Source organism: Sparus aurata, chromosome 2 (genome assembly GCF_900880675.1).
Source record: "Sparus aurata chromosome 2, fSpaAur1.1, whole genome shotgun sequence".
Lineage (NCBI taxonomy): Eukaryota > Metazoa > Chordata > Actinopteri > Spariformes > Sparidae > Sparus > Sparus aurata.
The window spans coordinates 27756763-28333478 of NC_044188.1; the positions used below are offsets into that span (position 1 = coordinate 27756763).

Below are 576716 nucleotides of genomic sequence, written 5' to 3' on the forward strand. Positions count from 1 at the left end.
CCTCTAATCAATCATGTGCATGTGTGTCTTGACGACATGAACCCCAATCACTTGAGCAAATTAGCATAAATATCTATGATATTATTTTGTGGCTCAGACTGAAGCAAAAAAATCTTTTTTTTAGATATCACTCAGTAAAAGATGATTGCAGAGATGGTAGCCCGAGTTTAAACCAATCAAAAAAGGCTGCAGTAATGCTTTGAGTCACTGTGGAGCCAATCACGTGGTCTCCTGTTTATTGACACAGAGCTGACCTTTGAACCTAGCCTGTGCCTGCCAAGAAGTACGATATTAGTCATGGTAACTCTGTATGCGTGTGTGTGTGTGTGTGTGTGTGTGTGTGCGTGTGCGCGCGTGTGTGTGTGGAAGATACTTGGCTGCAGCTTGGCCTGCTTCAGCGGCAGCCAAAGCCAATACCTGTCTAAGTCCCCTGATCATGGGAATCAGTGGAGGTGTAAACACATAGAAATGAAATTATCTGAAGACACACTCAGAGAAAGCTGTGACAGATAGAGGGCCGGTTATCTGCAGCAGGCATAATTATTCCCTTTTTGCTTTCTTGTCGAGAGAGATGAGATGAGCAGTTACCACGCTCACGTCGGCACACTGACTGTGAAGCTGCTGCCAGCAGCTGGTTAGCTTAGCTTCACATAACAACTTAAAACACAGGGTAGCTCTGTAGAAGTAAGAGATACAAGGAGAGAATTTAACTTAACCAAACATTCAACCTTTCAGACTGAAGCTCGTTTTGAGCAGTAACATTTTATACATACAATTCGTATTTAAAAAATCACATATGTTAACACCAGTAACAATCTATGGGATTATCTGTCCAATACAACAAAAAAAAACAGTACTTAAAATGTTTTATTAATTGCTCATTTAATTTTAGTCATTAAAAAGGTAAGTACTAACTCAATAGTAAGCATTAAGTAATTACTCAACAGCTGAAGTAATATGTTATATTGCCTTTAATACTTAGCCCACCTTTCATATGTCAGGGGTGCCTTTAACCGAGTCTGAGGCCTCCACACCTACATCTCTCATATTCTGTAACTAATACTAGTTGAACAGAAAATTAGATATTGTAGTTTAACAATTAGTCATGCTACGTTTTTGAGGCCTATTTATTGACTTTAGCTTAGCTTTAGCCTGTGACTGAATGCACGTCAGTGGTGCGCCCCTTCTCTAAGATGACAATATTGAAGCCCCTCTACCCACACACTCATATGTCTGTTTCCTGCAAACTCCTGTAGAATTTATTTTGAACGTTGGCTGTAGCTAAGTACAAAACTATGACTTCAGTGTGACACCTCACTGGAACAACGAAACAAGGGAAAAGTCACCTCTACAGTGGACGCATTAAAAGTGACACAACATCTTGCATCTTTAACTTTTACAGTGTAACTGTTCCTGTAACTGTTTTATCTTTGTCCTCAGGATCTGTAGTCTCCAAGTGGCTTCATACTGTCTTTCTGGTCCTTGTTTTGGCTTTGTGTGGTGGCCTTGCCACCCCCGTGATAACTCTGGGCCCCCCCTGGGGGTCCCACTCCCACTCTGGGAACAACTGCGTTATATCATGTTTGTTCAAGCCATTTAAAAACTGTACTGTAAAAACATCAATTTGTGGTTTCAATGGTATTTTCAGACAGAGCAACGTTTCCCCCCTGCTTTCAGGCTTCATGCTAAGTGGCTGCTGGTTGTAGCCTAATATTTACAGACATGAGCGAGGCACAAAAAACACTGGTAAGTGTTAGGAAATAATGTTTTATCTTACCTGATTCAGTTGCCGTGAACACAAGTGGAAAATATCCAACATCTTAATGAAAATAGCCAGTGTTTTCAGGCTTGTTGAAATGCTGTCACTGACAGCGGCCTCTCATTAAAGACATCCAGTGGTGTCGCTCGCAACAGTGTTAAAACGCTGTCATACTTGTTTGTATCAGAAGACAGGATATATAAGTGTACGTAGGTTTAAAAGTGAACATAGGAGGTACATGCCTACTGATTTGTTTTCCAGCCGAAACAGCTGGATCGCAGAGGTGAAAAGGTTTAGGTAGAGGTCCATTCCTGCCAGATGCTGCAGTGCTGGGTGCAACTGGAGCGGAGGGTGGCAGAGAGGCACAAGAAGGGCCACCAAGTTTACCAGTGACAGATGTGCTGAAAACACCGCCGTTGTTTTGAAAGCTAGCTCCACGTGGACTAACAAGATTGTATGTGGCGGCCCGATGCTGCTGGTCTGCCTCGGTGTTGAGGGTGATGACATCCGCCAAAAGAAAGAGTGGCATCGAGAGCAAGAAAGAGGAAATTGACATGGTGCTAATGTGACCAGGATACCTTGAGATTTTGGGGAGCACGATAAAGCCTGATCATAGAAAGAGTGTGAGAGAAAGAGACAAAGTGTTGAGACAGAATGGAAGACAGAGACATAGAGTGTTGAGGGTTAGGCCGGTTCTATTTCACTTAATGTAACCATGGAGGGCTGGGAGCCCCACTGCTGCCCGCTCTGGGCTCTTTAATGTAAATAGCCGTCGCTGCCCCAACACTCAGGCACATGTGAACGCGCCATAGCCGTGTTATATGACTCTGTCTAACCAAACAGCACTCACAGACACAAAAATTCCTGCTCGGGCTCTTTTCCCATCATTCGAGTGAGACGGGGGGGGGGGGGGGGGGGGGGGACTCGGGGAGACGGACAGGGAGACAGAATAAGAGAGAGAGAGATCAGGGGTGGTGAGAGAGGAAACATTTCTTTGGCATGAGGCAAAATACAATTACCAGAGAGACATACTACTCTAAGACCGAAAAAAAAAAGCAATTTATGGATGGAGAGAAGGAAGCAGAGATCTCCTGGAGCGAAAAGTTCATGATCTCTTCAGAAATGTCCTCTGCGTGGAGTTCAGTGGTCTCTCAGGGACCTGAAGTGCCATGACCTGATTGGCTGTCAGCCTGAGATTGAGGCGCCTGATTGGCTGTGGCACATTCCACAGTCTAACCCAGTCCGACTTACATTCCCATTGATGTCGCCCCATCAAATTATACATGGCTGCTAGAGACGGAGTGGAAATGTGCTACATTTGTTGTAACATCAAGTCCTGACACTCACGCTCACACAGCCTCGCCAAAAAAAAAAAAAAAAAAATGGGACTCTGTGTAAACATTCATAAAACAGTATGACATAATTTGCTAATCATTTTTGACACTGACTGAAAACAGTACAAAGGGAACTTATGGTGATGCCAGCAACACATTACAGACAAATCAGTAAGGGGCAACAGGTACACAGGTAACAGGTGATAGTATCCTCAGAAAGGGGCATCCTCAAAAGGCTCAGTCCCTCACAAGCAAGGATTGGGCTGGGTTCATCACCTGGCAAATGATTGCATTCTGTTTTTATTTACATTTTACACAGCGTCCAAACTGTGGCGGTTCTACAACAGAACTGGTGGGAGAGCCCCTTGGTTAAACATTTTGGCAGCACCTGCTGAATGCAAATCATTTTCATAACCCTTTCTCCTTCACATCACCTTATGTCACTGATAACATCTCATAATATCAACCGCAGCGAAAAGTTCAAGGTCACGTTTCGGGTCTTTTCCATTTGCACTGGTTCAGCTCTTACCGCCATCAGTCATCGGGCTCGTCACATGTGTGAAGCCATGACGTTCGCCTCTGGCAGCCCTCGCTCCATCGCCCCATGGGCTAAAACAATACTCCACATCCTTCCATTGTGCCCACCGTAGCCGCCTTGGCAACCGTCTGCCCCTGCATCGTGCCTCCCGAGCCCCGGCGATGTGGGCATATGTGCGGGTGCCCATCCTGTCCCCAGGCGTGATGCGTGGTCACGCGTGTCTGCGCTGCCGGGCCAGCGGTGAGGGGAAGCGGACGTTCACACATGCATGCATAAGCGGGAATCCATTAAGCCCCATGTAAAACAAACTCAACATGTGCTGCTTCCTTTTCCTATAATGGAGAGCTTTTATCCACGCTGACCTAGAGGCTAGCAGCTTGAGGGCCCGGACTTGTGTGCTCGGAGTTGAAAGACAAGGGCAGACCCTGAGGTTACTTCATGTAGGTGAGAGGTCAAAGACCATGCCAGTGCACATTATAACTGTTGTTTTACGTCGCTGGATGTAGATGAGAGTGATGGGTGCCGATGCATTAGCCATCTAATATAACTGTCAAGCAGCATATCTGCTAATGGTGGGTGGTAATAGAGACAAGAAGTTTATTTTAACTACTGTAACAATAGTAGTTTCTGCTTTTTTCTCATTAATTCTTTATTTAAAAATGAATGTTTAAATTAGTTTATTTTAGCATCAGTCAGATTGAAAAACACTGATACCCATACTGAACATCTGATCTGATAATCAATATCAGCTGCTTTAATACACAATTCTTTTTTTTTCTCCAGGACGACTTTTTACAGCAATGTGCAAAATTTCACTTTATCTTGGTGAAGTTTTCTAACCCCTAACCCCTAATTTTTTTGAGTTGAACTAAGTTGAACAATTCAGTTTCACACCTCGCTGTCATCCTGCCTGTTTTTAATAATAATAATAACAACAACAACAACAACAATTATAATAACATTATTATTAGTGTTATGATTATTGTTATTATTATCATTATTAATAATAATAGTAACAATTCTTCTTCTTATTATTATCATCATTATTATTATTGTAGACTATATTTATCTATCACCTGGTACTGACAGTTAATATGTTTTGATGCAAAATCGTCTCACCACAGTAAACTCAATCTTTGTGCACATCTAATTTCTTCTCACCTTTATCTCTGCAGGTGATCTCATTAAGACAGAGATTAGTATACCTTTATGGTTGCCGTACATGTGCAATGAGTTTCAGTGTGCTGCATTGGTACAAGAAGGAATACTTATATAATGCAAACACATGACTGTAAATGTTTACACGAAATAGAAACATGAAATTCAGAAAATATCAAGCATGAAAATAAAATAAGAGTTGTAAATAGGCATGGCACTGGACCTCGTGAACACGGCAGCAACAATAAAACACACACTTACAGTCGGACGGGACGTTCAGCACAGAGACAAAATAGAACAGAGATCATAAAAGTGATACGTGCAAAAGTTTTTGCAAAAATACATTTTGTCATCTGAACTTTATTTACAAAAAGCATGAATCATGGATATCTGATTAATTGAAGATGAATCCCTGTGTTATACCCCACCCCTGTTTCTGCTCGGTGTTTTTTTTTATATCTACTAATACCATTAGAAAACATTGGCATGTATGGAGATAGTTTTGATAAACAGGTCATATCGTGGCGTGATCATGCTCACTGCTCGATGCATGAGTAATGTTTGTCGGAGAACAAAAAGCACGGTACTTTTCTGATTAAGAAGCTCGACACTTACGTTTGCAGCAGCACAACCGACACACATACCAAATGGGGGTTTTAATGCAAATGTATTCTGCAGTGATCACAACAACTGTGTAGAAATGTGTGTACCTGATGTCCTCCACGCAGCTGCAGCCAGGCAAGTCCTGTCCTCTCCTGTTTATCAAACTCCGGCATCAGTAATCCTGCTGCTCATGTAAAATTCCAACAAACCTGAAAGTACAGAAACTGTGGGACTTGTGTTAAAGACCTGGCAGAGCACCAAGAGGAACTGTTGGGAAGACACGGACGGGGAGAGGCCGACCTACAAGGTAAGTGAACAAATGAGCTCATGTGTGCAACATGCAGCGGGGAGAGAGTGTGAATGAGGAAGCAACATCTTCCACGGGTCAGGTAATGTCAATGGTTGAGCGAGCATTAACGCAGTTTTTTGACTGGCTCGCGCTGAATATTCAGCTTGTCACAACCACTGTAACAACAGGGCATTGGTTGCAATCAGAGAGAACAGAACACTCTTAGATTACGTCATGACAAGAGGAAGAAGAAGTTTAGTCAAACACTCTTCGCCGGGTTATAGGAAACAGAAGTGAATGGAATGGAAACAAAATGATCTCCACCACACACTTCCACCAACAGATTTTGGAAAATTGGGAAATTTACTCAACCGACTCAGGCTAACTTCCACATCACAACAAAGAAGCCTACGCTGAAGACTCAACTGAATATTATTCATAACAAACCCTAACTAGAGACTGTGCCTTAGCTATGAACTAGCCGAGCACAAATTTCCAAAACAGATATGGATCTTATCTATTCCACATTTTGGATTTGGAAATTTGGGAGTCTTTTCTTTTTCTTTGTCATTTTAAATAAATAAACACCTTTATAAAATATCAAATTAATCTCATATGGAATAAATGCTGCAGTATTAACCACATTAACAAGGCATTCAAAGTATTGTTGTTTCTACAATTCACACACACACACACACACACACACACACACATGCGCACACACACACACACACACACACACACACACACACACACACACACACAGTGTGTTACTAGTGCTGTCTCTGTGGTAATTCGAGACCGGAGGGGACTTTTCAGAGGAAAGCGGCTCAAAGCTAAGTGAGAGCAGCTGATGTTGCATCATACTTCAAACATTCTTCAAATTAACAATATGTCAAAGGCTATGGAGCGCTCTCCGGCACACACACATGCACACACACACTTAGATCTGCTTTAAGATAAGGAATAACCCCAGCACCTCTACAGATAAGTCCACTCTGTGTGTCAGGCTGATATGATGAGGGGCTCTTGAAAGCTTCATGCTCTCCCACAGCTGATCAGAATCCACCGAGGGACACGAGAGATGTCGGGTACTGAAGGCAGATAAAGCGCCTTTTTAATATCACTCCTAATCCACCGACTCTATTATCACAAGGTTATGTTCTGAAGCTGCAGGGGGGAAGATTCTCACCAGTGGCGGACGTTGCAGATGTTTCTGGAACTGTCCGAGGCCAGCTGTTGGAATGTTTTCCCACTGCATGAAGAGACGAGGGCAGCAACACTATTGGCTGCCCCCACTGGCTCACGTGACCAGGGTCATGTGACCGAGGAGAACCTGACCAGTGGGTTTGGCAGCTGACCGTCACCGCTGCGGTCATCTCAACCGGGCCTGCCCACGCGGATTCAGGCCACTGATCTGAGGCCAAAGGGAGAGAGGAGGCGACCGTCAGCCACATCAAACGCCTGGAGCCTCCCACACACGAGGGGATACACAGACTGCAGGGCCGGAGATACAGTACGGTGGACGGACTGAGGTCACTCGCACAGATGGACACACACACGCCCACGTGCATGCTTGAGTGCATGCACCCTGTGCACCGCAGCTCAACTTACCAAAAAAAATTTCGCCTAGCTCTGATACGCACACTTCGTAGTTTATAATCCTGCGGTACCGTCGTGCGACTTTGCAACAATTTCTCCACGCTCCTGTCACTGTCTATCAGATGCAGTCATAGCAGGTTTACCTGTGGCAGAGCGAACAGGTGCTAACTGGGTAATCGTCAAAGGGACAAGGTCAACCGCAGCTGATTCGTTCGAAACCAGCTCGGCTCCAAGTGATTGGTGCTGACAGACGCGTCCAAACATCTCTAATGTTGGCTGCTAATTAAGATTAAAACCCTTCTACACAGCACTGACAAGCAATATAATATAAGGGTGTAGTGTGTCCGGGTGTTTGCATGAGAGAGAAATAGCGCACGGGTGATGTGAGATGGTGTAATTCAGAGCTCCAAGTGAAAGAGTGTGAAATTTCTTGTGACATTACACTCGCACTCCGGACTCAGCCGCGGTAAATCTTCAACATATAATATTTTTGTATACAGAAAACCATCAAACACGCTGCTCCTTCCTCTGTGTCCTGTCCAAACCCTCCTGAAGACGATTTTTTATGACAGTTACAATTATTAAAAGTGTTTTACTTACTTTTTTGCAGTTAACCAGTTAGCCAGTGTTCCAAACATGGGGTGTGAGATTAATATACATCTTGTGTTGGGGTTAGAGTAGAGGAAAACAGAGAAAAGACATATTTCTTCTTCTGTCCTCTCATCTTTTTACTTGCTCCAACTTAATATTGCCAGAGTTTATGAAATAGTCACCTAATATATTCTACAGGATTTCTGTATTTGGACACATATTTGCATGTTTCTCACGACCCTCAGCACGACCACCTTTCGTGCCCGCGCCACGTTTTTCTTTGTCTAAATCAAACACTGCATTTGTAAACCGTGCTGAAACGGCAGGGAGGTGGTCACGGCGGGTGGCAGGCGCACAACTGTCAAACCAGAATTTAGGGTTCACATCCAGTCGGTGGTTAGCTTCAAACAAACAGCACTTCAGTTAAGGGAAAAGATATTTTCAGATTGTGACACAGTCACGAAATGAAATAGATAGGCTTCTCTTTGGTTAAGGTTAGGGTTATGTTAACATATATTAGTTTGTGAAATGGTGACCAATTGTCATCTTTAGTGTTCATGTACACTGACACAAATGTTCAAACTTAAAAAAACAAAACAATTTATGCCTATTTATACAAATCCTTCAGCTTGAATTCTGTCACTATTTGATCACAAACTGCCGTGATACTGGGCTGTGTTATCACTGGAAAATATTCAGGCGAAACAAAGCAATCACTCTTCAGCTGAAACTGATCACATCCAGTATGACAAATGCAGAAGGAAGGAGGGACAGCACGGAGTTTAACGTGGTTTATTTAATCTGTCTGTGGCCTGTACAAGCCGCAGTGGAGTATTTGGAGGGAATCAGGTGAGGTCGGTTCTGTTGTCACCCACAGTGCTCTGTCCTAACGCCCTCTAGTGGTCCCTTCACCTGCATGTAGCAGTGACGCCAGCTGAGTGTCACTGTGGAGTGGAGGTAGGGTAGAGGATGAATCCGATCACACGATGAGGATGTAGAATGAGATCGCGCCCTTAAACGCTCTGGCGAGTTTGGTGAGAGTGCACGGGCGTTAAAAGTTGGAATAGAAGGGGAAGATAAAAAAAACAAAAATGTAGGTTAAAGGAAACGAAAGAGGAGAGACAGAATGTGTGACCTGATGTGGAACAGTGGCTGCGTAAGTGTGTGTCTGCATGCGTGAAGACACGTGTGTTATCGGTGTACAGAGAGGCACTGTGTACAGCTTCACCATCGAGGAGTCGGAACACTCTGTCCACCTCTGTCCTTCTCTGTTGTCGTTGTGACACCTCCATCGACATGGTTATATTTTATTTCATGAATGCATCAGGATTATTTTTGTTTAAATGACATCTGAATTTGCATCTCCATAATTTTAAAATTGCTTCTGCAAATGAAATGACGAGAAAACGCGAATGATCAGAAAATGCTCCGGGGGTTTTACAAGAACATTCTAAACTCATTTAAGATGTTTCTCTATGGATTCTACAATCTGTCCTTCGCATGCGAAATCATCCGTAATGTCCAGCTTACCGTTTTTTTTTCGATTGCTAAGACGCATTGGTCGAAACTGAAGCGACATGTTCGAAACTCTCAACACAGTCTGCATTTCCATCATGCAGCTCAGCTCAACAGTTAATCTCGTGCCCAAAAGTGTGTCTCACCAACAAAACACTTCATACTTGTCTCAAAAGAAGCTCATTCAACAAAACACTAGCACACTGTCTCACTTTGGAAACACACACAATCACTCTTAACAAACGGAACGACAAGATACTAACAACAAAGGACATTACATCGGATACATCTTGTATTTCAAGTTAGAATGACTTTGTCAGGTAAATCAGTATTTTATATAGGATCTTTTGCACTTTCATCAGATACCACAGCTCTTGGTCTTCCTCTCCTTCCTCTCCTGGCTGCTCTTCCCTCGCTACCAACTTCACCCGCTGCTCTTTGATCCATACTTGCACGGGAAAAAGAATCAGAAGCCACTCCTTTTGTAATACGCTTTCTAATGAGGCCAAACGCAGATCACCTGAATCAGTTTTCAGCTGAAAACTACCATCAGCTGTTTGGAATTGCATCTTCGTTTTATTTTATTTTTTTATAGTCAATATTTTGATATAATTTTCAATAGATTCCGATGTGGCTGCCGCAGCAAATTCCCAGTGTTTCTTCCCCTGTCATTCTGTTTTGAGTGTGTTTTTAACTGTTTTGAACAAAGTGTGTTAGCATTTGAAAAATGTGCTGTTAAAGCAAAGTGTTTTGCAGGTGTGAACTAGTGAATGAGAAAAAGACTTCATCCATTTCGGTGACTGTGGTCACTGAATGCACTTCGTCTGAAAGCAATGAAAAGTGAGACACAGTTTAGCCCACATGCATTTCTGTTTTGCAGACTGTGCTACGAGTTTTGAGCATGTTGCTTCAGTTTCGACCAATGCGCCTTAGCAATCGAAAAAAACTGTAACTATCTGTACATTGCACAATGGACACAACTATTAGGGTGACAAATGCAGAAACCTGCGCACGCTCCAGTTGTTCTCCAACACGGACAACAACATCAACAACAACAGCTGTCAGCATCTCGCGTGTAACTCGGTTTCCCCCCACAGCGTCAGCGCCCTGGACCCTCCCCTCTCGTGCGCCGCTCTGCCGTGACAGACATGACAGTTATTAATCACCTCTTCTTCCGCCAATTCCCAACCGGACCTGGGTTGCAGAGGGCTGCTGGTTGGGAGCCGGGGGTCTGCGGCTAAAATTAGAGGCCGGCTCAATCAACAGCCTGATTTAGTGGTAGCAAGTGTGTGTGTGTGTGTGTGTGTGTGTGTGTGTGTGTGTGTGTGTGTGTGTGTGCGTGTGTGTGTGTTGTCTGAGTGCTGGGGCAGATCAGAAGACTGATCCCACTGGATTTCCTGTTCCTGTGGGACCCTGATTCTGCTCACCGTTGCCGTTCTCCTTTTACTTCTGCTGCTTTTTGCTTATTTTCTTTCTGTTGCTGCTAAATATAAAATGATAAAAGACACCCTCCCCTTCCTCTAACACCCATCCCCAAAAATCCCCCCCCCTCAAAACACATAAAATACCCCAACCTCCATCCAGTCAAGCAGTGGCGACCTTTGACCTTTTAAAAAGCTGGGTATTAGCTACCTTATCAGTGCCACGCTCCCCCTGTCACCCCATCTCTTACCCACCCCAATCTTAAATTATAAAAATAACAAAGTGAGAGTGAAAGGGGAACGGGTGGGGGGGGTGCAGGAGTGTGTGCTGCTTCTCGCGTTGCATGTAAACCCCGTAAACCCGACCGGCCGGGGGTTTAGTTGGAAACAAATGCAGTGCTGAGGTCTGATGGAGGTATGTGCGAGTGGGTCGGTGCTGGTTTGCCTTTCAGCTGGAGCTGGCAGGGGGGGTCGTGGGGGATGAAGGTGAGGCTGAAGTCGTTTTTAAATGTGTGTAACATTTAATAAACAGCATCTGTGTGTGCACACTTTGCTTACAGTGCTAAGTCAAAAAAAAAATAATTACAGTTTGGGTTTATTTTTTGCAGCCATGGTCGTTATTTTTGTCAGCTCTTATAACATCGGCAGAACGTTTGCAGGCACTGTGAAAGGTTGGTGAAGCAGACGCCACGCAGTGTGCACGCACAACACAATCTCTCCTCCCAATAAGTCTGACTAATATGCAACTTTATTTCATGTTTATTACACCGTCTGAATTCATTTTGGCGACTTTGCTACATTTTAAAATCTCAGCACTTGACTTAAAATGTAAAAGAAACCAAATGTATCTATGGATTACTGTTGATAAATGTCCGAAAGGCCTCTCAGGCCGTCTGGTATGCTTGATGCGCCACCTGGAAACAGTGTGTCATTCTGATGAAGATGCATGACAGAATGATGGACTAATTTAGAGATGCAACAATGATACAATTACTCAAACCAATGAATTGGAGCAATTTTTAAAAGGAAAAAGTCTTTTCCAAGGCTTATCCATCCTCTCAAATGTGAAAATGTTCTTGTGTCTTTACTCCTCGATGACAGTAAACTGAATATCTTTGGATTGCGGGCAAAAACACAACATTCGAGGACGACATGTTGGGCTTTCGGAGACACTGATCGACATCTTTTACCATTTTTTATTGATGAATTGATCAGAAAATAAATACATTAATCGACAATGAAAATAATCGTTAGCTGTGTGTGTGTGCGTGTGTGTGTGTGTGTCTGTGTGTGTGCGTGCGTGCGTGTGTGTGTTATTTGGGGGGCATAGAATCAGTGAATATAAACAGATGGATGGAGGTCAGTAAGGTCAGTAGGTGCAGGTGAACTCTGCTGCCTTCAGCGTGCATACCTCCTGCATTCCCTGACTTTGACCCTCTCACAGCCCCCATCTGATACACTAACACACACACACACACACACACACACACGCGCACACACGCACAAATGCTAACGCACACACGCTGCACTCTCTCTGACTCTTTCCTCTTTTTCTCTGCGTCTCCGTCCTACATGTCAGTGAATGTCAAACTCAGAAGCTCTATCATAAAATCTTTTAAAAAAATATTTAAAAAATAAAACAAACACACGAAAATCTACAAGAGGAACATTTAGTCAGCTGGTAAAAATTATTCCACTTGAGGTGTCCTGGTGGCACGGTGGTTAAGACTCATACCATACGACCGCAACGTCCCGGTTTTGGTTCCAGCAGGGGACTTTTACTGCCTGTCAGAACCATCTCTCTTTCTCTTTCCTTGTTTCGTGTCTGTGTCTCTTCTTTTCAACAGACAGAAAACAAAATGCAAACGCTGCTTTATTCCAGTATGTGTTTTGTCTTTATAGTGAGAACTCTTTCGAATTATGATGCAATTAAGCGTTAACCGAGAGGTGATATTTACTTAATTCCAGAACGTGTTTTTAAGTTGATGAAAGATTAGTGTCTAATTAAAGGCTAATTAGAGTCTAATGAAGCACATGTGTTAGTTTGAGTAACGCGTTTATAACTTTAATTCTTTTGTTAAAACAAAGAAAAGAAAAAAAAAAAAAACCTAAAGATGTTTTTAAATAATTCATAGATTTGCACTTCCTTCCGGTATTTGAATCAGTCGGTTTGAAATATTAAATCAACAACAGAAGGAGGCCGTCGGAGGTAATGTCACTGCGCCCTCTGCCCCCCTCCTCCCCTCCTCCCCTCCTCCCCTCCGTCTTCCCCTCACTTCTCCTATCACTGCGTCTCCCCTGGCCTTCTATCTGCCCTCTCTCCCGTCCTCATTCTTCTTCAAAGAACGGGAGGAGGAGGAGAATACGACTGGCCTTGAGTGCCCACTCTCAAGCCACAATATCTCCCTCAGACACACACACACACACACATGCATACACACACACACACACACACACACTACGCCCTATCTCCAAATTCTTTTACAAGCTGCATCAGACACCACTTGTCAGCAGTATGATTCAATTTGTCATACTTTACATGAATAAATACCAAAACACAGTCAGAATGATTGAATGTGACATCGATTGTGGAAATGAATCCATGCAAAAAAGCAAAATAATTTTGCAATTTGATTTGACCTTTTTATTTGACCGGGAAGTCTCTTGAGATACAATATATCTTTTTAAAAGACAGACCTGCTGAAATGGTGGCACAAAACAGTCAAAATAGAAAGAAATTACCAAGATTCTTTGCAGCAAACTAAAGATAGCCACAAGTTTGCCAAAAAAATTACAAATATAGACAATTTGAACTATGCAGTTGACGTGTATATTCTGTCTGGGGTTAAAAAAAAACCCACAGATTAATGTTACTTCACCACTTTTTGACGTTAAATCAATCCGATTTTGTCCAAATGATGACGTTATAAATGAATGTTTTGAGTGTTTCCTCATTAACAAATAGTTTATAGTCTATTTAGATTTCTGTTATTAGAGTTTTATGGCAGTTTGATCTTAAGCAGAATGACGTGAGTTGCCTATTTTAGTCTATTGTTTTTATAACTGTGGGTTAAAATTGTCTGTTTTATCCTGTCTGTCTGCATCTGCTTTGCCTGAATTATGTCCGTCTGTGTTCTGTTTCGTAATTGTCCGCTGTATGACTTCGTTGTTGCAAGCTTTTAGAGTCCTCTGTGTCTGTGTTGTCGATGAACCTGCATTGGGACTACGGCTGAAATTTGGCAGCTATGCTAAGTCTGGCACATTTACGCTGATGCTTAACGCATCAGTGTTAATGAATGTGCATTGTCCCAACTAAATAAATAAATGAATAAAAGAAATAAATGAGTTCCACCTCTCCTGGGCCTCACTGACACCAAACGTACAGCACCTAACATCACTGGGTCAACATGAAGATGTTTGTCTGTGTATACATCTGTTCATGCAGAGCTCATACACCATATCAATTGTAAAATATACCTCACGCAGTGTCATATCAGTGCTTTGCGGTCATTTTCATCACCCTAATTCAATGCACTTGTGGAAGTTTGCTTTTTTTCTCTTTTTTAGAATTTGTTAGGGCCTTTATTTGATAGGACAGCATGCGGCATGTGGACCCGGGCAGCTGCTGAGGACATGAGGTGCACACTCCACCAGGTGAGCTACTGAGGAGCTTCAAAGGAAAGTATTCCAACTTCAGTACTTTTCTACATATTGATTTCCGGTCGTCAGAAGAAAATGTATAAAGCATGTCTTTTAAAGAATCACATTTGAAGATTTTGCAGTGATTATTATCTCTTCCTGTTTTTATTTTTTTTTCATTTTATTCTTTTGTTTTTTACAGCAGCGGGGGACCGTCACACCCCGAACAATAAAGACATCCAACCAAATTTCACCAAAACAAAGAATGCGAGCAGTGGAGCAGGAATATCGCAAACTGAGAACATCTGAGAGCGGCTGTCTGCGCCCGAGTCGCAAACCGCTTGACAAAGACACAGATGTTTTCCCATCACTTCATAAATCCCATACATCAGGATGGAAACAATGTGCCAAACTGACAATGACAAGTTTCAAAATGAAGTTATTTGTTCCATCATCTCCTCTCTGAGTCCTACATATTTGACGGCTCCAGTTGTTTGAGGAGAGACATCCTCCTCACATTTTCTCTCTCGCTCTATGCATGCACACGCACACACACACACGCACACACACACGCGCGCACACACACACACACACACACACACACGCACCTTTCCGTTTCACCCTGCTCTGAACCCGTTTCTCCGTCCACTGTGCAGAAAGCTTAATAAACATGTGCGGCGAGTCATTCCCAGAGTGCCCCGCCACCACCATCCCTCACCCAGCCGCCCACCTACCGGCCCACCACCCTTTACACCCCCTGCATCCCCTTTCCATGATCCCCCCCCCCCCACCACCCACCCACCCACATCCAGTCCCTCTCCTACACTCAGGTTTCACCTCTCAGCTTCCTGCTGCTCCCAGTCATGCTGACACACACTCTCACACTCAACCCACTGACTGTCACCGGCGCACAGCGGGAAGAAGCCCTCTCAAAGTACTGAAAAAGCTCGAACGCCTTAAAAGTCAAATCTCTGCTTTCAAAATGACTCTTAAGTAAAAGCCCAAATGCAAACAGATGCGGGGGAAAGCAGTCAGTGTGCAGGATTATCTTTCTCAGAGGTTTATTTCATTTTATATATAGCTATATCATCGGCTTGTGATTATTATTGATGCGTTCACATGTCAGCTGCATTTTGGTGTTGCAGCTGGTTGAGCTGGAATTAATATTAATGATTCAATGTATTAACTAGATGTATTAATGTAGTATCTCTATCAAGTCTCAAAAACTCTCCCGTCTTAAAAAAACTTATGTTTTTTATAAGCAGGCCAGTGCAGATGTTAAAATGCAAACTCCCCTCATGTAGGACGAGGACCCCTTAGCTGAGAGAGCGACGGAGCAGAGACCACCTACAGCATATTGCATACAAATTATTTTGCATATTAAACTGAGGCCTGCAGTAACGTGCAGGGTGGCCTGTAGTGCCATGTATAAACAAGTGAGCGGCAGTTCCAGCATGGCTAATGTTAGGCACGTTAGCTTCACCCTTTGTTAATTCTCCGGTGGTTTCTGAGGCGGAGAGGACGCCAGAGTCTCTTGTTGGATAAATCACACAACCCAGTAAAACAGCAACTGGCCAGTATGTTTCAGTAATAAGTAGTTAGCTGACTGGTTTGTCATTATGGATAGGTGCCACACAGTGGTTAAGCACATGGTTCGGTTAGCTTGCTCACATGATTGCGCTTTGTTGTTGTTGTTTTTTTTTTTTTTTTTTTTAGATCTTTGCTGATAATATGTTCAATGTGCATGTTCATTTATATTTCTGGAGACATTAAACTTAAAAAAAAAATATTCTCAAACACCCCGCAGTAACTCTCAGAACTCCTTTTGGGTCACGAACCCCAGACCTCAGATTGTAATGAGTTAATCACAGAGTTGAATCATGAAATCATAACTGTGTTTTTCATACTCCCTATACTTAGTGAGCGCAGGTTTGGAGACGCTGAAAAACCTTGACGGCAAAAAACGAAAAAAAGAACATGGCATCAATTGCAACTTGTTAACTAATGCGGCGACTGCGTGCGCAGGAGTGTGGATCCCACCACGCGTCTTCTATTTCAGGGTCAATTCGATGTCAGCTCGGGCAGTGAGCGGAAATTCCGATTCAGCGGCGAGCATTTCACATTTCATACCTGTGAGCTGAAGCTAAGTGCCACTTTAGGATCACTTAGAGTTGCAGCGAAGGTTCACGCTCCCCGTCCTGCAAATACTTACATAGATAGATAGATAGATAGATAGATAGATAGATGGGTCTTCTCTTCTTAACAAATTTAACTTAATACCTTGCAGTCATTAAAGCCTCCACAGCAGAGATACTAACCCTGTCTCTCTCTGGCAGTGGGGCTGGGGTCGCCGGATTACTTTCTGTCAGCAGTGTGACAGCTGTGTACATCTGGTTGTGTAGGGGCCTCTCACAGCTCAATCCACACGTCGTTTCGTCGGTGTCTGGGCCTCCGCAATCGCTGCCGCTGCTCACCTCATTACCAACAGAGCCACACCTCCATCTGTCCGCCTAATATCTAAATCCTACTGCAGATTAGTGGGGGAGTCGGGGCCCGGAGGAGGAGGAGGGGGGGGGGGGGATGAGGAGGAGGAGGAAGGAGGAGGATGGGGGAGAGGGGAAACAGGATCCTGGAGGAAGGGTTTGTGCGTGGCACATGGGGCTTTATTAATGATCTCTTGTGTGGCGGTGGCGGCTGCTGTTTGAGTTTGTGGATCATATTGGGGGATTGTGACCATTACTGTACTTTGTGCATGTGTGTGCTGGAGATAAAGAGAGCCAGACAGGAACACAGAGAGATGGCGTCATGTGATTTTTATAATCCCTGCACGGCGAATTTAAACTTAAAAAAAAAAAGCTTCTCTTCTTTAAAAATCTAGGGATGGTCAACTGTCTTCCATTAAATGGTTATTACCTCCTTTTGTCTGGTGTAATCTGGTGATTTATTTCCTTATTGTCAGCAATAATGGTCTGCGTATCAAAGCCTGATATATCCTCTTGATTCAGTGCTTCTACTTTGATTTTATCACGGTAGTCGTTTGTTTTTCCCTCACTTCTTATATTACTTTGATTTGGATCTAATCAGCTTTTACTGCTTTTTGTCGCTCCCTCTCTTTATAATCACATTATTGCCTTTTTTGTACATTTTATTTCCTCAATGGTGCATACCTGGTCTGAGGCAGATTCTATCGCATCCTCACCGAAAAGCACTTTGGGTCAGCTCCCGTTGTTTTCAAATGTGCAGTATAAATAAACCCACCTGACATGACTCATTCGTGCCATTGAGCTTCAAAAGAAGAAAAGAAACCGTTTGAAACACGTCAGTTAGCCACACTGATGCACAGGAGGACCCGTTCCTTCATTAAAACGAACACACGCACTGTAGTTACTTCCCACACACACTGTCCTGCTGCCGTGGATACTCACCAAGCGTACCAGATCTGTGTCTGAAAATAGTCTCCAACAAATCTTTTCCACTCTAAATATTTAAACACTCCTGTGTCCAGCTGTTCAAGAAATTATTATCATTACTATTATTTTTAAGTAAACTGTATATTTACATTTACGCCTTTACTGGGAAAAATGGGTTTGGGGTACTGAGCAGCAGACAGAGAAGTCAGAAAGCATTGTTTAATATAGGTTACATAATATATTGCATTGTATATTATGTTGTATAATATTAACAATGTAATTCGATAGAATGTAGAATATTGCCAGAATTATCCTTTTCCTGGTGTTCACATTAGAACATGCAAGATCGTGCTAAAACCTTTTTTTTTTTTTACTCAAGTGGATTTTTTACTCAGATGACAGATGACAATTTAACCCTTTATTTGTAAAGGTTGCTCAAACTAATTTGATTGCTATTTAAAAGAAGGTGTTTCCACTCAATTGCATCGCTGACAGCAGTAACGGGTTGATTTCTAGCACAGAAAATGATCTTCCTGTGTTAATCTGAACTAAAAGCTATCTTGTTGTAATTTTCTCATGGTTGCCTGCCTTCTTATTAAAAAAAAAAGAACCCTTTGTTATCAATGAGAAAAATCTGCCGTAGCAGCAAAATCTATTTATGTAATGGTTATTCTCAGGTTTTATTCATTTATCTCCAAAACAGCTTTTTGCTGATGGACATCATTTTGTTTTTAGTCGAGGTTTGTAACTGTGAAGCACATGTTTCATTTTGTATGAGTCAGGGACTGACTCACTACCGAAGCTTCGCGAGAACAAATGACCCAAAAGCTGCATGACCTGGTGTGCAGTATCTCTACTGTTCAAGGATTTACTGGACTATGTGAAGCACTGCAGCGACACAGACAAGTTTTTTTTTTTTATTTATTTTTTTAATCTGCTCTACTTGTTATTCTTTCAGACTATGTGTCAGTTTAGTGAGCAAACGGTAAAAAAGTGTAGTCAGTGTAATAATAATGTATCAGGCAGCACGTTGTGTGTGTGTGTGTGTGTGTGCATGTATGAGTGTGTATTTATATGCATATTTGCATCCTTTCTGTCATCTTAAGTCCTCAGAATTTTTTCAGCGCACCATTAAGACATCTGTCCAAATTTTCCATCAAATACAATAGGCCCAAATATTTTGGGGGGTTTTTGTCATTTTTCCTAATGACCCCTTAAGTTAAAATGCCACACTCATCCTTCACTAAAATCTATTATAAGTAAAAAGTAAAAAAAAAAATAAACAAATAAAAAATCAGACAAAACAAAAAACAACCAACATTTAGAGTGAGTATGATTGATCTGCAATTGTTACATAACCTAAATTATCTACAGATTGCTGTGGCCATGGATAATTGTTCTCCAGCAGAGTTTAGATGAAAGGATCGGGCAAGTGCACTGTTTTGGTTAGAGAGTGTTCATTTCTACGCTTATGTGAAAAGTGTTTAACTTCCTCCTCGCACAGTTCTTATCGTCCAGACAGATTTTAAAAAGTTATCTGCCAACTCAAGAACACAATGTAATGACAAGTTAGGAATGTGTGTAGGCTACACGGAGATGAGATAGACAAAAGAGGCTGTGAGACTGACATACGCACACAATATGTATAAATGAGCATTATCTCAAACTGTCCTCTTGAGAATAAGAATAAGATGCTATACTGGACAACTTGTAAGGACGCTGCAGGTTTTCAGGATATTTGGTAGCACAGTGCCACCTGGTGATCAGAAATGTTATTCAGTTGTTTTATAAGATTTTAAACCAAACAATATATTTTTTTTAATTGTAAGAAGGTTCCAGTTACCAAAGAACTACATCGCTCTGTCCCATAACAGAATCGTATTCAAACAAATTAATTCCCTAAGTACTTTATAAAGGTCACATTTTATAGCCTAATGAACAACTAATATATATTCCATTGTTATTTTATATGTACTCTCTGTTCTGATCTCATCTTTCTTTTTCTGAAATTTTTTTTAAAATGTACTGCATGAGAAAACCTTTGCTTTTCTTACGTTGTTAAAGGACCTTCGCACAAAAAGAAAAGAAAATTAAAGCAGAGCAGTGCTGAAAAACAAACGATTTGCTTCTCGGTCTGCTTATTTTGTCTTTAACTGTGTTGATAAAATGGCTCATAGGCCGTGGGGAACAAATATAAACAAATGATAGTCTGTGTATGGGCCTCTACGGACGGACGATAAAAAAACAAAAAACACACTACATATCCCATCACCACTGCCTGGAAATGTAAGGTGAAAGGTCAGGTCGCCTCGATATGAGGTAATAACAAACATGGCGGCGCTCGGTACAGCACGGTGCTTATTTCGGAGCTACTCTCGGGCGAAAAATGTTCAGAAGAGCAAGCAAATGTTGGCGAGGTGTACCACCAGGACGCTCTGTAGTGCAACACAAGATAACGGTATGTTTCAATGCAGCGAACATCATTGTTACTGACTCATTTTCTTACGTGTAACACTGACCTTGTAGCGTGTGTCGCCAGCGTCGATTCTTTCAGTGCGGGTGTCTCACTCCCTTAACAAATCTGCCTCTTCAACGTCACCTCACACATTGACACGGATGTAGACCATGTAGAAGAACACTTGATATCTTTCCAAATTCATTTGAGTGTTTGTATAAATTCGGCATTGCGTTCGGTAGTTTGCTAATGAAGTGTCCCCAGCTTTCCAGAAGTCTTACCTTACTGGTTAATAGCCCTGGCTAGCAATTGCGTTGACCTGAAAATCGCTAACAGCGTGAATTTCAACCAAATAATATGGCAGAATGTACGGTAAAATGAATCAAAACAGATACAAGTTTAAATTGCAGGTCGTATTGGAGAGGGGAGTTGCATGAATTTCGAAATGTCCAACGATAAACTAGCTAGTTACTGCCACAGCTCTTGTCAACATTTCCGTTAAATATGATGATATTTGTAAGGGAGTCTGGTGTGTGTTCCTTACGACAAGTTAGGAAACATGCAGTAGATGTCCAGTTACATTCCAGTCGTGGCCACTCACCGTAGGTTGTAACAGCAAACAAGGTTAGATGATTTGAGCTAAATGAGTGAAATTCAAATGCTAATGTTTATGGGTGCAGTGGGTGTGGTTTGTACATGTGATTAACTCCCGTCACTTTTCATCCAGCCCTCTCAGACGGTGCAAAGCCACAGTTCACGGATCCAGCTGTGCAGGACATCCTCACCAGGATAACAGGCCTGGACCTGCAAAAAGTGTTCCGACCCATTAAGCAAGAGCTGAAACCGCCCACATATAAACTCATGACGGACGAGCAACTGCAGCAGGTACCCTTTGGATGAACCATAATAACTTCTCAATCACACACGCTCGAACTCACCCGGCCCTGTAGCACCTGTCTAACTAATCCCTTGTGTGTGTTCCCAGGCGATGGAGTCAGCCAAAGAAGAGGCTAAGAAGCTGCTTCAGATGCCGCCCGTCCTGCCAGAGAGGAAGCCCATCAACGATGTGCTGTCCGAGGATAAGATCCTGGATGGCATGGACACAGCCAAATACGTCTTCACAGACATCACCTACGACATCCCACACAGGGTTGGCACATGGCTTTATTTTGTGTAAATGTGTGTAACTGAGGGTTAGATGGGGGGATTAAAGAGTCAGCATGGGTTTTATTGCAGTGTGTGGAGCTGCTCACATATCATGCATTGTTTTCTTGTCTATAGAAGTTGGTTAGGTTTTATAAAATAATTTAGTTAGTTTAAATTAAACAATCTATCTTTGAGGTGTCATCCTTGCTGCTCAGTTGTTTTTATTAGTTTCTATACTTTTGATTCCAACTTGTATAAAAAATGTCCAAACTTTTTTTCCTTTATGTTCTTTCGTTATCTGTATAAATAAAGTATGTAGCACAAATTTGTACTTTGATAATGCACTAGGGACATTTCTCACTATACACATTATATGCTTTATTATTCCTCCAGGAGAGGTTCATTGTTGTACGGGAGCCCAATGGCACCCTCAGGAAGGCAACCTGGGAGGAGAGAGACCGGCTCATACAGACCTACTTCCCAAAGGACAAACGCAAAATCGTACCACCTCTCATCTTCAAGGAGGAAAACCTCAAGGTAGGAGAAGTCTGCCTGCAGCCTCCTCCTGTTATACTGAGCAGATCAGAGATGACCGCCTCTACTGTGGTGACATTAATATAAGAATAGTCTTCCCACTTCACGTAAAGTTTCCCCATTTCTCCAGGAAATTTGACCTGCAAGATAAACTGGCTTTACATAATGTTAATTTCGAATACATGCCAAGGTTTGTGTACGTACATTTGGATTCTTTCCACTTGTTTTGTTGATCACTTTCTCTTAGGCAGAACAGCATCTGCATTTCCTTTGTGCAATGCCTTGTGGGACAAAAGGTTACTTCAACAGCAGTAAAAAATCAAGGGGTTTCGTACCCACACTTATTTTATTTGGTTCCCAGAGGGAACCCACTTTATCATCTATGTTTATGTGATATCGCCACCTGTCGATCAGTGGGATTATGTGAAACTATTTGCAGTAGAGTGTATTGTGTCACGCATGTGCACAAAACAGACAAATCGATGCCCCACTCGTAACAAAAACCCAAAACATCACAAGGTAGTGAGTGTTCTACTGCTGCAGGTCAAAATGTTTGTACTGAAAAACACTTGTTATACAGAGTTCTTTAACATCACGCTCCTCACAAAACTATTTTGTTCCCTGTTTAAATCAAAAGTGTTCGATTCAGCATGTAGGATTATTACCCTGTTTACAATCTTTTTTTGTTTTTATGCTCTCAGTAACATGACTATGTAAATCAAGCTAATGTGCAAAACAGACAGTAATCAAACAGAAATTAAACAGAATACCCCCCAAAATCTGGAAATGACACAGATAAATTGGTATGTATGTGCCTACAGTACATGACTTTTTTTTTTTTTTTTTTAACTTATAATGCAGAAAAGGATGCCTGGGATAATGATTAAAAAGCAAATATGTTTACTCTTTAAATGCACTGGTGTCACTTTTGGCAATAACATGTTTTGTTACACTGTAAATTATACTTCCTCCATAACATGTCACAAGTGTTTTATAACACACATACAACATATATTTGAGTGATAATTGCAAAGAATGCATGTTTTGCGGACTTCCTAATATCAGTACTGGCATCCTCCCTAATTATCCATTTTCAGTCAGGCTGTAGCAGTTACTCTGGGTCACAAATGTGCATGCAAACACACTCAGTGATAAAGCTATAACTGTCATCTCTGAGATGGGAAGGTCTGTGAGGTCTGTAAACATTAGTCCAGTCATGAGGAGAGTCTAATCAGGCACAATAAGTAAAAACACCTGTGTGGCTGTCCAATGAGTATCTAAAGGCTTTTCCCATTTATTCACGTCTCTCTGTTAGATGGTGTTTTCCCAGGACCGTCATGAGGACGTGTTGAACATGTGCCTGGTCCAATTTGAGCCAGACTCCTCAGACTACATCAGGGTGAGATGACATTGATTTTCCTGTTATTTTGACCTGATCACCAACTGCACTGAAATCTGCAGACTGTACTTGGGCTGTTAAAGCATGAAATCGCCACAGTCAGGTTCTATATTTTCTTTAGGTCACTTGATATGCGAGTGTAAAATGGGAACAAGAGTGTGGATTGGAAGCTAATGAATTTGATGTGAGGAGCATTGTGCAGAACATCCAGTGAAGTTAGGATCATACTCTATTCTGAACACGTGTCTAGGTCCATGCAGCTACCTACGAGGATCTGGAAAAGCACGGCAAATATGAGCTGCTGCGCTCCACCAGACATTTCGGGGGCATGACCTGGTACCTGGTCAACGCTCGCAGGGTGGACGGGCTCATAGTGGATTTGCTGAAGAGAGAGCTGTGAGTCGTGTCTGTCTTTTGTCAGTACTGTAGCCTTATTTTAAATTGAGTTACACCAGCCACTGTACCTGCCAACAGAAAGGATGCGGCCTAAGCCCCCAGTTTGTGTGTTTGTGTCCAGGCTCCAGGATGCAGTGAGCCTAGTGTCCCTGTTCCACATGGTCCACCCACACAGTGAGTCAGCCCAGGAAGCTGCCAGCCAGCAGGCTACTGGCACCGACCTGCTGAAGGTGAGAACACACAAACTTGACAGGAAATATCTGCTGACTCGTAGCTATTTTACACTTATACTCACTTTGCTCTTTTATATATTATTTATTGCCATTTGATCCAGACATTTCCGAGGTCATATAAATGGTGTCCCTTAGGCATTGGAGTGAATCAGAACTCAGTGTAGCTCTTGAGAGGTCACGTCAAGGCTGTCTCATCTAAGGTTTCCTGTGTTAGAGGTTTGGGTTTGTCTCCAGCGTGGGAACTGCGGGGCCAAGCCCGGGACACATCAGGTCTTATTAGCGCTCACATCCCCTCGGCCTTGAAGCAGAGGGGAGCGACATTGAGAATGACAGCCATTTAATGTGAAAGGTTAGCGGCAGGAGACACGGGTGTGCGTCTGTCTGCACAGCCACAATCGCACAAGGCCTCTCATTTAGTCACGCTTCTTTGTGGAGCGCATACTTAGCTGTGTTTTATTAGTCGGGCACTAAAGGAATTAATACTTGTACTTCTACTGTACTTTTTTTTTTTTGCTCAGCACTGACCTTGACAGAATTTGTGTGACCTTTCTCTCCTCCGTCATGCTGACATCTGACCTTTGTCCTTGCAGATTTATGCCCAGAAGGAGTCCCAGAGGGCGGGCTACATCGAGCTTGCCCTGCAGGCCTATGAACAGATAGCTGATAAGAGCTCCGCCGCCTGACTGCCCTGCTTCTAGATAGAAATATAAAAATTGATCCACAATAAAGAAACCAGAGGAATGGACTAAAAATAGTACAAAATCTCAAGGTTCTGTCACTGTTTGGGGTGAAAACTGAAAGAGGTACACTTCAGTCATCGACTTGAATCAGTGTAGTAACGGCTTGTAAGACCTGTGAGGTTTGTCATTCATCCATGTAAAGAACCTGTAGGAGATCGCTGTTATTGTCTATATGTGAATTTCATTAAGACGGCTGAGTGAAACCCGATGTGTAGAGACAAATTATGTACATAACGAAATAAAGATCTTTCTACTTGTGTGACGTGTTGTTGGAGCGAAATAACTGCAGGCCTGGGTAACATGGAAAACTTTATTTATATAATTCACTTTTCAAGTCCAGTCGATACCATCCAAACACAATCTTAAGAAAACACATTTAAGGCACCTGTAACAGAAACATACTGTACATTCAGTTTATCTGATAAACTAAAGGCAGCGGTTTGTGTGAATACAAGCTTTGGGAAGTAAACGTGCACCAAACTATTAAAACGTGAACAACAAAAGAGGTAATACAGGCACTGAGTACAACCACATGGGGGAGTTGTGATCTAAATCATGGGCTTGTTCGACCTTACTGAATGCATAGTTACAAAAATCATGGCATTCAGAAAACACAGGCTGCCTCGTCGCAGATAAAATAAAAATAGTATTCTAATGAGCTAAAAATCCAGCAGGAATGTTAGAAAAAAAACTTCCCCTCAAGAATGAAAGGAATATTAAAAAAAACTTGACTTCCTCGATGGTCTGGATAACACCCTGATCAACAGTGGTGTCGCACTGTATGTGGAAGAAGAAGAGGTACTGGGTGTAATTCCTTATTTTACATGCTGGTGGACACAGCAGTCAGCTAGTTAAGCTTTCTACCCCTAAAACTCAGATTTTTTTGTAAACTGGTGACACATTAGTAATGTGAGAGCACTTTCATTACTAACCGCCACGATGGCTCTAACATGGTTAAAAGAGAAAATGTTAAGAATAAAAAGGGTCAGCAACAGGTCTTAGCTTTATGTCTTTGGCTGCAGTGCATCATTTCTAAACACGTACGTCTTTGCGCGTCTTGTCTCAGCTTCCCCTTTAATACATTTGTGTCCCTTGTCATCTACCATTATTACCTTTACTCCCAAAGGCCACTGCATGTGTCTGGTCTCCCAGACAGAGCTGAAACACAGTCGAACCTGCCTTCTTGGAGATATGCTTAAAGTTATGACTATTGAGTCGTACAGTACCACACAGACAACGTCTTTAGTCTGTTGACAGCTTATTGTTGTCCTGGAAAAACAGCCCTTTCTGTTCTTTGGTCACTGAAAAAAACAAAAAAAACTGCAGAGTCCGGCTTGTGAACGTTTTTTCCCTCTAATCATTCAAGAAATCGTCATCCAGGTTGACATCTGTGGTGTCGATGTCTTCCAGGTCAAAGTTGTCCAGATCCAGATCATCCAGGGCCTGCAGGTCCAACAGAATATATGTAGTTAAGACAGCCTCAGTTATAATGAGCAAAGATAGATGATTTAAACCTTTACACTTTGTATGCGAGTGTGTAGACGCCACGCTTGTTAAGTCCTTGAAAGACATTTTGGTTTGTATTTTAAATAATAGATTATCAGCCCGGTATATGGGAATTTCATTATGCATCCGTCCAGCGTGTACCATGCATCTCTAAAAATAACCCTGAAACTTACATCCTCATTCAGCTCGGCCTCGAGGTCCTCTGCCATCTCCTCAGTTCCCTCGGGAGCTGCCTCCTGCTCTGCTACGTCGCCCTCTGCGGGGACGGCTGCTGGGGATAAAACCTCTGGCTCAGCCCGCAGAGGCGCAGCAGGCTCCAGGTTGTCCTCGGGCTTCACTGGGAGTGTTGTGGTTAGCTCCTCTGGTTCCGGTTCTGGAGCTGTGACTGGCTTCAGTACTGTCGGTATATCTCCAAATGGGTCTAGCAGTGGATCGAGGGCCAAATCTGAAACGGTCTGGGCTTGGACAGGCGCGTCCAGCACTGGACTGTGTGTGTTTTCAAAGGAGATCAGCTCCTCCACCGCTACAGGTGATGGTGCAGTTTCTGAGACGAGCTCCTCAGTCACATGAGTCTCTGCTGCTGCTGCTGTATCTGTGACGGTTGGTGCTTCAGAGGAGATGATGTCCGTTTCCACTTCTTCTTCAACAGACATTGCCTCAGTTGCTATAGACTCTGTTATATCGGTATCAACTATCAGACCAGTCTCCACTAGGACATCCTCTGTGGCTATGGTTTCTGTCTTCACTGTCTCACTTGGCGTTTCTTCTGTTGCCATGACGGTTTCTGCTGTTGTCTCAGTTAGTGTTTCAGCGGCAGCGGTAACATCATCGGCGGCTGGAGAAATGTCCTCCACCTCCGTCTCAGCTGATGATCTGACATCTTCCACGGGGCTGGACTGTACCACCTCTGGCTCTGTCGGGGTCATCTCTGTGGTCGACTGTGATACGTCTTCCTCTTCAGAGACTGAAGCCTCCTCCGATTTAGTGACGGCGACAGATTCTGCTTGGTGCGGTTCGACGTGCTCCTCCGTCACTGCGACAGGCACAGGGGATGACGGTGCTGGGATGGACTCTTCTTCCGTTGACGACACAGGATCAATAATCTCCTGTTTCGGTGGAATGAGTTCGTCCACCTCTTCTGGTTCTGCAGGTGCAGCTTCTGCCGCTGCTGCTGCTGCCATGACGGGTTCATTCCTGCTCTTCATGACTTCCTGTATATGGAACAAGAAGAATTGCAATTCTGTTGGAAAGGATAGCTTCACAAGTCTATCTGCATACATACATCTGCAGGATGAATAACAGCACTGTTATTCTAAATCCTACTGAAGTTGAGTACGACACAAATGTGTTTTTTTGTGGACTTTTTCTCTCGTCTTTGCTTTGTGCTATTTAAAGGAAACCATCTGAGAAGTTTTCGAGGCAAAAGTCTCCCAACCAGAAGCTGCTTTGTTTGAAGAGGTCAGAAGGCAGATGGGTTACGAACAACTGACTGGTCTTATCTTTAACAATACATTTTTTTTTTATGTGAAAGACCTTAAAAGGGTTGGAATATATGTTTAATATAGCATAAAATGGAAACGCTCAAATGAGGTAAAACATTTGTATTTCAGCGCAGTACTTCTTTACTGTCCATTTGGTTTTCGGTCACTGTAACTGTTCCTCCTTCTCATGTCGGCCACGAAGAGATCCCTTTCAGAAGCAATTTCAGTGCAACATTAAAGGGACGGCTGACAAAAATCCACCGTCCCTGTTCTGTGCAAACATTCAATCTTAAATTCCGCAGTAACTAATGAGGCCAGAGCTGTCAGAGTTAGACAACTCGGTTGTCAATCCTCCAAAGCTTTTTCGGAGCAAAATTCCTTCTTTTGTGTTTTACCCAGACAGTACTGTGAAGCAAAGAAACAAAAACACTTTAACTTTACATAGACAGCCACCTCATTAGTCAGGCTCAGACTGCTGAAGCCTCACATTAGCTTTGGATCGACCCTTTGTTTAGTCTCTGATCTCTCCACAAAACAACCATTCGGGATCTCTTTAAAGTCTGTACGGACTGCAGGAACAATAACCATTCCCAGTAATTGTTTGGATGCAGATAGCAGCCACCATCTTGGGCAAACAAAAAAAAATCTTCCAGTAGCTGTTTTGCTATCAGATGTTCATGTGGTAATGGCGTCCATTTTTTTTGTTCACAGGGTCAGTTAAAGCAGAGACAAGTTGAGTCGTGTAGAGCTGCGGGTCGTGATCCTCACCTCTGGCTCGTTCAGCCCTCCTTTGAGCACAAAACTCGAAAATTCCTCCAGAACATCACGGTCCTCATTTGGCTGGAGAATAACGAGACAGGCAAAAATGTCATTTCAAACGGCACGCTTAGCGTATGAGCGGTTAATCCGTATGATTCAACAAATGATGTAACGGCAAAGAAATCGTATGGGAGACCAAATCCCATTTCAACAACCGACTGAACATTCTCTGCAGAAATGGATCCATTTATGTGCATAATTTATGATGAAGTCAATCCCCATCGTTTATTTGAGTTTTTTTTAGCATAGCTCGTTCGACTTCCACTGACCGTGATGAGTGGGTATTCTGCAGCGGGCCTGACCCTGACGTGAGTCTCCTTGAGATACTGCTCAGCAAGCACGGCTTGCTGGAGGCCAGGGAACAGGTTGCCGTACTGGCCGGGGTCAGCCAGAGCATCTGCTGCCTTCTGGTTGACCTTGGACAGACTCTCCTTCCACAGCCCCACCACCCTGGAGGAAAGGAAACGTATGCAGCTCACCGCTGATGAATAATGTAAATATACTCACAGATACGGATACTGCCATCATCATAAACTTTCAGGAATAAGGACATTGTAAAGTTTTGCCTTCTGGTAAAAAAAAAAAAAAAAAACCCATGTCATTTTATTTTAATTACAGGCAGACAGCTACATGCAAAGCTTCTGCTCGACACATATGGATATGGGACGATTGTTTGCACACAAACGCAGTCTGCACACTGGAGCTCAACACCCGGGCATGTGCTGTGCACTCGGCAGAACCGACTTTACCTTGACACATGGCTGGGCAGATACGTTCTCGCCAGAAATGCAGCCTCTGGCAATCGATCTGTTTTGATGAGAAGCTCCAGACATTTGTCCAATCTGGGCAAACACGAGAAAGGAAAGCAGAAAAAATTCAAATAGTTTGCCAACACGTACAAGTTCACCGAAACGTGGATTCAAACAAAGCTTCCCGTCCCGTCCCGTCCCTCTCCCTCTTCTTCCACCCACCGTCCCTGCATGAAGCAGGTGAGAAAGGCCACGTTGGTCTTCCCGTCCCTCTCCGCCCCCTCTGCCAGCTTGCCCACCATGTCGGCGTTGCCCGAGGCGGTGGCCAACAGCAATAATCCCCCGTAATCCTGAGCTTGGTGCAGACACTCCTGGGCCAAGCTAAACTGGCACTTTGTCGTGGCGAGCTCTGCCAGCTGCTTCCATTTCTGCTCTGACTGGAGCCCCCACATGTCAAGGTGCCAAAGAGACAGGAGAGAGGATTATCACAGGAGGGGAGGCATGAACCTCAACAATACGCTGAGAAGCGCTCACTGAGTGTGGGAGGCCGGGGCTCGTGACTCACAATGACACGTTCTATGTACGTTATCCGGCATATTACACAGATACTAATGAAAGAAAAAACATTCGAAACTAAAATTGATTTTGAATATGTCGTACCAAGCTCCCCAATAAGACAGATTTGTAATGAGGAAAGAACCAGGCTTAAGCTGCCATGACCAAATAATACAAAAGTGACCACGTTTACTCATCTGTTTACTTTCAAGGCCTTGATTTGTTCCTTCAAATTCTTTAACTTTAGTATTTTCAAGAACCTGTGAGGACGCTGTTGACAGCCTACGCCCCACATATTGTATCATTTTTCTTAAGTGCAAATGATAAATGTTACATTTTTACACTAACAGCTAAGACGGCATACTGATGACGAGTATGGGTTCACGGCTTTCATCTTGTTTTCGTGCTCATGTGACAGCAGTGCTCTCACCTCTGCCTCCAAGGCCAGCTCGTAGGCTATCTTCACCTCTCCCAGCTGCAGGGCCAGTTCAAACTTGTGTTCTGGGTCAGTGGACACAGCCAGGGCCTGCTGCCTGAAGCCCTACACGGCACGAGAAGAAACAAAAAGCACATCTTGATATTTCTGTTCCATACGTTCTGCTCCATCATCCGTCTTTTATGTAAAGCACAGCCGGCGGCGGCAGTGGAGGACTGGATGTGCGAAACTGTCGGTGTGAAAACGTGAAGCGGTAAAGGAGACTGCGTGAGAGGGAAAACCATCCCCGTGGTTAATATATTTCAAAAGAAGCACACGAGAATTCTGCCCAGATGTTTTACTCCATCTGTCCGCCTGATGTTCTTTAAATGATGCATTCACGAAACCCTGAGTCTACCAAAGCACAGAGGTGCACACAAGGGGTCAAAATGTACCTGTTTCTCCAAAAAGTGGGCTACCCTGATCCTCTGCTCCTTGGGGATTGTGGGTAGAACCTTGTCGGCAGTGCCGAAGTCCCTCCTCATGACAGCTGTTTGGTATTCCAGCACAGACAGCAGCAGGGAGAAGCTGATGACGTTCAGCTCCTTGTCTCCCAGGTAGAGACGGTCGTCCTTGGGGATGTAACCCAGCAGGTACATGGTCCTACACACCGGGAGAGAGAGACAGGGAGGCTTTCAGGCACTTCTTTTGAGAATTTTCTTTAATGGCATTTCGAATGTACGCGATGAAAATGGACGGAAAAGTTAGACGGCATGAGACACAGAGTAGATTCAAAGCCATTCAGCAGAATTTTCCCAGCATGCCAGGGATGTGATGGCAGAGTGCTGACATACACTTGCTCTGTCCTGCTGCCTTACAGGTACACATGCATCGTACCTGTCGAGGTGAGCAACGGTGATGATCTCTCCTCCGACATAGTAGTTGAGTCTGTTGAGAGAGCTGGTGAAGATGAAGCAGTCTCCCACCCAAACCCCTGTCTTCACCACCTCTGGGACCTCCCCCAGGACCTGATGAGCAGGGCGTGACACAATTTAGTTAGTTAAAAACAAAGACATCAAGGCTGGCAAAAACGAAATAAAAATGTCCGCTCTCTAAGATTATACACCTCGAAGGCGTCCTCTATCCCATCTTCTGGGATAGTTTCCTTGGACTCCACGGCTGCTGCCACTCTCTCCGGCTGGTAGCGCAGCACAAAGAAAGACTCATCTGTGGCGATAGACACGAGCTCCCCAGAGTCAGACCAGAAGATCTGAAGACAGAGAGACAAGATATTATTTTTTTAAAAAAAGGGGCAATACACAACTTGTTGGAAATGTGAGAGCTGTGACAGTGCGACCCACATGTTTAGGCTGGATCTCGATGCGGCGGATCAGTTCTGCGGTCTCCCAGTCGTAGAAGGCCAGGCCGCTGTTTGACCTCACTCCCAGCAAGAAGCCCCCGAAGATACCTGCAGGACAGCAGGTTAGCAAGAATCACACACACACAAAAACTGTCGTGTCAAAAGAGAAAAAAACGGTAATGAAGCTCACCTTCTGCCCCAAAGTCAGGTTTAAACGCCTTCTTCTCTTTAAAGTTCTTAAATACTTTGACCATACTGTTGCCTTCCCTGGTGGCATACCTGTGAAAATAGTGTACACACATTGCAAAATGAAGTTTATAACTGGTATATAGAATAATTTGACATTTTGGGAGATGCACCCGATCGCTTTCATTCTAAAAAATGAAGCTAAAGCCAAAATGCAATAGCTAAGTTAGCTTAGCGTACTGTAAAGATTGGAATCAGGGGGACACAGCGAGCCCGGCTCTGCCCGAAGTTAAAAATAATCTACCTATTAGCATCTCTAGGCTAGCTGAAATGTGTTCCGTTAATTAGTGAGCTGGTGGGCAAATTTCTTTACTTTGTGCAGAGCCAAGCTAGCTTTTCCTGTTATTTTTAGTCCGTATGCTACGCTATGCTAATCGCCTGATGCCTCCTCCATCATAACGAAGACACAGACGTGAGAGTGGTATCAATCTTCCCGTCCAACTCTCAGCGAGAAAGCGGATATGTGTATTTCCCAAAATGTCTACCTGCTCCTTTAAGTGGTTACGCTGAACTGCTCCTTTAAGGCGTGTAGGACTTACTGCGAGGAGTCATGCGCCCAGACAAATTCTTGAGCTGTGCCGAAGCTCTTGTTCCTCAGGGCCATGGCGGTGTAGATGATGTACTCCCCATCTCCGCACACCATCACAAACCTGCAAAGACACCAAACACAAGCAACCTGGATGTAAGACGACATTTTGGAGCCTCGACTAAGGATGATACATACAATTCAAAAGAACCGACACAAACATGCAGTCAAGATGTCATTCAGACTTCATTCAATCAATCAATGCCTGATCTGAAGGGCTCAGGGGAGAGATTTAGCCGTATTATCAACCAAAGTGAGATGTGCTGTTACTCCAAATCATGTAAAAAACTATCAATCTCTGTTAATAGATCAAATCAGGACAAACATTCAGACAAATAGTATGTATTTTGAACAGCAATACACAAATCATCAGTATAAAACATGTCCAAAACTTGCTCTATGACGCCATACATGATCAGAGGTTGTCAAATAAAGACCTCCGCACATGAAGACGATATTTTAATCTCGAGTGAGTTTGGAGAGGTGGCGGGAAAATGATATTTCGTGTAACTGAAGTGTAACTAAGGACTACGCGTGATAAAGCAACCAAGCACATTTCTGTGAGGTGAAAAGGAAAGAACATCCAACAACCCCACAATTTTACGCGAGTGCTTCTCAGTCTCTAACGCCACCACCGCTTCCACCCACGGCACGCCGACGCCTCACCTCCCGTTGGGGCTGTGCTGGATGGTCTGAGGGTAGATCTCACAGCTGCCCATGTCTTTGACACCCAGCGGCAGCCTCTCCCCGTCCCTGACCTCCGTGTCTCCCATGGCCTTCAGGTTGGCCTGCTGCACCTCGGAGTGGCGGGCCCACATGACCTTCCCACTGGAGTCCATGGACATGGCCGGCTCCTCCCGACCCAGCTGGGACAGAAAGGAGAGACGGGAGACGAGGGGTGAGGTGCGAGATAAGACAAAAGAGATAAAGGAAGGAGGGGGTTTTCATATTACCGGTCAATAAATGTTCATTCGGCTTATACAATCTAGTGTATGATGCGCTCCAACTGAGGGCGTTTCATGACTGCCAATAGCTGTTGTTGAGGATAAAAAAGGTCATGACCTCTATTTCCCCGGAGGATTTGTGGGCTTTAATAACCTGAAAATGTTGTCTACGGTTTAAAATTAGACCGCTAACGTTCAATTTTCTGTTAACAAGAGATTACTGACACTATTTCTGAAGTCTGAGGCTCCTAGCTGCCGTCCTCAGGGCCCCACTGACAAAAGAGGGGAATCCAAGAGCCCGGTGATCGGACCCTGTGCACAAGTTAAAGTGACTGTGGGCTGAAATTGGGAAAAACTCTACTGACTGAATGATAATTGTTTGAAACTTTTTTTAGATTTTCTGTGAGGACGGGCTCATATATGTTTACAGCCTGTCATTTTTCACTCTGACCATGCTGAGACCATTAACCTTTACATTCTTTAAAACTGTAATTTCAGTCAAACACATGAGGAAATAGGAGGAACACAGTACGGTACGCAGCGCTTGGAAATGTCGACAGGTTTTTCCTAGACAGACCTTGATGATGATGCTGCCTTCATCGTAGCCTATGGCCACACTGTTGGAGCCAGGCTGGCCACTTATACACCACACCCTCTCCATGCCGTAGTTGAGCGTGTTTTCTAGTCGGTAGGTGTTGGAGTGCCACACTCGAACTGTGCCTGCGGAAAAAGCAAAGAGACCAAACTGAACCACGGTGCCGTACTTACTGCTTTTTGGCTACAGGTTTTTGTGTGCGTATGTGCGTGTGTGTCGCATTAAATGGTTTCATTTAAACACACAGCGTACCATCCTCGGAGCCTGTGAGGATGATGGGCAGCTCTGGATGGAAGCTGACGCAGGTCACGTTCTGGGCGTGACCCTCCAGAGTCTGAACGCAGGTTTTGTTCTGGCAGATAAAGACACGCAGAGCACGCACACACACACACACACACCACACACACACACACTCATCAGATAATGTCACATGTCAACACTGAACTACACCTTTTATATCCTAACTGTTCAGGCGTGTATCTTACTATTGTGTGTTGAGTTTTATTTCACATATTAAATGCATGCTAGACATTGTTTTAGAGAACTTGTCATTTTGTTTTCAGAATAGGAAATAATCAGTATTTTGTATTGGGACCCAACCATCCTGTTATCGCCATAAAGATGAAACTATATCTACTGCTTCTGCTGTCCTTACATATACTGTTTATAGGAGATCCACATGAGCTTTGCTGTAAATCTCCGTTATGGATAAAAACTGACCTAATAAATAAGAAAGGAGGCATGCAAGAACGATTTCTATTAGGTTAACCAGATTCTTGGCTCTGGGGTCAAAAGACGTGTACATAGTTCCACAACTAAGGGTTTGGTGAGGCATTTTTTAATAATGAAACAAGTCAACAGCAGTCTTCTCAGAGAATCTGTTCGCTGAGAGTAAAGATCAGTGGGTTGATGGTTCGGAAATGAACCCAGTGGTGGGCAGGTCAAATATGTTTCTGAGAAGCAAAGATCTTTATGTGTCAGTTGAGATTTGGCATCGGTTCAGTGTAATGTGTGAATGTTCCAGTGTGTTTCCTGTTGCCCTTTCTACCGGGCACTGTGCAGTGTTCTTTTAATAAGATAAATACGTACGGATGACACTCTCGAATCGACCGAATCAGCTGTTATGAAACATGTAGAGTAGATTGTAAGTTGGAGATAATGTGGAAGATAAGATAAAAAAAAAGCTCTTAATCAGGATAAGGTGTATGCTTGTAGCAGTTCTTTTCAGTACGCAGTCCGTTCTGTTACCTGATAATCCCAGATCTTCACCAGGCGGTCGTCGGCCCCCGATATGAGGTAGGGCTTGTCCCCTCCGCTGTAGTAGTCGATGCAGTTCACGCCCTTCTCGTGGCCTTCCAGAGTGAAGTTGGGAGTCTTTGAGCCCAGCTGCCACACCTGTACAGCACACACACGGAGAAGGAACATGCAGAGAAAGAGGGTTTAGGAGCGTGTCCGACAGGAGCAACCAACGACATTTTCATATTTTGTAGAGTGTTGTAAAAATCTGTACAATGGAGTCAATTTGTGACAAGTGTAAACAAATGAGGCCTTTATCTCGCAGCAGTTGTGTTGTTTGTGGTTGTGTTTCTCAAACGTGAGACCACATTACCCATAAACCCCGTTCCCTGTGACTGCATGTCCCTGCCTCTCCCACATTGTCTGTCACCTAATTGTTCACCTTCATTCTAACTGGAGGAACAGCACCTTTTTTCTGTTTGTGCCCTGAAGCAGTCTTCTTTTGTGTGCTCCTGCAAACATTTGCATGTGCGTGCGTGTGTGCATGTGCGTGTGTATACCTTAATGGTTCTGTCCAGAGAGGCGCTGGCAAACTGGTTGTTGTCTTTGGGGTTGATGACGATCTCCATGACGTAGTGAGTGTGCCCCTCGAACACTTGGCTGCACGACCACTTCCTGTCCCAGTCCCACAGCTTGATCAACATGTCATCTGAAAACACACACACACACACACACACACACACACACACTTACTTAGGATATCTGAAAATGCCATTTAAAATATGAACTTCCAGCGTTGTTTGTGAGTGTGTGTGTGGTCCCCTCATACCGCTGCTGGTGAGGATGTAGGGCTGTGTAGGGTGGACGGCGATGCAGCGGATGTAGTCAGCGTGAGCCTCGAACATGTGAACTCGCTCCAGAGTGTTGTAGTTGAACACACGGATCAGCATGTCATCCTGGGGAACGGGCACAGAGATCGTGAAACACAAAAAGCAATCACACCGATGTATCTGGCTGCGGATGCTGCCCCTGAAGAGCATCCCTGCCTAATGCACCCTGGGTAGAGAACAACAGGTCGCCAAATCCAGGCCAGATTTGGCGACAAGGTCAGGTTTTACCTTAAAGGACAGGTTTCACCCAAGAAAATTAATATTCAGTCATTATTTACTTAGCTTTATGTCGATGGAAAGTCAAGTTAAGTAGACGGCGACTTGCTATAAAACGTTCAAAAACAACCAAAAACGCACTTAAAATTGCTCCAGCCATCTTATCCAGTTTAACCCAAGTCTCTGGTAGCCCCGAGATCCTACACTAATTCAAAAACACACACTGAAAAAGAAGATAACTTTAATAAGCACATGGCCGCTCTCATTGAGTTCAAACACTTACTGCTCCGGCGATGACCCAGTGTTTCCTGGCCACAAACTTGGCCACTCTGACAGGCAGGTCACACAGCTCGAACGTTTTCACCATCGTCTGCACACACAGCAACCCAAACGGGGAAATCAACATTACAGACGATCAAAAAAAAAAGCTTGGATGAATCAAATATGAAGCGACTGCGTGTGTGTGTGTGTTAGAGGAATGTGGAACGGGCTGATAGTGACCTGTGACTCGTGGTTCCACACCACCAGAGTGCCGCTGTAGAGGCTGACCACCATCCACGGCTCAGTGGGGTGCAGGTCCACGCTCTTCACCCGGTCTGACCGGGCCGTCAGCTTCCGCTTGATGTCCAACCGCAGAGGCTGTAATGGAGATATCAAGAGAGAGATATCAATCAGCATCCGTCTAATCAGGTAACTAATCGGCCGCTCTCAACGACAGCTGATGCTCTTTGTCCATTCAGCAGTCAGCAGCCTGTGCTTGACATACAGTCTTGTACGGCCTGGTCTGCAGTGCACATACCTTTAATTCAGTGATTTTTACCATTTTGAATGTCAGGTCACTGTGTACTGTTTTTCAGGTTTTGGGGACGGTTCTGGAGGGGGCGTGTCTGTTGATACTACCCATTCCACATTTTATGTGCATGACTGCTCCAGAGTGACTGGGCCCTCTCTACTAGATTCATACCAATGAAAAATGCGCAGTCCTTTCTTTTAACTACTTTTAACAATGCCATGGATGTAAAGTTAAAACTCCTGCATTATGCAAATATGACTTTCTTGTCATACTTTGTGAAAAAAAAAATAGCTTTAACTCAGTTGATTAGACGGTAGTCAACTTTCTGGAATCCTCTTGTTGCATATGGTCGCTGTACACACTGCCAGCCGTGCGTTTTGCGTGTTTCCAACTCTGATGTTAAAGTTCGTGGGTTGTCGTTTCACGCACACGGACAGAAGAACAAACCCCACAGTGATCGACACGCCAGCACAGTTAAAGTACTTTAGTTAGTCTGTTCCGCCTACCATGTTTCCACGTCAGTGAGTCTGCGGTGCTGTACAGTAGAGTCACCGGCCTGCCTGCTGCTGCTACCGTCGTGTTCCTCCTGTGGAGCCCACTGGACAAAGTTTGGTGACAAAGTGCAAGGACAGAAACACATTCATTTCCGGTATGAATTTTCACAATAAATCTCAAACGTTCCCTAAAACTATATGTAAAACTATATACATTTGGTTATTGTTATTAATATTGTTATTCCTATTATTATTATTTTTATTATTATTATCATTATTATTATTATTATTATTATTATTATTATTGTTATTATTATTATTATTATTATCAACATTATTTGTATTATTTATATTAGTGGTATTGATTGAGTAATCATGTATTAATATAATAATCTGAATAACAACCATCTGAGTAAATAGACTCCACCTTTCACTAGCTCTGTGTGTACAGTTCCGAGAAGAACAGTGATATGCAATAGTTAAAACTCTCTTATATGAACAGCAGATGGACAATAACATACACTGGCTACGTAAAGGTCGAAAGGTTAGAAGTTAAAAAACCATACACATAGTACAAGGGTGTGTGGGAGGGCTGGAATAAACACTGCACTGGCAGTGTTAAAAGCTACTATAAGTGCCTTGGCTACACAGTAAGTGCTTTGCATGTGTAGTTGTCTAGATACAGGAAATACAGCCTGCTCTAATTTACATTTTATGAAATAAGATCAGATGTAGTCTGCATCTTGTTGCACAATGTGTATTTTGTGCTCCCAAGGCTGACATTCTGTGCTAACCACCAATAAGTATAAAAGTTTCTTCTTTTCAAAATTTCCTTCAGCTTTATGTTTGTAAATGCAACGCTTTTATTTTGGAAATAATTCACCCCACTTCCGGTTACGGTCTCTCTGTCGCTGTCTGACTTGACGCAGCTTCTTTTGGCGACGTGGATCCTCCAGCGCTTCCTGTGGGGAGCAGCTCAAGATCCGGCAGGGAAGCAGAACATGTTGTACCTGATAGGTCGACCTACACTGCAAACAAACACAGGCTGTCCTTGAACAGCCCGCAAACTTTACTACTCTTAAACCTGCAATTTGCCAGGCAAGTGCAGAATCGTGAGCGTGGATTCAATGGGTCTTCGAGCTTCTGCAAATATTGTTGAAATAAAAAAGTCAGGTTGAATAAAAGGCCTTAACTTTTTTTTTTTTTTTTGCAGTGTATCGCCAGAGTCTCTCTCTGCTCTAATTATTTATCTAATTCTAAATAGATATTCAGTTAGTAATTTTTATAAGAGAAAACACTTTAAGTATAAGTCTATTTCAAAATGTTCATAAATACATAAAGCAGTCACTATGTGTCAAATCTTAAACACACACACACACAAACACGAACACACATATATACATAATATGTGTTTGTATGTATATATATATATATATATATATACACACACATATATGTATGTATGTATGTATGTATGTATGTTCGTATATACTATATGTATATACTGTATATACATACATATACATGGAAAATATGTGTGTATATATAAACATGAAATGCGTGATAAACTCACTGCTGAACTAAAGGGGACAGGAAATCAATAAAAACACCAGAAATGAAAAGGACATTAGTATTAAATCAATTTATTACGGGTATTCACAGTTACATTATAAATAGACAGCAACATGCATCACATGACGGGCAGCTTCGTTGAGACCGAGGTGGTTCCCATCTTACTGGCTCTTCTTAAATGTTTGGTGGCAGACTTTGTCAAGCACATGGATTTCCTGAGGGAGAAGGAGAGGGGAGACCTTTAAACTGCGAGTCCAGCGTGATGCAACGAATGTCAGCGTCTGTGTTACACAATCAGGTAAGAGCTCCCACCCATATGTTTTAGATAGTGGTTCATTATCACTTTTATTGTTATTGCCCGCAGTTCTGAGATAAGTTAGCCTGATTAGTCTGATCTAATTGAAGGCTGAGATGGATTTCATCATGCAAGTGGAGGGATAATGTTTTGTTTGCTCTGCTGTTTAATGTGGCTGAATCTGCTGGCTGCTGCTGCACCTGTGATCGCACACGGGATGTTTCAAACCCTTCTATAACTCTGCCCAAACTCTGCGTGACACCTCCGCTCACCAGGTGTAGCAGGTCTCCCTCGATCCATTGTCTCCAGCCGCGGTTTTCTTTCTCTCCCTTCTGGACGCACACCAGCTTGTCTCCGTCCCAGGTAACCAGTGTCTGATATCACCACGCAGACAAAGCATCATTTTATAGGTTAGTATCAAAAAATTGTGTTTCATATTCATCATCAGTCACTCCGTAGTTGCTCTTACTCAAAATATGTAATCGAGAGCACTACCTCCCTCGGGTGTGTATGAAATACATGAAAGCTGTCCCACCTTGACCTTCCGGTTGTCCAGGGCCTTTGTCTGCTCCTCAAACTCCTCTCCTATGGTGAAGTTGACCTCGTAGTTCCTGAAGGTGCTGAGGGTCTTCGTTTCAAACTTGTCTCCATTCTGGACGATTATTTTTGTCTGATGCAGGTGGACGGCTATCTTCCTGGTGGCGAAGTCAATGTCTGCAAACACACACACACACACACACACACACACACACACACACACACACACACACACAGAAGAACCAATGGGATATAAGGTCGATGGCAGGAGTCAATTTCCCATCCTGGCTTAGCGTGTAGTTTGACCCAGTCGTTATGTGCACAGACACACCGTGAGCAAACATCCAGGGACACACATGACAGCGCAGGCCACTTATTCTGATTCCTCTCCGGCTGGCCGTTTTGACAGTCTCATTTACCCTTTAAAAAATGACCTTGCTCCGAGTCAAAATGGGCCTAAATGAGTTTCTCCGCCCCGTTCAGCACCGGGCCCGGCCACAGAGAAACACCCACCCCGACCGTTTTAGATATTCATATCCCATTTGCCTTAAAGTGAAAATTCAATTTCCCCCCATCACTCTTACAGATGAGGCCCCCTACATTTACCCATCTAAATCATATTTTTGACCCATTTCCATAAGGATGTCATTTTCCTATCCGCTCGATGGAAATGAGGTGCAGGCGCTCAGGATTTCCTGGATTTTGTGTGAGCTGAGTGTACCGGGGGTTGTTTTATGAATTGCAGATAGAGTTGTGAATAATGGAAGTGTTTCTTGGCCTGATCAATGATAGCTCAACATCAGGCTCTCTCCCCCTCTCTCACTCTCTCTCTCTCTCTCTCTCTGTCTCTCACTGTCTTTTTTTATCTTTTTTTATTAAATGATGAGCTGGCCCGCTGCCTGATCCTGGGTCTGAGTCCGTCTTCCTCTTTTCCTGCGTATCAGGAAGATGAAAATGCAGAAAGGAGTGAATCAATATTTATTTGGCGTGGTAACAGACGGCAACCTCTCAGAGAGTGGAGGTTAACTTGGCCTGACAGGGGCTCAATGAGGAAATGAAGCAGTGCAACAGTATACCTCTTCCCCCCCCCCCCCCCCCCCCCCCACACTGCTGCTCTCTCACTCTTTCTGTGACACTCCTACCAGATTTGCTGCCCGGGACTCACTTCCCGCTCGGCTGCATCTTCGAATGTTACCCGCTAATTGACTCCTGTTCCGTTTTCTCCCCAGAGTTACAAGCCTCGGTCCCCCCTTCTTACGATATGCCGTTATGCATTGAGTAGGCAGTCAGAACTCACCTAAGCCTTTCATGACATCCTCGAAGTTCTCGTTGCTCACCATCTCCCAGCGTCCATTGTAATCAGCAGGCATGTTGGACCGGCGTTCAGTGGTATTTGCCGTTACTGTGGGTTGGTCTGTCAAACTGAGGGAGAGAGTGCAAGGGCCCAACCCTTTTTATACACTCTCTGTGTGTGTGCACGCGTGTGTGTGTGTGCACGAGGACCAAAGGACAGGGTCAGCCTGATAATTTCCCCAGGGCAGTGTTTGTATGTTTGTGTGTGTGTGTGTGTCTGTGTATGTGTGTGTGTGTGTGTGTGATGTTAAGTTTGTGCATTCGAAACACACTCCTTCCTTTTTATGCGTGTATGTTTGCAGTATTTTCCGTGTTATACCACCCCAGTGTTTGTGCACATGCATTATGCGCCTGTGCACTAAGTGTGTGCACACTCACTTGGATGCACTTAAAGAGTCTGCTGTACTTTCAATCCGCATTTCCTCCCGGCGCGCCGGCTCTAGCAGTTACTCGTTCTAATGTGGTGGTATGGAGGGAGGTTGGATGGAGAGGAGCAGGGACACTGACGAATGCTTGGGTCTATCCGGCTGCAGTGGAAAGTTTCCTCTCCGGTTTCATATCAAGGAACAAAGTTCAAGTGAAGAAATTTTGTTGACTCGATTGCAACTCCACCACAGCTTTTAGACTAAAGTTGAGACACTTTCTGCGTAACTGCTTTTTGAGAGTCTTGACTTTAAGCCCACTTTAACATTGCCTGAATCAGCCGGAGCCAGTGGAGTGTTAGCATGTGTGCATATACTTACTACCAATGTTTTTGTGTGCTGGTTTATGCAAAAGTGGCCACAGTCTGTTGTCTGATCTTCAATTGCCATCTAATACCTCTTATTGTTCTTTAAGGCCGACGCTACAGAGACTGTCTCTCAACAGGAGCCGCGATCAATACAGTTTGTGGAGTTCTCCGGATGTCTTTAGAAGGGCTGAAGTGCTTTTGATAAGCTGCGGTCATGGTATGGGTTTCACAACCGCTCTATCTGACACCGACACCAATTTGATCTGGGAGCGATAGGATTGTACATTATGTGGAGGGTCAAAGGTGAGGCGGTCGCTGTGTGTCATCCTGTATCAGAGCTGATAAGTTGCCTGCATCTACAGAAAAAACTTATCTCTAACACACAGCCAAAGATCAGATTGCAATGTCTAATTGAACTCCCTCACCTAATTTTTAACCATTTCTCCCTTTTGTGCGATGACAACCACCAATATTATTGTCTGCAAACGGTTTCGTATATATTTTCCAACACATATAACCATCAAACACTTTGGGTGACCATCTCATTTGCCAGAATAATTGTTGACAACATGCGTTTCTGCAAATGATGCATATGCTGAAATCCAAGCTTTCTTTATGTGTCTTTCGGCTTCATTTTCAATTCCATTTTATGACAATGTTGTGCTTATGGTCTATTTAGATTTAGGCACAAAAACACTTGGTCAGGGATTTAAGGAAATGTTCATGTTTTGGCTTCAGAAACCTGTTTTGGCCGCCACAAACAGGCTGGAGATGTCTCAAGGTCTCCTTAAAAATATCAAGTGCTTTCATACTTGAGATGTTTTGATTGAAGTGTCAACATGGTTCATAGCTTATGACACATACAAATGTAAATGTATTAGTGGTTTGCAGAAATGCTCACTGCTAACAGTTTGTCCTGGCGACTGGGCTGTTGGTGACCCATGTAGCCTCAAGCTAAGTCTTTAAAAAAATTTTTGAATGCATATCAACAATAGAAAACCTCATGTGAAAAACCTCACACAATCTCACCAGACTCTGTAGTTCCCCTAGGTTCCATGGCAAAATCTCAGCGTCCTTCAGCTCATTGTTTTGGTTTTATGCTCTGCAACTATTTTGATCAGCTCTCAACCCTCTGATCAGTCTTTTATTTAGCAGCAAAAAAAGCTAAGTAAACCCACTGTACACTGGTTAGCAACAAACGGAGGACAGGGAAATTGAAAGTTAGCAGCTGGGCTAGTGAGAATACAGGTGTGTAATACGGAGCGTACATTGGCCAGCTGGCTAGAAACAATTCAACTAAATGCCAATGTTGATGTGTGTCTGCTCGGCTATTTGCTAACACTACTTGATGGGCATAATATGTTAGTGGTCTGTCAAGTAATGTATTTTTAGAACAAAGCTCATATACTACATAGTTATACGGAATATTATGTTTGATGTTTAACCTAGCAAAATAATATACACCTGAAAAGGATACATCTTAGAATTTGCTGACGGTGCATCAATTTAGAAATATTATAAAACTATGCCAATTAAATATGGCATAAATATATATATATATACAAAACTCATAATACTACATTCTGCTGTAACAAATTGCATTTTTAATTTGCATTGTTTCAGCTGAATTAGCTATTTCTCAGTATGACCATAACTCAGTACCCCGCCAGCCCGTTTGAGCCCAGGGTCAAACGGGCTGGCAGGGTTTTCATATTGTTCAGATCGTTAGAAACAATAAACTTTAAAGGCCCTGAAAATATATTCTCATGAAACGCTTCATGAATGCACAAACCTCTTACCTTCCATTATCTCACATTACACAGTCCATTTGTGTTTTTGTTTTTTTCTCTCACTGGTTTGAAGTGGGCGGGGCTCAGCTGGTAAAAGGTGACGTCACCCTGTATTGAATCGAGATCCGAATATAGTTTGTCGTGTGCTCGTGTGATCAAGCTACACAGCGACGTTGGAGTGGTAAAGTCTTACTGTTAATCATACTTAAGGAGGTCTTTTTCCTGACCTATGACTGGTGCTTATTAATTCCTGAATATTCAGTGTAATAGATTTCAACCAACATTTTGGATAACATTAAAGCATTTTAAAATGTGTTTATTTCTTTATGATATAATGTGTAATTGTTGTGAAAGTCACTTGTCCCCACATATCTACATATTTCCATGACAAAGCGTTTTTTTTAAAGAAAGCGTTTTGATGGTCATCAAAATATAATCTGCACAACTTCAGGGTCGGATGAACATTTTGTTCCTTTCTAAGTGCTGTATCGTTGCCGTATATGCTGTATCTTATCCAAGAGACGCTTTCTCTGCTGCTAGGAATGATTTTTCACCTTCAGATGTGAGTGGACAGCAGAGTGTACTTACATCTGACGGAGAGAAAAAATCATTCCTTTGAGGACAACAGTGTAAACATCTTGGCCAGAGAAGACGGATGAATGAGAATCCATCTATGTCAAACTGGAACGACCGTCTTTGAATAGAGGAGGTGGCCCTCGACATGACTTGTCACCCGCCATCAATGCAGTACTGATCTCTTCCCCAGACAGTTTAACAACCATTCACACCTGTGGCTCATCTAGCCCCCAACAACCCACATGAAGGCCAGTCGGGTCAACAACCCACAAGAGGCCCTAACGACACTGAAACTCAGAGCTCGCACTTGTCCTCAACGACTCTGTAAGGACACTCCCACACAGAGTTTAAAACCCTGCAACTCCGATTCAGTTAGTTAGAGCTGGAGAAGCCTCTTGGATGAGAGGTGAAACGTCCTCGAGAAACTGAACCAAGCCCGGTTGCCCACGGTACGGCAACTAGAATTACCATGCCCTGGATGACTGAGAACCTTCATCAACAGTTTGTTCCTTTCGCCACACAGGGGCAATGTTGCTGCATACAAGTGTAAGTCAGGGCATCCTCCACCCTGTGCTCTGTGCAAAACAGCACCACATGTTATACTGTGATCAAAGTTAAGATGACAGAGAGCCATCTGGTAAGCGAGGGCCGGCTCGCTGCGAATCTGTTCTCCGCGGTTTGCTTTGCTTTTTTGTCAGGTGAATTGGAAGGAATTTGTTAGTTGTAAGAGTGGGTTAAAGACAGGCGAAGACTGTTTACAGCAAACAGCCCGACGAAGAATGAATGTGAATTTTTTTTTTTATGCACCACTTTTATCATTTAGAAAATGACAAGTAATCCTATAAGAAAAGAACCCACTTGCACATGCTCTCCCTGGTACACAGCATCTCATAAACGTATGCAAATGCAATTAGGGTAGTTTTAATAATGCATGACAGCGGATTCATTTTCAATTCTGCCTAATTCACACCTAATGGCACTTCCTGAGCCCCATAACCTTGGAGGCACACGCTCACACACACACACACACACACACACACAGTGCTAGCATTTCGGCGATCACACATGTGTTGGCTGCGCGTTGAACGCGCTCCAACATTTCTGCACAACTTGGCTGCAGTCCCCACCTCCGAGCATATCTGCTCCGCGTGCCGCGACACAGGAGCTGCGGATGATGATGATGACACGTGCAGCGTCTCGCTTTAAAACACACATCATATAGAACGGTCGACAGGCTGCGGAGTAATCCTGCGTTCCCATTTCCTGTGACTCCTCGTCTTTCCGCTCTCCCTCTGAGAGTTGAGTTGTCTTTTATCCTTCCATCTCAGCCCTAATCTTTCAACAGTGAGCCGTTGTGCATTGTGTTCGCATGCTGTGTCACTCTCCGCAGTACAGTTTCGATATCCTGTGCGATTCAATTCAATTTGCTTCATTAGCCCGGCATTCAAAGCAGTGTATTACTAAGTCTTTACATCCCCGTGCGGCTCCCACAGCGGCCCCGGCATCTCTTCCTCCTCCCTGTTGTTTCAAAACATCAAAGGTTAGATTAATCACAATCCTCAGCGGAGACAAATGACTGAGAGAAGTCTGACTCTTTGTTATGAAACCCTCGTCGTGGATTTCAGCAGAGAGTAGATATTGTAATATATTTTCATCCCACCCATGGACTCTAATAGTGCAGTGTCGTGCTGTGTGCTTTGATGTCCCAGAGAGAATTGAAAGAGCCCCAGCGTTCCCACACAATTGAATGATTTTTGCTTTTATCCTCCTCATGGAAGCCTTTCTGGAAGAGAAGGAGCTCAGCAGTGGTGTTACATGCATCAGTACAAAGATGAAAAGTAGCCGTGTTGGAGGAGATTGCACATACAGAGGGAATGCATGCCTACACGCATACAGAGAAAATCGCAATTTCAGACTCAAAGGACCTTTACAGTTTGACACTGAGGACAAAAGCCAGTCCATTTTATGGCCCCTGCACACTCACAAATAGTGTGAAGTCCTTTGGAGAGCAGAAAAATAATAGGTCTGCAGGTTGGACAGCCTTGATGTCAATAGATGTGGCCCATTCAGGTGCCACAGAGACACACGCTCAGAGAAAGGCATACGTACCTGTGGATTCATATTCTATTGTCAGGGTCACCCTGTGCGTAGGTGAGCTGCTTCATACAAATGCCCCCGGCTAAAAAAAAAACAGAAGAAGAAGAAGCTCTGTGTCCGTGCATTTCTCGTTCTGTCATGAATGCATGCATGTACTGTGCGCGCCTGCCTGTGGATGTTTGTCCATTTATGCATGCTAAATGCCTCACAGTGCCTGACCATCACCAGTCCGCTACACGCCCGCTTTGATCCGACACATACCAGCCTGCGCCCGAGCCCATTCTCCTCACCACGTCCAAGGAGCATAAATCAAATCCCATGTTCCACCTCTGCGTGTGTCATCCCCTCCCCCTGAGGGGAAATCTTGCGATCCTGACCTCCACCAATTCATGTTGCCGCTTCCTCACCCATCCAACCCGAGAAAGGAGCATCCAGATAATCATATCAAGAAAACTTACTGTAGGCTCTCTGCCATCTTTCACTTGTTTTTTTTTTCCCCCCGACTTTTTCTCCCTCAGGAAGTTTGAGCTAGAAAATAGAGGGGGGGAGAAGGGGATGACAATGCTAAATATTTCATGTGTTCCTCTTGGTAATTCCGTATGGTCGGAACGAGACCTCGTTTTCCACAGAAACATGAGCAACTGTGGGACTGATTGCGGGAGCCCGGGAAGCTCTGTGTTTCTCGCTATTTTTTGCTTCTCCGCTCCGAAATAGGCCTGGATAGTGATGCATAATGCATGGGGCTTCCTATGCGGAGCTGGAAAGGGCTGTGGGTCCTGAGGGATCAGCCGGGGAAAGGGTGTCCAGATTCGCATGCTGCAGAGGAGGGCCCGGCACGTCATAGAAAGGAGATGGAGGGAAATTATTACTAATCATGCCCTGTACACACTCCTGTGTTTCATTGTTAGTGGTACAGATTACTGTAATACTCCTGTTAGTTGTTATTGTTCTGGTTTTCTTATGCATCAGAGACACAAGACAAACTGTAGCGCACAGAATGCAGAGTCTGTCGAGTGCATCTTTCTGTCTTCCAGTGTGCACAACATATATACATGTATATATATATAAAAAAATACATTAGATATCTTTTTCAGAAGACCACAGGACTATGTCAAGCTGTGGTTGGGGTAAAAAAAAAACATTGACAGCCGTGTTTGTGGCCATCGAAGCAGGTGTTTCAAGCCAAAACATGACCTTTTCCTAACCCTGACCAAGTGGTCTTAAGTGAACAGCGAACCTAAAGAGATGTAAAGTCTTCACGTATGTGGTTTTGCAGTACTTTGCCATAGATGCGAAAGTGTCCAGCCTCCTCATTGCTCCACACTGATCCGCTGTTTTCATGCGCTCATATTATTCATCTCTTCAGCAGAGCGGAAGCCTCGGTGGACATTCAGGTCGCATGAGTGATGTACGTCATGATTTATCCACTTCTTCTGTTCCAGTTGCACTTTGTCATATTTTGCATCCATACGCCGACTGTTTCCACCTCAGCCAAGCGTGAAAACTCGACTGTGATGTTTCAGCTTTGTTTTTTGCTGTTTATTTCCAGCGTTTCCTCTCAGATGTTTTGATACACAAATTTACAATGCGTCTTCAAAAAGTGGATGTAAAAAAAGCACTTAGTCTGTTTATTTTCTCCGAGTGATTGTAGTGTAGATGTTCAGACGAGCTTCACAGGCGTGTTTGCGCCTCCTGACCGCACATATAAGTGAGAGAAAACCAACGGAAGCTCGAAGACCAACTCACCTTTTGCAATTCTCCATCAGTGATGCTGAAGTGATACACATCGCTACGCATTCACAATGATACGATACATTAAAGATTCATCCCCAACTCCTAAAAAGCACTGACAGTAATAATATATTCAAAGTTTAACCTCCTCAACTTCATTGATTTTTGTACATTTATGCTTATTCTGAATTTGAAGCCAGCAACGCATTTAGAACTGGTTGGGGACAGCCTAGGGGCAAAAAAAGAAGGAAAGCCATGGAATGCTCCAAAAACACCATTTGTATTTTTTCTTGAGGTCCTTCTGCTCGCTTCCATTAGGGAAATAAAAGTAGCCTGTCTTGACCTGTGTTAAAAGTGGTCATTGGACTATGTATAATCGCAAATCAATACGGCAGCCAGTAGCAGCCCCTCCGTCCCTCAGGTTGTACAGCGGGACTACCAGAGGAACCAGGGTGTGTGTGTGTGTGTGTGTGTGTGTGTGTGACAAGGGGAAAAGGCCGAGAGAAGGCACTCGGCCGCGGGTCCCACCAATCTCCATCCCTCTTGTGTCCAGCAGATGACCAGAGCCAGTGTAACTGACAGGTTGTTATGTCTTAGCTGTGTGTTCAGTGGTTATTGGGTGTTAATGGCAGTGGCAAACCAAACGTCCAACAGCAGAGCTGATGCAGCGGGTTGTGAGCTGTAGTTTCCCTGCTGGTAAACACACCGGCTGGCTGACACAGCTGCAGTGTCTTTGTGCTCGTTGGATGAAGCAGACATGATGGGTGGCGGAGCGGCGGCAGGGCAGCCTGCCCTACGGACAGCCGGTCTGCTTGCTCCACCGAACGAGCCTAGAGTCACTCTTGCAGCTCCAATGCTGTCGAAAACAGCCATCAAAACAGTTTGAGTCGAGAATGAAACAGACAAAGCCGACCAATCATCAGGGGGGAGAAGGGCGTGTCTTATGAGAGTGAGTTTTCTTTAGCAGCATGATTGCGCCCTCTGCTGTTCAAACGGAACAATACAATGACAATGAGCAATAGCAGAATGCAGCTATACTAATTTCCCTTGTTAGATCTATAGACTTAAAACGCTAACTAACCACTTGAATGGTTGATAGATATCGTCACAGGTCCATGAATATATCGCGGCATCTTTTTGTCCCGATATTGCGAAGTTTAGTGTATCGCTACATCCCCAGAGACGGGTGATAGTATTATGATTGGGTATGAAAGTGGCATCCTCGAAAGACTCAGTCGCAAGCCTTGGGCGGGGTTCACCACTTTGTGAAACGATGTGATTCGTGAATCCATTGTTGGTAAATACAAAATCTGAAATTGGGGTGAAATATATGAGGATGCTATATGATACAATTCAGCTCTATTGCGGCTCACCGCACATTGCGTGATGCAAAAGAGCAAGACACCTTTCAATAGCAATTGAATAAGCTACCGAGTTTGATTTTCATTTTTTCTTCTGAAGCAAGCCATAAATTACATTTTGAAATCACAAGTTTTACTCTACATACTGTATTTGTTTCAAATGCTCATAGTCTTCTTAACGCTGTTTCTTTTTGACCTGTAAAACAGCACTTGACTCTTTCACAAACAGGCCTTTTCACAAGTCCTTTGTAGTGCGAGAAAACTAATCTCTGAAAAGAAATTAAATGTGACAGGGCTTGAATATAGCCTGAAACCACTTCTTCTTTCACAAACAGGTCTTTCATTACTGTTTTCAAATGTGAAAAGTCACAGTTGTAAGCACCGGTCTCATTAGCATAACACCTCACACACTAGATTTAGCTTATTGGTATATTTAGTATTATGGTGTATATTGCAAAAATCGCATGGGTCTTATCAAGTTGCACACCTCTCTTGAAAAATCTGAATTGTCACCACACATTGGATTGGTTGGACTTGGATGGATTCCGTTGCTCCTCCTCATCCTTCATGTAAATCATAAAAAAATGACTCGCCTCGGCCTCTGTAGTAGTCTGCCACTCACAACAGTGAAGATGAGAGAGCATGAGAATCAGTTTAGAGAAGGAGGAATCATTATAAATATATATGCATTGGTTGCAAATGATTCATGGACATTTTTTTTTTTTAAATAATAAAGGCAAACGGCCTGTACTATCATGTATAAATAAATCAGAATTTACCAAAGCAAAGATGTTAGAAAAGATACAACACAAATTCACTCAAAATTGTATGTGATGAAACTGGTGAATCTTACCATCCATAGTAGCAGCACTACTGTACATGGAGGCAGACTAGAGTAACTTTAAGGCGGTGTAGCTACTTTAAAAGTCATGCAACTTTTTCAGCAACATTGCTGAGAAACAATTGTGAGACAAAACTCTAAAAATGACAGAATTGTTGCTCGAGGACACATATAGACTCTGTACGTGCACCTCACCGTCTTCTGATGTAGAAGGGAATCAAACAAGCGTCCGTTTTAATGGATCCCAGTGCTTTTTCTTGACCTGCCTTGCTCTGCTTCTGATTGGTTACCCTGATATTCTGACCCTGACCAATATGAGGCCGTGGTCACACATACGCGATGCAGGCGAATAAAACAATCACTCTGCTGAATGTGTGCAGTGCAGGACGTGAGGCAACCAGAAGTCAGTTTGTTTGTCCGTTTTTAGGGGTTGACCACACACGCGAGGTTAAACTTTGGCGAACTAGAAGCCAAGATGTGGAATTTGCTTTGCTGCGGGATGCAAATGTTTTTCTGCTCCTTTGCTTGCTTGGACTGAGAGTGAATGGGAAGCGAATGTTGATTTTGCGTATGTACGAAAGCGGCCTTCCTCCCCATGCTGAGACCTAACCAGTTCAACCAACGGAGGCAACCAATTCAAACCAAGGAGGCGGAGTGGGGCGGAAAGCAATCGGATCCAAAATATTATACCCGGTTCAGGTTGAGCAGGCCGAATATATATTTCTACATTCAACAAAAGTAAAGGGATGCTGTAGCATAACTTTCCCCATAATGAAGATTAGCTTGTGGAATCATAATTTTCATTGGTCTCCGTCAATGAATGGAGCCATTCTCAGCGTAATTTCTCTTCCTGTGAATGTTCCTCCGTTGTTATCATTATTACATATGGATTTTCTTAATGCCATAGTGTGCTCTGTTGTATTAAATTATCCATCAAGACAGAAAACACCTAAGAAAATTAGCCTAAAAATGTTTATTTCAGACTTGGAGCAAACAAACAAATGTAACGTAATCTAATGTTTTATTCTGTCTTTGTTCCTGCTTAAAACCCCGTCTAGCACACTGCCTGTGCTGGTTTCAGCAGGGTGACTAAAGGAGGGGAGCTGCTGGTGGGAATGAAAGCCTGTTCTGTTGAGACAGTTGGTTGCCAGTCCATCTGGACAGAATTGGAGAGTGCTCCAGTTGTCACGAACACTGTGCATTTCAGTCCGCGCCCTCCGCAGCAACCACTGATGCAGAGAACAGGAGGGATGGAAAAACAAAGGTAAGACGGCAAGAAAGAGTGAAAAAAAGGAAGATGTAAAGGAAATCTTCCCACAGAAAAGAGAGAAAGAAGTAAATGACAGGGAACGAAGGGAACAAAGGACAAGGTAGATCGTTACATCACGTTTAATCCTCACCGTAACGCTCGCGCACATCGTCGCCGCCTCCGATGGGAGGCGTGGGAGTGGAATGAGAAAACTTTGGCCCAGGTTCACGTCTAATTTCTCTTAGTTATTTGGCCTTTCCGCTTGTGGAGCTTTCAATCTCAGAAGCCTTCAGGGGGTCCAGATTATCTCTTTCGTTTGGAGAAAATGAGCTGAGCTGGAAGCTACATTACCTCCCCAGCCTTATGCGAGCTCATTTTTCCCACACCGCCATTAGCTCGCTAAAGCCATTTGGAGATGCACAGTGGAGTGTCTCCATGTTCATCAGTGAGTGCCTGGCATTCCTTCAGTCAATTATCACCAGAACTGTCTCTGTGTGATAATTCATGCCTCGGGCTTGTGTCTCTGCGCCAGGATGGATATGCAAGGGACACTTTGATGAAGGTTTTGAGTGCGGATTTCAAATACCAACTAGTATTCACTCATTACCGCTGCATACTCACACATGAGCGCTGTGGAAAACAATGCAAGCGGCGTCATTTAAAGAATGAGCTGTAAGTAATGCAGTCAGTCAGTCCTTTAATTTTACAGGGCACATTTTTCATTGAAAGAAAAGCGTTATGTGAAATGAGGTATTCTGCACGTATGTGCGTGCAGGAATATTTTAACTGGGCTGTTGGATGTACAGCCTGCAAACTCTTAATATTGGATTCACTTCTGTCGAATCCTCTGCAGAATTTCTTGGCCGTGCTTCTCCATCCTAACCACAGTTTTATCGGCTACATAATGATTCGTGGCTGTACGCAGTCTCGCTGGTAATTAATCCAGACATAGCACCCGAATGCAGTAGGCCTGTTTTGTGTTTGATCTTGTGTTTTTGTACATGTCTAATGAAAAAGCACCGACTATGCGTTCTGCTCTTGTCCCTTAAAGTCATTGTTACAAGTTAGTACAATCCTCAAGATGTCGGTCCCGGACAATTTGTGCGATGGCAACGGCAAGTGCATTTTAATTATGCAGTCCCAGAGTTCTGTTCAAAATGACACGCGTATCACGCAATGGGCAAACACTCCTCAAGTTGGAACCCGGCAGGCAAGAAGAGGAGCCAGTCGCGTAAACAGCAAAGCCAAACAAATTGTACTCCAAGAAGATTCATTCCACCCCTGTGTCCTGGATGACATTTATATACTGCTAATTTGGCACAGCAAACATGGTTTGGAGGAACATTTGATTATTAGGAACACCTTGATTATGTTTCATGATGATCAACGTACTGTGTAAATGTTAATGTATCAGTAAAACCTCAACTGACGATTTACTGGTTTCTTAAAACATGTGCTTCAGCAGTAAGTTACCTGGTTGTAGCACCTGAAGTGTGATCAATGATTCCTATGTTTAGGCACTCACATCACCGAGGTTAAAGGATAAGTTCACCCAAAAAGGAAAGAGCAGTCGACTTCACCCGCTAATGCCTCAGTTTTCATTTTTGGGTGAACCTGTCCTTACAGGGTTCCATTTGACTTTAGAGATTCCATCTAAACCCTGGGGCAATGTGTCATGAAGTAGACATGCTCTTCTTCCCTAACTACAACCACCTGTTCACACAGGATGTCACATGATGACAGTCTCTGGGTCATTGTACAGAGTGTGACAGACATTAATTCACAACCGTCATTCACCAGTAGCTCCCTGACTGCCCTGATTCCACTATACTGCCAGCACTGGTTTGAGGTTAAAAGTAGATATAGATAGCTATAGATAGTTGAATTGTATCCATAGTAACAAGTGTCCTTGCCCTCAGAAAGACAGCTGCTGCAAATGGAAATGTACACACTCTTACACTTCTTTTTGTCTCTTATGTCTTATGCTTACACTGGCAAACTGAAGCTGGTAATTCATCAAGGGCACGTGAGTAGTGTTGGTGTCTGCTCCGCGCTCTCATCACAGTGTACTTACTTGAGATGCTGCCCTTCTTCTGTCATATTATTATTATTTTTTTTTTTTACAAATTAAACTGCAATAAAAATGCAAGACAATAACTCAATCACAAAGCTCTACCTTAACCTTGTGTGAGTCACTGCTCCCGAGCCAAATGATGAGCTCCCAGGCCTACGTCTGCTGCTTTCAGCTCTGAGCCGTACGGCGTCATGCTGAGCTGATTTGATGTTGTTGAGGTTTTACTGGGCTCAAGGCTGCATTGTGTTGCCACAGATTATCGCGCGGTTAAAAGTGGCCCATCAAACAAGCGAAGGGGGCTTTTAAATGTCACTTCTGGCTCTGAACTATAATTGGTTATTCAGCTGTTTTGTCCAGACTTTTAAACTTGGCCTTTTATAACTGCTTCTAACCTCACTTTTCCGTCTCCTCCTGGCCCCCGCCACACTGTCTCAGCTAACATTTATTGCCAGTTATAGACCCTATGAATAATTGATCCCGATTCTATTTAAGATCCTGACGTGGACAAATGGTACGGGGCTGCACTGGCCAATATTTCTCCCTCCACTGCCCTAATAGGAGCCCTCCTTACCCGCACTACCGCAGTCATTTTTCCTGCCTTTCATATTCTCTCGTCTTACCCTTCGTTTCCTTTTCTCTTAGAGCGGCGCACCTTCCTCCAACTCCCTGACACTATTTTAAGAACTGGAATCATTCCAGACGGTATGAAGGGTATTATAGAGGCGTAGCTGCGGCACCGTGACGGATGATGCCAGCGTCGGCCAATAGCGGATAGCGGGTAAGGATTTATCTCTGTGGTTTTGCAGTGGACTGGCCCTTTAGTGTCCAAACCAGGGAGATCATTTGAAAACAACGACGTGGGGGCCGAAGAACATCTATTAGTGATATGAGCTGAACACCACGATCAATGCTTATCACATTGGGCGTTTGTGTCTCTTGAGGCAGTCCAATTTATTAAGCCTGCGTGTGTGTGGACGTACATGTGTGTGCACATGTGTGTGTATTGCATGGCTGGAGGGGAGAGGTACAGTAGATCATCCACATGAGTGTGTCATCGTGCTCAGGCCATTGACTGGGCTGGAACCAACTTCAGGATGGCAGATCAATAGACTGTGTACATGCTGCAGGGGGAACGGAGGATATGGATCCAATAGACTGTAATGGACACACATACATAGGTAGGCGTGCGATTCCCTCCAGCACCAGCCGTAATGAGCAATTCCCCCCATGTTGTCGCAGTTACCTTGCTCCTTCTACTGTGAAATTACCGGATGAGTTCGGTAAAAACATTTTTGAAAGCGTTTTTTGAAAATGTCCCGCCGTCGAGTGTCCCTGCAGAAGTGACTCTGGCCAAACGCCGTCTGTACCTCTGCACTGTGCGGCTCTTGTGACGGCACTGGCATTTGCTCGGCGGAGAGATTGCGAGACGTGAGAGCGATGTGAAGAGAAGATGGCACACCGACAGAGCTCAGGTTTTGTGTAAAGCAAACCCGCCTGGCGTCACTCGCTGACAGCTGGAATCACTCACACGCTACGTCGTAAATAGAGAGATGGCAAGAACTGATGCGTTAACGTACAGAGACTTGCTCTTTTTGTTAGTCTCTTGTCAATTTCTCCTGTCTAGCTTTTCTCCGTCTCTTTCCCCCTAATCATCTGCGTCATCCACTTTTTTTTTTTTTTTTTTATCGTAACCTGCGCTCCCTTTCAGGCTCTTGAACAGAAATGAATGCCTCCATCAAAGATTTCTTCACATTAAGATGTACTATAAGGGGTCTATAAAAGCTGCTCGAAGTGGGCAGACAGATGAAAGGCCGGAGAAATGAATAAAGGGCAGGCTTTATCCAAGACCAATTTATCATATGGAGATGTGTCCAGGCCTCTGTTCTCTGCTCTGTTCTGCTCTACTGCTAAGAGAAACGTTTTGCAGGATTAAAGCCCCGACGGCTCTGTCACGACCACAGCACTCAGCAGAGAGAGATGTACAAAACATGTGACAGGGTTGTGATTCACAAATTAAAATTCTTGTATGTCTTTATGTCTTTACATCGTTGGTATTGTCAGTGGAAATGTAATAAAACCCTTCATAGTGGGTAAACATCCTCAGCCGTTTCTTTAAGTGTACTTGTCATGGGGGAGCACTAGTCTGTCTGTGATAACACTTGTGCAATTTTTTTCTGTTCTGAGTACAGTCTGAAAAAAAAGAATATTAACCCAAAGTTGTCATTCTCAAAGACTACAAATTTACCAGCTGAGTCCCCCTAAGAATCATTAGGGATCAATATTGGTTCTGCTCTGTATGTAACATCCATGATTTCATCAAGATGTTTTCTCTTCAAGTTTTCAAGACATGATATTGTTACGAGGTTATGAGGTGTGTTTGTAGCGTGTGCACCCACATGACAAATTGTTACAGACCTAGGATTTGTATTTACCACGGTGTTGTTCCACTCAGAAACTGTAGGGGGCGCCAAATCACACAAAATGCCAGTTTCTACTTATTGTTGCTTTAAGTGTTTTAATAAATGTAAAATGCCCATCTAACTGTGTTGCATTACTTCAGTGAGAAGGGTCACATTTAACGCAAAGTATTTTCAAGCACATGGAGTCGATTGGTATGAATGAATAACTACATATGTGATATACACGGGAGACAGAATTAAAAAAAAATGTGTGTATGTGCAGTGTTAATACGTACACACACTTTGTGTTTGTGTTTTATTAATGTTAACAATTACTAACACCTGCTGTTTGTCATCAGATGACAAAAAAGATATGAAAATGTGCCTCAAAATGTGGGGTTTGCTGATAATATTGTGCTGCACACAGGAAATATCCTGCTGTGAGGACATTGTCACTTTGGAAAATATGTTGAGCCTGACTGACAAGTTAGCAGAGCGCTGCAACATTAAGAAGCCACAGCATCTCAGTTCTGTAACCGTGAGATTGTATGCCACTGGAAGATTTTGTTTGGTCACACTCTGCTTTATTCTCAGATTGAAACATCCTTGAAAGTGTTATATCGTCTCAGAAGGCAAACATTTTCTAATTTGCCACTTAATTAATTTGCTACATTTGCCTGGTTTTTTTTAGCCACAATCACAATATTTCCCTTGCCTTAACCATAACATAGATGCCATGCACTGGTTTTTACTAGAATCATCCATAATAGACCTGAAGTTAGACAGCTGGTGGTTGATTTTCATTGAGGAGATATGTGAAATCAGCACGCCTCTATTTCTGTTGTCATTTTCAGTTGTAACTGTGACATTTAAAAATATGAATGTGCTTATTTTCTCTGTGTTGATTTGGTATCATTTTTGGGAAACCACTTCAACCCAAATGTGACATTAAACTGCCTGCAAGTTTCTGGTAAACTCAAGATGTAATTCTCTTTAGTCATCCGCCCAACAGCTAAATTAGGTTTCCAACCCAAGTGTTGTAATCAAGATAGGAAAGCACCAAAGAAGCATTTCGGATGAGATGTATGAACTTAAAATAACATAATGAAAGAAGATAAATCAAATTAAATTACGTAAGCCACATGAGCCAGGGTTTTTTTTTATTTTTTATTATCAATTTTTAACTGGAAAGGAGTTGTGGACTTTAAAGTGTATGGCCATTATCCAGGCAGGGAGGCTCTAAATATATTGTAGATAGAGTTGTAAAGATAGAATCTTTCCACTCTGTCAAGCAACCAAATCACCCAAACATCCAAATTAACAGTTCACTGATGTTATGTTGAATAATTTATGGATACTGATGTCTGTTCAAGTCACTGCCATTTAAGGCCATCTACATTCAAAGTGCAAAAAATGTGCATTTATTCAAAGACAGACGCCTTTAATGTCAGAGTGCAGACGCTGTTGCAGCAACTTCACCCTTACCCTGTTAGCTGTACACAAGCCTGATAATAATTAACCTAAAAAAAAGATGAATCCTTCGATGTCTCTGCCACACAGGTGCTCTGTTTACTGGCCCAGGTGCAGAGAAAGCAGCCGTCAACCACATACTGGAGAGTAACCCTGGGAGAAAAAACTTCTGTGTACTTGTAAACGCCTTGTTCACTTGAGCACTCTTTCACATCCCCCCCCCGCTCTCCTGTGATCGGTCATTAAAATGCACATATTTTTATCCCATGTCACTTCCAAACAATAGACTAGGCTACACTTGCGTCAGAGTGATTATCACATTCAGTATAGCACACTGTTACGAAACATGTTGAAGTGACTTCTCAGAGCTCGGAGCTAATCACCAGACCTCTCCGATAACTCCTCTGAGAGACAAAGGGGAATGTTGTGAAGCAGCTTCATTTGCATGCTGAGTGCACAAAAAAAAAGAAAAAAAAAGATCACGTAAAGAGAGAGAGAGAGAGACACCAGCAGGATTCTTGTGGTGTGATCACACCCTCGGTTTGTTAAAGTTGCTCCTAATCAGAGTAGATATTTTGGTGTCAGACACTATTGTTTCCACTAGGCGTGTATAAATGTGGTAATTCTATCTGTAACTGTTAATTCTCTGGAAATATCTTTATTTTGGTCTGTTTGTGTGTGTGTGTATGTGTGTATGTGTGTGTGTAAAATAACAAAATTATTTTAAAGAAAAAAGATCAAATCAAGAATGTTTTTATATGAATAGGTTAATATAATATAGTCATCAGAGTAATACCACAAAAAGTAGTTTATTACAATATTGCCCACTTAGTCACATTTCATATATTTATATATATATATATATATATATATATATATATATACATATATAAAATAGCCCACTATTCATGGGGAGTGTCAGCTTTGTCTTTGTACATAATGTCCATCAGTCAGTCGTTTTCTGTGGTGCTTTTGTTTCTGTGCTTGTCGTGCCCGCAGAGGTGCACTGAGAGGCAGGGCAGGGTTTCCCCTCACCGGGGCAGCTGACACACACACACACACGCACAAACACCTGCAGCAGATTGGCAATCAGCCCCTGCTGAAAAGCCCTGGTCTTCACTCTTTCTGCTGCCAGATGATTTTGTCAGTGCTGTGTAGTACATGGCCCCTGCTTGTGCTAATCGCTTTGATTGTTTTTTTTTTTTCTGTGTTTTTCCCTGTGGATTCAACTAAGAGATCTAACTTAGTTTTTTTTTTTTTGTTCTCTTTTGCCTTCAGTGTTCCACCTTGTTTGTTACAGTAATTCATACACACATTCATACATCTATGGCGGTGGCTGCCATGCAAGTTGTCGAGCAGCACGTCAGGAGCAGTTTTGGGGTTCAGTATCTTGCCCAAGGACACCTCAACATGCAGACCACCAGGGGAATCAAACCAGCGACCTTTCGATAACAAGACGCTGTCTCTACCCCTGAGCCACAGCCTCCCTAACAGGACCCCTGTATTTGAGAAACCAAAGTCGGGTGGCAGGTATTTCACTGAGCAGGGTTACTTGGTGAGCCAGGCTAACTGCTAAAATAGCAAGAGTCAATCCTTGTGACTAATCAGATTCTAATCTAATCTGATTCAAACCTTAACCAACCATAGCCAGATTGTTTCACAGGTGTTCTGACCATCCAGCTTCCTGGAACCCCGAGACCAAACAAAACAATCCCATCTGGGCTTTTCACAAGGAGCGTTATGTTCACAGCCGTCAGCCCTTTGAACGTCTTAAGCTTTGCTCCAAAACCTGGGCCTCATTACTGTCCTTTTAAGGCCCAACATTGTTTGTACAGCAGGTTTTAACTATACAAAAATGAAAAAAAGTACTAAGCAGGTGAACTACTGTCAAGCTACTGCAAAATGTATTAGAGCTGCTAGTTTAATGACATGTAGTATGCTACTGTAAACCTTATACATTCACCTTCAGCAATACTGCAATTGGGTGCATGAAGAGATAAAAACAGACTGACGCATGATATCGATTGTCCAGCGTTTGTGTCCACATGCCGTTGTGCAGGTGCGATGCTCTGTACTGACAGCCAGAAATGACACAGTCTCCTTCAGCACTTCACACATCCATAACAATAAAACGCACACAGCATGGTCACTGTAGATCAGTGCAATTTTTATTTTTTTATTTGTATTTTTTGTGTGTGTGTGTCACAGAAATACTATTACTAGTGTCAACAGTTACTTTTGCAAGCAGGACTCTCCTTTTCACAGCTTGAATTCTGTATGTCACATTCATTGAATTGTACTATTCAGGAGTCGAACAGTACACATATTACACATACAGTGTGTATGTGTCTCCGTCTCTTTCTTGTCTGTCTTGATTTCTGAGCATCGATGCAAAGAGGCTGAGAGGATTGAGGGGTTGTACATACTGGGTCTTCAGGCGGTGTTTAGCTGCCTGGAAGGAGGCACGCTGCTGAAAGTCGTTCAGAGGTGTTGCTGGGTCTTCTCGGCTGTTGTTTGGCTAAGGTCCACTCTCTGCTGATCGAGGAACACCAAAAAAAACACACATCCTGATTTGGGCATCTGAAAAACAAGTCATCAATACATTTTGGACGAACCTATACAACCTTTCTATTGCTGCGAGCTATATTTTTGAATTTGTTGTATTACAAACAGTTGAATAAAATCCAAGAAGATTCCTATACTAAATTAAATGCAACTATGTCTGTATGAGGATCACTTACTAAGCCCACTGAAAGAAAGACAAACACCACCAGCTGCTCCTGCAGTCCTTCATCCTTCTCACCTGGTCCGGATCTTCTCCGTCGCCCTGGAAATCCAGGATGAAGAGCCTCCGTCTTCCACATCATCGCTTCTAATGTGGAGGCTGACGCAGTGCCTATGAAGAAAGATAAGGAACCAGAGTGAGTAAAATAAGCAATCTTTAAATAACTGGTTAATCACATTAAGATGTGTATGTGTCATTAAGTATTACTTACCTTTGTCTGGTTAAACCATCTACACCTTCTAAAGAAAAATACATTAAAGTATAACACAGTGAAATTCATAGCTTCTGGACTATTGAATAAGTACAACTGTGCAATATCAATATTTTATGAGGTGTAATATCAATTTCATACAGCGGAATATTACTCTTTGACTCCGATGTACTATCATTCAAGTGTGCAATTCCAATATACCTATGTGCAATGGTAATAATTCACCTGTTGAGTTTGTTTCCTGTTAATATTCCTGTTAATCCTGTTCTCACTGTATAATTTCCCTCTTGTAAATATCTTGTTTTTTTTATTTATTGTATTTCTTATTGATCCTTATCTCTGTTTTGCTGTAGCTTTCCTGCTGTTTCCCCATTAGACTAATAAAGGAGTTTCTTACGTCTTATCTTATTTGAAGTAAACTTAAATAAACATGATTTAGTTAATTGTTGATAGACTTTCCTTCATATAGGCATCTGCAGTTTGGTTAAAGAAAAAGAACACAAACAGTGGCTTGCCATCAGGATGTGTGTCCATGTATGAAAGACAGACACATTAGAAAGTGCCTCTGTCTGCCAACCGGCTCATCAGGTCAGCAATCCTAACCAAAGTGGCCTTTTATATTCCTATGCTCAGCCATTCACATAACCACTCAAACACTGATGGAACAGCCATCTGGAGCAATTTAGGGTTCAGTATCTAGCTCAAGGACACTACCATCATGCAGCTAGAACCGGGGACCAAACCACCGACCCTCCGATCGTGGGATTACTTGGTCTGCCTCCTAAGCCACAGCCAAGCCAAAGCACTATATACCGTAAATGCCCTTCATTTAAACAGGAACTATGTCAATTTTCAACCAGCCGTATATCACTATGGTTGGTTTGAACAGGTCTCGGACAGAGCCAGCCCACTAGAATAAAAATGAACTGTGGTATCGGAGTGAATCAGTAGTTCTGTTTTTTTCAACAGCTTTCCAGTAGGTTTTTTCAATTGTCTTTCCAGAGTTAGTGCTCGCAACATGTGGAAAGCGAGAAATCAGAATGGTCTGCGGGCCTCTTACTCCCGACCTCTGCAGGGTCGACGTTCTGCTTCCATGACATTCACTGACACGCGTGCGTGAGTGAGCGCGCGAAGCTCAGAAAGAGATTTGTTATCATTTTCAATTTGTTCGGAAATTTGTTGAATATATTCATATTTGTCTTATTTCTCTGTGACGTGTTTGCAACATTTTGTTTCCAGCTGCTACAGTATTTAGCAACATGGAAAACCAGGAGTTACAGTCTAAATATGAGCTGGTCTGGGTGGGAAAATAAATAAATAAATGAATAATATTGGGTTTTAACAGTGGTAAAATACAGGTCAGAGTTTATAAAAAAACATACTGCAATTTTATATATAAAACTTGAGGTTGTATTTATGATGGATAGGAAATAGTTGGTCTTGGAAAAAAAGACAAATGATAGACAAATAACATGCCAAAATAAGTTATTCAGTTATCATCTAATGAAAAAATACTGTAAGTGAACAAAGAGGGTTGGTGATGTATCTAATGGGAAATGGCAATAGATCCAGACAAAAACAAGGTTTCCTTTATGTTTTTTTAGATAAATGAATAGACAATACAACTGACGGAAACTTAAAAAGCTCTCATTGCTCATTTAAGACATCCCTTAATTCCGCCCTACAGTAATTTTGCCATCAAATTCAATTTGTTAAATAAGAGAAAACATAAAATGAAGTAATGAATTATTTGGAACATTATTCAAGATTTAACCTTGCACTCCCCAATAATCTGGTGCAGATTTATGGAACATCATAATCGTGGCTTCTATCAGTTTTATTATTTAGCTCATTACCTGTGTAATTACCTGCCACTTTTTTACCCCTCCTGTCATTCAAGACTCTGACATTTATCCTCTTCTCCTCCCACCAATGTTCTGACACACCCGCAAATCAATCCAATAGCCAGCTTACTCATTATAAATCATTTTCCTTCTGTCCCCGTAAGATCCTTTTTACGTCCAGTCAACCTTTCCGCTGAATATAAAACTCCCTACACCTCTCTTCACTTGTTTTAGCCTTTATTCTCTTTGTTAGCTTTTTTTTTTTTTTTAGCACACCTGCACCAGGAGAGTCTGGGCCCTGTTTGAGAGGGAGAAATTCATGAAAACTTTACAGATATGTGACTCTTGCACTGAAATGTATACTGTACACCGTTATGGCCCAAGACACAGACCCCCGCAAGACACAGCGGAGAACAATTCCACAGAATTTCAGTTTATCAGTCTAGGCAATAATTAATTCATGTACTATCAAGCTTTGAGACCTGAAGCACTAATCAGTTAATATGATTTATTTTAGGGTTAGGGAGGGAGATTACGTGAATGTGAAGTCGTTCTAAAGTATTAAGCTGCAGGCAGACCCTTATTTATGTAGTTCCACTGAGAACAATCAAACTCAGTGCGCTACTCAGTGCAACCGCAGTCTGATCTGCGTTATCGACTCCGTCGGAACAGCTGGGGTTAAGAGCCTTGCTCGAGAGCACCTCGGTGGTCGTAGTGAGGGAAGGGGGAAGCACCGCCTTTCACGTTCCCCAACCACATTTCTTCCTGCCAGTCTGGGGATTGAAACGGTGACCCTCGCAAGCTCACTCACGCAGCAGTGCCGCTGAATAGATGACTCGAGCTTTGCAAATGAAAGATACTTCACAATGCAGCTACTGCAGATCATTACTGTTCTACACTGGAGGATCATGTGTGATGCAGCCCACATGCCTCAGTCCACTGAAGAAAAGGGTCTGTGAATTTTTCATGAGCAAACACTGAGTGCTAGATTTACAGGTTTTATATATATATATATATATATATATATATATATATATATATATATATATATATATATATATATATATATATATATATATATATATATATATATATATGTATAGCTAAATCATATTTTAGATCAATAATTAATTTCCTCCTTTTGCTTAACAAACTGAAAATGTAAAGTGCATCAGTTTTGGATTGTTAGAGTTAACGAGGGTATCCCTGTCAATCCTATCTGCTGACCCCCTTACACTGAGCCTGGCCTGCACTTCTAACCTGGCTCACTGCAGGACAAGTGTGGAGATGATCATTAGGAAAGTCAAGACCCCGTTCCAGTGCATTTTTAGGCTCAGGGTCACCCTAAATATGGCATGTATGATTCTCCACGACACTGCCACATATAGAGAAGAATAATGTCAACCAGACCCCCTGATAAATGACACGGAAAAGCAGTCAGAAGTAGCATATTGTGCAATATGCTACTATCATATAGTAGTGTTCAAGCTGTTGCATTTCTTGTTTTTCTTTCACATCTTTGTGTTCCATTTCTAAATTAGTTTGAATTTTCAATTTGTTTCTTGTGTCACCTTGTACAATTACAATACATAATATACAGCTAATTATACACAAATAAACATAAACATGTAGTGCATCTTGTGAAACTGTGTCAAGGTGAATGTAAACAGCAGCAACAAGATGGTGACGATAGTGCGGATGGCATCTTTACATCAACAGTTGGACACCTCTGTCCATCAACTTGGACTGTGTGAGAGCACCAAGCATCGATGTTATAGACACAGAGTCCTCCGGTCCTCACAACACCAGCTGTGGTCTTGCACTCTGCCGCCTCAGAACACAGTCCGCCCTTCGATTGCGACAGTTTTATTCGAGACGTTGTGGTGGTGACGGGTCTCTTTTCGCACAACAATTTTATGTTGTTCGGTCAGCCAGTCACATTTTGTCCAAACAACACTATCTTCAACAATTAGATGTTATTTTTGAGGCATTTCTGTGGCAGCTGACATTCTCCTGTAAAGAAAACTAACAACTGTTCTGTGTTCTGCTTTATTCCATTATGAAACACCTGTGGAGCATGAGGAGCACTTACAACTGCATGGGGGTCTCTTATGGCGGAAGGCTCCACCAGGCAGACTACAACAGTAACTGATGGAACAGGAAGACGAATAGACAGTTAAATTATAATGTTAGCCCAGACAAATACACCACCAAATCACAATTATTCTAATATGCAACTCTGATTCACTGGATTATGATGTCTGAAGGACCACTCTGTCTGAAAATGTGACAGCGGTAAATTATTGTATTGGATTGTACCGCTACAAGAAAATCAATGTGTCAAGTTATATTTAGGATGGATGAGTGGGCATCACTGAGCTAACACTGGCAAAAGAATGAATGAATCATTAATTGGAATGAGAAACTTTTTTATGTAGGCACTTGTGTCCTGTGGGGTGGTCGAGTCAGATGAGCTTCCTCCACAGATCCCTTCAGCAATAGCTTGCCCACTGTTTTGACTGAGGGCCATCTCTTTGACCTCAGAGTGGTGGTGGTGGGTCTCCTACTGTCTTTGACATCTGACTTTTTTTTTATGCTTAGAAAATTTCAACTACTTGAATATATCACTTGTTAAATGGTGTTGAATTACACAGGGTGTGCTTAACAACATCACAATTGCTTGTAATGAAATCATACCTAACCTATTCAAGCTGCATTTTTGAAATTCATCTTTTAGTTGTTGCCAAGCTTGTTTTGTGTCTGTTGGGTTGGACCCGCATAAATGTGACACAGACATATTTATATCGGACTTGTTCCAACACGTCCCACGGATGCTCACGCTGGAACAAGTCCAATTGACGACGGCTTCACTGTGGATCACACTTGGCTCCGGCCACTCAAGGCATTGCTCACTGGAGGTGTCCCGTGGTGTCTGGCAGCTTGGTCGTGGAGTGTTTGAGTCCAGTCAGATGCGATGTGGGGCGTCCATTGTAAGGATTTGTTTCTGCACACCTGACGGATGCGTGATTGGAGTGAGATCCGGGGAACTTGGAGGCCAGGTCGATGCCTTAGGCTCAGATCATTCCTGTGCAGTTTTTGTAGTGTGTCATGAAAAAGTCCTTTGGGTTGGTGGTACTTCTCAAGTGGCATCCATGAATGCCGGGATCCATGGTTTTCCTGTCAGAAGATTGCATTGTAAGATGATCTACAATATGTAATTTACTTCACCTATTCATCATTTTAATGTTGTGGCTGATTGGTATATATATATATGTTAAGAATGTTAAGTAAGTCAAACACTAGACTCTTTTTTTCAATTAACACTCATGCATATATTTTGGCCAGCAGTTTTTCTGCCATGACAGCTCCTGTGCTGCTACTCTTTTCCTTTATTTTCTCACACGTGTAGATATATTCTGCATAATATTTGTAAATCCACGCGGGAGAAGTAGGATGATCGAGCCCAATGATGAATCATGTTATCCGCGATTCATTGACGAGGGCTTTTCTTTAAATCTCCTCTACATGTGCATTACTCAGTGTGAACTTAAGTTGTTTGCACTAAACTTTATCAAAAGTTCTACAACTGAAAAAACCCTGAGTTAGTCAACCCTGAGTTCAGGTCCAAACTAGTTTATTAAACCTGCTTTCTATAACAGACTGCTAGCAATTTGTGCTTGCAGTATACTCACAACAAACACCAGGATTACATTTGATACTGAAGAAAAGCTGAGGATTATGAACCAAGCCTGAAGATACAAAGAGCTCCCCTTTAATATAATTTCTAAATGGATTTATGGATGTTTATCCTTGATGTAGATTAGATGTCTTCTCACCCCTGGACATTTTGCACTGATTCTTTCAGTATGTATGTACGTGTGTGATGACTGCGTGTTATTGCTCTCCAGAGTTGTCTGATTTATATTTTCCTGTTTTTCTCTGTGTTTCTCTTTATTAATTCAGCCTATGAAGTACATTCTTTCTGACACATTGCACCGGCAACAAGAGACTGACTTCAGTGCTGAGAGCCACTGTAACAAATTCACATTATGCTAGGATTTTTTTTTCCCCCCTCAGTTATATGCTTATATTTAGCAAGCCATCTCATTTCCCTAACCTCAGCTAAAATGTTCGCTGTTAGTTGGCTCTGAGTGGGCTGAGTTAGCTGTTATGTGGAGTGACACTGGTGACAACCTCGCCAGGCTTTCATAAGAGCAGATGTTTTCTGCATATCTCACAGTTTAATGTCGTGAAAAAATGTGTTTACCCCTATGCATGAGATGCTTGTCGAAATTGAAGATCTGCGTTTCAAGGTGTATTATTGTGGTTATTTGGAGCAACGCGGGTGGCGCTGTCCTTGACTGCTGAGATCAACCACACCAAGCAGTAAACAGTCTAGATGTTGAGAACAACAGAAAGAGAAAGAAAAACTCCAAACATGCATGGCATGGGGGGAAATCCTGCTAGCGGTGTGTTGTTATTAGACACAAAGCCACGCTCTTTCCGCCAGTTTCATTGTTATGTGGGCCCCTCTGAGGGTGTTTATTTATAGAGCCATCTGCATGTCGACATACGTGCTTCCATCTCCTGCAACACAACTCGTTCCCCTCACCGCTCCAACCATGCTGGATTGTAACCTGTCAGAATATTTTGGGCTCAGTTGTGACAGGCGTCTCTCCTCCGGCACCCGTGTGGGATGGTGTATGTATGTGTGGCAATGCGATAAAAGACAGATGTCAGACCTAAACTGAGAAGGCGTGGAGAGGAGGAGAGGAGGAAACGGACCAGCCTCGGCCAAGTCGCTTGCAGTGGGCGGCGACAGAGAGAGTCAGAGACAGCAGCGCGGTGGCACATGTATAATTGACAACCTATGCTTCCTCTCCATAGAGTTTATGACATTTTCTCTCTGTAATCTACTTTTCCTGGCCAGTGCAGAAGATGGTAGTGGGCCGGGCTGTGAGTTGGCGGCTTGGATGGAAATGGCAGAGCAGAGCATAAGCTTGGCAAGGAGAATGTGAAGGGGGAGAAAATGCCAAGGCAGCCTTGACATTTTTTTTTTTTTTCCTTTCAGTGTTGCACTTTTACCAAGAGGCAGGTCTGTCGCTGATAAAAGTAGTGAGGATGGGAGGCAGTGAGGTGAGGAGACACAGTGTTAAAGCCAGGGAGGGTATTTTGTTTCAGTATTGTGGGTGGGATGTAGATAGCTGTTGATGTGAGTGATGGGAAGGAAGAGTGAAAGTGAATACCGGAGGAAAAAGAGCCCAGGGTTTGGTGCCGTTGGTTCACTGCTGAATATAAAATTTCTTCTCACTGTTAGTTGCGGTTATCTGTGTGTGTGTGTGTGTGTGTGAAAAAAAAAAAAAAATTTGCACAACATTGATTGTGGTCTACCCGTGATTTCTTGTGCGATCGTGTGAGCAAGCTAACCAGACATCAATTATCTAAGTAAAACTAAAACATACTGGCCAATTATCAGTATTATCATCCCAGGTGAACAGACATTCTTGGATTACACAACCTATTGCGCATACCCTCCAACTGAATATCCACCAGAGATATTACTGAGGGTGAAGCTAACATTTATAACATTATCTATGCAACAGCTGACTTGTTTAAATATGCCACTGCAGGCATGCCTACACATTATAGTCGGCTCTATCAGCTGAGGTGTCCTTGTCTTGAACAACGTTGAAGACCCCAGGTTCAAACCATTTCATTCTGAGTTCAAATTGAAAGTAAAGTGTGCCTGAAATGTCATAACAACTTCTCAGTGAACCGGGAAAAACTGCGAGTGCACACAAGTATGGCAAGTTTAAGTCGAACAAGGAAGACAATTTGTAAAGTGCATGGAGGCCTTGGGTCGCGTCTAGACGGTAACCTCACCAGTCATTTTGCTGTCGGGGCTTAAAAACTGTGTAAAACTGAAATAAATTTGTGTTATGAGTTTGTCACACCACAGAAACACGTGTCATTGACCACTGAGCCAAATTTGAAAGATTAAAAAAATCTATATATAAATTATATATATATATTATGTATATAAAATTAGGTCTCAAAACCACGCCCACTTGCAGGAGGGGAGCCTCCTCCGTGTACTTACTTTCCATACTTCTTTCATACAGTTACTTTTCTGATAGTTATTTTATTACCACAAGCTCCCCAATGACTCCATCTGTCCAATTTTTATCAGTTGTGAGGGATAATAGCAGCTGTGGAGTAGCTTTAGTTGTGAAATAACTGAATCATGTATGCTGCATGTGCACAGAAAATGATAACTCACATATTGACTCTGTCTGAACTAGCTGCTCCCGTCACTCTCCCGGTGGCTGGGTGGCGACAGAGAGGGTCAGTGGCGGGCACATATTGCCGGTGGCCGTGATGGAAGCACCCGCTATCAGCGCGACTGAGAGGGTCGGTGGCGGGCACGTATTGCTGGTGGCCGTGATGGAAGCACCCGCAATCGGCGCGACTGAGAGGGTCGGTGGCGGACACGTATTGCCAGTGGCCGTGTTGGACGCACTGTCGGCGCGACGGAAAGGGTCGGTGGCGGGCACGTATTGCTGGTGGCTGTGATGGAAGCACCCGCAATCGGCGCGACTGAGAGGGTCGGTGGCGAACACGTATTGCCAGAGGCCTTGTTGGACGCACTGTCGGCGCGACGGAGAGGGCCGGTGGCGGGCATATAATGCTGGCTGTGGTGATGGAAGCACCCGCTGTCTGCGGGACGGGAGGATGCAAGCCGGGGACGGAGAGGGTCGGTTCGGCCCTACTGACCAGCGTCAACGGACTCTCCAGAAATCCAGACTTTACCTGGTGTAGTTGCTGTAACTATCGGGGGTAAAGTGGACACTGCAGAGACGAGTGATGGTGGTGATTTTGAACGCTGACTGGTTAGCTAGATGCAAGCTATCGTAAGAGACGCTATCCGAGACTGGAGAGTGAGCAGGAAACCACTGATCCTAATGAGCTGAACGTATTTATACTTCTTCCGCAGCAGGGTGGGGTTTATGCTAATCATAGCCGCGTTACGTAACGCCCGATTTCTGACCCGCCCATTAAATCCTGAACACAGAAATTTTGAAACACAGTTTGTGAGCCTAGCTCCACAATTAAATTCTAAATGGTTGAAAGGCTTTTTATATGTTTTAAAGAAATACTTTTATGACCTATTTTTATGTGTTTAGAAGAAAATGGCTGAATTTGCTTTACACGGACTTTAAAGCCTTGCTGTCAATTTGGCCCCAGATTCCAACCATGGTACTGAAACAAAAATCCCTGCTGTCCAAATACAACTTCCCCTAAAAAGCCCCTTAGAAAAACAGGGCATGATTATATTAGCACCGCTAATACAAACACAAAGCACTGCTGTGCGGAAGAGCAGCATCAAAGAGCCAAACGGTGTAGTCCTGTTAAACCAAGAACTTAAAACTGTTGTGAACCACCAAAGCTAAAAAAAAAAAAACACCCTGCTAGTGTGAAACCAAGACATCACTTTTAATCCACACACAGTTTTCACCTAATCCACAGCAATATTTCTGCTAAGCAGAGACGAGGTCCACTGTAGGTCACAGTCACCTTGCGTCATGGTGTTCTAAAATGACAATCACAGTTTGCAATCTGTGACCATCAACAACGTGTCCCACGGTTAAATCACCTTGAAGGACCTTCTCCTGTGAAACACCACGGCATTACCACATCCACACACTGTTACTCTATATTGATACTGAAATTTATGCCACAACAAACAACTTGCAAAAGAGTTTTTTATTATTCTCAAAGACAAACTAAGGGACAACTGTGAACTTCAGCAACGACACACACACACACACACAAACACAAACACACGCAACAAGCTGTCTCTCTTACTTTCTGCAGCCCTCATCTGAAAGCATAGGACACCCCAGAAACAAAGAGGACCAAAAACACGTCAAGTAGATTAACTAGATTCTTTCTTTCTCCATCTCGCTCGTCTTCTTCTCGTCACTCTACCCCTCCGTCTCTCCACCTCTCTCACCTACTCTCATCTTGTTTTGCTTTGTTATTCCATGAATTACAATTGCTCTCAGCTCTCGTTCCTTTATCCCCTCCCTTCTACTTAGCAGCCACCTCTCCTCTGCTCGCACTTCTCCTCCATCACCCGTTTCTTCTTTTGCACTGATGCCCCCCCCCCCCCCCGAAAAAGCCTTCTTACCATCCAGCTAAGTGCGGCATTATTCCACATCATAGCGTACACTGTTCCACTCCCCCGTCTCCCCCCTCGATACAGTGCTATCTGCTGTCACTGGGAATTGTATGAAGCAAATTGGGCAGGAGGAGGCAGGTATGGATGGTGTTTTGCTTCCTCCCATTTGAAGTGTGGGCATTTACAGTTTTCCTGATTAACACTCAAGTTAGCTACATGCCTTATCAGCACAAGTGTTATAGTGTGCAATTAGCGCTTCCGTTTGTAGCAGAACCTACAGGAGCGGTAACTGCTAACACATGTCAGTGATGACTTCCTGCCTCCTCCTTGTTCTGCGTCTTCTTTCTAGTTTTGCCTCAGAGTGGCTTGTCTTTATGGATTGCATATTTATAAATGTCTCGGAGGCATAAATATATGCTACATACGATTTTGAGCGTAACACTTCCCTTTCAGGCGCGGAAGAACTGTGCCAATACGCTAATGTGAGCCACCCACTGACAGCAAATCTACTGAGGCGTTTGTGTCCGTCAGCGTGCACGGATACAAACACCTCCCATACGGACACACGGGGACAAACTCAAAAATTTAAATTAAATTTCTGATGAAAGCAAACATGTTAATCGAATAAGTTCAATTTTCAGACCAAAGTAAAAGGCTTTGCCCCCTGGCAGACTGGAGAAGGTTATTTGATTTTTGAATATGAGGTATTCTCACAACATGTCCTCTGTGATTCTGTGATTGGCTCAGCTTGACTGAAGGAAGTAATTTACAATACAGTAAATCATTTTTTTTTTTTGTTAATAGAAAATGGGCAGTCAACCTCCTCAAGCCTTTTTATTGTGGAAAAATAGGGCAGGTAAATGGACCACACTTTTATAATGCTTTTACCGTGACAGCTGTGCAGATCACTTTGCAGCGTCTCATATTCTCCCGCACATATATTCCTGAGGTAGAAGAGCTGCCAAGCAAGGTACTGACCTGTTCTTCAAAAGCAGTTCTGGGCTTGCCCAAGGACACCGTAACGTACTTACAGGAAAGACCTGAATTGAACCACAAACTCTGCAAGTGATAAACATCCTGTTCTAACACCTGGTTCACTGCTGCCGAGCACATTTCACTTCCACCGAGTAACATGTTTCTTTACAGGTGCAGGGTTGTAGACAGTAAAGTCAGAGACCAACATCGAACCGACATGAATTACCAGCATCTTCGTTCCATTGTCGATATTAAAGGGGTCACTCGTAGTGATCGACCGAAGGGAGTAATCACCTGATAATGCTTTAAAGCAAGTTCCAGCTCAACGTTAATCTCTTCGGCTCACAACTCTACTGATTTGGTTCGCTGCTCTCGCAGTGTCGCTTTAAGCTGCAGCAGGCAGCTTTGTACACTACCTAGTTAGCAACCAGCTGGTGAACATAGTGGAGCATTTAATAGCTAAAGAGCACGTATTTACTTTCAGGAATTAGTGAAGACCAAAAACAGAACTGAGAGAGAGATCATCAGACTCCAAATCTTCAGATGAATGACACATTATCTGTACGATGTGTAACAAGCTGATGAAGGTTCTCAGTCATCCAGGTCATGGTAGTTCTTGCCATGAGCCAGTTTCGGTTTCATGAAGCCTTTTTACCTCTCATACAGGAAGTTCACCATCTTAACTTAAAAGGCGATGATACATCAAGGTTGTGTTCACAACTCGGCTGTGCTGAATCCAAGAGGTCGAGGCGAACCGAAAGGCTGTTGCAGGATTAACGTTCTGCTGTTTCGCTCATTAAAATCCTTGTTTTTGTCAGTATAATTACAACCACAAGGATTGATTGCAATATCAATTAATAATGCAACCCTGTTTGTTTTGTTTTTTTTGTTTTTTTTTTAGCAGAAGAGGTTTCACAAATAGCCAGTTCCAGTTTAAGAAACAAAACAAAGAGGCTATGAGCCTGCAGGACACATAAAACTCCCGGCCAAACGCCAGTCCAAAGTTGCAACGCTCGGTCACTTTGTCTCATTCCAACTTTAAGCTTCTCTGGAGTGTTGTTGCTCTTTGTTTAGCCCAGCGTGCAATGTTCAAGACTGCAGGGCTCTCCTCTCTTGCGCCCGTTTATTTCTGTTGACAGCTTTATTATAGCTTTCCACTCATTTGCATAGGTAATCAGCCCACACTTTCAGAACCTGTTAAAATTCAAGATGGCAGCCACTAATTGGAAAAAGGGAAGGTAATAAAGCACCGTTTGAGCTTGAATTTTCGACTTCCTCTCGTTGCGTGGGGCTTGGAAAGTGAGGTCCCACGCAGCTTGGGACAGATTAACTTGTTTTGTTTTTTTGGCCTTAGATGAAACATATGAAGCGGGTTAATTGCCTTGGCCCAGCTGGTAATAGCAGAGAAATCGTCTAAAGCATATAATCTTTTCAAATCCGAGGCTCTTCCACGGCGCTGACTTCGACAGCCAGGAGAGAGAGAGAGACGGCGACAGGCAGGCAGGAAGCAGCCTCACGCTCCAAAGCCGTATTGACTGGCCGCTGCTTGTTTACAGCACTGATATTTACCTGACTGAAGCCACAGAGGAAAAGGAAAAATTAATTTGTCCATATTCATAACGATCTGGGCTCGTCAAACACTTGCTATCTGGCTGCATGCACACACAAACATACATCCACAGCCCTGCGGGTCACTGTCCAGTCATTTTTTTCAAACTGCTAGCTGCATACTGATGCTGGTATGAAAACGCACACGCACACGCACACACACACACACACACACACACACATTTTCTCTGCAGGCCACAAGAGCACGGCTCATTGTGACTCCTGCCGCTGCAGAAATGGAAATTTTAATGAAGTGGGCACAGCAGTGGTTGTCTCCTCTCCCTTCCTGGTGCGGGAGAATGGCACTTTATCCACATTGCCTAAAAATGGACCACTGATTTCATTAGAGATAGAGGCAAAAACTCCAGTCAGCCTGTCCCCTAATAACCCCAGCCCTCTTTGTGTGCATACATACCGTGTTATGGCTGAAGTGAATAAAGAACTCCTTGACCTCATTCATTCCAGCTCAGGTTTAACCACTTCTCCTTCAATGTCTGTGCCGGTCTTCGCTCTTCTTTGTTGTGTTGTTACACCAGAGGACAGGTCAGCTCACTTTCAGGTCTTTGGTTATAGAACTGAGTCGCTCCCTGTGTGTCCTTTCAAATACAGACAATGTTTTGAGGAGTACAGGGCAAACCTGAAAGTATTTTGATGGTGAATAGGTGCTGCCTGAACTGACACTGAAAAATCGTTGTAAAAATAGAGTCAGAATAAACGTCGCCGCAGTAGTTTGTGGTTGTGTCAAGTCAGGTTTATGTATACGGCCCATCTTCACAAAAAGGGGCATCTCTATGGACCTGCCTGTAGATCTGGAGTGACTCATGAACAATCAATCACGGACCAAGTGCTGCAGTGCCACAAACAGAATGTGAAAGCAACAACAAAGACAAATGATTTCTGGCTGTGAACAGAACAGACCTAGGCAAACAGTGAGGGCAAGGTAACGCTAGAAAAGCATCAGCATCGGAGAGCGATGGGAGTCGTGAACCAGTTACCGTCGAGCTGGTTCAAAATTGTCTGATCCATCAGAATCGTACGCCTCTGAGCTCATCGGTTCTTTTTATCGATGCCAGCATGTTTTCCCAACATTTTTGCATTGCAAAACAATGACCTCAAACTCATGATCCTGCACTGCTGGAAACTTGCAAGAATGAAGGACTAACTGCAGAGATTTCACAAGGAAAGATGAGAGTGGTGGTTGTAATGTCTGTCAAACACACATTTATATGCAACATGTCCCTTAATTCAACTAAAAGAGCCACTGCTTCCCATCTGAGCAGCATGTCCATCGCTGAGGGCTGAAGGCAGATGGTTTTTCCTTTGACGAAGAATATTCTAATGAACATTAATGATACAAATATTTTCTAATTTCATCCATTTTTAAATGACAGACAGACTGCTGGTACAGCTAGCGGAGAGAATTAATTTGAAAATGAAACAGCGCTTTTTAATAGTGAAGTTTTGCTCACCTGAGCCACGTCTTTTCTTCTCTGTTTTGGCCCTGTGTTTACACTCAGAGACAATGAAACAGTTGTATTGATGCCAAAAACCTGTGCAAACCCCTGTTTTTCCACACAGAAAATTGATAAACAATCAATAAGGGAATACAAGGCCAAATAAGCAGAAATGATAGCACTTGATGGAACTGTTATCGATTAAATCTTATCAATTCCCATCACTAACAAGATATTTCGTCTAACTAGAACATGCAACCGGGGCAACAAACAGTAAGGGCAACTTAAAGCGAAACTCTCGCCAAAAAGCAACCAAGGCTTTATTTGGGATTGAATATGAGTCAAACCTTCGTGTGAAAGCATAATTACGACGAAAGAGGCACTTTTAAGATTTACCGTAGTTTCGGTTTTGGGCAAGTTAATTTTGAACGGGAGTGCATGGGGCAGGATATGCTAGCGTCAAAATCGCTATTTTTAGAATCCCCGAGTGCGACCTGACAGGCAGGAGAGTAATAGTGAACCGCTCCTCAAGCGTGCCTGTCAGGCACCCTAGAGACCCTAGTGATGCTACGAGCACAGTTTCATGTTGTGTCGAGCCTTCTTAGTGTTCTAAAAATAGAGATTTTGATGCTAGCATATCCTGCCCCATGCACTCCTGTTCAAAAATAACATGCCCAAAACCGAAACTACGGTAAATCTTAAAAGTGCCTCTTTCGTCGTAATTATGCTTTCACACGAAGGTTTGACTCATATTCAATCCCAAATAAAGCCTCGGTTGCTTTTTGGCAAGAGTTTCGCTTTAAAACCGACATGGAGTGGCAGAGTTGATAGAGCGAGTGTATAACTTGAAAGTCAAGCTCTGGGTGACAGCAACACATCATAATCATTGGTTCATAATCAAAATCATGTGAAACATGTTAAGCTGTGTGTTTGGCTTTAAAAAAAACTAACCCTATCCTAACTAACGTTGTGGGCTGAGATAAATCAATAAATTTCACTTTGCATTCAATGCATCACAAAGTTTTTACAGTTTCTCCTAAAGCAACAAGTTTTAAAATTTTGCATTTTTTCAAGGGAGTCTGGTTACTTTCCCCACAATCAACAAGAAATACCCTTTAATAGTTACTATCTACAGCGTATGTAAACAAAATTTGCTGATGTAAAATAAAAAGGCTGTTGTTTGAATGGTAAAATCTGAAACTCTGTTCAAAGAGCCGCTCAGGTAAGATGCACTTCAGACAGGGAGGTAGACAGGATGCACACAGAAAAACGACCAGGCCACAAACTGACACTTTTTAAGAACTTGAACTGTATTTGATGCCGAATTGACAAAAAGGCACCAATTGTTTTGAATTTACTGCAGCCACTTAACAACTTTTGTTTAGTTTTATGCAATAGCTCTAAAATGACGTGACTTGTAAGGGGGTCCATGACTGTCTCACACACTCAGCAGCCCACTTGAATATGACGGTGCACATCCCAGATAGAGAGACTTGCAGTACAAGGTCATCATTACTGTCATTCACCAGAGAGTATTTTTGAAAATTGCATTTTTTGGTAATGTATTACACACACCCACATATCTGTGATTTTACCGCTTTCATGGGAGCTCAGCTTACGTTAGCTCCCATGTAACTCGACCCCAGGATACAGCTGTATCCAAATTAACAAAATGAAAGAGGAATGCAGAGTTGGGTGACTGCAACATGTATTCACTTCCAACTAATCAGATATGACAGCTATGGTCAGTGGCCAACTGCTTCAACTATGACGCTCTATTTACCCCTCCAGCGTTAGTTTTGCATGTTCAAGATAAATTATAAATATGCAACATCTGGCAAGATTTTCAAAATAAAGTTGGCTCACCTATTATCACTTGTGACTGTTAACATGTGAAACAGGGTAAACCCAACTTTGACTTGTGGTAACACACAGAACTTATACTCAGATCCTTGTGGGTGGAAGTCCTGTGTATGACCTTTCCAACCAGCCATTCTGCCTCCTGAGGTGGACATTTCTTGCACTTTATTCTACAAAGCTAGAGGGGCGCCTCCTGAAATGATGCTAGAGGTGAACCTACTGCATCATAGCTTGAAGCACTGGGCCACAGATCAAGCTGCCGCATTTGATGCGATGGGAGAGAAAACAAGCTGGTGTTGGTCCGTACGAGTGACCCCTTTCTTTTCACGCAGTTGTTTGATGCAGTTTAATTGAAAACTATTTATTGAAGCAGCTTTAAGTCCTGTGAAAATGATATATGCTTGAATAAACTTTTGAATGAATGCCAAACAGTGTTAGATATGTGGACAGGGCCATCCTGCCCTTTCATTGGTTTCTTTCTCATCATACAGTTGCAGATTCATAAAACTTGCTCAAACTGTGATCTACAAAATATTAGTTCATGCAGCTTCAAACTTAGATCCCTAATTCCAGCCCTATATGAAGATGATTTTTGACCACTAAGGGGAAGCAAGGCTCCAGTACAGTCTCAGTTAGAAGTGTGTGTCTCACCACCCGTTGAATGTCCGTCCATAGTTTCACTGGTGCAGTCTGGTCCACCGACTCATGAAAAAACATCTTTCTCTTTGCCATGCTAGATTTTCAACTTTCTCCACCAGTCGCTTGTTAACTTTGGCTCCATGGATATTTGCTGCTGAGCCGGTAGCAGCGCTGTTGTCCTGAGCCGGTATGCTGAGACATGAATGCGGGTCAATATTGGTCAGGGATGTTGAGACTTGACCATACAAATGGGTTGCCATATTATTATTGTTTTCTCTTTGCCTCCCAGTTTCACTTTTTTATTATTATCATTATTATTATTACTATCATTATTATTATCATCCTTTTTAACCATTATTTTGCTCTGGCACCTGAACAACCACAGGCAGCCAAAACAGAACTTGTAAGGAGGAAAAACAAGGAGAGACGGAGAAAAACTTTAAAGCCCTGTTGCATACAAACACACAGAAAAACCACACTCGCTTGCCTCTCCTAACTCTCCCTGTCCATCTAACTGTCTACTCCAGCGGCAGGCAGAGCATTTTAAAGCAGTGTTTTTACCTGCAGCACTAATAACAAAGATTATCTGTCTTGAGAAGCACTTGAGTTTCTTAAATATCGGGGGCCCAGAGAAATGGCATCCCTGCTTTTACCAGCAAAATCAATCTAAGCTCTCCTGTGCTCTGCATGCATTGATGAGCCAGCCAGCCTAACACTCTCAAAAGGGTCTACACCTTTTTATTTAAGTGTGCGAGTCAGGCAAAATCACATAATTGCCATCACAACAGTAGCCATTTTGATTCCAATCATTCAAAAGGTTATAGCTGAGAGAGGCTGAAGGAATAAGACAGTAAGTGGTGAATTGGAGATGGGTTGATAAGGTGAAAAGGTATGAAGTTTTTTTTTTTTTTTGCTGCAATGGAGTGATTACGGGGCGGCTGTAGCTCAGCGGGTAGAGCAAGTTGGCTAGTGATTGGAAAGTCGCTGGTTTAAATCCCAGCTCCGGGGTGAGTTGAGCTGCATGTCGAAGTGTCCTTGAGCAAAATACTGAACCCCAAATTGCTCCTGATGTGCAGTTGGCACCTTGCATGGCGGCCTCTCCCATCAGTTAGCTGCGATGAGCGATGAGCTGACGACTTGTCCAGGGAGTACCCTGCCCTCGCACAGAGACAGCTGGGATTGGCTCCAGCAAAAAACCCAGCGACCCCATATAAGAAATAAAGTGGCAACAGAAAATGGATGGATGAGTGATTACACATAAATTGGCAGATGCATAGTCCGAAATTTGTTACTCATACATGTTTAAAGGATGAAGAAGCAGAACATATGTTTGTTTTTTTTGTGCCAGTTCAGTGCTGAAGTACGTGAGAAAAGTGCAAAAAAAATGTAATCCTGATATTGTGAGATTTGGTGTTTCATTACTCAGGATGCTCAGATGGGATTTTATGTTTCAGTATTGGCCCGATATCTGAGAGTCGAAAAATGTATAATCGGATCCGATTTATGAGCCTAAGCTCGGCATTTGGCATGTCACTAGCTTGAACGAAACTGTCATCATGTCAGCAGTGTCAGATTACTTTAGGTAACAAAGAGCAAAACAGCTGAGTGCAGTTTATGCAAGTGTTACACCATAAACTTTTTACAACACTCGCAGAAACACCATGGGAATGAAAGGCCAAATTTTTCCAGCTGATGAGTGCCAAAAAGCAAAGGGCACCACAACAGCCAGCACTGCTGGAAACACTTAAAGTTCTGTTTGTAAAGAAGTCAAAATGAAAAAGGAACTGATTCATGATGTTGTCTATGTATTTCCTCCTTTAGAGAAATAGCATATTTGAACTACAGTTTAAGCATGTTTATGAAAGTGCTTCCATATAGATGCACTGTCTATAGCTTTGTTCTCTAAGAGAGACTGAAAGGCTGTATAGGACTGATATCAGTATCGGCAGATACTCAGTGTTGTCTTATTGGTATCTAGCCATAACTAATCTTTACATCCCTAATGTTAACTGTCCCTTAGATGCGAAACAACCCATCAGCACATGAGTCTGTGATGGATGAACATCAGGATATACACTAAATAACTGCTGATTCACTTTATGTTGTGAGAAAAAAACTTTTGTATATTTTATTAATATCACTGATCAATGATCACTTGTTTTTTTTCCTTAGGTTGTGAAATGAGAAACAGTTCACTGACACTTCATTGAAATGTGGAAGAGGAAATGTGAAAATGTTCACATCTATGAAACAAAAAAGAGTAATGACAACCCGGCATCAGTGTCCAGAGAAGATCACTTACCTTTTCACATTTATGTGTACATTAAGAGCCAGGATGGAATATTCTAGTTAAAGTAGTGAAATTGCAAATTAAAAGTAATGTATGCATGACAAGTTGCATAATTTTAGTTATATAAAAGTACAAAGGAATTAACAGAAAAATTGCCTCTAAAGTTCAGAAGAAGACATCTTTAATTGTGTCTTGTTTCATATTGTGCATTGTACAACAAAGTGAAAATGGTACTCTTCATTGAACCCGTCCTGAGGAAGAATTGGGCTCCATCTCCAGATCATAGCCAGTGCCTTGGTCAAGGGCACTGAGTTGAGAATCCACCTAATGTACATATTCCCAGCCAGCACTGGGCGAACCCGACTTGTATATTATGTATATTAGGTGCAGATAGGTAGATTTTATTACCTTTAAACAGAATCATGTTAACTCCTGTTTACAGTCTTCAAGCGCCAAACTAACCTGCTGCTGCCTCCAGCATCATATTTAAAGACATAATATCTCATATCTGCATAAAAATATCTTAAAACAACTAGACCTTTTTTCCTACCCAAAGACATCTGCAATTTTCGTTCAAGGTAACAGAGCGTTTCACTTGGCCGCCTTTCACTATAACTTCCACAAGTGAGTCATAGAGATAGAGAAGTTGTTACTAAGAATAACATGAACACAACTTGTGTAGCTTTACCTTGTCCTCTAACATTTATTGCCTCAGTCATGTACATAGCTTTTCATTGCTAAGCGTGGTTTTAACAATAAAGACAACAACTCTCAAGATCCCATAATTGTCTTCTGTTTTTTTTTTTTTTTATTGAAGGATCTACTTGTGGTAGAAATGACATACTGTGTATTTACATTGTATGGTGGTATCAAACTTCTCATCTAACTCTTTGCAGGGAGAACATTAGAGTATCTTTCAAAATGCCAAACTGTTCCTTTAATTAATCAACAATATTGTATTTCACATTCTGACAACACCTAAATACATTAAGTAACTGTCAGGTTCAACCATTTCATCATAATCGTTTCCATGCAAGTTTGCAGCATAAATTTCTCGTCCGACCTCCTTTTCTGTGCCTCTGAGTGGGCAAGTTTGTTTCTGGCTCATATTTCACACAGATCTTATCACTACATAGACAAATAAACCACAAGTGTGTGATAGTGACTGCACACACACCATGAGACGGTTAAATCACTGGTTAAGATACGTTGCTTCTACCACCGTTGCAAGATATCTACGAGCAAACATTTTAATGATGCTGGTTGCAAAAAAAAAATGTGACCAGCATCTGGTCAAAATGTTCGTCTTGCTGTTTCCAGCACAGTCAGCCCTGAAGCATACATTGTGTACAGATTGCTTGTGACAGCATTATCATTCATCTGTCTTTACCGCTCTAGAAAAGCTTTTGGTCTGTTGCAGCAGATTAACAGCTGCGATTGGGTGCCTTGCAGTTGTTTCCTTTGCTCACTTATAATCTATCTTCTCCATCATCACACTTAACACCCACCACTTCCCTCACATGAGCAAAGTGTTTCGCTTAGTAGTGAATGTCATGTGAGCCAAAGCAGAGGTCAGAGGCTGAGGTCATGAACAGGCAGTTAGGAAGAAACACTGTGGCTATGCTGCGAAAATTACAGTACAGTCTTGGAAGGTTGTTTTCGTGGAAAGAGGGGCAAGGGGTTCTCAATGTGGTAGTGAGGAGCAGGTGTCTGTTCAGGTGTGGGAGGGGCAGGGAAGACTGAAGGCATTTGGTAGAAGGGTGGAAGTCTGCTCAGTTCCATTCATCAACAGCTAAGAGAGGAAGTGGAAAAGGTCTGAGGCTGAGGGGGAAGGAAATAACTCAACAGGCTACAACTCACCAGTATATAGGAACCCTGCATGTTTTTAGCCATGCTAGCAGAGTGGTTCTGGTATAGGGAATGTTGGTATTGGTCAGTCCATCACTTTGGTCCAGAATGAAAACAATATCTCAACGATTGTTGATTGATTCCCATGAAGATTTCTTACAGACATTCAGCAGACGAAGTACCCTGACGACTTCAGTGCTCCTCTGACTTCAGCTCCACACCACCACCAGCAGGTTGACATTTGTTAATTTGTGTGAAGTATCTTAACTGTTGGATAGACAGCTATGAGATCTGGTACAGACCATCATGTCCCCCCCACAGGATGAATTGCAGTAATCCTGCTGATCTCTCAATGTTTTCTTTAAATATATGTTTATTAGGGCCGGGACTCGATTAAAAAAATTAACCGAATTAATGAGAGGCTTTGTAATTAATTAATCGAAATTAATCGCATTTTAATCGCATATAAATATTTGACCTGAGAACAGTGAGAAGCAATTTTTTTCACATGGATTTTAGTATACCATTGAATAATGACTGAATACAGAAGCTTAAGCAACAAAACACTGTTTGGGTTTTTTTTTTTCAAGACCAACAGACCAGTGCAATTTTTGCCATAAAGTGTAGTAATAGCTTATTTAGGAATACATTTCAGAGATTCAGGTAGCCTATAGGTAGGTAGACCTTCTGTAAACTATAACACTTTGTTTTTTAAGTAAAACACAATACTTTCAAGTACATTCAGAACATTGGAAACCCTATTAGAAAACATCTATCTTCAGAGGCCATAACAGACTTTACCAACAGTTAATCTAAACAAATCAATTTCAGCCCAAAACAATAAACAGTTCAACATAAAGTGCCAGTTGCAACAACAACATAATAAATAGTTGCTTAGCATTTAGGTGATATCTGAGGCTTGATATGCTGCGGTGATACGCGAACTCCTTCTTGCATAATTTGCACACATCCATGCTCTTATCTACGCTGCCATCCGTCCGCTTTTTAAAACAAAATTTCCGATCCACGGGGCCAACCAGAGCGGTCTCATCTGCTTCTTCTTTCATTGTTGTTGTCTGAAGTCATGTTGGGCAAGCTACTCGAAAAATAATTTGTGCTTTCACTATTTTGTATATTTTATTATTCAACTATCAACGCACACTTAATTCTAACATCCATGGACAGACATTCACCTTGCTACCACAGCAATATCCACCTGACTTACACTAATGGACAGTGTCCTACACTGTAGCATATTAACATAATTAAACAGCAAATAGTATATTATAGTTGTAGTTTTCGTTAAGGTTCTCTAGTCTTCTAGTTTCAGCTTTATAATTTATATTTGATATTTGAGTTAGTCTATTTAGTTATTGTATATAATTCAGCCTTTAATTGTATTTGTACCCCTGAAACCCATCCAGTGAGAAACGTTCCGCGGTGCAAAAATTAGTGCGATTAAAATGCGTAAATTTTTTTAACGCGTTATTTTTTGTGTAATTAATTAATCGTAATTAACGCGTTAAAGTCCCGGCCCTAATATTTATATTATCTATTATTAGACTAATGTCATACCCATCAGCCTCACCTGTACTTTGCGTTCAGTACTGATTAGCACATATTAGCATGCTTACACACTGAGCTAAGGTAGTAAAGATGGTGAAAATTACTATTGGTAAACATCACCGTGTAAGCATTGTCTTTGAGAGCATGTTAGCATGCTGACAGGAGCATTTCGCTCTGAGCAATACTGTGCCTGTAGTTTGTTTTCTTCCTCGGTGATGTATGAAGGGATTCACACAGCACTTGTGACTCGACTTGAAATGACTCGCCTCCCCAGTTCTTTCTCAATACACTGTAGTGTTTTTAGAAAAATACACTTTCAAGCAGCTTCTTTCCCATGATTTAAAACTCCTACACTCCCAGTTTCAATTGAACACCACAACACAAGAACCCCTTGTTAAAGCTGTTTCCTGTTCCTCACTTCAACATGTAGCAACTACATTTTCGCAACCTTTGTGACTTGACAGCTCCGATTGGTGAAGAGGTGGGGTTTAGTGTGGTTTCTGCCGAAGTGACATTTATTCGCCTGCGCCTCTGACTTTCTCACACAAGCAAACATGTGTAACATCACGGCCATAGACAATGGAACCTATCCGACGTATGCCCTGGTGTTTGGATCTGTAATGACCCTGGGTCTGCCTCTTAATGCTGTATCACTGTGGATATTGTTACATCACCACAACCTCAAATCCCCGAGTGCTGTCTTCATGGTCAACCTGGCAATCTCAGACCTGCTGCTCGTCATCTCCTTGCCAATGAGGGTCTACTTTTACGCCACAGGCAACTGGCCGCTGGGCAAATTAGCATGCATCTCTGTCACGATGCTCTTTCGCAACAACATTCGATCCAGCTCCATTTTCATCACCTTCATCTGCGTGGACCGCCTGCTGGCTGTGGTGTATCCTCTGAGGTCACGCCATGTTCGAACTTCTACCAACGCCTGGAAAGCTGTTGCACTTGTTTGGCTGTCCGTGCTGACAGTGAACATTCCTGAGAGCGTGTATTTTTCAAGATTTTTGAACATTACCGATAGTTCCTGTTTTGAATTTGGGAATTGTCGACAACATCCACCAATGCTTTATTTGCAGCCAGTGTTAGTGTTCATCATGCTGGCTGTCAATGTTGTGTGCACCACTCTCGTGTCTTGGACTCTTCGCAGCCATCTCACTGACTCTGCAAAGGTCAGCAACAAGGTGAATGTCATGCTGATTTTTGTCATGAACTTGGTTATGTTCATTGTGTTTTTCTTGCCTGTGTCGGTGGCTGTTCTCTTTGAAAGCTGGAAACATGCTTTCACATCAATTGTTTGTCTTGCTAGTGTGAACTGCTGTCTGGATCCTCTGTTGTACTACTTTTCTTTTGACGGATTTTGGAGGAAAAAAGATGATGGGGATAGCTCTCTGGCAATGGCATAGTCGGTGATGACAACAGATTTGGAAAGGTGGCTTAAATACTATACAACCAGAATGTGCATAATTTCTGTGCTGTTTTTGGATAAGCAGAATGTGAAGGTGAAAATAGCATTTTATAGCATTTTATTTTTGTTAAATTCTCATTCAACGTGATAACTGTCTGTCTTTATTCATCATTAAATCTTTTTTTCATGCCTTGCATCACTTTCTGGGGTTATTCCTCCATCTCATTCTCAAGAGCATGATATCTTGGGCACATCAGGTAGGATGATTTTCATTACATATCACAAAAACTTCTACTTGAGGTTGGTCCGATTAGAGTTTGGTTGTTGAGGGTCACTGTGAGCACACTGTGTTTTTTGGCCGGAGCTCAAAAATCTTACACAAACGTCTAACAGGAAGTCTGAAAGGATAAAATAATGAGGTAATTACATTTTTTATCCAAAAGGTCAAAGGTCAGCTTCACTGTGACATCATACTGTTCTGGACAAAAAAACAATTTTCTGGCCATAATTGAACACAATTACTCAGTATCAGATAATATAATAACCGTATTTCACATGTGGCCAGATTCTGAACTGGTGACACTAAATACCGGGTGCCCACCCTGAAACTTAGAGATCTTCTTTGTTGAAGACAGATGTGAAACATCCATGTTTTAGAGCATTAGAGTACTTAATCAGAATTGGCTTTATTGTCCAAGCATGTGAATGCACACAGAATTTGACTGTTTGACGTTGCATTGCATTTGTGATGTGATGAAAATCTGTCCTCTGTTAAAAAAAAAAAAAAAGAAAAGAAAAAAGAAAGTCCCTAGGTGAAGAAAGCATTGTTTCACACTGGACTTAAATCACTCGAATTATATATATCAAAAATGTGGTAATTTTAATTTAACCAAAAAATGATGCTTGATTTATTAAAATAAATCTCTTCAGAGACTATTATTGTGACATGACCCTGAGCAGTTGGCAGAACTTTTTTTTTTCGGTAGGACAGATTGAATCATGTGAAACAGAGATAAAGATTAAGGTTACCATCTCAGAGTTTCAGTGGTTGTTTTTTCCAGTGACACAGATCTGAGGTTTTGAAACTGCAAACAGCAAAACCTTGCACTTGTACATAAATGCATTTAGATACCCTGGCAGTTCAACCTACTCACCAGAATAGATGTTGGCATTATGCGTTTCTAACTGCAATTTTCTGTTTTATGTTGTGACAACACTGTGCTTATGGCTTGGGTTTAGGCAAAAAAGTACTTAGGAAGAGATCATTTGTTGGCAAAAAATGTTGTTCAGTCACCACAAGCGTGGATGGAAAATTGTCTGTCGGTCTCCTTAAAAATATCCTGTGGTTTCACGTTTTTGAAAAGTCTTAAACTGTGGTCACTAGCTTGGCAGCCTTCTGCCTGTAACTCCACCACCATCCCCTCCACCTCCTGATGCAAAAATCTGGTCATAGACATGTAATTCAAATGTGATAAGGCATGTGTTTTTTTAGAAATGTCAATATTGTACATGGACACGTAAAACATTATGAATCTATAAGTGGTTTGCAGAAATTTTGACTGCTAACATTTTATTTTGGTGTCTGGACTGGACAACTCTGCAACTTGTATTGAACACACATATCAAAATTTTCCACTGTTGCCATAAATACAGCATAAATGATTGACCCGTTAGATCTGTGGCTTATTGGCTACATGAAATTCAAAAGAGAAAACAACACAACGATGGTGAGAAAGGGCAGTGGTATATTGGGAGCTGCTACAGCCAGTCAGTCAGAACAGAATACTATTACTACGCCACCCACTACTTCCTGACAAATGTGTGAAGATGTGTTGCGTCAAAGTACACTAGAATGGTTTGTTCAGGGTCGCCTTGTTAGTTGTCAGAGATGTAAAACAAGTAGGTTTACTTAATAAAATATGTTCAGTAAACTATTGTGTCTATCTGTGAGAGAGCTGCCTTACATTACAGCGGAGCTAAATATAAGCCTGAGGAGTCTTTTCATTACTGTTAACGGTAACAACCATGAATTAACATGTTTCAAAAGACACAAAGCAAGTTCAAGTTCTGTATCGTCGATCTTCTCCTCAAACCATGCACACTCGGAAGTATGCCAATATGCCAGTCGGGTTTCTTTAAAAACTTAAAGGTAACCCATGGAGCGTTCTTGTAAACAAACAATAGTCACAATTACTCTGAGCATTTCTCATCAAAATTCCAAAAAGTCCAACAAACAGTTGAATGCATATCCTTCCTCATGCAACATCTCCAAAGCTGTGAATAATAGCTGTAAAATAATAATCTGCTTTATTAACATTGATGTTTCAATGTTATGCAATACAAACTGTCTTCTTCTCACCTGCCTTTGCTGGTGCAGTGTCACATTTGTTGGTGTATAACCACCAGCTCGACATGATGTCATGTATCAGTGTGAATTACACCCACGGTCACGTGCTTCCTCATACACCTACCAAAATACATTACCACGGCATTTCAAATCAAACTCACATTAAAGGTACGCTATGTCACTTTTTCAATCCATCCTTATCAGAAAAGCGACTGTAGAGGGTGACGTTGAAAAAAGGCTTATTGTGGCGTTTGTCGTGTACATAGTCATGTATTCTTGCACTGTAAGACTTCTACATGGGAAATGCTTCATCTCACACCACCGTGACTCAAAATAAAAGGCAAAACTGCCATTCCATGGATCAAGAGCTGGTCGCTTTAAACAATAATTCAATGATACGAGATTAGTTGATTCCATGTAATCTCAAAGGGACTTGATGCAAACAGCAATCTTTCAAATTAATAACAAAGTCTTTTCAGAATATTACTTTGTTTTTGTCCTTGGCACACGGGTCATGAATTTCCATGTGTTATCATTATGACGTATATTAACAGGGGTAGGTTGCATCAAAAAGTGCTTATGGTAAACTTTACGTTTAGGGATAAGACATAATCCTCAGCTTTCCTTTTCATTGCTTTTAACATCATTTGGCACTGCGTCATGTGTCTCTGGCAATAAATCCTGTGATGCAGCGGAGGCTTTTGTGCTTTTTGTCAGCGTCTCAGTTCGGGAGCCAGCAGCACTCAAGTCCCATAAGCTTTGCCAAATGGAGGGGCATCTGTATACGCCTGCAGGAAATTGATCCAAAAAGGATCTAGATTTGAAAGAATCCAGATGTAATGTCTGGAATTAAACACTGGGGATTTGCTGTTGACTATGAGAACACTCTGTATCAGGTAAGCCCTGTACTTCATGGAAACAACAGCTTGCTAAAATTTGCTCTCATGTTTGCTCTCCATATCCGCCGCATGCATATCCTTTTTTTTTTTCTTGCATCTTAACAGGGCCACTGATGGAACCAAAAGAAACCACAGAAACCACGGGTACAAGGTTCTGTTCCCCTGCAACACATTTGATGCTCAAGTTAACATTTCACCCAGTATTGAATGTGGTTTGCACTTTCCGTCGAAAACACATCAGCTGCAATTCACATGATAGTTACTTGTATGTATTAAATGTAGTGAATTCTAAATAAAGCCAGGTCATCTACAGAGCTGCTGCTGTCCTGATCTCGCTCTATCATGATCCCTTTTTAAATTGGAGACCTGCATGGAGGCGGTTTCCCCCCTCGAGCAGCTCCATATATGTTTAATGTGACCTTTACCTGTGCCCTCTGCTGGGGGAAGTTGAATGCTGATCAGCTGGACAGGAAAAACAACCCCTACTTTACACAGCCTCACCTCTGTGTGGATTTTTAGCCATAATACACAACAAAACTGCAGTCCCAGTTCGTTCAATCTCGTCCGTACTCCGCCGAGGCCATGAAGTCAAATTAATCTTATCTGCTGTTTCCCCCCAGCATCCAAGCAGCCTATATGTATGACAGCCTTTATTCAGCATGGAGCAGATTGTTTTTCTACGTGGCTGAAATTGGCTGGATTTGTGTTTCAGGTTTAGAACAGAGCTGTGGACGTACAAGCTTTGCAACCGTGTGTATGTATGTGTGTGTGTTCAAATTTGATTTGTATGTTTCTAAATGACCCTTTTATTGATATGTTTGTGTTTCCCTTGTTTATCAAGGCCAAGCTCGTGTTTGTTTAGAGCTCTCCGTCTGTAAGTGGCTGATATCCCAGATTTGGAGGGACGGGAGGGTCTGACTGTGGTATGAATGTATCTGCTAAGGCCGGTCACAGTCGGCCAAGGGTAAGAACAGAGATAAGGTAAGGGGAAGGTAAAAACAGGAAACACACACGCACGTACACACACATATATCTACGCTAACTTGTTCGTTCTGTCTGTATCTATTTCCTCCTTTCCATAGCACACACAAAACATTAACATTCACATAAGTAAACTACAAAAAAAAAAAGAAAAGAAAGAAAGCCTAAGCAGGTACATTCGGGTCTGCAGGCATAGCTGCCAAGACCCACAAACAAGCCTGTTGTGCGGCTGCCAAGTCTGCCTTGGACCAGAGGAGGATTGCTATTCAAAGGCAGCAGCAGCTTTGGTGACTGTGGAGAGTCAGGCAGTACAAAGAGCCAAAAACAGAGCAAAGAGAAAAAAGGGACAGACAAAAACAAAATGCTGAGCCTCCGAATGGACCGAGGAGACACCAAAGAGCAGAGGAACAACCGTCACGCTGCATCTGAAGCCTTGAGAGAACCCAGCGATCATTTGAACAGACGGAAATGTACAGGAAGCTCCTCAGTTTAACTTCAGCCTTAACAAAGGGCAACATCTTTTCAATATGACATGAGGGCTCAGTAAGAGTTCATATTAAAGCAGCATTCGTACAGGGCTAAATCCCAAATCAGTGGACTGCACTTTGTTTTTGCTGGTAATCCAAAAGGCAAAAGGCATGAATATAAAAGCATTTTAAATTCAAACCTGCATCATGTGATTTGGGTTCAAACTTTTCTTGACACAGTACCACCTTCACAAACATACTGTGTTGTTGCAAAACCTTGAAAACGAGCAGAGGCTTGCAGAAAAGGAGAAGCTCACACAGTATACAAGGCCATTTGATTGCTCACTTGCATCCATTAGGCTGATGATGTCACAGGCCTGAACTACATAGAAAAAAAAATCTTCTGAAATGTGTTTTGAGCTGACATCATGACTACACCCATGGATATTGGGGGCCAATCTCAATACTGATTTTAGGGAGTAAAAAAAAAATCTAATATAAATATGTTGTATATATTATACACATAATAAACGGTATAACAATAATAATAATAATAATAATAATAATAATAATAATTATAATAATTATAATGATGATAATAATTGATGATCCCTCAAATTTGACAATTATACAAGGATACAAGGCTACAAGGATAGTAACAGAGGGAGGATATTTTACAGTTTAACAATGAACTTTAAAGTCCATCTATCTTTCTATCTATCTATCTATCTATCTATCTACAGTGTTGTGCCTGAACGCGTTCAATGAACGATCGTTCATAAACTCGTTCATATTTTGGGCGAACGTGAACTGAACGTACTGTATTTCTGCCTGATGAATGTTATTGTGAACGCGTTCATTCTGGCGTTTGTGAACGGCGCGTTCTCACAGTTTAACTGCGTTCAAGACAGTGCCAGATTTCCATCGAGCCTTCCAGGCGAAAACCGGCTAAAACACACCGTGAACAGGCTTAATATGTAGCGGAAAAACACCCAATCTGGCTGTTGTGTATAAAAAGGATGCTGGGCGAGAGGTTTCTGCAACTCGCTTTACTTTCGATCAAAACGAAACTTAACTATTTCAGACAGAAACAGCTGCATACCAAACATGCAGTGAGGCATTACCAAACGAACACAGATGAATTCGTCCTGAACGGACAGAACACTGGCAACACCAGCCTCCACAGAGTCGCACTGCGCATGCGTCATCAATGTGCTAAGCATGGAGGCAAAAAGTTGGAGTGATGTTGAATCTCATTTTTTTGATGCTGCTCTCTGTCCATTCTCTTACCCTTAAACATGTTATTTGCTGTTAACCCAGGAGTTAATGCTCTTGAACACATGATAACTTTGTTATCCTATGCAAAATGTTTTATTCACAAACAAAAATGTGCAAAATCACTACCTAAATCTGCTCCTTTTCTCCTGGAACTGAGCTCTTTGCTTAAATCTCTGATTTTGTTAAATAACAAAAAAAGCAATATCGTAATGAGTCATTATGAAAAGTTTTTCCCTGAAGCCACTGTCTGAACTATCTATTTATTTATTATTTTATTTTTCCCTTCCTTCTTCTTCTTTTTTTTAGATTATTTATTCATTTACTTATTTATGTATTTTATTTTTAATTTGTACTCTATCCTGTACCACAAACCTGAAACGGCATATTGAACTAAAGCACCCGGCTAGCCTTTAAAGGTATGTGCAAGTGGATAAAAAATCAAAAGACACAGCAACGGCGAGCCAAAACAGATCCTCTACCACCCAAATTGCATTAACGGTGTACAGTAGCGGCTCCGTTGTCTTCATCTCCCAGCCACAGCTGGACAACCTGGTTTTGCAGAATATTGTCGAAGAGCTGCAGTTTCAGTGTTAAAAATGAAAAATGAAAAATAATAGCTTGCATCAACATATTGAAAAAAAAAAAGAACTATGAACTAGTTCATTTTTGGAACTGTGAACTTAGTTCAAAATGTTGAATTATGAACTATGAACTGAACTAGTTCATTTTAAAATTTGTTAACTGAACTTTGAACTAGTTTGTGTAGAAAGTGAACTTTCCCAACACTGTCTCTCTCTCTCTCTCTCTCTCTATGTATATATATATATATATGTATATATATATATATATATATATATATATATATATATATATATATATATATATATATTTATATATATATATATATATGCTGATGCCATATCTGTAATCAGTAAACTGATATATTGGTCAGGCTCTTAACGATAAAAGCTGTTTGTGGCTGCAGGAAGCAGGTACGACTAGAACACATATTCACTTTCATGAGCAGCATATAATTTGTATTTAGTTAGCTTAGCACAAACACTGAAAACAGGGAGAACGTGCTTGCTTGGCTCTGTCTGAATAAGTGTATTTTCAAATGTGTCGAACTATTCCTTTAATGGAGCAAACCAGCAGTGTTGGGAAAGTTCACTTTCTACATGAACTAGTTCAAAGTGCAGTTCACACACTTTGAAATGAACTAGTTCAGTTCATAGTTCATAATTCAACATTTCAAACCAAGTTTACAGTTCCAAAAATGAGCTAGTTTATAGTTCTTTTTTTTCTTCAATATGTTGCTGCGAGCTATTATTTTTCAAAATGATTGCTACAGCCCCCATAGAACCACAGATGGCAATTATTTTATCAGTTTTAACAATAAACAGCAGGTCTCCGACAATATTCTGCAAAGCCAGGTTGTCCAGCTGCGGCTGGAAGATGAAGACAGTGGAGCCGCTACTGTACGCCGTTAATGTGATTTGGGTGGTAGAGGATCTGTTTTGGCTCACTGTTGCCATGTATTTGATTTTTTATTCATTTGCTCATACCTTGAAAGGCTAGCCGGGTGCTTTAGTTAAGTGTGCCGTTTCAGGTTTGCTGTTGACGTTGTTGATGTACGGAGTTGCTTCTGGGGGGCAAAGTTTACACAAAAAGGTAAGTTTTTTTCCCACCTGGATCATCACTGACCTTTGCATAAAATTGCTTTTAGTAATGATACAAAGATGCCGTATTAATGGTGGAGGCAGAGTCTGAGGTAGTGCTGCTGCCTTCATTTGTTTTTGCCTCCATGCTTCGCATTTTGATCACGCATGCGGCGGTGCGACTCTGTGGTGGCTGGTGTTGCCAGACTGGGCGCGTTCAGGCACAACACTGCAAACCAGTGTGTTTGGAAGTTTTACATTTTTAAATACAAAACACTGATAGTTTACTTCACTGATACAGTATGCTGATTCTACGTACAGTATGTTGAATATTTTGCTATGCTATGAAGTCTTACATTGTTCACTGATGCATGGCTCCATCTTTTTCCATTTAATTTCATACAGTGTAGAAATCAATCAGACCCTTGAAACTCACTTAGGTTGTATAATTCTATTGACAACCCTCTTAAAGTTCCTATTCCTATTAACATTATTGAATATGAATAATATTGATGTAAATGCAGATTAAGTGCTGACTAATGACATGTAAATTCTGCACTGCATTGTCTCATAACAATTGTGTAACTGAGGTGCAAACCAGACCCTCTGGAGGAATAAACACCCAGAGTTAGCCAGTTTGTGCTCTGGTCCAAAGCTGTTGTACTGATGGGTGGAGAGCTCAGTGATTACTTTCAAACTTTAGGTTTTACTGTAACAGCAGTCTGCGGAGGTGACCTCCGCTGTCAGGTGTTTATGTTCTTGGATGTCGACCGCCAACTGGAGGGGAAATGTACCTTACGTCATGAACATCTTGTGGTGAACACACCTTGAACAGCCACCCTCTTGATGAAAATCTAAAGTGTTCGTGGGCAAGGTAATATTCGAGTTCCATTCACTTCCCTCCTCACTCTCCCTCTCCATCCTGTAAGCTATAGCGTCATGAACCAAATGAAACACACCGTTACCTTGGGCAAACATGGCGATTTCTCTGGGTTTGACCATTGTTGGAAACATTTGGGATAATGATGATAACGGCCCAGTCGCTTTTAGACATTTTGATCCAGAATACTGTGTATTTATGCTTTATGCTTTGGAGAACATTACCTGTAATGTATCATATTTGATTTGTGATAAATCTGCAAACTCACCGGTACGTTCTTCTAAAGCTAAAATGAAAAAGAGTAGAAGCAAAGTGAGAAAAATCAGATTAGGTTAAGCCAAATAGATACAGAAATAATGCAAAGGTAAGAAAAGTGAGGTTTGATTGTCTGACTGGAGAGGAGCTAACATTTACTTGCGTAGTTTAAAGTGATGGGATTGAGAGATGCGCGAGGCTTCGAGCAGATGACAACTTCTGGCCCAGTTCCTGCCGCTGAGGCGAGGCGAAAACAGGGCCAGAAGGCACTCTCACAGCTTCAGACCTCTGCATGATGTAAGCGGCTTCAAAGAGGCGCCACCGACACTTCCTCAGAAAGAGCCGGGGGGAAACGCCAGGGGGATGATGGTCTATCTCTTCGCCTTTCTCTACCTCCTCTCATCCCTTCCTTCTCCTGCCTCCCCTACCCGTCCTCCCCGTCCTCCTCCAGCCCGAGCCAGCTGTCAGTGGGAGTATGCGGCGGCGCTGCACTCTGTCACACGTACTAACTGGAGAGTGAGGGCGGAGAGGGGTGGATAGAGAGATCTGAATTCGGTGTCAGTAGAGTGATTAGGCCGTGCGCGGGGCTGAGGAGGAGGTGGAGGCAACAGGGGAAACAAAGGGAGGGTGCAGGCGGAGGAGACATGGGATGAAAGATGGGCCGAATAGAAACACGGGAGAGTGGTTACTCCGGACAAAATGACCTCTCGGTTGAGGGACGGATAGGAGATGGAGGAAGGCGATGGGTGATTGCTCCGATGTCACAAGATGGAGGATGAGGAGCTGTCTCGTGTCCAGGAAAGAGAATGACAGGAGCAGCAGCAGGGAGCCATCTGGCTTTGACCTGCTCTGCAGTCTCAAGTTTAAACGTATTCATCGGAAGGCAAAAGATTTGTATTTTATGCAAATGCCTACACACGCGAGCATCATTGGTATAAGGAGAATGCCGGCATACAGCGCGCGCTCTCTCTCTCTCTCTGATTATATACCAAATAACAGCACAATGGACCATTGGTTTCAGCGATGAAGAAGATGGCTTTTTCCATTCTCTCCATGTGTTCGGCAAATGATCAAATTAAGATGCATGAGTGTGCTTTTCTATCTGTCACACTTGCTGTGCACAGAGGGATCTCCACCCAGACCTGCTCCGCTGGAAAAAAAAAAAAAAAAGAAGGAGTGTCTCTGTTCTTTCTGTTCTCTGGCTGAAAGATAAATGAGGAGAATGGATGTCGCTGCATAACATAGTCCTGCATTCCAACTGCAGAGCGTAAACATGAACATTATATTGTGTTAGGTATTGGGTATTGTGAAAGGAATGCATAGAGATTTGTGTCTGAATGCCGAGCTTGACCATTCATAAACTTGCATTGTGAATCATGCATTTGTCTCTGTGCTCGGGGATGCAGCCGCATCATAAATCTCTGCAATGCGCCCGAAATATCACATACATTAGGTTGTGGCAGACTGTGAGCTCAGTGACAAAAGCCTCTATATGCTCCACGGTGTGAAATGTCACCCAGGTGCACTGAGGGCGACTCATTAGCACCACGGTGCTCGGCAGCGGTGTATCATAAATGGCCGTGGAACGAGCCCAGGGCAGCCTCGAGATTTTGCTCAAGGAACAAAAAAAAAATCAATACGAAACAGAACTATTACACCTACTTCATTACAGCGCGATGAATTTATACTCCAACTCTCTTCGTGAGGTTGATCTTATTTCAGGCCCCCGCAGGTCAGTGCGATTGCTGACGCCGTTTCGTGAGCACGCGAGGCGCGATGTGACATTTTTAGATCGTCGACGCTTTGGACAACCTTCAAAGCGCCCTTGTGACTCGGCACAGAGAGCAGGCTTCTCTGCAGGCGGCAGGTGCTTTAAAACAACCGAAAAAAAAAAAAGATGTTATTTAAATCCTTTTGGGGTGCTTTGCCCGCTCTCTGAGGGGCCGCCTCTGACAGCTCTCACAACGCATTACCTATTTATTACATTACACTGCAGTCGTCAATTCTAAACCAATATCCTCCTCATCTTCTTTTTGTTTCCATCATCATTTAGCAGCCTACATGGCAAATGGCCGCCGGTAATGTATATCACTAATATCTCCCAAAAGTGAAATACTTACAGGAGACAAATAGAAACGCACATTAAACTACTCAGCCAGGTTAGATTGCCTGAAACACACAGAAGGAGAGAAACCTTTTTTGTTTTTTTCCCCCCCCTCTCTGGCCTCGGAGCAGACAGCCGGACACAGTGTGATATCACATTAGCATTATAGCTCGCAATTTCGCTATTCCCAGGGTGGTTGATATGGTAGCCTAGTGGGTATAATGTGTGTCAATAATGAAAAAAAAAAAACATCACAAACGTGGGGAGCAGAAACTGAATTTGAGCAAAATTGGCCATTTGCAGCAGGTTGTAATTTTGAAAATAGCCTTGATGAAAAAAACAAAAGTATTTTGCCTGGCGCTGCCCGGTCACTGATATAAATAGTCGTATTAAACTCAGAAAATAACCCGCTCCGCCGAGCTCCCAGATGACTTGTCTCGCTAGATTAAGATTAGTTATTTCACCCACATATTTTCTGTTTTTCCATATTTGTTTTCATTGATTAATGGCTATAATTTGGAGAAGATCTGGGGCTCTGCTGTAAAGCCTTGAGGAATATATTAGCTCACACTGTGCATATTGAGAGGCAACTTTTGATGCAAAAGTATTCAACGTATTAAAACCAAACCTATTGCTTTCGATTTAACAGTATATGTTTCTGTTTATGGTACGTGATGATATTAAAGGATAAGTTCAGCCACAAGTGAAAATCCGGTCATTATCTACTCAGCCTGATGCTGATGGAAAGTCTGGTGAAGTTTCATGGTCCACAAAACTTTTCAGGAGCTTCACAGTAAAACGGGGCTTCAGCATTCTCGTGATTCAGCTGAGGTAGATGGGGACTTGTTTTAAAACATCAAGAAACAACTGGGATGAAAAAAGAACAAAAAAACAACCATAAAATATCGCCATGCAGCTTGTCTGCAGAATCCTCGATATCCAAAATGGATTACTGCGCACCCTCTTTAAAGCTGAACACTTCACTGAAGATGCTAAGCTAGAACCGTTGGCATGCCTGAAGTGTGCGCTCGAGCACTCATCGAGGGTGTAAATAGCGTCTTTACAAATCAATTTGGGATCCCAGGGCTTCTGGAGACTTGGATTATGCATGACGAGATGCCTTGAGCCATTTTGTATTTTTTTTTTCCCCCGTTGATTCTGCAACAAATATTCTGTGGGCTACGAAGCTGCACTTGACTCCATCGACATGAAGGTGAATTTTCATTTTTTGGGGCGAATTTATCCCTCAATGTGATATTACAGTGAGCACTAAGATACAGTCAAATTTAAAGGACCCTCGTGTGTCTGAGGTCCCCCGAGCGTCTCAACACCTCAGTGTGAGAACCAGCGCTTTGGCCTCACTGTCGCCTCTTTGAACACACGCTCAGGCAAAATGCTTTTCCGTCGGCTACACACCACTTAGGTCGTCTCCCAGTGAAAAGAAGACCAAATTTAATTTCATCACTGGATGGTGTGGATTCAAATCTGTTGCATTGTCATCTGTTTGTATTACTTTTTTTTTTTTTTCTCTCCCTATAGATAACGCTGGCAATATTTTCTCTGCCTCCCAGAATAATCCTTAAACAGCCGAGATGGTCCAAGAGAAAAGTTCTTTTGAGATAGGCTACACAGGAAAATTGAAAAAGTTATTATTAATCCTACTGCCGGGCACCATCTGAAAAAATAATAATGCACGTATGCACATACACGCACACACACACACACGCTCACACAGGCATGCCAACACACGCCCACACACACACACCTTACAGATGAGCTGAAAGAATAGAATGAGGATTTTTTTTTTTTTTTCCTGTGTAGCACGGCAAACAGAGAGGCTCTCTCTCTCTGGCAAAATGAGTCGTGTCACTTGGAGGTTTTTAAATCTGTTGCTTATTTTAGAAAAGGAGAAAGGGAATGAGAATATGTGACATTTAAGCATCGGTTTTGAATGCCTTCTCTACGATAAGAAGAATTGCCGAGATGAACGTCTCTGCATCATATTAAAGACTTTCTATATCTTAACCTCTGTTTTCCCTCTTGAAGCTTAACGTTTTTACGCTAAAGTGAAATCCTTCAGTCCAGAAATACCTCTGTTGGTTAGAAGCTACAACAATTTCAGAAATTGTTGTCTTTTTTTTTTTTTTTTTGGAAGAAGTGGGAAAAAAAAGAAAGTTGATTTAAAATAAAAAAAATAATAAAAAAAAACAGAAGGTGCAGACTCGTGCCAAGACTGGCCCACATTGGGCTGATAATCTTATTTCTGCTGTAGCCTGCATGACAAATTAAACCCCAAGGAGGATATTTTTGCAGGTATGTCGGTTTATCATAATAATGGAAATTCTTAAAATATAATTACAGCCTGGTATGTGCAAGGGCTCTTTAGTGAGTTCATAATGTCATTTTTAACACTGAAATGTTATTACAGGCTCTGACATGCAAACACGGACTGTAAATGCATGACATCGTGATGTTTTCTTTATCATTTTAAAAGCTCTGTGTCGGGACTTTGCGGTCGAATTTCATTAAAAGAAGACAGTCAATGCGTTTTCAAACAGTTGTTCTCATCGTAGGTCCATCCTCGGCGTGCAGACTCATGTGAGTTGGAGTGGGCTGGGATGCTCCAGAGATGGGAGGAGGAGGAGGAGGAGGAGGAGGATAGAGGGGGCGGCGGAGGGTGTGTGTGTGTGTGTGTGTGTGAGAGAGAGATAGACGGGTGAAGGGGTGTGTTGGAGGAGACAGACAGAGAGAGAGAGAGAGAGAGAGAGAGAGAGAGAGAGAGAAGGATCCATCCCTCTCCTCCCTGTGACGTCGCTCGGTCTGGTCCCGGGGTGCGCTGCTCTCCGGTCCCGTCTCAGCAGAACCCACTTTAGTTGCTGCCTCGACCGTCCACGAGATCTGCGGTGCGACGCGCGCGGCTACGGTGCGGCGAGGTGCGTTTTTTTTTGTTGCGGGGCGCCCGGTGTCCTTCTTCCACTCCACGCTGCCCGCCTTGTCCCACATATCTGTGAACTGTTCGCGCACTCTGCCAGAAGAAGAGAGAGAGAGATAGAGAGAGAGAGAGAGAGGGGGGAGAGAACCTGAGGCGTTGAATAAGAGGGAGAGGGCGGACAGGAGAAGGAGACAGAGATAGAAAAAAGAGGGGCAGAAAAAGAAAAAAAAAAAAAAGAAAGAAGGAAAGAGGAGAGAAGAGGAGAGAAGAGAAGAGGAAAGAGGTCGCCGTAGTCCCCCTCTTCTTTCCCGGGGCTGAATCTCCACCGAGAAGATGCTGAGAATAGCCGGCGTGCTGGCTGTGGTGGCTCTGGGGTTGAGCGCCGCTCACACCAAAGGTACGGTAGGTGAAGGGCAACCCACTTGCTCCGTGTGGCGCGCATCTGCGAGTGCGCTATGGTTTTATCATGGGTGAATGCAGCCGGGGAGGCTGTGTGTGTGTGTGTGTGTGTGTGTGTGCGTGTGTGTGCGTGTGTGTGGATGAAGAGTAAAATGCCCATCTGCTATGGTGCTGATTGCAGTCTGCATATGTTTGATGGTCTTTCTCGAGTAAAATATATTTCCTACAGTTTCCCTGCTTTGGACTTGTGGAGGCTGAGCACTTGGTAATCACTGTATAACTGTGCTGCCCCTCGCTTGAGGGTGTTTGTTTCATCTCCTGTGGCGTCCCTACAGTGCTTCTATAGAGAATTACAGTGTTTTCGTGGTGCTCAATACTGAGCCAACCATGACCTTGTTGAAGCCTGTGTTTTTTGGGTTAATCTCGTGTGGCATCTCTGTTATATTGACTCAGGGACTTGCAGTGTTATTATAAAATACCCTTCTCTCATTAGTTCCAACATAGTGTTTCTGTCTGGGGCTGGGTGAAGGATAAACACTCTGTTATATTGTTGGATTTTATGAGACTGGGGACATCGGAGCAGATAATCTGTGAAGTTTTTTGCGAGGAAATCTGCAAAGAAGTAGCATATGGGGTTCTCCTGTGCCATTCAGCCAGTTTTGAAGTTGAAAGTGGGCAGCGCATCATTAACAGCCGTGGTGTTATTAGTGCACATGTGGCGCATAATTAGCTCAGTTTGGACTTGGAACAGAACTCCCACGTTCAGTTCGCACGCTCTCCTCTGGACGGGGATGAACACATCTGAAAGCGTGAGAGAATCAATCTCCGGGCTGAAACATAAATAACAGTGCAGATGGTCATATCGCTGAGAATCAAATCCGTAACTACTGTGAGGAACATGAATGCTGGCAGCATGACAGCAGCCAGATTCATTTCACAGGGACGTGGGGGGTATTTACAGGTTCCTCTATCAGCAGTGGCCTTTGCAAATTGACCCAGACTTTGATAAATCCATCTGAAATCATCATCTGTATAACGTGCATATGTAAACTAAGCTTTGCTGGGATTTACCAGCGAGCTAATTTAATTCACAGCTGCAATTAGCCCATTAAAAATTCCAAAACAAGCGAGAAATAATCCCCAAAGGCGCAGATATATGATAATGACATCCAGATGTCATGAATGTGTGCCATACTGTCGGCAGTTTTGCATCACGGCTGAGCTAATTTTAGGTCTACCAGTATCCTCGCTGCAGCGGGACCGCTCAATCCTCCAGTGAGCTTGGCATGTGCCGTAGGTAAGCGGGTAAATGCGGCAACAGGTCTGTGCTAATCAACTCCCTGTAGACCGAGTCTGGCTTTTACATGGTGAAATAACAAGGTGACACCTGTCAGTTTTCGTCTGGGAGCCGAGAGACACCCAAAGTGTGATAAGCTGTTTATCCCGCTTGCCTCCTGACACACGAAAGAGCCTCCATGCTGGCTGGCTGGCTGCTGCAATCTTAGCCTTGTGTGTGGAAGGAAAACATATGGTAATAGACCCGCTCCAGGACCTGACCTGGCCCCGGAGGTCAAGCTTTTGCCTCATGTGCACTTTCATTTATATAGCATTTACTTGCCAGCGACAATGTGATGACTATCGTGTGCCGTGCTGCGCGTGTTCATGCAGAAACTGTTAAATGACCTGTTTGGGGATTCGCGTGTTAAGCTGTGTTTCATATATAATGGAGACAGCAGGATAGATGCACTTTAAGAAAGGAGTTCTCATTCTGCCGGTACCCAGAGCTCGGCTGTGAAGTAAACAAATTACTTCCAAGTCAGTGGGGGCTGTAAAAGCAAGAGCGCACCATGGTTCTAATTGATTCCCTAGGGCCACTGTAGAGTGAGTAAACCCAGGAGAGAATAAAAGTCCATTGTCTCGAGGATCTGTCGCTACACACTGACCCTCGCTGCCTTTCCCATTCCCTGTCGCAGTCGGCAGGAAGTGTACCAAGCAGCAGACCTAAATCATCTCACATTTCTTAGCCCTGACTCCGTCTCTCATGTGCGTTTTTTTTTGGGAAACGGCAACTGAAATAGCGCATTCGTGTCAAGTGTTGCAAAAGATCCGCCTCCGTAGCGCCAAAATATGCAAACCTGTTTTCCAGATAACTTTGAAGCGCCGCTGCTCCTGTCATTTTGTGTTTAGCCGCCGCTTCATTCCAGGAAAAGCGTGGACGTGCAACTTCCTTTAATCACCGTTACCCTCCAGTCATCCATTCAGCTCGTGTGTCCCCAAATGCGTGTGCATCCACTTGGTTTGTGTTTCAGAGTTGTCAGTAATCGGAGCTTGAAGCACTACCGTTCCTGTGTCTGTTTGTGTAGGTGTGTGTGTGTGTGTGCGTGCGTGCGTGTGGATTTGGCCCGTGCACGCGCAGGGAGAGTGATAGAGTGCAGCCAACATGTTGACAGCCGCCAAGTATGCAAAAATGGGCAAGGAGGTGATGTTGTTTACAAAGGAATTATTGCATCCGCAGATACATGCTGTGGCTCAAACGATTTCCCCTGGACCGACCGTGTCGCCGCTCGACGGGGAGAGTCTTCTGGCAGCGAGGCAGAAAGAGCTGTAGAGTTTTTTTTTGTTTTTTTTTTGCCAGTGCTGCCCGGAGCCCCGCTTTTGTGTAATTCCAAGCAATATGAACTCTGAATTTAGATAGCTCATTACCAGCACTGTATATTTTAATTCAGCGTCCCACTGTGCGACTCTTTGTTGGTGGAACCTTTTTGCTGCTTTATTATGTCCAGATAAACACACTGTACACTTTATTTTCCCCTGTCAGTAAACATACAAACTCTTAGAATGTTACATTCTGCCTTTTGGTGACAAGCTTTAGGCGGTGTGGCTGCGGCGTGAGGCCCGCTTGTGAAGTTGCAGGATTAATTGACTCAGGTCCTGTAATTTATGGTTTTCTATATAGGGCTTGTGTATGTGTGTCAGGGTGTGTAAGCCGGTGCTTTTGTGTGTGCGTCCAAGGGATAAAGAAAGCCAAGAGGAAAGCCATTTGAGGATCCCATTAGCAAATAAAAAAAGGGGGGGCGACAAAAAAAAAAAAAAAAAAAAAAAAAAATGGAGGCAGATTTATGTCCCCCTTTTGGAAAAAGGAAGTGCATTATGAGAGCACTCTATAAATCCTCCAACTGTTCTGTGACACAGGATGCCGCACAGATCCGGCACGGCCTTGCATCAGCCAGGGGAAGCAGGGCTCAGTGACATGGAGGAACACAGATTTGTATTTATTTCTTTATTTTATTTTTTTTTATTTTTTACACAACACTTGCTTTGTCCTCCGTTTTCAAAGCTTCACTGATCCCTGCACAGCCCCACACCGTTTGAGTACTAGGAGGGCTTAATGGCTGTGGCCATGGAGGAGGGGGGCGCCAGGCAACTGATCCCAGCGCAGTCCTGCAGCCACCAGAGACAAAAACACAGAGTCAGGGTGGATAAGATTAAGCTACCGTCTTCAAAGAAGGTAGAGAGGCAGGGTTCCTGTGATCCTGTGATTAATGATGCGCGCCTTGTGACTGGGGTATCGCGCAGCTCCTTCCAGCGACGTGAACTTTCACTTCAGAGCGAAGAAATGCTGTTTTTATTGTTGACGAAAAAACAAGCCTTTCCTTTCAGCCTCGATGTTAAGTAAGGGATGTTGAGGAGTTATTGTGTGGGTGTTTGTTGCCGTCTTGTAAACATACAGAGAGAATCACAAATAAAAAGGAAGTTTTGTCCCTGAGAGCTATTATCAGATCTTAGAGCAGAGTGCTTTTCTAAGGCGTTCCACCACGGCCCATACACTTACATCTTCCTCCATCTTGACTCTATATACAGTATCTGACTCTTATTTTCCCCCCCTTTACCTCAAGTGTTTGTGTCTCTTCCAACTCTATTTTCTTTTCAGATGTGGAAGGAGGGGGGCGGGGGGTTTAGGAGTGGAGTCACAGCGCGTTTGAGCATGTAGCTCAGTAGCTGAGTGAACCGGGAGCACCGCGCAGTGAGTGGGTGTCTCATTTTTTTTTTTCCTCTTCCTCTTTTTTTCTTTGTGTCTTTGGGTGGTCACGGCTGACCATACTTGGCAGCAGATATTCAGACATCCAAGGCCCATTGATTTGTGCTACAAAGTGTGTGTGTGAGAGAGAGAGAAAGAGGAAAAGAGAGAGCGGATTTGATCAGAGACAAGGCCAGAGCAGGTTTTGCAGAATTAAGTTTGAACCCCCAGGGTCAGAGGAAATGTAAGGGAATGAATTTAACAAAAAAAAAAAAAAAAAAGGTGAGAAAAAGTAAATTACCAGACTGGATAAGGACACAAATGGACAGATTAGGGGAAGAGAAAAGAGACGAAGTTGAAAGTTCATTCTTGCATTTATCGACCGCTCTGATATTCATCGCTGGGTGGAATTAACTCAGTTGCAGACGTTCAAATGTCAAGGGTTTCTCCTAGCTTAAAACTGAGACGAGAGATGTGTTAGCACAGTGTTTTTCGCTAGTCGACTTGAACCAGCCTATTCATGGATACTTTGATGTCAAGTGGCAATTACTTGATAATAGTAAGTTCTAGTGTAAAAAGAGCCTGAGTATAGAAGAGGCATTATGTTGGTGCAATGTGAGGTGTATGCCCATATATAACAAGGTACATATAACATGAGCCACTATATCAAATAAGTCTGAAGCAGAAAAAAAAAAGGAAACATGAATGCACCCTTGAAAGGATATCCATTCGACGTTTCCCGTCATGCTTTAGCGAACCTTGTTTTGTTGGAACAGTGGCCACAAAGTCACAATAGAATTGCCAAAACTTTGCACAAGAATAGCAGACTACAGCCATTATGTTGGTGAAATTTAATATTTTTTTACTTAACCACGTCTATCTTAAGGTAGCTAACAGATAACACTTTGCCATCACAAGCTACTGGTCGTATCAGACTGAGTAGGACTGTAGCGCCAAAAACCTGTTGCTGTTCATTCGAATAGCATGAATGTGCTAAGCTACTTGGCCAGAAGTATGTGTGTTCACCCAAACAACATACCGCGTGTAAGTTATGACCATCTGAATCCAAAACCGTGGCCATTAATCTTCTGGTTGTCACGCCGGAGCAGAGAGGGTTGACCCAAATGCAGGCAGGGAAGATCAATAGATGAAGCTTGACTCAGGATACGGCACACAAGGAACCAGCAAACACCGAGGAATTTTCAGGGAAACACAACAGCAGGCCCAGGGGAACTGCTACAGATGACTCGACAAAAACTGAACTGGAGGCTGGTTCTTAAATACAAAACAAGTTAACGAGGGGATGAGGTGCAGGCGGAGAGAGGTGGAGAAACACCGGTGAGAGTAATAAGTGGATAAACACCAGGAAACAGGGAAGGAGCTGATAGGCTGCAAACGCACTGGGACCAGGGCTGGGCTAATTAGATGGATGCAAAGGCAGATGTGGAGGAAGAAATCCGACTGGTGAGGAAGCAGGAGAAAACAGAAAGGGGAACAGACACAGAAGAAACCGTGAAAACACATGGAACACACATGCAGTGAAACTACACATGACAGGACGGTGGCACTGGCTTAACAGCCTTCACTCTTGTGGTTTTAAGCTTCCTAAGATCCTGGAGCTGACTGCTGATATAAGACACGAAGAAAGTGATAGAACTCAACCTGAGGGTGGTAGGGTTTGCCGATACATCAACATTTTCCAACCGGCCGCTGTCAGTCCAACAACTAGCAATTGCCACCATACTATTCTTTGCTCACGGTCGACAGTATGATTGACAGTATCCCTGTTGTTGTTATTTTGTCTGATTTTTAAGGATAAATGTTTCTTCCGCATGAAAACGTTTCTCATCCTGCTCGACAGAAACTATGTCAGTGCTGGTAGCATGCGGCTAAAGCTATCTGGAGCATTCTGTGAAATCTAATGTGGTGCTAACAGCGACACGTCTGTCTAGCAGAGACGCCCTGTCTGCGACAGTGGGACAACCAACACAAGCCATTGTAACACCGGTTACAGAGCTGGAAAAAAATGACCAACAAAAAAAAAAATCACATCCCCAAAAAAAAAAAACCCAATCAGTGATGGACTCAGCAAATCACCAAGAGCCATTATATTTGTACAGTTCGCCCAACCCTGGTGTTAGATGGGATTAAATTGGGTTGGGGGTTAAGATTGCATTGTCTAAGTGGAGTGGAGATGAAAATCAAAGCAGGTTGTTTTCTAGAAATCATCATCTTCTGAAACTGCCGGCCTATGTGCGAGTATGTGCGCGCCATGTCATCGCTGTAGTGCCACACTTAGTCCCTACTGCTTCAAGATAATCACATTTGTTCCGTCATCATGCTCCTTTGGTGATTTGCTCTCATGGCCTATGGCACATGGAACACACACATGCACGCGCGCACACACACACACACACACACACACAAGCAAGAGCTCTTCAGATTTTTTAAAGGACTCCACTTCAGTCCTCCTTTCATCCATTTGCTCTTGCTTCCCTCCAATCACTTACCACAAGTCCAATCTAACCAGTGGACTTCTATTTTTCAATGCTGGGTGATGACACGTATGTGAGACACACACACACCTACACACACAAACACACGCACACACACACACACATTCACACACTCTGATGAGTAGCAAAGTGTTACACAGACAGATAGTGCCTGACCTGTCCCTCTCCACCAGCTGGGTCTGTCTGACCTCAGAGGAAATGATCAGATGGAGAAGATGGAGAGAGTTAGAGGACGAGTGAGAGGAGAGAGGGTCGGGGAGAAGGCTGCAGATCTTTGTCTCTGTGACTCATAAATCTTCACACTTGACAGGTGGAGCACTCCGAGTTGAGTGCAGACTTTTATAATGGACATGCAGACAGAGCAGTGGCAGAGTGCAGACGGCTCTGTGCTTTTCGGTGTCTGTATATTGTGAATACTGACAGTTTCCTGTTATCAACACAAATAATCATATAGCCATCCATCTATACATTCTCATTTTGTTCAGGGTTTATAAAATGATGGCTCGGGGACTGGAGCATATCCCAGGAGCAGAAACCACATTTATTTTGTGATTTAGCTGCTCTAAAATGTATATTTGATCAGCCCTGACAAGCATCAGTTCTGCCTTAATTTGCAAACTAAACGATTTTGTTGCATACACTATGCCTGCCTGGAAATTATCCTCGAATGCACTTAACCAAACATTGGCCAGCTTGTATGTTAACCAGTTCAAGGGACATACATTTTGGCAACCATTGGGACTGGGACTAAGAAATATTCCTTAATAAAAAGGCAAATGACCGTGTTTATGCTTTGTCTATATTATCGATCAAACCAACTCATGTGTTCATTAGTGAGCTCTACAGGTGCTGGCAGTCAGATTTTGTGACCTTTGGACAGAGCCAGACTATTGGTTACTACCAGTCTACAAACTTCGTGCTAAGCTAAACTAATCGACTGCCGGCTCCAGCTGCGTATCCACTGTAAAGACATGAGAGTGTGTTCTTATGCAACGCTTATGCACAAAAGCAAATTGCGTGTATTTTCCAAAATGTTGAACTTTGCCTTTATGAACTACGTGGATGCCGGAGAAACCTGTGGGCGGTTGCTCTTACGCTTGCCTGATGACAAGGGATCAACCGGTATGTTTTTTTTTCCCAGAGACGATCAATTTACCGATGATTAGGAGAACAATAACCAATATCTGGAAACGATTTACATTTGCAGTAAAAAGAAACAGAAAGAAATTGACGTTATTAGTGATGGAATGTGACCAACTACGGTTTACTCCAGCCCTGTACTTGAGTACAATTTTGAGGTACTACGCGTGAGTACTTCCTTTTGCTGCCACTTTATACTTCCGCTCCACTACATTTATTTGAGAACTGTAGTGATAACTAGTTTGCTTTGCAGATACAGATTATTCAGTGTTGATTGGACATTACTTGTGATGTGTAAGATGGTGTTGTGGATGGGACATTGAGTTAAACCAGAGTGGTGACTACAGTCAGAAAAAGGATGCTGCATCATAACCAGCACATCTTAAATGAATGTATTTTAACTGCAGTTGGACACAAAAAACACAGATACACACATAATCAGAAAAAAAAATCTGAATATTGACCTTGATCAACCAGGCAGACGACTGGCCTGTGCCTATTTTGCTCATAATGCCGTATGCTTGTAAACTGCCATGGACAGCTTCATGTTGAGGTTTGCCCGGCATGAGCGTTAGGTTTTCTTGTTTCAGCACTGCGAGCAGCAGCGCACGCTCTTCATTGTCAGTCTACACGCACACAACCTTGTTATAAACCCTCAGCGCCATGTATTTGCTAATGGTTTGCAAAGTTGATGATTATCCACAGGTATTGGGAAGCCCGCACATGCATTCCTCCGTCAGTTTAAAGCCGGGCGCCAAACACAAGCAGGCGAGCACGCAAGACAAAACCACACACCGCACAACAAGTCCCTGCGTGATTTTGCCTTGATGATTGTGTTAAGTGCTCATCACTCGCGTGTCTGTTCTCCTATCTGTGCTCAATTTCAATTAATCCGTCCATTTCCCCATGAAGGCAACAGTTGTCATCCCATATGCTAGCCACTTACAGGCTGAGCGCGAGCTGGCAGAGCTTACACCTATACACCCAAACATTCCTGAACGTACACAAACAAATAACAGAACACATGCTGTTGCTTCCCTAAGCACTAAGCACATAACCACGTACCGACACACGCGCTCTCTCCTCCACTCGTAGACTCGCCGGCTCGGGGTACTCAGGGCTTTTTTGGAAGTTAAATCTCCATCAGCGAGAGGTCCACAGGTACGGCCCTGATAAAAAGCGGTATTCGGCGCTGGTCGTTGTGAGTTACAGTACTGGTGTCAGCGCCCCTGGCGTCAGGCCAGCCTGCCAGCAGATGCTGCAAAGTCTGTCACCCTTCTGCGGCGGATGTGACGGGTATGGCTTCTGTCTGTTTACCTTCATTATCTCCGCTCTGCTTTTATCAAACCGCCGCTGCTTTCTTTTGAAGTTCTCTCAAATATGAGGCATTATTATCTCGAAGGCGAGAAGAGCTGGGTGCAAAACATTTAGCCTTGCTTAATATACCGCACTATCAAGCCTATGTATATTTAATATGTGTTGATGCATCTTAGATTACTAGAAAGGCTTTCACCGCCGTTGTTATGGTGGCAGAGTATGTTGTTTTTATCCTCCTTGAGAAAGTGCGGCGTGCCACTGCAAATTGCGAGACAACAGCCGAGTTGCCCACAAACAGGCATGAAGAGAGTGTCTGGCGCTGTCCTTGGTCCTGAAAGGATCCGGTGACACTCGGCGAGAAACTGCAGCAGCAGAGCTATCCATTGTGCTGAAGGCAGGCCCACCGGATGATTATGCCTTTCCATTAGCTCATGCCTCGGTGTGAGCGGGCTTTTTGCATACACCAGTGTGCAGGAATATTGGAGGGGAGGAGATATGTGAGAACACGCCAGGGACCTGACAGCCTGTCACAGCTATGATAAGGCTGAGCTGTGATTGATGGGTGACAGATGGACGGGTGAGAATGGCTGGGAAATGTGCAGCATTTCAATGATCGTGCCGAGGAGCGCCGTTTTAATGTTCGAGCTCTTACATCGCGAGACATAATGGTGATGTTAATCTGGATAATGGGATATAATTAATGTAAAGTTCCCTAAAGGTCTGTTTTGACAATCAGGTTCTTACTGTGAATGAAGGGCTCCCCTCAAGCAACGCGGCAACGGAGGCAGGGGAGAATCAAGGCAACAAACACGGACATAAACAATGCATCATTAAAACATCTTTAAAAGTCAGTTTGAAAATGTTTTATGGTGAAGGAAAACCCCCGAGGATTTATCAGCGCAATTTGAAAAAGAAACCCCACTGAGTATAAACAAAAGTGTTTTTTTCTAACGATCCTCCACCCCAAGGATCTGATCCGCAAGGCCGTCAAGTTGTGACACCGTGTTTTCGGCGGCTTTGCGCTCAAAGCACTGATTAAGCATTATACAAATATGGAGTGTGTGTTCTCTGAGTGCATTTGCCCATGACTCTCTCTGGCATCAGGGCCGCCCGAGCCAAGACCCATAAAGCATCTAAAAATAAACAGTGTCCCGACAGTATGGAGTGTATTGAGTTGTGGCCAGCCATTCTCACATGCCAGCTGCTCTGCCATATTTTCAACCCCGCCATAGAAATCTCCGCCCGCTTTGTCATGAGTTTGCGGGGAAGTGTGTGCGGGCCCACGTGCCCGTTATGACTTATGAAAGCCGTCGAAATATGTCTGTGTCATATATGGTGTCCTTCATTCCGAGACATCTGTGGCGATTGCGTGCTCACGAACGCACACATGCACGGTCGGAGCATTTGAAATGAACAGGTGGGACTGACTGTGTGTCAAGGGCCGGTCGTGGATGCACAATTTTATCCTCCCGCTGTAACTGGGCCACCGACACGCGCGCACCCCGAGCTCCTCCTCTGCCCTACGTAAAAGTGCACCCCAGTTCCCTGCGGCTGTTGCACAGGCTCAGTAATTGCGTGCCCAAAACATGTGCGTATACGTCAGCGAGTGTGTGTGCGCGGGCGTGTTTACCTGCGTCGTCCAGGTCAAACCCCGAGGGACATGAACTCTCTGCCGGGTTGTTTCATTTTTTAACGGGGCGCTCGGGGCCTCATTTGTCCCCGTGTGCTCTGGGAGAAATCACCATGGCGCTCCCTCCTCCCTCCCCAGGAAGGAAAAAGGGAGAGAGGTAGAGGGGGAGGGAGAGCGCTCAGAGTGCCTGTCAGCTCTGATACAAACCCAGCAGAGTCTTTGTCTTTGTCACAATTTGTTTTCAAAACCTGCGCGTACATTATGATTTGTTCCAGCTGTCAGACTGCGGCAGCTGCCTTAGCTCACATTTGTGTCCTGCATCTTCATCCCTAGCTCCGGTCCTGCGGCAGACAGCAGCCTGGCTGTAGCAGCTCCCCCCCCCCCCACCCCCCCGGTGTTACCAGGAGGAGGATCTGGGTCACCGTGTACCTGCTCCTCCCAACGCTTTGCATCCTCTCACTCCCCCTTGTTCATCCTCTGTTCTGTCTCCCGTCAGCTTACCCCTTATCCTTGTCTTTGCCGTGTTTGTCTTTGTCTAATCTCGGACCCAGCAATATCGCAAATTCCAATATCTCTGCTTTCTTCTTCAAATGTTTTTTTTTTCAATCTTTCGTCCTCATCTTTTTCCATGCTCCCGCTGGGATTTCCTGTTGTAGCATTAGCGGGGAGGTAATTACCGACGGCGAGGCTTAGCCAGGTCTTATCACAATGTTCTCTCCCTCCCTCAGGATCTGTCTCTCCCCTCTCTTTCAGTCTGTGTGTCTTCACGAGGACCCCGTGGAGAATCTCCTTATGGAAAGGCATTGGGTTGAGGGCAAAATTTTAGTCTGAGTGACTTTTTTTTCCTAGTTCTGCCGTCGGAGTAGCTTTTGTTGACTTTAAGAAGTTGAAGAAGTCTATCAAGGCTAACCGTACCCGGAGGAGGCCGTGAGAGTTTAGCAATAGCATGCAATTTTTTTTTTTTTTTACAATTTAAAACATTCTAGCGTGCAAACACAGATACTACATGTCGCACATGCATGAAAACATGGACAAACCTGGACTCTGTGAACAAAGACAAGTTGCGCAAATATGCATAAAAACACACTTATTAATCATGATTTATTCTCCATGATTTAGCCTCCTCACAGGCATGAACACTGTCGTACATATTCGGACATTGTGGACTAGAAGCTAATAATAGAGTGGTGAATAATTAAAGTGCTACATTCATTCATTAAACACTCAAAAATGCTTGGCAAGACACAACCACACACACACACACACTCAAGCCCTCTCTGCCCTCTATTTGAATATCTTGTCAGTCGGAGACACTGTATGTTAACAGCGAAGCCCATGTGTGTGTGTGTGTGGGTGTGTGTGTTTGCACGTGTTTGTGTGTGCGTGCATGTGAGTGTGAAAGGTCACTCATTTTTCTAACCAGCACATCATTGTTAAATCATGAATCCACCCCGGGCTCACTCATCACTCCTGCCTCTCACTGTTCGGTTCTCACTCCGTGCTGGAGGTGTTGAATATGTGTGTGTGAATGTTTTTTTAGGTGAACGTGGAAAGGCAGGTATGCAGTCCGATGTGTTCATGCATGTGCATGAGTGTGCGTGCGTGCGGGCCCGGGCCCCCATGAGTACTCATTATGGTGAGAGTGGATGGCCGAGCCCAGCCCTAACATCTGTCTCTGAGAGTGGAGGGGCCCCACACCGAGCTCTTAGCCAGGGAACGCCCTCGGAGGAGAGGCCGCATGCTGCCCACATAACAAGCCAGGCTGCCGCACCTCCATACGCGTGAAAGTTCACATCTGTACTCTGCTTCAACTCTCACAGTAATTTGACATTTTTATCACAGGTTGCGCTTCAACATTACACCGCAAATGGATGAGCCCATCACAATGGAGACAATCAACCTCATCCAGTCAGTATGATGCATTGAATACTGTCAGCCGTCTAGTTAGTTTAAACTAGAGCCTCGACCACTGGCAGGCCTATTGGCTGGTCAACAATACATAATCATCGGTATATACAAAGGAATAGCAGAGCTCTGAAATTTTTTGACAGACTTTATCATTGTCTTGTGTCATGTACTTTGTGTTATTACCATAGATTTTACTGATATCTTACATGAAATAAGGTATGACACGATGATATCTATCGATTCTGTTACGAGGGTTGGGCGCCGTGTGATTTCGACTGCTACTACTGAGAACCGATTCAAGTTAAATCAACATGTGCCAAACTTCCGTACCGGACGGCGCATCTTTAGAGTCACGTTACAGAGAGAATGAGAGAGAGCGTGACGTTGCCCCCCAACAATCGACTGCAATATTTAGTTTGCAAAATAAAAGGCTGACCAGGGAAACAAGTCTGACCTGAGGAAACACCTGGTCAAGCGTTAAATATATTTGAAAGCGAAAGATTGTACCGTGTTTGGCTGCCTGGAAGCCATGTCCCCTGGAGCAGGTAGCACGCCTGCAGCCAGCAGTGTTGTGAGCTGAACCCTCCTACGTCAACGATGAGGCATCAGCATCTTCGACATCTTGATGAAATGTATTAGCTAGTTGGAGAGGATGTTGTCGGAGATAACTGTCAGAGTCAACTTTTCACCTTTTCGGCGGAATTTTTCTCAGCATTGACTGAAATTCAACCCGGGCCACATCTGAAATTCCTTACCCACGCGCTGTTTACCGTGGAACCAATAGTCCATGATCTGCAAACTGTTTACGAGGAAATATTGCAGTATTCGAGCACTGCTGTTGTGTCAGAACAGAACAGAACCGGTTTTGCGAACAGTACCCAACCTGAATCTGTTACAGTCATCAATTTTTTTTTATGTTATCAGTATTTTTGCCTTTATTTGCGAGGGAAGAGTTGAAAGGTTTCCTGGACGCGTCGTGGTTGCCGCCATCTTTGTGATGTTCACTGTTCAACTGAGGCTGAAAGTTTATTCTTGACCTTGGAAACGGCAGTTGAGAAAGCAATCTCAAAACAAGGTCCGTTTAGTAGCTGTTCTGGTTCGTTCAATCATTTCACAAGTTCTTCATCAGGAGATAGAATGGGGTTTTGGACATTTCTGACGATGTCATTTTCCTCAGGAGGACAGTCAGCGTAACAGCAATTTCATCACCAGATGATGACAGACCAACTCCAGACCAGCCACTAAATGGACCTTTTTGTGATCTTGGCTATTGTTTAGGTGTTTGGTAGGTTTCCCGCCCCACATGGTCAGCACAACCTTTCAACCCTCATGCAGTCTATTTGGTGTATGTTACAGTGCAACGCGCTGCAAAGACCACAACACAACACATTAGAAAAAAGCGATGCAAATAGAGTGTTTACAGAGGACACTTAAAAGGGATGCACACGTCCGGACACGCTTGTTGTTGACGCGGTTTTTGAGTCACAGCGCTATTATGGTTCTCTTTCCATCAGTGGTGTTGGAAAGTGAGATAAAAAGTATGTGTTTTTGATTTATTTTAACATTGTGATCGCATGAATCAGATATTAGCCTATTGCAGTGATCTGCTGTTAATCTATCTTTAGCCTTTTGTTTGTAATTAGCCTGCCAATTCTAATAACCTGATGAAATGAATACGCACGGTTAATTCATTGGACTGTATATAGTGTGAAACACGCTGTTAGCTGGATATAGTTATTTACTATAGTTACTCAGAACTGTCACCAAGTAACCTTCAAGGACGAAAACAGATTCCAAAGATGCAGTTTGACAGCATGAATAACATTTTAAGATGTATATATAGCTAACATAGCATGTTAAACACTATATACAGTCTGTATGTATTTATTTCATCAGGTTATTAGAATTTGCAGGCTAATTACAAGCAAAAGGCTAACGATAGTTAGAACAGCAGATCACTGCAATAGGCTAATATTTGAATCATGCAATCACAATGTTAAAATAAATCAAAAACACTTACTTTTTATCTCATTTTCCAACACCACTGACGGAAAGAGAACATTAATAGCGCTGTGACTCCTGACGCCACCGTAGCATTTGGATTGTTTTTGGATTCTTATTTCTATCCTCAAATATCAGTATTGCTTATCAGCCTCAAAAATCCAATATCATCCTGGCTCCTGCATGAACAAGAAACCGACTTTGTAGAATGAAACAAAGTGCAAGTAGTGCTAAAGCTTTCATAGCTTTTCACAATGACAGATGGTGGAGAGAGTTAAAGGTCGATGGAAAAAAAAAACAAAAAAAAAAAACTCTTCCAACATGTTTGTCCTCTTGAGAAAATAAACCCAGCGACGCTCACTAAAGATCGGGGAGTTATTTCAACATTGTCTCTGTGGCAGGGAGCATGAGCTTATGACAAAATGTGCTCTTAACTCATGGGAACACAAATTGCTACACACAGAATCTTTAATATTTAAAGGATTACATTAAAACATATATGAATAAATAAAGTATATGACAAGGCTGTGCTGGGAAACACTCTTTCTTTTCTATTTCTGTACATATATTAGGACCCTATTATATCAATTATTATTATTCATTTATATTACACTCATGAAGATGAACACACTGTCTGTTGTGTGTTGGAGCCTACGAGTCTAACCAGTGTTGGCTTATTGCTTGCTACCATGCACAATATACTTGAGTTTGTTGCATCGCTGAAAGATGTAATGTTGACAGCTGGCAAAAAGGGGCAGAAAATAATTTGCACTCAACTCAGCTCCAGGTTTGTAATGTAATTTAAGCTACATATGTTAAATACTTAACTTACATAATTAGTGATGTAAGCTAACTACGTAGACTTTATAGCTTTTTATACTTACCACACTTCCTCCTTTGCTGATGTCTGTGTGGGGTTAGGGTTGTTATTACAGCCACCAAAGGTCGACCTATATGGACATGTTTCTGACGAGGACAACTGGATAATGATGACATGGGAAGTAATGTGAGGGAGCATTTTGCTTTTAACAAGATAAATGGGACAGATTGTGGATGAAGGCAGCAAAGGAAACAATAAACAATAAACAGAAGAAAATGAATTCTACAAGCTAGTTAAAAAAAGCTGTGAGCTACGTGGGCGGTGTTCAGATGAATCTGATCAGATTACATGCAAGTGTGTATCCTTGACGGCCTTTTTACCACAAAAAAAAAAAACAACAAAAAAATCTTGCTAAAGAATTATGATGTTGAAACAGAAATGGCTTCCGCAAAATTGTTGCCACAGAGTAAGAAGGAAAGTCTATTGCACAAAATATTACAGTGTGCTGCAGCATTAATATTTCATGTCTAATCCAAACCATTTAGAATAGCCCCAGACCAAAAGTACATTAAAATATCCCATGACTACATGTGAAATCTGAGAAAATGCTTAAAGATATTGCTTAGCACCACCTGATAATTATCTTAAACTTTGTGCCTTTTACTCAATCCGCACCAGCTATTCTCCATCTCCATTTTTCTCCCTGTTTCTCGTGAGTCACGTTGAATATATTACAAAGTATGAAACAATCTATCTCTGCCACATAAACGCAACGAAATGTCAACGTTCTGATCCTTCGCTCCGTCTCAAAATCACGATTTCATGTCGCTGAAACGCACACAGCTGCTGCCTCTCAGTCTCCCTCTCTCTCTCTTCTCTTCTTCTTCTCTTCCTGCCTCGCTTGCTCCCTTTGCACACGCATGCAACCATTTAAATATCAATGGATCCTCTCCTTTTATGTTGTGACGCAGGTCCTGCAAACAAATAGATTATATCTAGCTGTGTGGCATTTCCCAGGTGTTATTTTTCAGGCGCCTGGGTGTCGGCCACCTGATGCTCAAGAACATATGAAATTTGCTGTGCATGTGTGTGTTCTGCATGCGTGCGTGTATTATCTGCCCGCCGAGTGTCTCGGCGTCCCGGTGAGGCTCTTTCCATCTGTTTGAAAAATGGTGACAGCTCTCCCCTGCCGACCACAGCCGAGAGGGCTCGACAACCGCGGAGGGGCGCAAACACACACATTCACACACACTCCGCATGGGGACACGCCTCAAGTCTTAATGCACTCCTCCACCTCTGAGTTGCCCCCCCGTCCTTTTTCACTCTCTACTTCCTCATATTTACCTACCTACAGTTTGCACCTTTCGTTTTGTGTGCACGCCTGAGTCTGAGTGTTTGTCATTTTGCTCCACCGTGTAGCAAATGACTTGCCCCGGTTGGGTGGGTAATTTTCCAGTGGCATTGGCGCTTTCATCCGTGCAGTCTCTCGGGGTGCGGTGTTTATGAATTGACATCGTAATCACGCCTTTGCCACTTTCTCTCCATTTCCAGCACCTCGGGAGGGCAGGCGGGAGGGTCTCGGGTTTATATGCAGATGCAGGAGAGAGAGAAAAAAAACATATGATGGAAATCTGCGACAGACTGTTGCGAGAGGGCAGGAGAGGCAATGGCGGAGAATAGGTGAGCAACTGACTGACAGGTTGAAATTGAAATGGGGAAGAACACACTGAGGCCAGGAGAAAGAGAGACGGACGGGGAAAGCGCAGCTCGGGATGAGCAAATTGGACAGAGATGTCCTTGGATCACATTTAAAGATGCTATCTGTTGCATTTTCATATAAATAAATGCTTTGAATAATGTTTCTTGCCTGTTTTGAATGAACCGTCTCCTTCTCCTCCTGGCATATACCATCTGGAGCCGTTCGAAGGACTCTGCTGGTTTTTCAGAAAATTACCACAGGCCTCTTCATCAAAGCGCATGTAGAGCGCATCTTATACGCTGACGTAAGAACTAACTGTGAACAGACGAGACAACGGGTATTTGGTGCTCTCATATGTATGCAATGAGCATCATCAAATCTCATTACATCTACGTCAGTGTGAAAGTACTGTCTAATTACATAGAGAAACACCCCCAGAATGCCGTATGAGGTCAGCTACTTCCCTTAGAAGATCCTTGAAGCCTTCATGTAGACTTACTTTGTGTGCACGACATGAAAAGGTTAGAATGAATAACATCGTAGACAATGGGGATGACGTAATGCACTAAAAGCGTCCCCGATGTAGCCATGTGGAAAGGTTTCCCAGCATGAGCCCGGGCAATGAACTTGAGGCCATGACTCTCATGTCATGTTTATGATGTACTTATACAGTGCTACTCCTTCCACACAGTGTGCGGAAATGAGTAATTATGAGTGAATGCTGTAATACTGGAAGTCAAGTGCACTCCTTACCATGAAAGAAAATGATTTTATTAGAAACGATGTGCGTGTTGCTACTCTACTGATATGAGGTGCCATGTCAAACATGATAATAACATTTTGTAGCTGAAAATACAAAAATAACACATCACATTGAGCTAAAACAAACACTGTTCATGACCTTCTCAGTGACTTGTGCGAGAACAAATGAATACACAGTTCTCAGGCAGATATTTGGGGCGTGATTTCAAATAAATTGGTCGAATACAGAATTGCAGTAAACATTAGCTTACATGATGCATGGGCTTGTTTCTAATTAGGTGTTTGATTCCTGCCACAGTTTCAGTATAAAAAAGACAGACATATGTGTTGCTGTAATTAGATCCGTTAAAATTAAAGACGCCCAAGCGGTTCATTGTTAATGAAGGTTGACAACCATTAGCTAACCTTAAAATGAGAAGATTTAACTTTTAAAAGAAGAAACCAGAACTGAATATGAATTCTCCAGCAATAAATCACACCTTTGGCTCAAGTCAATACACTTAAGAGTTGTTATCATCACAGCCTTACTTGATGTGGTACGACCATTAGCATATAGTGGCTAACGTTATTAATTTCATGGCTCGTAATATTGACATTACATTGTGACATTGTTACAATAGCCAGGAGAAGTGTTGGCTCACGTCCAGGTTCACGTTTCTATTTTATCTTGTGACTGCTGGTCTGTTTAGAATATGGCATAACAAATGTAAGGGATATCCGAACTGAACGCACTGAATGACCTGACCAGAAATAACCTAGATTGATTATTCCTGCTTGTATATACACTGATGTCTGCTTTACAAACTTGTTGCCTGCCTGGGAGAGAAAACAACCCGATATGAACTGTCTGAACAAACATAAAAAGCCTCATGCTCTCGGACCAGGAGGTACAAGGTCAGGCTCCTGGCAAACAAGGACAAGATAACTGCGTGGCCATAGACATTCAACTTATATAACCTTGACGTATACAAAACGGTTCTTAAACCTCAGAGGAAATGTCAGACCTCTCCAACCCACTGGGGGGGAAAGTACTCTGTCCCTATTCAGCTGAATGCTTGATGTGACTCTGACTTTGCTGATTTTGTTTCCTGACCTTGGCTGATGATGTAATTTTTTTTTTTTGGTCAGAACAAGACCATGTTTTGGCCTAAAACACCACAGACGCGGCTGGTCTCCATAAAAAACATTCAGCAGTTGTGTCGCATTGTATTCCACCTGACTGTTGACATCCACGTCCACCTCTCTAGTGATATGCGTCTAGATATTATAGATAGATAGTCCAGATATACTGTGTCTTATGCGGCAAACTGTGGCGATGTCAATGTAACGTACAAATATGGACGCATGTGTGGTTTGCAATTGTTAACTGCCGACATTTTAGCCCTCTCCAACATTATCCAACAGTTGTCCTTTGTGGCTGTAGCTCCCTTTTGAGTGCTCAGCGATACAGCGCCAGAGAAACAAAGGAGAAAATGTGTGCACAATGTCACTCTGAAAGCAATTGTTCCTGCAAATCATCCCCCTTGAACACGGATCGTCTCCACATCTCTAGAAGATGAGGGACGGATGTGAAATATCTAAAACGCCTGGTTCCACCAGATACTGATATAATTTCAAGTAGGGCATGGTTGTTTTCTTGTGTTTGGTACAATTCTGAAAGCCAGTCTTCTATTCCCAACTGGAGGGCAGTTGGATATCCTTTGTTTTCGTGCGCGCCATGCCACTCCTAGCTGCTGCAACTGAGCCTTCAGTAACAACCCCGGGCTCTGTTAGCCCTTCTTACATTCAAACTTGTTTTTGTCTCCCCTGTATCCTCTCGAGTCTCTGAAGCTGCATGATGAAATACAGAGGTAGCGGTGTCGAGACGCAGAGGCAGCAGGAGGGGGATTAAAACCTTCGCTCCGTGACACTGTAAAGAGCAAATTTCTTTTGATGTGGAGGAAATTTGCTCGTACAGTAGCGAGCACCGAAAAAGGAGTGTAGGATTAATCACACTTATAATGTCTGACACCCGGATATGCAAACACAAAGGCTTTAACATGCATGCACGGGGAAAATTTCATTTCCTCTCCTCGAAAACTTTCTCTCTCTGTCTCCCTCTTTCTTTTTATACCTCTGTCTTCTCCCGCTCAGCTGCCCCGTTTCTAACTCACTCTCTGTAGGCGCCGCGCTTTATTGTTTACCACAGAATAGATACTCTTTATTTGGAGGCTTAAACTTATTACGATCCCAACTTCCACGACATGACTCGTGATTTCTGTCTTTTTTACTTTTTCCCCTCCTCTCCCAATGTCATGGCCAAAGTGGCAGAGGATTCAAGGTCTCGTTGAGCAAATACGGCTAATAAAATGGCATCACGAGGGGGGGAGAGGGCATTTAATAGCAGAGAGGATTTGAGCTGGTCGCGGGAGATTAGGGTGCAGTGTTTTACTGGGCAATTCTCTCAGAGTCGTTCTCCGTCCTCTCGATTCCATCTCCTGGGTTTATGGACAGGAAGGTGTCCATAAAGACACATGGGTGAATGGACGCAGGATGGAAGTGGGTGTCTACGCGTGCGAGCCCGAGGTCGGATGATGTATGTGTATTTGCTTGCCCCGAGTTTGAACCGAGGCCAGTTTCTCAAGGCTGATACTAATGGTGCGTTTTTTATTTCATGCCAGTATTCTCTGCCCTTAAACGTTGTGTTTAATGTGTTTAACATTTTGGACAAGACATTCAGTCGCAGTAAGAGGTTGTTTAGGGCTCCTGGGGGGCAGCGGCAATAGAAAATCCCATTCATATTACATAATTTCCATGTCTTATATATGATATTATTTCAGTGTGTACAACACATTCATCTAAAAGGCTTGTTTGATGCTTTCATGTTTCATTGATAACAACCCTTTCACTAAACATTAGTTTGGAGACCCAATTTTACCTGTCGGGCCACTGAAGAAACTCAACACTATGTCCAATAGATTATTGAAGATGCTAGCAAAGCAACATAGTACATACGATAAGCACAGTAGAATCATCAGATAGGTTGGACCGGTGTGTTTTACAGCTGTTTTACACATCCAGCAGCTACACTGAATCATCACTGAATCATACGAGTACAACACTGACTCTCTTTTAACTCTGTTTTTGGTCTCCACCCACCCGATTATAGAGGAAATATGTGGCTCCTTACCTGCTAAATGTTCCACCTTGTTCTCCAGCTTGTCGCTTACTGTGACCGTCTGTCATCTGGAGCTAAGTGGTGGGTTTTGGTTCAACCTCTCTCACACTGTCGCGTCATTTTTTCGCATTGTCATTTTGTACATTGTTGTACGAAATAGTGATTGCAACTGATTTAAGTCAAGTGCACATTCATTTTGTAATTGAATTTGGTCGAGCTCCAAAGAGTTACTGTGATTAAAGGAGAAGTTAGAGTTGGAAAAGCTTCTGAGGCAGCAAGCAGATAGTGTGTGACAAAAGAAAAACTCTACTGAATGATGATATCCCACATGAACCTGTATCCACGGCCGTTGTTTTACCCAGTTTGTGTTGTCGTTGTTTGATATTGGTGTCACCACTGCATAGCGCTAATTTCTTATCCTTGCAGCACAGCTCTGCCACATTCAGCTCAACCGCATGCATGGTTTTATCGCTCGGCGACCACCGCGCTGCACCCCTTTTGAGCCAGTGCAGCGCCATTACCAGCGCCGGCTGCCAGGGGCAACGGGCCGGCTCCATGGGATTGGAATGCAGCCGTGTGTGTGTGTGTGTGTGTGTGTGTGGGTGGGTGGATGGCAGGCAATCTGTCGCTTGTTTACACTTTATATATCACTCTCTGGGTGCTGTAAATCTCCATCGGTGTCTGCCCATGACCATCTCCCTCCCGGTTGGATTACATCTGCTTTTTGCTCTCTTCCTGTCTTCTTGTCCCGCCGCATGTGTATCGCGCTATAAATCACTGTGTGACGCGCTGTATCTTCTTCATACAATGTCTTTTTCCTGATAGAGCCCTGGATCACTCTCTCCTCTGACATCTGTTAAACTTTGAAAGCCTGCAAGAGTAAAATCACTATTGATCTGCGTAACGGAAGGCGTGATGCTGCTATCGGTGTGGTGATGTCACGGGATGAGACGCAGACAAACGCACAATCTTTTGCTGCTGGCTGCCTGGAGACGCCGCCTTCGTTATCGATCTCTCGCTTAGGTGTCACTTTTTTTTTTTCCACCATCGATCCGTCCACCTGAAATCTGGCCAACGACCAGAAAAACGACCTGAAATTAAAGCGGAGGGGGAAGGGGCTTTTGATCAAGGCTGCTAAATATCCCAGGCCTCCTTAACAGGCACACTGCACAGGTCACCGAGGGGCCACGGCTGTTATCATGAAAAGCCCGCTTCGCTTGTGGAGCACCATCTTGTCAAGCAATGGCTCCGCAGAAAAATCAATGCTCTTCCACCCCCATCGGCGCGAGTCCCTCTAAAAGCATTTTCTTTCCTGCTTTTCAGCAGCATTTATTAATCTTTCAGCAGCTGACTCCTGTCCTGTCTCCTTCTCTATCTTAACATCTGGGATGGAGCTTAAGTGGCTCAGGAGCTCCCCCAACTCAGGACACCGCAACTGGATCTTATGCTTTGCAGAGGGAGATAATTGTGCTTTTGTTATGGATGTGGACTGATGCATACTGCTTGCTAATAGATACAGATTTGTCTTGCTGTGCGTGGTGAGGACAGGCAGTGGGGAATTGCCAATTTTGTGTTTAGTCAAATGTTTTTTTAATAAGAAAAGTGGGAACAAATATAGCTGCTGTCTTGGCCTTTGTGCCGTGAAGAAAATATATAGGCTAATGAGTATTCAAAAACCCTTCGCGCTCTGTCTGTCAGCTCTTGTAAATTTGGAGCTTTTCCAAACCCTCCTCTCGACGATCCGTCGATTGAAGCAACTGGATGGGTCTTGGAAATATTGTATTCAATTTGTCAAGTCTTTTCAGTTGTGAAGGAAGGCAGAAGAAGGAGAGAAGCGTTTAAGAGTGCCTGGCTTCAGGCCCAGACGACTGGCTATAGGCTGTTTGTCTAAGTTGTCTGATTCAGCCGTTGATGGAGGAATTATTTGCAGTTGGAGTAAGGATGAGTTGCAGCAGATTGGGTGGAATATGAGGGATTTTCTCAGCTCCTGGCTCATGGGCAGGGCTAAGAGACAAAATAATCCCTTGACAAGTGCAATATGAACGAAATCCTCGATGGAGAAAATCCCATGTTTACTCGGACACACAATTCCACCACTTCCATTACTGATAAGGCTTTTTTGGGAGTGGGCATGGTGTTTTTTTTTTTCCTTTTTTTCTATGATTACCTCCCCTTTGACCAGTACTGTATGATTTATATCATTTCATATATCAATTTACACGTGGGGATGAGAAAAGTCACACACAGTATCCGGATATGAAAGTCAGGTCGTAAACCTGTAATGCGAACGTGTATTGTTAATATTGTGTGTAGCCTATGACAATGGAAAGGTATCAGTGGCTTGCAGGAATGTTAAGAGCGAACATTTTGTCCTGGCGGCTGGGCTGTTCATTCCAAAACCTTTACCACCAATACGTCTTCTGTAAACTCAACATTAGTTCTAACGTCACTCCAGACATCCTCGGTGTTGCTCCTTAATGGTCAACACCTTCTGTGGACATTTGGACTTTTGCGCCAAATTCGGATGTGAGTTTGCCTATAGGACTAACTTAAGTGTGATATATTTCCTCAGTGGCATTCATTTTGTTGTAATTAGTTCTACACATCAAAAAGTGTTATTGTCTATTAAAACACAAACAACAAGAAAACACTGATGTCTTTCCCACCTGCCCTTGACTTTGCTGATTGCGTGAAGTGTGTGCGACTGTCGGTTTGCGGGAAGTTACATTGCAGGACTTGTCAAACTGCAACTGTTTTCCTAACCAAGTTGTTTTTCTTTGGTGCCAGATTGTAACCAGCAGAGCAAAACACAATTTAAAACCAAACCTAAAGAAACACAGACTTGAAACGAATTTTTATCAGGGATTTGCAGAAAATTGCAAACATCTATTCTGGCGATTGGGTTGCACCTCAGCCTTTGAGCCGTTCCTCTCTCAGTTTAATGCATGTCTCAGAACAAATCAGACTTTTTTCTCTCACAGTTCCCCTGCAAACTAATGCTGCTCATTCCTAATTTCGATTTAATGTTATTACCTGCGTGACACATGATTATACCTTCGGTGAACCCCTTTCTTTTCATTCAGGACAAGATTACAACTAAATCTAGCTACTCTGGGGCTTCGTGTGACGGCATACCTCTCCATCACTTGCTCTTTTACTACATTTTTAATACCTGTTTGAGTTCCGAATGCGTTTTTTCCACCGAGCAACACATGCTCGTTTGGAAACTTGCTGCAAGTGAGTTTTTCTTTCGCTTGCACCGGTGAATTTGCTCCTTGTTTTCAACGTGGCACGCTCTGCTGCGCTGTTTATATTTCTGTGCCAGCCGTGGCCATGGCAGCAGTGACGTGATGAGGATTGCGGCGGCGTCTGGGGAGCGGCAGCCGTGCTCTCAGTTTAAATGCTGCAGGGCCCCCGGGGATGGACGCTCGCGCTCAAAGTGTCTTTCAATGTCGGAGGCAGGACAAGCTGTTTTGTTAGTGGATGAGTGAAAATAAAAACCTCTGACCTTGACTGGCCGCTAACGACAGAGTGAAGAGGAGGGGTGATGAGAGAGAGAGTGAGTGTGTGTGTGTGTGTGTGTGTGTGTGCGTGTGTGTGTATGTGTATGTTTTTGCGTGTTTGACAAAGAGATGGACAGGACACGGCGGGGGTAATGGGAAGATCATAGGAGTGAGCACTGGAAGCGAAGGAAAAGAGATGTAGAAAATGGATTTAAAGCACAGTAACCTGAAATACCGCGCATCACAGAATTGTGGGACCGCTTGGATTTGCAGTTTTGTTGCCGTTTTTTCACATGTGTCAAATCTTCACTTTTCAAATTTAGCTTCAGAGACTGAAAATAAGACCGTGTCCACTGTGAGGCATACAAACTATCATCTTTTCCTCTCCACTTTGTGCTGCCGTGCACACGAAGTTAACAATTTCCTATCGTGAAAATACACTTTTGCCAGCATTTTTACAATATAGTAGCGTTGTGAGGTGAAAGACACAATCCAGTGTTGTGTTTACAGCTTGTTGTGCCAAATGAATGAAAATGAATGGCCAAAAGTCAACTGATTAATTCACATTGCAGAGGCAGGAGATAAACTTCAGTCTCTCACATAAAAATCAGTCTCCACACCTTTAGGCCCAACCCTAGTTCACACATGGCCCTACCTCTCTGTTTTCTGCATTCATGTCTAGAGTTAGGCTGTCCTGATACTTGTTTGGCTGTTACGACTCCAATATGGAGGTTTTTAAGAGGCAAGCTTGAAACAGAGGGTTGTAAGAATTCTGTTGTTTCAATGCATTATGGTCCTTTTCTTTAAACAAAAAAAAAAAAAAAAAAGGTTCAAACAAACGTTCCTACTTTGACGTTATCTCTGTGGCTAGCTAATGTTACATTGTTATTGCTGATTTGCACGTGGCGATCCCTCACTTTGACGTATTCCGATGTTGCGTCCCCTCCCTTTGATGGCATGTGACATCCGAAATTGAACATACAGCAGTGAAGTTGCTTGTCATGGTACCGCTCCTCTGACATCAGTGCAGACTGGCAGGGTAGGAGCATGGGCTGCTAACGAGTAATAATACCAGCATTGCCACAGTAATGCGAGAGAAATCACCACAGCTGATTGGTATACATACGAGGGTCTTAGAGGGTTGTCCCATTTCATAGGCTGAGATTTCCACCACTACCCCTTGTGGCTCTTCTGAGAGGCGAGAGGGCCGCTGGAGATTGGATCATTACTCTCTGCATCCATTCACAAAGGTTACTACCCCCTGCATTAGCTCTGAATGTTGTCCCTGGATGTAAACTGACCTAGTGCATATGAATGTAAATCCTGGTACACTGGGCTGGGCGCTTTACTGTTAATACACTCTAATCTACTGGACATTTCAGTTTGTTCTAGTGAAATCTTAATGGCCTGCTGTTCCCACACAGTGTTACTACATATTGCCACATGGAGTAACGCAAGGCCGCTGATCAACCAGGGAGCCACAGAGCTCGGATCACACTCACGCACACACTCCAACAGTGATACTGATTGTACAAATACACACTGGGACTGTACAGCCTGTACTTGCCTCCCCGGCTCTGTACAGGACAGGTGGCATAAGAGGGAAAGGTACGACTGCTATTTAAAGCTTGACTGACAGCGCCAGAGGTAATACACAAACGACAGCAAGGGAATAGAGGTGAAATAGAGTACAATGTAAGAGGAGTGCCAGTATGGCAGAAAAGGAGTGGCGGAGTCTGTACATGCAGTTTCTTTCATGTTATAAACCATAGCCTATTATATATATAGTAGCTCTTTCTCAGCTCCCGCGCCCATTTGCGGCTAATGCAGCCTTCAAAGTCAAATGGAACTGGGTTGCTGTGAGTTGGAGGGACTTTAATGATGTCATCTGTCTCCTGTCATCACTGACAGGAAAAGGAATTTACCATAGTGCTGTTTACGAAGGCTGTACAGATGTTTGTTAAAGTTTTATGGCTCTTGATTAACATCAGAACGATTGGATCCGCGGCATCTTTTCTCCCGGCGGAGTCTGCGAGCTCGCGTGTTGACGTGCGTCCGACTGTGTTTGCGAACGCCTCAACACTGATATGTCATAGATTGAAGCAACGCGGCTCGTGTCATTTTTAATAATGTATATCAGCGGCTGTGCAGTGTAAACTCATGGGAACAATGCAGCGATGCACGATTGGCTTTTGGTGATTTGGCGACACTCTGACAGCGAAAACACAATTATCGCCCTTCCTGTCCCTCTCCACACACAGCCAATCACGTCATTTCCACTCCAGTAGCACGTTATTACAGCAGTGTCAGCGGCGTGGTGCTTTTGCCCTCTTCTTGGCGTCTTTGGATTAGAAACAATCTTTCATTAAAGATGAAATACCTGTCAGAGCGGGGGAAACGTCTCTACATAGAGCGGAGTCAAAGGGGATTTTACTCCAAAGCGAAGACTTTTAAAATGATGGGAGGCTAAATGTAGAGCCTCTCCCGCCGGACAGTCTGACAATGCGACGTGACTAATGTCAGATTAAAGTTTAGCGCAAGAAGATCGCCAGGAAATGACAGTTTCCACGATGATGTAAGCATGAAACCAGAAACTTCTGTCAAAGTTCTTTGTTTTGTATTTAAAGAAGAGTAATCCGAGGCTTGCTGAACCGTCTCATTGTCCTTGCACTGGAGCAGAATTTTCTGCTAAGGGAGTGGACTCATCAAAAACGCTTAAACAAGGGTCCTGTCCTTGCTCTCATTCATCTCTTGGGAGGGACTGAGCGGCAGAAATGTGCTGAAGCTAACGGCCCAGCCTCCACCGCGCCAACGACCACTGGGCTAATTGGCGGACTGTAAGCGCTAATGTGAAGCCGTGCGCTTCTCCTCCTTCGCTCGATTGAGCGACGACGACGGCAGCCTCCCCTTTGTGATGGAATTAATGGAAAAATAGAAAATGGCCTGGTTAGAGAATTAAGGAAATGTGATATGTGGTGTACAGTAATTAGCGCCTACAGAGCGAAGACTGTGAGCGCTCACTGCGAGACTACTCCCATGTGGACCGGCCGTAATTACGATGGGATTTCTGCCTCTTCTTCCTCCCCATGATGAAAAGGTTTTATTGTTCCACCGAAAAATAGAGGGAGGGGAAGGGAGGGATCAGCATTGGTTGATGAAAGAAAGCGCTCTTAAAAAAAAAAAAAAAGCCGCCACGGCAAAAAAGAGCTTCGTCTCATGTCAGCGCGGCGCCATCGCTCTCCCACTTTTGTCTTTTCCCCTCCCCCCGCTACATTTACCTCCTGGGAGACGTACAGTAGAGCCGTATCAGAGGCCTTATAGAAATTTCACAGGAAGGTGTATGAAGACTTTTTTTTTGTCAGTGCATTGTGATCTCCCGGGATGCGCCGCACAATGGGTGTCAGCGCTGCTTAGAACGAGACAGCTGCACGTCGCGCCGTTTCGCTGAGCTTTCAAGAAGTGTTTGTGAGGGTGCGGGTTTTTATGTGTGTCTGAGCCGCTCTGCATTATTGTGCGCCGCTCCTGGCCGACAGCCTGCTGTTTCTTATGGGACGTGGCACTTTCCCAACGCGGTGTCTGTTTCAGAGTGAGCATCGTAATCCCACCTATTTGCCACTGCATAAAAGAGCTAAAGTCAGGGAGAACTTTGCCAAACCCTGACAGTGCATCCTGAATTCAGATCCCCCCGTTCACGCCGCAGTCCAAACAAACGCTCCGGTGCTTGATCAACTACACTACCCAGAACCCTATTCCCTCAGTACAGGGGAGGGAAAGGAGACAGCAGCCTGTCCCGGCGGGATGAAACTCAGCATTTGGAGCAGAACAATGTTTACAAAGTATATCATAGTGACAGGCATCGTTACACAGAATCCATTACGGAGTCCACCACCTCAAATGACAACTCTTTAATACGTAGCCATTACTGCCACTAGGCTCCACTGACTCGCAGCGTCCTCTCCTCGATGTACGCATTTCCAAAGTGCTCTAATGACATTTTCCTTTGGCCTCGCAGCAGCCGAGCTCATTGCACCATTGACGGGACGAAAATTGGCAGAAAGAAAAAGTTGAGAGAGTTGGATGTGGTTGCGACAAAGCGCCCATGAAACGCACGGGAGAAACCGTGTGAAAATGCACAGTGGCAGAAGACGCTTCGAATTTCAAAGAGCGTTGGAGTGCCGGAGTGTGCTCCTGCATGTGTGAGCAAGGCTAAGGTTTTTTGTAATGGAAAGCAGGGCATAAATAATCCAAATAGGATGAGGGAGATGGTTAACAGAACAAAACTGAAAGGGTTCATCGGTCCATTCATTCTCCCGGGATAATGATGAGAGGATGGATTCACTGCCAAAGATTTACAGTTACGTCTGAATGTTGTATTATCAAGCCACAGAGCTCATGTAAGTGTGCATTGTTTTTTCCTGCTTAATTTGTCCGCAGCCACATATTCGGGTTTTGCAACTGGTCTGGTTTTTGAGTCAAAGGCTGGAGAACAGAACGGTGATTTTGTCTTCCCAGATGAAGCACGATGCTAGCGCGCTGGTCTCGGCGAAAACGCGAGATGTCTTCCTCTTTCTCACACCCCCCACCTGACTGTGGGGACTAGCATCAAATTATCCCTGAAAGAATGCGTCGCCCTGTGTGTGATTTTCCTCACAGTCAAGCACTTGGACACGGGAAAAGTGAGAAAAAGAAGTCTGTAAACAAGTCGGACTGCGTGTTCTCGCACGAATCACGAGCAAGGCAGCTTTTAAAACAGGGTGTCCTCGCGTTTCCACGTGACTGCACTCGGTAACACCTGACATGTTTACAACCCTGCTCAATTACCTAGATTGCACCTTTCCAGAAAGCTGTCCGGTTGTGAGGTGGGAGTATGTTTGATGGAACACCGCACATATAGTCGCTTTGTTAGCCGTCGTGCCGTGAGCGAAACCCGTTACATCGCCGCCGCTAAGTGCTGACGACTGTGATGGGTCTGGGATCAGAACGAATGGCTGCTTTAATTAAGTGAGCAGTGTGTGCCACTTTGTAATCAGGCTTTTTCGAGCCACTTTGGCTTTATTGGAAGGCTCTGCTGTAGGCTGTGGTTGTTCTATACGGAAGCGGTCCGTGATATAACATGACATTTTAGATGTGAAACTTGCTCGGAGTGAGATACAGTTTCTACTGAATCGGAACGAGGACGCAGCAAACCGCCTACCTCGAACACACCGTGGGAGGCCTTTTCTCTGCTAATTGAGCACTTATCCTGCCTATGCTTATCCAAATATCCTGTACTTCATGAAGCGGTCAGGGCAGTCACAGCAGTCTTCTACAGCTGCTTGACTTCTCTTTACTTTCCACCAGCCATTACCTGCGGCTCACAGGAGATCAATCTGAGCGATCTGGGCCCTGGCTGCTGCTGTAAAACCTTTCATGATGTAAGAGCCATGACTTTGACCCCTCCGTTCGTGGCAGTTGTCTGTCGAGCGTCCCTCACTTCTTGTCTTTTCATCACGACCGAAACAGAGGGGGGGATGGGGCCATATTTATCTCCTCGGGGGACAGATGAGGGCTTTTGTGCCGGGGTCGGTGACACTCAGCGGGGACATGGGGTGGGGGGGGGGGGCACGCCTGCCCGATACCTTATCAGATCAAACACATCCTCGGCATTAGTGCTCTGGAAGCAGACGCCGGCGTGTTTTGAAACTCCCCTGCCTGACGGGTAATTGATTACTGATGGCTGGTGGGTCATTAGAAAATAGGAGAAGATGGACGAGGCCGTTAAGCAGGGGAAAGTAGGGAAATGTGCCCAGTTGCTCTTTCATGTAGACGTCACTGCAGACTGCCTCGAAGCATCAGTGAAGGGTGCTGCGGATGTGACGCAGATCAATGTAACGCAGGAGAAGCACTTCGTTGGAGGAGAAATATGTTTTTACTGCTCTTTTATGGCCTTTTCGTTTGTTTGTGTGATCGGCAACAAGAGTCACTGAGAGGGAATGACAAGGGCTCGGTCGTTCATCAGCTGTATGTTCAGCCGTTTGAGGCCTATCGCTCCCAGAGGAGCACTTTCCAGCTGCACACTGCTGCTACAAGAGGGGAAGCTATCTGTTAGCGCACATATAAAGTCTAGTTCGCATCACGTTTTTATTTATGGTGTTAACGATAAATAGGGAATATGCAAATAGGGACATTTAGCGTTTACTTTCCAACTCACCCCTATTTTTCAGAATATGGATTTTCATTATTTTTCCATTTTACAGCTTGCGGCCAGGCCAAACAATGTAGCGGGGAGCCAACGCAGGGAGACCCGGCAAAAAACTAACTAACAAAAAAAACTGAAAAGTGGTTTGACTTGTATGACGTCATCAATCACATACATGCAAGCGCACCGCATTTCTACTTGTCATGGGTCAGCCAGAACACAGAGCGGCAGCAGGGATTAGAACCAACCAGCGGCAGAATGGACAGAAGAAGAAGTCCACGCAACACCTCAGCCCAGTCCAGAGCAGTGTGTCACCGTTTCTCAAGTACTCCAAAGCCTCTTTTAGTGTGTCAAAGTCATGCAAGTGTTGATTTTGCTCTCAAGAAGTCTGTAAGTCTGCCTCGGATTTCTCCTGTTAAGACCTCGAGGTTTTACCTGTCATCCTCTGTTATTTGCTGATGGGTCCAATTTCTTTTGAGCAACATAAAATAGTTGCTGCTGTGATAACTTTCCAGAAATGTGTGAGCCTGTCTGCGACTACTAAAAAAACCCTTTTTTCTAGTAATCAGTGAGTCGGCATCTCCCAGGTTAGAAATAACGTTCTACTCTACAACTTTTCCAAGTGTGCAGTGTGTCGTTGGAGTGAATGACCTGCCGCAGGTTGGTGTGTGGACGTCCTCTCCTGCTCCCCTGCAGTGTTGCTGACTTGTTTGTCAGGGGCCTCGTTGCTGGTTACACCTACGGTTCCAGTGCTTTTCCACCTGGGAGGTCGCCGATGCGCCATTACTGCAACAATGCCTCTCCGGGGTCCATTACACAGACCAAACTATGGACACGCCAACGAACACCACACTTCGGCACACGCGCGCGCCGCTGAGATGCTTTAAAAGTCCCCGGAGAATTGGCTGTGATTATTGTGGTTACCGTGATTGCTATCATCGTCTCCCATCACGGCCATTATCAGCGGAGCATTTCCCCGCGCGCTCCTTTCAGCTCAGCGCTCTGTTTACCCTAATGTGAGCTGGGGGGAACATAGCAGAGAGGCCTCCTCCATAAACACCTTGTTATCTCTCACTCCTTCTCTAATTTTCTCTCCATTCTATCACTCTCGCTCATTTTCCCGTCTCTCGATGGGCTGCGGCTCCCCGGCTTCAATAGGAAAAGGAACAGGTTGCGTATTGCGTGTTTGTTTTGGAGCCTCATTGGTTTTTTTTTTTTTTTTTTTTTTGTGTTAGCATCCAAAGTTGTGCTGATGCTTGCTTTTGCTGGAGCTGTGCAGTTGTTCTGTAGTTTCCTGCCTCCCACCAGCCACGTAACAAAAGATAGCTGCAACCTATTTACACTTGAAGAGGTGCCAAAAAAAGTGGGATGCAAATCATTTCTGCCAGTGATGCCCACACGTTTCTGCGCTTTCGGCTCGGATTTTTTTTTTTTCATCATCCGTCCCTTTTCTTTGCTCTCCCTCTTGTCTGTGTGAGGCAGCCTTAGCCAAAGCACTCAGTCAATTCTGCTCAAATGGGATTCTTACAGTCCAAATAGAGAAGATTGAAATGTGGAGGCACGTATTTGAGGGGTGTTAAATGTGTCACCCAGTTAATGCTTCCTCAAACAGAAAAAAAAAAAAAAAAAAACCCCAGTGAGATTCCAAGTTAAATTAAAACTTGATTTCCTGGAGTACAGTCTCCGGCTGCTCCGTCAGGTTCAGGCAACAACCTCCTCTGTGCTTTTATTGCTGGTCAAATACATGCAACTGTGGCTCGGATCAAAAGTAAGCCACGCTTCCTCTCTCGCGTGTCTGTGCTTTTACAAGCACCGAAGCCTGAGTGATTCCCGAGCGATGCTTACTGACAGCCCAGAGGAAGAACCAATCACATGTGAGGCTGACTCCCGTCGGTGTTTGCTGCACAAACTCCTACAAAACTGTTGGAAGTTTGGCACATTGAGCGGGTGGACTTATTTCACATCTCATCAGGATAAGTGTGTGTGTGTGTGTGTGTGTGTGTCACACCCCAAAGTGACATTTCATCAGACTGTGATCTGTCATGTTATCCTCCTGTCAGTCCCCGAGACACTCGAGTCAGACGGAGCCGGTGTCTGTTTGTGTGTGTGCGGGAATGTGCGAATGTGTGTGTGTGTGTGCAAGAGGTGCGAATCCGCGGTGCCGCAGATAATGCCGGGTGTGTGTCGTCGTGTCACTGCCTCGTGCTGTCTGGGCTGCACACGGCAACACACACACACACGCGCGCGCGCGCACGCTCTTCCCTCTTCCCCCCAACCTTTCCTGCCCAGAGCTTTTATCAGCAATTCATTTCCCAGTATCTCAGCCATCAATCACTCCGGCTCGTCCTCAAATGCAGCCGTCGCTCCTAAAGATGAAGGGAGGGAGCAATGTATACACAAGGAGACGCAGGCTGAGACAGGCTAAGAGAGAAGGGGGGCTTTTTAATTAAGATTGCAATCGACAGGCACTTTTAAGAGATGAAACTTCGCTTCATTTTTGGAAGTGTTTGATCCAGAGTTATCTGGGCTTTACTGGCCCAGGGTCCTGTCTGTCCTTACTACTCTGACAGACTCACAATGAGAGACACCATTTTGAAAGTTTGATGCGAAAGGCGAAGGTTGTTAAAGCTGCAGTCCGTGTATTTCTTCTCTCACCTTTTCTTTTCTTGTTGACAGATTTTGCCCGTCCGCTTGCCTCTCCTCTCTTGGGGCATTCAGTTACGGTGGTCTTCGCTACTCACGGCGAGTACCCACTTCCGTGTCTGTTCACTCCCAAAACAGACCAGAAAGGAAACAGAGAAAGGCCTCCTCTTTCACAAATTCAGAGAGAAACATGGCAGTCTCCCCAACCTGCGCAGGTGAAACTCATCTGAAAAAGTATTTTCTTGAAGGTTAAGAACCAGGGCACAAAACACACAGGGACACATGCTGAGAATCTTATCTCAGTGTAAACCAGAGTCGGAGAGTGCGCCCTGGCCCTGCATCGCTCACACATTCAGAAGAGTTCCTCGTGTTGCTTGTGCGGAGCATCTGCCTCGCGGAGCACTGAGAGCGCTCTCCTGACACTGGCTGCAGAGAGGAGGAGGAGCAGCGGAGCAGTCCGGTGTTTACGGCGGTGGAGAATGGGTCCCAGCAACCCTGTTCAGCTGCTGCTCAGCCAGTTTCCAACGGCAGAAATGGACTTTTCAGTTTTCTGCTGAAAAACAGAACTTGAATTAAAAAAGGGACACGTTTGTCCCTGAAAGCACATTTGGAGTGTTTTATATTTGTTTCCTTTGACTCCGCACCTCCGGTTTTCTCCTTAGAGAAGCAGGAACCTGGCCTCTCCTCCCGTACTAGTAAAGTGCTTTCTGTGTTTAAAGGGAGAGAGAGGAGCAGTTGTGATTGGCCACTGACAGCTACTTCCACATCAGTATCTACTGACTTACTGCCGTGGTAGAAACTTTAGGTCCCCCAAAATTCTAGAAATTCAACAGCATCGCTGGAAAACAATGCTGATAGTGGATGAATCTGCACAACCCTAGACAACATTAGGTTATATGTTTTTAATGCAGTCAAAGTGACGTCTTTTTACAGCGTCTGTGCAGCTAAGATTGTCTACTGTGGTGCGGGACCAGTGATAAAATAAAAGCACTGAATAAGACGTAAAATTGTATTTCTGTCTCACCGTTTTCCCTCCTGCTGTTCAAATAATAACTGCAGCGCATGGGTGATTTATGTTGCATAATAGTGAGAACCACCACCGTAAGAGGTCGGATTGGACATAAATAGTTTGTGGGGCGGTTGGTGGGGTAGGGGGTGTTTCATTTAAACATGAGGATAGCGGTGCACATTTTTAGACAGCCTCTTCAGGAGGCCGTTCATCGCGCTTGGTTCAAAATCCGGCTCCTTCGTCACTTCTGCACGCCAGCAAGCAATTCTAAAGAAGCCAACGGCAGCTTAACCATGTCGTTGCTTGTATTGCAAATGCCTGGATACCGACTCAAGTAACATATTCAAATACCAACAAGGATCCAACGGTTACGGTTGTGGAAAGGCTGTGGCTCTATAAAGGAACCTACCAACTTAAGGCCCGTTACGGGATACCAGTGGTCTGCACAAAGTCTGATGCAGTTATCCCTCGACCACTCTGACCTCTCTGTTCCTCAACGCGTCAGTCTGCTCGCACATCGCGTCTTCCTACCACACCTGAGGGCCAAACGGGTTTCGAGCTGTTCGGAACAACCAGACAAAAAAGCAAGCGTTCATTTGAACAGCCTCTCAGACAGACAGTCGCGGTGTTGCACTAAGTTGCACACAGGAGAAACGCGACGGAGGTAACCACGTGGGAGATGAAAGAGAATTTGAAAAGGGAGATCAAACCTGTTTACCTTCTCAGGTCTTAAGATGGAGAGAGGGTCCTTTAAGCTCATCACTGAAGTACGATTACGTTAAAAGAATAAAATGGAGGAGAAATGGCGCCTCGCCGCGCGCACAGGTCACATTTCAAAGGGAGCCGGGACATTTGAATACACCTTTGAGTCCGCGCCGTCCTTCAGCCGGGGATGGTGTCAGTCTGCTTAATGACAAAGGGAAGCTCACTTTCATCTGTCTCCATTTGTTCCCGAGCCCTCCTTCTTTGTGTTATTACCGTGTCGGCCCATTGTTCCCCTTCATCTCCCTGTATTATGTATTGTTTGGTCTGACAGATCTGTGGATTTCAAGTCTTTCCCGTCTCCGTTGGAAAGCATTAGGTTTTTGATGTCAGGAGATGGTGCATCTGTGTGAGTGCACTCTGCAAAACAAATCATTTTCAGTGGGAGTTCCCCCCCCGGAGTTAAAGTTAAAAATAGATTGAAACTTCAAACTTCGGCTACAACTCTTAACAACTCTTGGCTGGCGTTCTAACAGTCACTCCATCTTTGATGCCGCACACTCACTGTTTACACGCTGCACTTCCCAGAGACCCCCTACAATCAATAGTACGGCCTTGACAGTGTTTCAGTCTTTCTCAGCCGGGGATCTAATCACTCCTTTTACTCGGTTGTCATTTTATTCCAGTATGTACTCAGTTAAACAGATAATAGCTACTTACTATTACATTTGAATAGGTTGAATTCATATTTGCCACTGAGGTCATGTCTTCGGTGTTTTTTTGTGCGGGTTTGGCAGGGGCGGTTCTGGGGGGGGGCAACAGGGGCCAGTGCCCCCGTAACTCTGAGTCTGGACCCCCCTGTGGCCCCCCTGACAGGGAGTCTGCATCAATAATACAATGATAGATTTCTTGCAATGATTTTGTTCTGAAGGGAAAGGCAGAAATAAAGTGTCTCAGCGGTTTACTACCCAATCAAAATTGTTGAAATTGTAAACACTGCTTTGTCTGAATGAGGGATTTATCCTTTTTTCCGGGTTGTATGTGCCCCCTAACAAAAAAGCCGGCCCCAACCTGGCCCCCCTATTAAAACTGGTCTAGAACCGCCACTGGGGTTTGGTGATTGGCAAACTGAAAAGAGTTTGATGACCAGAAGTTGCCACTGTTACACTTAAAAAGAAAAAAAAAAAAACTTCCTGAGGGGCTGGTGGGTGATTTTTTCTTGGGGGGGACATAGTCAGGCTAGCTATTTCCCCCTGTGTATTCCTTTTATACAAAGCTGAGAGGACCAGCTTCTGGCTGTTGCCTCTTGTTGACAGACAAAAGAGGTATATGGATCTTCTCATCTCTTTGCAAGAAAGCCAATTATTCCAAAATGTTGAACTATGTTTTCTGTGATCAGATTAAAAAAAGAAAAAACACAAAAAGTACACCTGTACTTTGTGTAGTGTTTTATGTGATTTGACTAAATGTGAATGTGAATTTCTTACATAAACAGCCTTTAAAAAATATTTTAATGACATTTTTTGCTTTTCTAAGGATTGAGTGTTTGGAGAAGTTTAAAAAGCAAACATACATATATATATATATATATATACATATATATACATTATACACATTTTTTTTGCAATCCAATAGAAATTACATTACTAATTGCAAAAACTACCATGTCATTTGTATTCAGTAACTGACACAGAGTTATCTGACCATTACCTGCCGACACTTTGGGTTTGTGGCTGGGGTCCGACCCGACCCGAGGCATTGGTCTTTGACTAATTAATAATCCACCTTTCTCCAGAATTGCTTTAAAAGATTCTTAGTATTGCTTTATCTAAATAGATAAATACATAATGGAAATAATATAATTACGCAAATGAGGAGAGCTTCTTTGTGGTTTCTGGGCAGATGTTTCTGATAGTTGTAAGTGGTGCAGCAGGCAGCTAGAGAACCAAAGTGCTGGCTACAGCTCTGCTTTAAGAGCATTTCTTTCTCCTTTGAATGCCAGTCAGTCATTTAATTTTTGACAATATAAATAACTACTTTTACATTTACTTCAATCAGGTCAGTCAGTGTTGGCAGTCTGCTCAGTTGTTAGAAATGGCTACTTCACTCTTCTATTGCCCGACTAATCTCTGCTGCGCCGCCTCCGTCTCTCTACAGGCATCGTCCTCATTCTAGTTAATTACCTGATGTATTTGCGCACCCCTCTTTGAAATTATCCGCAGCATGTAGGTTTTGCAAAATTGATGTCTTTCCACGCGTGTAATCTTCCGCTCACTGTGTTATAGTCTCATGGCCCCACACATTGTCTCACAATTCATTGCAATTCAAAGAGCAGCAGCAGCAGCAGCACCACCATCCACTCCACTTACTGACATACAGCCAAGCCGTATCAATAAACCGCAACACAATTGCTTTCATTCAAACAAGGGTCACGCCAATCAGGAAAAAAAAAAAAAAAAAAAAAAAATCGCAAACAGCCCTCAATAAACCTCTTTATTACCCACTCCAAGTTCTCTGCCACATCAAAGACAGACCTCCCCAGAAATGTACTCTGCTTTTTTTTCTTTTTTTTTTTCTCAGGGATTCAATCTGGTAAGGGCCAGATAATTATTGTAGGAGGCACAGGAGCCAACTTCTTTCACCGGGGCAATTAACAAGGCTTGTTAACATCAAAGGCAGGAAAAAAAAGAGCAGAGACTGACTCTCAAGCAGAAAAGTAGACTTGAGCTCAGAGGAGGATCAGCTTTACGTTGAGAGTCTGAGTATTGAAATGGACTCGAAATTTTAACAAAGAGGAATCGGTTGTGTTGACTGTAGAATGAGAGGGACACAAAACACGAACCGATCCAAACCCGCATGAATTACAGTATAATTGATTTAACGCAATATTCATTTCTCATCCGTGCAGCAATTTAGCGGAAAACAAGAGCCCCGGTTTGTTTACACCTAATTAATTTTTCAATAATTATACTGTCCAACTTTCTGGCAGAAAGTCGCGCACTGCTTAATTATAAACGTTTATAATGTTAAGCCAGCTTTAATTCTGTAAATTGTTTAAACTTTTTAAAAATATGTTAGTGTGACCACAGTGGCGAGGGAGAGCCACAGACGCATCTGGGATCACATTTGTTATCAAGGTCTAGTTGTTTTGATGTTCCCCATGAGCAGATCTGGCTCCCCGCCAACTGAATTTGACAGGGACACAGAAAAGCCTCTTTTCCGGGAACCTCAATCACTCATGGGTTCGTCAGAAAGTTTGCGCTCCCAGACACATTTTCATCTAGCTTCAACTTTCTCCGACAGAGGAAATGGGTAAATGTAATCCCCTTTCTGATGGGCGAACAAGCTAATCTGCTTACTTCCTCCTTTGTGGATTGACTCGGCGATGGCAGAGAGGCAGGTGATAAAAGAAAAGTACAGAGCGAGAGGTTTATTTGACTTTCTCCACTTCCCTGCTCTCCTTCTCTTGGGAGACCGGCTGTCGCTGCTGCTGGATTATCCTGACGTCTCCCTATTCTCCATCTCCCGGCATTCAATCTCTCTCTCTCTCCCCCTCTCAGCGTCTCGTCTTGCCCCGGTCGGCATTGATCCTGTGCTCTGGGAAGTTTTCTGCGTTTGTAACGATGTAGTCGGTTTTGTTTTGACGCCTTATCTTTCGCCGGGGTGCGGCGAAGGGGAACACGACCTTGCCAATGTGTTGCCAGCCTGCCAGGCTGTGGGTGGTAGATAGAGGTGTTGTGTACAAACACGCATGCGGCTCGCCGTTTTTTCTATTTGATGATACAGCCTGTTATGTGAAGTGGAGAATGTACAAAGAGCGCTGAAACCTCTATTCATGACATCAAGGGCCTTTGGGTGGCTGTGATGACATATTTTGGTGCCGCCGAGGACAATGCCGCACGTGTGAAGCAGAGGCCAGAGACGACATCATTCACATCAGTATTTCTTTAACCCTGCACGCATCACTGCCTCGAAGTCCTTGGAGGACGTGACCCTTAATCTCTGCCGCTAACACTGCTGACTCCAGTGAAACCTGCAGATAAACTCCCCAATCTGTCATTTCGTGATATATGGCGTTATGCATCATACTCACCACCTGCCTCTGTGCACCAGAGGATGCGCTGAGGTGAGGTGGTTAAAAAAAAAAAAAAAAAATTTAAAAAGTGGTGATTCATTTTGGGAACAGTCGTGAAAAAAAGTCTCCAAAAATCCGGGAGGAAATGTTGCTCCTGATCAGGAGGCGTGATCACACGCTAATGTTTTGTGAGGTGTAAACCCTGTAAGCCCTCTTCAACAGCTCAAGGGCCAGACTCAAACTATTAACATCACCTCTCCTTAATATTACGATAATTGTCTTGAATCTGGTTTCGAACCGATCACATAATTTAGAATCCCTGCTAGTCACTGGCTGTGCTTGTCTGCTGTTTGCAGCCGGAGCGTCGTTTTCTGAATACCGTCGCCTGCTGTGACTGAAAACCAGGAGTGGAAGTAACTAATTACATCCACTCAAAAGACTCTAATTAAGTCATTTTTTCAAATCTGCAATTTTTCTCATACTTAACAAACTTTTTTTTTTTAAAAACACCATGTGATCTTGAGATACTTTAAAGAGCAACTAAACCCCCAAACCGCTTTTTTCTGCTGAAAACCAATGTATTTGGGTATGAAGTAGTGTTGCTGAGTGATTCTGGTCCAACTCTTGACATTTTAGTCGAAGTATTTCAATTTGGCGTATTTTGTAGTAAAAATGTAAGTGTGACTGCCCTCTATGGGTTGAAACCCGGTTATTACAATCGAATTTTCCTATTGGCTGAGATGGAGGCAGATGACGTTTTGGAGGCAGCTTTCGTCACGGTCCACCACGGTTAGCTCCGCCCCCTCCTATAAAAACTAGCACCTGCTGATCTGGAATCTGTGGCGAGTAGGTTGGATTGAGAGAATTGCGAATAGAGAGGCATAGTGATTATTGAGTAGGTAGTGTAGTGTGGTGACGGTTAGGGGGGAGGGGGGAATCGGAGAGTACTCCTGGAGCCCCGCCCATCATCAAGGCATTTTTTGAATTTCCAGCTTAGAGCACGTCATCCAAAACTGAGGGGTTTAGTTGCTCTTTAAAATCACAATGGATTCTACCTCTCATCTGCATTTGTTTTGCCAACAAGGCAATCCAATCACAAATGTGCCAATGAAAACAATGAAATATGGACAAAATTAGCAGGCGCATGTCTGGAGATTGTGACCATGATCACTGAGCAGAAGAGCGCAGGGGTTAGGAAGAAACATGACGACAGAACTGGAGAAAACCTCTTTGATTGAATGTCTGCTACTGGTAATGCATGTGAACATCAACGGTTCAAAAGTAACTGATAGTCTGAGTTAGAGAAGAATACTTTCACCTAAGATTTCATTTTCATTCAGTAATGTCACTGCACTCGTACTCCAGTAGAGATTTTCAGTTCCTCCATTTCTGAAAACACTAGAGCGGTGAGAATGGACCGTAACAGTAATTAAGCGGGCCAGACCTCCAAAACAATGGCTTGGAAGGCGCTATGAAGTCGTGAAACATGTGACTCCATTGCTATTGTGAAACATATTGATGAAGTTGCCTTAAAGGAAAATAAAGGATTTCGCCCGAAACAATAAGGAAATAAAGCCAAGTTTCAGCCAATGCAAGGCTTTAATGTTTTCACACAGCTCATCTTTATTAGTAACAAATGAAGACGACCTTTAATCAGTTATTATAGGGGAAGGCTCAACATTTAACAGGCCTTTTAATTGGTGCTAAGTCAGTAAAGCGTGTTTTTTTTTATACAGTAATAATAAGCACTGAAATTGAATAATTGTCAGTTTCTGAGTCAATAAGGCGCCGTCACCAGAGCAGTGACATCAGCGCGAGTCATGATAAGACCCAGACTGCGGCCATTTACATACTCTATAATTTTCCTCTGCATTGCACAAGTGCTCCCCATTTATTCAGAGCCCCATTCAGCGGTATCGGTTTTGAAAATGGAGTGATGCTCAATAAACTGCATGTAATTTCGCTCCTGCCTCAAGGACGGGCAGACATGCAGTCACAGAGAGAGAGAGAGAGAGACGAGGGGGGGGGGGCATCCTGGAGAGGGCAGACAGATGAACTGCAAGGAACATAATAACAATATGTGAAAAGATAGAGGGAGGAGCGGCTGTGGCCCAAAGAAGTCTAACTTAAGTGTCTGTGACACTTTATTGTGCGAATCACTCATATTCTTTTTGGGTTTTCATAAAAGTCTAATGGAAGCGGGGCTGTAAATTTGAGCAATGGCGAGGCCTCCGACAGTCGAGATAAATGAGCTGCGGTCTACCTGATCAGATTTAACAAACCATCAATCTGCGGCAGCGTTTAAGATGCGAAGATTGAGCTGTTTTTAGATGTATTTCATGATGCTGAACTTCAGGTGGCTGTAATTCTGTCTCTGCGTTTATCTGTTTAGGGAGAAGTGTCGCCATTTGAGAAAAAGATCCATTTCCCGGCGTGAGCCTGTTTACCTGAAGGGGGTTCGGCAGCTCTCAGCACTCAATTATGCCACTGAGGAAATCTTTCAAACAATCCGAAACAGTCCGCATCACGTTGCCTACACATGCAATAAATACTGTCGCTGCAGATGATTGTGAAGTGCCTCCCTGCTTTAGTAAACACGCTTCCCGACAATGCAAATGAGCGGCGATGTCACCCGCCGCCGGGGAAGTGAAATAGACTCTGCTTCATCTAATGCTAATGCGGGCGCTGCTCCCCGGGCGGCTTATTTATGTATGTATTTATAATTTTATTATGTGTCGTTAAAAGGTGATCCGCTGTATGAATATTCCTCCTATGAGAGCTCGTCACACTAAGAGAAAGCTGGTAGCTAGTTTACTGAGCAACAGATCATTTAGATAATGTCTCTGCAGGGGCTGAACGAGTGAAAGGAAAAGACAGGGGGATGAACAAGATAAGGTGAAGATAGCCCGTGGGTTACTATGTAATCATGCCCGCGTGCAGGTGTTTGCGCGTGTTTGCGAGAGACACATTTTGAAAGAAACTGAAACTTACTGTGTTCCTGCGCCAGAGAGAGTCGTTAAGCAGAGCTGGAGCTGCCCTCGAGGACGCCGAGGTCGTGTCCTCTTGTTTTTCTGCTTTTCATTTTGGGCGTCTTACAGAGCCCTTTGTGTATATTTATGTTTTAGATGTAGTGGGCGCCAGAGGCTGTTGTGGACAGGAAAACTATGAGATGCCGACCAGAAAATGTACACAGCAAAGTATCTGGTTTCTTATGCATGGGATTCTATCTGGTGCCTCCCAGAAACTTGTGTGGAAAAAGGTTAGTTCATGTCCTTCCACGCGCTCTGTAAATATATTGTTATTCTTTCCTGAATAACTACTCGCTAACTTCAAACTAGTCAGTTCCTTGTTTGAACCTGGCTGTCTAGTATGGTTGGTTTTTTTCTATACGGAACTTTGTGTGTTTCTGAGTTTCTGTGTGATTTAGAGTGAGCAGGATTAGATTGCGCTAACCGGTGCTATTTGCTCGTTTAGTTTTGTTATTTTCACATTACGAGCGACAAGGTTACGAAATGGTAACTGTGGCCAGCTACACAGTCTGCCTTTAGAGTTGAAGCCAGTCATGGCGGCAACGAGTTTCAGCTATCGGATTGTAGCCTCATATCACGTTGATAATGACTTGTAGCACATTTACCATTAAATTCAGTAACTTAAAGGGGGTCCAATATTCATACAGTCACTTTTGTGAAATGTTATTTCTAACCTTCCAACTTGACCTGATCAGTAAATAACATTTAGTTTCAGTACAGAGTCAGATGAAGGCCATATTTTATCCACAGGTTTCCAGTCAACGTCACTGGGGAAACAATTATGGACGCTACATCTGGTGCACAGCAGAATTAGTGTAGTCAGAAAATATGATACTTTTTAGATTTAAAGTGTGGGCTAAGCATTGATAATAATATTCACATTATCAAGTTGCCAACCTCGTTCTTCATGAATGAATGATACACTGAACAAATTGTTCTAAGAAAAGGGTTAGCATGCGGTTGCCATAAAAAACAAAAGTTCTGGTTAAGTGGCAGGAGAATAAAGTGGATATTAGGCCACCTACGCTTCACTCACGCCCGTCCACAAGCTAACCTCTTGATTAAAACAACTTTGAGTGGTCAAGCTGATTAAACTTAGCGTTTCATGTTTTCATTTTCCGGCTACATGGAGAGGGCTATGAAGCAGCACTGAAACCGTCAGGGAGGGAAGAGTTCAATTATCAAACAAAGTGTCCAGTAAAGTCAGAATAAACAACTGTTTTTGATGACAAATTGCCTCAAAGCGCCTCTTGTTCACGGGGCCTCATAACCCCCCCCCCCCACGAATGAATTAATCCATCAATCCCAACAAAGTTAGCGATCAAAGCTAACGATCCCGCTCGCTTGTCATTCGGCCTCAAAGCGTTGAAGGAGTGACGCAATAAGACGCTCCCACGCTGCAAAGCTGGAGAGGCTGGTTAAATACAAGCCTAAATATGGATTGTGACAGGGCGAGAATTCTGCACCTCGGCGGATGTAAACAAGCGAGCTAAAAATACCGGCAGCCTTAAACGACCAGGAGAGGAGGGAAAGGGAGAGGGAGAAGGACGTCGGCTTTTTTTTAACACCGCTCCCTGTCATGTTTTCTCTTCATCTCTAAACATTATGCAGTTGTCTGGCGATCTGCCAGCTCAAACAGATATTCACTTCAAAATATGAGAATCTCTAGTGGAATGCCAGTGCAGCGGCGGCAACGGCAGCATGTGCGAATACATCCCGAGCTTTAAGTGTCTGAGCTGCTGTTTTTATGTATGTGCATCAGAGCTGTGTGTGTGTGTGTGTGTGTGAGCGCGTGTGAATGAATACATGAATAAAATCTGCGGGGGAGCGGTGCGCGAATCCACTTTACTGTATATGTCCTCAAGGTCAGTCTTGAGACCGGAGTGGGTCTTCCGTAACCGCACATACGCAAAGATATATGGAGCAATAGCTCGTGGGAGACATCGGAGACTCTCCTCTCATAGCCCCGCTAACCATCTTGAAAACCTTGAGGGCCTCTCTCATTAATGCCGCCCATTACTTTCTCCTGGCCGTGGAGGATGGAATTTCTGTCACCATCACACTCTCCCGCGTGGAGCATTTTCAGCTAAGTAGTCCAAATAACATGGCTCTAAAAGCCTTGAGAACAGCTTTTACAGCTCGCCCTTCGCCTTTAGAAGCCTCTCCTCTCCCGGCCACTTTAGTCTCTATTTCATCCCCACTTTCCGCCTTTTAACCACGTTAGAGGGTCTCTCTCCCACCATGCATTGCGGCATTATCAAAGCCGACCACCCGCAGTTTGTTAATCACGCCGATGGAGGTGTGAAATGGAGTGTTCACACTTGGCAAAGTGGCGCGCTAGCCTCTGCAGCCCCCTTTTTTTTTTTTTTCAGTTAGGTTTCGGTCAGCCATTTTAGTTCAGACGGTGCAGGTGTGTTGCATGTTGTCTCGGAGGAGCAGATCATCTCATGTGGTCTCATTAGAATCCATTAGCTGATCTGTTTGGGCGTATTCCGTACAAAATTGAAATTTGGAAAGCAAACTAAATTCATTTATGGTATTATAGTCCGAGTAATGAGCATGTAGCGGATATAATTGAACTGAGCGAAGTACACCTGGCCATCAAAAAATAGATACAAAATCGAGAGAGAGTTGCAGTTAATTGTAATTGAAACTGAACCAAAACCGGCGCTGATGCAGTGGAGCTGCAGTTTTTGTTAAAGCCCTGTCAGTGTATCGTCCCCCCCCCCCCGGAGTCCTTTTTTTCATAGCTTTCATTTCCCATCATGTAATCACAACTACAAGCTTCCGCTGCAAAGTTGTGCCTGTGGTGATTGGAATGAGAGGGGGTAAACACGCCGTCAATGGGACTAATTCAACACACGCCACGATGATTGAGCCTCAGAAAGCACTGCCAATTGTGCCCAGTTAGGAAAATAACAAGACGGTCGATTTGTTTTTAACCCCCAGCCGGCGCTGCTGTTTATGGCCAAGGGGGCTGACAGCAAGCTTTAGCTTATTGTTTAGTCAGGTCATCAGTCTAAACGCTAATTAGAATTGTCTCCCCACTGGCTTTAGTGTGCGTCCGTGTGTGGGTTTACGTCGTGAGAAACAAGAAAGGGGACGGAAACCCTCCTCTCCTTGTCGCTCCCTCGGACTGACACAAGCTCTTAATTGTACACATTTGGACATTAAAATAAATTGCCTTCCTCTTGGCTAGTGGCAAAGCGACCATCGCTGCAGCTGGCCGGGAGTGATAACACTTCATTTACCATGGGGGAAGTAATGGAGGCACCTAAAGTCAAGTCAGACCTTTTTCAGGGTGAATTAGAGTACCCACCTTTTTGAATTTTCTGTAAGCACGGTGTCTGGCAGTGTGAAACCGATGGAAGTTACAGAAAGCTTGCGTTAAACTGCACCATACACAAACACAGTGCTGGAAATCCAAGCGTTAGGATGCAGTGTGTTGGTTATTTGGATCGCTCCCCTGCCGTTTCTATGCGGCACTTGTGCGGATTATATGAAGCTCCCGATGGAGTCCAACCTCTTTTTCTCACTCTGCCCCCGAGCCAGAAGGTTATAAACTCCGGTCTGAAGTGAATTTTAATGAGAAGTTATGATCACATCATCATATTATCCTCTCTTTAAGGTTACTGGTCCCTTTAGCCTCAGCTGTCTTGCGCTAGCAAACAGCCATTAGGATTTTAATAGGTGGTATGTGCGGGGGTTGCGTGGATCAGAGGCAAACACAACCCACATGACATCTGGGAGAATTCAAAAAGCTGTAAGCTCAGGCTTGTAGTGCGGTATTTGTGTCTGTTTTGTTTACGCTGCTATCACACTGAATGCAGGAAGTACAACATGTCACATTCTGTGACTCAGAAGCTTAGTTTTTTCACAGTTGTCTTAAAGAAAACATTATTCATTTAAGTATACTTTGAGTTAAAAGAAACATATTGGTACCAGCCCTCCAAGTGCTTCTCTCGCCAAAGCTGACAAATTCCCAGATAAAAAGGTCGTGACCTCAGTATCCTCAGCGGAAGCCACGGCCTGTCAAGTAATTAAGTGTGGCCACATGCCAGTTTTGTTCCTGAAAAACATTTTGCTGTTAAATAGGTGTCAGTCAAACCCAATTTCTCAAATGTTGAGCTCCACAGTTTCATATGGACACTCTGTCTTGCCTCTGGTATGTCAGGTGTGTTTGTCTGACAGCACGCAGACAGATCTGTCTTTGGAAATCGGTGTCACTGTGCGTACGTGTGTGTACGCGTGTGTCGGACCATTGGGCGGCGTTGACAGCCGCGTGGTGTCAAACGTTTCGCAGTCACGAGGACTCGGCGTGTCCTTCGGTAGCGGCGTGTTGATTTTTGGCTGTGATTGGGATTTCTCTGCACGCTTACGGGGGTGTCAACACATTCGCATGCTGCACTCTATCAAGGCTGTGTGAGGTTAGGAGTGCAGCAGACGAGTTCAGAATCATTTCAGACGAGGTACGCCAGCTTCCACCCATGTTCCCTCCGTGGGGGAATATGGATTTGTGCCTCCCAGCTGAATTTTAAACACAGTCCCACATTTAAATGACAGACGATATTATACATCAGATGCGGTGGATAAAAAAAAAATTATGGAGGGCCCGAGCCTAGTGTCCTATCACCTCCTTAAGGCAAAGGTAGTAGAACATTCCTTTCAGTGTTAACGCTGAATAAACAACTCCCAAGCATGTCATTTTTTTCGAACTTTAGCTTTGAAATACTTGAATACTAGAGTATAAGCATCATTTTCAAGAAATTTAGTAAGTAATATTTCCCCAAACAGCAGCAAAATGTATCAGTGAAACATCCACCCAGGAATAGCTGATCATACTAGTAAGGCTGACTGAATTTTAAGCTCCATTTTCATACTGAATGATAACGTGCACGAAACATTTCAGCATATCAACAGTGTAGCAGCTAACTGCTGCTGCTAACTGTAGCTGTCGTTTACTAGCAAGCTCGGTGAACTGTGCAGCTAGCGGTTGTATTCGCTGGCTCCGTCTGAACTGGGAGCTCGTAGCACCAGCGGAGTGGTGGTGTTGTGCTATCGGACGGTCACCTCTTAAAGGTACAAACTGGCTAGGGGATAGCTGGTTAGCATGCTAACCTCGATAGATATCTCTGCGACACAGTAAATTCCAGTGTCATAATGTCAAACTGTTACTTCTTCACTCTCGGTTGTTCATTTCAGTTCATTGTTTAGTCTTTTAAACTGAAATGATTGTCCTTACCTCAGTTTCTTTAGCACCACTGTCAGCCAGCATGCACAGTCTCACCTTGAAGTGTGTGTGTGCAGGTCTTGGAGAGCACGGTTGCATATGTAACACCTTCTGCTGCCCCAGAGGGAGCTGTGTGAAGTCTGATAGATATCCTCAAGTGATGTCACTTGAGTCAGCATCAGTAGGGTCTTAAGAATACAGCTTTTGAAATGAAAATGACCCTCAGAGCGGGGAGACCTCAGTAGACAGCTTCTCATCTCTGCTGGCGGCTAGCTGCTGTTAGCATAACACATACATATCTCCAACCAAAGATTACAACAAGCGAATGGAAGAATGGAACAAAAGGAGATAATATCGTTTGATGCCTTTTTGTCCTAAACAGTCCTTCACGAGTGTGACAGTGATCTAGGAGTGCATTGCTAAATCGGTCCAGTACTCTTTTTAAGCGCTCCTTTGGGAAATGTGTGCGAGAATATCGGAGCATTCATCGAAAGACTGACGTTTCTCAAGTCAGGATCATATCACACAAGGCAGGGCAGGAATGAACACCGGGGTTCAACACAAGATATATGGACAACATTATAGGACTAGCTCACACTGGATTTATAACACTCCTGCCAGGTTGTGCTTATCTGATATCGCATAAAACAGCTTGATAAATCAAAGCCCGGGCTCCTTCTTATACGTTCAACCCATCGCGCTATGTAAAAGAAAAGATCAGTCTTTTCTAAGCAAGAGGATGTGGCTGGATGCCATGGATGCTAATAAAGTTACAATGTATGAAAAAGGTCAAACGGTTGATCCCATTACCCTTCATAAGGAGAATGACAGTGATGGCTGGCCCCAGTGGCCTGACGAGAATCAAAGCGGCGAGGTAGCACTATGAACCGCAGTGGCTCTGCCTGTTAATGGGACCTTAAATCACTTTATGGTGTAGATTATTTAACAAGCCTTCAGCTTTGATGCAGTTATGTATCAGCCGATATAAATTTACATCACAGTCTTCTTGTTTGATGTCCTTGACATTGAGCGGCTCAGAGTAGTCTGCTCCCCGCTGTAGCGTCCCGCGTGTAAATGACATTCTCGGCGCTGATAAGACAGAGAGTCAATATTATCATCAATCCACTGTTGTAGGTATGAATCCGGGCCTCCTTATCAACCGTTGGCCCAGGTGAAAGTAAATGTCACTGGTTTTGCTACGCCTTCTTAGCGGTGCACTCTTGAGAACCCGTTTCCAGCTATCTGTGCTCTTTCTCCCAGCTGGTCCCATAATGCCATCTGCAAACATACAGATATAATTATCACCTTGGCTTCCCCGTCGAGTCTAGACAACATGCACACTCGTACATTGTTCACTATAGGCAGCGCGGGGAAGGGTGGATGACAACACACTCCTGATGCACCCATTTATCTGGCGTCTCATCGCCCGAGTTGCAATATTGCTCTGACAAGAGCACCACGATTGCTTGCTTGAGCACGGGAGGGAGGGAGGGAGAGACTGAGGGGAAAACAGCAGCTTTAATATGGCAGCTGATAAGGAAAGTGAGTGGATACAACCTACCTGAGCTCCTCAACCTGGATCTCCCTATCTCCCATTTCCTTTTTTTTTTTTTTTTTTTCTCTCATCTTCCTCCACCCATCCACCCACCCCCCCTCCGTTTCGGAATTGCAAATCAGCCCATGTGTTTCCTCACAGGCGAGGCGGGAGATAAGGAGCGAGGTGTTGGACGTTTCAGCAATCGGAGCATGTTGTTCATTTTCGATTGTATTTATTTTTTTCTCAGCGTTTATTTATCTCTCTGTCACTACATGAATGTATGGTTTCTTGCCTTTGTACACACGAATGCGGGGGGATTTTTGCCTGTGAGAGCGATAAAGATGGATAGCGTGTTTGTGTGTGTGATCTGGCTCAGATTGCGTTGTATCCAAGCGTGCACTCAAGGGATGGGTGGTTACCGAAAATGTGGTTTCCTAGACGTGTGTGTGTGTGTGTGTGTGTGGCTGTGTGAGTTCCTGAGAGGGCTTCTGTGCTTGCGTGACTGTGAATTCGGGAACGGTTCGAGGCGGGTTGAGACGAGTAGATGAAACTTGCTTGGGTTTGGCTCGAGTCAGCAGGCAATGATAGGTGAGCCCAGAGTACCGCCTGGAAGATGGACTCCGGGAGATCACAGAGTCATTCACCCTACACAGATAGACATGGAGACAGCTCTCGGCTGCTGAGCGCAGAGACGGGGGGGGGGGGGAAACAAGATAATGTGTACACGCACATTACACAGGCTGTCAGTCAGCGGAGGTGCAGTCTGAGAAACACCAAACTTCCATCAGGAACAGAAAAGAGGAGAGGGCCTGCTGGAGCTGTACAATCTGAACAGTGCCTATGGGCAAGTTTTGTTCATGTTATGTTATTTTGACGGCACAGTGTTCACAAAGAGAAATACATATCAGGGATCAGCTTGTGCTGGTAGAAACTTTGATTTACTATCATCAGACTCATATTCGCTTACAAGTTGGAATAGCTGCGCTCCATCTGCACAGATAAAGCAGCCAGTTGTTTGAGGTTTTTCGTATCTTAGAATAGTCTGTTTTATTTATCACAAATTAGCATACACAGCCCTGTTCTTGATCTCTTCTGGGTGCTGCTTCCGAGCTTCAAACACATACACACTCGCGCGCACACACACACACACACACTCACACACATACACCCACACGCGGCTTAAGCCTCTTTGGCAGAGCCCAGCATGCCGTGTCCACTCCTCTGCCTCGGTGCCAGGTCTGATATGAGGCCGGGCCGTGCCAAGCCACTTGCCCTGCGGCGGGTGGCACGAATCTGGGCATCCGTAGATAGCTGCGAATCGGCTCATCATCGCCATGGTAACTGCCAAATGACACCAGCACACCTCGGTTCCCGTCCCGACTCTCACCAATAGTGAAAGGTCACGCATCATGTCCTTGTTCTGTCAGGAACATTTAAAACCCGCAGGAATCGGAAAACAAAGGATCTTGTGCTTAGTCTTGTACAAACACAGCTCACCCGGTACAAGCACAGGTTTCGTGATGTGATAGACGCGTACTTTCCTTTTTCTCGATATGCATTTCACACGCTCGCATCGCAAAGAGAGGGCCATTACAGAGGTAAGTGTTGGGTATAATCAGTGGCTATTGTTAGCGGAATTATGTTGTACAAGAGGAGACCGTTCTCCAAGACAATAACTAGAATCCAGATCCACACATCCACCACATCAGTGTAATAAGGTTGCTTGCAAACTGATCCTCTTGGCAATAACCTCACATCCACCCACAGACACTGTAGATGCTGAGATATTCTGGGTATACGAGCCCCGAGGTGATTGACTTGATTTCGTCCCGTCTCCGTTACAATAAAAATGTTCTTCACATTTCAATCAGCTCTCACTTGATGTGCCGACACATCATATCAGCCAGCTCATGTGTGAAGGCAGTGGCTGAAAGTTACAATTTCGAGGTCTTTGTATTTAACTCTGCTACTGTCTACTGCGGCTCCACCACTTCTCAGTGGGGAAATATTGTCCTACATTTATTTGAAACCCCGTAGCGACTGGTCATTGTTGAATAGAATTAATAAAAAGTCTTGCTTCAAAATGTATGACAAGCTTAAAAAAAATTACAATAGTAGTCTCATGTCAAGTTTGAGAATGGCTTTATGTAAGTTACCCTGTGAGATTTAAAGAGGTTTAATCGTCCAACATTTGGACAAAAAAAAAAGGGAAAAGATAAGAGAACAGTCCGATGAATGAATACAAATCTGTCTAGCAGAAACTTGCTTTTTCATCTATACTGTCTTTCTAGAACTAGCTCCAACTCACGCAGCTTCAACAGTAAGATGGTGCTCATGCTTTGATGCCTCACTATTAGCAACGTAGTAATGAAATCACTCCCCAGTGCTGATTTTTTCACAAACTGACTACTTTCATTTTTGAGACACCGAAGAAAACCTGTTGTGCTTTCCCATTTTTTGTCCTTTTTTGTTGTTATATAGGAGCTGAAACGGAGCATTTTAGACAGAGGGGGGATGCAGTGCTGAGGCAGTAACCATAAGTATTTATGAACTTGAAAATGAACAGAATATGTCTCCTTTACATATTGCTGATCATTTTATATTAATTATAGTGTTGGACTTTTACTTGTAAGGGAATGTGTTTACACTCTTCTTTGTGGAATTTTCACTTCTGTAAAGTAAATCTTCTTTCAGCACTGCGTAAACTATGTATTATTAAGGGGCTCGGCTAAAAGTTTTGAACATTTAATTCTGGGACCAGAATAAACTTCAGCCAGAGTTTACAGGTGGATGCTGGGTTTGGAGGTGGGGTTTATGAAATGCCATATGAGCAATATGTCACGAGCGATTGCAGCAGCACAGCTTGAGTTGTCTGCCTGAAGTTGCTCGCCGGCTCTGCTCCGTTTAGGCATCCATCTCCAGCCCTCTCGGTTTTCTCCTCCTTCTCTCCAAACTGCTTGACGACAATTCCCCCCACCCACCCCAAATCAATTTCTAAATCCAATTAGTCATTGCATTAGACTGTGAGGAAAAACACCACTGTGCACTGTAGCCTGACAAATGTTTGGCTGCTGCTGTTGTTTGTTTGCCATGTGAGAGCTATTGATCAGAGGGTATGAGGGCGATAGAGGAGGGGAGGGGTGGAGGACCGGGTGGAGATAAGTGTTATTGTAAAGTAAATGTGAAGGGAAGGCAGATAAAAGGGATTGATAGACGGGCAGAAAGTTCTGCAGAAGGTGGAGAGGGGGCCAACATCTGGCAGCAGCTGGAGACAAAAGCAGGTGAGGAAGAGAGATAAAGAAAGATTTGGGTGTGGGGGGGTGTGGGTGTGGGGGGGGGTGTGGGGGGGCTCAAAGACAGAGGCTCGAGTTTGGCTCGGAGTCCGGGAGAGATTAGCGGGAAGGAGAGTGGCACAGAGTGAGCGTTATTGCCTGGGGTTGAATGTGTCATAAGCAAAAAGGATGATGCCAGGCGAGGCCGGGGGGCCCGCCTGGCTATCTGGCAGCCGGGGGGGGTGCCCACTCCAAGATGCCAACATGTAAAGAGATGGATGGAGGGTGGTGACGAGAGGCAGGCCAAGAGAGTGGAGACTGATTTAGAGGGGGATAAACAAAGAGACTGATGAGGACGGAGCGAGTGGAGATCAAAGGGGCCGAGCAGCTTTACAGTTTCATCCAAATCCTCCTGAAATCTCCCATGATGCTCGTAAGGCTCGAGCAGAGCCAAAACAGGAATTTTTGACAAGTATTACACCACAAAAATACTAACGGCGCGATGCTTTAGGCAACAACCACGAAGGGATAATAATAACACACAAAATGATAGCATTTATTATTCCAAGGGAAATGAAATTCAAAGGCCAGCGCAATGCTGGAGCGCACATCCATAACAGTTTACAGTAGATAACATAATAACCAATTAACAGCATTAATGGCTACAGCTGAATTATCAGAACACATTGTATTTATTTATGTGCAATTTATGTATCATCGCCTTTTCACGGGGCCCCCAGAATGAGGCCGCATGGCAAACACCATTCACATGTTTGCTTATTACATATTCAAATGTATGCGTGCACAAGCAAACAATAAGCTGTCGCTTTATATTCTAACTGTCTTCTATTTTATCCTGTTTTCCTTTGCAAGCGAGGATTTCCGAAAGTACATATTGTTGAAAGCATTTTCTCTCGTCTCACGCTCGCGCTTCCTCTCTTCTCCTCTCTTCTCCTCTCCTCTCTGTGTCATCTCGTCTCTGCCCCCCTCTTGTTTGTGCCTTGATTTCACTGCTCCGTGTTGCAATTTCAACATTTCAATATTTCATCTAATATTTCCAGAGCAGAGAGCAGTGTCGCTGAATTATTTAGCACCACCGGAAATCTGGGTGAAGAAAAGTCTGGCACACAAACACACACACACCCACACACACACTCACACACGCGCGCAGCAATACTAATACAGAGTTGGATACACACATACTGTAGATTTGTGGCTCTGGGTATGGATCTTTGCCAGTGAAAAGTGTAAAAAGGTCATTCTTGAACTGTGACCTGGGAAGGAGAGAGGTAGATCAATCAGGGGAGCTGATCCCACCCTGCTATAATCACCATCCACAGCCCTGTCCTGGGGCTGATGGATGACCACTCTCTAACCCACCTTCTCTTGCTCGTCCACAGACACTCACACACATACATGCTGCTCCCACACACACACACACACACACCCACGCATGCACGGCCACTTATAAATCAGGACAACGCAGACAGGGCCCTTGGTCACTGCCGAAGGCGAGCATTGTCATGGATATGTGACATTTACTATGGGTAGATGAGGAATCCTGCGGGGATTTAATTTATAGCTTTTTAATATGCATCGTCAGCAGCTTGTGCATGTATTGTCCGTGTGCCCACATGGTCATTTTGGCCTTTGTGCACTTAGGCACCATTTGGATGGATCACCTCTCCCCTTGTTTGCTTCCTTTATCTTATTTCTGATTCTGATTAAAGGAAGGGAGAAAGTGAGAATTATGGATTTATGCCGTGCTGCCTTGAGTGGATTGGTTGCCATTCTTCTCGAAACAAGGGGGATGGTATTATTGAATACTGTATTTCATAAGAGGGGGCTAGTGGGAAGACAAGTGCATACCTTTGCCAATTTTCAACAGTCCCCCTCAATTCTATCAAGCTTAATCCAATCTCAAACTCAACAGCTCAGTATCAGTCCAAATTTTAAACCACCCATAACTGCTTAACCTTGATTTAAGGTCAGCAGATCTAAGATCTGTGTCAAATTATACTCACTCATAGATAACTGCCACATAAATACAGCCGATTTTGTCATCACAACACATGCTTTATTCACTGAGAAATCATGAATCAAACAAAAATGTTGAAAAACGCTGTATCTCGCAATGTTTCAGAAACATTGTATCCGTCAAACCGACCAACCGGCTAACAAACCAAGCAGCAAACCATTGGACTCAGGTGAAAACATGACCTCTTAGTGGAGATGATGAGGGGAAAGAAAGGAATGGAGACATGAGAGCTGGAGGGACTGTCAGAAAGGTAAAGAAACCGAAGACTCTTAACACTAAAGTTAAGAGAAATGTCCTGTTGCAAGAAAAGAATACAGAAAGCTACAGCATGTCTTCCTGTGATATTCTTTATACAGCTGAAGCAGAGCTTATAAAAAAAAGTCTGAACCAAACTGTGACTGCACAAACTGCACAAAACCATCTACAACTGATGATTAAATCTCCTTCAAAGGACCGAGCTAAGCAGAAATGCCCGCTTGCTCCTAAGGCAGCAATTGTACATTATGGAATCTCAATCACTCTCAATTGTTGTATATGCGTTTCCAATGCTGACATGCAGGGAAACAGTACAATCAGCAATTCTTTGCTTGATTACACCCCTTCAATCAAATAGTATTCACTGAGATTGCCATAAGCTGTTGTGATGGAGGAGAAATGAAAAGGAAATTGAGATTGCACACCAAGAGTAACGGGACTGGAAGGAGAAAAGAGCTCTGGGGGTACAGAGCGTTTGTGTCTGTGTTTGTTCGCTGCTTTGAACATGTAAAGTGGAAGGGGTGATGGAGGTCACAGATGAACAGTTAGGGTGCAGGGTAAACTAAAGTAAACAATTGAGATCTTGGTGGTCAGATTGACTCCGAAATAGTGCAGTAGAAAGATAATAAGGCATGGTTTCACTAAAAAGAAATGATTTACTGCTGTTTTTTTAACACCCTACATTACTTTAATAGATGTTATGTCTGGGCGAAAAGTAGTTCACCTTGTAGAGTACATTCAAACTAGTTGGACAAAGGTGATGCCACAAGTGTTGCTACACCAATCAGATAGCGATATGCAATGTAATATGTTTGCTTAAAATGTCAAAAAGTCAGTAGACCTTTGTTATATAGAGATTTGTTGAGATGTGTACTTACATTATCCAAAATGTTTCCCACAATGTACAAACCCAGAGAAATCCACCAGTTCTCTCAAGGCAACAGTGTTTTTCATTTGGTCATCTGTCGCTACAACTTATGGGAGAGCCGGGGACTGAGGCGTGAGGATGGAAGTTGGCGAACAAGACTAAAATCAACATAAATCAAATTCAAAACATGATCTAGTCCGTGAACATTTCAGTCTTGTTTGATGTATCTTCATCAGCAATGGTGGTTGATCCTCAACATTCCACCAGTGAAGCATGAACAAACTACCACCTACATTTCGTTAATGGATCGACCTTGGGGACGCCCTTCAATTTCGACACCCCTCCACTGCGTCACCCCTCCATTCCGAAACCCCCCACTCCGACACACCGCTGTTCCGACCCTCCCCCCCAAAACACAGCTGTTCAGAAATTAAACACCGCTATCCGTGGTGCTGAAATCCCCACTTAAAGCTGCACTCGCATATTTCTGAAGTGGGTTAAGGTAAGGGTTAGTTCGGAGTGGGGGGGTTTCGGAATGGAGGGGTTTCCCCAATAGCCTTTTCGGAATAGCGGGGTCTTTGAAAAAAGAGGGAAAAACCCCGCCATTACGATTAATTGAAGTCTATGTTCGGAACAGCGGGGTTTCGGAAAGGCGGGGTGTAACCATCGACCTTTGAGGCTTTTGGGACACGTAGGATCAGAAACCAGGTTTTCAGGAGCTTTAAGTTCATTGACTGCGCTGATATTACATAAAAGCATTGAATGACGTGTCCAACAGTGGATCTGTCACACTTCAGTTTGATAGTGGATGAATCAAACCTCTACGTAAAATATATCTGCTAATTTCACAGCATTCTCTGAGTCCATGCTGTCTGGCAGAATGCACTCCTAATCCAGACCTGCACTAGGAACGCACTGCATTAGCACGCTGACTGAAACCTCACTATTGACTACCACTAGCTTTGTGCGTGTGTGTGTGTGTTTGCCTCTTCCAAGGCATCTGATCAACTCTCTAGAGCTGAGCTGATGCGTACCGTGATCAATACCTGGCCTCCGATACCATCCTTCACATACTCTGCAACGTCTCAGGCATGGCCCTCTCTCTTTCTCTTTGTGCCTCAGCCTTTATCCCGCAGCCTGTAGTACAACTTGATTTCATAAAAAGGAAGCGGGCATCATAATAAGCTGCATTATCAGCCAGCTCACCGGGAATTCATCGAAAAGCCCCTCACTCCGCCTCTATTCCTTTTCTTTTCATCACTCCTCTGTCTTTCTGCGCATTATTTTACCTCTCTCTCCCTCAGCGCTCCCATTCTCTCCCTCTCCTTCGCTGTACCTACCTATTACTGATGAGTCGATTTCACGAGTCAGTGATGCAGAGAGGGTACAGTAGAATATGCGGTGTGCGAGTGTGAATAACAATAACTGTCTATGCCTCATAAGGGGAGCTATAATTGCATGCACTGGCACTGAGATCACATGCCTCATAAGAGCGCAAATGGCCATTTTATCCAAAAAGTCGCCGTGTTGTTGTGGGTAATTTTAGCTAATTATAGTTATATGAACATCGCCAAAGATGGGGGTCGGCTCATTTTATATCAGCGGTGTTGAGCGATCAAGCTTTTGTCTGAACTTGATTTGATCGCGTCTTTTATTTTCGAGAAGAGATAACATCAGTAGACGCCGATGCTCATTTTATTACCCTCCGATTCTGTCTCTTGCTCTCTGTGTGCAGACAGAACAGATTGAAAGCTGTCATTAGCTATGCGTGAAAACAGAGCAAATCCTCATTAATGGTATTCTTGATTCTTTGGCATAATCAAATCAGAGCATCTTCATAATGCCCAAATGGATTCATTTTCCCTGATTTGTGCTGAATGAATCAATATTTGGGCTTGTAATTGATGTGGGAGTAATGCAAGTGCACAGCCGATCGAGATAGCGAAAAACACTTTAACCATATACAGTCTATTGACAGACACACACACACACGCTAACGCACCACACATTCACTTCTCAGCTCAGTTCAAGGCTTGCTGAACTGAGATGAGCGTTGAAATCAGTCGACTCCCCGCGCGTTGCCATAGAAATGTAAATCAACTTATCTGGCAGCATAACAACATAAACCCTCCGCAAAACACATCTTCCCATTACTCACAAACTTATTATCTGTCTCTAAGTTATATGTATGCAATATAGAATCAGCTGAGAAAAAAAGAAGAAGAAAAGAAATCCCAGTGTGCATTCGCGAGGATGCGGCGCAGGAGGTGGCTGAGGTAGAGATTCCACAAACAGCTTTTGAAACTGATTTGAGTGGAGAAGCAATTAGGCAATGGGCTCATTTCTGCATTACAGTTTCGAGAGTTCCCCAGCTCTGATGTGGGCTGGTGTGTATCATCTATTCAACGTTGCCTTTTCTTTTTTCTCCAGCTGTTCGAGAGACGCCCGCAGAGTGGGCCATTACGGCGCCATTGTCCAGGTAGAGAGGCTGTCAAAAGAAACCTCGCTGAAATGTTTGCCTGTCGTCCTTTCTCGCGTTTTTCTCTCTTGTGGATCGCGCAGCGGTGGGGCTACAAAAGTTCGGCGGGGTCACGGATCGGATGCGCTCCTTCTGTGTGTGTGTGTTTGTGTGTGTTTTTTTTTTTTCTTACATTACAAATGAAAATGGCACTGAAATCGCCCGATGCATTCATGCCCACGGGCGCTCGTGTAAACATTTGTTCACATGACGCTGAGGCTGAATGGGGAGTGAGTGTGGCCCTTTTCTTTACTGGACATTCATTTTGACACTTAAGTTCTGCTCTCTTCATCCCTGCTGTGTTAAGTGAAGTCATCAAAACTCCTCTGTTGGCTCTCGACACTTCCTCTCCGACTGTTTCCTGACCATTTATTCTTCTTCTCCTTCTGGACTTGCCCCTGTTCATTCTCCCCCATTTTCTGTTACACCTCATTCTCCGCTGCTGCCTGCTCTCTCTGAGAACGTGACCTTCTCTCTCTCTGTCTTCGGTCACCGTCTCACCTCCATCCGAATCGCCCCTTTCTCTAACTAAGAGTGTGCAAATGTGTGTGTGTGTTTTTGTGTGTGTGTGTGTGTCCTTCAGGACAGAAGTAAAGTTTGCTGTGTGTTGCAAAATATCCTTTTTGTGGCATTTGAAGAGGCTTGTGTGTCATGACTCTGACTTATTGTTACGGAACCATGCTGCTCCTGCTGCTTTACTACAGGTCTACAGCTTCCAGTTGGAGGCCTGGACACACACACACACACACACACACACACACACACACACACACACAAAGATATATATTTTTGCAGACAAGCAGAAATGTGAAGGAGCCCTGACTTTTGTTTTCTGATTATTTGCAGACTGAGTTATCTACAGCCCGAAATGTATTGATATTTTTTTTCCTATCCCACACTTGCACACTCACACACTCCCCTGCCGGAGCTGAGAGCTGGACTATATGTTGAGCTACTTAAGTCAACACATAGTGCAGAGTTTGACCAAGCAAGACTCCCCTAGGCCTGAGGCGATGGAGTTTCCGATTGCGAGCACTGGAAACCTGTGGACACAGAACACACACTCTCTCACACACACACAGAGCAGGAGGGAAAGGGCAGAGGACATGGATAGAAAGCAGAGGCATAACTGCAGGTTTCATTCCCCAAATGTGATCTAACGTCCACTGTGCTGCCACGTCGTGAGCACGCTAAGGCCGACGGCAGGATGGCACACGTCGTCACCGTCCCCTGCTTAAAGAGCGCGGGCGCAAAGTGACGTGCTGCCGTCAGTGTTCTCCTCGCGCTGTAATCTTCACTGGCTGCTACCTTTTAGTAGGCTGATGGAAGACAAATAATTGTTTTCAGGGGAGCCAAGCTCGGCCCTAATTCAATCTTCTCACCACCCAAATCCCCTCTCAAACACACTAATGCACATTAATGAGATTTCATAGCTCTTAATGGGAGACAATGGCGGCGCCTGAGCAGGTTTTTACGCCGCGCGTTTGTTTATGTGTTTGAGTTTACCGGATGTGTGTGTGTGTGTGTGTGTGTGTGTGTGTGTTGCCTGTCTGGTCTAAATCTGTTTTCATTAGCTGTTGCACGAGCTCATGCGTACTTATCCATCTGCTGCGGGGGATACATGCACAGCGAGCAGCGTGGACGCATGGAGCACATACCCCCAGGCTGTGATATATAGAGAAAAGCAGGCGCAAACATTAGACTGCTGTAAAGGGTAACTCCACTTACTCACTCCAGTACTGCTGCATATGTGGCCAAAAAATGGTACGAAGCTGCTTGTTGCTCCATAAGAAGCTGTTTTTTTTTTTAAAAACAGATCAATGGTCAAGCATTGTGCTCCTATAGCACTGTTAGACTCATTATTGACAGCAAAAGAAAAAAAGAATCGATACAGCAGAACTGTTCCATGCATTACGCTTTATTTTCTTTCCATTTCGTTATTCTTTTTTCTTTCTTACATGTTAGCCCCCTCTGGAGCCACAAAAGGCTTTAGACTACTTTTTAGCACGTATGCAGTAGAAGTCCCCAAACAGAAGAGGATTAGGGCCACGGTAAAAAGAAAAGAAAATCTGGCTTTTCCGGCAAGCTCAAGTCAGACTGACTCTAAACTTTGAATTCCGAACAAAAAAGTGAGAAAATACAGTGGCCTGATCCTCTTGCGTAACCCCGAGCCCCGTTGACACGTGTTTAAAATGTAGATTTGAAGTCTCTTAATCTTCCTCTACCTCATCACTGCTTTCTGTCCTCCTGACTCTTGGGAGATGATTTTTTGATGAGAATGTCTTTCGTCCTTGGTGGAGGACTAGCGCTAAATAACTGAAAGTTAATGTATGTGTGCGGGTGGAAGAAGCGTAGAATAGGTGTCGGGTCCCCTTTAAGTTATGGAGCCGTTAATGTGGTACTGCTTGTTGCACACGGTGATTTACCAGGACTTTGTCACATTACGCAAATCAAAAGAACATCATTGGGAGGGCAGGGCCAGTGGTAATTTCACTACTTCCATTACACGAGCAGGCTCTTGGGTGCGCGCTCTGTCTTTCTCTTTTGTCTGTTCTTCCAGACAAAAATGAATACGTCTGCACAGAGGTAAAGGTAAAAAAGCAGACTCACTCGGGCCTTATTTAGTGAACAAAACAATTTGAGATTTCAGAAAATTTGCAAGAATATGAGTTACAACCAGAGAGGAGGACTCAGTGGTTACGGCAGGGAGTATTGATCAACTCAAAGACGTGTTTAGATCAGTCTGAGATGGAGAAATTAATTTGTAAATTTATATATTTTACACTTCACTGGATGAACTCTGTTATGCTCACTCAGCATCATATCTTTACACTGTCACAATCAGCAGCAGGGTTGCTTGAGGACCCAAAAGCGGACACCAGAGCAGGGGGCTGAATGCAAAAGGTATTTATCGAGAGCTCGATGAGAAGTCGAGCTCAAGGTGGAGAGCTCCGGCTCAGGCAGGCGGCTCCGACGAAGGTGCAGAGTGGGCGAACTAGAACACTCTAGAGAGCGACTCTTGGAGACTCCAGAGACAGTTGGCTGGCGACTGACCATTGATCCAGAGAGTGATCGTTCACTGAAGGGACGGAGGAGAAACAGTTGGGGGTTAAGATAAAAAAATAGTTTCACTACAAAACGACGAGCAGCTAAAGGGAATGCTGCAGCTAGCTGTGTGGACCACTGAGCTGACAAAATCATCTGGCAGCGAAGACCAGGTTACGTCATCAGGCGCTGATTGGCAGAATGTGCTGCAGGTGTGTGTGAACCGACAGTCCCAATATGACATACACTTTATTCTACTTTCTGTCTGACGTAGGACATTAGGGGGTTATATTAATAAAGTTGAACTGACTTGATATCTAAACTTCAACAATTCTCAAGCTGAGCCTGCTCCTTCAACATATTATAGAGTAGCTGCGGTTGTTGTTGTTGTGAGATTTCAGGTTTGAGGTCAGATCTATATCGAGTGCTATGCAGTGAGGCTGCTGAAGGAACTTTGAAGAAATATCCTATCCTCCACCAAACATGCCCACAAGCTGTGAGTCAGGCCCACAGCGTTGCAAGTTTAATTTGAGGATCTTCCTGTTTGTTCTTTGTGAGCGCTGATGTGTTGCAACACCCTCCCATACTGGAGGTGGTGGTGGTGGTTCTGGCTGGCCTCTTCTGGCTTTGGCCAACCCACTTGTCTTGTAATGAAGGGCAGCTTAGTGTGCATACAGAAGTGGATGGCCGAGTTCCCAAAAGTTACACAGCCCACAACAGCACAAGCCGTTCAGCCGTGCAGGATTGTTTGGACGTGGTACAGCTTAATATCTCCATGGTTCATGTCTGGGGCGACACCCAGTTGCGTCGCATGAATTGCTGACCAAGCCACCAGTCACTTCCTGCACCTGCCCTCTTCAAGCCTACCACACAAAAACACCTCCTGACAATATCTCTGTTTCTATCTATTGGCATTAAAGTTTAATGTACACATTGTGTAACTGCATACGAGGTGGACTGTAGTCTAACTAGTCTGCACTATTTGTATACATACAGTATGTAGAGTATACTTTATGCTATATAAAGACAAACACTATATACATATGTATTTATATGTTTACATTATGGTTAAAAGGATCAAAATCCCCTGCCACGACACAGCCTCAGGATCAATACACTTATTGTATTATAATAATTGTAACCATGGAATTAAAGTTTGGATAAACTGACTGAGATTGAATTAACCATAATAGTAACAGATAAAAAAAAGTGCTCCATTAACAACACATTTTAAACCTCACTCACAAATCTCCGGTATGTGTATCTTTTATACTGTTTTGCTCAGTGTTCATTGTCACAGTGTCACTCCTTCAGTGCGCCGTTGAAAGCGGCTGGCCTTGGGTGCAGCTATCGACTGATGAAAGGGAATCCTTTGTCCCATTTCTCTTATATCAGCTTGCAAGTTAAGCAAAACAGAAACACGCAGACAAACACCACACTTCGCCCCGTGTTGAGTCTGTCTCTACACTGTCTGACAGCGGTCCTTTCTGCATCAAACCTCACCTCACCCGACAACTCTGCCTAAGTGCAGCTCCTTTCCTGCCTCCTCATCCGGGGATGAATTGATTCTAAGTGGTACATGTATTTATCAGTGTTGCTGCTGCCGTTTGAGTACACTACGTTTCAACACAGCACGGTGGCTCTGAGGCTTAGCCAGTTACAGGCCTATCAGAGCCCAATGCTGCAGGAATCATCTCGCACTCCTACCACACAAAAGACACCCAAACACGAATCACACACCGTACCAATCACTGCTGCTCTAACTGAGCCATTAGGCAGTGCTGATAGCAAAAGCATAAAACCCACTGCCTCACCCCAGAACCATTACACAGGGCGCGTGTGTGTGTGTGTGTGTGTGTGTGTGTGTGTGTGTGTGCAACATAGGTAATGCTCTGACTGACTCCTTTGCTGAGTCCACAGCTTCATCATCATTAGGCCGCTGCAGTGATAAGACAAAATGATAGAGGGATGTGGAGAGAAAGAGAGAAAGTGATGTGGTTCTGCAGCAGAGGTATCAAGGGGATTACCTTCACAACTCCTACCTACCTAATAGACTCTCTCACCGGGTCTAATGACACACACACACACACACACACACACACACACGCATGCACGCACACACACACACACACACACATGCTACTTTTGGGATTAACACTTCACAGCATCCCGCTTAGACAGTTTCTCACCGAAATATAATGAAGTGCTTTGAAAGCAAAGACGGAGCATCCTGACGTGTAACACTACCCTTGGCTTATTATTATCAACACCAAATACACATATTTTTGGCTCATAGACGGAACTGCAAAACCCAAAACGCATTTTTTCTACCCTTTCCTTCCGCCCCCAACTTTTTCCCCCCTCTAATTCTCGCCTTTTTAATCTTCCCCGCATTTCTCTTATCTGATCTGCCTTCATTACCGGCGCATCCTCATTAGAGTTCCTCGAAACGTTAATCTCGTTAAGAACAATCAAAGCAGCCTGGCTCCGAGCCGGCCTCGGCGCGATGAGCGCAGAACAATGGCAAAGTTGTTCCTTCGTGAACTCTTTTCATCTCTACTTTCTTTGTATTTTTCGTTCCTTTTTTGTTTTCCTTTCTACTTTACATTTCCGACATTCTGCTGAGACGTTCCCTCAGACTGTCTCGCCGTATGGGCGTGCATGTTGGGGATCAGTGTCCCACTAAAACCTCTAATCTTTAGCGCAGTTGCTAAAACCATAAGCTCGCCCTCAATGTGCTACGCTACTGAAACATTTGGGCGACATCACATCTTGGAAACAAGGTGAGAGTGAAAAGGGAGGAAAATGCAATTCTGAAAATAGTGTATCAAGCACATGAGGGAGAATTAGCTACAGGTTGTGTGTGTGCCTCCATTACCATATTCATCAAGGTTGTTTTTAGCCTTGATTCTTATCTTCTGTCATTAGCCTGGCTGCATTTTGCTAGTCCTTGGGAGCGACCTCTCTGTTTTCTCCTCTTCTTTTTCCCCACCCTCCCCATTCTTTTATCTCTCCAGAAGCAGGCGGAGATGCCGCGCTGATGTTTAGACCTTCCATCATAAAGCTGATTGGTTATGGCGCATGACAATGATTGGATTTTAATTGATTAGTTACAACCTAATTGGCTGATAGGCAGCAGCTTAATGAAAATGAGAGGACTTGACGAAAACTCAGCCCCAGTCTTCATCTGTAGGGTCTCTTACTATTTCGATCTGTCTAGAAAGACTTCCAGAAGAAGGCGACAAGGAAGCATACTGATCAGATGCTGGCGCTTTTCTCAACAGGTTCCTCTTGACACAAAGGAGCGGTTCTACTTGTAGCTCCCTCCAGAAGTCTGAGCTCCAGGCACGGTTTCTCACAGTGAACCACATCCAAAGATCATGACCGATGCTTCGAGCTGGAGGGTTAGATCAACTGGTGAATCTCACCTACACCGTGGGCATCATTTGTGCCAGATCCTGCTGGAACAGGCGCCTATTTCATAGCATCTGGCACCTCCTTTGTCACTGTCAAATACATGTTTTGTATTTTTAAGTGTCGTCTTTCCTGTCCTTTCATTTCCCTTGTTTGCCGACTTTGCAGGCATTTTAACTGTGCTTCTAAAAAGAGATGGAGGGAGCGGTCATGTCACACAGTGAAGCCTGAAGCGTGATTAAAGCTGCGAGTTTTGTGCACAAAACACGAGCTGAGCCGCCGGTGGTTTAGTGCTTTTCAGTGTCTAAATATTTTGGCATACGATCACTGACAACCCCGCGAGCAGGTGTGGGTGCTGTGAAATGATGAAAAGAGTAGGGTTGATTTAAGATGTAGGTGTTTGTGCGTGTAGGTGCAACGCCGTCCACAGTTCTGGAATGGATCGGAGGCGATCGATCAGACGGACGGACAGAACATGCGTCACTTAGCTTGGTTTCTCAGCCTGCTGCTTTTTGTGGTTGTTTGTAGATCGTTTGGCCCTAATTCCATTGCCCCCCCCCCCCATTGTAGCAGAGGACAAACAGAGGGAAGACGAGTCGACAGGGAGGTGAAGGGACAGTCAAAGCAAAAGAGGGGGAGAGCATGTTAACCAGCTGTTACTCACTACTACTAGTTATTTTGAATGCTCTGATTAGTAAATGTAAATAAATCATGGGCATTTTTTTTAAAAAACAATGTTCGATATGTCAACTACTAGTCCCCAGGTGTTGTACAACGTGCTCCAGGTACCGTAGATATTTGTGTTCCATGACTTTTTGGCTCCCCCTGACCCGCCCAGCACCACGCTTTTGATTTACAACTTAAGCACTGCCCTCACCCCTAAACGGTCTGCTAAAACCCTCCATTATACTGTCCAGAATCAAAATCGCAAACCAGGGACAACACTGACGGATCCCAACAGTCACCGAAAATGTGTTTAACTTCCTGCTGAGGGTGCGGACGCAGCTCTCTAGTTGTGTTAGTCGTCCTGTTGTCTGCCGGCACGGTCAACAGGTCATCCTATCCTTACACGTGCTTTGCACCAATCAGCTTTTCCCTCCGCGTCGATCGATGTGTTATTCATTATCTGTGCGTACGTTCATTTGCTATACATTATTGAGTGAATGTAACACTCATTATACATGGTGTACAGCACACAATGAAGTGCACGTATACGTTTGTAAACTTGACGACTGTGAGGAGGAGGATGTGTAGGCAGAGGAGGATGAATGCACGGGCTCCTTCAATTAAAGCGAGGTAAATCACTCGCGTTCCTTTCCCTCGCTCCTGGTCGCTGTCACCATGGCGATGTCGATCACGGGGGCCGTCGCACGGGGCTCCACGCGTATTTTCCATAACAATAACATGGAAACGATCGGCAGTGTGACTGATCTCTAATTAATCGAATCACTAACTCTGACCCCACATGAAAAGGTTCATGGCAGGAAGAATGTATGCACAATGACAATGTATCTTAGGATTGGATAGAAAGATTGTGTGTTTTCGCCGCTGCCAAATCATTAGAAGAAATGATTCAGGCTTTCCCTCTTTATTTTTCTTCTTCTGATGATTTTTTTTTTTTTTTTCTGCAGCTCCGTGCATCAGCAGGCACACTTTTGTCTGAATTAGCATTTTCAGCCTGAAAAAACAAAGGCCCATTGATGATTTTCCATTCCGTTCGGCTAACTAGGGCAACATAATCGCTACCTTATAGCAGCATTAACTGTTGCACGCTGTCTGCTTGTTTCTCAGCGGGGGGAACGTTTAATGGGAGATTTAAGTTTCCAATTTGCAGAAATCTGTCACTGCGCGCCGAGGATTTGATCCTCAAACACTCAGTAAAGACAATCGATGCTGTTTATTCCGCAGTCTGTCTGATAAATACCGATCTGATCTCTTGGCAGTCATTAAAGAGATCACGATGTGCTAGCACTGAGGGACATGGCGAGGGAAAAGAGCACGGGTCGCTGTGTAGCACAGCGGGAAACGTACAGCAAAGGGCACAGATTGCTCACAGCATGCACACTGGTCTGTTTCTCCAAGACTGTGTGCCCGCGTGTGTGTCTATGATCTCTGCTCCACCAGAGGTTGTGCACAAACCTTGTAGTAAACCATGTGCTTGCAGCCAACACAGGGGAGGCAAACTCAGGGCTGCACTTCAGACCGACAGCTTAATCTCTTTCAAGACTTCGACCATGTTCAATGTGACGTGGAGACATTTGAAAACCATGTTTATTTTCTCTTTGGTTTAGCTTCCAGCCCACAGTAAGCTGGCCCTTTTTCCCCCCTCTCACAACCTAAGGCTTTGGTGAATGCTCTCTGAAGTGAATACAGCTGAAAATACACCATGTACTGCGGACAGGGGAAACATATACATCATAATTCAGCACAGCAGCTGCTGGCAGGAGGAAAACGGCGATACCGCATTGCAAAGAAAGTCACAGAATTATGTAAAAATCGTATTCAAATTTGAACCTCTGTCAGTATTTATCAAGGAAAATTGTTATGGGTGGTGAACGATTTGAAATGACATCATGCAGAAGACCCAAACATCCGAATCACTGGCATGCAGTCAAACTGATGACAGAGGAACCTAATCCCATTACAGATATCGGTGATGATGCCTCAACCCTTGCCAGAGAGGTTCAGATCAGTTTACCGACCCGCTGTATGGAAGTAACACAGAGCCAAATAAAAAGGCTGCGAAGTGGACGAAATGCTCCTCCTGTCTACATCAGAGTGAGCGTCCTTCAGGCTTATTCAGAACAAGTCTGAAAGAAACTGGGGCTTTTACAAAGTTACACAAATGTAGAGGAGAATAAAATGAGGAGAACCCTACAATTTGCAACATTACCCGCTACATGACTAGTGCATGTGTGCAGCACAGGCACAGTCACAGTTTAGTGAGGTTTGTGATGCAAAAGCTCAGGATCCAATGTGCAGCTGTCACTTCTAAGAAGCATTTAATAGAACAGTTGTATACTTTTGATTAAGTCACAGGTAACAGTTGTACATTTTTTTGTTTTTTTTTTAACCATTTAGTGCCAGCCTCTTAGTGAAGTGGACACAGGTCTGGAAGCTGTCGTGATGTTGGGTGTGGAACATGTAAGACCCACTTAAAGTTTGCCTTTTTGATGACCACAATGTTTTCCCTCGCCCTCGCCCTGATCATGGGGTATCTGGCCAAGTCGCCGGGATAAAAAATGTTGTCAGTTAACGTTTCTGCAATAAATACCATATTGACATTTCAACAATAGATTTACAGGTGAGAAGGCCGCCAAGCTGGTGACCTCAGTTCAAGACTGTGTTTCGACGTTTGTAAGCCCCGGTATATTTTTAAGGCAACCTTGAGAGAATGTCCAGCCGTGTTCATGGCCACAAACCTAACCAAGTCATGTCGTTTTTGTAGCAAAACCTAAGCAGACGGTAAGTACAGTTTTTTCACACCAACAATTGAAAATGCAACATATCCGTGGTTTTCCGTAACAGTAACATCATTTATTTGATCGAAAACATTGTGTGCTTAGTATAAGTTCCGCTGTATCTGCTATCTTTCTCTATGGTTCCCTAATCTTATACATACCACTGGCATGTGCAGATATGACACAGTAAAGATACTGTACTGTAGGGAACCAATGTCTTAAGAATGCTGGCACTAGTTTTAAAAATTAGGTTTTCCAGAATTGTCCGATACGTTCATGTCTGGGACTTCGATGGTGAAAAAAATGAAGACATTTAAGTGTATTTCCATTGTTAACATGACATTTGCGAAGGGATTAACTTTATACTGTGCCTGTGTATGGGGCTCCAGATTTATCCACATTAGTGTTGAGTATCTTCCTGCAGTGATCGAGTTGGTTAGCAACACAGACAGAGAGAGACCTGTAGCTGTTTCCATCTTCGCCTCCTTCCATCATCTACTCCAGCGCAGCACCGGCGCCTGCAGTTAAATACGGTTCCACTGTGTTCATCTTCCCCCATTCTCACCCCTCTTCCAGCTCTGCTCTTTCCAGGGTAGCTCCCTTTCTTCGCCCGGAGAAGATTAGTGTCTCCTCCATGAAGTACAACTTGACCTTAACCCTCCCTCGTTCTCTCCCACACTGCCTCTACCACTCCTCTCATCACCATTTGATGTAAATGCAAATGATTCATCTTCCTCTACTGATGCAGTATCAGCAGCCCCTGACTGTGATGAAAAAAGAAAGAGAGAAAAAAAAAAAAAAACCTCCTTTATGGAGCTGTTCTCCTTTCTGACAAGTCAAGTAGCTCGTAGGGGCTGATTTGCACATCACCGGGACATAATTTAATGTGTGTACAGCTGAGGTGAGTCTAAAAGTGCCTACGTGTCCTGCGAGTTAGGCCAACCCAGCTGGCTCTGTACAAATAATACCAAAATAGTAATTGTTATTCTTATCCTTTCTCAGTTTCCCCATCTTTCTCTGTTTGCCATCTTCCTGTTCTCACCCCCCCCCCCCCCATCTCTCTCCTCCCCCTCCTTTGTGGACAGCAGGCATTCAGTCTCTTATCACTAGAATCAGCCAAGCACAGCCACTTTTGGGCCGCAGATAGGCAGGAATTGGCTGACAGTGTGGAACGGCTACTGAGAGAGTGAGAGAGAGAGAGATATTAAAGATGAGGAGGGGCAAGAAGGGGAGAGGAGGGGGGCCCGGGGAATCAAGAGAAATGACTAATCACAGAAAAAAATCAAGGAAAGAGACGAGGTGTTTGTTTTCCTCATGGAAAGAAATACCGGGAGATAAGATGGGACTTTTTCTCGCAATCACAACATCGGGCGCGGTCTTTTGTACAGAATAACAAATCTCCCGTGCCCTCTTCAAAAACTGGCCAGCCAGCGTTTATGTGTGACTTTCAGAAATCCTTGACGCTCCCGCGCCAGACTAACTTCCCTGCCATACAATTTAGCACACATTTTGTTAAGTCTCCTACATATTAATTAAGGCTCGGCTCATTTGAAAGTAAGATCACATTGCAGTTAATCAGCCAGGAAGCCGATCATCCCCACCTGTCTTGCCTCATCTCTTCTAAGGTAAATACATACTTGACGAGCTGGCTCGCTCGCGGGGTAGTTGGCAGCCGAAACCGAAAGCAAACAAAGCTTATGAACAGCTTTCACAAAAGTTCAGTCAGAGGGATGGCAGTTAAGTATGCAAACCACCTGAAGTTTTTCCCGTCATGTCACGTCACCGCGACTCGTTCGCGTGTTCGAGGATTACGGGTGATTAGAACTGCAGCAAAAGGTGTGACGATATCTAATGAAAGGGCGAATCAAAGCCGAGTCAGACGGAGCTAGGAAACGCGCTGATGAGCCAGACTTTCATGGCTGTTGCAAGCCTAGTCAGGGTAGACTGGTTCGATTACGCAAAATAGGTAATTGTTCTGCATCATCGTTCAGATTTTACAGAAAGTTTGTCTAAACTACCTTTCAATGATCTTGTTTCGCTGTGATGATGTTCCGAGGCTGAATTTGTCTCATTACGTCACGGTAATAACTCCTCTGACTGTAAACCACTCGGTGCACCGTCGTCCCAACTTTAAACAAAATCGTTTCCTTTAACTTGTGCCTAACTTGTATCCGGGCTCCTTGGGGAATCAAATGTAGTACAGTGTAGATATTGCTGGGTCGATGCCCGCAGAATATGAAGTGGAAGACAATATGGATACCGGGACGACAACGGAAAGGTAATGAACTCTGCGATGTCTTAAAATGCAGGGGAAGGAATGTGTGTGTGTGTGTGTGTGGGGGGGTAATCTATCCATTTTAATGCATCTCATTAATAAGGAACAAGAGGCCTTGTAATATGGAAAGTGGTGGAAGGAGGAAAAAAAATGGAAAGGGGGAGGGGGGAGGGGGAGGTGGAGGAGGGGGATGAGGGGAAGATGTTGAAGCGTAATCAGACTATAATTAAACTACTCTCTCATCCACATTTTCGGGCGTGCATATGCACACAGATAGGAAGACTTACATGGTTATGCACCGGCACGCTGCACAGAGAGATACTGCCGCTCTGTGAAACACTACTAACAGCAGATAAACTCAGGTGTTCACATGCTTTACATACACTGCTGTCTGTCTCTTGCTTGCGTTACATGTCTGGGGTGTAGTTTCATAGCTGCTCAAGGACGACGGATTTAAGCCATGTTGGCATTTTGGTGACCTTGAAACGCACCTGCTTGTCCGTTTGGTATTTCCATTCCCTCCGCACCTGGCATAGCGCGAGGGAGGGAGGGCCGTAACAGTGAAACAGGTATTATAAGTGTTGCATTTAAATAAGGCGGCGTTGCTTTGAATGTTAAAGGTACAATGTGTACACCTTTCTCCCAACAATTAGCGGCAGCATATCACCAGAGGAACTGCTAACTGCTCATAACTGAGTCTGTTCATGCATCCATGACTGTATCAGCTGTTAGCTTAATGGCTTAGTTAGCCATGCAATGCCGACCACTACCGGGGGAGTGTTGGTATTTGAACAGGAGCTTTGGACGCCTGAAAGAAAGAGGTTTCAGGCCCGGGGCTAGCTGGTTAGCATGATAACTTCGGTAGATATCTCTGCAACACAACACACATCATAATGTCAATGTCAATTATTGCAAATTATTTCTTCACATTCTGTTGATTTTTTAAATTGAATGTTTTAAACTAAAATTCTCACATATAACACCTTTAAAGCTTTATAAGTAAAATTTATGTTAAGTTTTCGCCTGTGTCCATTTATTTGTCTGTTAGCTTTTTTGTTAGCTGGTTAGTTGGTTTGTCAGCAGGAATACACAAAAACTACTGAATGTATTTCCACATAACTTGGATGGAGGATGGGGTTTGTCGCAGAATAGCCCTCATTTACTTTTAGTGTGGCTCCGGATAAAGGGACGGATCCAGAATTTCACAGGGAATAATGCATAGAGTTTAATACAAATATTAATTAAAAAAATAATAATAATACAATAATACTAATACAAATCTATGCGTGAGTCCAATTTGATGTGGATCCTAAGGGTGAGTCACACTGAGGTTCAACACCAAGCTTTGTAGTTCTATGCAGATATGAATTACCTATAGCTTTGTCTTTTATTAATAAGCCAGACTGTATTGTATCATCCTTAGGCAAAAAATGCAGACATGCAAAGTAACTATTTGGCTGGAGAAAGAACTTCCACTGCTTACTAACAAGAGCCAGATATTATTCTCAGGAGTTGGAACCCAGCCAGGGCTCAAAGATAGTGAATACTGGCCCGAGGCGCAACAGGTGGCAAAAGACGACATTTTCCATTTCTCTAACAGTTTACATTATTAAACACCTGTCCATGACTTCCCACCAGCACTGTCTGTACTCTAATCCGAAGTAACCGAGGGCAGTACAAGTGCATTCCTGCACTCCTTATTCCCAACATATCTCGCATGAGTTGCACCTGAAGTCATGTACTTTTAATTTGCAGTAGAGACAAATCTCTCTAGACGGTTGTGTAAATGAGGATGTTAGAGGAAGCAGTTTATTCATGCATCCTTTTCAGCACACAGACTTGGTGTTTGTATCCCAGTTGTGGAATCAGCAGCATTGCTGTCTTTGGAAACAAAGCTATGTCAAACTGTATGCCAACAAGTTTGGTATGGGATTATATGATGTTGGGATCTATGGGGGGGTTATACTTATTTGGTATTGGTTAGTGGCCATAATCCAAACTTTCTGGACAGCTTGTGGCCTGATGACAGTGCTAGATGAAATGTCACAGGATCACTAAAGTCATTAACAAAACTCTCCTGAAAAACAGCAATATCTGGCATGATTTGATATCGACGTGTTGTTGTTGCTCCAGGACCATCATTGAAACTGACAAGTCATGTTTTCGCAATGTCACAGCTTATGGAATGTCACGGCTCCAGGGAAAAGACTGGAAAACAACGCCCACTGGTGAAGTTGTCCCTTCTAAAGATGTGAAAGAAGGCGATGTGCTGCCTAAACTAAAGTTTTTCAGTTCCCTAACCATAACCAAACCAAACTGTAAGAAAATAGAAAGAATAAGTGAACTAATTGTCAAGGTAATGAGTACAATGCATAATAATGAGATGTTTCATCTGGACCAAAGTGGCAGCAAAAGCTGGCATCCATCTCTCCACTGTAAAACTCTGTTTGAAAGAGAATGAGTAGTTGAATGGATTGGCCGTGACTCGTGCCTCATCATGTACAGTGCCTCCAAACACCGTTCTCAGGCTCCACATAACTACTGTGTTGCCTTGCCACACGCCTCGGCTACAAACATATCATAGTAACCACTCCCTGCTCACTTTCGCACGTTGTGTTTACCAACTGTGTCATGCACCACCGCTTCACAAAAAGTCTCTTTCTCATTGACTGCTACTGTCTCAAATGTTGCATTAGCATAATCTAGCAGAGGAAATGTGCGAGTCATTGGGGGAAAAGATTATCATCTGAAAGGTTATCCGGATTCCCAGTGACACACACGCACTCACGCTCACGCCCCAGCACAGAAGGGAAGATAACACGATATTGTAAGTGATAAAAAAATGAGTACAGGTGTATGACTAATGCATAAGATTTTTATCGGATGGTATCGCTTTGCAGGTCTCGTGGCCTCCGCCGCTGTAATCAGATTAGTTTAAACAATTAATGAACAGCGGTTATGAGGATTTGATTGGATTATATTTTTGCCTTTTTCTGCTTCCGCTGCTGCAGTCTCTCGCTGATGACTGACTGCCAGCCGACATGACCTCCAAAACCTGCCCTCGGGCCGGTTGTCAGGGCATGATTGACAGCGGCATGACATCGCACACTCAACAGGCTGCATCTTGTATATGTAAAATGCATATGTGCTGCCATTGTGGACGGCACCACCATGCACCGCGCGAGCCCCGTGGAGCTGACATGTTACCAGGCTCTTGGCATCGGGTCAACTGAGAGAGCGGGCTCTCTTTTTGAGCGATCAGTGATTGCTCCACAGAATTACAAGTAGTCAAAAGCAGAGGTCTGAATTCAGCAGACAGTTGACTTGATCAATTTACAACAAGCAGAAGAACCTTGAAGTAGGAGCTGCAGCAGGCATCAATTGAAAAAAATCCCTCCGTCTGGCCTTCCCGGTGAAGTTTAGTAAACATGCGAGGACACCAGAAAAAAAAAAAAAAAAAGAGAGTGGAGATTAGCTTGTATCGAGAAAAAGAAAAAAATACCTCCTTTTCTCCTATTCACCCCTCTCCCTCTCTCTCTCTCTCCGGTCCAGCAGGTTCAGCTGCAGCAAGGAGCCATGAAAAATGGATGAGTGTGTTTCTCTCTCTCTCTCTCTCTTTCTCTTCCCTTCACTCATCCCGTCTTTCTCCCTCACTGCAGTCTGATCATGTGTAGCTCTAATATATTTATTTTGCTCCTAACGAGAATGAAGAGCAGAGTTTCGTCTTCTTCTTCTTCGTCCTCTCCTTCTCCTCTTTTCTTCTTTTTTAAATCTCGTCGCAGAGAATTGCTTGGCAGAATGAGCAGGAACACACACACACACACACACAGAGAAAAAAAGTCATCATGCTGCCCACATAACCGTGAGCAGGCAAAACAAAGTAGAGTGAGAGTCAATGAAGCCTTGGGTTTTTATCTTTTTTCACACCCGCAGCCACACTGCACACACACACACACACACACTTACAGAAAACCCCACACATGTCAGCCAATACATCAGCCCCCAGTGCCACCTTACAATCTCCCACACCTTCTTGCTTCAACACTTGTGAATTGTTTGTTTCGATATTTGGTTTGTGAGTAAATGGATTCTTCTCAAAGCCCCACAATCTCTGCCGCTGTATATGTGTGTGTCTGTGTGTGTGTGTGTGTGAGAGGCTTATGTACAGCCTGAACGTGTCGGTATGAGCAGCACAGGAGACAGAAGGAAGATTGACCTTTCCCTAATCAACTCCATGTGTGTTTGTGTGTGTGCATTTGTTATGAGTAGATGCACCGCTACACAATTCTGATGAGCCTGCGCGGCTAGCCTGCAACCACGAGCACATTAGCTGATATTTATCCAGTTTTACAGATGAGGAGTGCTGAGCTGGAAACGCAGACTGACTGACTTTGATCATCGTATTCACATTAACCTGAATGACCTGAGCTGACTACAGATCAGCGCTCGAGCTTGAAGATGATTGATGAATACCAACCAGCTCCGAAACGACGGTGCTGACTTCGGGTAAATCGTCATCAGCTGTTAATGGAATGTATTCCCCGTTGTTGTTTACACCTGCAAGAGCTTTGGCGTGAGTCGTTGTGGCCACGGAAACAAAGCACACGAAGCGGAAGCTTATTATCATTTCCATTTTATTTTAATGCCCTGTTACTTATCTTAACTGGGCTTTTCCTGCACCTTGTACCCCCTCTGCAACCTGCCACCACCCCCCTTCTCCTCTGAAATTGCTTCAGCCCTGTATTCCTTTTGATGCTAAGAGGCCTTTGAACTGCAGCCAGCATTTTTACGCCGCACTCTGTGGCGAGTCTGTGAGCAACTCAAATATTCAGAGGGACCAGAGCTCACCTAGAATACTGATGGACGCTGCTCTGCACTCTGCAGACAGATGTGTCAAGCTAGGCCAGACCCGGGCCGGGGATACAGTGTGTGAACCGTGTTATGGCACTGGCTGTAAAAAAAATGGTCACAGAGGTGCCAGCAGAATGGGTTATGTCATTTCATTACAGCACGTGATGGATACTGCTGCAAGGTGCAAGGACTTCCTTTTATTTCCTCGAGGTCGTCAGCGTTGAGTGTCCAGCTCTCTCTCGTTACAGTTGCGATTGTAAAGACCGTTATGGGGGTTGCCCAGGGGTTTGTGTTGAAGTTCACGGTTAGGTCACGGCGGGACAATAAGACTGTCATGCGGTGATGCATGTAGTTTTCCCCAGCGCGTTGAAATGATGCTGGCTAAGAGCCTAATGCTCTCTGGAGCTCGCCTGTTTGAAGAGGCTTAATTATTTCTACAAAACGTTCATCTTCTTCAGTGGCCACGACACTTGCAAATGGCCGGTGTCAGGTGGTAGCCTCACCAAACCAAAGCCTCGGCGCCACGCATGGCTGTGCTCCATTATGCAGACTCTGGCTGGAGATTAAAGCCATTTTTCATAACCAAATATAATTTGGGCTGATTATAACACAATAGGTTTCTTTTCCCTCACGGTATTCGCTTCAATTTATCACACACACTTGACAACACGGGCCTTCTACAGCTGATTACTAGACAGTGGCTTTTGTAAGTAATACACATGTTCTCAGAACTCCGTCGACTCTTGAGGCCCGAGCGGCGCTATTCCACGCCAGCGGGTCCAGAAGCTCGGCTCTGACGTCTTCCATTGATTGTGAATGATGGAGAACGTGCTGAGCTGTCTATGCGGCGCCACAACAAAGATGCATTGGTGTGATCAATCTTCATGTTTAGTTTGACGGTTCAGGTTTTTCTGTTTTTTTCCTCCTTATGTGTATGTGAGGGTATCTGTGATCTCAACTCAAGTGTGTGCGTGTGTGTGCGCGCTCCCTTCAAGGAGTTCTTAACAAAAGTTATTTCTAAAACGTCTTTTCTTCTGCGTTTTGTGCCATTGAGTGCGGCACTGAATAGTTCTCAGGATTTCATTGGCAGCAAATTAATAGTGGTTGTCAAATTATAAAACATTTAAGCTGTTCAAACTGGCAGTAAAGAACATTTTCCAATAATCGTAGCTATTTAAATTAAATTACTTATTGTGGAAAATAGCTCCCTAAAGCTGTGGGGATGTAATTGCCTTTGTTGACCTGTCATCGCCTCAGCAAAATAATTTGAATCAAGTTGAGATGGGTGTAACCCAGAGTGAAGCCATTCAAAATCATTGCCAATTGAATTGGAGCTCGGAGGGCTGTAATGGGATTGCAGAGTTCATACTTTATTGCAGGCAATTATTTTTGTATAATGTGGGAGTCGTGAATAGGGAAAAAAAAAGAATTTAAGTATCAGACGGAGAGAAAAGGAAGACACAAAGAAAGGGTGGCAAAACAGGAAAAAACACGACCTTTGTATCGGACTGTGAATGAGAAGAATGAGTGTTTACCCCATCAGAAGTCTTATTGTTGTTTTTGACTTTTTGGCAGTGATCACCAGGAAAGTACTTTTTTTTTTTTTATGTCAAAGTGAAAACAAACATTCAAACAATGTTTCCCGGGGTCACGTCCTCCCCCAGTCAGTTACTGTTGCTACAACTGTCAAGCTTTGTTATCGGGGCCGGGTTGTACAAGCACTGTTTGAAACATCGGCTCCTCGATTTCAAACAAACGCACGCTTCTCATTTGCATTTACCAGCTGACGTGACGGAACTGCCGCTAGCAGATGTTATCCTCCCACTTTTTTTTAATCTTCTCCAGCTGTCCCGATTTAAAAAAAAAAAAAAAAAAACGACAATCATGGGAAAGTGGAAGAGGTCTAAGGTGCGGTGGCCCTGAAGGTCAAAGCACGACACCATTTTACGAAGCACAAAAAGGAAATGTTGTATTTGGTGAAATGCCGCTGTGTTTTGACCCTCAAGGCCGCCGTACTTAAATAATCACTTGATAGACATGACAGTCTGCTGTAACACTGAGCTTTATTGATTAGTGCTGTATTGTTGGATTATGGTTTTTGTCCAGATACTGTAAATATGATCATGTAAGACCAGTGTTTCATAACTGTAACATCATGATTTATCCCTGATTAGACAATGAAGACACTTTGTCAACAGCAAAATTCCTCTGGGCTGTTAACAATGTGGACCTTTAATAAGGTCACTGCTGCAGATGAAAGGCTAGTTAGCCCTACATGCTAACAACTGCTAAACTGTTTAATCCACCCCTCAGATTTTTGCTCTTGTCATTTAAAAAGCACTTTTTCTCCAAACACTTACTGTATATACCGAGTATTGGTCTCACCGTAACAGCGCCATGCACAGAGCTCTGATATGTGGAAAGATCCAAAGCTTGACAGGCCTGCCATGCCGAGTTATGTTAGACAAGTGTTGTTCAGGCAAGGGGCTACGCAACGCGGAATTGTTAATCGTGTGCAGTCAAGTTGATTTAGGCTAAATCCACCTGTATCTTAAAGGTCCAACACAACAACTGAATATATTATGAAGACAAAAAGAACATTATAAACAACCATGTGATGAGTTAATCTGAAAGTGGCAGTGATGGGAAGGATACAATGACAAGTAACTCAGAGATCTGGAAGGTAAATCGTGAGCTGGCAGGCTGTTCACATCAGATGATAGTCAACTTTCTGTCTGCACTGTGTCTCATTTTTTTTTCCCATAATCCTGCCGATGGCTTCTGTTCTCCTCTCAGCAGTTAACACCCCACTTATTTCTGTTTGTTTACATCGCACCCACCCACCCACCTAGCCGCCCGCAGCAGACGGTCAGTGATGATTGGCCTCTGAGCTACAGCCCACCGGTCATGTGGGATAAAGAGAAAAGAAACACGCCATATGTGGGGCTATTCAGAGAGTGCAATATAAGTAGCATTAAGCCTCCGTGCTCTCGCTTACTGATCCCACCATATCCACAGCACAGCCTCTCTCTGACTGAAAGCTGTCAAGTCATGATGAGAGCGCCGTGTTCATCTGTGTGTGTTTGGGTCCCTGATGTAAGAGGATTAGGTTTTCATAATATTTAACTTCCCGTTCCCCATCGTGTTTATCTTTATGATGGTTTATTACACCTTGGTTCTTATTTTCGTTTTTTTTTTTTTTTTCAGCCATTTTCATTGGTAATAATTGCAACGTGTTCATAAAGTTGACTGCTGAGGTCTTAGAATGCACCAATATTGGTGAGGAAATAAGTCAGACAGAGCAAGAAATAAGAGCATCATACATAGTTTAAAGGGATATTCCGGTGTAAGTTTAATCCATGGTCTAAATCACCGTGAAACTGTGTTAGACTCCCTCTCGAGAGAACAAGTTAGCAGACGGGAAGTCCCGACGACTCGATTACCAAGTGCAGTAGAGTTCCGCGGCTCATGGATGAAAATGTATGATTATGACTCCATGGAAAAGCAATCAAAGTTCATATGTGTCTTACCTGCCAGTTTATAACAGTTATTATCGAGAGCGGACAGGGAAAAGAATGGAATTGAGCATTTCTAACCGCGCTTGGTAATCGTTGCGTCGGGACCTCCCCGACCCAGAAGCTGATGGAGGAGAGTTGAACTCTGTTTTTATCTACCCAATAGCTTCCCTAGCTAAGCTAGCAGAGGTTAGATGCCCCAGACTATGTGCTGAGACCCTATTTGTACTGTTGCTGAAGTTTGGTGCTGTTCTGAGCATTATTTGTGGCTTTTTGGTGGCGGTTTATATTTGGATCCATTTACTGCAGTGTATTGTTGTCGTGCGGTCGTTTCTGAGGTTGATAAAACTCTGTAATTTAGCGGTCTGCTAACTTGATCTCTCGAGAGGGAGTCTAACACAGTTTCACGGTGATTTAGACCATGGATTAAACTTACACCGGAATATCCCTTTAAGCGCACGTCGTCCAACTATCCATTATATATTGCAGTTTAGGGACTGTCTGTCTGATTGACTGTGCCCACAAAGTTTTCCCGTGCAATTAAGGAATTATTGCAGTTCTCTTACTTCCAGTTTACATCAGTGTTTTCCAACCACTTTGGCAGGTGACTCCCTAAACTTAAAAACAAACCACCTGCAAAACCCTCGTCATCAATTGTGTGTCTACGGTTTGTGACCAAAAAATTCTGTTTTTTTGGCCCTGAAGAGGGGAACAATGATTGAGTGAGTCACAAGAAAAAAGGCAAAACATAGTCATTTAGTACACAAGGAATATTTTTTATGACTTCCTCTCCTGCGACCCGGTCTTCCTGCTCGACTGCTGGGGGGTTCTGGCCCCATCAAACCTTGGTGTAGTGATGTTCTTGGATGCCAGTAGTACAGTATTTTGAGTTCAACGTTATGATAAGTGATATAATTTACAGAAAAAAATGTGGATGTGAAACTTTCAAAACTCCAGCTCCAACAACCAATGGATTTTATTCAAGTAATCATTTTATCTTTGCAGCTACAGCCTTTTATAAGGATTGTTTTATTGGATTTTCTTTTGAACTCTCCATTTCTGATATTTATATTATTCTGTTTTTCACACTGTCTTTAATCTCTACATGTTTTTTTTTGCTTTGTTTTATCATTCTCTAATTGTTTTCACTGTGTGTTCATCGGTTGCCTGTGAAGGGCTTTGAAGCATTCAAACCTCTATGAAGGGTTTGATTCACTGATTGAAGTGTGTTATCTTTGAATCATCTCTGGATTCCTTTATGTGCATTAGATTTGATTAGATTAAATTTATCGTCCACCTCGGGGGAAAGTTTATTTTCTTCTCCCGAGCACAACAAAAATACATACGTTACGCACGGCAACGCGTGCCACCGAAAACGCGTGCATCTGTAACTTTTGCCAGATCTAAATGAATGAATTTCTGTGTATTTACAGCATTTGTGTGTGGGTGTGTTCGCCCGCCTGGTCTCATAGCTCCACGGAGAACCGCTATCCCCCAGAGAGATGGCGTCAGACAGCCAATGAATGAACCCACCAAGGTCGTCTCCAGTTCATCTCTGCATTCCTCTTTCAAAGCCGTCACTTGCTTGATCCTAATAGCCGAAGGTGGTGATATCTGGCAGCTTTGTTTTAAACACATGTCCTCATCCGTGTGTGTGTGTGTGTGTGTGTTTGTGCCTGTGTTTGTGTCTGTGTGTGTCAGCTGTGAGGAGAATTGTTGCTCCACTGGCTGCTGATGAGGCTCTTTGTTTCAAGTCAAGGCTACCGACACAGTGCAGAGCAACAGTAACAGCCCAAATCGCTTCCCTCATACATACCGCGGATGCTCCCATTACTCACCAGCCATTTCTGCTCCATTCCTGGCTACCGGCAATTTGGCTTTTTATTTACCAGCTCCACTGGTAAAAATACAGATCTCAAGGCTAGATGAGACAGAGTGAGGGAAGGGGGGGGGGGGCTAGAGTGTGGCCGCGCTCGGCTAACGTGCTTTTGCCTCGGTGCTGTGAAACGGCGGGTGCTTGTTTTACATTGTGTTACAAGGCAGGTGCCTTTTCAGAGCGCCCTACAGTACAATGCAACACTGACACATGCCGTGCTTAATCCCTTGAATCCCCCTGTGTTTTTTCCACCTGAATTAGTTTCCCCGCACGAAACAACAAACCGCAACTTTTCAGCAAATTGCGAGCAAATAAACAATGTGTAGTTTTCGCTCCCCCGCTCTCATTGTCTTGAGTATAATAGAAATAGAAAAAATAGCCACGTGACCTTTGGCTGGGTTAAAAGAGGTTGAGAGGATATTGTTATGCCCCCCTCTCCCCTCCCCTCCCCTTCAAATCACTGATTGCTTTTGCACTTTTGCAAGTGCCTCATACAGCGGGTCGGACCCAGAGTGCGGATGTAGACGAGTGCTGGTCAGTGGGAGGGATGGCGGAGTAATTGTTTGTCAGAGTTTGCTCTGCAGTGTTCAAGTGTGGACTGTGGGTGTGTGTGTGTGCTGAATGTCTGCCATTGTGTTTATTTTTGTGGATTCTTCTCTCTCTCTCTCTCTCTGCCAGCGCCAAAATCAACTTTCTGAAATATTGAGGTGCTGCTGTACCTTTGCGCGAGGCCTACTGTATCCGCGCCGCAATAAGAGAACCACCGAAGTACTCGCAAAGGGAGTCTGTGCCTTCATGTGCACCTCCTTGATCAGTCCTCTGGGAGGTGATAACTCTCCCGTGGCCTTCATCTCCCTCAGATAGTAACGTAGCTGTCAGCGTGTCAGACGTGTCTGAAAGCATAACCAGCTGCCAAGCCGGATTGGCTGCTACTTCGGTACTTCATGTGAGCTTGTGCGAGAGAGACGGTGAACATTTAATGCGTGATCGGGGCTCGTGTTCCTCAGACATGGTGCAGGTTAAAGGGTGTTTGAATTACCCTTCCTTTCCATGTACGTCGCCGCCACGCAGGCCTTTTTCTGTTCCCACAGTTCGCAGACGGGGCTTCATGGTCGTGCACTGCAGCTCTCCAGGTTCAACCAAGGAGACAAAAAAAAAAAGAATAGAAAATGCGCTGGACTCTCCAAACATAAGGTTTGAGTTTAAAGATTCAGAGCTCATATGATGCGAGAGGTAAACATGGGCTCCACAGTGTACCCTGGGCTGCAGTAACAGGGAGCTGTGTTTCTGTTTATCAACGTTGTGTTTTTTTCCACATAAAGAATCCGTCCAGAGTCTCTTAGTCCGTCCATTTTCCTCGACTTGATGCAAGTTATTTAACGTGGTCTTTGCTTACTTTTTTCATTGCTGATGGGCGTCAGGGATTTAGCACCGTTAATGATGATTATTTTATGATAATCTAGAAATAATAAGGGAATTCAGTGTTCTGTGTGAGCTGAGGCCAGACCACTGCCACTGCAGGCTGTTGCGTCAGCTATGTGAATAGCAAGTTCAACCCAGTTTAGTTTGAACAGAGTGTGTAATTTATTAAGGCTGTTTGGAGCTGTTGGGGGAGTTCCACTGCAAATGTGAAAAAGGGTTCTGTGGCTCCAGAGGCAGCTGCGCAAAATCAAATAATTTGCCTCAAGTGATATCATTTGAAGGACTTTTGTGAGACCGGCAGTGTTACAGACATTTTTAACGGTACTCTGTTAAAGCTTCAAATGTAAGCCTCTCTTTTCATTCGTGATGACGCTGACATGCGCGCTCCATCTTGTGCTGTGCGCTTTTGCTGCACCCTGATAAAGGCAAGCAAGAAGGCAAACATGTAGACCCGTTTGCACCCCGAAACACAGAAAGGCAACATTCCTGTGCCAAGTTCTTGTCAAGAGCCGGAGACATTGTAAACTGATTAAAATTGCCCAGAGCACCCATCCACCAAGTATCAATGATGCTGGTGAAGTGAGGTGTCTGCACAGAGCCCAGAAGACACTGAAAGCCAACACCCACCCACCTCAGCCACCACAGCCACAGCCTTTTCACCCTGCTGCCACCTGCCAAGCAATACAGAAGTATCTGCTGCCGTCAGGGGCGGACTGGGATAATAATTCAAGCTGGGAATCTGACATCAGTCCAGGCCACTCTCCATATTAATTATTTTTAAGATTAAGCTTAAAAAGATAAAATACAGAGTACTACAGCCATGTGTATTCTGTTCCAACAGTGAGTCAATTGCACTTCCATTCATATTCATGTATATTTAATTTTCTTTATTTGTCGGTACTTTTGGAGTGTTTGTTTTGCACTTGGAATTTCCTTTTGAGCTGTGACTGGACAGGAATGTATCACCATGATGCTCTGGTAGCTGAAAGTTCCACCTGACAGAAAAGAGTAGGCGGTATACTTCTTTATTTTCCACATTATTTCAAGGCATACGCATCTTCTGCTTCCCTTGCATGAATAAGATCAGAATCAACTCAGCCGAGGCAGTTGTAATATGACCTGCTGAGGGGGGGCCCGCCTACTGTATGATTTAACAATTTTTTACACACTAATCAAGTCATTTGCTTGTGAGCGTATCTCTGATTTTGCAGCGTTTATCGGCACTTCCCTTCCAGGCTCTTCTCCTTTTGATGCACTCCTACTCAGCGCTTTTTTTGTCTCTTTCTTTCGTTCGTGCATGCGACCAATCGTGTGCGACCACAAAAGGAGACCATGCCATCAGTTTAAAGCAGGCGGGGGGCGGACGGCCAACGGGTCTGAGGGACTGTAGGTGCTGATTGTTGCTCTCTGATTCACCCATTTTTAATTGAGCTTTTCGAACTCTTGCCTGACACTCCGGGCCAATCAGCTTGCCAGGCCTTTTGGAATTCTCCTGGTGTTCGCTGGCCAGTCCGAGCCTAGTTTATTTTTGTGACTTGATTATTTATTAGTCTGTATAGTTTTGTAGCTTTTTTCTGTGTGTGTGTGTGTGTGTGTGTGTGTGTTTCTGTGTGTGTAGCTTAGGGAATACACTCTTGTGTTGCACAATGACAGTCGAATTAATCTTGAGTCCTGAATTTATTACCTCAGTAAACAGTTTCCTAATGAGTTTATGGTCTCACTCACTAGTTTCAAGTTTTGTCTTCATTACAGCATGGCTTTCATTTTGTAAATTATGGGCCCATTTACAGTAAAAACAGAGGATGACACGGGGTTTGCTTGTCCCTAGTGTTTGACAGGTTGCAACCATGTCCTGTCGTTCTCAGTCAGATCCAATCCGTATCATCCCCGTCTTCACCCTCTCTTCAGTGACTTTCCAGACTCCAGATGACACAGACATGGTATGCACTTCCTGTCCTCTGAGTGGGCATGGGCAGTTTCAGAAATGTGTCGCTCGTAATATCTAATCTGATATTTATTTTGTTGACTATGGGGTAAAATAATGAGTCCCAATCTTGGCTTGTTCACTTCCACCATTGGAAATGATAGTCTAGGGACCCTGCGGCTAGTCTCCTGAAGAGGCAGGGCGGTGGTGAACCCCGTGTAACACAGACACAGGAAGTGACTCTTCAGTGATCCATTTTGTTTCTGAACCCCCTCTGCTCTCATTCACTCAAGGCTCCAGAGAAAATACCGACGGGTGACCAAACAGAGAGCTCATCCACTTTTGGAATTATTTTACAAAGTATTAAAAGTTACTCTGAAACAGATTCTCCCGCGTTAAAAATGTAAAGAGCTTTCGCAATCAGACCGCAGAAGAGTGCTCATGCCTTTTTCATTGGAAGTACAAGGATGGCAGCTTGATTTCAACATTTCAGACAGAAGTGAAGAATCGTCTATGAAAAAGTAATTTCATCACGTGGCCTGCAGATGAATAAGCTAGAAAGGGCCCTTCGCATTAAGCGGGTTTCTACCGGTTTATCCGGGTTTTTTCAAATGAGAGTAAATATTAATTTGCTATATTTCCCTATCACCAGATTTCTTTATTTAGTCACTGCCAGGTAAAGAAAGAGGATGTTAAGTCAGTGTTAGCACTCATGTGATGAACAGAAGCTGATCTCATTTTTTTTTTGCAAAGGTAACTACAGATTTCCTCCTGTAACCTCATGGCTGTCCTCGCTTTTTTCTATCTGCCATCCTCTGAATCCTCTATTTTGGAAAACAAGCGGCATTAGGGGAAGTTTTAGTTTGCAGGCTCTCCCTCTCCTACCCTCTAGGATGAGGTGAGCTGAACTGGTGTGTGTGTGTGTGTTGAGAAGAGGTCCAAAGACAGTCCCAGTAGGGATACTCGCTTTCTCTCATCACACCTCCTTGCCCACTTGCCTTCGATTTTTAGAGTGATATGAGAAAGATAGAGAGAGGCAAAATGGAATGGACTGCCAGGAGGACTCACGAGCACACTCTCAGGAGCGCTGGGGACTAAGTGCTGTGGAGCGCTAAGTGTCTGTGTGTGTGTGGGAGAAAAAAAAGCACGTGTCCACAGCATACAGGCGTTTAAGAATGAAAAGAGCGACTGACCAGCTCAAAGTGGTGCTTTTGATTAGATGTATGCGAGCGATGAAAGGGTACCGAGAGTCCGAAAGTGAAAGAATTTTAAGGATCAATAGAGGCATAAAAGTCAAAGTTGGACTCTGAAAAGTCGACTGAATCTATATAAGAAAAGGGAAAGAAATCCCAAGGTCATTCAGCTCGGTGTCAAGTGAAGCGTCTGTACGGCGGTGCACACATACAGCCACACACACGCGGTCTTTAACCAGATTATTGTGCATAGAGTGCACCTCATGTTCCACGAGACGGTGGCCTTCACTTCAAAAGCCCGGCCGTTCCAAAAGGATTACAGCGTGGATGCTTTTATTTGCTCAATGTGTTTTCAACCCCCTGGTTTCACAGCTGGCCCGAGGCATCACATAAACTGGCCAGAACAAAATTCTGAGGGGATCAGAAGACCTTAGAACTTGTCTTTTTACGCTGAGTCCTTGTTCACCAACACACACACACACACACGCGGCTCACACTTGAGGCCATCTGCATATAAGAGACTCTTACTGAGCTGTGAGAGAGAGTAGAGGGGGTTCGAAGCAGTGTTTAACTGTGACCTTATATCTTTACTGTTGTCTGTATATGATTGTTTTCTTCTACTCAACTATAAATGTGCAATTTGTGCGCACACGGGTTGCAAAGTGCATGGTCCCGTTCCCTTTCCCCCTTTACGGCTGCTCACAGCTGTTCCACCTCCCAATAAACACAGTATTTCTCGGGTTCGGCGCCTTACACCCTGTTCAGAGTGTTGTTAGTGTTGCGTCAGCTTCAACTAGATATCTCCTCACTTACAACTTACGCCAGATATGTTTTAAATTTAGTTTTTTGGTGGTCATAGCTGCTCCCGTCCCAGGTGACATAAAAAAATGAATGGTGATGAATTAATTGAATCCGGACCATGACCATGATCCAAAACATGACCAAATATTTGAATCGCTTAAATCTACAACATGGAAATATTCTCTTAAATACCTGTAAAGAATGAATCCACTACGTCTAATAATAAGAAGCCATACAACAAAACACGGGTGGGGTGCGAAAATGATTGAAAAACAACATGCACTCAGAGCACTGGTTGAGATGGTCATGCAGATCGCTGAGGCCCGCACTGCATCATCGTGCCACAAAAAATCCCCCATCCAGGTGAAACGCCAAGTTTTTAGGGAGTCTGTGAAATCAAAATAGTGTTTGAGGGCTGTTTTTTGGGACTTTTCTGAGCCCGCACTTCAAACGTTCGGCAAGTCTGCAACTCTACAGGGCTTGCTTAAGGGTAAAACCCCAAATGCATTGCAATTTGACTACATTATAGAAGCAATAGTGGAATCTCATGTCAAGAAAAAAAAAAACAACTAAACTTTGAATGCGTCACACATGTTGATTTAGAAATCACATAGCACACATCAAACTGGAACTGGGCCTAAGTCTTGTGAACCTCTGACTGAGCTCACTGACGGCTGTTTTTCCAGTTGGAAAAGCTACAAATCTGCCCACAGAGCGAGCGGGATTAACAGTGCGGATGTTACTCTGGACCAGGGCCAGAGCCAAAATCCATTTCAAACTATTAAAGCAGAGCTGTTTTGTAAGGTTGTTGCAATTTGCTTAAAGACATGTCAACTAGTATTCGCGATCATTTCAACAATTTGTTTTCTACTAACAGCGCAAACTGCTCCAAGCGACAGTGTGGAATGAAAGTGATATCTAGTGGAGGAAAGAATGTCGGTCTGTAGTGATTGGATTTGGAAAAGTACCCCTCCCCCCCAGCATTAATCTGCTAACACACTATTGCAAACTGAATGATGAAATTACATTAAAATGGAAATTCAGCAAAGAAACACCACAGGGTTTCACATGTACTTGGGCTGCTGGATTAGTATTGAAGTGTCTAATCCGGTAAGAGGTGATATCTGCAATAATGTTAGTTAGTAAACTGCTGAGGTCATCAGATAAACTGGTCCTGAAAAGAATTAAGTTAAACTGTACAAAAGAGTGCTTAATATTTGGTATTCTATAGTTTCTGGGCAGCTTTTCCATCATCATCCTCGAGGCGTTCAATGTCCACTATTTAGGCTCAATGTGACTCCTGGCGTCCATCGATACTTTGCTACGTAGGTGTATCTCTTGATATGCTAGTCCCAGCACATGTGCGTGTGTGTCAGAGAAGCAGGAAGCTGTAAATGCCAAATCCTAAATTACACATACAATAATGGACCATGATAATGGCTCTCGAATGATGCACAGAGGGAACATTTGTGACTGGGAAGCCATTTGATAAAGAGGGGTCATGGTAGCCGGGGGTAATGGCACTAAAAGTGTAGTTTCAGCTCCTATACATCCACTCTTGGTCATTTGGATGGATGCTTTTAGTTTTTCTCTCTCTCTCTCTCTCTCTCTCTCTCTCTCTCTCATTTTTTTTTCGCTCTGTACCTTAATGCATAACACTCCTACGTCCCCCTCTCTCTCTCTCTCTCTCTCGTTCTCTCTCTTAGTTTTCCTCGCTCCTCCCCAGGGGCAGTTGAGGATAGCGGAGCAGCAGAGTGACCGTGCAGTCAGCCTTTTTTCCCTATCTCTGCAGGTTAATAAGTCCCCATCTGAAAGCAGAGCCGCATATACAGCCACGCGGCTGCAGTCACTAAACGACACAAAGGAAACATCTCAGAGAGTTTGTGCGGTGCTTTTTTTTTTTCCATTCTCCACTCTTTTTTCTCCCGCTCCTCTTTGCTCATGCTCTCTGACTCCAGAGGGGGGGTGGGGGGGCTTTGCACTTCAGCCAAGGTGGATGGAAAACAAGCTCATGATAAAAGCCTGACCTTTGTCTGGGCTCTGTCATTTTGCTGCAGGGACAATGTTGAGGGGCAGAAAGGGGGAGAAATGTCAAGGCAAAAAATGCCGTTGTTCACTGAGGTGCAAATAAAGCCAGACTTTGATTTGTGTGGCTGCACTTGCGTCCTCTTTGTTTTCATTTAATCTGTGCACCGCAGACCTATAAATGCACCTTTATGAATTTTTCCCGCCCGCCTACCAACCTTTGAGTCGGACTTTGTTTTGTTTGTCATGGTCAGGGCGCTCTCCCGGTGGTTTCACAGGCCGGCGTCTGCTTTGGATTTGTTAGGCTCAGAGGCAGTGGGGTCCTGCTGCAGCGCTACACGCACTGACACTCACACTCACACATGCCGGGCGCCAGCCGCTGGGATCGCGGCCAGAATGCACAACCTGACAGGCCCCAAGAGCAGCGCAACACACAAGCTTACATACTCTGTTTTACACACACAAACACACACACACACCTAGGGCAATGCAGGGCAGCCTCTGAATTGTGAGGTTATTCCGCTCTCAACAAACCTAAAAAAAAAAAAAAAACACAGTGCGATCCTGCTATATCTCACCCTGCCCAGGGCGACGAACAGCTCATAATCTCAAGAAACTAAGTCCATAACATTACAACCACAGAAAGGCTGACCGGGCAGCGACAGGTGAATTATTTTCAGACCAAGTCATGATTTTCAATTACATGCCAGAGGACATGAGGGTGTTGTTTATAGGGTGTGAAAGCGTGGAGTTTTGTTTCCATCACATGTCCTCCAGACAGACTGTTCCGAGATGAGAAGGCGGCGGAGGGTGTTCTGCATCAAGCACAGCAGAGGTCAGGGCATCGCTGTCTGAGAGGGTCTGTGGAGGAGGGGCTGGTGTGGGGAGGCTCAGTGTGACCCAGGTGTTCTGGCAGGAACACAGTTTCTCTCGCCGATCGCTCTGACTGAGTAATGAACTCGCTTTTATTCCGTCCAGGAACAAAAAGCCCTCGTCGTGTTTATTTGTTAAGCTTGGCAGCTGTTGCAGTTTGATCGTCACTTTGGTTTCCTTGTTGTGTTTAACATTGCAAACACCGGTGCGATGGAGAAATGGGCTGAGATTCACTTGTCACCTGTTTTCAAGATCCCACTTTAGTAAAACTGTGTATTTTCAAGTGCCACCATTGATCTCATTCATCAGCATGTGATTCAAATATGAAACGTTTCATTTTATTGACTACATTATTTCTGATCATATACAGTGCATAGGATATACTGTCTTTCAAAGGGGAATCAATACAACAATAAAACACTTACTATTCTGATGATGTCATCAGTTATGTTGTAAGTTATATTAGGCTACAAGTTTGAAATGTATTACATAAGTCAAGTTTTATAAAACTGGTGGTATGGAGTTTAAAGTCAGGATACCTCTGCTCTGCTCTGCTGTAGCATCTTTTTTCTGACATTTAAGTGAAGCCCATCCTAACTTCTAACACATCAGCTGTGTGATCAGGGGCCTTATGCTTCTAAGTTTGACCCTGTAGTGACCCCTCCTCTGCTACTTCAAGCGCTCCTCGACTGCATTAGTATAAAGAACGAGACAAGTCTGAGTCAGGGCAGGTTGGTTGGTTGGTTGGTCGGGTCCATACAGTGGACTTTCTCTCAATAGACTGGGATTCACATCCCTTTTGCAGCCAAAAGTCAAGGTTGTTTTTTTTTTTTTTCCCTTTTTAAGTTGATGTTACATGAGTGCCATACTTATGTCTCAATGACTCAAGTTAAGAGACTGTCTTTTTTTAACCCAAAGTATGATCTTTTCCTAAACCTAACCAAACTGCGACCATTTGACAACATTACATTTGACAACAGTCCAAAAGTAATAAAGTGTCATAATACGTGTAAGTGTGTTTGTCAGCAAGTTTTAATTTGGAAGCCCTTAATGTGTATAAACTGACACTGCTGCTGTAATAAACCTTATAAGTTAGCAGTCAAAATAAAAAATCAAGAGTGAAGTGTCAGTTTGATTAGTGTGCAGACTACATGTGTTACCCTTTAGTCGAGCTGATCTCAGCTCAAAATCGGTGTTCGGAACCTGAGGCCTCAATACATCTCGACGGAAATCTACTTAGAAGCTTTTATATTTAATAAAGTCTTTTCCCGGCCGCTGATTCCCGTCAGTTTGCTCTGTGAAGCACTAAGCCAGTGCACTGAGTGCAGAGAAGATTAAAGTTTGCAAAGATCTCCAAGGTTCAAAGAAGACACGGATCACTGCAACGATGGAGTGGCTGGGGGGAGAGAAAAAAGAGAGCTGAGACACGTCCCTCGACTTTGGTGGGGATGTTTCCTCTGTTATTCGTGTTGGTCCGCTGATGGACATCTCTGAGCCTCTCCGAGCTGGCATGAGCTCCCGGCTTACTGTGTAGCTGTAATTGCCTGTTGGTCGCAGTAATGGCTAACTGTCCCTGCTACGTTTACTTTTCATTATGCTGATGTATTCATCACAGCTCCTTTTGTTGACCTTATCAATCAGAGTTTAATTTCCTACAGAGATCTTTTTAATTACAACTGTTTCTCTTCCTCCCCTGTCCCCCCTGGGCCAATTCAGATTGCAGCACCCGCCCATTAAGAGGTGGCACCCGCCAGCACACTTACGGTGGCACACGGTTGCCTGGTCAGAGATTAATCAGCCGTTATAGCGCCTCTGCCATGCTCAGAGCCTCAAGTCAAATCCACGACTCTCGGCTTAATTGGCAGTGAAATGGCGAAGGGAGATAATCCCGCTGACCAGCAGCCAGCGGTAAAGGGCAGCCGTGCTCCTGCGTTCACCTTTTTCAGCTGTCACACCGCCTGATTATATTAGCCCGTACAGGTTTGATAACTGTATCCTTCAACCCCTGTAATTAAATTGATGTGAGGAACAAAAAGGACTCAGTGGCCTTTAACTCCACTCATTTATGAAAAGGCAAAATTACAAGGAAGTGCTTATTATTTTAACATATAAATAGCATATTTCATTAATTCAGTTGCCACATATCTAATACACCAAAGGCAGATGATATAGAGCAGCTGAAGGCAGGGGAAGGTGGAATGAGTTGCTTTTGATTAAACGAAATAAAACAAAATGAAGTTGAAAATTAGGTTACAGGCCTTCCGAGAGAGATTAAATAGAGTAGAAGGATTGTGTCTAGTCTGCCTTTGAAGCCAGTTAACAGAACTCACCATGCCGCTTTCCTCCTGTGTGATGCAGTGGCCAAAGGTCATGGTATTTGTATCCCAGCTCAGGAATAGAAAAGCGAACACAACAATCTTGTAACACTTTCCTCAACTTGTTATCACATGAAACCAAGAATGGTGCGTTTGATTCCTGCTCTGTTCTTAAATGTAAAAAGCCCTTGCATCTCAGCTAGTCATGTTCAGCCAAAAGCCACAAGGTTTCATGAGGCGCCGGCAAATCGACCAACTCTCTATTCACAAAGAAAGGTTATTGAATGCCATTTACTTAGTGCTTTTAGTCGTCAGCGAAGGTGTTTGCTTTTTAAAATTGGGGTCGGTTGAAGTGCAGCTCAGGCGTTTAGTATGTGTGTTTGCTGATTTTTTTCTAAACACATCTGCTATAACGGGCTGTCTGCAGCCCGGATGCTTATCACAGATGCTCATCGCATAGTTCTATCAAAATGTCATTGTTGGTTTGTGAAGCTGAAGGCTTAGCAGAGAGAGGAGCTCTGAGATGTCGTGTTGTGTTATTTGTGATTCATTCAAAACAACAAATCTTTTGATTGAACCAATTAAACTGAAACTATCTATTAATCTCAGTCCAGTTGGGCTCTTATGTGTGCATGATTGTGAGTGTTTGTGTATGAGTGTGTGTGTATGTGTATTGCTCACGTTGTGGGGACATAAATCTGTTTACATACTCACATTTTGCGGACAAAATGCAAGTTCCCATATCATTGCATTTTATGGTGAAAACTGGGTTTAGGGTTAGGATAAGGCTAGGTTTAGGCTACATTTAGGATTGCTAAGTTTAGGGATGAGGATGATAAACCTAGATTAAGGTTGGATATAGATAGGTTAAGGTTAGGATTAATAAGTTAAATTAAGGTAGGATAAGACTATGTTCAGGTTAAGGTCAGGATATAGCTAGGTTTAGGTTAAGGTAGGGTAAGACTAGGTTTAGGTTGAGGTTTGGATACAGCTAGGTTTAGGTTAAGGATAGAATAGGGATAGGTTTAGGTCAAGGTTAGGATTGCTAGGTATAGCTAAAGGTTAGCAAATGGCTAGATTTAGGTTAAGCTCCAGGTAAGTTTGATTACAAGACCAATATTGTTGAATCATTGCAGCTAAATGATGTTAGCAACCTTAATCAACTATGTATTTGTTGTCTTGAATACACCAAATTCCTCCCGTGATTGAACAACTTGAATCACTCTCTGTGTATCCTGGCTTGTTTGCCTGCAACTGGCCAAAAAGTGCTTCTTCCTTCCTGACTCTTAACTGCAGAGTGATGAAATTATGCATTTGGCTGTGTCATGTTCCCTTCATATTGATTAGAGGATTAACTGTGATCATTTTTGATTCAGGTTGCCATGGAGGAGTTTGTAGCTAATCACATTGTGTCAAGGCATTAGCGCTTGAAGCCATTGGGTTCGATTGTCGTAAACGGCTGCAGTGCTTCCCCCGGGAATCTCTGGAACTGATGGTCTAACTTGTTCATTTCTCCACACCTCCCCTGCGCTCCACCCCTCTTCCACCTCTGATAGCCTGCCTTACTTTCAAGACGAGGGGAGCATATCCATCTATTTTGTTATAATGACTCAGGGGCATGTCTCAAGCTGTCAATACATGGACCCCACTCTATTAAGACAGCGCCAGCGTTGTATTTCTTCCCAGTGATTGGATGTGCTGCAGATGTGGGTTGGGGGTGGGGTTGAAATGCAGGTGGCACCCCATCAAGACACTGCAGTGATTACCGGAGGTGGTTGCTCATTTAATGCCCTCATCTCTCCTGGTGAAAAACCATTCCATCCCACACACACACACACACACACACAGAGTGGCGGGGGTTTGAGACATCATTAACCCGCCGCGGCAGCACAGCTAGTCCGGGCTGACTGATGGGAGGATGCACTCGATCCCATGTGCCTGTGACATCACGGAGGTCACTTGCGTGGAGCTATCATCTCGCTAAATTGGGATGTTCTGGTGTCTGCCACTTTGGTTACATGTGTTATGTATCTGATGACAAGGGAGAGGCTGCATTTCCGCTGCCGCACCAAAGCGTCGCGACTGGATCCCTTTTTGCTCTCGCTATAGAACATTCTGGCAACGCTGATAACAAAATTAAGTAATGCTAAGTTGTCAAGGTGAGCGGCGCAAACTGCAGCATCAAGGATTTAAAGGTCAAAAGGGCTCATAAGCTGCAATAAGACTGAATATGAAGTTGAGGAGAAGCCCCCTCAATTCTCCAGACTCCTCATTAGCTGTCAAGCGTTGTGTTATACCCGGTATTACACATTTATTGGGGTTATGCACTTGTCCTAACTCGGAGAAGGAAATTAGCTTTTTTTCCGCCGCTATTAAAGTTTCTCTCTCTGTCCTGCTGAAAGTAGTAGCGATTTTGTAGAAATGTAATTCCAAAGCAAGGCCTGACATGATAAGTACCGGTGTGCAAATTGGTCTGTACCTGTGTCACGTTCCACTAAATACAAGCTCTCTTAACAGACTACCTTCATCATGGCTCCTTCAGCGACAGGGGTGACACCTACAAATCATGTTTCCATTCGAAAATTCTTGCACAGCAGCGTCAGCAAGCTATCCATTCCCAAAATGGCACGGTTTGGCATTTAAAGTTGAAATCCAGTATCATTTTACCCCTCACTGTTGTAGCAAACTCATGCATATTTATCACGTCCTAATAGACTAATGTGTTCCCATCTCCCTGCCCCTGTAAATGATCTCCTCCGACTGTATCGGGGCGGTTAGCCATGCTCTCTGGGCTGACACTCATGAATATGCATCCCTGTAGGGTTAGCATGTTCCCAGGTCTCATTAGCCTCTCACGGCTACCCAGCATCTTCAAAAACATAACTGCAAAACAACAAGCTAAAGTTTGGTCCTTTATCCTCATTGCAAAATCTTTACAAGCATTTTGATGAACCGACAGATTGTTCTGTTGATATACTCAATGAAATTCATGCATTTAAAACGTTTTCACCTGCTCATCCTTTAGCTTACCTTTCACCTGTTTATTCATTAGATGGATTTACTCCAACTATATGAAGCGATGGATGTAAAGTGCAATCAAAACAGATAATCACATGAATACTGTGTGAAAGTGATGAAAATGAATTTAAATGCATTTTCGCAACAGCAACAAAGTCTTCTTTGTGTACTCACATTATAGATTATGATGTCTGGTGACATTTATCTGTCTGCTTGTGTTGAAAGAACACATTTTAGCATTGCAGAGTGGCTTTGGCTGACATTTAGTGAATAATTGAACTGGTCTGAAATGATTGCTTGATTAGCACTTTGAAAGAATCCACTTTCTTTTCCCTGAATAGAGAGTAATTATTTCTTATGCTTTTAATTCCCCATTAAGCCACATATCACTTTGGGTTTTTTGTTAAAACATGATCTTTCACAGGGGGCCTATAATTACAGCCTTGCTTTGTGTTATTTTCAATCCTCCAACTTGAACTTAAAGTGGACAAATTGTCATTTGTGCCTTTTTCTGGCCAAGCTAAAGAGCACTAAGGAGGAACTGAGGGTTCCAATTGTTTTCCTCCATCCTTTTTTCTCATTCTTTTGACCATAAGACGGTAAACAAATGGCAAGTGGGTCGGCATGGTGCCGCACACAGCCCAGGGGGGCGTTATTCAATTATAGGCCTTAATCAGGCCCTCAGCACATGAACTTTGTTTTGACTTGGCTTTGGATGCAGTTTTCCGCTGGCAGCACAGTGGTGGTCATTGATCAAGCATGGCACTGCACTTTGAGACCTGCAGGGAATGTTTGAAGGAAGAAAAGAACAAAAGATAGAAAACAGGTAGCGGGGAAGATTAGCAAAATGAAAATGTCTTGTAACAACAAGTGCTGGAGGAGTTTTGCCAAGAACATAATAAAGCGTGAATGTATAATTGCTGTACTACAATGTGCCTGTCTGTGTGTGCATACCGAAGTCAAATTGTTCATCTGCGGACAGCTTTTCAAGTGAAAGGAAATTGAAGACATATACATTCGCATGATGAGATAGTTCTGTTACACCTCGTTGAGGAAGTATTTCACAGACACCTCACACTCTGGTTTTTGTCTCCACAGTGAACAAACACAAGCCGTGGATTGAGACATCATACCACGGGGTGATCACCGAAAACACTGACATCGTTCTGCTGGATCCTCCTCTGGTGGCCCTGGATAAAGATGCCCCCATCCCCTACGCAGGTATGGTACATTCCAACCTAATGGCTGTCAACTGCAGGATGATCATAGCAACAGGGTGGAAGGCGGGCTCACTCAGACCAAATGGAGGCAGTCAACCATGACTCAGGTGTTAATCCACACAGGGAAGCATAGCTGCAGGATGTACTTACACTAAGGATATAAACCACATAAAGCTGTCGTGTGATATCACGGTGAAAGGGCTTAAATTGGCTTCATGTACTATAACTTGCTGCATCACAGCTTTTTTCTTAGTGTTAACCCCGCTCTGTGCTGCAACCATTTAATCCAATAATTCCCAGTGCACACACATCACATACAGGACTCATATTTGATATTTATTTAGAGCGGAAACTGGCCCAAATAAGCCCCATGGTGGTTGAGGACACTGCAAAAAAAAAAAAAAAAAAGAGTCAAACCGGATTAGATTCTTCCCACTTTGTGACCATTCCAACTCGTCTAGAGGGTGCCAGCTCTTGTGGGAGGACGTAAGCTGGAGGCTGTTGGCGAGCCCAGCTAGCCTGTCCCCCGCCAGGCTGCTAATGTGGCCAAGGCCCTAGCATGGGGCTGCTTCATGGGGCTGGAGCCCACTCACAGAGGCCCTCAAGCTGGACTGGATGGATGGATGCAGAGGGAGAGTGTGTGTGTGTGTGTGTGTGTGTGTGCAGGCGTGAATATGTGTATGCTTGCTAAAACATTTTTTTCATTGTTTGCTACCCTGTGTGTGTGTGTGTGTGTGTGTGTGTGTGTGCTGTGGCAGGGCCTGAGGGGGCTCACCGTAATGGCCACCCTACAGGGAGAAAGAGAGGAAATGATGAGACAGTAGGGAGGGTGGCTGGCTGACCAGCGTATGTCCTCTGGCTCTCGACAGACTGACAGCCACACAACAGCAGTGTGCACCCACACACACACACACACACAGCATGAAGAGCACATGGGTATTCCTGGATTTCATGAGTGAGGGTACTGAGAGAGATTTCTCACTAAATTATTGATAAACAAGAACATTAGCATTAGCAGTCTGTCTTACAGCAGCCTTCCTCTTTTTCCCTTCTGCCAGGTCTCATTTCCCTCTTGCCACTGTCCTGTCTCCTCTCGTCGCCACTTCCCACAGTTTTTTGTGTACCTCACTTCCCGCCCCGCGCACCGTTGTGTTACCCCACAGAAACACCAACACACACAATGCAGCCGTCACCCTCTTCCCTGTGTCTCTTAAAGCAGTGCCGTCCTTCCAGGCGGACGCAGCTCAGCACGGAGACAGCTATTCAGTTCTACCACCAAATAGCTGGGGCGGAGTGACAGGGCAGTGCATGGGTAGCGGATAAGCCTCGTTAATTAGGCCCGCCAGGTTTTAATCACGGTACATCCGGAAAAAACACGGACACGAAATGTCTGACTGTCGGCCGTGCCGCGGCAAGACGTGACACACGGAGGCTCCTTTGCTTCACCGTTAAAAACAATGCAGTAATGTTTTGTTTATGCGTGCATACCCAGCAGACAACATCTTGATTTAGATTATAAGTTAATATGACCAACTTGATGAATACATTGGCACTCACTTTAACCACCTCGGTGCTGTAACTGGCCCCTATCATTGTTCTCGGAGGCTGTGGAGGCGTTCGTTGGGAGGCTGCCGTGTCGTGGTCAGCTAGAGGAGCTGCAGGAGGACACCAGAAAGTGCGTTCTCCCTAAGCTGCATAAATCAGTGAATATAGCTGTACATTTGTTTTTGTACAGTCACCCATGAGGCCGAGCAGCGTCTTAAAATCAAAAAAAGCATTTGTTGGACCGAAAATTTGTATAAATGCAGGATGAGTCGACATTCTTTATCGCGAAGAATCCCTACAAAATTCCTTTTTGCCGTTGTTAGGTCTGATACTGGTGTATAGGCAAGATACAGAGCAAGTCATATGAACAAAAAACACTTAAATAGTGATTTTAATTCCATGGGAAATTCAATAACATGAATTCCATCTGTGCTTGTCCCTGAAGCACCTCACAGGTGTTCTATTCAGTGGGAAGATCCCAATAAGCCAGCGCCCACCCACAGTGTTTTCCCGCCAGTCTTTTACATCACTCTGAACCTGTCCGGTAATCCTCTCGGACTGCTGAGCTGGGTGCAACAGTCACCACACTCACTGGTCTGGAACAACAGGAAAAGTGGTACAGCTGTGTCTGAAAGCCGGCTAAGACTGACATCAGCCAGCGCCGCAGCGCTACAGCAGCTCATCAGCTTCAAAATCCCACAAAACAACATGTCAGGAGGGAGAGTGAGAAGTGCTGGTATAGATAGACTCATTGTTTTATGCAAGGCTGTGTCTGACAAAGTGCAGGTGTCTCGCCCTAAGAAACAAAGAAGATAAAAAAAAGGTAGGTGATCCAAACAGCTCCATGCTATAGGTAACGTCATCAAGAAAACACACTTTGACGGACATCCTCTGCTTTCTTCTATACCTAAACCTATTTTTCCTTCCCGAACGGTGTTGCATGTGTATGAAGACTTGTGTGAAGCATATGCGCCTGTCAGGTCTGTCACAACAAATACATGTGTCTAAACAAACTCAGTTGACTTCCAGAGACAACTATACGTAGAGTGATGTGACAAAACTGATGGAAAAGTGAAAAATACCAGTGAAGCTACAGCTTGGTAAACTGAGGCACTATAAGTTTCGGAAAAAAAGGGAAGTGCCGCTGGTGGTTGCAGGGTGTTTGTAAGCGGGTAATGGTGAGGTTTTTCAACTTTCTGATGGTAGAGTTAGGTGGGCTGTAAATTTTCCGAAATTAACACTCCGAGTTTGTAATAAAATAATTGTATTTTTATGGCTGGTGAGAAGTCCTCACAACGTTTTAACAGTAAAAGACAAAAGAGCAAACAGATGTCTAATGCAGACATCAAGTTAAAGTATAAAGAGAATTATGAATTAGACCATGAGGAGAGAACCAACATCAAACAGCTGCGTTGACATCAATCTCAACCGGGTATCTGGGCGAGTTATAACCGCTGTCCTGCATAATTAAATATGTTAGAGGTAAGATTGCTTGCCAAGTTAGTGATGTGGCATTTAACATTAGCGTTAGCGAACAGTAGCCAGCTGGTAGGATTAATAACTCAACCATTTTATAACATGCACAACAAGAGAATCATTATTTACCTGTGGAGAGCAGCGAACACTGCACGTGTCGTTTGATGTCTATATCTGCAATTGGCTTAATGGAAGGAGACATCTGATCCCTTTGGAAAACAAAATGCTTTTGTGCATGAAGCTATGGCAGGTTCATCACTCTTAAAACAGTAACAATGTCCAAATATGTTGAATGTAAATTGCAAATTCTTTTAAGTTCATACATGTGTGGATTTCCATTAAATATTCAAGACAAGAAATAACCGTGTGTAGATCAGAAATACGTTTGTGAAGCTTCTCATTTTATGTGTGGATTTTATTTTATGAGCGCAGCATTCATTCATGTGGAAACACTGGTGATTCCAACAAAGCCAGACTGAGACGTGCAAGAATGTTGTGCGCATCAAAGTCAGGTGCACTGTTTCTTTTTAGGAGAAGAACAACTTGTTTACAATAAGCTGACCAGATACCAAAGAGGTATTTTTTTAGTCCAATAGAACCAATTACATTTTTTACAAAATGAAAGCGGAGCAGGTTTATTTTTCACATTATGTGCCAGACTGGTGAGCTCTTCTGGTGAAATTGGAAGAAAACTCGCAGGGTTGTTTGGCCGACAAGGGCAAGCTATTGTGAAGGTGAAATTATCGTTCATGTCAATGACAATGAAAAAGAGAAAGTTGCTGCACTCCTCAACTGAAAAAAAATAAATAAATGAATAAAATGAAACAGCAAGTGTTGAGTATGAGTGACAATTATAATGATGGCGTCAAACAAATTTTGGCATTATGTCAACACCTGAATACAAGTTTAGAGAAGTGTCTCGCCAGCTGTAACCATGTTAAAGTCTATTAAAAGTTCTTCTTAATATGTATTTTGAACTTGTTGAAAGGTGACTTTCCATAAATGCTCTGGCCTGCAACAGGGGCATTTAAGAGACGCTGGACGGTACTGTACTCGAGGATCCACATCACTACAGGGTTCCAATAAAAGATAGATTGATGGTTTAGAATATGAGAGCTGTATCCAAACTGAAAGAAAAGTCATATTTATCACAATTGTTATGATCTTAAATCAAAAGCAAGAGTAAAGAGTAGAGACCCAGTAAAAAGCAGGTTCTAGAGTGTTGAGAAAGATTAAAAGTAGAAGCTAAGTTATCAGAGGGATCATCAGCATGGACGTTAAAATCTCCAAGGAGCAACTCGACAGCTTGAAAACGCGCAACAAAAAGAATCATTACATTCATTAAGAAGGAGCTGTTAGGGCGGGTGGAGGGTCATTTAAAATAGTCTGTAATAAAAGGGATTTGTCCAACTTTAATTAGTCGGAAGTTCAAAAGAAGAGAGCTAGCTTCCACCACCGTGGCTTGAAATCCTCGGCAAGCTGATAAAAATGTAATCCTCTGGGCACAGCTTGATGAGGGGGGGCATGTTCCATTTTCCTCTGCCAGGTTTTCGTCAAAAAGTCTCAATTCTGAGACTGGATGATTCATTGAGCAAACGCTTTGTAGCTACGGAGTGAGCATTCACCAGTGTCATCCTGAGAGGTGTAGTGTCTCGGCTTTCAACAGGGGAACCCCAGGGAAGGGTCTGCAGTTGGCAGTGAGACACTCACCACACATGTAAACTTCACTGGCTGTAGGGGAGGCGATCTCCCCAGGAGAGTCTGGAAAGGCAGAGACAGGAGAGTCTGAAATGTGTAACCGCGGGAAAGAGGAAGCCATGACATAGAGTAGTAGGATACACCAAGGCAATGTTCATGAGAAACAAACTATGGGTTGGTGGTCAGTCCAACCCACTGCACCAACCCAAAGCACCAGTTTTTGACGGTTTCAGAATCAGACTCAGCCATCAACTTACAAAATGGACCTTTACCAAACAAACATAGAAACCAGCATGTGTTGGACCTTTTGACATGTTTGGAAGGGAAGGCATGGCATACATTTGTTTCCATGTACATTCCTCTTTACTTTTCGTCTCTCTCCAAGGCAAATTACTTCCTCCTTCGACACTGATTTTTGGCGTTAGTTGTTATTTCAATGCCAGAATAGTCCAATGTGGACAAAATAGCATAAGATACAGGCCTTGAACATATGCATTTTAATAGTGATAATACCTATACAGCACAAAAAACAAAGTTACACTGTGCTTTGCTGTAAGAATGCGTGATGATATCAAACAAGACCCACATCTTTAGATATGAGCAAGTTAAGTTTCAAAGTAACTCCAAATACAATCAGTTAATTAAAAAAACAAAAGATAAAAATGAGTTTTAGGAAGATTTTTAAAGGAGGATACTGAGTCCTCCTGCCTGATCGTGATAGGAAATTAGCAGATCACAGATATAGGCAGGAGACCGACCATTAAAGGCTTTTAAAACAAAGCAGTACAATACCGAAACATTCTAAAACTGACGGGTAACCAGTGAAGGGCAGCAGGGATTGGTGTAATGTGGATGCGTTATATAAAGTGCGTTGCAACAGTTGTGTAAATGTGCTTGCGTGAGCTTTTTATCAAAGGTGGATCAAACTTGAAGGATCAAATAGTTCCTTGGGACTTTATGCAGGGCTACTGTCCCATCTAGAATACATTTCTATTGACTAGGATTTTCACAAGGTTAAAAAATAGAATCTAAAAAGTGCCACAGCACTCTTGATGGAAGCTACAAAGAAGCATTTGCGGAGGGAGGATTCATTTGCATTTGTTAAGACTTGATTAATGGAATGGCTGCATCACTCAAGGGAAGTTTCAGTGCTGTGAAGATTTAAAGGTTTGCTATTCATCAGCAAAACTGCATTGCGTTAAAAAAAATAAACAAAAAAACCTGTATGTCGGTTGGGACAGAAGTGTCAGCCCCAAAGAACAAAATGAACAGCATTTCCTACTAATATTGAATATGAATATCTCTATATATATATATATATATATATATATGAATTAAAAGTAGTTCTGTTGTGCTAACTGTCGCAGCAGCAAAAGCTAAAGTCATTCTGGTTGAGAACTACTGTACTGATGTACAAAGGTAAATTGTATGCCAGCATGTTAACTTTGCGTCTTTCTGAGTAGAACTGTGTTCTATGAACTTCATAATAGTTGATAATGAGTGAGACTGGCTCAGCGGTCCATTAGGTTATTAAGTTGAAGTGGCTTTTTAAGAGGCTGCTACCACTGTACTGAGTAGGCTTCTAAAGTGCCGGGTTTGCAAAGAGAATGGGCAAAAGCTGTGCTGAGTGCCTATATTGAACACAGGTTACCTGCCTGTCAGTCGACCCTGGTGTGCTATTGTCACACACAGTCATTGACGCCCACACTGACACCCACGCCGTCTTGAAACGTGGGTGTTGTGCCAAAAGAAATAGTGTATTCATGTGTCAATCCTTCTCTTTCATTGGTCCCCGGAGCCCCGCGGCTTTTCCTTGAACACCAATCTTATGACTCACCTGTGACCCACGTATGCATCGTGCTCAGTCAAACAGCACTGGCAGTTTTGACAGGCTCACAAGACCTCATGCCGTATACACATTTACTCTGCATAAATGATGTGTTTCACCCCTTATGTTGACTCAATATGTCAAATGCACAGCAGCTTTGCTTAAACTCTGAACGAGTGAGGACTTTTGTGTGTGTTCCGCGATTACTCACCGTAAATAAAAAAATCAGCCGGTTCCTGCTGTCTCATCTGATGCCTGAACAAAGAATGTATCTGAATTCTTATTTGACTGCATTACCGAAGCGTGCCTCTCAGGACATTAACGATAATCAATTATCTCTGACCTCGGCTTTCTTTGGAGAACCTTACAGCCACGCACTACTCCAAAAGCGGCGGGCGATATCATATCGTCATTCACTCGCTTCCATAAAGCAAACAGATACGAGTAAACATACAGTCTGGCTAATGTGCGGTGATTAATTAGCCTCTCGCTGTCTGTCTGATTGGGAAACAGATCTCAAGCTAATTACCAAAAGTACCTCGTTAGCACGGTAGCAGTGAGCTCGGTATAGTGTGTAGGTGGAGAATCAGCTACACTGCAGTGTGCTACTGACAACAGAGGAATGAGACAGGTTTGTTTGAAAGGAAATATGTTTTGTGACTCGCAGATTGGATAAATGTGTGGAAGTGAGATAAAACAGCATCACGAGTAGAGAGGATGATGGTTAGGGCTACAGTCAGTGCTCCTCTTTGTAGGAGAGATAATGGCTTCCTGTAAAATGTTGTGGTGTATGTTTTAGAGCATGTACACATGTAGACGGGGCAAATCAGACGGCTGAGGTCTCACTCCGCCTTTACAGCTTCTAGAGTCAGCTACCTGCTTTACTTAAGCTGTCTATTTGATCTCAGCGTCCTATAATTCTATCACTTTCATGGGGGAAAAAAAGCCCCTCAGTGATTTCATCATGTTGAGTCTAAAAAATGACCTCATCTTCTGTCAAACTGCATAAATGAAAACTGCAAGTCACTTTTATCCGCGTGTATCCCCACCGTAAAAAATATAGACGTTAAAGAAGTTAAAGAAGCTTTCTGATCAGAGACCCTTTATGCCTTTTAAAGCTCATTTCATGAGCTGAATGGAAAAAAAAAAGATTTGGAAGGGCCAGGGGGCTGCTTTTAATAAGGCAACAGTTTTTTTCATCCTTTCTTTTTTTTTTCTTTTTCCTTTTACAGCAGGTGCCGCTGTGTCAATTCCCTCAAAAGCCTCTACTTCAAAGCTGTTGCTTAAAACCATGATTAAAAAGTAACAGATTGAAATTATTTTATGGAGAGATAGCCTCTTAAAAAAGGGTTGGATCTAGAAAAAAAAAGAACCCCTTTCTACAACAAGGCAGTCAGATGGCTTTAATCTGTCTGTGATTTCTATTCAGGCTTTTCCCGCCGACCGCCAATTCAGCTCCTCCTTCCTCTTTCAGCCTCTTAGCTTGTATTCTGACCTGGAGCAAGCCCTCGCTCTCTTTCCTCCCTCCTGTGCGATCGTGCTCTTTTTTTCATCTTTTCTCAAATAATTTCCACCTGTCAGATTTCATCCAGCTCCACCGCGTTCCAGGGGTGTGTGAGTGGCGCCCTTTATCCTCCCGGAGACTCAACGCTGTCCACAGGTGATGCACCGCATTTCCAAAGACGACAGCTCTGTCGTTTCTGAAAGAGCTCCGTGATTTATTTTTTGACAAGGTGTATGAAGAACCAATAAGAAACAGATGGACGGAACAATGTTGTGTTAACACAACAAGCTGTAGTATCGAACTCGAGCACAGTGCTTTTCAGAGATACTGTTATTCGTGAAAAACTTGTTCCTGCAGACTTTTGAGCTGAAAAGCACGGGCAGCATAATGACTATCTTGCTTATGGCATTCAAAGTGCCTCAGTCTTGGGCTTCAAGACAATGGAGCCATCACTCTGCCATTGTTCACATACTCATTTATTAATGAAGTACTGAAATGCAATCTGCTTCCTCACTGAACCACACAGATGAGGGAAATAGTCTTTGTAATGAGATTTTTTTTCTCCTAGGCTTTTAGCGTTTTTTGTCTTTTGATGAGTTACAGAACTGTCAGAGTGGGGCAGGCAGAGTTAGCACCGCGACTTGTTCCTTTGTTCTCTAAAAAGGAAGAATAAAAGGGACATGTTATAGGTCCTCTTCAATACCATTAAGCAGAATTTCCAGTCAGCTACCTCCTCGTCACACTGAGAAGCAGAATAGCCAGAGCGATGTAGCTGCTTTTTAACTGAGTCATTCACCGCAATTGAAATCAGAAACTGACTTGTGGGCCTTTGTCCTTGGCACGGTGCTTAGCATGTCTGACGTGGGTACAATTGCTCCCGCTGAATCTGTTCAATTGAAATTCTGCTCTGAAAGGTGGTCATGTTCCGTCCAAGGAGTGACAAAATAAAGTTACAAGAATAATATTACACGAGATATTTGAATTACAGGAAAAATACGATGAATCACCTCCGCAAAGGAAGTTGTGTTTTTACCCATGTCCATTGGTTGGCGGATTGGTTTGTCAGCAGGATTTCACGAAAAAACAACTTAACAGATTTCGACCAAACTTGGATGGAGGATGGGTCTTGGCCTGGAATGGACTCCATTAACCTTTGGTGCAGATCCAGGTAAAGTTTTAAGGATCTGGGAAGTTTTTCTCACTGTCATTAACACTGCGAGACACTGAGCTTTTTCTTTTGCAACATTTTCATGAATTTCTCAGGGACTCATTCAAGGATCTTCTCAAGACCCTCGTGGTCTTTTTGAACAGCACAACAGCTATTCTTTTATATAAAAAATGGTGCAGTGTGGTGTTTTTGTCGACAAACAGAACCTTTTGTCAACGAACAGAACCTGCTCACCAGATAAAAGCCAGTGGTTTTAGTTTTTAGTTTTGCTAAGTCATGTTGACACAGCTTATCCACTGTATTCTTAGCCACCATAATGCCTTTCATGAATTATGAGCATGACTTCCAATGTGTCCCATCACTTCCCAGGAATCGTGAAGATTTAGACTATCGAAATGTATCACGTACATACTACCAACACTATTAATATACTTGAGCTGATTACGACGAACACTGGAAGTATCACCCATAGTCCCTTCCCCTGTGACCTCCCCAAGAAACTCATGGACAAGATATTTAAATATGAGAAGCCTGCTAAAAACATTGAAGTGGTCATTGTTGAGATGGCATCCTGCGTATCAAACACAGTATCAAGTATGTCATAGGACGCTCTTCTATTCTGTGTGTCAATGCAGAGCGTAATTCTGGAAGTGGGACTGTTCAAGCTGTTTAAAGTAGCTATAATTATTGAATTAAGTGATGATAAGGGGTATCAGTAGACCATGGGGTTCATTGTGTTTCACTGCTGTATGTCTGCCACTCATGAGAAAGGATGAGCAGCACATTGTGTTTGCATTCTGGCATTCATCTATCCATTCACCCATCAGGACCAGTATAGCTGCGGCCAACACAAGCCTGTCAAAAATGTTTCGTATCAGCTTATAGGTACCGACTGTATTCGTCCCGAGAAAGTGTACCTTTTCAGTAGACTGTGTCATTCTCGACAAGTTTTTTGTCCCGCCTCCATCGCATATCTTTATCACAAGTGAGCGAAAACCGCGTGATTGGTCGTTTCAGAAAACGTGTATATTGGTCTATACATTGATGTCAGATTGTTTCGCTGTCTGATATCAGTATTGTTCCGACAAAGTCCTTTGATATATCTCCATACAGATATATCTGCTGTCTGTATTTGTTGACATTTAGTTCTCAAGCCTCCGGGCCTCCAATTAAAGTGTCAACAAACTGTCATAAGTGTTACTCGCGGGAACAAACATACAAGTTAGAAACCCAAAAGTCTTCTCTGAGTCGTCACACTCTGATGGAGAGACGGATGTTGCTTGAAAGACTTCCCACTGAAGTTCAACTCTCGAAGCAGCGCTCCATGAGAGCGATCCATGTTTTAGCAGTTTGTCAATACCACATTCATCACTTGCCAGTACATCTCTGCTGCGCTTCAAAGACCAAGACACTGCTTTTGATATACAACTTAAATTTCGAGGTTCATCCTGTCTACCCTTGGATACTTGTGCTTTTCATTGCGAGAAACTCTGATCTGTCTCCCAGACCTATCTCCAAATCATCCCATCTGACTTTCAGTCCTCTTTCTGTCTGTTTTATGAAGGGGGCCTCCCTTTCTCTTTGAATTCTGACAGCTTCCTCTCTGCTTCAACCCCCCGCCCGCCGTTTCTTCCATCCTGTCGTCATTCCAGCACCCAATTTTCCCTCCTATTTGTGCGGGTGTCACAAGATTGAGCCACGGTGGGTGCTTGGGTCAACCTGAAAACAGCGGTTTTGATTCGATGACGCACTGAGACACTGTGCTCCGTAAACAACTTTATAAAAGCCTCGCACAGACGTAGGCTGTGGATATTTGCAAAGAAAATGTGGAGAAATTCAAAGCTTTCAACACAGCGACACACACGCTCCCCTCCACTCCGAGACTTACCTTGGCGCGTACTTATTACTCACCCATTCTTTCACTTGCTCTCGATTTTTTATCGAATGGGCAGAATCTCCACACAAGGGCAGGAAATTGTCTGTCACACTGAATAAAAAAAAAAAAGCAATGAACTGCTGTTATTAAGCATCAACCCAGGAGAGCATGGAGAAATGAACGTGTGAATCAAAGGCAAAATCTCATTTTGATAGAGACGTAACAGACAGTCCGAGCTTTAAATGCAATACTGATCTCCCACCCATATTCAGGTAATTCCTGGACAGCCATGGCCCTCTGCCTCTGCATTTCTGAGAAAATCATTCCACCAAACGTCTGACGGCCTTAATCACCTGGGAGCTCACCGCAGAAACCGCTCGCTCCCCTCTCCATTATTTTTTCACATTAACTGGATAGCACACAGTTTTTCGAAGCAGATGAGGAATTTGGGGTTTATTCATCGCCGTATGCGCAAGGGAGTCGCTGCGATGCCCGCGCTCGGAGGCCCGCGCTCGGAGGCCCACTTCAGCCTCATCAGGCTCCGCTTTCCTATCTCCGCGCTGGTGTTTTATCTTCTTCTCTTTACGCGTCATCACGGCTAATATAATTTCCACATGTTCACTCGCGTGTAAATCAAAGACTCAATTACCTGAGAGAAGGCTGGGTTGCACCGAAGGTTGGGCGGGGGGGGGGGGGTGATCACTGAAGAAAGGAAGCTAAAAAAAAAATATGATAGATTGAATAACAAATAAAGAAAAAAAACAACATCAAGAAACTTCACTTCACTGAGGAGGCAGCGAGCCCCTCATGACTGGTGACGCGCGGGTAGAAGGCGTTTTTTTTTCTTCTTTTTTCCGAAGTTATGCATGAGGTGGGATTTTCCTTTTCTGTGCTATAATGAAATACATACACAAACCTGACACCTGACGCGCTCGCTTGGTAATTGATGGCGGCCTTCTAGCAAACATGAAAAACTGGATGCTTTGAATAAACAAAGATTATACAAAAACATGACAGGGATAATTAATTGTCTCGGATCACTCCGGATGACAGACAATACCCAGGAGGCTGCACATCAAGGTTATTTACCTGGAAGGAGAATACATTAAACACATTAGTTCTATATTGCATGAGCTGCTTTTGCTTTTGGTCCCTGCGCGATCGCACACACACACACGCACACGCATATGAGGATGCTTCCGGCTGTACACCTTTGCAGCTGTACACATTTGCAGTTCAACAAGGTACCCTGAGAGAAAACATGACCCCTACAACTCCATGGAATATTCATGTACTGTGAGAATTAATCCTCATGAATTACGATCATCCCCTACCGTAGCTGACGTCAGGAAGTCGCTCGTGGACGCTCTCCTGTCCTTTGAAAAAAAAGAAAAACCCAAAGCCATTAGATTTGCACCAGGCAGAGTAAACATGTTCCTCTACACACGGTAGAATTTGGAGTGCAGAACAAAAATATAGTTATCTGACAGAATGGGAACAGCAGGAGCCTCGAGGGGGGAAAATCGCTGGCTCCAACCTCTTAGTCGTAGAGGTTTTTAAAAGGTACAAACAAGATGAGTCGCATGAGTATAGAAGGGTCTGGTTCAGATGCGAGTAATTGGGTATAGAGCGAGCAACAGAGATACGTGGGGGAATGACAATGACAAGACAGAGAGTCGTCTTATTTCTTTTTTTTTTTTTTTTTTTTTTTGCCTCTTCCAGCTGGCATAGATAGTCTTGTAAGTGGCATGTCGCAGGACCTCGCGGTGAAACGCTTGCGAAATTACTGAAAATTAAGTGTACAAGATTGGCCACCGAAATCCAATCTGCTCCCGGCCTCAGTCATTTTGTAAAGTTGACGATGCCTGGGAACTTGTGACAGTCCAATTAAGGGCATTTGCATATGGGGAAGCTTAAAATTATTGTCATCCGCTGGAGCATAAAATGGGGGGGGCGCAACTCCGGAGGAGATAGTGGAGATCCGCGCTGGCAGTAGACCGCGGCGGAACATGTGAGGGGGTGGGACAAAGAGCGAGAGTGAGCTGCTTTCATTAGCTCGCACGCGGTATCGTTGTACATATTCCCTACACCCACCCCCAAACTCGCTTGTCCTCCTTTAATATCCGCAGCTATAGCTCTCTTCCAATACTTTGGTTCCCTGTTCCAGTCGAGGTCTCGGCGCTCCCTCTCTCAGCTCCCTGTCTATCCTCCATCCTCAACCCGCTCGTCTTGGTCACCACCTTCTTCCAATGCGTGTAGCCGATATAATAAATCGTACCTTCCGCCACACGCAGTCGGTGTGGATCAGGGTGGTAAAATGCTCCATTACCAAGAATAAAAGTACAATTTTTTTTTCTTTTGCTCAGCCTCACGCTGTGAACTCGTTGTATTCCTCTCACTCTTTTCCCATCTTCGCCTCGGGCGTGTGCATAGCTTGGCCTTATGTCACGAAGGCGCCAACCAACAGGAGGTACAGCACAAGCAAAGGTATGGCAGGTGAGAGACGGAAGCAAAGCCTTACAAGGAATGACTGCAGGCTGTACATGCGGGCCGCATAAGACATTTCCGTCCGTCTTTGACGTCTCGACTGTCCCTCTCTCTGTCTTCTCACCACCTCGCCTTTGCATCTCATGCCAATTTTGTATGATGACATGCTGCGTGTGGATATCTGAAGAGAGAAAAATGCTTCCCACATAATCACGCTCAATTTTTTCCTGGCCATAGAGATGTAGTGGCAAACTATAGTCTGCTCCACACTGGAAGTTATTTATGTGCACGGTGACTCACGGTGTGCTGAAGTTTACTGCATCAAAGGTGAAGTGGAGTGCAAGGCGAAGGGACCGTACAACAGTTCCCTTCGGGGGCGCTGATGTTATCAATTTTCTGCTTCATCACATGCCCATCATTTTTTTCAGCTATACACAAAGCCGACCTTTTGTCCTCCTGACATACTGCTTCTCCGGGTTCTCGGCTGTTTTAACTCCACACTCCCAAAGCCGAATGGAGCCCCAAGCCGTAAAGTTAACACGGCTGAGTGTCAAAAACTTTAATGAACTGCGGGGCGGCGGTGTAAAGAGACTGTGACGTTCGCAGCCCAGCATTCTTAGGAATCAAATACATCTTGTTCGCACATCGCAGTTCATGTCGTATGCCGGTGAGCCCTGCACCTAAATACGTTTGATTACTTTCATCCAAGATCCGTGCAGTATTCCCTGACAAATTTATTTAATTTGTTTAATTTTCCTCCAACCTGTCTCTCTATCTGGATTCATACCGGGATCTCTCCGTGCGAGTTTGGCGGTGATTCGTTAAGCAGTTTTCGTGTAATCCTGCTAATGTGCCCAAATCGTTTCAGAAAACTTGTAAGACAAAATGTAACTGTCCTCGTGTGAGTAATCAGCTGGGGCGAGTTTCATAGTCATATCTCTCAGTTAAAATGCGTGTCTTACCTGTAATCCAAAGAAGAGAACGCGTTTTCTGACAGCCACGTTGCCACATTTAACAAACGGCGTCATGACAAGAAATCCTGTCATGTTGCACAAATTAATTCCGACAGAGTCGCCAGGCTAAGTAGAATTAATCACGCGAAAAGTCACTTTGCCTGCTTTCTTGGCAGCGCGCTCAGCAGTATCAGTGGAAAACATCTTGCAGTCCTTTGCGCCGGATGGAGCGGTGAGTGTACGTAGTGTGTCCCGAGGCCCTGATGTACGCAAATAGTCCTCGACTGACATTTGAGAGCCGCATCCTCCCGATGCGACAGTCAATGTGAAGGATTCTGAGAAATGCGCTTTTGGGGAAGCTGAAGTGCTGAAGTTGTCTCCTCAGGATTGCTGTCTATCTACAGTATTTGTGTTAAACAGGTGTGGGGAGCGAGGGAGTCCGATCAGCCATGAAGGTAACTGTTGTGCGGGCTCGGTTTGGAGTCGAGGTGCGCTCGTCTGGGATGTTAGTCGATGAAGGAATAACCAGCACATCTTTTTTGTTGTTGTTGTTGTTGTAATTTTTAGGTACATTTGGAGTGAAATATAACAGCACTTAACAGGCTCTTTACAGGCACACGCACAGTCTGGGCAAGGGTGTCCTTTGTAGAGTGCAGCGCAGACATCCAAGTTTGTGGAGGTCAGAGTGGTGAATGGGCATTGTAGCACGTCTGACACAGAACACAGGGGTCTAAACAAAAGCTATATAAATATTGGTGTCCTTGTCTGGCAGTGATTTTTCAGACAACCGTCTCAAGTTGAGCCATTACATTTTGTGAATCCATCGCGTTGTTGTGTGGTTCCACGTTTCTAACGCTGAGCGACATTGAGATATATCCCGCGCGGCCACAAATGAGGCTCGTTGAGGAAGCTTGTAAAGCATCAGTCAACGTCAGGTTTCAGGGTCAGCGTCTCGTAATCAAAGAGTGAGAGCTTTGAAACCATTCTACAGAGACGACTATTTAGCAGGAGAGGCAGACATTTCTGTTTCTCCACTGGCAGCCGACATCCAGAATCTGCGGTCAAGAGAATGAGAAATATGATCCTTTGTATGATGTCTTTTTTTTGTGATTTTTAAAACGGCGCAGACAACCTTAACTGAAGAACTGCCGAGTATACTCAAGTGGCTCTTTTGCACAGCAACACATCTATGTGGCGAGCGGCCAGCTCGGTGGCCAGTGTGGAGGCGCATGACATTATTAGCCCGGTTGTCACTCTTGACTACACCGCTCAGTAATGTTTTCGCAGCTAGGTCAGGTCCTCGGTGGTGACGCTCGCTGATATCTTGGCAACTTCGGCTCAAAGGGCGGACGGATAAAAGCCTGACCTGGCGCTGTGATGCTGGAGACCTTCTTTAGTCTTATTAAAAGCTGTTTCTGAATTTGTGCCAGAACAACATGCATTAACATATGAAAGAGGAGTGCTCACTCAGAGAGATGGAAAGTGGGGTTAGAGGAGGAGGCTCAAGTATATTTTTCCTCCCTCTCCGCGACGGCAGCTCTTTTGCACTGCCTTCAGATGAGGTAGAACGGAACAGGTACGAACGCTAAAGCCTCCATCTGCGTTCGACAACACATCAAGTGTAGTGAAACCTTAAAGTAATGATCTCTGGGATTTTTCGTGTCTGCTAAGTGACTATCTGTTATAAATTGAGGTAGCACGATGCCAATTAACTGTATGCAACCCGCTGATTAGAAGCGTTTGCAATTGCAGAATTACAAACAACAGTTACGCTGTGATTCCACCGCGCACGTCTCTATGATGTCTTGCGGTAGACATGGTTTTATTCCATCCTCCGTGTGGCTTCATTTCCCACCAGCATTTCAGAAACGAGGCGTCATGCCTGCCTGTTATTTTTTTCCCTAAATTTCCCTTGCTGTTTGTGCTACCACGGGGTAAAAAAAAAAGCTGTGTTGTGAAATGGTTTCTTCTTTTGTCTGCTTTAATTGTGTTTTCTTGTTGATACTTGCAACCTCGTCGTGCTGTGGATGCCGAGTCTTAATTTGAAAAATCGATGCTATGCCATTCCAGTGTCTGACTTCCTGCCTCCTCCATCTGCTCTGTCCAACTTTAGACAAAAGTAGAATAGGCGTGGATTCTCTGCAGGGAAACGTGGAGGGCAGATTCCGAGGCACTCCTGAAACACACTTGTTTGGAACCACGAGCATTGTCTAGAACGCTGTCATCAGCTCCAGCAGCAGCATTGTTGTCGAAAAATGCGATGCAGTGTGGAATCCTGGGGGTCAGTAATGTGATTTCCGTCACCCAGCGTCAGTCGGTCCGCCATAGAGGGAACGTGGGCCGACAGACTCGCTGTCCGGTTCACTTGTGTTTGAAAGTGGACAGAGCAGTTTCTGCTAGCGTTGCAAAAGGCCGTAGATAGTGCAACCTTTATGATCATGGCCATAGGTGCAACACAGCCGAAAATCCAAACAAATGAGCTTTCTCTCTCTCTCTCTCTCTGTCTCTGACTGAATTCTGTCACATGCTTCGTGACATTAAGCGCAGACGTACTGTGTGCGTGCCAACACTTTTACTCTGTGCACTATGAAGTAAATGTCAATTGCAAAATGTAATTGCTGCGGAATAATGCCTTGTTCAGCGTTTAGACTGATTCCCTATAAACATCACTTTCACTGCGCTATTCTGTCTGCCAACGGCGTGAAATCTCCATGAAAATTGAAGGCTGGCTGGCAATCCACTGGCACCGTTTCTATCTGCTTTCATGTCTCCTTTATAGTCGAAATGAACAAATAAAGTCACGCCTTGTCCTGTGTTGCCGGTAGTTGCGACTCCGAGGAAAGAAGAAACGACCCCAGCCCTCTCTGCGGCAGTGGCGCCCGCAATAATTACCAGATGGAAAACACTGGGCGGTGGCAAAGTTGTCTGCTTCTGCTTGAACACTCACAATGTCGAGAAAATCAAAACAAAAAAAAAAGACACCTCCTTCTTAGCAAAGCGCCCCTCCTGAAGAGATCTCTCCCTGCTCAACCAATTATTTCACCGACACGACCGCCGATTTCGGATGCAAGCGCATTAGCTACTCTGGCATCCTGTGAGAAATCAACTTTCCCCAAAAAACACTTCCTTTGTGTCGCTATGCACGGCCACGTTGCATCCTGTTACAGTCTCATTTATAGGGGTGGCCTGTTCTTGATAAGTAATCGTCAAGTGTCGGAGGGTTTTATCTTGTGCATTTAATCACAGGCTCAGGCTTTCCAGCCCGGATCCTCCCCTACCGCTCGGCTCTCCCCCAAATAAAAAGGACGGCTCATTTTCAAGGAGCACCTTGTGGCTTATCAGAGGTGATATGCTGTCTTCACTTCCCCTCAGGCCTGTAAACTGAATACATTAGTAATGAATCACTCTGCAACCATACCCGAGTGGACAACAATTTGTGTCCATCCTTATCTGCTCACTCTGTCTCTTCCACCACCCTTATGTGAGACCTAAGGGATTTCTGGGAGACACAAATAGGTGGAAATAGAGGGGAACCTGCTCGTATATTATTGTCAGTGAGGATGAGAGCCATTTAGATACCGTATGTGTGTCAGACATGCAACATAACCCTGCCCATCAGCATTATTGTAGTTTATTAGGGTAGCACCTTGGCTGACAGCTGAACAATTGTGTTTTACTTCTGCCGTTGCCCGATAGTGTCATTTTCACGCTCCTAGCTCTTCCCTGTCATTTTCCCCTTGCCTGATCCCTTTTGAGATACTGACGGTTACACGCAGACCGAGGAATGTGGAAAAAGAGTCGCTGCGGCTCACTCCCTCATTGGAGCTGTCATACTTCATTGAAATGAAAAGCCGGTGGGAAGCTTAAGGAGCCCAACCAAAAGGAAAAGAATAAGGAGGTAAAAATGTACAAGTGAGAGAAGCTAAGGGTTCGGGCGTTTATCATCATCCACTTGACACGCGGGAAAGGCGACAAGCAGCCGTGATAAAAGAGACATGGAAAGTGATAAATGTGGCTGGAGTGTAAACTTTAATGGCCCAACCTTGGATGAGAGCAATTTGCCAATATTTAATTAACTGTAATGTGATCAATCAGGGTGTTTAAAGGATGGAGCTGTTCCGGCGGGGCACCCTGCCAGCCTCACTCATCCTATAGCTCATTTAGCCTTGAGAAGGCTCCAAGGAAATGCAGCAATCAACAAAAGCGGCTGTGGGTTGTGTCTGGAGGATCCCATTGTCACTGCACTGACAACAGCCGTATGTTTCTTTCCCTTGTAAATAATTGCCGATGCTGTGCCACCGGTTTTGGTTTGCAGGCCGGCATCGCACAGGGGACACTGTGTGTGAGAATAATCCTGAAGGCTATTGAGATTAAATTTCTTTTGTTATTACGTTTTTACCTCAATTTCTGGCTGGACACGATGGATTTTTTGTTTTATTCTTTTATGTTTGACATCGTTCCCTTTTCAGATGTCATTGTGTTTTGTCCTGGCTGTATTATAAATAAAACGCGTACAAAGCTTGCTATCTCTAGATAGCGCGTCTACCACCTTTTTGATAGCTGACACCTTTAATTGAAATCTCTCTAAAAAGTGTGGATATATGACTCCTGTTGATGTCTCTTTTAATTATTGTTTTTGCATTTATGGCAAAAGTCACCAGGACTGGGATTATAAAACAATGTCTGACTGTCACATTAACAATTATTACTTTTGCTGGCAAAGCAAAAAGTAATTCTTGAATCTTGATTCATTTCAGTAACTTTAGTTTCACTAACAAAGACCACGCCAAAAGCTGTATGGAATGAAAACAGGAATTTATTACACGTAATAACACATGTTAGATGCTGGGAAGGAAAGGGTCGAGGGATGGAAGGATGAAGGGATGATGGGGTAGGGGTCGAGGGATGGGGGAAGGGGTCGAGGGTCGAGGGATGAGGGGGTTTAGGAAGGACGGGTGAGGGTTGACAGGAAGGGAAAGAAGCTGGTGGGATGAGAGGATGGAGGGGGAGGTTTGGCGAGAGGAACAGGAGGAACGGAGTGGGTGTGGAGACGCTGAGTGGGGGAGCCGCCTCCGATCTCTTCGTTAGCCCCCTGGTTCCTGTATGTGGATGAGAGAGAGAAAACACAAGGAAAGAAGGGGATTGGGAGGGAGGGATGTAGAGAATCAGTCAAAGAGGGAGTGAACGGATGGGGTGTGCTTAAATATATTTCGGGCGGAAATGAGATGAGTTCGAGGCGTGGTCTTTGTTCCCGAACCTAGTTATAAAACTTCATTCAGTCTGAGGTGGGGTCGATTATTGTGTTAATACACAATATGTACAAAGTTGATATGTGTTGTTGTAAACTCTGATGTTGTCAGAATACACTAAGCTAAGCTCATTTGGGGAGGGATGATTATAACTTACCCTGTGGAATTTACACCCTTTTACAACAAATTAGAGCACAAATGCCTTTTTGTGGTTAAAATGCGGGTGAACCAGCTAAAAATAGGTGATCGACCCCTTTGTCAGCGTCCCAAGATGAGTGGGCATAACTGTTTTTGTTTTTCCGGTGTGTCGTGTTCGAAGTCACGTAAACTCTTTAAAAGTCAGCACCAACCGAACGATGTTTGAGCCCCGCCCGGACAGAGATTGATAGAGAAGTATCTACCCAACGACAGTGTCCAGAACTTCAATGTATATCACTGTGCGGGAAATGGGGCAAAAATGAGCGTGTCCACCCGGGTGTCATGTTTCCGTGGCTGCCGTGACCACTGCAGAGTTGTTTAACCTGGAAATGAATGCAATTTTTTTTTTTTTTTTTCAGTGTGAAGGTGGTTTAAAACAAGAGGTGGATGCTGGAGTAGAGATGAGGATAATGAAATGCTGTGCTCATTTTTTTTTTTTTTTTGTTTTGGGATTGAGCCAATTTCTGACTGGTACATTGTTCTAACCCTACCATATACAGGTTTTTAACAAAGACTAGTAACAAAGTTACAAGAGCGAATTCAGATTAATCAAGACCTAGAACACCTGTACCTGCCTCTTTCAAAACCAAACTAAATGCTAGACAAAAAGAGGAAAATTAACAAAGCAGGCTGTGGTTTATTTATTCCTCAAATGAAAGTTAAATTATGAAAAGGTCGCTCGGGCCACAAGAGAGCCCGGTCTGACCCAAGATTCCGCTTCTGCGGCCCTGCAGCGAGACCTCTTGAATAAACGTCTGTCAGCTTCTGTTTTCCAGATAACACCTTGACGTATTTTCAGATAAACAAATTTTATTCTCACAGACAGACACCTTTTGTTTTCCCTCGCCTTCCAAGGTCAGTCATACTTTGTTATTCATGTGTGCTCTTGTAATTCAGAGCAGCTTCTTCCCCTCTGACTATTCAACACAATCTGACAGATAGATGAATTAATACATAAACAAAACCTCCAGCCCAGCGATTATTCGTCTGGATGCTGGACAGAGACCCCGGTGATGCCCACCATGATGTCTGTCAAAAAATATATTCCATCAATATCATAGCACCTAAAGCTGTTGAGGAAGATAGACAACAGTTAGGCAAAGGGGAAATGAAGTGCAAATTGATGGCATATATTATCCCACCCTCTATTTTCTACTTGACCTTTATAACTCACCACCAAAAAAATTACAGGCCTCCGTGCTTTCTACTCGGTTGGGTTCATAATCTGGCAGACACTAACGGGGAGACACTGAGGTTAGAGACCTCTGGAAAAAAAATATATATATATGAATTGGCTAATAAAAGCTTGGCTGATTAAATTAAAGAAGGTAATTGGATTCCTGCATGTGCAATAAAATAAAGCTGTATTGGGTATAATTAAATTGTCCTCTCAAGATTTACTTTCTTCGTGGCTCCCTTCCGCCCAGTTAGAGCTGAGAGCAGGAGGAGGGTTACAGTGACAGGCAGAATTAGAAGTTGGGAACAACACAGGGCGGTCAGGTGAGACATGTGGGCGTCCTTGCAACCGGACGTTCCGGCGCCCCAGGTAGCATTTTGTTTTAGGCCCCGTCCAGACGACAACGTTTTGTTTTTGGAAAACGCACACGTATTGCATCATTTGGCCGATCGTCCATACGGATCCTGAAAACGCACTTTTTTTGAAAACGGGTCTCAGGGTGGAGAAATACGAAAACACGGCCCTCCCGTTTTCATGTGGACGGCGAATCCGCATACTTTCCAAAACGATGACGCCATCGCCCCACCCAGCGACGTCCCATAACAACAACAACAACAATGGCGGACTACATGCTCTTGTTCGTGCCGCAGAAGATATGGAGCCTTTCATGCAACTTACTCGCCTTGTAGTTGAGTGTGAGTCGCAGCAGTTCAACCTCATTACCGGTCCGCACAAACAATTCTGGTTTCCTTGCACTAGCCATTTTCATCTTCTTCCTGTTGCGTTCAGTTTCTCCGTCTACTGTCTGTTTGTTTACAGCGCGCAAGCTTAATGCGCATGCTCCGTGTCTTCTTCTCCGTTTTTGGTGAATGTCAAGCGCCACCTAGAGGCCTGGAATATGAACTACAGCGTTTTCGGTCGTTTTCAGTGGATCCGTGTGGACGCAAATATTCTTAAAACGATGACGAGGAAGACGGAGAAAAAAAAGATTGTTTTCGCCCGTGTGGACGGCCCCTTAGTTGTTCACCCTTTGAATCTTTACAGATGATGTCACACATTTGTTCCTTTTTTCATGTGAGGTTTCACGATCGTCAAAAGCATAGCAGGGCGCGTAAGCAAAAGGCTCGTGGACTCTCACGTACCGTGTGATCGTAATTACTCTGTTTTCATTTTCTATGCAACAGATGTTCACGTGTGCCTGAATGAACAGGAGTAAACAGTGAATTGATTTAATGCATACAAGAAAAAGGAACAGATCAAAAGAGCACAGTATTTAGTATTTTGAGCTGAATACTGACCAACTGTAAGTCCACAATCATGTCAGTCGTTGGTTTGAGGACCACCGTTTTGAAGTTTTGCATTTAAGGACGCTGCCATCTTGGATTTGATGGAGCCAGAAGTGACCATACTTGGATGAGAGGGTGGAGCTGGGGTGCATATCTTTTGATTGAAAGTGAGAAGGAGGGTCATGTTGTCATATGCTTACATACATGGAATCCTTTTGCAACCTGGGGAGTCGCTTCCTGCCGGCCATTATAAAGAATGCAGGTACAAGGTAAGGCACAAGATCCGTTCATATGTCATACACTCAATGGGAATGACATTAGCTGGCTTACATGCTCACAATGATTGACAAGTTGATGGAGAGCAGGTTGTTTTTACCAATTTTCACCATCTTAATTCGGCCTGTTCACCTGCAAACGCTTGCTGTTATCAGTAAATGTGAACCACAGCTACGGCTGATCATCATTGACATCATTATTTCTACAGGTATCTGAAAGGACAGCAGATTATCAGAACCATCCCATTTCGTCCCGGGGGGCAATTGAATGTCCGTACCAATTTCATGGCAATCAACAGCTCTCTGCCAAAGTGGTGGACTGACCGACAAAGAGAACGACACAAAGGGAACCACAGTGGGCGTAATATCAGATTTGTCCTGCCAGTTATGAGATCAAGCCATCGCTCTATTCACCCTTGCAGGGCGGATGACACACAAAAGGTGTGTTAGTTAGTTTAGGCAATTGCAGGTCGCTCTGCCAACTCACTTCGAGTGGATTAATATGTAAATGCAGAATGCATGCAGAGCTTTCATATTTGGCATCTCGGCTCTTACATCACCTCTCCCCACAGGAATCTACCAAGCTAAGCACAGCAGGGATCGGGGAGTGACGCTCAAGACTTTGCCCCTGTGGTTGCTGAGACTCAGCACCCACGGGTGGATGCTGGGGTGGTGATGGCGCTCATGAAATGCTGTGTTTGCACAAGTCGGTGCGGTGGGACCCATGATAGCGAGTTAATGCGGCTGTTACAGCGTAGATTTCAGGTAAGAAGTGCAGGAGCAGGCGTGGAAGAGCAAAAGAGTGATAGAACCACAGAGCTCACAGTGCTCCATTGGTGATGTTTGGGCAACTATGATTACATACTGTACCATCACCCAGGTCTTGTGAGCCTCAGTACTGTGACATCTTGCCAGGCCTATGATTGTTAAAGGATTATAGTTTCTGAGTCCTGGCTGTGCAACGTGGACTAGCAGGACTTTGTGTTGAGGAAGTATTTTTTCAGTTGATCATTTACTGCCTTTGTTTTTGCGGTCATGCCCGAGCGGGGAACCTCTTTGTTTGTGGTTTGTGCTCCTCGGACGTCTGCGTCAGTCCACAGCGGAAGCCTCCGGTCACAGTATCGTAGTTGCAGCAGCAGTTTTATTCTACTTCCAGGGCACTTTTGGTTCAGCTCACCCCAAGGCCTGACTATCAATCCTTCACTTCAACCTTAATGACCCAATAAACTGTACAAACACACGCACACACATACACGCAAACACAAACCGAGACGCACACGCTCACATCCACCACCAAAACCGCCACAATAAGCGATTCATCAGCACTGATTTATTCCCTGTGGGAGCACGTGTTAATTACAGAGGGCCAATCAATAACCTCCACTAAACGATGGCTCAAAGGCATGTCCGTGCTGTTCGCGAGTGTCAGTGCGTGTGGATGTGCACGCCTGTGTGTGAAGCCCCTCGGGGGGATAAGTACAGTCTTTGCACCTGCGTGATGGATGATGTGAGTGTTTTAGCCATCAGCAGTGTTTTACAGGCTGTGAGTGGTCGCCTCTCCGAGCTGACCCCGTGACAGGCAGCCTGGAGCTGAGCCAGCAGCTGGCAGGCCCCGGACAAAGCTGGACTAACGACAGCGAGAGCCGTCAGAAGAGTGCCTGCAGTACTAATGATAAAACCACTTCCCTGTCGTGCACTGTAGATTACAAAAGGGGAAGGGGAAATTTGGTCTTTTACAGCTAAGGTCTTATTTTTTAAGAACTTCTGAGGTGTGGAAAAGCAGCGGCAGTCTCTAATAAGAAATCACACGAGGCAGAAAACACAAGCAGGTTTTAAAGCCCGGTCACTTCAGTGATTAATGAATTGGTACACAGGGGCAAACCAAATCCATGGGTTCATTCACGCTTTTCACCAATAGCAAGTTGTCTGCTGACCTTTGAGAGAACAGAGGACCAGAGAGTCCGAAATGGAAGGAGCCAACAAGCCTATTAACTGCGTTGCACCATTGCTTTCATTTAACCTCCTCAGAGTATAAAGTGCCTCACAAAAGCAGTTACGAGACGGGAGGAACTGGTACATACATCTTTAAAATGAACGCATTGTTCTATAGGAAACCAAGCTATGATAATAACTACAGACGCACAATATATATTGTTGGATAATTGGCTCCATAAAGGAAATCTTATAATTTTGTAATTGGCTATCATGAAACTATAGGTGATATAAAGAGCTGATATTGTGAAGATCAATTGCTTTCACTGAGGACAAAGCACGCTGTTTTCACACTCTTGAAGTCAAACGGCTGTGTGGGTAAAGCCATGGCATGTGGACTAGAAAGCCGTGTTATCACCATTGTGGATGTCTTGACAGTTTCAATGGAAGACAACACTGTGGAACTTTCCAATGCGATGCCTGCAAGGGCTCATAGAGGAAGGAAAAAGTCAACAAGTCCTTCAAGAGCTGTGGAGTATTTGTCCATCCATCTTTGCTCGCTACAACTCCACCGGTGCATTCTTAGAATTAAGCCAACATGTTTGCTTCAATTTCACTCTTTAAACATTTTGATTGGAATAGTTTGGAGTGCTGTTGTGACCAAGGAGCATAGCCTGATCAGTTTGCCAGCTACAGCATTTCGTCAACCAGCTCAGCAGGTCCTCCCAATGCCACCAGCGGTGTCTCTATAGTTGCACAACATTCTCTTCTGGAAGCTGCTCAGCACAAACACGGTGTCATCAACTGGCAACTGAGCAGCTCCACTTCGAGCCCTTGCTCAAGGGTACTTCAGTGGTGGTAACGGGAGACGGGCAAGTACTGCTCGTTCACTGCCCCTGCCCAGGTTTGTACTGCCTGTTTGGGATTTTTTTTAACCGGTGACTTTCTGCTCACTTGCACGTTCCTCTCACCTTTAGGCCACCTGTGGCAACTTTAAATGAGAGTTTTTCCTTATCCTTACACGGTTTCGAGCATTTGCATTTCGACAATCCTTAACAGCACGAATTCAGATGGCTTTCTCTTTGGATAACTTGTGTGTTAAACCATTACATTTGGGGAGATGAACGGTTTTAAGTCAGATAAATGAATTAAGTACGCAGCGAGCAAACAGCAGACCCAGCATCTGTTTAGTTTTGTTTAAAAAGAAATACAATCAAAACTTTGGAGAAATTATTGTGACATTAAAGCATCCATGACACGAGCACAGGCCAATTTCAGATATGTAATCAGACCCCTGCTGGCTGTCGAGATGAGCCAACAGATTAGTCCAACCCAGATAATCAGAACACAATTTCATGTTGTGAAAAGAAAACCGTCTGTTGTGAGGAGAGTTGTCAGGTTTACAGTGACCACGGTCAAATGCTCATACTGAGTTGTGTTACCCTTGTTGATGGATTATTTCAGCATATTCCAACCGTTCATCACACAGAGAGAAAACTTGTTCATCTTCTATCATTTCATTCAGACACTGAAAAGATGTGTGTGTCTTATTTGGAATGATTAAAACAGACACGCTTAAAGACTCGTTCTTTTACAAAGCCAGGCAAACCACCGACTATGCACCGGGGCTGTCATGGGTGGAGGAGCATGTGCGCCAGGGGAGAGGATAGAAACAATAAAGCAAGAGAAGAATGTAGGGTCGCCCTGGGGAGTGGTGCTAAATCGCTAATAACACTGTAAGGAATTTGGTAATTTTCTGGATGAAAAGCGTCATTTAGCTGCAGACAAATCTGCGTAAGACTCCGCAGTAATTAGAATGTGGTGATATGATTATACGCGGGCGTCAGTGTGAGCAACGGCGGGCTTTGAATGCGGCGAGGCGGACGCGCGAAGGCGAAGAACTGCAGCAATAACAACAAGAAAGGGGAAAATGGATGTAAACACATTAGCAGAGTGTTATAAGAGTCCACGCTTATTTGGAAATTTTAATTATCATTCAAAGTGTCGGGTCTGTTATTACTAAATGTTGATTCAGTCAACACCTTATTATTTGCATCTCTGTGATCTATCGAGGCTCACAGTAGGGGAGTTCGGAGCTCAGAAGAAAGTTTCAAGTTGATAAAGTTTGAAGTGAGAGAGGAATTGTGGACTTACATGTGAGCGAAAGCATTCTCACAGTATCAGAAAAGAAGATGCCGTGACCGTACGTCTGTTGAGTTTGCTGCCGCACTAGGAATATAACAGCATTTGTTTTGAAGACTGTGAGGTACAGTAGACCTTGGCTAGAGGGGGAAAAAAAGAGCTAGGAAATGTGCTGAGCAGGAAATCCCAACAAAGATTTGAAGCCGCAAGATGTTCAGAGCTTTGTCTCTGTGCTCTTGGGGAAATCTGCACGTGCGTGGGTGGGTTTGTACTGTATATGTGTTTACAGATCTTAGTCTAAAAGTGAAGGGCTTTAAGGAACGGCTTTTGCTGCTTTTCACGGGGACCTGGCAAGCGAGGGGGAACCGAATCTGCTGTTCTCAGGGTGACTTAGGCCTTTGTGGACTGTCGATCACAAAATGGAGGCGTAGCTCGGAGCAGGCATTTAGCAACTCAATTTGTCAGTCCTCTAAGCCTCGTGTCCGAGGGCCATCTAGCACTCCCTGCCCCTTGTAATAGAAATCAAATTTAGCTTGATAGATCTACAGCTCGCTGAATGCCCGCACAAAGGTTTTTTTTTTCTTTATTTTGTGCCTTCGACTTAGCCTCTCGATATTATGGGATAAGCATGAACTCAGTACAGACTACATGCCATGAAAGAGTAAGCATTACATTCTTTGACAACAAAAGGATTTTGGGAGCTATTGTGTGTGAAGTAACATGAATTGGCATCACCCTTTATACCTAGTCGTTTAGGTTCTCACATCGTCTTAGTGATGCAGCAGTGTCAGTGTCTGTTTTGTGGTTCAAGGTATCTTTACTGTCTCTGTCAGGGATGCTGGTTTATAGCCAGGATCATACAAAAACACATGTGGCAGTGCTAGTAAACGATCTCTGAAATCCGCTCAAAACACACACTTTTTAAAGGTGCAATATGTGCAAATTTTAGATTGAAACATTCAAAATAACTGTTGATTATCAACAGAATGTCAAAGATGTCCATGCATTCTGCTGCAGAGATGTGAACTGAAGTTATCATGCTAACCCACTAGCCCCAGGCCCTAAAACCTCTTTCTCCCAGCGGCCTGAAGCTTCTGTGCAAGCAGTGTCCGGCTAACTGCATGGCTAACTATGCTAAAAAGCTAATAGTAGATACAGCCCGGGTTGTATAGGAAGAATACAGTAAGCAGCAGTTAACAATTACTCTGGTTGTATGATGCCCTTATTAATATCTGATTGTGGATTTCAATGGTACCAGATTCTCATGTGTTCCACCTGTACTAATATCTACTGTTTGGTCAGTAAATGGCAGTGAAACCTGTAGTCTCTTGGTTCACCTTACAGTATCAGTTCAAACTCTGTCAGAAGTAAGTGACCTTGGCACTCCAGAGGGAAAGTAGCAATCCTTCAACTAATTGTTATAAAGGTCCATTAGCTTGGTTTAGCTAATCCCTGAAATATTGGGAGCCACTTTGATGAGGCAACCAAGCCCACCCCTGTGACCTTTGGTATCCATTTTATCTTTATCTATTTGCCCACACTGGAAGGACACATTGGTTCAAATCAGCAAAATACCACCAGGTATTTGTGTTCATGTGTTAAACTGGCATGAGTGAATATATAACAAGAAAAGTCAGTATACAGATCAAGTCTGTTTCATTCAATTAGCCCTAATATCAGGCATGGAAGCTATAGCCACCCACAGAAACCTCCATCCAAACTCAAGAAAGTGGTACTCAGGGCGGTACAAGGCTGAAAGGATTAAAATGGTATTGTTGAATTTGAAAAAGGAACACCAGGAGGTAACAAAAAGCACAAAAGAGCCTGATTTTAGATGTCGTGCTCACCGCATGCTGACTCTTTTATAAAGAATTTTAAAGGCACAAATTGTAAGATGTCAATCAAGCACAGTCGGTCGTCCCACATTGTCCCTGAGAAACAGGATTAATCAGGGACAATCAGAGTAACTGAATGAGTGGACCAGTGGTCGGTAGAGCCTGAAACACGTGTTCTGTAATTGGAGATTTGAGCTGGACGCTGGCTGTGAGAGCATGGCTTACACACTCGCACACACTGGATCTCTCCGGTCAGTGCCCTTGATCAAAGTATGCTCTATAGCTTTAAAGTTTTATATTTGTATGTGACACATATAGATAAAAGAATAAAATAAAAGAATAAAAGATAGAAATAAAGATTCATTTGTTTCTGGCAAATTAAATAGTGTGGCAGTATGGGTATGGGAACAGAACACTTTTTTTTAAGCTGTAATCTAAATTTGTAACCCAATGGCCGAGGGAAACAAACTCGATGAATCAGGTCTTTAGCATCAGTTAGATCAGATGTGGTAATTGCCTTTGAATATAGTGTGGCTACCGCTCTATAACCACGTGCTTAATGGTGTTAATTCCTGGCTTAATGAGCAGTGCAGCCATGTCAGACTGTATGATCAATGCTCTGCTAATCTGTGTCAGAACCTGCAGGTTAGTGGAGTTCATGTTAGCTGGAGGTGCCAGACCGGCGGGTTTTTGATGGAAACAGACCAGTTTGTAATGATTTACCAGAATGAGTTCTTCACAGAGCATGGTTTTGGTACCATCCTGCAACAGAGATTTACCGACAGAATTAAATCCTCTGCTGATGCATTGGTGGTGTTTTGCCTAAGATTGATCTGATCATGATATGGGAGGAGAGAGCTGTTTTCTGAGCATGTTTGTGTGCCTGACCAGCACGAACGCAGCTTATGTCTACTTCCCGTCTCTTGCGGGGCACATCAGCAAAATAACTCGAGTGCTAACTTAAAGAATAAAGCACAGTAAAAGGATGACATGATGCGAGTGGACATTTAATCATGTTCATACCTGCCACCTCATATGCCGCCCGCTCCAGGGTACCTCGCCGTTGATATGTAACAAGCAGCACAGACTAATTGTTACACGGGTTGCACTAAGCACATAATTAGGGGTCAACCCAATGATATATTTGTATTGCACTCCTTAAAGTGTTATGTAAGTGGTTATGAACAGGAATAAAGGTTCAGACAAATGTTTTTCAAGGGACATAAAAACAAAAAAACTACAATAACCTCAGTCGTTCAAAATAAAGTACCAATTTAGAATACAGAGAGCAATGTTTTAAAGTTGCCATGTATACAAAATTCCACAATGCGCTGACTGAGTAATCTTCAGAAAATATTTACATGGCCGCAAAGCATTTTCAGTTACCCACATCTATCTATAGCTGTGATCAGGCAGACTTCTCGCAGCTTCACACGGAATGCCTCCCTCTTCTTCTCGCCATCGCATAGTTGTAATTTACTCCCAGCGCGTTGTTCCCCTTTGCCGCGAGAGTGAGGACAGTGCGGCTCCTTACTCATCAGTGATGTACGGTTGTTGTCCTGTAGCTGTTGCGCATAAGCAAGCTCAGCCCCTCGTGAGAAAGAATACTCTTTTCCATCAAGGTCCTGTTTACCGCTCTCACCCCACACCGCCTTTCATTTACACTGACTGTGTGAACAATACGCGCATAAATGAAATGCCTCGACTGAGTAATGGCTGTAGCTTTTCACAAAACCGCGGCTCGATAACTTCGAACGCGCAGCTGAGTCATAAAAATAAGTCAAGGTCGCGCCCGTGTATCAGACTGTATAGCGGGCATTCTATGTGTGGGGGGGTTGGACTTCTCTAACTTTTTTTGTCTTGATTTAAATGCATTTAGATTTTTTATTTTTTTTTTCAGTTTTGAGTTGGGACTTGTCATTCCCCGGCGTCACCATATATAACATATGAAGCTGCTTCCATTCGACAGCCCCTACACACACACCCTGAAGTTGACATTTACGTACGATGGAAATGATCATAGAATCCACTGCTGCGCACAATTACATTACATTATCCCTCCTGGCATGAGGAGAGCCGGGATTTGTATGTAAGGACACGTGTGCATGCGTGTTCTCGAATGTACAGTATGCATGATGGTGTGGGCGAGCATGAGACCAGGGAGATAAAGAGAGAAGGCGTCAGAGAAGGAGACAGGGACAGAGATAGCCGCGGCGATCCAACAGCTCTCTCATCTTTCTTAATGATACATTTGTGATGATACATTTACCATGATGACACCGCTCATTGTAATTTGAAGTGCCTCGGCCGGTATCAGACTCTTACAAGACAGGATGTGAAATTGGGGTCTCAGAACGGGATGTTTTATTAGCCGCTGGATATTGCCAAGGTGGTTAAAATAGGCTATTTGATTTGCACTGTTCCTTTCATTTACTCTCTTTGATTTGCGATAAGTGACTTTTCCTCGGGAAGAAATCGGTAGTAATTTCACAGTTTGTGCTCTCTTTCTGTTTCTCTCTCTCCCTCTCGCTCTCTCTCTCAAATATGACGGGCCTTATGGACTCCACTCACACACTTCTCAGGGACTCCCACGTGCAGCCTCGAGGCATGATTGCTGCAAACGATGCAAATGAATTGATTCCAATACAAATGAACTCATGATAGTAATCCCATGCTAAGTGGCTGCTGCTTAATTTCATATTGATGAATGAACTGCCTCAGCCTGAGCCCAGAACAATGGTTTCTAATTAGAGCGACACTAATTGCAGACACATTGATTGGCTAGCAGAGCGATCTTGCGGGGTTCCTGTTTGGATCAGTTGAAGAGCTGCTCCTGGAGAAAACACTTTAGCGCCAGTGGTTGGGAGTTTGTAAGATTCTAAACGTAGAATTAAAATCATCTACCGCCTTTAGTCTTTAAAATTCAGGTAATATTAAGGCAACAGGAGGGGTTGTTTTCATTTTTTTTTTTTTTTATTTTTTTCATGAGACTCAATCTATGCTAGCTGTCAGGCTGTGAAGCTACAAAAATCGAGATAATATGTGGTGTGTCGCTGGTTGAATATGAATTAGCTTAATATGCATGCATTATCAAAACAACAACTCCATTGACCCCTGTGAGGCATGTAGAAACTGACAGCAGCAAAGTATAAACCGGTGCCCCCGCTCCTTCACTGTGGTCGCTAAATCATAAAAATGCAGGTAAACAGATTAATTGAATAGATAAAGTTAGAAAATGAAGGTCATACTTCAGAGGCGTAGTAGAGGAGCATGACAAAAAGGAGGAGAAGGAGCGCTATTCGCTAATGAAAAAGGTGCCATCTGCAGTATTTTTACATAAACAACCTGTCGACGTAAAAAAAAAAAAAAAAAATGAAAGAGTGCAATAGTGTAGAGGATGCAGCCTCTTCACGTGTCACTGTGTCTGATTGGTTACGAGATCACCTTGACGGCTTCACGGCACAAACTGAACTGTTTTCACATTTCAGGTTCATAAATGTACTTCAATCCTATTAATCTGACATTTTGAAAATGAGCTTATTTGCCCTTGAATTTATTGTGTGCTTCCACTCTACGACCACTTGGTAAATGGTGTTAATTCCTGGCTTTATGAGCAGTGCGGCCAAGTCAGACTGTATGATTGATGCAAAGACTTTGACGAAAAGATCGAATAAACTCTAAAACCCATTAAATATAGCAGTGAGAAGACAGTTAGCTTAGCATAACGACAGGTACAACAGGGAAACAGCTAACCTGGCAGGGCAACAAATCCTCAGCTATTAAACAGTTGAAGCTAACAGTGCTTTAATTGGTGGTGCCGTGATGCAATGCTTAACATTTTATGAATGCAAAATTAGTGTCAGTGATGATGCAAAATGACATGTTTTGAGATTTTCTTCTGTGTCCATAGTTACAAAGTGAGTGAGTCTCAGTGCAAAGAGGATCTGCTGATGGACGCGATTCCTTACAACTTGCAGCAGTTAATCTTCACTTCAAAGAGAAGAAAAAAGCAACATCCATGGCAACATCACACCTCCTGTTTCCTGCATGATGTGCACCGGGTTAACAAAGGAAAATACATACATACATACAGGGTGATAACAACTTTAGGAGAGCCAAATCCATAAATATTAGCATTTTATGTGAGTTCCCCCTAACCTACAACAAGGGCCCCAATGGCCTGAGAACACTTATTCTTCTCTATCCATTCACACAAGCAAAGAAATCCTTCATATATTCAAGTTGCATACGTTTTTTTTCCCTTTATAAAAATGTCCTAGAACTTGTATAATACGGGACCATTCACATGCAAATAAGGGGCATTTCTGAGTATCAAGAAAATGACAATGCACAGCGTGTAATGTACCCGAAAAAAACAAACAAAAAAAAAACATGGCGGCGGTGAAGCAAAGGTTCGTGTGCCATCACTTTTTTCACAAGCAAGGATGAAATGTGTCAACAAGTTTGCGAGCATTTGCCTTGAGACAGAGGCTAGATGTACAATAGTAAGGTAATACAAGAAGCACCTCCAAACTAAAAAGTGGCTCAATGCATTTGTTATCTTTTACATGTCACATTTGTCAATCACATATTTTTCTGGCTTTGGATTTGATTTTGGATCGTAGCAACACATCTTCAGAGTAAAGGTCACAGTTGATGCATAGCTATAACAGTAACATCTTGTGTGGCATTTACATTTTCCGTCATGTGTGCTGTTTAAACTGTGCTGAACGATGACAGTCTTGCCACGGTTGCTTGTACAGTGCGGCGCGCTTCCTCTCTCCGGGCCGCGCGGCTCAAATCAAATCATTTGGTCTGATCCTGTGGAATGAAATGGAGTTAGAGAAGGTCAGCCCGTGGCGCTGTGTTTCTCACTCCGCTCTAATGTAATAAGAGCACAGTGAGAGAGGCATGGATTAGACTGTAATCCACCTGAATCTCTCCCCCCCCCCGCGCTCTGATTTGTTTGCACCACCCCTCTCTCCGTCTCCGACTCATCTGGTCCCTCGTCTCCGTCCGAAACTCAATCAATCAAGCTCCTTCTCCCTTTCAACCTCAACACGTTATTGGGATTCAGCTACTCTCTTTTCCAACCCAGCTCTCTGTTAGTCATCTGCCCTCTAGATTTATTAACATTGTCAGTCAGTCTTTGGCTGGGAGTACTTTTTTGATCAGTTCCAATGTTTTGATCACTTTCAACCATGGTTCTCCTTACATTTAGCCTAAATGACTCTGACTGGAAATCCCCCCACATTAATCTTGCTGTTTGAGGTGTGATTTCCCAATTTTAGTTCTTTTTTTTTATTGGTAGAAAATGCAGCATAAGGCTGGAACAGACTCTTTAGGTGTCACTAGCTGAACTTCTCCTGCAACCACGTAGGTTCTCCATAAAATCTGGTTTGAACTATCCTGTCTGCTGTAGCACAACAGCCCGATTATCAATAACAATTGATAAATATGAGATATGTTGGAAATGTTTTTCATTAACCAACAGTTTCCACCTCGGCCATAATATATGTTTGATGTAAAATCAGAGTTGGCTGCATTAGGAGTTAAAAGAGCAGATGAAGTAAATGTTAAAGTTACTTGAATTTTAAACGAAATAACACAAACTAATGACTTAACTTTAATTACAAGGCTCCCATCTGTTGCTTTGCAACAACTGGCACCAGTGTTTCACTCAAGTATTTAAATTAAAGAGATGTCAAGATGTGCTGATTGCAGAGCATGGACCTATTTGATGTTGATGGCCTGTCAACACAGAAGTGTTGATTACCTTTGCAGTCGTTTATCACTTTGGTTCAGACTAAAATATGTATATTACGTTGACTGGCACCGGCTTTCATGGTTGTCAGATGATGAATCCTTCTGACTTTGGTGATTTCCTGACTTGACTACGACCGTCATCATCATCTTACATCTTTAATTTGCTCAGCAATTTTATGCACACATATCTGCAAGCTAATGACACTCTCATCAGCCTCAGGTGTACTTTTTTATTTGGTGCTAATTAGCAAATGTCAGCTTTATACCTGAATAATATCAGCGTGTTATCCGCCTCGTTAGCAAAATAACCAAAATGCATCCCTCTTGTTAACCTGCCATCCGTCTCCATCCCCCTCAAGGTCCCTGACTGGCAGAAGGCTGTAACAGGAAAAACAAATACTTTAAATGGCACTGAATGATAATGCATGTTTGAAATTATGAATGAAATGAAATTGCCTACTATACAACAAGGCATATACGGAAGCTGCTATTACAATTAGTTCAGTACTTCTGGCATATTTTTTTTTTTTTCAGACTGATTCGTTATAATTAATCATACATGACTTGCCTTTTGTCATATAAATGTGCTTTGCTGCTAGAAATAGAAGTGTGTAATGCGTATTCCCAGCTAGGAGAGCTCATACCTCCACCACTGTAATGAAACCAAGCCTAATCCAGTGTCAAATAAAACAGGTTTAAATCTACCAGATCATATTGTACTCACTCACAGATACTGTCCTGATTTTTCATCAAGATCCATGCATCACTCCTTGAGAAATGAATGGAAATTGATGAAAGATGGCCACCTTGCAATGTTAAAGTGAGTGAGAGAAAAATCCCGGGTGCCTCACCTTTATCGAGATCCACATCTAAAGTAAATGGGGTCTGTTCTGGGCCGAGACCCATCCTCCATCCAAGTTTGATGGAAATCGGCTGTGTAGTTTTTTCTGTAAAATATAATATGCTGACAAACTTACAACAGACGGACACAAGCAAATAAATAACTCCTTGGCGGAGGTAATAACTTTGTCATTTGAGTAATGGGAAAATCACTCACAAATATAAAGGGGACTGACACAAGTGTCAATGCTGTTGACAGCGGTCGATCCAAATGTGACATAATTATGTCTGAATCCAATATTTGATGTTAACTCAGGACCCCTTGAATATATCACTCCATAAATGTCATTAATCCAACAGAACCATATCAGTCACTGCAGAGCTAGACGACTGAGCAGCTGAGATGTGATTATCAATAAAAGCTGATTTTTATTGTCATTATCATCACTAAATCTTCATCATGGTTCTGACCTTACTTCGCAGAAAACAATGAAAAAGTGTCAATTAACACCTAAAGCTAAATGATTCTGTCTTAAATCGCACTGACCCCCCTGAGGGAGAGACTCTGCCAGCTTTCCACCCCCGACTTCCAGCACTGAATTCCATCTCTCTCCTCTCGTTGTCTGTTGGGGAGCGAAACAGTCAATCCATTCACTTCTTTCTCCTCCTCTAGCCCTCCGCATGCCAAGACAGAGACAGCTGTTATCATGTTCCATCAGTGGTATCAAGGCTGAACACTGTGAGCAGAAAGTAGATTTCATTATTTAAACAGTCCTCGGGGAGGGTCAGGGATGTGATGGTGGCGACGGCAGTGAAACTTATGGTAATAGTGTGTGTGGGTGGGTGTGTGTGCAGACAGAGGCGGAGTGATGCAGAGACATGACGTGCGTCACTGTGAGGCAGTGTGTCATGAAATTATGCAAATGTCAGAAAAGAAAAAAGGGTTTCCTCAGTCAGATCTCTTGGAATTGGAATGTCATTTGTGTTGGGGAGCGTGTACCACCATGTAAACATTTAAAAAAATCAGACATGTATGTATGCTGAATAAGTGTGTAGTGTGTTCCCTTCAATTGAATATTTATTTGTTGTAATAAGGATTCATTGTGGAATTTATTGCGCCCACTGTAGTGAATTTGCCTCGTCCCCTTCAGTAAAACAAAATTGCTTTAGCCTCTGCAGCGACTGTCATCTGATCCAATTTAGAGTGATTAAATAAGCCTACTTGATATTGAGCCTGATCCTGGATGAAAAAAAAAAACTAAAAAAAGAAAAAACAACCCTGGCATTTCACTCAGAATACACCAGGGAATTTGAGCAAGTCCGGACGGGATTTAGCACTAATACCCTCTGGACAGGGCCGGTGGTTTTCTCTGAATATTAGACCTCTCTCAGGACAGCACCAGTTTTACCAGAGGGCAATGTGATGTTTAACTGAGGTGCAGCCGTGATTCTAGTCCCATGTGGATACATTTTATCGGAGAACTACACAGACCCTATGGGAATAAAGATCTCCAGGCATGTCCCCTGTCTGTTTCAGTATGTTATAGGCCCGCTATGTGATGCATAAGTGTATGCTCTGATGTGAGCAACTAGATTTTAGCGATACAATCTGCAGAGAGAAACTCCACAGTGTCCCCTCAAGCTTCTGCATAACTTATTTCCTATGCCTGAAACAGTATTTGAAGTATTTTTTTTTCCCTCACTATCTGAAGTTTGTCCCGAGCAAATTGATCACAAAAAGAACTAGAGTGCAACTTTGTAGAGATCATACCTCTGTCAAGTCGAAACAGTTCCCTTTACTTCAGTTAACACCAGTGCAACATCAAACTCCATAGCCTGTTGATTTGGACATTTTAAACTATCCATGACTGCTCAACCAGAATTTGACTCCACCAAATCTAGGATCCGCATCAAATTGGAGTCGTTCATAGATGCCAGCCACCTAAATACGCTTTTTGTTGTTTTTGTTTGTTTGTTTTTTAAGCAAGGTCCATGAATTCCTCGAGAAATGTACAAAAAAAAGTTGAAAATACGCCCTGGACCCATACTAAATAGTGATTGGACCCGTCCTCCATCCAAATTTCAGGGTCAGCTTGGTGGTTTTTGTGAAACTCTTTTGACAAACCAACTAACAAACAAAACAAAATTTAAAAAAAAGACACAGGTGAAAAAATGACCTCCGTGGTGAAGGACAGGAGTCTACAGTCCCACCAGAAGCTATGCAAGACATTTCAACCAACTGAACACCCTCTACTCTTTTCATCAAGCCAGAGTTTGGTTTGTTCTTTCTGGGCTACAAGGCAACACGGTGGACTCCGTCGAAGAGGACCTGCTCTCCCTGTAGATATACAAACTCATTGAGGTAATGAACACAATGATTCTTAATTTCAGGTGATTATACACTAAAGAAAGAAAAATATTAGAGATATTTTATTCTATTTTTTCCCCCTAAAGCCCCCCAAGTGGACCTTTACGATAAATGCTAACACAGCATGCTAGCAGACACACTGACAATACTAACATGGTGCTGTTTCACCACTCAACATCATTTCATTGGCAGAAGTACACATATCTGCATCTATTATGTGGCGAACCAGTGTTTCCACCAGAGTCATGCTGCTGATGCATGGGTAAAGACACGCCTTCATAGACCGAAAATGTCATAAAAATCAGGAGTCTCAGCTGGCCTCCTTTTGCTCCACTTTCAGAAAGCTGATACTAATAAGATGATACTGCAGGTAGAATTCCATGCCCCCAAAAAACAGGCTACATATTCAAAATGGTGCAACATGGAGTATTGACTAAAAATGGCAGCATAAAGCAAAAATACTTCAGTTGTCAGAGGGAACTACAAAGCATAGCGAAAGCGCCAGTCTATGCACCTATCCAAACAAACAATCCTCAAATTCTACCCGCGTGGAATTCGCGCGTGCGTGTGTGCAACTCCGACTCCTGTCTGTTCAAAACTGCGAGGACGCGCGTCTGTTCCCAGAATGCCTCGCATCGTTGACAAACACACTCCATTACCCCTGTGTACACATCTGAGCTTAAGACAGAGTGACAGGAATGAGAACTCAGAGTAGATGCTCTCACGTGTGAATGTGCATGCCTACCTCCTCCTCTCTCCACAAACACACACCCACACACACACACACACCTGTCACACTCACACAGAACAAATGTGAAACTGATATTCAGTTTCTCCTGACAGGTATGCCTTGTGTTTCACTGATTCCGCGCCGATGCACCACAGCGTTAAACCCCATGTAAGAACACCTCTCGTGGTGAATCCCAGCCTTCCTTCCCTGCGCTTGTATACATGTATCAGCGTGCGTGATTCCCCGTTCGGTACATGAGGAGGGATTATTCTTCTTTACATGAGTTTGGCCTTGTCATGTGTGTGCCGGGTCGAGGCAAACGGCCTCAACGCGCGCCAAGCTCTGGATGTTCCGTGTCACTCCTCGCTGACATGCTGACATTTACCGCGCCGCCGCCGCCTTTGTGCCGCTCTCATCGCCGTGACAGCGGACTTACAGATCGCCGCAAAAATCCCAGAGCAGTATCAATTTGCTCAGCCAGCTCACGGTGAACGGGGGATAAGACACACGCACGCACGCGCAGATTTACAGAGAATTGCAGTGGAGTGTACAAGCAGGGGCGACAGAAACACACACACACACACACACACACACACACACACACACACACACACTACTGGAGTGAGCAAAAGGTCCAACACCCAAATTGGCTGGTGTGATAATACCCTCAGAGGGGAAATGATTGAAAATTACTGAGAGTGACATTTGTGCAGACCGGCTCGTGATTTAAATCCATGTGATTATATTATCTCGTCCAAATGAAAGAAGGATCTCAAGCCTGCATTTATGACAACATGGCTGCCGTGAAGACGCATTGACATGCACGAAGCATCTCTCATTATCTACTTCAATATTGATCAGGCCTCAAAAGAGCGTCCGACGAGCGCGCGGCTAATACTTCATCCACTGTCCATCATCGGCTGTAGGCAGAGAGAATAATGCATTATTAATCTCTCCTTGATGGATGGGCTGCTGTTGTCATAAATAGTATTGGGAGCCCCATGACTAACTCCAATAAATCAGTGTTCAAACTTTTACTATTAATATTAATTTAGGTGTTTTTCTTTTGGGATTATAGGGTGTGTTTCTCTGTTTAGTGCCATACATTTGGCAATATGCTTTTTAAATCAATTTAACCGGGATGAATCTGACGTCAGTTTTAGTACCAATCTTTGACAGTACTTCACGTCACTACATTAATGCTCGCCCACGGTTGCCGGCCATAACGGTATTTTTCATTTACTTTTTGCTTTCGTTTTTTTTTGCCAACTACCTTCGAGAGGCAAACACAGCTTTTATAACACAACCTCGCCTGCCTTCTTCCTAGCTCACAGAGTTGAATAGGTTGAAGGAAAATATCTTCCGGCACTGAAATAGTAGTATTTCTCTGTTGCTTTTTTTGTACTTTATTGATTTTTGCTGAGATATTTACCTTCTCACCATAACACAGTTATAGCTATTGCCAAATTTACATGAGGAGGTTACTCCTACGATCACTTTATATAACGCGTGCACACATTCTTTTGTTTTTTAAATACATTGTACTACGGTTATGTTAATGATTATTTACAAGCTCTGCGGTGCTTATTGCACTGTTTAATTCAAGAGGACATTTCGAAACACGGGTTAATGTCAGGATGCATAATTATGTTTTGATTAAAGAGCAAATTAATGACACCGTTTCAGCTCGAGCACGCCCCCTTCAGTTGCATGAATGCGTTCAAACCTGGACAGACGCTATCTTAATGCAATATCTCGAGGCTCAGACAGGCTTCGGCAGGTGCTCAGGCAGTGGGGAGTGACAGGATGAGGGATGTGAACAGTGAAAGGAAATGTGTAAATTTGTCAAAAGCACTGTAATACCGTTGTACTCTGTAAACTACCATCTTAAAAGGTATAGAGACAGTATTTCTACCACGGTCCACACTGCTGACAGTTGACTGCTGCATTCACTTGTCAGGTTTGGCGGGTTCATATCCTGTGAACACATTTTCTAAATTGTGTTTTCAAGATGAATTATGTTATTATGTTATTTAAAGGGACGCTGTGGAGTTTTTGACCACCAGAGAGACAAAGCAGCGGTGGTCGAGCCAGCTACAAGACTGAATGAAGGGAGAGGGCGCGGCGGTAGCACAAACAAAGCAGTGAATCAGAAAACTGAGCACAAAAGCTAATAAAACAATCATCGCGGGGAAGATGTCCCGGTGCTGGATTTTGTGTGGATTCAGTCAAAGTGTGCGCACCCTGTCCGCCAACAGATCTGCAGCTGTCAGTCACAGAGGAGAGGAGGCACATAAGGGGTTTATTTGCGGCGACGTTTATCATGCAAAAATCAATGTCACATCACGTGGGAAAAACATTTTGCTTGGAAGAGCTTGGGAAAAAAAATAGGATTTGGTCTCTTAAACATTCACATTTTGGCTAAATTAACGTGGGGGGATGTTAACACATAAGGGACACTACTGGGAAGCTACAGGACGATACGAAAACCTCAAAAACACAAACAAGATAATGGGTCGGCACTTGAGATGGTATTCAAAAAAGCTGAGCACACACTAATCCACAACCCACTGACACATATGCACGCTCTGTATGAGGATAAAAGACTGCTTGATCCTGCAGCCGATATTCTGCTATTCCACTGACTGACGTTCAGCAGCTGTAACATGCAAAGAAAACACAGCAATGCACCAACAAAAGCATGGAAGAAAACGGCTGCTGGCAAACGAGTAAGTACGTAAAAGTATGTGAAAGATGCAGGACTCGAACTTTTCAGACTTAAAGAAATGTTTTGCTGGTGGGGAAATGCGTTAAACATGTTTCTTTCTCAAGATACACACAATGTGTTGGTGAGGAACAACTAAAAGTATGACTTGTCTTTGTTTGTTGTAAATATCAGTTGGAAAATAGACAACCAACATAATTAATGAATACAGTTTTTGAATATATTACATAATTGTTATATATACATTGCAGCGATTATGTCCTTAAATGGGCAATTAGCACTTGACTTTATCTCACTGAGTGATTTTATCTCCGTCTGTAGTGGCACTGAGGTGCACAGGCCCTATGGCTCAGCTACAGCCACGGCCCTCTCCAGAACAGCTGACAGCTTCTATTCTGCAGTTAATGTGGCGTACTGAGGAGCTGCAGTAAAGATAATGTAAGGGTTGTAAAAAGTGCTGCCGCTAATTAGCTCGCTGGCAGAGATGCGCCAGGTGAGCGGAGCTGGTTGGAGATGGAGGACAGACAGGCAGAACGATGAAGGAGATTTTAAAAGTGGAGGGAAGAGTAATGAGCTGCGGGCAGGTTGAAAAGACTCTGAAGGTTAAAAGTGTCGTCTGGCCCTTTGTCAAGGTATCAGAAGACTGGAGAAAAGAAAAAAAAAATTCATCTACAGCACAAATATTGATCAGCTCTGATACAGTGTGTTTAATGATGTCCTTATAATGCTCCATCACGCTGGCAAGAGTCTGTCTCTGTGGTGAAGGCCTGTCTCGCTTAAAAAAATGTTATGGAGGAACTGTGAGTGGTTAATGGAAATGCATTATTGAAAGTAGGATCCATACGTCTGCCTGCTTTCAATTATCCTGCGCTACCTTTGGGACATATATGTGTGTTTTTTTTTTAATCTATTTTCATTCAAAGTTGCTTTCATCTTTTGACATACACTGAAACAATTTCATCTAAGCTTCATTTCACATCCACCCGACCCATGTGTTCCACCTCACTCACAAAAGGAGATCAGTGTGTTAAATGTATACAGATTTTCAAGACTGGAGAGAGAATATAAAGTGAGAACGTAGTTTGAATGTTCATGCCTGACCTCCAGTGCCATTGAACTTTCACTACTCTACAGTATAAACTGTAACACTCGATAAGTCATTTTCAATGGAAATAGACACTCTACCACCCATCCACAGCCCCGCACTGTGTTTCCCTTTAGTATTACTGTTGCCGTTAGCAACATGGCTATGGCTGGCAGCAAGGGTAATGTCCAAAATTGAACAAGAAACCCCAATCTCATTGCAGTAAAGGGAAACAGCTGGTTTTATTAATAATTAAGAACCTTCTCTTACTTACTGATCTAGTAGATAGAATCGTCTGAAGTCCTGGTGGTAAGGGGAAACAACGAGGGAACGGACTTTGACACAACACTGGCGGTCTCCATTGAGTGAATGCCATCAGTTCGCTCTTGTTTTAGTGAAGTGTCTATCCCTCTGCTTATTTGTCTCCTTCACCTCCTCCATTAGCTGGGTTCTTCTTTCTTTTACAGTGTACAGTGTTGCCACAGTTATTCCAGCTGTTACACCGTTACCTGTTGATATTAACTGGGTAAAACAATGCCTTTTCCTGTTTTGGTCAAAGAATGGCATTTTCTGACAAAAAAAAAATCAACCTTGTTGCAGACCAAATGGCAAAGGGTCTGCCACAATGGTTACAGGGAAAAAAAATGATGTTTTTTCTACAGCCCACAGGCAATCACTGTTTACTTCAGAATGATACAAAAGTTGTTTATTGCTAGTTTAAGCTAACTAGCTTCTTGCATTGACCCTGAACGAGTGGGCATGAGATGTAAATCATGAGGTTTGTAACTATTAGATATCAGTGTCACAGTGCCAGGTCAGTGGCCTTCCACCTGGAGCTAAAACACAGTCGCTACCCTTCTAGCATGACTTCTGGCAGCGACCCCTCTAGTGCAGTAGTATTCATAGCAAGAGAAGACTAAGTCATGGGGTGAATGGGGCGGTAGAACATGTCATACATAGGATTCTCCCCAGGAGGCTGCTGTTCAAGTCACATTTGTGACAGAGTGGCTGATTAAGTTAGGTAAATAATGTAATGGAAATAATACAAGTTATATGGTAGAAGTTATGTAAGGAAGCATAGTTATTTTGTCCCAAAGCATGATCTTTTCCTGTTTTTTGTGCCTAAACCTAACCAAACAGTTTCACAGCCCTAACCCAGTCCAAAATGTGTTATAAATCTAATCATATTGTGAAATGTAAATCTTGGTCAGCAGGCTTTATTTTTAAAGTCTAACCAGACGTTGCACATGAATTATTGCTAACTAGACCGTGGAGCCCTACTCCGGCAAAACCTATGCTACAGGGATAAGAAGAGCCACATATTAGAAGCGTTGGGCCACTGACCAAGCTGCCGTTTTTGACCAGATTGGACTGAGACCATGTTGAATGTAATGATGCACATGGTACGCTGCATATACAGTAAGTGAATAGACAAACTGAAAATAGCCCATTAGGCTCACTTTGCTGTTAGTAATAATAGCTTCTTATCCTGGCTTCACAAAAGCATATCGACCTACAGTAATGCAAAAAAAAAAAAAGTCGATATGTGGCGTTATCTTGCTTTTTTTGATTGCAGGTAATCATTCATTCATTCCAGTTATCAGATGTTTTAAATATTTAAAATGCTTTGGTTAATTAACCCATTATTCAGCCCATCGGTCCACTACCTATATATATATATATATATATATATATATATATATATATATATATTTATACCATGGTCTGGGGGAATACTCAATTCTGATTGGCTGCAGGGTGTCCATTAACCCCTGATATATGGACACCTACTAAGTAGTTCCAGTCAAATTGACTGTTCACCGCAGTAAATCAATGCGCTAGCTGGTGTATCAAATCTGAATATTTTATTTCCAGCACTGAGTGCAGTCCGTCAGTCCTTCAGTGTCTTATCCTCTGAACACCACAGGGTGGCGACTGTAACACACAAGCTGCAGAAAGTTCACTTCCCCTCTAAATTTACTGATACGCGAATAATCTCACGTCCCGTTCGCTGTTCAGCTCTCTACTTCAGGCTGCGGCCACAGTAACGTTACACACGGCCGGTCATTTGTTCGTGAAAATCTTGCTATTGATTTGGGGACAATGACATGACTGGATAGTTAGCTAATCGTATTAGCTAGCATACTGTCAAATTATATTTACTGTCTGTCAAATGTATGCAATATTATTGACTTTGAATCTTGCTAGCATAACGTTAGCTTTCTGGCTCATGGCTGAGCGGACTAGAATATCTCCCGTTGCCAAGTCGTATCTATGGTCCATCCTATTTGCTGGAGGAGTGAACAACGTCTCCGTTGCATAAGAACCTTACGGGAGAGTAATGATTGTTCCAGGTATTAGTCAAACCCTCAGGCGTAACCAGGGAAACTAAGTTATGGCTTGTGAAAAACTTTATATTTTGATTGTAAAACGCATGAGAATGTAGATTAATGGTCCGAATTTCTTTTCTTTGGCAAGTGACCATGGTATAAGCGGGACGATGCGAAGGCCTAAGAACCGTCCTCCGCTGCGCGTCGGACAGTTGCCTCCGCGCAGTCCATTAACTTCTGTTTATGGACACCTCGTCGGGCATTATCCCTTACATATAGGTCATATTCCATGCTGATTTGAAATAATGTTACTGTACATTACAGAAATAAAACTAGTCCAATGAGCCACCCAGTGTAGTGAGGACGTAATGGCCTACTCAATGCTGAAAGCTGGAAATTTCCCTCTTTGATAGGTGATTATTACACAAAGAACCAGATGTGATCATACTGTGAATGTCGAGTAACTGTAAATTCTAGTTCATAGAAAAGTAACTCCGTTCACACACTCTTTAGGATAGAGCATGGCGGTAAATACGAGCAGCAGGAGAGAAACTGCTGCCAGATCCACTTGGATGATTAGTAATTCTGTCAGTGCTACATTAGTCAACATTATGGTATATAGAGACTAACCTCAATATTTAAATTATTCATTCAGACAAATTGTATCCGTGTGGCTGGAATAGATATTTTGCATGCAAGCTAAGCACTTTTTTCAAGGCCCTGGTCCCCCGGCAATGGTAATGAACCTTCCTTTAAAGTGGAGCAGCAGCATGTGAGGGGACCCAGTGGAAAATGTGACCCCTGATCTATCAAGAGAAAGTGTTTTTAATCACAAATCAGTTAAAAGCTGTAAGGGAAAAGGCCCTCTTTATGTTGCCGAGTTTAATCACTTTTCACTCACAGTGACTGTGCTTTGAATAGCGGGAGAGTATAGTCTGACTTCCATGTCCCACGGGCCTTCATTGAGCGATCCAGATAGGTTCCACTGCCAAAGATCAGAAGAAAGAAAGCAGACAGGAAAGAGAGCGATAGATGACTAATTTGGGAGCGAGGTGGAAACAAGAGAACACAGCGAGCTTTGACGTATGTAGATCAGTGTAAAACGGCAGCCCTAAAAAGTCTTCATTGCGATTCTATGCTACATCCAAAATGCATTAGAAGAGGTTTGGGAACCTGTTTTCACAAAATGATGCAGTTACTGGTGACAGATGTGTCTCAACTTCTACTGTGGAGCTTTTTTTTTTTTTTTTTTTTCCGAAGACTAAGTCTGTTTTGATGGTCCACTTTTAAATATGTGGTTCTAGGACGGATAGCAGCATATCAAACTGGACCACTGACATCCTGAAATACACCTGGGAGCAATCCAAACTCACCTTGTAATGACCTGGTTTTCAAAGGCCTTTAGGTAAGGCCATCCTATCAGCATTTCATTAAGTTGAAAGGAAATGTATTTGGAGACTGCGTTTTTAACATTTGTAAACCTGAAACCACTGGATAATTTGGGGGGACCACGAGACAATTTCGGGCTGTGTTTTGTGTCCACCATAGCAGCTATATGCTTAAACCTCACCAGATCATAAGCACAGTGTTGTCACAACATGAAATAGAAAATCAAACCTAAATAAATGTAAAGGTGCAACATAAAGAAATCTGAAATTTGCTGAAAAATCTGAAACATGCCAAGCCATCGACTGCAGTTCAAGACTGTGTTTTCAATATGTGCTAGTGTGAAACCACTGGATATTTTTGAGGAGACCCTCAAGTCAATTTCCAGCCTTGTTTGTGGTGACAATACCAGAAACTTTAACCAGAAGTCTGGACATCTCCAGCCTCAAAAAACATGAATTTGAAGCCAAAACATGATCTTCTATCCGTCTAATCAGACCTAAAGAAACCTAAAATTGTAACATAAAGAAACGTTAGACAGAGATTACATTGCCAAAATGTATTCTGCTGGCTGGGTTGAAAATGTAAAAGTAAGCATCACATAGGTATGTGATCATTGAGACATTGAGCTCATAAATACTCTCATCCAGCTACCTACGATGGATGTGTCCTTTTTTTTTTAGCATACCTGGTTAAATAAGGGAGAGAAATATGACTTCTTAACACGATACATTGCAGCATATCTCCAGCAAGGTCAGGAGGAGAAAGAGGTATGAAGGGCAAATGAAGGAATGGAGAAACGCAGCGCCGTGGACAAATGGCATGGATGACAGTCACTTAATAAGAAGCTGAATTTGAGAAATGACGGCGGGCGAACGACAGGAATAAATGAGAGAGCGAACGAGAGGAATAAATGATAGCAGGGATAGAGCTGTTCTCCCGCTCATACTGGCCAGCCAATCACCGAGTGTGTTGGGCAAGTGCAGGTTTTCAGGGGTGGAAGGCAGCAATGACAAGACAAACCGGAGAATAGAGAGCGCAGACACACGCAGACACACACACACACATACATACACACATACACACATATATATACCCCTACATTTTTACTCAGAAGAGGAGACAGGTGTAGCAACAGCGAGAGGCCAAATCAGCCGAGCTGTTATCAATGTTTCCACCTTGATCACTCCCTCCTTCTCTCTCTTTACAGCACACACTCTCTCTCTCACACACACACACGCACACACACACACCCACACACACACACACACACAGAGCAGTGGAAAAACAAGTGTAGATGGAGAGAAATGGAGTCTATGGGGCATTTTTTGTGCTGTGTATTGCTTCTCCTGTAATCTCTTACCTTTTCGTTCTCACCTGCTCCAACGCTTTCCACCCACACACACACATTTTTGGCAGAGGCTGCCCTACCTTCACACTCCTAGGTCCCTGGCCCAATTTGAACAGTATCAGTGAGCGATGGTGGCCCACTGGTGCCAGAAGACCTGGGTGGAAAAAGTCAAGTCATTTTTCACAACTTGCCGTAAAGCAAACTTCTCTCCAATGAGAGTTTGGAAAAAAATTCTCCTCGAAGCATTTTTTATTCTGTGTTTGGAGAAACAAAAATGTCTTTGACTTTAACTGAAATGCGCTGGGGAAAGCATCCGGAGATTTGACTAGATGACAACACATGCTGAGAACTCAATTTACGATTAACCTCAAATGTCAGTGTGGGCCTGGACTCTGATTTGAAGAAGATCTTTAAATGGCTTGGCTTGTTGCCAATGTAATTTGACAACAAGAGCATATAAAAGGGTGCACAGTAGAGTTCACACATAATGATCATTCTGAACAAGTCTGAGAAAATAGCCATGATGACATCATCATCTTTTGATTGGGCTCAAAGGTTCCTTGATAAAAAACTTTGGGTGTGAAGTTTGAATGATATTCTAGTTAAAACGCCAAAATTAAATCGGTTACAATAACAACCACTTGGTTTAGGTTCATGAACAATCATGGTCATGGTTTAAAACAAACCAACATTGGCTGGTGGTAGGAAATGGGCCCCCTGTTCTGTTAACACATCCATGTTAGCAACTAAGACTACTCAAAGACCACAGCTGAATCTGTTTGATTCCACTGTAGCTGACAAAGAGCCAATTTGGCTGTTAAAGAAGGCGTTGACATTGTGAGTGTTTGTGAGGCAGAAATCATCTCTCTACTGTGGCTGCCATCAGGATATGTCATCCATCACATCTGTCTTTCTGTTTCAACTCGCTGCCATGAATGCAAAGTCTTCTCCGTCTGATGTTCTGTCAGGAATGAGAAGCAGAATAATCTTCCGTGAGACCTCTTAGGGGACGTCACACAGACAACAGAACGATATTTTCTCTGCGGCTATTCTCAGACATACTGTACACTCCCTGTCTCACTATATTCTCTCACTCCTCCCTGCTCCCTATATCCGTCCTCCCCCCTGAAGGTAAACACTGCCAGCAGCGGCAGTCGAAGTGTCACCTGAGGCCACCGTCTTCCACGATCGCAGCAGCCACTCCACAGCGAGCTCATCCATCCCACACTCTCTCTGCGCCATCAGCCTAATGCACTCATTACCACAGCCTCCACTATAAAGGATAGGTTCCTGTCTCATAGACACTGTGGCTGCATGAGCTCTTAAACAGGGTGATGTAACTGATAGCAATTTGCATATAAAATAGACCAGTGCCATGGGTGTTGTGTTGAGGCAGCATCAATTTTGTGATCTTGTTTTCTTTTTTAAACCACCTAATATAATAGAGCAAAAACAGGATTAGCAGACATTATGCGCTTCGGTCAGCGGAGACACGCATAACGCACGCATAAATGGTTGTATAACGGTCATATATTTAGTATTTGTAAAGTATTCTCTGCGAACGCTATTTTCTGTGGCACTCACACAAATCAAAACACAACTCAGCATCCTTCTTCGCCTCTGGTTTCAGCTCTGAATGCAAAAAATCAAAGCCTGATGCCTTTGCGTTGGCCTTGGTCCAGGCTTTGTTGAATCGCGAGCAGAGAGGAGCCGGCTGAGTGGAGCCATATCCATTGTGTGGTTGGAGCCGAGCCTGCAGCACTCAGTGGTGATGATGGTGAACAGCTGGGCTCGGCTGCTGGAGCCGCCGGCATGCGATGAGATGATCGATGGCTTAATGGCAGGATTTTAGCCCGTGTTTGGGCAGTGTGGCACTACACAATGTGGAGCAGGGATAATTATTTCATCTCAGAGATCTGGATCTGAGACTTTTGTAATTTGTAGTGGGCCCTGTGGAGGGCAGTGGGCGATGCCTCGTGGTAAGAATAGAGTGCATAATATTACGTGGAGCGTTTAGGGGTCTTTTTGAAATGAATGGATTTATCATGCCTACTAATCCTTGGACTGGCCATTCTCTGCATGAGGTCTTTTTCATGCTGTGAGCAAAAACATTTGATACCATCTGATTGAGTCTTCATCTTCAACTGAAGAGATTCACTTGCCCCCATTGTCTTCAGCATAAAAGGTTGTATCTCAAAGGGGATTAAAAATGTGGTGCCCAGATTAATAGCTTCTGTTGTTTTGCCGTACGACCAGACTCCGCGGCTTCCTTCCTCAGGCTTTGAGACCCGTCAATCATCCTCAGCACTTTGCAATAATTTGAAATATTTTTTTATTTTATTTTAAGAATTGTAAGACCTGGATTAATTGACATCTGACCAGGTGGCATTAAGAATAACTGTAATAACAACACAGATGTCTTCTTCACTGTTCTCGCTGATCATCTCTTGTCATCACTGGTTGGGCCAACCTGCTCAGGTCTGCCCCCTTCTCTTCTCGTTCATCCCATTCATTTGGGTTTATAGAAACCAGCCAAAACCATTAAGGGAAGAGGGTCACTCGTTGTCCATCACAGTCTCAATCTCAACTCGAGCTTAAACCAAACCAAACCTTAACCAAAGTGTGGTCGCACCACAGACTGATTTATTGATATTAACAGTGCAACAATAAAGGCTTAGCAAAGGTTCAACAATGACATAGGTACATTAGTTACACTCATATACACTCAAAAATGATCCTAGCATTCTGTAAACTGTTGACAAGTTTCTTATAAGAGTTTATAAATGTTTTATAATCCAACATCTATAATCCAACAAAAGTGTTGCATATGATGCTACCAGTTGTTAATGGTAGCATCGTAAACACTATTGTTCTCATTAACACATGATAATGTTAATAAGCATCTGGTAAAAACATATAAGGGCCCGTATTACTTATCAACTAATGTGTGTTAAAAAAAAACATCAATATGAAGCAATAACCAAAGTATATTTCACAGGCTTCTCATAATCAATAATATGAGCATCATTAGAGTATATAGCTACATAAGTAGCTATGACATTCATGAAGTCGTAAAGCCCCATTAAAAAAACTCTACATGATATCGGGTTGAACAAATAAAGATGACTGGATGTGCTTTAATTACTGTTCTAAACAGTGGCGCCAGATCTTTTTTCATTTCTCTTTCAACCGAAGGGATGTGGACTAGGTTGTATTTTTCTTCAAAAGAAAAAGCCTCTCAATCAAATACATCAATACACAAAATCTGTATATCCTGCTGTGCGGCTGCTGTTATATTTGTTCTGCTCTGTTGACCTAAGATCTAATGAAGCCTGTCCATGGTCAAAGAGAGTGTCAGTGAGGCACTGGTCTTTCTTTCATCGTGCAGCTCAGCTGGCGGAAAGCGTCCTCAGGGGCATTAATGGGGGTCATAAACTCTGATACGGATATTTAAACACATTGAACTCTAACTGGCCTTGCTCAGACAAGGACACATGCTCTCCCCTGAGGCCATTTCCATGAACAGAATTGGAAAATAGAAACTATTGATTCCTCGCTGCGTTTTATACAATTGCTTTGATCGTGTTTTATTAATGTTTAACAGCTATTGTCCCCTCTTGGTTTATTCCTTTCCCTGATCTTATTTGGAAGCCAAAACAAAGAAATTGTCATATTTTTAGTTTGGTTCTGTGTGTGACAAAGAGGAAAGAGTTGCTTGTATTTTTGGAGGGCTCAGGGAGAGAGTTATCAGGATCAGACTGAAAGTATAATTGTACTAAATCTAAATGTAATCCGGCAACAATGTGCAAAATAATGAAGGGAAAAATAAGTAATCCAGGATTAGATTTACTGTAAATGGCCTAAATCCAGTCGTTGTGCACGGTGGACTTTTCAGTGGTGACAGACAACAACAATGTGGCCTTATAGTATTAGAAATTACATAGAAATATCTGACAGAGGGCTGTAAAGACTCCACAAAGAAGGCTATAAATAGTGAGAATAAGCTGTGACTGTGCTCAAATGTGAAAGTAATTCAATACCAGACGTCCTTGTGTTGCGTTATGTAATTTCCTCACAAAGAACCTTTTATGGACACAGTTTCAAATGTCAGTCTTGTCCTACATGTTCTGAAATTAACAAGAAATTGAAAGTCAGTCTTTTTGGCACACATACACACGGTCCATATGTCAGTGTTGTGAATTTGATTCTTTCCGGTCGTCATCGGCTGAAAAGCTTGAGTCAATTGTTTCTGAGCAGACATAACCATCAACTAGCCGACTGATTAAATGAGGTGTTAGCGTTTATTGTAATGTTCTAGCTGGTGCTGCACTGAATGCCAGTTTGTTATTGATAGTTTGATGCTTGCACAGCACTGCGTTGGCTCTGTTCCAAGTCGAGGCTGAAGTAATTGACACATCGCCCGCTGGGGTTTGTGATTAACTTTATTGACATATAGGGGGAGGTGGGTGTATGGTGTAGTGCGCAGTTGGCAGAGCTAACAGGCCTTTCAAGCTGCTAAGACAAAATAGCATTGATGTTTTCAGGACTGCTGTCCAGGGAAGCGCCTGGAGAGGGAAGATTTAGAGGCATGGGCATGTTGATTCAGTCTAAAAGCCGCCGCAAGCATTGTTCCTCTGCGTCACAGTTACTCTAATTCACCTCACGTTATGATGTTACCCACTGTAACCAACATATTACACACTTTCTGAAGAAAAACAAGTGTGGAAACAAGAGAAATAATCTGCACAGCAGACTATCGCTTTCCTGTGTTAAAGGGGGAACCAAGATCAGTTTTGTCAAAGGCAGTTCTACTCAGCCTCTGGACAGTAGTCCCCGACGCCTGAGAAAATTACCCCTGATGATATGACCTGGGTTATCTATGCTTGGTAAAAGAAATCATGACAGAAAACCTATCAAAGAAACACTAATGGCTTTTTGGAAATACACAAATATTAAAGTCACAGTGAAACATCGGCTCAAGTGTCCGACTTTTGCAATGTGACTGTATTTCCGAGTGCGACTGAACATTTGGAATGGGCTTAGATACGAGAAGGACTTGATAAAATCCTTCAAATGTGATTGAATCTCCCAAAGGCTGGCATGGCTTAGCAAACACAGCACAATGTGGAGCTGTACAGCAGAGGTTCCCAACCAAAGATTGTTTGGTAGACAGTAGTGTAAAGCCTTTCGTGGCTCCAGAGGAAGCTGCAATCTGCCTCCAGCGATGTCACTCGGCGGCTAAGTTTTCATTGTCGAAGAAAGAATGCATGGAATAAAAAAGGCGATATCTCTGGTTCTCCTGTATCAATTCTCAACATTTGTTTTAAACCTTCCATAATGAGTCCAGCCGTGTTAAAGGAGTAACCTGCCTATCAAAACCATTGCAATGGTCTGCCCGTGCGCCTCCACTGGTATGTATGTTAACCGGACTGGACTGTAGCACCTTTCTGTAGTCAAAGCAACCAGTTAAAGTGCTACCATGCAAGGTGCCACCTGCTCATCATGAGCGCTAACCATTCATGCATGTGTACACTAATGAAAGAGCCACAGGGAGAAACTTGGGGTTCAATATCTTGCCCAAGGACACTTTGTCATGTCGACCGCAGGGGCGAGGACTTGAACCACCAACCTTCCGATTGCCAGCAGTTGAGGAGGTCCGTTTTTCAAGAGTTAAAATGAAATAGACATAAAAAAAAGAGCAAGACATTAGGGGGACAAGCAATGAGTGGTCCAATACATGCTATGGATTGTGGAAAATTACTGTTTCAAGTCCCCCATGAGCTGTTTGCAGGAAGCCAATAATTTCTAGCAGCACCCCTGAGCCCACCTAATGCTTTCTTGAAATGAGAGTTTGATTGACAGGATCAGTCCGCCATCCTTCACTCTGGCGGCAGAGGGTGGGTGTTCACTCTGTAAGAAGGCAATGGGAGCCTTTAATGTAATTAACAGCAAGGAGATGGGGGGGAGGGGGGGCAGCCACACTTCCACTCCGTCCCCCTCCCCATGCGGCAGTCACACACAACGACACACTCCCTCTCTGCTCTAAACCCCTGTCGAGAAAGTTTGTCTTTAATTAAAAATCCCCCAGCCGACACACACACACACACACACGCACACAAACACCACTTCAGGTTTCACGCACTCCAGTCAGAACATGCAGGCTTGATTAGTATTAATCCTTATCTCCGGAATGGACAGCTTCTCAATTGTGTTTTTTTTCCGCGGCTGGCTAATTTCATGAAGAGCGTAATTACAGTATTTTCAATTTCGGCCCTCTGCAGCGTTATGAGGCTGACAGTCTATCTCCGCACTGCAGCTGAGAGGGTTTTGCGGGCGTGCGAGAGCCAGTGTGTATCCATGTATCCCCGAGTGCTTGCGGTGGTGTGATTGTGTTTTTCTGACTAAAACGAGGGGGGAGAATTAGCGGGTTATGCGGGTGACTAATACAAGAGATAATTATATGCCAAATCCAAATTGGAAAAAAAAAACAGCTGAAATCATGACAACTGTGTAAACAACATAGTAGGCAGCAACTTTTGTGCAAACAGGGTTGATTTGCCAAAAAATGGCAAGCGAAAATATTAAGATAATGTGGGTGCAAATATTACAGTGCCAGCAAACCGACGCCTGGTCCAGAATGTGTTCAGTGACAGTGCGATATCCAGTAATCTGATTTACTTACTGTCTATGTGCTGTGTGTTCCAACAGTAGGAGGATGAAAGGCATGTCAGCTCTGATTAAAGCTGCCGACTGGCACAGTTTGAGTAAATGCGAGTGTGTGTGTGTGTGTGTGTGTGTGTGTTCGTGCCTGTGCTTTGGTCACTCTCCAGTAGGGAGATCGGAGCTGCCCTAAGGCGGCGGTGGCCATCGTCCCATCCTTCCTTTCATCTCCCCTCATATCTGTCTCTGCCTCCTCCTCCTCTCAGCAGTGCGACTGTTTCCTGCCTGATATCTCCCCTCTTACCTCTCACTCAGATGCTCAGTAAACAGCTGCCATGCATATCTATGCACTTATGTGCGAGAGCGCCTTTTCAGCAAAAGCAGCTTGTGTGTATATTCGGATGCAGGCGGCTCATCAGCGATGCTCTGTCAGCTTTGATAATAACTCGGGGCCCCGAGGCGCTGTGGCCCCTGATACTTTGTCACACTCTTCCAGCTCTGCAAACACGGGCCACCGTTGCCAGTAAAGCGTCTCTGCCTTCACTGATAATGAGCTCTGTGTCCTCAAAGATAGTCCGCTGTGGACGGGTGCCAGATTCCCCTGAGGTGTTGAGCACTGCCCGACTTCTGACACCAGCAGGACAGCAGCTTAGGTCCTGAGCACACAGTCCCGCTGACTAATAGACAGTCATTAATTTGGACTTGATTAAATGAAAATGTAATGATGCCCAAAGGGAGAGTTAGTAATCACAGCAGCAGAGAATAAGGCAGAGGAAAGAATGAGACAAATAGAGGGTGTCTAAAAAGTCAAGTAAGTTCGTATCAAAGTTTTACCGCGCCACTGTGTAAAGTGTGGAGATTAAACGTGTTTTGAGACATCCTATATGGAGAGCTGAAGATCATAAAAACAATTCATTATGCCAAATTACCAAACACCGATGACAACGCAGCAAACAGACTAATAAAGAAATAGCACTGCGGCATCCATATCCATTAGTTTGCATCCATTAGTTTTAAATGGCACCCCTTCAAGAAGACAGAGTTCCTTCTGACCATAAATCTACCTCTTAAAAGCCTAATGTGACGCGGAGACACATATTTAGCTAACAGTTTAGCGCAGTAATTAGGGTTTGCGAGCTCTCTGCCAAGTGCCAGCCGCCCAACATCTGTTCCTCCGGTGCCGCCGGGGCCCCGGAGCTCCCACCCCCGTCCCTCCCTCCTCCACCAACCGTCTTTGCCTCTCAGCGGGTGGCGGAACGCTCCAATCAGGTCTGGAGTGAAGTGATAGGCGAATATATGAAAAGGGGGGAAAAAAAAAGCGACAGGTCTGGTGTCCCCCGCAACTGTTTGAGTGTTGGTTTGAGTCTTAAAAGAGGGAGGTACTCCTCCTGCGGTCACCTTGACCCATCTCCCCACGCTCCCCCACCGGCTACAATTAAATCAGGAGGAGCATGTCGGGCCACCCAGCCTCAGCTGTGGGCGTGTGCCATCAGCATATCCTCAGCATATTCTCCCTGATGGGAAGCTTCTGCACTTGCCTGTGTATATTGGATTTATTTCTCGCTCCAGCGGTGATGGATTTTCCATTTGCCTGTTTTGTACGGTGGTGCACCATTGAGAGAAGCAGCACATCAAGACTGTTGCATCTTCTGTCACTCCCCGTCGCACACCGTTTGCTCAATGCCATTTTAGGATTTCGCTCTCCCCGGCAGGCCATGCTTCTCCATATTGTTGGGACCCATTTAACTCTGATAAGTCATTGTTGAGGCAATGCAGTGGGGGGGGGGGGATCTTTAGAGCGTGCAGACAGTGTCGACAACCCCCTCCCTACTCTCTCATATCCTGTTCTCCCTTTCCCTTTTTCTGCTCTTTCTTTATCGTTTTGCCTATAGCGCCTCTGTGGGCAAAATGTCATCTCAGAGCCCCTGCCCCAACAGGAAGGGAGGGCGAGGAGTGGGGTGGAGGGGATTATGACAGGAAACAGGATGAAAGGGGAGAGAAGAGGTGGGAGAAAATAAAGTTGCTCTTATCAGAACTTGCCAGGAGCAATGCGCACACAAAGCTGTTCGGGAATCCAATTTAGTCTTTGCTGTTAGTTTAAGTGATATCAGTGCAATTAGCTGTCACAGGTCAGAGTGTGAGCAGGGCGCGTTAAGTGATTTCCCGAAATCCCACCGGTGGAAGCATGAGGGGACATCAAGTCCCTAAGAATTAAAGAAAAAAAAAAAAGCAAGAAGGAGGAAAAAACTTCCCTCGCCTACTCCACAAATGGACCGCTTCTTCATACATCCTGCTAATAAATGTCAGCTGCCTCTTGGCTCTTTTGTTTTGCTCTTGTCAGCCGCTCACTCTGGATTTAAATGGATTTTCTCCCTCTATATCTCTCCACAAGGGTGACTTTGAGGCGTCGTAGTTTTATTTGTGCCTCGTGTAACTCAATTGTGCTGTATGTTTTTTTTTTTTTGTGAGTTACAGAGAATGTCTACATATTGGGGGGGGGGGGATCAGCGGGAATGTCCTTGATACTATTTCACAAGAGCAATTACGCTGAGGGTGCATCAGTGGGAAGTTAATCTATTTATAAACCCCCAGTGTAAGTTTCTGCCGCTGTCTTCTGCCTGGATAATGCCTTTTATTTTCAATAGTACACACCAGCCGGGTCTCTACAACCTGCAGGTACATAACAGGACTTGAGGCTTTGAAACTGCATCCAAGTCAGACGTCAAAGTCCAACTTTGCATGCAGATTCGCCGATCTTTTCCCATTAACTCCCGACTCGTCGAATATGCTAACTAGGTCATTAGCCTTAAGCCTCGTACTATGATGTGCTTCTAACTTCTCTAGCGTCAGTTTTGCACACGAAGGGCTCTGCGCTCAAGTCATTATACACATGCGACATCTGGTTAGACTTTCAAAATAAAGCTTGCTGAAAGTTTGATTCGGCTTAGGAGCAACATCTACTTGGTAAGGTTTAGAAAAAGATCATACTTTGGGTTAAAATGTCAAGATTTAACTGAAGTCATGTCACACATCACTTGAAGTATCAAGATGCGATGCTAGTGGGGTAACTGAAGTGTCAAACTGAGAAGCGCAAGGCCGTTGCTCTTAGACCGTCTGTGGAGAACAAATGCCGCCATCTGACTGGTGATGTAGTGTAAAGAGCAACGAAGTCTAAGCAGTGTGGAAGTCGGGGTTGATGGAAGTGTCAAACAAAGACAGAACTTTCGCCAACCGACTGGTGTTTGTGTCCCACGTGGATGCAAAAGGTTAACATTGACTTGTTTTTTTGACTTGCTAAACCTAACCAAACTGCAACTGTTTCACAACGTTAACCAACTGTTACCATGAGGACGGTGGATCTGCTCTCAGAAGTCACTGGGTCTGGCAAATCTCCTGCATGCAAAATTGAACTTATGTACTGCTCTGTAACTGTACAGTTGTGTTGTGCACAGACTGAAGAGACCGAGGTGTTACATACTTTAACCTAATGTGGGAGTAAAAATTACCCAAGGTGACTGAAGAGGAGGAAAACTCTGTGGAAGCAAGTTTATGCCAGCCCAGCTCTCCTGCAGCATATATAAGCCTGTGAATGGAATCAGTTCTAAAGCTTCCCTTGACTAAGCAGTATTCCAGAGGTGATAGATCTTTACAACTTAAAGTTGTTAGTTCAACTTCCAGGACTGCCAGGAAGCATTACTAAGAGAGGAAATGTTGAGGAACAAGTTTTTCTCTTTTCAGATTTTGGACATCTGCTGTATCTTTCATATGCTTGCATGCTTATGTAATGCAGGAGAGCATCTTTCTCATTGACACAGTCTTAGCTCTTTTAAAGATCTACATAGTGTCAGGCACATGCACAGAACGAATCAAGTACTATCACTGAAATCAAAAGGACATCACAAGCAAACCAGCGCCTCGGTATTATATTCACCTGAACACTGCAACACTTTCAAACACTCGTTTAAAAGAGGGCAGACACGATGGGAGGCATCAGCCAAAAGGTCTGAGATCCTCCATTAAAAAAAGATTAACTCAAACACAAGGCAGCTTCTTGATTCAAGGGTGAGAGCAGTCATTAATTCAATATATTCCCTGAGCAAGTTTGCACACTAAGCTTAACAAACACTTATAAAAGCTGCCTTAATGGGACACACAACGGGTTAAAAGGTTTTGCTTTATTAAATTATTCATTATTTCTATCAATGGATATAACCATGAAACTTCCCCTGCCGATGAATAACGTTAAGACAATTCTATTTTGTCTTATGTGTTTCTCAAATGTTGTGTTTAGATGTGCAAATGAGGCATTATCTAGTTTGAAATGCACTCATTGACATGAGTTTCGAGAGAAGTCGTCTGAACTGAATTCCTGTTTCAGTCTGTTGACACGTCGAGGTCAAATGTTTTGTTGCAGAGGAAAAAAATAACATCTCTTTATCATTTGTATTACTTTTTTATCATCTCAATGTTTTTATACATCAGAAAATACTCTCCATGGCCATGAAAAATACATCCTCACCGTGTTTTGTTGGGAAACATGGTAATAAATCAGGATATAAGTTCTCAGACCTGTCAACTTACTCACACACACTTATTCGCCACCTGCATTCCACCTGACTGAATGTGATTAACACTGACGTCCTCTCCTTCCTCCTCCCCTCTCTCCCTCCCTTCTTCCTGGTCTCTAGGGGAGATCTGTGCATTCAACATCCATGGGCTGGAGGCGCCGTTCGAAGCAGTGGTGCTGAACGGTACGTCTGGCGAGGGTCAGCTGAGGGCCCGTGGCCTGGTGGACTGCGAGCTGCAGAAGGAATACACCTTCATCATTCAGGCTCACGACTGCGGCTCTGGCCCCGGGGGCACGGAGGGCAAAAAGTCCCACAAGTGAGTAAGACAGACAGCAGCAACACCAACAGGGGCTCTGTTCTGAAAGTCTGACAGAATACACAAGTGCATGCACGGTACATATTGTTCCTATAGGCACAATTCACACAACCGCTGCAAAGAATGGGATTTTTATGGTCTGACTTCATGCTTTGTATAACGGCCTGGCTGGCTCGTACAAAGTCACTGAAAAGGAAGTACCACTCAGGACAAGGGAGCTGACAGTTACTTAAACAAGATTTTACATAATTCATATCCAAATGCTCTGGCTAAATTATGCACAAGTACAAGTACTTATTGTAATATTTATCATTCATTTAGACAACAGCTTAAGCCAGTCAATAACCAGGTGCCAGAAAAGCAGTGGTGGTTTAGCAAGCATGATCGTTTAAACTGTTGAGAGAAGGACGAGCAGTTGGCTCCGTAGCACCGTCTATGGCATGTGTGTGGGTGCAAACTAAAGCAAGGGCAACTAAGGATATGAGGAGGGCTGACTAGCAGTGGGTGTTTGGGGCTTAAGTGGGCACGAACAGCTTGTTCCAACGGAGGCCCGACCAGCTGCCAAGCACGATCATTGTGTGTCGAAAACGTTCCATCGCTGGTCCGACGACAGACAATCTGGAGGTCCACTCAGTGGCTCTTGACAAAGGGTTAATACTCAGATACAAGTGCTTTTGATTTGTCTAAAAGCAGCTCTGGCACAGATGCATTTTTAAAATCTTATTTTAACACAGAGCTCTTGATATGCATAGTTGCCAACTCTCCCGATTCACGCGGGAGACTCCCGATTTTTAACCCTATCTCCCTCGATGCTCCCGGTCAGTAATTTCTCCCGTTAATCTCCCGATTTTACAGTAAAGGAAACAAGTAAGATTGTGTCCCTATATTTGTTGCAGTATCTGGCAACCCTGGCCTGCCTGTGTGGATGAGATGGTGTGTGATTGTTTCTGATAAATCCCGCAATCCGGCTTTTCCGACCTGAAAATGAGGCTCTCGTGAATCATGCAAATCCGTTTTTCTTTCTTTTTTTTGGGGGGGGGGGGTTGCGCAAGGCACGGTCGGTCGGGTTTTGATAAACATAATGACATTTGATTTTGATGATGACGTGATTTTTGTCGGTTTAATATCACGAGCGAATGGGGAATTTAAGTTGCACACAGTGAAAGCACCACACCCCAAGTTATCTTGAAATCGATTATTATTGTCATTACTGCTATTTGTACCGTTGAAGTTGAGTGACTGAAATCCTCGTCATCCTATTCAAAGGCTGCAACAGGCGACTCATCGAACCGGGGTGAAGTTAGTTTCAGTTTGGATAATCTGTGGATATCGGGTCCAGCTGAGACTTTACTGAGGTTCTCCCAGTGTCAGCAGCAGGAGGACGGTCAGCTCACCTCTCAGAGCCTCGCGCTGAATCACTGAGACTGATTTAGGGACCGTCATTAGATTACTTAGCATAAATATATTAATACAAAATAACTGCTGTTTTTTAGAATATCTTTCATGTCATGTGACCCAGTGACTCCAAACAAGCTGCAGATTGTATCAGTAAACTGGACGAGTAAGACACCTAATGTTATTGTATTTTAGTGCTTCCTTTTTTTAATATGAATATTAATATGCAGAAATTATTATGAATTATGATGATAAATATTATGAATTATTTCTCAATAGCTTCCCTGGCATGTGGCTCACTGACTTCTGAAATGCTCAGGATGTTAACATATTTTCAAACAGCAATGTCAGCTTCTACACTATTTTGTCTCATGTCTTAGATTCTGATTCTGAAATTCTGAAAATGAATTTCTTTTCAAAAATCTCACGAGTAGGTGAGATTTAAAGGGTCATTTTTCAATTTTTTTTCCGGGGGGGCATGCCCCCAGACCCCCCTAGTGTTGCTAGGTTATCAACTCAGAGCACAGCTGCTATAAAAAAAAATAGGGGAAACACTGTTCTAAGAATTTTGGACATGTGTGGTTTAAAATACAAGGCAAGAAATTATGACAAATAAATCGCACACCTGGCGAAGGAACCTTGTTACTTGGGCCGATACACCGATGAAAAAAATCTCCCTATTTTTCACAACCCAATGTTGGCAAGTATGGATATGCCGTGTAGAATGATGTATAAACAAAGTATATGGCACTAAAAAGTTGAAAGTGTACATTTTGTCTGTGCTCATCGGATACCAGATTTTAAGAGGCGAGTCTGTAAGCATGATTTGTGACATCAGAACTAGCTTGGAAGCCAGTCCTGGTCCAATACTCAACACACACACGTGATGTGGATACTCCAGGGCACAGACGCTAAAAAAAGGACTTTACTGTGAAGTAGTACACATCTTGTGTCTAGCAGTTTAACTGGGGAAATGAAAAAATACTTGCAGTTTCATATATTCTGGAATTTTAAACAGCACTGTTTCCTAACTGCATGTGATGCGAGCGAGCCTCAGCAATAAAAATCAACTGGATTTCATTGTTTCCTATATTTGCTACAATAGTCTAAATAAGGTGCCAGTTGGCTGATGGAAATCAACAGGGAGCTGAAAGTCTCTGGTAAGAAAACGTGGTTACACCTTATTTTACACGTCCATAAATAGTAGTAAGTAGGATGTAATTACCTATCAACGTAATTGAAATGTCTTTGGTGAGCAGCGCGTTTTCCATGAAACCTGCAGTGGCTCTCTGCTGACCTTCTGCTAATCATGCCATTTTAATTTCCTCCTAGCTGATGCCCAGATTCTGCAGGTCAGTAAACTGAAGTCCGTTCCTCAACCATTTACAACCTCACCAGTTCTACAATCAACAATTAGACTCTAGGTGGAGATAAAGCAGCAATAATTACTTTAATTTAGAGGGCCTGGTTAAAGGAAGGGGAGAAAATAAATGGAAATTAAAATGGCTCGTTCGGCTGAAGTTCAGCAGACGCCAGTCTGCAGTTTCCAGGAAATGCATTAAAGAAATGACCATACCATTAAAAAAATATATTAAATATAAATATAATCTAGTAATATTCAATCAATGTTGATGTAATTATTTAGCAATCACCCACTTAACCTGAAGTTTGAAAGCCTGTAAAATCAAGTGCCACTGAAATCACACCACCTCCAACTGCTGTTGGCTGTATTTTGTGTCATGCCCACTCGAGAAACAATTAAATATCACAGTTTAGAATGTGTGTACAAATGTGCGAAGAAAAGGCTCAAACTCTGCCATCTTTTACATGCAGTCTCCAATCTGATCTCCAGCACACAGCAGACAGCTGCGTGGTTTGTTCACGTGACGTAACAGGCTGCATTTTTAACGGATTCATTGTGGAGAGCAAGGGAGATGCCATTTTAAGGCTTTAATTCGGTTGTCAAAAACCCTGTGTGCCTGTATACATGTGTGGGCGGGCTCTTTAAATATAAATCAGATTGCACTGACATTATGTCTTCCAACTCTTTGTCCTCCTGCCTTCTACTTGGCCACGGCTTGGTCCCAGGTTGCTCCGAGAACCATCCATGTGTGCGGAGACACAGCACAACACCCACCTCAGCCTCCGCCTCCGCAAGCGCCGACAGACTAGTTTAAAGAGGTCAACTGATACAAATCATTTGTCACACTTGTTGGCTCTTTTGAAAGCAGCTTCTGTCTGAAGAAGCAGAAAAGCCTCTCAGATGACTACCTCTATCCGCTACACACCGCACGTCTCCTCTCCTCGCTGTCTTACAGCTCAACCCTCTCACCTCGGCACTCAATGGAGCCGCGCACCCAAATCTATCTTTTTTCCAGTTTATAGACGCTCACAGACACACACACCGACACGTACTTTATCCACAGTAAACCTGGTATTATAGCGGCAGGGGTTCTGCAGCCTCGGTGAAAGTTTTGAATCAGTGGAGTGTAACCTCTATTCAGTGTGTGTTGTTTGCTGTGCTATTAGCGACTGTGTGTGACTTTGTGTGGGCAAGGAAAAAAGGCTGATGGAGTTGTGCAACTATTTCCATGCTGTTGCTCACATTCTATATCACTTTTAAGGACCCAGGCATCCTGTTATGTCACACTATTACTTTCTATCATCATAACTCAGTGCTCCCGCTGCGACGCGGACCCAGTTCGGTCGGCGCAGACAGGCCGACGCTGGAGGGGAAGTGATTTTGGGGACACTTTTAAATGGCCTGTCCTTTCGCTGGCAACTCTCAAAGGAATGAAGCTGGCCTTTCGCCGCACCGCTCGCTCGCTCCGATTTAGAGGAAAGCTAACAGGGACGAAGACGAATCTCCGCCTAAGGCTGTGCTCAAATTACACATGACACGTCAACAGCAGAGAGGGGAAGCAGTCAAGAAAATTAGCAGCTAAAGAGGACAGGGGAGAGGATCAGGAGTGACACGGGATGAGTTTAAACCTCACTCTATCCTCTATTCTCCCCTGCTCCCCCTGCTTACCAATGGCTGCTGCCCTACTTCCCACTCCTGTGGTTTTATTTTTGTATTTTTTTCCTTTTTTGTATTCTTTATCCTGACTGGCTACAGCTCAGCTCGCTCCTGTCGTCTGGCTCTGCCCTTCTTCCTGTCAGTCCTTCTGTCTCTGTTTCAGACTCCGGTGTTCGAAGATTTTGTCAGACTGCCTCTGCACTCACCAATGGAAAAAAAGAAACTTTGAATACACCCATCATCCTCCACTCTTGCTGACTTTGTTAGACGCCGCAGCAACAGAAAGCGGACATTAATGACTGCCTCTTTCTGAGTCAGAGCACAAATGAAACTGATTTGCCAGTTCTGAATCACACTGCGTCTTTCTTTCTGCCCTCTGAGATGTTGCGCTCCGCCGCATGTGGAGGCTTTAGTCACATGTCGGCAGAGGGCAAAGCTCAAATGAATTCACCTTAAACTCCTTCAGACTTGTTCTGCTCAGGCCAACTTTAAATGGAACACAAATTCATCTACAATACCGTGGGTCTGACCCCTGCCTTATAATCAATTTGTACTGAGCCATGAAGTGTTCTCAGCGTTTTTTCATAAGGGGCCATAAATGTGATTAGTCAATTTTGTGTGTCTCTGTTGCTTTTAACAAAGTAGTGTTTCTGCCGAGATGTTAATGGGAAAAAAAATAAAGCAAAAAAACATCATAATTGGTGTCAAGTATTCCTGGTCTTCCTGAGAGGAGTAGTCTGGTGGGCAGATAATGAGTTATCACAACCTTAGAAAAATGTCTCTGATGCCTGTGTACAGGCCGTAATACTTGACTGAGAGATGCTGCTGAAATTCAAAGATCTGGAGGATTATGGGCCATTTCCAGTGCTCGGTGCAAAGACATCTGTGCACACACACAGTCCTCAGTTATATATCAGCGTATTTTTCCATATGCAGTCAGACAGAGTTGTTGGAGTGACAGGTGATTGTGAAACGGTCGGGGCAGGGGGTCCAACAGCCGACGACCACATCCCTGTCCCACGCTGAAAAAGAGTGCCACTGTTAGATGTGTTAAATAGGTCCTAGGACACCAGGCTCCTAAAGGGAATGGGAGATGAAACTCTGATTGGTTTAATTTATGTACCGCCCAAAACACACCCATGACTAATTCAGAGTCTAATTACAGCCCATATGTGCCGTACACAGCACTCTGCGCCCAAATTATCCGCAGTTAAATTAACAAAATGGATTTGGACGTGCCCTAAAGACACCAGCGCTATGCACTTTCAACTGAGCACTATTGACCTTCTAAACAGGGCCCTAACTTATATATTTACATGATTGTGTTGGTGCTTTCCTCCCATTTGAATAAAAAGCACAGATACGCCAGTGGGTCAGTCAGCACAAACTGCGGCCAAATTCACAGAACTTCAGTTTAAATTCCAGAGGAGATAGATCTGTCATGCTGTATTCCTCGGAAATGATATTTTGTGGCAATGTAGATTATTACCATTTGCTTCATGTAGCACACTTGGACACACAGAGGAACTCCCAGGCGTGCATGAGTTGAAAATGAATCCATTTACTGGTCTCTCTCTCAAGCTGGAAATACAGGGGAATGGGCACATCAGCACAGCATGGCTACATGGCATGCAGGATAACAACGTGGACTCAGCAACATACGCTATTAACGCTCACATTTCCTCTAATATTAACAGAACTCAACGCTTTTACTACGATATGCAAAACATACACACTAATTATATTCTGCACACTCACACAGTCAATATTTTAGCATACTACAGGTGGTAACTCTACTGCTTTCCTCGTTAGCGATGTACTCAGTGAAGCACTGTTTAACACACAGTTGACTTGCAAAACTCCACTGTAATTCTCGTAGACGGTCCGTTAATCTTGCAACCTTACTGTACATTGGTGTTGCTACGTTTATACCTCTTTTCATCACTTATGCTCACCTGGAAATACAGAGGAACGGGCACATCAGCACAACATGGCTACACGGCATGCAGGATAACAACGTGGACTGAGCAACATACACGCCCACCTAAGTCACACACAAAGGACCCCTGCTGCCCAAGGTGTCTGAGTGCATTCCTCATTATAACCACCCATTTATCAACTAAAATATTATTGTTGCGGTTGCAAGTGACAATATGTCAGTGTATGACTGTACAAAATAGAAACAAAATAAACAAAATAATACATGAATCAGGATGGGGGGTGTACACTGTCCATATATCTGCCCAACATTACTGTGGGTCCCACACTCATGTTACACATGCATGATATACTGACCTAAACTTTCTGTCCTTTCAAATCTAGATTTCCTCTTGCAACAAGGAGAGCTCAGAAAATCTGAGAGGAATAATCATTAGCGTTAGGGTTAGAGATTCAAAACCACACTGAACAAAGCAAATCGCACGTGGACGGAAACTTTGAACGGAAATGACAGTCACTTGCGATTGTGCCTCGTGTTTGCACAAACTCTAATCTACATGTGTGAAAAGCCAATCACACGCGAGACTGTAAATGTCACAGGTTAATTCACAACAATGTCCAGTTCACATGTGACATTCATTTCTTTTCATATGTTACGATTTTTGTTCACATTTGAAATTATGATTTTTACATGTGAAAAGGCCAATATCACGTGACATTTTTGTAGGGTTGGACAAGAAAAAAAACAAAACACTTACATGTACAAACAAATACATGAAACATAAAATGGTTCATGTGCGGAATCCAACTTTCAGTTGAACTGCGCAGCATACCAGGTAAATTACTTCTTATTGGGGGGGGTCATAGGTATGAAAGGTTACAAACCACAGTTTTAGGGCAACATCATTAGCAAATACATAGTAATATTTTCCTTGTGTCTCAAAAAAAGGGTGTCAAAATCTGCAAAACTCACCATAGCTGGCGACGTGAGCCGAGCCTTTGGGATGGGTGCAGCTGAAAAACAACCATACAATCTCAGTAATTAGCACCTCAAGACTAGAAGTTTCTGTACTGTTTGTACCCTTCCATTCCCAACACACCTTGCTGTGAGCAACCTTCTACTGTTGCTGTGTAGTAATTAGGCATAAGGGACATCTCACTGCCTTGCAAAGCATGTCATATTCATAATCCTTCCCAGGGCCCAACCCTAATAGCAACACATGTATTTAACACTGGCCTGGGGGTTAAGTGCCTGGAGGTTGTCAGAGGGGGTAATGCATTCACAGGGTCGGATGCCCCCGAGGTTGTTCTTTGTGTACAAAACTGCATTTGTGTTTGCAACAGAACTAAATGTAATTCAGACACAGATGTTTCCTCATGTCTGTGCAGTCATACATTCGCACACATGCTCTGAGTTTGGCAGCGCCGTAGTTATTAAAGTCATCATTAGTGAATCTTAGAGGCCTGTATGTCCTAACCTCCCCGCTGTTTGGAGGGGCTAATTATCTCACAGAACAGCTAGCTGAAGGACAGCCATGCGCACACACACACACCACCACGCTCACAAATCCCAAATGCTGAGTCAAACTCACACTGATATACCTAAATTTACATATAAATAAGACAAATACGGTAGCTTGGGAAAGATAGGCTGATTTTGCATCTCATAACCAACTTGCACACACAAACGCACATAAACAAACTCATACACAGACACCACCAAAAAAAAAAAAACACACTCAATATTAACAAAAAAAAAAACTCACTTTCTTATGAGTGAAGAAGTGGGCCAAAAGCTGTGCCTTGTTAGCATAAGCTGTCATGATAAATTCCTGCAGTAAGAAGACCAGGGGACTGCACACCGACGGTGCAGCCCCGTCAACGTGTCGGCACTTTATTGTACCGAGAATCTTAACTTCACGCTTGTCACACTTGATGCTAATATGAGTGAAACCTCATTCTGTCAAAACCTGTTAGTTGACGTGATTATTATTCCTGGCAAGAAAGAAAGAAAGAGAAAAAAACATCTAGTGTAGAAATATGTTGTTTATCTTCAGCTAACATAATGTAATGAGAGAGTAAAGTCTGCGTGTTTCAATTATGAATATGCGCCTGCAGGAACTGCACCATCTGTGCTTGTCTGCTTTAGTTACCAGACGTAAGAAAGTGACACCCGTCCCAATCCGAGATTCAAACCACGATCAGGCGTCGCCACACGCCGGCGAACACTTAGATGTTTCACAGCATTGACGAGCCAATAGACGTTCAGTTATTTAATCAAACACATATGCTCTTGAGGGGTGTAGAACTTAGGGGGGGAATGGCGGACTACGTCTACAGAGCACTCATGTGAGCAGGAGGGTCCACAAAGATACTTAGATGAATAGCTGGGGATGTGCGAGGAAGGCTGTAGAGAATCTTCCGGATCCAGAATTTTGTGCTACGCCCAGTAAATAATCCTTTTGTTTTTCCTCAAAGTTCCGTGGAGATGACAGCTTCAGATCCTTTGTTTCACTCCCTCTATATTTCTCTGCTCCGTGGTGTGATCGTCCAAGCCATCCATCAATCATTTGCCCCATATTATCTGGTAGAAGCAAGCTAAACATTGAAGTGGATCACATACATTATAACTACCTTGTATTGAGAATACAGAGGCCCCCATGGAGGCCTGTACTAGTGCCTCGGGGTGCAAGTCAATGCGGAAGTGAATTTCCTTGTATATTGATGAGACTACCATTCTGTGTTACCCTGCGCACTTGATCCCATTGCTATAGTTAGGCTTGTTTATTTCCATTCTAGTCATACACACGGAAATTGATGATTCAACCTCTCGGCTAATTCGTGACAAAGATTAATTGAGTCCTTTGCCTCGGTGTTGGGTGCGCAGGGGTGTGTGAATGTGTGTGTGAGTGCACGGGAGGCATTCAATAATGACTCATTTTGAGTGGCTGTGTTTAGTTGAGTGTTGATAAATAATGAATGTGGATGAATATGTAATAAGCTGGGAACAATACTAACCTGGCATTAACATGCATCACCTGGCTTTAACATGCAGCTGGTATCTGATTGTCTCTGCATGATTGAGCTGGATCGAAATCACACCTGGCGTTGAAATACGTCTCCACTGCTCACAACGCACTTCATTTTCTCATGAGATATTTAAGTCCTTGAAAGGCAACTGCAGACATCTTCTTAGTACCTTTTTACTCGGTAAGAGACACTGTGTTTTTCTTCTGTAAACAGTGTTTTTGACATTAATGGATTGGTACACAGTTTTTATCGAAGCGCGATGGGAAAGTGCTAGGGTGTGTAAGGCTTTATAAACAACTTAATTATGTTTCTGTGACCTGTTTGTAATGGCCAATGAAAATCTTAAACCTCTCCTAGAGGTGCTACTTAATCTGGTTAGACAGAAAACTTGACACTGACTGTGGTCTTTTTCTCTTTACTGCTGAATTAATTTATTCTGCTAATTTACTTTTCAAAAACTGACTGATGATCCAGTTAGTAATATGAGACAAGCAATAAAAGCATTTAAATAACTGGGGTCATCTGGCAAAATAGAGATAGACAATTAGGTATCATCTGCAAAAGGGTGATGTTTGACATGTTTACCAAGTGTTTCCCAGAGGGAGCATTTATAGAGAAAACAGAACAGTCCACAACAGAGAGAATGTAATGCAGGCCAAGTCAGCATTGGGCCAATCAGAACAAATCAGCACACAGCCCTCCTCTTGACCTAGGTTGGACTGATGCCAGTCAGCTTTCAAAATAGTGGGCTCCTGGACATGGGTTGCCATCCAGAAATCCAAATGCTAGGTGCATAAGGTATGGCTGGGTGATACATCGGTAAATCAATTAGTCCGAGTTTGTTGTTTAGGATGATTTGAAAAAAAAATAAAATCGATTTTCTCTCCAACTTGCTCCTGTGGGCTCCTGTAGTTCATAGTGGGCTCCGCCCTCCCCCCGCATTGACCTTCCACAGAGAAACAAACACAACAACATGGCAGCAAGCCAAGAGTTTGTTCCTAAAAAGACACAGTCTCGTTAGTCACTTGGTTCTGTAGCGTCAGACCTCGAACAAACCATGGTCCACTGCAAAGCTTGTTTAAAGGCTGTTGCAACTAAAGGCAGCAGACCCACACATTTGTTTCAGCATCTCAAACAGCAAAAAATGTGTTAAAAAGACAGCAAGCACACACCTCATGTCCTGTGCATCTACCTACATGTGATGTTTACTACGCAATGCATGCAGATGTTTAATTTAGTTTACATATCTTCAGGGATATCAAATACTGTTTGTACACAAAAGTATTTAATGAAAGTTATGTTAACACTTGATCCCAATATGGGAACTGATCTGGTTTTATAATAGCAAGCAATCTGACATGTTAAATGTCGAAGGTTCGAAGGTGCACTGTTTACAATGGCAGGGCAAATTTGATTAAAATAAAAGCATTAAAATAAATGCAATGCTTTCAATATTTTCTTTGTCATTTGAAGTTTGTTTTTGAGGCACAGAGAAGGAAAAAAAATCAATTAATATCGTAAATCGAGTTTGGTGTGAAAAAATCGGAGATTCAATTTTTAGGCCATATTGCCCTGCCCTAGCATAACATTACCATTATTTACCATTTATTTCAGAAATGGAATTTACTCTAGTGATTTTGTCATTCCAGCCACACACGCACACATGAGTATTTTATGTTCAAGTGAGAAAGGAACTTCTACTTATTATGACTCTTGCCCCTCGGAAGCACCGGAGGAGCTATTGTGACAGTTTTATAGACCCATAAATTCTGCAGGGTGAGGAGGTCGGGGTTGTTCCATATGTCAACGTAGTGTTGTCTCTGACGACATGTTCACTTCCGTTGTCTTGTTTCCTACCAACGTTGGCTTCTTTTTAAGGATAGTTTCACAATTTCCAATTGTTTATTAAAAGAATTTTCACATGTGGACCCCCAGCTGTTGTTCTTAAACTAATGTAAATGTATGGTTTGGCAGCGAAGTGTATGGAACTATACTGCAGACTCGGGTCTCTGCTAGCAGCGATGACCTGTGGCTACGTGCGAAAAATCGGATGGTTCAATTTAATTTTGTCTGTGTGTGTGTGGTTTTCAGTCAGCACAAAGAACAAAGAACAAACAAAGAAAAGGAGTACAACACTATTTCAAATAATATATTCATACACAGCTAATCATAGCATTACCTAACTATTATGACATACAACTTACAATATGTGCAAGTATAAACAGATCACATGAACGGTTAGGTAGCTTAATAGCGTACATCTCAAAGATAATATATACAGCATCAACTCTACATACAGCCAAACATATTGCATTTAGTATGCCTGATAAGTTAGGATAAAAGGTTGGATAAAAGCTGGCTTAAACACAAAACAAGATATACACCCACACACCCTAGTTACATACAGTAACTAACAGTTACGATCCTCAATCCACACGAACAGCAAACTCTTCTGAAACTGTGTTTAAGTGCCAATCAACACACGTGTAGCACACATATGACATATGACATATGACGCATGCTCTAAGGAGAACTACACCAGATCGACCAGCTGGTAAATGAGCCCATGTGAGGGGCACAATTCAGACCTTTTCCACAGAGTTCAACGGTGATGACGTCACCACTGCACTCAGCGACCGTTGCCATACGGCATTGGCGAAGGAACACAAGTGCGAAAACAACTTAATTCCTTGTAACTGATTTGCGACAGTACTCCTATTTAACAAAGTCACAGTAGGTTTAAAAGGCTTTTGTACACTGTGACAGCTGTCTTATGTGAATATGAGTTGTCAACATGTCAGATGTTGTACTTGGAAACTACTGCATCTTTGTCAGCGTCTGTTGAATCATTTCCTATAATGACTGCTTTTAACTTAAAGTGGCACACAGCTTGATGCCTTCCACTGTTTTGCGTTACTGTAGTGCTCCTTAATTGCATGAAATAGCGTGAAACACCTTTGCTGCACATTATTGACACTGCACAGAACTTTGAAATGAATATGAATAATGCATGTCCTTAAAGTTGTGCAGTTGTTTATCTCTATCCTCACTACCGATTTAGGTTGTACAGGCTGTTGTCTTTGGCTAACAGCTAGCTGGTCTACACCTAGCGAGCAATAAGCAGCAAAGTGACTGAAAGCTGCACAGTCCTCCAACCCTTTTACAAGACATTGAATCGCTTGATTCAGCGGAACTCTGACATGCAAGAGCCTTGATGTGTTGATCTGGTGACTGTATAGTCAAATACAACATACTAGTATTAGATGAAAGCTATCAGTCATGTCATAGTCTTTAGACCAAAATATCAATATTGATCTTCCGCCTCCGCACAGTCAGTTTGCACTTTAGCTGCGTTTAAACCAGGAGTTGATTTACGCCACCATTCGACCGCAATTCCAGTGCAGGGTGAAAACAGGGTCGTACATTTCATTCCCTCGCTCTCTGGGGTGATGTTGTTTGTTTAACCTTTGCCTTTTATTCCAAGTAGCCCTCCCTGTGGCTCTGGTTTTTATCCACTTTGTCTAGTGGTGTTGTGATCATTCTCGCACCCATGGGGTCAGTTTGCCCCCCGCCGTCTTTCTGTGTCACTCTGCCTCATTGTGGGCCTCCTGCTTATGAGCAGGGGCCTGTCACAGCGGACGGATTTTGGCCATGGGCTCAGCCTGGCAACGTTCCAGTTGCATGAAAATTCACACAAACACTCGCACAGACACACCAACATCTGAGCCCGAGAGAGGCAGGCGTCTGTCTGAGCCAGATGTGAGCCATCAGCAGAGAAACACACACTCACACGCACACTCGCAGTGAGTGTACGGATTCACAACTATTGCATTTAGTTATATATCTGGCATTTTTGTGCATGGATACATAATCACAGACACACACTCACACACTCACAGCAGACCCTCCTTACAAGTCCCAGAGGAGTGGAACATATGTTTGCTCCTGCACCACTGGGGAGTACGGCGAAGCAGGGGGGTAATGTTTATGAGAGAGCATCATTAATATGACAAAACAAGGCTGGCTGAGGGATTTACTCCACAAACTGGTGCTGCCATCATCTGTCAGCATTTCTTATCGCCATCTTCACTGCTGTTAGCACTGCCGGTAGCAGCCCACAAATCCTAAAGGCCAGTCATTACTCATTGTCACATCATGTGTATTATGTGCGGTGTTGGGCACGTTACTTTTAAAAAGTAATTAGTTATAGTTACTGGTTACTTCTCCCAAAAAGTCTCCCAAAACTGAGTTAGTAACTGAATTACTCCATTATAGAAGTAACTTGTTACCAGGGAAAGTAACTATCGCTTTTTCTTTTTTTCTTTAAGTTTAAATATGTCTAAGAATTTGGATTTTTTTCTAAGCAGGTTTTACAAGCCAGTTGCAGAGAGTACCTACACAGAACCTTCAGTTCAGTCTGTGCCACAAGTTTTTGTGAAGCTAGAGCAGAAAATTCCAGCTTTAGCTGCTTGGACGACGTGGCTACGTGTCCTTCTTTGTTTAACGGAGCTCACGTTAGCCACACCTGGCCTGCTATCATCATCAACAGTGTTTTTGGCCACTAGTTTTGTGGAAGCGTGTGCCGTTGAGAGATGCTTCATTAGATTAGAGTTGCTGTGGGACATTATGTACACTTCACATGTACGTTCTTGCCTTTTACCTCAAGGACATTAAAGTAGTGTCTGTACTTTCACTTTGAAAACGCCAACTTTCCCTCCGGACTGCCTGCCAGCAAGCCTTCTTTGGAAAGTCTAACTGGACTTTGCCTATTAAGAATTATTTCTAACTGGACCATGGAGCCCTTCACATGCAAAGTAAACGTTTGAAGTTTAGTTTGAAGCTAAAGGCCACTGACAAAGCTGCTGTAAACGATGAGTTGGTTTGTGTTGCTTTCTTCTCTGGTTTGCAGTGGTCGTTGCACAGTTGGAAAGAGGGAATTACATACTTCTCTGCAACAACAACAGTTTCGCAAGTTCTGAATCAGAATGTCACAACAGAACCAGGGTTGTGTATGTTGCCCCGCCACAAATCAAATCTGACCATGCCACACTCACACCCACAGTCCTGAGCAGATTAGCTGAGTTTGTTTCCTTTTAAACTCTTCATAAATGATAACTGGATGATGTTTTTTACTTTTAAGTGTTATTGTTTTGATTTGTTCCAGACCATTTTCTGTTAGTTAGCTGTTAATTTGTTTTGCTGCATTGCATTACACCTACTGTTAAATGTTAAAAACACGAAAACATATTAAAGTACATAAATGGGCTGTTGTTATGCTCTATTGGTGTTAGCTTGCTGCCTAAAATACTTTAGCTATTGTTACAATTTATCCAGTGATGCCACAGCATAAGTATGTATGTAAGTATACAGATGCTAACATTGTTTACATTGACTTACATACTTTTATGAAGAAAGTTAGCCAGGTAGCTAGCTGAAGCTAGCTTGGTCTGTTAAGCGACCTGTGTTTTCAGACACACACAGGAACTTAAGTTCAGTCACTGCTCTTATCTTGCATGGACATCTATTTGACTTGATTTGAGTGTTTCATAGTAATTGTAAGGAATAGATTTAAAGACTTTATTTTACACTTTATTATGACAGTTTAGTTGTTATTTAAGCATTTGCCATACATATACCATGAAAATGAAACTGTTGAGTTATTAATGGATAAAAATCCCAGAATTTTGCAGTTTTTAAATGTGAATCAGAGTCAGATCAATTTATACATCTGTCTGATAAGAAAAGAGAACCAGTAATTAGTAATGTAGACTTAATGTTGTTTCATTTACAGGGTCATCACCTTTTGCCACCTCTTTGTACTGTAGATTTGACTATTTGGAGCCTCGGAGTATGTATGGTATTTTTTTTTTTTCTTTCAACTCAAGTCCCTTTACTTGTTCATTCCATATACTGTATGATGGATGCTCAGGTGTCACCAACGAGGGGCTAATTTAAAAACTTGATGCACACATCATATTTTAGAGTGAAATGTAATTTTTCAAAGTAAGTATGTCAGAAAAATGCCCAAGTCTCGAAAAATGTAGTAGATTAAATAGTCAATCACTCTGAAATGTAATGGGGAGAAGAGATTCAAACTCTGAATTTTAATATTTATCATATTATTGAAGTAATAATATAAACTCAGATATATTTGTTTTTTCCATAAACAAGCTGTTGTCAGAGGAAAAACAGGTCCCCAGAGCACCGTTTAGAGCTTGTTCATATGTGGCGGCGGGGTCCGCCACATATAAACGAAGTTTAACAGTATGACATTGTGTTTTCCTTTATTTTCCTTTTGTTTATTCAGTTTCTTCCGTCACGAAAATGAAGAGTTTAGTCAGTCCATGAAGACCATGCTCCTTCTTCCCCAAAACGGCATAGTGTACCTTCAAAATAGCATCAAATGGCAAATACTTGACTTTAGTACAAATCGTGCTTGACATTACATAATTAAATGTACTTAGTTACCACCATCTCATGTCGACCATTCTCTGTCCCTTTTGCATTTTCACTTCAGTTGTGTATTTCTTATTTTCTAATAAACTATTTAACTGTGTGGAGAAACTGAAAAACAAACACTCTCCCACGTTTGTGTACCGGTGAAAGACAAGCGGTGAGGCAGCGAGGGAATCCGTTCTGCCTGGGCACGGCCTCCCCACTGTCTTTCTCTTTGTTGTCCAGTCCCCATCTCCAGCGGAGCATATGTTGGGGAGATACTTACAGCTTCGTTTAATGGGATGATTTCACTGTCATTACCATACCCACCAGCTAATCCTATAAACCACATACTCATCTTTGCCTCTCTGTCTCTTAAAGCAAATCATTACCTTGTGTTTGTCATTTGATTCTTAAAACTGTATTATTCTGTCCCGTCGTCATCCATCACTGGCTGCCAGTCAAGGAATCGAAGGATTGATTGTGCAATCTGTTGCCTTCTGGCTGCTGGAGGGTATTGATGAAGATTTTTAAAGTGATTAATGGTGAGGGTTTTTTTTCCATCATGTGTGACTTAACATGAATTACTGCTGATAGATCACTTATGGAGTGATTAATTATCGCAGTTTACTGGCATTTGGAGAACTGCGGAAAGTTTGCATGAGTTTGATAGATATAGAAATCCAGGGGGTTGTTTTGCCAGAGCAACACAATCAAAGCAGTCCATGCGGTCAGGTCAGGCAGTGTATTACATAAAGCGCAGTGTGACTGTTGGTTAGCAAACTAATTTGTCACCGGTACTGAACTCTGCCCCTAGTCGTCCAAGCTGAACTCGTTGCTGCAGTAATAGTAAAAGATACCGGAATCCTTCAAATGTACTTTCAACAAGGGCACCTGGTCTAGTGCCATGGCCGGGAACGGTTACACTCCTAGCCCTTGTGTGTGGACATCAAAAACATATTGACTCATAATCCATTTGAGGGTCCAATGAAATATAGACAGAACCTCTTCACAGACACTGCTACTTTGTTTTTCTCTTTCCCATTTTATTTTCTTCAATCTCCAATACACAATGGTGTATTGAAAATTAAGACAACAAACCTTGATTGATTTGAATTTTTTTCTGCCAGCTGCAGAGTAGTGCTTTTAGGTTAATGCATTATTAATTTAATTCATTAATGTGCATGCAGTGGTGATTTTTATTGGGTATTTTGAAATGTCTTCAAAGGCTTACTTCAGTGATTCAATATTGAACTTGAGGTTTCGGGGACTCATGAGAGACTCATTTAAAAAGAAATTAATGATCAAAATTCACCCATCAAAGGCCAGAATATCTTGATTTTCGGTCCCTATCCCCCTAAGTTTGTTACGCAGGATTTCTTCTAAAATCTTGTGGGTAAATCCAACCAATTTTACACAATAAAATGTGTTTTCATTTGATGATTAAGGCAAAGTGAGGTGTCTGCACAGAGCACAACATATTAAATATAGATAGCACCCACTGTTACGTTTGGTTTAAAAGGTGAGGACGTAATTGGGGAAAGACACAGGAGGGAAAAGGGATTGGGAACTTAAAACTGAGTTTAATGAAAAACTGAAAAATCCAAAAGCCAGAAGTGTAAAATGCCAAGAAGTCAAAGTAGCAACACAAAAAGTTTAAACAAAGTACAACCAAAAGCAAAGTTCAACTCAGGAAAAACCAGATCAGCAAAAAAAAAACAGAAACATACCACCAGACACTGGAACAGGCTTAGGGAATACAACAGTCTCAGGAGAAACTCAGGTGAAACACAGGACGGACTGACAAAGGGAGTACACAGGCTTTATACACATAGCTGACAATAGAGAAAGAGCAGGAAATCACACAGTGGGAGGGAAAGAAAAGCAACGCACGACACATGAAGGAAAACTTCAAAATAAAAACAGAAAATCACAGAATAATAAAACCGGATCATGACACCCACACCAATAACGGCCTGTTCACCCTGCTGATGTCTGGCAAGAGATACAGAAGTAACCACTGCAGTACCACCGGACTACAGAGCAGGAACTTGCTTTCCATTGTACAACACTGGACAGTAGAATGGCAAATAAATATACCTTAAACCTTGAACCAAAGTTTTGGATGAGTGTAAGATTTGCCCTGATGATGGTGCTAGATGAAAAGTTAAGAGATTGCTTAAGTTGCTACAGTTCATTCTGTGGTGGATACATCTGTACCGGATTTCATGGAAACCCATCCAATAGTTGTTGAGACATTTCCCTCCACAAATCTCATGGAAGCACAACGGTAGAAGTTAGGGAATCACAAAAGTCACCAGGATTCATCCTCTGCGGACCCTGAACGACTACACAGAATCCTGCGCAATTACATCTAATTGCTGTTGAGATCATTCAGTCTGGACCAAAGTAGTGGACTGACCAACTGACAGACTTTCATTGCTACACTGCCAGCACATCATCTTCATCCTGTGCACTGGAACTGTTGAAATTGTGGTTTCTAAAATGCTGCGCCTGTTTTTTTTGGGTTTTTTTATGATTTGTTTGAGATCTTGCTATGTAAAGTCCAACCTAACAAATTAAAAGTCCTTAAAGCAGTCACGATCTGTGCATTTGAAACAGTATTCCATTCTAAACTTCATTTCCCACCCCTACTCTCCTCAGGGCCGTCGTGCACATTCAAGTCAACGATGTGAACGAGTTCGCGCCAGTGTTCCGGGAGCCCCAGTACAGAGCGGCGGTGACCGAGGGCAAGATTTACGATAGCATCCTGCAGGTGGAGGCCACAGACCAGGACTGCTCCCCACAGTACAGCCAGATCTGTAACTACCAGATCACCACCACCAGCACACCCTTCGCTATCGATCGCAACGGTGAGTAGACGTGAGGAAAAAGATATGTGCGTAGCATCTACAGGGATTCAGGGTTTGGTATCAACAGCACTCGCTACAAAGAAGTGCCATCAACAGTGTGTCACATTCAGTGTATTTCAGGTTTTATTTAGTGCTCCCTCAACCCGCCACCTCTGCAGCACTTCTGCTTCACTTGTTTCAGTGATTTTCCACCTGTCCGTGAACATCTTCCAAATCAAGTTTGAAGTTTCTTGCTCTGCTTCTTATTTAGAAGAGATGTAAAAACACATTTCTGTCACAACACAGTGCCACTCGTGATCTGAAAAACCCCCATCCGTGCACACACATGCACTTAACAGCCTCAGGAGATACAAGCACATACACTCAAACTACACATACTAGCGTGCAATCCGGTAGCCAAACTTAATACTCTGACAGATGTCCGTCCCCGGGGTAAACTGTGTTCTTTGCTCTTTCCAAGGACAAAGTCAAGCTTTGCCCAGAGAGCCATCAGTCTCCACAAATCAGATCACACAAGTGTGTGCACACACAAACATGAAAAAAACACACGCTGACAAAGATGAATGCTAAGAAAAGTCTGTGGGCGCTCACACACTAACTTGACTTTACTGAGTTTCCACTCTGTGTGTGTGTGTTTGCCTGTGCTGTGTCCATGTTCGTATCCTCTAGTGACCTTCCTGGCCACCCTGGTCTCATGGAGGACACACTTAACTCTCTCCTTTATTGTTATCACATTCGTATTTCTAACCAGTCCATAGTTGTCTATGTCCCATTTTTGCCTCAACACTCTTTTTGGGTAACTTACACAAAGTCAAGTAGGATCCTTGAGGGCACACTTTGCATTTCAACATCATCTTGATTTTAACCACTGCTAGACAAGCTGTTGAAATTCAAATGGCTTTTGTGCCTCTTCAAAAAACCTTTTCCTTTTTTCCTTGTTTTTTTCTTTTAGTTTTTTTTTTTTTAGGACACATACTGTAGGTGCAAGGGAGATGACTGTTTAGGCTTTAGTCGCTGCTGACAGCCGAGCATCGCCCGCTGCCGAAATGTTGCAATAGAAAGGCTGAATGGACTAGGTAAGGGCCACACTGATACGGAGGGGGCACTGGAGACAGAGCACTCGCTCTTCTCTCTGTCTATTGAAGGGGTCTCGCTCAGCCATTGACCGCTGAGGAAAAAAGGCTTTGAGAGCCCTTGAACTCAAGAGTATCTGAGGGAGAGACCAAGAAGATGGAGGGAGGAAGGGAGGGGTTGGCTTTGAGAGCAAGACCAAGTGCAGTGAGAGGTTCAGCTAAAAAGCCAAAAAGCTAAAAAAAATTAAAAAAAAAACCTGTAGCAGGGATAAACTGAACATACAATATACAATATCTTAATCCTGTTTGCCATTTAGCTCCAGTGTTGTCTTAAAAATGGAACCCAATCATTATATGGTATCGGTCAGCTGAATTTATCACAGATATATCAGCAACAGAGTGAATGTTGTCTGATAAGCGCCGATATGTGCACTTTTTTACGGAACATACTGCAGAAAAAGATACTCAGGTGACTTATAATTGTGAAATTGTCACAGAGGTTTATTTATTCAGTTCATTAATGTCATTTAAGAAAGTAAAGTTTATTGTTGAACTGTCAAAATATCGTCACAACTGTTTGCATTTTAGGGATCATTGCAAAACATGTGTTATTTTTTTCCCTGAATATCAGTATTGGCACCAGCCTCAAATATAAAGTATCTGTCAGACTCTACTATAAAGTTTAAAAGACAATGTCAAGCAGTCTGGTAGGTCCTTTCATCACACATCCACATTCACCATTCTGCAGCAAATGTTCCTTAGCTCCCCAAACGTGTAGTTCAGTCAGGAGAGACTAGACTAAAAGGGGAAAAAAAGACAGAGAATTTGAAGTAAAATTACATGAATTGTGAACAGACCCTGGCACGAAGTAGGTTACTTCACCCAGAGCAGGGACACCGTTGGTGGTGATGAGGAATGGGTCTCCATGTTGGGACATCTTCATGTGAGGGAGAGGTCTGATCGGAGGTGGTCGCGCATCCACAGTTGTAAAATGTTAACGCTGCTGAAATTACGGCAGAGACAGGCAACACTTTTAGTGATTGACAGGTTACAATTGATTGGCTTAAAGAGAGCCTGGCGGGTTGTGATTGGATGAAGTGGAGAATGAGCCGGTGGAGTTTAGCGACAGCGGGAGGTAGGGCTTTTGACTCAGTGGGTGTGTGCAAAGAAGTAGTCCCGACACTATTATTACTCCACTGTTTACTCCTGGTTATAGACCATTTGCTAAAAAGCTCAGTGCCCAGTTGTCTAAGGAAATAACCTAGCCTTTTAACAATACTTATAACTACGAAACTATATATATATAAGCATTCAGAGAGGGACTAACACAGTGTTGGTTTTGGTCTTCTGTTGCCGGCAAGACTGGTACACAGTAAAGTAGCTTTTAACAAAGACCAGATGGCTGTCTGCATTGGGTAAAACTGGATAGTTATTATAAATGGACGATAGAGGAAACTCACAAGGTGGATGCAAAGATGGTTCGCCTGTGTGTGTGTGTGTGTGTGTGTGTGTGTGTGTGTGTGTGTGTGTGTGTGTGTGTGTGTGTTCACACACATTTGATAAGGAGGTAAATAGAGGCAGTGATATGGAGGGTAAAGTAGTCATTTGCTAGCTGGCCACTCTAGCCAGCAGTCACAGCACGCACAGCCTGCTGACACGGATAAGTTGATGTAGTAATTTAAAGGAGTGGGGGATATGAACCTCCGTCATGGCGAACGGTGTGTGACTGTGTAAGTGTGCAGTCCGACTTGTGAGGAGAAGAGACAGACACAACAAACACTAAAATGGCTGCAGAAACAGCGAGACAGTGATGTGCATTCAAAGGGGATGGGAAGGTTGGAAAGGTGAGAACGAGGAGGGAAGGAATTCTCAACTAGCCGAGGGGGAGACGGGGGAGACGGGGGACGGGCAGAGAGGACGGGAAAGGCGAACAATGCTGTCCTCATATGAATTACACCTAATCCTCCCACTCGCGCACTCATATTTAAATGTACCACATGATCAACATTCAGCTCCCTCTACACCCCTCCGCTCACAATACACAAATCCAAGAAGCACGCGGGCTGCAGCACAAGTCGCAGGAGCTCATTCCAGCTTCGTTTCAACTCGCAGCCAATGAGGGCTAATAGTGTCGCCTTCCAATGCTCTTTACTCCCCGCATATATACTCTCAGTCAGGATGTGCCCTCCCTGCCCAGGCCTGGGTGTGTGTATAGAATTGTCATCTGTCTGCAGTGCAGGAGTCATCAAATATTAACAGACACATTAGGGGCACGGGTGCTCCCTTCATGCACTCCGCTCATGAGAAAAGGGAAGGCAGCTTGGTAAATGGGTCGTGGTTACCGACCAGGCAGGAGGATGAATGTGGTCTGGATGCTGATTGTGCTGTAGAGACGAGCGGCTTATTCGTTTCTTCGAAGGTGCTGTGTGCAGCATTATGTTACGAAACCGCTGCTACATTAATGTTGATACATTAGTGTATATATAGCTGGCAGGCTATACTATAATACCAAGCAGGATTTAGGGGGCGATCTGTCGCTTGGGTTCACAGCCAAAATAGGAAGTGTTAAAAAAGTATTAAATAATAATAATAATAATGATAATAATAATAATAACAATAATAATAATAATAATAATAATAATAATAAAGCCTTGCAGCAATGAAACGTGACCTTTAACTTGACCTAAACCTAAAAGAAGAAGAATCATGGCTGATTCTTACAGCCCCGCTTTGACGTCAGGTGATGTCACCTGGGGCAACTGACCAGATTTAACACAGCTTCCTTTACAGTGGGGCCACAAAAGGTACAATGCTCTGGTATGATGCAGGCTGGCACATTGGTAAACCTACGAGGGGTTCTTCAGCAACTGAGCAATGCACTTCTGTTAAATTTCAGGACATGCAGGGGACAGCTTCGAAAACGAATGGTCAATTTGTACTTTACATTCATTTCCCTATTATGGGTCGAGCTCCAAAAAACAAACGATCCTACACTCCCCACAATGCAACTCCACTCTGTTGTTTGTCAGGACCTCCATCCCTGACAGCCAAGGAGGGATTACCTGCTACCTTCAAATAATTAACATCGGGGAGGTAGAGGGAGGACAGGTTCCCAGTATGGTCATTGCATCAGGATCAGACAGGAGTTTAATGGAAACGCGGTCTTAATTTTTGGGAAACATTAGCGCTAATCAAACCACTTGTGAGAGATAGAGGCTACCTGTCATCCCGGCCTTGATCTCATTTGTTACAGTGATTACATTAAGGCATCACCGTTAATTTGACAATGATATATAATGATGCTTTAAAATTAAAATTAAATACCATTTACGCAAACACACACACACACACACACACACACACACAAACACACTGTGTATGTGCAGACACGCGGGCAGTACACAGGCAGTCGGTGTTATCTAATAAGTCATAAATGCCATAAAGACACACAAGGCTATGCAGCAGCCGCTCAGTTGAGTTGGACCGCTGTTACTCACTGTCCTCAAGGCACTTTAAAGTGTATACCTAACTTTCCTACTGTCTACTGTTTATGATCTAAACTGCACCGAAGTCATAGAAGTCAGCAAACAGAGGAGAAGTACTTTTTTAGTCATCAGACTGAAGCAAAAGCTGAATTAAAAATATACATTGGGAAGCCGAGCGTAGCGGTGGATATGGGAACATATCTGTCACACATGGCTCGGGACTAAAATAAAATAAAGCTCATTTAGCTGTAAAAGCTCACACAGCCGTTTTACGACTCCATAAAGTCGGGCTGCAAAACTCTGATGACTGAGGAACTCAGGACTATTTCCCAGTTACAAGCATGGGTTTGTGGTATTTATTACAGAATGAAATGTTTCCCAAAAACATTGTGCTTCACACATTTTATAATGACTCTCTGAACCACCTCATTTATTCCACTGTACATGAAGTTTTTATGAAGAAACTTCTGAGGTAACGGCCTCACTCCAGATGGAAGAAAAGAGGACTTTAAACGCAACGCTGCGTCAAATGGCACATCGCTTCATGTCGAAATTCACAGAATTCACAGGGCCTGTTTGACTGGTGACCCGTCTGTGTCAACAAATGAGAAATTAAACAATGAATCACATAGATGGATTCGATATAGATGACAGAGGCTCATTGATTGTGGCAACAAATATTTTTGCCAGAGAATTCAGATATTTGGCTTGTCAACAACACCCCGGCATCAAACCCAATCTGCAGCTTATCAAACGACTGGGTAACTCTACATATGCCAGTTTCACTGGATCATTTATCCATGGCCATGGACTCTGATGTATTTATCTCAGTGATTTCTGACTTTGACATCTAGGTACTCTCTTCTTTCCCCCCGCGCCAGGTAACATCCGCAACACTGAGAAGCTGAGCTACGACCGCCAGCAGCAGTACGAGATCCAGGTGACGGCCTGGGACTGCGGCCAGAAGAGAGCCCTGCACAGCGTCCCCGTCCGCATCGACGTCAAGCCTGTGTGCAAACCTGGCTGGCAAGGTGGGCCTTCAGCTTTTGAGATATGTGTGCAAAGAATCCGGGCAGGCCTGACTGTGCCGTGTTTACACACCCGGGAAAACTCAGATGCGAGTGTTTGCGTGCGATTTACTAAAGTTTGTACAATATGCGCGTGGGCATGCGAGCCCGGCTGTATCGTACGGTACATGTGCACAGTGATGGTGCTGTGTGTCTTTGCCCACCGAAACACAGATGTGATTATTTGCGTGTCATTACAGCCTGAATGTGTGGTACTTGCTGTAGAATGCATTATTTATTGTTTCTCCCAGTCTCCCGAGTCCCACCTCTCTCTCTTCACCTACCTTCTATATTTCTCGATCTCTCTATCTTTTTTTTACTCTGTTTTGCTTTCCTCACCCTCTTCCTCTCCGCATTCCTCCCAGAGGAATTGGCCTGTCAAGCATAGCCGGCGTGATCAACGGCACTTTACTAAAAGCACCATGACACAGCCAACCCAGCTCTTAGCACATCAGAAAGCAGTCGTGGCAGCCCTAACAAGGCCCACGGTAATGTGAAGACAAGTGTCTACGGTTAGCGCTACAACAAGAACACAAGCGGCGCTCGAGATAACCACACGCGCAATTTACACTTGTCAGAGAGGGGCAGCCTCACGTGATGAGGGACAAACAGACACAGCGGGCGGCTTCACATGTCACCATGTGCAATCTGTGCTGTTCTGTCATTAACAAGGTGATTCATGTGCTGGATTTCTTTGGAGTCCGGCCATTTGTCGTCCCAGGAGACGTGATGTTAGCGGGCTGGTGATAAACAGCGGTAAACGAGGACCCTGGCAGCAGCTCGGTGGCAGCTCCTGAACCCTGCAAAAAAAAAAAAAAAAAAACTGCAAAGTTGTTTGGCTCAAATTCCGTCACACAATTTGTGTTTTTTCTCAAAACAAGGAGCAACACATGCTCGCGGATTTGGATGAATTTATTTAATGTTTCTGAACTGAGTCAGAAATTCTCAGGCACAAGGTCAAGATCTGGAAACAAGACAGAAAAATAAGAAATCCATTCGTTTTGAATCAAGACAATAAATGATTAAAGGAGCGTCCTCAAACATTTCTGTCTCGTCTTGATAATTTCTTAAGATGTGCAGTAACAAATGAGTTTTAGAACCAGAGGAGTTCAGGTCATTAATCATACGATGAAAAAGAAATAATGAAATGAAAAAGGAGCAAGTTTTACTCTTTGTTCTTAGTTCAATACTGACTCCATGTCAGTAGTACAAAGTCAATTGGCAGCAAGCTGTGTAGTGGTTTTGTGTGTGTGTGTGTGTGTGTGTTTGTGTTTGTGTGTGTGCTTAATGCCAACAGGCAAAGTTGCAAACAAGGATGATGGCAAATGGGATCACAGACTTCACGATGTACAATGAAAAAGCATTCAGAAGCTGCAGACACGGGATCGAAAGCTACACATGAAAGACATTTACATCCTCCGTTTTCTCACATCAAACACAGACAAACTTTGGAGATTCACATATGCGTCATACCCAGCTGCTGCGGGAATATGAACAAGTTCAATGCCTGCACGCAGCACACGTGCATTCGCACACAAACAGGCTGAACAGAGTGACATTAACACCCTCTCCAGGCTCTCAGCCATAATCCCGTCTTTGAAGCCTGTTTGCAATATTTTTTTTGTGTGCGCATTTTTCAAATTAGGATTTTCAGCACTCGATTATGGTGAGGAGACTCACACAAACACACACGAGCGCAGATACGCTCTCCCTTGATGAAAGGGCAGTCGTCCCTGTGAGCGTTGTTTGGCAGCAGAGATGAAGGGAAGGACGGAGAGGGAGAAGTAAATGCCATGGCCACAGATCAGGGGATATTTAACAGGGCTAGTGGTTGTTGTATTAAAGGAAGCCTACTGTGGGAATGTCAGACACACACACACGCAAACACACACAAGATGCGCTTCTTTCTGGGAAAAAAAAAAAACGCTAATCTGTCTGTTCAACTTAGCTATGGCTCTCGTGACCAATCACACGCCCTCACTCAGAGCGAACTTGTTCACGCACACACAGCGCAAGTCCTCACTGCGTTCGGCTGTCATGACCGATCGCACTGGTTTCTCTCCGCCTCTGTCTGCATACTGTGGACGTACAGCCGACACACGGCGGTGTCAGGTCTTGCTACGTGAGGTCAAGGCTCCTCACACGAGTCTGAGCAGACTGAAGCGGGGCAGAGACGGGTGAGGTGAAGACAACTGCCGCTGATGACAGCTCACTGCCTTACGTCTCTTTACATCTGTCTCTGTTTTGTTCTTCACAATGCAGCATGGATTGAGAGGTAGTAGAGACGCCGGCTATGCTGGAGCACTTTTCAATTTCATGTATGGCTCCAAAGAAATGTCTGTTTTTTTTTCGTGTCGGCTATGTGTTTTTCCTCTGCGAAACAAACAGGTTCAGGTGAGAGAGAGGCTTTGTTGTTACCTGAGAGGGAGAGAGAGCCAGGTGAGAACGTTGACGGGTCGAGTAGAACCAAGCGCCAACCTCCGGCTCTTACAATTGAGGCCCGTGCAGTGTAGAGGTGGATTTCATCGTTCGATGTCGAGATTCAGTTCCCGTCAGTCAGCTCGGCAGGATGAATCATTCATGTAGTTCGTTGGTTCGTTCAGTCGTGCTTCCGGTACAACGTCGTTCAGCGGTGAATCACATAATGCAGAGTTCTCAGCTCCTCGTTCTCAAACGATCGTGCTTACGGTCAATATAACACTGTAGTTAATGGCCAATACATAGCTGCAACTTCATGATTATGTGTACTTTTAGACAACACAACAGTTAGCAGTTAACAGCTAAAGCCGGCTAGCCGAGAACGACAGAAGAGGAATCAGTGAAGGAACGAGAACGAGCGGTGAATCACGTAATGCACAGTTCTCAGCTCCTCGTTCTCAAACGGTCGTGCTAACGGTCAACATAACACTGTAGCTCATGGCCAATACATAGCTGCAACTTCATGATTATGTGTACTTTTAGACAACACAACAGCTAACAGCTAAAGCCGGCTAGCCAAGAACGAGTGACTGACTGAACGAGAACGACAGGAAAGTAATCAGTGACCGAATGAGAACGATGAGCTACGGACTAAATGAAATGTTTTTTTCTTGGAAATGGTTCCTATGCTTTGCTGTTTCTCATCGGCTTAAATTCGACGACAGTGTCCTCGACTCAGCACACTCCTCAACACTCTGATAACTAACAGTGACCAACACAGCGACTGGTCTGTGAGAACGTTCGTTCGCATTTAAGAGTCATTAGTTCGAACTGATTCGTTTGTGACCGAGCCATCACCAGTTCTTCAAATGGCCACTTGAGGCTGGTTCAGAAAGCGAGTAGATCCTTGCAAGAGCCTGTGTTACAATGCCAAACTTTACAGTAGAAATTACCATGTTTACAGCCTGGAAGAAAAACTATTTGGTCCCCACACCTGATGTAACTCACTTGTTAATTTAAATGATATTAAGGCTTAAAGTTGTGCATAATTAGGGTTTTGGCTGCTTTGAGTGTCTGCTCGCCTTCACCTCAGTTGATTGCATTGGACACATTGTAAGTCTTTCTTTGTGGTTAGTTGATCTCAAGGACAGAAGTGGAGGGACAGAGGCCGGCATTTTGGATTTTGAGCAACTCTGTTAACGAGTGCCCACTGACATTACAGAGGTTGAGGAGAGTACAGAGTTTGTTTTAAAACTTTTGGAATTATCTTCATCCTCTCCTGCCATAACAAGCCACCGAGGTGCCAAAATCCACCGTAATGTACTATAACTCTCTCATTTGACTGCTGCATGGAGGAGAAACGTACATTAAATGCTACTTTACTCCATGAAAGTACAGAAAGGAGATGGGAAAAGAAAATACACTGCAGGATAACAGAAAAAAACTAGTGCCTGGCGAGTGTAACTTGGCTCAGATTGAACACAATAACACACTATGTAATGTAAAAAAGGTATTCTGGCTGTTTGGGGCAAATAAACTCACGGTCAAACTCACATGAGGTACGTGTCGCAAAATTAAATTTTCTTTATGTGTGAACACAGATAGCTTGTTAGTGTTAGGTAAAGCGTGGGTAAAGCAGAAGCAAGCCAAGGTAGCTATCTGCCCACTTTTGATTACATTAATTGTCAAAAGGGAGGGACAAGAAAAAGAAGAGAGAGAGCAAGAGCAAGAAACACCAGATGAGAAAGTGGACAGATATCATTGTTGGCCGCCCCATTGGACCCTCAACTCGGGAGTGCACCCACTGGTGTGTGAGCATATGCATCAAATGCTTGTATTTGCATTTACATTCAGGGCATTTAGCAGATGCTTTTGTCCAAAGTGACTCACAAGATTTGTCACAAGAAAGAAACCATCGATAAAGTGAAAAATAAAAATAAATGTAATGTATGTAATGGCACTATTCTGTACTATTCATTTACAGTCAGTCAACAGTTAAGAAAAAAAAAAAGAATAAATGTACCTGAATCCCCTCCTCACTTCTGTCCTCTTGATGGCCGCCACTGCTCCGATGGCATTTCCATGTTGTTTCCATAGAAAAACAAAAAAACCCCGGCTTTGGAGAAAATAGAATAGAGAACGACATGGAGAAAGGCAGAAAACACGAAATATATTCTCAAAGTTTTTTTTCCCCCTGATAGTCCAACATAATTAAAAACTTTTCAGACTATTATGGCCCATCTCCTATCTTGTCTCATCATCTCCCTCCCTCCTGCCGTCCACACAGAAACACATAAACACACGCACACACACACACACACACACAAGAAAACTAATAATGGACCGAGTAGACAGAAGGGGAGATAAGTGACAGGCCGCTGTGCAGCCTCCTCTCTTCATTCGATGGGATGGTTATCAGTTTCATTTGGTGTTGTACAGTTTGTCTCTAACACTGCAATGGACAGTTTGACAGAAAGCTTTATGTGGCCAATCTTACAGACCCCGGGCCTGAGACGAGCAGTCTGAGAAGACAAACAGCGCAGGAAAGCTAAATATTTGTCTCTCGTATTTCTTGTTTCCCCCTGTGAGTTTAAATGTATAGCCACGCAGCACATCCTTTAAATCCACATTGCCTGAAATTAATTAACCTCAAAGCCTTAAGCACAGGTTTGCTGAAATTAAACAAACTGTTCCGAATCAGGAAACCAGCATGGCATTATTGTATTCGTCGTTTTGAATTTGTACGTGCATCCACTCATATCAGACTGTCATCCGGGTCCTGTCAACCTGCCAAGCATAAAAAAGTAGCATTCTCGATAAGAAAGGGAGGAAGCTCACAGAAGAGTTTACATACCAACAGCTGAAATGTTGTGAAATGCACTGTCAGCTGCTTTTGTTCAGCACTGTCCCTTCACTATTAGGCAAAAAGAGACTATGTTGTGCGCTCAGGAGGTTGATATCTTCGAAATGTCCCCAACGTTTCCAGTACAATTCCAACGCACCTCTCGCCCCTACCACTTAGCACTCTGTTTTGCACATGAAGACGACTCAGCTTAAAGTTGAACTGAGATGTAAAACCCACGACAGGAAAAAAGGAGGTTTCAGGGAAAGAAATGATCAACTCTGACTCTGTCGGACCTCAGTAGACAGATACAATTACCTCACTTGCAAATAGGTGAATTCCTTGGCCAAGGAATTTAGTGTCAAAAGCCATGTGAGTCACACATCTTACAATTTCATGTGTGGACTGAATGAAATGCAGGCTCTATAAATTGGCACAGAGTCTTCAAAACTTCGAGAACCCAGGGTCAACATGCCAAGCTAGCAACTATCTGACACAGACCTTTTTAGGCACGGTGCTGCCTTGAGCTTAATGCTAAGAACAGTATGATAAGATGCATACAATGACATCGCTAACAGGCAGATGTTTAGCAAGTATAATGTTGGCCAAGTTGAACATATTAAGTCGAACAATATCCATCCACCAAAAAATAATCCGCCTTCAATGTTGAATTTGAGTATTTTCCTTTTAAAATCTTATATTATTTTCCTTTACAACTTTACAAGGACACAGATATCAAACCGCTGCTGAGGCGCCTGTGTTGATCAGGAGCCCAACGACCCGTGCGGTTTCTGCTACGAGAAAAATGCACTCAACGTCCCATTAAACCTTAGTGTGAGCTCCTTTAAATATGAGCCGGGTCAGTTTTTGTCATGTATGTCCTCTACGACAGGTGGCGGAGTCACACACAATCAGTCCCACACTCACCGACAAACCAACACACACGCACACAGAAACGGTTTGTACAAACCCATCTACACTGCACGCCCAGCTTAGCACGAGCCTTGAGTGACAGATTGCCAAACCAATGAAAAAATACATTTGCATATTCATATCCATCCTTTGTTTCCTTTGTGACTCTGAGCCTTGTGTGTGTGTGTGTTTGTGTGTGTGTGTGTGTTGTTGGTGCACACACGCCTCAGCATGCTGTTTCACCTCTGAACAGCCCCAAATTAAAAACTGACCCCATTGGTATTGTCAAGGCAATTAGTAGTAACCTCTGACTGCAGCTCAGGTTTCCAAACTATCAGGGAATAATTAGAGAAATGCAACAAAGGTGTTTGTGTTTTAGATGTGTGGAATTTACTGTCAGTTCCTATCTAATGAGAGCCGTTGAAGACATCATCACAACACTTGACACATCGAACAGTTCAGTGAATGTAGATGCAGTATGCGCCAACAGAACTCGTTTGACATCTCTATTTCTCTAAAACGTTGACATGAGGGGAAAATCCTTGACATACACTTCATTGATTATCCTTTTGTGAAATTGTAGAGTAAGGAGCATAAAACATTCATATTTTGGAAAATGCTGTGTCGGAGATGTGACTGGTTATTAAAAATGCATGCACCACTCGACAATGCTACTGGTTTGCAAAGACAGCTTTTGAAACATGGATTGTTGCGATGTTTTGCTACCTGTCAGTCTCAAACATCGGCATTTCTTTGTCCCTTAAAGTGAATGTAAAATAATTGTCTTCATTGGATAGAAAAGGAAGGAGTCAGGGAGATTTCATCACACATTTGAAATATGGTTGCCCTACTGAATGCACAGCAAGGACCCTCAGTCTTTATATTGTCTGATATGTAGCAGACGCTCTCACAGTCAAACATGCGCAGCTCTTGTTCTAATTCTCTTTAGTCTTATAGGAGTGTTCAGGCTGTAAAGGGTGGCCAATCAACACAGGAGGAAGAACTTGTGCTAATTAACACACAAATCAAACAGAGACGGCTAAACCGGGAAGAAGTTCCAGAAAGAAACTCAACTCCACCGTGACAGAGCAACAAAAAGTGCTCCTGGTGAGGTTTGTGAAAAGTTAGTGGTACCCTTGTGAGGTATAGTTGTGTTTGCCCTCAGTGTTCCACCACAGATTGCAAATGATTGTATTGCAGGAACTGGATGCTGGACTCAAAAATTGCTTGCAGAGGGCACAAGCACTTTTCTAACTCCTGGTATTGCTTCCAGCTCGTGCACTCCACCACTAGTGCACATTTGTAATTAGTAATGATGGACCCCGTTTCCAAATGCAGGTCTCCTTTACAGATGTGGAAAAAAGGTTTCTGAGTACCATGAGAGTAACCACAAGTCACACTTGATTGAAAATAAAGATGGCGTGTTAAAGTATCACTTGGTAAAAGTGAACATGACGTATACAATTAGAATTTAAGTCTTTAACTAATGACTCAAGTTATCATATAAAATATAGTGGTTAAAAAGTAATTTTTTTGGCTCCAAACTGTAGTGGAGTAGAGGTATAAAGTAGCCGAAAATTACAAACTTTTCACTGAGGTTGAAATATATTCCGCCCGCGCGGTAGTGTTGTTGCCTCCGCCTCGCTGCTCCATGAATTTTTCTCACATTAAGTCCGGATATGCCTTATCAGGAATAGTAGAATTATGAAGCCAGCAAGCTGACTGATACTCCATCATACGGTGATTTCTACCCGAGGTTTGGATTAGCTACCATTAGCTGAAAGCTGTTGGTCATATCAGACCAAATAAGGCTGTCACAGCTAAACCCCTGAAGTGTATTGACCTCATCAGATATGTTTTATTGCTTACGATTTACACTAATCATTTATACGAATCTGAGACTCTCTCGCTTTAAAGGGGAAAACAAAGCTAAGCAAACACAGAAATAACACTTGCAAACTAATACAGTTTGGTTGGATCAAATATGATCTTATTATATATTGCCAACAGGGCATCAGAGACTCTGTGACGGAAAACAGTGTGTCAGCAGTAAAGTTGGTGGAAAGTTGAGAGCCAACCTCAGGTAGAGTATCTGAGATCAACACAGGCTCTCAGGCATTTTCTTTCTCCCTTTAAGCCGGGGAGATGCATTTTCTGCTTGACTCAAGTGAGTGTGTGTATGCGTGTGTGTGTGTGTGTGTGTGTGTATGTGTGTTGCCAATGGTCCCGATCTCTGATAGGAGTAGGAAGAGGATAAATTAAAGGGAGGAAGAAGGAAAATAAATGGGTCTGCACTTCCCTCTCCTATTTCCTCTAACCTCCTACTTTTCTCTTGCTTCCTCTCTAATCTCAGACTGAGGCTGTCTGGCTGCTGCTTTAGCACTTTTCATGCCCTCTCTGGTATTAGCTTGTTTTTCCTTATTACTTTCATTGCTTCCTTCCTGCCTTTTGCCTTTGTGTCTGTGTCCTGCACCTTTTCTTCTTTTTCTTACTTTGTTCTCTTTCTTTATTCTCTCCTTTGTTGCTACAATTATTTCTTACTTTCCCCTGTTTCCCTTTCCCTGTCTTTACGCTCATCTTTCCACCAGCCTCTTTCAGCTCACCCTCGTGTTCATGTTTCTTTCATTCCATCCACTCTGTCTTCTCTGAAATGCCACTAGTTTGAAGTAGGAATCCAGTAGTCTCCAGTGTAAATCACAGTTGCTGGAGTCTCCTCTTACTCCACCTGTCCACTGTTATTGCATTACTCCACAACACACACACACACACACACACACACACACACACACACACACACACTGTCACAGGGATTGACTCGTGAACCCTTCCCACCCTCAGCCGAGCTTGAGGCAGGAGGGATGGATGAATGGTGGCAGGGGTAAAAACATGGAGAGCAGCCTGACACCCCGGGTTCACCTTATTGTGTCAGAGGAGAGCAATTGATGGATAAAAAAGAGTGTGTGTGGGTGTGTGTGCGCGCGCAAGTACACTTGCAGGGTAGAGGTATAAGAAAGAAAGGGAGAAAGGTAGCTTCCACACCAACACATTCTCTCTCCCCAAACAACATCTTGGTCAGTGGCATATAGCTTTAAAATGTGACGCTCCATGACCGACCCCTCTAATGTCACTTTTGCATGTGAATGGCCCCTGCTGTCAAGTTAGTAATTATACTTAAGCAACATTGTCCTGATTTTGTTACTAGGTTCGGTTTAGGCACCACAATTAATAGGTTAGGTTTAGGTACCAAAATTACTAGGTTAGGTTTAGGCATAACAATGATATGGTTACGCACCTTGTTCACACACAGATGTTATTCACACAACACATGCAAAAGGCAAACATGCAATGGACTTAGCCGCACTAGGACACAATGTACATCAACTCACACACTCCTTTCTTAGAGTGATCCCACTGCCTTAGTCCTTGTCTCGATGTCTGTTGAGATTAGAGTTTCCTTTATAGCGCCCCTTCAGTGTCGAGGTGACGCTGGGCTATCACGATTACAAAGACAAGGAGAGGAACGGGGAGTAAGGGATGGTAATGTGAGAGGGATGAAGCAGCAGGGAGTGACTGAACGAGAGGGAGGAAAGAAGCAGAAGAGTTGAGGGAAAAGATAAAAGATACATTTTTTACATCAGCGGTAAAGGTTTTGTCCAAGGGACGGATTTTAGGCATCCAGATTTCATCAGGCTGGTGTTGCAATCTTGTAGACATGTAGTGGACGGCTTTGATGGCGATCTACAGTTGCTTCCTGACCCTCACCTATAGCTATGAGCTTTGGATGGTGACTCCAGAGCAACATGCTGGAAAACCTATAACAGTATAAGAATAACAGTATATATCCCATCTAGCCTTGGATTCCCTCAGGATCCCCACATGAGGAGATGGGATGTCTTGAGTAGTCCGTTTAGTCTGCTGCCATCACAAGCAGCATGAGAATAAAGGCTGGGAAAAGAAATGATGGAGAGCCCCAGAAAGCACTTTTCGGCTCCTTTTAACTGATTGAGTTTTTCCACTCTAGACGCTTATATTGTATTATATTGTCATTTTCACTCAATCCTCAAATGTGGCAAATGCATTGGAGTTACTCTAGGTATAGTATTCTGATGTTTAAGGGGGCTCCCAGAACAATGAGAAATATTTAAATTTCTTTAGAAAGTTTCTCATTGGAGACTGCAAGACTATTGTAATGGAAGTGACTTTTCTGTCCACTCAGGTGTTGCATAGAGCAAAGCTGTGTTTTCCGGCTCCTTTGACATAATATCTCAAAATTATGATGTGACATTTGAAATGTGGATGAAAAGATTAAACCTCTTTTAAATGTATATAATTGGAGTCAAAGATTTTCCTTCAACTCTTATATGTCTTATGCATTCTGACTTCGGCCCAGTTAACCCTTCCTAAGGCTGTTGGTTCTGTGCTCCAACAACAGCTAAGCAAGCTTCGACCTGGATGAAGCTTGGTCAACTCTCCCATTTCCTGTTAAACCTATGTGCTGTATGCTATATCCGTCTATGCTGAAAAGAAGAACAAGTTAAGAAGATGGTTCAAAGATGCTGCTAGGGGACCTGTGCCTCTACCTTGATACCCAGTACATGTGGAAGCAGTGGCGTGCGCAGACTTTTTGAAGGGCAGGGGCGAAAAGAAGGGCACTTTAGCACGCGTTTTGGCTCCCAAGAGGACGCTTTAGTGTGCGTTTTGGCTCCCAAGAGGGCGCTTTTGGCTCCCAAGAGGGCACTTTAGCGCACGTTTTGGCTCCCAAGAGGGCAGTTTATCATGTTTTAACCAGCCAAGGGGGCAGTTTAGTGTGTTTTGCCAACCAAGAGGGCACTTCAGCATGCTTTTTGGGCTCTCAGGAGGGCACTTTAGCACACGTTTTGGCTCTCAGGAGGGCACTTTAGCCTGCGTTTTGGCTCTCAGGAGGGCACTTTAGCGCGCGTTTTTCAACAATTGGGCCACCCCCCTTGTGCACATCACTGTGTGGAAGGCATTGTAATTTTGTCGGGTGTGAAGAGTCGATGACACTCACTAAGCTGAACATCAACATCAACATCACCGAAGACACCTACATTTGTTCAGAGGTAACATTATGGTGTACAGTCACATCAAATCAATGCCAAGATCTTCACAGACACTTTACAATGTACATAGCCACATCTTAGGTAAACCAATTAGCAAAACACTACCTAACTAGCTAGCTACGAACTTAGCTAATGTTACATCAAGATGGGTCAGCCTTATGTCAGATCATCACTGTCAGCCAGGTTTGTTTCCTCCTTATATCTGATATCTGCTAATGTTAAAAAGATTTGGAGAAGGACAGAGACCTTGGTTGATTATGTGTTTTTTAGATGACATGAATTATTGTTGGCCAGAGAAGATGAAGGCTCCTCTCCTTTTTCGTGGCATCATGAATAAGCACATTAATAAAATATTCAAATTTTCAAGCTGATCCACCCTCGAAACAGTATCTCAGGGAGGACGTGACTTTTAATCAGTCAATTCCAGACCACAAATACAACCTATTTAGATGTTTTCTATTTACATACACTATGTGCATTGTTTGTATAGTCGTTGCATACGAAATCATTATACTTTACTGTTTTAAGTACATGATACAGGATACATGCATCATTCAGTATCTGCAACTTTGTAATGCCACTGCTCTCTTCAGAAAAAGAGTGAAAAATGTCCCTGTATAAATGTAATACTTTTTCTTTTGTTTCTGGAGCTCTCTCACCGCTGCCTGTAATTTAATTTGGAGCAATCTTCGTCTGTTACAACATGGGAATATAGTGTACATAAATGGCTGATATTGTTGGGAAAATGTTTTTTAAGACTCGCAAATACTCAAAACCTGCTGAGAATAATCGATATTCCGGAATAGGGACATAGAGTATTTGACATTAGCCATGTTTTCATCCAAATGTAGTGCAAACTGGCAAAGTAAAGAGTGTTTTATTCCGCTACTTTTAAAGATATATTAGGAGTTGGTTGATTGAGATAAACATTAAGTGGTGCTTATTCTCCAGTGAGGGGCCTTTAAACCACTGCAGAAGAAGAGGACACAAGATGATGCATTTAAAGACAGCCGGTCTCTAGTGTTCAACACATCCTCATACCAAACTGACTAAAAAGCTTGATGGCCAGGGACTCCCAAAATGACATATGTCACTGTTAGCATAACAACATGACGGTACCAGTGACAGGCGTTAAGGACCTTTGTCATAAGCGTGCGTTTGGTTAGGTTTAGGCAAACATTGTGGATTTGTTTAAAGTTACTACAATACCTCTGTAACTTCAATTACAAATGTACCTATGTTAAGTTTGTTTCAATTTGTACAAGATGTTACTTCACTATGCGAGTAAGTTTAAAGAACTCATTGGTTTTACACTTGATATGTACACTGGTTTCCTGATGAACGTCCTGTGGTTGTCTAACCTGATCGTCTATCCCAGACCTCCCCCCTATGCAGCTTGATGCTCTTTTTACTCCTTAAATCCTCCTTTGCAGCTGTGATAATTGCTTCAGCCATTGGAGGTCTTTTCCTAACAGGAAACATAAATATGGATCGTAATAAACTGCTTTCACAGTGATCCTAATGTATAGTATTTTTTCTGATGAGGACAGGCTGAATTATTATCGATATCTGGCATTATAGTTTGTTTCATGGATTGATGTGAGGACGGTTAGCATCACGTCATCGCTCCACACGCATCAACTGTTTTTGTTTCAACAGTGAAACCAAAGCTCGAGTACATGATTAAATCACATGCATCTTTAGTCACTGAATGCTCCATTTGCACTTCAGATTTCTGTTTTATCGATACCCCAATCCTTTCAGCCCGGCAAAGCGTAAAACTTTCAAGGAATAATTCAAATTATACTTAAAAGTTTGGGGGTTTTCTTCTCAGGTTTTCATATGCAAAATCAAAATGTGCATAAAAACCAGTTGATGGAAATGCACTGACTGTTCACTCTTTACAGATGATTCAGTTCCCAGTCTGTTTTATATCTGATCACCACAGCAGGAGACGAAGGCCGGCAGAAATAAGCTGTAAACACATTAATGACATAGTATTATATCACATCGAAGTTGATATGACAAACCTGTCTGCAGATAATATGGAGCAACATTAGCATTTATTTAGAGTGGTGATTCTGGTCACCTGCAGAATGCAGGTCTTAACCTTAATGACTCCTGAGGGTGGTGCTAAATGCTTCTCTATGTCCACCAGCTACTACCAGCTTTGTGTTTCTTCTGTTCTGTGCTGAGCAGGTGGTGTGCTGTGTTTTTTTTTTTTTGTGTGTTTTTTTTTTACATCTTAACTGAAAACAGCTGCCTGCTGTGTCGTTAAATTACACCATGAGCGCAGCGAGAATGAAAAACAGTGAGGTTGAAAACTGCTTTAAAGAGGCAGAACTCAGAACTCAGAACCCTTCCTCTGTCTAGATGGAGAACAATCTGGCTCCTGTCATCGAACATTCAGACAGGCGGAACGATTCCACTCCCATCTATTTTGTCATTCAGCCTTTTGTCTTGTTTTCCGTTTTTTTCAGCCACCACCTTTACATGCCCTACATTTCTCTGTCGCAAGCCTTGAGCTCCGAAGAAACAAGGAAGAGCTCTCTGCGCACTCAAAAAAGAGAAAAAAAACTCTTGTATGGTGCACAAAGAGCATTCATGAAAGCATTAAAATGAATGGTTTTGGGGCATTTTGGGGTAAGAGAGAGAGAGAGAGAGAGACAAGGATGGCCAGGAAAGAGGAGTAGAAATCATAGAGATGGCACTCACTGAAGAGGAGGGTGACGGAGGCGGACGGAGTTGGAGAGGAATGGGGAGGAAAGGAAGGCAAAGAGGAGCAGAGTGCTCTTTTAAATGGAAATTGGCTCTCTCACTGATGGCTCGGACGAGTAATGACGACCCCCCCCCCCCCCCCATCGGACTACTTCAACGTAGTGTCAGCATTTTTGCATGCACACACACTCACACACACACAATATTCACATAACCATCATCCCACACGTCCATGCAAGAACTTACTGATGACACACACACACACACACACACACTCTTCCAAACCCTCCAGAGACGAGGAACAGCGTGAAAGTGTGATGATGCATCATTTTCTTAAGCACCTCGATCCATCTTCCCTTTCTCACCATCTCTCACTCTCTGCTTTTCACACTCTTCATTTTCAGGAGGACGTTGGCACCTTACCTCAGCTCTGCGTCTGCACGGATACAGCAGTGCTGAATCCCACGTTTGATTTTTTTTTCTGCATACAAACACAGAACTTCTGAGACACTATTTGTGTGTCAACATCACAATCCACATCATAATCTCTCATAATCCAGCAGGATGACAAAGTAGTCTGTCTCCCTGCAAGTACCAACGAACTCTAGAGGTTGTGTTCATGTATAAATGCACCCAAAATCATTTTCACGTTTTCTCCTCACCAACTATTTTGTGCCCATGACAGTTAAATTGATAATCCAACACGTCACGTGTCACTTTCAATCTTACTGTTTTACTGTGATGGTAAGTTGTCACTGTTATAAATTTTGGAATTGAATCCCTCCAGAGATCCACAGATAAGTGGAGGTGCCAGGGAGGTACAAGTGATTACACGAGAGCTTTCCTTCAGTGACATGCCCAAATGTACCTTACGTATGCACAAAATCACGTGAGAATCCATTTAATCTCATATGATGAGATCAAATGGGTTCTGGTCAGAACAACAATGGCAGCAGTAGAGCTTTATATTAAGATCATAGTTTGGGTCTTTTGATGTGGGTTCCCTAGTCAGTGTATTACCTGCAGTAGATGAGCGAAGTGAAGAAGCAGTAGTAGCACCGTCAGAGTTCCAGAGCATCGTGCCGCTGAGCAAATGTAGTTTAGCCTCCTAAGAGATGGTCCACCTAAAAAAAAAAACCTATAACCATGTAAGTGTATGCCACATTGAACATTTTTGGCGCTTTACATTGCTGTCAGACAGCCGCTGAAAGTCCGACCCAAACAGCTGATCTGCTGCGCAATACAGTGGACTTTTAGGTGGATAAAATAGGTCTGGCTGTGCACCAGTTATATCAGAAGTGCAGTGTATATTTCTCTGTAAGAAGAGCAAAGAACAGCACTGAAGACCCTCACTCTTCTCTCGACTGGCTCTCCCACTACCTCATGTGATTTGTTGATCTGATTGTTTGATATTGGTCAGTGACAGACAGACTGCTGCATGCAATTACCTGCCTGCAATCTCATAATTGTCAAAATCCAGTACAACTGCACTGACAAGAGCTGAGGTACAAAATGCAATGATGGTGACCCCATAGTACACTCTACAGTATGATCATATTTTGTAGGCTGACAGTATGTTTTACTCCTCGGTGATAATGCAGCACCATAAACGTAATTGTGGAGAAAGCTGAAGATCATTCATTCAAAATGAACATGGAAATCATGGTCATATTAACAGTTTCACACATTTTCACCTTCGTATGTGCAGGTTGCAACGAAACTTGTAAAACCTGCACACACGCTCACATTAAAGTGTAGATTTTTTTTTTTTTCTTTTATGATCAGAGTCCCGGTGAGAAGTTTGTTCTGCTTCACTGGCGAACCAGCTCCACATGGTTTTCATGTCTGCCTTGCTTCCTCCGCCTCTTGTCTTCGTCTCGTATTCACAAAGAGAGAAACTCTTGGGTCCGCTGTGTGAGTTCTGTTCAGCGTACTGCAGGCAAGCACACAACTCAATAGAGACCAAATAGCTTCTTACTAAACCCACACTGCTTTTAAGACGGCTGAGCTTTCGTGCAAGTCTGTGCGTTTTTGTGCCTGTGCATCTGTAGTGAGCGCGCGTGTGAGTACGTGTGCGCTGAATTTGAATGTATAGTTCTGTCGGCTTGTGGGCATCTGAATCACATGGTTTCCGTGTGATTGTTGGACCTAGGTCTATAAGTGTAAATGTGTTCACCCTCTTTGTGCTGTCTGTGTATTCGGGAGCTTGTGTTGCATCTGTGAGTGAAAGCTTTAGCTGCAGCACTACAGAGACTCTTAAATAGGACTTAATTATTTAGCGCAAACACATATGCTGCTCATTTCTGCGAGTTTACGGGAACGACTGCTTCATACAAGATAGCAGGCCTTGAAATAGACCCTTTTGTGATGGGTGAGTGCTGACACTTTGAATGGCAGGGCAAAATGCTCTCAGTGAACTAAAATATAGGGCTGCAAACCTGTGTTCCGGTATATATATATATATATATATATATATATATATATATATATATATATATATATATATATATATATATATATATATATATATATATACATATATGTATATATATATATATATATATATATATATATATACATATATGTATATATATATATATATATATCTATATATATATATATATATATATATATATATATATATATATATCTACATATATTCATTTCAAATGCTCAAGTAAAGTAAGAGTACATCAAAGTGCTTTTAGATAGATTGAGAGAGCTTAAATAAAACACAAAAATATTCAATAGTCTTTTCACGCACACAGAGGAACATGAGTACTGTCCCATTATTTCTATGTCAAACAGTTATAAACTCGCAAAGGCAGAACTGCCAAAGAGCAAAACATTTCAATTTAAATGATAATACCTCTGACTGACTGAAAAAAAATAAACAGTAAATATCACTGTACGGGTGCAATAGTACCAACAGTCAGAGGGAATGTGTTTATGTCATTATTAGCACAAGGTTTCTCTGTTTTATGAACAGGGCTGGCGTTAAATGACTGTGAGAGGAACACATCAATGCTTTAGAATGATTGCAGGAAGAAGGTCAGTGGTTAAGTTTTGGTATTGTTCTTTTTGTCTTCCGCAAATCAAAACATTGAGGAAATGTGCCGTCATCAAAGATTTGAAAATGACAGATTCAACACAGAGATTTATTTCTGTGTGTGGACCCTGTAAACACACGTCAGCACAGTCGAGCAGGTTTTTGGCAAAGAACCCTTTTTCCTTTCTATCGCTGCAGTGGTTCCCATTATTAAAGACAAATGCCACAGCCAGATATTTATCGCTGATAAGAGGCTATTTGTATGGGTCTTATCTAAAGGTAACCCACGAAATGAAGAATAAACTGTTTTTGCTTTGTGGGGCGAGTGTATCTTTTCTTTTCTTTTTTTTAATAGCTCATATTTCTACTTCAGTGCTCCAGCACTGCTTCAACACCCCCTAACTCAGACCTTACAATGGAGGGGAGCTGTGTCTCAAAAAGAAATGTGTGTTTTGGTGTGAAAGAACATCTGCTACTGTACTTGGTCTCGTGATTTGTTTGATGATGGGTTGCACCTACGCTCCTAGTTATTCCCTACATGCGCCTGAGCCCATCCCTCACCCCTGTGTTTACATTCATCATCAGCCGCTGCCACAGTGGGGTCACTCATGGGCCATTTACCCAGTGTTTTACAGTAAACCTCTTTAGGTAATGGGCATCCTGCTGGTGTAAGGTTTGAATCCAATACACTGACCTCCAGACACTGATACACACTGATCAGGGTCATTTGAGGACAAGCATGAAGTGTATACAGTATAAATGAGAGCTGGATCAGGAGATTTCTCTCTCACTCATTGAAATGTGCAGATATACAGATACAGAATTATGTACAACTCACACACAAAAAATGGCATCATATTGGTGGATGGGGGATTCAAAATTGTGGCTTCTGACACACAGGGGTGGCAACCACCACAGTAGCTGCAGTGTGTGGTACCCTCCCAGTCTTTCTGGAACCTACACTGATCTACAAAGTGATCAGGGCTGCAAACCAAAATTGTGTCATATAGGCAGACAGACACATCTCCACACATCATTTTAGCACCACCATGAAGAATGGTCTGTCTGAACCCATTATCATGGAAATCAGGAGAAAGCCTTTGGCTTGGTTGCATTTCTATAAACCAATCGTACATTGTCTTGGGTGGCGCAAATGCCAGGATGCAGCAACAGCGCTCCTGCAAAAATAGAATCAGGGGCAACTTGTAGTTGTAGAACATTCGCAGCTGGGGAGGTGAGACCTGCAATTAAAATGACTAAATACATTCGGAAAACAGAGCAGGCCAGTCTTATTGCACAATTCTAATCTTCAATTTGCAGCATGTATGTTAGCTCGATTAGGTTAGTTTAGCTTGTTTAGCACAGTTAGGTTGTTGTTGTTGTTTCATGATGCAGCAGAACATTGGAACAGTAGCATGCAGGTAGCTGAAGAGGAGGCGAATGCTAACTGAAAAAATGTGGCACATGGAAATCTACTTCCTGTGAGTGAGACTAGTAGGAAAGACCAGACATACTGCCTGTTTGGGCTTTTTGTTGCCTTTTACATCCTATATTGCAGGGTGGTTTAATGATACTCATGGTAGGAGATCCCTACAAAATATAACAACACTAAGAGTCTACGTTCATGCTATAATGACTTTGTAAAGCTGGAGTTAGGCAAATTCCAAAGTCATTAGGATTCATCTTCTGGGAAACATGATTGTCAAAGCGTACCAGCCACAGGTGTACTGGACCTTTGTCATACAGGTTTAGGCAAGGAAACTACTTTGTTAGGTTTAGGTAAACATTATGCTTTGGGTTAAAATAACTATGTTACTTTTTTTACTAAATGTAACTTGTGTTATGTACCTGACATCACTTAAATACATTAGTGAGGTTCAAGAACTCAAGAACTTGGTTTCACATGGGACACCAACATAAGTCCCCTGGATGGAAGAGTTTCTTTGTTGCCGTAAAAATTACATAACGGGAAATGGGAATGCGACATGACGAGCCAAATCATGTGATAATATAGGCCCACTGTTTCTTTCTCCAAGGGCCAAAGTAAAAAGAAAAAAATAGCTGCAGTCTGAATTTAAATGATGCGTTGTGTGCTGCGGCAAGAGACAGCCTACCTTCATCTATCTCAAGGTACCAGGATTAGTGAACTGGCACCGGTCTAGACATACAGACCACAGGTGTTCACACCATGAAATGAAAAACTCCTAAGAGGTGATGAGAGTCAAACCCACTCAGAGTCAGCGCCTTTCACTATCCCTCATGTTTGTCCAAAGCTCTCCAAACCATAAACCTTAATCACCTACTTCCATCCTCAACAAAGCCCTTCCTCACGTATGCACACTACATCCTCAACCCATTACCCCTCATTTATCCTCCGCGTCCCCTCACTCCCTCCAATGCATCCGTAACCAGGCTCTGCCTCGTCCTCCCCTCCTCTGGATGTGGAGCTTGGCAGTGTTGAAGCCAAGTCCGCGACAGGTCATTTGACTCTCAGTTGTCGATGGAGTATGTTATTACCGGAGCACCTGCTACGCCCTTTCTCCAACCCGAAAGGTGCAGCGTCATTCCTTTACTCAGCATGGCACAGCAAAAACAAAGGGCAGAAAACAGATTCAGCAAACACATAACCAACTGGATCCAAAGGTTACTGCAGCCTTTCTGTATCACCTATTCACTGCGTTCATTCGGGGACATAACATCAATTACCGTAACAGAGGATTATTGGTAAGAATAATAACAGCGCCTACTAGCATTTTACATGACATACCATACAACTGATTTTAAAGGGAAAATGCTATATTGCGTTACATCAGAGGAGGGTCAGGAGATAGTCGTACCAAAACATAGACACATAAAATAGTATCCCCCGAAACAGATGCATAAAAATGAACAAAATGCAATTGTACTGTACAGGTGCCAGGTTATGTTCTTGGCTTGGATTGCTGTTGTTTGCTGTAGTTGAGCCTACACAGGGGAGCACAGAACGAGGTGATATGATTACAGGCATCAACAGCTTGGAGGACACAGGCATATATACAGTACATACAGTGTACAGTAATTGCGCATAAAAAGAAGTGTGTGCGAGAACAAGATACAGGAACCTTTTGTGTTTGTGTCCCTTTTTTTTCGCGCCCATGCATGGGTCTTTGTTCTCGTTTAGCTCCCACCATTGTTTGTGCCTATTCTCATCAGAGCCAGTGACAATCCCATAGTAACGGTGCTGCTGCAGCAGCCCACAGCACTCGCAGTCTGGAGGAGGTAAATCAACTACAAAACAGATGCAGCGCGCGTGTGTGTGTGTGTGTGTTTTAGCATGGAGGTGGTGATTGTGTGAGGAAACAAACATGGCAGATTTAACAGGCTGGTGAGCAACAGAGAGCTGCTCCTTTTCTTCCTCTCCACTCAGCTCAGCTTCATGTTTGCACCTCCAGCTCCTTGCTAGCAATGCTTGACAGACAGAGAGATAGATAGATGGATGGATGGATGGTTGGATGGATGGATGGATGAGAGTTTGGTGCCCAATTAAGTTTGAGCTGATTTGTTTGGCTCTTCCAAACAGTGATGGTGCTTTGGCGCTGCTGTACGACAGAAGGAGGTAACTGGAGTAAGAAAATGTTGGAAATCTATGTCGACAGCGTCCACGGGTATGCAGGGTGCACTGTTCGAAACTGAGATAATGAGTGAGATGGGCTCACTGTAAACAAATCTCCTACAAACACTAAACAGGTGAAAATAATTTTGCAGTTCATTCTCTTGCTATCTGTGGAGGAGACCGAGCCGGCAAACACAAATTCCACACCACAGCGGCTGGGATAAATGAAGGGAACAGCACAAACATCCCCGCCGCACAAAATAATAGCCTGCCATGACAGTAAACGCAATTCACAGCTGACAGGACAGACCGTGACAGCATAATGACTACTGACGCTAATGCAGGTACTGCACTGCACTCCAATAACAATGCAGCAATTTCATTAGCCGGGCACATTCTGCCAGAAAGACATTGAGTTGTGACGGCAGAAATATCGGTGACAGTGAAAAATTGGAAATGGAGTCTTGTTTTGATGGTAGCCTAAATGGACAAAATGAGGTGAACAATAACAAAAGCGAAAGTAGGCTTGTGAAAATCAGATATCATTTTAGATAATGATCTGCAGCAGGGCTGCGTGCTCCACACTGGAGGACAGACCGCATTTAAAACTATCTCCTCTGCTCTGCCTAACACTAGCACTCTGTCTCCCTCTCTCACCAGGTTGGAATAAGCGAGTGGACTACGAGCCAGGAACAGGAAGTAAGCAGCTGTTTCCTAAGATGCACTTGGAGACCTGCGATGGGCCGCTGTCGTCAGTGAGGACCACAGTGGAGCTGCAGACCAGCCACATCGGGAAAGGCTGCGACCGTGAGACCTACTCGGAGAAGTCTCTACAGAAACTCTGTGGTTGGTTCTATATAAGAAAAAAAAACACGTTTCCGTTGTGTTTTGATTACCATAATCGTGCTGCTGCGACCAGAATGACAAGCAGCTTAGATTGAGTGGGCATTTCTGGCGTGTAGAAGTAAATCACATGAGAGTTGGACCTGTGGCTATTAGGGCGGTGGTGGATATGTAAAATATACAGCAGATGGCTGATCAAAGATAACGTCTGACTGAGGCGGCAAACTGAAAGTTAGTGCAGTGAATTCGAAGTAAGCTGCTGTTAGAAGCATCACTGGAATCCTCGGCCTGACTAGCAGGGTCAGACAGGGCCCGAGGCGCCTTCCTCTGCCCTTTTTAAACCGACATCTGAAAGCTCCTGGTCGGTGTTGCTTCCTTATCTCCGCTTGTGTCCCTGGTAAACCCCCTATGCAAAATGAAGGCACCAGAATAGCAACTTAAAGTTGTGTCACTAATGATGTGACAGAGCGAGGGCATTAGTCGCCTCAGCCGCAGCCATGCTCTCTCCTCGGTGACTGATGAACAGCCGAGCTGCCGCGTCGGTGCCCAGAGCGCCAACAAAGCAGCCGAGCCTTTACGTTCCCCCCTTCTCTCCAACACCGCACAGCCAGCAGGGGGGCTGGAGTCATCATCTTTGACTAACGGCCTTCACAAGCACCATTCCGGCTCATCTGAATGCATAACGTGCCTCCCCGCCTCCCCTGGCGCCCAGTCCATGCATGGTTTACCACTAAAGAGTCCTTTTCAGGCACCTCATAATCGTTATCTGATAGCGAATAGAATAAATTGTAATTGCTTTTTTAAAGCACAATCAATTTGAGATAATGTACAAAGACATCGGGCAAAGAGAAGGCTGCAGCTGGGTGCTGGAGAAGTCGATGCGTATTTATTTACTGAGGGAATCTAATTACTGGAGTCAAAGCGTCGACACTGGCATGGGTGCGAGGTAGAGAAAAACAGAGCTTTACAGACGGGGAAAAAACATCAATTAATGTGCTAATGTTGTGTTTTCAGCGGGAATGAACAGATGTATGTTGCATTTGTTGGCCTGGACAAGGGAGACATGGTGAATTCTGACTTTGCCCATTTTTGTTTTCTCCCGGAACAGCATGGTTCCCATATCGCTTTGATTTATCACCATCCATAAGCTGTTACAAATGATTTATAAATGTAGTTTAGACCCATGAAATGCATTTTTCACTGTCACGCGGAGGGACAAAGATAGATCAGTAAGGGCACGTCAAATACATCGAGGAACAAGGTGAGCGACAGGGCAAAAATAACGTTTGTCAAGGTGACAGTTTGAAAACAAAGATCGTTCGGGACTCAACATATTGAGGGTACAGTGTCAGAGGAGTGATGGAGCTGCTTTTAAAGGGGAGGAGAGAAAGGCTCAGGGGATGACTCAATGCAGCGCAGCACTGATCAGTGCGTTTTATCAGGATGTAAAGGGATCATATGGCCCAAGTGTCGGCTGTAAATAGCTTGTGTGATTCACAAAACATGCTGGCCCATCGCTGCGTCTGTTCTCTTTGTGTCACCATAGCGCTCGGTCAATATGTCCGCTCTGTTTCCATAGAGGCGAAATTTCAGTGGCAAGCTACGCTGTGAATCTGTGACCGGTGACTCACGTCTATTTCCGTTTGAAAGTCAGTTTCATTTGCGATGAATCAATAGCCACATCCTCCATCCATCTCGGACCATTGATTGCAAATTAAGCCCTGCCATCTGCCTTACTCATAAGTAATCATAGCCAAGGTTAGGCCAATATCCACTGCATCACTGCCGTGACTGTTATTGACACATCTTCTGTCACACCTCTTATTTGTTTCCACGGCGATGACCCCAGGGGCCTCCTCGGGCAGCACTGACCTTCTCCCTGCCCCCAGCGCTGCCACCAACTGGACAGCTTCCCTGGTGACTGACAGCGGCAGGGACAGTGACCTGATCTTCAGGTTTGATGGTCGTCAGGCGGCTAAAATCCCTGACTGGGTGGTTCCTCAGAATCTGACAGACCAGTTCACCATAGCAACCTGGATGAAGCACGGGCCCAGTCCCGGGCTCAGAGCTGAGAAGGAGACACTGCTCTGTAACTCTGACAAGACAGGTGAGTGAGTGGCCGACATGCGAGGGCTGATGTATTCTTTATTTTTCTTACTGTCAACAAATCATAAATAACATCAAACAATGGATCCCAACACACACCATCCAAGTGTAATCAAAGCCTGGTATTTGTGTGTCCTTCGCCTCTGTGCTGTAGAGCTCCATTGTTGCACAAAAACAAACACAATGAGCCATGCAGTTACAATCGGTGACATCTTCCTTGATTTTAATGAATAATGCCTAAAAACGAGTATTGTCCAAACCCAGAGAAATCTGCAATTTTATTCAAGCCAACAGTAAGTTTCATTTCTTTACAAGTTGCTAAGATTTAGAGTTGCTAATTTTCAGGCAAACAAAAGGTGAATGTGCATTTCTTCGTCTGGGAACTTGATTTCTACCTGAGTCACGTCAGATAGATTTTCATCGGCGGCGGTGTTTGCCTAACAATTAAGACATCATCTACCATTTTTCTCTGCTACTTCACAACCTCATCAGACTATGTCTTTATTGATCTGACCCTCAATATAATACATACTGCATGAGAAATTAGTACATATGTTAACTAATCCATTGCCATGCATTTTCTCACTGGAACACCAAATTTATATGAATCCGCAGCTTAAAATAGTTCAATAGTTCAACAAATGCACTGTTTACTCCTGTGTGAGTGATGTTTGTTCAAAACTCCATTGCCCTGCTGTTTAAGAAGGTGACTTTTAGGAAGCAAAACTATATATTTGTGACCCGTGTTTAAAGACGTACATCTTCCGCTCAACAGAAAACATAATGTTTGTGACTAAAAGCCACTGACAGGTTGGAGAAATAAGAAGCTGTATGTGTGAACACAAATGTCTGCATTATTCACCCCGGAATTTACCCTGCCAGCATCCTAGTCCTAAGTCAAGGTGAGACACATGTTTGAGTAGAGCAGACAGTTGTCCAGAGTGAATTCACAGCCAGCGGGTGTGCGTGTCGACGACATGCGATCTGCCAAGCTGGTGCTGGTTTAATCAGCTCTTACACATACTCAAACATACCCCAGGAGTCCGGTACATACGTAAAAAATGGCATCGTCAAAGTTCTGCAAGACATCTGCCCAGAATATTTCCCAGCTTGCTTTTATATGACCCGTTCACACTGCTGCTGGACATCAATCTAAAAATGCTGCGGTTTTCTTTGCACAGTGGGGTCTTTGTGCACAGTGTGTAGCTGCTTTGTCCTCTTCTTTGCTTTTTTATTGATATTGCAGATACGTCAAAATACATGAAGTATTGATATTAATATAAAAACGGTCATCATTACATAGGACTCTGCCTATATTTAAACATGTGTGTACACATCATGTCACTACGAGCAAACAGGAGGATGCCTTGTTATGGAATTCTCTGTCCTGATTGGATAAAGTGGGCAGAGATACGAGAACATGTACTTTCTCTTTTACTGCATGAGCAAGAGGAGAGACATGGCTTATTTTACACATAACACATACTGTACATGATCCTACAGTAAGGTGGATTTGAGGAAAAATGTGATCACTCACAGTTACTATGAACAAAGTTTGGGCTTCTGTAATGATCCAGCATATAAAATATCCATAACATCATTGCACGCTTTGGCTAAAGGGATGATTTTATGATAAAATATCCTGTGATGACATGAATGACCTTTAGAAAGTTGGTCTCCTTGGTAGCGGTGCTGCTGTCCTAGTTTTGTGAGCTTTCTTAAAGTTACATGTCAGGAATACCTGACAGTGAGTAGGTGTGATGATGTAGTCCCTGGTGCCTACTCTCCTGTCTCCCTCCCTCCCACAGAGATGAACCGTCATCACTACTCACTGTATGTCCATAATTGCCGCCTGGTGTTCCTGCTGAGGAGAGACTTCACCCAGGTGGACACCTTCAGACCGGCTGAGTTCCACTGGAAACTGGAGCAGGTGAGACACCGTGATGCTCCGGGACACATACGACAGACAGGCAGACTTGTGTGTCACATAACACAAGCGAGCTCAGTTTATAGTTCAAAATCACCTTCGTGGGTTTGATAAGTAGGTTATGGGCCAACCTCATAGACCGGGATAAAGTTTCTTACTTGGATGAAACCTGTATTAAACATCCTGGGAATTTTTTTCTTGGCTTAATCCAGCCTAGTCTGTACCTTGTACTAATAACAGAAACTGCCCAGTTGCAGAATGACATGTTGGCAGTTCACTTTCCTGCAATGATTTGTTCAAATACACTATCACACATCACGTTCACATAACATGTTTATGAGCTCACTTTCGTGTCAACCTTCAACATTTGTAAGCTTGAAACTGCTGAACTTTTTTCACTGGACAACAGGACATTTTCGAGCCTGTTTCTGGCAATAGAAATTGGATATTTTTCAACCAGACGCTGACATATTTCCAGCCATGTTTGCAGCCACAGTATGGGGTACTTTTGATGAGGTGTCCGAATGTTTCCAGTCATGTTTGGGGCAACCAAATAGGATATTTCTAACGAGACGTCGGGGCATTTCCAGCTGTGTTTGTCGTGACAAAAACCAGGTACTGAATCTAAAGAAAGGTGAAAATGTTACAGAGAAAAAATATCAAACTGCAACACATCCGTGGTTTGCATTGGCGACCTGGTTGACAGACGACTCCTGGTTAGACTTATCAGCGTGTGCCATACAAGAACTTGTATGCGTCTCTATTTCGTGCTTGGCTTCACTATAAATCCTCCCACAATCCATAAAAAAGCCTAACCTTTAATTAACCCCAATTAATTTGGAGAACCGTCATACCACTCTACTTAATAACCATGCCGTTTTTTAATGGGTTTAGTGACTCTTCAATAAATATTTGCCGTGGTTATGAAGACATACTTGTCGGTACTTTATTAGAGCCGTCTTTTTTAACTTTTTTCTAACTTGTTTTTCTTCTGCTATTTCATTGCCTGACACGCCATGTAAAGATATCTCCAAGATGTCGCACATTTAATCAAATAAAACTCTGTGTTACCCTGTGTGGGATCAGAGCTGGGAATGAGTGCAAACAGGAATTTGCAAGGATATTATTTTTGGAAGAGAAATGTTGGGTTAAGTAGGACAAGACAGGAAATGTTTTCAGAAAAAATGCAGTGAAAAAAAAAGTTCACCGCTCAAAATATGCCATTTTGTCATCAATTTGGAAGATCCTCGTTTAATATTTAATTAAAGCTCCATTAGGTGAATGAGTGATTTTCATATTTCAAACATACTCCATCCTCGTGTCTCGCACCAAAACTTATTTAAGTGCGGTTACTTGAGCAGATGTGCCTGATGGAGAGAAATATGGCAGCTCCGGGGACATGTGGTCGCGTGTGTGGATGGCAGCTGTCTGTTGATCCAAGGGAGCCGTCTTGAAGTCAAACAGGTCACCTTGGATCGCGAGACCCCGCGCTCACCCAGCGAGGACATATGATTCAGGGGGAGATACCACAGCTGAGCCTGGACATCCAGCTGCAGCACCCAGGGCTAATTTGATCAGACAGACCGCTGGTTCTTGATTGGGGGGAGAGCATGAACGAGGTCATCCATCAGCCTCCTGATGGCACGCGGTGTGTGAGAGGCGTCGTCTGGAGGAATTTGGACACGGGGTTACCACAGAGCGTCAGTCACTTGTCTGTGTCCTCATCCTGAAGAAAAAATGTGCTTGAATTGATTTTCTCACCATCAGCTTTCAGGGCCGAGGCTACCGTTGATGACAGAGAGGTCACGTTCTCTGCATCTTTTCAGGCACTTTGTGGGTTACATTCCAGAGGAGAAAGATGAAATGCGCATTTTACGTATGTTTGTGGACCTGGTTTGCAAGCTGTCCTTCAGAGAGATAAATATAATCAAACTACATTTAATATGAATGAAGAAAAATGAAGAAATTAGTGTTTCTGGCAGTACTGGAGGCGGTAAGGCTTTAGGGGGACTCAAATTTACAGAAAGTAATTAACAGTTGACAGAATAATTTCATATATCAAGCATAAATAGGAAGTTTAGAGACTTTCTTTTCAGTGTCTGGTCTTTTGGGAGGTTCAGAGTTTTTCAGTCAGAGAAAAGGGGTATGTTGGAGGAGTCCAAACCTTAGTACTCCTGAAAGTCCTGGATGCAGCCCTGTGAGGATTAGACTTTGTGTGGCTAAAGGGATGGCGCTTTGTTCCAGACTCAAATATCTTTAATATTTCTATTGGAAACCCGTGAGCTGATCGTCATGTAACTTTGTGCAGGCATTTGTGGTCCCCAGAGGATGAAACCTGCTGACTTTGATCACCCACTGACTTTTCATCTGGCACTAACAGCAGGCCAGGTTTTCACACATCAAGTGAAATAGCACAACATCTACGGGATGGATTGGCACGGACTCTCTACGGATATTCACGGTTCCCAGAGGATGAATCCTAATGATGACTGAAAAATGACCGTGTGGAGAACTCCTTCCAGGGTGAAGATATTTAGAATAGAGATTTAGATTTTGCTAATCAAAGACATAGACTCTCGCGCCACATCTTAATTGAGCCTTATCAGCGCATGCAGCATTATTGGCATGTGTGAACCCTGCTCATGTGTTGTGATATCGGAGTATTGAGTTTATCCACTAACGGAAGGGATGTTGTGTCGTCCATATTAGAGAGACACAAATGGACATTGATAATACTATGATGGGGAAAATAACAACAGAAAAGGCTGTCTGACAATGTTTTACTTAAAATTGCTTCACCCGTGAAGGTTCTATGAAGAGCACTCACGTTCGCCTGCCTCGTTCACTGCTCGCAGATGGCCCGTGTACACGACTGGCCACGTGCTATGCATTTTCAAGTGTGTTAGTATGGACAGAGATTATTTCTGAAACAGTACTGGCCATTCCTTCTATTTTAAAATACCAAATATAAAAAAAAATACCTGTGTGCATGTGGACTAGACCTTATTGTAGTGATCCTCTGTCTTCCCTTGACTGTTGGCTACATTTTTGTTTTTAAGGAAATGTGTAGGTGGCTTGACATAGCATTTGGTATAGGCATCCACGAATTGTAAAAACTTAAGTGATCTCTCCAGTATTCATCCAGCGCCAACAAATATCAATAGATATCATTTTCTCTCTTTTTTTTCCTTCCATTTTTTTTGCTACCTGTAAGACTAACGACTCGTGACTCACAGCCGAATCTAAGATAGTTCAATTTGTACATTATACTCGATACGCATCAGCAGCTTACCATTTTTATTGTGAGGACGTTAGCCTGGTGACATTATCAGTCGCACAGCACATCATCACGGAGCATGTCTGTGGACTTTCAATGAAAATCCACTGCTTCCTGTCACAGAGAAGAACTTTGCCGTATCCGACGAAGGCATTCACCCGGACTTTATCGAAGGAGATAAACATTTTAGATGTGATTTAACCATTTGACTTTTCTACAGTGTGGCATTCTGCTGTGTTTGCACTGAAGGAACAGCTCCCTCTCCCTGTTCTGCGCCGTCAAGCAATTGAGCTAATGGAAAAAAAAACTTGCACACAGAGGTGAAATACCGTTAAGTGGCCAATGAAGGCCGTTTTATCTCTGCCACACTTGTTATGAAGTGTAATTTGCTTGTGATAAAATGCATCGCATCGCATCTTTAAGTTGGTCTCCTCATACACCTCACGGGATGAAATTCTGCATAGATTAGGCTGAATTTTGACAGTCTTTCGGTGGTTCATCAAAAGATTTAGACGGCTAGTTAATTCTATGGCCTTGTCTAAATTGATCTCGATTTCTTTTCTTATTATTACCTCTAGGTGATAAAAGTTTCTATGGACTATGCCGGCACTGCATACATCTTTGTAATAAGCTGCACAATAGTTGTTAAACTACAGAGTTTCCTGAGCACTTTTTGAATCTCCTTTTCTTTCTTTACGTCCGCTCCCTCCCTCGTGTTAATAGTTGCCTCTGAAACCCCCGGGGCATGAAAGGATACTTTCATTAAGTCGCTATCTCCCCTCCGCCTCCTCGCCACTTTCTCCTCATCTGCTAATGTCTTTTAAACAAAATGAACCTCTGAATAAGTCCAACCCAGAAAACCTGTCCACGGAAGAATCTCCTCCCCTCCTTACATCGGTTTATCACGGAACTGCAATTAATTCCACATGCAAGCCAATCAGGCGTGGCAAGTCGCTACATAATGACTGGAACAGTGGGGGTGGAAGATTGTTGCAGATATTAGTTTTACTTGCTAAAAAAAAAAAAAACGAGTGTACTATCGGCTAATAACAGACAGAGTAGTTTAAGGCAGCACAGCGTTATGCACGCAGGCCTTTTGTGTTCGGCGTGATTCAGTATTCTATACTCCGCTATCTGTGCTGTTTGCATTGTTGAGAGAGATGAGCTGAGGTTTTTATTGGCTTGAGTTGCATTAGGCTCTTATTGAACAGCGTCTTTTGTGCGCGCTTTCAGACTCTTTAAACTCAGACTTACATTCAAGGTTCTCAAAGAACCGGACTGTCAGTCCAGACGCCGTTTTCTGCAGGAGCCGGCACTGAATGAGCACCGCATGTTTTATAATTAGGTCGAAGATTGGATTGACTCTGTATGGTTCACAAAAGCGTCTTTGGTGCATACAGGTAACCAGGAAATTCACCGGCTGACTGAGTGGCTGGCACACCTACATGCAGTCTTTAATTCTTCAGTGGTATTGATCTCGAGAAATATAATGCATTTCATTTAAGTCAGCCATGGCTTTTAAGATAATTTGCTTTCTGAGGAAGGCAAATTAAGCTGTAGGTTGACAACATCTTTTGCAGGCTTGATTAAGCAGGGTTCCTTAAACTTTTTCAGCTTCAAGGAAAATTATGGTATTTCTTAGCCTAATTGTCACAGACCTGGGTTTCTGTGTTACAGAGCGTTACGAAACAACAACAATGTACACTCCCAGAGCTTTGTTAATATAAATTAATTTAATCTGTTTATCTTCAGATTAGCTATTGTAGCTTATCCCAAGATCACACTACGTGATTTTAGCCCTGATTTTGCTGTCGGAGACGGTTTTCGGAAATCCACCGACAGAGGCTGATCGCCGTGCACTCCCAAGAACGACAACTGGCATGTGTGCGCTTGTTCAAAGACGCAATCTAGGGGGCTCAGGGACAGCTCGTCGCAGTGTTGCTGACAACCGCTGGATATCTAGCAGGCTAGATAACAGGTTGAGTGCAGGTGGGTCGGGAAGCTAGGGACAAGCTACAGCCAATGAGAGCAGACACTCTGCTTCCTCCCTCTCTCCTCTGCTGTCATCAGCAGCAGCTCTCTGAACCCAATCCTGTCATACATCGATGTGTACAATAATAGCCTATAGCTCAGAATCAGAATGAACACGTGTTTCAACTGTGTCGTCCTCGCTGGCCCACAATACGAGCGGGCAGTTATAGGGTCTTGCTGCAAAAAAGGAACCCTTAGTGTACGCGCATCCTCCTAATCCATCCTTATGCACATTTCTTTTACATCCTAGCCCTAACCCAACATTCAAGAAAGTACAATGGCCGGTTATTCAGTCGACTATTTTAGGAGGAGTTGTGAGTCATTTACTTTGATGACTGGCCTTGCCGGAACCGGAGGTCAGCCACTGCAGCACCTATAAAGTCTTTAAAGCTTGTCAGGGCATTTTTGTAGGCTAATATCTGTTTACCTCTGTTGACATAGAATTATGCAATATATGAAACAATAAATAATAAATGCTATAGTAATTGTAGATTAAATGCTAGTATGCTAATCAAGCAGCTAGCTTGGTGGGCAGGCAGTTTGCGTCATAAGTTGACCCCATGCAGTTAACTCACAGGAGCAAGTTTTTTGTTTTTTTTTGTTTTGTAGAAGAAGAACTTTTGTTTTTTGTCACCTGCAGTCAAACTGAATACAAAGAAGTGTCATTGACCCATCCCCGAGGAGCAGCGGCCAGCCACTCTATAGGTTGTTTTGGTGATGGTGCTTTTCCCAATTCCTTAGAGAGGTGGCAAATGCAAAGTTGCCAATAGACAATAGTCTGTTGTTCTGGCTAGCACAGATGAGGGCTTTCCACCAGTTTTACAACTGCTGTAATCTAAAGAGTCATCATGCTTAACAGCCATTTGCATTGCTAAATCATTTGAATGTCCATTCATGTTCCACATTTTGTTCTGCTTTTCGCCTAAATGTGTCCCCGGTACAGAGGTATATAGAAATGCTCAGCGTACAGTTGGAACAGAGCTTACATTGTGTCCTCCTCTGACACACTGAAGAGGCTTTGGCAAGAAGAAAAAAATCAATGAGGAGTCACCTCGAGCCTTTCAGCTGCGAGAAAGAGCGAGAAAGAAGAGACCGGGATAATTGAGATCTAAATGATGTTTCCTCCAGGAATCTAAATTGAATGAGCAAGTGACATCATTACCTTCGGCTGTCCTGTGCAAAACGCTTATTTTTCAGGAAAGCAATCAAGCAAGCAATTGGGGGTGGACTTTATCTGAAGTGGACAGCAGCGCGAAATATGAAATATAATCTGTTACCTTTGATGCAGAGTAGATCAAATGACAGCATGCATGCATGCATCTTTATCCAGACCATTTAGTCACTCACTGTGTCTGCTGTTAGTGCACAGTAGTTACCATACAGTGGTGCTATCAGAGCTTTTTCGGGGAACAGGTATGTGAGAGGGATGAGACTATACCAAAACAGTGGGAACCGCAGGGTAGAGTGATGATTCTCTTACTCTACGATTCCACTGGATGCATGTGCATTGCATTCTGGCCCCGGCACAGTCTTGCTCCATCATCCGTCCTCTGGCAACCCCCAACCGGCTGCGTTTTGAGTTCAGCACAGCACAGCACTACTGGAAAGCTTCATAGCATGATGCATCATGTCTATGAAAGTGAGGTTATTTTAATGATTTCAAGCACTCGTGTCTGTCCTGTGACTATCGATTTAAGCTGCGCTCCCTTTTTCACGTTTTCACATGTGGGTATAAAGGCCACCGAGCACATTTAAAAAATGGTTGCTTACATCCACAATGGCTGAACGTATTCTCAGTCATGAAACTAAAACATGGAAAACAACATATATATTTTTTTTTTGCCAGCCACTTGGCATGATCATCCCCCTCAGTTGCCTCCTAACCGGTCCAGGCTTATATTCAAAACAAACATCTCCTGAGCACAATTTGAACGCCGAGCATCTGGCATTCTCAAATTGCTGATGTGCTGCTGCTGATTGCTGTCATCAGAAACTCCTTGTTAGTAAACTACAGGATGTTTTGGGACCGCGCTACCTGATGAGGTTATGAAATTATGCCTCTTTTTTTTTTATATAACGAAGTGGGAGAAAAAGATGCCGTTTGCAAGAAAAAAAAATCAGCAAAGGTCCGCGAAACATCTGTCTCGTTTAGAGAGGGAGCGGAGTCTGAGAAGAAGGAAGGCATTCACACACATGCGAGTCTGTCTGTCAGACCCGGACCTGCTAAGAGGAGCACACACCATTACCACATGCTCAAATAACAGCACACGCAGCTGTCTCCCATTTTGTACCAAATTAATGTGCAAATGAGAGAGGGGCGATTTTGATCCACGAGCGCGGCATCACACAGATTAGCGGAATAAGAGGCACGGTGTTACACGTTTTTAAATTGCAGTCATTTAGCTGACAGAGTGATTGGTAATAATCGCTGAGGGAAAAAAAGCTGAAGGAGAAAAATATACAATCAAAGGAAATCATGATAGCTTTTTTAACGTAATCTGTTTTCTGTTATTTTCTTTTTCCTTAAAAGCGACAGTGGCAGCTGAAAGATCATGGTTTGGTTTAAAATAACTGCTTAGCTGAGGATACAGTTGTTGTAAAAATGATTATTTTGACCTTCTTACTGTGGTTTATACGTGGTTAAGGTTAGGGAATGGTTGTGGATTGGAAACAAACAGCAGCCTCCTGTGTTAAAAAGTGTTTACATGTGGACACACTGACCTCCTACACAGATTTTGTCACTCTATCATGACATTAGCTGACTTCCTCCTTTGCTGCCGTCATATTTACTGCTAGAGGTCAGACGGTGAAACGGCTGATGCCGTCGTACTTCATGGGAGGGCAGTCTCGTAGTGTTCTACTTATTAAAGAATTAAGCTTTTTTCTATTTGGTTCATTCTTTACAGCTGACAAAAATGTGATATTCAGATTTTATACAAAAGTCTGTCTCCAGCATTGATCGATAACGGTCCCAAAGAATTTAAAAGCCCGTGCAGAAACGTATCAGTTCTTTCGGTTTGATTTTATCCGTGCTGCTATTTTCCATCTTTCTGTAACACACACACACACACACTGCCTTGTTCTCCTCATGGGAGGGTTCTCGTTGAATGATAGATGACTGCTACTAAAGAGCCTGCTAAATTTAGAGCTCTGCTGCACCAACCGGCTCCAAAGAGCATGATGGACACACACACGGACACACACACTCAGGTTTTTGAAGGGTCTTTTTTTTATGAAGGGTCTTCCTGACAGTCTGTTTGATGCACGTATAAACTTGTCCCCACAGAGACCGGTTTGAACATGTCTTATCTGTCCACCTGAGCCACTCTGCCCACGTACACACCTTCACTGCCCACTGCCACTTTTTTTTCCTCGATACATTGATGTGCTTGTGTGTGTGTGTGTGTGTTCGGAGCCAACATCTAGCTCCGGGTCAGGACTAAGATCACACTGTATACCCAGCTTAAGGCTAACATCTCACAGCTTTACTCACAAATACTGTGACCGCTGTCCGCCTGCACCTCGAGAGGCTTACGCTGGCCTTTTATACACAATCGTCCATGCCACTCCGCCGGTAAAATTGCGCCAAGTGGAGAGCAGAATCCTTCTGTGTTCAAATCCCTGTGACCTACAGTGGACACCGACTCCTCTCAGGCACTCACACAGAACATATTTACATCAAAACGGGGGATTTATTGAAAACAACACAGTAGCCTTCGCTTTTCTCTTTTTTATATATATATATATATTGACTGTCTGTCATGCAAATGGCCTGGTTTGTATTCAGGTGAAGGATCTTATTGACAGTAGGAATCAATAACCACAGAAAGATGAAAGGGTAGACGCAGAGGGCAGAGAAAGTAAAGAAGTGTTTAAACAAAGATAGGAAAGGAAGGTGAAAGAAAGAAACACATGGAGACAGTCGACAATAAACAATGGAACAACAGTACTTCTTACTGCTGATACCACTCAGACATCTGTCTGCTACATTTGATGAGCAAGACGCACAACATGACCGACAGACATGAGGTCAATAAAGTCACATAAGCTGTAGGGGAGGCAAAATAATATGCAAACTCATAACTTAATATGTGTGATTGGAGCAGGCGGATGCTGCCGCTGCAGCCCTCTCAGCAGGATATCACTCAGTCATCACGGACAACATTACCTTCTCTTATATTCTGCCGAGGTGTCTCTCAACCTCCGCTATCGCGGTCTGCATCACAAATGAAATCAGCCTTTATTACAAACACACTTTCCAAAACCCCGTTCCAAGCAGTTTTCAATCATTTTTATTCCTTCCACATCCCACCATCGCTGGATAATATTACCTCCCCTTTATGAGAGTTGGAGCTACGGCAGGTCTGGGATGGGTGGAAACAGTGCTGGAGAGGCCACTAAATGAAAGAGCGGAGGAGCAATGGCTTTTATCACCTCGCCGGCTCCGACGCCCAGCATGTGTGCGCGTGGAGCGGTGCCAGTGACTCGCAGAGTGGTATAGAAAGCCGCGCACGTGTTTGTGTAATTGAGCACAGGGCTGCGTGACCATTTTTTGGTCAGTGAGACGAGGGTGAGAGTATTTACAGCATATGTGTGTGGGACTGTAAATATACATGTGTGGTTTAAAGGTCCCATATTATGAAAAACTTGTTTTTTCTGGTCTATATAAGCTGGTTGTCCCTGAGCCTGCCAACTCCCAGAATGAGGAAAACAAGCGATTCCTACATGGCCTCTGCAGCCCACCCACTGGTAAAACGGCGCTCCTACAGGCTGTTCGGATTCAGCTCCTTTCGTTACGTAACGAAAGGAGTCATTATCATGGCCCCGCCTCCTCTGCGCGATGATAGGCTATATCCGAGAGCGGGGCGTTCGACCCCGAGGTGAAGTTCGGTGTGTCCAGCTGTAAGCTAGCAGTGAGACAGCAGTGTTTCGCAATGTCGCCGGTCAAAGTTAGACACGCAAATCGCTCTGTTGTTGGTTGTAAGAATCAACAAGAAGTGGTTTCAACGCACTTAGCGACAACTTAAATATTTTCCGGCTTCTTTAGCGACTGAAGACTAGCCTGCTGTCATGCTCATTTTGTGTTGCTCGTTACAAAACTTGCAACTTTAATGTTTTTGGTTTTAAGAGTCAAGTCAGGTCAGGTCTTCAGCCATCAAGCTTTGAGTCCTCCTCTGTGTGACTTGAGTCTCCAAGTCTCAAGTCGACATATCTCATATTCTGAGTGTGGAGATGCTGTGCCTGTATGTGTGACTATAGAGTATGTAATTTAAAAAAAAAAAACAAAGAACTCTGACAATGAAATCATATTTGTGTTTGTGTTCCTGACTTTGTAGGTCTTGTTTTTATATTTATGTCCTATATTTATGATTTGTGCAGCAGGCGCATGTGTGTGTATGTTGCCCTTGATCACACATTCCGATGCCCACAGTGTGTGTGTGTGTGTGTGTGTGTGTGTGTGTGGGCGTTTGTGTGTGAGACCCTGAGAAACTGGAGACCTTTGCTATCACTTTGTAGTACAAAGGAGCACAAAAGCCAAATAAAAGAAAATAACAGCACAGTAAAAGCTGCTGCTTGGTGCCATTCATCATATTAATCTGGACCAAATGGGTTCGCTGAATCCCTTTTCTTCCAGAGAATCTCTCCTTTTACCCTTCGCCCTTTCCTCTCTCTCACTTGCTTTGTTTTCTGTTTTTTGTTTTTTTTGTTGTTTTTTTTCACCCCCTCCGATTTGTCTTACTTTCTGGCTAAATAACACTCTCAAACTCTCAACGCTGACTTTCTGCCTACCCAAATAGTTTTTAAGAGGGGGAAAGCTACGTGCCGTGCTGCTCTTCCCTCCCGACTGGCTGTAGCACTTCCTGGATTGAGGGTGGCTGTCAGAATCCGCAGTGAAGATTTATTGTGCACATCCCACCCTGACCTTAAGTGTGGCAAGAGAAAAGGGTGAGAAAGAGAGATGAATTGAAGAAGAGATGGAGACGGAGAGGCGGAGGAGCAAGAGAGCCTGGTGGAGGGCTGGTGAATTTGGTGTAGGAGTATCGGCGGCGCGCGCGTTGTCAGGGCTTAGGTAATCAAGAGGAGGTGTGTGATGGATGCATTGTGGCAGTGGGCGAGATGGTATGATGCACCCTCGCCCCCTCCCCTGCTTTGTTTGTACTGACAGTTTAAACCTATGGGACCATGTTTGACTTTTTTTTTTTACCATCTCACTGAGGCTGCTGTTACAATCTCCTCTCGTCGTCTCTCTCTCTTGCCCTCCTTCTCTCCCTCTGCCTCACCCAGACATACACCTTTCCTCACTGTCAGTCTTTTCCTCTACTGGGATATCTGCTGCTGTATTTTCAAACAGGATACACAGATATACAGCAGACACCCAGTGGCTCCAGGAGAGTGACTCACTGTGTCGGCCAGACTGATGCAACGAAAAAAATCCGTCATGCATTAATTAATGATTTCAGGCCTTACAGGGGATCAGCACTTTTTGCCCTCCCACATAGTATGATGGCTGCACACGCTTCTGCACACCAGCAGGATTTCAACAGCCGAGGCACTCCTGTGTCTATAGTCACCACCCAACAGACACAGACAGACACAACTTTTCTTCGGTACGTAACAAGCTTGTTAAGCCGAGGATAAAGCGAACGTCCCATTCCGAAAGGTCAACGCGGGAAATTTCTGTAAACAAGTACATGTTTCACATCATTACCGACCCCCGTAAGTAGAGACTATATGTGAACGACGTAAAAACACCATGCCGATGTCACGATGACCCGCCTGTTGCCATGGCACTTCGAAGATCCAAGGCTCCACTGTTTGGAGAACCGACAAGTGATAAGATAAGATGTTCCTTTACTGATCCCCCTTAGGAGAAATTCACAGGTAACACAGCAGTACAGAGGGAAAATAAGTAGCAAAGAATAAAAAGAACAGCCGATGCTAAAGATGCTCAGCTAACAAGGTGACAAATGCGTTGCGAAAGTTTACACTGTCTGTTGCAGTGAAGGTCTCCCACTAGTTCAGCGGGACAGATTTTAATGTTTGCATCAGAGATAATTTGACGCAGCTCTGAAACAGCTGAAAGTCATCAGTAAACAGTAAGAATATTGCTTATATGTGAAATTACAAAACGCGAACACAGAAGCCAAACTAATCTGCAGACCACAGAGATTTAGTCTGTGGAGCAAATTGCAATCAGGCCATGGTGGAGCGCAGCTGTGTGGCTGCTTCTTCTTTGACCCCTGCTGTGGGGCTAAAGTGGAAACACTTGACCACACGGCACGGTTGAAGTGGATTGCCCTTGGCTCAAGGGAATGGCTGATAAGATGAGTAATGAGAACATCACACAAATTCATCCATTTGGGAAGTTAAGAGGACGAGTTTAAAGCCGGTTCAATCAGGGGAGACAAGTGGGCGAAGTAAGAAAATGTTTATTACATACGATATGTGATGATTAAGTCTTGTCGGAAAAGCCTTTGGAAGGGCGCGTACGGGGGAGATTTTGTAATCGATGCCCCCATGGAGTCCAGACGCTGGTGGTGGTCGTGGTTGTGATGGTGCCTGATGACTCCGCCGTGACTGCAAGGCCGACGAGGCTGGGCAGTGATGGAGAGGTGGAGGGCCTGCCGGACAGCAGCATGAACAAACCACAGGCGGAGAGAGAAACATATTTAAAGCAGCAAGATGATCATGGCTAAAAGTGTACAGCGTAGGTGTGTGGCTATGCTACTGATGATAGAAATAGCTGATAGGTCAGCTGACAGCATCAGACATTGACAGCAAGATGAAGGCGGCCATCGTTTAACCCAAACATAGCCCCGAGCTTGATTGCTTTGCTCTAAATGCAGTCTAAAAGCTGTGATTACTTTGAATCCATCTTCAGCTCTCCATCCTTACAAATCCCACTTAAACCCCTGCACATACTGTACACACAGTGGAGCACCTGATGTTAGTGTTAGACTCCACTGCACTCTATTTCAAACCCGTGGTCACAGCACTAGATCAGAGGGCTCCTGTCTGACTTGAATTTGACGCAATGTAGCAACGGGCTTAAGTGCTGCGGCATGTTTGCTTTTGTGTACCACATATCAGACCGCGCTGGAGAGTGAAAGGAGAAGATGATGAAAAAGACCGGCTGATCTTGTAAGGACAGACGATGCTTAACTTTGTTGTGTTGCATGCACAGTATCGTTCGGCTCATCCACCTCTGATTAATGCAGGAATCCTTCCAACCCACGTAATCAGCCACAACACAAAACTGAAACTGACTAAAAGCCCAAAATAATCTCTTACAGACAGTGGTAATTCACAGCTGAAGCTTACAGTGCAGCTGGATCCTGCGGTGCAGCCGTGCTCAGCCGAGTCTCCTCAGCTGAGATCAACTGAGGTGAAAACAAGTAATCCCACTTTCTGTACTGGATATTCTGTTTGCTAACAAACCCAAAGGAGAATACTTTATGGGCCTCTTGGATCCTAAAAATCTTTTTGGGCCAAATGTTCCCCAAAAGAAAATCGTGGAGGAAAGGAAAATGACTGTGCAAGTGCCGACAGACTGATGGTGCAGAGTTAAAAAAGTGGTATGGCCTTTTTTTTTGGTCTAACATTGATCCTATCAGCATGTCTTTCATCCAGCTGATGTCACAACAAAACAAAAAAGGACAAATTAATCTTAAAGCAGGGATTTATTTTGTTTAGTCTCATGACATGTTCTGAAGGTCAGATTTACACACAGTGGTCATGTATGGGTAAAAAGCAGATAAGTATAACCATATGGGGTGATTGCGGTTGCCCATTTGCCTTACCTGACGTTAAGACTTTCTGCAGTAAGTGCACGTTCAACGTCTTTTGTCTTCCATTAGATTTTATGGCGGGCTGAAAATGTCCCCCTGCTGGGTTTTAAACATTGTCTTTCTTTCCCCTCTGATCCGCCCCACACGTTTGTTTCCTTTGTTCCTTCCCTCTGTCTTGGTTTGCGATAGACTTGTTCCATTCATAAGAAATTATAAAGCGAACATACAAGGTAAGCAGGAGCACTTCGGGGGGTCAATTAACTGCTGCTCCCCCAAATGGACACGTCTCCTGAGCCCCTGGCAAGTGTTTTAATGGAATTTAAAATCTGAAATCTTGTGTCTAGATCTAAGACGAACATGTGTGCATATGCGTGCAGGAAACAACGTCATATTTTCAACGCTTTAGGGGTTTTTATAGTTTGACACCGAGTGCCAGTGCTTAATAGAATTGAGACAACATCCGTGAGTCACTCTGTGGATCACAGCTTGAGCCCTGTTTTTTTTTCTTTTTGCCTATATTTGTTTACATTTAGTCAAAAGTGAAAGAATGTTCGTGAGTGATCCCAAAAAACTCAAAAATGGTGACTTGACCACAGTTTGGAGGCAATTATCTTGAAATGTCCAGTTAGAATTATGTTTGTTAGTGCAGAAAATGTTAAGAAATAAACTGCAGGACTGGATAAGATAAGCTTCTATTTCTGAGGTTCCTAAATGTCAGGTCTAGTCAGATAGGCAGTGTATTCAGAGAACAGAACTGGCTGCAACAATTTTAATTGAAGCTCAAATTGAAGGAGGCTAAAATAATTAATAATTTGTTGCAGCAATAGCCTGTATTTGTTACTGTTTGCTGTGCTTGTTGAATTAGATATGTTTACCACCAATAACACGTCGTCTCCTTCCCTAAATTTAATGTAGATGGTGAAATCAGTTGAGAGTATTCAAACAGCTGCTCAGTGCTGGACGCACTTTAGACATGGAATCAGAGAAGTCAGTACAGTGATACTGCTAAATAAAAATAATTCGACATGCAGTTCATGCCGAATTTACAGAATTTGCTAATAGAATGTCATCACATGTGGTCCAGACCACCACCTGTACTTAGAGCTATCGAGTCACCTTGGATGCATGGGAATACCAGTTACGAACAGGGCCTCTGTTCATTTGCAGTAAATTTAAGTACATCGTCTCTAGATGGATCAGAACTCAAAGGAAACCATGAATCATTGTGATCTTTAGTCTTTTCAGACCAACGCAACTAAACTACACATTTAAATACAATCTAACATATCCTGACCCGTAACATTAACCAGGGCTCACTTTGAACCCAGAACATTACATCACATACGTGGTACTGGATTCATCTTGGACCACTGAACCACTGGGACGCCCCCAAATTTGTAATATTACACAGTGTTTCTCTCCACTCTAACTCTTGTTGCTTTATATAAACCCAACAGGGTGAGCGAGTCAATGTGATCAGTCTCACTAAAATTGCCATGCAGCCTAAAAACCCGGTGGATATTAACATGTGTGTATGTGTGTGTGTGCGTGTGTGTGTGTGTGTGCGCGTGTGTGTGTTTATGAGCGTGCCTACACGTGCATGCATGTGTGTGTGTGCATATGTGTGTGTGGCCCATTATGAGCTCGTGGAGAGGTCATTTGGCTGTTGACTCGCAGTCTCTGCCGGGAGCGGCTGTATAATTGCTACTCTAATTAGTCTCTTTTGCCAGCCGGTAATTCATAGTCACCTTCAAGTACTTCTCCCATACACACACGCGCACGCACACACACACAAACTTGCATACAGTATATGTATACGCGGGCACACACACCGACGCCGACACTCACATATAACTGTTTCTCCGCTATATCACTTCCTTTTTAATTGTTTTTTCTATTTTTATAATTACAGGCTTTCAGACACCTAATTTTGGATGCTTACAACAATTGACATGATAATGGTTTGCATGTTGACACTGAGCTGATGGTGATTTATGGCAATTATGTGTTAGCAAACAACACTTTTGCAAATGAATCTGGAGGCTAAGTATTTCTGAGGGCAGGCAAACAGGACAGGATGAGAGCTTTAGCTTTAATGATACCGACATTCATTGAGCTGTTAGATGGCAATTTGTAACATTATGTCTGATGTTATACAATTTGTAGAGCCACATTAGCATATGAAGCACCTGTCGGGGCTAAAAGAGACAAAGTGCCTTAATATTAAAACCTCAGAATTCTTTGAGTACTTATTTTTACTAGTTTTTGGCCCCGCTTTCCATGGTCTTGGTCTTGGTTTGTGACCAGCCATCTGGTCGGCATCGCCGGTACTGTCCTCAACTGGTTTTGTTCCTATCTCACAGATCAATGCTTTTATGTAAGTATGGATACATGCTCCGTAGGAACCCATGAAATTGGATGTGGGGTTCCCCAAGGGTCAATTTTAGGTCCACTTCTTTTTAATCTTTACATGCCTCTTCCTTCCTTCCTCTTGGGGATGTCATCAGGAGACACGGCATCAGCTTCCATAGCTACGCTGATGATACACAACTGTACATTGCCGTGTCTCCTGATGACACAGAGCAAATTGATGCCCTTCTTAACTGCATTGTAGACATCAAGTCATGGATGGCAGTGAATTTCCTACAGCTCAACCAGGACAAAACTGAGGTTTTAGTTATAGGTCCTGAAGGCCAGAGAGATAAACTTTTTCCAAAACTACAAGATCTTAAACCAACACAATCAGTAAAAAATCTGGGTGTGATTTTTGATTCTGAGCTGAATTTTATTCCACATATCAGAAATATGACAAAAATAGGTTATTATCATCTTAAGAACATAGCCAGAGTCCGCCCGTTTCTCTCCCAGGCCAGTACGGAGGTGCTAATGCATGCTTTTATTTCCTGTCGCTTAGATTATTGTAATGCCCTGCTCTCTGGTCTTCCCAAAAAGAGTACTCTAAATCTCCAATTATTATAAAACTCAGCCACACGAGTGCTGACGAGGACCAGAGGGCGGGAGCACATTACACCAGTTTTAGAGTCACTGCATTGGCTCCCCGTGCGCTTCAGGATCGATTTTAAGGTTCTTTTACTGGTTTTTAAATGTCTTAACGGCCTTGCGCCCTCCTACTTATCTGACCTGCTTTTACCATATCAACCCTCGCGGACCCTGAGGTCCTCCGGCTCTGGCCTTTTAGCCATACCAAAACCAAGAACTAAAACCCACGGTGAGGCGGCATTTAGCCACTATGGCCCTCGCTTGTGGAACAGCCTGCCGGAGAACCTCAGGTCTGCAGAGACTGTTGATATTTTTAAGGGAAGGTTAAAGACACAACTTTTTAATCAGGCTTTTAACTAATATTTTAAATTCTTATTCCATTCTTATGTGGTTCTATCGTATTTTATGTTGTTGTTTCTATCTTGTTTTAAAAAAAGAAAAACTATTTTCATCTTAAATAATTTTATTTTTATTTATCTTCGATACTATTTTATTTTATTTATTATTATCTTATGTATTTTATCCTTTTAACTGTTCACTCCATTTAATGATCTTTTGTCAGGGTTTTTATCCTATCTTATGTTTTTAGTTTTTAAGGGTTAACTCCAGAGTTTCCTCAGGGGGGGTCCTCCACACTGGGAGCTGTGTCTGGGATGCTGCTGGGGGTGCTGTCCTTGGGTCCCTTCGGCCCGGCCAGCTGTTGTCTGTCAGGGTCGGGGGGCCTGGGCACTGGTGCCCCCCGTGGCACAGCCTGTGACTCCTCCCAGTGTGGACGGCCCCAAAGGTGGCGTTTCCTCAATCCTCAGTGCCTTGCCATGTCTCCCTATTGCCAGTAGTAAGAGTGTGCAGGTGTGTGTGTGTGTGTGTTTGTATGTATGTATGTGTGTGTGTGCGTGTGTGTGTGTGTGTGTGTACGTATGCGTGCATGTATGTGTGTGTGTACGTATGTGTGCATGTATGTAGTAAGAAGGGTAGGAGGGAGGGGCTTTCTTTATTATTGTTTTATGTTTCCTGTGTAAAGCACTTTGTGCTACATACTCGTGTATGAAAATTGCTCTATAAATAAAGTTGATTGATTGATTGATTGACCAGTGTCTCATCACATTACATTGACATTACATCGACTCACAATAAGTACATTTGTCACAAGAAGAAACCAGAACATATTAACGTTGATAAAGTACAAATGAAAAAATAGAAACAATTTTCACGGGCCTCATCTGAGCATATGTGGCAGGCAGTTATGAGGTTGACCAGCTAACTGGTATAACTCAGGAGCCAACAACGCCACCCTGTGATTACACCCAAGGAATAATACTTATACCACAGACTAAAACGGACATTCAAAGACACAGAGGTTCGCAACACACCTCCACACACACATAGACACACACACGTGGAGGATTACACCGGGGGCCGAAAAACAGCACACAATGAGGGAACACCACCACCGATGGGCACCAACCACCGCCATCTTTAGGCTCTCAGCTTCTGCACAGAAAGGGAACAAACATGACAATTAGCCTAGTAAGACATCACTTGTACAAATAAACAAAACATTGGATCACGCCAGCCAAAATGCTGCAAGAAAATAAGATATAATTAATGTAATAACACAAACAAAACAGATTATCAGTTGGGGCTAAGCAGGCAGGTATGAGAAAATAAGAAATTAATAAAACAAAAAAAAATAGGATAAAGGAAATAAACAGAATCAACTACAATAATAGTGGCAGCAAGCCAGCTGGCAATTAAACAATCAAAAATCAAGAGTTAAGCCCCACTGATCGCACCCACGATATTAAAATGGCCCACACTGAAATAAATGGAGATTGTAAGCAAAAGCCACCGTGAGCAAAAACAATAGTAGGCGAAACAAGGGTAGGCAAAGCAGCAGCATAGGGACAGGTGGGCCAGAGTAGCTGCTAGGTCGCTAGCTGCCGAATACTAGAGACACAGATGCACCGACACGCAGTCCCAATCCGGCCATGTCCTACGAGCTCGGGGAGGGGAGCAGACAAGTGTCTATAGAGCTTAGTCCGTCAGGTGAGCCAATTCCTAAAATGACACACAGCCAATTACCTTCAACACCACTCATAAGGTTGCGGCGCACAGCATAGATCATCAGCATTGAGAGTTGTGACTTCGCTGAGCGACCTTTGTTCGCAGAGGCTGGGAGTCCAGTCAAGAGGGAGTTGCAGTAGTCCAGGCGGAGATGACCAGCGCTTGGGACCAGGAGTTGTGTTGCATCCATTGTGAGGATAAACCGGATCCTGCAGATGTTGTAGAGGGCAAATGCAGGATCAGGCCAAAAGTGATACAAATGTTGTAATGAGACAAGAAAAAGGCAGAAATATACTGTGCCTTTTCACTATACCACAAGACAGGTTTGTTGGTTTCTATGTTTTTGCTCCTTAACCATCCAGTACCATTCTAGTCAGGAGGGAAACACTCCATGAGGAGGGACAGACTGACACAAGAAAGGGATAGATAGGCAGTGAAACAAAATGTAGAGCTATTCCTTTGCGATGGAGCTGGGCGTTTCCCAAAGATCAGTTATCGAGTTTAACAAACGACTGTTGTGTGTTGGTTGTCTTAATCTTTAGACCTCTGACCTTTGGAACGGCTTAAGGCACACTGAGAATGATTAAACATCAACTAATTGTTGGCATGTGCAGCTCGGGATTGTAACTATGGCGCATCATTTTTAGAGTGCATGTTTTATAAACCAGGTGATAATTTGCCTTGGTCAAGGACAGTAGCAGGAGTATTTGTATCCCCCCCAATAATCTCTTTTGGGATGCAGTGAAACTAGAGCACCTCGAGAAAAACTGGCATTACAAAAGGGAGAGCGCACAGCTCCAGACAGGAAATCCTGTTTTCCCTGTGGGCAGCCAATCACTGAGCCGCTACATTTATACATATATAAATTGTTAGATCTTATTTCGGTTACTTCCATTATTAAAATTTTGCGTAGGCCTACTGCTTTACATATGAATAGGGTAGAACCATTGCATTTTGCTGGCTAAAACAGTGGTCATTGAATTGACTTCAGTTGTACAAAACTCGCACTCTCACTTACAGTAATGTCCCTCTACCTTTTTCTTTGTCATCTTGCCATCATTTCCAGGTTCATTTGGTACCGTACCACCCAGTCCCATCCACCAATCCCATCCCTTCGATCTACATGTACACCTCTGCTTTCACTTCCCCTCTACAGCAGCCTTCTCATCCCTCCCCTGGCTCCTCCTCCCCATTCCTCCTTAAAGTCACCTTCTTTTCACTGCTCATCAATCTCTGTTTTGGATCCTTCCTCCACTGGGCCCCGTAGGCTCACCTCCCCCCTTAACTCCCTCCTTTCACCGCCTTTACTTCCTCTTTATTCTGTCTATCCCTCTCTCTCATCAGTCCTCTTCCCCACATACACAGTGCAAGCTAAGAATAACCTCATGTTTAAGGGCAACTCCGCTGTCTTTTTGTCTGGTTATTCGTACGCGTGATTTATGCGTTTATTGGGTACACCTGCGCGATCGAAATTCTATCTTTATGTTCAGGGGTTTTTATAATGAAAGCAATGTCAGGCTGCTTTAAATGAAAGCCGACGACTAGATTAACCAGTAGTCTCGGGAGCTACAATGGCTGCTTTAATTTGACAAAGCGTTCAGCTTAGAGTCATTTTCGCCCACATACAGACAAAAAAATTAACTCAGGGGCCTTCAACGTTTTACAGGCCAACGGCCCCCTTAACTGATTGAACTATGGGGCAGGGACCCCCTACCAGATACATATTGTATAGAGCTGCACACTGAACTGGCCCTAATGATGTGCAGCTATTGTGTAGCCTAAAGCCACAAAATCTTATCCAAGGTCATCACTTACCAATGCTCCATTGTCACAGGCTTTGGCGTCTTATACAGCTGAATAAGGTATGCCACCACAACTTGGGACGTGACAAAATTAGCTCACTAGTCATTTAACGCTAGGTTAGCTTGCTCACTCGATTGCGCAAGGAATCTTGGGTAACATCAATGTTGTTCTACTATACTGGATTCCTGGTAATGCTTATATTTAGACACATATAAATGTTTGAAAAAATACAACTTTCAAAATATTATCAAACCATAATTTGCAATGAATCTTTGCCCTGATTTTGGACCCAGGACACCAGTAGCTTGGATTAGCATAGCATGGAAAAACAGCTAGCATGATTGGGCACCTCCAAAGCTCACTAATTAGCATTTGTTAACACTTTGTATGCTAATCTAAAAATTGATTTGGCTCCAGCTCCGTCTTCACTGGGTGAGTATGAGAGTGGCATTGATCTTTAATCTGACTCCAAACGAGGAAGCATATGTGTATAATCCAACATGGCAAATCATTTCTTTAATGATTCGCTGTTTTCCTCCATCATTGTTGTTTCTCGAGTCGTAGTCACGTCTCCCCGTTTAATAAAGGTTACAGCTCACTTCCCTTATCTTCCTCTCCCAGTTTCTTCTTCAAGTCTTTTCTCATGTCGTTTATTTTCCTCCACCCTCTCTTTTCCTCCCTCTCCTCTCCTTTCATCTCCGCCTTCCCTCGCTGTCATCTATCTGCCCTGCCACCTCCCGATCTCAGATCCCCTCACCGCTCCTCATTCTTCTACCTTTTCTATCTCATTCCTCCATCTCTTGTTTGAAGTTGGAAGCTCGGGTTGGGTGACAGATCTCCTAAAGACTTTCAACTCCAAAGGTCTTGAGGCAACAACTCCCACAGTCAGGTTCTAATGGAGAGACAGGCAAAGAAGAAACGAGACCGAATAAACTGCAGAGAGAAGAAGAGACAGAGATGGGGGGGGGGGGCAGATAGCAATTTTGTTTTCTTCTCGCCATCGAGTGCCCCAAGAGATGATGGAGGATCTTTGATGTGTGGTGTTTCCGCTCTCTCTCTCTCTCTCTCTCTCTCTGTCTCTCACTCCCTTTCTTTCCCTTTGTCCTCTGGTTGTTTCACGTCCTCCCTCTCCTTTTGTTTGTGTGGTTATTTATTTCATACATTCCTTCCGTCTGTCAATTTGCATCAGGCGGAGACGCAGGAAAGCGGGGGGTGTGGGGGGGGATCGGGGAATACGAAACTTTTTGCTTTGCTTTTCGTAGGCAAGGCAAGCCCGAGCTGCTCTCCCAAACTTTAGCTCTGACTTTGAAGATTTTTGAAGTTGACACTTAATGGCGCTGGGATTGATGTCTGCGCATTCATTTTTGTGTGTGTGTGCCTGTTTGTTGTTAGGTGTTGTTACAAGTGGTGTATCCTTGTGGGGATCGCTGCCTCTCACACAAAAACATACACACACACACACCCGCGCACACGTGCACACACACAATGGCCTGCGGTTTCTTTAGGTGTAGCTTTTGAGCTTGTGCTATAGTGGATGCTTATCCAGCCTTCAGGTTTTGTAACGGACACTGAGTCCACCCCCTACACACACACACACACACACACACACAAATGCACACACGCACAACAAAGTTTCTCCACCGGTGTCCAGCTGGCATCTTCCCATGCATAGCAGTGCACCTGTTCCCTCAAACACTAATCATTTTTCTGACAAGATGCCGAATGTTTGTGCCATCTCCATCAACTGGACTAGATCTGATTACTGTCTGAAAGTTAACCATTTCCATCAACCTGACCGCCAATCAATTGTCTGAGTGAGGATCCGTATCTTGCGCACAAGATTAGACTGAGTTCCCAAAGATCAAACATTTTCCATCCTGGGGCACAAGATAATAATTTTATGCACACAGCTTATTATCTTGTTTGAAAAAACGAACTGTATCTTGAATTTCTCCCTGAATAGCAGACGTTTGAGTACGTCCAAGACTGTGTTTGGTGGATTCATTTTCTGAGAATCAGTTATTATTCCTCTCCCTTATAAGACGATCTGATATGAGTCTAGATACAGGGGCTCCGATCTGATTCAGGGACGATACATTTTCAACACAGGTCGATTCGGTCTAATCTAATCTAATACAGCTCTTAACATTTGTTTCATTGAGTCATACAGTTTCTATTATAAGTGTAAACTACTATAATAGTATAATAATATAATACTAAGACCAGGGAACCCCAAGTTTTTTTGTTTCTTTATGGCATTGGAAAAATGAAAGACAAATGTCATTTTGAAAGCAATGTGAATAATGACTTGTTGCACAGTCTAATGTCCGCATCAGTATTGTCTGCAGCTCACTGGCTGAATGCTATAAAAAGACCGCCAACGTACTTTTCATCATACCGTCTCTCCGGGCGAGTGTGACCATCGCAACATCGGTTAACTTTTCCTCCATTTTTCCTTCTTTCTTTAAAAAATCCAAATGACTTCCAAACTTTAGACTAAGTGGTGCACCGTGAACCGTCTTAGCATTGTTTTTTGTTTACCCCCTGCAAGCACGGATCTCGCTCCATCGGAGGCAATGCGCTAACGTAAATCTCGTAAAAGAAATGCAAGAGTTAAGTTTTGGACATGCTGTGCAGAATTAGCAGCTGAGCCAAGCCTGATTCATCCTCCAGCCACGTCTGAACATTGTTTCTTCCTTTTATGCTTTTAAAGCTTTAACATTGAATGATTAAAAATATTGGACAAACATTACCCATATGCAGCTCGACACTCACGTATCCACATCACTCTTCAAATGCTGACGTCGGTCTAACTCTAGTCACAAGCTCTTCCTCAGCTCTACAAAGCAGTATTGTCATGTGTGGCTACGTAATTCTCTCATTCCCTCTATCCCTGAGAGAGATCTCCAACTGACAGCCCGAGCAGGCAGAGGCAGCCTCCTCTTGGGCTGGAGTGCCTCGGCAGCGCCCCTTTGAAGCCTTGCGAGAGGAAGTCATCCACTAGGCGCTCAGATCCCAGATGGGCTCGAGCTCTCTTTGAAATACTCAACAGCAAAAGCATGGAGGAAGAGGTAGAGCACGGGAGGCAACTGTCTGCCTGTGCAAATGTCAGAGGGATTAGTGTGTGTGCATGCTAATATACATTGCTTTCCACGCTCGGGACACACGTAATGAGATGTAGCCAGATGGGGAAATAAATCTACAATATCCTGTCGATAATGCAACCGTCACGTTAGGGATAAAGAGCATACAGTGTACACATTGCATGCGAACTGTAGGCGCAGAGCTACCTTGCGTGCGTGTCCTAGCATCTTCACTTACAAATCAAAGTCAGTGCCATCAGTATCAGTCACATCTGGAGCACCATCAAATCCACAATCAGATTATCCCCCCATTGATCCAGAGCACCGACTCAGCACATCGACATGCTGCATATGTGTTAAGCAGCTGTGCCGAATGATCACCAATAGACCAGATGTTGTATCTCACACCTCAATAGCGGCGAAAATGAACCGGATTGATTAGAACTCCCATCTGCCGCGCAAGCACGGTGTTAATAAGCAGGCTGCCGAGTGCTCTTCATTAGAGCTGGAGGTTACCCAAGGCTAAGTGTTCAAAGGCTGTCCCGGGCTGTATCAGAGGAGCCGAGAGAGGGAAGAGGTGAAGCACGGCCCGACGAGTGTTGCCACTGCTGAGCTAAAAGCCCCAAGGCGGGGGAAGAGGAAGGAGAGGCAGATGCACTCCGAGACTGACAGACAGGCACGAGTGGGCTTGTGCAATCAATTAAATCGCACAGCAAGGCAGGGCAAATGGTCAAGCATGCTGAATTGTGGCACAGTCAAGCATTTTTCAGAAGAGGTTAAACAGGTAATGTACTAATGCTTTTGAGTCCGTGTGAAGCACGGGGGGGAAAAAAAAAAACCTCTGTCTGAAAACTTCACAAGCCATGAATTTATGTAACAGTGCTGCTGCTTTTTCACAACACATCACCCAGTGGATGTAATAGACACAGAGCCCTTCTTATTTGAGACAATTCACTGTACCAGCCCCATCTTTGGCATAAAGAGGACATTTGGTTTGCCACTTCACTTGAATTTAAGTCTGCAATAAAAGTTTTGTTTTGGTTTTTTTTCTCAATGTAAAAAAAGATGTAATAAAAAAAACAACAATCGCTAATGGTAATATAGTAATTACTGTATATTTCGTTATGTTTATAGTATTTCTATTGTATTTTATCTGATTTGTTTTCATTATAAACTTTTTTGTACATTTCTACTCATGCACTGCTATTTGTGCTGGGATCCCAGTAAGGATCAATAAAGGTAGATCATACCTTTAAAAGGAAAAAGTCAAATAACATCTGAAGATCAATGTAAATGTCTTTCCCAAAACTACATTGTGCATCTTTAAAGTAGCTGTGAGCATTATTTTCTTATGAAAGTAAGTGTTTAATAGCTCTATATTTCAACAGCAATCACATCAAATATCATCATATCATAGAGTGTTTGGTCAGGAACGCCCATGTCCCTCCTCATGCAAAAGAGAAAATAAAGGTGCTGGTCTCTGCCCACTTTATCCAATCAGGACAGAGAACTCCATAAAGAGGCGATCCTGCCTGTTCAGACAACAGAACGAGAGCAGAAACCTCCTGTTCTGGTACCTGTACCAATAATGGTGGAACAGGGGAAGCTACCACTTCCAGCACTCCCAGCTGTGGCTTAAACTACCAAACAGGCAAAGCAGTGAAAATGAAAGGGACTGAAAGAGGAGTAGCAGAGTAACGAACAAAGGTTTCACGCCCAGGTCAGGAAGAAAGCTGTCAATCTGCTCGTGGAGTTTCTGTGCATGAGGGTTGACTTTTGAAATCTTCTTACCTGAATGGATGAGAGACGAAAAATTGGTGGAGATACCCTTTAAAAGTGAATAACCACAGCAACTGTGTGTTCTGTATGTATCATCTTTAAATGATTACTGTCCATTTACGACACACTCTCTCCTCTCTCTCCGACAGATCTGTGACAAGGAGTGGCACTACTACGTCATCAACGTAGAGTTCCCGGTGGTGACGCTCTATGTGGACGGCGTGACCTACGACCCCTACCTGGTGACTGACGACTGGCCCATCCACCCCTCGCAGATCGACGTGCAGCTCACAGTCGGTGCCTGCTGGCAAGGTGGGTGAGCGGCGCTGAGGGTTGGTGATGATGATGATGATGATGATGATGATGATGATGATGAAGATGCCAGTGGTGATAGAGGTGACGGTAGCGATAATGAAACGGCGAAAAAGACTACGACTGAAATCAATTGTAAATTGAAGAGTCGCGGAATAATAGGGGAATATCGGGAAGTCTGCTGATTGAATTTAACTTCCAGACAGTATGAGCGCAAGTTCACGAAAATGAATTATATGTTCTGAAGTATTATCACAAAGGGACTCATTGAGTGTGGAACATGTTCTTTGGCCTTGAATGAACAATGTAATTAAGGAAAGCACTTTGACAAAAGGAGGAACCTGAAATCTGAATGAAGGCGGACAATTAAGCTGTCCTCGAAAAACTGATAGCTGCCACTAATTACAGGGGTGGGAGCGAGGGCACTTTTTCACACAGCACAGAACACTGTTGATTTGATCGACCAAACGAGGCTGCCCAGTGGCGCTCAGCCTCAGATAAAGAGTCAATATATCTTTTTCATGCGGGAGCAGGAGCAGGTCATCTCGTGTCGCTTTCCTCCTCCTTTTCCACCTCCTCCCCTCCTCCCATTTCTTTCATTGAACACTGCAAGCCTTCTAGGAGGATTAACAGGGCCTTGAATAAGAAAAGGGAGTTCAAAGACTATTTCAGCTCTTCTAGTTGTGGGCTAAGCCTCAGTAAAGAGTTGTAAGGGTGAGAGCGAAATCTTAACACAAGCCATTAGCCACAACAGATTGGCCAGATTGCCTTTTCAAAGCGCTGAGCTTTAAGTGTTCAGCACATTGATTGCAAACCTGTTGCAAAGATGAGCTTATTTATTGTCTGGGCGCTGCAGCTCAGAGCAGAACAGTGGTGGAAAAGAAAATCAACATTTGTAGAACAGCGGCGGTGCGTTTATTTCCGCGCCGCTGTGCGGCCTCACCGAGAAAACTGTCAGACGAGGACCAGAGAGTTCAGACAGGACAGCATGGCAATGTGCAAACGGATGGCGGAGTAAATAAAAAGATTTGTTGGCTCAAAACAGTATGGCTCCAGGCGGCAGTGATTTTTTTTTTTTGTTGCAATATTTAATTAAATTTCATGATATAATTTCACGGTTCATAACATTTAACTGGTCAGTTAGCGTCTAAATAAATTACGTCCCGGGCACAGCAAATGAACGTGATTTAGAATGATCTCATATCAGATATTTATCCAAAGAAGCCATTCTAGCGGCCTGTATAATCTGTAATGAAACCTGCCTCCAAATTCCATTAGGAGCCGCTAATGAACACACATGAATCACTTTTTATTGGGAGGTAAGTTTTAGTGTCTTAAGATGATGTAGAATAAAATACTTCGTCACGAGCTATTAAACTCTGATATGAATAGTTTTCTAACCTTTTGGTCAATGCTACTGAATTTTAAAGATACTGAATATCTGTGAAAAATGTGGACTCTTGAGCGTGTGGGTCCAAAGTGATCAGTATAGTCTGACTGTAACACACTCAGGCTGTTGGTCTGTGTGATGGTGTGTACTGTAAAGCTCATATTATACTGCCCACCTCGAGGGGAAGTTTCAGTATCTGCCCATGTCAGTGAGGAATCTTTCACATCTAGCGTTTTTAGTTCGGTTAGGCCTAACTCTGGTACGAGATGAGTGCAGATAATAGATAAATCAGACGGTAAAAAGGAGCTAACACAGAGGTGTGGATGGTCTACTCCAACTACATTTATTGAAGCAGTGCCCCAGAAAGACTGATAGAAACACAGTGACTATAGTTTAATAATATTATAGCACAAAAAGCCTAATTTACCATTTACTCGTGCCATGAAACAGCAGGCCGATGGTCAGCCATCGAGCTCTTGGGGAGCACCTGTGGCCTCAGTTGGCAGATTTCCAGCTGAAAGAGCACACTGAATCGGAGAGAGAAATCACAGTGATTGGCTGGTCAGCTAAGCAAAACAGAAAAAGAGGGGGAAAGCCTCTTGAGCCTGTTGCTGTAGTAACCATGAGTTCACCTCTTTAGTGAAGGTTCTTCTTGTTGATCGCTTGCGCCCGTTCGCCAGTGCCAAGTTGTCATTTGCAACTTCTTATGGGACATATTCTTAATAAGAGGTAGCTATACTGATGACAGTGATGTCACAACATTGGTCTGTATATCCACAGTCCAGAGTCTTCCGGCTTCCCTTTCTGCCACCTCATGGTGTGGAGACTCATTTCCTCTCACACAGATTGACTCGGCTGTAGTCTTTGCGGTGTGTTCAAGCGCAGCTTTTTGGCCGAAGCAGATGATGTGCGGCAACGCAACAGTCGAGCTTTGTCACCACTAACTGTCTGATGTCAGTCTGGTGTGTTTTGGCTTTTGGGGTCCATTTTATTGGTTTGATGTTACATTTTACACTTTAATTTCACATGTGTGTTATTCTCAAATAGTCTTACCATAAACACTTGTACAGTCCTATCACAAGTTTGTTAGTCATCTTTAAAGCGCTATGAATTTCACAAATTCGGCGCCGGTTAGCCTACTTGGTATGATCGGGCGTCCCATGTAAAGAGTCCCTGTCCTTGCTGCAGTGGCCTAGGGTACATGTCGACCCTCAGTGGAAATGGTCGTATGATGCCTACTACTATTCAGATACCCAGAACTACTCAAACTACTATAAAGGACGTGTTAGTACAGTAGTACAGACACACAGTCCTTCAAAAATGGACCTGCAGATACCAGCTTGTGGACCAAACACGCCGTTAACACCACGGGTCAACTACTAGATCGCGTCCCTCATCAGAATACGTGAGATGCACTTCTAACTGTGACTCCCTGCGACAGGAAAGCAGTGAATTATCCAGCTGTGAAAAATGCATTTGTACACTTTGATTCTCTCCTATTTTCTCATAGAAGGGTCGCCCCCACCCATCCCTCTCTCTTCACCTCTGAGAGTAAGTGCTAGCTGTGCAGTTTTCACAGCGCAGTCAACCTATATTTACCCTCTGACCTGGCAGAGTGTGAAACAGTCAGGACGCTCGGCTCGGCTCGCCCCGGTCCCCTCTTTCCTCAGCTGTGTAATTAGACACTGCTGCTCTGCCTCCATGACTTCCTCCATCAGTGCAGACGCGCGCAGGAAGAAGTACGGATAATGATTACACACACCCACAAATCGGAACATAAATAGCTGCGTATATACAGTTAAAAGAATAAATACAGGCGCACAGGCGCTGATGCAGGTACATGTGCAATAAATCACACAGCAAGTGAGAGACTCACACTTACACTTAAGTAATGATCCTATTTCCAGCTCACCCGTGCCCCTCAAGTCTCATCTGTTGCTCTTGTGGAAATGACACAAGTAAATCTGAGTAGAAAGAGGACAGTGAAGATCTATAGAGCAGGGAGGGCTGCACAGAGCGGGCGAAGAGAGCTGACACCACGTAAAAACCAGCCTCTGTAAAGTGGAATGATCAGCGAGTTTATCACCCATATCATTCCCGCTCTGCAGCGTCTCGGTAATCCCCTCTCCTCTGCGCCTCTTTTTTACCCTCTGTCTGGGACCCTTAATGGTTTCTCTGGCCACGGCCTAAATTGATAACATCTGTCAAGTCGGGACAGAGTGGACAGGTGGACATCTAGAGAGGGGGCAGGAAAAAGAGGGAAGAAAATGGTGACTGAGTGAGAGAGGGAGCGAAAAAGGAGGAAAGAGCGTGTTTGGCAGAGTTAGGTGTACGTGATTTCAAATGCGATCCCGTGCTTTTATTGGAGAGACTCTGCTCCGCAGGTACCTGGCAGGGGATCAGCACGCACTTAAGGAGGAAATGGCTTTAAATGTGCAAACCAGCTGTGGTTATTGTACTGAACTTAAACGAGAGTTAGATTACCATCATTCCAGTGAAGGGAAGATTGCTGAGAAGAAAGATCAATACGGGGCTTTCACACCACACAGAGAAGCGTGAATACACATCTTTATTACTTTAAGCTAAGGAATAACCAACATAAACTATAATCATGAGATGAATGTTGATCGGGTGCCTGATTTTTACAGTTTACCAATCGGAATTTGTATCACCGTTTCAAACAACGGGTCCCTAAAGGAGTCTAAAAGGGACAGTTAGCCCCAAAATCAAAATGTTTTTTCTTCCGTCAGAGAGGCTTGCTGACATCATCACTCAGTCAGAGGAGGAAGAGGAGGAGTCCCTGAATAGAGTACCACAAACGCCATCTAGTCCCTTTATTTTCAAGAGACGGCAGACATCCTTACAGCCAATATCTCCCAGTGTTTCACTTTGGGGTGAACTGTCCATTTGGATATAGAGGTGATGGCTTGAAGGTTTAAGCTGTATTTCCCAGGCCCATAATCAGCACCCTTTATTAACCATCAGAAGATACAGACGTTAACAAACAGATTTGTTCTTTGCCTGGTAGAGGTAGTTAGTCAGAGTGAGTGCCCTCATCAGGAAAAGAGCCTGCGAGCCCACAACCCCGCCACTGCAGTCAGTAAGCTAGTGATCCTATCAAAGGTTTAAAAGGTTTTACTGAACAGTCAACTGTCAAGAAAACTAAATGGGGAAAAAGTCAAAAAGTCTGCTCCCTCTCCAACGTCTTGCTTCTCCAAAACCATCACAGAAATTTGGGAGCGGGGAGCCTGAGGGCAAACAGTTCAGTTCGGCACAAGCATGAGCGAGCAACAAAGAGAAAGGGATGATAGACAGGTGGAGGTAAGGGGGGAGAGTTTGAGCGTAAGAATTTCTACAGCTGCCCCCATATTTCTATCTGGCCAGTCAAGAAATAGGCTTCATTATTCTCGTGTCTGGTGAAGCAGGGAGGCAGATGACAAGCCGGTGGGCTGATGTGGTCCTGTGAGCAGATCCAATAGATCACACAGCCAGTAGGACTCTGTTGTCTGCTCCAGGGGCAAAAAGGGAGCTCCCTCCGACTGGCCAGAGTGCACAATGCAGCTGTTGTTAGCAATCATAGGCGTGATTCTAAGAGGTCGGGCATTAGAAAGTGTTTCCTGTAGTGGTCAGCCGTGTCTCCACATGCAATAACTGAGCTTTTCAGATGCAGTATGCATTACTGAGGGCAGCGATACATGCGCCTGCACCATCAGCAGGGAATTAGGGGTAACTGGGTCAAGCTTGGCAAAGTCTGATAAAAATGTAGACGACTCCCCCAAACTCCAGCTACTGCAGAATATCATCAAGTAATTCTACAGTCACAAACTGGATTACCTGGTTCAAAGACTACATTTTTCTGTTCCAGTACCAGCCACACTGGGCGGCACTGGGTGGATTGAAAATGAACCAGATTTGCAAGGCTTGCCAAGCGGCAAATCCAGTTGGGCATACGGCATTTAAAGTGGCCCTCAGCTCATATCCCCCTCCTTAGATATCAGCGCCTCGGTTGGCATAATCTTCAAAGTTAAAGCTCGAAGATTTTTCCATCATAAAGGTGTAAGGGTTCTGCGAGGAAAGACACTGTGATCAAAGTTGCAAGAGGTGGTATAGTGCATACACAAATTAATTCAAGCTTTTGATCTCCAACCTGTCTTTTTGTCCTCTCAGACTGATGGCGAGCATCCGATCACTAAACATAATATTGGGAAAAACAGTGGCTGGTATCGACAAAGCACGCAAAACAAGGACCACTACCTTGTAAAATGTGCCAAGGTTAGCTACCTGTACAGTTTCACAGTATAGTTCATCATCTCGTGGAACTTACCTAAAGTAGATTTCATTGGATGGTTTGGATTGGATGTCTTGAGAAGGCAGGGGGATGATCTGGTGTTGGTGTCTGGTCTGGAGTGCTGCTGCTTTCACTTCCATGCTGGCGATTGCTGAATGGGAAAAAAACAACCTATTCTGCTGAATAATGTTACAACTTTATATTTCTTCTCATTTTTCAATTGTATCATGTGACAATGCTGTGCAATATGCTCTGACTAGGTTTAGGCACAAAAACACTTGGTTGGGGTTAGGAAAAAAAAAAAATGTTTCCGCTTAATTTGGTTGTTCGTGCATTGTATTAAATTGCTCCAAGGTCTGATTAAAAAATAACCTGTGTTCTCACATCATCCAAGTCGCCAGGATACATGTTAGCATTTCGAGTCAGACCGTTGGACATCTCCGCCCATTTTCCAGCCATTTTGTAGTATTTTTTTATTTTTGTTATTTTTTTATTTTCATGGCAAGTCCAACTATCTCCATCAACAGTGAAAAGGAAAGTGTGAAACGAATACAGAAAAGCCACTGATTGCTACCTCGATGTGAAGGGTATGGATCCAGGAGGACGTGCAGCAAATGATCTTGGAACCACAGCATCTCTCCCACAGAGAGAAGACAGGCTTTACAGAGGCAGCACAGTATTCAAACAGATAGTGGGATGAACAAACACACAGAGAAAGAGAGAGCGAGAGAGAGAGAAAGAGAGAGAGAGACGGCACAGTATGCAAAGTAGGGAGAGAAGAGGAGAGGCTGAATCTCCTGGGGTTAGGATGATCCAGATCCAGACTTCAGGGGTGAAGCACAGACAGCAGGGATGGGCGATAGTCCAGCACGAAAAGATCTGTGCGAAAGAGACTTGACGTCACAGAAGTGTGTTGAAAGGGTAAACAGACCCACTGACAAAGAAAGACAGAACGGGAGTTTCTTGCAGTCTATTTTAACCACGTCTTAACCCATCAGGGGTAGCGTCCTCCAAATGTTCGTGACGTGTGAACGGTTTTGAATGTCTTGATAGCTGTATTACCCTCAGGATCAGAGAAAGGCAAAGAGGAGGGAAGAGGAAGTGAAGAAATAAATGAAAGGAAGGAAAGGATTGCAAAGGTGAATCTCTGATACCCAGAGCCGGTAACCTTTCAGATAATGAGTGGTTCGGAGACTCCTCTTGCTGGCACTGGCCTTTGCAGAGTTCAGAGGACATACTTTAAAATGTGTTGACTTTCTTCCTTACCTTTATTTAGCCTTGGACGGGCCGACTGAGTAACGCTTGCTCTTTAACGGCAGCACCCAGTCGCTTAGTCACAGAACAGAGACACAAAACATGCATCTTATGGCCAATTATAGCCATAATGCGGTCATTAAGACTCATAATTAAAGAGCGAGCGAGGTCACTGTTAGTTTAATGGTCTTGTTTGTGTCAGGGACTAACATTTGCTACGTACCACTAGAGACAGCATGACACCATAGTGATTACTGTACAACAGATTAATCCTAACTCACAAATTAAAACATCTACTAGTCCTTTGAGTTTCTCTGACCCGCTGCAACAATTTTATAGATTATGTGGACCTCTTCTGATAGATTCTGTTCTTGTGCACTTTGCATTGGTGATATTGGGTGCAAAAACAACAAAGCAACAAGTGCCACCACAAATCTCTCACAATCTTGCGCTCCTAATTCCGGCGGAGACATTTTACAAACTGCTTTGACTGTAGGTGTGTGTGTGTACGGTTGTGTGTGTGTGTTTGTAGGTGGGGAGGTGACCAAGCCGCGGTTCACTCAGTACTTCAGAGGAAGCCTGTCCGGACTGACCATCCGACCAGGGAAGATCGAGAGTCAGAAAGTCATCAGCTGTCTGCAAGCCTGCAAGGAGGGGCTGGACATCAACTCCCTGGAGAGTCTGGATAAGAACATAAAGGTATTCATACACACAAACACACACAGTGGCGCAGGATTACCGACCTAAACTGTGGATTCAGGTTTAAGCCACCGGATGAATCCAGCGTTCGAGGAACAACTGGGAAGACTCACAAAGCGACAGACCCCCAGGAATTCTGCCAGTGTTTAAGTTTCATTCCTTCTCCTTGTTTTTTTAGCATTCATTTATCACATTCTACCAGAAATATACTTTATATGTACATTTCCAAATAACAAAATGAATTTGAAGAAACAGTTTTTGAGGAAAAAGACTCCCGCAGGCTGTTCACTGTTGCTAGAGTGAGCGAGTGGCAGAAAAGAGACAGTAAATGTGAGCGGAGCAGTGGAAATGAAGGTTATCATTTTGTTGAAGTTGTCCATCTAGCAGATGTGTAGGGTGCACATCACAGCGTGTCAGATAACACACGCAGCAGCTTTTTTATAACTGCTGGGAAAGTGAAAAGGGGGGCTTACACCGGAGCCGGCCGGCACTACATTTAAGAGTAGCGTCTGCGGTGGAAACGCAAAACAGATCTCGCGTTACAGTGCAGAACACAGGTTACGCAGGGATCAAAGGGTTCCATACAGAAAGTACTTCAGTGGAAACTTATGTTAGGACGGTAACTTTTTTATATCGACAACTTTAGTCTCTTTCAAACTCATTGGCGCTCACCTGCTGCTCGTACAATGTTCGAATTAACAAGCTAGCGTCCTTAACCCTGGCGCATGCCATAGCATCGCACCGAAAGAGGGTCAAAAAATGAGCTTGTCCACTCGGGCATTGGGATTTTCATCACTGCTGATCCAGGCCTGCGACTACTGCAGGGGCATTTGACAAAGAATGACTGCCGATTGAACCTTTCCCATTCCATTCAGAAGGCCAGGTGTTAATGGGTGCTAACAGATCTTCTGTCCAGTGTTAAAGGTGTAGCTTTAGTTGTGTTGGTGGCCATATTATGTTACCTTCAGACAGAGCCAGACTCAGGGGCGGTTCTGGGTGGGGGCCAACAGGGGCCAGTGCCCCCGTAACTCTGAGTCCGGACCCCCGGACCCCCCAACAGGGAGTCTGCATCAATAATACAATGACAGATTTCTTGAAATGATTTTTGATTTTGAAGGGAAAGGCAGAAACAAAGTGTCTCAGCAGTTAACTACCCAAATCAAAAATGTTGAAATTGTAAACACTGTTTGAAGTCCCATTTATCTGGTGTCTGAATGAGGGATTTGTCTTTTTTTCCTGGGTTGTATGTGCCCCCCTAACAAAAAAGCTGGTCCCAACCTGGCCCCCTATTAAAATTGGTCTAGAACCACCACTGGCCAGACTAGCTGTTTCCTTCTTTCCGTTCTTTACGCAAACCTAACCTAACCTTACAGTTCGCCTCAGCTTCATATTTACTGTCCAAGAGAGTGACGTCAATCTCAAATAATCCTCAGCAAGAAAAGCAAATAAGTGAATCTCCCCAAATCTTCATCTGTTCCCCTAATTACAACTCCTGGTAGCAGTAAAAGTTGGTTTTCAAACAACCTCCCTGAGTATAAATTCAACATACATCCTCATCTGGTGTGGGCACATTCGCCAAAAATAAGACACAGTTTGAACCCAGCCGACACAAAAAGACCACAGGAATCCCCACAGCTAAATAATGAGTCGGCTTCCTTGGAACCTCCTCAAACATCCTCCCCACCCCCCCTTCCACCATCGCCGCTAATTCATCTCTCTGCATCTTGGAAGACGGCGGACAGACAAGATGGATATGGGTTTGTGCAGACTCCAAGTCACCCACCTGCCCACCAAACCTACCCCACTGTCCCTTAGCTCCCTCAGCTCTTTTCCCTTTCTGTCTCTCTCCAGTCTTCTTTTCTCTCCCTCGCTCCAGCTGGTCTTTCCACGGAGCTCCTTGTGCTGTGGTGCAGCAAAGAGGCCCTCGCCAGCCTTTTGAGAAGAAGCTGGGGAGAGGAGAGGAGAGGAGAGGAGAGGAGAGGAGAGGAGGACTACCTCTTGAGGGCCAGCGCAGTTTATCTTTTGAGAGCTATTTCATTTTCTTCTTAGCCACACACTCGTCTGGCTCACATAAGTCAGCGGGAGGCTTAAGGACAGCATTTAGCAGAGCAGGTGGAGGGCTGGCACAGCACAATCAGAGGAGAATAACAGGGAGCGGGGAGGAGAGGCGGAGGGAGGTAGAGGAGGACGTGGCAATAGAGAACAGAACATAAGAGAAAAGACAGCAACGGAGAGGGGAAGGTGTGAGGAGAAATATGACGGAGGGGGAGTGAGTGTATGGGGAGCCCCCGTGGAGAGCTGTAGTGCTGTCACCCTGCTGCTAACAGCCAGTTTTGGGAAATGGGAGATACTCAGCGCAGCTCTAGCAGGAGACCACTAAACCCTCTTTAAAGGGAGAAGGAGCCGCAAATCCCCACTATGAAACCCTGCAGGAGAAGACACACCTCTGTCAAACGGAACTCATGAGGGGAGTCCGCAGACACGGTCCACACACTTAAAGGGGCCCAACCACTTTTTCCTCCATGTTTAGGCTGCCTGCTACGAAGCCCATACATATTCATATTATTGTAACACTTCTACATTTTATCCCTCCCGTCTTATGAGCAGCCGCTGGTTTCCATTTGATTCCTGAACAGTTCGATAATCCATCCACGCAGACCTGAGACCTTAAATCAGGGGAATTGCTCTTGCAGGGCATCGACGTACAAAAACGATGTTCACTCTGACGGATCACCCGATTAAAGCAAGTGTCGAGCCTCTGCAAGCTGATGTTCATACTCTCTGCGGTCAAATGAAACCGATGGCTGTGCCCACCGTGTGATTTCAGGTTGTACGCACTCTATGCCCGCAATTACACAACCGGAGTAAACGAGACCTTGTGTCTTTACCTCTCACGAATCCAGAAATGTAGGTGTGTTTGTGACAGATGTGTGACACATTAAAGCTGCATCAGTCGTTGGCTGCCACCTCAAGATAACAGATGGTGGTGGTTGAAAGATTAAAGATCCTACCGCTCCTTGAAGTGGATAAAAAAAACATGTGCTGGTGCCAGAGGTGGGACAGAGTCATTGTTCTGCAAGTCACATTAAGCCTCAAGTCTTTGCTCTCGAGTTCCATAGGTCCAAAGTCTTAAACTTTGAATTTCAAACTTGAATTGAATTTTTATTGCCCGGTTTTGGGATTAGCTTGTCACTTTTGGTATGCACAGATGGTGTCCGCACCCACCTGCAGACAAACCTGCAGCACCTCACTTGGAGCTGATCGGGTGCAGCTATGACTGTAAACGTTTGACCTCTGTTTTCTCCGCCCACAGTTCCACTTCAACCCAGCCCAGTCCATCTTGGTGATGGAGGGAGAGGACCTGGAGAACATGAACGCCGCCGTGAGGAAAGTTTCCTACATAAACTCTCGCCAGTTCCCCACGCCGGGCATCCGACGCCTGCACATCTCCACGGTCGTCCAGTGCGTACAGTTCTTTTATTCTTCCTTCCCCGCCTGTCTGTTCTCTGCTCTGTATTTTTAAACACTCTGTCTCCGTTCCTACATTTGTTTCCCTCTGCCTCCTCCTGTTGTATCTTTTTTCTCTGCGCCACCTCTGTCAGATATGAGCAGCGTCAAACCCACCTCGACACTTCTGTTAAGTGTTAAGACAACACAGCAGATATCACAGCCTGACTGATACATTATTCCCTTCGAAAACATTGATCTCAACCCCTCCTCCTCTCTCTCTCTCTCTCTCTCTCTCTCTCTCTCTCTCTCTCTCTCTCTCTCTCTCTCTCTCGGCTTCCCCTTTTCTTCTGCTGTCACCTTCCTTTTCCTTTTAATACACCATTTTTCTGTTTCGCTGTCGCCACCGGGGGCCAGTTTTTACATTTTCATGTCATGTATTAATAATTCTGCCTGGGTTTTGCCAGAGGAAAGAGAAAGAGAGATATAAAATAAGAGGGAGAGAGAAATTGAGAGAGAGAGACAGACTTGGCTGGTAAAACAGCCTCCCTTGGCGGGATACCATTAAAATTCATGATTGTTTTAAATATATGTAGACCCCCGCAGCACAGCCCTGGGGGTTCGCTCTCCGCCCTCCTGTTGGGTTCGATGCACGGCCGCGGGCACGAGAACTTCAACCTACGGCGCAGTGGTGTGTGGGTGCGTGCGTGCCGGCGTGCGCGCTCCTCGGGCTGCCGGTGATGAAGCGGAGTCGTCGTAGCTAGAGGCGCGCCGATTATCAAGGAATACATTATGCTAACGACGGCTGAGCTTGCGTCACCGCTAAATGTTGTTTAAATTAAGTTTTTGTCCCAGACTGCCGGCTTGTCTGCTGGCCGTCACAGCCCTGTGTTTAAGGGTGTGTGTGTGTGTGTGTGTGTATGGGGGCATCCATTCAGAAACACGTGTAGAGACTTGTTGATAAGGTGTATTTCAGCTTCCAGTTTATTTTATTTTTTTTACACCCACATCCTGAGCAGAAAGCAGTGGAATAAAAAATTCTCCTCAACTAAGTTAGTCACCCCGAGAGCCTGAAACATGGCCCCCTGCCTCAACACATCAGCAAACCCCCCCGCCACCCCTCCTCGCCACAGACAGTCCTCCTCACAAACAAACAGAGATGTAAATGCTTCCTGGCGACGCAATTAAGCTCACTTCTTGCTGACGCCTAGTAAGTGCAATTACTGCAGGCATCGAGAACATAATTAAGCAAACAGCGCTAATCTTAACAACAAGCCTTGTGGGCCACCCTGTCCTATGTCTTCTCTGGAACAAACTCTTTGCATTTTTCATACGGAGACTGGTGAGGGAGTAAATATAAACAAGCAAACAAATAAGTGTGCCACGTATCGGCTAAGGGAGGAAACGCGACAATGTGTCTATACCGCAGACAGTGTGGTTTTATCTTTTTGTAAGCTGACAACATAAATACGTGGCTGGACGATTCCAATGAAAGAAACAAAAAAAGGCGACACTACTTTTTGCCGATGATTTCACAGTGCAATGCATTCCATTTAACAAATGTGACAATTGCAGTCATGTGTCACTGAACCTGAAGGTGATGAAGCCATTAAACATTTCAGGGCAGCCAAAGTTGGCTCACTACAATGTCGGACTTGGCCTGCCGGGAGCTTCTGGCAAAAACAAATATTTTAAAAATATTTTAATCTAAATTGCTGTATTATTTTTTTCTGAGGTTAAAATGCTCATTAGATATGAAGCCAAATGTGTATAGTTGTTCATTATTTTTCATAATCTGAGCACGGCAGAGTGACACTTTAAGGAGGAAGCCATTCAATCACAGGGGCATTATGGGTCTTAACAAAACACGTTTTTCTAAGTGCTGTATCGTTGCACTTGTTTCAGCCGCCTGTGATACAACACTTAGAATTATCATGACCTGGATGACTGAGAACCTTCATCAACAACCAAACAAGTGTTTGCTTTTAGACACTGGCCAAGGTTAAGTTTCAGTTTTGGCTCAAACCTTTTCTGTCGCTCAGTGTTTTTTTTTCTTTTTTCCTTCCTACTGCTTATGAACCTTACCATTAAATACACACTGATTCATGCTCTTTGTTGAAATCCTCAGTCCAATAGCCAACCACAGCATTTGTGTAGAAATCTAGCTCAGGTTGCGCAGCAGGCATCACTCAGAGGCTGGGTTGCTAAAGTCTGACAGCCGCAACAACAAATGGATTTCTTTCTTTTAGATGTTTTGACAATCACAGCAGGAAAAGCAGTTGTGATTAACACCGTTTCCTACAGCTAGGGCCAGGGCTTTGATATTTTCCATACAGGCTAATAGTTTGTAAGGACATTTAATGGGGCTGAGCTGTCATAGAGCCAAATAACCTGTTTTTCCTACTGATTTATTCAGGTGTCTGCCACGGAGGCCTGCTCTGACACATATCCACTGTACATATATAGACAGGAACCATTCAGATGCAAGTTAGCTGCTACTGAAATGTCAATGTCATGATTGCATATTAGCACAGGTGACAGTAAATCTGCCTGTTTTATTGCTTAGTGAATTATTAGATTTTCAGTTTGTTTAGATTATATTTTTGTCTCTTCTCCAGCAATGCTGTCACGTAGAATAGCATACCCTTTAAGGGTACTGATTTCATCCAGTATGTCCAATATCAGGTGCACATTTCTTTAAGAAGAGGTGTAGGAACATTTTTAGTTCCTGGTGTCCGACCTCGCATTACAGCAGCAAATGCGAGTGCAGCCTCCTGCTGATAACACAGGTGATTTAACTTCCAGGATGTCGGTTTAGTGCCTTATCCAGAACACACATCAGCAGGAAAGATTCTCTTCAACTAAGTTTGTTACACTGAGAGCCTGAAACATGGCCTCCCGCCATAACGCGTCAGCAAGTGCAGAAAGAAAAACTCCCCTGACTGCCGCGGACGGTATCACTCCTCACAAATAAACAGCGATGTTAAGTAATTACTCCAAATGCAATTTCTATTTGTGACAACTAATAACTGCAATTACTGCGGGCATCGGGAAAATAAAAGTAACCAGCGCTAATCTTTGCTAACAGCCTTTTTAGGCCCCCTTGTCATATTTCTTTATAATTAAGTTGGACTGGCTCCAGGTTTTTTTTTTTGGTTTTTGTTTTTTCTTCTTTTTTCAGCTCATCGAGCCCACGCAGCAGCCGTCTCCCTGCATCACTGGGTTTGTATCTCCCCCTGCTCACAACAATGGCTTAGTGCCTGGACAGCCAACAGACACACACCACCAGCTGTGGCCACAGGAAAGAAAAGGAAAGATTACACGATGCCCCCCCCAATCCTGTTTTTGTCACAAACTGTGGCCTCAGACAACTGACTGAGGAGGATTACAGACCATAATTTAGCTTCCTTTCCGACTGTCAGGCCAAGTTTGAGGGATTTCTTGTTTAATTTTTCACAAAACTGGAGGTAAATTTGATATTTCTTTTTTTGGTTACAGCCAGTAAGTAAGTTTACTTCCTGTAGGTGGAACGAAACATCAGGTATTTACAGAGCTCACCGCTCAAGGTTTGTGCCTACAGAAAGAAAATGTAAAGGAACATACTCAGCAGTTTTGTTATACATTTGCAAAAATGTTACCAGGGTCTCTTCTGAGGGAACTGATTTGATTTTGATTTTGCTCTCTTATTTTAATATTTAAAACAAATACAATATTTGAATTTTAGGAAAATTGTATGTATTCAGAAAAGGACTTCTGCAACATTGTGATGTCACAACTACACAGCCGTGGTTGCAAAAACACCGGCAGAGCTCAGGCCTGTGAGAGCTAGCCAATCAGAGCAGACTCTGGCTTTTAAGGAGGGCAGACTTAAAGAGACAGGCACTAAAATTGAGGGTTCAGGCAGAGGGTGAATAGGGGCGCTGTAGCAGTGGACAGTATGAGAAAAATAATATGTAGAATAACCTATTCTAGTAAAGCCCCTAAGTAAAATAATTTGACGTTTAGCAGCAGCATACAACCCCATTGGTAATTGTGTACATGGATGAGACGGAGTGTATGGTAAATCACACTACGCAAATATTTTACAATTGACCGCAATATCCAAAGCCACTATTTAAATGTCCTGCTTTGACGTTCAGCTGAGCCTACTCCTCTTTACTGCCATTTCTTTCTACTTCCCTTTTCAGTTTTTTCAAAATTCGGACGTAACCGTACCCAGCTAGACGGACAACATGGGAATTCATCATTATGGATTTATGCACTGCAGTATAGTTTACATCAGAATGTAGATGAGGAAAAAGAGGACGCATAAATCTTGTGGACCAGGTTTCCGCTGCAGAGAATAAGCTTGTTATGATTTCCTCCTGTAGCTGGTCACAGAGCCACAGTAGTGAGAGGAAGCATTGATGTCCCTCCCACTGACAGATGTTTGTGCGTTTGAAAGGCCTTCGGTGGAATGTAAAAACAAAAATCCGGGTTGTTTGTTCGGCTTTCGCGACTTACAACGCCACCACCTCCTCCCCCATCGCCGCCCCTCCTTCCTTCTCCCCTCCTACTACCCTTTTCTCATGTTAATGTCTCTAGTTTTCCATCCGATTGATGTGTAATCTGCTGTCTTTAAGCTGTGTGTATGTGCGTGTCAGCCAGTGCGTCGGAATGGTTGTGGGTCTGCACTCATTAGTGTGAACGTGGCCGATCTACGTGTCCGCTCTCCCCGGTCTGCAAGGTAGCAGGCCGAAAATCCGAGAGAGCCGATGTGTGTCCGTCCATTAACGGCTGCCAGTGGATGCTGTGCATTTAAAGCGCACGCTGTCACACGCTGACAGGCAGGCGAGGAAGGCAAACATATGAAAACACTTGTATGAAAACACAGCAGGCACTCTGCTGCAGGTCTGTGACTGCTGACGGAGCTTTTTACCCCCTGAATACCTGCATGCACTGTGGTCCTGGCGTGGATTTAACTGCCTTCGGTGCAGCTAAGAGGTCCCTGTTAGTGCTGATAAGCTTTACTAGCAGCTGTAACGCTGCGCCGTTTTTACATTCTGATGTTAAATAGGTGCACAGCAGGTTCTGTTGGGGAAACTGCTATTTTACGAAACGCCTCTCCGGTCTGAGCTGGATGGCCCTCGTATTTGACCTTCTCCTCTGTGAATAGGGTTCAGTCATGGTGAGTGAAATTAGTCTGAGGCTGGAAATAAAGAAATGTGCTCGGCATACACTCACCAAGGCCGAGTTATGCTGGGGATTAGGCGCGTAGGACATTTGCGGAAGATCACGGTCAATGTCATTGTATTATGACAGATTCCAGTCGCAGTAGGAACTATTATGAATGTGAAGCTTATCAAAGCTACAATGAGGCTAAATTGTTGACATCTCTGTAACATGTTTTAACAATATTTCAGTGACTATATTTCAATGTGAAGCAAGTCCCGACTACACTTTGCTGTGGTTGTAACCTAGGCATTTGAAAACCTCGTACTTTTACAACTGGAGTCCATTTTTTTGGCCTGTAAATCATGAACTTCAATACCATTACACTGCATATCGGGAATGTTACGCAACCTTCGGCTTGACTCTGTCTACAACTCCAGCTTGAACAGTCCCAGACCGCTCGAGTGGTGTCCGCTTGCTTTTTTCGCTCTCACTCTCACTCTCACTCTGTCATTCTTCTCTCACTCTCCTGCCTCTCTGTCTTCTCCAGGTGCTTTGGTGAAGACACCTGTATCACCATCCCGGACATCGACGCGGTGGTGATGGTGCTGCAGCCCAGTGAGCCCAGGATAACCATCACCGGAGTGGAGCGACTGAATCTGCCGGCCTCGGACCTCAGAGCGCCGGAGGGTGTAGCTCTGTTCCAGGACCTCCACATCGTCAGCACGGTCACCCGGGCAGACGCCACCACGCACCATACAGGTATCAGGCTATAGTACACGTCAGCAACATCTGTACTACCCAAGGCATTCAATTTAAGATAACGGCTCCATCATGCTTATAGCAAGCGAGAGCCTGCATCAGCTTAATCAAGTCAAAGATTTTGTGAGAACAATAATACGTTTGCAACCCTTCGAAATCCGAAAGACAGTATGTGGGAGCCCGGTGTGGGATCAGCGCCTTATTGCATCATCAGTCAACGGTTCTGCTTGTTGTGTATTCATAATCTCTTTCCAACTACCTCATGCCCAGGCAGAATGCAGCAGCCAGCTTCAGCATGGACTGCAGTGCAGGGGGGATATACAGCATCAATTCAAACTGGAGAAAAAACACAAAAGAATAAGAAACCTGAAACCTGCATACTGGATTCCTCAGTACTGTCCGATGTGCTTTGTGCTTGTTTTGTTGAAAAGTACATTTTGGTAACTTGCGCGCCTTTTGAAGGCTCAACGGATCCTATTTAAGTTGCAGGAAGTGGCTAACTTAACCTACCTTCGCGGTTTACTTTCCCAGTCAAGAAGCTCGAACTCCAAAGGTACGAGTCAGAGTGTGAGACACACACCTCCCCGCAGGTAGGAATCTGTCTTGACTAAATATTTCAGCGGTTCCTCATATTGATAGCGTGCTCACTCATTCATGAAGTCCCATAGCCTATGCAGTGCCACCTGTCTCGCTATCAAAACAAACCTTCAGAGAAAGCGGAACATTTCATAACGCCTCATGAGACTGCAAATCAGCAGCAGCGAGCGTTCCTTTCATCTGGTACGCCTGCGCACACCGGGAACTCGACAAAACAAAAGTTGCGCTTTTGTTTTCACGCCGCCAAGTTCTCTTGCTCGCAGGGAGTAAAGGTTATCAAAACTCCGGTAAAGTCGCGAGCTTGTGTGACTCATACAGTAAGATACGACTACTCGGTCGCCCGCTGTGGGTTTGCAGCAGATGTGGAAGTAGTATCCTTCACCTGAGTCACAGTAAGACTGTTTAAGTTAAGAGTCTGCTTCTTATATAATGTGGCACACAGTATTTTAGAGTGAAACAGGATATGTAGGATGGGGCAAGCTGTGTTGAAATCGAGTCCTGTATGCAGTGTTTCCAGTACACTGCCGGCCTGGCTCGACTCGGTTTGCCCCGGTGCGGCCCTGGGATTTTGCATTTCCACCAAAACCTGTCAAACTGCTTGGAGCTGTGTCTTAAATCAATGACGCACCTGTCCCAACCCACACAGTGCTATCGAAGAACTACTGCTAACAACGTGGCTCCAGCACACATCTCATTTCCTATAACTTCTTCACCCCCAGGAAAACGTTGTGTTTTCACCAGCAGTGACTGAACAGATGGAAGTGAGCACAATGAAACAGAAAAACCCATCCGATGTTTGAAAGTACAAACGGGACGAGATGAACTAAAAACATTCAGTTAGAGGCTACAGAAGTCCTGAGAGCTTTTTAAAAAAAAACCTCTTTCTCTCAAGATTTCTGTACAGACATGGGCTGAGTATAGATTTGAGGGGGAGACGGGTGCGCGGCACGGGGTGTCTGCAGGTGCGAGACATCCCACTTGGAGGCAGGGCGGGCCCGGCTTAGCCTTTCTTTCGGAGCAGGTCCATCACCGATGTGGCTCAGCTCAACTCGGCACAGTAAAACTGGTGATGGAAAAGCAAATCGCTGCGGCACGGGTTGACTCGGCGCAGCCAACAGTGCTGGTGGAAAACCAGCATAGGCACTTAAACTACATAGTTAGGTTTAGGGAAACATGGCGGTTTGCGTTTAGATCACTGCATTACTTCCATAACTACCATCAGAAACATACCTACATTATCTTGCGTTATGTGCGTGATGTGCTTCTGGTCTCACACACAGCAGACTCCTGGATTAAAGTCATTCCATCCCTGACCTCCTCCCTATATTAACTTTTCACATTTAATACTATTTCTGCTCACGTCCTCCTTTGCAGCGGTAATAACAACAACAGCTGATAGAGCTCGCCGCCCAACAAAAACAACAACTGTAAATATGGGTCGTAATAACCTGCTTTGATTGTTGAACTATATGTTTGTTTTTCTGATGACGACAGGCTCTTCATACATGCCCATTGTCTTATGAACCTAAGACTATGAAGGCATGACGGCCTAGAGGCCTACAGAAATCAACTTTGTGTGTGTGATGTCATCCCAACGTAAAGTCTACGTGTTGAGTGGAAAACACTAATGAGTATGTGCAGTGGGCAGCAAAACAAAGACGCAAACAAACATGGGAGCTGGAAAACTTTTTTGGCTTTAGCGCTTGGCAAGCAACAGGCGCCATATTGGAATGAAATATAAAGAATTTTTTTTTTTTCAATTTTGGCATATATGAGGAAATAAATAAACAGCTGTCATGAGGACAGTGGATTAATAGTTAGAGAATTAATATTATCCCACTGTGTCTTTGAAAGTAAAATGATTTCTTATGCAACAGAGTGGTGGCTCATCTACGTTGCACTGTTCCCAATTGAGTATATGTCAAAAATGATTAGCAAAACTTTTCAAGTAAGTCAGTAAAGTAACAACCTACTTACTATAGCTTTCCTAAAACTGAAGTATAAAGTGGTAACCTCTCAAATGCATGTGGAGTAGTGAAGAGAAGCATCAAATGAGAGCATCCATGGGCCTGAAAATGGAGTTAATGTACCTCTGGTTAGCACATACAGCTATACTGGAACCCCTCCTGACGCAGCTGAGAACAAGTTTCCTTCCTCAGCAGCGGTAATCTACAGCGCAAGCCAGAGCCATTTGTTCCATGCAGCTCTGCTAGCCTTGTCAATTTCCCCCTGCAGAGTCAATTCCGCTCCATACAGGTCTGTTACCCACTCCCCTATCTGTCCTTGTGTGACTGCAGACCCCCTCCTGCTGAGTGAGGCCCGCACCCACCACTGGACTGATTCTAAGGGTCGCGCCGCCTTGACCGGCAGCAAATGAGTGTGACATTTAAATCCCGGCGGCTCGAGCCTCGTCCAGCGATCTGACCACTGTGGCGGGAACGGCCCGACTCGGCCCCCGGGCCCCGCCGCTCGCAGCCAATTAGGAGCAGATAAGCGGAGCGAGAGGGAGGTTTTAGCCCTCCATTGTGTGTAATGCGGCGAAGGAAAGAAGAGCAGAGAGTGGCATTGCTTTCAGGAGCCGGTGGAGCTCTTACTGCTGGTGAAATTGAGACTGCAGCTGGGGGAAAGAGATTAGCTGGAAGCCAGCGAAAGACACAGAAATGGAAAGAAAGCGAGAAGAGACACGAGGAGAAAGAGTGTGTATGGGAGAGGGAGGCACGATGAAGTTCCATAATGAGCAGATTTGGTGTCCTCTCGAGGCTTAGAGGATCCGAGATAAATCGCAAATTTCGTTTGCATGGCATGCAGTAAGATTCTTTTGGTCCCTGGTAATCAGCCCCTTACCCTTTTGTCTCTCTCTGTCATTCATTTGTCTTTGTATTAAGCCCGCCTCAGTCTTCTCGCCATCTCATGCCACGCTATATTTTTCGAGGTATTATTCTGATGCATTGACTCAAAGCCAATGTCATCAATTCTCTCTTTTACTCAGCTTCCTTAAATTCTTGACCGCTTTGCTTTCGTGGTCATCTTCTGTTCTCTCTGCCCTCTTTCTTGCTTTGCTTCAGGGTTGTTTTATATTGCTTCCGTTTCTCTACTCCCACCCATCCAGCGCTCAGTGGTTCTCCCAGTCTCTCTTCATCTTCTTTTCTTTTCTTTGTAATTCTTTCGAGGATTTTTATTTATTTTTTATTTTTTGCCATCCCACCCACACTGTAGATCGTTTTTTTTTTGCCTCGCGTTCACACAGACTGTTCCTGGGACATTCCTTCACTCGGGCGGTGCTTTTTGTGTGTACTAGCTCGTGCCAGCTGGTGCACTTTTTTTTTTTAGTTCTTAATTTATGTCAAAGCAGCGTTTAACACCAAGCAAGGCAATTCACATGCCAGATTTAGCGAGTGACTGTGCCAAGCCACAAATGCAACCACAAATAGTTTGCAAACAATAGAACAAGTCCACCGATGGCTCTAATACTAATAAATAAATCTCTGAATTCTTCAGAAAGCTGTTTTATTTCTTTAGTAGCTCCGGAGGTAGAGCGGGTCGTCTAGTAATCGGAAGGTCGCTGGTTCGAATCCCAGTTCCCCCTAGCTGTATGTCAAAGTGTCCTTGAGCAAGATATATAGGACTGAGTGTGAGCGAAATGGAACTGAATACAGGAAACAACCACAGTGTCACCATAAAATTGCTTCCTTCTCATTGTTTTAATTGCCGGTATTTCAGTGGTTTTACTGTGATGACCACTGAAATGTTTATCTATGATGTGCTAAAATGTAGAGAATGTAGAGAAGGGTAATATAGTCAACCACCTGACTCAGTAAAGCCAGCTACACAGAAATGTCCGTCCAAAGCTCGCTAATATCAGCCACCACACGCTAAAGCCAAAGTTGTGGGTGCCGAATCGAGCAACACTGTTTTATTCTCGACAAATTCAACTTGAGATTTTTAAGCTACGTAGACTCCCTGAGAATGTGCAGTAACAGCAGAGAGCTAGCTTCAGGGATCCATGGCACTCTTCAGCCATGCTACATGACAACAGTTGAATTTTTACTATTCTGTTCTTTTATTATAGATATTCTTGGCCACTAGGGGGCAGACAAATTCGACAACAAGCAGAAAATAAGTGTTTTTGTGAGCAAACATCAGCTTACCTACACATCCATCAACTGGCAACGATAGCATTCGTTTGAAAGTTGTGTGTACGACTACCAGACACATTTACATTTTGCGAGGATCTTTTCACTCTGTTTTTGTCTTTCCGTCAACTCCCCCGTCAAACTCCGGTCTCGTTAGCGGCTAATGCTTCACTCTGTTCACCAGCTAGGCTAGTCGCTAACTCTGTCTGGTGCTGGTAGCTCACAGTTTATTAACTGATGATAACAGCTGCATGCTGTCGAGTAGAACTTGCCAGCTAACACGTCCTCATACCTGAACAACAGAATAGGTTGACTGTCACTGACTACCATGATGGCATACACCACGTTCCCAAAACAGGTGTACCAGATCGTTGTATGGTCACAGTTTGGTTAGGTTTAGGAAAACAAAATGGTTTAGGTTAAAATAATGATGTTACTTAAAAAAAACGTGATGTGCTTAAAAAAATGAACATTAAGTACATAAGTTACGTAATGGTATTTCATATGACAATCGCAAGGCTATGCTAGCTGCTCACCCTCAACAATAAGATAACAGTGGCTCAAGTGCAAGTGAAGTGTTCCCTGCAAGCCACTTTTCACTGAAGGAACAACTTCAAAATAAAGCGCACCAAAGCCTTCAATCACAAAAACAATAGCAAAGCATATCTAATCTTCTGAAAGACAACTTTCCTCCTACTTGTTTCGCTCGCTCTCTCCCCCTTTTCTCCACCTCATCGCTGCCGTTCCTCCAGAGAACCCCCTCCAGACACACATGCCACATATCTATCTCTCTCCATTGGGAAGCTGTTAAATGGGCATAGCCGGTTTCCTTCCCCGGGGAGCGTACAGTGAGGGAGAGGGCTGGGTAGCAGGGAGAGGTGGAGGCTGGTGCTTAGCAGACTGTCGGAGAGCCCCGGCAGCCGCCCGGCGTTACTGTGATGGGAGCTGTCTGAGGGGACTTGTTACCACGGCAGCTCATGGCGCTGCCTGTGTTGAGAGCGCCGAGGAATAATTGGAGTTGGGGAGAGGGAGCAGGTGTGTTGTGTCCTGTACTCTTTGAATTATGGCTCCTCAAAGTGTTCAGGGTTATTTTCCACAAATGCTTTGGCAACAGCAGCTGGGCATATGAACAGCGTATGTGCTTTAATATATGAGAATAAAGGTACCCGAACTTACAAGGTTAGTTCCGATTTTTTTAAGTGAGGTTGTATGAAGGCTTTATCCGTAGTCAGAGTATCACTTTACAATAAATGGCGGTCAGCTCACCCCTAGTTTGGAGAAGCAGCAGGAGAATAGGTGTGGGAAGCTAAGCAATGTACTGCGGTGGACGTGGGCAGAAGCAAAACACATTTTAGCCACCTTAAAAAGCCCATCTAAGAAAATCTGTGTGTTTATTCTATATTTAGAACATTTTTCGCCTCTTTTTTTGCCTTCACACAGCCCTTTCTGACAGGGAACTGAAGCCATTATGTCCATACCAACAAGCTCGCTCCAAAGCCACCAGACTCCTTTGACAAAACAAAAATGTACGTTGCAAAGAACACAGGAGCTGATGGTAACAGTTAGTTACCCTTAATGTGTGACTTTAAATACCAGAAGACACACAATAACGCAAACTAACTGCAGAACATTAACCGTTTCTCCAGCCCGGGGGGGCGTGTCGACCTCCATCTACTGTAGGTAGTACATCGACTGTGGATAAGAGCCTCATACAACCCTACTTCAAAAACTCTTAACTAACTCTTTAAGTAACCCCCTGAGGTGCCTGAAGATGTGTTTCCAAGAGAGCTGCAGCAGAGCTCATTAGGAGTGAGAACACATTTTAAACCGAATATAGAAAATGACCCGAAATACAAGTTTCATTGCCAACAGCCTTGAATAACAAAATGAGGTGAGGGCAAACTGATTCTGATATTCTCTGGTGTGAGCATCAAAGCAGGCAAATTACAGCAATGTGTGTGTGTGTGTGTGTGTGTGCGTGTGCGTGTGTGTGTGTCTCGGTGTAGCACATCGACCCGGGGTGCTGGAGGAGATTATTCATAACTTGGACTACTGTGATGTCCTGGTGCTGGGTGAGGAGCTGAGGCCGGAGCAAGAGTCCCTCCAACTGCAGCGCAGCACTCTGCTCGGAAAACACCTCGACGCCACCAACTCCACCTCTGGCATGTCCATTTATGGTAGGTTTCTATGGTACCCGAGCCAAAGCTGCATGCAGAGTGTTCTCAGCCAGTTGAAAAGCACAGCCTAGTCCACTGCCGCTCTGTTTGAGACGGCCAGAGATCTAGCTCAGCCTTCTACGTGTCAGCCTCTGTGGTTTCTGTCGTCTAGTTTTTCACCTTATCGCTTGTCTTCATGTAACGACCCTACCGACCCTCTGCTTCTCTCCTCAGGCGTGGACTCAATGTCCAACTATGAGCAGGTGATCCGACAGGTGCGTTACTATAACTGGCGGCCCGAACAACTGGCAGAGAGAAGGTTTCGCCTCACCTGCTCGGAGCTCAATGGACGATACACCAGTAACGAGTTCAACCTGGAGGTCAGTGTGACCTACAGCCTGCACAGTGACACAGATGTATCGCTTCATGACTAACATGGTACAGGCATGAAATTAACGGGCAACAATTTTGACTGTCCAACCTTATCCAAGCCAGAACACCAACACCGAATTTGCTGTTATTATCATATAGTCAACTGAGAATATTTGAGGCTGTTTGTTGAAAAGCAGAGCAGTTTAAAGATTGACTGTATCACCTCAGCTTCAGGAAAATGATGCAATTAATTTCTGACACTCTATAGATGGAACATCTAACTAATTCATCGAGAAAAAAAGCCTACGAATTTATCGCTGATGAAAATAAAAGTTAAATGCAGTTCTGCCGACAGCGAGATGATAAAATTGATATTTTAAGACCATATGAGCGTGACATTCGGTTATCCTTGTGTTTTGATTTTTTTTTCTAATTTTAGTCATGGTGGTAGTTATGGTGGCCGATCCAACCCACCCACCAGATACATGCTCCAGGCACTCCTGAAAGGAACCTGTGGTGTAAGACCCTCAGGCTGACAAGCAGCTCTCAAACAACACATGGTGTTTTACATATATTTCGAAAATCATTAATATCACTTCTGATAGTCAGCAGTAGAAAGAGCAAGTTGTCACCAGAGACAATGCTGCTTCTTACAACAAAACTGGACCAAAGTGCTCGAACCGGCACCACTTTGAGAGCAAATAAAAAAAAAAATGACCAGGAGTTCCAGGAGCGTCACTTTCAGCCTCAGTGGCACAGCATCTTTTGGAAAATTGCAACCGAAAGCATGACAAATGAAAAACCTTCAGCTTGTCTTAAAATGCAATTCCATTCTCACACTGGATTTAATGAAAACTGTGTGACAAATATCTGTTGATTGCCAAACATGTCAACGCCCTTCACATTCTTTCATCATTCCAAAATGTTCTTTAGATTCCGGTGCACACTGCCACCAGCAGCCAGACACACTGGCACTGACATAAAAAAGCTGAATATTTTAGCTGAGGAGAGACCCTGAACTGTTTTTACAGTGAAACCTTCACACACACTCCACCTGTGAGGCATTGTTCTTACTTGATGATAAATGTCAAAATCAGCTCAGTGTGTCGGCTAACCGTGGTTTGCCTCTGTCCCTGGTCGGCCTGACTTATTCATACGCGCTCTGGTGTTTACTTGCTGGGAACAAAATGTTTCACCAGACACATAGTCTAAACCTTGGGAGAGGGTCGATCAATCTAGTTTACATTTCACCTTCCTGTACTGAGCCGACCGTGTTCCCCAATAGGCATAAATACATTCACTTTCCTGGCTTCTGTCTAAAATCTATACTTTACCCTGTCTGGAATACATCATCTGTGTGAGTCAAGGCAAGTTCAGGCGTATAGGCGAGAGACACCGGGACCACGCAGATAACAATGTGATCACACCACCGTCTGATATCAGCAATTCTGCTTCATCTGTGCCCGGCCAGGTGAGCGTACTGCACAGCTCCGAAGCTGGAGAGCATGTCAATCACATGGTAGCCCCGCCTCAGTACATGCAAGTGGTCCACCATCCCTCCTTGATCCATGACCTGTACCCCAGCCACAGCTCAGGTAAGAACACATGCTTCACTTTAACATATTCAGTTTGTTTTTGTCTTCTCTGCACTAGAGTTGTTTTGATTTTTCTTATTTCATTTGTCCTTTATCCAGCCGTATTTATTCATTCTGTCTTATCAGCGTTTGTTTAAACCCCCGAAAATCATTTCGAGCCTGTCCTCAGTTGCAAAGGATGCTGATTAGGAAGAAAGAAAACAATTAAAACAAGTGTATAAACACTGTTCGTGAAAATGAGATACGAAAGCAAATCAATTAAAACAGCAACAAACAGACATAGTATGCGTTTTGATCAAGGATTTGAATGCACCAAGGGGTAACAAAGTGTTCATTTTTAAGGCGCTCTGCAAAGAGTTCCAACAGGTCGGGGCTTAGAAAGCTAAAAGTAGATCCGCCGAGCTCAGCACAAACTCAAGGAACTCGCGATAACGGCCGGTCATTGGCCCGAGTCTTACAGTACGCGGTTCAGTGGACCCAAGTGGCAGAAGAGGGCATCTCTCCAAGAAGGGGAAGACAAACAAACACAAATGCACATCACATCTCGCAGACAGACAGAGAGAGAGAGAGAGAGAGGACCACACAACTTTTTTTTTATTTTTATACAGGATGCAATGATGGGTGCTATAAACATTAGGGGTGTGCCAAAATATCGATTCTACGATATATCGCGATATTTCGTCTTGAGGTACGTTATCGATACACTGGTGCCAAATATCGATATTCAAAAATGCAAAAAAAAAAATATTTTTTTTTTTTTTTTTTTTTCTTTTTTTTTTTTCGGCCCACCACCACAACCCCTCCTCGGAGGACAGCTTTATCTTTATTCAAACATAGGTATACAACCAAATAAAATTAAAAAAATGGTTTAAGTAGCTCTGAAACCCACACATATAGATATTTAATGATAGATAATGATAGTAGTCAGTATGTGTGTTAAGAACAGTCACTGTGCAATATACTCTTTGTTTACTTGGCTGTCATTCATGTGAAATTGATTGACAATGTTTTGTAATTCCTGTGAAATGGATTCAGTGCAGTCAATAAATTCAGAATTTCTTCAGTGACACAGATATCGTGATGTATCGTGGATGAAATGTTTTGCAATATATCGATTATCGCAGAATCGCTGTATCGTGATATTATAGTTATCGTGGGCAAAATATCGTGATAGTATCGTATCGCGAGGTACCTGGTGATACCCAGCCCAAATAAACATCACCTTTGATTAACCTGACAGCAGAGTGATACACCGCATCCAAGAGCTTAAGTGTAGAGGCACGCATATATCACATCCTGTCAGGTGGATATGGTTGCTGCGCTCTTGCGTGAACATTAAACGTTAACAGATCTTGTATTATAGAGCCCTGACTGAATAATAATTTGTACAGGAACAAGGTTCAGTCTCCAACTACTACAGACTGACTTTTGATGGGAACTGCCCAAATGGTACAAAAATATAGAGTATTAAGAGTGCCATCCTACTTTGTATAAAAATAACAAAAATAAAGAAGACAATACTATATAAGTTTCTAATTCCTCTTTGTATTTTCACATTTTACTTTCTTTATCATTACACGTGTATTATTCTTTTAAGGGCACTCCTATGACTCCAGACAAAGGAGCCCAAATCATCATAAACCCCCTTGAACTATTTTGAGCTGCCCAAAAAGATTCAAAGAAGGCCAAATGGGCAGAATATCTGATTCTCAGCTCCCCACTTTTCACCGCCAGACCTCTTTCCTGTGCACCGACTATTTCAGACGGTGCCATTGCGTGCCGTCTTGTTTATAACCTGAGCATGTGTATGTGTTGCTCTACTCTAATTGAAACCTCGGTGCCTCAGATTTTTACCATAGCAACAGCTTGTTATGTTATTAGAAATAGCAATGGGGGGGGAAACATATAAGAGGACTTGAGATAAACAGTAATGGGCGCATGGAAATTCCTGACTGGGGGAGAAGTGCTGGGCATTAGACCTAGCTGTAAAAAAAAATAAATAAATAAATAAGTTAAAAAAATAATAAAAATCCAGTATGGAGTTTACACATCTGCTCTCCGTCGTGGCATGAAGATAGATGAATTTCCAAGGGAGCCCTCTGGTGCTGCTTTCGAGTTTGTTTATCGTTCTGTTCATCAGGCCGCTGCTCTCACACGGAGGTCCTCGGCAGTAGAAAAGCAGCGTAAACTCCCCCCCTGTCGTATGATGCAGCGGGCTAACTCCCCTCCCTCGATGCACATGAGTCATCCGAAGGAAAGAGAACGTGGCGAGCAGAGAGACATTGGTCTTAATCTACCACCCCACGTTTAATTATTCATCAAACGCTAATGGATTCTACTTAGAGTCCTGGAGAGTTCAGTGGCCAGCGCTGCTAACAGCCCAGAGAGTCGGGGAGGTGTGTGTGTGTGTGTGTGTGTGTGTGTGTGTGTGTGTGTGTGTAAAAAGGAGGTCAGAGGAGCAGAGAGGCTGGTTTAGAATAAGGCAACAACACACATACACAAAAAAAAGAGATTTCTTGTTGGTGGCACATGTGAAAGTTCCAGATGATATTATCATGTATGTAGAGTACAAAGTGAGAAGAAAATGTCTCTGTGTGTGTGTGTGTGTGTGTGTGTGTGTGTGTGTGTGTGTGTGTTAAAAGGAGGTCAGAGGAGCAGAGAGGCTGGTTTAGAATAAGGCAACAACACACACATACACAAAAAAAGAGATTTCTTGTTGGTGGCACATGTGAAAGTTCCAGATGATATCATCATGTATGTAGAGTACAAAGTGAGAAGAAAATGTCTGTGTGTGTGTGTGTGTGTGTGTGTGTGTGTGTGTGTGTGTGTGCGTGCGTGCGTGCGAGCGTGCATGAAAAACTACTCACCCCGGTTACTACCGAGGGGCTGGATGAAGCTTCACTTGCGAGGACGATCAAAGGCCGTGGATTTAGTGTGAAAATCTGGGGAACTTGACTGAATCAAATGATCATCTGAAGAGTCCTCTGTGAGTCTCACTCTCGTTAAACACGCGCGCTCACACGCCAGCAGGGACCGGCGGAGGGAGAGGGCAGCCGCGGCGGAGTCGTGTTATCTCAGTAGGCCGGAGATCAGAGCGGCAGAAATAAACATTTTAGATCAAGAGAAATCCCTCAACGTGTGTCATGGTTATGCTGCTAAATAGGGCTTATGATACATCGTTGCAGGCCTGTACTGATCTGAGACCTGAATTAAATGTGTGTAAGTGTTTGTTTTTTTTGTGTGTGTTTTTTTTTATATGTATATCCAAGACAATATGTAGTTTTATGCACAGCTAAGATAAATCTGTAATTTATTTTTGTGTGTGGTTGTTTTTAAGCTCTAATGTTTCTGAATCCAGTCCAGCAGGGCTTCAGCTAAAAGATTAAACATGAGGCAAACTGTTGTTCTGTCTTCTGCGCACTGGCAGCAGTGAGAGTTAAAACCCGGCCAATTATTTTTTTTTTAAATTAAGATGTTGTTTTTTCCACGCTGCAGGATCTCGTTGAATTGGCCACAGAAAAGGGAGAAATGGGTTGAGACCTGCCAGATTCACTCCGTCAGACATCACTTTTAGATCCATATGTTAGGAACATTTAAGCCAGAGGACCTTGATGAGACGTTGCTACACAATGTGATGCCTGCATTTGGTTTAAAGCAATGCTGTGACTTACATTAGCATGCTAACAGGCCCGCAACATGGATCTATTGAGAAAAAGATGTCTAATTCTAAATGAAATGTCTAAATGTTTATAAAAATACTTGTTTTACAGCCACTCCAAAGGTTATTTCTGTGGAGGGGGTAGAGTGTTTTGGGCCAGTGTCCGTCATGTGATCCTGTGTGTGTTGCCACTTCAAAAAAAAATAGCCTCACAGCATAGAACTGTTCCGTGGGGCTCGGCTAACCATGACAAAACTGACATGTTGATTTTCTAGGTAATATGTTAACCATCAAAGTTTTGCGTTTTGGGCAGCTGGTTATTAAACACAACTAAACACAAAGTACAGACAAGGCCAATAAGAATACCTTTAGTTTTGCAGGTTTGTGGTCACAGACAGTGTCGGGGATAACGTGTCACAAAGAAACATTTACACTTACTGATCATACAGTTTACCTGTTCTTGGGTTACATACAGTCTTCAATGTTCTGCATAATGGACGGATAGAAAAAGATCATAGGAAAGATACAATTTTTTAATTTATGCTCACGCATCAATCGTCACTCCTGATATCCATGTAAATTCAACACATCGATGGCGTCGAGTGTGCCCGTTGAGAGGTTCTTCACCCTGGACCGTGTCCTGACTTGACTCAGAGTCGGAGATCAAGCAATTTGAGAGAGTCCTCGTGACATATATAGGCTAGTCTACTATAAGTACATGGTTAGGTGAGCAAGAGACTCAAAATGTTCAGTTCATATGGTATTTAAACATGTTTTTGTTCTTTAAAGTCTATCATTATCATGTTACGCCAATCTCTGTTATTTGGTTCATTGATATTGATACCATATGTGGGCAATACATAACTGTGATAGGAAAGCCAGCTTTTTTATTGTGTTATATATCGATAGGGTTATTTCTGTCCCTATGTAAAACAGTTTTCCAATAAGGGCTTTTTGGGTCCGTTTCCATCAACCCTTCTGTCGGCTTCGTGGTATTACGTTATGAAAGAGCACAGAATATTTCGTGTATCTGTCATTATGACAGGCCTGACATGTGGGCATTTGTATGGTTTAACGTTACAACGGTCTCAATTATCAGTCACATGACAATGCTTCTCAGGTAATCAATGTAATGAGTAGTGTAACAAGTAACTTTTTACAGGGAGTATAAAGGTAAAGTACTGCATTACTTTTTTGGAGTTACTATCCAAACATCGGTCATAAACCAAACTACTGGTCAGTACTGCTTTTATATAGTAAATTGGATGTTTTCATGTAAAGCACCATTTTACAGTTTCCCTTACATTCACCCATTCACCTGCACCCAATAGTCCCAAACTTAGGTATGCGTCCCCCCTAAGTCAGGGTGTGCGCCAAAGAGAAAAATATGGTTCGCGTATTCAAGGTCAAATAGTACGATTACATTTCAAAATGTGTGGGCATCTGCACAGATGGCGCAAGGGCCATGACGGGGAAACACAGTGGAGTGCTAACACGCGTCCAGGCGGTTGCTCCTGACACCACTTGTGAACACTGCAGCATCCACCGTGAGGCTCTTGCTACCAAGGGGCCACCCTTAAGGATGTTTTGGACGCTGCAGTGAAAATGGTGAACTTGGTGAAAGCCAGGCCCCTGAACGCTTGCATCTTTACTGCATTATGCAGTGAAACGGGTAGCGACCGAGTTGAATGATGAGCTTAACATTTGGATCATATTCTTCACCTGTCAGACCATTTGCACGATGTTGTTTCTTACTAGACAAGTTTATCTGGGTATTACTTTTTCTCACCTGGATGGACTTCTTGGATTGCAGGGGCTCTCCACAACCGTGTTCAGACTGCATGAACAACAACAAAAAAGGGATCTTCCCGTTCTTGTATGATTTTTTCATGTGCAAGTCAACTCGGTGTGACAGACAGTGTGAAACTTGATGTAACAACGCACCTCAGTGGCCCAGCTGCGGGCGGTCGGATCCCTCACCCCTTTTCTGATGTGCCTGCTGCCTTACCAGCATCTGAACAGGAGAGCCTCACTGAAGTTCCAACAAGTGGATCCATGAAAATTGAATTCAATCAAAAGGCCTTTGCCAGATTTCTGGATAGGACTGCGCACAGAGTGCCCAGCACAAGCCAACCAAGCTGTAAAGACTTTGAAGCCCTTTGTCACCAAGTGCTCATGTGAGAGTGGGTTCTCGCCATTGGCAAGCATGAAAACAAAATGCAGGCACAGACTGTGCGTGGAAAAGGATTTAAGACTCAGACTCTCTCGAATTCAGCCAAACATTGCAGGGCTACGTGCCTCCTGTTAAGCACCTTTTCATTAACCTGTGGCACAAGTGCATTTGGATTTTATATGCTAAATATATATATGTTGGGGGGGGGGGACCGCCTCTACTTTTTGTGCAACAGCCATGAGGACGCTGAATAAAGGTCAGGGGATCAACAATAGTTAGTTCAAGTCATCCTGAGGTGGGGGAAAGACTGTATGAAAGTCTGAACAACATTTCATGGCAATCCATCAATAGCTGTTGAGATGTTTCAGTCTAGACCAAAGACTGAATGGCAGACTTGACTGTAGAGCCACGCCGCTAGCACGCCCAGAAGAAGAGGTATTGATCGGCAAAAACAGTGAAAGCGGACCAATATTGCCCCAAAAATGACACGATAAGAAAAATCAATAGGCCGTTACAATAATTAAAGATCACAATCACCAACAGAGGGCCAACATTATTTAAAGGTTAAGAAAGCCCGCGGTACAATTATGTGTGAAAGAAACTAAAAAAAATCAATAGGCTATCACAAAAGGCATTCAATATCCAGGGGGCCAGATAACTGTGAGAACAGTTAAAAGAGGCCTCAGATACAACAACATGAGAGGGGACGACAGTGACTCACCTACAGCCCGGCAGAACACACACAGTGGTACTCGGGCTTGGAGAGGGGCTGGGTGTGTGGTGTTTGAGAGGCGCTGGCAGGGACAGCCAAAGATGGAAAGATGCTATCAAATTGCATTATGGGTCGTCCAGAATCCAGTGGTTTTTTTTTTTTTACTTGCCACTTTTAAGGATTGTAATTTAGGATGTATTAGCCTCTGCTGTTCTAAATTGGACTTTTGCAAGTACCCTAACTTCACGGTTCAGGTGCGACAGTAAATTGGAGCTGAACTGGAGGTTCGTTTGAGGTGTTTGAAAAGCATGAATCCAAAGATGTTTGCTCCAGAGAAACTACTCCTACCTCCCCGCAGTACTGCGCAGAGAGCACGAGCGGTTCCTTCTCGGTTAACCAAACACTTGATTTGTTACAGCACAGCGACTTATTGAGGCGGCTTCGCCGTGACTGCATAGCTTCATACTGCTTCCTTTTTCCACAAACGTTTCCGTCCCACGTCTCTCACCTCTCGCTCCCCTCCCGTCTCGTTCTCAGGCATGCCGAGCGCCGCCACCGTGGTAATCGTGATGTGTATCGCTGCTCTGGTGGTGGTTGTGGTGCTCGGCATCTACCGCATCCACCTGACCCACCAGCAGGAGGTCAAGCTGGCGGAGACGGCCAAAGAGGCGGACGCTACCTGGGACGACTCGGCTCTGACGATCACGGTCAACCCGATGGAGGTAGGATTGGGAAAATGTGTGGAAGGATGCTGTCGGGGAGGGAAATAAGGGGAAAATTAAAACAAAAGAGGTATCAGTGACTGGAATATCTTAAGAGAGAAGGGGATGTGTGCATGCTCTGCCACTCACATCAGGAATTAAAGGAGAAATGATGGTGATTTAGTTTCTGAAACTCTCGGAATACTTCTCACAACAGAACCTGAAAGGGCCCCAGGCTGCAGAGGAGGAGGCCAGCGAGGAAGAGGAGGACGAGGAAGAGGAGGAGGAAGATGACGAGGAAGAGGAGGAGGAGGAGGATGACATCACCAGCGCTGAGTCAGACGACAGCGAGGAGGAAGTGGACGTGCAGCTACCCAGGATGCAACGCCAGAGCAAGAGGGGCCAAAACTGGGACAAAACAACAATATCTTACTGAAAACACACACAGTCACAGTCACTCACACACACACACACACACACACACACACACACACACATTGTGCAACACGTCCTTCGTGAAACCTCAAATCAGATGGTTGAGACAAAAAGACTTTATGTGATGTTGAGGCTCCAAAAAATGAGGTAATATCTCCCCCTAGTGGAATACTACACTGAATCACACACACACACACACACACACTGCAATGATTTAACCTCCGCCTTGTCAGAAAACCTGTTTTATACAGCTGATCCGAACTAATATGACACTAAAACTCAATCAAATGACCTTCATCGTTCTTAAAGGGACAGCTCACCAAATTTAGGTCATCCTCGACAGCTGTTTTCCCCTCCCAACGATCTCTCCTCCCGCACCGCAACTACAACCTTTAGTGAAATAAAGTTGTTTTCGTCGGCTACCATACATTCAGTTTAGTGTGTCGGATTCCACAGCGAGATCTCTGATGTCCCATGGAAATGCAAAACAGTCTTTATTTGAGGAGAAAAAAAAAACGAAAAAAAAAAACTGGGTTGCAAGAGAAAAAGAATCAGACTATTTTTTTGGTTTGTATACTTTATGTTATTTATCAGTCTTTATTCTAGCCTACGCGGCACAGCCAGGTGATTTTACAGAAATAGCATATTTTCAATGGTACTCAAAAACAAAAAGGAAAAAAAAGACGATCTGTGTGTAGTCATGTTGATCTAACCAAGGGGTCTGAGTTCTGGGTTTTTGGGAAAGACAGAGGAGTCTCCTTGTACATTTTTATACGCTCCTTTCTTGTAAATAGTGAGTAGGTGACCCCCCCTCCGTCCCACACTCCCACCCTCTAACACCACTTTCTCCACCCAGAAATCCCCCCTCCTCTCCACCTGTACACAGCACACATGCCACCTCTTCATATGTACGTACGTATTTCCTGAACCCACTAGCCCGCGGGGGGTCTTTCCTGAACGGACCCTTCAGTTCCTCTGTGTGTGTTTCTAGCTCTGTGTTCAGATCATTCCAGCTGACTGCGAGACTCTGGGTTTGTTGGGATGGATGTGCCACTGCCTCTATAGTGACTGGGTCTGTCGGAGCTGCACTAGGCGAGATGTTCCTGCCAAGAGGCGCCGTTTCTCATACATCCGAATCACGCATCAGGGATGTGACAGAGAACAGAGAGTCCCCTCACTGCTCGCGTACAGTCTGCGAGCCTCGCCCCGAACGAAAGTTTGGTCTCAGGCGCAGTCACAGCGGCGAGCTCCCGAACGAGCAACGCTATTAAAGCCAACGTCTACTCCTGCTAGTCATTAATGCTGCATTGCAGAGTGGGAAATTCCAGGTCTTCTGCTAGGAAAAGTGCAAATGGGACTGGTCGTCAATAGATGCAAATACCTACTGACCTCCACCGACCGTTACAGGATTTCTGAGGCCATGCCAATATCATTATTTTACTCTTTTAAAATGTGATATTTATATACGGGCAGATGCCGGTTTGTTTCCTCCCTTAAACATAGCATTGCAAACATTTTATTTGATAAGGATCCTTTGGAGTGTTCTAATTAAGGAACTGCGAACAAAAGATAAAATGTTTTGAGTGGAACATATGGCCGTGGAAAACATCTCAAAACAGTCACTGCAAATATACAACAGGAGATTATAAACAATAAACTTCACCACAATAAAGACTAGAAACATAATCAAACACCACAAAGAAAAAGCATTAAAGATGAGGCAGGACACAGGCTCAGATATGTAAAAATGCACCATATTTTTTTAGTAAATGCTATAACAAATAATATATAACTACGATAAAGGAAATAAAGTATGTGTAATGTGGTAAAGGCCGTATTATGACAATTAAAGTTGCAGTGCTAAATATTTTCTTTTTATTAGCAATGGATCAAATGACTTCATGTGGACCCAGAATGGCACCGAGTAGAGTGCATACCTCCGCCAAGGCCTCAAACAGTTCCCTTTAATTCAGTCAAGCCTAATCCAAAATCAATCTTGATAATCCAATATCACTTTACATTTTATGCCACCTATCACTGCTTAACCATAAGTTTACTCACCAGATCTAGGATCAGCATCAAATTGTACCCACCCATAGCTACCGGCCAATAATTACACCGAGTTATTTTCAGCAAAGATCCGTTTGTTATTCATTACTTTAACAACAATGTTGAAAAACTTAACATTGAACGAACAAATTCCTGAAAACGTGACCTAATGAAAGGTGTCCCCTCGGATTGATGAGCCCAGAACTGAACTCTACGGTTCCCCTTTACTCTGCAGAGCATTTGAATGTTTTCAGATGACTGTTGCTGTTGAAAAAGCTCCAGTGAAGCGACTGTCCACTACCTGCCCAGCACCATATAGTTAAAGTCAGTGAATACATTGAACAGAGATGAGCATGTGGCAGCTTAAGAAGTCAAGATTTCTCTCAGGAGTCGGTGGAGAACAAAACAGAGCTAAAAGGAGAGCGACTGTATAACTTAGATTTCGTTCATCCGGCGGGCAGAAACTGAAACTCCCAGTGAATGCTCATGTTGCTCTGTGTACGTGTAAATAGATAAATAGTAGTGTGAGCACCAGATCGACCGTATCTGGTGATGTAGATGTTGTGTTTTCAGACGGTGAGGCTGTTCCCGAGCAGCCCCAAAAAAATCGAACGATGTTGGTTTGGCACTTTTTCAAAACATGTCTGTCGTAGGTCTCGTTCTGGTTCACGTCGGCACCACAGCATGCTTTTTCTAGCTACAAAACATTACTTTTATGTCCATATTCTCCTAAATTACATGTTTTTTTTTTCATTTCGATTATAATGGTTTTTAATGAAAATCACTAGCTAATGCTGCCTCATATCACTGACAAAGTAATAAGCTGTCCCATCTTCAAAAACACAAAGCAAAGAAAACTTACCTCTGTTTTTTTTTTTTTTTGGTTTTATTTGTTGGATAAAAGAGACTGCTATGACTCCGAACCTGCAAGAGACTTAAAACACGTTTGCCTTTGAATTAAATGCAGCATTAATGAAAGACATTTATTCTGAGGGATGATGTCACATCGCATTAATGCCACCTGGAAACACTCTGGCGGGGCCACCGGTCGTGAAGTTGCCTGGTGCGACTTGAAAAAGGACAGAGAGCGAAAGAAGCGCTCGGCGGCGTCACATTTGATGCCATCAGAAAACCCAGTCGAAGGTTTCCTCACCTTGAGGCGGAAGGGCATTAATCTCTGGCTGTGGCCATCCTGAATCCAGTCCGCCTGTAATGTTTCGATTGCAAAAAAAAAAAAAATTCACTAAACAGCAGAGGGTTTTGTCACATGTGGCGTGTCCGATAAGTACGGTCAGCCACAGATAAACCAACGTTCGGTTAAAGTCACAAACACTGGAAAGTTTCCCTCCGTCCTGTGGGTGCAAGCTGGGCGAACCCACTGTATGTGTAATACTGTAGCTCTATGTTCATGTAAAGATCTCATATGTTGTTTAAGAGTTTTTCCTCATCTACTGTGACACCCGGTCTTGTGACGTCACCTCCCTTCCCTGCACCCTCCCCCCCCTCCCCCCCTCCCCCGGAACCTTTGGTGGATTTTGCATCGGCCCGAGCCCTAATGTTGTCCTGACGTTTGTTTTAGAAGAGGAGGGCGGTGAAATTAACATGGAAACCTTGTATAATGTGTAAAAGTTTTTCTGTTTTTTTATTTTATTTTTCTCTGGACTCTTTGGTCTGTTTTCCTTTGGAATGGTCACTACAGCACTTTCTGTAAAATTGGCCAATAAAAACTTGTTTTGGAATCTAGCGGTGGGTCTCGTATCTGTGTGAGGGTGCACGGCCGAGTTTGTGTGTGTGTGTGTGTGTGTGTGTGTGTGTGCGTGTGTCTTTAGTCCATTATCTGGTGATGAAAGTTTGGAATCTTATTAAAAAAAAATTTGGAAAAAACTGCAGTTAGTGTGGACAAATGTGTGCAATCTGATTCTAATTATTTATGCACACAGCACAGTTTCAGTTTTCTCAGCGTGTTTGCGGAGTTCAAAACGCCTCCGGTGGGTTTATTACTACAGAAATCCCGTTAAGTTAAAATCATTTACACCTGACCTCGGTTTATAAACTCACACATTTCGATGCTGATGTTGTTTTTACACAGTCTGTTCGCGGCGGTATTTGGTTTAACTCAACACTGCGGGCAATTTCTGAATCTCTCCACGAAAAGACATTCATTTAATTGAATTCAGTCGAGCGTCGACTCTCTGAACTACTTATCCTCTCCGGGAGGGGGGGGGGGGGCGACGGTGTGACACTGATCCCCACGAGATTACTTTTAATTCATTTATAAAAAAGACTATCAAATAGGTCGCGTACGCAACGGTAAAGACAGCGAACATGAGGAAGTCGTACAAAATGTCATTATCAGTGTGCTCTGACTCTCTATACCGACAGCCGGCAGTGTCACTTTTGACTGTGTCACACATCATCAGGCTGGTGTTCCTATTGCTGTTATTCTCTGCAGCCACAGCAGGAGGCCCCCTCAGGAGAGACAGCTATCATGCAGAGTGAAAGAAATTGTCATGGATATTATAGTGACAATTATAGGAGCCTGCTTCTCTTTGTTGAGTCTGCTCAGCAGCGTTCTATAAGGGGGCAGGCAAAGCTGCAGGCCGAGATAAGCACAATCATCATGAGACGTGTTTTGGTTTGCTCTTTTTCTGCGCGTGAGCGACCAGAAACTGGAGTTTGGTGTCTGTGCTGCCTGGTTGTGGCTGTTGAGGTGCTCCGTCTAATATGAGCATAAAGGCCGAGCCGCCACTGTCGTTAATATGATTCATAACGGTGAAACAGCACCTCCTGTGTGTATGTCGGGTTTTGTTTATGGTCTTTTTTATGCCTCTGTGCTGGCGATAACCCTGGGTGGAGGCATTTTGTTTTCACGTCTGTCCGTCTGTCTGTCAAAATCTAAATTTTAGCGGCTGAAGAATCGCCTTGAGGGAATTTCTTCAAATTTGGCACAAACTTCCACCTGGACTGGAGGATGAACGGACTTACGCTTGGTGGTCAGAGGGTAAAGGTCACTGTGACCTCACAAAACATCCATTATAATTAGTAACGTCTATTACTAATTCAGTGCGTGTCATGATTACGACATCGTTTCACGAAAAGGATCAAATGATGACGTTTTATATCCAAAAGGCCAAAGGTCAACTTCACACTGTGACAAAAAGTGTCCCGACCCATTATTCAATGCCACACCTCAAGAACGGCAACTTGAACAGCGCGTGGACGTGCGCAACCCGCGAGGAGGTTACTGTGGTTGAAGTGACCAGTGAGCGGTTCGGAAACATGAGCTGATCTATAGGAGCGTGCGCTCTCCATGGTGCTGAAGCGCTGCTCGGCACCACGGACAGCGACACTTAAAGCTGGTCAAACTCGTCTTGCAAATAACAATACACCACACCGTATTACATCATCACGCTCATGCTTAGGTCGTCTGGTACCGGTCCATTTGGGCTGTGGTGCTCATTCTGAATTTGAGGGATCAAAACTCAAGGAAGCTTTGTTTTTTTTTAAACTTCATAGCTGAGACAACAAGCTTTTATGGTTTGATAGATGGATAAGGAGCAAAATTTGTCAGGCAATCGTGTTTTTTATACGTCTGTTAATGTGCTGAGCAATTTCAGTCTTATGATGCTTTTAAAGTCAAAGTCAGAGGTTGGCGTTCCAGGCGCATGACGCCGAAAGAACGTAGCTGACCGTCACAAAATGGTGTTGCTTTTGCAAGCTGCCACACAAGCCAGCACACTTGCAGGAGCGCAGCCTCCGTGCACACATGAAGGAAATAGAGGAGGTAACAGACGCTATTACACATTTCGTTTTATGCCACTTTTATTCTGGGGAACTAAATATTCTAAGCACCAGCCTAATAGGCCTTCAGTGCTGTAGTCTACAAATCCTACTCCGTCCTCATGGGCGCAGCGTGCGACGACAGGCAACTGCTCCCTCGTGAAGTCGAGGTAGGTGGATTCCCATTCTACATTTTAAACAGGAGATCAGACATTTTACAGCTCTGAGTTGTCAGGGTTGCAGCGTCGGACCTGGAGCGAAGGATATTTTTGCAAAGTGGTGATATTGTGGCAGGTGGCTGGTAAACGCATTATGTCACTGAGGGCCCTCATGAGAAACATATGAGTGTGAACATAATGTATGAACGGTGTTGTGGAGACGAATCACTTCGCACCGTCACATCATTTTGGACTCACCTCCCACTTGGGAACAAAAAGCTACACACGTTTTCTTTCCTTGTGTAAGCGTAAGTGTCACTTCAGCTCGTTTTTAATGAAAAGTATGTAGCGAGACACACAGGCTAAGTCTGCTGGCACCCTGTTGTATTCAACTTGTAGTGGGTGATTTAAAGAGTCATTCAGTTCCAGGACCCCAGTTGTGAGCAGCTCCTTCATTTCCATAGTGCACTGCACTACAGAAACACTGGTGCACATTAACAACCACGGGCTTAAATCAAGTTTTATTTATTTGTTTATTTATTTATATGCCTGCTGACTGTTTTCTGGGTGCTCTATAATTTGCCCTTTCACAACTCACAACTCGTGTAGCTGGAAGGATCCTGAGGAGAAGTGAGGTTGGCTGGAGTTCAGGCTGAGTGCCGGTGCTGATACATTATGCAGTTTCCAGATACTAACTGTACTTTCGTGCCGAAAGATAAAGCGCGTTTTGTCAGCAGCGTATTTAAGCCCGACTAATGCATTTTCAAACTTAAACCAATTATCGATAACACTACAACTTGATCCATTCGGTTAGTTTCTTTATTATTTCAACATCTGCTTTTAACAGACGCGGCTCCTTCAGAGATCATTTTGTAAAATTGAGATGTATTTTCACGTATTTTACATTTCGACCACAGATTCATTACAGGCAGAGTATTTAAAATGCATTACATCTCCTGCACTGCACTATACTATACTATACTATACTAAGAGTTGCTGAGATTTTGAGGCCATGATCGGTAGACTGTCTCCATCTGGTGAATATCGACAGCACTGCACAGCCTCCAACCATCCCTTCCAAGCCAAGCCAATGTTTCACAGTCACTTCTCAGCTCCCTCAGGCCGGCTCTATTCTATTCACAGTTTTCTGTCACGACACGTTCAGGTGTTAATGATCTCATTTATGACTTCAGCCTTGAGCCAGTTAGGGAGTAATATGAATTCTGAGAACGCGGCCTTACCAAAACTCCAGCTGCTGCTCAAAAAAAAAAAAAAAACAGTGTATTGCTCGCAGACACTGGCGGGCAGAACCGACTCAACAGAATTAAAATATTCACAAAACTTTTGGGGTTTTCCTGGGTAGAGCGGAGCCGGGGAAGCTCCAGGCGCCGTCACCTTCACTCTCGACTCACAAACAGAAATAGACTTGAGATTCTGCACACAGAATCCTCTTCCTCCCCCCCCACGAACGCCGAGCTGCAGCGCAACTTTACATTTCTGCAATCATCCACTCATTTAATTAACATTTCAATTAGCCGGGGGAATCATTCATTCTTCCCCCGGTTCCAAAGACGACCGAGCCAGAGGGAGGGACGGACGTATGCTGCCTCTCTCGCGATGGCCGCGTCAAAGCTGGAGGGCCCATCGCGTCCTGTCAGTCACAGAAGCGTCTCGTGACTGGGAGTTGGTGCAGCAGTATGGAAATAATCAAGTCCAACCTGCCTGAGACGAAAATAGAGTACGCTTATTCCCACATACATTATTTATCAGGTTTCTTTATACTCCAAGGCAATTAGATAAAAGTTAAATCCTTAATTGTGACCTTGAGAAGCTAAAAGCAGCAGCGATGTAAGAGGGAACCGAGGGAATTTGCGGACCTGCACAGACACGCGGCGGATCCGCTGTCTGAGGAAGCCAAACCTCACCGGCACTTACACAGAACAAAAAGGTGAGCACGACCGGTGAGCACGGAGGCAAAGGCAAAGGCATTGAAGCGGGGATGAAGGCAGAGCTGCCTTGCCACAACAAAACACAGCCCGCCGCGTGATATCTGAAAGTAAGAGCAGATGGTTCGCACAGCGGCGGCTGCTGTGCGAACCATTTTAACGGGTCAGCCAGTGAGCCTTCTGTACACTGGAGAGTGTGAAGCCAACGCAGGAAACCGTGGCCTTTAAGGCTGCCAGAGTCCTGAAGCGTGATATCAGTGCCAAGCAGAGAGGTTCACAGGTTTGGAGGCTGCTTATTAACATTTCACCATAAAACACAGCATGTGTGTTCCAGTTTTTTAAACAAAAACGGTCTGTGTGGATTTTCCAGCAGAATCATGAGTGTGTTGTTTATTTTTTTTTGTTCATATATTCTTCACAAAAGGAGTCAAAGAGACGGGGTGAGACTCTCCTTCAGGCGGTGGACAAACCACAGACAAACAGCAGTGGAGTCGAACTCTGAAGGCTTTTCATTGGTTCTCTGCACATGTGTGATGTCAGATTCAAAGAGCCTCTGCGCGCTGCGGCGGCTGAATTCATCTAAAACCGAGCCAGTCGTCCTTTTAAATGTCCTGAGCAGAGAAACCTTTAGCTTTCGCCAGCTGCTAGCAGCTCACATGACAGAATCTGAACGGTGATGATTGGATGTTTCCGTCCCAAATGCACATCGCCAGTCACAGTTAACTTCTCCCTGGAGGAGGTTACCTTTTTTTTGTTCTTTTGATCAAACTGCGTGAATGATCTGAAGCCTCTGCTGTGTGACTGGCAACTATAAAGTAAGCCAACTAACATAGTCAGCAACTGCCTATCTGTCAGGAGTCAGCTAGCTAAGCCTAGCCCTCCACGATGGCTAGGCTGCAGTCGTGCTTGAAGGGACTCTAATTATTCGATCAGATAATCAGATCAAGTCAGGAAGTGACGCACACTGTAATAATCTGTCAGGTTGATGGAGTGTGTAGGTGAACTCGAGCACACAGAGTTGGGGATTTTGAAGTGAAAGAGATTGAGAGCGGTTGTGTGGACGATAGAAAAAATGCTAAAGATAAATACTTGTCTACAAAATAACATTCATTCAACTCCATACACATCCACCTTGATCTTTCCAGGATCCAACATTCTCTACCACGCCTCCGCCACGCTGCTGAGCCCCCTAGCATGAGGTCTCTCCGAGTGGGCCCACCCGGACCAGACAAACGGGCGGAGGCATCCGCTGATGGGCTGAAATCATTTTCTGGTACGCAAACCCTCGGGAATCAAGAAGGAGGCTCCGTGTGCGAGGCACAACAGTCAACAAGTATTAAAGCGGTCATTACCTCACTCACCAAACATGCTTCTGAGGAACACGAGCTCTGTCAGCTGCCCGGGGAAAACAGGAGGAAATGGTGAACCACTTTGGAAAGAACACGCATTCACATTTTGGCCTACTAATCCGGCGCTTCTCACAAAAACAACAGTCAAGGACCGAGAACACTCTTCCATGTAAACACCCCACAGCTTTCTGTAAAACCTCTGAATGTCACGAGTTAGCGCCAGAACCTTTCCCAGCTCACCCACAGGGCCAGCGCTGCCTCGCTCGTAAAACATTTGTGCCAAGAAGACGTCTCCCTCCTCATGTGACACTTTCCTGATACCTGTGGTCGCTAGAATCTGCATAATACTCCCAGCATGTCACAAAGGGTGCATTTAAACTGGCTTGTCATAGTCAGTTCATTCATCAACTTGACATCAGGATACTAGTTACAGTCCTCATTTCTTTGGAAACTATCATTGTGTAATCGTGCTGGCGGTGACAACATATCTTCTCTTCCACAGAAGGAGGAAGCTGTGGCACGTCCCACAGCTGACACATGAGAGAGAGCGTTTCACTGATTTCACAAATGGAGTTAGGACGGATGAAGCAGTCTGAGACGAGCCTGATGGTTCGGTCCTGACCTTGGAGACGGTTGGACCACAGAACGGTCCAACTCACGGTCCACTCGCTTACTTCTCCCTGAGCCTCAGCGACAGCACGCAGGGAAGCAAAGTGGTACGCTCCAGCCAACAGGAAAGTGGAGCTGAGATTGTTTTGCTGAGTGCTGTTCCCATGTTCGTAGCTGCGGTAATAGATTTCTCACTGATGGTCCGTGTCCTTGATAAAACCCGTCCACCGGTCTTTCAGTTCCCTGTCTGCCGGCTGGTGCCATTTTTTTAAAAAAAATTTTCACCCCTGCCCCTCAAACATCCTGAGTCCACCACTAACGCAAACATTCTTTTTCGGATGACCGCCTCTCGTCTGCTCCAGGATTTCAAACCAAACCAACATGGCAGCTCATTTGGAAACTGTCTCTTGTATTACATATAGATCACGGAAATGTGTTTCTGAAGACCTTTGACAGGAGAAACAAGCCGTGCAGCTGCTGAATTTGTCCTCATGTAAACTTCGCAGCGGCTGCGCGACAATAAATGGGAAGATTAAAGAAGGCGGATACCGTGGACACGTACGGAGACGCTTTCCTTTCCCTTGTTTGATAGCAAAGCGTGGGAGGTGACAGCGACAGGTGACCAGAACAAATGCGCCACAGCCCTAAAATAACAGATTTCTCTGGGTTTGAACTGTGAGAGTGGAAAGAGTGAACCCAAACAGTTCCGTTGACGAGGCCAGAAGAGCAAAACAACGAGCTAAAAGACACTAAAATGCTTGGCTGAACTGAGGAGTCAAGTGATAATCCCCATATAGATCATTTTCATAACTTTTAAACGAACGAAGATGAGAGGACGTAGAGGTGCTCACAAACACGGGGAGTTTAACATCTGTAATTTCTACTGCAAATTAGGGAGCTCAGCTTGCGGTGCGGTGCGATCGAACACTCCGAAATGAGCGCGTAAGTGAAACTGAGCTGAGATTGTCCTGCCAGCTACTTTTAAAAGTGTCTCTTCTTCCTCCTCCTCCTCCTCCACAGCAGAATATTCATCGCTTTCAAGTGCACTAAATCCATTTCACCTCATAAACAAACCCTCTTACTGACACGAGATTACACTCCAGTCAAATAATTACAGCGCCACACCACTCCGCTGTCGAGGACGGCTATAATCCACTTTGCTCTAATTACGAGGCCACCGTAGGAGCAGCTTCTGGAAAATGAGTTTGCCTCTTCGAAAGAATTAAGCCAATCAATGCATGAATTAGCAAAGTTTGTGTGAATGTTTACAGGGGGCCAACTCGCGAGCCTTTTTGAATTAAAGGGAAACTGCACCCATGTTACACTTTAACTGTCTCTGGAGGAGATTCGTCTGGGAAAATAACCCTGATGATGTCACAACGATGCCGTCAGGGTTTTTTAGGTTTGGGCTTGACATCTAAAGTTTTACGTTATGAATTGTGCGTTATGACGATGGGCCATGGTGTTTGAAAGAAGCAGGCACTTACCAGGTCAGGAGGGTCTGATAGAAAGATCAGGTGCATCATGGGAAATGCAGGATTAACATTTTTTTTTTATATAAGTTTACCAAGGACTAAACATTAGGATGTCTCGGCCTCTGTAGTTACATTTTTGACTTGAGTTGAAATGATTGGTAAACCCATCAGTTATTGAAACGACAGAAAACAGAATAAACTAAAATCAGATTTTCTGTGGTATCGGCAAATGGCCTCCGTATAACCCTACACCGCAGAATGATGATGTATGTGAGGATTACGATGTGAAAGTACAATTATGTTAATTATTAACGACGCCATCAGGCGGGATCGCCTCTAACTCTGGGTCGAGTTACCAGGTACCGGAAACATCCTCTTGTGTTTTGACTCCATAGTGTCAGCCTCTTTAAATGTGAGAACAAACAAGTTTTTTATTTTCATTTTATCACAATCTTTACTGGGGAAGATGTGATGGACATTTTCGAAAACCTTTTTCTAAAGCTTGACAGAAGTAAACAGGGTAGTGTTTCCTGAATTCTTCCTGAAGTGTGTCGCGAGATGAAATATGTCGGCCATTGTCTCGTTAATGATCTATCAGGTGACACAGTGGAGACATCCAGAGACCTTGGCCTAAGATGTCTGCAAGGGCTACAGTCATGCTCATAAATTCTGCATGTGTTCGGTTACTATGTCGATAGCTTTATTTAGACAGGGTTCGTACACATTTTTCAAGGTCAAATTCAAGCACTTTTCAAGCACTTTTAAGGGTAATTTTTAAGATTTTCCAGCACCTTATTGCTGGGGTGAAATACGTATCTAAAGGAATATATATACTTGTGATTTTTTTTCTTCACTTTTTATCACATTTATGTACATTGTATCATGCTGTAAACATCTAAAATTACATTTTATAATAGCAAAAACTTCAGAAATTAATTATCCAGTCTGATCCCAATTTTGTGAAAGACACAGAGTTATAATGTCAAGCACTTTCAAGCACTTAAACTAAAATCCAAGCACTTTTCAGACCTTGAAAACACAAAATTGAAATTCAAGCACTTTCAAGGATTTCAAGCACCCGTACGAACCCTGTTTAGAGTATCGTACCCCCTATATCCTGCCTACAGAAAAATCTACATGCAGAGACTTAATGTGGCCTTCGATAACGGCATGAGGCTGCTTTCTAATCGTCTAGGATGGCGTAGCTCCAGCCAGATGTTTGTGAGTGTTGGTGTGCATCTGCTCCGGCACAACAGAAAATCTGAGGTGAGCTCCGTCAGGTTTGCATGCAGACTGTGGAGCCCCTGGTCCTGCTCCTGTTTGTATGTGGGTGCAGTCTGCTCATTTGTGTCTTTGATATGAATCCATGTCTGTATTGCCTTACTATTTTTGAGACATGGACCCTTACCTGTGTCCTCAATAAAGTCATTATCATATCTTTTCTTATCTTATATTATCATATGTTTTTAATAAAGTAATCCAAGAAAGCGATTTGAGGGTTAAACCACGATGAATATAATCTATCACAATCTGATTGACCCCTTTAAAAACGCCCCTTGTGCAGGGGTTTGACTCTCTCTCACACACACACACACACACACACACACACACTGCCAAACGAAGCCGTAGTGTTGCAATGGCTACAGATGCCCAAAGGGTGGCAGCACTGATGCAGGATAAAAAAACTGGATCCACCTGGATCAGTTCATCAGCTGGCTGGAGCCACATGTGGGGTCATTTCATATACACACACAGGTGCGGCAGGATTTAGTGTTTTATGAATGTTTAATGACAATAAATCAGTATTATCAACGATCAGTCCTGGTGGAGCTGTCATTGTAACGTTCAGTCTGGTCACACCAGAGCCACACAGCAACTCGCACAACCTCATGTTGCCGCATCGCCACCGCATTGCGACTTGTCACCACCGCCATCCATCAGGATCCGGTGAACAAGAGGCTTCTCTGTTGAAAAGCAAACATCTGGGAGCGCTTATGTTGAAATAGAGACATGTTGTTGTTTTTTTATCGCAGCAAAGTCACCAGAACAAGGAGGAGCGCAGCATTAAAGGTCATGAACCTCTGATCCGGCCTGTCATTGGCTGGTTGCGTATTTACATAAGGTGCGTAAGGCCCAACGCTGAGGAGACAGAACAGGCCGGTGGGCACAGCTGACACTGCACACGCTGCACACGCTGCACACTGACGTCACACAGCGTGTGCGTCGATATGAAGGATTTCAAAAAGCACTTTTGGCACCCAGTCAGTGACAACAGTGGCTCGCTGTGTGCGTTGGTCTGATGAGATTATGAGGTCATCGCCTCAGCCAAGTGGTTTGATGGAGCTGCCAGTGCGCACACACACACACACACACACACACATAAAACCAGCATATTTCAATACACAAATCAGAGACACACGTGACAGTCAGTTGTGTTGCCTCTAGGCTGTGGCCGGTAATTAACCTCGGTGTGTGTGTGTATGTGTGTGTGTGTGTGTGCTCACAGGGATATGTTATCACTAATTTTAGATGCTCCCTTGCAGTAAGGCGGTTTGTTTTTGCCTAACAGGCAGCAGGTGACATTTGAAAAGGTTGAGATAGCAGGCAGGAGGTCCGACTGGAACCCGGTGAAAGTATTAACAAGCACACTCGACTGGAACTTCATGCCGGCTTGATTTACTTCTCTCTTGCAACCTTTAACTCTTCAAAAAAAAAAGTTAAAAAAAAAAGAACCCAGAAAAGGTGACACATCTCAATCAAAATCCACACTTTTTTCCTCAACAGGAAAAAAACCCAGAAATAAAAAAAAACGAGTTGAGGATGCTCAGAGGGAGGCACTGATGGTACGGGGGGGAGACAGACGGAGAAAAAAGATAAAGGATGGATACGAGAAGGCACCACACTGTTATTATTGGGCCTCACACTGAGTTCCCCCACTGTGAGAGTGTGTGTGTGACAGAGAGATAAGAGTATGACTCATGCATACCTTCACAGAGACCCTAAAGATACCCAGGTAACACTCGAAACTAGCGCCGCTCAAATTAGGATTCAGCGTTGTGACCATGTGCGCGCTCATTAAGCTGCTGTTTACGGAGCACGAGGAGCCCTCCAGACGAGGGTCTCGCCTCTCGATATCTTTATTTTTGCACCTCTGAAGCCGTCTTCCGTATATGCAGCGGGGGGAAAAGCTTCTGTGCTGTTATCTCCACCGCCGTTATCTCCACTCTGGTTTGAAAAAGTACACAGCGCCGACAAAAATAGCCTCTTCTTTCACCTTTTCGCGTTCTCCTTTTTCGCTCTCCGCGACTTCAGCCCAACCTCGCTCTCCTTCTTTTTGTTAGTCTGCATCACTTTCCCCCCCCCGCCGGAGGAACAGAGCGTTCAGGCGGCGTTGAGAGGGAGGTTTTGAGCTCACGGCTGACTCGAGTAGCTTGGCCCTGCGAGCTGTATTTCATCATTTCTGTGGTTCGTTGAATGCGCGCTCAACTTCTGCTTCTTTTATCACTGCAGTGGGTTGAAATTGTGTGCAGAACATCAAACACAAGGAAACTTAACGACGTGTATTTGTTTCGATAGTTGCTGCGCGACGTGCACAGCAACTGAATCAACAGCACTAAAATCTTTATTTTACCCGAACAAAGATGCTTTTATTAAACAAAAAAACAAACACATGTCCACTAGCAGTACCACAGATGTTGTCAAGAGCTGGAAAACAGATACTTTGATTGCAGATCTGCCAAAGGAGAATTATTTGAATTCTCTTTTTTCCTTCATTCTTAAGTTTAAATATTCATCGCGTACGCACATAAAGAATTCATATTTTCCCTGGCTGTAACATTACACTCAGTGGTTTTATTACACTGGTACATATTTGTACTGCGTTGCCTTCGAGCGGTGGCAGGACGTATTAGGGGCACGGGCGAGAAGAGTGAATTCACCATGTTTTGTTCACTGGAAAGGCAGCCTGGTGGGCAGTTTATCATGTTTAATCTACCACAGTGGCATCCCAGAGGGAAACTCTTGTTTTGCTTTATTTGAACATCGTGGGCACCAGACGATCCGGTCGGGACAAAAGTTTTGGACTGAACAACGCTCCAACGTCGGCGTCCACAGGGCACTGCCGCTGGGATAAGAACTGATGCCAGGTAGGTGTAAGGTAAGAGAAAATACAAGTCGTATCTAATGAAGCCAGAACAAAGCACGTGAAGGCAGAGAGGCACAGCGTTTCTCCATCGCTGAGGGATTGTTCATTCTCAAACGGCAGCACCGGAGCAGATGTATTACAGCAGTGAGTGGTAGTTAATAGAAAATCAAAAGGTCAGCATACTTTAAATAAAGGGCTTGTCGGATTGTTAATGAATAAGCGAGAGCAACACAACGACTGAACTGCTTACAGCATTCAGCCTCCGTCATACCTGACTGTACAGCAGCAGCACACAGTGCGATCGATCAGGGTTACTGCTCGTTTCATCAGAGGGCTTCCGCCTCCCGCCAAGACTGAACCAACACTTCCCTGAAAATGTTTAAGAAAAGAAACAATGTATACTTCAATGATGCTCCAGAAGTGTATTACTTTTTTTGTCGTTTAACAAACTGAGTGATTTAAGAAGAGAACCGGTTCTAGGAGAAAAAGTACATCTTTACAAGTGATTCAGAAAAAGTCTGTTCGTGAATAAAAAAAACTACCCATATAGAATAATGAAATTAATCAGATATTCAAAAGCACCGTCGTCTGGATTATCCTATTTTTTTTCTGTTTGAGGCTCCTCCTGATAACCAAAGGTTGTTTAACGTTACACAAGTTGAACTGTGGGTAATTCCCTCGGGCAAAGTCTGCAGTAATGTGTACTCAGGGAAAGGGGCTCAAAATGTCTGCCGGAGAGCCCTCGCGCACTCGACAAGACTTACTGGGAAAGCGTCTCAAAGCCTGGGAGTGGGGATATCGGGACGGCGAAGAAGGAGAAGAAGAAGAAGAAGAAGGCTATAAATACTTTAGAGAAATTCAATTTTGCGATTTGAGAGGTGACCTGGCACCTCTGCAGCTACCTGTTCACACTCCATGCTGACTGGTCCGTACAGGTCTCAGGCCGGTACTGCCGCCCCGACGGGCAGGTCGGGTTAACTGGGGACTCTGACTCACTTGCGCCTGGATGTGAATGTGAGTGAGAGTGGCTGTTGGTCTGTGCCTCAGCACTGCGACGTGCGATGTGAGACGGTAGACGCATCCAGCCTCCCCATGTGGCTGAAGAGACAAAGATGAACAGTAAAAAAAAAAAAAAACTCTGATAGAAGTACAAAACAAGCTCTTTAAATGTCAACTCGGGCTTTGGCAAACAATGATGGATTTTTTTTTTTTTATCAGCCAAACAATGAAGCAATGAATCGAGACAGAAACAGTGGAGCCCTTAAAATGTGCTACAGGTTTAAGTTTCAGTATGTAGAGAGATAAAACATTCCCAGTGAACTCTGGTACAGTCCGTCTTTGCTTTCAGTTCATTTCAGTTCATCGATTCAGTGTCCCCAGACAGCTCTGTGGAGGTGGGGATGCTGCATGGGTGGAGTTTCCACCGAGGACTCGAGAAAATAATCAACATTTTTTTCTCTCCCACTTTTATTGTTTCAGGTTTTTACTCAAGTCTCCCTGATGACCGCCCTCTATCTGTCCAGCTGAGAGACGGGAGTAGAGGGGAGTTGATAAAAAAAAATGTTTCTACATTATCTGACTCTTGTCCGAGTCGGCTTCAATGACCGGGCTTCAATCCCGTGAATACTTTGTTGCCCGTGGTTTTTAAAGTCTGTGAGTGTAGAGGGCTGTCCGAACCTACGAACACTTCACCCGGAGATTTTGCTCGGAATGTAGACATCACCGGGCTTCACTGGTGTAATTGCCCACAATTCATTGTAATACAGACTCCATGTTGTAGTTGTAACTGTATTCTCATTCGCTCTCAGGCAAGCTCAGAGGGAGGACATTTGGATTAAGCCACCGCTTGAGGTTGTTGGTGCAGTCTGCAGGTGTAAAGAGTACCTGCAGGCGCAGCTCAGGGCCGAATAAGAGTTTGCAAAGTATATTTTTGGAAAAAAAAAAATGTAATCTGTATTTGAATTCCTTGTTAGTATCGTTCCCAAATAGACACTTGAACTGAATTATCAGTCCTAGACGAGACTGTAAACCACAGGGATTGGTATTTACCACAGTGGAGTTGCGCTCGGAAACTGGCAATTTCAAAACGGCAATCTCTACACGATGTTGCTGTAAGTGCAAGTCTTTAATTTTTCCCCTCCCTCACTTCTGGAGCCAAACCTCCTCCTCCTGAGAGATCCGATGGCAGTCCGTCACAGTGTACTTTTTTTTTTTTTTATAATCCCATCGTCACTTGGAAGTCTTTCCATTTTCGCTTTGTCAAGATTTTTTGACACTTATTAACAGCAATATTTATTTGATTCAATGTGATTTCCAAGGTTCTAAGACAGTGTTAAAACATCATCTTCCGTCTTTTTCTGAACCTCTTAAAGGTCCAGTTCGTAAGAGAAGCCGATTTTTGCTTTGACGCGTCGGCTCCTACGGTCCCAAAGCGTCAGCCTTTTAACAAGATGGGAATGAGACTCAAAAGTAAACTTCTCTTACAAACGTGACCTGTGAGGATGAATCACAAACTGCAACTCGGAAATCAACAAAAGTGGAGCAGATAATGCATCTTTGATGTCGGCGCCGACCGCAGATTGAACATAAACGCGATGCGGTCACGTCCCCATCTCTGACTGCGTACAAATTCCTGAAGTAGGTCAAAGAAACATTCCTCACTTTGAGGATTTTTTTCTTTTTTCTCCTCTGAAGATATCTCCATGTGTGATCTGGAGGAGAGAGAGAGAGCCAAGCGCGAGGAGAAATCCGAAATGTAAGCTTTTACATGACTTACTGAGGCAAAGCAGGCGCAGGATTTTCCTCCATAAATTATGGATCTCTGCCTGTCTCTGTGGCAGACAACCGGCCTCCAACCATCCATCTCCGCGTCAGCTCGCTCCGCCACTTTCCATACATGCATATGTATAATGACGTGCTTTCATACGGAGGGGGGGGGGAAGGAGGCGAGGAGGACGGAGGACGGAGGATGAAGAGCGGTGCAACGGACAATTATTTCCTCAAACTCTCTTCTCAGAGCTTAAACACACACCTTCGACTGCCTGTCAAAGCAGGTGAGGCAGAAGATAAAGGCCTCGAACGGCACACGCGGCTTTTGAGAGAGGAGAACGGCGATGGGAGGATTTAAATAGCCCGAGCAGAGCGGAGTAAAAGGGAGACGGAAAGGAAAAGTTGGCAGAGTGTGATGGAGGAGAGGAGGCAGAGGAAGAGACAGCGAGATGAATTGAAGTGAAGCCTTACTGTCAGGAGGCAGCTAAATGTGGATCGAGCAAAGCAGAGTCACTTTTAACCAGATCAAACAAGTCATCAGCTCCAACTTTCAGGCTCGTTCAATGATCCTTTCAGGGGGTCTGCTGCCTGCATTATTGAACAGCACTATATGCTAAAGGCAGACGCATGCTACAGCTGGGGATCAATTACACGCCGGGGCCTTTTAGCAGGTCTCGTCTCTCTGGAGCGACTTGCATTCCGGGATCTTTTTATCCGCGTTTATTCCGAGTGTTAATGAACATGTGCCCAGGAGCAAAACGTGGAGCGAGTCATCCCTTTCAAAGTCCTTCTTCGTTAAACAGACACGTTTATGTCATCATCATTAAAGCATTAAATGTCCGTGTCCATCAGTTCTCCAGTGTTAGTGCTGGTCAGATGCCTCTCAGTGCGATTATGATATTATCTTCACAGGCTGCTCTCTGCTGCACAACATTAATGGGTTTTCTGTTGGCGGTGCCAGGGAAAGCCACGGCGAGCTGAACTTTGATCACAAAACAGGCTTTGTTGTGTTCAGAGTCGGCCCAGGGGCCGGGGAGTCTGGTTTAGAGCCAGCTCGTCTCAACTCGACAGCAAAACCAGCATCTGGAGCTTCGACAGCAGCAGAGGATTTTCTGTCACAGTAAACCTTTGTACTTTATGCAACTCACATCATCACTGCTAAAAAAAAAAACAAAAAAGTTCACACCATTAAAATGGCAATTTGTAAGTTTTTAGTTCGGAACATTCAAAGAAAGGAACTGACATTATCAGGGTTCGTACACATTTTTCAAGGTCAAATTCAAGCACTTTTCAAGCACTTTCAAGGGTCATTTTAAAGATTTTCCAGCACCTTACTGCTGGGGCAAAATACGTATCTAAAGGAATATATATACACACTTGTGATTTTTTTCTTCACTTTTTATCACAATTATGTACATTGTATTATGCTGTAAACATCTAAAATTATATTCTATAATAGCAAAAACTTCAGAAATTAATTATCCAGTCTGATCCCAATTTTGTAAAAGACACAGAGTTATAATGTCAAGCACTTTAACTAAAATCCAAGCACTTTTCAGACCTTGAAAATACAACATTGAAATTCAAGCACTTTCAAGGATTTCAAGCACCCGTACGAACCCTGCATTATCAGAGACAACAGTGTTGATGTTTACCTCAAAGTGATCTACGCATCGTGTCGCAGATTTGTCTACTGGCGTTAGCATGCTAACCAGCGAGCCGCGGCCTGTTCTTTCTTGCAATACAAAGTTGGCCCAGCAGAGGCAATAGTCCAAATCAGATTAATTATGTAGTATTCATTATCTTATACATCTTAACAGTATAGCTATTTTTTTTTTTTTTTTACAAGGGAAACCACAGATGAGGAATAAGCTTTGAGTAGAGCCAATGTAACACCAAGTAAAGCTTCTGTTGCTATTCCAAACCGACATTTTATCACCATGGTTCCCTCTCAGTGGGTGTTACAGTACTGAACATGTGAATATACTATGTTCAAACTGCAGTATACCTCGAAAAGAGGATATTGCTGCAGCGCTACATGTAACCTTGCATAAAAAAAATGCCGAATTCGCTCAATGTTGCTTGTGTTTTTTTTTTTTTTTTTTTAAACTCTTCAGATACTGTTGTTGCAATTGCCAGAGCTCCATGCACCACTGGTCGAACACATGGAGAAATCAGAGGCTTCACGAGCCTGCCATCACTTCGTTACTGAACCCGACTGCTCAGGGGCAGGTTTTCAGCGTACGGTCAATTAGGATGGAAAACTATGGATCAGACCATCTGTATGATGAAATGCATGATACTCAGAGAGGACGGGAAGCGAGCCAAGTTTAACAGAGTTTATTTTTATTCACATTTAAAAAGATTCTCATGGCAGCACATTCTTCCACCTATACCAGCGAGTCCCACAGACAAAATCTCAAAATCCATAGCAGAAAAAAAAAAGACATTAAAAAAAAAAATCTCTTAAGACCATAATTTTCAAAAGGAAATCTGGGATAAAAACCCCTATGACGGTAAGACGGTGGAAGAAAAAGATAGAAAAAGCAGCATTTAAAACTTTCTCGGGGAGGGGGAGGACCTTCTGATATGACAGAAGTGGCGTGTGCTTGTATTTGATAACGTGCGCGTGTTCTGTCACAGAGCAGGCACATTAGCAGTGAAAGACGCAGCTTCGCCTTCGGATCAATCTCAGTCAGCCGTGCATCGACCGGCAAACATGACGGAGGCCGGAATTACACTGTAGCGAGTGACGGAGAGACAGACGAGAGGAAGACGGAGAGAGGAGTTCAAGCCAGACCGGAGCGGTTGTCTTTATTTGCCTGTAGGAGGTAACTGACTGCTTGTCAGTGAGTTGTGTTCTTACTACAGACAGGGGTGTGCAGAAAACAAAGCCCTGACACACAAACACACACGCACACACACACTGTATACATATAATCCATGTGTGCTGCACTGCTTACACACTAGCAAAAATAGAACTGTGTGCGTAGACTTTCTCCCTCTCTCTCTCTCGCCCCCCCCCCTCCTCTTCTCCCTCCATCTCCTGTGGCTTGGAGGGATGGTTGCATCTCCACAGAGCCGGCTGTGTTGTTGGGAATATAAATATAAATACCAACATGTTTCCGACGAGGCTCCCTCACAGTCTGTGCAGAACAGATGTCGGGGGGGTAAACTGTCGCCCCCAACACCACAGCGCATAAGGCCTTTCAAACCGAGGACACGTCGTTTGACTTTTATTCATGTGATTAGCAGGACACTGGATTGCAATTCTCTCTTTTAATCTCGTATTTATTTCATTCATCAGCTCCTACAGCCATCTGTCCGGGGGAAAGACGGCAATCGGCAACAAAAAACGAAAAAAGGCTAAAAACCAGAAGATAAAAACACCCAAAATGGAAAAGCCCCGATTGGTGTAAACGATACCCCCTTGCAGCGCCGTCTTCACCACCTGCTTCGCAGTCGACGTCATCATCTGCATCCTCAGCACATGTCTGATGCTTAGCATTAAGTTCTGTTTGGAGGCTGGTCGCCATTAGAACAAGGGGGCGTCAGTTAATCCCATCTGTCCGTTTGTGTGTACATGGTCACTGGTACTGGAGGTAGTTCTTGAGAGTCTGCGGCAGCGGGAGTGTGTCGATGTGATGGATGCGCTCTCTACCCAGAGCCAGTCGAGCTACTCGTCTGCACAGGTCCATCAGGGGGAGGGGCTCCGCTGCGAGGGTCAAGGGAGACAAGAGACATGGTCAGTGTCCAAACAGAGTACAAGCTGAACATTAAAACTATGAGAAAAGAAAGTGTGTTTCCTGATTTTTAAATTATTTTGCAGGTCAAGACTTTTCATAGCAATTATGAGCCTGAGGACACTCGCCTCCAAATCTCTCTGAAATTAACCAGAAAATGTATCCGTGGTTTCACATAGTTAATTATTAAGGCAGCATTATAGGCTGAAGGTGAGTCTCTCAGCATGTTTGAATATCAGACAGATAAAAAATTCAATAATCTTCAATCTGCTGTTGCCAGATCTATTTCATAATCAAATTCTTTAATCAAACTGCACATCCCACTGAACAAACTGCCCACAAACAAAGTGTAACATTCCGCAGCATTGGAGGCAGTTACTTTATGAACTCCCTCCAGGGGTGCATCTGACCCCGATGTCTGTTACTTGGATTCAACAACACTTGAAATGTCGTCTCAAACACCGTAGAGAGTCCACATCACAAGGATAACAAACTAATATTAAATAAACATTAACTGCTTTTAGCTTAAATCACTGTACACAGAGCAATGCAGGAGCAGCGGCACTGCAGGCTGAAAACTTGAAAACCACCACAGAACTATAGCTGTGATTGAAGTACGGGGTCATAGGTGTTCAGGGCAGTGTGGTGCTGAACAGTGTGAGGCAGAGCAGCATGACTCAGGGTTGTCGGTTGCTCTGACCCTCTCAGCTCGCATACCGTGAAGTCGGCTTAAATACTTTTGAACTAGATTAAGACCCTGGATGTGTGGTGGGAACAGACGGAGAGAAGCGGCAACTTAAATATTATTTTTTGTAAATATATGCCAGTAGAACTTGGAAACTTCCTCCCTCCAATTTTGGAAGCAAGTGATGTCTGTGTATGTCAGACAGAGACAGACTCAGAACTGCTGCCTCTTTACGGATGTCAAGCTGCTCCACCTGGAAGCACCATCTGGCTGGGCAGAATTCCTGCTGTTCCGAGTCCACTTACACACTGTGTGAAGGACACTGGAAGGGGCATTTACTTGCAAACAAAAACAGCACACTCATTAGTTGCCAGGCTAAAGAATAAGAAGTTTGTTGGAGTTTCCCTGAACTAGCTTGACCTACAAGGTCTACATGAATGCTTGCATCCATCCATCCAAAACAGCTTATCCCTTTCAGGGTCACCGTGGGGGTTGGGGCCAATCCCTGCTGACACTGGGTGACGGGACGGGACGGGGGGGGGGGGGGGGGGGGGTGTACACCCTGGATAAGTTGCCAGTTCATCACAGGGCTCACATATAGGGACAAACAACGATTGACGCTCACACTCACACCTATGGAGAATTTAGAGTAACCGCTTAACCAAACTTTTTTTGCATGTCTTTGGATTGTGGGAGGCAGCTGGAGTAGAACTGGAGAACTCAGTGTTTTCAAGGACATTCAAACACAGCAATCATAGCTATATGTGCTTGTTGCCTTGATGTTATGGTTATTTTAAGTGGTGATCTGGAAGATGATTTTTGGACCTCACTGCTTCCCAGAGATCCAGTGTTGCCTGTGTGACATCACTCAATTGGCAGCTTTGCCACGCCTCCATAACACCACCAAATGAAAATCATTTGCACCTTTTTCATCATCCAACGGTATCTGTCTGGTCTTGTTTCTTCACCCAGTTAACAGTAACGTGAACCATTTAGTCCCAACACTAGCAAAGAAGAGTAAAAACAAAACGGTTATGTCGCATTGCAAACCACATACTCTCTCTGGCCGAACTGGTGTCCATGTAAATGGACAAGCTGACGGCATGGAGCGAAGCGTGAGAAATGTTCCACAAAGCAACGTTACAGGACCAAACAACAGTGACGTAGTAACTGGTCGTGTCTTTGGCAACTTATGAGGAAAAAAAATCTTCTGTTGCATGTGGGGAAGTGTCTGTTCTACTGTCTGTCCTACCGACGTCACATTTCTGCCCAAAAAACAGCTTCTGTCCCTGGCGAAAAACTTTAACTCACCATGTGTTTGTCTCCTTCCACTATTGTGTTCACTGATGGCGATTATGTAATTATGTCATTTAGAGCAAAAAAGGTAACACTAGCCCTTTTTAGATGGAAAAGGCAGCACATTTGCTCCAAGGTAAGTGTAGTAATGTGCCACCTTGTCTTTCAAAAAGGGAGGTGTAATATTCCTACTTTTCCAAAAGCCGCCACCAGGGTAGGCGTAAACATTTGACGTGACGTGAAGCACGAAGTTGGGCAGTGAACAGTGACAACGAATTTGTCTTTAAAATAAGAGCTTTACATTGCACCCACCTGGAGTTTAGAACTGGGTTCTTCGCAGGGGGCTTTTAATTTGAAAGTAGCGACCGTTAGTAGGTTGCCGCTACATAACAAGCGGACACAACCAAACAGCTACAGAGACCGAGGAGATGCTAGCCTCTCCTGGATCTCAGCGACTGTCCAGTTGCTCATCTTGACGTCCGTGGATGAAGTGATGGACTGACTGCTGTGATCAGATGTTTCCTGGTTTTAAAACTCCCCAGCTGTGGGTCGCACAACAGTGCAGGTCATCGACACCTCCGCCCATCTCAAGCAATTGCCGGCACATTGACGACTCTGATTTAGATAGCAGGCAAGGCGGAAATAAGTGTACCCTCCGAAGCGGCAAAATGGACCAAAACAGACCCCCAATATAGCGAGGTCTGTCTAAATCCGCGGACCAAGCCGCAAAAAAGAGGGCCAAATTGGCGGCTCGCTGCCCTTTATAAAAACGGCACTTCTTTCCGTAGCCCATTAGAGTGCACATAAGCACATATGTCACGCCAAGTCTGCAGTCTGTTCATGGAACCGGATCAGGTCGAGCCTGTCAAGACACCTCAGGCATTCCTTCGGGCATGAAGTGATGCCTGGTGGCTACATGACAACTTGATGATGAACACACAAAGACGGCTAGAGAATTGTCCGAATTGAGGATTAGAACAGAATCAGATAAACACTGAACTGCCTTACATCAAGGTCTTAATTAAAAGCAGATCAGCACAAATCCTCACTTAACGTCTCTGTTGGAATCAATGGTGAACTTTTAACGGCGAAGAAAAACCCCAAACTTTGCTTTGTGTGGTTATCCGCATCTGACGTGAACTTTCGTAAGAACATCTCAGTGAATTCCTCTGCTGCAGTCTGGTTAGTGACCTTTGAAGTGGCAGTGAGGGGAAATAATGAAATCCACTACAGAACAGCAGCTGACAGACTGTATAGAAACGGTGTACAGCTATCTGAATTTATTTGACTGCCATGTGCTTAATGAAAAGCTTTTGTACGAGCGCCTTGGGGACAAGTGGCAGAGTGTGGATTCATTTGCAGCCACGCCAACGTGGTAAGTGCTTGAATCAGAAAGACATGTTGAATTAACTGAATATAAACGATGTGCAGTGATGTGTGCAATGAGGTAGTACAACTGATAATTCTGCACAGCACCTAGAAAAATACTTGGCAAGACAATTGCATCCCTCCAACATCTCATTACCACCCGCCAGTACAGGCAAGCCAATATTTTAGCACACCAGCTTACAAGATTATCAACTACGACTGGTTGAATCATGTCTCCTTTTATCCTGCACGTTGTGACCGCCTGAACTCCACCCTCATAAATAAACACTTCACACACTCCTGGTGCACCCCTGTTTTAGATTAACTTTCTATTGGGCCCAACGGCACCCATCAATCAGTCTACCTTAACCAGCACAGCCTCCGCATATAGGTAGTTTCCATAGTAACAAGCTCCTCACACCACCACTGTGATGTCACTGCACCGGGAGTGTATAGTCACATACGCACCATGTGTTAATGCACTGTGTGTGTATAGATTTTCAAGTGATGCATATATTGTTGTAATTTTGCAACCAAATGTTGGAGTTTATAACTGATAACACAGTATGGACGGCTTTGACAAAAACAGATAACTGCCTTATAGAAGCTCGGAAAACAAGAAGACACCTACACCTTCCACAGAAATCCATTCAGAGGAAGATTATTTGTGTTGGACTAAAATTAATTGTCAAAACAGTGCCATGTGCAAAGATTTAACTCTTGACAGAGACCAACTGTGCCATGTGTTCATCTTCGATAGAAAAAAGTACATTTATTTGCTTCCATTTGGCAGGCCTTTGTGAGCATATTTACAGTAGTCTAATTCCTTTTTTCTACTTCAGTGTTGTACCTCTTTTTCTGCAACTGCCTGTATCAACACAGAGACAAATAAGTGAATTACCACTTCCAAGTGCAACACTTTCATTGGAAGTCAAAAGTAAAACATGACTGCTTGCGGTAACATGATCGATGTGATCCTGATCACAGTGAGCCTCATTCCTCACCGACAGTGCTCTCCTGAGGGAGGTGATGACGTGATCATGCTACTCACTGAAAACCAGCCAATCCCTGCTGTCACAAGCTGGTCTCCATGGCAAGGGTTGCCTGGGGTGACAAATGGTCCTGTCAGACAGTGGTGATGAGCACAGACAGGAAGTGCACAGTGTCCGTCAACTGGTAAAATTGACTAACAACACTGCTAAGTGGTTTAGGTTTTGATTAAAAAGCCGTTATAGACTAGCCTGATTTAATTGAGAACATATGGTTAAGAAACGATCTGACATATGGCTATTATACTTTATAAATTAGATAATAATTAATTATTCATATGAAGGAAACCCTGAAAGACTTTTGAACTAAATCAGAATAAAACAGGCTTGTTTAATAATCAACTGATGGCTAATTACCTCGAAGCAATTCTGTCACCATGAGGCGAACAGTGGAGCTCTATGCTCCTTCTTCATCTTTACTCCATCCTAAAACCCACCACGTAGATGTCTATCTCTACACTCTGCCTTTCCTCTAAAGCACTCAATTCTTTCTGTAATGGCCAGAGAGTCTTTTCTGACAGATTTATAGCACAGTAAAGAGGAGATGAAGTGTGGGAAAATGTGGTTTAGGATGACTGAGCGCCTGATGCACCAACCGACTACAGAGGCCTGGCAGGCTGGCAGGCTAACACCTATCTAACACTTAATTGAGAACAAAGTGGAGGAAGGGGAGGTACATTCCGGGACATCGGCGCGTCAGTTAGTCTGTCCTCACTGAAGTGAGACGACCAATATGCAACTGTTGATGGTTGCCCCCCCAATCTCGCACCCACAGCCCAATGACTTTGTGTGGTTATGTGTGCACAGTATATATGTCAGTGCACCATGAGACAATATGACCCAGTTATGTCCTACTTTAAAATAAGGGGTAAGATAGGCCATCGTTTTGGCACCTGTCCCAAATTCAATTTTACTCCACCTCCTTTCCGCCAGCCCTACCCTCATTACAAGAAATGCACCCAGGTAACGGACAAGGGTGCAGACTCCGAGCCATGCTTATCGACTAGATTAGCATAAAAAGCGTTGGAGCCGTCTGACCCAGTTTTAGGATGACGGGTGTATGCGTCTTTCGTATGCGGCCCTAAAGGTGCAGACACATCTCTGCCTCCCTTCCGCCAACAGGTCAGAAGGTGAAGGAGGAGGAGAAGGAGAAGAATATATTTACGGTAAGACAGAATTAGATCAATGATGCATGAGATAAAAAAGAAATTTGGAGCAGAACAGTGAGGTCAGCAGCAGGACGGATGCAATAGAGCAAACTGTCGCTCTATGCCTAATTGGAAACGCAGGTGTCCAAATTGAATCGTGCACTCAGAGCGGAAACCAATTGCTCAGTGAACTGGTGATTCCTGCCACTGACGTTATCTGACTTCCTATTACTTCGCACTGCCGAGCTAGTGAGCACCAGACAGCAGCATGGACTGCTGTCAATTTGGTCCTCCTGCTGCTCAGGAAATAGAGGCTAAACAGAAAATGATTATAAAGATGAGCACTGTAACACATTGTGTATTTGTGTGTACACCAAACACACCAGCAGCAATGACGACACACTTCTCTGTTGAGAGATGTCTTGGCTTTGGTTCAACCAGTTGTTAAGAGCATATTTTTCTGACTGAAGTTAGAATTAGCATTTATTATGCATTATACATTATTGCGCATCACTAAATTTACAAACCCTAAATCGTTAAATTGGAAAACGTGAATGTAAATTCACGGTTTCAACGCAGTTTTAATCTTGTTTCCCCAAATTAAATACATTTTCAATTTCCAACACTGGTCTTTGCCTCCCTCAGGCAGACCAATGAGACCGGACTGGAATTCTCAGGAGGGGGGCCTTAATGAGACAACATGCACTAGAATGGACCATTTCAGAGAGAGGGTGAATAGAGGTGGAGCAACTCTTTTTTTTTTTTTTTTTTTTTTTTTTAATTTGAAACAGGTCAACATATTCTAGTTGACCTGGACACCCAAAAGAAAAAAGTATGAACCTGACAGCATAATAATAATATAATACTTGGCTTTTGAAGATTTGAGTTCTTGAAGTACAGAAGTTTAGGACACTAACTGAGTCGACAAACAGTTTTGTGTGACTGCTAACAGCGAGACTGCAATTGTTAGGGTAAGTGAAGCCAGATAACGGAAACATATCCTGGGTGTGTTTGGTAGTACAGGCCTGCAGAGTCCAATCAAAGTGTCACATTTTAGCCACCAATACAAAGCAAATATGATCAACCATGTTTACCACAAGCCATAACAACACAGGCTGGCTGAATTATTCAAGGAAATTCTGCCATGCAGTGCACAGGTTCAACCTCAATTTATGCAAGGTCTAAGCTCATATTACAGCTTGCATCTGTGCTGTGAATACTGCCAACAGCACTGAACTGCAGACAGGCAGAAGGAAGACATCCCATTTGCAAAGGGTAAGCCCTTGGCCAACAAGCTAGTGAGCAAGCTGCCTGGTCAACTATTAACCACCCACAAGCAAGTCAGTTCAACCGTTTCCACAGCAACCTGCCACCACAATTGGGTGTGTAAACTTTGAAAGGAAGGATTAGTGTTGAAATGGATGTGGAGGACTAAAAAGGAAGAACAGAAAAGAGAGCTGGAGGGAGGCGATGAAACACAATGAGAGCTGAAGTCAAGTAAGGTTCATTTGCAATAGGGGAGGGAAAGCATGTCAGCGGTGTGTGTGAAATGCTTCCTCTACTCTGGTCTGTCTCGTTCAGGTGTAAATGAGTTTGAATCAGTAGCCCCTTTCACACAGAGAAGCCGCATTATCGCAGCAACGGTAATTCGCCAATTCTCCGCTGTTGGCCATTCACACAGAGCGAAGCAGTGCTGGCAGAAAGCCGGTGCTGAGGTTCCTTAAGAGGCGTGACGGTACGCGTCATGATGACGTCTGTGTGTTTTCAAGGCATTTCTCTGTCCTCTTGTCAATAAAAACCTGCAGACAGTTTATAAAACATATGGATGCTGTTATAATATGTTGTGATTGAGATCCTGACCCACCAAACATCCCGGAAAGTGACAAAGTTATGTTTTTCGCTGTCACAAGCTGGTCTCCACGGCAAGGGTTGCCATTATTACATAATTAAATAATTGCCATAAGTAAACCGGACGCTGTCCGACTGTAACTCGCGGAGAGGGAGGCTCTGATAAGTCGAGAGTATCAGCACCGAAGCTAACTTCACTCCTCGCCGCCTCTGAGACATTCACACAGAAGCCAAGGCAGAGAATTGGCGCAGGATCCCCGCATCCAAACGGCAGTGTGAATGGGGCTACTGTGTTACCCATTAGGCTGCCCTGGCCACTGTGGTGTCTTGAGGCTTGTTGTAGTAGAGATAAACCGAAAGCTTTCCAGGAATAGAAAGAGGACAGCCACATCCAGTCACCCCCCTGTTTATGATTTAGAAGCGTTAGCAAGTCAGAGGCATGAAAGCCAATTTAAAAAAATCTCAGCAGGGTTGGTTTTCCACCATCTCTGTAACGTAGGGTCAAAGGAATACAGTCTTCACTAAAATCTGGGAGACATACAGCCCGGGAAGAAAAGTATAAGGATACTTATCTCTTCACGCTTCCCAGGGAGTAAGCGATGAAGAATAAAGAGTGTAAGCAGGAGGGAGAAGGAGGGGAAAAACGAACGTGAATAGACTACAAGACAAGCGAAAGACCAAGAACCCAGAAAGTGAACAAAGAGCGAATCCTCTTTGAGTTGCTATAAGAGAATGCACCAAAGCAAGATCTGGGAATAGGGGAGTACTGCTATTTCCAAGCATATATATTGATGCTTCCACTCTTCTCCGTGGCAACACAGAAATGCGACTTAAAGCAGTTATCATACACTGATCCCTCATGTGCAATCTGTCAAAACAGCTGACACGTGTTCAAAACTCAATGTAGTAGGCAGACACAACTGTATGGATAAAGATATCATGTTGCTTCATTGATCATTCATGTCTGATGTCTACAATAAAAGCAAAAGGAAAAAAAACGAGTGATAGATGTGACTTCAGGTTTATAAGTTAGCATCATTAGCTATAACCATTGGCAAATTGTTTTCAGTCTCCCAGCTTCATTAGTCTGGTAAAAAAAAAAAAAAAAAGCTCATGATAATCACTATCAATGCACCATCTGCCTAACAATTCCACAGGAACAAAAAAGCTGTTGAGAACAGTTTCAGGGTAGGTCCAGAGGACCCTCCCTCCTGTCTGTGAAGTTGTCATCCGTTCACAATATACAGTTTGAAAAGCAGGTCTTTTGTAAAAATTTGTAAGGTCTAAAACTGGACCTTACAAATGCTGATTAGTAGGGGTGGGTAAAAATACCGATTCATCAATGCATTGCAATACATTTTTTCCCAATTCAATATCGATTCATAAAATCCTCTGAATCGATTCGGGCAAGCGACCACCTGCTGTCCCTCGCCGGACCTCTCGGTCCCCGCCTCAAGCAGCTGGAAGCGCGTCGCCCGCGACCTCGCTCGAGGGTCACAGGGTGATGCGCCGCGGAAACACCGTCGGAGCTGCAGAGGCGGGTAGCCGATGTCTGACACACCGCTCTTTCGGAGACAGTAAACTCCCAGCACAGCCGGTCTCACCCTGGCCGCTGCACCGTGCGCCCGCGAGTTGCACTCTCCTCCGGGGAGGGAGGGGGGGTCAGTGTCAAAGTTTTACCCCCTCACGTCTAGCCGGAGGGCGGAGGGACGGCGGTCATGTCTATGTTTATGTCAGACAAAAATGTACCATGCAGTCCCAGAAACAATGGCACTTTCTCAGCTTAAAGCGAAAATCTCGCCAAAAAGCAACCAAGGCTTTATTTGAGATTGAATACGAGTCAAACCTTCGTGTAAAAGCATAATTACGACGAAAGAGGCACTTTTAAGATTTACCGTAGTTTCAGTAAACGCGCAGGAAGTGCAGCAGCTAACGTGAGTAGTTCAAAAACCTTCTTTTTCATAAACTCTGTGTACACAAACAATGTTCTCAATGCTCTTGTTCATGAGTAGAGACCCTAGTGATGCTACGAGCAAAGTTTCATGTTGTGTCGAGCCTTCTTAGTGTTCTAAAAATAGCGATTTTGATGCTAGCATGTCCTGCCCCATGCACTCCCATTCAAAATTAACGTGCCCCAAAACCGAAACTACGGTAAATCTTAAAAGTGCCTCTTTCGTCGTAATTATGCTTTCACACGAAGGTTTGACTCATATTCAATCCCAAATAAAGCCTTGGTTGCTTTTTGGCGAGAGTTTCGCTTTAAATATGGTCGCACTATTTTATACATAAACACATTGAGTACCTTTGTTAACATTTCAATTCGAACTAGAACTTCCTAGAGGAAAGATTTATAATTTAAGATGACTTTTTTTAATTAAAAAATTATCAACAGGTACTCTAATGAATTGTTTGTTTATTACTACTTATTACTGAATCGATATCGAAGCATTTAAGTCAATACTGAATCGAATCAATATTGAATCGAATCGTGAGGTTCTTAACAATTCCCAGCCCTACTGATTAGACATGTTTCATTCTTGATGCGCAATCCTGATTCATTTTTTCATGAGTTACCAATTTTGGGGGTGATTTTAACCTGTTTTTTAAAAAGTCTTAGGATATGTGATCCAGATGACATAAAAAAATGTAGTGGGCAGCAAGCTTGAACCTTGAATTTTTAATTCTAGGTCCTGTATCATAGGCAACTGAACGCATTTACGTTTTCTTCAAGATGTTTCACCTCTCACCCAAGAAGACTTTTCAGTTCGAACTAACTGGAGGGGAGTTGCAGGCTTTTAAACTCTGTAAGATGTACGTGGATAGCAGAGTCTTGACCGGAGGAGTTGGCCCTCCTGTGTGTGCCATTCGTTTATGGAACAGTTGTTTTGTCTCCACACTGTACAAATCTGTGTCTCTTCCTGGCAGCACTGAACAGCGTAAACTATATTACTCTGTTTATGCCTGGGTGTTTTGTCCTGAGGATGGACAAGTTTCTCCCTCAGCGTGTTGCTAGGTTTGAATTGTATTGGGATATGATTATTTATTGAAGATTCATAAGATCCATTGAGGCGATGTTGTTGCGTTTTTTCCGTCTACTCCTTTGTCTGCTCTGGATCGTTTAGAGGTTTTGACAAAGGTCAAGTTTTGGTAGCCACAGGTTTTAAGCGCTCCCCTGACGTGCTTCTGTTCCTTTTAGTTCTCCTCTGTCTTTGTGGGCACAGTCTCAGCCCGATGGTTTACATACATCTTATATACACTCCCACACAGAGTATAAAAGCTTGCAACTCCCCTCCAGTTAGAAGGAACTGAAGAAGCCTATTAGATGAGAGGTGAAACTGAATGTCCAGTTGCCTATGATACAGCTCTTAGAAATACCATGAGCTGGATGACTGTCAATCTTCGTCAACATCTTAAATTCTTAAATTTTTCAAGTGCAAAATCTGCCAGTTACCCAATCATGTAAGTAAAATGGGACATGTTGTTTAAAAGTAAGAAGACCTGATTTTGATCAATCTTGTTATAGAAATATGAAGACATTAATTTTGGGGCGAATATTGCAAAAAAGGTGCCAAATATGACCGTGGATGTTGTCTAAAATGCCTAATAGGCATTTTTCATTTCAGCTCCACTTTAAAGCAGAAGTGGGAATTGTTCATGATTAAAGTGCATGCAAGGTATTATAAGAAGGCTTAGTCCAGCTGGGTATGACGCAGCAGCTTGTAGCATTTCGAGTGGCGCTTGACAGCTGAGACACATCAAGCGTGTGCAGTGCATGGATGATGGATGACTGCCGCGTTGCTCGACTGCTGTTGCTCACAAGTGTGTGTCTGTCCACACATACAACGTTGCTGCTGCAGTGCTGCTACTACCAGCCCTATATTTCTATGTGCATTTGATAGTAATCAAGAATGATGATAACATGATTTTAATTTAGTTTCATTGAAAGTTAGAGAGAGGGACAGAAAAAGATCACTGAAAAAAAATATTGCCCTTCAGCGCGAGCCTAAAAATTGGCGCATATCGGCCTTTAACCAAACAACTCACATCACATTCGGTACAAAGGAGTGACATGGGCATCCAACTGGAGTTCTCTGTCCAACTACCTGTTGTAAGACCAAGTAAACCCAATATACTCTGACATTTTAGCATTCCTTTATTCAGCCAACTCATGAGGAAAATATGTGGTCCTTTTTCTTGTTTTATATTTGCTACATGCCAAGTGCAAAATCACGGAGGGTTTAAAGAAATGGGTTAATGGAGGACACACAGCAGTTCCCTACCATTTTGTATGAAACGTCATTGAATCCACACAACCGAACATTGACTTATCAATGAATCTAAATACAGCAGACAACTAAAGAGTTCAGTGTTGAATCTGTTACCGTTTTAAATAGTTTGCGCCATCCACCCACCGAAGCTAAAGATATTTTATTCTGTGTTAATACAAAATATATTGTTTAATAAGAATTTTACCTTAATATCAATGCTTAAAAGTATTTTTCACAGTCTCCACGTCTTACATTAAAACCACAGGCAACAATGGTGATCTTCCAAATGCAAGGCAGATTTTGTACTGTATCGAGTTTTCACAGGCATTAATATGGGCTAGGGATTTAACGGTTACCGGTGTCACGGTAAACCACAGTAAAATTCCCGATGGTGAAGGTTACCATTTAAGTTTTATTACCATGGTAACCGTCGCAGTTGATAACCAAGTTGTGGAAAACTCGCGAGATACTTCCCAAGTCTCCACATGCGCAGCGAGCAACGTGCGCTTGTTATGTAGTGAAGAAGACATGGCGGAGGGAGGACGTGATAGTAGCGACCCTCAAGGCATTTTTCTGCCTTCAAAGAGAACCAAATCTGAAGTCTGGGCATATTTGGTTATTATAAGAATGATCAGGGACAGCTGGTCGAGGATGGCAGCCCTATCTGCAGGAGCTGCAAGAAGAAAGTTGTTGCAAGGGGCGGCAACGCATCCAATTTGCGCAACCATCACCCTCAACTGTTCAGCGAATGCAAGGTAAGCTAACCTTAAACTCGGGTGCATCACGTGTATGTATGTTGAGTTTTCTCTGTCTAATTTGCTGTTGTCACTAATGTAAACTGAACAGATAGAGGTATAACTGAACGAAGATGATCCGTGATTCGGCACGTTATCTGAACCGCTTATTAACTGCAGATTTAACTTTTTAAAGTCGACCTAATAATTCCCCAAATATTGATGCAGAGCTGCAGTGAGGAGGATTTTAGACAAACACGTACTGGGTGGACTGAGTTAGTGAACGCAAACTGACTGAGATGACTGACAGAGCAGCGTCTACCTGTGGCTCAGCAGCCATTTGACCAATCAGATTGACCATTCACTACAGACGAGCAGATAGACAGATAAGTAATATCAGAAATATATAATACTTGTGGATTATTTATAGAATAGACTATATATAAAGAATAATATAAAATGGTGAATATAACAAGTGTTCTAGATAGAAATAAGAGCCAAAATAGAGTATTCATAATTAATGTAATAATAATCCTATCTAAAAAGTTATCCAACCTGTTTCTCACAACCGTGATATGATCTAAATTGTGAGTTTTGTGATCTTTTGGTTGCCCCCTAAGTAACAGTGACAGTAATAATTAATAATGACATGTTCTATTCATTTTTTTCAGAGGGTCTGCTGGCCAATCGAGTGCTGCTGCCACCACATCTCATTCTGCTATATTTAAGGTTTACTTTGCACAGTTTTGATACATTCTTTTATACTTATTTAATGTTGATATTGCAGTGTTTTATTAAGGTTTTGGATTTGGACTATTTTAATATATAATAAATCTATTTTTATACAAATATTGGTGAAATTATTTCAATTTATCAGTGTTTTTTCAACATTTTGAAGCCATTTTAAAAATACCGTAGTATACCGATAACTGATCATTTTGGACACCATTACCGCGGTGTGAAATTTTCATACCGTCACATCCCTAATGGGCCACTCTACATCACACACACACGCACACGCACACACACACACACCAAGGCCAGACACTGAGTTCAGAGGCACACTGGGACATCTTCCAGGAATGCTCCTCTACTGGCTGCTGCCCGCCAGCACACATACACACATGGCTTGCAGCCACGGACATGGTGTCCATGCCTCACACTGTTGGCAACGCCTCCAGCCTGCTTTGGGTCTTTGTGCAGCATTTAGGCTAGAACGGGAGGGAGGACTGAGGGCTGTTACACAAGCTGAGAGTCAGACTGGATAGAGATGACTCTACTAGTTGGAACAATGACATTTAACAGAAAAGAGCAGCAGGGCACAAAGAAACATCAAGACAGACAAGCTCACACATACACAATGGTGACTTGAAACAGATATTCCTATTACAACAGTGAAAATTTGAGGAAGCCTGTCAGAAGTGCAGAAAAAAGCGACAGAGGGAATAAGACTAGAAATAGTACAGAGAGAGTCTGTTTAAGCTGCTTGCTATTGGTAAACAAAGCAGCAGTCCCTCTCATTATGGGCTTTTTATAGATCAGTGCAGACAGAAATGTGCACTGGATATCCATTCTCTACACTCTGAAAGAAAAAAAAAAGACAAATCTGCAAGTAAAACCTTAAGTCTTGTCATAAACATTAACTCTTGCACATTTCTGGGGAGCCAAGGCCAGGTTTGAAGTATCTGGTATTAGACACACCAGTGCTGAATGAGGATGTACTTTTTAAAACATTAAATTCCCTTATTCACATACTGTATATCATAAGATACCATTTTAGCCACTGCATGACTGCCTTCTCCAGAGGGTTGGGAGTTAAGCTGTTAAAATGACTGAATCATCAAAAACAATTGCACTTTGTCATACAAAAAACACATGCACAACTGGCCAAAACCCATAACTGATGGCTGGATGCTTTTCTTTGCTAGAATCATGTCTCCCCTTTCTTGTCCTCCTTCTCTACCCTCTGGTCCTACCCGGGGCTTTGTCACATGACTTTCAAATCTCACCCTGGGCCTTCACAGCCTTGATGAGCAGGTCTAAATATAAGTCTACTGTGAGCGTCATACATAAAACAAAATCCCTGCACATTATTTGCAGTGATACAAATGCAAACGGAAGTACTGAAACAGGCACTAGTCATCATGTTAGGAAGATTGGGTAAATGCACAGCTACAAGTTATTCATAGCACATGCATACAAATTAGGGCTGCAACGATTACTCAAGTAACTCGAATAATTTGATTACAAAAAATGATCGAGGCAAAAATCTCTGCCTCGAGGCTTCGTTTAATTCCCATCACCAGTGTTATGTGGCCTGCTTAGCTCGGGGATCATTTTTCCACACGGACTGTTACTGCGGACACACACCGCTACATTCAGAATTGAGTTAGGGCGATGGCGGAGAGCAAAGAAACCGTCCCTAAAAGTCAGAGAATGTCCGAAGTTTGGGATCATTTCACACTTAAAAAAGAAGATAACAACGTGCAATGTGTCTACTGCAAAGCAGAACTGGAGTACCACAACAGCACGTCAACAATGAACCGAAAGCATCCAGTTGTTAACACCAGCTCACCAAGCGTCGCCGACGCAAGCTAACGTAAACATTGACGTTAGCTTACTTAACGGAGCCTAGCATCACTAGTTAGAGCGTATGGTGTTTGCGGAGGATGTAGCCTGATGTCGGTATGACCTGATATCATGTTAAGATGTGGAGACTACTTTGTGTTAAATTGCAAAAGAGTAATAGATTACACCGAATAACTCCTGCAGCCCTAATACAAATCAAACTGAATTGGGAGTCTAGACTCAGCAGTGCATGAAAATATCTTAAAAAGCTGCATGTCAGGTTGTAACAATGAGGGAGTATGCTAATCTTAAATGGGGATTAGGCTGAAATTCTACAAGTTATAGAAAAAACAGCCCGTGTAAAAAAAAGATGTCAGATTAAGAGCTACAACTATTTGATCCAAATAGTGAAAGTGCTGATTCAAAGTGGAAAAGCTTAGATGAACGATAATGAATGAATGAATGAACTGGGAGAATGACACTCAAGAAACTGACAGAACACAATCAGCTAGAGAGAAGACATATCACATGGTTACAGAAAACACTGGTGGTTGTACAGTGGTATTACAAAGCGATGCTCCTTTTAAATCACTAACAATCTCTGGCTGAGTACACACACCGGAATGCCGAGATCACACCAACTGCACACCAGCCAGATTTATATTTTGGCCTGCCATCAAGGAATTAACAATAATTAGCGACAGCTGATATGACCTGCTGCTGCTGACAATTCAACTTATGAAAGTGAGTCTTTGCTGTAAGAGTAAGAGGCCCCTAGATGAATGTTTTGTACACTGCTCATGCACAATTTAGCAAATCTGTATTTTTTGTGGATTTTTTTTTACCTGCATATAATACAAAATGCTCGCAATGTAGAAGGGCAACGTTGCAACACTAGCAGGCTGAGGTGGACTAACTAATCGCATTACAGTAAAGCCAGGTTGCCTAAGCTGATATTAACACATAATATCATTGGGTTTACCGTTGGGCATCCCTAATGACATGTTCACTTCTACCCCCTTTACTCAAAATTATACCAGAATTTTACCATATTGCCATCATTCTGCCTTCCATCAAACAACAGTATGGATTGCAGAAAAATTTAATGGTGAAACATGAAAACATTGGCATATATTACAAAATCCCCTTAAAGCAGCTTGTCAAATAATATACAGCCACTGACTGGCTAATCGTGTTGTGCACGTGTGCTTCAATGATGTGCTACTTACGATCGAGTCCATTGACGTAGCGGATAGATACTTCACAGTGCCCCCACACAGCACTGACGATGGGATAGAGCCGCTTGCCTTTTAACCCTCTAAAAGCTACTCCCAGATACTGTCCGTCTACCATGAAGCTCAGTGTTCCTTCGTCCATATCTAGTATTACTGTCAGAGAGTCTGGGAGCACAAATGACTCATCTGGCTCCAGGAAACATGGGTATGTGGGTGCTGGCGTGGAAGCGGGTCGATTCTTTCCATCGTGGTAGAGCCTGTTCCGACCCAGGTCCCAGCCCCAGGACTCAGAGTCCGAGCCCACCAGGGCCGTGTAGCCCACTGAATGTAAAGATGCTTCAGCGGTGGCCACGCCTACGACAGCGTGGGTGCCTCTTTGTCTGGCTGGCCAGTGAATCCTCCAAACGTGGAGGCCCCTGGTGTAGCCTACCTTACCACGGATACAGTCAGTGCTCTGTGCCACTGGATGTCGATGAAACGTCAGCTTGTCGTCCTCCTTAACAAAGACATTGAGCGACCGGTCATCTGGGTTCCAGGAGTGGCGGAGCTGGGTCTCGGAGCTGGCTGATGGCATGTCCAGCAGTAAATCCAGCCTGGGGGGGCGACAGAAATCTGGGCCCCTCAGTTCACGGCGTACTGGCCGATAGGAGGGCTCTCCGCGTACATCCACTGATTTGATACTGCCAGAGATCTTCTGGCCCATGGCTGGGTGGGTCAAAGGGAGGAAGGGACAGAGGGGAGGGAAATGGATGGACCAAGGGTGGTAATGAGGGGGTTGTATTGCCTGACGTTACCTCATGGGCGCAATGGCAACACAGTGGGTCCTGGGTGGAAGGGTGCTGCTGGACACACGTGCTGTCTTTCACCAGGGGGACCCACACTCCTGGAACACAAACAAAATTAAACATTATGTATCTAATGTATAGTCTTAAAGCTACTCAACTCAGTTGACTTGGCTGACAGAACACACAGACGGATTTCCTTGTCATACAGTACTTCAGTATAAAAAGGTAAACTGATACCGGTTAGAAATTGATCACAACATAAATAAATTTTTTGAAAAATTCTGTCAAAATGTAACTGCAAATTCACAATGTTAATTTAGCAAGGGTGGCAAGGGCGATTATATTTCACATTTTCACAGCTGCAATTATTAGCTGATCTAAATAAAACTTTTGGTAAATTGATGGATTTTTTCTCTAGACATATTTATGAATTCAATCAGAAGTAACTTTGATGATAAAAGTAGTCACTAGCTGCAGTCCTTATTTGCCTATAAAATTCAGCAAACTGGATGAACTTCTTTACTTCAAGCATTTCTCTCCCAAACTACTTCCTATCTTCAGCTGTCAGTCTGAAGTGTGGACAAACATTCGAGTGCACTGCACTGAGTGCAGAGGTATCGTTTTTATTTATTTTTTGGCCACTCACCCTGACAGTTATCTGAAAAGACTGCACTTAAAAGCAAGAAAATGTGTTTTTTCAACCTGCTTTGCATCACAACAATGTTGGTAGTACATGCATATGGATAATGTTAAACATCTTTCCATTTTGCCTGCACCCAGTCTGACAGATGACGCAAAACACTTCATCGGTAGGGCCCTATAAAATCAGTTTTATTTTTTCCCCAAATTTCCATTTTATTTTTTCCCAAATTCCATTTTTTCCGTTTTAATTTCTGGGAATTCTGTTTTTTCCGTTTTAATGTTTGGGAATCCCGTCTTTTTTCTTATTATACTACCAAAAACTGTGTTTTCAATGTTAATGACTAAAATGTACACAAATTAAATAGAAATTACCTTAAATTTATTGATGTGACAAACACATTTCCTCAATACTGTACCGTACAATACATAAAAGTACATCAAAAACATTTTGACTTCATGTCTTCATACAGTAGTATATTTTGTGTTTTTATGGGTTTCGTTTGGGTTTCATTGAATAAAAACATGGTCAGCTCTCAGGCAGATCCAGTAAATGTTTGCATACCAAAATTGTTTTGAAAATTTAAGTAGCATATATAAAAAAAATTACCAAAGATGGCCAACGAAATAAAAAATTATAACGTGCCCGTGACATTATGTCAATAACATACTAACCAGCTAGCAGTGGAAACACCAACCCTCCCCCTGTCCTCTGAGCTCCCAGCCCAGGCAGAGTCAGCTAAGAGGGCTGTGGCTAACGGGGTTAACTAGCTAACAGCAGCTACTGTTAGCAGCAGTTAACAGTCACTCTGGTACTATATGCTGATAATATGAATCGGACAGGTGGCTAACTCTCACGCATTACACCTTTAATTATGATTTCTCAGGTCTGCTTCTTTGCAAAACAACAGTTCACCCGACACATACAAGTTGTTGGGGAACTGCTTGGCTCTGTACTGAGGGGTCAATGTCGACTTTCTCAGTTTTTTGGCCTACCAAGACAGAGCCGGGCAGCCGCTTTACCATGCTTACATTATTTTGACAGGGGAGCTCAGTCTGTGCCGGGAGCTTGTTGTGCCACCCAGGATTGCTTCCCTGCAGTTTTCCCCAGACATACGTTCCTCTTCCATACGAGAACAGCATTTCAGTGAAATTATGTCAAATTCCACGATATTCCGCATTAAAAAATAGATTCCGTTTTAATCGGCCAATTCTGCGATTCCGTGATCGCGGAAACCATAGGGCCCTACATCTGTTGGACTTTAGGCTTGTGGTAGCAACTCCAGATTTTTGTTCCACTTTGTTCCAGTTTCTATAGGCATGGTAGTAACTACTCACTAATCACTTACACACCAATGTTGAACAAAAGTACTCAGGACTGAGTGCCATTTAGGCAACACGAGGATTTGCTGAAACTTGCTGCAGAGTTCCTGTATATAGTTAGGCAGTATACAATCCCTCTTCTTAGCCAATCCCTTCTTCACCAAAGCAAACAAATGTGATGCAATTTGCATTTTATTAGTTTATAATACACTATATATATGCTGAATCAGTAAATAGAGAGAGACAAAAATTACTTCCAGACACGGGCAGAATTTCCTTGTAGATCCGAGTCGAGAGAAGCTGTTCCATATGTGCTGTATGTCCTCACTCTATCACTCTTTCCTATATATCCCCCAAATGTTTTTCTCACTCCCCTTGGTTTCCCAGGAAAGGACTCCACATGAGTCTTTCAGGGAAAGTACAGAGCAGTCACTGGTACTGACCCACCAAGGGAGGCTTGAATAAGATGAACCCACACGAAAACACACACACACACACACACACACACACACACACACACAGATGAAGACATAAATAGAATTGAAACAAGATAAGATTTGTATGTTTTAACACTTTAGGAATGCAACTTGATCAAATTTCCAAGTAAAAGGCTTCTCATCAAAAAGAAGAGCAACAAACCTTTTTCACACAACAATGGTGGAGGTTACCGGAGAATTGAGATGAAGACCAACGACAACGTGCTAAATGGGCCACAGCTTGGAAAACGCCACACAAGACTCATGGCTCAACATACACACTCACTGGCATGCAAAGTCATTTGCAGAGCACTATCTCATGACCACAAGCCATGAAAACTGACAAGCTCTGCATTTCCATATTAATTAATTTATACAGCCAGACATGATCCATGGAGCAATTTCATTACAAATGAGAGGAATATTTATCTAACAGCAGAATTAATGAGGAAGTGGCTATCGTCCACTCAGTTGACACTTGTGATTGTGTATGTCATATACATGACAAACACAAGCCCTTACTGTTGACACAAAATAAAGGGGAACACGTTTGGCTGGCACTTCATCAAGTGCTAAACCTTCAGTGGGAAAACACTGGCCCAAACAATAAGGAGACAAGCCAAAGTAAAATGATTCATGGGAATCAGATGGGCCACAGAGGGAACATGTGAAGAGACAAAGAGTAAGCGTTTAAAAAAAAATAAATCAGATCAACAGTGACCAATGAATCTCCAATACATACATAAACATCAAAGTTTAAGTTGGTCATCGTGTGCCAGCTTTTTGACCGTATCATATGTAGTTGTTCAGCAGATGAAAATAGCCACGTCCAAAATATCTGGTGGAAAATATTGTACCTATATGACCTATATGATGTTGCGAAAACATCTTAAATATAAATGTATGTACAAAGGTTTTATTTTTCCTCCAATGTTGAGACGGAGAGTAGTCGTCATTGTTTTCTTCTTCAGCATAGTGAGCTGCCAACTATTTCTGCTCCTCATGAAATAAAAGATCTTACAACAGCCAAAAAAACAAAGATGTTTAAAACCAGGAGAAGCTAAACTGGGCAACCACTCCCAGGTTAAGAAGAGTATTAAAAACCTGAAAAATATCCCTTTAAGGTACATATAGAACAGATAAAAAAGGGCAATTAATTACAAGTTTAACATGGACAATCATGCGATTAAATATTTTCATTGATTGACAGCCCTTATTATTGCATACACAAAGTATTTCGCCTGTCATATTGGTGCTAGTGGTGGGCACTGGGTAGCACTAGTTGTTGTATAATCATTTCATCAAGGAAATCAAACCCTCCATACCTACATATTATACTTTAACAGAAATAATTGGACTTTATAGGCCCCCACACACTGCCCAGACTCAAACCAACAGCCAACTGCCTTTATCCGACCACTCTGTTGCCTCTTTTCTGACCCCTTCGGCAGAAAAGTTGCATTGGACACAAAACAAAGCGCACCCAGTATTCTGCCCCTCCCACACCGCGCTGATTCACTAGCACATCTCCAATTAGAATGGTCATACAGCTGGCATACAACATATCAGAGAATCCAATGGTTCAGACGGCCGACACCCTCAGACTTTGCATGTTGAATCGGAGAAGACAATGTCCGCGCGGCTCCGAAAGCTTCCAACGTAACTGAACACACCAAACAGATGTGTTCCCGACCTTGTCTGAGTCTCCCTAAACGCTTCAGACGTCCAACAGTTGGACCGGTGTGTTCCTGCCTTAAGGAAAACAAATGGACTAATGCAAGTTTTACTGCCTAACTGCATAAAGAAAAAAAGGAAAAATACATTCTAGACTAAATATAGGTAATTTGGAATACCAATTTTGGAGAGCAAAACATAGGCAGAGAAGCGATCCCATCCAAGTCGCTTTAAAAAGAAAAAAAAAAACATCTGATGCCATCCACATGAAGCTGTTGACATCAAAAAGGAACTAGAATGGTGGTCAACTTCAACCCGGTGCTTGACCAACAATACTGCCTGCCCCCTCCTGTGCACACACTAAAATGTAACTAACTGAGCCCTTCATCTACAACACTAGCAGACAGGAAAAAAAATAAATAAAAACATAGTAATCTGAACAAGAAAGTCTTTTTCATTTGATATTGTGAACATGCTGGCTGATAGCAAAATTAATTAAGATCATTCCAGCATTTTCACCTGCTGCCCTGAGTTTACCAAAGTTCTCAAAATTAGCTGATCGATTCATTAGGTAGCATCTTCACATATTCAATGTATATGTATATCACCAAGCTAATGAAACCAATTTACTGTGTATTCCCTTTTCATTGAAGAAGAGGTCCTTGGTTAAAGGGGAAGAAGCAATTTCCTGTAATAAACGGCAAAGGAAAACCTACAGTTATTTAATTATTTCCTGGAAAACCAAGCACATTGGTAAGCCTTAGTGCTGTCGTGAAACACCAGTTATGATGGTCTCACTATGAAAACAAAATGATACCCACAAAACTTATAGCAGTTGGAAGTGGGAGAGTTCAAGTGTGTGTGTTCACACAGCCACAACACAGCAATCACTAGTTTTTCATTTTAAGTTAGAACTGAGAAGACTGCGAGGGACAGGGATCAGGAGTCAAGGTCGTGATGTGGTTTAAAAAGACAACATAATGCTGACTTCACACCAACAATAAGCAGGCCAGATAACGACAGTTCAAAGTGAAAGGGAGCACTGAAGTAGCAGGCTTTTGAAAACTTTGTATACGTGGTAATCCATCAATATGAGCATCAATAAATCATTTGTTATGGAGAAGTGGAAAAGGGTGATTTAATGTTAAAAAGGTTAGTGAAGGACAGGATGAAAGCTGGCTGTGAAGAGGGTCAATCTTAGCATCTATGTAAAGGAGCCAGACAGGCAGGGACAAGTACAGGAGGAACATGAACAAGGAAAGAGATGATGAGAGATACCCTGATAGGGTAGGTGAGTGACGGGTGATGGAGGGAACCCTGATGGCGGGAGAGAAGTGACGAGATGCGTCTACCCCGACCACTCTTCAGATAAGAAAGCTGAATTCAGTGCAAAGGATTATCCAGTACCAAATACAGTGGGTGGAAACCAAGAAGCTCTCTGCCTCATCTCCTTCACTTCTTGAAAAGGAGACCTAAATATCAGCCCAGTGATGTGCTTCTGCTCTGAGCGCATGAGAGTCGGAATGCAAGCAGGAGCTTAGACTGTTTAGGAAGCCACTGGACCAGAATCCATGGCGCAAAACTAGTTATCTTGAGCAAAGGGAGGCAGTGACATGAAGAAGGCTGCTGGTAGTGTGACAAGTATTGTTGGCATATCAAACATGCGCAGCCACTCTTAATACAAGCAAGCCTCACCCAAACACACACGGCTTTAGGGCAAACACAAGGGGGAACTAGTAATGCAGGAGCTTTGAAGTATCAGCCACTCAGATGCACGCATGCCCTTATCAGCTTTGGAAAACCGGCTGAGGGCAACAACGACCTGTGTGTTGGCACGCATGTACAACATAGAGGCGCAGCTGAACCTTGTATTAACTATTATTTAATGTTATTAGCTGAACTTTGCCAGACCGCGTGGGGAGGTTCATCACCATTTTACATGGAGTATCGGCTACTAGCTTTTTCCTTCTCCAAACTATCTTGATTATTTCAGCCTTTGTCAGAAAGGGAAAGGTTTACATTTTTGGGGGTCAAATAATAAATACAGATTTAGGGGCTGGAGATAAGAAAGCAGAGTAGCCCAGAGCATAAATCAAAGCATGAAACAGTAGTGGTTAGGGTTAGACATGAGGAGCAATGTTGGTTACCGCTTTCTCTCAGGATTCTACATGTTCTTATACAACCCAAAAAAATACAAGCTGATATTAGTGCAAAGCTAAACCGCAATTACTGTCAGTAACAACCTTTTCACAAACATTTAGCTAAAGTGTATATAGCAAGACTATCAACACTGTCATTTTAGTTCCATGGTTACACACACTGAAAAGCCCATAATGTGTTTTCAGTGTGTTTAAGCACAACCTTTAAGAGAACAGATGTGGCAATGTGATTTAATGCACACATGTTTGACATTAGTTATTACAGACCTAAACACCTCCACAGCGAGTGAATTTGGGCTGTCCCATATCAGATCTTTCATCATCAATCCAACGCTGATCTAATTATGAGACAGGTCCACTGCTGGCTGGTTTACAGCTTTTGCAAACAAAGACTGCCTGCGTCAAAAAACTATCAGTGTTCAAAGTTCAGGCAAAAGCAGTGTTTCCCTTAGATGCACCTAGCAGCGGCAGACCGCCACTGCTGAAATATGACCGCCGCTGCTGAATTTTAAATTTTTTTATTTTTTAAACGAGGAGAGAGGAGAGGTGGAGAGTGGGCTCACTCTTGTCTCTTTAGAAACTAACGTTATATTATTTTGCGCTATGGACGCTTCATGTCCACACCTGTTTGAAACGATTTATGAATATAAATCACAGACCACAGTGGGCCACCTATGCCTGTTAGGCCATTTCTTACAGCTGTTAGAATAATGAACTTTAATATAACAATTTCGGCTGCCAGTATCCATGGTTCTATTTTCATGCTTGGCAACTATCATTGTCACTGTCTCTATATCGGTACCGGTTGATGCAGGTGATGCGCCGCGCTAAGCGCCGCGCTAAACTCCGCTGCTCCGTGCCGTGCCGTGCCGTCTCTCAGCATGCATACTCAAGGGAGGTAACGTTAGCGCCAGGTTTGGAAAAGGGGCAACGAGAAACTAAGTTAAGAAACACTGATCACAGATTCAGGATCATCATTAGGGGTAGATGGATTTGTGCCAGCACAAATGTACTGTTATGTACTTAAGCCTAAAGAGCCCCTCTGGTGCCGGCAGACACATAGAAACCTCCCCAGGCAGGGTGCAATTTGCGCTTTGCTTTTGCACGCGGGCGAACACTCACCTCCACCGCTACAACTCCATCCTAGGGGAAACACTGAAAAGCATTTGTCTATTGTTTGGCTGCATTTTCAAAACATGAGCATTGCAGGTGAATGACGCAAGTTGATAACATGTCTCCACTTGCATCATCAACAAGATTCCAAACTAAAGCAGTTGTTTGATCATGAGCGGCCCCCTACCCTTTTCATTTTAACTTAAAAAGGTATATCGATTCCAAATTTTGATGATTGGTCTCCTCATTTTTGGCCACAAAAAAAAAAAAAAAAAAAAAAAGTTGTGAATCAATGCAACCACGAGAGGTTCTTGAGTGTACAGTCACGAAGGTACACAAAAAAATATTAGCCTGATGGGTCCAGTAGTATGCAAGTTTTTCTGTGGAGACATACATAGAAATTAAAGATCTCCTCCAGCCTTATGTCTGGCGGACATGATTATGAGTCAGGGGTGTAGCAAAACTGATACACAGCTCAGAAAGTCTTCAAATATGTGTCACTCCCACCCCTCTCAGTCACTCACGTGTGTGAAACGCTACACTGAGAGTCCCGTGAGAGGTGGCTACAGACACGCTGCGAAAGTCAGGGAGGCCAGCTGGAACACAGTTCTGAATTTTTACACGCACACCCAAACACAAGAAATGTAACTACTTATGGCAGATAATGCAGGTATTAAAGTAACCAAGTTAAAAAGCCAAATGTATACTCCTAAAAGCACAGCATTAGAGAGACATCTCAAAATTGAAAGAAATAGTATACATAGGTTTGAGGTTTTACTTCATTCATTCCTAGACTTTTCTGAGACATGCAGACACCACGAGAATGTTGTGCCACACCGCCAAAAAGAAAACGAAAAAATACTTTTGGAGACTGTCAGCACGGGATGAGCTCAGCAACAGTCTTGCCAATAGAGAGACGGGAAACCAGAGAAAATGTCACGACGGAAAGATGCACAAATAACAAGAGGTCAAGAGAGAGAAGTGGCCTGTGAGACGGAAAGACATCTTACCATCAAAGCATTTCTCCGAGCAGTCAGACGGCTCTCACGCAGCAATGTGAACACGCAATCACAGAAGCCAAGTAGGAGAGTGTGAATACTTGCTCTTCAGTCTGTAGTCCAAAACAAGATCAGTACCCAGTCAACGGCCAGATGAGTGTGGGGACAAGGCAGAGGAAAACAAAACGAGTGTGTGTTTGTGTATATCAGTAAGTCGGTGAGTTCCTGCTTGTGACGCGAGGATGGGGGGAAAAACAGCTTGGCTCCAGTTCCCAGCCAAGACAGGAAAACAGCTGCTGAGAAGGAGGAGGGCAGAGAGGGAAAGATAGAGACGGAGGGAGAAGGGGAGGGCTTAGTGTGAGCACGCTCAAAGTCTTTCCCAAGCAGTTCAAAACCCACACATTCTCACAGATGCAGTGACTGTCCACATTTCCATCCACTGTCTTCTAGAGGTGTCCAACCAATAACACCTATCCCACACTGAAGAAGCTCATTTCCTCCTTGCTCTGCTGAACTGAACAAAGGCAAGGGCAAGTGTTTAAGAAAGCAGAAGCCGCTTGAACGTCTGTCTGTTGTTGCATTATACATTTTTAAATTATTGGTAGCATAGGCCAGGAGTTCCCTGAATGAATTATTTCTCATTTTGGTCCCTGGAGGAGTTCGGCAGCCTTCGGATGTTTACTGTGAGTCAGCTTAGACTGACTAAATTCTAAATTTACCAGGATCTTATGTTCCACCCTTTCTGCTTTACTTTTGTTTTCTCACATCTTTTTATACAACTATAAATTCAGCTTATGTTAAAATATTTTAAAACTTTGGCTGAGAGACTTTCCTTCAATTCATGCGGTCTAGTATAGATCTACTTCTCTTCCTCTCCATGTGTTTTACAAAGTGAGTTTTACATGAGTGCATCAACATATGATTTTCACATAATAGGATACAGAATGCAGTTAATGTGGTTCAGACATAATCCATTTATTTTTTTATCAGTTTTCGTCTTTAAGTTTTAGGCAAATGTTTAAAAAAGGATTGACCATTTGTTTCAGTCAGCTATTTTTCTTGGTAAAAGAACAAAAAAAACCAAAACACATTTTAGAAAGACTAAAAACAATTAAAACTATAATTGAGCTGGTGAATGCGTGAGGTTGTGACCCTGCCCAAAAGACTTGGATGGATGGAAAATACTGGAATGGATTGAGAGGAGGAAACAAATAGTGCCTTTTTTGTCATTTCTGCCAATGTAGTGGTGTCACTATAGTGAGGCTGGCCAAGGTTTTGTATATGGGGGCCCACGTCCATCAAAACATGGTCTCATCTCTAGTAAAGGTGGCCTGAGGATGAAACCAAAAGGACAGGCTGTGTCTGCTAAAATTACACAGACTTCTGTGGTTCTAGTTTTGATTTGTGTTTTGTGCTTTTAAAAAAAATGTCTTTTGGTTAGACGTCATGCCAATTCATTAGACCCTGCAGAAGAATGCCATGTGGCTTTTTGATAAAGATGTGTGTGTACGATAAGCTCAGTTGTGACAGCGTACCCACCCAGCTGTCTCTCTCTTCTTCTCCTCTCCTCGGCTCTGACGCCATCCCCCACTCTCTACCTATGTATCCATGCTTCTCTCCCTCTCATCTTTCTCCCCTGGGAGACAAGAAAGCCCTCCTCTAACTTGTTACCCCATCTCAGCAAATGCACAACAGAATTCATCTCTGCATGCCTGCAGAGATGAATGCTGCAGTTTATTATGCTGAATTCTGTATTACCGCAATATGACTTGGCTCAAATTAACTCAAGACGGAAAGCCACACAGCTTTCACTGTACAGAAAAAATGCACACTCATCACAGTCACACAAGATTCAACAACACCCGTGCTCAAGGCTGCTGCTGCTTGCAGCAGGACTAACTTGTTTTGATGTGGTCTGGTGTATTGATAGGAGTGCAGCAAGAAGCTGAATGACCTCAAGCAGGGATCACAAAAGTGGGCCACAACACCAATCAATGTAATGCAGAGTTTGTACAGTCATTTATGAGCACAAATCAGTATGAGAAAAGGTGAAAAAGGCAGGTAAATTGCCTCTCTGACTGCAACACTGCACACTTCGAGAGCATTTAGTTGCAGGGAAAATTGGTTATATGGTGATAGATAAAGGGTTAAGTAAAAGTACAAATAAATTAAGACAAGATAAAAATGTATGCAAGCAAAATAGTGTAAACACACAAGCTGCATTAAGATTTAAAACGATTCCCCTCTCATCCCTCATAAAGTAGAGCGACTACTTTACAGTGTGCAGATTGAAGCGTTTAATCCGGTAGTGGGGCTCGTCAATAATAGACCCATTTGTCCAGATGACTTCCTGCTCCTTAGAAAAAGACACACCCAACAGCCGAGGAGGAGTAGCAGTTGGCCGTCTCTATGTCTCCGTTTATCCAGGAGACGAATCTGTTGGCAACCACATGTTGGAAGTAGAAGCCAAAGCTAACCCTCTCTGTGAACGCACTTCTTTCTTGTGTCCGCACACAGGACCGCTATCCAAACATCAGAGACATAAGAGGTAAACCTGCCTATATGGTAATGTCTACCAACTGTTGGAGAAAAGACAGAAATCTTTTCATGGCAAAGTGTCATCTGTAAGTAAACAGCAGTAACTATTTAAACCTTGCAACCCCAAAATGGGCAATAAAAGAAAATGAATGAATTGTTACTCAACATTACGCAAGTAAGAACTTGGTGATATTCACACATGGCTATATTTTTAATCTAAAAACGCAACACTGGAGTGGCTTTGTTGCTAACCACTTTCACCAGAAGGAAAGGCATTTCTGTGTGGAGCCTGTGGGACAAATCCTGAGTAATCTGAAAGATCTACACAAACACAAGGAGAGTGTGCAGTTAAATGGCAAGCAGGTGAGCTGAATTTGAAACTCCCAGCAAAGATGTGAGACACAATTATAAGTACGTTGAGGGGAATCGCGCCACTCTGCAGCCATCTTGGCAATGCTATCAGGCAGTTATTTTGTCTATCTAAATGAGTAGGGAGGGTTGTCGTTTCTCTTTCAATGGTTACAGGACATAAAAACTGCATGAATGAGGAAAACCACTTAGTATACTACTTAGTAAGTATCTTCCATTTATTTTAAGACTCAATCCAGGCTGATGAGACACCATCAGCCTACTGAACGAGCACTTGATCAAACAAGGTTTAATGTCTTTTAAAATATTCTTTGATATCCATTAGCATGTCCCTGACTGCCATCAAATCAGATGAAATGTGTGAATCTCAACTTTGTGCTTGCGTCAGTGAAACAACACATTTGGCTAGACATGTTTTCTGGTTAAGCTGTTTTAAAGTAAATGATTGGCTTTTGGGGTAAAGATGCAGTAAATGTGTCAAATAACCGCCATCTCTGTGGATATGGTCTTTTCTATTCAAAATGCTTGTGTGTCTGTCTCCTCTCTTAAAAGGTCTCTGACTATGTGTAGGCGATTAAGTGATTATTAATGAGATTATGATGGCCACGTAGGATGAGATTGATTGCTCATTTCACAGCTTCAATTGTGAAGAACAGTGTCCACCAGAGACCTGCTGAACAGGCTTTACTGAATGCAAGAAAGATTATCATATGGAGATTTTCACAAAATTTGAGCTCCAATAATTAGTTTACTAATCAATAAATTGATAGATAAAATGTAGCAGGAATAAATCAACCATTTTGTTAATGAAGTGATTAAAGTTTGTTTTGTCTTTATTAATCTGGTGAAGCCAGAAAAGTCTATTGTCTGAAGACAACTGGGGACTAGAACAACTGGCAAGAGGAGCTACTGGTAGCTTCAGCACTAACCCATCTGTCATGACATCATTAGCTTGCATTTAGACACATATACCCTGACCACACCAACAGTCGCTTCATACACTAATATGATTAAAAAACAGGCTGGTCACATATTACAAGCAGAGCTGCACTAAGCTCAAGGAAATTCCAGTTATTGTCTGATAGTGGAGGGCCAGCTATACTGGACAAGGCTGATGCTATTCTGGTTATCACGATAGCTGAAGGAACCACTGTATGCACTCCAGCCTATTAGTGTGGATAATAAGAGCCTGACAGGGTAGCAGGGGTCACCAAGTTCACCAGAGCTGACTGTATCCTGATGGGGAAATTCCATTTGTATGGCTGCCATAGTGTAAGCACGTTGAGACAAGACCTGTTGTTACCGCATGGTGTTGTTGGCTGGAGCGCCTGAAACTAAAAGACTCCAGCAGTAGATAAATTAAATCACAAAACATCAGAAATGTATGGTGTAACACAGTCAGTGAGTGACTCACTCTACTGAGTTCTACAAAAAAATATCTGATGACGTCAATAAGTAACTGTCAACAGGGGTGGTTCATAAAGTAGGATTTTAAGTTAAATTCCACTTAATTATGCAATTAAAGTTAAAGCCCCTGTACAGACTTTTCATTTAGTGTTGATTTTGGCGGCACCGCTGGACGAAAGCGGTAGTGTTTTGCCGGAATGAAGACTGCATTTCCCATGAGCTCTAGCGCCCACTGTCGTGAAGACGTTTGTCTGGCCGGCGCGTGTAGATTTGTTTTGGAAACGTCGGAAAGAAGACGGGACTTGCTTTGAAAACTTCTTTTGTTTTATTTTAGCAGCTATCTGCAGCGTGCATATGGACGAGGTAAATGTGTCCATTTGTATTTCTACTTAATATAATATGCCGCCGGTGAGACAAAGTAATTGGAAAAAACTGCAGTAGCATTGCCAACATAATATCTTACGTTGTAAGCTAACTGTATTACCGTGATGTCTGTGACATGGGCTAAACATGCAAAGACTGCACTATTGTCACTGTGTGTAATGCTGCTGTTGCACTGCAATTTCCCAGCTATATATATTACCCACGGTGCTACAGAGCTAGCATTACAGCAAAGTCACACTGATTGTGATGGATGTTTTGTTCTAAGTAAGAAACTGAATCATTTATAATGACAGAGGATATTACCGATGCATCGTTGCAGGTCGGCTGGGCTGATACACACAGCTGAAATGGATGCGTGATCTAAGACGTTTGTTGTCGTTTTTACGAGTGTAGTATCTAGAGCTAATCTAGTGGTAACGTTAGCCAGCTTTGTTGTAACAACATAAATTCATGTATTGCTGTAAACTATGTCCCGCATTACATTTCATAAATGAAATAAAATTTACAAACCTGTCTAGGAGGAATCGGGCGAATTCTGGATCCGACCCTCACTTCAAGCCCCGCAACTCTCTCCATCTCTGGAAGAAATCGGCAATGTTTATCCGTGTTTTAGCCCTAGCTCGATCGGATTCCCTCTTGGCCTTTCGTTGGTCTTCGGTTCGAATTATTTTTCTTTTCTTTGTCTCATTATCAGCCATGACAAAAGTTTTAGCTCGGTTAGCACTGGCTAGCGTAGCAACAAAACAGCTATGCTGTATCCTGAATGTCGTCAGTTCCGGTCTGACTGCCTTAAATTGTTTCGTCAGTGGTCCGACCCGACCAATGCCTTTCAGAGGTATAGAATTAGACTACTTAGAAAAAGCGTATCTTCATGCTGATGGGCTCATTTGCTGTTGTAGGTAACAGAGACACATAAGCAGAAACCAGAGACTTTTATATATCCAGTTAAAAACTACAGGGGCTTTAATTTTCTGGAAATGCCGTTTCATAAAATTAGGTTTAAATGAGTCTAAACCAAGTTATTATGGGAACAAAGCCCTCCTGAATAACCTGGTCACACTAGTTTTAAATATCAGCTCTATAACTTGCATCAGACTTTCTGTTAATGTAACTTGTAAACTGATTTGTTGCTCTTTTCTGTACACGCGACATCTATTGCATGTCTGTCCGTCCTGGAAGAGGGATCCCTCCTCTGTGGCTCTTCCTGAGGTTTCTTCCATTGTTTTTTTTTTTTTTTTTTACCCTGTTAAAAGGGTTTTTTTTTCCATCAACGTGAAGTTTTTCCTCACTCGAATGGGTGGACAGAGGATGTTGTTCACTGTACAGATTGTAAAGCCCATTGAGGCAATGTGACTGTGATTTTGGGCTATATAAATAAAATTGATTTGATTTGATTAGACTTTACATCACGCAAAGCTAATTTTAATTTTTACCAAGAAAGTGCAACTCTGTTTTCTTCAATGTTCCTCCTCAACAGTTCAACTGTGGTGTATCTTTGTGTCAGGTGAAGTCTGCGGGTACAACCAACTGCCATAGGTTCTCTTTAGCATTCAAACATATCTCCATTAGGTCAGCATCCAGCACAAGCAAACTTTCTATGTGGTTCCATATTAGGTTTAATGCTGTGAGGCTGCTCCTATGTATTTTCAGTTCAGGTTCGTGACAAGCTCATCTGGCTCCAGCGTATTCTTTGTAGTTGTGGGATTCCTCTGTTACCTCGACTGTGGTGCTGCATGGTTTACATATTGCCATAGAAACCTTAGACACAAGGATGTGTTGTTGTCTGGTGCTTTGGGGTTGTGTGCATTATTTATAGTCTGGTCTTAAACCATTTGCCTATGACACCGAGCACCTGTATCATCCTGGTTATATCTTTAAGTAAGAACAATCTGATGCAGATCCAAATAAATCTATAATAAATTTGGATCTAGCAGTTTGAATAAGTTTTATTTTTTTGTACTGGATTGCTTGACTGTATTGAAGGGGACTGTTGGGCCTTGGCAAAGGCATGCACTCGTCTTAGTGCCATTCTGGCTAGTTTCAGTAAAGGCATGCTTCAGCAGCTTTATTTCTCATGTAACAACGAAGATATGGGTCAGCTAATTTTGATGCTGAGCGGGTAGGCCTCGGCAGGTAGAAACCTCAACCAAAACTCTACAAGCCTGTAGTACATGTCAGCTGCTTTTGGGGTTTGGACCTTCTGAAATATTTAGCAGCTGTCTCGGATCGGTTTCCCTATGCCGACAGGTAAGCCCAAACCCGTCTGATCAGGTTTCCACAGCTGGGCTATAGAATGTGAGGGAGATCATTGAAATCAGCCAGTCTGTCTTCACATCTCGAACTATCAACCACTTCCCGTCTCCAGCTTGATGGATACTATGCAATGAACTGAATGAACAGAAAGTCATTCTTCCATCACCACCAATATCATCTAACACAATGCACGCCTTTGACCAGCTCTGGGGGTTTGAATGTAGATGGCAAAGCAGTTCAAAACACAATGAAGGCAGTGCTGCAGTATATAATGAAGGTGCATGAGCAGTGGTTGTGGGATTAGAAACCCACCTCCTAATCCATTTGAGTGTCTGCGTCTTGAGAAAAGTGCATCTCTGCCCAGTCAAAAGGTAACAGGTCACACTATCAAGCACTGGTTATATCCTGTGGAGAAAAGACGCAAAGGTTTGATTTGGGTGACAGAGATACATGACATGTTTTCCTATTGTATGACATTTAAAGATTTTGTTTTTTAACACTACTTCACCTTCACCTTCACCAGACTTCTCCCAATAACCCAATTTCCTGTGTGCATGTAACAGCAGTAAATGAGACATCATCACTAATTAATATGAACTGCCAAGTCTCAATTCCATCAATTCAAACAATTCAGCAAGGGTGTGTAATCTTGATAATTAAGCATTCAAATGAGCAATGGAGGGAACGTCTGGAAACGAAAGGAGTGCTGAATTGATGTAGAGTGAGTTGGAGGGCACCAAAGTTGTAAATCGAATCTGCTATCTAACCGTAAAATTAAGCGCCAGCAGCCCTTTGACAACATCAAGGTCCCCTAAGGTATCGAGGTCATTACCTTGTAAAAAAGACAATACAGTGTATCAATTAACCGACTAATCAAAGCTCAACAGAAGACCAATGAACGAAAACAAAAGGCACTCACTTCACCATCACTTTATGGAAAATGTGTTAATAATACAGAGTTCGCCAATGACAATTATACCATGGCAACAACTACAGTTCGGACAAGGTCATTTTGAGCTAAGCCGAAAGAGTATAAGGTTCACAAATGATCCACAGATTGTGTGCGGTGGCTGCAGGGTACAGCTTTCGAAATGATCAGCACTAGAGAAAAACAAGCAAGCACATGCAGGCACACATACACACATCTGACTAACTGATCCAGACCCTGATAGTGTGTGGTCTGATGAGACAGCAGGATGGCTTACACAGTAGTCTTCTATCCAATGCTTGTCGCTCCTCACCACCTGTTTCCTCGCACTCACATAAAGCTCCAGTAACAGCTAGTGAGTAGTTGTAGTAATGTTGGTGTGGAAACACAAGTCAAGGTGATCTTAATGACGTAGCTACACTAATTACCATACAAATAACCTCTGGGAAGCAGTCCTCATTATATAGGTCAACAAAGGTGCTCCAACTGATCAGCAAACATTCACTATTTCTTTCTAAATTTCTTCTAAATAGCTTGAGTGGTGGCCTCAATTAAGCCCGATTGGAAGAGCCAGTCGAATATGGCTTACGTGCAATAGCATACTGCAAGGCTCAAGACTAATGGCCCCTGTTGTCAGTGTTGGTCATAATCACTAGCTGGCTACTCAGCATGAGACCTAAGAGCCTTGAAAATATGTTGGGCGTATTAAACCAATAGGGTTATGCAAATCAGTTTTGAGACAGAAGGAAAGCTAGTGAGCTGTTAACAGCAGGTGAGCAAGAGAATCTGGTGGTGTGTTTGGCTAATGGAGCTTACAGCTAAAAAAGCTAACAGCGGAGCTAAACACAGCAGGATAGATAGTTTCTGTTCAAAGGAATATAAAGCGGGAAACTATACACTGCAGTTTAATGTGGTGGCACAAGTTTATAGTAAATAAAGGCCCTGATGTACTTCAGTCGAGGTTAGTTTACATCATTTTACCAAACTTCGATCAGAGATAAAAAAAAAAATAAAAATAAAAAAAAACGTTTCAAGCAGTGACCAGGTGGGGAAGTTGTTGCGTCAGGGTAAAAGACAAAAATCTGTGTTACTGAAATCTCTGTCCTGTGTATTTTCATTTCTTAACTGTTTGCAGTTAAAAGATAATATTTTGTTTCTTTGAATCACTAAAAATGATCATTTATTTCCTCTACATTTAACAGTGTTTTATCTACCATTAATACCAACTATACATGGTGATAAAGTAAAGAAATGTCCCTTTGATCGATAATCCAGCTTTTTCTCTGGTCAAACACAACTAATGTATTGTTCAGCCTTTACTGACCCAGGGTAGTTAAAATCATACCAATGCCAATTTCCAGGAACACGGTGACTGTGTTAACTCCCCAAACCCCTTTATGCTCCTGTGCAACGGTAATTAGAAATGTTGAACTGAACATTAGGGCCCTCTCTCACCCCTAGTCTCTCCCACCCTCTTGGTGACAAGTTTCACTTGCCCTTTTTACACAGCAACACCACATTATCTCCAGAGCGCTGGTTCGCCAATTCTCCTCCGATGGTAATTCACACAGGAAGCATCTCCGCCCTAAAGACGAACCGCTGTGTAATTCACACAGAAACAGCGGCGCTAATGTGTAGTGATTGAGATCCTGACCCACCAAACATCCTGGAAAGTGACAGTTACGTTTTTCGTGCTAAATCACATAATTACATAATCGCCATCAGTAAACAGGACCTGTCTGACTCACTCGCGGGGACAGAGGCTGTTTCCCGGCGAAAGTTTACTGAACTCTCGGTCCAGAAGGCTGACCGCCACAGTGATTGATTTTCATCCCAAACACTCGATGAGTTCAAGTTTTTTGCTGGTGACAGACGCTGTTTTTCGGGCAGAAATGTGACGAAGAGTTGGTAGGATGGGCGGGAGGACGGATGCTGCTCCACATACAGCTGGGGTATTTTTTTCTTATACAAGTTGCCAAAAGCAGTTGCAGTTACTACGTTACTTTTGTTTGGTCATGTAACCTTGCTTTGTGGGAAATTTCTCTTCATTAAGTTGAGTCAGTTATCAGACTGTACGATAGACACGGCCACGCTCCGCGCCGCTGGCTTATCCGTTCACACTGAGGCTTTGTGACATTAGTAAAACTTTGTAACTTTACTGATGTACAGGACAGTCTTTAATTTGAGTTGAAAAGCTAGCAGTACCTTTCTGTTTGATATCAAGACGAGATCTGGAAATATGTGATTTAGCGGATTACATCATTGGGATCTGTTCTAATTTAATGGATGATGCGCTGCTCAGTGGCTGAACTGCCAAGGATTACTTCTGTACTCATCCTGTTACATGTGTTAGATGCCAGTCTTGCAAACCATTAATGAGCGTGCATATTCATGAAGTAAGGAGAAAGTGTGCAGCTTAATTTCATGAATGGATAGATAGTTGAGATGGCTGAATTATTTGGAAGAGAGAACTCCACATTTGTATGTGTGTGTATACATATGGGTCTGATCAGAGATTATTAGTTTCGGTACTTTAGGAACCAACTGTGTGCAGCTTCTCTCTGCTTCCTCACTGCCTGCAGCCAGAGTGGGCGTGGTTTCACGGTGACGGACAGTCACAGAGCAGAGCGACACAGACGTGTTGGCTCTCTGTTACGGATTTAAAGCATCGTTTACAGACGGGTTTTGTGGTGTCCGTGGGCTTGCCCTTACTGTCGGCAACGTTAGCGAGATACTTCCTGATTTCGCTCCGTGCATCTGCTTTTTCAACAAGCCTAGGGCGGTCGGCAGGAGCACTCATGCCACTCTCAGCTGACAGACTTTTTTCACCATCAGAGTTGCAGGAGGCAGTCAGGGGTAAAGCTAACTGTTTAACAGGCCCATGTGGTTCCACACATCTCTGTATGCAAACACGACGTTCACACTGGTAACATCAACTTTACCATAACATGCGCTGGTGTTCACAAGTATGCTGATCAACAACACCACTTAAATTATCTATTTTAACTCAATCAGTACTGGTAATATAATCATAGCATGTTCATTTTTGTCAATAATTTATACTATATTGTAATTTATATTATTAGAAAATGGTCTGATTAGAGCACAGACTTCCACCAGGTCTGGGTCATTTGTGTTGTACTTTAGTGCACTAATGTAGTTTGCAGGCTAATCATCCATTGTTTGAACTTTATCGAAATTGCAAATTTCCCCTTTGTGGGACGAATAAGGTATTATCTTATTTTATGAATTGCCAGACTTACAGTTAATGTAATTTATGTTCATTATTTTTATGCTGAATAAAATTGTAGTTAATGTGATGTAAATGTTTTTCTACTACAAGCACTGAGCTGTTAATGGACAATCGGGTTATTTAATAATCTTTGAGAGCAAACAAGACAAATGAACAAAACAAGAAGACGCTTGTCTTCTTGGATACAGAAGCTATAAAGCTCAGCAGCTTTTACAAAAATATATATTTTTATTTTGACTTTTGAAGTGTTTAATTAATAAAAAGAAATAAATCATTTTAATTTCCACATTCTGTCATCTGATATTTTATTCCATTACTTTTGATGATGTTCTAGTTCTCCGCCGTGGTATCGTTTCAGTATCCGTATCGAGATATTTTAGGCAGGTATCGTACCGAAGTCATAATTTTTGTATCATGACAACACTAATACAGTCATTGTCACAGCACCACATGTTGGACACAGGAAATGACATTTAACCCCTACCTGCACCGTCTGAAACACAGACAGTTAAGAGATGCGTACACAATAATCAGGCAATGGGGCCAGGTACACGGCACGCCCTGACAGCAGCGTGCCCTGACGCGCATGGACTGTGCGGGCCCGTTCATCGCTGCTTGCAGCTTTAATTTGTTTCATGTTTCAGGACAAATGCAGTATAGCAGGCATGTAAACACTGGTATTTTTATTAGTGCACAGGTATTTTTAAGCAGCTCTTCTACTGCCATTTTATAATCCATTGATAATGACAATCAGTGCACAGTAACTGAGATCTAAATCCAATTTGGCTCACAAACACTCAGGAGTGCAATTTAGCATACTCTACAAGAGGAAAGAGGAGGCCAGCTGAGCTGGCAGAACATGTCTCCCATCAGAGTTGGGAGGATTATAGAGAACCGCAGCTTTTAATGATTTGACATTTTTAACGATGGAGGGAAGAGGGAGTGAACCATTTATCAGTACAAGGCCTCTGAGAGACTACAGCTCTCAATCATTTCTGCCTCATCTACCTTCTCTGCTTCCAATGCTGTGTGGTTCAATCCAAAGACATTCTCAGGCGACCAATCAAGTCTAGTGTCTGAATCAAAGTTGTAAATTGGCCCATGTTGAATAAACGGCCATTAGAGTGATAATTCAATTGTACAATTAAGATGGGTGTGATGTGCAAATGCAGTGTGAAGATGAATTACCTCCAGGCCATGTGAGAATGAGACAAGACAATACTTTAACACCAACTTTAAGAAAACTTCAATGACGAGATATGACTTGAAAAATAGACTTAATCAAAAGTCAAAAAATGCAAAACAATGCAGGTCCATTTTGAAATGTTACTATTAATCATCATGTAATGAATGCATCACAAATGAATGATCATATGCAGTACAAGACACAAATATGTAAGCACTGTAAAAGTGACTCTCATGAGTCTCTTCAGATCTCATAACTGTGTGAGCTTCTAAAATGAACTCCTTGTGACAAATTGAAATTAAAAATGTAAAAAACTGTATAAACAGTACATTTTTCTTAGTCTTACGTCAAGTGCAAACAATAAGTGCAAACCATAATCAGAGCAGTGCTCTCTCAATACTTGAATTGCAAACAGAGACTGACCACATTTCTCTGAAAGCATGATATAGAGCCAAATCTGGCTTCAACTACATTACCCAGCCTAATATATTCTAGGCTATTCCGTGCATTGTCATCTTAAAAAGGCCAAACCATGGCATCGCTTTTATGACAGTGACAGCTTCTTGTAAAACTCTGGCTGTTTTTTACCTGTGTGGGACTCAAAAAGTGGGTGAGTGTGCAATGCAACATTCACCATTTCCCAGGCATTTGTCAGCCTTGTTTGCGTGGTTGATTTTAGTAGAGATCTGGATTGTTCTGTAGGTATCATTGCATAGTGCTCTTTAGAGCTGTGCGATATTACGATATATATCGTAGTGCGATATAAAAATGTCTACCGTAGGATATAACCCTCTGTAGTTTATATCGTAATTTTAACGTGTAGGCTACTTCTTTAGCACTGTTGCTACACTAACGTTAACGCACACTACGGTTGTAATTTAATATGCCGTGTAAAGCTCAACTCAACGCCGGAATGACCACTGGATATCCAAATTTTGAGTTCAAAGCAAGTTTATTGTATGAAGGCGAATGTAACTGCAGCAACCCTACTGCTTTGTGGTAGCATTTTTACGTCACCCGCAAGGACTCGTTTACGGTACTGGTCGCTCGGGAGTAAACAGAGGCAACGCAGCATGGTGGACACGGAGGAGAGCGCAATGGAAGACGAAAATAATGTTAGGATACAGAAGCAGAACCTGAAGAAGATTTGGTGCCGAAAAGGGGGAACTGGAATTCCAATGTTTGGCTTGGGGTTAAAAACTCAGACACCAACCAGACAACGGTAATCTGCAAAACATGCCGCCAACAAGTTGTTACTAGCGACTCGAACACGTCTAATCTTTTCTACCACTTAAAGACACGCCAGGATATACATCGTTATCGGGATACAAAATTAGCTATATCAGGATATAATTTTTTTTCCATATCGCACAGCACTAGTGCTTGAGGATGGCTGCAGTGTACAGCCCTTTCTTCTTAGAGTGCTATGATTTGTGTCTTGTCAGTCATCCCGTCTGCGTTTATTGTTGCCATCGGGTATCCAAAATGCTGCCATACAAATGATTTACAAGTAATGGGGGCATCTTCCACACCAATTTTAAGTTCAAAGCAATACTGAACTTTTCTCTCCTCCCTTTTCAACCAGACACGACATATCTTTTTATCCATTGTGTCAGTCCGTATCTATGGAGCCCCTCCAGGGCCACACTTGAGGAAGAAACTGGATGTGGAAATGTGCTAAAGGATTTCTACACCATGCTCTCGGATTCACAATATATGCGTACGGTTTTAGCCCGCTACTCATCGATCAGCTGGAGGCCCCATGGATACAAGCAACTCAGAACAGCTACTGACAGTCCAATCATTCTACATGGAGTTTGCCTGTGATAATCAATAAAGATGATGACAACAACTCTGAATGTATTTGAGCAAAATGCTCTATTTAACTGGAGGAGGAGGAGGGCTGCAGTGCGTCTGTGTACGTAATGTGGTGCACAGATCTCAGTCCTCTGATCAGACTGAACAGGACATACTGACTATCATTCTGATTTAAAGGGGATGGGGTGTGGGCAAGTGAAATAATTCATCCTTAATGAGGAACATATTAATAACATAACACCCATTTTGATCCAAACAGAAGAAATAAACATGCAGTCAGTGCATCCATATAAGCCATTTGTTTTAAAACAACAGCAATTGATCCTGGGCTGCAAATCATAAACATCAATGTTTTTTCTCCTTATCAGAACGTTGGGACTGAAGGGTACTACTTTTCTCTCCTGCTCCAATAGCCCATTGAGGCTTATAAAATGCAGCAACCACATCATTCTTCAGCATACTTCTACCACGGCAAACATTTTAACGGTTGAAATGGCTACACTCAAAAATGAGTTGAGATTCTAGGCATGTAGGGCAGAGGACGGTTCTGATGACATGGTGTTTAACTGGCAGGCATGTTAGCAGATCAAAAGTAACATGTCACTTTAGCGGCTAAATAAGCTGAATGCACCATTGGCGCGGATTGGCCTCATCTAAAAAATTAGTCATTAGCTACAGTCAAATGTGGAGTGATTAAATTGGATAATAAACGGGTGCTGCGCTCTAGCACTTGACATAGTTCTAATTAAAAATGCTAAACAAAATTTTGAAGGGGGGGCAGTGGTGTGAAAAAGTGTCTGTTCCATTTTTGTGTTGCTTTGATCTAACCTCTTCCCTTCCTGAGACTCTGTAAAACACTCAGCTTCTAAAACATATTAGTTTGTTCTACCCTCAGGAGAACTCCTAACATAGTAGTGGGTAAGACTGGTTAAGTGTACCTTTGCAGAGGAGTTTATCTGCACAATTGTGGAATTAATGGTACAGTAAATCTGCTTGGCAAATATTTGAACAAATGTAGATATTTTATACTTTTGTTGCATCTTTTACCTTGCAAGCGCACCTCACAAAGAATAGATGAACTACATAATTAACAATAAGGAGAACCAGGGGAAGATTACGAGGGTTCTTCAGATGGAACCAACTGCTGTGAAGAAAAAAAAAACGATCTTGACATCTAACAGAGAAACCCAGCAGGCAAGAAAGCTGCTGAACATAAGTGGAGCAGTAGGATTCCAGCAGAGCACATCCATGAGCACACAGGACAACTCAATAATTCATGTCAGTGCTGTATGTCCAAAGAACAACTAGGTTCATGGGATGCTGAAACCAAAATGTGTGTGTATGTGCTTAAGCATGTTTAAGTAACATCAGAAAAAGCATGAAACAGGCCGGCAAAATGCTGCCACAAAACACTTTTTTTTTTAATTAAAAAAACAAAAGGTTGGATGGATTGCCAGGCATTTACAAATGATTAAAACACATGCATAACTACAGACCATAAATATTTTCTTAAGATCAATATACTATTCAGTACATTTACTGTATACATAACACACATCTACAACTGAAGAACACTTTACATTATCACCGAGTACTAATAACTTATGAAAAAACTGCTACTTAAAGGGTTAATCCAGTATATTTAAACACCAACCTTATATTTACGAGTTTTGGTGCGTAAATGATTCCTATTTACCAAAAGTTTTGGAATCCGCCCAGTAGATTATCTCAGCTGGTAGCAACGACATTGCTGCAATGGCTGCAATGCAATCCTTTGGGGCAACTCCCCCAAAGTTATGTCCACTAAAAGTGCTTGTTGTTGCCACTGACCAGCTGAGGTTTCCATACATTTGACGTTTTTTTTTTAAATCAGGAACACAATTCTAACTTGACGAGAAGATTGGCTCTGAAATCTGGTGAGATGGACGACAGTGGAAATTTGAGTCAGAGTTGGAGAGGAGTTAAACGTTCACTTTGAGGAACTGCCAGCAAGAATGTGTTTTCAAACAAATGGTAGAACAGATTTTGACAATCTAGATCAGGCTAGATTTGTCCCTGAACAAGACTAGTATTTCATGTTGACAAAAAGTTATTCATCCATAGGAATTGTTTCCATAATGTTGTCAGACACTCAGAATAACAACCTCAGCCTGTCAGTGGTGAAAACAAGCACCTTTAATGGACAGATCTATGACAGTCAGTTGCCCCAAAATACTTTTTTGTGGTTGCCAGCTGAGGGGATCTACAAGGGGTGAGAAAAATGTTCGATTCTTCGATGCATCGTGATTCTCTCTAGAATGATTATGTCTCGATGCAGATGAGTTAATAATTGGAATTTTAAAACTGGAATTAGTGCGCCCGCTGCAACATTCAGTTCGCCCGTTGCAACATTAAGTTTGACTGCTGTAGAGTTCTACAGAAAGCGCCTGCTGATTCTCTGCTGTACACGCATGCGCACCAAGCACACATGTTCGAGCGGCGACAAAATGGCTGCAATGGCTAGCACCAAGCCTATAAGACCGGCACCGACTTCTATAAAAACTACTGTATGGCAGCATTTTGAGTTCCAAGAAATCAAGGGGAGAATTGACAAGACCTACACAGTTTGTAAGGTGTGTGGGACTCAACTTAAACACTTTGGCAACACGACTAATTTGAGAACCCACCTTGCGCGATACCGCCCAGGGTTGGGAGAGAAGCAGCGACCTGTTGCAGATGCCAGCCAGAGAACGATCAGGCAGCTTCAACCGAACTCAGAGAGCATTGCAGATTACCAAATCCATCGCAAGTTTTATTACACTGGATTTAAGACCAAATTCAGTTGTGGAGAACGTGGGGTTTCAGACGATTGTGTTCATTCTAGATCCAAGACAAAAAATACCATCTCGGCATTACTTCACTGACACAGCCATACCGACGCTCTACGATGAAACAAAAACGTAGGTTTTGGACACTTTGATAAAAGCGGATAGGTAAGTAGCCATGTTTTAGTATGAGAGCCGATACATAGGTCCATAATGTGTTGAGATGCAAGCTGCATTGATTAAAAGCTTTTTTATTTTTAAAAAAAAAAGGTATACCGTTTTTCTCTCAGGGATATGTTCATTGCCAGTAATAGGAGGATTCTGTGTTCACAGAAAGTCATATCTATTTGTGACAAAGAAAAGCCTTTTTTTTTTTTATAAAATAATAGAGAAGGTAATTAATCGAACTCGGAATCGGAATCGAATCAAATCGTGAGGTGCCAAGAGACTCCCACCCCTAGGATCTACTGGAGCGATTCCAAAACTTTCGTCAAGGACAAATTATTTACACACCAAAACATGTAAATATAAAAAGGCCCAGTTTTAAAATACCCAAATTCCCCTTTAACATAAGCCTCTGCTTCAGCATTCTGACACGTGTGAATGTGCTCCTGTTATTCGATTTCTGTTGCACCAAACTGACATCAAGCAGTCATGTACGACTGCAATTTCTGAACCAACATATACACACTACTGCCCAAGATGTCAACTGAGGTGAAAGTATTCGCGGTAGCATATGTGTATGTGGAGTCTGCCCTCACAATGACCCAATGGTTTGGGCACACCGCTTTGCATGGTAGATTGTTATAGCAGGAAATAAGATGGGGATAGAAAAAGAAGAGCAGGGATCGAGTTGGATGAGGAAAAAGCAGTGTGTGGGAGAATGTCTGGCCTAAACAGACGTGTATCTGTATCTGTGTTTATATTGTAGTGAATAAAAGGGAAAAAGGGCACTGCCCTATACATGAAGCAGGAAAAGAAAATGTAATGAATTAAAGTCCGTGTAAAGCAAATTCAGCCATTTTCTTCTAAACACATTAAAAAAGGTGATAAATGGATTTCCTTAAAACATGTAAAAAGCCATTCAACCATTTAGAATTTAATTGTGGAGCTAGGCTCACAAACAGTCAGTGCGTTTACATGACACTCAAGAAAACCGAATTACTGCGTTAGTCAGACTAAGGTGTATACATGCATCTTAAAAATCCGTTCATAGTCAGACTAAAATCGGACCGGATCGGATTTCTCATAGTCGAATTACACTACGTAGATTATTCGATTGAAAGTCGCATTACTCCTGCATGTATATGTTTCCAGCGGATCGGATTTCGCGTTCTGCGCAGGCGCGAGATTTTTCCCCGGGGCCGTGAGCCGGAAGTAAACGGGCGGCGGCGGTGGCGGCTTTCCTCCGAAATCACGGCAAGAAAGAGCGCCAGAGTGCACCTAGTTTGTGTAATTATCATGTACACCATATACGAAGTGTACAAAGATGTAGCTTCGTCTCGCTCTTCGTACGCCATCTTTCTTGAATGCCGAGGCAGCTGGTGACGTAAAGAGGTCAGCCGGAGGTGCGCCGTTAACACTAGTTGAAATGGGTACAGCGCCACCTAGCGTACCGGGGTATGACATGCTTTCGGCCAGTAATTCGATTTTCTCACTGGCATGTATACTCGGATAATTGCAGTTGTCCGACTGAGCAGCATAGTCGAACTATGGCTGTAATCTGACTAAGCTGTGCATGTAAACGCACTGAGTGTTTCACGATTTCTGTGTTCAGGATTTAATGGGCGGGTCGGATATCGGTTTGCATAAACCCGGCCCTGCGTATAAATACATTCAGCGCATTAGCTTCGGTGGTTTTTCCACTCGCTCTCGAGTCTTGGATAGCATCTCTTAGAATAGTTTGCAGCTAGCTAACCAGTCAACCAGTCAGCTAAACAGTCATGTCTCCTCCACATCGCTCGTGCATCTTTCCTGGATGCCACAGTGTGCAGGGTCCAACTGCCTTATCCGACCACTCCGTTGCCTCTTGTCTGACCTGTTCGGCAGAAAAGTTGCATTGAACACACCGCTTCGACGTGCTGCCTACGCCACAGTAGCGTGTACGTTCTGCGCTTGCGCGAGATGCAATAAGCGGGTGGCGCTTGTGTTGTGAGTTGTAAACGAGAACCTCATGCACGCAACTCTCTTTACTTTCGATCAAAACGAAACTTAACTATTTCCGATAAAAACAGCTGCATACTAAACATGCAGCGAGGCTTTACCAGACGAACAAGAATTAATTCGTCCTGAACGGACAGAACAACTAGTCTGTGCCAGTACTGCAAAACATGAAAACGGGGAATGACGGAACGGAGTGCATAGAAAAACAAAGCGCACACAGTATTCCGTCCCTCCCACACACCGCGCTGATTCGCTAGCACAACGCCAATCAGAACGGCTATTCAGCTGGCACACAACCAATCAGAGAATCCAATGGCTCAGACGTCCGACGGCTAGCTTATTTAAGTTTCCTACGGACAACAACGTAAGGAAACGGTGGATCGATTTTGTCAAGAGGAGCTACTGTGGAGAGTTAAAAATCACCACCATCACCCGTCTCTGCAGTGTCCACTTTACCTCCGATAGTTACAGCAACTGTCACCAGGTAAAGCCGCCGGCATTATGCGCCTGCCTGCGACCATCCTGCCGACAACAGGTGCTCTCATCCCATTACGTGCCCGCCAGAGAGTGTAAGTAGAGTTTAGATTCTCTGCCCGACCCTAACTGGGTCGGGCCAATATTTCCCATCAATATCCTCGGGCCGGGTCGGGTCGGCCCCTGATCAAGCATTTGTGTGTGTTTTTTTTTTTTATAAAAACAAAATAATGACTATTTCCAACTACAAAAGGCGCATCTCTCTCCTCCCTCCACGTTGGCTGTGCCGCTGCATGATTTTACATGTGAGTGAGTGTCCTCGTGCTGAAAACGTGACTTCTCGCACATGTGACGTCACTCCCCTGGAGGCAAGAAGAAAGCAAAAATATATATTTTTACTAAGGAAAATGACAAAAATAATAGTAACGCATAGTGATTTGAATAAGTAAATTTAATCGGATTAGTGGTTTGGAAATATCAACTTTAGATTACTCCTCACTGAAAAAAGTGGTCAGATTAGAGTAACGCCTTACCGGCATCACTGATTGTGTAGTTTAAGTGCAACATGGAGCTTGAGAACGTCCGTTATAACAGCCCACGTATTAAAAAAAAATGTCGGGTTTAAATCAGGGTCGGGCTCACAATTACAGTTAATGTGGGCCGGGCCGGGCTCGGACACAGCGTGCACGGGCTCGGCTCGGGCTTGATTTTTTTGGGCCAGATCTAAGCTCTAAGTGTAAGTGTGTGCTTATGTAGGTTATAAATATTGTACATTTGGGCAATTAAATGCATTTTGCTGAAGGTGCAAATCCTGAAAGTGATTTTACATTGTGCATCCTGTCATGCCCATGTAATGTTAGCAAATGTTATTGCATTTAATCATGACATGATTTGGCCTCATTCCCTGAGCGGAGTCCATCTGACAGCACAATGATAATCTACAGGTATTATTTTATGTGCACCAATATAGCTATGACAAGGAAATATATGTAGACTGGGGTTTTACGTTTGTGTGTAATGTAAAACATGGACTGTGAGGAACGAGGCTGAGCACTATCAGTGTCTGACTCAGAGTCAGTTTCTGGCTCTGATGGCTCAAACAGGTCGGGCTGGGTCCGTCCGATGACGCTATTAGCTTCCATTGTTACTGTAGGTTACGTCCTTGTACAGTACACGGAGGAGGCTCCCCTCCCGGGCGTGGGCGTGGTTCCAGCGCCTCTAACTGACACGCCCCCAGCGTTTCCCAGCAGAGAGAAGTGCTTGTTTTTCCATGATTTTGAGACCTAATTTTATATGCTTGGCAATTTTTTTTAATCTTTCAAATTTGGCTCAGTGGTCAATGACACATGTTTCTGTGGTGTGACAAACTAATAACACAAATTTATTTCTGCTTTACACGGACTTTAACAAAAAGATTAGCAACACAAAATGGCAGTACCTGGACAAAGTGGGTTGGAAATACTCTCTCGGTTATATAAAATAACCGAGAGAGTTAACAGTCAACCTGCCTACCATCCAATTCCAGTCTCAGGGCTGGATTACGCTAGAACAACTGGTTCGCACAACATATTGGCAGGCTCAAGTGTTTATTGCTGTTCAGAATGGACACAGTCGAAGGCAGTGTGAAAGATAGGGAAAGATGTGATCATTTTTGAGACGGTCTGTCCTGGAAGGCATCTATACTGCTGCACTCGTTTGTAAGCCAAAAACATGACAAACTGTAGACACTGTACATCTGTATATGCAAAACACCAAAGTCGGTAAAAAAGACCCTTGTCCGGCTGCCATGGCATTAACATACCAAAGCAACTTTCCGGAAATAATGCAGACAGAGACCAATTTATCAGTCATCTCACATTTACTGTCTGGCACATAATGGCTACAGCTGATGGCCAGCTGATGCAGCATTATGTCCCGTGCCCACCCCAGTTTCTTTGACTGGTCTATAGAATCAGTTGAAAGATCCAACATAGCTGTAAGTCCCCACAGAAAATATATACAAGATCACCAGTTAAATACATTTGAAAACTGCCAACTCTTTTTTGCTGCTACTGAAGTCAGAAATGTTCATATCATCCCATGCTAGGATGAGTATATAGTGCATATCGTGAACACATTTTGACCATAAACACTGTCAAGACTCAAGAGTAGTTTACATGCACAGGAGTTTTGCAGCTCAATGCAGCACATAATGCAGAGCTTTGGTGTACCAGTATAGAAACATGTGGGTGTAAGCTTCTTCCAGGAGGAGCGCTTTACACCACATCCTTCTCAGATGTGATGATAAACAGCCCCAGTAACTCCTGTGGTACATCCTTCTCTCTACCTCTCCATAGGGACGAACATCCATCATCTGCCTGAAGAGCTGAGTGAGGATCCAATCTTCTGCACACATCACTCACCCAGCAGCGACAGGCAACACTGGCTCACATGTGCAGTAACTTATTCCATTAACATTCACTCCATGCCTAAACAGAGGGAAATCGTGAGTGGGATTTGCTTCAAAATAGGTGGGCATATCATAGAAAGTATTTTGCAGGAAAAAAAAAGGCCTTGTGTCCCGTTTAATCAATACTGACAGTCTGACGCCAGTGGCAATGTGCTACAATAAGAGACTACAGGTTAAAGGGTGGGCAGTACATTTCACAATCCATTCCAGTAGAAGGAGCCACAAAATGACCCACCTGAACCCCACTGGGACAACTGAGCCTTATGGGGAATGTTACTTTACATGCACTTCATGCTGCTCAATGCACCATATCAGGACAGAGCAATGAAAACAATTTGTGGATTAAAAAAATTAATTAAAATTTTTTTTTACTTAATTTCTCCTCACACAACAATGATTTAAAGCAAAAGTTAAAACTGAACAATATTCATGAGGGGTACACCAAAGTGCAGCAGTGGCACCAAAAAAAAATATATTCTCAGCCAATGACATTCTTCCAAAATCATTTAACTGGTCTTCAAGAGCAATTAAAACATGAGTGGCAGTGATTTAAAAGAGCAATTCAATTTAGTGCGAGCCACTCAAGTGATTAGATTCTATTACACTGTGCAAACACAGGGGCACTGCTGGCCTTTTAAAACAACCTGCTGTGCCGTAAAGCCCAGGCGTGGCCATGCTCAGCCCTGGATTGCTCTTAATGGGATTTCACAACATTAACATTCTACTGAGTCAGCATCAGACACACTGGCTACAGTGCCCCTTTGCTGAAACAGCCCTGACTCTGAGTGTGTGTGCGAGCAAATGGGAGAGTGAGCGTCTCATGGGCTGGGTGCACAGTGTGGACCATTATTAGACATGCTTTGACTCCCTCCAAGAGATAACTATTGTGTGTAGATCCTATGACAGACACTATCTGGAGGAAAAACATCTCCTGACATGATGCAGCTGACTGACTGCAATTCATGTGTAGCAGCGTGTGTTTGGAAATAGAGGCTAGAGATGAGCAGCGTTTTCCGCTGAAACAAGTGCCGGCGCATATAAAGTACTTTCTACGAGCATGTACATCATACATATAAAATGTGTAAATATCCGCACACATGAAAATCAACTGTGCAAACTCATCTCACAGCTCCACCTCCTCCTGAACACACTGTAGCTCTGCTGTGCCACACACACACACACGCACAGCTACACTATCATCACATTCAGCCACTATGTTCAGTGTCAACGGGAATTAACAACAGCTTGCGACTCTCCTGTTGTCTCTGCTTCTACACCAGGTTACGTTCCACCGTCTGTGCGTTCCTTCCCTGGTTTGAAAATAGCTTCAGTAGAGTTACTTGTGGAGACTCGGCACTTGGATGCAGTGCAGTCACAAGTTACAGTTCTTGCCTCACGGTGCTTCCTCCTCAGTTTGAAAAATGTCTTGACTCACCCAAGTGCTTTCAAGGACACATTATTTCATTTTAGGTTATTTGGCAGGCCTGGCACTTTTTGTCTCACTACAGTTCATCATATGAGTCAAAGAAGATTGTCATAGATCCATCCAACTCAAATGCAGATGCTTTTGAAAGTGTCACATCAGTCTTGAAAAGGTAGCTTAGAGAACTTGTTAGGCAATTGACAGAAAATTCATTAGCATACATTTCAATAGTGAGCAGTCTACCAGTATTTATCATTTTCCAACCAGAAATGTGAAAGTATGTGGTTTAAGATTCCAAACTGTTGCTATAGTAAATTGAATATCTGAACAAGCAATTTCATCATTTTTATAGTTTTGGGGTTTTTTTGCATTTCAAAAATCAAAATATAAATACATAAAGAATATTAGGGTTGTGAATGTTCACCCCTACTAAAAATCCAGATATCTTACAGGAATAAAATTGATTATCTGGTTACCATGTTCTGCTGGGAAACCTTGGAAAACATTTGCAGCTCAAGTACACCCCCTCATTATAATGGCACTCCCCAATGAAAGTGGCCCTCCTGCAAGACAATGTGTCCTGCTACACCACAAAAACTACTCTGGCAATGGCCTGAGCAATATGAAAGAGCTCAAGGCATCGACCAAATTCAACAGATCTTATACTGACAGTCTAAGGCCAACAGCAATGCACGGTGTGCAGGTGGATGAAATGTCTTTACAAATGTAAAAACGCTTGATTAAAACTATGGCAGAACAAACAGTCATCACGCCAGTATCAAAAATGACTTGTTAATAGTATCAAGGACTACAGCTTTTTTTCTGAAATGCTTGTCCATTGAAATGCCAAAAAACAGACTAAACAAGTTCAATCTATTGTTCACTAACCACTTCTGGTCTACAAACAACAAACTATATAAAAAAAATATTAATTAATTAAAAAAAGAACTCTGGAAAATATGTGCTGCCTTAATAAGAAGATGGCATGTTTGCCAGATCAGGATCTGATAAGAAAAAAAAAAAAAGTGCAGTTTCCTGGTGGGAAAAACTTGAGAACTTGTTGTGAGTATTGGATCTCTCAGACATGAAGGGGTCATTTTCATGATCAGAGTATGTGCCTGTATGTCAGCAAGAGGACAGTGATAAGAAGAATAAGCTGCTGTTACCTGGGCATCAGCTGGGATGCTGTCATTACCACCAGTTTGCTAGTTGACACAGGAGGGACAACTAAGTAGCATAGAAATCATTACTCACCTCATTTGTCAACATTCATTCACCAAATATCCTGACAGTGTGGTTGCGAGCATCACCAACAGTGCTTGGCTACTCTGTCAGGCTTCTGCAGCCAATTAGCCAGCGACGGTTATCCCTTAGTAAATGTGCCAGTTCGCTACACAGAGTAAAAGTCACTTGTGTCCTCCTCTTCAGCAATCTACACTCTTCTTTTCCAAATGTTTAGTAACCCTCAAAGACTAATCCGATATTATTAGGAGAAATCTGATTTTCTATGAATAAGCATCAATGCCTATTTGGAATAGGAAATGGGCTTCCACATTCACAAACTAGGGCAAAGGAAAAACAAACAATCTTTGTTGAGTATGACTTACTGTGCGCATTACAGCTGGACCCATACTGGATTTTTCAGCCAGCACTGATATGGTTTTGGCTTCTGTATTGACACATCAGTCAATTGTCACATACTAATGTCTAATAATAGCTCAAATTAAGCTGTGAAAAATAAAAGTTGTACGTAAATTCTACCACAAACATACGTAGGATGCATACACAGAAACATCCGTGACTGGGTGGCAATCAACGCATTGGTCCAACCTTTTGCTTGAAAGTGGCCGAGAGAGACCAGTGCCCTTTAAGATGCTTCCTGGGAGATTCTTGATGAATTAAACATGACAGAACTGCTAACCTCTGAATACCGCAGACATGGGCACGTTTATGCCACCCACCTACACCGCAACAGGGAGGTCAACTGATGTCACAGCGGCCCCAGGGTCAAACCCCAGATGGTGAGAAAGAAGGGTGCAGGGGTCATTCCTCAATGACAGGATTATATGAGCTAGCTTTTCACAGTATGAAGATGTTTATCAACATCCAAACCATTTGTCATTCTGACTAAGATGGAGTTGTCCTGCGGAAACTGCCCGCATGTTAAAAAAAGATTTTAGTTTTTGTTTACTGCGCCAACCACAACTGAAAACGAGACCAACAACCACAACAGTGAGCCTCGCTACCACATCAGCCAGTTATGTTCTCCATCTCACCATCTGCTGTAGTCCACCCACATAAATCTCTCATAACACTTGATCTGGACAGTAGCCTGCAAATGCCCAGGAGGGCAAAGCAGATGGTGTGGTTGCAGGCCAAGCATTTAGCCTCTGAAAAGCAGGCAAATTTAAAAATCGAACGGGCACTGAAGGAAGTCAAATAGTCTACCTTCCACTGCTTCTGCGGCATTAGGCTGCCTTGTTTGCTTACCTGGAGCGAAGCGAGTCTATTCCGAAAGCAAAGCCTGCAAAATAAAAACTGTCTGCTCTCGCCTAGTTTGAAAACTTCCCAACTTCTAATGCTGCCAACAGAAACCATGCCGGACATAAGGATAAATTAATTTGTGCAAAACTGGTTGGATTTGTGCATACATAACTATTCCTCCAGGCAGCTGACTGGTTTGTGCAGCAGAACAAACTGCCTCATGTGAACACTTGTGTGTTGCAGGAAGAAAAACAGCAAGCCAAAATCTCTATTCAAATTCTGGCAGTTCACTAACCTGTACTTCCATACACGAACCACTGAAGCACAACCGATGCAACTTGCACTTAATGTGTCATCTGAGTTTTCTTGGTGTTTTGGCACATGGGTGATTTCCTAAAACGCAATACAGGTCGGTACATAAAAGCTGTATTTGTTTTTGATTGACTCATACCTCCTGCTGCAGCACCAGTCCTGGCTGTTAGCTTAGTGCGTGACAAAACAATTCAGTGACTTTAATGGTTCGATGTAGCCCAACTGAAATGAGCGACTAGTTCTGATAGTTTTACACCGAAATGTGTGCTCATACTGAATAGTTGTAAATTGTCATTCGTTTCATTCCTCTTGGTGCGCTTTCCTTTTATTCAAGCAGCGAGGAAAGCACTAAAATCAAACAATATTAAATGGAGTTTGGAAGAGAGAAAAAAAAGCTCCCTTCTCCCGACTGGGTGCGGAGGGGACGTATCGGCGCTATCGTTGCCGCAGAAAAACACAAGAGGAAAGTTTGCGACAGGAGTTCTCGACTCCTCGCAGTGCTCTGGCAGTGAATTTCGGCGCCTGCTAAAACCTCACCGAAGAGAAAAACATGAAAACTTACCGTGCGATAACAGCTACCTTCCAGCCAGCGTATCCGAGGCAAAAAGCGAGAAAGGAGAACCGACAAAAAGCTTTTTGCGACGCCAAGTTTCCTCTTCCCTCAGCGAAACCGACCAGCCTCACTTAAGACGCGTTGTGACATTTAATGAGTAGGGGGAAGTGTTCAAATAAAGCGAAAACAAAAAGAAAGAGCCTCTGCTCGGTCGGTGCGTGTCTGTGTTGACGAGCTGGAGGAACGTTAACACGCAACGGGCGGCTTTCTTTGTTCCTGCTGCCTGCAGCCTGCTCCGTGGATATTATCACCGCTCGTGTGTCCCTCACAGCCGCTGATTGGCTGGAGGCTCGGGATCAAGGAAAGGTGACCGGTGTCAAGTTAGCATGCCTCACACCACGTTTTCCGAGAATACAACATCCACGAAGACACACACACGCACATCCCCCAGTTGTTATCGTATTCCGTGCTTTCGCGTGTATGACGCATGTGTGGTGTCGCGTCGCAATTTATTTATTTACACCCGCTGGATGTGTTTGTTGCTGAAAGTTGTGTTTCCTGAACGTGACCAACACCGTGCTTTTATTTTTGTAAGTATAATTACTGGAGTTCCCGTCTTTTCTTGCAGCTGGTTCGAAACTTGACGCAGGGTGGAGACCACTTCATGCCTTACATAGTTTTATTCTGAGCATCTGTCTGTAACTTTATTCATTTACTTGAGTTTGATTTATTTTATTTTTTTTTAAATTACAAATACATTGCTTCTCATTTCTACACAGATGATTATATTTATTTCATTGATTCTGTATTTCACGTCAGGTAAAAGTATGCAGCCTATAACTATCTTGGACATATGTAATCCTTACATGAAACCCACTTCTACTTCCCTGTGCGCTTGATTAATGTGCATGCTGTATTTTGAATGCTTTCAAATAATTCATGTTCAGTGGAAAAGGACCTCTAAGCAGTCATTAAGTAGGAGCAGATTTACGGATTAAACCCAAACTAATGGGTTAGCAGGCTTATGTCTTGTATCTAACGACCCTTAGCACAAATAACGTCTACACCAGCCCACAGCTATGAGATTTATCCTAACCCTTACCCTTCGCTCGTTCGCACCCAAGAGCAAGTGCCGAGAGGTTTCACTGTAACAAACTGTGACCATACCCGATATGATGTAAACAGTTGTGCAACTGTTCTGAATATTAATTCCCTTTCCTCTATCCCAGTCCAATTAAGAGACACGTCTATTTGTACCTCACCTATAACAGTATACAGCAGATTTAAACAGGAGCAGGCAGGTCGATAATAAACCCCAGGATGAAATTAGGCTCAGTGTGAAAACTAGACCACTAGTGCTACTGCTCCCTGAGCAGCTGTCCTCGAATCAATTTCAAAGAGAAGCGGAGGATTGAAGTTGATGGGTTTAACACACCAGGGACCACTTGCCTCTCGATGTAAAACACAATTGAATTTCTCCGATCCTCTTTAGGGAATAGTTCAACATTTTGATAAACGTTTTGATTATTTTCTTGCCCAAAGTGAAAGGGAACCTCCACCAATTGTACTCATTAATGTGTGTTTACAGGTCTTGGGGAGTACTACTGCATATGCAAGAAAAACAAAAACTAGTGTAAAGTCGTTTATGTAAGCTAGATGTAGTCTGATAAATTGCCTCCAGTGAAGTCACTAGTAAGTAAAGTTATCAAATCAATCTAGTCAGTAAAAAGAACAATATTTCCATCAAAAATGTAGCAGAGTGTCATTATAGACTGAATGCAATATGTCTGTCATGAAGTCAGAGAGCTATAGTGTCTCCGGTTAATCTCAGGGAAACACAGACAGTTTCATCTGAACATGACTCAGAGCTCCCATGCTGCTTGTGTGCGAGCATGCATGCAGTGGATCTGCTGTTGTGTAAGAGCAAGTTTTGTGCATATCTATTGTTTGTGAACGAGTCTGTGAGACTGCGAGTCAGGATGCGTGCGTCGGCCCGTCCGCCCGCTTTTTCAGCGCTGACATCAATGAAGTGTCGGCAGCTCACACAGAATCCTCCCCAAGTCCTCCGACAGACACTTGTTCTCATTCTCTTGCCTTTTCATTACGTCGTCTGCCTCACTTCCCCTCGCAACTTTTATCAAATCCATTCCTCACGTGTCACCCCTCGATCCTGTGGGTCACCCTCCCTCCAGAAGGATTGTTGGAGCCGGTCATGACTGGATGGTGTGCTCAGTCAAACAATGTCAGTGAATCACCACGAGCATTGCCGCTTCGTAGAAAATATAGGGGAGTACTTTGTCTCAACTTGGCTGAACTCAGTTTCACTTTGGAGCCCATATGTAGGTGATTTGTGTTTGTGTGCATGTGCCACAGAGAGATGTCCCTAAATTCACCCGGGCCAGTGTGCTTCTCACAGCCGAACACAGTGGGGGGAGGGATCAAACAAAGCCAAAGTTAAGTGTGCTCATGTGTTCTGTGAACGCATCCCACTCCAAATCTTTACTCCAAACTTTTGTCCTTTTGGAGTCTGATTGTTGGAAACCAATGATGCACGGTGTAGAAAGTATGGACCATTTTTCTTTTTAAATTAAAGTAGTTTCATTGAACTTGCAGTCCTGGACGTCCCTGTGGAAAAACACAGTATGAGCACCACTGCTTACCATAGTAAAGGTGCTGATATGGCTAAGCGCGGTCATTTGTTTTGGCGGAGATTAAAAAACAAAAAAAAGATGACTTTTTTAAAAAAAACATTTTTTTTCTTTTTGAATCACAGGTATTAGCAGCGAATGTTTGAGATTATGGTGAAACCGAGCTGAGCTTTTTTTAGTACTGCTACCGTTAATAATTAAAGTCTAATGACAATTGCGCTAGGACCAGCTGTACGTTGTTTTTTTTTGCTAACTAGCTAAACTAAGATGCTGGACATCAGTTTGTTAGCATTGTCATTTCTAGAATGTTGATGTTTAACAGGTCCAAAAGACTGCTGCGCCTTTATGATTCATTCATGCAAAAATATGCATGACCGGAAGAACGGGAAAACTCCCATATGTCCAAGTTGTTATGAGATACAAACAAAAAATACATCATCTTCTTAAGTTAGCTGAATATAGTATTTGTGTTCACCCGTGTCTGTTTTTTGGTTGGTTGGTTGGTTGGTTGGTTGGTCTGTTTGTCAGCAGGATTGCACAAAAACTACTGAACAGATTTCTACAAAACCTGGATGGAGGCTGGGTCTCAGCACAGAAGAGAGCCCATGAACTTTTGGTAAGGATCTGAATAAAGGGACAGATCCAATAATCTTTTTCTCACCTTCTTTAAAATTGCAAGACAGGCCCTTTTTTGGGGACATATTGGTTATTTCTCGGGGATTTGGATTTCACTGAAAAATATCAGGCATATTTAGATGGCTGTTATCTGTTAGTGAGTACAAAAGGCGACTTTGTGCCTTGGTGGAGGCATGCTCTGTTGTCAGAGCCATCCTAGTTGTGTTACTGCCAGCAGTGATGGTGTTGCCGCCATGTTGCGAGCAGTCTTGATATTACAGTTCCTTTCACAGAGTGGGAAATATCAAACCTGTCAGAAATCCCTGATATTTCCAACTCGGGATTACAATTACATCTTGGAGGCTGGTGTGTATGGTGTTTCCCACTCAGCTGCTCAAATAGCTTTGAGTACACAGAGTCTCGCAAGGGCCACTGAAGCGTGGCTGGAGACTAGTGAGCGAGAACAAGAGTACATCAAGATAAAGGTTCTAAATCAACAAAGAGAAAAAAAATAATCCGAAGACCTTAAAAGGTGTATAGCTGGGTGACTTTACAACATCCCTCTGATCACAGAACAGTCATGGTAAATAAGAGTTAAGTGCCTGGAGACAAAACATGCAGATTCCTCTTAATCCATGCACTTAATGTGCTGTTCATAATGCCTTGCTCATGTCTGCCACACGCTGCCGTTGTTTTTTTCCACTTGGACAGTGTGAGCCGCGGCGGATATCTGAAAGCAAGAACAGAGAGAGAGAGAGAGCGAGAGAGAGAGAGAGAGAGAGGATTGTTTGTCTGAGTCTGGAGCAGCTGCTCACGAATCCAAGCAACCAAGTATTTCACCCTCGGCTGTGGCTGCGTCAGGCCGACAGACGCGCGCTGCGCAGCCCGCTCTGGCTCGAGTTGAAGTTCATGTGCTCAGCCAGTCAGTAACTCACCTGGAGGAGACGGTCTCGCAGGCACAGCCGAGTGCCTCCAATTACTGGTGGGGGTTAGAATGAGGCAGTACAGGAGACGATGTGGACGCGCGGAGCCTCTAACGGCGTGTGGACGGACGGATTTCATACATTGATCTCATTCTAAGGTTAAGTATTTGGGTTTAAATGTAGCCTAGATTGAACCATAATAAAGCTATTTCATTGTCGGAGAAAGTAATTCAATCAAAGGACAATTTTCTGATTCAACATAAAAGCACCAGTGTTAAGCACGAACACAGCTCAAAGGGGCCGTTGACTGATTTCGCACACGAGAATCAGTTTTTTTACTCTAATTCAAAACGCTGCTGCTCGAGTCCTACCAAGAACCAAAAGAGTAGATCACATCACTCCAGTTCTCAGACCTTTGAACTGGCCTCCTGTCTCTCAAAGAATAGATTTCAAAATCCTGCTGTTGGGTTATAAAGCACTGAATGGTTTCGGGTCCAAACGACATTTCTGATCTGCTGCCAACTTCTGAACCGTCCAGACCTCTGAGGCCGTCAGGTACAGGTCTGCTGTGAGTGCCTAGAGTCAGAACTGAACACGGAGGAGCAGCGTTTAATTATTACGAGCCACATATCTGGAACAAACTCCCCGAAAACAGCAGGTCTGCTCCGACTCTCACCTCTTTTGAATCAAGACTGTTTAACACTGCTTTTCACTGGAGCAATGTTAATGCTTTGAACTGCACTGTGACTTTTGTTTTTCTAGTCTTGTCTCTTTTTAAACCTTTTCTATTTCAGCCGAATTTCCTGTTTCTTAACTTGTTTTAATGTTTTGTTTCTTTCCACTTGTTTTTAACGTATTTTAAATGCAAATTTCAATGTTATTTATATGCCCCTGTAAAGCACTTTGAGTTGCCGTGTGTCTGAATTGTGCTATACAAATTAGCTCGCCGTGCCTTACACCACATATCCTGTGTGAGCAGCGCGTGGTGGATCGTCTGGCTTTTTACTCCGTCGCTCATGCAGACACCTATTTGCTGCTGCGTCAGGCACGCAGTTCGCTGCCAGAATAGACCTGAAAGCGATCTGTGGACAGACGTACTGACATTCAGGAAATACATCTTGCTCAGTTCAGTGCACTCACGGGCAGGGGCGCTTCTAGTGGGGGGCCGACAGGGGCCATTGCCCCCGTAACTCTGAGTCTGGACCCCCCTGTGGCCCCCCTGACAGGGAGTCTGCATCAATAATACAGTGACAGATTTCTTGCAATGATTTTGTTTTAAAGGGAAAGTCATAAATAAAGTGTCTCAGCAGTTTACTACCCAATCAAAATTGCTGAAATTGTAAACACTGTTTTGTCTGAATGAGGGATTTATCTTTTTTTCTGGGTTGTATGTGCCCCCTAACAAAAAAGTGGCCCCAACCTGGCCCCCCTATTAAAACTGGTCTAGAACCGCCACTGCTCACGGGCATTGTTGCTACTGCCATACTTGGTCAAGTCTGACCTCTTACGGTGGCTAATGTGAGCTGGAATGACCCAACTTTTTTTTATCACCAAGTCAGTTTACTGACTCTTTTCCGCGTGTGCTGCTCATAGATTAGGTTTTAGATTATATTTAGAAATATCCCTTAATTGTCTTTAGGCGTCGGCGGCCATTGCTTGTAGCCAAAGCTCTGGCCTCAAAGTCTCAGGGAAGCCACAGCGCCGCTAGCTAATGTAATGCGACTTTTTTCATAGTCAAACTGAATGGGCGATGTAAGTAAGGAATCAGGTGAAAGATTTGATTGGACTTACTCGTGGCTTAGCAGATACAGAGTTGTGCTGTCGGCGGCCATCCACACCTTCCTCAATGTGGCACAGTGCAAGTAGGAAAAGAATAAATCAGAGCACGGCCAAAACTTTCGGGAGGTGTAGGATGTAGTTTTTGCAGGATGAGACCCCCCCAAAAAAACCACACCGACCATGATATCGCTCTGCTAGCTGTGACCAGCGAGCTAACTTGTTAGTCGCAAGTCTGGTTTTATTTGGTGGAGCTAGCTAATTGCCGCAAATCGGATTTTATCGGATCCATTCATGGTTTTGGGCCCAGAGTCAAGGATGATGAACAAAAAGGGTTTATATTTACTTCATATTCCACTGTCTCAAAACTGCGATGATGCCACCTCCGATGTAGCTTGAGACCTAAAGAAGGAAAGCTCTGTTGCATACGTAAAGGTTTAAAACGCCTTTAATCTGTACGCACAATCACAACATGGGATTACCTTTTTTTTTCATGAAGCCCGACAACAGAAAACAGCACAGCACGGAGCCAACAGAACTGTCAAAATAGAAACTGAAAATGGGAAACCGCATTTTTCTGTCTCTTTTCTCCGCCCGCCTTTCTCTTCCACCCCAGTTCAGAGGTAAAAGAAGGTGCCAGTCATAACACTCTACCGGCCCCAGCAGGTTTCTGGCTGTCGTTTCACATTGTGTCCCCGCTGCTCAGTTTAAAAGTGAGGCACAACCAGCACCCTGAGGCCCTTTGTATTATTCCAGGAACGCTGGCGGATCGTGCAGCATGTTTTGGGAGAACACTCCTCCCTTTCAGTTTGGCACAAAATAAATACGTGCGGCGTCTCACTCAGGCTGGTCCTGCTGGAGCTAATGTGATGATGTGGTGCTGCTGTTCGGGCCGGGGAATGACCGTGAATTAGGTAAGTGTGTTCAGTTCAGCTCAGGCTGTACCATCATTCGTCCAGCTTATATCTGTCATTCATTCCTTCTTTTCTCAGCAAATGTACATGCAGCAGTCTGCCTCACTTCGTGTCACAACTGCTGTCTGAGGTACAGGATACAGTTTCACATTCGGTGGTGGGTCTTCACTCTTCCAACGACTTCTCCCAGAACTGCTGGGAGAAGTCAGCGGCGGCTCAACACCACCACCTGGTGGCTGGAAATCGACCCCATAAACTGCATTGTGCAATTGTACAGTTTCCTCGATTGCTCAAGCGCCTTTCTCTGAGACACGGGTACAATTGAAACGACAGTACGATCGGCACAACAGCTTCCAGCACAAAACTTCTGCATGAGGCCAATTATTTCAAATAATGGGTCAAAAGTAAACACACAGTTTACTAGTTTCACCCTCATCAAAAAATAAAACAAAAGTTCCCTTTTGAAGTCAAGGCAATCTAATGTATCGGGGACTGTGTCTGTACAGCAGAAGACTAAAATATTGTCATTTCGCATCGAGACTTACAGAGATCAGAATGTCCTCTCCAGCTGACTGAATGAATTCATGTCATGCAAACACCAGCTTCAACAGTTCATTAGCGATTTTCACTCGCCAGTGTTCACCCGTCTTGAGTGTAAAAACACGTCTCAGATCCACATATATTTGGAAAAACGGTTTAGAAATGAAAACGTTGTATGCAAAAGTCTAACTCTCTGCTTCAGCTTCTCCCAGCCAGGCTATGAGGTTGGTTGTCCTCCCGTTCATAAATCCACTTCTCCGTCTGACCCTTGCATCAGACACAGGAGGGCCCATTAGCCCCATGTCACACACGTTGTTAACCCAGGCTTAACCTGAGCCCAGGGTAATGAGATTCCCACTGCATGTCAACTAGCGCGGGGTTAAATGCCTGTTGGAAGAGGCAGCTAATGTTCACATTCCAGACTGATGTGCGACGACTGTTTACTTTCGCCCTGTCGACTGTTGATTTTCAAGGGATAACCCTGCTGCAGGGCCCTAGGCTAACATCACAGTTCACCCAGGGTTATGCCAGTGTGAAAGCTTCTTCTTTCCTCGCCTGGGCCGAGGGAGGTTCTGAGAATGCTTTAAGCCCCGGTCTGTGGTGCAGCGTGAAAGGCTTTAGTGTGTACTTCAGTTGTCTTTCTTTGTGAATGGATGCCCTCGTGCTATATTGTGCTTTTTTACGCAACATTAATGGGGAATTTGGGTTGAATTTTGCTATCAATAATAATTAATGATTATCAGGGCTCATTATTAATCATGATATATAACAAGATCCAATTTACATTAGATCGCCCAGGAGCACCACTCTTGAGGAAGGGAGATGATAGCCAATTTAAGAATTCAGTCTCATAAAAGGCAGTAAACTGTTAATTTTTATCTCTGATTAATAATGAACTTAATAACTAAAACCAAAATAACCACAACAGCTAGTAATGGTCGAAGGATTTAGAAGTCCCTGACAGAGTAGAGGTTGGCAACATTCACCATTGTACAATACTAAAGAGATAGCATGTAGGTTCCGAAGTCTTTTATTTAACACACATAATGAAAACACACTAACTAACATTTAATGTATACAAGTGTGTGTGTGTGTGTGTGTGTGTGTGTGTGTGTGTGTGTGTGTGTGTGTGTGTGTGTGTGTGTGTGTCTGGAAGAACCAAGCAAAATGGTTGGACTCAGGTCCAAGATGGTGGATCACCACTTGTTTCTTGATAGGAAAGAACAGAGAAACAACGGTGATGCTCACACCATGTGCCCACTAGGTGTGATTAGTCCAGGCTGAAGGAGTGTGTTTGTGTGTGTGTGTGTGTGTGACATGGTGCCAGGATAAGAGAGATGGTTAGTTGCATGCAAACACCCTCAGTCTAGCCCTTCTCACACAGAGATGCCGCATCATTGCCGCAGCAGCGGCATTCAGTATTGGAAATACTGGAAACATGACTCCAAACATGTTGCTTGTCCTGTTAACAAACTGCTCTTTGTTAACATGTTTGCTGTGTCAATTTAAAAGGTGACAGACAGTTTTATGTTTAAAGTTGGCTAGTGCTGTCTGTTTATGCAGGTTTAAAAGTACAATGTGTAAGGATTTGCCACCTGTTGAATTCATACAAATAGTGGACAGCACAGCACCAGCACCAACTGCTGTTTATCGTAGATTGTTGTTAGCAAGTTAGCTCGGTTAGCCGAGCAGCCAGCTGTCCTGACTGTTGGTCCTCACGTTGATCGCGCATGAGCTTTGGACCGGGACAGGATGGGGCTAGCTGGTTAGCATGCTAAACAGACTTTACAATACAATGCATAGACATCATAACATGAGAACTGTTATGCCCTCAGATTGTGTTGATAATTTGAAGTAGTTTGTAATTTTGGGGAAGAAATTTGAATCAGAAGAGAAAGAATCTAAAATTACCGATTTATTTTATGCCTAAACAAACTAAATACTAGGGCTGGGTATCACCAGGTACCTCGCGATACGATAGAGTCACGATATTTTGCTCACAATAACGATAATATCACGATACAGCGATTCTGCGATAATCGATATATTGCAAGAAATTTCATCCACGATACATCACGATATCTGTGTCACTGAAGAAATTCAGAATTTATTGACTGCACTGAATCCATTTCACAGGAATTACAAAACATTGTCAATCAATTTCACATGAATGACAGCCAAGTAAACAAAGATTGTATTGCAGTGTCTCTTCTTAACACACACACTGACTACAGCTATCATTAAATATCTATATGTGTGGGTTTCAGAGCTACTTAAACCGTTTTTTAAATTTGATTTGGTTGTATATCTATGTTTGAATAAAGATAAAGCTGTCCTTCGAAGAGGAGTGGTGGTGATGGACCAAAAAAAAATTTTTTTTTTTTTTTTTTTTTTACATTTTTAAATATCGATATTTGGCACCAGTGTATCGATAACGTACCTCAAGACGAAATATCGCGATATATCATAGTATCGATATTTTGGCACACCCCTACTAAATACACAAACTTTGTTTCATGACTGAATTAACCTGAATAAACAAACTGGGCTTGAGGACAACACAATTTTGAACTGTTTTACTTTGTTTTTATGTGGTGGACCCTGCCACCTTTCTAGCTTCAAACAGTGTTCTGGGGACCTGTTTTTCCTCCGAGGACAGCTTTTATTTAGAGTTTATTTAGTTATGGACAAAATATATTTCTACGTTTGTATTATTACCTTATTAATATTGTACATCTTAAATTTGTGAGTTTTAATTGCGCACATAGGGCACCTTTAACGACGTTTTTAATGTTTTCAACCAAAATTCTTACATATTGGACCTTTAAAGACTCACCTTCTCACTGACTTCTTTCGTTTAATGATGAAAAGACGCAAAGCTGTGTCACTTGTAGATATTTCTTCTACCAATAATATATTAATAAATATATAGATCATAATAACATTGTGTTACTGTGTAAACAATAAGAAATGCATAGAATTTGAGATAAGATGAGCTATGACACTGCGTTTCAGTGTTATGAGAATGAGGATCGTGCCGGAGCATACATCAACACGGACAGACTCAAGATTTCCTGACACCAAACTATACTTGCACTCTTTCCATTTTATTGGCGTTTTGTTTTACAAAAACAGGTATGAGAGAATGCATAGACGGAGCCACACTGAAAGCGGACTCATCAGTGACAACATGGAAAAAAACAAAAGGGTGTCAGGAGAAAGGCAACAATTTATTTAAAAGATAAAAACAACACTGTTTGCAGCTATTCCTCTGAATGCATACATACATACATACTCCTATGGTCACTTACGCACACGACAGGACTGAATGACATGCGGCTGTCATTTAAGCGAGCACGCGCAATAAAACACACACACTCACGCACACTTACTAGCACACAATGCAAACGCGTGGGTGCAAAAGAAGAACCATGGAAGGTAGGAAATAATGCATCATATGATACAAGAGAAGAGATGCGTAAAACCATACAGTTAAAGGATCATTTCACCCAGATTAAAATTTTTTCTTTTTTTTTTTTTTTTGGGTGAACCAACCCTTTAAATCACATGAGTACAATCAACTCCCACTACAGGTTTAGGCTGCCTGTCCGTCCGGTTTTAAACCCATGAATGTAGCCAGCACCATGACGCACAAAAGAGTCCAATCGCTACTAGCAGCAACAGAGGTTACCCACGGACGTCTGACTACCTCAGTAGTGCGAGTTGATGGTACTCCGTGTGAGCGTTAATACATCTATATGAAGATCTGCACAATGAGACTAATCTAATTAATCGTTCATGTGTGCTGTAAAACTCAAAATTGTTCACATTGAGGATCACATCAATAATAATTCCAGTGGAGAGAAGCAACTGAGACTGTATCTGCAGTCTCAAGTACAATGGCGCAAAGAGAGTGAGCATAGTCGAGCTGCATAGTAAGCCCAATACCACCCTTCACTTCCACAGTAGTCGGGCACGCTTTTACTGCTGCACACCAGCACTCCCACCCGTTAAGCACTCAAGTGTTTGAATAACTTATCGCCGTGGGTTCAGATACACTGTAGCATGACTGCAGTGGCTCATGCCGTTAAAGGGAGATGATAATTTAGCATTGCGAGTTAAGCCATAAACTTTAAGTTTGTGGTGAAAATCAACACAGACATCAACAGGCTAGGTTCTTGTGTCATGTTATTACAGAGGGAAAGTTACATCTGGGGCTACTAGGATAGATGAGATGAAAGCAAAACACTGTTTTTGTCTTTTGTAATATTTGAAACATGGCATAAAAATGCAAAAAAAAAACAAAAAAACAAACAAAACAACAACAACAACAACAAAACAAATGTATCCAAAGCAGAGAGCAAGTACCTTTCCATTCCACAAGACAAGGACATCCAAGAGCACATAAAACACTGACAAACCAAAAAGCGGTTCCATTTTTTAAAACTGGTCGAAATGCAGTTATTTTGTTTTCTTCAAGAACAACAAGGGAAGGGAATTAATAAAATAATAACCATTTTTTTTGTTGTGTTGTTATACTGGTCTGTACTTAATTAACGTGCGCTTATGAAGAGCATATTCCTGGCTACTTCTTCCTCCACACTGGCTGAACTGTACAACGTGTCCAGAGTAAACTCAAGAGGATTGTCCTCGCCTGTAAAACTAGCCTGGAGTCTCCAAACTGAGGAAAAGACGAGATGAGATGAGGAATCTAGAGAGAGACATCGAAAAAGTGCTATAAGAACGACACCATTGTCTGAGAACAGGTAACAACTAACAGGCCTCTCCTCGAAAAAGAAAATGTACTACATGTTCGCATTTTGCCTTCACTGGGCAGACAAATGCAACACAATCACGTTATGTAGGTAGTTTATATATCTATCAATATTAGAATTTGTTAATGATATTTATTTTCAAATTCACAACATGGGTCAGTGTTTTACTTCATGGCCTTTAGTGAAGTTATTCCTTCTGTTTATTTACATTCCAGTAGTTAGGATTATGGATTATATTCTGGTTCAGTTTGGGGCCTTTTTACCCTTCATCTACCCTTAGTGATTACTCTTCTTCCACACATGGCGAACACAAACACATTCAGGATCAGAGGTCGATGTTGGCAGGTAAACTTCACCAGCAGATATCACTCGTGTAGATACTTAGTGTATAGGCGGAAACGCATGTGAATTCCTTCATTGTGAGGACATCGTGACCGGCATTCGGGATGCTAAAAACCTTCAGGTGAGTGTGTCTATGTTCACGATATGCAAAAGGGTTCACTAAGGGCGCCTGAAACCACACAGTACCAGTGTACGACTTTGTTGTGACAGGTCGACCAGAGCTCCGCCTCCTCCTGCAGGCCATTGTGCATCTTGGTCTACACATCATATTTTCACACAAGGCACGTCTCCCATTCACCTCCTTCCCTACCTCCACCTGTTTCCTCTGTTTATCCTGCCTCAAACAGCCTCAAGCAATGACTGCTTCTCACTAACTTGAGAACCCTTGTCAAGACATTTCATCTCAACCCTACGTCTTTGTATTCTGGTCCTCGAGTGGCTCTGAGGGATGCAGGGAATCCTGCAAGATACGGTTAAATATTTTAAAAACTGATCATCAGCGTGACAGCTAGGCCTACTGCTGGAGGGGGTCTTATGTCCACTAGGTACTAACGACTGGAATTACCGTACTTCTCCTTCATTATTAGTATTGTTAGAGGCAGAATATACTGTCAGTCAGGTTCTCTGAATCTGAGCTTCCAGAGGTGACACGCACAACCGAAGGGAGAAAAGGATGGAATTAAAATGAAAATAGGGCAGCCATTACTTTGCCACTGCTAAACCCAGATCCCCAAACCAACATGAGGAGCTTTTCGATCCTGCTCCCTGTGCCAGACCCTTTGGTTATAAAACAAAACTGCCAACTTATTTTTAACAACCACTCGCGTCACTGAGACAAAGGTCATCAACGTGCTGTCTCTCTTCTCTTCTGGTGAGCAGGTTGTCGTGCTAGCTGGTGTGCTGTGGCTCTCATTCTCTTCTTCTCCATCTCTGAACAGGGGCAGGGTCACATGTACTGTCTAGGTGGGGGGGGAAGACTTTAACCGTTCAGGAGGTAGACCACCAGCTCGTAGGTGCACATCATGATGGCGGTGTTGGGGATCTGTCGTACCAGGTGGGTGGTGAGGCCACGGTACAGGGCGCGGTAACCCTCCTCTTTGGGCACTGTTCTTAAAGTCTGGAAGAAGGATTTATACTTGGAGCCCTCCTCGCGTAGCCTGGTGCGTATCACTTCTGCAAAGCAGAGATTAAAGCGAACGGTTAAAAGGATAGGAATGAATAAATCAGCTGAATTTTGCTAATTGCTACACACAAACTCTTACCATGAGGATAAGCAATAGATGTGGCACAGGTCTTGGAGGTGGCAGCAGCAAGCATCATCCCCACAAAGTCTGAAGCGTCTCTGGACGACTCCTCTTCCTCATCCATGTTCTGCGGTGCTTTGGCCTCCAAGAGGCGACGCTTGATGTTTTCATAGATCACAAAGTGGATCACAGTCTCTGAGATACCGGCATAGGATGCCGACATACCTCTATAGAAGCCTCGCAGGCCATCTGCCTGATACACCCGCCGTACGCACTCAAACGCATTCATCCTTCGCTCACCTCGATTCCTGAGACAAGACAAGAAAAATGAAAAGGGCACATGTTAAAGGACTCACTCTACATTTTGGAAAATGTCCATGTAGATGCACACACGATAACACAATAAAAACAACACAGACCAATGTAAAAATGTAAAGACAGACTCCTAGATTAGATCACAGGATTCCTGCATTAGTTAAGTGTACATGCCAAGCTGAGTTCTTGTAAGAGAAGGTGACAAACAAGGTCACATACAGGATTACATCATATATAAGTGATAATCAGCTCAGTGATCAGATAGATACCATAGTCACATGCAGCCTTCGTGAACTGTACAAACACCAGTGATTGTTATCAGGTCATTACTTAACTTGAACATGCCAAATGTAGCCTCTCATGTAAAGAATCAAATGTTATTATAGCATCTTCAATTCTACATTATATAAACTCTGGTTCGCTCAAGAAAATGAGACAATCTCTGCGAACATTACTTTGACATTTCAAATCTTTCAAACGGAGGCTTTATAAAAGCTGCAGAACAAGTCTAATGAGGCCAATAATTAGCAAAGAACTTTTGTTCTGCAGAAATGGAACACAACCTGGTGCATAAGGAGGACGGAGGGAGGTAGGAGGAGAATTCAAGTGTGGACATGCAGTTCTCTGTGCCAGATACTTTTGAGCAGCTGCTTTTTAAATATAAAGATGGAATCTGGAATAAAAGCAACCAGTGTTCCTGTAATGGCACACCAGTATGTGGAAATCTGTTTGCTGTCAGAAGCATTTGCTTTAATGAAAAAATACATCTGTGGCCTTAAATTACTACATCAACTGATAGTCCCTCTCTTGGGAACTTCAATTTATAAAGTTCACACTTCACATGTCATATTGACATATTTACCTAGCATCCAGCTGTAGACGGGTCTTTATGAGCCATATTGGATTAGTTGCTGTGATGGCTGTGAAACCTGTTGAGAAGAAAAAAAGGTACAGGATTATATTTTGTTCAAAATCTACAAATGCTGCTCGAATAAACACTCTAAGTAAAATGTGAATGATCTTTAAGCTGCATTCATGTTCTTAAAGTTAAAACAATGCTAAAATGTTAAAAATTGAAATATATAAACATAGGTCACAAAGGCAGCTTAGAGATAGCTAGCCCCGCTATAGACTGTCCTATGTGTGCTAGTAGGGGAGCAACTGAATGCTATAAAAATGTAATGTGGTGTAAACAACTTCTTATACATGTTAATGGAGTAAAAAACAGATAGATATGCACATAGAGAAAGAGGAGAACCAGATGTAACAAGAAGCACAGATCTGTGGTGAGTACTCACGCAGACCCAAGTAACTCGTCAAAGATGCAGCTAGAGACCCCTGGTGGTGTGGGGGTCTCATGCCCTTGCGAGAGGAGAGCTACGGTAGAGTTAAAGCCTAAAACAGACACAGGCTTGTGTGTAGCAAAATCACCGGCATGCAACCATTTTTTTTTTTACTACCCATTCCCCTGCCTATACCACAGGATTTAACCCAACACATCCCAACCTCATGTGAAACGATCATCACCCACCAAGACAGCAGAAGGGACAGAATAAAGCTGAGGTCTTGTTAATTCAAAAACCCCTCGATATAACTACAGAAATGACACAGAGTTTTGAGACTTGGTTTGGACATGTATGGAGTTTAAGTGGTGAAGATAAGGCTCATCTGTTGTTAGCCATGGCAGAAGCCAGCCCTCACCTCTGCTGTATGGTATCATGTACCAATGTGCAGATGAGATTAATGGCTGCACAGTCGACACCTAATCACCTGTCAGGTCAGCTCAGTCAGGTCTTATACTGCAGAATATGCAGAGCATCAAGTACAAATGCTGACCTTGACTGGGTTGTTGAAAGGTCTGAGTCATGGTGTGCTAAAAGCAGCACAACACTGAGCCCACGCTGTAATGGTTCAGAATCTTAAACTGGATCAGAGTGACATGGTGCTCTCATGTCATGATAACCTGTGCTTGACATACAAAGGGTCAGAGAATAATGAAATAGAATTATCAAGATCCGAACCTATCAGGATGGGCTGGGTTTGGATGATAATGCAAAAATGAAAACATTTAGCATAAAAATAATTGATTAGTGATAACTGAGAATATGTGATGGACCTGCTGTCTGTGTTGGGGCTAAATGTCCTGAGCACAGAGGCTAATTGTTATCTACAATGTATATTTGATATCAGGGTAAACAGGCAAGCTGTAACCATGGTAATAACTGCGTGACAGGGTCACACAAACTCAGTCCTTCGACTCAGATGAGCCATCTTGTTTTCGTGGGGCTCAGACGTAAAAATGAGAACGCCTGAGGCCTTTTGTTGGGCTTGGTTACATCTCTCTTGCACTCGGTCTCGCTCAGACAGCAAAATTCGGCCTGAGCTGTACTTTAGCCTGCCTAGGCTTGTGAAAGCTGGAAAAACCAGTGTTTTCATATGAGTTCTGCCATTGTTTTTTATCCACATGGCTGAGAGCATTGATTGTATAAGTGGGACTTCACAACCTTACAGAAGCCCTGACTACTTGTTTAAAGGCACAGGTTCTGAATATGTGCCGTCTGCATTTCACTGTGGATTCATTTTTATACTTTAACAGTTCCTCTATTTATTATAACAAAGACATTGAAATATAATTTAATACGTTGAATTTTTCATGAAGCCGCTTTAAGGCTGTCGAGCAGTATATCGAGGCAAAAGGTGCGGGAGACAGGTAAAGTTGGTTTCTTTAAACACAGGGTCTTCACACAGGTGGTAGTGCGCTTATTCTGTCAGACGTCGTATGTCAACCTGTTACCTCACTTATTTAGTTACCTGCCATTCCAGCCGACACCATGTGTACCTGCGTGGAGTCAGGTTCCAACACACCATTCAGTCTCTCTTTGGCAGTGGAGTAAGCAGCAAAGTAGATTGCTCTGTTGGAAGTAACAGACAAAAGGGTCACTGTATGTTGAACCAGCACAAGGCAAAACAAGTTATACATGCCATGTTTTTGTGTTTTAGTGTAAAGGTAATTAGTCTCTGCTAAATATCTGCCTGTGGTTGAGATGTAGCTTATTAATTACACAACAGCAACAAGTAAAATTGCCCCATGTCAGGTTCAGCTTAATGAGCTTTAAAAATTAATTAAGTGTAAAGCTGAGAGCAGAACCAACAGTCTCAGCAAATCAGCCTAGTTAAACAAACGGTCTATTCAGAGCAAAAAGCACATGTTTTCATTTGTTTTCACTAATCTAAAAAGGTCATAATGATCATGTTCGCACCCGTGTCTAAATGCAACGTTTTTTGTTCTAAAAGCACAATGTACAATCTGGTCATTTGTCAAATGTGCTTAGTCAGACTGTTAATGACACTTGAAGCTCATCAGTCACGTTACAAGACAGTGTTTGTGTGCGCATTTATCTTTAAATCTGCGTCACAGCTCGGCATTACCATTCATTTATGTAAGATCCTGACAAAACACTCTAAACATGCTTAGCACTGGCACCTGCTTTCTACAGGATTAGAAGCCACCCTCTGCCATTAGCCCCCACTTTGCCTCCGTCATTACCACTGAGGAGTAATTAACGATAATGACTGTTATATGTCATTACCCAACTGTAGTCAGCAACAACATTTCCAAGACAAATAACAAATGTTTGCAAAATGCTGCAGCTGTTGCCATGTTTCAGTGCAAAAACTGCAGAGAAGGCCATGTAGCTTTGTCACCAAGAAACCTGAAGGAGGCCTATGGTGGTTAAATAATAGATGTCTCCTTGAAGACTAGTAAAAGACAAGCGAACCTATATGTGTTTAGGTCAAATATGATGCAGCAATGTCAGCAACCCAACAGTTGATATTAAAGCAGTGTTGAGCGATATGGCTGCTAATTTTAGGCTTCTGAAATCTCCTCAAAAGGACCTCATAAAATGCTAAAAAATGCAAAAAATCAAATATCCCAATATTTTTGACATTGTAACAATATTGTAGGGCTAATTAATGAGATTTTTGGTAATAAAGTAATAATAATCAGAACAGTACAACAGTTTGGTAACTTCAGAAAATGTTGTCATTGTCATCCTTTAAAACCAGGAATAGACAACACTTATCAACACATATCACAATATAATATCTAAAATCTAAAAAACTTTACATAGTTTTATATCGCGATATTATCATAATACTAATGTATTGCTTTGCATAACCTTATATCCCTGATCCACAAAACATAGCATAAGCACAGGTGTAAATGATAACACAAATACTGGTTCCCTTAAGTGTCCCACATTAAACCGGCTCACCTGAACGAAAAGCAGAAAAACCTTTAGTTGCTGATTACACTGCGCTTTTCCTGCTACGACATGTTTCACTGTCTGCTGTGGAAAAGGTCTATTCACAGAAGCCAACGGTTGATTTGTTTGTCTACTCAGTGGTGGGTGGGGGAGGTCGGTGTCACATAAAAAAACTGCTGTCAGTGCATACCTTATGTTGACTTTCCTGCTAAACGTTGCATATCAAATGTCAACACGCTCATATTTAAAGGTGAACATGCATTCTGAGACGGTTACTGAAGGCATGTTAATATAATGTTAGCATTGAGCTCTATGCACAGCTGTGACTTGGATACAACTGAGGGAGATGAAACCAAAACTGCCAATGTAAAGAGCTTGAAAGGAACAACATGATCCAACAACCGAGTAACAGGGCTTTTACAATGGCTGTAGACTTTCCCTCTTGTTTTTGGCGTTTTCTATGTGGAACTACAATTGCACTCAGTGGAATGTTAAATGTGAGAATAAATTGTTGGATCCATCCCTTTATCCAGATCCTCACCAGGATCTATTCTAGATTGAGACCTATGCTCCATTCAAGTTTCATAGAAATCTGCTAAGTAGTTTTTGTGTAGTCCTGCTGACAAACCGACCAACAAACGGACAGTGGTGAAACCATAACCTCTAAGCTATTAATCATTACTAGAAAATAATAAGAATGTCATAAGAATCAAAACGATATTCAGAAAAGTATTTTATCAACTGACTAATTGGTTGATCTATAAAATGTAAAAGCTATTCATAACTTCTTTTTACAATCCCAAATATTGATAAATAAGACCCATATTCATATTCACAATGAAATATGCTAAAAACAAATGAAATAATAATACATCAAAAATAAAGGAATTACGTCCTTTTGCTTAAACATGACAAATATAATATGAAATAATCGATTATAAAAAAAAATGCTGCCTAATTTACCAATTGGTTGTTCAACTTACCATTTTCTGTTTTACACAGAAGTTGAAAAACTTCGTCATTACTGTAGTCATATGCAGAGGGATAGTGACACTCGAGACACTATTTTGCAGATAAACAATTCCATCAAATATTCAATTAGTCAGAGAGATCCTGTAACTGAGAACTAAAAGCTTCATAGTCTTTCAATTCATATTCAAAGGAAGTAAACATTGGTTGACATTGACGACAATAAGAAGTGACATCTTACCTGGAAGGTGCCACACCCACCAGATTTGGCCCCAATCCCCTGAAGAGAGAGCGAGGTCCTTCTTTCTCCAATATCAACCTGAATATGAAATATGCAGAAGAAATTTACATTATGATTCTAAAATCACATGCATGCTTTAGGATATTACTTTTTACTTTTTATAATTTCTGCATGTCTAATTGAAATTCCAAAGAAATTCCAACTGACATCAGGTAACAATTCAAGTTTTTTCCTCCTTTTGCTTCAATCCACAAGTTTGGTAATGTATTTAAGACACTAAGCTCCAAAGCAAGATACTAACTAATCTACTAACTCTATTGCCTTGAAGTTTGTTCAGGATATTTAAAGGTTTTCAAAGTTTAGGTCACCGCTCTTTTAGTGCTCATGTGCGTAGACAAGGACGCGTATGCACACATGCGGGCAGGTGACAGGATACACAAAGGTTTCACACCATTCTGCTCGACTACGACAAAAACTAAATTATTTTATTTATTCATTTTTTCAATATTTAGATCACAATTTAACACAAACTTAAAAAAACACATTTTTAACAGTTCCTTGAACTTTTAATGTAATAATAGGGAAAAGTTTTCCAGTTTAACCAGTTGCAGCTTATCAAGCTCTATCTCTTTGTCCGCAAAAATATGTGAGTTGCTTTCAGATTTGTCCTTGAGCCAGTACACCATAACATACATGCATTTAGTCATTGATTTGGCTTTCTGCACAACTCACTCAGCAGAAGTGCTTCAGTGTTCTTCGCTATGTGTCAAGTCTAAAAACTGGTGTGCCATCTTTGGCTTAGTGTGCAAAGGCTGGCCAGATCAAACTTTCATGAAGCCTCACAGACCACACCCTATCCACCAAGGCCATGTCAACAATGTATGTGTATCTATTAACTGAGACAAAACTCCCTACTTTTCTGTTCAGAAAAAAAAAAGGTTAGAATTATACAGCCAGTTTACAGAACAAAATGTCAACCTACTGCCATAGTGACTGGCAATTCGTTTAAATGTGGTTTAATTCAGTGAATTAAAGTTGCATTGTGCCATCAAACACACTTTTTCCACAGGCTTTGAGCAGCCAGGACATTACCTCTTTAGAAGAGTCCAGGCCATTCTCCTCCTTACTGAGTGGATCTAATTTCCTTCAGAAATCTACCCAAATCAAAGGGGGACTCGACTTAGTGGACATAAAATATGAAAAGAGTCCAGAGCAATCCAAAAAGCATAAAAATCCCACACGATAAAGGAGTAATAATAGTTGGTTTTGTAATCAAATTTCCTGCTTGGCTAAAGCAACCGATGTGTTCACTGTGTTTAGTTTTCCCAAAGGGTGAGGAGTTGGGTTTCAGGGAGTGGTTTGCCTTGCCAGGGGGACATCGGCCAGACCAAACAACAACAGCAATAACATGGTGCCTTCAGAGGAGGATAGCATGAGTCTGCAGGCAAACGAGAGCAGGCAGAACGAACTGTTTGCTACCAAAATGAACAGCTCCACTCATTTTGGTTAAACCTCAAACCATCTCCATAATCATCGGTTCTGGGTGAGGTGCAGGTTTAGTCAAAAATGTGTGAAATCGACACAAAGTATATACCAGATGTGGCGGATCCTGGTTCTGAATTGAAGTCAATTCTAAATGATTAACAACACAAGGTATTTTTATGGTGCACTTTTATCAGTTCTTTATCAGTTCTACCAGATGACATCATGGTTATTATGAATATGGTTTTGGTGTAATTTATGGTTATGGGTGTTGCTTCGCCTTGCTGTCTTTTTATCATCTAGTAATCTATGATAAAAAGACAATAAAGCTTTTTTTTTCTTTCTACCAAACTTCACCATATCGCCATGCAGAAGTACAAACCCATTTACTCATGGACGAGTGCGGTATGCAGACATGATGGCATCCTTCTTCCCCTGAGTATATGCACGTTTTCTTCAGGACGATGATGTGGAAAAAAATAGTCCCTACATAAAACTGCACGCAAAGTTAGTTGTTTTATCCTGAGTAACCAGGTCATGATTTCTGTTTCAAATGTATTTATGGTGCTTTGAGCACCTCAAGCTGAGTGCCCAATGGTTCCATTATATTCAAGAGAAGTTAGGCTTCTCAATGGCTGATATTGCCCAAAAACTGCAACTAACACCATCCTACATGGATGGATAACAAGCACTACAGGCAGCCCCTACCCTACCAGGGGTACCAGCCAAGCAGTGAAAAACAGGGAGGATGAATGAGTGACAGTGACTGAATTCTATGTTCTACCCTATTTCCCAACTTCACTTAGTGTTTTATATTGTAAAACACTGAGTGTTACGACCCTAGAGGTCATGTGTCTATTTGTCTGTTTTTAATATCCCTCTTTTACCTGTGAGTGTGTGTGTGTGTGTGTGTGTGAGATTGGTTGCAGGTGTGTCTGGTTGTAGGTTGCCCCATGGAGCTGATTGGCTGCTTTCCTGGAGCCATGGGTTTAAAGGCCGGCTCCTCTCCAGTTCCTGTGGGCTCTCCTCTGCTTTTCCAGACTACCAGCATTTGTGTGATTGTGGAACAACTATGTTTGAATAAAAACTTTGTTAAAAACGTTCGCTGCTGGTGGTGTTTGGGGAACAGGAAGAGGGGAGTCTCATTTTCTTGTTACGCCAGGGTTTCCCCTAGGCCCTGGTCGTAACAATGAGTGTTGATATTATTTATTTCCGGGGGAGATATTAATCGAGGGATATATATATATATATATATATATATATATATATATATATATATATATATAGATATATATATATATATATATATATATATATATATATATATATATATATATATATATATATATATATATATATATATATATATATATCATATAACACACACACACAGTATATATATATTTTTTTATCATTATCATTATTATTATTTTTTTTAACCTATTCCTTCTATGTAATATAAACGAACAGATATTAGTGTTAATATACAGTAACAGACCAATTTGGAGTATCAATATCATAATGATACCATCACTATGTGAGACAGGTTGGTCTGACAGTGAGAAATGTTGCTGAGTACCCACTTGAGGAAATGCAGGGGGCCAGGCGGGGACACGCGCGCCACACTGGCTCCGTTGACGGTACTAAGCTGGACCTCAGACACATAGAGGGTGAGGGTGGATGACTGCAGACGGGTCTTCACTACTTCCAGTGGACAAGTCAATATGGCGCCGACCGTACCCCCACATCTGGCAGAAAAGAAAGAGATGGAAAGGGTGGATGTGACATAGCAAACAGTAACCAGTCTCAGCTGTCAGGCCCAGAGTGAAACTGAATGTCCTTAATCAGATGACAACAACTGTTAGGATGATAGTGTGCAACGTGTTGATTTTCTTGCATTCATAAATTAGCAAGTGACGTGGTTGAGGGAATTCTGACGATTCCTGGCATGTAGACAAGAAACTGCGCAGTGTGGGAGCAGAGAGCCAGTCAGGAATGCTTTGTGTTTCTTTGGGAATAACAGCAAGCTCCTGTTCGGTGTCACACTATATTCAAAACTCACATATGTAAATATTTTTTACATGAGAATGAAACAAAGAGGAATCACAAAACATCTTTTTTTCACGATTGAGAGTAGGGCCTTTTTTGCAGAACCATTCAGCAGATACAGAAATAAATATTTACAGAAATCAACACCACTACAACTCTTCTTGGAGCACCTTTAAGTGTTAAAAATAAAAATATTCTACCTTGTAAAATGTTTTAAATGTTATTGCTTTTTATTTGAAAACTGATTAAGTTGAGACTTGCTCCTCTTCCCTGGAAGAAGAGATCTTGCATGTCAATGAGACCTTCCTGGCTAAACAAAGGGTAATAAATAAAACCACATTAGGTTTCTCATTTTGCTTCCCTGCTTATCGAAATTCACATTTAGACTAAAGGTGAATTCTAAAACAAATCACTAAAAGTTTTCACATCTACAAATTCACAAAACTATGAGGCAAGATCTTCAAAACAATCATAACCTGACGCCCTGTGCAAACAATCTGCCACAGTCTGGTTTAGGGCATCAGTTTACCACATGCTCGGGTATTTCAAAACACAGGAAACAATATCTACACAGACAGTATACATAAACTGAACCTGACCTAACTACACTGGGTGGGGCAGCGCTGGACTTGAAGATATCAAAAGCAAGAGCGACCGCAGTTATCTTTAGTTTGGGTTAATATTCAATCAGCGCCAAATCAGAAATGGAGCTTTCTGCCAACACAGGCTGAATGGTGCAAGACTGCTACTGCACAAACCAACAAAACAAAAAAGCAAAACATTGGCAGAGGAACAGCAGGCACGTATGAGTCACGTTGGGTCCCACTTGGAATGAGAGTCACCGCCATCCTGAAAAACTGAAGTGCTCATTCACACTCACAGGAAATGATCATAGCTAACTCTGCATCACCTGGATAGTCTGCTGTAGGAGAGACAAGATGATTGTGCAAAATGTTATCTTTTTATGGGCCTGTCAGCACACAGCTGTGTTGTTTCACCTATATCTGAAGCTGCACAGTTAAATACGAATCGAAGTATCACAACTTTTCTACAGCAGCTTCAGATTGCAAATTAGGATTTGTGCAAAAGGAATCCAGCTGTGGCAGGCGAAGACTAGACTGCAGTCCTCTGTGACACTCTGTCGATATTGCATCAGTCACATCCGAGCATACGAACCTGTTTGTTTTGTGGTTTCTGGACACTATTTTCTGAGCGCCCTTTAGAGCCAGTCGGTCCGCATTTGTTTTGATGCTCTAACGCTATGGCCGATACGACACCGAAAGTAGGCTCTCCTTTAGACTTCAAGCTTCTTGAACGACGACAGATGTGGCTGATGTTTAAACTCTTATGTTTTCGTATGACATGTCGCACCTGCTAAGAGTCGCTCACGATGATCGGAGAACACGCTTCACGAGCCAGCCATTTCATTCATACATTGAAATGTCATTGCAACTTGTGACATTGAGCGCAACTCCTACGGGTGCACACGCATGGACAAGATCGGATAGCTGTCATCTAACACGCTGATCTTCATGTTAATCTTATACTACGAACAAAACCCCGACATCATAAACGCACAAATACAAACATCCCACTCTGTGTAGCCAATACTGGCTAGCAACGCCAGTTAGCTCGGAGCTCGGAGCTAGCTAGCTCGGCTACTGCATGTAAGTGACATGAGAATATACTCACCCTCCAGCAAACAGATGAACTAAGGTATCTCTTTGACTCATTATGTATCATATTCGGGAACCGTCCAAGGGGCACCACACGGGGACAACAGGAGCGGGCGTAAAGAAAAAGGGGGGAAACGACCCCAACCTAGCGAGCAAAAGGTACTCAATACGTCTGTGTTGTGGTGGAGGTCAGCTGCGTGGAAAAAAAAGAGGGTATGTAACAGCTAACTTAGCTAGCTCCCGTTAGCTGCCAAGGCTAGCGGGTTTCCGGTGGTAAAGGTCGATGTCAGAGCGACAGGTCTGCGTCTCCTGCTTTTCAAGCCGGGCAATGCTCCACCATAGTGTGAGTGTCTTTAATATCGGTGGGTAATTCCAGTCCTGCAGGAATAATAGCGACTGTGGACACAACTCGGCCTCATTCACGTTTACGTGCCTTGGCTCTCTGAAATCCCTGCGGGTCAGGTCGCAATGTTTATCGTCGAATGGGAAGCCGCAAAACAGAGGCGGTGATTGGCTGCGGTGTCCCGTAAGCCCGCCCTGTCACTACTCTTTCACGTGATATCCCTTTTATTTTGAAGGGCAGAGATCATCAGTGAGACTGGGCCCTCGGTTTAATCTGATGTGATGATGAGGGGGATGGAATCATCACTCTGTTCTAACTGTGCTTGGGCAGGCCACAGTAGTAGTTAGTTCAAATGAATCAGACAGTCGGCTAAACAGTGCAGTGACCACAAACTGAATGTTGTAAAAACTACACAGTAGTCTTGTTGAACACTCAGGTAGGGTATTCTCTCATAAAGTGACTTTTTGCAGCATGACTATACATTCACCTACAGAGGATGGAACAGAGAAAGTATGTAGGTTATAACCTGAAAGCTAATCTTCTTAGGTCTACAGAAATACCTTTGCCCAAACAGGGACTTGACTCTTAAAGTCTGATTGTCTACCTACTCCATTATACAGGCTTTAAAAACCTGTGCGATGGCACCGACTTGACACTGTGTGTAGTCCTACTATAGCCTTCAGTAGGCTGCACCACCTGCACTACATATTTTCTGGTCTATGCTGCATTGTAAGTCTCTATAAGAGGATGCACTGCAAGGCTACATTCTTCATTACATCACAGATCATATGTGTAAGTGAGGAATCATCTCGCCTTATTCTGCATTCCTATTAGACAGTTTTACGCTTTATTATTGTTCCCCAAGAAAAAGTTGTGCCATTACCCAGTCGGACCAGCATGCTACTGTGTAGAGAGCGGCAGGGATGATGTTTTTTTGGAGGCTAACATGGAAAATAGCATCACCCTGGTCGCCTTGACGAAAGGCCAAAGTGATTTTTCATCTTCTTTGTTCAGCAGGAGAATTCTCACAGTTTAACACCACTTTAATGATTTTTTTCGTAGTAAAAATATTATGTTGGGACTACGTAGCGGTCGTGTGACTTCAATGTCACCACCACTACACTTCTTAATGCGCTATACACACTATCTATCTGTGCAAGTTGTTAACGTCGAGCTGAAATTGTTTGTAACCGAAGTGAGTGGTTGAGTTTCCGCGTTCGACATTACGCCGTTTGATGTCCTCTGCAGTCTCATGTAGCCACTTGTAAGCATTAAGCCATTTTTCTAAGAAGCGTAAACGTTTTATAATTCAAGCGTGGGGTATTTACTGACACGTTTTATGCCATAAAACAAAACTTGAAAATCTTTCAAGCTTGCGATAGCCACAGACTTTCATGCACCTTACCAAAAATCCATTCAAAAAACCAACTGCTGAGACAAGTGAGGTGGAAGTGCAAAAGATGTATTTCCGGGTTTAAGGAGTCATTCCTGTGTCCCTCACAGGCTTCAGTACAGACTGCAGCTATGGTGAGCCTGGGATAGCCCATTGAAGGCATACGTTATGTACATTAACAGTAGAGGGCGAACTATTCTGCTGTGTGTTCAGGTAATTCAAAGTAAAAGTTAAATTATTTGACTTAAAATACTGTCGCATTTGACTGAATATTTTGTTTTTTTTATTCAGTAAATGTCACCAGAATGCAGGCAAAACACTCTTTGAATCTATCTCAAATCTGTCAGGGGTCGGACCTCTGGAGCCCCAATTTGGGTTTGAAATCCTCCCTTTGTTTGAGGTCTATAGGTTGGCAAGTATGATTGGAGGGAAAACCAAACCTTACACTCTAAGCATTTCCTGGGCCCGTAGCTGCATTTTAATCTTCTACAAAAGGATATCGCCGTACAGTTTTCATGACATTACAGTGTAGGTTCACAAGGCCCTTAAATATATTTTTTTAAGATAGGCCAGGTGCCCAAAAATCTATAAGCAGTTTAGTTTTCTATTGCCTGTAAGTCACCTGATCACACATTACAGCAGGTGTTAATTTATTTTCTGATCGGAGCAGTTTGCATTCCTATAATATGGATGTCTGCTTAGTCATTGTGCCCCAAGCAACATTGTGCTATTACCCAGTAGGGCATACAGATGTATGTTTCCTGCTGGCCTATTTGCAGTTATTCCTAAAACATTTCTGTGAATTTGATTGTTTAGGTAGTCCAAAATACCTACGCACTAACCTCTCGCATGGAACAAGATTATGTAACACTACTGGACTTGGAAGGAATCATAAAGTTTTTAAAAGAAACGGCCGATTGTTGCAGCCTGTAAATAGCCCTTAAGCCTGTGTATGACACACACGATATGATGTATTTTGACAGCGGGGAAAAAGTTGCTACCCACAGACTGATTTGATCTCAACCCGTTTTGGTATAGGTGACCTAAATATTTCATAAAGACGCTCTTTGTATGTTTACTATGGGTGGCTGTGTGTGTAAGAGAGGACGCAAGAGGGAGGTGAACTGAGTTTTCGACTCTGCTTGGACAGAAAATGAGGTTTTCCAATTTGGGCAGCAGAATAAAATCCATACGCCACTTAATTTCATAATTACAGATGCAATTTATCCAGAACAGATCATGTGCCACAGTTTATCATGTAACCACGTTACTGCCTGACTGTTTCAAAGGCAAAAAAAGGCACGAGAGTGCCTGCTGCTGCAGGTCGACGACCTGAAGTTGTTGTCGGATGTGTTCTTTTGGGATAGTCTGATAATATAAAAGCTGCAGTCGGACCATCACAACATATTTGTCCTCGATAAACACTAATGTACGTGACATAACATTGAGATACATATCACTCAACGAGATATAACTGCCTGGACTAAAAGTCAGCCGGGTGCTCCCTGGATAGCGTGCAAACTCATGATGATCCAGTCTAGCCAATATCCTCTGCATGCTTCCTAAACCATCCGCTGTACAACCACTGCTCTAATGAGGCTAATGTGCAGTAAAGTAGTTAAACTGTGATTTTCTCTGTGTTGGTACTTATTACTATCTTTATGTGAGCAGGCCTCCTCTCGCAGCCAGGTTATTATTGGGAGATCTTAGAAAATCACTTGAGACAAGTGAAAGGGTTTGTTGGCAGTTCAACAGTTTCATGGTTCTGCGTGTCCTGTTTTTATCAAAGTTAAAATATTTAACATTTACGCAATTACATTTTTTAAAGCATTAAGACCTTTGTTCTGTACTTAGTTGAGTTGTGTACTTCCACCATACAAATTGTTTCCAATAGGGCTGAACGATTTAGGAGAAAAATTTGATTTGCAAGCTTCAGTTTAGTACTCACTGTGTATCACTAGTTTATACAAGTGCCTGTGGTGTACTTTTTATGTGCTGATACAAGTTTGTGGTGTTGCTTGTGGTGCGGCAACTGTTCCACAACAAGCCCAAACACTTCCATATCACCGAAGTGCCGCCTTCCATTGTTCCACGCCACAAATCTAAAGTTTTACTTAGTTTCACATGCAGTTGTTGGTAGGCGTGTACGCAGTCGCCTTGGGCCAAGTCTGATTGGTGAGCATGACTGTCACACTAGGCTGAAGGGATAGTTTTGTAAAATCACTGACACGTGTGTTTAAACGTGGGTCAGATGCGCATCCCGCAACAGGGAGTGAGGGAGGAAGTCAGCCAACAACATGACTGAAAATAAAATGAACAAAACTTTCATACGTTGCCTTTATTTTAACCCGATTTATGCCTGAGTCACATTAGAATTTAAGCGGTTATCACCAGGCGCTGGCAAAGTCGTCAGTTTGTGACACTGTGCGTGTGCGTCATCATGACAAAATGTGGCCTTGGTGACACTGGAACTAACACGGAAGCGATTTTGAGTATTTTTTGGATGTTTATGTATCTGTGTGTCAGTGGACACATTTTGACCCCAAGTGGGGAAAACTACACACTGTGCTTTTAAATGTAGGCAGTATGACTAACACCAACACTGTGCCTATGCGTAAAGCGAATGGGATTTAGGTCACTTCTACCAACATCTCTTACCGGTTCCCCAAAATCCGTCTATACACCAGACATTTGTGAGGCTTACATAATAGTGTACAAGCCCATGAAACTGGACAGTGTAAATCAAAGCAAACCGAGAGCAGATTTTCCAATTCCGATAAGTGAGTTTATTTTTACGAGTGAAACAGCAGCATGAACTCTGGGTACGAGCTGCGGGTGTCTGTTTGTGAAGGAGCTGTATTTTTGGGCTGCTCGTGCGGTGTTTGTCTTGGCTGTCGAGGCAAAAGGGCCGACATCTTGGTGTCTCGCGTAGGTCTGTCTGGAAATAGTCAAATAAAATGTTAGTCTGAACTTTGAGAGCAAACATTCTTTCCGGGCCTTTCGGTTGGCCTCTGAGCACAAACAGGGGCGAGGGGGGACGGCCAAAATCCAGCAGCCAGTGCATGTTTTTGGAGAGCGTGGACATACTGTACTTATCGGGATTGGTTTGTCTGTTTTTTAAGAATTGGGAATGCTTAACGTCAGCGAGGCTATGCCACGGTTGAAAGTAGGAATAAAACATTCTTCCTCCGACAAATGAAAACCCGACTTTATACGCTCAGGGGTTTGGCTGCTCCAGTCTTAATAGTCTGTTATGACCAGAATGTTATGTGGGCTAATATTAGCCAATGTCAGCAAGCTTTAGCTGACTGTTACAGAATAAAAGACATTACTGATTCACCGCACTGACTGCATGGATCCCGTCTATGTGAGCTATTATTAGAATAGATTTTAGCATTTAGCCTTTTACATAACAGTCACTTGGTGCCTCAGTGGTTTTAGTTATGTGGTCTTAATTTATGTTTTTTTCCCCCGCCATTTTCAATAGTTTCTTAGTTATTTTGACAAAATATGGCACCTCATCATCTTTTTTCCTTGACTTAGAGGAAGAGTTCTCCCCAAAATAAAAAATAAATGTGTTTATTTTGAACTGCAGTGTTTGTCTATCTGGATCGTTTTGGTGGGCGTTGCCAAGTTTGAGATATGCCAGCCGTAGAGATGTCTGCACTTCGAATCTCTCTAAATATAGCGGGATTGGATGGCACTCGGCTTGTGGAGCTCAAGGCGCCCAAAAAAGAAGTAATTTCAAAAACTCAACAGCAAGGTGTTTTCCAAAAATCTTGATCGCTTCACTCAAGAGAATCCACGGACCGTGTTGTGAGCAGTATCATGCAGGAACTATTTTCTTTCCATATTCGTGGTCAGAAGATTAGTTAGCGATGAAAAACTCTTGATTAATAAAAGAACAGTTGTGTTGGATTCAAAATAATAAAAAGACAAAGTGACGACTTGACATGAACATTCTGTAAACACAACTGGCGAGGCGGCTGTCCCTTTGACTTGAACACAGCGGTTCCTGTCTCTTCTATATTAGGGGGGAACAGAGATTGTGTAGCTGTGAGTCGACCATATTAGGGTGCTCCCTTATAAAGGAAATTGATTTGGGGAAGCCCTCTCTGTGAAGTAATCCCTGGCAAGTTCTATGTGTCACAGTCCCCATATTAGGAGACTAGTTCATATACCTTATGTTAATGAAACACTGGTTAGTAGATTAGGCATGTAAATGTATAATAATTGTATAAATATTTTATTTGTTTTGTCAATTTACCATTATTCTGTCATTATAACTAAGATGACTGAATGAATATATTTGTCCCAATGAACAACAACCACAAAAAAAATGCTGTGGAAAGGAAAAAATAAAGAAGCATCTGGAACATGTGGCCGGGCCAACACTGCATCAATGATCAACCATTGTTTGTTTTAATCTTTTAGGCTACTGAACTAGGACTTTCATGAGAAAAACAATGTCCTGTCCCATTATTCCAAGTGCGTATATCAAGTGATTGAGTGTTTATCAAGGTTTATTTCCAAGCATGCCTGTAAAATGTTTTATATGACTATTGTATTTGTTCACAAGTGAGATGTATCAAGAAAACACAGGTTAAACATTAACCATTATCAGGACACTGGGTTTATGTGTTTGACATGTGTTTTGCACACGTGTGCCAGTGCATCCAGGAGCCATTTTCATTCACTTAGTTCTCTCCTCACATTGAACTTTGGCTTCTTCAGCAAGAGGTGCAGCATACACTCTCTGATTTTGCTAACAGCACATGACACTGCTGATACTTTCACTAACTGGAAGCCACGCTGAGATTACTTCAAGTTTTCAAGGCATAACATTGCCACGACTTTTATTTGTTGTTAGTGCCTACGTCTGACAAACAGACCTGGTATTTGTAATTACGACAGTGGTGTTGCACTAACCCTAACTGTGTGGTGGCCACCAAATCTCACAAAATACCTGCGTCTACGCACTAGACCTTTAAAGTATCCAGAACAGTAAGCATACTGTAGTTTCTGCAGCTTAGCAAGAAAAGCATTTATGACAGAAAAGTCACATCTGCCATTATTTTAGAAACACAAGTCAATTATTGATAAGAATCAAACTACTGACAAGTGATGGACACTGTCATTCCTCCCAGTGTACTGAAACACTAGAATCAGTACATTTTTAAAGACAATAGCAAAAGTTAACTGAATGGTACCATGCTCTACTGGAGCTCAGACTGCGCAGTCCCATTACTGATGGGTTTATGTTCAGCAAGTACTTCATAGAGTGGAACCACTAGGTTACACCTTTGGAAAACATTCGGCACCACTTGCATGACAGATAAAGTACCTTGGCCCTTGCAAATCATAATGGAACACTTCACCAGCAAAAAGGAAAACACAACAACCAATTGGATAGCACAATGAGAAGCAGGAAAACACACCACCTCCTCACAAATCATAATGACAATGAACAAAACCCAACGACAAATCACGAAACACAACGCCAAATTGGACATCCAATTAGCAAAACAGCTAATAATATTAACACAAGAGAAAACAACAACAAATCAGAAAACACAACGAAAACAAGGTCCTGTTGGAAAAGGTTGGTACATTCTGTTGACAAGGATCGTTGGTGATTGGGCAGATGCACTGCTATTTGTGCTACCCCACTGCTTTGATTCACACTTGACTCAAATTATTGTGGTTCTGAAACGATGGTTTTGCTGTAGTTTCCCCAGTAAACACAATGACCTCTTTGGCCTCCTTCCTGGTCCTCTCGGGGTTGCTCATCCTCCGAAGCTGCACTTTGTTGCAGGCCTGAGAGAAGAGAAGTATGTACAAGCTGTTTTCACTTCAATTTAATGTGCCATATATTTATTTGGTGAAGGGGAAAAATGAATATCCAAGGAAAGTCTTGTTTTGAAGTTGCAGAAATGACGATATTGAAGGATATTTTGTTATATCACCACTTTCAATCATATCCTGATGGATGAAACTCCTGATAATTGGAAAAATAATCAAGGCAGGCAGCCGGCATGCAGTCACAGCGGGCTCGATACAAATGATTGTCTCATGATGTTCACACACGTCTGGCTGCCATGCGTGATTTGGATTCCCTTAAAATGACATCAATACAGCAATAGCACTGGAATGCAAGTATAGCTTACTTTGGGATGTAACAGAGACACACTACACTCCTAAACACAGAGTTATCAGATAAAGCCTTCCACATGGCAACACAGGGGCGTACACACCCACACAGACAGACATGCCATTCCCAATCACAGACATCATCCTTGTCATCCCTGTCCCATGACTTCTAATGATGCAGAGTAGAGTGGGAAGGAAAACGGTCAAGCTAAGTGGTTGCACGTTCAGCAGCTCGGCTCATATGACTGCCATTCCTTCAGATATTACTGCAGCAGAAGAGCAGGGAAGCAATAGACAATGATCCACTGAAGCCCTGGGAGCTTCCCCCGGGATGCCTGATTCAATCATCAATAATCACACACTTAGCTACATCTGTTCCAAGACCCTTCTACACATGCAAAAGCCACACTGGGTCACTGCTGTGAGTAGTTTCAGCTCCTACAAGATGGAAGTTGTAGTTGAATCAGCTTATAGAGCACATTTAAAAAACTGTCATTGCTTTCTTGGTGAAATGTAGCTGATAACATCACTTCCAACCTCTTGCATGCCAGTCCGATGTGAAGCTGGAGCCAGCTGCTTGCAGTGACTTAGTTTACTGGAAAACAAGTAGTGGGAAACATCAGCAACTTCAGCCTGGCTCTGTCCAAATGTAAAAGGAGTATTATTAAGTTTGGGGTAATGCGTGGCGAGGTGTGCATTATCAAGAATTAATGGATGACATGGAAGCCAGGAATAATGGGCACCTAGAGGAGCATTATCCCACTACCATGGTCCCTTGCCATAGAAGAAAACAAGACAAAATATAAAGTTTTTCACAAGCAATAACTGGTTCCGTGGGAAACATCTGAGGGTTTGACTGATACCTGGAAAAATCATGACAATCCCATGAGGGATGAAATGGAAACATCATTCACTGCTCCGATAGGATGGACCTTAGATAAACTAGTCCACTCAGCTCATAGAACCCTACGCATTAGCTTTTTGCCAGAAAGCTACGTTATGCTAGCGAGCTTCAAAGTCAATAACTCTGCAGACGGTTGACGAACAATGAATGTAACCTGACAGAATGTGAACCAACAAGACTAGCTAGCTAGCCGTGTAATCGTTCCAAAAACCCACATCAGAGTTTTCATGAACAGACAACAGTCCATGTGTGCTGTTGGCCACAGCCAGCAGTAGCCAGTTGAATGATGAATGGGATGTGAAATGACAGCTTGTGCTCAGGGGGACACTGAAGGCTACTTCCTGCAGCTTTTGAGTTACAGGCGCCATCCTGTGGGGTTGAGAGGATGATGCACTGAAAGACTACACTCAGTGTTGTACATAAAGAATTCAAATCAGATACAGGCTAAAGTGCATACATGAAGAAGTTTCGCTGGAACTACTTGAATAGGCCTAGTCACATGGGTGTGCCAACATCAGGAGTTAGTCGACACCCTGCCGCCAACCAGAATCAAGTATTTACCTAGACCGTGGCATAAAGTTTATATCTCATTAATTAATTAATCCAGATGAAACCAAAGTATAAAAATGACAAGTTGTAGTTTGAGCCAGGCTAGCTGTTTCCCCTTCTTCTCAGTCTATGCTTGGCTAAGCTAACCAGCTGCTTTTTTATCTCTTGGCAAGAATGTGTACAATTTTATCTTTAGAAATGTCAAACCATTTGTTCAAAGCAGCTGTAATCAATATGTTTAGAGTTTACAACCTATCAAAGGACAATATGAAAAACAATGTGACAATGTTAAAAAGGGTCTCTCTTTATAAGCAACCGTCCCCTCACTCTGCAGCGTCCTCTCAGTTTTGGGGAGATTTATAGTGAGTTTTAACTCACTGTTTATCCATCTAGCTTCAACTTGACTGCATTGGTTCAATCTCACCGCTCCCATAATGTAGTTTTTTTAATTCTCCGCAGCAGGCAGCTGTTTGCACCCACTGTAAATGGCAAAGGTAGCAGCTAGCTAGTGACAGTAATGGAACTGGATATTTCCCCTAGGAGTTGGTGGAGACCAAAAACAGAGCTGATATTGGATGGACCGAAAACGACTCAAATAGAAATGATGATTAGTTCATCTCATCCTAAATCCTGATCATTTTCTGCTCACAACTCGTTTCTGCCTCAGCGGCAGAAAAAAAAAAACATCCATCATTGCAGGTTTCCTAAAGAATACCTGCCTTAAAGAATATAGAGCAGAAAATGGAAGCCGACAAGTGAAAGTGCTCGGATGAGTTTGTCCGCAGGATCCATCAGTCAGTTTTTTTGGCTGGCGGCCCAACTTTCTACCTGCTGTTCTGCATCAATAACATGCCCGCACACAAACTGTGCTGATAAGGAGCTTTTGGTGGACCAGGAGCTGATTTTCAGTAAATCAATTGAGCTGCGTAAAGTGCTGAATTAAGTTGCTTTTCAGAGTAACCTTTCACAATTCTGTGAGGTGATGAGAGAAAGAGATTCTGAGCCGTGAAATGTCAGATGTAAGCTATGGGAGTACGATTGTATGTTTTTCCCACTTCACTGACAGAACAGATGTAAAACTCATGCATGCCCACACTATGCCTTGACTCTGATGTAAGAATTTATTCAGGAAATCTCAATCAAAGTAGTAAACTGGAGACAAATAAAAACATTTGGTGTCTGACGGGTTTGCACATCTTAAGACAATGGCCGAAAAATGCTGGAATGAAGAATGCATTGTGACACACTGTGTTGTTCTATTGGTAACTGAGCACCATTATGAGCTTGCATTTCTCTCAGTCTTCAGGTCACAACTCTTGCCCTGACTGAGTCTGAATGAACTCAGAGCCCCCACTGCAGAATTTTTGCGAACCACATGAGCAGACAGTGGTGTGCTGCAGCCAGCAGGATGACACTGATTAGCATCAGCCAGGCTGCAGCGCTACAGGACTGTCGGCAGCAGGCTGGAGAGGACCAGGCTGTCAACGTTGTAACACTCATCTCAGTTTCAAGGCCCTAGCTGAACACATGCAAATAAGGTAAAAATACAGACATTGTGTATTTTTTTTTTTTATTAAATAATTCCCAGTTATCCTGACAAGCAATTTAAAGCTTCCTATAGGATTTAAAAATATGTGAGTTCCCCACAGTGGTAGTATAAAAAAAAGACACTGTGGCACATAGTAATGTACCAAGTGATAACAATTATGATGTCACCCATGGGTTTGCATATTACGGTTTTGAAGCTTCGGATTTGTATTACAGCCACCTCCATCTTGGGTTTTGGAGCCATAACTAAACAAATATAATCCAATTTTACATGTCATCCAAACCATGTCATAACAACTTCATGTGATGCACTGGGGCCCAAAAAGACCTTTTCAAATTTGTTCCTCCCCTTAATGGTCATGAGTGCATTTATGAAGCAATAACTCTCACTTATTTCCTTTCTTGTAATTATGGCTCATATTGAATTCTTTCTCTTAATCAACTTCAAATCTTTAAAACTTTATCTGTGTTTGAAATAATGATGATGATAATAATAATAATAATAATAATAATAATAATAATAATAATAATAACGATAATAATAACAATACAATCGTATGTCCATGTACTTTTGTGTTATCTGTTCTGCTATTTATGGATGTTGTATTAATCTTTATTTATTATGTGTTTTCAGTCTGAGCTCGTGACCAACATCATCACTCTTACTATGCTGAGCTACTTTTTAGAACATAATAAATTAATTGATTTATACTGTTAGGCCTCCATGCATGCATTCATTTCTAGCTCACAATGTCATGAGAAAGTCCCAGAGAGAAACTCTGCTCTCCCGGGTATTTATTGAGATTTGAGATATCCAGGTTGTTTATTGGGGTTAGAACTGACAGCAGCAAAGCGCAGATCCATTTCCAAAGACGCACTAAAAAAGGTTTTTAGTGGCTGAAGTGTTTATGTGAATGTCTTTTCCTTCAAACCTGTACAAGGTCATGTCAGTGATGTCGGTAGGAGAATTTCTATGATATATCACTGGTGTGATTTCAAGTGCGAAGTCCATTTCCCAGCAGAATTAGACTCTCTAAAAGTCAGCGTTAATTTTGTCCGTATAGCTCAAGTTTGTACGATAGATAGATAGATAGATATATAGATAGATAGATAGATAGATAGATAGATATTATTATTATTTTTTTTAAGCCAACACACCCAACATTAACACTCCGGAGGCCTTGAGCACTGGCATCGTGTGCATTGCTGTCGCTGGTCCAGTAGATGGGGCAGTGAGCCTGGCGTCCTGGCTGACTGTCCACGAAGCAGCCAGCAGACCCGCTCTCTCACAGATGTCAAGTTAGAAAGAGAAAGCTAAAGCAGTACCGGAAAACAATACAGTTTGCTTTCAAAATAAAACCATGTTGTTGACTCTTGTACCTTTGTTCTCAAAACCAAGCCTGAACTGTCTTCTCCTGCAGCTATTACATTCCTCACAGCAGTTTATAATAGCTGCCACTGAGAGCCACCTTCAGCTGCCCCCAGGGATGTGTTGAGTGAGCCATGACGGTGATATACTGTAGGCTATGTTGGCTACATGGTTTGACTGATTTTCAAATGATATGTATTTGCCTTCAGCTATATTTAATTCACGAGTTACTATTACTCAGACACGCTGCTTTATTGTTATGTATTTTCCATTTACATTTTTAACAGGCAGTGAAGTAGCCACATAACATGCAACATGTCCAGTATTATTTGTTTTGATGGCCAATTATGCGGTGGACGGGATTTACACTCAATTTTTCAGTGTCTGGGATAGTTGCTTTGCTGTTGCAATGCATTGTTAATCAAAACTTAAATGTATAATATATAAAGGCCATCTATGTAAAAAAAAATAAAAATAAAAATAAAATATGACAAACGGTGCGTTCCGTCTGTAATACACAGGACGTGGCTGGGTATTCGTGCAGCAGCTATATTTTGAAAGTCCTCCCAGGAAGTACCGCTGCATGCTATGTGGGACTTGGCGGTTGTAGTCGCCGCTGTGTCGGCAGTCTGTAGTGACCGAAGCGCTGGATTCAAGTGTTGTAAGTCGGTCCTCTGCGGCTCTGAGACACTCAGTTCCTGCAGGTAAGAAACGCGTCCGAAATGCAGTATTTGTTGAGCGTGTGCGGGCGGTCAGAGGTGTGCGTCTCCTTCCTGTTCGGTCGTCTTCTGCAGTGACTTCGATTGAAGTGGCATCTTAATTTCTTGACTCGGCTGCCCGCTCGGTGAATAGCACCGCAAAGCTACACATCGGCACGGTAACACGTCTCCAGTCCTCTACCTGGAAGCAACAAGTAGCGAGAAATAAAGTTTGGGGAAGTCCACGATAACATATGCGACGATGTCAAATGGTTCGTGTGCAGTGTTCTCCGTATGACAGTCGTTTGGATAGTTTAGCTGCAGCAGTACTAGTGACTGTAAGTAGCTAGCTAACTAAAGGTTAGCCAACTAGCGGTGGTTAACTAGCAGTGTCGTAACCAGACACAGTTGTCAGCGAAGTTGTCGCGTCAAGAAATGGCCATAACTTGACGAATTAGTTTCCTCTGCGAATTTACGGACGCACGAACAAGAGTCTGAGAAATGTTAAAACCCACTCTTGAATTCGGCTTTCAAACAATATGTAGAATCACACCTCATCAGATGAAACGAAATAGACCCGTCAGTGCCGCTTCGAACAGCGTGACAGATGTGAATACAAGCTCATATTTCATGTCAGCAGGAGTGCTATTTTGGTTTCATGTATTCGTGAAAGGTGCAATGTAACATTTGACAGGTGTAAATGCTACCTTTACTGATAAGTCAACACAGCATTGAACTGTCAGAATTTTGACTGGAGTTTGGCGCGTCGCATCGTGAGGCTACAGGTCCGTGTGCGCAGCTGGTGAAATGGGTCAGGATGGGCACAGCCGCGGGTCTAGTTCTGCCCGAAGCATCGTTTCACTGTACCTCGGTTAGACGTAGGCTTAAACATTCCAGGCTGGGAGTATTTTTAGACCGTCTGATGGCAGGGTTTATTGTGTAGGGCTACATTTACTGCAGTTTTAGTTTGATCCTCCCCCATGTCTCTGCTTGGTTTCCAACCCCCCCCTGCCCTTGCACTGACTATTCATGGACATGTATAACTGCTGGGTTTATGGAGTAAAGAAGCACAGACTGTAACAGAGCTGTTCATGAGTGTGACACAGAAAGCCTAAGAAAGAACATGGGAGTTGTCAAGTTTTAAAAAAAAAAAATGTTTATTTTTATGTGCTTGGATAGTTGGTCAAATAGAAGGTGTGACTCTTGTCAGTGGTAAAGGATGCCACTCGCTTGTCTTTGTCATCACCGTTTTGCGCAGATAAGGATAAGGAAAAGGAATGGCACATTCATTGTTGCCTACTTCACAATTTACTCTTAAAATACGCGATGGGACAGGACAAGTAATGTTAGCTCAACATAAGTGATAAAGGGAGACCAGATGTAACAGTCAGATATTAATGATAGCTGGAAATATTAAGACTGGCTGATATGAGGAGGTCTTCTCAAGCCAAAGGCATGCTGTCATTTCCAGAATCCAGACAAATGGATTCTGTAAATCCAGACAAATGGTTTCTGTAAATCTGTCTATAATCTGCTGCACTGTTTTCTCTGAACTTGCTCTTTACTGCTTCTTTTTGCACTTCTGTATAGATGCTAACTGCATTTCGTCGTCTCTGTACTTGTACTGTGCACAATGACAATACAGTTGAATATTATCTAATCTCATCAAAAAAAAAAAAAAAAAAAAATGTTTACACTGAATGAACAAATGGTTCCTGTTTTCGTATGTTGTCTTGTCTCAAATGTTAAACACGTCCTCTCTGTTTGCTTAAATGTGAGGCAGTTCTGTCAGTACTATAAAAATGCTCTGTGGTGCCAGAGAAAACCAGTATCTTTTGGATGCATGGAAAACTTCACCTGTAAGTCAATCAGCAGTCACTCCTAGGTCAAATGACCGCAGTAGTCACTGGTGTGTGTGAGCGCTTTCTCCAATCGACAGTGGTGGAACACTTTACCTTACTAGAAACGCATATATTTGCCCCTTTTCCTGCGTGATGCTATGAAGTATGTTGACGTCAAGGACGTTAGAGTGTATTACTTTTCCATCCGTTTCCATTTAACACGGTACTTAAGCATCACTTACCTGGCCCTGAGTTTGAAAGAGATTAAAAGAGATTCAAAGAAATAACCACCATTGGCTTCCATGCTCCATGACATCAATGTGACACAGGCGGGGAAACTCATCTACTGGGAATGGAAAAGGTGTCATTAGCCCATTTTAAGTGGGTTTAAAATGACATCCCTACAAACCCCCTATGCTATAACATTTTTACATCAAAATTAGCTTGTGTATGCAGGTTTTTTAAACAAGGGTAAAGCCGGCTACAAATATTGGCAGGAGGTGAGCTTGCCTTTCCGGTTTCAGGTATCACGTTTTTTTCAGAGCTGCTAACGCAAGTTTCTAAAGAGTGAGACATGTCGCTTTTATTCATCGCTGTTGAGATTAGCACATTCCCAGTACCGATCAAACAGCTGACAGCGAGGCTCAGTCATGTAAGCCCTTAACAGCGGTCTCATACTTCAGTCTGCCTTTCAAACTCAGCGCTGACTGAACAATGGTTAAGTGCTGCTTGAACAGAGACAGATGGAAAAGCATTAATATTCATGAGCCAGCTTCCTTAACTTGAGCACATGTTACAGCAATGCGCCTCTCAGGGGGTGAAAATTAGTTGTTGTATTGTTTAGCCGCGTGTTTTGTTGCCATCACAGCTGATTGGAGCTGGAGCTGATGAATCCCCATGACTACTGCAGAGTCATTTGACGTGAGAGTGAATGCCGATTATACAAATTCACGTTGAAGACAAAAGCCAGATGTTGGCTTGTGTTATTGGGTTTTTTGTCCAGTGTGACAAGGGCATTAGAGAGCGAGGGCTGCATCTACTGATTAATTGCATACTTAATATTTTCTTCAATTATTAACCGAGGAAAAAAAGGTCAGCCACACATGTTAAGCTGCTTTTACTAGTTAAACAACCTCAAGACAATCATTTTGGTAAGTCATATAAAATTGAGAAATACAAGTAGATTCTAAAATTGTTTGCACATCATATACAATCTCATAAGCTCCTTCACTTTGTTGCATCCAGCCTGCAGGGATGGACAGTGATCTGGATGGCTGACGGAAAAGGACGCAGACCAATCGCATGATAAGATGCTGGCTCGTAACCGCTTCCTCCTCCTGGTGGTGGTGGGCGGAGCTGTTCTGGCCATTATCAGTCTGAGCCTCCAGTTCTGTAAGTACACGGTTTCTGTTTGTGCTCAGCTAATTAGCCGTGTTTGTAAGTATAGGTCAGGTTTTTACATGCTGAATAATCAGAACCATATTGCAGTTTCAGTAATATTTCGTTTGATTGTGGAACCTTGTATTCAACAGAAAAATCCCCAGTTGTCTTGTTTCCAAGTGTGTTTGTGTTCATACATGCATATCCTCTCTTTTGCTTTCCCAGTCAAGAGACCCCATTCATACCAAAACAAAGCAGAATCCCCTATAGACTTCCTATAAATATCCAGCACCAACAGTGGGCCTCGGGATACTCTGAAACCTCCACAGAGTGTGTGGCCGCACATTCACATCTGCTGTGGAATGCCTAGGTGTACACAAATGTGTCTTTTCCCCATCAAGTCATTGTTCAGCATCTCCTGTAGGTATTGTCTAGACAGTGTATCCCTGCCAGCCACAGTGAATGCAAGGAAACCACTGCTCGGTAAATGGAGAGAGTCTCTCCTGTTCTGGATGTGATTCGCAAACCTCACAGGCATGATTGGAAAAACAGTGGGTGATGGAGAAGACGAGGCGTGCAGTAAAAATGGAAATTTGTAATTTAATGTAAAATGTGCAAATTTCAGCTATTTTGAGCTGGAGTCCTAAAAAAACCCCAATGCAGGGGAAGTGTTTGTGGTGATAGTAAGTGTGTGTCTGGACAAGAAAATGGGATTCTAAATCAGGCTTTCACACACACGGTATCAGAAGGAAAATTCAGTACGACAGAGCTGGTGTTTTAGACTGCATGTTTACCAAAAGTCTCTGAGCTGTCCTTCATCAGCTCATTTGAGAGTCTTGCACCTTATTTAAACTCAACTGTGTACACCTCTGATGTTTAAAGCTTTCACTTCTTCTTCTGTCTTCTGTTGCTTTAAATGCCACGCAAGATCAGAGGTGAACAGAAAGATGGCAGAAGCGAGTGAGCTGTCACTCATACTTGTTGAGTGTTTGCACTCTGCTACCCAGAATACACACTCATCTCCTCGACCATCACCCCCTCCCTCCCTCCCTCCCTCCCCCTCCACTAGATAATACTTGTGTGATCATTTAAGAGGAGGTTGCTGGGTACGTTATTATTAATGCCTCACAATCAAACCCACTCTCAACCCCTGCCCTGTAATCTCCTTTTGTAAAACACTCTGAGGCAGAGAAAGAAGTCTATAATGAGATTTAACCATCCCTCAATTACTGTAATTGTGCAGGTATTTGCACATATGCCTGTCTTTAAGAGTTAATACTGTAATCGATAATTGATTTTGTGTTGTTGTTTTTAATTTTAAGTAAGGGCCTTCTTGTGTGAAGGTTCTCTTTTAAAACTGCCCTCACTTAATTTTTTCAGTGGTACTTTTGGAGAAAAGCTGCGGTCATCATTTATTCATCGAACATACTGTAGAGAAGGATCTGTGCCATTATCCACGAGGAGCATGGGATGAAAGCGTGTGGGATTTCTCCTCATGTTTAATAGATGTCAGCTTCTGTTTTTGCTCTATGTTTTTGTTCATTTTTTAAAATCATCTTTTTCGCTCTCTGCATTTCATTCTGCAGTTTGAGACTCCACAATATCCTCTATCTAATGCCCCACCTGCTGTTAAGAAAGCCCATTCATGTATTTATTATTGTTTGTTGAGCATTACCACAAGAGACTGAGTGATGGATGATGATCGATGGTGGAGTCAGTGCCTCGCTCTGGCTCCAGGCTGCCTCAAATTAAGACCTGGATGTCTGCAACATGGCGCCAAAAAGTGCGATTGTTTCACTGATTGACATATGGGTGCTTCCCAGAGGAAAGTGACCACAGAGCTGAGAGGCCCCTGAGAGAGGACAGCTGCAGTAGAGGGAATCAAAGTGACTGAAACACAGAGAAAGGGAACTATTTTGAGATGTAAGCAATAGTGAAGGGAAAGGTGAAGCAGAGCTTGATGGGATTTAAGTGCTTCAGGAGTGCTGGTAGACTCACAGTGAGAGGGGAGTGTCATGGGAGAATATAAAAGGAGAAACCCAAAGGTCGGTTGTCTGTGAGGAAAAAGATTTAAGCACAGCAATAAAAAAAGAGCTGGAATGAAATAAATGAGATGTGGCATGTTTGAGGGAGAAGTAGAGAGCATTTTATAGTTAAGACCACAAATATACTTCAAACAAAATGTTATTCACATAATTTTTGTAACTTTTCCAAAACAATAATCCACCAGCAAGGGTTGTTTAGTGTTTAATAGGCAGAGCTTGCAAATTCTCATTTCTACATTCTTCACATTCTTACTTTCTAGTGTGTCTGCACTCACTGCTGAATCAGACTGATTGTCCGAGCAAGGCTGTGCTATCAGAGAAGAGATAGGAATGCAGCTCATATCAGAATAAGTTTCTGAACAAAAGGCCAGTCTTCATTTTGCCTAGAGATAAGTTAATGCAAGTTTGGCAGGGTAACTCTGAACTCAGACCCATGTTTCCATGATAATAATCAGTGACACCTGCTGAACAGTGGCCATGAGGACATTGTCAGTCTGTAAACTATCCTTAGCCTAACTGACAAGTAAGCAGATATACTGAGTCCTGCGTCTCAGCTCCGACACATATTGTGTGTTCATTGTGTTGAGATTTTATGGTACTGATAATTCTCCAAATATAATGTCCGTGGGTCAAGTGTTAACATTTTCCAGAACATAAGCAATTTCTGAAGTGGAATGACTCCTGCTGACTGGTTGGATGTGGTTGCTTTGTCAGCCATGTTTTTTTTTTTAGTAACCCTTACCCTAAGAAGTATTAATTTAGCCAGAATTCACAGCAAAGTAGTTTTACTTAAATTAGTCAAGAACATCTGAAGTGACTAGATCTGGCTCAAGTTTTTTGTGAGCTACTTGAAGATACATAACCACCTTATTTCAGAGATGTTAATGTATTTAACATCTCTGAACAGAATGCAGAGATACAGTAATGTGGTATAGCGTGGAAATTAGCAACAGTGTCCCTCTCTTTACCATAATAAGCACCGGTGCTCATTGCAGGGTTGTTTCAGGGTAATATGACTGGTAGTTTTTCACGGTAAACAAACCGTCCTCTTAGGCAGTCCCCTCCTGAGTGGTTTGCTGCTGCTCTTCTTGTCCTATGCTCCTCGTAGCCGCATGTCACTGCCAGAGTGTCTCTAGATTTCCGTTACATAGATTAAATATCCTGTGTTATGTTAACATGTGCACCTTGTAGGCTAAGCAGAATGTGTCTTTGACCAACAAAACCTAAATGAAGAGAAATGTTGTAGAAATATTCTCTTATTTCATTGACTTTAAATGTTGACAGACAGGCTGCCTGTCGTTCATCAGGAATGCCTAAAGAAGTAGAATTGATAATGCTGTTGGTATTTATAAAATCATATCAAAGTTGCTGAAAGACTTATTGTCTTATTAAAATAAGCGGTAACTAGTTCCATATTCCAACAGTAATCAGCGTTGTACAGCATTTAGTCATTAACTCATGTCCTCCCCCTGCTCATGTAATAAAAGACAAAAGAAATGTTTTGGTATCCCTGCCAACTTTCTGGACAGAGACTATAAAGAGGCAGTCCTGTCTGCTCAGCGAATGTGCAGGGAGCAGGAACCTCCTGTTCTGGTACCTATACCGGCAAATGATGTAACAGGGGAAGCTTACCACTTCCAACAGGCCAAGCAATGAAAAACACTTGAAGAAAAGAAAGAGGCAGAGATATCTGCACTGAAAAAAAGAAAGCTGTAGTGCGAGTATGATGACAGAGAGGAGGGAGGGGATATCTTAACTGCAAAATGGACACAAAGTAAACTAAACAATGACAATGCCTACCCCAGCTTTAATTCCCATTCCAAGAGGTAACCATGCTAATCACTGAGCCGCTTTTCCACTTTGAAAAACATTTAGACTAAGATTGAATGTCATGTTGCAAATGGTTTACGAAGATGCTCCATATTAACATTTGGATTAGCCAGGGGGCAGTCAGGGGTCTCAACAGTACCTCCCTAGCTTTTATGTAATGCCAAGCAGTTGTGCTTGATTAAATTTACTAAGCAGGATGTCAGTCTTTGCTGATTATGTTTTGTATCCCTGCAGATTGTTCATGAAGCCACATTACTCTGCCTCCTCTAGTTGTCAGATAGTTTAGTTTTTTATTAGATCCCTGGGAGAAAGAGTGATCACTAATCACTTATTGTGATTTTTTTGGCTTGTAGGTGACAGAGTGATGTGTAAAATTTGTCATTTGTAAATTAGAAGGTTCATTATGATGGACAGCTGCAGGCTGCCATGGCCCCACACAGTACTTGGTCTATGCCAATATTTGTTGCACCTTTTCACCCTGGTCTTTGGTTACTCCAGCACAGAACACTTTGGAGCCAGGTAAATGGGCACACACCTTCTTAATTTCAGGCAAAACCACATTTCATGAATACCTGTTCACCCACTAATCAGGTTGGTGCGATAGCTGATGCAAACCTGTTTGGTGTGCATTTTTGTGGCAGAACACAAATGCATTATGCATTCAGGTAGAGGCCAAGCTGTGTCTGTGTGTGCGTAATGAAGTGTTCACCAACACACAGAGGTAGAAGACTTAACAGGGTGTACTATATTTAGCTCTAATTGTGAGTTATGGTGTGTGTGTGTGTCTGTGTGTGTAGGGTGTGTTTAGAAGTAGGGTGTACGTTCAAGAGAACTGTAACAACATTTATCAGTGTCAGACTGAGTTGGCATCATTGTTGACAGCCCTCTCAGACAGTCTCCTTTTGTGTTTGTAGGATCTAATGTAGGTGGATGGAAAGTTGGAAACACATTGATGTGGGTGCATGAATTTCCCGTGAGTGTGTTTACGTGCTACAGTGTGCTCTGTGTGCCAGCGCTGTGTCTGCACTTGGTAGAGTTCGGCAGCGAGATACAAAAGCCCCATTGTGTAGGTGACTGTGAATGCACTGGCCTCCAAAAGTTTGGTTAGTTCAGGCAGCCGTGCGTGTGTGTTGATGGGTAGCTGGGGGCGGCAGAGTCTGGGGCACAGAGCGTAGAAGGGGACAGGTTGTGGCAATGAATGAGCTCCAGTGTGTGTGGCTGAACCTCAAGCTGCAGAACCGTCGTCAAAATGGTCTCCGCTGTGGCTGCACACCTTCTCTTCTTCATCGTCAGTGGTGAGTTTATGCAGAAATCTTCATTAAAAAGAGTTTAGATTTCCTATATGGCCACCTTATTACCCAGAGTCTAGAAATAGAGAAGTTTTTCACATGGATGCTACTACTTTTTTTTAACATAAAGTTATCTTGCTGTAATGTTCTAGATGCTGTTCCCATTGCCAAACATGAGTAAACTTCAACAGTATTTGGCTGTGTGTTGGATTTGTTGCACTGTCATACAACAGAATTAGAATAAAAAACAATGCATAGCCATTTTGACAGCTGTGTCAGCTGTTCAGATGAAGTAATACTAAAATGTCTCTGAGTGGATGTGGGATATAGCTCAAAGAAGTAAAAGTCTGTCCTGTACTTGGAGGGTGCCTGACTCACACTGAACATTTTGTCTCACTCATTTTATCCTATTTGTAAAGCTTGCGGAAATTCCCCTCATAATATGTTGATGTTTAATAGAAGCATTCGTGATGCTTCATAGTGGTTGACTGTAATGTTATGCCCTGACATTTTCAGGGTTACAACTAAAAGTTATTTTTAGCATTGATTTAATCTGTTGATTTAAAAAAAAAAAAAAAATATTGGTTGATCGCATTGTACACTGAAATGTCAGTAAATGGTGACAAATGCTTGGCAAAAATGCCCAAAGCACAAGGTTGTTTTTCAAACAAACAATCCAAAACCTGAAGATATTCAAATGTATAAAATGTTAACCATAGAAAAGCAGCAAATACTCACACTAGAAATGCTGGAAGCATCAAAGTTTAGTATTATTTCTCGAAAAATTATTGCCCATTAAAGTTTAGATTACTTCTTTGATCAGACCAAAGGTCTAAAGCCCAACAACACTGAAATCATTGAATAGAGAAAAGCAGCAAAACCTCACTTTTAAGAAGCCCCAACCAGTCAAGATTTGGCATTTTTACTTGATAACTGGCTCATATGTTTATTAAAAAAATAGTCATGATTCGACATCAGCAGTAGTGTTTTGTCTGCAACACTGTAAACTTTATGAGCTCAGCTAGAGAGAATAGGAAGTGGAAACTGAGTGAATGACTGTGTGATTGCAAGAGGAATACTGTGTAACTCTTGACACACTGCATACTATGGGTACACCAGAAGTTGTGTGGATGATTTAAGCCTGAGAGTTGTTACACCACTGAAGAACCATTATCTCTTTGTGCTTTAGAATCTGGCAGGCAGAGCCTCTTTTCTTTCTCTGCAGCAGGATGTAATATTTGCACAGTTGATTTGCCAGCTTGGATTTCTTATGTGTGTGTGTGTGTGTGTGTGTTTGTCTGTGTGTGTGACATAAGCAGGATTTGGATATCAGTCTTGCCAAAAGGCCATATGGGTTCAACTTCTTTCTCTTCAGAGTTGGACCTTAGTGAATGGGCCTTCCAGTTCCCACAGCATCTGTGCTCTTATTGGATAATTCCTCCCAGGGGTCACAGGTCACTGGTGTCCGGGCAACACACTGGTAGCAGTGAGGGGTTTTGGGTTACAGAGCTGTTGACGTGGAGATGAACTACAGTTAAATTGCAGACAATCACTATTGTACTTGCAGGATTAATTAAAATACCTTCTGTGATCCATATAATTTTCATCCGGTACCATCATCAGGTCAAATACAAAATATCTGTGATTAATGCTACTTCGCAATTGCCGTTGCTGTTAGCAAACAGGAAGGCCATTTTGAACCTGTACATCACCACTGTCCCTCATGTTTGCTGTTGCGTACTTGCTTCCTCATTCTTCTCATTTTTATTCCTGGTTGAAAAGAAAGCAATGAGATCAGGGTACTACAGACCAACAATCCACTCTCTGGGCAACAAGTAGCCTTGATTTTTCAAATTTTGAGAGCCATCATTGCAGAGGGTTATGGGTGTTCATGTGCGTTTTTGGCGTCTGGCGTGAGAGGCATGCATTGGCCTTCATCTTGTTTTCTTCTGCTCTTTATCCCTTTTTCACTTTCCTCATGCCTCTCAAGTCAACCTTTGAATTTTCTTTTTCATTTTCTCCAGTGAACCTGATCCCCACCACTCCCATAGTGGAGGAGCAGCCCTTCCAGGCTGCAGATAGAGGTGTTGGGTCGGCTCTGGGGAAGAGCCGAAAGAGAGTGTTTCCAGTGCCTCACACCGAGGAGCCCGACCCCATATCTGAGGCCTACGGCTACTGCAACACTCCCAACCGTACTGAACAGGCATGGGAAGGTGAGGCCTGCATACTGACAAATAAAATCTCTCGAATCTAACTAAAGACTACAAGCATGTGGATTTAATGTGATTTTGATTTTGGTTACATCTGTCATTTGGTGTTCTTGAAAACTTGATAAAAACCCATGCGACCAGTGATGGCTGATGAATTGATGAAGTATTTAAATTATTTCCAATTATGCTGCAGCAAGTATAACAGCATCACAGTTTGAGAGCATTAAAAACAACTTTAGATCAGCTGTTAGAATCACCCAGTTTGATGGACAGTGAATAAATACTTAACATAGTAATAATGTCAGATCTAGTGTGTCAGGACTCGGGGGATGTGTTAATTGTGCGATAGTCATTTCCACTAGATTGCATCATCCATAATGCTGCAGTGCTCTCTCTCTCTACAGCACAGCACAGCAGCATGGAGCCTTGCATTGTTTCCCTCCTCCTCTGAAAAGTCAGAACCACCTCAGGCGATCATTTAAATATCCTTCATCGCCTAAGACAAGTAATACCAGCCACAGCTAATTAAATTTTACTCTGTTTTTCTCTGGCTGACAGTTTTGTCTCTAAAGAAGAAAAATCATTTCTTCTTCTAAGATTGAGATTGGTAGTTATTGAAAATCAATAACAAACAAGTATTACTATTTTAAATGAATTAATGTATTTTTTAGGTGTTGTTATTTTCCCTGTGACTTGAGGATTTTTATAGTGTCCTGGTCTCTCCTATTTTCTTAATTTACTGTTAAGCATGCGCACACACACACACACACACACACACACACCATTACTCACAACTAGAGCTGAATATAGTACACCCTGTTAAATCTTCCACCTCTGTGTGTTGGTGAACGCTTCATTACGCACACACAGACGCAGCTTGGCTCTACCTGAATGCATAAGTGAAGAGGGCTTTTGCCACAAAAATGCAAACCAAACAAATTTGGGTCAGCTATCACAACACACTGATTAGCGGGTTAACAGGTATTCATGAAATGTGGTTTTGCCTGAAATTAAGAAGGTGTGTGCCCATTTACCTGGCTCCAAAGTGTTCTGTGCTGGAGTAACCAAAGACCAGGGTGAAAAGGTGCAACAAATATTGACATAGACCAAGTGCTGTGTGGGGCCATGGCAGCCTGCAGCTGTCCATCATAAATGAACCTTCTAATTTACAAATGACAGATTTTACACATCACTCTGTCACCTGTAGGCCAAAAAAATCCCAATAAGTGAAGAGGGTAAAGCATTCAGTATATTTGGCAAGTCATTTTTATTGCAATTTAGGGCTGCTGCAAACTAGCTGCATACAAATCGCTGACATACTGTCACTAAAATGTTTGCAACTTGTTAGCAACATTTCACTCTCTGCCCATTTAACAGATACAGAGAAACATTAGCAATTATAAGAAATCATGTTTTTTTCTACCTGTTGAATCTTAAGTGAAATATTCACTTCCTTTGACAGTAAAGTTGCAACTACAAGCAAAGCTTTGCTGAACAATCTAACTACCTTTCGTTATCAATTATCTAAATAAGAATGCAAATGGTTATTACATGTAATGTTAAAGCTATCACTGATGCCATTATAGCAGTTCTAAAGTCTGCTTGTTACATTGGATTATTGTGGATCCTAATGGCAGTCTCCTTTGACAGGTCACAGTCCTGCTGACTACAAGCTGCTGTCTGCCCAGGTGATGATTCGCCATGGCGACCGCTACCCACTTTACTCCATCCCCAAGACCAAACGGCCCGCCATTGACTGTACCTTGTCCACCAGCAGGTACACAGGCTTTCTACAGAAAATATAGTAGATATATAAACTGTAGCATTTTCTCGTCATAATCAAATTTCGGCCATAGCTGAAAACGACATTTTGTTTATCACGTTAGTGTCCCCTCATATTTGTAGTTTCCTTCAACTTTTCTGAAGAAGAGGAGGATGTTGAAAGGATTTTGCCAATCGGGAACTAGGTTAATGTCAAAATGGTATCATGCTGGAGAGCATGAACACATGCGTAATGAAGAAAACTTCTCCACTTAAAGGGACACCATGTAGTTTTGGAGAAGAAATCCGAACTCAGAATTTTAAATATTTACATTATTAAGAGTTTTTGTAAAACAAACTCAGAAATATAACTGACTAAACAAGCTGTTCTCAGAGGAAAATAAGGTACCCAGAACACTGTTTGAAGCCAGTAAGGTGGCAGGGTCCACTACATTTAAAAAAGAAAATAGTAAAACGGTTTGAAATTATATTATCCTTAAGGTTGGCTTGTTTATTCAGTCATGAAATATAGAGATTGTGTTTATTTATTTTGTTTTGGCATAATAAAAATCAGTCAATAAAGATATTTCTCTTCTGATTAGTTTTTTTTTTCTCACAACTACATAGTGTACCTTTTAAGCAACACAAATGTTGCACTTTGAAAAACAAAAACATAAATGAAAGAAAAAGCAATAATAGAGAGCATCTCCTAAGAAGTAAATGCAGGATAATTCAGCAATACATTCTGTTAACACCTATGTGGCATAAAGAAACTTATTGTAAAACAACTGCTAAACTGTAGAAACGGCAAAATAGGGTGTTGGATGGACACGCAAGACATGGAATGGAAGATGAAGGTGAAGGCAAAAAAAATATATTATGATATTATGTTCAGTTGCTTTATATTGCAACATGTTCATGCTGTGTTTCCTTCTCCTGCTTCAATTATTCAAGTATTAATACTATTAAAACAACAAACAGAAAAAAATGAAAAGCTTCATCAATGCATTCTTACACTTTTCATTGGCTTCTAGACTCTGAAGATAAAGGCTTCACGGTCACAGTTTCAGTTAATACAGGTGAGACTAAAGGGCACAAAATGCCACCAGGATTTTAGCTGGCCTCCCAGGCAGCACCCCAGCTACCTCTGCCAAATGCCTAACAAGAGGACCTGCTGGAAAATGAGAGAGACCAATTACTGCAACAACTTCTCATGTCCTCTAACAAAAAATGCTGGCTTAATAGCAAAATGAGCCCAGTCTTTTTAATTAGGAAGTAGTTGTGAAATCCTTTTTTTCGGTGGTATTTTTGAGGCTTACAGAGACCTCTGTATAAATGGATTTATTTACCATTTGAAATATCAGAATCTGTTTTTCACATTTAATTCAAGCATACTGAAAAAGATACACTTTTACAATTCCCATGGTTTCTCAGTGTTACTGGATGTGTCAGCGGTAGCGGGTGGATTTCATTTCCTACATCTGTTCTGCTGCGCTTTGGTGCAAATGGATACACACACATAAAGACAAACACAGTTACATTTGTGTGCGTGGTCTGTTGAGGCTGGGTTGTTGACAGTCTTATCTCGCTTGATTTGAGCAAACATGCTCACTGAACAGCTGCAGTTAGACACAACAATTGTCACTGCAGAAACTCCCTACTCTAATATGGAATGGAAAACACACACACACACACACACAAACACAAATGAATATTGTTAGCTTCTTGAATTCATTTAGCTCATCTGTATATCTTCCTTCTTGTCTTTGTTAGCACTCTGGCTGTGCTCACACTTCTACTTTTTCGAGATGGTTAGATGAGTCCTCCTGACATGAATTTATAAAAAGTCAGCATGTGTCTGTTCTGTAATCAGCCTCAATTTATGCAAAATCTTCATGTAGATACACACATGCTATGAGCAGAATGTGCCATTTTGTATCCAAACACAAATTTTGGTCCGATGGTACTGATGTGTGCATACAAATCCTCAGGGATGACTTATTCAGACCGTATGGCCAATAATTTCCCTGTGACCAATCCCTCAGTTTTGGCTGTGTACCTGAGTTCAGATTTAGCCAATGACTTAATTTCGCACAAAGCTTTCACTTCGGCCACATCGGCTTTGCACATCTGGACGGAGCGTCCAAGCTGTAATCTTTTGAGCTGGCACGGTGTAGACACAGTTGCATTTCAGATTGGCAGGATGCAGTTAGACTGCTATGTACATCTAATATTAGATATTTTCAATACCCTTGATCTGGGAAACAGGGCTGAAAGTAGGACATCCAGCACACAAGCCTCTTATGATGGAGGTTGTGTTCCATTCAGTAATTAACAGGAAGTGAAGTGACTCTTGCCTTCATCTACTTAAAAAGCATTGATGTGCCTATGAGCAAGCACCTGCTTCCTTTGCCTCGAGAACTGTTCTGTGGCCAATACTTGTATCCTCTGGCTACAGTGCTGAGCTCCTCTTTGAGTATATCAAAGTACGTTAGTGAACTGAAGCTTGGTTTGGCATCATGAATATGATTGTATTGTAGGCCAAATCTAGCACAAAAGGACACAATGACATTTAATGTTTACAAGAGTGCAAGACCTAATCCTAGCTCCATTACTGTGGAGATAGGACTAGATTGCTTTTTCATTATTTTATTTTTACAGCATGACTCAAGGAATGGCAATATCAGTCTTGGTGGATTGCTAAGATAGTATAATCAATCAATCAATCAATCAAAGCTTTATTGTCATTTTGTTGTACCAACAAAGCAGCACAACAAAAATGAGATTACGTTTCTCCAGGATCAATAACAGAAGACAATAAATAACACACAATATATGAATATAATCATGTAAAACTAAAGCTATGACTAAGGGCGTGTGAAGTGCATCAGTGCACATGCTCCAGCTCAGCAGTTCATCAATCTAACAGCTTGTGGAAGGAAAGGGAAGCTGTTGATAAGTCTGTTAGTCCGGCCTTTATGACTCCGGAACCGTTTTCCTGATGGGAGCAGTTCAAAGAATGTGTGGAGCGGGTGGGAGGCGTCCCTGATGATGTTCAGTGCCCTGCTCCTGCAGTGGCTTTGGAAGAGTTCACGGACAGAGGGGAGGGAAACTCGGATGACCCTCTCAGCTCCTCTCACTATTCTCTGCAGGTCTTTTTTGTCCGACATACTGCAGCTGGAGTACCATGTCGAGATACAACACGTCAGAACACTCTCCACCACACCACTGTAGAAAGTCCTGAGGATGCTGGTGGGGAGAGAGGCTTGTTTCAGCTTCCTCGGGAAATACAGTCTCTGCTGGGCTCGTTTCGTGGTCCCTGAGGTGTTTTTATTCCAGGTTAGGTCCTGCACGAACTGCACTCCAAAGAACTTGATGTTCTCCACTCTCTCCACTGTGTGGCCACTGATCCTGAGAGGAGCGTGCTCAGGCTGTGACCTCCAGAAGTCTATGATCATCTCCTTTGTTTTGTCCGCATTGAGCACCAGATTATTTTCTCTGCACCTACCCTCTAGGTGTTTAACTTCTTCCCTGTACATTGATTCCTCTTTTCTAATGAATGAGTCCCACCGCTGTGGTGTCATCTGTGAACTTGATGATCTGGTTCCGATCGTGTCTGGATGCACAGTCATGTGTTAGCAGTGTAAAAACGAAGGACTTAGTACACAGCCTTGAGGAGATCCTGTGCTCAGCATGATGCAGTTGGAAGTGTTATTTCCGACACGGAGACTGAGGTCTCTCCGTCAGAAAGTCCTGGATCCAGAGGCATGTGGCGGTGTTCAGGCCGAGTAGGAGGAGTTTCTTCCATAGTTTCTGGGGGATGATGGTATTGAATGCTGAGCTGAAATCAATGTACAGGATTCTGGCGTAGGTGTCTTTCTGATCCAGATGAGTGAGGACTGAGTGCAAAGTGGTGGATATTGCATCCTCTGTGGAGCGGTTGGGATGATAAGCAAACTGATATGGGTCATGTGATGCAGGGAGGCTGGCTGTGATGTGTGGTTTGACAAGCCGCTCAAAACACTTCATCACAATTGGTGTCAGTGAGACGGGGCGGTAGTCGTTCAGACGGGATACAACTGATTTCTTTGCTACTGGTATTATAGTGGATGTTTTGAAGCATCTGGGGACGATGGCCTGACAGAGGGAGATGTTGAAGATGTCAGTCAGGACATCTGCTAGCTCACCAGCACAGGTTCTGAGCACACGTCCCAGGATGTTATCTGGGCCTCCCGGCATTTTACGATGAGGAACTCCGCTAGCTGAGAGCAGTGTTTAGAGACTAACGTGACATTTACACACCAGTCTTTGTTGATATAGATGCATAGGCCCCCTCCTCTACTTTTACCGGAGGTAGCTGCATCTCTGTCCGCTCGGAAAGCCGTCATCCCCTCCAGCTGAATGGCCGCGTCTGGGATATTGTCCTGGAGCCATGTTTCCATGAAAGCAAACACACAGCAGTCTTTCCACTCTCGGTGGGTTTCTTTCAGTAGACGTAGCTCATCCAGCTTGTTGTCAAGTGAGTGGACGTTGGAGAGTAGGGGCGATGGTACTGCTGGTCTGGAGGGGTTAGCCTTTAGCCTAGCATGGATCCCGGCTCTCTTTCCTCTCTTTTGTTTACGTTCGCACCGCTTCCGCTTTCTCCTCCTGCGGTTGGCTGGCTCTGATAAGATCCCGTGCTGGCGTAAAGTGTCCAAATCTCAACCATTCGTCAAAGTTTTTTCATCCTGCGTTACCCTGATTCTTATTAAGGTCTCTCTGCTGTAAGTTTTGAATACTAAAAGTCTGTGATAGGTAGGACATCCCAAACTTTCCCTGTCATTGATCACTGGGATGCCGCTGCATCCATGCGCGCCACCATAATGATGAGAGTTATGAGAACTGACCAACAATATGATGGCGGAGGATTTGTTGTCATATTGAAAAGCAACAGCGGTGAAACCCAGTATTCACCTGTTAATGTTCATTTGGAAAAATGTGTTGGTTACCTCACTCGTACAACATTTACACCAAAATTAGCATGTATGTGGAGGAGTTTTAAACGCTGGTAAACCTGCTTAATAATCAGCAATTAACTCTTTTCACGTAGCCAGGAGGCGAGTTTGCCTTTTTTTCATGTGTGTCCTGTTACTCACTGTGAAAGCAGCAAATCATATACCTCATTAGAGTACATCCAGAAGACATGAGACCTGTTTAGTATCGGTCAATTCTGTTCAGAATTAAACAAATAGTTTTTAGTTTTTTACACTTTTTGTGCTTAAGCCCAACAGAGCCGCTAACATGGCTATGGACTAATAATATGAAAGACTGTGTGTGTTTGGGCCGTGGACAAAACATCATCTTGGGCTTTTGGAAACACAATCCGCGTTTTTTCAACATTTTATAGACCAGGCAACTAAGAGATGAGTCCAGAAAATAATCAACATTTTATTGGACAATGAAAATAATCATTATTTGCAGACCCACCATTAAAAGCTATCACATTTCTGTGCCCTCATAATAATTGTAGATTGCTCTGTGTTGTATTTAGACAAGGGTTTAATTACAGGGATCTGAACTAGCATATGCTCAGGGCTGAATCCTCAGGCTGAGTGCTCAGTTGCGTGTGTGTGTGTGTTTGGTTTGTCTGCAGTATGTGTGTGTGTGTGTGTGTGTGCTGGCACCAGCCTGCCGACCCACTGTCTCCGTCTGCGGTTAACTGAGCTCTCTCCAGCAGGGAACATCCCCTCTCTCCTTCCTCTTCGTCTTTCACCACTACAGTCTTTGTCAGGGTTTCTTCTTTCTGCACCAATCATCCTTTTTACTTTATACTCTGTCAGGCACTCACCCCAGTTTAGATCACACTATTTCATTTCCTTTACTGTCTATTCCTCCTACCCCTGTTTTCCTCATCTCTCCATCCCTTCCTCCCTCATCACTAATCTGTCCTATCCAGTGATAATAATCCCTTTTTAATGTAATTGGGCTCTGTAATCTTTGGTTAGCAACAATCAGTCTAATAGACGGCCTGGCTGCCTCTTTGTCCACACTCTTGTCCCCCATGTCCTGACATCAAGTCTCCCAGTGTAGCCAATTAAATCTAGATTGTCCCATACTCCCGTCAGCAAACTGATCCGCTGATGACAGAGCATAGAGGAGCACTGATGGCGCAATATCGCACTCATTTCACCATTCATGTGCCTTGTGGTGCATATGTTACTGTGTAAGTGAATATTGAATGCAGATAGAGGCAGGTGCTGGTGCAACGTGACAACAAAAGAAAACGGTTCCCTTAAAAATAGAAAATGTGGGCTAGTGCTTTCATCTGAAATCACAGTGGTTCTTTGAAGCTTTTATTTTGACAGAAAAGGTCATTTTTACCTTTGTAGCACCATCCTTTGTGGCTGTAGATGCCGGATTAACTTTACAGCACTCGGTCAGTCATTGCAATCAAAAGTGTGGTTTAAGAGTAATGACAGAAGGTCGTTTTTTTAATGTCACGATCCTGAACCAGTCCTTGATCACTATGGAAACTGTGTGTGTGTCTGTGTGTCTGTGTGTGATTGTGTTTGTGTGCACTCTTTAATCTGAGCGAGCTGAGCTGCAGCTCCCACAGATTTGTTATATTCAACTGTAATCTTCAATCATCTCTAATCTATTAGATCACTAGCTGCTCCTCTTGCTGCCCTCATCCCTGTGTCTGTCGATGTGTGTGTGTGTTTGTGCTTGCATATCTGTATATGTATGAGTGTGTGTCCCAAGGCAACAAATTCTTTCATCTTTTTATATCGCCATCTCCAGTATACCCTCCCACACATATTGAACAGTGCTGTAGTCCAGCAGTGTTGAGTAAGAGAGACACCTGGTGGCGGATGTTGGTAGGAAGTGACCTGGTCATGCTGTTACACACTGAACATGTAAATCCTCTACATTAATGATTAGGTTCTCTGTATACTGATAATACAGTAATGCCATTAGCCCCCTGTTATGGGAACATTGAGTTTAGCGTCATTAGTTAAATGTGAATAAATCAAACTCTATTAACACAATTGTGCCTGTTGTGGAACTTTCGCTCACTTGAACATCCAGGAGAGATGAAGAAGACTCAGGGACACCGATGGCTTACATTGAGACAGTTTATAAAACAAGATCTTGAAGGAGCAAAGTAACAGCATGTCTGTCTGCACGGAGTGTTGCCATAATATTCCTAACGAGTCTTCCCAAATACTCAAATTATATCTACAGCTTCAGGAAGCAGCGCTTCAGGAAGCAGCGCTTCCATACATGGTTATCTGTTTAACAACATAGGAAGGGGGCTGAAGGGGGCAAAGTCTCTCCCCTGTAGTCAGAGGACCAAAAAGTAAAATAGGTCAGAGACACTTGGTCTGTAGACATGGATAGATCGAAGGCCTTCTTATGAGGTTTACGCAAACGGTTAGCTTAGCCTTGGCTTGGTTCGTCAGACCAGTGTCTCAACCTTTTCGCATCTGATTCGGTTTCTTTTCTCATCAACCACATGAGCAGCAGCAAAAAAAATAACGCTCACTGTCGGCACCAGTGCAAGCGGTTGACCGGAATTGACCGTGCTTGCAAATTGGGCCAGAGTTTGAAACTTCTCCATCGGGCTCCCAGTCCTGGGAATCAGGGACTCTACACAGGCAAAGCTGCATGAGGTCATGAGCGTGACAACCGTGTGCTATATTTATGGGACTATTTATCGGCTATAATTTCATCATCCAGGTAATAAGTAATTATTTAAATTTCCCATGATCGGGTCGATAATTTATCAGTCCAGTATATATTGTGCATCCCTACAGGGAGCTCCCTACTGAAATTGCATGGAATTGTGTTACTTCAGCATCTGTGCCTTCTCTCTCTGTTGAGGTTGATTGTTTTGCGTATACCATGACTGCTTACCAATTATTCAAAATAAAACTCTCGTTCAAGTGGAAACGTTGTGTTGGCACTGCCGACTCTTTGTCAGCCTCTTTTATTGTTTTCCCAACAAAATGTCATAATAGCACAACTGAACATCTTCCGCGCTATGATTTTAGAATCCTGATATTTACCATAGTTTATCATTCTTTACCACCCTCAGGAAGCCTTCCCACCCCTTGCTAAACGCCTTCATCAGTCATATGGACCTGGGAGGGCGTGGCCATTGGGAGTCACCACTGAGCTCTATTCCCCGTCTGCCCAACCACAGTGCCTGCGAGATGGGAGAACTCACGCAGACAGGTAAGCGAGGCAGCTCCACCCAGCACAACCAGACCGTTTTCTTCTCTTCTAATGAAAGCTAAACTTTCATAGACACTTATTACATGTTCCTTTATACCTGTCAACACTCCACTTCAAAACTTCATCTTGTTTCCACTCTTTTACAGGTGTGGTTCAACACCTGCGCAACGGGCAGCTCCTCCATCAAGCCTACAAGCGTCACAATCTCCTCCCTTCTAACTGGTTGCCCCGCCATGTGTGGGTTGAGACCACAGGTAAGAGCCGCACTCTCCAGAGCGGATTGGCATTCCTCTACGGCTTCTCACCGGACTTTGATTGGACGAAACTGACTGTGCGGCACCAGTGGAGCACCTTGTTCTGCGGCTCGGCATGTGACTGCCCCGCCAGGAACAGATACCTGGAGGAAGAGCAGAGGAGGCAGTATCGGCTCAGAGTGAGCGATACCGAACTTGAGAGGACTTACGTGGATATGGCACGGACTTTGGGATTGCTCACCCGCCAACTCCGAGCTGCAAACCCCATAGACTCCTTGTTGTGCCGTTTGTGCCATGGCATCTCTTTCCCATGTGTTCCCATGGGAGAAGGTGGTACCAAGGCATGTCTGACAATGGCACAGTTTGCTGTTATTCGTCGACAGCAGCTAGATGATGAGGTTGATCGGAGAAGAGTGGGGCTGTACCATAAATATGCCATCCTGGCCATGTACCCCTACCTCAACCGAACTGCCACCAAGATGGAGCGCGTGGCCAGGGATAATGAAGCTGGCCGACAGCCGCGTGCAGGAGGCGAGGAGGTCTTCACCCTGTCTTCAGCACACGATGTTACCATGATCCCGTTACTGAGTGCCCTGGGACTGGAGGAAGCACGTTTTCCACGGTTTGCAGCAAGAGTAGTGTTTGAACTGTGGAAGAGTCCAAAGGTAATACAAGGGCAGCCGAAGAAGAGAGCCAGCAAAGGTGAGAAGTCGAAAGTGAAGGACGGGGAACTGTTCATCAGGGTGCTGTACAACGGTGAGGATGTGACATTTCACACCACCTTCTGTCGCTCCCACGACCGCCGTGCCAGTCAGCCACTCTGCCCTCTGAAGAACTTCCTGTCTTTTGTCAGGAGAGACATGTTCAGCCTTGTCAATGCTACTTCCTACCAGGAGGCCTGCTTCAGGCGCCCTGGTTGACAGACGGACAGATGGAGAGGAGGGTGACTGAGTACGGATGCAGAGCTGGCAGATGGTTGTACTTCCCTTGACTTAAAGTTGTTTTCCACTTTTGAAGATGGTGCACTTTTTATGCTTCTCATAGTGTCTTAAAATTCCACATATTTTTTAGTGTTTCTTTGACATTTCTGAGCACAAAGGGAGTTCAGAACACACACTACTGTACTTTACACATTAGTCAGAGGTCTCAAGTTTCTAACCTTTCTACAGAGTTTGAAGTTCCTTTTTGAATATTGTACGTTTTCTATAGCAAATCTGAAGGAGATATTTCAAGGGAAGTTGTATGGCACTTAGCCACTTTATTCCTACATTCCATAATACCATGGAATTGTGAAATTCCAGTATTCCCGAATGTTTCCAAGAAAAGGGAATATTGAAGCTGGAAAACTTATGCTGGATTAAACATTCCTGGAACATATTTTGTGTAGTAAATCTTTTCAATGAAAATTACACTTTGGGCTAGTTTGGCCCACATTACTCTGTATGATTCATTAGTCACTAAACATTCCTATGGGTTTTAATGTTTAGTCATTTCAGTGGGCTGTCTGTTTAATAGTATTTCTATCCTGATGATTTGTTTTAGTGAAATTGTCTCTGGTACTTTGAAAGTGATAAATGATAGGTGTTCTTTTTTATTTCTTACATTAATTTACAACTACAGTACATCTGTATTTATATTCATTGGTAATAAAAACCAATCACATTCCACTTATAATTTGTGTTTGTTGTTTGTTGGTAACTGAATTAAATAAAGGTTCTGTATGAGCAGACGTGTTTATATCATTTTTGACTAGTTTGTTGAGAAGTGGATTCCTGGTGATATTTTGGTTTAAAGCATATAACCATGTGAAAACTTGTGGTCAAAAGTTTACATTCACTTGTAAAGAACATCCATTTCATGGCGGTCTTGAGTTCTGAAAAAAAACAAAACAAAAAAAACATTCATGAAGTTTAGTTCTTTAATTTATTAAGGGTCTTCTGAAAAAGTGACCATATCAGCTGGGTAATAAATATACATACAGGAAACTGAACAATCAATTTTGGTGTTGTAAAAAGTTGCGTCAACCAAATTTGTTTTGTGGCATGGCCTTTTCTTCTCAGTGCCCTGCTGAAAAAAATAGCATAGACCAGCACCATGGTGGTCTATGCTGTTTTTTTCAGCAGGGTGATTATGATTGACAACAGCTGGTGACCTCTCTTGGCTGATACACTCATTAGACTTAGCAACAACTACTACAAGAAAGTCTAAGGAGCTCAGCATTGATCTGAAAAAGCGTCTTTATTTGTAAGTATGAAGTGCCTTTGTGTCACTCTAATGATCAGGAAGGGACCCAAACTATCACCTGTTGCTTGAGAGAATATTGGTTGGGGTGGTCAAGAATCATCCAAAAGCAGGTCCGTGATGAATTAGAAGTGACTCGAACACAGTCCATGTTCAATGTTCACAGTCCATCATGATTTACTGTACATCGTCATGGGCTCTGCAGGAATGAAGCCCTCGCTCCGGATGCAGCATCTTGAAAGCAAAAGGCTTTGGGATGAAAGCTCTACGGTCAAATGATACGAAACTTGGATTTGGCCAATGACCAGACTTACTGTATGTTTACAGAAGAAACGGTGAGGCCTTAAACCCCCAACAACACCATAACTGCTTTAGATCATGGTGGTGGTGGTATTATTACCCTATGGGGCTGTTTTGCTGGTGCCTTAGGGTAAGTAAATGGAATTATGAGGGAGGGATTGCCTCTAAATTCTTTAGAAAAATCCTTATCAGTCAGAAGGTAAGTGGTTGTTTGGTGTTCCATAGAGACGATGCATCATTTATAAAAAATTGGCCAAATCAGGTTAGAATTAAGGCTTGTGGAACAGCCATCACGAAGTCCGGACTTGAGGCCAACTGAGAACACAATGACCCACTGAAGTGAAAAATGACCAAAGAGCATTTGGTGAAGTTTTAGAATGATGATGTCACATGTTCAGAAGACCCAAATTAAAATCATTCAGCTAAATCTTCATGAGTGTTTTGTGTGACAAAGATTGTGCCCAATCATTACATCACAGTAAAATGAGAGTTGTTGTAGAAATCATTGGAACTCATGATGTACATGTTGTGTGTGTGCAAACTTTTCACCACAACTCTTTATGCATATAAATGATGTATGAATGACTGATTACATAAGTGAAAAGATCAATTTTATGTTGACTTCTCTTATATGAATCTCCCACTAGATGGCGTATTAGCTCCACAAACCATTCATAGGCAGTCTTGAGCCATCTGCTGCTATCAGTTACCCACTTTGTCAACAGTGCTGCAGGAACACAGCACATAGTCAATATATTTATATGAATGTAAAAACCTTGAGTGCCTTCGCCCCCACCACTAGATAAGTCATGTGTCATCATCATTAGGGACAATGTACAACGCTGACAAGATATCAGTTGTGCAGCTCATATCCAACAGTGCCTCAGTTTGGTCGCTCTGCTTTTTTCTTCTTCTTTCAGAATCAGTATTGACTGGAAAAATGCAATAACAGGAGCGAGGTGGGTAAATTACATCTGCTGTATAGGGACATTGTGTTTGTCCTGGCAGCAGAAAGCTATTTCCGAGTGAATAAATAGGTACACAATTGATGCTGTAGTGTAGATAGTTTACAGATGTCATCTGCTGGGACAAGGCTTTTCATTTGGTTCCACCGTGAGGGCAGGATTTGTAGGAAGTTTGGATTCGTATGAATTTACGGAGCTTTAATGGAGTTTTTCTTAGACGGCTACAGTGGATTTATTTAATTGTACTGTTCGACGGGAGTGACACTGAAAAGGTATGAAACTATTTGAACTCCCGGGACCGGCCGAATCAAAACTCACATTACCTTCTGTTGCTGAGTCACACCCTGCCTTTCGGCTCACATCTCAATCCCGAAGTTGAGGCAAAAATGCACAAGTCGATGCAAATTTATTCGCAAACTTTCCCCGGCCACATCCAAAACCCTCTTCGGGGCCATTTCCCATGCTATGCCATGACGTCAGGGTTGTTAATGATAGGAGCTAACCTTCCTCGGCCGACCTGATTCCTCCCTCTCTTGTCCTTCCCTCTGCCACCGACGCCTTTCCCTCCAGGCCCTGACACCCTTCCACCACCCACGCCTCTGATGTCATCCCGCCAGACCGAGGTGGAGCAGCAATTTTCTCCCGCCGCAACTCGCTCAATCTTTGATGTTGTTACGCTGCCTCTGGCTTTGGCATATATACCGGTGTCTCTCAGTGTGTGTGTGTGTGTGTGTGTATGAAGAGAAGGGTAAAGACGGATCAAGGTGAATGTGTGTGTATGTGTGTGTGCAGGCTTTGGCTTGGCTCAATGTGTGCGTCAGTGTGTTTGGCCCCAGAACAATGTCCGCTTGACCCGGCCGTGGCTAAAAAACAAAACAAAAAACCCTGCATACAGATTTCCAAACGCACACGGCGACACTGCATGCGTACGTGTGTGTTCCAGTGTGTTGTTTTGGGGGAGATGATGGGAAGACAGATGAGTGACAGCTCAGACAGTAGGAGAGAAGCATTGCGGTCAACGCTGAGAAGATGCGAAGACGGAGGAGAGGGAGAGGTTGTGGTTACGGTTTCGACGGTAACCTCACTGAATCGGCCCCTGACTCTCTCCCTCTCCAAAAACCACAGTTATAGCCGCAGGTCGGAGGAATTAAAGAGAGAGATTAGTTTTCATGTTGTGAAGAGGTTTCGGAGGAGGAACAACAGCTACCAGACTCAGAGCGAAGGGAGCCAAGTGTTGACCAGAGGGAGCAGCTCGGGTTCAGGCTAATGCCACCGCTAAAAATGACTCCAGCTTCCCACGGTGGGTTCTCCTAGCTCCATTCCACTATAATTCATAGGAAATGAGCCAGTTAGAAGATGTGTGAGAATGACACATTAAAAGCTTCGGTCTCACAGATATTATCTTCCCATACACGTTGCACACAGTTCAACACCACATTCAGCAGCAGCAATACTGGGATCCCTTGGCACTTGGGATCCTGATGCCACCTGCATGAATACTTTTTAAAGCAAGATTTTGACATGTTGGGAAAAGTCCATATACATTTCATATCTGTACAGTAAATGTGCAGCTACATGTTATGGTTAAATAAGCTGAGCATTAAGAGCCAAAACAGCTCGTCTGGTTTAGTCCAATAGTAAAAAAAATCCACCCGCCAGCACCCCTTAATCTGGCCTAAATGTTAGATTTTGTTCCGAGTCACTGCCGCGTCAACCAGTTAGCGCAGACACGCTCCAGCTCCGGTTAATACCAAAACTTTGTCACTTTTACACTTTGGTTTTTGGACGGATTAAGCAAACAAAATGTAATGCGTAATTGGTGAACTCTGAATGTGGGCGTCGAGGCTTCTATTAATCTAGGCTAATTTGTTTTCTTGTTACTGGTCTAAAGCTGTAGCTTCATATTTGTTGAGGAGATATGAAATAGGGTGCTATTGATCTTCTTATCTAACTCTTAAAAAAAACCCAATACAATACAAAACAATATTTTACCAAGTTTAAAAGTCAAAGCAAGAAGAAAATTGTATTTTTTAACACATGAGGTGCCATTTTAGGGAGATGAAATCACAAATGAATCAAGTGTACAAAAAACACACTTTTGACACACCTTTTTTACAGATTTAACAAAGTGATTGTGGCATATTGATTAGTTAGCTTTAGAGGTTGAGCCAGGCTAATCCCATGTACAGCTTTTAAGCAAAGCTAACTTTTGCTAATGTAGCTGTAGATACAAACTCGAGTGGTCTTTACTTATCTAACTATTGGAAAAGTGAATATCAATATTTCTGAAAATGTGAAAATATTCCTTTAAAGTTTTTTCCAATAAAATACAATAAGAAGAAAACTACTTTTACAAACTTTGACAGCTAGTCAAACCCAATAACTGATTAGCAACAAAAAAAAAAACATCATTCTTAGCACATAAGGAGCATATCCCGAAATATGTGAAACTATTTCTTTAAAGCTTTAAAGAAACTACCCTACGAAGGAAACTTACAGCCTTTTACCAAGGTCAAGGGCCAGTCTAACCCGACACCTGACAGGCATGGAAAAGTGATATTTTTAGCAAACAAGAAGCCATTTCTGGGACATGACGTAAAGAGGAGACGTGTGTGAGAGAGAAAGAGACCTAAAGACTGAGTGTGTGTAAAGTTTAGGGGTCAGCTAATTGGGGTCTGCGGAGTGTGTATGTCCTGTCTGTCAGTGTCTAGACTGAGCCACCGGTTGTTTTCTCAGATGTGAGGCTTTATTAAGCCCTTTACTCAAGCAAACAACCCAGCTACCATGCTTCGGTGTGTGTCGTTTGTGTGTCTGTGTGCGTGTGTGTGCCTCGTACAGTTTGATTGCGGGTTTTGTTTGATGCTCCTCGTTTGGGCACTTACCTGTTTGTGATTTATTGGGATGGGAGCGAGTTCTCGTTAGCAAAAATAATCAGGATTTATGAGTCTCTCCGCGCTGTAAGTGGCGGGCCAGAGGCTTCGCCCCACACAGACGCACACAGCCGGGCTAATTGAGTTTGGTCATTACTGTCTCGTTCCTCTATCAAGGGCTCGTTCCGTCGGCCATCCATCACAAAACACATAAACACACACTCAATAAAAACAAAGAGTTTGGGCATTTAACTTTTTTCTCCTGTCTGTGAATGGTCTTTGCTTCTTCTTGAGGTGTGTCTGGCCGCTGCTGTTGTTTTTAAAAAACGTGTGTGTGTGTCACTCTGGTTACCACACACACGTCCACTGTGACGTCTCTTTGCCCGTCTTCTGTGTTACTTGTGTCTTTATAACACACACTCGCCTGTCTCCGTCCTCTATCTTTAGTCGTTGCGCGCACTCGCCGTGTGTGCGTCTCTAGCAGGGATTGGGAGTGTGTGTGTGTGTGGCATCCTGTAAAACACTCTCTCGAATGCAAATGGCTCAGGACCCCCTCCCCCCCCTCCTCTCTCATCATTTTAGAGAGAAAAACGGGGAGAGAGGGAAAATGAGACGGACAGACGAATGGAACAGACGTACATACCAAACATCCGAGGCGATAGCGACGCATACAAATGTACAGCGGAGTCGACGGCAGGGGAGTGAGGGATGGAGTGAAGGAGGAGGGGGAGGAAAAGCGCCTGGTAAATGGGTCAGGCCTGTCTGCCATCCCAGGCACATGCACACTGTGTGCAGCCCCCTGAGAGGGACCCAGACTGTACAACATGCTGCTGAGAGGAGAGACGACAGGAGGAGAGGGAGAAGACGGAGAGGAGAGGCGAAAGGGAAAAAAAAATGTGATGAAGTAGAAGGTTGCAGATGGATCGCGGGGTTGGAAAGAAAGAGGGACATATGTGCTGGCTCTGATCGGAACGGGTCGGATCACACAAAAACATATGTTCTCGCTTATCTCTAATGGTATCTAGCCATGCTGATGGATCGAGGTTTATCTGCTGTGATTTTAAGGAGGCAGTCTCTAACATCTTGGCCACCAAGCAGAGGCAGCGTGTTCTATTACTATTTTTCGGTTTCGGGGAAAAATCGCTACGTTACGTCGTAACAGAAGACATTTCGAAGTCGACAGCTGCCTCATTGTACTCTGTAATGTTATGACATCACCTAGCTGATAGCCTTCCAGTGAGATAACCAATAGTGTCTTTACAATGGTAAGCTTATTGGTGAAGTATTTCAGAGGCTTGAGACTTCAAGTTAAATCACATTTAAGTCACAAAAACGAGGCCTGAGCTGGACCCGAGTCCTGTGAGACTCTCTCTTACATTGACCCTTGACTCCTTTAAGACCTGACGTTACTTGACACTTGAAAGCGTGGATTTGAAAATTAGGGCTTTTCGGGGAAAGAGCTTGGCCACAGCTTTGTAAGGAACACCGTGGACACAGGTCTGTAAGGAAAATGTAGATGTCTGTACCCAGACGGATGTCGTTCGGCTGCAGTCGACCTGTCCATTTGCTACTTGTCCATTTGATACTGTAATGCATTTGATGTAGTAGAACGTGCTGTTAACTTAGCCTGGTGTTTTTATTTTTTTGTTATTGATACAGCCCAAACTTTTACTTTTGTCATAACTTGGCTGTGTGACTCCTGACGTCAAGACTCTGAAGGAATAGTTACCTTTGTTTCGGGAAACAGCTCGCACTTTCAGTTTGCACTGTTAAATGCTGCATCGAGGTCAGGCCAAACGAAATTCGATCAACATTTACTTTGTTTGGCCTGACCTCGCTGCAGCATTTAACAATGCAAATTGAAAGTACCCAAAACAAAGGCACCAAAAAAGAACATTTTTTCAATCAGAGTGCTGAACATGCTTGCAAATGACTCAAAATGTACCCTGAAGATGACGACTTGAGAATTGACTTGGACTTCTCGAGTGACTTGAGATTTTCTGCTCTGTTTATAGTTAGCTTCCGCTAAAGGATATAGCCCTGCTTTTACACCTACCCTCAGACAAAACCCTTCCAGATCAGAGGCAGATCGGTGTTGGCTAGGCGCTTGCAAATCGGCGCTCCATCGCCATGTGCCAACGGTTCAAAGGCGTGAACCGAGAGCTCACCAATGCCTTGCAGACGCCTGGAAGTTGTCTAGCATGCTAAATACCTGGTTGTGTCTGGTCATGTGGTGTGCGTACTGTGACTTTAAGACTGCAAGCGAGAAAGTTGTCCCGTGTCGAACAGGTCAGTGATCTTGTCGGTGACGACTTGTCGTGTGTCAGATCCACTGTAGCTAACAACTATAGCTGTCAGTTTTAACTTTGACATCATCATCGGGAGCAGGCAGAGGAACCAGGAAACAACAGCTATTAAATACCAGGTGTGATGTTCTGTACTGTGTCTAGAGTTCCTCACACACTCATCACTGCCTATAAACAGTAAATAGAGACTGTGGACACCTATCAATCATCATCAGTCATTTTGCGTCGTCAGCGCGAGCTGTACAGTCACACAACTGTTATCTTTGCATCCATAAAATGCAACGCATTTCACCGCGGGATCGTCAGCAGGAAGGAGTGTGTCTATTCACACCTGTTGTATCATGGTGTTCCTGTCATATTCCCACAGTGTTTGCCTCTCAATAGTGATTTTGCTGCTACAGCACCCCCGCCCCCAGGTGCGGCACCCTCCACCTGCAGGTGGCTGAGGAAGGCTGTATTTGTCTTGTTGCTAGATGTTTTTTTGTCTTTCATTTGACATCACATCTCTCCCCATCCCTGTCTCCCACAATATCTTCTGTTAATTCAATTTCATATGAGCTATACTTGAATATCCTACATTATTGCAGTGTGTTTCCCACTGAACATAACCATCTTGGAGCAACAGGTCTTACAGGAAGAAGGGCAGTTTGTTTTGACCCCTGACAGAGGTCCAGTGTTAGGCTCTGACCCGCGATGCTGAATGTGCTCCGACCGGCTGCTGTGCAGGCCGCGCTCAGTCATTTTTCATGGTATGCTGCTGCCTGATGAAAGGACGTGGCGGGTTTGTTTGCTGGACTGGAACTGCATCAAAGAAAACGAGAGAAGAAAGGAGAACGAGCCGGGCTGTCACTGGAGTGAGAACTGCTCCATGGCTGCTTGGCTTGAAACGGATGAAAGGGTTAATCTCATTTGACAACACACAACAATGAGTAATGACTGCAAAGCCTCCCACTCCGTCCCGTGCCTTCGTGTTGTTTCACTTTTCAACTTTTTTTTTTTTCTTCCCTGAAGCATGGCCTTATTTGCCGTGCCGCCTCTGCTACACTCTGCCTTGTTTGCTTCCATTGTGTGCGCCGCAGCCTGCTGCTTGCCGTCTGTGTGTGCCTAGGTAAACACGTTATGGGAATAGCAGCAAATCCATCACGGGGCGTCACGCTGAAATGTTTCTCCCCTGGGGCCCTGCGGTGCTGCGGTATCAGGTGGAAGGGTTCCACTTCCTGTCTTTGTGGGCAGGTTCCTGGCCGAGGGGGACAATCTCCCTATTGGCCCCCGCTGGATTGAGCACACAACCCATGGGCGACACTACCTGTTCCACCACAGCCCCGGACGGCGCCGCTCTGGGCCCTCGTAGAAAAGGGTGTGTGTTTGTGTTGGTATGCATCAAGTATCTGCGAGTAACAAGGAAGGATTTCTGCAGCCGAGGAACAGAGCTTCAACATTACTTGCGCCCCGGCTGAAACGGGACTGCAGAAACGCACCGTAGATGTGGTGTCAAAGTCTGATTTGATGAGATTGTAGCGCAGGCCAGGATCCCCCCTCTCTCGCACACACACACACACACAAACGCTCGCACAGGATGAGTGTTCGTCAGTGAGCTGTACTGACTTTAAATTGAATCTCTCTCTCTCTCTCTCTCTCGTCCACGCGGCGGGTGACCTTCCCATTCAGAGCCGAGGAGCGTTCCAGAAAGCCAATACAGCAGCCGCGATTTCATTCTCACACAGACAGACAGTGATGAGCAGGGAGGGAGATCCAGAGAGACAGAGGGAGTGAGACGCTAAACTCAGAGTCTTCACACATTCCATGTTCCCCTTTTTGGCCTCGTGTGCGATTGTTAAGGTGGCGCAGAAGAGACAGGATAAAAATCTTAATGGGTTGTTAGCCATGCATTGCATGGAAATGGGATATTTCAAATTTCGCCTTGATGGGGAATACAATACTTTGTATTTCTGGTGGCTCAGTTATCTTCCACAAACATGGAGGAATGTCAGACGGATTAAGGTGTCAGTATGCGAAAAGCGAGATGTTGTCGGCGGGTTGACATCCGAATTGGAGTGGCTGCATCCAACAACTGTAACTTCCTGAAAGTGATAATCTGACAACTACACCTGCCTTATGGAGCAAATGGCCAGGTCCATGGAGATGAATAATAATCTTTTTCACTGATGCCTTTTGCAACACAACGGTTGACTTTACAGAGAACACGTCTGAGGACATTTTCCTGTTTCGTATGATTGTGTATCACCCCACTTTATGGCAAAAACAACTCGGACACGTGAGGCTCCGCGGCACATTCACACCAACGTGGCCCTCGAAAAAACACATCAGAAGAACTCCCACCTTGGCAAGGAAACGGCCTCACCACAGATGGCTTTCTCAACAACAGGAAGCTGAGACAAAAGTTCACGTTGGTTACTGTGGGTGGAGTGAGGAGGATGAATACATCAGCATCAACTCAAAGGTCCAGGAGACAGAATTAACCACGCCATAGGCATAGATTAGCAAAGCAATCGTTCATGGCAGACACGGGCATGTTGTACTGGAGGAAAAATGGCAGATCTTGATGTCTTGCATGACAAATTTCACATCTCAAGTTCTGTTCAGTCTTTGAAGGAGAAAGAAGTGTCCCGTTGCAAAACAGTGTGATGTTGAAACGGAGCCACAAATTGGAAGAGAATGAAATAAATATCAATCCATTCGAGGTCACAAAGGAGAGAGAGCGAAGTGAGAGCTCTCGATTACAGTAATCTCCCGTCAAACCGGCCGGCTGAACGGGCCCAAACTATTCCAGTCCTGACTGAACAAAGCAGCGACGGCGCCTTGATGAGAGCCAGTCACCGTGAGACAACAGCGCCTTTACACCACATTATTTCCAAGGTAAGCGCTTGATAGATTCAGCTGTGTCTGACTCTCCTTGAACTCGGAGTAATGTAATCACAGTTAATTACTGTTTCTAGGCGTTGTTTTCTTCAGACCCCACATTACTCATTGTTGCTGCTGCTTCCTTCCAGGCTCCTAAAATATACTTGAGATTACATCGCCGGTAATGCTGTTCTCCCTTGTTGTGATTTTTCTTTCTGGCGTTCAGTGATTCATCCAATCATAAAGGGCACATGTAAAGGATTGATATTGCACATACAGCAGGTGTAAGGCACATGGAGAGTCTCCTCTCATGTGTCATGGCGGATGTTTTACTTCCTGTGTAAGTGTTCTTCCCACTGCTTTTCTTCATGACCTGTTGCTCATCAGTTAATTAGTGTCTTCACAACCTCATCTTCCCTCCTTCCACTTGTCAGGGCCTCATGTTGTGCTGCTATGAGCTTCACGTCTTTGTTTTTCTAGTCACAGGTTTCTGTTTCATCTGATTTACCCGGGACCTGTAGCTTTGCCGGTTTTGGGCCTGGTTTTGTTTTTTTTCGGACTCTGGATGTTCTGCCTGCCCGTTGGAATCGTTTGCCAGTAGACTGCCTTCCAGGTTTTCTCTCACTGCTCACGCTCCGTACCCGCCTCACTTTCCAGTAAGCCTCTTCACCTTCTTTTTGGTGTGAACAAATCACTGCCCTGCATCAAACCTTGGCTCTGACAACTGCGTTTGGATCCTTCCCTTGTATTTCCTGTTCACCTGCACATCAGTCTCAGCTGTTTGGAGGTGAAGTACTCACAGGGCCAAAATCCTCTCCGTAGCTGCTAAGTAAAAAGCAGGTACCTCCGCTGATGCGTCTCGACTGCGTGTCAAGTGTGTAGATAACATCTCCTCAAATCAATTTGGCATCTCAAGGCTTCAGGAGAGTTGGGTTTCTCATGATATAGACTGCATTAAATCTTTTGGATGAACTGTTCCTTTAAACGCGTGTCAAGTGTCACAGAAATAATCAACGATCGCGGCCCGTGTGCAAGAATCCTGCAGATAACATTCTATCACTATATGATACTGGGTTGTAATATCTTCTAAAAGGTTCAACGAAACACGTACGATCTATTAAAACTGGTTTCCTTTTTAGATGTACTGTAAGCGTCCGAAACTAACCAAATGCCAAAAAGAGTGAAGGAAGTAAAAAAGAGGGAAAGTTAAAGTGAGAATTAAACAGACGGAATAATGGCACAGCTCTGCATGGCTTGCTTCAGCCTCCCGAAATGAATTCTGAACGCTTTTTTTTCTCCATTGTTGGCGCCAATGAGAAGCGCCATGGGTATAAGATCAATAAGTCTCAATTCTGCCTTGGCTTTACAGCAGAAATCTATAGCGCTGTTTTGAATTATTATTACAAATCCATCGCTCTTGTTTTTGCCCTGTCCCCGCTAAAAGGGGTGGGGGGGTTGTCGAAACAATGAGAGTAAATCGATGGCCACGGCAAACAAAGCGCGTCCCGCTGAGCCCCCTCAACATGCTCTGGGTCAGGCCAAAAAAAAAAAAAGAAGGAAAGAAAATGCAGGATCACGATTAATTCAATTCTTTGTTTGCTCCTCGGAGAGGTTAACACTCCACCCTGAGTGGAGGAAGGGACGGAGGGATGTTTTCATCTATCTTTCAAGAGGTAATGAAGTCATCATCCCCCGATAGATGTGTCATGACCCTGTCGTCTCCTGACGATGAGTCATCCGCCTGTCGCTCCGTTCGCAAGCCGCACACACACTTAAGTGCATTTTCCCAAAAGGACAGATGTAGATGCTCATACGATGCTCAAACACACACACACACACACGCACTCTCCATCGTCTCGATCCTTGCTTCTACATCCCCTCGTCCTCCGTCCTCCCACAGTTTACAGTCCCATCATAACAAATCACTGTTATTAGACATAACACCATGAACATAGATATACACACTGCGCTAATATCGAGGGTGAATTAAGAGTACAGGAAGGTGTTGTTGAACGTACGTGTCCAAACTAACACTGCACACATGTTGCCCTGATAATGGGAGCATGAACAGATGAAAAGACTTTATGTAAACTTGACTGACTTGAAGGAATGGTACTCAAGTGACAGAGTGTGTTTTGGGGGTGTCACTATGCCTCTGGCCACCACAGAACTAATTGTATACGTTTATAGGCTACTCAAGACATTTTTCATGGTAGTAGATCAAGCTCACATCCTGAAACTCTGAGCAAATCAAACCCTGAACGTAGACTTACAAGCTAGCTACGATGACACCACATGTTAGCATGACAAATTTGGATATTTGGGGTCTCAGAGGTAACAGGGCGGGGTCAGGGTAGGGTAGGGTTAATATCCAGCAACATATATCTGCATTTGAAAGCCGAATCTGTAGGCAAGATCTTAGTGTTAAAGTGTTCTGGTTTCCGTTTGTAGTCCGAGTTGTGTTGGCCAATCATGTTGAGGGGGCTTTGGTGGCATGCAGGTAAACAATCCAGCGATACAAGGACTGGCTAAAGTGCGGTCTCAGAGCCCTTCAGCTATTGTTTGGTGACGATTAATACATTTATTTTTTTACTGCGTATGAATGCTGTTGATAGAGATTAGCCAAGACAAGAATCAGCCCACCGAAAGAGGAAGTCTTGGTCCAAGTGTCCGTTGATATCACGACGTCCATTGCCTACGTTGGAAACCAAGAAACATATGATAGTCGCACCAGTGGAAACATATGATAATCATCATCAATAGAAGATGGGTTTCCGGTTTGGGCTAACATGGGTTTGAAGCTCTCACAGAGGAAGTCAGGCAGTGATTTAAACTAAGATTGGGAAGCAGTCACTGTGCAATCAGCATTAACTTCATAATGATACGTTAAAGACAAAGCAACAGCATCTGAATGCACATAGATCGATGAAATTAATATTGACTTTTGAATAGCAAATAAGCAGGACCCCCAAAATGTTGCTTGAATAAAACTTTGATACGGAGGTTAGCAGTTGGTTAGTGACTGGTTACTAACTGAATGTGGAACACACAGCTTGTTCCTGAGAAAAAGAAATGACATGAGTGTTTCTCAGTAAGGCGATACTGCCTGACTCTGAGCACATCCAGCCGTGTACAAAGACTCTCCGATTCTGGGAAAGCTTAAGAAGCAGAGGACAGCTGAAGTCTCTGTTTGACAGATGCCCCGGCTCTCGGAGGAACCGAATTAAATAGCTGACATAGTTTGGATGGAGGACTTTCATGCCCTTCTCACTCACTCACTCATTCACTCTCTCTCTCACACACACACACACACACACACACACACACTCTGTCTCATGGAGCAAGCTGTCTGACAGAACATAAACACGTATTAGCCGTATCATCTCTCATCGACACTTAATGCCACAGCGCCGGGTGTTAACACGCCACATGCCACGCTAATGCACTGTGGCGAGCGCAGTTTTAAATAGCACCATTAATGTACATACGGTTACATTCGTATCGACGCACACGTATGATTTACACACAAGATGTGTCAGGACTACAGCAGAGAGGCCCCAAAACCGACTGAAAAGAAGGCACGAGCTGACCTACAGGGACAGGGGTGTGTGGTATCTTGTATGCTTTACTGATATTATAATGTTAAGTGTGGCTGAGCTGCTTCCTCCAGCTGGCTACAGTGTGTGTCTATGGGTTCTAATCCCATTTCCGCATGTCCATGGTGCCTGTTTAATTGCGCAGTAACTCGGGTTGGAAGGAAGGGATTCACAAGTTTTTTTTTTATCCACACAAACACACAGACACACAGACGCACACACACACACACACACACCTTTAACACGCGATTTATCTCTGGCTCAGATTGCTAAGTACCCCTGTAACCACATGATATAGTATCATGAGTTTATGGACGTGTATCTATTCAGCTGGGATGAAAAGGCTTAATAGGTTGAGGGCAGCAGCGTTGAGAGTGTGTGTGTGTGTGTGTGTGTGTGTGTGTGTGAGTGAGTGAGAGAGAGTGTTCCAGCTGCAGTGCTAACTCAGCCTTGTCGAGTCATGATGGAATCTATAATTGATGGACCCCAATAGCGACTATTTCAATTTTCTTCTGCAGTGAAAACCAAGACGAACTTTCCTTTTTCCCCCCTGTCCCGGCCTCTCGTACCTGAAAGTTACATTTTGGGATTTTTTTTTTCACGGCGGTGTGGTTATCAGCTGATACATTTTGGTCTTTCCATCTCTCTTTTCTCTCCCGCCTCTTTGTCTTAGTTGACCTTGCTCCGTTCCTCCTCCCCTGATCCGGTCTCTTCTCTAATCTCGCGGCCTCTCCTTCTATCGATTGTCCCTCTCTTCCAATTTCTTTCCTCCCTCCTTCCCCGCTACTGCTATAACTGTACACGCTGACAGTTTTTCATTGCTGTATTTTCACAGTTAACACCTCTTGTCTTTTCTCATTCCCTGGTCTCACTTGTATCTCTTCTAGCGCCCGCTCCCTGCCCGTTCATCCCTTACTTCCCGATCGCGGGGTCTTATTGGTGTTAATTGGATGATTTCGTGATGGGATACAGCTGACCCGGCGCTTTGATCCCAATCTGCCTTCATGAACTTTTGCTGAATGGAGGCAGGAAAACACTGATTACCCCCCCCCCCCATAGGATCCATAGATGTTTTGAAACGTTCTCCGTCTCGTAATTGATTTTCCCTCTCTGTTCTAATTTGTGTTTGCATCGTGCTTGTACTGCGAAAATTGTCCATCTTAGCGAGACACAGTTAAGTGTGGCTCTTAAATAAGGTTGTACAGAATGTGCCAGTGGTGCTGAAATCACTCACTTGCGCTTTCTCGGCCAGCGTTGCGTGTGCAAAGAGTTTTGTGGAATATCTATCGAATCAGGCGGAGTAAAGGAAGATGATCCAGTGGTGTCGGGTAAAATCAGGTTGTTTTTTAAAAAAAGTTATAAATTACGTTCAGGCCCCCTGAATTTGTTTGTGTTTGCGACTATGTTGGAAAAAAGTGATGTTGGGTATTTTTTCCAAACCAATCAGAAAAGTCAATAAAATGAAAGAACACATATTCCTGGTTTTATGTTTTTGAATGTTAAAGTTCTGTAGTCCTTCAGAGGCTCACTCTATTAAAAGCTCTACCCTATTAACTCATTGTCAGTGGCGGGGTCCGCCTTTCCCACAGAGGATTCAAATGACGCACCTACGCGTGACGAGTTCAGCTAAAACATTTCACGGACGTACTGAAAAATCAAGAATCAACCGTGCCCTCGGTATTAGTTCCCAACGCTCATTTGCAGTCACTTCCAGTCTTCTTTATTATGTCCCCCGCCCCCCCCCCCGCTCACTGTTTGTTCTGGTGCGCCATAAACAGACACACGACTGAATCTGTACTCGACGCATCGCACCGGCAGCCGACTGATTAGTTAACCTTCCGCAGGCCTCCGCCGATCTCCAGAGAGTTGCCGGTAGAAAGTTGGAGGCAGTAATTATAAGTTTGCCCTCCTCTCCATAGAAAGTTGCAGGTCTAGTTGGTCCAGTCATCTCTGATGGAGAGATAAAAGAGGAGGAGGAGGAGGAGGAGAAAGGCTTGATCTCAGCATACAAGAGAAATAGATGACTAACCAAAGAGGAGGGCCCAGCCGGCCGTGACCACAATCAATGGGCTTTCTCTAAGTGTCTTCGATTTAGACTCGTCCGCTGCAGTCTCCCTCCATCTCTCTCTCTCGCTCTCTGTATATATTTGTTTATGTACCTTCATGACTCCCTCTCAATCTCTCTCTTCAACTCTCTTTTCCCTCTCCGTTACTACTGTTTCTCCTTTCATTCTTCTTCCCGTCCTCTCTCCCCCACCCTTCCATCCTCCCTCCTTTTCTCTCTCCTCCTTTCCTCGTTTGTTTTTCTCTCCGTCCTGACTTTTTCAAAATTTTGTCTCTCCTTTCCTCTCTCATTGTTGCATTTCATCATTTCCGCCTGCCCTCCCCTCCCCTTCACATTCTTCACTCCTCTTTCCCTCTTCTTCCTCTCTCCATCATCGTCTTTTCCCATCATTTCTTCTCAGTTTCCCCTCCCTGTCTCGTCTCCTGTACTCCCTCACTGTCAATCCCTTCATTCATCCCACTCCGTCTTTGCCTTCCTCGCACATCAACCCTCTCCTCTCCTCTCCTCTGTCTCGCCGCAGACCTCCCTCACCCCCACCCCGAGCCCGTATTGATTGAGTCCTCACAGCTTCATTAGGATTCTGCCGCTCACCTTGTTGGATGCAGCCCCGGGGCGGTGATCCAGCGGGGGGCTCCAGAGAGAAGCACGCTCGGGTTACGTGTCAACTCTTCCCACATTTCACTTTTAGCGGACTTACTTTCGCTTATCTGCTCATTCCAGGCTGCTGGAAGTGTGCTTCGAGGATGTTCCCGCCTCACCCTCCCCTTCGTCCTGGGGTTTACTGTCATGAAGATGTGTCACAGGCAAACTGGAGGTGAAGACTTCATTTAGGAGTGTGTGCGCACGTGTGTGTGTGTGTGTGTGTGCGTTGGATGTGCTTTGCATCAATTGTGCTTCAATAAAGTTCCAGCTCAGAGGTTTCTTTTTTCTTTCTTTCCACTCATTTGTTCTTCTTTCACAACTTGACCTTTTGACCCCGATGCGTTTGCAAAAATCGGAATTTGTTAGAGAAGGTGATACATTTACTTTTGAAAGAGGATCATGCGAGGTAGTACATTTACTCAAGTACTGCACTTAAGTACAATTTTTATGTGCATATGTTCTTAATTGCCCACTTTATACTCTTCACTCCACTACATTTATTCGACAACTTTAGTTACTTGTAACTCTGCAGATCTAGTTTAACTCTACAAAATATCTTCAACAACTGAATTATGATGTAACATTATAGATCAAAGGTGTGATATGTAAGAATTTGGCCACCTGTCAAATTCCTACTCAAAACAACAGGCTAACAGCTACCTGCTGCAAAGTGCACAAGCTTTTGGACTGCATGAGGGTTGGGGCTAGCTTGTTAGCATGCTAACGTCAGTAAGTGTCTCTAAATGCTGTTAATGCTTCACAGACTGTTGATATTTTTGACTGTCTTTAACAAAAATTCTCCCGTGATGCACCTTAGAAATAAAACTTCATGGATCCCGGAGAGAGATTTCACAAGCTGCCCTGCAGATGATGACGTAGTTGAACAACCCTTTTTGTAGTTTTCGGGAAGCAAGAATACAAATGCAGGCATGTGGTGGTATTGCGACAAAGTCTGAGTACTTCTTCCACCTCTAGATGTTAACAGAAACACGGCAGTGCAGCGTTCCTGGGACGAGTGTTGAAGGCCGAACGTTCAAATGTCAAAGTGGACGTCAGGGGTCAGCGGACGGCCACGGAAAGATGACAACGTCCAACTTCAGAGACCTTCTTTGAACAGAGACAGGGACAGGACTGCCACATATCCATGACAGCTCGGCTTCGCTATTATAATATTTATTTAAATTAACTAGAAATCGAGATAATGAGGAAGGTCCAATTCAATTTGAAGGGTCACATTTCATTTTAAGGATCCCTCATGCCTGTAATAGCAGCAGATAATAATCTTTTTTGCAGTATATCTTCCATAGCTCATATAGCTCACATATTTCTATGTGAAAAAAAAAAAAAAAAAAATCAATATGATGTCTCCGTACTTAGTGAGCACTTACCAGCAGAGAGGGTAACAACACTCACCCCGTCTTAACACTTAATCCAAATATGACTCTATTACTGCTGTTTTGGTGAATTCCCTTCATTTCCCTCCTCGTCTCGTTTCAGTCCTGAGCTTTTTCATCCCCTCACTTAATGTTTCAGGCGGACGATTAGTCACGACTTTGCCTAAATATGTCAGTTTGTGGCAGAGTGACACAAAGCAGAAGTGGGGGAGAGAGCGTCGGTCGAGTGGGAGGCAAACGCAGAAAGTAGAGACCCCCCGTGACCAGAATGCACCCGCTGATAACCCACCGATAACTCATGCAGATGAACATACACCCAGCTCCAATGCTGTCACATGTGTACATGTAAACATGAGCTGCATCTGTACACACACACACACAAATGATAAAGAGATGACATATCCCCGCATAAAATGATCACTGCCGTGTTTTTCACTCATTCTCCGTGAAGTGACTCCCTTCTGGCCACCGGCTCATGACGTTACACAGAGCCTGTGTTTCAGATGTGTGTTTGATATGCGCAACTGTATGTTTTCACTGGGCAGCTGCCGTCTTCCTTTATGCGCTGTGTAAACCACAGGATGATATATTGTGGGGCTGATACATTTGAATGTAGAAATAGTTTTGGGGCTCTGGAGAGGGAGTGGTGTTGACAAGCTGCGCGGCCACACTGTAAATGCACAGCTCTTACATATTTTCATAAGTCAATCATACGGTATTTGCGTTCTGTATGTGATCTTTACTTATTTATTCATGTGTTTTTATTCTAAAGTTAACAGACCAGTCGGTGGCGTCCCCCGCTGAGATCTCGATGCTACTAAAGCTACTTATAATTGTTAAAAATAAGTTTTATTCAAACCTTTATTACCATTCAGTGTATTGTCTTTATTCTTATGTTGTTTTCCTTAAGAAATGTGGAGAGGGTCACTCAAAGTTGTAAACCCACAGAGATTTACACGCCGACTCCGAATTCCTCAGCCCTTTTTTGTTTAGCTTTTTAGCCGATTTTATCTCATAATTTCAGTTTCCATGCCCACAAACTCAGCTCTCATCTGTTTTTCGTGACTCTAAACGACTGCTAATGTCGCCGCGTGTGTAAATGGCCAACTCTATTTATGTTGATACCAAACTTTGTTTTTTTTTCAGTTCCGCAAAAAAACAAAAAAAACAAAGATCACGCAGCTCCAAACGAAAGTTATCAACGTAGGATATTAGAGCACAGAGCAGTAATGAAACACAATGGTGACACTGATGGAGATAAAATCTAGGCAGGTCAACATTATGCAGCATTATCAAGCATGAAATACACAAAATAAATGACACACACATATAAAATTATACATAAATCACAAAGTGTACACCATTAACACAGTGAAACTGGGGTCATAATAAGACGCACATATTACTGTGAAGGTAGAAAATAGAAAGCACACAGAAAAAGTCAAACATTAACAACACATGAATACAATTAGATCAAATACGGTATATCATTAGGTCATGTGTCACTGCAGAGTGGTTCAGAATGGATCCAGATCCACCACAGTCTCAGTCCGGCTCAATGTAATAGTTTCACTGTTTGGCAAACAATGAAATTCTTTACAGTCCAGCTGTAAAGGTTTATAAAAGTCAGCTGCTACTCCATGAAGGGCATCCAAATAATGTTTATGGATGAACTACACAGTGTTTATTTACTCAGTATTATGAACATCAGTTGCAACTTCACAGTAAACATTTGCTAATAAATGGTTTATAAAACATTTTAATGTTTATTTACAGTGGAATTACTCTTAATGAAAGTTAAATTAACTATATATTTACCATTTATAAATGATAGTTATCATAAAGTGTGCTATGTGCTATTTTGTGTCATCGGAAGAAAAAAAATATCATAAAGTAAAGTGAAATCACACTTTAATCACACTTTATAAGATCAAAGTTATTGCATTAATGTACGTTTTTTCATGGCAGTTGTTCACCGCTGATGTTTTTGGTTGACAGTGTTAACTAACTGCACTGCATGACACTGGCTTTTATGGCGGATATGCTAAAATGTTCACAGTTAATAAAGGGAGGCTTTAAAAGGTTACTATTATCTATCAACTTAGTCACTGGTTTGCAAAGTTTAGCTCCTGTGTTCATCAGTCTGTGTAGATAATAAAAAGGTGTAATGTGTTATTTGGTTCATGATCCAGTGTCTTTCAATCCCAACGTGAATAAAATGTGGAGACACTGCTCCTTTGTGCATTTCTTCTCCTGGAATAAAAGTGGTCGTGTGTCAACGATGCTATCAGCTTTTCAGTCTAAACACGTTGGTATCTGCCTTTCGGAGCCCATATCGCTCAAACCCTTGTATGTCTACATGCTCCCAGACATGTGTTATGTATGCATATGAAGTGATGTTTAATGTTAAGTGCCTTTCTATGCTGACCCCCCCATTACTCCTCCACCATCCCTCCCATCCCTCCCTCCCGGCTGCAGGGAGTGTGGAGGAGCTGTGAGGGCTGGTTCAGTTCTCCGGCAGACACCCTGTTTATTTAGCCTGACATTCCTCCGCTGCTCCCCGAACCGGAGAGCCCACTACTCTGCCTAGTCTCATCCTGTCTCACGTCGGCCCCATCACTTCCAGTGACATGTGAAATATGTGTGTGTGTGAGTGTGTGCGCGCGCGCTGGGAGATGGTGTGCGGAGGAGCATGCGCACGAGTGTGGAAGTACCGCCCGTCTCCGTGTAAAAGTCTGACAAGTCCTCATTACCATCATCGGAACATCGCTAAGTATACATCATGGTCTTTACAAGCATGTCGGCGTCTGATGAGCGGCTGCAGGAAGCCATTACGCCCGACGACAGATCGCATTTGTGAGCTGCTCTCCTCGCGATGAGCCCCGCGCTGAAAGAGGAACCCCGCGCGGCGGTTTGGCCGGTCTGTCCTGTCTGTCCTGTCTCACCACTCCCGGAGTTTATTTACCCTTCACTTCTCATTAGGCCACCGACTTTCGCCTGTGCGCGGTGGCCATTTTAGATCGTCGGGTAGCCGCAAGGGCCCCCGGTGACTCACTGGAGTTGCTGTCGATACCGCTCACGTGCACGTCTTTATTCGCCTCTGTTCAGGATTTCCCCTAATTGATATTGAGTGCTGACTTGCATTTCGCTTAGCATGTGTTGAACTGCTTGTCACTCAAAATTAGCCGTCTTTACGAGGCAGCCCGGGCGCTCATGTGTGCACTCAAACACATCCTTAATGGTGCGGTTAGCGACGCAATTTACGATTAATTTTCTTTACTGAGACGTTTGGCTGCGGTGGTACATTCTCCCGCCTTTTTGGGTCGACTTTCCGTCTCTTTTATCCCTTCTGGAAAGCTCAATAACATATTTCAGTCCCGCGCCGGGTTTGTCCGGAGCCAGAGTATTGGCTTTCTCATTAGAGAAAGCGCCAACTCCGTTCCTAAAAACCCCTCCGTTCGCGCTTATTTATTGCTGTTCTGTGTGAGAAAATGTGCGGCTCAAGCGGGCAAGTGAGTCGAATCTGTCATGTGCTGCAGGTATGCGGGTGTGTGTCAGTGGCGCGGTGTGCATGTGTTCCTTTTCCCTCCATGACCAGTTGCTTCTGGCCTGTCTCACTCGTTACCCTGTCATAACAAGCACTCCGCCGCTGTATTTCACCCCGCGAGCACACACGCAGCCAACACACACACTCGCTTAGCGCACACGCGCCGAGGTCCGGCTCGCACACTCTGACTTTTCCTCACCTCATTAAGCCGCAGAAGAGGAGAAAGAGGCAGAAATAAGGAGCAGGAGAGCCGCAGAAATGGACGACGTGAGACAGCGCGGGGCTTTGAAAGCCTGCGTGTTTTATGTTCTTTTACGCCTTTCTAGGTCGCTGCTGCAGCGACGCAACCCGCTAAGTTGTCTAGTGCTTTGAAAAAAACACTAAGTCCAAAGTGCCAGGTTGGATCTGTCAGCCGGCTCGACAGGAGAGTCCGGGCGAGAGAGACAGAAGGAGAAAGCGACTGGATATGTGTATGTCAGAGAAAGTGTGTGTGTGTGTGTGTGTGTGTGTGTGTGTGCGCGTGTGTGGGTGTGTGTGTGTTTGTGTGTTCACTAAAACTCCCAATCCCCACTTTTTTCACATACACAGCCCTGCATGGATGAATGAGCAGACACACACATACTGTATCATACCTTCTATTCCTGTTTCCTTCCAACCCTCAGACACACACACACACGAAAACACACAAACACAGGAACACACACCCTGTCTCTCCTGGCCATGAGGTGATGGAGTATGTACAGTGTGCAGTGTGTGAGAAAAAGTCAAAGGCCCACTGTGATTTTACAGGGAAAGTCTTTGGGCCCGGTAACTCAGTCTGCCTCCGACTCTTTACAACAACCGTCCGCCTCCATCATGCGTGGCCCGGCCGGGACACACGAGCAGCCGCTGGATGAGAGGCTTTGGCAGCCGTCCTTCTCTGGCCGCGGACGCTCACAATGGGAATTGACTGCGGGGAATGCGATAGCGACCTTGTCTTATTACGCTAATGCGGCCTCTGCAAACACAGGATGGATAGCCTGTCCGCGGTGGCTGCCGTTCAGACTGGAGACCGCTGCTAAACGCATATCCTGTAATGCTTTTTTTATACTTTCTTTTACCGCTTTTGTGGCTCAGAGTTATGGTGTGGTTTTTTTTTAGCGCGGCCCCAGACTTGGAGGCGAATTGATTTCACTTGTGTTTTCGAAAGATATGCAACACAGTCTGGCCTCAAGGTCGGCCACATGGCTTTTTCCCATTAGGTCTGTTATGCTGATTGGGTGACGGGAGGAGGGGAGTTAAATGCTACCGAGAATTTCCCAGGTGAGGTAGACTAGTAACATTTAAAGTTTAAGTTCCTCTTGAGGTTAGGCATTGCTGTGTAAGCAAAAACAACAGCAATCAGTGAAATAAATCTAGAAAATCACAAGTGCACATGACGATTATCGAGGACAGTGAGAAAATTCCTTTGGTTTTACAAATTTGATACACACTGAATCTTTTTTCTAAGAGATTCAGGAGCTTAAGTAATGACAGAGCGTTGACAGCCACACTAATGGCTCTATGAGAGTGCACTTAGAGCTAATATCGGCACGCTAATATGCTCACTATGATGATGCTAACATGCCAATGCTTACCATGTTTGCCATCTCAGTTTAGCATATTAGCATGTTAACATTTTTTACTAAGTAGTACTGATTAGAAAATACAGGAAATGTGATTATGGGAACCAAATTCTGTGACAGTCCATCCTACAGTTGTGGAGACGTTTCACCAGAACCCACATGCCATCCTCATAGTGGCACGAGAGGAATCGGATAGGCTAATATTAAAGTTGGTGGGATACATCCTCTGGGGAACGCGAATGTGCAAAATTGTAAGACGATCCATCTCGTAGATGTTGAGATATTTCACCGGATAAGTACAAAGCCTCACATCTTACTTGTAGATATTAATGAACAGTACAGTAAATGACCACATCCAACTCTATTCACGAGCATTAGAGGCCCGTTCCCTCCTGAGAGTGATGGTTGATTAGCTCGCCAACCCCTGGCATCAAGCCTAAAAGTCTTCATTTTATTTTTTGTATTTGAAAGTCCCGTCACCTCAGTGTTTGCTCAGAAAAATGACGGCATTTGGACAACTGTAGTTGATGGCCTCTACCCTAAATTAAATACCATTAAGACATCCTATGGGGACCAGACGTTGTGGCAATCGATCCAAAAGTTGTCGAGATATTTCACACAAAAACACAATGTGACCCTCATGGTAGCACTGAATAAAAAACAGAGGGATTCATCCTCTTGGGACCATTTATATCTGGGCAGAATGTCATGGCAAAGTAGATATCCCATCCTGGACGGCCTGCCCAACGTGAAAAGAGAGCAATCCCACAAATGGGGCGCGAGCTGAGGAGCCGTAAGGCGATACATACTCTCAGTTTCAAAAGTTCTCATGCTCAAAAACTTTTTGCAAAAGAAAAAAAAAAAAGAGGAAAACGAATGATCTGAATTAAAACCTCATCACACGAAAACAAATCTTACTGTGGCAGCTGTGTCGCTTTCTTTTCTCAGAAACCTGTTTAAGGCCTTCTGTCTCCTGACAGGAGCTCAGGTCAGGGCGGGTTGAGGCTGTAGCCCCGGGGCCCAGATGCCAATATGAGTGCGTTACCTGCATTGCCCCTGGGCCGTGCCGACTTGACAGGCCCGGTGTGAAAACAACATATTCCCCCCATCCAGCCCACAGCTAGATAGATCCATCAACCTCAAGCGGAGTTTGGTCCTGGCAGCGGCAGTGACAGACGTTTCATACTTCATCACTGTCAGTCAGGGCGGCTTTGATGGATGAAGAGCTAAATTGATGTGATTAAACGAAGTGTTAAATCATTAGAGGTGAGCGGAATACGAACAAGTTAAGGGCCCGTGGTGGCAGACACACATGAAAATGAAAAAAAGATGACACAGGAAGCAATGTTAGAAATATAAAAGGATATTAAAATGCAAACACAAACAAATGAGACTCCTCGTCTCTTTATTTCCTCAATCCATTTCATCCTCTCGTTTTTTCCCCACCGAGAGCGAGAAAAGTAAAGGAAGCCGATCCTCTCAAATTAAACTTCACATTCTCCTCTCATGCCATTTGCTCCCCAGGAATTCTCCGCCTCGTTCCAATCAAAACTACAGCAAAGCGAGGTTCAAGGCGGAGGGGGTGGGGGGGAGTCAGGGTTCGGAGGCAGGGGGTGATGGATGAGTTTTCAGCGCCATGTTTGTACAGTGCATAGCTGGAGCTGCTGATGGGAGGGGAAGCAACCGACCGCCACGGATGAAAACAAATACGGAGGAGCGGTAATAAGAAAAGTACGCCCGCTGATTGCAACAACATTGGCATGGACGTGAACGTGTGGCGGTAAAAAAACCAGCAGATGTTTCAAGTCGCCAAACACGAGATGTAGTCCCACCAGATACGTGGTGCTGCGCGGCTGAAGGATGCTCTTTGGCACAGGGAGGACTGTAAAGTGGCGTGTGTTCCGTGTTTGACTCAGGTCCAGATCAGGGTCATCCATCTCCTAGCCTCGGCCGTGTGACGGGTCAGTGGGGGTCTAATGTCTCAGCCAGATGTGTCTTCAGCTCCACCTTTGTCTTTGCATTCAGGTTATTCAGGCTTGTTCACCGACTTCCTTCCGCAGTCTCTGACGCTCACCTGGAAGTTCTAGTGACCAATGAAAAGCACCGCTTGTGAACTTACAGATACTCTGGGTTTAAGCATTTTTGGAAACATCTTTAACGTCTTTAATACAAACAAGTCGCACATCATATCTGTAACTGTGCTAAATGTAGATACATCCATCGTCTGTAACTGCTTATCCCTTTCAGGGTCACGGTGGGGTGGGTGGGGGGTACTGGAGCCGATCACAGCTGACATTGGGTGACAGCGGGGTACATGGTGCATAGGTTGGCAGTTCATCACAAGGACAAACAACCGTTCTCGCTCCCACCCACGCCGATGTACAATACAAACAGATTAACCTAACTTTTTGTGAGGAAGCCTGAGTAGTAGTAGTAGTAGAAAACCCACGCAGACACAGGGAGAAAGTGCAAACTTTGCCGTGCTGTCCGAATGTAAATATAGTAAAAATGTAATAAAAATGTCAGCCGTCATTTTTATCCAAGTGATTAATAAATCGCTATAGCTCTTACCTTATAAGAACAGATTTCAATTTTCTGTTGATAGATATCAGCTAAATGATCATTATCGGTCTCTGGTACTGATATTGGTGTCTGCCTTGAACATTCAGCATCGTCTAGACTTTGTATGTGGATCCTGGATCTGCGTCAATAATGTGAAAAACAGGAAACCTTTGTATTTGGCGACGATGATTTGACTCGCTGTAAGCCGACAAGTTGCTTGACAGTTTGGAAACTTTGATTCTGTTGTTCTTTTTGGTACATGTGATATCTATTTCATGTCCGTGTGTCCTGGGAGAGGGGCTCCCTCTTCTGTGGCTCTTCCTGAGATTTTTTTTTTTCCTGTTGAAGGGTTTTTTTTTTTTTCAGCATGGCACTTTTTTCGAGGGTCTTTCACTGTACAGACTGTTAAGCCCAGTGAGGCAATTTTTGTCTTCCCTTCTGCCACTTAGCCGCTAGATGCTGTTGGAGTGTCAGTCTGCAAGCTAGTGATGACTTGCTCATTAGCAAACATTGTGTAAATAGGCAATCAACAACTTTCCTGAACAAGTTACACAACTTTGTGCCACACAGCTTTCTAATTTGCATTTGTAATCTTGGAGGCCAGGGATATACAAAAGACGGATCAAAGAAAATAGGATAATGATCTCCTCCTCCACAGGCAGCAGGTGAAGACTAAACTTCCCATCACATCTCTCCTGCATCCCTGCCTTGTTTTTAGTCTTTCTGAAAACCTCAGGGTAGCCGGCCGCCAGCTGATTTTGCCCTCATTTTCATGAAATTAAAAGGTTTGAACTTTTGGCCAATTAAGTTGGATCCCACGGTGATTTCTTGCGTTCCATAGAAAATGTTACCTTTCGAGGCGGATTCACATGTGCTCTCACATATCAATCTTTCCAGGCTTCAAGCCATGCACCTGTGACCGAACACACAAGTGAACCAATCAGCGTCCTTTGAAGAAACTGCAGGCAGCTACGCTTGTGGTTTAGGGGTTAAGACAGCGAGACAAGTGTTCATGTGAAAACAACTCCAGTGACGGCTCCTTAACATAGACGCTGTAACATCTTTAAAGAAGAGAGTATATTTCACTGAATGAGGAGCGGAGAACGGCACTGAAGGAATTTTTGCTGACGGAAAAGATGCTTTATCTTGACCGGCTTCAGCAACTGGCTCGAATGATCCTGATTCGTTAGAGGTAGGCCATGATGGAGAGTGTGATACATGAATGGTTTGTCCAATCATCCGCCAAATACCTTTTTAAAAGCGCTTCCCCCTTTTCCAACCAGCTTCTAGTGGTGCCTCTCCAGATGGTTTGCGTTTCAGACTATAGAAAATAATGGGAACAACTTTGATGTTGCTCAAAGCACTGTGGGTGCAGCACTGTATGCCATTTTGCCATGTAAAGGAAATATCATAAGAAGCTCCTGGATCCAACCCCTCATAACAGCTACTGGTTGGGGCTCAACTTTCCATCAAATGTACTTCGGCTGTGTTCATAGCTTTTTTCGAAAATATCCTACCAGCCCCCAGACAGACAGACAAACAAACAAACAAATGAAAACACTCACCTCCTTGGCAAAATAACTCATAAACTCATAAACAACCATCTCCTTCAAAAGCCAGTAACAGCATCTGACTTGCTTCCTGTCTAGCCAGGAAGCAGAGGCGGAGGACAGAGCAAAGCGAGGAAGGAGCTGACAGTCGGGTCTTTATGAAGTCGGGAATGAATGAATGATCAGAGGTCGCGAGGTCAGAGCTCAGGAGAGGACTGCGGGGTTTATCCACACATTTGGACTTGTTAGGGTGAACCTCAGACCCCAGTAGGAGCCACAAACATGAAACCACCGATGCCCTAATGAAAAACATGCTTTGGTGTTTTGTGGAGCCACTTCAGGAACACAGAGTGAGAGTTTTAATTGGCCTCCAATAAGAAACAGCATGCTTTTATACAAGTTGGCTGCTTTGTCCCCTGTGTGTGTGTGTGTGTGTGTGTGTGTGTGTGTGTGAAGTGTATAGACGGAGGCCGGCTGGTGTATAGATGGGTTTCATATAGCACACGCAGTCAAAACAACTTTATGAAGAGAAACAGCTATTGATCTGAGCAGCAGGCAGCCATATGATATCAATAACGACTCTGTCACACACACGCTGACACACACGCACACACACACGGAACCCCATTCAACATGGGATCAATCAATTCTCCGCAGTGGAACACCAATTGATCACACTGTAGGGACTGAAGCATCCACCCCCCCGGTGCATGTGTGGGAATGTGTGTGCGTGCGTGCGTGCGGACTGAAACATTTGATCATGCAACCATAACTCCATTATGGTGCAAACCACATGCTGCCTGTCATTAATTCACAGTCGTTTCATATTAACATTTGATTCCTGAAAATCCATCTCTCGCTGCTGAGTTCATGCCACAACACTTGTTATCGACGCAGGTTAGCACTATATGAAATATACCACACAGTGTTGTGCTGCACTAAGGATTGACTTGAAGCGATGTTGCTGTTTCTTATGTACAGATTGGACCCTCAGTAAACTTGGAACCATTATGCTCATATCTAAACAACAGAATAGGTCTTGAGCAAACGACTGAAAAATGACATACATGATCCATGGAGAGCTACAATGACGGGCCTCGAGAAAGACTCGACTTTTTTAGATACATCATGGTAGCAATAAAAAAACATGAGGTTAAACTTGTGAAACTGTTGCATTTTGGTTTGTTAGGTTAAGAAAATATCATAGTTTGGGTTGAGACAATTGTGTTTGTATTGTAAGTTAAGTTAAAGTAAATCAGTGTTGACTTTTGGTTTCACACAAGACAGGAACAACCTCGTCCTGGATCCTATATTTGAATAGAAAGTACTCAAAAGTCTGACTTGAGACAATTGCAAATTGAACATTTTCTTTCTCTGATTGTGGATAAAATAAGTTAAATTAAACATGCACTCATTTGGCTCTGATCCATCACTGAATGCAGGTGAATCACCACCATCTGCCGTTGCTGAATGCAGTGAAGGATGTGAGGCGTACAGTACTCAGTTTGCTGCTTTGATGCCATTAACAAGTGAATGACATCTTTGCTAATGGTTCTGGATGTGACTTTGTTGGTCAAAGTTCACCAGCGTCAAACTCAAGCGGCAAAGTCCAGATGCAAAATCTGCTTTGCCACCGTTTGTTCGTGTTTTTTTTGCCCTCTCGCTCGCGTTGAATGCAACTGACAAGAGGTGAACATTCATCGCTGTGGATATGGAGTATGTTCGTCCGTGCCCTAGAACCGGAAATCCAACAATCATTAATTCAGTTGCATCTGTTCACGTTTGCCTGCACAGCAGATTTACAACTGCTTTTGCCATTGGTTACTACTGCAAATAAATACTGATATCAAGTGTTGTCTGACCAACAAGTTCTCTTCAAATCAAACAATATGTGCCATTTGTAACTGCCCTAAGAAATACATACATACATCTGATCTGATGCCCATTTCAGCAGGAAAATCACTGATGTGACTCAGGCAAGGTTAAAATGTCTGCGTCGGTGAGGTTAGGACACCGTCTCTGTCATGTTTGGAATAATAACTGTTGAGGTTAGCTAACAGTTGCGGTTGTGGTTGAAGGAGAACAACACTGACTGGCCATAGGAGGTGAGAAGTGAACGTTGTCAGATGTTTTGAAGACACTTTGAACCAACCAGGCCTCCTCCCTCTGCAGACTCTGTGGCTCCATAACAGCCTCAGTGGAGAGTCAGTCTCACCTTTAAGTCTGAACCACCTAGTTCCCCTTAAAGGTCCAGTGTGTAGCATGAAGAGGAAGAAACTGAATATGACATTAATAATGATGTTTTTATTAGTGTATATCAACTGACACTAAGAATAGTTAGAATGAGCCTTCTACAGTGTATCTACAGGGTCTTCATCCACGGGGTCCACCACGTTTTTACAGTAGCCTAGACTGGAGGTGTGGGAGCTTCTGAGGTGTTATTTGTGTGGGTATTGCTCAAACTCTCCAGAAACACAAGCCTTTTGCAGCCCATATGCTTTGAAATCCCATCAAACAGAGGCCGGAATAATTAAATGTAGACCGCTAACAGGCGAAGGCGCCACTTAATGATGAGTCTCGTTTCTGCCTTCTGTGGCCTGCAGATAGCAACATTTTCATTTTTCTTTGCTTTTAATCACTTTTTTTGTTCTTTTGCAGTAGGAAAAACATACAGCTTCCACAAAGCAACGCCATCTATATCGGTGGACATAAAGCCCTGATTTAGTTTCTATTTTATCCATATCTCATTGTGGGTGTCGAGGGTGGGTGTTCATATCAGTGCGGCATTATGTTACACTCTGCTTCCTAACAATCCCGTTACACCCACAGACAAACTGGAAATCTCCTATAGGAAACAATCCCTCAACAACATGTCGCCAATGAGCCTTAATACCTGACGAGAGACTCCTGCCCACATCCGTCTTCAGAAATCCAGACATGCAGCCATAGTTAGTTATATTTAACTTCATCCTGACCCTGTGTTTTGTGTGTTACGCCGATATGACGATGTGAGGTTTGGTGAATAACTTTGATGACCAACTTTAGGGTCATATCCTTTGTTTGGTGGCAGCTCTGTCAGCTGGAGCAGAAGTTAGTCGGACAATGAACAGAGATGCACAAATTCCACACAGTTTACAGTTCTGTCCTACCTTATTTGGGGTTATCCAACCGAGCTCTTTAAATAATTCACCTTACAGGGCCTGTCAGCTCGCTAATTAACAAGCTCAGTATCTCCTTTGGTCAAATCATACCACACCAAATGTAAAAGTGACACATTTGTTTTGCCTTTTCGATGTCTTTTTGGTTTGTTTGTTTAGTGAATCCATTTTCAGTCTTTATGCAAGGCTAAGCTAAATGGCTGCTGTTTTTTTTGTTTTTTTTTTATGTAGCTGACAGAGGTGTTGTGGCGTTATTAAGGATCCGGCTGCTGTTTTTTTGTTGCCAAGACCCGTCATACTCAGCCTCTGATTAGTTGCCTTCATTGGAGTGAGACTGTTTAAGGTTTGGATAAAAAATGTCAGGCAGAGCCAATAAGAGGGCAGTGTAGAGTGGATCTTATGGCATGTGGAATCAGTTGCTTCTTCTTCAACTTTCGTCGGGAAAGAAAGTTTTTTTCCAAAATGGCTAAAAGCTGAAGTGATGTTCTACAGCTCCCCTCTAAGACACAGTGTATGCTACAGTAGCTTGTTCCGTGTGTCCAAAGCTCTGCTGCAGACAAACTGAACGTGGCTCCGCTTGTTTGAGCTCACAGGAAGGACTCACACTGCTGACAACACGCTAGCCAGAGCCTCTTGCAGGGTGAATACACGATTAAGCCACAGCACAGCTCAACTTTATACGAACACCTCGGAACAATGTCCAGAGGACAGGAAATATCATCGGGAAGGTTCCTTTCTTCCTGCGTATGACTTGTTTTTGTATTGTCCCCCTCGCCCCATGCGATGCACTTCCTCTGCTCTCCGAATGAGATTCTCGGGGTCTTGATTTGATCTCCAGGCCTTCATTTCTCTCCCCGCCGTCTCCCTGAGGTGCATTGTCTCTCATCTGCTAACTCAGCTCTTTAAGTTGCAGCGCAGCCTCCCCTACTCCTCATAATTCACAAAGTTTGCTTTAACAACCCACACACGCGCGTGTGCGTACACACACACACATACGCACACACACACACACACACACCTACACACACACACACCTACACACACACACACTTTCTCATTGCTTCGGTGTTCAACCTTGGGAATAGACTTAGGGAAGCGGGGAAGTACAGACGGAGAGTAGGTGGGAGGGGGGAAAGGAAGGGATGACTGTTCTCTTGTTCTCTCCCTTGGTTCATAATTACCTGGTGAGCGAGGTGTGTGTGTGTGTGTGTGTGTTCGGTGTGACCCATTGGGGTGGTCCTGTAGCCTTTGTGCAGATTAAATGCTGATGCAGAGTGGAGACAGCTGGGCAAAGTGGAGCTCAGGTCATTAAGGCTCTACTGGCAAGAGCAAAAACAAGCACGCACACACACAACGACACACACACACGCACACACACACACACACACACACACACACACACACACACACACACTTAATGCACCACTCAATGAGCCTTTTATTTTGGAAAACAAACAAAGCAGGCAAAAAAATGAAAGTAGGAAAACAGTACTTTTGACAGGCCCTCTAAGGGGTCTCGGGATAGAGAGATGAGGGAGGGAGGATAAAACGAGAGGGAGAAACAGAAGGGAGGGGGGGAAGGTGTCTTGGAAAGCTAGACGGTCGGAGAAGTGTGTATTTGTTCAAGCGAGGGCTTTCGAGTGGGTCCAAAACAAAGTGGGGGATTATGGGAGATCAGAAGAGACCCTCTGCCACCCCACCCGCTGTCCTGCTCTGCTCTTCCCGACCCCTCCATCTCTCCCCTGTCAGCATGAACATCCCGCTCACACCCAGGGGTCCTGTAGGAACTACGGGCCTTTGTGCTTCGAGGGTACGCTGACCGCATGCAAGAACTCCCGGGTGTATCGTTTCTGGAAGGACACTTACACAATCTGTCCGAAGTATAATGTTAGTCGGAGACTGACAGCAGTGATTCCTGAATGTTCCCATTGTGAGGACTGCCAGTATCAGACCACGGATTCCCAGTTGGTCAGATGGCATCCCAAAGAACCCAATTAGAAGTAGATATGGCCTGGTAATGACTCTGATACATCAGTAAAACCGTGGCATGAAACAAATCTCAGTGGCAGGAACACGCTTTTAAGCTTGATTGTCGGACACGTAAGAATTATAGTTTTGTGTCACAGCAAATCTAAAGTCTGGGCTGAATACGTTGGATGGTTAGTGGCGCTAATAACTCTCCCTCTCATCCAGTAGCTGAGTGTGCTGAATTTGATGGAAGGCACTGTGGTGACATGACGTAGCAGAAGGAGATGTACAGCAAAAATGATGCACAAACAGTAAAATAAAGCACCAACTTCTACGTCTGTTTGGGTGGACTTTTCTGTTTCTCCCTCACACAGTGCTGTGCTTATGTTCTGCTTGGGCTGAGGCACAAACAACACTTGGTAAGGGTGAAGAAAACATGGTTTGGGTTAAAATGTCTGTTTTGGTCACGGGTGGAGGTCCGACTTCCTGTGAAAGAATAGTCAGTTTGGGTCGCCAAAAAAACCACTGGAAATGTCCGCAGCTCTCCTTAAAAATATCGGTGTGACTCAAACTGCGGTTGGCCGTTTGTCAACCTTCTTGGCTGTAATAGTGCCACCCCTGTCCCCTCCACCTCCTGACGTGGCATTCAGCTAACAAACATACACTGTGAACAGGATATTGTGTTGTGTGATTCATTCTGAATCACTCAAACATCACTTATGTATTAATGAGAGGTAGTTGGATCAGAACCTGGGTCAGAAAGCAGCCTTCACATTATCCACAATGTTTCCGTCTGTGGTGTTATATTCAAAATGACCCACAACATTACGTCTCTGTTGGTCGACATTACATATTTAGCATGGTGCGCTAGTTTTTTCTGTATAGTGTTAGCAAAGAGAACAGCAATAGAACAGAGCTTGGACCGGGTCAGACACGTTGATATATATAGCAATCAATGACACAACAGCTCCAGCCGAAACATCTTGATTATCCCTTGGTGGCTGGCTGCAGGACAGGTCATAAACCCCTCCCCCTTCCTGTTAGCAGACGGGACAAACTAAAAAGTCAAATAATCATCAAATACATCTTTGTCCCAAAGATGGTCTCTGCCATTTTGTGTAGGTCTTTTAAAAGCTGACCTGTGTTCATTTTGGATTTAAATAATTATTTAATGCGGTAAAAAGAAGGGAACAAAATCGTGATTGACAGCTGAGTCCCAGTTGCAAGCGGGTGTGTGGCCAGGAACTCGACACTTGACGTCACCAGCCTAAAGCCTGGTTTATGCTTCTGCGTCGCGGCGACGGCGTAGCTACGTCGTCGACCCTACGCCGTCATTGAGCATTCATAGTTCTGCGTCGAGGGGACGCGTTGTTCCGCCAAGCGGCTAGGGGGGTGTGGCTGTGTCTTTGTTTGGTTTCGGGGGGTTCATATCGGATTCCTTGGTTTTCTTCCGGTCAGACAGTAAACAATGGCAACTGAGATGGAGTGGGTGTTTTTGGAGATAGAGCTCGTGGATATTGAACAACAAATGCGGTGGCGGTGTTGTTATACTGTTGACCGGAAAAGCAACTGCCGGAAATCACGTTCTGAGCGGACCAATCACAGTCCTTGCCGTTCGCGTCTCGACGCGTCGATGTGACGTGTAGTCAGGATTTTTTGGAGGCGCACGTCAGGCTACGGCGTAGGGTCCGCGTAGGGGTCTGCGTCGACGACGTAGCTACGCCGTCGCCGCGACGCAGAAGCATAAATCAGGCTTAATACGGCAGCGCTCGTATCTGTGACATTTTGGCTTCATTTCTGCACAGTGGGAGGAAACAGAAATGTGTTATCCATTTTTATATTTATGAATGGCCAGATCTTTCATTTCAGGAATGCCTGTTGTAGAATACTCTGAACCAGACTGTTCCCAGCTTTAGATATTGTTCCACTGATTCTCGAGCTCCAGGATGTTCACGTACAGACGGTAATGACTGCTGGTCCCCGGCCTCCACTTTGAGAACCAACGCCTTCCTGATTTATCCTCCCCAAAAGGCAAATGTTGCAAGCTGCACGGCTGGATGCAGGTTTCAATGTGTGCTCCACCGTGTCAAGGACTTTCTTAAGGGAAGTGGTCTCGGGGCCGCCGAGTCAGTCAGGTGACTGAGGTGCGCCACTGCGGCAGCTGTCAGGAGACGTGAAACAAACGTCCCTCCGGCGGGCCTCCTTCCCAACTTAATTTCATTAAATCCGTGATTTGTTTCTGTTTGTGTGCCGCAGAGTTCGGAGGGAGGAGCGAGCGAGCAGACTTGGGAGTGAGGGAGGGAAGAGAGAGGGAGAGATAAATGAATGAGTGAGAGGGAAGCAAAGTATGTGTGAGAGAAACAGAAGGCATTGGAGGAGCGATTAGTGCGGCGGTATCCATCACTGGAGCTGCGCTGCTCTGGTCGTTTGCCACGGACACTGAGGAATACTTCATCTGGTCCCAGTGAGAGGGGATACACACACACACACACACACACACACAGATAACCATCTATTATTGTGTAGTGTGAAACTCCAGCCACAGCCCTCCTGCTTCTTTTTCAACCTACTATTACCTCCTTCTGCATTTACTTTTTTCAACCCAGAGTCGATTATTTTCATCTTTCATCCAAATATCTCGACTTTTTTTTTGCAGTGTTTTGAGTATTTCACAACCCTTTGACCTTGTTACAAGCCAGTTCTGATCTCCCTCTTTCTCTCTGTGAGCCTGGCTGCTGCAGCACCACTTGCTGTCCTCGTTTATTATGCCGACATGCATATTGCATCGGCGGGTGCGCGTGCCGCCTTTGCAAGCCTGCGCGCGGCTGCATGTCAGTGTGTGTACGCGAGCTCGCATGTCTTCATACATGCGTGCATGTGTGTCTGAGTTGACAGCTGGAGACAGATGTGTGTGTGCGCACGGTCATAAATATCATTAAAGTTACAGCGCGGCACTTTGCAGAGCTCACTCAGGCTATGAAAACAAAAGCAAAACAGACTCAACCCCTGATCTTTATTTCATGACGGCACTGTGTGTGTGTGTGTGTGTGTGTGTGTGTGTGTGTGTGTGTGCGTATTAGTGACTCTGTTTGTGCATGAGATTGTAGACTTTGTGATCTACCATATTCCATGAGTCAGAGGTTTCTTTCATGATCTTAGGGAAAGAAACAGCATGGTGAGAGTGTGTACAGTGTGTGTGTGTGAGAGTCATGACATGGGAACAATTAAGAGTGTGTTCAGCTGACCCCACTGGTGAAAAGGCGGCTCTCTTTCATTCTGACTTTTTCCATCCCTCCTCTTCCTCTCAGTATGCGCCCTCGTTTTTCTCACACCAACGTCCTTATCTGGTCTGTAGGTGTGGTGGGAGAGAAATCTCAGGAGAAAATGAAGAGAGTCGGTGAGATACAAATACGCGTGTGTCCTTGCTGTCTCTTAAACCCTTCTTGTAAAAGTTCTCACTCTCATTTACGGAGCTGCTTTATGGTTCAGTCAGCTGGCGACTGCATTACATTGTAATTAAAACCCAATGCTAATCTTCCCAGTGTACACTCACAAGGCAAACACTCTCCGAAATTAATGAATATTATTATGTTTTTTTCGGAGAAAATGTAATTTCTGCATTTGTGCCCCGCTGTGAATAAATTCAGTTTCAGATCATTTTTCCTCCATGACGAGAGTACAATTCTGGCGGAACATCAGAATTATATACGCGAGATTTTCCATGGTCAAATTTAAAGATCTTGAACATCCACAAAACATCGTCTCTCTGCACGTTCAGCGCAGAAATATGTTCTGGATCAGCATTGAAAAATCAATCGAAGTAGCTGTTTGATGTTTCCCTTTTTTTTTTTTTCAAATCAAATTTTCCATACCGCTTTGCCAGAAGTTCCCGCTGAATAGTCATGCCAACAAAAAAACTGATGGATGATAAAGAGAGACATCGGCAAAAAAACAAAAACACACAACAACTGGTGGATGAACTCAATCCATTGCTAAAGTTAAAGGGGAACACAGACGGAATATTTCCAAGTAAAGAAAACAACAAGAGAGAAAAAAGTTTGTTTGTTCGCTGGCGTCGGCGGTGGCGTCTGAGAAGGATTTATATCCCATCAGGGGCCAAGCCTGGCAGAAGGGAGACGACAGAGGCTCGGTGGCGCTTTGGGGGCTCAGCGCCACGCATAAATCACCCACCTGGAAGAGCTACAAAGACTGGCATTGGTTGTGGCACCGCGCCACCAGCCCGACAAGCCGTTTGTGTGGAAATGAGGGGAAACAGACGCGCTGATAATGGCAAAGAAATCAGACTTGTTTCTCAGACCTCGCCACGATGCAGCTCAACACTTTGCATGAGTTCTGACAGAGGGAAGCGAAGGACCGAGGCAAGGGGAGGAAGAAACCCGGGTCAAAAGGATAAAAAAGCAAACAAGGTCTTTTGGAAAGGAGGAAGAAGAATGGAAAAGATCTGTGAACCACGAGGGTGCCGTGCTGCTGCTTACACACTGTGAACACTGGGTCAGAGATGTGCTGCGTGTCACGCTAGACAAGAGGAACGATGATTAAAGATCTCACCTTCGTGTCCAAGTGTGTGTCCTGTTTGGTGTGTGCGCGACGCTGCATGTGTGTTTTCAGTAAACTTTTGCACCGGCCCCTTAGGTGGAGGCCTGGGGAGGGAAAGTTGGACGGAGCTGGTGCTCGCAGTGTTTTCCAGAGTTTTCCACCTTCCACAGACCTGGGAACAGGACACATGTGGAAGACGTCAAGTCCACCGGCGCGGCTTTTGCCAAAAAATTAACACTCGGATTGATTTTAGCGTGATTGCCTTATTATCAAGGGCCAGTCGTTCACTTATTCTCTCATTTGCTAACGGATTTGTGTTTACACGGGAAATGTAATGATCCCTGTGCGGGCAGGGCAGCAAACACTACTCATTCCAGACACAGAAAAAGAATATACTGTGGTGACAGAGTGGTGAGAGTTCACATACAGTAAATGATAATGTAAACGCTGCTGGCATGTTAGCAAACAGTCGGCTGTTTCGAAAGACACAGCGGTGGCATTCATTTGCAATCTGCGTTAATGACGAGCTGACGGATGAAGGTCCGGTCTTGTGGGTTTTCGGCGCACGTGCATTTCCATGACATCAGGCCCGCTTGCTTGATGGTGCGTCTTTAACTGATGACCCGCTTTTCTTGAGTAGTGGTCGCAGGAGTAGCTGTAAAAAGTCTTCCCTCCCCACAGTATTGTCGAAGAATGGCCGCTAACAAAGCTACTTTGCTTCTATGCTGACAGAGAAAGAGAGTTTAATTTCTTGTCAATCCTCTCAAAACATTTTATGATGGAGCACGACAGGAAAGGAGTCAGCTGAGGCGGTTCGAGTGTCCGATGCCTCATGGGCGCCCACTTTTAAAGGCTTTTCAGGGCTCGGCCAACTGGGAGAAGACCCCATGCCAGATCCAGAAGTCCCTGAAGAGATCGTATATCTCATCTAGCCACTGGAGCACCTCAGGATCCCCCCGGGCCGAGCTGCAAAGTGTTGGTCAGGAGAGGGACGTTGGAATACCCTACTTAGCCTGCCTCCGCCCGCGACTCGGCCCCTAATAAGCATAAGAAAGTGGATGGATGGATCTTATGAAGCAGCAAAATCAGGAATTTTTACCAGCAGTAGCTTACCAAGACTGAGCTGTAAGCTGAAAGTGAGCATGGTGAAACAGTAAAAATACAACAGATGTCTGAAAGTACAAACAGGGAAGCAGGAGAGAAACTAGACAGGGAAATCAGCACAGCGCGGTTTGACTAGGCCTCGGCCAGAAGTGCCAACGGCAAAACCCCGTACTGGTAATCATTCAGCTCTGTGTTGGTCTCTACCAACTCTAAAAGAAAACATGTCTCTTTAGCTGCGAAGTGCTACATTTTGCAAGCTGCTAACTGTCTGTTGGTGGTGGGCTGCAAGCATGTAGTGGGTTTTTAAGATGGCTATTGCAGCCTGCTGCATTTAAAACAAGGATGATGAGAACGGTGATGACATTTTTTCTGCAAAATGTTATTAGGTTAGCTTTGTTATAGTTTGGAAAGCATCTTGCTTCAGCTTATAATATTATCTGCTTTTGTTCGCCACCGACGCGGCTGGACATGTCCCAACGTGTCGCCTTTTGTGTCACAAACATAGCTGGAAATTGTCCCGACGTCTCATCGTTGTCACGCTTACAAATGTTGAAATGCTGTCTCGAACAGCGGCCACTGGCTTGGACGCCTTCTCTCGAGCTGTAACGCCACCGCCGTCCCCTCCGCAACGTGAGTCATCTTATGCGAACATGATAAGTTGGGGAAACGTCAATACTGTATGTAAGCTATTACATATTTGAATGTGCTGGCGGTTTGCAGAAAAGGTACGCTGCAATCATTTTATTTTGGTGACTGCGCTGCTGTGCATCGCCTCTCATGATGCACATGCTTATATGATCCATCGTTAATAACGAATGTTCATCACAGCAGCTTTAAAAGAAGCTGCACTAGAGGCTATAAGTGATGTAAATAAGAAAAAGAAACATTTCGGGACCTTTTTTTTTTTTCTCTTTTCAAAATTGATTAAGCTGAAAACCGAAAGCACACGGAGCAATAAATGCTCGCAGCGAGTGCCTCCGTTCGCTTAGGCGCACAACATCCGCAAACGCATGCAAAAGGACTGATATCCACAATCGAGGAACGCCATTAACATTCTAGGGGAGTCGAGTCTGGAGTGGGTCTGTGTCAGCGCCGCACTAACATCAAAGAGACAAAGAGGGAAGGAGAGAATGGTGGAAAAAAAGAAGAAGAAGAAGAAGAAGAAGAAGAAGAAGAAAACGAGAGAAAGAAAAAATGACGATGAGAGATGGAAGGGAGGCGACTGAAGAAAGTAAACAGTGGGAGCTTTGATAGTTGGAGCGGGTGAGACAGAGTGACAGGCATATAGGGAGAGGGGGAGGAAGAGAATATGGGGAGGAGGAGGAGGAGGAGGTGGTGGAGGGCTACAAAAGTGACATTTGGATATTTCACAGAAGACAAACTCCAACCCAGGGCACAGCCATGACAAGCTCACAGTGCTTATCACCACCGCTGTCGGACAAAAAAGCTCACATCTGTAGAGCGTTCCAGTTTGAGAAATCAGGGGAAAAAAAAGAAAAAAGAAAGCGGAGCAGCCTCGTGGATCAGAGCAACAATGGAGTCACAACATGGGGTTTGAATAGCTGCAATTACTTCTCTCTAGTCAAACATCAAAGTCAGCGATCGCGCTGGCTGTCACTCCAATTAGCAGAGTGAGAAATGTCACATCGGAGGGTAGGGTTTTTTTTCGGCTGCGGCGGTGTTACGTAACAGGTGCGTGTGTTCTAAAATATGACAGCAGACGCCCCCCTCGGAGACAGACTCACCGTCTCACTGTCAACTTGTCACCCGGGTGACGCCGCCTGTCTGTGCGCGTCTGTTTGTTTGCACAGGTGATGTCTGAGTACCAGAAAGAGGGATAAAAGAGCATTTCCAGGGTTAGAATGAAAGAATCAATTAGCGAGGAGAAGACGGGAGTGCTACCTGTAGAACCAGGCCAGCAGATGTTTCAGGTGGCTTTATTTCAGATCCTCGCAGTACTGAGGCAGCCGTGAAAAATTCTCAAGTACCGCCTTAAAAGTGGCGTGTGTTCCTTCTCCCTTCTAGAATATGCAAATATTTTCATCTCACAAGTTGAACCGCTGGACACAGGATGTCTCCTGCGTTCGTGCACCGGAGGCGATCATCGCACTTGTGTATGCTGAATATTAAACCCGGACCGGATTCCAAACTATTTCATAAATCGCCCTCGTATGGCCGCCTCCCTCAGTCAGATTTTCAGCGAGCGGAGACCCTTTCAGCCGCGAATGTGAAAACAGCCTTTGAGCGCCAAACTCTGCACATGCATCATTCTGCGCAGTGGGAGCTGGAACACTCAACCGTAGGAACAAGAAGAAAAACACATCTCTGACTGGAGGGGGACTTTAAGCCTCTTTTTCCACGTCCACCAATCACCTCTCATGCTCATTGTACCTGTGGCCGAACGGAGCGAGACACTGGCATTTTCATGAAAAGTCGGCGTCCTCCATGGCCGATATGATGACTCCAAGAGAAACCTTACGTTGTTTGGGGCCCGTAACACGAGCAATGCGATCAAAATGCACTCCATACTTTGAGCCTGTGCATGAGCAGACATGTGGAGCGGGATTTCGCCACCGTTTGTGATCTGCGTTCTAGCTGTGCTCACAAAGCCTCGTGTCCGTGTTTGAAAAATGGCCCTGTGCAAAACACAAGAGGTCAAAGGTTTTCAGATTGGCCACCATGCCTCGAATAAAGACTGTCTCTTATTGAACTTCTGTGATATAGAACAACCTCGAGGGAACAGCAGTGTAGGTGCTGCTGTACTGTACATCATACAGCAATTGCCATATTTTCAATTTGCGAGGAGGCAGACAAGCGACTCAGGTCAAGTCTCAAGCGAATCACAGGTCATTTCGTTGAGGGGAAGTTAAAAAAGTCCCACTTCAAGTCACTTTATTCCCAACCAAAATGCTACAGTCTTACCTGCAGTGTTTACTCTTTATCAAGCCAAACAGCATGGTGTCAGCACTTGTCTAATAATGATCTTATTGGCTTTTTATCTGACCTGTTCAATTATTGATACTCAGTGAAATGAAGTCATCAAGTCAAGTCACAGGCTTTATTTCCAAATCCAAGTCGAGTCTCACGTCACGTATTTTCTGTCAAGTCAGTCTTGCAAGTCATCCAAACAGTGACCTGAGTCAACTCCAGCCCGAGTCCCAGTGACTCGAGTCCACCAGTCTGTAACTGGTTTTATCACGAGGTTGTCGGCGTCTGTCAGACTCAGCTCAGCAGGTGACTATCATGTTTAAATCACGTTTTTAATCTCGCTTCTCAGTAATTAACAACTAAAAAGCTACTGAGATCTACAGCCTGAAAAAAAAAAAAACAAGCGTAGAAACAATGGTGGAATTATTGTCAATCAGATGGGAACGCGCGAGGAACAAGTTTCTGCACGAGCGCCAGGCTGAGGGTTTGTTAGACAGCCAGACACTGACCACAGTTGGCACAGGGTGCTGCTGGCCCTACCAATTTACCAGACCTCATCCATGAAGACCATGCAACATTTGCAGTATCTACAGGAATGGTGACAAAACTACAAAAAAAAACAATTCAAGAGAAGTAGTTTTCTTAAAAGGACTTAAAATGAAATCGCTAACCCACCCAAAACATATGATTATATGTTTATATATAATATAAAGTGAGGTGCCGAGTACTGGGCTTTAAAATCCAACAGGACTTGTAACTCCACAGGACAGGGGAAGGAGCCGAGCAGACACCGTGATGTCAGCGCGGTTAATGTTAAAGCAACGAAACGCCCGAAAAAATGCATGTGTGTCCTCAGCAGCTGACGTCATCCATCAAACCGCCTGCCTCTCCTCTGATCCCAACAGGAAACTGCTGGATGCCGCTTCAACATACAACAGTTTCAATTTCAGAACAGTTGCAGACGTACATTGTGTGTGTGTGTGTGCGTGTACGGTGTGTGTGTGTGTGTGTGTGTGTGTGGTGGCTGGGTGGGTGAGGCTAAGTGATTTTAGTTGAAGGGGCTTTGGGGCTCAACCAGCACATGTCACTCAGGCAGCTGCAGCTCAGCAGGGATCCAGAAATCTGCAGAAAGGCTGATGGTCCGTCGGGGTTTACATACACACTAATACACACTAACACACACTAACACACACACACACACACACACACACACACACAGATGCAATGGTGCATGCTTCTCTATCCACACACACACACACCACAGTCTTTTTTCCCCAGTCTGGATGTAGCTTGTGGATGTGGATTTTTTGGTCGTTGAGGCTGTGGCGGTGGTGGTGGTGGGTGTGTGTGTGTGTGTGTGTGTATGTTTGCATAAGCGTTCAGACTAAACAGTAACTAAACACTTTGCTGCTTGTCGTGTGTGCGTCTGTCTCTGTCAATAACCTGTTAGACCCAGCTCAGTCAACAGAGGGCACTCTCACCCCTCCGTCTGCATCCACTTTCTCCCTCCTCACACATGCAGACAATGACACACACACACACACACACACACCCACGCACACACACACACACAAACACACACACAGATTCAGCCTTTTCCCTAAGCTTTTCCTTCCCAAGCTTCAGTTCTCCATTTTCTCTCATTTCATTTCATTGTTTGCCGAGGTATTGACTGTGTTTTTTTTAGGTAAACAGCTCTTAGAGGCAGAAACAGTTCTGTCAGCCGAGGTTTGTCAGGAGTTTCATATGAGATCACATGTAGCACACAATTTTAAAAAGGCGATGAGCTTAATTTTGGTGACAGGAGAATTTAGTCACCTGGCTTTATTTGTGCAGGTGGCGATGAGGGAGAATCTCGACATCTTTAGCGTTGTTTACGTGCTATAAATAGCGGTGCATTAGCCGGTGGCGAGGGCTTCTATGATGTGATGGCTGGGTGGACCGGCGGCACGGCTGGCTGAAAACACACTGCTGTTTGCACTGTTGCCATTAGGGGCACTTTGTGTGTGTTTGTATGTCTGTGTGTGTGCGCGTGTGTGTGTGTGTGAGAGAAATGCCTGCTTTTGCTCTAGACCAGTGTTTGTCTGCTTCCTCTTGATTGTACGATTGCTTCGCGTCTGCGTGTGTGTGTGTGCTTGTGTCTATATATCCGGCGTCATGTTTGCAACTGGGAGTAAATTCCACGTTTCCTGTCTCGTGGCGTGCTATCACACCAGCAATCTGTCCGCGTGTTTATGTGTGCGTGTGTTTATGTGCGCCCGAGTGTTATCGCGAAGTGGTCCCGGTTTCCCCCCCCCCTCGCACCCCCCCCTTTTTTTTCCGTCTCTCTCCAAACCGTCTCCCCTCCTATTCATCCATTGTGGCTGAGAGGATCCTTCTCCCTTTCCCCCCTTTCACTCATCTTCTCCCTCTCTCTTCTCTCTCTCCCTCCACAGTCCTAATTACCCATACTCCTCGGAGTGGCCCCTCCTTCAGAGCCTTTGAAGTTATTTTAGCACAAATTCTACTTAGCTATACTGCAGACAAAACAAGTGAGGGCTGCGTTTGAGGGCCTCTGGAAAAGTGTGTGTGTGTGTGTGTGTGTGTGTGTGCTTTCCTTTGTTGATTGAATCACCAGTGTCTCCTGTTTCATGTGTGTTTATCTCTCAGCGAATGTGTATACAAGAGAAAGCAGCAGGGCAGGTTCCTGTCTGTGTGTATGTCGGGGGAATTAGGGTAAAATTGAGTCCCCACATACCAGATTTTTGAGATTGCATCTGTATATCCCCGTGTGTGTGTTTTTGCATATGGGATATGTTTGTGTGCGTCTGTGTGTGTGTGTGTGTAATCCTAAGGACCATGCATGAATGCCGGCCTTCTGAGCGCTCGCTGAATGGCTCGACTGCCCGTCACGGTTGTGTTGGACTGAATGGCCAAAGTGGAGCTGCACAAAGCCACGTGCTGTCCCTCTGTAATTATCAGAAGTTGGTCCCCACACACTCACACACACACACACACACACACACACACACACACTAACTATACACACTGTTGAAAATATAGGAAAACAGGCAGTTATTCCCAACATTTGTACCCAAACACTTGTGTACTCACACACATTCTTGAGCGCTCTTAACTTTTCCTCTAATCGTGCATAATTTCCCATTTTTCAAAGGAGGATAAAACCATTTTTCAGGACATGTTTGTGGAAACAGTGTCTTATATTCAAACCTCTGTGAAAGCATTTTCCCTGGGCAGCGGTTGACTGATTGAGGACGAGCGTCTGTGTTTTCAACTTAGCGACTTTCATGCAAGAGTTGGCAACTTTGAGGACTCCGTTACTAATTCAGAAAAGGACAAACAAAAAAAACCCCTTCCTGGCAACTGATCAATATGTTAACCGTGAGCTGCCAATAGTTCTGACTATACCCTCATGTGACTGTAGCTCTCTGGACTCTGGTTGACCAGTCATCAGCCGAACAGAAAGCTGTGATGCTGACTGCCTGAGTGGAAGCTAGCAATGCTAGCACTGAATGCAAGGGGAAGTCATTTTTCATCCATGTTATTTTAACACGTGGTGAGTCACTGTTTCTCCCCTGCATCGTATAAAGGAGGCGGCGCTAGCTAGAATTAGCTGTGTTTCTTTCATGACGCCCTCTGTCACCTCAACAGTCGGTATACAAGCTGTTAATTTAAATCACAACAGGTAGTCAGGCGCATGTGAATGTACTGAGCTCTCAAAACGTAGCTGGGACTCAAGCAATGTGGGTCCCCAGTTGGTTAGCTGTGGATTTTTAGCGACGTATCAACAGCAGCTCACAAAAATTCAATACCTGGGGTGCAATAATGGAGGGGCCCTATCACCTTTTAAAAAAGATACAAGGTTTATTATTATTATTATTATTATCATATTTATTACAGAATTTGACATAAAATAAAAATCCAGGATATACATGGAAAGGAAGAAAATGGGCAATATAGGTCTGCTGCCATGCAGCTGACTGTTTGTCAGAGTGATAAATATGTCACATAAAAGGGTCCGGCATCTGAAAGCACGGTCGTGTGTTCTCTCCTCAAACACATCTTCGCCAGCGCCTAGCTTTGTTTCTGAGAGCATGCCGGGGTGTTAATTATTTCCTAAAGTATCTTATTAAGTGTTTTGTCTCCAGACAGCCTGGCAGAGGGAAATTCCGGGGAAGTGGAAGAGCAACAACTCATCTGCGCTGTCGAGAGATGGGAGAGACGAGGGCGTTGAGGATGAGAGCCACACTGTGAGAGGATGAGGGAGAGAGAGCGGGGGAGACATTGTGAAACAAAGACAAAAGCAAAGAATGGAAAAAAAATAATAATGAGTGGGCAGCGCACCGCACCGAGGGGCGAGGAGACCGAATGTCACCGATGGGAGAGCTAAAAGAGAAGGAGAATGATAGGGGGACGCTGGATTTACGAGGCAAGTGCCTCGGCGCGGGGGGAGTATCCAATATTTCCCATCTGACTCAGCCCCCGCCACAAACCAGACTCAAATGAGAAACACAAACACTTGCACTGTGGCCCAGAAACTGTACAATGGCGCTTGCTTTGTAATTCTGGAGCTTTTCCAGGCTTTTTTTTTTTTTTTTTGCTGTCGCCTCCTCAAACTGCACTTACAGTAAGCTCGCACACAGTGTCCTCTGAAGGAATGACTTTGGTCGGGAGTGATTGAAGAGGACGTCGTGGTTCACCACACTAGATTACTGCAGAGCGGCTCTGTCCGGTTGTGTACTGGGTGTGATGATGGGCTGAGACCCACCCCTGTGCCTGTCACACAGTTGGGCTCCTCCAGCTGTTGGTGTAGGACGCCCTGACATGCCCCCCTGCTGAGTGTAGCAACATATGGAAGCCTGTGCATTCATAGGCAGACACATTCATGTATGCACACACACACACACGCACATGCAACTCCACCCTCGCAGGCAAACAAAAGCATTCAGCTGATTAAAATTCTCTTTCACACCCACTTAGGTCCATATGTAACCCACATTTCTAAGTAAGGAAGTTGGTCCTGAGCCACGGGAACGACATGCTGACTCCCTAATGCATCCCAAACTTATAGGCTGGCTGTAATACGATACAGATCTGGACCAGAAGAGTGATGGAGCTCCTGCATGCGGGCCAGAAAAAAAAAAAAAAGGTACAACACACGGGAGGAGTCGTTTGTTGGCGACACACCGCCGACTGGTTCAAGCCAGACGTCATTTCTGCTCATTCTCGGCTCAGGCTGTCAGACACGGTTTTATCACCAACGGCAGCCAAAAAAGAATGGAGTAAGTGATGAGAGTGGTTCATGTCTCACGGGAAAATGACAGCGTTGTCAAAGAAATACTCCGTTATTAAACTACTCCATGTGAGGGTTTGATTGATATATCACATCAGTAAATCGGACCAAAATAGGTCCTTTATTAAAAATCCAATATGTACCAGTCAGTTCCGATGCCATGACGCTTCCTTCCATTCTTGTATTTAACAGCTTCAGGAGTGGAAAGCTCGTCTCCCCGCCTGTGTGACAGAATTATCGTAACCCGCGCTCAGCTACCTGATGTTTCCAGAACTCCCATTTCATATCATCAGGTGGTTGTTTTTATTGCGAACCTGTCTCATGTCAGATATCGTCTTTGACATCACAAGTGAATGGCCTCCTCCATCTTTCTCTAGCCGTACACTGACTTTATTTCCGTGACTTTAACCATACCCAGTCGCTGTTTCGATCTGGTTTTTTACACATAGGTAATGTTTTCAGTTTTCTGTCCAGGGTTGTCGCCATTCCACAGATGTAATGTTCCCCACAGCCTTTGCATGGTGTTGTATCTTGAAACGTGGTGGTTGAAGTCAAAGGAATAGTTTGAGAGTTTGGGGAAATGCCACTCTCACGTTTGTAGAGTGGTTAGGAAGCTAAAGCCAGCAGCTGGATAGCTTAGCTTAGCATAAAGACTGGAAACAGAGGGAAACATCTAGCATGGCTTTGTCCAAAAAAAATAAATATAAAACAAAACAAAGTATGGACAGGAAGTTGTTGTTTTGTGAACGGGACTATTTCTTGGCTGCCAGCAGTTTTCTTGTTTCTTTGTGTTTCAATGAGTTTGTTTCTGGTTGCAACAAGGAGATAGTACCACACAATATCTGAATCTTGATGCTTGTACACTTTGACAAACAAGCCTGCTTCCAGCCTTAATGCTAGCCTGAGCTAACCTGCAGTTTCTTGTTCCTTAGCTCACAGACATCAGAGTGGTCGCAAACATGTCACTCTCGGCATGACGGTGAATCAGTTGAAATCTTCCCTCAAAAGTCAGCAGTTAGGTCGCATGATGACACTCGAGCCACCTCCATACACTGACGGTGAGATGTGGTCGAGAAAACGTGGTCATTGTTACATCACACATTGTGATAGGTAGCCTCTTTTCCGAAGTGAAACAGAGAGCGGGGGAAGCTATTGTCGCAATACAAAATGATTGGCTGTAATGCAATGTAATTATTATTGAATCATAGGCAAGTACTAAGATTATTATTATTAGTACTGAAATGTATGATGAACTATATGTCAATGTAGGTGTGTGATAGATAGAATATCTGCTGAATCACTATACCAAACAAAACACCCTGTCACGCTGGTTTCTACCAATTATCTTAATTGAAGGGCTTTATTTAAAGCCAGGTTTTTCTGCCCTCAGTGTGGGAGTCTGGAGAGTGTCAGCTTGCAGAGAGGTTGTATATGGAGAACTGTTTAAATGGAGAATTGTGCTTGTGCCATTTGAATTGAGAAACCTGTGGGTTCATTTTTGTTTTTCAAGTTTTTGTTTTTTTTGTCGCCATTGTGCCGGAACAAGTTTTGTATAGCGCTGTAAATAAATCCGGCACTTTTCACCACAATCCACGTTTGCTGTGTCTTCTCCCCATCACCACCCATCCTGTGTGGACGTGGGCTGCGAGATCCATTTTTCACACACACACACACATACACACTACTCTCTACATTCAAAGCTGCTGGGATACAAACAGTTTCAAGGCTTCTTGGCAGGAAAGTCGCCGTCTAAAGTAAATCTCATGCAAAATTAAGTTATTACAGATACATTTTTACATGAGTTTAATCCCATAAAACACTCAACTCTTTGCACAGCGCCGCTCATTTATGATATATGCTTAACCGGCAACAGGCTTCTCGTGGTTTCTGAGGTGATTCCTGAGGAGAGTTCACCAGGCTGATAGCATCTCGACGGCAACATTTCATCTTTAACGACGCTTAATTTGCTCAACATGTCTGAGAGCTTCATGTGTACCTCCCAGGCCTGGTGTATGGTGTGCGTCAAGATGGGGAGATGGGGGGGGGGGGGGGATGGAGGAGGAGGATGAAATTCGTAGATACGGCCCGGAATATATGATGTGTTAAAGGAACATTTACGCTCCACTTATCTCTCCTCTCTGTCCATATCTTTGTCTGCTGCTCCCGAAAACAGACAGCTGAGGATGAGGCTGGATTTCAGCACGTCAAACAGAATCGCATTCCTCGTCCGTCGACTCTGCCGGTCGCTGTCGCGTTCTGTGGAAGCCCCCCCTCAAACGGGCACAAACGCACACAGACAGACACTCCGACAGAGCACGACTCTCTCGCGCTTTTGAAAAAAGAATATCAAAACGCGCGTAGACGCAACAAAAACAGAACTGTTGCGTGCGCGTGGGCGAACGCAGGGCAATAAAACACTGCTTTAAATGCACGTGGACACGCACAGTCTCGTCTCCGGGCCGTACCATTATGCCAACAGCTCCCCTTAAATTTGTCTGCGGGCCTTTGGCTGTGTGACGAGTGAATGTCTTTTTACCGACAGCGCATTCATCAGCAGCCTTCCCCACCATGACTGCACACAACGGGGTGAGTTACACACACACACACACACACACAAAAAAGGAGGAGCAGGACTCACTTTGAGGTTCATCTTTAGCCCTAATTTACGGCGGCGGAATTCTTATAGTCATTCGTCAGTAAATGTAAGCTTTGAGGACGAGCGGAGAAGGGGGCAACGAGTTCCTCTTCTCCCTCGTTTCCCACCCCCTCCTCTCCGCTCCCCTCCTGTTAAATATGCAGATACAGCAGCGCATGAGGCTGCTCGTGGGTTCGTCGCAAGAATTGGGTCAGCGGCAACGTCACAGCGTTTTAAAAGCGAGGCAGGGTTTTCTTTAGAAAACTCCCGGCGAAGCTCTGGCTCTTCGGGAGGAGAGCGAGACTGTCTGCTGCAGGACCGTGGTCCTCAATCAGAGAGGATTTAGGTTTTCCTGAGCTGTGCTGTCTGAGAGCGGTTTTCAGAGCCCGAGACCGGCAGTTATGTCGGAAATACACAGGAGGTGGAACATGAGGAATCTTGATGTGAAAGATTTTGTCCCTCCTATTGTTATTACACCTTGAGCATTTTTTTTTCTATTTTTCTATGTCGTTTTTATCCGGCATGATTGTAAAAAAATGCTCTGAACAGATTCCATTTGTAATGTAATCATCGATGTACAGACGGCTATCACAGGATTGCTTTGATGCTGAAGAAAATGTAAGAACGTGATGATTCTCAGGCAAGTTTTTGAGTTTCACAGAGTAGCTTCTTTTCTCTAAGTTGAAACTGGATCTATGGTGGTCGATTCACAACGGACATAGAAGATAATGATATCCTTGGGTAGTGTACGTTCCATTGAATCTATCGATATGTTTGTTTTATCTGTGTAGATCTGACTGAGTTGTGAGTATGATTTTTGATATAAAATGCAGGTTTCAGTGTACCTAAGCTCTGCTACCAATAATTAGTTAGTGCCAGTTGTTTCTAGAAGAACATACGGCACATTTTTCACCTCAGACATCATCGCTGCCTCCCGTCTCTCCCTCAGAACCCTCTCGCAGTTTGAAGCCTCATCAAACACAAGCGTAAGTGTTTTCCAAAAGTTTATAGGAGGTGTCACATTTTGCTGAACCTTATGCAAAGTAGGCAAATCCCTCATGCGACTTTTCTTTCAAAAAATACCGCGGCAGCAGATCACATTCAGACACCCTTGGTGTGAACGAACAAAAGTGCAACTGCTGCGCGTCACCGATGGTTTGACGGGTGACGGAGAAAATTCCCGCGTTGTTCAGTCGCTGTCGGTGCTGCTCTCACTCACGTTGATCGCCCTCTCTGACTAACATTGATTACTGACCCCGAGCATTGACCTTTCGCCGTGACAACAGAAGACGACGCCTCTCACGCAATAAAAGACGCAGAGAAAGCAGAGTCGGATACAGCTTAGATGCCCTCGAAGGGTTATTGATGTCGTTTATTCTGACAGAATTGTGCCTTCAGGGTAGAGTTAATTGTACCCAGTGAAGCCTTTAACATAAAATGTAGCCTGGTATGGACTTTCAGCGTGTTGGGTACAGCTGGGCTCATCCCGCACAGCTCATCTGTTGAAATGTTCGCACTCCGTCGCTACTTAGAACTTTTTATTGTTCTCATCCTGTGGCCGATAAACTCCACTCTGCTGATTTCCAGTATTAAGATGGTAAATCATCCTATCGGCGGTACCCAAGGTTCATGTGCGGCCCACATGTGAGGGTCCTGTCCACCATTGTCAAGCCCTGGAATTGAAATCCTTTTTGTAGCTTTGTCATGCCTTCCAGAGAACACTTTCTGGACCCGTACGCGTGTGGAAATTCAACTGCAGTCACTGCACCAGTGAGTCACGATGGTCGGTCAGAACAGTAGGGGGTTGGGACCGGGGAGGATGGTGTGAATCTCCAATGCATTTGTTCTCTGTGTAAAGGTCATCACTGACAGGTGGAAAGAAGCAAATGTCTTTGTGTCTTGGATTTGTTCATTCAGTGCTTGTGCCCAGGAATCTTAGGAAACAATCTTTGCCAAATTGCATGATTGCCAATCCTGATAGATCTGCATCCAGATATAAATTAAAGGGATGCTCCGCCAACTTGACACAGTAGTTGTGTAATGTCCTCTATGACTGTGGAAGAACTTACAGTCGAGTCTGAGAAAATAACCTCTGATGATGTCACAGCGGCGTCATCCGGTTATCTCAGCTGGGGGTTGAAGACATTTATTATTTACGGAAAAAAAGCCTGCCTCGCCCTGTAATTGCTTTGTACTTCGTACACTCTATTCGTTTTTAAATGACAGTAACAAACATTTGGATCGGGTTAATGCTGGCGCTGAGCTGCTCCGAGGTGTTTCCGGTATTCAAGCTGCTGAAACCAGTTGTTCACAGTCCCCTGTTCACAGATGATGGATGTTAGCTTCAACACATGCATTTTCACGCGCCATTTATCTAAACGCTTGCAACTGGAACTGCTAGCGGTGCCTGGCGTAATGTGTTTAAACAGACCATAAAGTCCCGTGGAATGCATCTAGATGCATATCAAAGCGGTGTTGCAAATATTTCATTTTAGGTGCAAAATATCACATTTTCATATTGCAGCAACCCACTGTCTCAAAGAAAGAGCGGGGAGAATTCTGCTGTGATTCATCTGCCTTTCTGTCGGTTTCCTTGGTCGCTCGGAGCAAAAGACCCATAAAACTCTGGGGTCACCTGAGAGGAGCTTTAAGAAACAGTCTTTCCTGGATATCTGGCAGGAAATCAGTGAGTCACCGACACAATGTTGAGAAGGTGAGAGCAGCGTTATTCTGACATTCAGGGGGAACGTTTCCAAGAACAAAAAATCTCACCGTGTTTTGTCGTCACCCGCCTCCAGCCGTGTAGCTAAACCCAGCACAGCTTTACAGCTCACTCCCCTGCCCAGCGTCTGCGAGCTCAGCCCCAGCTGCATGAATTATGGATCAGAGAAATATTCCTGGGCCTGTTTTTCAGAGAGCGCCGAGGTTCTGGACTCGGTCCGGTTCTTCAGAACCGACCTGAGGACAAACAGATGGTCCAGTCGCAGCCCGGGCCAACCCAAACAGGACCCCTCCGAGTAGAACAAATCCAGAAATACATATAAATAAATATTCATCAGGATGATAATACGCGGGGCCTTGTGCCAATGTAAATACAGAGCTGAGGTCCCCGGACCCCCTCCAGGTCACTGCTGTGGAGAATAAATAGAATGCAGCCTTGCTCTGTTTTCTTTTCTCCACTTCTCTTCCCTCACTCTCTTCCCTTTTAACAGCTTCATTTACAGATCTGTCATTCATTTCTCTGCTCCTTGAATCATCTGCTGCTAATCTTTCCAGTCCTCCTCTAATCTCATTGCACATTCCCTTCCCCTCCTTTATCGTCACCCATCCATCCTCTTCCTCTCCTTCTTTTGCTTCCCAGCTGTGTTGGCTTCCATTTTAGGTCCGCGGCTGGCTACCTGGTTCCTGGCTGACATTTAATGTTGCTCGGGGTGTCCCTCATGTCCCCCCCCCCCCCCCTTCCTTATACTGCCTTCAAATCCCCTCCAGCAGTATTTCATGAAATTTCCCCCAAGCGACTCCCAAAATCTGACGTCCAAAGCTGAGGTCGCAAAGATTTCTCCTCCAATATCCAGTTCTTCCTGTTGAGCAGGTCCAGTGGGTGGCACTCAGTCCTTGCCAGGTGGTAGTGGTGGGTTTGGAGCAGGGCGGAGGGGATACGTTGGCCTCGCATGGCTGCTTTGTCCCTGTGTTTATTTGATATCTGGCCTGAACGCACAGCCGGGATGAAAAGAACGTGCGCGTGAAAAGACGGCGTGGAAAGAGAGTGGCTGGCTGGATGGGTTTGTTTATTTCATGTTTGGCTAAATATACAACCGGTGTAACAAAAAAAAAAAAACAAAAAAAAGAAAGAAGGGAAATGAAAGGCAGACACGCCGAAACTCCGCTCATGATGTCAAAACAGAAGTGTTTGAATGATTTGCCGGGTGAAAGAGAAAGCAGGGTATCGCTCTCTCCATCACTCTAATTATAATGACTTCATATTTCTCACAGGCTGAGCCAGCTCATAAACGAGCCGGGAATAAAACAAACATGCTAAACCGATTCCAAAATGACGAGGGCCTCTTGTCTTCTCTCTTTGAAATCCACTCTGCTCGGGAATAATTAAGGCGGCTTACGGCTGAGTACAAAGGCAGAATATTGTTGAGTTCAGTATTGTGTGTGTGTGTGTGTGTGTGTGAGAGAGAGAGAGAGAGAGAGAGAGAGAGAGAGAGAACGACAGCGAGGCACCTGCACGATTTTCCAAAAACACAGACAGTGTTTGCATGTGAATGTTGTGTGTGTGTTTTCTGTCCATCTGCGTGCACCTTAGTGTGTTGTGTTGTGTTTTTTTTTTTTTTTGCATAATTCTTCTTCATGTGAGTGTGTTGTGTGTGTGTGTGTGTGTGTGTGTGTGTGTGTGTGTGTGTGAGAGAGAGAGAGAGAGAGAGGGAAAGAAAGAGCGCATCTCTGTCTGAGAGCATTAGCAGCGAGCCTGTTCTCTGTATCTCAATGAGGGGATTAGGGGACTATTCATTAGCCGGGCTTTGATAGGTGACTGGCCGAGTCCATCCACTGCCGCCGCTCGCGTACTGCCAGACAGAGAGGCCAGGGGGTAATGGAGGAAGCCCGGTCTCTACTCTCTCTGTCTTCATCCCTCTTTGTCTCTGTCTCGTCCCTTTCAACATCATTTGGGATTTTTTCTTTTATCAAAATGATGCAGTTAAACCCTGCCGCCTATCTTTGGATTTACAGGAATGGTATCACCCTTATATTTGTGACATGCAGCTCACTCCTTTTCTAGGTTCATACAGATACAGACGTTTATTCTATACAGCACATTGCAAGTTGGCGAAAACTCTGGTACATATGTAACAATGGCAACACGCAGTAGAGAATCATTCCGTGTAGAGCAACAGACTAAACAGGGTTTACCATTCCTGTATCTGTGGGTGTTTGTTGTCCGATCGTGTCAGAGCTGATGTTTTGTTTTTGTTTTTTAGTTTTCTGCACAAAAGTTACAATTTAAAAACTTTTAATCATGTTATTTTAAATACCCATCATTTAGAAAAAGCACTAACACTTTTTTTTTTTTTTTTCCCATTTCCATTAGTTTCCCAGAAGGGAGCTGAAATGTAGCTGTAAATGTAGTGGAAGCTTTCTGCAGCAGGTTATGCAATTTGTTACTAATTGTATGGCGAACGGAGATACAGTGTGCATTTGGATTGCAGCTGCCGGCATAAGTCAGTGCACAGCAGGTCAGCCGAACATGCAAAAATGTACAGCTTGTCTACACGCGAGCATAGAACGTACATGGAGAGTTACGTTTCCTTTAATAAATGAATAGTGAGTTGATATTTAATCTGGGTTAAAGTGGGTCAGTTATCCCTGCGTACACAACCTGGTCGCAAAACCTTGGTTAGGTTTCCGGAACGTAATGGTTTGGGTTCACATACTGTATAGATCGTCATGATTGTGGATGAAGATGGTCCGACTGCCTGTGAAAAATGGCCGGTTTTGATGCCACTAAACAGCTGTAATGTTCCCAGGTGTCCGTTTGGCCGCATGGTTGGCTTGTAATAACGCCACCGCCATCCCCTCCACCTCCTGATGTGAAAGGTGTCTAATAAAAATATAACGTGAACGTAATTTGCCACATTTGTCACACATGTCAACCTTGGACGTACCTCTGGTTTGCAGAAATGCTAACTGCTAACATTGTATCCTGCAGACTGGGCTGCTGCACATTGTCTTACTTCAAGTGATTCAGTTATTTCAAGGGAACTTTGTAAGAAATTACACAAACTGGTAAATAAAAACTGGTTGATAAAAGCCATTCTCTCACTCTCACTTCATGATGTTTTCTCTCTCTCACTGATGTTATGAGCCTGCACCACTTTACAGCTGGCATCCCACACTGCAGCAGAGTCAGGACCCCCACAGCGGATCACCAGATAAAGGTGAGGGGTCGGGGGATGATCAGGAGGGCAGAAAAACAAATCTTTGCTCTACATACTCTACCTTTTCATTTTACAATATCTTCTCCAATGTTTTTTTGTGTGATTGGGTGGATATTTTCTACCTATTCAGAACTGCAAAACTACAAAACAAAGAAAAGAGCTTCAACAACTCACTGACATTATGCAAGCAGTGTGGCCCACAAGCCAAAAAGGTCTGGACCCACTGACATGTACCATGGTCTTTCAGGTTCTTGAATGAGTTCTTTTCAACCTTCTTAATAACCATCGATTTAAAATCTTTTTGTCGAATATGAACGCTGCCATTGTGAGTGGATGTCTGCATTTCCATTATCGCCGGCTGTACATCTTCGTGTCTTCATCTGCCGACGATGTGAATATTAAAACTTTCACGGCAGACTTCAACATGGCAGGAGGTGAGGCGGCGGCTGTTATCTCCGCTGTCTCTTTTCACATCCCTCCGTGTTCAATCTTCGAGCCGTTATTCTGCTAAAGTGACGGGAAGCATCACTGCAGGAAAACGGCGATTGAGAAACACCCCCCATCTGTCAGCGTTTGGATGTTTCCTCTGACAAGCCATAGGCTTTGAATGCAGTGCGGAGCATCAGTGGAGGCAAATGGAAAGATAACATTCGCCCGAGTAAGCACGTGCTCGCCATTCATGGTGACATACCGTTTTTATTCCCCTACAAAAAAAAAATAAATAAAAAAATCCCCCCCTGAAGTTTGCTGAAAGTACACACTTTTGAAAAGATGATAAAAAAAGACAACTTCATGTGTGGAAAAGGAAAGAAAGTGACAAGTGTGTGTGAGAGAGAGAGTGGGAAAGAATCTTTTAAAGCAGGCCACAGGGATGGGGAAAAAAAAAAAGATGCTCATCCTCTCCTCCTGCTATCTCCTCCTCCTCCTCATCTCCTTCCTCATCCTCCGATTTCTCTCATTTTTCTCCGCGGGCTCAAGAATGCAGGCTCGGGCCACGGGACGAGCGGAGAGCGAGGGAGAAACGAGGGAGGAGATGCTGTCAGTTGATGAAGAAGAGGAGAAAGCGAGGGATGAGGAGAGGAGGGAGCTGGGGACTCGTTTTGATCCCTGCCTCTTAATAAATCTGTCAGAGCGAGACAGAAAGGGAGCATGAGAGAGCGAGGCAGAGAGAGACACAGACAGGAAGAGAGAGAGAGATGGATCCGTCCGCAGAGGTCTCCACCAGGTGGTTTTGAAGTGCAGATCCATTTCTCCTCCTCCTCCTCCTCCTCCTCCTCCTCCTCTCCATCCTCCCGCCTTGATGTAGCACTCTGCGGGTTCTCCCTGCATTCATTTACCTGTTGTTTTGAACTCGATGTGCTCGAATGTGAGGATGGAGCAGAGCGGGCCTACGTGTACGCTCAATAATAAACCCGTATTTTCACTTCTTTATTTTCTTTTGCTGTGTTTACAAGGTGTGTGCGCTTTAAGTTGTGTCAGAAATGTCAGATTCCATTAAGTCAGCAAGTTTGTGGGACTCAGAAGTTTCATACATTGAATTAAGGAATAAAAAAGCATGATCGCAAAACATTTTTACACGGTTTATAGTCTAATAATCTGTCAGACACGTTTTGTTGAGCCATCTGTTTCAGTCTTGCTGAAGCAGCTAAATAAGTTGCTGTTTGTATTTACTCTGTTTAGCCTTCTCCCCTTCAAATATGTTAATTTGTGTTCAACCTTCTCATCTTCTTTGCTTTTCGATACCTCTAGAAATATTCTAGTTGAGACTCTGTAGTTTTACCACTGGTTACCCAGAACCGGTTTTAAAATCCTGAGTTGTCACATCATCCATGCATTACTTATAGGAGCACTGTGGTCAAAATCAAAGCAGCAGAGGCTGAGATATGAGACCTTTATGGTTTAGACTCTAAAAACTCTGAATCCTACATTTCCCACAATGCAAGCAATACCGCCTTTTTGCAAGATCTTGATTTTCTTGGCAGGATCTCATGTCTTTCGAACTCAAGACTATTTATGATGTAGGCGTTGTGGTAAAGCTGCACTGATCAATATTTTTATAGCAACAATGGATCCAGTGACCAGTTTTGGGGAATAGTGACTTTACATATGGTGAAGCTACTAGTTTAACTACTATAACCTGATTGCGAGGTTTCAAACTCATCTCATTTTTCCTGTGACAAACTTTTGTTTCCACTGTGTAGAGCTGTAGCGTGACCACATGCTTCATTGCTATATGTTATCTTGAAGAATGTGTCTCTCCACATAATAGACGAATGTTAATGTTACTCAGTATCTGCTGGATGTGTAAAGAGACAACTATTTCCTGGTGAGATCACACATTTAGAGCGTTAATCGAAACAACTTGAAGCTGCCACGAGGAGCCTTCCTTTTTTCTTGTTGATTCTAACTTTCATTTATCAAAGTGTGCGTTTTTTACTTTGGGAAGGAAGTAGAAACAAGGACCAATGAGGTGATGAGGTAAGTAATGTAACTACTTGTGGCTGTGTAAGATTAAGGACTGTAACATAACAATGGTGGACCGAAGCATGTAAACTGTGCTTAAGTACTGTGCCGTACTGCCGGTATACAGAGCAGCTTTGTTCCCTCAGGCTCAGCGAACTGCCATAAAAATGGTTTGAATATTATGATTTATCCAACCCAGTTAAGTCAAATGTGACCTGATGACAGGCATTAAGAATAACTACATTAATTATATAGAAATAGTCAATCTTCTCGCCGACGGTCTTGTTTGCTTATGTAGGTCATGTAGAGACATCAGTATTAAATTGAGACTTTGTCAAACAGTTTAATGTTCCTTTTAATACGTTTAGCGAGACGATGATATGTCAGTGCTGTCGTTACAGCTTGTTCCGCTGCTCCAAAGTGTGCATATATAATCATTAGGGTTGCTTTAAAAATCTAAAGTCTTGGAAGTCCAAGCTGAGAAAACCCCTAATGACATCATCTAGGTCCACAGAGAGAAGGTTCACCCGTTACATTTAAAGATGCAGTATATAAGAATTGGCTGTTGGACTCATACAATACAAATACATACAACTAATACAAAAAATACATACTGATACAGCTAATCAGCTGAGTTAGCGATGCAGCTAGCTGGGGGACTGTTGGTGGTTTCCCCTGCTTACTTTGGACCGAGCTTTTCCGGCACAGGGCTAGCTGGTTAGCGTGCTACTTCAGACATCATTTTTGACATAACGTTGAAACTGTTTCATTTTCCCCTTCTGTTGATGGTTTTGGTTAAACTTTCATACGTATTGCACCGTTAGATTAAGCACTAATTACCCGTTGAGGTTTAGTGAGCTTCCTTGAACTCCACTGTTGCTGACTTTGTAATGATATTTCGAGCGTCAAGGGGCCACTGCAGAATCAACCTACTTGTTGACATGCTGAGATAAGAGGTTTCCATGCAACGGAAATGTGTAACGATGTCGAATTGACAAATGCAAATCTCTACACCCCCTAATGGAATAATTAAATACCTCCACCTGTAACTGATGACTTCATTCTGAGCGAGGCGACAAGTCACCTCTCGTTTCACAAACAGCATTAGCACTGTGACTGAATCCACTGGCTGTTTCTCCAATAATCGCTCTAATCGCATCACACGTGAGCCTTTATTCCCCCCCCCCCCCCCAGCCGCCATGTGTGACAAATGTTACTGAGTGTCTCTTTGTGTCTAAGTGTCTTGCACAAAGCGAGAGATAATTTTCCTCCTCGCGTAGCCTCTCTTTGATTACTGCGCTATCACAGATGACGTGTGTGATCTGCCGGTGCACTCGCTCTGTTCCTCTCTTCATCTTTTTTTTCTCTTTGCGTGCCATCGTTAGATTTACACTCTCCTTCACCCCTCCGGCTCTGCCTCCTCTTCATCTTCTCTCCCTTCTTCTCTGTCCTTCCTTCCCGCCCGCCTCGCTCTGCTTTCCCTCCTCTCTCTAATGATCACATGCATATACTAAAACAGGCAAATGTGTGATATCGGGATACAGTATGTTCTAGCTCCCGCGGCTGCGTATGTGCTCTATAAAAAAAAAAAAAAAAAAAAAAAAACACATAAAAACACAAAACACTAATAAACTCAACAGAGAAACCATAAAAAATACACACTGTGGCCAGTAAAACACACATATTCACACACAGGCAGCTCCCTGGAAGAGACCATGTACATTTATTCTGTTTCTTCTGTGAATTGTGTTTATTATTGTTTCATATTGATGCTGGTTTACGTTGACTGTGTGACACCATGACTCCCAGTTGGAGAATAAACGCCACAGATAAGACAGATGTGCGGGTGTGTGGTCACATGTGTGTGTGTGTGTGTGTGTGTGTGTGTCTTGTTATGGCACTTCCCGTTGGCAGGCCGTATAACTCAGGTTAATGTTATCTTATTTCACACAGCTCCAAGGCAACCTCAGGGAGTAGATCATTTGGAGCGCTCTTATTACTTTTCATTAGGCTAATGTGACGGGTGGGGGGATTTACAACAAGGGAGGAGGGCGCACGCACACACACACACACACACTTACACACACACTGTGACACACTTTGCAGCAGCCCCCAAATGTGCGTGTGTATGATCCGAGTCCATTCTGAAGCCGGAGTTATCTTCTCTGCAGCTTCAGATAACACCGGACGTACAAACTTCTGACCCACCGCTGGAACGCAGATTGCAGTCACAATCAGGATGCAGACACATAAATAACTTGTGATACTTATTGATAAGGAGATTTGTCGGTTACACCAGGAGGGCAGAGCAAAGATTTCAAAGCACCGCCTGGGGGATTTGTGGGTATGACCCTTGACCCCGGGAATGGTTGAAGACAGTCAAGGCACTGTGTTTCAACTTTGAACGAGCGGGGAGAGGAAATGAGAGCAGTCGTGAGCGGCTGAATGTCTTATTCTGTGTGTTTACTCTAGTATTTATTTCCGCACTTTGGGCCAAATGTCTCTACAATATTAGACAGATGAAGAAAAATACAGCGAGGCGATGACGTGAGAGGCTCTGATCTGAACTCAGTTTTAGATTGGATTATGGTTAGGTTTAGGCTGAGAATGAATGAGAGCCATATTAGAGTGGAGGAGCTGTGAAGTGGAAAGACCGGTTGATTTCGAGACTTCTTTGAAAGCTCAAAAGGTAAGTTCAGTCAAAAATGAAAGAGTCAGTCCTTAAAAGCCGAATTAAGTTTTTTTTTTTGCTGTCCAAAAAACATTTCTGGAGCGTCACGGCAAAACGGCGTTGCAGTATCCCCCTAAACAACTGAGGTAGATGGGTACATAAATCCTGAGATCCCAAATTGATTTGAACCTGACACTTCAATCGGTGCGCACTCCGCTTTTAGTTTCACAGCTACGGAGAAGAAAGCTTAAAACAAAGGTCTAAATAACGTTTTTTCAAATCAATTCAGGATCTTGGGGCTTGAGGCATGAGGGTGAGTAGGTGATGACTGAATTTAAATTTTTAGTTTTTTTTTCTTGAATATTTTATCTCGAACCAACATGTGGAAAATTCAGTAAAACACATAAACCAAAACACGGAATATACGCATCACAGAGAGCGTACCCTGTGTGCCGTATGCGAAACACCGCGTGAAAGCAACACTGTGTGTGCATTTTGAAAGAACGGTGCATTGATAATATAAAAAACAAAAAAATAAAGTTTTGTGATAATCAACCCAGTTTGCAAAAGGCAAGTAAAAGTAAAAAAAGCTCAAGTAAAAACTCATCATCCTACGTCCTCTAACACTGAGGAACACCTGCCCAGATGTGTTAATCAGTCATAGCAACAAGATGCTAAAGGGGGTTCAGTGAATAATAATCATCCAGGTTTGCTTTGGAGTCACTTTTTCTCCATATTTAAGAATACCGGGTATTATGGAGGGACATGACTCCCCGTCTTATTTAACCATGGAATATGGGAGTTTTATCAACCTGGAGGAGTTACGTATTAGAAAAAAAAAGAAAAAAAAGAATCACACCTGGGGAAGATTAAATTGGCTGATTCCAGTATTTTTCAGTAGTATATTTAAATTTGGTAAAACTTAATAAGCCATGAGCTTAAGCAACATAGATAAAGGATTCACTTTTTTACAAAAAAAAAAAAGCATTCTGGCTGAGCAGATATGGTTTGAAACAGGATTTGGCGCTTTGTGTTGGAAAATGTCATTTAGGGGAAATTTTCAGTTGAACGGATACAATATGAACAATTCTAATAACAAACTCTTTGTCTAGTCTTTGTTTATTTTGTGCCTGAGCTAGGAGTACTGGGCTGAATAATTATTTCAACCCTGTCTCCGAGAAATCACCTTTTCTTTCAGTTCAGCTTTCGTGGATCCTCGTACTGTGCTGCCTATAAGCCTTGTTGCTATGCAGAAAAAATGCTTTATTCATTCAAATTTGACCCGAACAAACTGATTGAATCTCTTCTTATCAGGTTTCGGGGAATGTAGCCTCTTCTTACCTGGAACAGAGTGCACACATTTGGAGCTCAGTAACTGGATGTTTGTCTTACGGACACGCTCCCTGGAGTTAAATACTCCCTGATTTATATGTTGACAGGTTTATTTATTTATTCATTTATTTAACGAGAGATTATATAGTAAAGCATATGTATTTTTTTAACACAGTTGCCCATGTACGTACATTCCGTCAAAGCCACACCTCCTTTTCTGTGATATTACATTTTTGTCCATGTTTGAAGAGCCCCTGATCTCTCTCTCTGTTTCACACTCTCCCTCACTCCATCTCTCTCTCTCTCACACACACACACGCACACACACACACACACAGGTTATTGTAGCCACAGCTTGGCCTCTGCATAGAACCAAGAAACTCACCTCCACTCCGCACTTTTCCTTTTCTGGAAGTTTCCCTCCACCTGTTGGGTGGTCCGCACCATCACGAGGGATCACACTCAGATTCTTCCCTTCCAGATTTTGCAGATAGTTAAACAATAATTCAGTTTCAGGCTCTGCTAATGCCTGACCCCTTTCTCTCTCTCTCTCTCTCCCTCTGCTTTATTTGACTTTGTCTCGACAGTATCTCTCGGCCTCCGTCCTCTCCATCTGCCGTCCAGACATTGAGGCCACTGACGTTTGTTTTCATCTTTTCTTTTCTCTTCTTTTCTTCTCCTCCTTACAGTAAACACCTGCACACACTCCGAATGGAAATCCACGATGAATAGCGCCGTTGAAAGAATGGTGACAGGCCTGGAGAGATCCCTTTCACATGCACAAACACTGAAAGGGGGGCAAACACGTGTGTGTGTGTGTGTGTGTGTGTGGAGGCCAGGATCATGAGCCCGACCTTAATTTACATTCTCATTCAGTCAGTATCAGTCATGTTGGAGTATTTACATTTTTGTGGTTGCATCGTTTCACTTTTTGTAATCCATCATAAGTTCTTGGCAGATAAAAATCTTATTATAACAGTTCCATTTCTGTCCACATTAGAAAGCCCAAAGAGCGAAAAATCCTGCAGTTTATCATCGTACAAAATGTTGGTAATTTATTATTACCTTTTAATAAACAGTAAGGCTGGGACCAAAGCACTTACTTCGCAGGACAGTGCCAATGTTTTTATGTGTTTCAGCCCATTAAGTGCAAATCGCTTGTTTTACATTCCTGCCGACTGTTTTCCAAAGTATACAACAAGTTTTTTAGATTGATTTCCCACCCTCCGGGCAGCCGTTGGCTTCCATTCATTTCAATATGAAAATCAACTTGGAGAGACATGAGACTTGCTCGAGATCTGTAATCCATCACAGTGAGAAATGTGTTGTCCTCACTTTTTTGGCAACGTTTCCTCATTGTCGTAGAGAACAGATTGAGCGTTGGCTCTTGAAATGCAGGGCAAGGAATGTCGAAGGGACTGTCTTTACAGCTAAGTGTAAAAGCAAGACTAACTCTTCCTGAGCAGCATGGCAGCCACAAGTGGTTACGAGACAATGAAGTACGGATTCACCTTGACTTCTCCAGTTTCGCAGTTGCTGTAAAGGTCCTGAAAACCTTTTCTTGTTAGCTTCTTACTGTGAACAATGGGGTCCTCCATGATCACAACATTTTCTGCCAGAGCTGGAGCAGTTTTGATGATTTCACGTGAAACATTTCTGTCTTCATATATGTTTAATGTGTACATTATGCAAGCTTGCTGGGCTCAGCCTGAAAAATGTTATGTCAAGCTCTAAAGGAATAAGAACTAAGGATGTGTGTGTTTTTCTTTGTTTATTCAGTCATGACTATTTACAATCACAGAATAATTCTTTTTCAGAGGCTTTACGACATCATGAGTCTGACTGGAACCAAACAGAATGGGACCACAAGCAGAAAGAAAACCAACGTGTCTCCCAGTGAGCTGCGTTGTCTTTACATGCTGTCTGAACTCGACTGTAAATCCAGTAAAATGTTAAAAACACACCATGTGATTTCTGCCACTAGTGATCACTCAGTCAAAACAATGACAACAAAAGATGCAGTTGAATGACATTATAAAGTAGCGTGGGATCATGGGAGTAAATACCATTTTTAAACAACCACGATCGCCAGTGAAGTTCTACGTACGTTGCTCAGGCAGAAATGTTCACACACAACGTGGTGCTTCATTCATATAGCATTCAGTCTCGCTCACCGACTTCCTTCCTCGCTCTCCGGTGTATCATCTGATATTTCCCTCGAACTCAAAGCGACGTCAGCCCATTTTTCAACCCAAATACAGCAGCCTAGTCAGTGGCCCTTCGCCTCTGACATTGTAGGTAACCCTTCAGCGTCAATAGTTGAAGCCCCCTTTGTTTTCAGGAATTAAAAGAACAAGAAAAGTCAGATTCAGAGGGTGGCTTTCCCTCCAGAGACTGGGGTTTGTGGTCTCTTTGTGAAGAGTCAAGAGTGATTTATTTTAATTACATATAATGTCAGTAAGTTAACGTACCAAAATGACGTAGCTGATGTCACGTACGATACGTTATGAAACTGATATTACCATACGGAATGTAGTTTTCTTTTTTAACCCGAAGTTTTACCTAAAACTGTGGCAGCTGGACAACGTTAATGATATTGCAAAAGTTATATATATATATATATATATATATATATATGTATATATATGACGATGTGAGGTGTGTTATTTTAACCTGACGTTGCATAGTATGTATGATTGCTAACTTGACCGTGGCTTTACGAGCAGCTATAGGCTACAGGTCATGCCTGACCCGGTGGACAGGATAAACCTCTGAGTGTGCTGGATTGAGCGAGGGTGTGTTATATTGCTCATGAAACAACACTTTTTCTGAGGGTCCTTTAGCTCACCAACAAAGAGAGATCTGAAATTGATTGCGAGTCGGCCTTTGACCCAGTAAATTCTGTACTTATCTCATAAATGTTCCCCAACATTTATATGCAGCCCTTTAAATTATTTTCCAATAAATCAACCCGACAGCATTTTTATTGCCTACCCTTTTGAACTGTAAATGTGGGGAAAGATAAAGAGAAGATAAATCCGACACAGATCCTGAGCTGAGGATTTAAGGTAGATTTGTGGAATCAAACCACCAACCTTGCATTTAATTAATATCTTACCTCTGCGGAGCCAGGAAATCCTCGGCGCAGGTTTGTTTTCAACCTCGGTCTCAATACAAAGGTGACGCTCTGACAAAGCTGCTAAGCAGATTCCCCTCCGAAAATACATTTTCATCATGAATCAACAGCTCCCAGGCACATGTTAAGCCTGACATACTGAGCAGACTCACGCCAACCTCCCTGCAGCTGTAAAGACGACCGCAGTGAACAAAGAATCCCTCACATAAAGTATGAGGTGTATTTGGGCCCCGGCGTGCTGAGTCACCTCGGTTAATGCTCCAATAGATGGACCCGGGGCTCTTATTTTGGCAGCGAGCTCTCGGAGCAGTCACTGATATGATATACAGCAGCTCTTAATACACTCACTGGCTCTCAAATATGTAATGGAGCAAATTAATGCAGTGGCTTCAGACAGAGACACCCAGAATTGAAAACCAATTTAATCAACCTTTGTCTATCTCTGTCATTTTTTCTCCCCTCTATTTCCATCAGCTGCCCTTTTTTTTTCCCTCCTTCCACTCTGGCTGTTGGCTTTGAGATGGGAAAGACGGGGTGGGGAGGAGGGGTAAGTGCGGACAGGACTTGTATAGCCGGGAAGAGAGCTCATCCCTGGCTTTGCTGCCTGGAATTCGTTGCAGAATCATTTGTTAACTCCCTGCTACATTATGGTAATGCGCCACAATTTTCATCTGCGGCACAAAGTCGCAGCAAAACGCAAGGCCGAAATTTCCACTGATAGTTTTCAATAAGTCGTATATCACCATTAATTGGAAAACGTTGAGTTCCATGCTGGATCCAGATTGGATTTTCTTTATCCGGGTCCAAAAAAACGTGATCCGCCTCCTAATAGCCATCCTCTGGAGCGGATTAATAATAGCGAGAGATGAGGAGAAATCCTCCATAAATCAACAATTTTCTTCTAATCAGGGTCTCACAAGGGAGAAAGGGTCGAGTGCTCAATCAGAGGATCAGAAGTTTGAGTCTTTTTTTTTTTTTTTGCAATGCAGATCAGCTGAGCCCCGGGAGGAGACAGGAATGACATGCTGCTTCTCATTCTTCGCTCCTCTCTTACCCCGCTTCTAATATTCATCATAATCTCTTTCATTGCTGTCACACTTATCGTTCTAAACCCCCAGCTGCACCGTTCACCCCTCGTTCATTCAGCCTCCTTTTTACCATTTCTGTCTTACAGGAAGCGCATCACATACAAGCTCGGTGCCTCTCTAATAGCTTTAGTGGATTGGCATAATCTGGCGAGCCTAGCGTGCTACACATTAATAGCATGTTGTACACCGACCCCAGCGGCGCAGTCGTGTTATTAGTGTCTTGTCATTAGTGTGTTGCTGCCTGCCCTCCATCTGCTGCCCCACCCCCCTCTGCCTCTCCAGGGTGTTTCTGGGATACCGTCCCGGTGACCTTCGTGGCAAGGCTGAGCCGCTTAGCATCGCCACCTGATGGCCGTGCTCGGCTACGTGACAAATCTGGTTACCTGAAGGACATCCGTGCGTCAGCGCTCTCTGATCGAATCATACACACACACACACACACACACACACACACACACACACACACACAACCAAGGCTGGATATGAGCTGCGGATGTATGCCAGAGCACCCACAGACATACACTGACATGGAAGTGTGCATGGATTTCAGAGGACATCAATACGCAATATTGACCATGTGCCCACAATATGCTCACATGCATGCACCCACAAACAGAACACAAAGAATACATACTCACGTGCACTGTTGGAGTTCACAAAAAATAATTTCTCTTGAGGCCATGCATGTTTGTTCTTCACACACAAATACTTACTACCCACATGTTAATCTGTTTAAAGATCGTCAGGAGTTTTGCTGCATACATGACAAAAGTTGTGTAAAGCCTTTTTAGTTGCTTCTAAGTGGACTGCATGAAATTGGATGAATTGCGTCAAGTGATGTCACTTGAGTCGGCTTCAGCTGGGGCTAAAGATTACAAGTTTGAAAATGAAAAAGTGAAAGAAGTGAGCTCAGAGGATCCCTACAGCCTGCACCTCACCTCACCTCACCTCACCTCACCTAACCTCACCGACTACTAGCATGACACACCATGATACTGTAACTGAGGGGCTGGCAGTTGAGTTGCATGGTGGGTGACGTAGGTGCCAAAGAATGAGAACGTGTGTGATAAAAAAAAAAGACAACAGTAAAACCCTCCATCTCGAGTTTGACAATGCTAACTGCTGTACTACTCTTATACACACAAATATTTACATGTAGGGGCATTTAGCAGATGCTTTTGTTAAAAGCAACTTACAGTACTTCATACATACATTCATACACTAATGGAGGTGGCTGCCATGCAAGGTGCCGACCAGCACATCAGGAGCAGTTTGAGGTTCAGTATCTTGCCCAAAGACACTTCGACAAGCAGACCAGGGGAATCAAACCAGAGACCTTCCGATAACAAGATGCTGTCTCTAGCCCTGAGCCACAGCCGCCCAGTACATGTATTGTGATGCCTTTAAATGACTTTGCGCACATATGACTGGATGCTCTCTGGGGATACACTTTCACAGATGTCTGCGGGTGACGTTCAGAGATGTTGGCGGTTTCTGCCTTTGTACTTCTACAAATGTGAATGATTTTTTTTTTTTATGCAAGTCCCCTCAGAGAGTTTGATCCACCAATCAGCTTGTTTGACATGCAGTGCGTGCTATGAAGCGATCTGGAGAGTGTGTTGAGTCTTCTGCAACCTACCGTCACACTTCCTCCAGTCATGAATAAGCACAGAAGTTTGATTACACACACACACACACACACACACACACACACACACAGACCAGAGCCACTGCTACTGTGGTCACTTTGAATGGTGTGCCACCTGTAATCTTTCTCATCCTCTTCCATCATCCCCTCCCACTTTCTTCTCCCTTTTTCCACTCCGCTGATTTTTCTGCCTGGCACCAGGGCTTGAAATAGAATAGCAGCAAGACACATTAGAAGAACAATCAAAATACCTCCTACAATAATCTGTTTATGCCCTCCTCCTCTTCCTCCTCCTCCTCCTCCTCCTCCTTTTGGACTTTTTTTGTTTCACTGACTAAGAACTGTCACCTCTTCGTGTTTCCCTCTGTGTCTCACCAAAGCTGTCTTCAAGGGGAAGATGCGACTTGCCTGAAAAATTGTGACAGAGCAAAACTAAAAGATAGAAGTACAGGACGGGAGAAAGAAGACCAATAATACAGGAAGCATGAAAGAGTGAGAAAAACAAAGGAGGAGGAGGGATGTCCCTAATGGGAATGGAGGAACACGGGGGACGGAGTCTGTCACATTTCTTCCTGTTTTCAGCCAAAATTGACAAATGGGGTTTGATAGCCCTGTATCTGACACACACTTATCAGGCCACAAATAAGCATGATAAAACATAATTCATTTGTGAGAGTGTACATAGGCCGAGCAATGCAGGTTTCGAATGGAGCATGTATTGCCACAAAACAACACACCATAGTTTCATGGAAGGATATTCCATAGAATATTTAATATTATATAATTAATTGACAAATATCTTCATTTCTTATTTTTCTTCATACTTATGCCATAATTGTAAAAAAAACTATTTGAAATCGTCAAGAGAGACAATTCAGTCCATTTAGATAATATTTTATAAAATAAGACTTTAAATACAGCCTACTGCTATAATATTCACAAGGGAAGTGTTTCATATGAGCACTAGTTGACATGACACCTCTAGTGTCAGGGTTAAACAGATACCCTCCTTAAGGCCAAATCGAATCTCTATTATTTAACCTGGTGCCTCCAACAGCATGGTGCTGCCAGGAGACTGTGCCGGCGGGGCAATAGAAAAACTTTGCAGACTTGTTGCAGGTTGAAAAAGTACCTTTGGAAGAGTTGACGCTCCCAAGCCATGAGCTGGACACGGGTGCTATGAAGGCGGAGATCACACCAAACCAAGCACTCATCGGTGACTGATTTGGTCTGAAGGAGGCCTAAAGTCTCATTTATGCTGAACCCTAACCCTAACCCAAAACCAGGAGGAGACTGGACAGGAATGAAATGTGAGTTGGATGCTTGGGAAGGAACAGTGGAGGTTCGTGCCATACCAACTTGACTCTGACCGGCACCCTCTAGGGGTCGTATTGCTTAGCATCCATGCCAGGGACAGATGGAAGTATGTGGGCAGTGACAGTTATATTGTACGTATCTATTTTTCGTATGTAAAGGGAACATAAATGAGCCTGAAGAGTCTGCAGCCATGCCTTTAACAGCCATGTCTTTGTGCACAAAGCCAGGTCCAGAAAGAAAGGATTTTCTAAGTTTGGTGGAGAAGAACTTGACTGGCCTGCACAGAGCCGCGACCTCGACCCCTTCTCAGTGCGAGCCAGGCCTTATTGCTCTTGTTGCTGAATGAGAGCCAATCCCTGCAGGCGGGTTACAAAATCTGTTAGAAAGCCTTTCCCAGAATAATATTAGTCATGGCAACATATTCTCGCTGGAGTGGAAACTTCAACACTCACATATAGTTGTAATGGTCATGTGTCCACATACTTCTGGCCATGCAGTGTAACAGATGTGGTTGATCTTTGAAACAGCGGAGCCGCCTTGTTTTTAACAGGTTTCTAGCGACTTTCTCCGCGCACAAAACCATTTAAAGTAGGCTGATGTATTTTTATGTCAAGCAAATGTCCCAAAGCGACGATGGGTGTCCCCAAAATGATGCTGTATTTCTTTCAATTGATATTTTCCAAGTATTATGTTGCCAAGATGGCTTTAGCTGATTCCATACACTGAACAGCATGTTGTCTTCCATACTGTGTGTCAGCCATTCATACATGGGCAAAGCTTCTTCAATTGGGTTGGAGGAGTTTGACATTCTCCTCTGTCTCTCTGGTGTAGCTGTCATATTTAGTTTCTGGTCCCTGTGGAGAGAAAATGGCAGCAGTGGAGGGAGAGAGAGGGAGGAAATCTCTGAAGACCAAGCTGTCTGCTTGGGACCGGAGAGTGGCTGAGACAGATAGTGTTACACTGCACCCGAGGGATACAGGGAGATATGACCAGAGGGATGGAGGGATATATGTGTGTGTGTGTGTGTGTGTGTGTGTGTGTGTGTGTGTGAGAGAGAGAGTCTGTGTGTGTGTGTGTGTGCAGAGGGGATTGTCACAGTGAAACAGGCAGATATATGGTGGAAGACACATAGACAATGCATAATGTGATGTAGAAGGTACGAAATGAGAGACCCTTCCAGGACTGGAATTTTCAAATTGTGAAATGGTGAAAAAACATGTCAGCTTCTGAAACAACCCCGTCTTTGCAGTCTGGTCTCCCCATCTCAGAATCATGCAAGGACATAGTCCTTCTAACTCCGGATGTTCCTGGATGGCTCGTTGGCCCTCTCCTACACTCCCAGAAATCCTTTTCTAGTGCTGAACGGTTCCCATGCTCTCTCTCTCTCCCCGTCCGCCTCCTCGTCCTAACAGAGTGGGTGTCAGTGCTGGTCTGAAGTGGCTCGTTCTGCGGTACAAATGAATAGCATCACTCTTCCCCCGACCGTGAAAAGACAGTGATGGAGCCAGACAGAAGGAAAGGTGAGGGAGAGGAGGAGAGACTCTAGAAGGAGAGGAGAGCGTGACGATGCTTGAGAGGCTGGGTGAGTGGAGTGGAGAGCTGGAGGTAGGGTTTGGATTTAGTGGAGACGAGGAGTGCTATTATGATGATTAAAAGGATGGGAGGAGAGAGGGTCGGGAAAGAAGTGGAAAGTATGAACGGATAGGAGGAAGGAGAGAGGGTTGGGCGGCTCCATACACTAAGCTCATTCACCTTTTATCCACAATTTATTGTACATTCAGTGGAAGCACTTTATATTCATCGCTAACTTGTTCTAGAATGTATTAAATCTGGCTAGAGTAACGACAATAAATGGATGTTAGACACTAAAATCATCCCAAGTGTTTATTTATAATAGCTAAGTAGTACTGTTGGAAGTTAGTTGAAGTTGTGTAGCTGGTACGGGCTATTTATGCCTTTTGAGCTTTTAAATGTTGCTGTCGATGTTGTTAATACGAGAGGGACCAAGCACATCTATTAAGCTACATCAAAATTAGCCTCAAACTAATGAGCAGCTGCACTGGCTGGGCAAGAAACACATTACAAGCTAACACAAATAGCCACTAGTGTCCAATTAAAGGTGTGTGTATGGCCTCCTGATGTATGTGTAAGTAAAATATGCATTTGTTTTAGCTCTTGTTAGGTCTCCAACAAGTCCCAGAGAAAAATTACTTCCCTGCTATGTTGCTACATCTTTAGCTTGCTTCATGTTTGACTTCTTTATCTTTGTTCTAGATTTCTGGCAGTGGGCGGTTACAGTTAACAGCTTTTCCAACATGTAGCTTATTTTGGGGGGAAATAGCTACCAACCATCTCATATTGAGGTTGTTGAGAGCTTTCTGACTCAACTGTGCTGTCTACGAGCAATCAATAGAATCAAAACAGTGAGTAAAAAGAGGAGTGTGTTTTTCAGACAGAAGACATAGTGCAAGAGGCATAGTGTGATTTAAAAGTGTAGCATCCGCCAGGGAAACAGTCGGACGAGTGGAAAATGTTTCGACTTGAGTGACAAATTTGTGACTCCGGCTCATGGAAGAGGGAGAAACAGGAGATAAATAACACAAAGAACTCGGGTGACTTTCCAGTTCTGAGATCAGTTCAGTACAAAGTGTCACACAAACATTTATAAGCAAGCGACAGCCAGCGCTCGAGTAGTTTGTGAATTGGCTGTTTGGGACGAATAAATACAGACATAAAAAACACAGCCAAACAGTAGACCCAGGCCAGTAAAGAAACATTTTTAATTTGCTGAGAGATTTGTTTTGGCACTTAAGCTACCAACTAGTCACCAGAATTAGAATGTTGGCATTGTTCATTTCTACAAACCACTTGGTTAGGGTTAGGTGGAGAGATTGTGTTTTGGATTAAAACACCTGGTTTTGTTGACTCAAAGACGGATCGAAGAAGACCCCACCTTCTTGTTAAAAACATCTTATTTTGTTGACTCAAACAGAGCTGCAAAAGGTCTCGAATGGCTGCAAAAATGAGCTTGCTGAAGTGTTCTCGAGCAGTGTTCTGTCGCTAGCTGCTGTCTCGCTCCAATGTAGCGACGCCACTATGGCCTTATGCAATCTGAACATAATATGATGTGTGCCCCTCACTACTGCGAGTGATCGACGTCACAGCCATTGAATTCAGTGTTGACAAAAAAAATCATAATGTAACCAAAAAGTTATTGAAAGTCATCACATTTCTAATTCATCAGACCTGCACTGATGATGGTAGTTATGACATATTATTACCAATTAAGATGCACATCACCCGTGGTTAGCAACCGAAACTTATTCTGGACCACAGTGGGAAATGAATGATGAAACTCTGTTCGATATAATGCTCCACTGTATTTATATTCACCAAAAGCTGTACTGTGGCTTCAGTCGGTGAATAAAGCGAAACCCCTATCCTGCTAAATTGACAAATTTGATTTAGGCCTTAACACCTTTAAACTGTGCACATTTCAGTTTTTGCTTGACTTGATAAACTCAACAGGTTCAAATTAGCAAAAAAAAAACAAACAAAAAAACAACGTTTTTTCGAGCCGTGCACTGCTGGCGAGTTTTTAGCAAATAAATGATAAAAGGACCTGTCAGAGCTGTAAAAACAGAGACGGGGAAACTTCAAGAGGACACACATTCATGCGCACACACGCTTCAGCTTGCCAGGGCCCATGTGCACCGCGGAGAGAAGTGTCACACATGCGGAGAAAAATGCCTGTAATATCAGATTTGGCAGGAGGAGAGGAGGAGGAGGAGGAGGGAGTGAACGAGAGAACAAGGAGGAGGAAGACGTGGCAACCAGAAAGAGCCATTGTACCTTCATCTAAAATGCTCTCGGGGACATTGCAAGCCTCCAAAATGGACTCTATCTTCCCATTGGTGTAATAAGGGTTATGATTTTCCCTCCAGGGGGCGGGAAGTATGACAACCACCTGGGGTGAGAAATCTAACCAGTGGTGTCGCAGCTACTAGATTCACTTTGTTTGTCTTCCTGTCATATTCCCTACCTCCTCTTCTCTCCCTCTCTAGCCTTCTTTCACTCCAGAAGCTTTGACTCGCTGAGCTGCTGGGTCAATGTCTGCTAATTGGGGTCAATGCAGAATCGAATTGTGCTCATATGGGCTAATTTATGTGTCTATTTCAGTTGACAGGCAGGGGAATAGGATTTTTACTCTGCTAATCCTTCTTGAGTTTTGTGTACTGCTAATATAGAGTGAACTGTCAGGTTTAAGCCCTTTCATTTTCTCTCTGGTGCACTGCTTCGCGATGTGGTCTCCTCTGTCACGGACAAGAGAATAAGTGCTTTCTGACAGTTTATTGGTTGTTTTCAAAATTTCCAATACATGCAGCACTTGCTCCTTATCTACCTTTTCTGTATGTGCTCTCCCTTTTTTTTCTCTCTCTACCTCATTACCCCTTTTATAATCTCCCCTCTCCACGTTCACCATCCACCGTAATGTATAGGGTTTGTTTGGTGTGCGGTGGAGGCCATATGTTCTCTCTGCGGCTAAAGTTTCTCTTATCCTGCCTCCGCAGCGAAGCGAGAGGGGAGCTCGGGCCTTTTGTAGCCCGACTCCCTGGAAGGAGGAGGGGTGCGGGCGGGGGAAAGGGAGGGAGGGGAGACAGAAGGATGGGAGGCAGGAGAGGAGAGAGATAAATTCTAACAGGGGGCCCTCCCATTGTCACCGTGATTAGGAAACGAAGCAAACTAATTACAGTCTGTGTGCTTCTGTGCATCCTTGTCTGCTTATTTGTGCCTCATCTCCCACATGGTATATGTGCTGCACAGGCACAGCCTTCCATATAAGTCCCGGTTACTTCAACCAAAGTCATCACCGCGCAAAAGTTTCCCCTCCGTCAGTGAAGGCGGCGGGTCGTGAGTGCTCCATTTAATGCTGCAGTTGAGGCTTTTAGGCTGATGGTCCCATTCAAAGCATAAGAGAGCTTCCAGAGGATGCTTTATGAAATGGCTGTTGAGAAAAATACATTAAGAACAAGTGATCACAGGAGTGGGAGGTTGTGTGTAATGGTGAGTAATGTTTTCAGATTTTTACATCTGCACACACTAAATTCTGTCGGTGTCACATTTTGTGCCTTCTCGCCTGCTAAATAATTCATGAACCACAAATAGAATTAGTCACGAACTTTGTTTTGTTAGTTGTGAGTGTATCTGTGGCGGAGTCTTTAAGGGTTCCACTGAGTGCCGTTTTAAACTTCGGCAGGTTATTAACGTATAAATCCATGGAAGTGAGCATATTTCTTGTAAGCCAATAAGGGCACCCTTAAGATGATTTGTGTCTCTTGTGGTCTTTCGAATTGCATTTTATGTATTTGCTTCATCATACAAAGGACCGTATCGCAGACACAGCCCAGTATTCTAGGAACCATGTCTCCATTGGACGTTTCCTGTTCTCAGGATTTACACCAAATGCCAGCGTTCAGTTTCAAGTGTTTCCTTTACCACGTCATTCCAGTCCTGGCAGGATTACACAGGCTACCTGTTTGTTCTATAATTTATTTTACCCAGATCAAGATTTTACCCCCTCAGATCGGCTTAAAACAGAAGGGCATCACTCTTTTACTGCTTTAGCCACAACGCTACGGCTTCTAAAGCCACAAAAAATGCTATGAGAGTGAACCAACACAGTGAAGTTGGGGGCTGGAGAACTTCAGCAATGAGCTGAAAGACATCATAAAGCTTTCGAAGTGCTGAGGGGAACTGAGTTGGGAAGTAACCCTCTCAGGGCCTACACTGCCAGCTCCTCCTCATCACAAAAATGACTTTATGGATCCACTGTGAAAGAGGATGATTACGACTCATGTTTACATTCATTGTGAGGTGGAGACCCCTAGTGGCCATCATATGTTTTAAGCAGCAAACGAGGAAGTTAGCTGAAAGGGACAAACTCAACAGAGGGAGGACGGGGTGGATGGTTCGACGAGCACAAGTCTGTGACCCAGGAGACCGTTTTCCATGTCCACATTGAAACCAAAAGTCAACGGTGAGTTATGATAATATAACAACATATTTAAGTTATGTAACATGATTAGCATGACTGAACTTGTGTAGATAAGTGGCTAAAAAGTGACATAAGTTCTATTTGATTTAATGCGTATTCATCTGATTCTTTTCCCTGTATCATCTGTTTACACAAGTGAATTTCCTTGTTGTGTGATAAATAAAGCTAAATCTAATCTAACCTAATCTAATCTAACCAAGCACCTACCCAAACCTTACCCTAACTCGCTGGAACGCAGCAACAAGGTCTTGTTGTTTTGGGAATGTGATGAATGTCGTATCACGAGTCACTGGCTATCGACCCTGTTCATTCATTTGGGCATGAGGATGTGTTTGCTCTACGGGCCTTTCATATTACACAGCCACTGGATCCATTTTCGTTATGAAAATATCGACCATAGCTGCTTTAACCTTTTTAAAAGGTTTGTATCCTTTAGATGCCAGCAACAATGAGGCAGTGATGGATGTGAAGAGTTTCAAGGTAATGAGATCTTAATCTTAAGTTTTGGCACTAACCCTAACACCCCCGGTGTAACGGCACAGGCTGCCACACGTCCCCACTGTGTTTTTGTATTGTTTACAATAATTACACTTAAGTGTCGCATTTCATTTGACAATAATATAATGACGTGGAAAAAAGCTCCATGTGCCACCTAATTACACCAAATAAATTCAGTCGATTAATTAACTGCAAACTGTTACTGGGAGATGTGCAAGCACGGTGAGCTGAGAGTTAGTCTGTCACCATCACCGTAAACAGACTGGAAATTAAGAAATGAACGGGTCAACTCACAGTGGCACTTTGGTAGCAGAGCCAGATGTCCCACCTGCACTCTCTGTCTTTGTGTGAGTGTGTGTGTGTGTGTGTGTGTAGGAATATGAGGAGGATCAACTGGAGCTCAAGGGTATTCGGTGTCAGAGTGTTAGCACTCTCCTGTGTGTCAGGGGAGTGAGTGAGAGTGTTAAAGACAGCATCTAAATTCCGCTGGGTTCTATTGATTACGCCCGTTTGTGTGTGTGTGTGTGTGTGTGTGTGTGTGTGTGTGCGCGTGCATAAGTTGTTAGTGGCGTAGCGTGAGTGGATAAATGCATGCATCCATCTGTATTACCTTCTTTGCGTCCCGGACTAGCAGCAAATGTCATGTTATGAGAAACTAATACCCGAAATAGACGAATAATAAGCACTTTAACTGTGTTTCTAATATCCCTTCTGCTCAATGAGGCCTTTGTTTAGGATCGTTAGCAACATTTGTCAAAGTCCATCTCATGTTTGGACAGTCGGCGGCCTATTTGGACGTAATCTGAATTCCTTTAATGCTCCATCATCATCATCATCATTGCTCTTTAATTTTTTCCCCTCGCTCAGTTTACTTTGCTTCATTGGAAGCACCTGCCAGCCATTCACTTAAGGAGGGGGAATCCAAGCGGAGAATGACTCATCGTTCTCTTATTAGCTATATGTGTGTGTGTGTATATGTATGTGTGTGTGTGTGTGTGTTTGCAAGAGTGAGGAAGAGAACAAGAACTTTGTGATTTATGTCTCTACTCAGTGTCTCCCACTCTCAGATCTATGTGGGCCCTTGTCAACTCTCTCAACAGTTATGTGTGCACTTAAAATGTATATCTTTGGCCGTGTGTGTGTGCGTGTGTGTGTGTGTGTGTAGGGCTGTGTGACCAGCTCCTCCAGCTGCACACCAATGGCTTCCAGATGTCCATCCGTCTTAAGGTAGCCCACGTTGACAGGTGAACTCTCCACTGTCTGAGAGGGACGGCCGCCATCATTCATTCTCACCGGTCGGTTGGCCGGCAAGTGTGACCATGCATGCGCACACGCACGCACGCACACACACACACACACACACACACACACACACACACAAACAAGAGACACATGCAAAAATGGGCACACACCCATGAACCTATATTTGTAAGCTCACACACTTGCATGTGCAGCACATGGGCTGATGCACTCAATTCGCAGATTCACACACACATAAACAGACACTTACGCACACTGACACGTACCCCCACCCCACACACACACACACACACACACACACACACTCTCTCCAGGCGTCCACATGATGGAGTTTTACTTCATCACGTGTAGAAATAGCTCGTCTTCTCTCCTCTCCTTTCTCCTGAGCCATAAACCCCTTTATTTGAGAATAAGTGAGCGCCAATGGAGACCAATTCATCAAACACATTTTAGTGGGCCTCTGCGGAGAGAAAGAGCTAAAGCCCCTCTTAAGAGTTATCAGTCTAGTTTTGGATATGGGACAAAACTCAAGGTGCTAAATGTGAGTTATGGCTCGCTGCGCTGCATTGTTTGAAATTTCATCGGCCTCAGGAGTGAGTAAAAAGAAATGGATGGCGCCTTGTTTTAAAGACACTAATTCCTGTCTTTTTTTTTTACAGCGCTTATTCACTCACTGAATTTATCCTTCACTTTCTTTTTGTTATCAATGACAGGAAAAGAAATCAAGCTCTTAATTGAAGCTGTGACTGTAAAAAGAAAAAAAAAAAAAGCAGGGGACAGACAGTAAGCGGAAAAGAGAGAGCTGCAGGGAAGGAGTGTGTGCGCGGTGTGTTAGCGATGAAAGAATACATCAGCGAGCAAGCGAACAGCCTGCTGAAGAGAAATAAGAGAAGGAGGGAATGAAAGAAAGAAAGATAGACGTGGAAGAACATTAAGGAAATGAAAATACGAGTGTGGTTGACAAGCTCTATGTTAGCTATTCTGACATGAACCACAAGGAGAAGGCAGGCACACAGAAACACACACACACACACACACACACACACATACTGGCGAGCGCTCATACTGGATTTGGAATGAGCTGAACACATTTGGTGAGATGCACTTCCTCTGACAAACTCACAAATTTTTGCACATGTGTAGAGCTATGAGTGTGTGTGTGTGTGTGTGCGCGCGTGTGTGTGCGGCAGGCCCGTGTGTGGCAGTGTGTACCCCACAGTGGCAGATGCCGCCAGGCTCCAGCCAAATGATGGAGACGATAGCTAATTGCTCAATCAAGCAATCTAATCTGGCCAATCTCATTTTCAGTTTCGTCTCTCACCCGCTCCCTCCTCCCCTGCCTCCCCCCACCCCACTGCATACATTTCCTGACCTATCTGCTCAGCAGCTGCCGGACCGAACCAAAATGCAAAAACGGGGAGGGAGAGCAGGAGGCAGACGGGATACACATACTGGAAATTACACCAATCAAAAAAGATGCTTGGTTAAATTTAGATAACAGAGGCACTAACAAAGATATGGATAATTGTTATTCATACAATAAAACAAATGGTTTTATTATTGGTTAGTAAAAGTTTGACTCCTGCTTCAGTTGTTGAGTTGTGAAAAGAACTACTTTTGGGTTGCCAGGTTGTGATAAATCTCTTGACTTATAGGACTGCACGACCACTTACATTTAAAAAAAATGACTGCAGAGAATCTGAACCAGAATCTAATTGAACTAGAAATGTGTTCCTATTAATGGCTTGTGGCTGTTTTTTTTGCAATAGTAAATTATTTATTACTCATTAGTGAAGCTTCAACTTAACTCAACTATAAAAATTGCTTTAAGAAAAAGTGGTACTGAATCCATTTTCTGCATATATGGGCAGATTTATATTCTTATCCAGTGTTGTAAATGCAATTGTTGCAACCAAAGAGGAGAAATTAGATTTTACTAGTAGATTTATACAATTTCCTCTCAACATATTAAGAATTAATTTGTCAGCACAGGCTTTAAAATATGCTAAGGAACTACTTATTCTCGGACCAACAGTTTGAAATGGATTCTTTCTTTCTTAAAACAACACAAAAAGTCCCTTTACAAACTGTCCACAGCGTGCCCTGCGAGTGACCAAGAACAAAAGGAACCATTTTGCTGGAGAGAGATGTTGCTTTGGAAGTTTTTAAATCATAATGCTGTGAGCACCAACAAAGAAGAGAGCAAAAGAGGTTGTACACATTGGTTGTAAAGCAATCACGTGGCGATTTCGCTTGTTATAAATTTCCTTGGCATTTATTGTTCGTGGAGATCATCTGAAATGTTTGTCATCCATATTCATGTCTCACGTTGCTCGCTGGGCTCTAAACAATAACCGGAGCACAGGCGAGGAAGCCTTGGCCCAGATATATGTTATCTGTTATCCATATAACCGTTGGCTACACCTGAAGCACTGAAACGCTGGCTGTTGCCTCCCTGAGGCTAAACTGTCGTCAGTCAATATCGAGATTTGGAAAACTGAGCCTTTGAGAAAATTCTGTTGGCAACATGGTTGGCTTCGTTTGTACGAACCTGGACTGTGTTCATAAAGTCATTTTTGACTGACAGAAGCTCCGGTCCTTACTGTGAGGAAAACACAAAGCAGATGCTTCACCTCGTTTCTGTGAACAGAATTCTATCTTCTCATTTCTATGTTGCACATTCCCATTTCCTTGCTCACTAAAGATACAACATCACTTGACAGTGTTTACCTCCCATGATCAATTTCTCTGCCGGCATTTCTCCAGTTTTGCTCCTCTTGTGGGACCCCTGTATTTTCCTCATTGTGATTGGTTGGCTGAGGAAAAGGCGGTTGACCTCTTTCCTTGTGCTTCTTGTGGTTAGCAGAATTTTTTATTTATTTATTTTTTGATTTTGGAAGCGCTTTGCCTTGCCAAAAAAGCTGCTGGGTTCAACACCTTTCAAAGAGCACCTTATAGTCGCTGCTCTCTGCCCTCTGTGTCAAACAGGCAGGGGCAGCTAGGGAAATTGCAGGAGCGAGGAGAGAGATGACTGACATGTGCTCTTTACAATTGCCCATTCTTCTGCTGATCAAGTCAGCCCCAAATACCCCAGTTATTAATTGCTTTGTATCATTATTTCTAACATTTAGAGGAATTGTATGAATAAATAATCAACTGGCATGGAAAAGGATTTTTTCACCAAGTACACACACACACACACCTACACACACACACACACACACACATTCTGCTCTGATAAAGTGTGCGTGAGACCCCCCTAGAATGCCAGGTCCCCCGGGGTGTATCAGTGATGCGTAGAGGGGCTATTAATTACCCCATTCCTGTTTAGTGTGTGTGCAGTTGTGTGGTAAACTCCATATGGGTGGGGGAGATTGTGCGTGACCCCTCACATATCACCGTATCACCCATGCACCCCTCTCTTGTGGCCTGGGTTAGAAGCAGTCACACACATTAACCCAGCTCACAGCAGATGCAAGGGGACCATTACACACACACACACACACACACACACACACACAATTGACACAAGCTTATGATATTTTTGGGTGTCACACAGTTCAATTTATTCACCAGGAGTATTCTCAGGACTCATGGACTACTGTATGTGTTAATGTATGTATGTATTTATGTGTGTATGTTTGTATTAATACATCATTGGTTAAACTCACCAAAAGACGAACATTCATGCACAAATGCGCGCATATACGTTCATGCACACACACAATGAGCGCAGAGCTAACAAGACCACAGGGAGACATTAGTCAGTGGGATGGAAGGCCCCTCATTGACCAACACATGTCCATGTGTGTGTGTGTGTGTGTGTATGTGTGTGTGTGTGTGTGTGAGGACCTGGTCACACAGAGCAGAGTGGGAGAACAGCATGATGAAGAAGAAACCGACACACCTGATAGACTCAAAGCTGAGCAGTCGGCGCACAGATGGCGTGTGAGCGTATGTATGAGTTTGTTTATGTTTATTTGCGTACGTTGTCTCATGCATGAGGTTTATTTTAATCGGATTATATTTGAATATGCGAGTATACAGTATTGAATTATGTGTGGGTCCGTGTGCATGTCTTTGTGCGTGTGTGTGTGAGCGAGTGTGTGCGTGCAGGGACACCTGTCTGGGAATAGCAGGGAGCAGAGCAGGGGATGTGATCAGGAGATGAGTGTTTCCGAATGCCGTTCTGTCAGCGTGCTGGAGGGGCGGCATACAAATGACATGTGTTCAACTGTGGAGGACAAGGAGTCTGGGGGGAAATCATCCAAGGTGTGCGTGTGTGTGTGAGTGAGAAAGAGGGAGAGAGGCTGCATGTGTGTCGCCGGCCTCCCCTGTGCCAATGTGCAGTCATGATTGTGTTTGTGTATCACAAATTCATGCCAAATCTCTTTCTGCAGCCACTGCATCCGGTCCAATGCCATTTCCCTTCTACAGTATATTTGTCTGCCAGAAAGTCCATTTTTGTGCTCTTCTTCTGTGTATGGGGCTTTTGTACAGCCCCAGCACATATAGTGAAGCACTGTAGCATATCAAGGTCCTTATCAAAT

At 43.5% G+C, this 576716-nt stretch overlaps 8 protein-coding genes and 1 long non-coding RNA gene across 11 annotated transcripts; 4 read left to right on the forward strand and 5 right to left on the reverse strand.

Annotated features, from left to right (window-relative positions):
- Positions 1 to 20156: 20156 nt before the first annotated feature.
- On the forward strand, positions 20157 to 25024 carry mrps22 (mitochondrial ribosomal protein S22). Its single transcript, XM_030402337.1, has 8 exons — positions 20157 to 20317; positions 21042 to 21199; positions 21300 to 21464; positions 21854 to 21997; positions 23310 to 23393; positions 23644 to 23789; positions 23911 to 24019; positions 24613 to 25024. The coding sequence occupies exons 1-8, from the start codon at positions 20191 to 20193 to the stop codon at positions 24703 to 24705; spliced, it is 1026 nt and encodes a 341-aa protein (XP_030258197.1). The 5' UTR covers positions 20157 to 20190; the 3' UTR covers positions 24706 to 25024.
- A 34-nt stretch (positions 25025 to 25058) lies between these two features.
- LOC115572341 (COPI coat complex subunit beta 2) lies at positions 25059 to 37771 on the reverse strand. The gene is made up of 22 exons (XM_030402327.1): positions 37660 to 37771; positions 36862 to 36999; positions 36644 to 36730; positions 36084 to 36210; positions 35815 to 35963; positions 35267 to 35413; positions 34271 to 34370; positions 34001 to 34143; positions 33146 to 33345; positions 32433 to 32543; positions 31838 to 31926; positions 31649 to 31755; positions 31414 to 31557; positions 31185 to 31315; positions 30743 to 30950; positions 30303 to 30413; positions 29540 to 29754; positions 29318 to 29410; positions 28838 to 29018; positions 28518 to 28589; positions 26442 to 27479; positions 25059 to 26205 (listed from the first exon to the last, which is right to left on the reverse strand). The coding sequence occupies exons 1-22, from the start codon at positions 37660 to 37662 to the stop codon at positions 26116 to 26118; spliced, it is 3684 nt and encodes a 1227-aa protein (XP_030258187.1). The 5' UTR covers positions 37663 to 37771; the 3' UTR covers positions 25059 to 26115.
- Positions 37772 to 39271: 1500 nt separating this feature from the next.
- Positions 39272 to 41511, reverse strand: LOC115595849 (retinol-binding protein 2). Its single transcript, XM_030440677.1, has 4 exons — positions 41349 to 41511; positions 40050 to 40228; positions 39787 to 39888; positions 39272 to 39434 (listed from the first exon to the last, which is right to left on the reverse strand). Exons 1-4 carry the CDS (start codon positions 41419 to 41421, stop codon positions 39381 to 39383), a joined length of 408 nt encoding a protein of 135 aa, XP_030296537.1. The 5' UTR covers positions 41422 to 41511; the 3' UTR covers positions 39272 to 39380.
- A 42021-nt stretch (positions 41512 to 83532) lies between these two features.
- LOC115572400 (lysophosphatidic acid receptor 6-like) lies at positions 83533 to 84588 on the forward strand. Its single transcript, XM_030402428.1, has one exon. The coding sequence runs from the start codon at positions 83539 to 83541 to the stop codon at positions 84394 to 84396; it is 858 nt and encodes a 285-aa protein (XP_030258288.1). The 5' UTR covers positions 83533 to 83538; the 3' UTR covers positions 84397 to 84588.
- Positions 84589 to 97991: 13403 nt separating this feature from the next.
- LOC115567333 (calsyntenin-2) lies at positions 97992 to 365660 on the forward strand. The gene is made up of 17 exons (XM_030393798.1): positions 97992 to 98596; positions 193530 to 193652; positions 252209 to 252404; positions 270886 to 271094; positions 276534 to 276683; positions 297992 to 298177; positions 300024 to 300281; positions 302089 to 302210; positions 328183 to 328345; positions 335810 to 335976; positions 339290 to 339438; positions 345125 to 345336; positions 352073 to 352243; positions 352457 to 352602; positions 354066 to 354189; positions 361270 to 361454; positions 361651 to 365660. Exons 1-17 carry the CDS (start codon positions 98533 to 98535, stop codon positions 361867 to 361869), a joined length of 2844 nt encoding a protein of 947 aa, XP_030249658.1. The 5' UTR covers positions 97992 to 98532; the 3' UTR covers positions 361870 to 365660.
- Positions 320277 to 326049, reverse strand: LOC115567339 (uncharacterized). Its single transcript, XR_003981176.1, has 3 exons — positions 325925 to 326049; positions 321387 to 321577; positions 320277 to 320795 (listed from the first exon to the last, which is right to left on the reverse strand). It is a non-coding gene; the product is annotated as an uncharacterized LOC115567339 (long non-coding RNA).
- Positions 365661 to 382472: 16812 nt separating the features above from the next.
- LOC115574368 (SPRY domain-containing SOCS box protein 4) lies at positions 382473 to 436515 on the reverse strand. Of its 2 annotated transcripts, XM_030405862.1 has the most exons (4): positions 436064 to 436514; positions 416520 to 416612; positions 400084 to 400972; positions 382473 to 383862 (listed from the first exon to the last, which is right to left on the reverse strand). In XM_030405862.1, the coding sequence occupies exons 3-4, from the start codon at positions 400790 to 400792 to the stop codon at positions 383735 to 383737; spliced, it is 837 nt and encodes a 278-aa protein (XP_030261722.1). In that variant the 5' UTR covers positions 400793 to 400972; positions 416520 to 416612; positions 436064 to 436514; the 3' UTR covers positions 382473 to 383734. The 2 variants fall into 2 exon arrangements, with proteins under 2 accessions (XP_030261722.1, XP_030261728.1); XM_030405868.1 differs by lacking the exon at positions 416520 to 416612 and having other exon boundaries at positions 436064 to 436515.
- Positions 436516 to 446556: 10041 nt separating this feature from the next.
- Positions 446557 to 461319, reverse strand: LOC115566821 (solute carrier family 25 member 36-A-like). Its single transcript, XM_030392831.1, has 7 exons — positions 460848 to 461319; positions 458690 to 458854; positions 455625 to 455702; positions 452958 to 453058; positions 451009 to 451075; positions 449850 to 450139; positions 446557 to 449760 (listed from the first exon to the last, which is right to left on the reverse strand). Exons 1-7 carry the CDS (start codon positions 460886 to 460888, stop codon positions 449567 to 449569), a joined length of 936 nt encoding a protein of 311 aa, XP_030248691.1. The 5' UTR covers positions 460889 to 461319; the 3' UTR covers positions 446557 to 449566.
- Positions 461320 to 473661: 12342 nt separating this feature from the next.
- Positions 473662 to 496341, forward strand: pxylp1 (2-phosphoxylose phosphatase 1). 2 transcript variants are annotated; one of them, XM_030403802.1, is made up of 6 exons: positions 473662 to 473791; positions 476872 to 477018; positions 484195 to 484383; positions 486031 to 486157; positions 494219 to 494358; positions 494505 to 496341. In XM_030403802.1, the coding sequence occupies exons 2-6, from the start codon at positions 476937 to 476939 to the stop codon at positions 495530 to 495532; spliced, it is 1566 nt and encodes a 521-aa protein (XP_030259662.1). In that variant the 5' UTR covers positions 473662 to 473791; positions 476872 to 476936; the 3' UTR covers positions 495533 to 496341. The 2 variants fall into 2 exon arrangements, with proteins under 2 accessions (XP_030259662.1, XP_030259670.1); XM_030403810.1 differs by lacking the exons at positions 473662 to 473791; positions 476872 to 477018 and adding an exon at positions 482041 to 482176.
- The last annotated feature ends 80375 nt before the right edge of the window (positions 496342 to 576716 follow it).

Excerpts from the sequence above, each read along its gene's own strand:
- LOC115566821 (XM_030392831.1), bottom strand. The coding sequence starts at position 460,888 with ATGAGTCAAAGAGATACCTTAGTTCATCTGTTTGCTGGAGG. Across the intron at positions 451,076-452,957 it reads GGTGTCGGCTGGAATGGCAG|GTTTCACAGCCATCACAGCA; the intron begins GTAACTAAATAA and ends TCTTCTCAACAG. Across the intron at positions 449,761-449,849 it reads ATCTATTGCTTATCCTCATG|AAGTGATACGCACCAGGCTA; the intron begins GTAAGAGTTTGT and ends TCTGCTTTGCAG.
- LOC115567333 (XM_030393798.1), top strand. The coding sequence starts at position 98,533 with ATGCTGAGAATAGCCGGCGTGCTGGCTGTGGTGGCTCTGGGGTTGAGC. Across the intron at positions 271,095-276,533 it reads CTTCGCTATCGATCGCAACG|GTAACATCCGCAACACTGAG; the intron begins GTGAGTAGACGT and ends CCCCCGCGCCAG. Across the intron at positions 276,684-297,991 it reads GTGCAAACCTGGCTGGCAAG|GTTGGAATAAGCGAGTGGAC; the intron begins GTGGGCCTTCAG and ends CTCTCTCACCAG.
- LOC115574368 (XM_030405868.1), bottom strand. The coding sequence starts at position 400,792 with ATGGGCCAGAAGATCTCTGGCAGTATCAAATCAGTGGATGTACGCGGA. Across the intron at positions 383,863-400,083 it reads CTACGTCAATGGACTCGATC|CGGAGCCCCTCCCCCTGATG; the intron begins GTAAGTAGCACA and ends TGACCCTCGCAG.
- mrps22 (XM_030402337.1), top strand. The coding sequence starts at position 20,191 with ATGGCGGCGCTCGGTACAGCACGGTGCTTATTTCGGAGCTACTCTCGG. Across the intron at positions 21,200-21,299 it reads CGGACGAGCAACTGCAGCAG|GCGATGGAGTCAGCCAAAGA; the intron begins GTACCCTTTGGA and ends GTGTGTTCCCAG. Across the intron at positions 24,020-24,612 it reads CTGGCACCGACCTGCTGAAG|ATTTATGCCCAGAAGGAGTC; the intron begins GTGAGAACACAC and ends TTGTCCTTGCAG.
- LOC115572341 (XM_030402327.1), bottom strand. Across the intron at positions 34,371-35,266 it reads TGAAGATCTGGGATTATCAG|AACAAAACCTGCGTTCAGAC; the intron begins GTAACAGAACGG and ends TTTATCTGCCAG. Across the intron at positions 33,346-34,000 it reads AAGGCAGCATCATCATCAAG|CTGGGTCGGGAGGAGCCGGC; the intron begins GTCTGTCTAGGA and ends TTTCTGTCCCAG.
- LOC115595849 (XM_030440677.1), bottom strand. The coding sequence starts at position 41,421 with ATGCCTGCTGATTACAATGGACGCTGGGAGATGGTGAGCAACGAGAAC. Across the intron at positions 39,889-40,049 it reads TGGACAACCGGAAGGTCAAG|ACACTGGTTACCTGGGACGG; the intron begins GTGGGACAGCTT and ends TGGTGATATCAG. Across the intron at positions 39,435-39,786 it reads AGGGAGACCTGCTACACCTG|GAAATCCATGTGCTTGACAA; the intron begins GTGAGCGGAGGT and ends CTTCTCCCTCAG.
- pxylp1 (XM_030403802.1), top strand. The coding sequence starts at position 476,937 with ATGCTGGCTCGTAACCGCTTCCTCCTCCTGGTGGTGGTGGGCGGAGCT. Across the intron at positions 486,158-494,218 it reads TGTACCTTGTCCACCAGCAG|GAAGCCTTCCCACCCCTTGC; the intron begins GTACACAGGCTT and ends TACCACCCTCAG. Across the intron at positions 494,359-494,504 it reads GGGAGAACTCACGCAGACAG|GTGTGGTTCAACACCTGCGC; the intron begins GTAAGCGAGGCA and ends ACTCTTTTACAG.
- LOC115572400 (XM_030402428.1), top strand. The coding sequence starts at position 83,539 with ATGTGTAACATCACGGCCATAGACAATGGAACCTATCCGACGTATGCC.